The sequence below is a fragment of the Colletotrichum gloeosporioides genome, assembly GCF_011800055.1.
Source record: "Colletotrichum gloeosporioides strain Lc1 chromosome Unknown consensus_17, whole genome shotgun sequence".
In the NCBI taxonomy this organism is placed as follows: Eukaryota; Fungi; Ascomycota; class Sordariomycetes; order Glomerellales; family Glomerellaceae; genus Colletotrichum; species Colletotrichum gloeosporioides.
The window spans coordinates 1,825,437-2,302,804 of NW_025544662.1; the positions used below are offsets into that span (position 1 = coordinate 1,825,437).

At 54.4% G+C, this 477,368-nt stretch overlaps 109 protein-coding genes and 3 pseudogenes across 112 annotated transcripts; 52 read left to right on the plus strand and 60 right to left on the minus strand.

The window, feature by feature from the left end:
• Positions 1 to 433: 433 nt before the first annotated feature.
• GCG54_00011416 (L-rhamnono-gamma-lactonase) lies at positions 434 to 1,540 on the plus strand (the record flags this gene model as incomplete). The annotated part of the gene is made up of 2 exons (XM_045411321.1): positions 434 to 1,070; positions 1,131 to 1,540. The coding sequence occupies 2 exons, from the start codon at positions 434 to 436 to the stop codon at positions 1,538 to 1,540; spliced, it is 1,047 nt and encodes a 348-aa protein (XP_045268379.1).
• Positions 1,541 to 2,427: 887 nt separating this feature from the next.
• On the minus strand, positions 2,428 to 4,236 carry GCG54_00011417 (uncharacterized protein; the record flags this gene model as incomplete). The annotated part of the gene is made up of 2 exons (XM_045411322.1): positions 2,428 to 3,786; positions 3,853 to 4,236. The coding sequence occupies 2 exons, from the start codon at positions 4,234 to 4,236 to the stop codon at positions 2,428 to 2,430; spliced, it is 1,743 nt and encodes a 580-aa protein (XP_045268380.1).
• Positions 4,237 to 5,768: 1,532 nt separating this feature from the next.
• On the minus strand, positions 5,769 to 7,381 carry GCG54_00011418 (uncharacterized protein; the record flags this gene model as incomplete). The annotated part of the gene is made up of 5 exons (XM_045411323.1): positions 5,769 to 5,816; positions 5,874 to 6,047; positions 6,099 to 7,231; positions 7,293 to 7,307; positions 7,360 to 7,381. 5 exons carry the CDS (start codon positions 7,379 to 7,381, stop codon positions 5,769 to 5,771), a joined length of 1,392 nt encoding a protein of 463 aa, XP_045268381.1.
• Positions 7,382 to 8,591: 1,210 nt separating this feature from the next.
• Positions 8,592 to 10,004, minus strand: GCG54_00011419 (putative gamma-glutamyl phosphate reductase; the record flags this gene model as incomplete). The annotated part of the gene is made up of 2 exons (XM_045411324.1): positions 8,592 to 9,649; positions 9,704 to 10,004. The coding sequence occupies 2 exons, from the start codon at positions 10,002 to 10,004 to the stop codon at positions 8,592 to 8,594; spliced, it is 1,359 nt and encodes a 452-aa protein (XP_045268382.1).
• Positions 10,005 to 11,850: 1,846 nt separating this feature from the next.
• On the plus strand, positions 11,851 to 13,724 carry GCG54_00011420 (MFS transporter OpS2; the record flags this gene model as incomplete). Its single annotated transcript, XM_045411325.1, has 3 exons — positions 11,851 to 12,253; positions 12,326 to 13,376; positions 13,466 to 13,724. 3 exons carry the CDS (start codon positions 11,851 to 11,853, stop codon positions 13,722 to 13,724), a joined length of 1,713 nt encoding a protein of 570 aa, XP_045268383.1.
• A 269-nt stretch (positions 13,725 to 13,993) lies between these two features.
• GCG54_00011421 (uncharacterized protein) lies at positions 13,994 to 15,544 on the minus strand (the record flags this gene model as incomplete). Its single annotated transcript, XM_045411326.1, has 2 exons — positions 13,994 to 15,023; positions 15,099 to 15,544. 2 exons carry the CDS (start codon positions 15,542 to 15,544, stop codon positions 13,994 to 13,996), a joined length of 1,476 nt encoding a protein of 491 aa, XP_045268384.1.
• A 1,270-nt stretch (positions 15,545 to 16,814) lies between these two features.
• GCG54_00011422 (uncharacterized protein) lies at positions 16,815 to 17,816 on the minus strand (the record flags this gene model as incomplete). Its single annotated transcript, XM_045411327.1, has 1 exon — positions 16,815 to 17,816. The coding sequence occupies one exon, from the start codon at positions 17,814 to 17,816 to the stop codon at positions 16,815 to 16,817; it is 1,002 nt and encodes a 333-aa protein (XP_045268385.1).
• Positions 17,817 to 21,594: 3,778 nt separating this feature from the next.
• On the plus strand, positions 21,595 to 22,473 carry GCG54_00011423 (INO80 complex subunit 4; the record flags this gene model as incomplete). Its single annotated transcript, XM_045411328.1, has 2 exons — positions 21,595 to 22,016; positions 22,071 to 22,473. The coding sequence occupies 2 exons, from the start codon at positions 21,595 to 21,597 to the stop codon at positions 22,471 to 22,473; spliced, it is 825 nt and encodes a 274-aa protein (XP_045268386.1).
• Positions 22,474 to 24,398: 1,925 nt separating this feature from the next.
• On the plus strand, positions 24,399 to 26,982 carry GCG54_00011424 (Ran-binding protein 9; the record flags this gene model as incomplete). Its single annotated transcript, XM_045411329.1, has 7 exons — positions 24,399 to 25,231; positions 25,286 to 25,509; positions 25,573 to 25,703; positions 25,927 to 26,019; positions 26,089 to 26,224; positions 26,273 to 26,785; positions 26,837 to 26,982. 7 exons carry the CDS (start codon positions 24,399 to 24,401, stop codon positions 26,980 to 26,982), a joined length of 2,076 nt encoding a protein of 691 aa, XP_045268387.1.
• A 491-nt stretch (positions 26,983 to 27,473) lies between these two features.
• GCG54_00011425 (uncharacterized protein) lies at positions 27,474 to 28,428 on the minus strand (the record flags this gene model as incomplete). The annotated part of the gene is made up of 2 exons (XM_045411330.1): positions 27,474 to 28,142; positions 28,219 to 28,428. The coding sequence occupies 2 exons, from the start codon at positions 28,426 to 28,428 to the stop codon at positions 27,474 to 27,476; spliced, it is 879 nt and encodes a 292-aa protein (XP_045268388.1).
• A 5,781-nt stretch (positions 28,429 to 34,209) lies between these two features.
• On the plus strand, positions 34,210 to 34,434 carry GCG54_00011426 (uncharacterized protein; the record flags this gene model as incomplete). The annotated part of the gene is made up of 1 exon (XM_045411331.1): positions 34,210 to 34,434. One exon carries the CDS (start codon positions 34,210 to 34,212, stop codon positions 34,432 to 34,434), a length of 225 nt encoding a protein of 74 aa, XP_045268389.1.
• Positions 34,435 to 35,424: 990 nt separating this feature from the next.
• On the minus strand, positions 35,425 to 36,286 carry GCG54_00011427 (3-oxoacyl-[acyl-carrier-protein] reductase FabG; the record flags this gene model as incomplete). Its single annotated transcript, XM_045411332.1, has 2 exons — positions 35,425 to 36,186; positions 36,257 to 36,286. The coding sequence occupies 2 exons, from the start codon at positions 36,284 to 36,286 to the stop codon at positions 35,425 to 35,427; spliced, it is 792 nt and encodes a 263-aa protein (XP_045268390.1).
• Positions 36,287 to 36,990: 704 nt separating this feature from the next.
• On the minus strand, positions 36,991 to 37,917 carry GCG54_00011428 (uncharacterized protein; the record flags this gene model as incomplete). Its single annotated transcript, XM_045411333.1, has 2 exons — positions 36,991 to 37,600; positions 37,652 to 37,917. 2 exons carry the CDS (start codon positions 37,915 to 37,917, stop codon positions 36,991 to 36,993), a joined length of 876 nt encoding a protein of 291 aa, XP_045268391.1.
• Positions 37,918 to 40,874: 2,957 nt separating this feature from the next.
• On the plus strand, positions 40,875 to 42,285 carry GCG54_00011429 (uncharacterized protein; the record flags this gene model as incomplete). Its single annotated transcript, XM_045411334.1, has 2 exons — positions 40,875 to 41,493; positions 41,543 to 42,285. The coding sequence occupies 2 exons, from the start codon at positions 40,875 to 40,877 to the stop codon at positions 42,283 to 42,285; spliced, it is 1,362 nt and encodes a 453-aa protein (XP_045268392.1).
• Positions 42,286 to 53,034: 10,749 nt separating this feature from the next.
• On the plus strand, positions 53,035 to 53,856 carry GCG54_00011430 (uncharacterized protein; the record flags this gene model as incomplete). The annotated part of the gene is made up of 1 exon (XM_045411335.1): positions 53,035 to 53,856. The coding sequence occupies one exon, from the start codon at positions 53,035 to 53,037 to the stop codon at positions 53,854 to 53,856; it is 822 nt and encodes a 273-aa protein (XP_045268393.1).
• A 2,463-nt stretch (positions 53,857 to 56,319) lies between these two features.
• Positions 56,320 to 58,440, plus strand: GCG54_00011431 (Developmental regulatory protein wetA; the record flags this gene model as incomplete). Its single annotated transcript, XM_045411336.1, has 1 exon — positions 56,320 to 58,440. One exon carries the CDS (start codon positions 56,320 to 56,322, stop codon positions 58,438 to 58,440), a length of 2,121 nt encoding a protein of 706 aa, XP_045268394.1.
• Positions 58,441 to 64,987: 6,547 nt separating this feature from the next.
• GCG54_00011432 (Flavin carrier protein 2) lies at positions 64,988 to 67,337 on the minus strand (the record flags this gene model as incomplete). The annotated part of the gene is made up of 2 exons (XM_045411337.1): positions 64,988 to 65,021; positions 65,077 to 67,337. 2 exons carry the CDS (start codon positions 67,335 to 67,337, stop codon positions 64,988 to 64,990), a joined length of 2,295 nt encoding a protein of 764 aa, XP_045268395.1.
• A 4,273-nt stretch (positions 67,338 to 71,610) lies between these two features.
• Positions 71,611 to 72,578, plus strand: GCG54_00011433 (Succinate dehydrogenase assembly factor 2; the record flags this gene model as incomplete). Its single annotated transcript, XM_045411338.1, has 2 exons — positions 71,611 to 71,956; positions 72,025 to 72,578. Coding segments are annotated over 2 exons (900 nt in total), but the record flags the coding sequence as incomplete, so codon positions are not given.
• A 1,183-nt stretch (positions 72,579 to 73,761) lies between these two features.
• GCG54_00011434 (uncharacterized protein) lies at positions 73,762 to 76,353 on the minus strand (the record flags this gene model as incomplete). Its single annotated transcript, XM_045411339.1, has 1 exon — positions 73,762 to 76,353. The coding sequence occupies one exon, from the start codon at positions 76,351 to 76,353 to the stop codon at positions 73,762 to 73,764; it is 2,592 nt and encodes an 863-aa protein (XP_045268397.1).
• Positions 76,354 to 88,764: 12,411 nt separating this feature from the next.
• GCG54_00011435 (L-fucose permease) lies at positions 88,765 to 92,795 on the plus strand (the record flags this gene model as incomplete). The annotated part of the gene is made up of 3 exons (XM_045411340.1): positions 88,765 to 89,070; positions 89,141 to 91,780; positions 92,004 to 92,795. 3 exons carry the CDS (start codon positions 88,765 to 88,767, stop codon positions 92,793 to 92,795), a joined length of 3,738 nt encoding a protein of 1,245 aa, XP_045268398.1.
• Positions 91,947 to 92,990, minus strand: GCG54_00011436 (putative dihydroorotate dehydrogenase A (fumarate); the record flags this gene model as incomplete). The annotated part of the gene is made up of 1 exon (XM_045411341.1): positions 91,947 to 92,990. The coding sequence occupies one exon, from the start codon at positions 92,988 to 92,990 to the stop codon at positions 91,947 to 91,949; it is 1,044 nt and encodes a 347-aa protein (XP_045268399.1).
• Positions 92,991 to 98,495: 5,505 nt separating this feature from the next.
• GCG54_00011437 (putative transcriptional regulatory protein) lies at positions 98,496 to 101,510 on the minus strand (the record flags this gene model as incomplete). The annotated part of the gene is made up of 6 exons (XM_045411342.1): positions 98,496 to 100,339; positions 100,391 to 100,569; positions 100,617 to 100,784; positions 100,834 to 101,051; positions 101,185 to 101,251; positions 101,302 to 101,510. 6 exons carry the CDS (start codon positions 101,508 to 101,510, stop codon positions 98,496 to 98,498), a joined length of 2,685 nt encoding a protein of 894 aa, XP_045268400.1.
• Positions 101,511 to 114,133: 12,623 nt separating this feature from the next.
• Positions 114,134 to 117,837, minus strand: GCG54_00011438 (Pentafunctional AROM polypeptide; the record flags this gene model as incomplete). The annotated part of the gene is made up of 2 exons (XM_045411343.1): positions 114,134 to 116,552; positions 117,530 to 117,837. Coding segments are annotated over 2 exons (2,727 nt in total), but the record flags the coding sequence as incomplete, so codon positions are not given.
• A 2,788-nt stretch (positions 117,838 to 120,625) lies between these two features.
• On the minus strand, positions 120,626 to 121,130 carry GCG54_00011439 (uncharacterized protein; the record flags this gene model as incomplete). The annotated part of the gene is made up of 2 exons (XM_045411344.1): positions 120,626 to 120,728; positions 120,790 to 121,130. The coding sequence occupies 2 exons, from the start codon at positions 121,128 to 121,130 to the stop codon at positions 120,626 to 120,628; spliced, it is 444 nt and encodes a 147-aa protein (XP_045268402.1).
• Positions 121,131 to 121,811: 681 nt separating this feature from the next.
• On the minus strand, positions 121,812 to 123,786 carry GCG54_00011440 (Efflux pump FUS6; the record flags this gene model as incomplete). Its single annotated transcript, XM_045411345.1, has 4 exons — positions 121,812 to 122,765; positions 122,819 to 122,980; positions 123,037 to 123,455; positions 123,528 to 123,786. 4 exons carry the CDS (start codon positions 123,784 to 123,786, stop codon positions 121,812 to 121,814), a joined length of 1,794 nt encoding a protein of 597 aa, XP_045268403.1.
• Positions 123,787 to 125,635: 1,849 nt separating this feature from the next.
• On the minus strand, positions 125,636 to 126,112 carry GCG54_00011441 (uncharacterized protein; the record flags this gene model as incomplete). The annotated part of the gene is made up of 1 exon (XM_045411346.1): positions 125,636 to 126,112. The coding sequence occupies one exon, from the start codon at positions 126,110 to 126,112 to the stop codon at positions 125,636 to 125,638; it is 477 nt and encodes a 158-aa protein (XP_045268404.1).
• A 1,120-nt stretch (positions 126,113 to 127,232) lies between these two features.
• GCG54_00011442 (uncharacterized protein) lies at positions 127,233 to 129,182 on the minus strand (the record flags this gene model as incomplete). The annotated part of the gene is made up of 1 exon (XM_045411347.1): positions 127,233 to 129,182. One exon carries the CDS (start codon positions 129,180 to 129,182, stop codon positions 127,233 to 127,235), a length of 1,950 nt encoding a protein of 649 aa, XP_045268405.1.
• Positions 129,183 to 131,010: 1,828 nt separating this feature from the next.
• On the plus strand, positions 131,011 to 132,006 carry GCG54_00011443 (NADH-ubiquinone oxidoreductase 19.3 kDa subunit; the record flags this gene model as incomplete). Its single annotated transcript, XM_045411348.1, has 3 exons — positions 131,011 to 131,053; positions 131,251 to 131,428; positions 131,556 to 132,006. 3 exons carry the CDS (start codon positions 131,011 to 131,013, stop codon positions 132,004 to 132,006), a joined length of 672 nt encoding a protein of 223 aa, XP_045268406.1.
• Positions 132,007 to 133,117: 1,111 nt separating this feature from the next.
• Positions 133,118 to 135,961, minus strand: GCG54_00011444 (E3 ubiquitin-protein ligase RSP5; the record flags this gene model as incomplete). Its single annotated transcript, XM_045411349.1, has 7 exons — positions 133,118 to 133,217; positions 133,271 to 135,252; positions 135,316 to 135,484; positions 135,540 to 135,645; positions 135,701 to 135,739; positions 135,799 to 135,824; positions 135,927 to 135,961. The coding sequence occupies 7 exons, from the start codon at positions 135,959 to 135,961 to the stop codon at positions 133,118 to 133,120; spliced, it is 2,457 nt and encodes an 818-aa protein (XP_045268407.1).
• Positions 135,962 to 139,919: 3,958 nt separating this feature from the next.
• GCG54_00011445 (Embryonic polyadenylate-binding protein 2-B) lies at positions 139,920 to 140,694 on the minus strand (the record flags this gene model as incomplete). The annotated part of the gene is made up of 3 exons (XM_045411350.1): positions 139,920 to 140,178; positions 140,259 to 140,521; positions 140,560 to 140,694. The coding sequence occupies 3 exons, from the start codon at positions 140,692 to 140,694 to the stop codon at positions 139,920 to 139,922; spliced, it is 657 nt and encodes a 218-aa protein (XP_045268408.1).
• A 2,007-nt stretch (positions 140,695 to 142,701) lies between these two features.
• Positions 142,702 to 143,350, plus strand: GCG54_00011446 (uncharacterized protein; the record flags this gene model as incomplete). Its single annotated transcript, XM_045411351.1, has 2 exons — positions 142,702 to 143,048; positions 143,101 to 143,350. 2 exons carry the CDS (start codon positions 142,702 to 142,704, stop codon positions 143,348 to 143,350), a joined length of 597 nt encoding a protein of 198 aa, XP_045268409.1.
• Positions 143,351 to 146,850: 3,500 nt separating this feature from the next.
• On the plus strand, positions 146,851 to 147,410 carry GCG54_00011447 (uncharacterized protein; the record flags this gene model as incomplete). The annotated part of the gene is made up of 2 exons (XM_045411352.1): positions 146,851 to 146,961; positions 147,042 to 147,410. The coding sequence occupies 2 exons, from the start codon at positions 146,851 to 146,853 to the stop codon at positions 147,408 to 147,410; spliced, it is 480 nt and encodes a 159-aa protein (XP_045268410.1).
• Positions 147,411 to 149,246: 1,836 nt separating this feature from the next.
• Positions 149,247 to 151,175, minus strand: GCG54_00011448 (uncharacterized protein; the record flags this gene model as incomplete). The annotated part of the gene is made up of 1 exon (XM_045411353.1): positions 149,247 to 151,175. One exon carries the CDS (start codon positions 151,173 to 151,175, stop codon positions 149,247 to 149,249), a length of 1,929 nt encoding a protein of 642 aa, XP_045268411.1.
• Positions 151,176 to 156,060: 4,885 nt separating this feature from the next.
• GCG54_00011449 (uncharacterized protein) lies at positions 156,061 to 156,690 on the plus strand (the record flags this gene model as incomplete). The annotated part of the gene is made up of 1 exon (XM_045411354.1): positions 156,061 to 156,690. The coding sequence occupies one exon, from the start codon at positions 156,061 to 156,063 to the stop codon at positions 156,688 to 156,690; it is 630 nt and encodes a 209-aa protein (XP_045268412.1).
• A 588-nt stretch (positions 156,691 to 157,278) lies between these two features.
• On the minus strand, positions 157,279 to 157,767 carry GCG54_00011450 (Vacuolar transporter chaperone 1; the record flags this gene model as incomplete). Its single annotated transcript, XM_045411355.1, has 1 exon — positions 157,279 to 157,767. The coding sequence occupies one exon, from the start codon at positions 157,765 to 157,767 to the stop codon at positions 157,279 to 157,281; it is 489 nt and encodes a 162-aa protein (XP_045268413.1).
• A 969-nt stretch (positions 157,768 to 158,736) lies between these two features.
• On the plus strand, positions 158,737 to 159,444 carry GCG54_00011451 (uncharacterized protein; the record flags this gene model as incomplete). The annotated part of the gene is made up of 3 exons (XM_045411356.1): positions 158,737 to 158,766; positions 158,839 to 158,877; positions 158,956 to 159,444. 3 exons carry the CDS (start codon positions 158,737 to 158,739, stop codon positions 159,442 to 159,444), a joined length of 558 nt encoding a protein of 185 aa, XP_045268414.1.
• Positions 159,445 to 163,780: 4,336 nt separating this feature from the next.
• On the plus strand, positions 163,781 to 164,794 carry GCG54_00011452 (uncharacterized protein; the record flags this gene model as incomplete). Its single annotated transcript, XM_045411357.1, has 1 exon — positions 163,781 to 164,794. The coding sequence occupies one exon, from the start codon at positions 163,781 to 163,783 to the stop codon at positions 164,792 to 164,794; it is 1,014 nt and encodes a 337-aa protein (XP_045268415.1).
• Positions 164,795 to 165,991: 1,197 nt separating this feature from the next.
• On the minus strand, positions 165,992 to 166,559 carry GCG54_00011453 (uncharacterized protein; the record flags this gene model as incomplete). Its single annotated transcript, XM_045411358.1, has 2 exons — positions 165,992 to 166,507; positions 166,557 to 166,559. The coding sequence occupies 2 exons, from the start codon at positions 166,557 to 166,559 to the stop codon at positions 165,992 to 165,994; spliced, it is 519 nt and encodes a 172-aa protein (XP_045268416.1).
• A 2,879-nt stretch (positions 166,560 to 169,438) lies between these two features.
• Positions 169,439 to 170,996, plus strand: GCG54_00011454 (uncharacterized protein; the record flags this gene model as incomplete). The annotated part of the gene is made up of 3 exons (XM_045411359.1): positions 169,439 to 170,252; positions 170,308 to 170,382; positions 170,437 to 170,996. The coding sequence occupies 3 exons, from the start codon at positions 169,439 to 169,441 to the stop codon at positions 170,994 to 170,996; spliced, it is 1,449 nt and encodes a 482-aa protein (XP_045268417.1).
• A 1,058-nt stretch (positions 170,997 to 172,054) lies between these two features.
• On the minus strand, positions 172,055 to 176,615 carry GCG54_00011455 (Cytochrome P450 4g15; the record flags this gene model as incomplete). The annotated part of the gene is made up of 6 exons (XM_045411360.1): positions 172,055 to 172,802; positions 172,907 to 173,122; positions 173,341 to 173,387; positions 174,594 to 176,289; positions 176,342 to 176,438; positions 176,492 to 176,615. The coding sequence occupies 6 exons, from the start codon at positions 176,613 to 176,615 to the stop codon at positions 172,055 to 172,057; spliced, it is 2,928 nt and encodes a 975-aa protein (XP_045268418.1).
• A 1,519-nt stretch (positions 176,616 to 178,134) lies between these two features.
• GCG54_00011456 (Neutral ceramidase) lies at positions 178,135 to 183,526 on the minus strand (the record flags this gene model as incomplete). The annotated part of the gene is made up of 8 exons (XM_045411361.1): positions 178,135 to 178,720; positions 178,774 to 180,522; positions 181,633 to 181,808; positions 181,865 to 182,195; positions 182,270 to 182,331; positions 182,387 to 182,693; positions 182,763 to 183,001; positions 183,074 to 183,526. Coding segments are annotated over 8 exons (3,903 nt in total), but the record flags the coding sequence as incomplete, so codon positions are not given.
• Positions 183,527 to 185,379: 1,853 nt separating this feature from the next.
• GCG54_00011457 (putative oxalate decarboxylase) lies at positions 185,380 to 186,948 on the plus strand (the record flags this gene model as incomplete). Its single annotated transcript, XM_045411362.1, has 7 exons — positions 185,380 to 185,521; positions 185,575 to 185,810; positions 185,871 to 185,969; positions 186,056 to 186,117; positions 186,166 to 186,511; positions 186,567 to 186,688; positions 186,717 to 186,948. 7 exons carry the CDS (start codon positions 185,380 to 185,382, stop codon positions 186,946 to 186,948), a joined length of 1,239 nt encoding a protein of 412 aa, XP_045268420.1.
• A 3,082-nt stretch (positions 186,949 to 190,030) lies between these two features.
• Positions 190,031 to 190,632, plus strand: GCG54_00011458 (mRNA stability protein; the record flags this gene model as incomplete). Its single annotated transcript, XM_045411363.1, has 2 exons — positions 190,031 to 190,066; positions 190,216 to 190,632. 2 exons carry the CDS (start codon positions 190,031 to 190,033, stop codon positions 190,630 to 190,632), a joined length of 453 nt encoding a protein of 150 aa, XP_045268421.1.
• Positions 190,633 to 191,398: 766 nt separating this feature from the next.
• GCG54_00011459 (UPF0160 protein MYG1) lies at positions 191,399 to 192,430 on the minus strand (the record flags this gene model as incomplete). Its single annotated transcript, XM_045411364.1, has 1 exon — positions 191,399 to 192,430. One exon carries the CDS (start codon positions 192,428 to 192,430, stop codon positions 191,399 to 191,401), a length of 1,032 nt encoding a protein of 343 aa, XP_045268422.1.
• A 708-nt stretch (positions 192,431 to 193,138) lies between these two features.
• On the plus strand, positions 193,139 to 194,418 carry GCG54_00011460 (uncharacterized protein; the record flags this gene model as incomplete). Its single annotated transcript, XM_045411365.1, has 2 exons — positions 193,139 to 193,371; positions 193,446 to 194,418. The coding sequence occupies 2 exons, from the start codon at positions 193,139 to 193,141 to the stop codon at positions 194,416 to 194,418; spliced, it is 1,206 nt and encodes a 401-aa protein (XP_045268423.1).
• Positions 194,419 to 195,347: 929 nt separating this feature from the next.
• Positions 195,348 to 197,011, minus strand: GCG54_00011461 (Isocitrate dehydrogenase [NADP]; the record flags this gene model as incomplete). The annotated part of the gene is made up of 2 exons (XM_045411366.1): positions 195,348 to 196,309; positions 196,630 to 197,011. 2 exons carry the CDS (start codon positions 197,009 to 197,011, stop codon positions 195,348 to 195,350), a joined length of 1,344 nt encoding a protein of 447 aa, XP_045268424.1.
• Positions 197,012 to 203,944: 6,933 nt separating this feature from the next.
• On the minus strand, positions 203,945 to 204,891 carry GCG54_00011462 (uncharacterized protein; the record flags this gene model as incomplete). The annotated part of the gene is made up of 2 exons (XM_045411367.1): positions 203,945 to 204,362; positions 204,434 to 204,891. 2 exons carry the CDS (start codon positions 204,889 to 204,891, stop codon positions 203,945 to 203,947), a joined length of 876 nt encoding a protein of 291 aa, XP_045268425.1.
• A 4,453-nt stretch (positions 204,892 to 209,344) lies between these two features.
• GCG54_00011463 (General negative regulator of transcription subunit 3) lies at positions 209,345 to 211,382 on the minus strand (the record flags this gene model as incomplete). The annotated part of the gene is made up of 4 exons (XM_045411368.1): positions 209,345 to 209,405; positions 209,461 to 209,974; positions 210,024 to 211,071; positions 211,128 to 211,382. 4 exons carry the CDS (start codon positions 211,380 to 211,382, stop codon positions 209,345 to 209,347), a joined length of 1,878 nt encoding a protein of 625 aa, XP_045268426.1.
• A 1,277-nt stretch (positions 211,383 to 212,659) lies between these two features.
• GCG54_00011464 (D-aminoacyl-tRNA deacylase 1) lies at positions 212,660 to 213,235 on the plus strand (the record flags this gene model as incomplete). Its single annotated transcript, XM_045411369.1, has 3 exons — positions 212,660 to 212,690; positions 212,726 to 212,947; positions 213,000 to 213,235. 3 exons carry the CDS (start codon positions 212,660 to 212,662, stop codon positions 213,233 to 213,235), a joined length of 489 nt encoding a protein of 162 aa, XP_045268427.1.
• Positions 213,236 to 213,979: 744 nt separating this feature from the next.
• Positions 213,980 to 215,162, plus strand: GCG54_00011465 (Peptidyl-prolyl cis-trans isomerase D; the record flags this gene model as incomplete). Its single annotated transcript, XM_045411370.1, has 2 exons — positions 213,980 to 214,337; positions 214,402 to 215,162. 2 exons carry the CDS (start codon positions 213,980 to 213,982, stop codon positions 215,160 to 215,162), a joined length of 1,119 nt encoding a protein of 372 aa, XP_045268428.1.
• An 893-nt stretch (positions 215,163 to 216,055) lies between these two features.
• Positions 216,056 to 219,877, minus strand: GCG54_00011466 (putative Ras GTPase-activating-like protein ngap; the record flags this gene model as incomplete). Its single annotated transcript, XM_045411371.1, has 1 exon — positions 216,056 to 219,877. The coding sequence occupies one exon, from the start codon at positions 219,875 to 219,877 to the stop codon at positions 216,056 to 216,058; it is 3,822 nt and encodes a 1,273-aa protein (XP_045268429.1).
• A 6,565-nt stretch (positions 219,878 to 226,442) lies between these two features.
• Positions 226,443 to 228,257, minus strand: GCG54_00011467 (Endoplasmic reticulum mannosyl-oligosaccharide 1 2-alpha-mannosidase; the record flags this gene model as incomplete). Its single annotated transcript, XM_045411372.1, has 1 exon — positions 226,443 to 228,257. One exon carries the CDS (start codon positions 228,255 to 228,257, stop codon positions 226,443 to 226,445), a length of 1,815 nt encoding a protein of 604 aa, XP_045268430.1.
• A 1,574-nt stretch (positions 228,258 to 229,831) lies between these two features.
• On the minus strand, positions 229,832 to 233,161 carry GCG54_00011468 (Regulator of nonsense transcripts 1-like; the record flags this gene model as incomplete). The annotated part of the gene is made up of 2 exons (XM_045411373.1): positions 229,832 to 232,811; positions 232,872 to 233,161. 2 exons carry the CDS (start codon positions 233,159 to 233,161, stop codon positions 229,832 to 229,834), a joined length of 3,270 nt encoding a protein of 1,089 aa, XP_045268431.1.
• A 679-nt stretch (positions 233,162 to 233,840) lies between these two features.
• GCG54_00011469 (U3 small nucleolar ribonucleoprotein IMP4) lies at positions 233,841 to 235,021 on the plus strand (the record flags this gene model as incomplete). Its single annotated transcript, XM_045411374.1, has 6 exons — positions 233,841 to 233,846; positions 233,915 to 234,072; positions 234,125 to 234,527; positions 234,589 to 234,614; positions 234,665 to 234,796; positions 234,850 to 235,021. The coding sequence occupies 6 exons, from the start codon at positions 233,841 to 233,843 to the stop codon at positions 235,019 to 235,021; spliced, it is 897 nt and encodes a 298-aa protein (XP_045268432.1).
• A 1,994-nt stretch (positions 235,022 to 237,015) lies between these two features.
• GCG54_00011470 (Protein SSO1) lies at positions 237,016 to 238,148 on the plus strand (the record flags this gene model as incomplete). The annotated part of the gene is made up of 3 exons (XM_045411375.1): positions 237,016 to 237,120; positions 237,203 to 237,727; positions 237,795 to 238,148. Coding segments are annotated over 3 exons (984 nt in total), but the record flags the coding sequence as incomplete, so codon positions are not given.
• Positions 238,149 to 239,807: 1,659 nt separating this feature from the next.
• Positions 239,808 to 241,883, minus strand: GCG54_00011471 (Mitochondrial import receptor subunit tom70; the record flags this gene model as incomplete). The annotated part of the gene is made up of 3 exons (XM_045411376.1): positions 239,808 to 240,043; positions 240,094 to 241,552; positions 241,692 to 241,883. The coding sequence occupies 3 exons, from the start codon at positions 241,881 to 241,883 to the stop codon at positions 239,808 to 239,810; spliced, it is 1,887 nt and encodes a 628-aa protein (XP_045268434.1).
• Positions 241,884 to 243,813: 1,930 nt separating this feature from the next.
• On the plus strand, positions 243,814 to 244,696 carry GCG54_00011472 (uncharacterized protein; the record flags this gene model as incomplete). The annotated part of the gene is made up of 2 exons (XM_045411377.1): positions 243,814 to 244,429; positions 244,476 to 244,696. 2 exons carry the CDS (start codon positions 243,814 to 243,816, stop codon positions 244,694 to 244,696), a joined length of 837 nt encoding a protein of 278 aa, XP_045268435.1.
• Positions 244,697 to 246,092: 1,396 nt separating this feature from the next.
• On the plus strand, positions 246,093 to 247,596 carry GCG54_00011473 (Aspergillopepsin-1; the record flags this gene model as incomplete). Its single annotated transcript, XM_045411378.1, has 3 exons — positions 246,093 to 246,488; positions 246,543 to 247,412; positions 247,471 to 247,596. The coding sequence occupies 3 exons, from the start codon at positions 246,093 to 246,095 to the stop codon at positions 247,594 to 247,596; spliced, it is 1,392 nt and encodes a 463-aa protein (XP_045268436.1).
• A 3,087-nt stretch (positions 247,597 to 250,683) lies between these two features.
• GCG54_00011474 (uncharacterized protein) lies at positions 250,684 to 252,864 on the plus strand (the record flags this gene model as incomplete). Its single annotated transcript, XM_045411379.1, has 1 exon — positions 250,684 to 252,864. One exon carries the CDS (start codon positions 250,684 to 250,686, stop codon positions 252,862 to 252,864), a length of 2,181 nt encoding a protein of 726 aa, XP_045268437.1.
• A 1,631-nt stretch (positions 252,865 to 254,495) lies between these two features.
• Positions 254,496 to 255,694, plus strand: GCG54_00011475 (uncharacterized protein; the record flags this gene model as incomplete). The annotated part of the gene is made up of 3 exons (XM_045411380.1): positions 254,496 to 254,882; positions 254,933 to 255,380; positions 255,459 to 255,694. 3 exons carry the CDS (start codon positions 254,496 to 254,498, stop codon positions 255,692 to 255,694), a joined length of 1,071 nt encoding a protein of 356 aa, XP_045268438.1.
• Positions 255,695 to 256,582: 888 nt separating this feature from the next.
• Positions 256,583 to 259,098, minus strand: GCG54_00011476 (putative aconitate hydratase; the record flags this gene model as incomplete). The annotated part of the gene is made up of 2 exons (XM_045411381.1): positions 256,583 to 258,994; positions 259,054 to 259,098. The coding sequence occupies 2 exons, from the start codon at positions 259,096 to 259,098 to the stop codon at positions 256,583 to 256,585; spliced, it is 2,457 nt and encodes an 818-aa protein (XP_045268439.1).
• A 681-nt stretch (positions 259,099 to 259,779) lies between these two features.
• On the minus strand, positions 259,780 to 261,050 carry GCG54_00011477 (ER-derived vesicles protein 41; the record flags this gene model as incomplete). Its single annotated transcript, XM_045411382.1, has 3 exons — positions 259,780 to 260,243; positions 260,299 to 260,874; positions 260,963 to 261,050. The coding sequence occupies 3 exons, from the start codon at positions 261,048 to 261,050 to the stop codon at positions 259,780 to 259,782; spliced, it is 1,128 nt and encodes a 375-aa protein (XP_045268440.1).
• Positions 261,051 to 261,945: 895 nt separating this feature from the next.
• Positions 261,946 to 264,642, minus strand: GCG54_00011478 (Protein NBR1-like; the record flags this gene model as incomplete). Its single annotated transcript, XM_045411383.1, has 2 exons — positions 261,946 to 264,345; positions 264,520 to 264,642. 2 exons carry the CDS (start codon positions 264,640 to 264,642, stop codon positions 261,946 to 261,948), a joined length of 2,523 nt encoding a protein of 840 aa, XP_045268441.1.
• Positions 264,643 to 270,563: 5,921 nt separating this feature from the next.
• Positions 270,564 to 272,489, minus strand: GCG54_00011479 (uncharacterized protein; the record flags this gene model as incomplete). Its single annotated transcript, XM_045411384.1, has 1 exon — positions 270,564 to 272,489. One exon carries the CDS (start codon positions 272,487 to 272,489, stop codon positions 270,564 to 270,566), a length of 1,926 nt encoding a protein of 641 aa, XP_045268442.1.
• Positions 272,490 to 274,038: 1,549 nt separating this feature from the next.
• GCG54_00011480 (N-terminal kinase-like protein) lies at positions 274,039 to 276,592 on the plus strand (the record flags this gene model as incomplete). The annotated part of the gene is made up of 6 exons (XM_045411385.1): positions 274,039 to 274,161; positions 274,219 to 274,356; positions 274,408 to 274,518; positions 274,570 to 274,716; positions 274,773 to 275,146; positions 275,194 to 276,592. The coding sequence occupies 6 exons, from the start codon at positions 274,039 to 274,041 to the stop codon at positions 276,590 to 276,592; spliced, it is 2,292 nt and encodes a 763-aa protein (XP_045268443.1).
• A 327-nt stretch (positions 276,593 to 276,919) lies between these two features.
• GCG54_00011481 (Target of rapamycin complex subunit wat1) lies at positions 276,920 to 278,084 on the minus strand (the record flags this gene model as incomplete). Its single annotated transcript, XM_045411386.1, has 4 exons — positions 276,920 to 277,336; positions 277,395 to 277,890; positions 277,942 to 277,963; positions 278,063 to 278,084. The coding sequence occupies 4 exons, from the start codon at positions 278,082 to 278,084 to the stop codon at positions 276,920 to 276,922; spliced, it is 957 nt and encodes a 318-aa protein (XP_045268444.1).
• A 6,011-nt stretch (positions 278,085 to 284,095) lies between these two features.
• Positions 284,096 to 286,532, minus strand: GCG54_00011482 (uncharacterized protein; the record flags this gene model as incomplete). The annotated part of the gene is made up of 3 exons (XM_045411387.1): positions 284,096 to 286,165; positions 286,222 to 286,445; positions 286,499 to 286,532. 3 exons carry the CDS (start codon positions 286,530 to 286,532, stop codon positions 284,096 to 284,098), a joined length of 2,328 nt encoding a protein of 775 aa, XP_045268445.1.
• A 2,923-nt stretch (positions 286,533 to 289,455) lies between these two features.
• On the plus strand, positions 289,456 to 290,868 carry GCG54_00011483 (uncharacterized protein; the record flags this gene model as incomplete). The annotated part of the gene is made up of 1 exon (XM_045411388.1): positions 289,456 to 290,868. One exon carries the CDS (start codon positions 289,456 to 289,458, stop codon positions 290,866 to 290,868), a length of 1,413 nt encoding a protein of 470 aa, XP_045268446.1.
• Positions 290,869 to 294,779: 3,911 nt separating this feature from the next.
• On the plus strand, positions 294,780 to 300,381 carry GCG54_00011484 (uncharacterized protein; the record flags this gene model as incomplete). Its single annotated transcript, XM_045411389.1, has 3 exons — positions 294,780 to 298,613; positions 298,663 to 300,286; positions 300,338 to 300,381. 3 exons carry the CDS (start codon positions 294,780 to 294,782, stop codon positions 300,379 to 300,381), a joined length of 5,502 nt encoding a protein of 1,833 aa, XP_045268447.1.
• A 1,373-nt stretch (positions 300,382 to 301,754) lies between these two features.
• Positions 301,755 to 302,527, plus strand: GCG54_00011485 (uncharacterized protein; the record flags this gene model as incomplete). The annotated part of the gene is made up of 2 exons (XM_045411390.1): positions 301,755 to 302,296; positions 302,368 to 302,527. 2 exons carry the CDS (start codon positions 301,755 to 301,757, stop codon positions 302,525 to 302,527), a joined length of 702 nt encoding a protein of 233 aa, XP_045268448.1.
• Positions 302,528 to 309,293: 6,766 nt separating this feature from the next.
• GCG54_00011486 (uncharacterized protein) lies at positions 309,294 to 309,740 on the plus strand (the record flags this gene model as incomplete). The annotated part of the gene is made up of 1 exon (XM_045411391.1): positions 309,294 to 309,740. One exon carries the CDS (start codon positions 309,294 to 309,296, stop codon positions 309,738 to 309,740), a length of 447 nt encoding a protein of 148 aa, XP_045268449.1.
• A 2,247-nt stretch (positions 309,741 to 311,987) lies between these two features.
• Positions 311,988 to 313,348, minus strand: GCG54_00011487 (Actin-like protein; the record flags this gene model as incomplete). Its single annotated transcript, XM_045411392.1, has 4 exons — positions 311,988 to 312,050; positions 312,113 to 312,427; positions 312,505 to 312,957; positions 313,040 to 313,348. 4 exons carry the CDS (start codon positions 313,346 to 313,348, stop codon positions 311,988 to 311,990), a joined length of 1,140 nt encoding a protein of 379 aa, XP_045268450.1.
• Positions 313,349 to 314,157: 809 nt separating this feature from the next.
• GCG54_00011488 (uncharacterized protein) lies at positions 314,158 to 314,484 on the minus strand (the record flags this gene model as incomplete). The annotated part of the gene is made up of 2 exons (XM_045411393.1): positions 314,158 to 314,230; positions 314,291 to 314,484. 2 exons carry the CDS (start codon positions 314,482 to 314,484, stop codon positions 314,158 to 314,160), a joined length of 267 nt encoding a protein of 88 aa, XP_045268451.1.
• Positions 314,485 to 315,616: 1,132 nt separating this feature from the next.
• On the plus strand, positions 315,617 to 316,645 carry GCG54_00011489 (Glycosylphosphatidylinositol anchor biosynthesis protein 11; the record flags this gene model as incomplete). Its single annotated transcript, XM_045411394.1, has 3 exons — positions 315,617 to 316,078; positions 316,135 to 316,508; positions 316,549 to 316,645. Coding segments are annotated over 3 exons (933 nt in total), but the record flags the coding sequence as incomplete, so codon positions are not given.
• Positions 316,646 to 319,029: 2,384 nt separating this feature from the next.
• Positions 319,030 to 319,341, plus strand: GCG54_00011490 (Plasma membrane proteolipid 3; the record flags this gene model as incomplete). Its single annotated transcript, XM_045411395.1, has 2 exons — positions 319,030 to 319,153; positions 319,187 to 319,341. 2 exons carry the CDS (start codon positions 319,030 to 319,032, stop codon positions 319,339 to 319,341), a joined length of 279 nt encoding a protein of 92 aa, XP_045268453.1.
• Positions 319,342 to 321,134: 1,793 nt separating this feature from the next.
• Positions 321,135 to 322,632, minus strand: GCG54_00011491 (putative GTP-binding protein; the record flags this gene model as incomplete). The annotated part of the gene is made up of 4 exons (XM_045411396.1): positions 321,135 to 321,164; positions 321,234 to 322,353; positions 322,440 to 322,449; positions 322,539 to 322,632. 4 exons carry the CDS (start codon positions 322,630 to 322,632, stop codon positions 321,135 to 321,137), a joined length of 1,254 nt encoding a protein of 417 aa, XP_045268454.1.
• A 988-nt stretch (positions 322,633 to 323,620) lies between these two features.
• On the minus strand, positions 323,621 to 324,794 carry GCG54_00011492 (uncharacterized protein; the record flags this gene model as incomplete). Its single annotated transcript, XM_045411397.1, has 3 exons — positions 323,621 to 324,373; positions 324,623 to 324,676; positions 324,726 to 324,794. 3 exons carry the CDS (start codon positions 324,792 to 324,794, stop codon positions 323,621 to 323,623), a joined length of 876 nt encoding a protein of 291 aa, XP_045268455.1.
• A 2,811-nt stretch (positions 324,795 to 327,605) lies between these two features.
• GCG54_00011493 (uncharacterized protein) lies at positions 327,606 to 329,612 on the plus strand (the record flags this gene model as incomplete). The annotated part of the gene is made up of 4 exons (XM_045411398.1): positions 327,606 to 327,872; positions 327,990 to 328,110; positions 328,294 to 329,225; positions 329,499 to 329,612. 4 exons carry the CDS (start codon positions 327,606 to 327,608, stop codon positions 329,610 to 329,612), a joined length of 1,434 nt encoding a protein of 477 aa, XP_045268456.1.
• A 4,064-nt stretch (positions 329,613 to 333,676) lies between these two features.
• Positions 333,677 to 336,485, plus strand: GCG54_00011494 (Transcriptional activator protein acu-15; the record flags this gene model as incomplete). Its single annotated transcript, XM_045411399.1, has 3 exons — positions 333,677 to 334,229; positions 334,253 to 334,850; positions 334,904 to 336,485. 3 exons carry the CDS (start codon positions 333,677 to 333,679, stop codon positions 336,483 to 336,485), a joined length of 2,733 nt encoding a protein of 910 aa, XP_045268457.1.
• A 3,214-nt stretch (positions 336,486 to 339,699) lies between these two features.
• Positions 339,700 to 343,587, minus strand: GCG54_00011495 (uncharacterized protein; the record flags this gene model as incomplete). Its single annotated transcript, XM_045411400.1, has 3 exons — positions 339,700 to 339,843; positions 339,965 to 342,971; positions 343,040 to 343,587. 3 exons carry the CDS (start codon positions 343,585 to 343,587, stop codon positions 339,700 to 339,702), a joined length of 3,699 nt encoding a protein of 1,232 aa, XP_045268458.1.
• A 2,193-nt stretch (positions 343,588 to 345,780) lies between these two features.
• GCG54_00011496 lies at positions 345,781 to 346,718 on the minus strand (annotated as a pseudogene). The gene is made up of 3 exons: positions 346,166 to 346,718; positions 346,019 to 346,056; positions 345,781 to 345,998 (listed from the first exon to the last, which is right to left on the minus strand). Coding segments are annotated over exons 1-3 (809 nt in total).
• Positions 346,719 to 347,191: 473 nt separating this feature from the next.
• GCG54_00011497 (Phosphatidylglycerol phospholipase C) lies at positions 347,192 to 348,433 on the minus strand (the record flags this gene model as incomplete). Its single annotated transcript, XM_045411401.1, has 3 exons — positions 347,192 to 347,716; positions 347,772 to 347,876; positions 347,939 to 348,433. 3 exons carry the CDS (start codon positions 348,431 to 348,433, stop codon positions 347,192 to 347,194), a joined length of 1,125 nt encoding a protein of 374 aa, XP_045268459.1.
• Positions 348,434 to 349,313: 880 nt separating this feature from the next.
• Positions 349,314 to 351,438, minus strand: GCG54_00011498 (RNA polymerase-associated protein RTF1; the record flags this gene model as incomplete). Its single annotated transcript, XM_045411402.1, has 4 exons — positions 349,314 to 350,066; positions 350,115 to 350,251; positions 350,300 to 351,057; positions 351,245 to 351,438. 4 exons carry the CDS (start codon positions 351,436 to 351,438, stop codon positions 349,314 to 349,316), a joined length of 1,842 nt encoding a protein of 613 aa, XP_045268460.1.
• Positions 351,439 to 351,961: 523 nt separating this feature from the next.
• On the plus strand, positions 351,962 to 352,750 carry GCG54_00011499 (5-demethoxyubiquinone hydroxylase; the record flags this gene model as incomplete). Its single annotated transcript, XM_045411403.1, has 2 exons — positions 351,962 to 352,159; positions 352,217 to 352,750. 2 exons carry the CDS (start codon positions 351,962 to 351,964, stop codon positions 352,748 to 352,750), a joined length of 732 nt encoding a protein of 243 aa, XP_045268461.1.
• A 356-nt stretch (positions 352,751 to 353,106) lies between these two features.
• On the minus strand, positions 353,107 to 358,533 carry GCG54_00011500 (Phospholipase D1; the record flags this gene model as incomplete). Its single annotated transcript, XM_045411404.1, has 1 exon — positions 353,107 to 358,533. One exon carries the CDS (start codon positions 358,531 to 358,533, stop codon positions 353,107 to 353,109), a length of 5,427 nt encoding a protein of 1,808 aa, XP_045268462.1.
• A 1,554-nt stretch (positions 358,534 to 360,087) lies between these two features.
• Positions 360,088 to 362,871, plus strand: GCG54_00011501 (Tubulin gamma chain; the record flags this gene model as incomplete). Its single annotated transcript, XM_045411405.1, has 8 exons — positions 360,088 to 360,095; positions 360,155 to 360,195; positions 360,284 to 360,450; positions 360,501 to 360,683; positions 360,730 to 361,023; positions 361,078 to 361,542; positions 361,596 to 361,821; positions 362,564 to 362,871. 8 exons carry the CDS (start codon positions 360,088 to 360,090, stop codon positions 362,869 to 362,871), a joined length of 1,692 nt encoding a protein of 563 aa, XP_045268463.1.
• A 1,880-nt stretch (positions 362,872 to 364,751) lies between these two features.
• On the plus strand, positions 364,752 to 367,493 carry GCG54_00011502 (uncharacterized protein; the record flags this gene model as incomplete). The annotated part of the gene is made up of 4 exons (XM_045411406.1): positions 364,752 to 364,827; positions 364,880 to 364,999; positions 365,053 to 365,182; positions 365,234 to 367,493. 4 exons carry the CDS (start codon positions 364,752 to 364,754, stop codon positions 367,491 to 367,493), a joined length of 2,586 nt encoding a protein of 861 aa, XP_045268464.1.
• Positions 367,494 to 368,201: 708 nt separating this feature from the next.
• GCG54_00011503 (putative uridine kinase) lies at positions 368,202 to 369,117 on the minus strand (the record flags this gene model as incomplete). Its single annotated transcript, XM_045411407.1, has 3 exons — positions 368,202 to 368,818; positions 368,868 to 368,897; positions 369,042 to 369,117. The coding sequence occupies 3 exons, from the start codon at positions 369,115 to 369,117 to the stop codon at positions 368,202 to 368,204; spliced, it is 723 nt and encodes a 240-aa protein (XP_045268465.1).
• Positions 369,118 to 369,776: 659 nt separating this feature from the next.
• On the plus strand, positions 369,777 to 370,433 carry GCG54_00011504 (uncharacterized protein; the record flags this gene model as incomplete). Its single annotated transcript, XM_045411408.1, has 2 exons — positions 369,777 to 369,917; positions 370,209 to 370,433. 2 exons carry the CDS (start codon positions 369,777 to 369,779, stop codon positions 370,431 to 370,433), a joined length of 366 nt encoding a protein of 121 aa, XP_045268466.1.
• A 577-nt stretch (positions 370,434 to 371,010) lies between these two features.
• GCG54_00011505 (Protein UPS2) lies at positions 371,011 to 371,580 on the minus strand (the record flags this gene model as incomplete). The annotated part of the gene is made up of 1 exon (XM_045411409.1): positions 371,011 to 371,580. The coding sequence occupies one exon, from the start codon at positions 371,578 to 371,580 to the stop codon at positions 371,011 to 371,013; it is 570 nt and encodes a 189-aa protein (XP_045268467.1).
• Positions 371,581 to 373,703: 2,123 nt separating this feature from the next.
• On the minus strand, positions 373,704 to 375,194 carry GCG54_00011506 (Methionine aminopeptidase 2-2; the record flags this gene model as incomplete). Its single annotated transcript, XM_045411410.1, has 4 exons — positions 373,704 to 373,760; positions 373,813 to 373,899; positions 373,945 to 375,080; positions 375,152 to 375,194. The coding sequence occupies 4 exons, from the start codon at positions 375,192 to 375,194 to the stop codon at positions 373,704 to 373,706; spliced, it is 1,323 nt and encodes a 440-aa protein (XP_045268468.1).
• Positions 375,195 to 376,011: 817 nt separating this feature from the next.
• GCG54_00011507 (uncharacterized protein) lies at positions 376,012 to 376,383 on the minus strand (the record flags this gene model as incomplete). The annotated part of the gene is made up of 1 exon (XM_045411411.1): positions 376,012 to 376,383. The coding sequence occupies one exon, from the start codon at positions 376,381 to 376,383 to the stop codon at positions 376,012 to 376,014; it is 372 nt and encodes a 123-aa protein (XP_045268469.1).
• A 3,358-nt stretch (positions 376,384 to 379,741) lies between these two features.
• GCG54_00011508 (uncharacterized protein) lies at positions 379,742 to 380,947 on the minus strand (the record flags this gene model as incomplete). The annotated part of the gene is made up of 1 exon (XM_045411412.1): positions 379,742 to 380,947. The coding sequence occupies one exon, from the start codon at positions 380,945 to 380,947 to the stop codon at positions 379,742 to 379,744; it is 1,206 nt and encodes a 401-aa protein (XP_045268470.1).
• Positions 380,948 to 381,670: 723 nt separating this feature from the next.
• On the plus strand, positions 381,671 to 385,371 carry GCG54_00011509 (Vegetative incompatibility protein HET-E-1; the record flags this gene model as incomplete). Its single annotated transcript, XM_045411413.1, has 3 exons — positions 381,671 to 381,755; positions 381,816 to 384,515; positions 384,803 to 385,371. Coding segments are annotated over 3 exons (3,354 nt in total), but the record flags the coding sequence as incomplete, so codon positions are not given.
• A 565-nt stretch (positions 385,372 to 385,936) lies between these two features.
• Positions 385,937 to 386,257, minus strand: GCG54_00011510 (annotated as a pseudogene). The gene has a single exon. A coding segment is annotated over exon 1 (254 nt).
• Positions 386,258 to 387,895: 1,638 nt separating this feature from the next.
• Positions 387,896 to 390,032, plus strand: GCG54_00011511 (N amino acid transport system protein; the record flags this gene model as incomplete). The annotated part of the gene is made up of 3 exons (XM_045411414.1): positions 387,896 to 388,172; positions 388,339 to 389,320; positions 389,714 to 390,032. 3 exons carry the CDS (start codon positions 387,896 to 387,898, stop codon positions 390,030 to 390,032), a joined length of 1,578 nt encoding a protein of 525 aa, XP_045268472.1.
• Positions 389,730 to 390,440, minus strand: GCG54_00011512 (uncharacterized protein; the record flags this gene model as incomplete). The annotated part of the gene is made up of 1 exon (XM_045411415.1): positions 389,730 to 390,440. One exon carries the CDS (start codon positions 390,438 to 390,440, stop codon positions 389,730 to 389,732), a length of 711 nt encoding a protein of 236 aa, XP_045268473.1.
• A 1,928-nt stretch (positions 390,441 to 392,368) lies between these two features.
• Positions 392,369 to 393,699, minus strand: GCG54_00011513 (Thioredoxin-like protein AAED1; the record flags this gene model as incomplete). Its single annotated transcript, XM_045411416.1, has 2 exons — positions 392,369 to 393,073; positions 393,130 to 393,699. 2 exons carry the CDS (start codon positions 393,697 to 393,699, stop codon positions 392,369 to 392,371), a joined length of 1,275 nt encoding a protein of 424 aa, XP_045268474.1.
• Positions 393,700 to 395,680: 1,981 nt separating this feature from the next.
• On the plus strand, positions 395,681 to 396,031 carry GCG54_00011514 (uncharacterized protein; the record flags this gene model as incomplete). Its single annotated transcript, XM_045411417.1, has 1 exon — positions 395,681 to 396,031. The coding sequence occupies one exon, from the start codon at positions 395,681 to 395,683 to the stop codon at positions 396,029 to 396,031; it is 351 nt and encodes a 116-aa protein (XP_045268475.1).
• Positions 396,032 to 397,614: 1,583 nt separating this feature from the next.
• On the minus strand, positions 397,615 to 398,785 carry GCG54_00011515 (Golgi apparatus membrane protein TVP38; the record flags this gene model as incomplete). Its single annotated transcript, XM_045411418.1, has 5 exons — positions 397,615 to 398,049; positions 398,107 to 398,219; positions 398,283 to 398,469; positions 398,531 to 398,604; positions 398,671 to 398,785. The coding sequence occupies 5 exons, from the start codon at positions 398,783 to 398,785 to the stop codon at positions 397,615 to 397,617; spliced, it is 924 nt and encodes a 307-aa protein (XP_045268476.1).
• Positions 398,786 to 401,463: 2,678 nt separating this feature from the next.
• GCG54_00011516 (uncharacterized protein) lies at positions 401,464 to 404,168 on the plus strand (the record flags this gene model as incomplete). Its single annotated transcript, XM_045411419.1, has 4 exons — positions 401,464 to 401,807; positions 401,882 to 402,037; positions 402,088 to 402,574; positions 402,651 to 404,168. 4 exons carry the CDS (start codon positions 401,464 to 401,466, stop codon positions 404,166 to 404,168), a joined length of 2,505 nt encoding a protein of 834 aa, XP_045268477.1.
• Positions 404,169 to 407,451: 3,283 nt separating this feature from the next.
• GCG54_00011517 (uncharacterized protein) lies at positions 407,452 to 407,997 on the plus strand (the record flags this gene model as incomplete). Its single annotated transcript, XM_045411420.1, has 1 exon — positions 407,452 to 407,997. One exon carries the CDS (start codon positions 407,452 to 407,454, stop codon positions 407,995 to 407,997), a length of 546 nt encoding a protein of 181 aa, XP_045268478.1.
• Positions 407,998 to 409,411: 1,414 nt separating this feature from the next.
• GCG54_00011518 (uncharacterized protein) lies at positions 409,412 to 409,864 on the plus strand (the record flags this gene model as incomplete). The annotated part of the gene is made up of 3 exons (XM_045411421.1): positions 409,412 to 409,503; positions 409,593 to 409,778; positions 409,840 to 409,864. The coding sequence occupies 3 exons, from the start codon at positions 409,412 to 409,414 to the stop codon at positions 409,862 to 409,864; spliced, it is 303 nt and encodes a 100-aa protein (XP_045268479.1).
• A 1,524-nt stretch (positions 409,865 to 411,388) lies between these two features.
• GCG54_00011519 (uncharacterized protein) lies at positions 411,389 to 413,277 on the plus strand (the record flags this gene model as incomplete). Its single annotated transcript, XM_045411422.1, has 2 exons — positions 411,389 to 411,967; positions 412,072 to 413,277. The coding sequence occupies 2 exons, from the start codon at positions 411,389 to 411,391 to the stop codon at positions 413,275 to 413,277; spliced, it is 1,785 nt and encodes a 594-aa protein (XP_045268480.1).
• Positions 413,278 to 413,738: 461 nt separating this feature from the next.
• Positions 413,739 to 415,164, minus strand: GCG54_00011520 (O-methyltransferase af390-400; the record flags this gene model as incomplete). The annotated part of the gene is made up of 5 exons (XM_045411423.1): positions 413,739 to 414,052; positions 414,108 to 414,547; positions 414,596 to 414,716; positions 414,772 to 414,904; positions 414,958 to 415,164. 5 exons carry the CDS (start codon positions 415,162 to 415,164, stop codon positions 413,739 to 413,741), a joined length of 1,215 nt encoding a protein of 404 aa, XP_045268481.1.
• A 4,220-nt stretch (positions 415,165 to 419,384) lies between these two features.
• On the plus strand, positions 419,385 to 420,979 carry GCG54_00011521 (annotated as a pseudogene). The gene is made up of 6 exons: positions 419,385 to 419,528; positions 419,583 to 419,695; positions 419,773 to 419,855; positions 419,918 to 420,079; positions 420,133 to 420,224; positions 420,279 to 420,979. Coding segments are annotated over exons 1-6 (1,295 nt in total).
• A 71-nt stretch (positions 420,980 to 421,050) lies between these two features.
• GCG54_00011522 (putative transporter MCH4) lies at positions 421,051 to 422,452 on the minus strand (the record flags this gene model as incomplete). The annotated part of the gene is made up of 4 exons (XM_045411424.1): positions 421,051 to 421,241; positions 421,318 to 421,365; positions 421,417 to 422,334; positions 422,395 to 422,452. Coding segments are annotated over 4 exons (1,215 nt in total), but the record flags the coding sequence as incomplete, so codon positions are not given.
• Positions 422,453 to 425,173: 2,721 nt separating this feature from the next.
• GCG54_00011523 (uncharacterized protein) lies at positions 425,174 to 426,519 on the plus strand (the record flags this gene model as incomplete). Its single annotated transcript, XM_045411425.1, has 3 exons — positions 425,174 to 425,258; positions 425,309 to 425,649; positions 425,704 to 426,519. The coding sequence occupies 3 exons, from the start codon at positions 425,174 to 425,176 to the stop codon at positions 426,517 to 426,519; spliced, it is 1,242 nt and encodes a 413-aa protein (XP_045268483.1).
• Positions 426,520 to 427,859: 1,340 nt separating this feature from the next.
• GCG54_00011524 (uncharacterized protein) lies at positions 427,860 to 428,771 on the plus strand (the record flags this gene model as incomplete). The annotated part of the gene is made up of 5 exons (XM_045411426.1): positions 427,860 to 428,166; positions 428,226 to 428,285; positions 428,343 to 428,420; positions 428,473 to 428,550; positions 428,614 to 428,771. The coding sequence occupies 5 exons, from the start codon at positions 427,860 to 427,862 to the stop codon at positions 428,769 to 428,771; spliced, it is 681 nt and encodes a 226-aa protein (XP_045268484.1).
• Positions 428,772 to 429,019: 248 nt separating this feature from the next.
• On the minus strand, positions 429,020 to 433,046 carry GCG54_00011525 (Aspyridones cluster regulator apdR; the record flags this gene model as incomplete). Its single annotated transcript, XM_045411427.1, has 3 exons — positions 429,020 to 430,282; positions 430,841 to 432,412; positions 432,468 to 433,046. The coding sequence occupies 3 exons, from the start codon at positions 433,044 to 433,046 to the stop codon at positions 429,020 to 429,022; spliced, it is 3,414 nt and encodes a 1,137-aa protein (XP_045268485.1).
• Positions 433,047 to 433,526: 480 nt separating this feature from the next.
• On the minus strand, positions 433,527 to 436,401 carry GCG54_00011526 (Minor extracellular protease vpr; the record flags this gene model as incomplete). Its single annotated transcript, XM_045411428.1, has 2 exons — positions 433,527 to 434,782; positions 434,841 to 436,401. 2 exons carry the CDS (start codon positions 436,399 to 436,401, stop codon positions 433,527 to 433,529), a joined length of 2,817 nt encoding a protein of 938 aa, XP_045268486.1.
• Positions 436,402 to 462,056: 25,655 nt separating this feature from the next.
• On the plus strand, positions 462,057 to 463,451 carry GCG54_00011527 (GATA zinc finger domain-containing protein 10; the record flags this gene model as incomplete). The annotated part of the gene is made up of 2 exons (XM_045411429.1): positions 462,057 to 463,208; positions 463,269 to 463,451. 2 exons carry the CDS (start codon positions 462,057 to 462,059, stop codon positions 463,449 to 463,451), a joined length of 1,335 nt encoding a protein of 444 aa, XP_045268487.1.
• Between the last annotated feature and the right edge of the window lie 13,917 nt (positions 463,452 to 477,368).

The following is a 477,368-nucleotide window of genomic DNA, read 5'->3' on the forward strand; positions in this document are numbered from 1 at the left end:
GATAAAACCTCCGACCCTGAACGGGGGACCCTTCGTGAAAGTCGGCGTTCGGGGGAAAGATACCGCTGAAGAGGGCGGGGCCATCAACGTCACAAAGCGGGCTGGTGGGGGTCCTCTGCCGCCCTTCATCCACTGAAAGCTGGGGTCAGGGGGCGTGTTGCTGCAACAGCGACCCCGCGATGGAGGGACTTGGTGCGGGGACTTCACACACCTTCCTCGCACCTCATTTCCGCCCCCTAAACTTCCATCTTCAAACACGCCCTCCAAGTCTCTTGAAACGGAGGGTTCCTTTGTTCATAACTCAACCTCGTCTCTCTCAGGTTGGTCGTCTTTCCACAAAACCACCCAATTGACCACCCTACGGTCAATCATAACCACAGCCTTTACCACGAACCCCGCTCTCCCAGATCCGCAGACCGCCAAATCGCCCGCCATGGACTACCCAATCGTCGACTCCCACATCCACCTCTACCCAGAGACCGAGATTGAGACTCTCGCCTGGGCGACCCCCGAGAACCCGCTCGCCAAGCAGCACTCCGTCTCCGACTACGTCGCCGCGACAGGCAGCCCCCCGAACCTCAAGGGCTTCATCTTCCTCGAGACGGACCGCAAGCACGACCTCGAGGCCGGCGTCAAGGACGCCTCCGGCTGGGAGTTCCCCCTCATGGAGGTCTCCTGGCTCCGTCGCATCGCCGAGGGCAAGCCGCGCGACGGTGAGGGCCACGGCGAGGAGCACAAGGACCTGTGCCTGGGCATCGTCCCCTGGGCCCCGCTGCCCTCCGGCGCCGAGGCCATGCAGAAGTACCTCGACCACGTCAAGGAGGTCGCTGGCGAGCACGTCTGGCCCAAGATCCGCGGCTTCCGCTACCTGCTGCAGGACAAGCCGCACGGCACCGGCCTCACGGACGACTTCATCGACAGCCTGAAGCTGCTCGGCAGGCTGGGCTACGTCTTCGACCTCGGCGTCGACCAGCACCGCCGCGGGAAGCAGCAGCTCGACGAGGCGCTGGAGATCATCGCCCGTGCTCATGAAGGTGTTCCCGAGGAGGAGAAGGTCACATTCATCATCAGTCAGTCACCCCTTCTCTAGTAACTCTCAACTCCCGCTAACCGATACCTGCTCGTAACAGACCACCTCTGCAAACCCGACCTCGGCGTCATCAACACGACAGACCCCTCCTTCATCTACTGGCGCACATCCATCTTCGCCCTCTCCGCGTGCTCAAAGACCTACATCAAGCTCTCGGGCGGCTTCTCCGAGATGCCCGACTCCCTCAAGAAGCAGGACCCCAACGCCCTCTTTGAGGCCCTCTTCCCCTGGCTCGGCGTCGTCCTCGCCACATTCGGTCCCCGCCGCACCATGTTCGGCAGCGACTGGCCCGTCTGCACCGTCGGCGTCGACGAGGCCTGGCGCAAGTGGAAGCTGCTTGTCGAGCGCATGTGCTACATGGCCACCATGGACCCCGAGGACCAGGCCGAGTTGTTCGGAGGAACTGCCCTGAGGGCCTACGGCTTGACTGGGTTTTCACTTGTTTTCTAAAGGATTTCTGATGAAGTAGTAAGACTCACAGTGGGCACTTATGTTTTAGAAGAGGTGGAAAGGCTTTACGATTTCAACATGGGCGCTGGAATGATTTCGATGAGACAGCAGCTTTGCACACAGATACCAAAATCCATATGATACCTTGTTTAGAGACCGCCCATTTTCCTGTGTACTTATTGCTCCTATCGAAGAAAATGGTACAGGTAACAATACTACGGCGACGACGATAGTACACGATGACAGTAGATGACGGCAGCAGACGACGATGGCAGACGACGACAGTAGACGACGATAGTAGAAGACGACGATAACGACAACGACAGCAACGACAGCAGTAATAGTAATAACTACGATAATAACCGCGACGAAGGTAAGGTAGACAGCATAGCCACTGGGAAAGTAGGCGTTATCCTTGTTTATATGGAGATACTGTTACCAGCAGTTACAACAAGCATGATGGTCGTTGCACAGCGAGGAATGACCAGGCAAAAAAATGCTATTGATTGACCGAGAAAAGCCCATGCTACAGCCAGCGATTTTAATCATAAACAGTACAGGAAATCAAAGAGCTGCTGCCCGAACCTGCCACGCCGGCCGAACCTCACGCGCATATCGAAATGAATCTCCAAGCGTGAGAATTGGCTCGATAGCGGATACTCCTTCCTTCTTCCTTCCAACGTACTCATATGCTTCCCATCGCAAACTTTGAATTCCAATAGCAAACGTGCTCATAATTCGATACAAAACATACTCAATCCTTATGGTTCGATGATCTGGGTCTGATCTGCTAGAAATGCGCCGGCAGCCCTTTCAGTCTGGAGTCACACAATCTCCGTCTGCGGCCATGGCGTTCCTGCGAGAAATGTCTGGCGCTTATCATGTCCTCAAACTGGGACAGGATTGTTTCGAATAGCTCTCCTGGCTTGGCGGTTCTTGCACTCGAGAGCATAATTAGGATCGTTTGCCTTCTTCCACTCAATGTATTCCTCATACTTCTGCTGAGCCATGGCATCAGGGATGCGAGGCTTCTGCGGGCGTAGAAATCTGTTGTCGAATTGCCCAGCTTGGTTTTGGTTGAGGGGGCCGTTGTTGGCCATGTTGGAAGGTGCTGTTGCAAGGTTGTTGAACGTCTGAGGAAGAAAACCTGGAGGCCCGACGTCAGGCCCGGCAACAAATGATCGGTTGAAGCCAGCCGTAAATCCGCCTGTCTGTGGTCCAAATCCTGCCATGGGTGGAGCAAGACCGGGTCCTTGAGGGTGCGGTCCAAAAACAGGAGCCGGGTGAGGCAGATTGCGAATCGTGGGATTTATGAAGGGATGGAATGAATGACTGGGCGGCGAAGTCTGCATCGGCATAAAGGTGCTGATCGGAGGTATATTATTGTTTAGGTCGACCCCGGAGGCCATGGACGGCACCAGTGGAAGCGCTGAAGGCTGTAGAGCCGGTTTCATAGCAAGAGACTCAACTGAGAAGGGCGAGATTATCTTTTGCTGCGCTGCGCTTCCCAAACCGAACTTCTGAATCGTGTTGAGAATCGCCTCATTCGAGACTTGTTGGCCGCCGCCCTCCCCAAACGGCTTGAATTGGTCGCTCTGACCTACAATCTGTTCGAGAACCGATAGAGGAATGTTCATAGAGGTCTCTGATCCGCGCTTCTCTGCAACAACAGGGTTTTCCTTGGAGGAAAAGGCCGCGAATTCCTTCGCGAGGGGGTTGAGAGACCGCTTGATCGGGCTTCTCATGTCGACACCAGAATCGCCAGAGTCTTGTCTTGGTCGTTCTTGGGGTGAGTCCTTCACCGCAGCTACCGGATGGTACTCTGGTATAGACGAACTTTTAAGCTTCCGCAGCATCTCATTGAAGCGATTCTTTTTGATGGTATCTTCGTCGGAATTTTTGTCTCCAACGGTGGCAACGGCAGGGTCTTGTATGACTGCTGTTTTGTTGACCTTGCACTCCGCCTGTAACTTCTTGAAGTGGTCCTTCCCGCTGAAAATGTTGTCTTGGTCGTACTTGCAAGAGTTGGTCAAATCAACCATAGACAACTTGCGAGGCGTGATCTTAGCGCCTCTCAGCTGTCTCTCAAAGTCGAGAATGCCAACATCGCGAGGTTGGGACCTAAAGCGAGTCGCACTCTTAATGCGGCGGATCTCGGCGTTGTTGAAAATTACACCGTCGCAGTCGGGGCCATCGCAATCGTGGATCACCAAGTCCATGACAAGAGGGGCGGCTCCCTTCTTCTTCTAGTTTAGGGCACTGCCTGCAACTCTCTCGTCGAAGCGTCCGCGGTGAATAGCGAGGCACCTGACTTTTGCACCTGGCTCGTTCTCCCGGGCGAAGATCTCTTGAGGCACGACCGCCGCATTTCCTCCGAAGACGGGGTCTGTTGCGATCAACAGAGGGTCGACGCCGGAAACAGGCTTCCGCAAGTGAGTAGCAGGGTCAGCCATGTTGAAGTCGGTGCCGATGCCAGTAGTCTTCCGGCTCTTGGAGACTCTGATGCACTCAGTGTTGTTTTCATGTGGTTTGAGGGGCTTTCTCCAATTCGAAGAGTTCAATACGGCGGCGTGCTTCTCGGTCAAGGCTCTGTTCTCGTCATTGGTTCTTTGAGGCGAGGGATGCCGGGTGTTGGATGAACCTCTGTCAGGTCGGTTGATAAGCCCTGCGGCATTTCTGATATTCGTGTAAACCATCTTGGCCGCTCGTTTGTCAGAGATGGGGAGTTCAGCGTGTGCCGTGAGCCCACTCTGTTTTGCAGGAGCTTGCAGACTATCGAGACAGCTGATACGACTGTCAATATTTTGGCCACGCAAGCTTTGTGCGAAAGCTATAGACAGGATGAATCAGACGTACCTTGATCGGTGAATCGGTCGGCGCTTCGCGGTTCGACGGGAAGGCACACACTGCAGCGAGTCTTTGCGACGGAAGGATATGATAGGGTCGCGATCTTGAAGCCGCGAGAAAAATTGACCGACTGGAGAATCGTCAAGTGCTGCGGGACCAGGCTCAAGGCCCCAGACGAGCAAATCGGGGCGTTGCAATGGAGGAGATAATTTGGAGGTGAGTTGGTGGAGGTTGAGTTGGCTTTTTCCCTCGTTTTGTTTTCGGGAAGGCTGGGGCAAATCGAGACCCCTCAAATGGTTGCAAAAGAGAAAGAACAGCGGGTTGTTCTTGCCTCAGTGGTGGATGTCTGAGGTTCTGAGATTGTCTGTATCGGTCCTGGGGTTGTGACGATGCTGCTGACGTCCTTCACCAGAGAGGCATCAGCGCGTGAAAGAAGCCTTTGCGAAGTGATCGGGGACAACAAGGAGCCGCTGCTGGAACTGTTTCGTAATCTGTACCGTGAAGGGAAATCCTCGCTGATAAAGAAAGCATGCGCTCTAGGCTTGGGCCCGTAAGTCTATGGATCGTGTCCAAAAATCCAAAAAAGGCTGAGGTGATGTTGAGGTTGAGTGTTGATGTTGACAGGATGTCGCAGTGTCTAAGTACGGTAGGGAGTGGTCAAATCTGATAACTGGTATCGGAGATTTCCCTACGCAAACTGGGATACAGGGAAGGCAGGACGGTCTCAAATCTGCGTGGAAGGAAGGAGTCGGTCTAAGAAATAAATGAGGAAGCAATGCAATGGCATTTGCATCTGTTGGCAAACGGGAAGCATTGCCTGCTATGGGGAAGGAACGAAAACGCACCAAGAGCATCTACGGGCTTTGACTGTGAGCCCACCTTTGCGAGACCGCCTGATTCCTATGTCTGCGCAACTAAAATTGCTGTGTAATGAGTTGCTCGAATTGAAACGATAGCAGAAAAAATGATAAAAACGGAAGCTATGACGACGATGACAACACACGACGATAGCGGACGACGATAGCGGACGACGACGACGACATCAACAGTACTAGTTTTATAGAATATGAATACAAAGAAATTCAGAGCAAGATTAGTTCTTCTAGCACGGGAAAAATAGACACTCTCCAGTATGCAGACTTAAAAGTCACCGATCAGTCTGCCCTTAGAAACACATGATAAAGCATCAGATAGATTCGAGAAGAGGTACGTCAGTGCTCTTGCGATCAAAGCTCACGAACCCGTGCGAAACATTGAGAGGATATCAATTTGCCACGCTATAAGTATTGAAATATTATGATTCTTTTCATCATCACATCAAGCACCTCCTGGGTCGACATATTGCAATGTCTACGTTGCCCTAGCCACATCACTGCCAATTCTAGACAGATTGATGCTGTTGTCCTTGGAGGTACGCATAGAAATGTTTCTGTAGTCATACATGTCAGCAAATCTGATCTCAAAAGTGGCAAAAACGAATACTTACGGCGTTCCTCGTCTGCATGAAGACGGTACCTGGGCCGGTGAACTTGCAAACCAAGCCCTCGCCAGATGAGATACCAGAGATGATTCCACCGGAAGCAACCCGCTCCATGATGTACTTGACGTTCCATGCTACGAGATGGCCGTTGTCTACAACATACTTCTCACCCTCCATAAGCTAGAAACTGGTCAGTCGTCCGTTTGAATACATGTCTAGCAGCTCACTTACATCCTTGCGGATGATGGCACCAAAACTGGTCAGCCAGAGCAGGCCGGTACCGCTGATCTTGTACACATACAAGCCCTCGCCACTGAATATGGCCTTGCTGAGACCCTGGCGCTTGTAGTCCTTGATAACACCTTGCGTTGACGCGACATAGGCGTCCTGGCCAACCGACCACGTCTCCTTGCCCGTGAGGCGCAGACTGGTGATGTCGCCGAGCATGGGCGGGGCCAAGAGAAGCTCACCGGGCCCGACAAAAGTCGAGCTGGCGAGTTCCGCTCCGGCAACGAGCTTCTTCATGCTGAACTTGATCTGACCCCTTAGCGTGATCGAGTGCGACATGGCCACCATGACGCCAGGCTTCGCCGTCAGCGGGCAGCCTACGGCAAGCTGGACGGTCAGGATGGTGTTGCTGTCTCTGTGGCTGATGCGGTAGCTGCCGCCGTTGAAGGTGCCAACATCGTCGACGGTCGCAGTCGCTCCCAGGAAATGTGTGGCGGCCGGAGCTCCTCCCTGGAGATTGGCGGGGTTGCTGGTGTCGACCGGGGCCTCCTCTACGTATTGCTTCTCTGGAAGAGCCGCTGCATCTGAAGTGCCGTCGAAAGAGGGAGGAGGCGTGGAGAATTGCGAGCCCGCCTCGTGGGACCCTGAATTCCTCTCCGGAAGCTGCGTCTGATGGAACTGCTGCGAGTGCGGAGGGGACGGTTGAGGTGATGGCTGTTGCTGCACTTGCTGCGGCTGTTGTGCTTGCTGCTGCGCAAGACCAGGAGGCGGCGGGTATTGCGGTTGACCCTGGGCGGGCGACGATGTTCCCTGGGGAGGTGGCGGGTAACTTCGACCCTGGCTCGGAGATGCCTGTGGAGGATGGGGGTAGTTCGCGTTATGTGCCGCCGAAGCCTGGGGAGGAGGTGGGTAGTTCTGAGGCGTACTCGACTTGGGAGGGGGGAAGTTCTGGGAGGTTGGCGAGGTTATGGGAGGAGGAGGATAGTTCTGCGACTGCCCCGGCGAGGGCTGCGGCGGCGGAGGGTAGCTTCCACTGTGGCCGCGCTGGGGTTGTGAGGGAGGAGCAGGATACGAGAACTTGGTCTGGTGCGCGGGAGGCGATTGCGGCGGCGGCGGGTAGTTCTGCTGGGCATGGCCTTGAATCTTGTCAGCAAAATGCCTGAGAAAATTGTGCTCGCGACAGTAGAGAGTACATACCTCCTGAAGGGGGAGCTGTGAGGTTGTCAGCGCAAGCTCCATTTGGCGGGGTAAATGAGCGACTCACGAGGATAGTATTGGGCGGACATGGCCACTTTGAGATTCGCGTCTTTTTGGCGACGGTATCAAATGATCGAAATGGCTTCGAATGAGTCGAAAATGAATGTAGATGACCGCAGAGTAAGTTGAGTAGGACTTGGAGGGTGATCTGCCACCAGGTCAGTCGCCGCCAAGCTGGTCGCATCGCATCGCTGCCCCGCACTTACAGGTGATCGCAGCCTGCTTCAAACCGGACGGCAGAGTAGCACAAACAATACAATCAAAGCTCCGCAAGAACAATGGCGAATTCGAATGGATTTCGTCTCCGATCTGACGCGTCCGTATCGCAATGAATAAAGGGGAGGAGAGAGGGGAAAAGATGTCGCGAAAGGCGGGCGCCTCGGGGTTCAGGACCATTAATGAGGGAGCTTCCCACGCGCCAGAGCAATCCCAGCTCCTGCTGCAAGCTCCGCCAGACCCCTGTCCCACGGCCCGGGTTGGCCTCGACATCTGGCCGCATCGCCCCCAGCTTCCCGTTGGTCCTGCATCGATGGTGTACTGGAGCTCTCAACGATTCTAATTCGAGCTGGCTGGGACTTTGGGGGTGTTGTCCAATCGCCGCGGAGGAAGGGCAGCGCCCAGGCGAATGGAGAGCGTCCCTAACTCTTTTTGGCGCCAGGTGAAGAGGGGCGGCGCTTAGAGCTGTCCAACGGCGGCGCTCCCTTTCATTGGCTTGCCGAGTCTCTCCCTGCAATTCACCTTGTCTCCAATTTGTTTGAACACGGTTCATAATTCATCATGAGATGGGCTGGACGTTTAGTCTGGTCTGTTGCGTGCATGTCACCGGATACTCGGGGTCAATTCAGTTGCGTGGGCTGCCAGACAAGCTGGTTGAGGCCTGGACGGGTCAGGTACGTGGCAACGTGGCCCAAGAATGGCCAAGATGTTCTGCAGCTGCAGGTGAGACCGGCAAATGCTCAAAGTCCTTCATACAGGGCACCAAGGCATGCTTGGCTTGTGATTACCCCTAGATGGCGGCGTATTTCGTCGCCGGCCGGCATGTCCGTACCGAACCGGCAGGTATCGGCGTGCAGTGGGGCCGCCCCGACGGCCGATGCTGGCTGGGGGGATTGAGTCACTTCATAGAGTCAAGCATGTCAAATAACGCAACTCCCGAGGCTATTGCTTTCTTTTTTCATTCATTTTCCTAATTCCAAGAGGCCCGCCAAACGCCCAAAGTCATTCGCTTTTGTCTATCCCTTAGATAGCCATCTTCTCGTGCTTGAAAGGCTTCTTGCCCTCTCCCTCACCATACGCCAACGAAACCTGACCGTGTCCCCTGATCTTGTACTTGTAAATCATGAGGCCCTCCAAGCCAACTGGACCACGAGAGTGGATCTTGTTGGTGCTGATACCAACCTCGGTACCGAAGCCGTAACGCATGCCGTCCGCCATGCGAGTGGACGCGTTCCAGTAGGCACCAGCAGTGTCCACAGAGTTCATGAACTTCTCAGCCTCCTGCTCGTCTGAGGTAAGGATGGCCTCGGTGTGCTTTGAACCGTGTGTGTTGATGTGCTGCACGGCCTCGGCCATGGAGAAAACGACCTTCACCGCGACATCGAGGGACAAGAACTCGGTGTCGTAGTCGGCATCCTTGACATCGACCACCTTGGAAGCAGCGTCGCCAGAGAGCTTGGAGAGAAGAACATCCTTGGATTGGCGATCGCAGTGAAGCGTCACGCCCTTGGCAATCAGAGCCTCGGCAACCACGGGGAACGAGGTCTCGAGAGCAGACTCTTGCACGAGCAGGGTCTCCACGCTGTTGCAGGCGGCGGGGTAGCTCGTCTTGGAGTCAACAACGACATCCGCCGCCATCTTGGGGTCCGCCGAACCGGTCAGGAAGATGGAGCACAAGCCATCGGCGTGGCCCAGCACAGGGATCTTGGTGTTCTCCTTGATGTAGCGGACAAGCTCGTTGGAGCCACGGGGGACGACGAGGTCGATGTACTCGTCGAGTGCAAGCAGCTGCGGAATGACGTCGCGAGAGCTGACGAGCTGGACGGCCGAGTTGGGGACCTTGGGCTTCTGGAGGTTCTCGAGGGCGGAGGAGATGACCTGCGAAATGGCCACAAATGACTCGGTAGACTCCTTGCCGCCCTTGAGGATGGCAGCATTGCCAGACTTGATGGCCAGGGAGGCGATGTTGGCGATGACCTCGGGGCGAGCCTCGAAAATGATGAGGAGAACGCCGATGGGACAAGTGACTCTCTCGAGAATGAGTCCATCGTCCAGCTTTGTTCTCAGCGTGACCTTGCCAACTGCTTTTTGTTAGACTCAAATGAGCATAGGAGTGCCGTGTGAAATTTGCGTACCTGGGTCTTCCAGATCTCTCACATCCAAGATACCCTTGAGCATATCCTCAAACTTGCCCTTCTTGCCCAGGTCCAAGCGAGAGACGAGACTCTGGCTCAGGGTTCCATCGGCAGCAGCCTTGCGGGCGAGCTCCAAGTCGCGTGCATTTGCGGCGAGGATGTCGTCCTTGGCCTCGGTGAGTGCGGCGTGGATGGCCGTGAGAGCGTCGTTGCGGGCTTCGGCGGGGAGTGTGGCGAGGATGTGAGAGGCCGACTTGGCGCTCTTTGCGCAATCGACAGGCGAGGCGTTGGTGAGAGACATGATGGATTGGCGGTTGGGAGGGTGAATCTGTGTCAAGATGCTACTTTGTGCAATAATTGTTGCACTTGCACCGACGACAATTTGATATTGTGTGTGAGTCAATTGGTGAAGCTCTCAGCATGTCACTAAACCCCTCCAAAATGAAGGGACGCGCCACTGGACGCTGCAAAAATTTGGAGCCCCGCACTCGGAGCCGGAGCTCAAGCGGGAGGGAAACGGCTACAGGGTGATCAGTCTGTTGAGTTTTGGTGGTTTGAAGTAACTTTGCCAGTGCTAGTAGCCTCTTGTCAATCCAAATAAGCTTATTTGAATGCAAGGAAGATTGAATCTGAACCCAGAACCTCATATGCTTGTATCAACTCTGAAAAGCTACTTATATTCTGTTAATCGTTGTTCGCAAAGTCCAGACACTGACCTGGATGATGACAAGGATCCACAAATCGCAATGGGCCCGCTGCGTGCCTAGGTACCTAAGTACCTGCTGTCTGATGCCCAGCCACTGGGCATCGTGGGAAACGTCGTGACAAACTTTCGCCGGGGTCGTCGTCGGCCTGAATGCGACATTCCATTGTTGTGTTTCCTAGTGACAGGATGCTTGAACCTCTCTCTTTTGAATTCGCCACGGAGCTGGCTCTGTCTCTTTTCTCCGGGAATTCGCCGCTGTCGTCGCAAGATGCAACCATGACGGCGTCTTCTCCGAGTCATGGAAGGCGTTCCCAAAGTGTCCCCCTTTGTCGGAGCTCCTGCGACGCCTGAACTCTTCTTTGGCCCGTCTCATGTTGGCCCTTGTCATCCGTATTCCACCATGTCAAACAAAAAAAAAAGTTTCTACTTTTATCACCTCCCTCGTTTGGAATGGATTTCGACGACACGGCCAAGACATGCAAGGTCTACACACAAGGGCATACACACTCCGTACATACTCCGTTTACTCCGTATGCACCCCGCGGCCAGCCTGCCTACTCCGGTGTTGGAGCTGCCGCTTTGGCTCTCCCCGTCCCGATAAGACACTCCCCTTCGATAAGAGACGAGCGGCGCATCAGTGGGTATTGCTAGACTAGGCTGGCCACCTAGCAACCAACATATCACCCTGCCCCCAAAAAATTGCCGACCGCGGTGCCGTTTTACTAAGCTGGGCGGACATAGTGGGCGGAAACCGAGCATCAAAAGACCAGACGACCTGCTGCCGTGCCGCTTTGCCGTCTTTTCTGAGCTTCTATATCGTCATTCCTTACGCAAGTGCTGGATTCGAACACTCCGCCTCTTACTGACTTACAAACACATGCTCACCTGGCCGTGCTCGCGCTCGCGGTTCGCGTTGCTATTCTTCTGCATCTTGAACGTATGGAGTTTGTACGTACACCGCGCGGCGGCGGCCACCCTGCTGGCCCACTATGGAAGACCACCGAGGCATCTCTCGCGCTCGAAACATCGGCTGCCAGGAGCCGAGCTCGGTGTCGATCCACACTCCACTGCGGAACGGTACAGTTAGCCGATGGGTAGGAGAGATTTCAATGACTGTCTCCTTTGGTGAAAAAAAGGCAGGCTAGCCATCATGGACATGACCAGGCCTCTTGGGGTGGGGGGTGGGAAACCCGTTTTCCCAGTGCAGCACCCGATTAAAAAAGTCGGCCAGGCCCCGGCCATTCTCTTTCGTCATTTCGTTCGCCCTTCTCCATCTTCTAAAGGGTTTTTTCTTGGCTGTTCTGTCGTGGGTCTTGAAAGTTAGCAAGACCCCTTTTGCCCTCTGAGCACCCAACAACTACTTGCTTGGCTGCTGCAATTCCCATCTTGTTTCCCATCCTCAAAACCTCGGCGCCGACTCGGCAAACAAAAAAACCACACAATGACTGCCTCGTCACGAGACCCGGAAAAGGATCCTTTTCCGCCGGAAACAGCTTCTGAGCAGAGGGAGGAGCAGAGCCAGTCAAGCGATAGCGAAGATGAAATCACAGAAATTGGCCGGAATATTGATGACGGATCGCGCGAGTCGCCGGAGCCGGCGCTGGATGCGTACCCATCAGCCGCCGCCGCCCCGGCCACCAGGACTCGGTCCCGGGCCTCCTCCACCCGCTCCCGTGCTCTGTCAATCGTGCCCCGATCAAAACGGAGAGGCCTTTTCGGCCAGCTCGCCATCATCCCGGAGGTAGACCGTCCGTATGACTACACAAACAAGACAAAATGGACAATCACGTTGATCATTGCTCTGGCCGCTGCCGTGTCCCCCATGGGCTCGTCCATCTTTTATCGTAAGCTTGCTCATTCCAAAAGTAACCAATGCCAATGACACAATTTCACTAACACGGTATGACCAAAAAAAGCGGCCTTGGGTCAAATGTCGGAGGAGTTTGGTGTTTCGGCCACAGTCACCAACTTATCGGTGGCATTCTACATGCTCGCCATGGCCATCTTCCCCCTCTGGTGGTCCTCCTTTTCAGAAACCCTCGGCCGCCGCACAATCTACCTAATCTCCTTCGCCCTCTTCGTCGTCTTCTCCGTCCTCAGCGCGATCAGCGTCAACATCGAGATGCTCATCGTGATGCGCCTCCTCGGCGGCGGCGCGAGCGCCTCCGTCCAGGCCGTCGGCGCCGGCACCATCGCCGACATCTGGGAACCCCGCGAGCGCGGCCGCGGCATGTCCATCTTCTACCTCGGGCCCCTGTGCGGCCCGCTCCTCGCCCCCATCATCGGCGGCGCCCTGTCGCAGCGCTTCGGCTGGCAGTCCACCATGTGGGCGCTCGCCATCTACGGCGGCCTCGTGCTCATCATGATCCTGTTCTGCCTGCCCGAGACCCTGGCGAAGCCGAAGCCCGCACTCCCCCCGGCTGCCGCTGCCCAAGGCGAGAAGAACGCTCTCTCACGCACCAAGACGACCGAATCGGTCAAGGTGCACACCAAGAAGGCGGGCGCGCTGCTGAAGAAGTTCTTCCTCGACCCGCTCTCCGTGCTGCTGTACCTGCGCTTCCCGCCGGTGATCATCACGGTGGCCTTCGCGGCCATCACCTTTGGCGCGCTCTTCGTCGTCAACATCTCGGTGCAGTCGACCTTCTCCAAGGAGCCCTACGGCTTCAGCGTGCTCATCATCGGCCTGTTCTACTTCCCCGCGGGCCTGGGCTACTTCATCGCCTCGATCCTCGGCGGCCGCTGGCTCGACCACATCATGGCGAGGGAGGCCAAGAAGGCGGGCCGCTACGACGCCAGCGGCAAGCTCATCATGCTCCCCGAGGACAGGATGCGCGAGAACGCGTGGATCGCCGCGACGGTGTATCCCGCTGCTCTCATCTTCTACGGCTGGGTGGTCCAGAAGGGTCTTTTCTGGTTTGTGCCGTGTATCGGTCTTTTCTTCTTTGGGATCAGCTCGATGCTGGTGTTGTAAGTCTTTGTCCCCTTCGCCTGTCGTTTTAATACTGGCGATGCCTTCTTATCAGTTCAACTTTGGCTAATATCACTTCTTTCCCTAGCGGCGCCGCCACTACCATGCTAACGGAGTTCATGCCCAAGCGCAGCTCGGGAGGGGTGGCGGTCAACAACTTTGTGCGCAACATCTTCTCGTGCATCGGAGCCATCGCTGCGCAGCCCGTAATCAATGCCATCGGGAACGGGTGGCTGTTTACGATCCTGGGCATTTTCACGTGGATTACGGGTTATCTGTGTGTCTGGGTGCTCAGGAAGAAAGCTCCGGAATGGAGGAAAGATATGGACAGGGCGCTGAACAAGTAAATCAGCAGCCGTCCCTAAAAAGAGGGAAGTGTTCATGTCATCTTTTTTAATTGTTTTAGCGCGCCCGCATGGTATCATCACATGACAGCATAGCGCCAAATGCATCAGCAAATTCTTTGATAATAGATTTTGAATTACATGTTTGCATGTCAGACCATGTGCCACCACACCGCGACGCTTGAATGCGGGTGAAAGCCGATAGAAACCAGAAAAAACCAAACTCGTTATCAGCAACACTTCTTTTTTGTTGTACGGACCTAACACCTCCTTCAAGCAGTGTGAGGATTGACGCCCCTCTCCGCGCAGTACTTGGACACCTCCTTTCTCAGCGTCTCCTTCTGCCGCGACACGAGGTCCATGACGTCCCGCATCTCCTCGCCGAGGTCCCACTCGCCCTCGCGCCCGCCGAGCTCCGTGTAGAGGTTCTCCATCTCGGACAGCACGGCCTCGAGCTGGTTGGGCAGCCAGGTGACGATGGGGCTACCGCCGGTGGCCGTCGGGTGGCTGGTGCGCTTGAGGATGTACTCGCGCGCGAAGCACCAGTGGCGCCAGCGGAAGTCGCGCACCTGGTGGAGGATCAGCAGCCACAGGCGGCGGGTCTGCTTGAGGGCCTCGACCTCGTCGTCGTTGGCGAGCGCGGCGGCGGGCGTCTTGCCGGCGAGCGCGGCGTCCTTGAGGCCGAGCTCGAGCGAGCGGTCCTTGACGTGCAGGAGGAACTGGCGGTGGTTGCTGGGGCGGTAGGAGCGGAAGTCCTTGAGGATCTCGGTGAGAGGGGTGTCGGGCATGGGGACCTGGAGGAGGTTGTCCATGAGGGGCACGATGGAGTCGTTGGCGCCGGACTCGCCGCGGAAGGACATGGGCTCGTCGTTGTTGACGCCCTCGTAGACGACGCCGTTGGGGAACATGCTCTGGCTGGTGATGCCGAAGATGAAGGTGCGGAAGGAGGTGTAGCTCTGCGGGCGCGACTTGTCCCACATGGTCTCCATGGTGTGGTTGATCTTGCGCAGCGAGGCGAGGACCTCGGAGAGCCCCTGGTTGAGGGAGGCGCGGTCGACGGAGCCGGCGCGGGACGTGCAGCGGAGCGCGGCCACGGTGCCCTTGACGAGGGGACCCGTGTTCTTAACCATGTCGATGTGGACGAGGACGAAGCCCGCCTCGGAGGACTTGGGGTCCAGGCCGTGCTCGAAGGCGCGGATGAGGCGGATGTTGTCGTAGTCCATGCCCTTGGCAGGGTCGGCGAGACGGTAGTTGTAGAGGGCATACGAGCCGGCGTACTCCATCCAAGGCTTGAAGCCGGTGCTGGATGGTTGTTAGGACACGTGAATGCATAGGAATAGCGAAGAAGAAGAGAGAGGGTGGATGAAAGAAACTTACATCTCGGCGCAACGAGCGATGGGTAGAGAGATGTTCTTGGGGAGAACCTGACGACCAAGACCGTACCCTTCGCCTCTGACGAAACGCTCATGGCAGGGCTCGAGCAGATAAGCAGAGGCAAGGAAAGAGTAGTCGCGGTAGAGAGCGTTCATCAGGGGCAGGTTCTCCTTGTACTTGTCAATGTGCTCTGTGAGATTGGGGAACTCCTTCTCGACAACGTCACCCAGCTTGGATGAAGCCAAGTAACCCGGAGTGCCGTCAAGCTTCTTCACAGGCATGTTGGCCAAGATGTCTTCAAGGGGCTGGAACTCGGCCGGCAGCACGGCGACGGGATCCGCACGGGGCAAGAAGCCGCGGGTGGTGGAGACCATGAAGGCGGGGAGGGAGTTGTCCTCCGGCCGGGTGTCGTCCAGGACGGGGAACGGGGTGGAGTCAAGAGAACCCATTGTGTGATGAACTGCCGGGGTAAACGTGGGGTGGATGAGTATCGTGTGTAAGTGAAAGTAGGGATGTGTTGGGTGTGGGTGGGTTGTGTGGGTTATGAGATGACGATGGTGTGTAATGGGTATTGAGTGCGTGCGTATTGGGTGTATTGTATGAGAACGTCCGTGTAAGTCGACTTATACGGCTTGGGAGAGGGGGTATAAGTGATGGGTATGTAAAGAAACCCGAAAAAATTGGCAAAAAAATCTCAGGGAAATCCTGCTGAAGTAAGGAGAGCCTTCTGTGTGTAGGCGTTGTGAGGAGTGAGAGTTCCAAGTTCAGATGGTTGGGACTTTCCGCCACTCGGCGCCGTGATATAGTAAATGGCCGGAACAGAACCGGCCTCACGAGGAACAATTCCGGCCTCTACGTGAGGGGTTGCTCGCTCCGGCCAGACATGACACGAAGCCCCCGTCCGCCGCCCGTCCATTTTCTGTTTGTCATATCAACCTAATCTCTGGTCACACGGGTCACTTGGGCGTGAACGACACATTGTTCCACACTCATCCTGCCGGCCACGCCCTTGTTTACGGCCTTTTGAGACCATCTTGACCATGATAAGCCGCTCTCTGGCCCTTCTTACCCCAGATAAACCCTGTACGGACCCTTGGTTACGCATGTTCAAAGTGATGCTTTGGAGATAAGAGAATATAATCAAGAGACAATTGGGCGGTCGTTCCGTCCCGCTCTGTAGTGTTGTCGTTGCCCGTCGAGATGCTGACTTTGGTGTCTGCGATGATTGGGGGCGGCCGAGTTCCATTCTGAGTTTGGAGAAGGCCCATTTTTTTCACCGACGATTGCCGCGGAACGGATGTGTGGCACACGGACCCGAGCATTGTGGCTGAGACACTAACAGGTTTCACCCAGATCACCAATAGAAAGATGTTAACCAAAGATAAGAAGACAAGTCGTTGTATTAATGAGTGCTCTGCTTGAATAAAGAATGCTCATCTGTTGAAGATGTATTCGTCGTGATGCCCTTTCCCCCTCGGCACTCCATCCATCTACTCTATAACATGTTGTCGTGTGTCGTGTGTCTAGTCGTTGCGTGTCGTATCAAATGAATGTCATAATCATTGCGGTCGTTGCCGATTCATCCGTTCTCGTCCATCATAACCCGTCATTAACCTCCGGCTGATTTAATGTTGAATTTCCTGCGCCATCAAATTAGGTTTTGGAAGTCGCTTCCCGACGGACAGGTGCATTTTACCTTAGTCTCAGCATCGCCCTTTGCTAGTTCAAGTTCTCAAAAAGACCCCCTTCCTCACGGATGAGGAGGAGATTGGAGCGTTCGGGGCCCCTTCGCGACTCACGGCGTGTCAAGGTCCTCCACGACTCGGCCGCACTTTGGACATCTTCCACGGCGCCGTCCTCGACGACTTCGACATCCTCCTCAGGACCATCAAGGTCCGAGTCCTCCGCGTCGTCATGGTGGGAATGCACGTCACGTGCCTTGGCAGGGGCTCCTGCCGGACTGCCATCTTCATAGACGTAAGCGGTAAACGTCTGAGTGAGGGTCGTCTTGCATCGCGTACCGGTCGTAGTAGCTGTTCCATATGCGGTGGTCATGGGGTTTCCAGCACCACCTGCGCCTGCACCTGAGTTTGTTAGAAAGGGGGCGGGGACAACAGGACCTACACCAGGGTTGTTAGTAGCTCCAGGGTTCGACGGGTTAGACGCCACGGGGTTGGAAGCTGCCGGCGGGTTGGTAGCCCCGGGGTTGGGTGCAACGGGGTTGGAGGCCGAGAACAGGTTGGAAACGGGAGGATTGGCCGACTGCACCGGGGAGGGAACGGGGCCGGGGGTAGCGATGGGCGCCGGATTCCCTCCCGTGACGGCCGGGGTCTGGACGGCGCCGCCACTCGGCGAGCTGCCGCCGGACGCGATGATGGCGGAGATCTGCGTCTCGATCGACTGAATGAGCTTGAGGAGATCCTGGAGGGCTTGCTGGGAGATCTGGAGGTTCTGTCTCTTTTCGATGTCGGCGGTCGCAATGGTCAAGATGCTGGTGGTGTCCCCGTCGGGCTTGAGATGGCCGCCCTTGTAGTTGCTCAAGAACTCGCCCAACTGGTTGTCGAGGTCCTCCAGTTGGTCGGTCAGCGCGCGGGTCGAGAGCTGGGCCTCTTGGATCGAGTCGATCTCGCCGGATCGGCCGCGCATGATGGCACTGGACGCGCCCTGGAAGGCGACGTGCAGGATGACGCCCGCTTGAAGAATCTTGGTGATGAAATGCATGTTGGAATGTTGCGCGCTTTACAATGAGTAGTGAGTAGTTAATCCATTCAACACGGCTGTCGAGACTTCTCGAGCCCCTGATATAGGTTTGTGGCATTGCTGCCGTTGTAAACATGGCAACGCATTCCAGTCGGCGGCAGCTTGCCGCTGATGCGATGGCATTCCTGCTGGAGTATGGTTCCTTGGTCAATGGCCGATCAACGGTAGCTGAAAGGAGAAAAGACGGTGGATGTTGTCTCTCCGAGGCCAGGAAATAACGATCGTTGTAGATGGACTGCATCTAGAGCCTGTCGTTGGCGACGGCGTAGGACCTTTGGCATTTTCAATTCTCGCGATGGCCGCGCGGTGCTTGCGCATACAATAGACGGCTGATATTGTGGGTCGGGAGATGGTGCAAGAGCGTGGCACAGGAAGAAATCATGGCGATGAAGCCGTTCACGGAAGCAACTCTGGATTGTGGAGCGTTGCAGGCGTCGGGGTGGTTTCGGGGATGCACGGCGAAGTTTGGCTTTGGGGGATGACGACAGAGCAAGCTCCCTTCTGGTACGGACGGCGGTGATGATCGGCCGTGGGCGACGGTGATGCATGACGCAGTCAGAAAAGAGACATCCCTGAGGTGGATTTGGGGTACGGATCAAACGCAAGTCTAACGGGCACTCGTAGTGGACGGTGATAGTGTTCGCACGGATGCGATGAAACGGGACTGAATGGCCGATGGCTCGCGAGTGAGTGTTTGTCGCCTGCCTGCTCATGCTGACCGCCGAAAAGAAGGTGGTTTATTCCCCACTCACAAGACGAGTGCCAAAAAGACGAAGCCTGCGTCGTCTGCTCGTCTGTCTGCCTCCTCTCTGGGCGACAGGAGCGTGGCGTTGGTCTCGACTCAATGTAGTTATCGATTCTCACTGGTGATCTTGGACTGTGTAAGGGGCGTGTTGCAATTATGGTTGGCGAATTCTCGGGATGCGTGCGGTAATGCGGTGAGACGAACGGAGCTGTTCCCTTTTCTTCTTTTCGTGGGATTCAGCCAGCGGCTTGGGCGGGTTCCCGGATGTCGCTCTGGCCTCATCTCGCGCCACTTGGCTTTCCATTTTCTGTTGGTGTCCGGTTGGGATGTTTGACCCTCGGGAGTTCGATTGGCTCTCGTCAAGTGGGATTGGAGTTGGGGGTGAAAGCATTTTTTTGTATCCATCTGACAGGGAAGTGTGACCACGGCAAATGCGGGAGGTTTGGCAGCCCAGCCCCTTTCAACGGCGTTTAGGGCTCCCATTCCCAACAATGGGTGCCGGCTGGCCGCGAGGTCATCTTCGATGCCGGTGCTCTTGATATGTCGGTAAAGGTAGGCGAAAGTCTTTGAACATGCCGACAGACAGTACTCTGTCCCTTCGAGTTTCGCGAGAGAAGATGTTGTAAATTGCAAGGAGTGGTGATGCAAATGACGGGTGCAGGGAAGGCAGATTACGATGGTTCTTTGGCCGCCCCGACGCCCCCATCAGCGAGCCCACGATGTTCCAACCCGGGCTTGGTTGATGTCCGCTCGAAGTTGGTCATTCACTTCACTGTGTGTGTCCGACCCGGCTTCTCCCTGCTCGTAGATGATCTTGCTGAATCGGCGCCTACCCCGTTTTCAGGACTCAGGACCGGTTGGTTGGGAAGGTTGATGCAGGTTGCTATCATTCTCCCAACGGTTCCTCGGCCGTCCATGCCTTCCTTGGTCATGCAATGGGAGGAATTGCGACCTGGAGGGTGAATGATGGTAGACGCAGGCTTTAAACGCCCAAAGTTCACCTCCCCGGGTTGTGTGTTCAAGGGGATTCCAGGCTGAAATGGAAGCCTGTAGTGGGCATCACCAATTCAAGGTTCCAGGCTGCTCCAAAGAAAGTGCTGGAGTGCGCCAGCCAAGCGTCCTGAGCCGCTGGATCATGGTGATGTGTTAGCTTGAGACCAGAGTGTTATCCCCTTGATCCTCGCCGACCGAGTATCCGAACCCATTGATCCCGCCGCAACTTTCTGCGGGTGCGTCCGAAAAAATCGACCACAGCGGCAGCTTTTCCCCAGTGATTGTTTGTCATCGCCAGCCCCGTTCCTGGCTGACATTGAGTACACGTCTTGTGAGATTGGAGTGCATCTTGCTCATGGTGCATCGCGGTGAGTAAGGCGGTCGAGGCATTAGTGCGTGGCCCGTATATTTATTTTTCTGGTCGTCCTCCATGGTTGCAGGCGTGCCGGGTCTTTGTCGTCACAGCGTGTCATGACCCTGAGGGAAATAAGTCGCTGTACATAAAGTCTGAAAGGGCCATGGATCATCGTCCGGTGTCCCGCGAGGTTGTTGTGGAGAGTGTGAAATGTAGCGTGCTATCGCCATTTTTCGAGTCAAGCCATGCCTGAAGGGGTAAGAGACAGCTGGGCCTTGTCGCGAGGTGTCGAAGTGTTTCGCCCTCGCCCTGACAATGGATGTAGGGCAGACTGGATGAAATGCTGCTGCTGCTGAGGGCGGGATGCAGAGGGTATCTCGCGAATTAAGGTATTGCCTGAGGCACGGCATGGAGCATGGAGCATCGGTCAAGATGAATGAGAGACAAGCGACTGGCTCGGGGCAAGAAGGGCGGGAGACCAAGAGATGACGCTTCGGACGACTGAAGAGAAGGGGGATGGATGAAGAGGAGGAAAAGGTAAGCTTCCGTGGCTTCCTGGGCCGCTACTCGCTGAGTTCAGTGAAGCAAGCAAGCAAGCCCCAAGACCTGATGCATCCTTGGTGGATGAGATGGATGCTCTCGTTGCTACGAAAAGGTACGAATACTGAGAATGATAGTATTGAGGCCGGCGGCGGAAGCGGAGGGTGCCGCGGTACGTATCCTTTGATTAACTGGCACCTCTCACGCTCACCCTTCACCCTTCACCTCGGTGCGAAGTACCTCCTGTGCGGGAAGGTACTTGGCCGTCGATGCTGCGCGCTGCGCGAAGCCCTGCGTGATGCAGCTCCTTCTGCGCGTAAATAGCAAGATTGGCCTTGTACCCCTGTACTTCTGGAAGGGGGAGAACCCCACCCGTGCATCCCTTTCCGGACCTACCACGGCCCCCCCAGGTCCCAGGCTCTCGCTTACCCACAACTGCGGCGCTGGCTGCTGCTGCGCGCGAGAGGAAGCGAAAGCTGGAGGTCAATTCTTGACGGAGAGTGAGAGAGCGAGAGCCCAGCACCACGCACCACGCACCCAGCACCCAACCCAGCATGAGAACCGTTTATTGTCACGCCGCCTGGTCTGGCGCTCTCTCGAAAATGAGACGCCAAACTTACCAGATGGATTCCCCCATAAAATAAAAATTCTCTCCTGTCCCCCATCAGACTTCCCACCCATCCTCCCATTCCATCCATCGCATCGTCGTCGCTGCAAACCATCACCACCTCGCCGCCGCCCGACCCGGAACCCTGACCTGCGAGTCGCCGACGCCAGAATAATCTGCCTGTCTGCCTGCGAAATCCGCACCTCACCGGAAACGCAACGCAACGCACCGCACCGCACCGCACCCAACGCCCAAAAAACCTTGCCAATCCCATCCCCCTACCCACAAGCCAGATCACAACCTAACCGTGGCCATTGGATGACCGGCTCGACCGCCACCCTGTTGATCAAAGCAGCTGTATCCCCGACAAAGCCAACCCTTCTACTTCTACAGCTCCCCGTCGCCTCCCCTTCGAACTTTCCTTCGTCACCACCATTTCTACACGTCTAATCATCACGCCTGACCATCCCACTCATCACTCAACACCACATTTATCGAAATGTCATCCACAATAGGTGTTCGACGTAAGTCGACCGGAGGCAAGGGCGGCCTCATCATCACCCTTACGGTCAGCGCCGACAGATTGAAGGAAATCCTTGAGCCCACACCCGCCAAGGAGGAGTCCCCCGTCAAGATGGACGTCGACGAGACCAGCGAGCCAAAGGAGAACCAAGAATCACAGGACTCTCCTGCCACCTCCGCGACCCTGGCTGCTCCCGCTGCCACGAACGGCGAGAATGCCTCCGACTCCAACCCCGCGACCCCTGCTGCAGGTGGAACACCAGCTCCCACGTCCATGGGACCTCCTCTCGAAGGCAAGAAGAAGGGCACCAAACGCGGTGCCGGTGCTGCCAACGGTCTTGGACCAGACGGCTTGCCCAAGGTTCGTGGCAAGCCTGGACCTAAGAAGAAAGCCAGACTGTACGTGACATCTCTACCATGCATTTGCGTTGACGCATACTTACGTGTTTGCAGGGAGGACGGCACGATCGATCCGAATGCCCGGTCGGGAGCCGCAGGACACAAGCTCGGCCCCAAGGCGAACCAGGGAGCTATCAACGCTGGACTACGTGCTCTTGACCGGTCGGGCAAGCCGTGTCGCAAATGGGCAAAGGGTGGCTTCGTCCTCAAGAGCTTCACTGGCATCGTCTGGGAGGTTCCCCGTTGGACCGCGCCTCCTAAGCTTTTGCTCGAGTCCACTGCCGAAGGATCGGCTGCTGCCTCAGCAGACAGCAGCACCAAGGAAAACAAGGAGAACGAGCAAGTAAAGAGCGACGCCAACAGCGCTGTCAACAGCGGCGTCGAGGCCGAAGTACGGAGCGCGCCCGGCAGTGTTCCCGCCAGCTCCCCCGCGCCGATGGCCATATCTGCCGCGTGATCGACCGCCGATGGATGTACACTTTTATTCCATTTCATCACTTAGGCAGAGACACGTTGAGAGTATCCCGTGCATGTACACTGCATGTACACAGAGGCTTGGAGTTTCATGGGCAAGGGAAAAAAGGTACGGAGACGGACATCATCTGTTAGGCACGTTTGCCAGGAGTTTTCAGAATTGGATTAGCCCTTGTGTGCGGCATTAGTCCGCTGGCGTTCATGGGATTCGGAACATTGGTTCAGCGCGGTAGCTACCAAGGGGAAGGCGTTCTTATGGACAGACACAAAGTGTACACTATGAAGTTTGCGCATGCACGAAGAGCCTCCCGTCGGGTGGTAGAATTGACGGACTTTTCAAACTGAAGCCCCAATGGCATTGAAGTCGTATGCATGAATTGCGTTGGCATGGCCGAAAAGAGCCGGGTGTTAGTGCCGAAAGCCTCGGCGACAGAAGCGTCCCACTCCAGAGGAGATTGAATCATGAGGGTGGAGGGTGGTGCGTACACGGCAGGCGAGTTATTTGGCGATTGAAAGGTTTGTACGATAAGCCGTCCGTCTGAGTCTGGAATATGCATCCAGCTCAGCTCTGACCCGTCATACAGGATAATCTCGTCGCAAGATTATTTGCATCGAGCGCATCCAAAAGGAACGACAAACTGATGGAAAGCGGCGGGTGATGGCTCTTTGGGGTACCGTGGTGGTCGGTGTTGTGGTTCATCAGCGCCCAAAGGGCTGTGGAAACCCACTGTCAAAAAAGCATTGGTACCCTCCTGTCATTATTCCCCCATCGAGCGCGTTTGCCTCATTGCGATGGAGAGAGGCTGGAACGTTGAACGTTGGTGACGGGTCGGATCATTACCTAAGCACCAAGGGGGCTGGGCTGCCAGAGCCCCGGACCAAGGTGGGCACCATGATTACCTAAGTTACAGTGCCAGATCCAGGTGCTACACTATGTGATGACAGCACTTCCCCTTCTCTTTGATGTTTGTCCAGACGTCTCACCCTTCATGCGATCTTTGTTCTCGAGGACGAGTTTTGCCAAAACAACCCTAAGCATGGACACCGTCGCGCTGGACACGTGTATGCCGGCCCAATCTCTCCACCAGGAGGGAGTCCAAGGGGCTTTACATCCCATCTGGCCATACGTAAGTACAGTGCGATGAGCTGCCGATGCCGATAGCACGGTCTCAACCTCTTGCACTAGGAATCCCTGGACAGCACTGGCTGCAGTAGGGGGACTGCTGTGACTGGTCCCGTTTGGCGCCTCAACTGGTCGACTAGGCTCGAACAATGACCTGCTCTTGTGATTATTTAGCGGACGCTCAGGACGGGCCAAGCCCAGCAGCGAATCAGTTGTCCGGGCGCTGGGAGGATGCAACTCACCACCCGTCCCTACCAAGCACCCAAGGTACCTTGCCTTGCCTTTTACCTCACCACACCTCACCTCTTGCCTGCCAGGTGCGGAGATTCCCACTCAACCACTTCACTGTCATCGCCGCGATAAACGAGCTGCACTACGCTGCCACCTCTGCACTGACGAGTGCACCCTCTGCCGTGCACTTCCAGATCTTTTGGTAGAGCCAAATATACTTTGATTCTGTCGAGGCTGCTTCCGTGGCCACCCTCAAACACACCAACATCGTAATAGTGCGAACCGATCTGTATCCGTCTCAGCACGCCATTCCGAACCCGATTGCTGGTTCGACGCTCCGACGAGCTCCCGTTTTACCAGACCTGCCCGATTGCCTGGCTCATCTCATACCGCCCATTCGAACAGATCCATCCCCCACAGGCTCGACAGACCTGCCTAGTCATTCCGTGAAGCTCGGGTTGCGGCTTCTCGGGGCTTTGCGAAGCTCCTAGAACGTGACAGGTGCGCCGAGCTCGCCGCCGCCGCCTTCCCCCACGATCCCCGACCCCTCCACCATGACGAACCCGTTCCATGGTTCTTCGCATTATACAGACTCCAACACGCCTATCACCAGCTCTGATCTACTCCCACGACGCTTCTCCTACGCCTCGGTCGCTTCTGGAGCACCCCCCACCCTTAACCCACCTTACCTCTCCCATCCCGGACGGACCTCGGTCATCTCTCAGATTCTAAACTCCTCCGACGACATCACCTTCGAAGCCACCGCGAGCAGCTACGACTCGAACAGGGGCGGCGACATGGATGGGGACAGGAACGGCGCCAGCCTCAACGGGGCGTCCGCGCGGTATTCGCAGGGTCAGCAAGCTCCCTCCTTCTCGAGGGTCTTTGATATGTTCATGTCGGCCCCGGCAGGTGATTCATCAGGTGTCGCAAATGGGCATGGGAGTGGGTTCTTTGTCCCCTCATACCTGGCTGGTTCAACGTACGTACAGAGGCTAGAGGATGCGCACTGGGCGAAGTTGCAGGCGCAGAAAGAGTCTCAGGCAGCCCAGGTGCAGGGTGCTGGAAACCTGACCACGAGCGCCAGCAGCGTCAGTCTTCACGGCAAACCGGCTTCACATCGCGGCGTGAACTATGACGTGATTGAGAAGCCGCCCGCGTTTGAGGAGGACGAGTCGTTTACCCCGCTGCCAACGAGGTGGAACCGAGACGATAAATACGGAGCTTTGGACATTCTGTCGGACGGGTTGGAGGTCAGGTATATCGGACCGAGGGGACAAACGGAACGCGACCACGAGGCTTACAGTATACGGGCCGACTATCATATGCCACCACAATGCGGTATCTACTACTTTGAAGTTCAGATTCTATCAGGAAAGCGAGACGAGTAGGTGACACAAACGATGGCGAACATCAACAGGTAACTGACGACAGCCTCCAGTATGACGATCGGTATCGGCTTCTCGGCGAAGACGGTAGCGCTCTCGCGGCCTCCGGGTTGGGAACCGGACTCCTGGGGCTACCACAGCGACGACGGTCACTGTTACGCCGGGCAGAATGGCGGTAAAGCCTACGGCCCGCCATTCACCGCGTCGGACGTGATCGGATGCGGTATTAACTTCCGAACGGGCTGTGCCTTTTTCACAAAGAACGGACATATTCTCGGTACGAGCTCCCTTGGCAAAGTCCAGTCCCCGAAGTTGTATTCGACTGACATGGTGTTACTAGGCACGGCGTTCCGCGAAATCGGAAAGGGAAATAACCTCTACCCCACAGTTGGGCTCAAGAAGTCAGGAGAGCACGTGCGAGTCAACTTTGGCCGAAGCCCCTTTGTTTTTGACATTGAGGGAATGATGACTGTAAGTTTCTTCGATCTTGTTGTGTCACAGAACTGGACTTCCGGAGTCAAGCGTAGCGTTTTGCTGCCTGTCTTGCGTGCCTTCCAGTGTTCGGTGTGCGCTTGTCGTTGGGCCCCTTCGTTGGAGAGCATACTTTTATATATGTTTGTCGATTTGCAAAGGATGCACGGGTTGTACTTACAAGATGTTTGTCATGCCATTTGCTAACCTTTCGACTCTTCAGGCGGAAAAGGCACGAGTTCAAAAAGAAATCGCCGAGACGAGCACATTGAGTCTTGCGCCGTCAATGAACGAAACGGAGCTGATCCAAGCCCTGGTAGGTTCATGTATGGCCAGCTCAACGGAACAGCGTCTTACAAAGAGACAGGTACTTCAATTTTTACAGCATGATGGCTATGTGGAAACGGCGAGAGCATTTGCAGAGGAGATTAACGCCGAGAAAAAGGCGCTGAGTCTCGATCCGAATGCCCCCATCGAGGGAATTAATGTCAAAGATGACGAGCATGCTAACAAGCGGCAACGTAAGTTGGTTGGGATAGTCTTGCTTGTCTCAGGCTAACAAAACGCAGGCATCCGAAGAGCTGTGCTGGAGGGCGACATCGACAGGGCACTTAAGTACACCAACGCTTCGTATCCCCAGGTTCTCAAAGACAACGAGCAGGTCTACTTCAAATTACGTTGTCGCAAGTTCATCGAAATGGTCCGATCCGGCGCGGAGCTGAGGGCGGCTGCGGAGGGCAAGAAAAGCAATGGGCACTCCGGCGGCGTTGACCTTAGTGCTTCAGCGATGGACCTCGATGCCAACGGCGCCGAGAATGGCGCGTGGGACCAGATGGACACCGAAGATTCTGAGGGCGGCGCGCCTCTCGGCATTGACGAACTGGAGCTGGCCACCTTGCAGTACGGCCAGACTCTCCAGGCGGAGTTCAAGAATGACCCGCGACGAGAGGTATCGAAACACTTGCAAGACATCTACTCGTTGCTCGCATACAGCAATCCCTTATTGGAGAAGGATGTTGCCCATCTCCTTGACAGGAAAGGTCGCATAGCAGTAGCAGAGGAACTCAACTCTGCGATCCTTTGTGAGCATGTATGATTCCGCCGCCTCGTACTTCAACTAACCCGTTACGTAGTGTCATTGGGCAAGTCATCTCGGGCTGCTCTCGAAAAGGTCTACGCTCAAACGAGCGTTCTGCTGGACGACTTGCGAGAAAACGGCGGACCAGGCGCCTTCGTATCGTTACAGGACGTCATCGAAGATATCCCGAAGTCTCCCTAATAGGGAAGGCAACCCTGTGACCAGCCAACCAGCAAACAGCGGGCTTCTAGGCTTATCGGGACATCATAGATGGTATTCCATTATTCTTGCGCACTTTTTAGAATGCCGTGTCTTCTGCCACTCCACTACTTTTCTTATATTCATATTATTGGCGTCAGGCTTCGTCTTGGTGGGGGGGTGGTGACTTTTGACAGTCGGCTCTTGAGGATTCTTGCATTGGCTGATGCGACGGATGGGTAGTTTACATAGGTCTTCAGTTGGGGCGTATGTCGCCGCCGCTCAAATGGACATGCTACTACTGTTCATATGTCTCGCCCGTCCCGCCAGCGCTGGAGTGACATAGCTGATGCCCAGTGTGACTCGCATGGTGGCGCCTGCTCGTGGGTGAGATTCTATCCTGGTCTGACATGCTGGTATCGTTTCAGTCATGTAATCTACACGCCCCTTTTGTGGGCTCTAGATATAATACAAGCTTCCTAGTCTCCTTCTCTCTACGCTTCTTCAGGGAAGCACATCTTCAGCAACCTCTTCCGATGCTTCACGAGAGCAGGAAACTCCTTCACGAGCTCCACCAGCCTGCGGTCGACCCAGCCGAACTGCTCGTCGAGCAGCAGATGGGTATACGCAAAGACGGAGGCGTCGAACAGCGTCGGCTCCTCGGCGCCAAAGAACCACCCCGTGCCGCCGCTGCCGCTCTCGTCCAGTAAGGTGGCCAGCGCCTCGAACGCGTCGCGCGCGTCGGCGTATATCCGCGACGGGTCGACCACGGCGGTCCGCGTCGTCCTCAGGACGAGGGCCTCGGCGGCGGAGGTGGTCTGGTGCCGCAGCGTGAGGCGGACGATGGCGTTGGTGGAGGCCGAGTCGATGTAGAGGCGGGAGAGGAGGGGCGCGTTGGCCGGGGAGAGGTAGAGGGCGTGGAGCCAGGCGGTGCGGATGCGGGCGTCGAGGAGGGCTTCGTAGGCTTGGAGGCGGCTTGCTGGAGGCGGGGGCGGTTGTTTTGAGGAGGGGTTCTGGGAGAGAGCCCAGGTCTCGAGTCTGGAGCCGGCGCTGACGGGGCGGGAGGGTATCGAGGGTTGGAGGTAGGGCAGGGCGCCGGAGGGGGAGGCGTGGTTTGTGGAGGGGCAGGTGCGGAAGTGTACGCCTGCTATCTTGAGGAAGGTCTGGATGGAAGAAGGCTAGGGTTAGCTGGGTGGCCTCGGACGGGAGGGGAGAATGCAGGTGATGCTTCGGACTGACCTGCCACTTTAGACACGAGGGGTTGAAGCTCGGTCGGCCCCTCGGGGCATCGTCGTCCGTGGTGAAGACGTAGAGGATTGGGATGTCGCCGCGGGGAGGGGAGCGGATGGGGAGGTCGTTCGGGGGCAGGGTGATGAGCGGGAAGCGGCGAAAGAGGGCGGCGATCGGGGCGGGGACATCAAACAAGCTCCTCGGAGGATGTTCCGGCATGGCTGCGGTGTCGCGCCGGGGAGGACGGCGGAGGGGGGCGGCGAGGAGGGGTTGTGTGCAAGGCCGAGAATGGAGGGGTGAGGGCGCGCGCGCGGCGATGAGGGAGGCGGAGCTCTGGTCCGGACGACGGAGCTGCCCCAGGCTGGAGATGAGATTGTCAGGATACGCTGTAAGGTACGTAGCGTCGAAGGAGGGGTCCTCGGGTTTCGTATCGATTCTCGTGCTGGCCGCGTCTCGCGTGCTGCTCCCTTTTTTTTTTTTTTTCTCGTCCTGCCCCCGGCGTGGTGTTGTCTCCTTGTTGGTCCGTGGGAGGAGCGAGGAGCAGGAAACTCGTTGGTTGGTCGGAGCTACGTTGCCAACCTGGGTTCCTTAGTGCGTACCTTACTGCGAAGGCTACGGGTTCACTTGCATTTGCTGCTGGCAGGGCCGGGGCGTCCGTTGGTCGGTGGAGTCTCGGAACGGAAACGACCATGCAGCAGCAGCGAGAGAATTGCAGATTGTCGCGTTGCGCTTCTTTTCTTCACCGCCCATCTGCCGCCCGGAGTAATTTATCGCGTCCCCATGCGAGATAAGAGGATATCTGAGTTTCCTTCTTTCTCGGCGCATTTGAGGGGTCGGGTGGTGCGAGACGGGAGCCGCTGGATAGCCTGGACTGCTAGTGTGGCACGAGTTTGCTTGAATGGCGCTGGTGCCATGCAAAGGACAGAGATTCTTTGATGAAGCGATCCGGGCTGGCATCATGCACCCCCGGTTGGAAAGGGATTCCCGTTCGTGGAGTGGTCTGGTTAAGCTGTTGTGTGCTTGGAAGGCTTGCTTGCACCTGCAGACGACTGCATGTCTTGCTACCTTAGCAGCGGGTTTGCGGCGCTGTAAATGGACCCTGGATTAGCTTCTCTCCCTGGGCTACTGTTACAGTTCTATCACTCTGAGTCTGGCACCATCGTCCGTCTCTCATTTCTTCCATGACGCTTCTCCTGTAATGACCGGATACGGACGCAGAGATTGTGCGACAGCGCTGCTGGTCCCATCGACCGCCTCGGCAGGTGGCCAGATGGGTCGGTATCCGTCAAGGACTACACTACAGGTATCCGTGCAGGCGACGGCGGAAATATCGAGCAGAAAGACGACAACAGGATGGAGCCGGCCGAGGTGAATCAAGCGCTCGCCGTCCGCCCGAAGAACCCAACCCCGGCTCGGTGAAGTCCCCGTTGGTTTGGACCCTGGAGGCGGGCGACTGGACTCCTGGAGGAGCCCCCCGTCGGTGAGGTGGCTCCGGATTAATCGCGGCCAATTGAGAAATTCCAGGCGGACTGTGGACTGGCGGGTCGAGTTCAATTTCGATGTTCCTGGGAGCAAGGTGCCCCTCGGTGATCTCGGGCAAATTCCTCGCTCAATTGCAAAGCCGGACGGATAGTTGGCCTCCCTCGTTCGATTCCTGCCAACTCTCTTTTTTGAGTTGCTGGATCAAAACATACCCGCAGGGACACCGCCTGGCCACTTGGGCAGTGCCGCATCATACACACGTCCTCGAGTGCCGCTTGAGAAGGCCAAGCTTTTGGATTGACGGGACGGCTGACAGCGTGATGACAGACAGCCATCAACAGCTGCAGACGGGGAACGACACCAGCCTGCCGCGACTCGTGCACAAGATGCAAGTGCATGCGCCCAGGCAGGAAAGGCAAGACACCATCCACACACACTTGCCATGCTTTTCTGGCCACGGCAAGCTTGGGCATATCTTTCGACGCCCGACCTTCCCCCCGTGTGCGTAGTCGACCAGGCGAGGGCGAGCTAGTGAATCTCTGAGGCCATCAACAGAGACCGCAGTTGCGTTATTACCAATAACAACGCTTGCGGTCTACCAGGAAGTAGCGGACCAGCTCTGCATGTCTCCAAGGATTGGTCTGAGAAGAACCTTCCTAACGAGCGGTGGTGATGCATCCCATCCGAGACGCATCTGGACGGCTTCCAAACGAGGTTACGCATTTCGGTTCGGCTGGATGCTGGAGCGACAGCTTCCGGATGCTGCGCTGCACATGCGAATCGCAACACTGCTATTACGGGTGACTGAAAGCAAGCCAAGGCACCAAGGCAGAAGAAAGAAAGAACAATTTTTTTACTCTGTTCCAGTTTGTTTCGCCCATCTCACGAGATTGCGCGATTCTGGCCCCCAGATCAGAAGAGAGTGGTCCTATCTGATCATCATTCTGTGTTACCCGCCCCGGGACATTCTCATCCCGAAGGTATTCCGAGCCTGGAGCGAAAAGGCAACGGGAAGCCCTGCGCGCGCTTGGCCTAAGAGCACGACTGGGAAAAAAAACTCCAGTCTCCATGGGACTCGGGCGGGTCCAAGCCCATGGAGAGGCGGCGATAAGTGGGATGGGAAGATTGGGGACTGGGAAATCTCTATCCCGACATTTTCCGCATCTTTTCGCCCAAGCACCAGGCACGTCCACGTCCACCACCCACGGGATTATGCCGATGTCATTGAGCAGTCGGAAAACAAGCGACGAGCGCGCAAAGTCGACGACGGCCGCCACGCCCCCAGCGCCAGAATGCCTGTGTGGGGAAACAAGGCAGGTTCGAAAACGGGAATTCCGTCAATGTCGTGTGGTCGTTCTTCACATGTTCCCCACCGACCGACCGGCCACCCCTGGACTTGGGACCACCTTGGATCTCCCGCCATCTGCCACTCGCAGTTCTGAAGGCGCGTCCAGCCCATTGTCCGTCTGGTTCTGAGTGAGGGCAAGCGGTGCCTGGTGCACACCAAAGAGGCAAGGTATGGCGACAACAGTACACGATGGCCTCAGCGAGAGACAGAGAAAGACAAAATCACAAGCAAATGGGGGTTGGGAAAGCGAGTAAGAACAAGAAGTCAACCGGAGCGCATCCCCCTTGATTTTGAGTTTCTCGCAGTTCCCCCGGGTTTTGTTACTCCATCCAGCAGCTTCGATTCGATGGCTTGTGATCATGCCTCCTCTCCTCGAGCTGTTTTCCCAGAATCCAGGCCATCCACGCCACTTCCCCCGCAATCCCGTTCGAGATAGAGTTCAGCCCGCACCAACCCACGCAACAGCCGCACAGTCATCACTCTACACGTTGCTGGTCTCGCCGTATCCGACGACAGACAATCTTGGGACGGGATTACACGCCGTGCCTCCCGGAGGCTAGAGCCTGCGCGGTGACGAAAGCCAGCGGCCAGACAAGAGGGCAGACAGGTCTCACTTTCGCATCGGATCGAAATCGAAAAGCCTCGTTTCGCGTTGCAGCCATCTCATCCATCGCCTGCCTCGGTTGGTATCGCGCACCGCATCTCTTCGTCTGTTCGGGCAAAGGATACTGCGTGCTGTCCCAGACTACGGACAAGATCGGAGACGGAGACACACAAAGAGGAAGAACTGCCCGCGCAGGTACTGGTCTTGACATGGGATACCGACCAGCATCCAGCAAACATGGACGTGGGATGGCGGCGGCAGCAGCAGCAGCAGCAGCAGCAGCAGCATCTACAGGTGGGGCAGAGCATGTCATCGCCTGGCTGTTCCCTCCCTCGCCCTAGGCTGGAATCGAACGAGGCAGGCTTCGGTGCATTGGTTCTTGTTCCCAGGATCGCGTCGCCAGGGACGGTTGATGCGATCCAGTCAAGTTCAATGCGGAGAATTGGCTTAGGGACAAGAGGGAGCAGCGCTCACGTACCGGTACTTGGAGGCGACGCCACCCATGTCCACCACGACATGCCGCCTCGCCCTACCCCACACAGCGAAACGCTCGCCGGCCAGAAGGCCGACCCCCATATGCTGCCCATGAATTGCGCACTCACTTGCTCCCGAGTCGGTCGCTCGAGCCGCTGATCCGCAGAGACCCTGAAGGGCTGCCCTGAGTCGAGACGCGGTGCAAACCGCCTGCCCCCGCCTCGCATGGGGGAATAATGTACCAGTACTTGACACATGGGGGCCCTGATTACTGCTTTTGGCGACGTTTACCGCAGGGCCTGACGCTGTCTGTCGTCCTCGTCGTACCTCAGCAACCCCCCGCGCCATGGAAAGCAAGCAAGCATGGCAGCTGAGGGCCTCGACTGATGCAATATGCATATCGATAATCGTCGTCGTCCCGAGGCAACAAGAAAAAAGCACCAGAAGATCTACGGGTGGGACGACAGCGAAGACTTCGGCGTCATACGTACCAAGCTCGGGTCGGGTCCTTCTCCAAGTCCACAAACCAATCTTCGGACCTATTATCGCGGCTCCAGAGGTCCATGGCTCCAGAAGCCCGGGCAGGAGTCGGCCGGGTCGGGTCTAGGGCATTGAGCGTCATGGATTAGACGGTGGGAAATAACGTGAAGGCGTATCGGCCGCGTCCCTCTTTTTTTTCTCTCGGTTTTTTACAAAAAAGAACTGGGGAAAGATGAGATGGATTCTGCTACCGCGGCTACTCTCCGTGCAAAAGGTACACACGCGGGCAGTACAAGGTAAATAACCACCCTTTTTGCGCAGCCATCTCGGTCTTGCGTCGGTAGATGGGAACCAGACCTCAGATTCTTTATCCTCGACTCGCCCACCCTCTCCCATCCAGCCCGACTCTTCTGCCTGATATTATTGCTGCTACCTTTGCCTATCCATCCATCCATCCATCCAACCATCCCTCCCACCCATCTTCTCCCACACCGCACTCATTCACACCCACACGCGCAGCTTTTCGTTTAGAACAAAAGCAAGTCAACTGGACAGTCTGAACCAACCCCAATCCAGCTGCCCATCACATCATCGCTACCATCCACACCCTCTCCCGTCCGCACGAGCTGCCGCCGCGCTGCCTTACATCCCACCCAGCCTTCTTTCGGTCCTGGATCCTACGGTCAACAAGCAAGGCAATAAGAGAAGACGAGAAGAAAGGGCTGCCGCACTACCCACCTCCATCCCGCATCCTACGCAAGCCCGTGTCGACTACCGACTCGCCTTATCCAGCCCAGGATCCTGCTCAGGTTACGACGCTGCTCGAACGATATCCCGCACATAAGAGTCTCAACATCCCTCGCTCGCGTGTGCGTGTGGCTCAGTGATCTCCTCCCCACCTCCTGCGTGTCTCACTCTTCTCCCTCTTTCAAACGGAAAGGCGAAGGGGAAAAACCATCTGGTCATCTTGTCACCATCTTCCCATCGCTGCACTCTCGTTCTCTGCCAGCTGCTTCTCCTTGCCCTTGTCGGTCACCACCCGCACACCCCAATCTATCTTATCCACACGACTGTTGGCTGTCCGCTGCAAGGGTCGTTGGTTATCCGCAATCGCGCCGAAATCCAATATTGCGTCCAATATTGTCCAAGCAAGACAGCAGTACCCGCAATTAGCCTGTCACTGGCACCAGGGTCGTCCCACGATCACTTTAAACCTCGTCCATCCCCACGGTTCACGGCTATCCCGTTACGTCTGTTAAATCCCAGACACACCCATCGACGCCCTTTTTTTCTTAAAAAGACATTCACACGCTCCTCGCCCTTACTTGGACGCCTTGTCTCTCGACTCGCTTCCGCCCTCCGGTTCCTGATCTCCAGCCTCTCATCCCCGCCTGACATCACCCCGTTCAGGCACACTGTGCTCGGTCTCACATTTACAGTCAAGATCGGCAGCCCCAAAAACGAAGATCTGGGGATATAATACCACCAACCATCGCCTCTCTCGACCTGCCCGCCCCTCCGCCTCGGCAGTCCACCTCACATTTTGCCCTCGGAACAAGACACCACCACCCACAACCACACAACAAATTCACCTCCCACAACCACCGCAACCATGAATGCACCCAACCAGCCTTCCCGCCAGGACTCCATGTCTTCGCAGTCCTCATTGTCGACAGACCAGTCGCCCAACCAGATGGCCCCGCCGCCTCAGGCCCCCTCCGCCCAGGCCCCGTCAACCGAGGCCTTCCTCCGCGACTTCACCCTCGTCGCTGAGGCCGCGAAACGTGCCCAGATGGCCGTCATGATGCGCGACTTCGAGGCCTGTGGTCTTTCGTAGACCAAAAAAAGCCACCTACGCATCCGTCCGCAAGGCTACGAAAGAGCGTTCAAGATTATCCGAGCAAACCTTCTTTCCACCACGCTCTTAGCTCGGACCGTCTACGGACTTGCAAACTATCGGATGGGGCCCGCTGAAACAATGCGGTCTGCGGGAGGAAGCCGAGGCATGCGAGACGCAACGCTGTCACTCGCATCGAAATGTGCACACATGAAGGAAGAGTTATCTCGGAGGCCAGGAGATTCCCGTCGCCGTCTTCCCTCGCGTGTGTGTGACGCTCACCTCTCCTCTCGACCCTTCTCCCGCTCTCCCCTTCGTTCACCCGGACGTTGCTCTCCTCTCGCTACGAAACGTTTAATCGGTCTTAGAAGTCTTCTCTCATGGGACCTGGGGCATCGGCTTTACACATTCCCATTCATCTCGGATACCGGGCAAACGGATAGACGATTCGACTCATTTTAACGGCAACAAACATTACTTTCATCAACGGCATATCGGCGTTTATTTAAAGGATCAAACAGGGCATATTGCATTGCGGGATTGGGAATATCTATCTATTGGGACGTTTCTTTGCAACGGCGTCGATGGCGTAAACTTACCGGGACTGGGGCTGTCGCTTTTTGTCATACCCAAACCCGAATGACTGCTTCGCTCTCATGTATGAATACCACATCGGAGGACGCTCGTCCTACCTAGACGTTATCTTGACAGTTTTAAATACAAGCCAGTCTACTGGTCTTCTTCAATGTTCCCGTTTGGCTCGTTCAACGTGATGATCATTGTGTGAACGCTTCTCCGATGTCCACGTTGTTCTATTTTTCACACGGCACATGGACACGAAGCTTGATCCGTCAACATCATATTGCTGTTTCGCCGCTTATATCCCATGCGTCTAAATCCCTTCCTCGCCGCCAGTCCGCAGCCCTCGTTAAACATCTGATTCTCTGTTCTTCTCATCCCCCTCTCCAGTGCCACTCTATCAGAACCCAACTACAACTTAGAGGCAAGCACAATCCCGCCGTCGACAGTAATAGTCGCCCCCGTGACGAACGCGCCCGCCCTCGAGGCCAAAAACAGACACGCGCCCGCCACGTCCTGCGGCGTCCCGATCCGCCGCATCGGGATCTCCTCCTCGATCGTCGCCCTCATCGAGTCCAGCGTCGCCTTCATCATCTTGCTCTCGAACGGCCCGCACGCCAGCGTGTTGCTCGTCACGCCCCGCGGGCCCAGCTCCCGCGCCAGCGCCCGCGACAGGTGGTGCAGCCCGGCCTTGCTCGCGCTGTACGCGAAGCTGCTCATCAGCGGCACGCGCAGCCCGTCGACACTGCCGATGTTGATGATGCGGCTCGGGTCGCCCTCAACCGCGGCGGCCTCGAGCAGCGGCGCCGCGAGCTGCGTGAGCGAAAAGACGCGCTGCAGGTTTAGGGTGAGCAGCTTCGTCCACGCGGCGTCCGGGTACGTGTCGAACGAGTCGCCCCACGCGGCGCCCGAGTTGTTGACCAGCACGTGGAGCTTGCCGCCCGTCGCGGCGGCGAGGGAGGCGACGAGGGCCTTGCAGTCGTCGAGCTTCTGCAGGTCCGCGGGGATGGCGTGCGCCGTGCCGGGCCCCTTGGCCGAGAGGGCGGAGGCGGCGGCGGTGCAGGCGGCGGCGTCGCGGGAGGAGATGTACACCGTTGCGCCGTTGGCGACGAAGCCCTCCGAGATCATCAGGCCGATGCCCTTGGCGCCGCCTGTTACGAGGACGATTTTGTCCTGGGGAGTAGAGTGTCAGTTCGGTCAAGTCTGGCTGGGTGATATGATGGGCTGGCTGGTGGGCACTTACCTTGACATTGAAGAGCGATGCGGCGTCCATTGTGATACGATTTTCAAGCGGCAGATTCCTGAGGGGCAATTGTTTCTCGAGAGATGTGAGATCTCCCGTTCGAGTAGCAGAAAATGAGGAAGTTTTGGTTTGCGAGAGATGTACACGAAGCTGAGGGAGCTCTTCGGATGAGATGAGAGCTTCAGGGTCCTAGCTCAGACGAGCCGAGGCTCAGTCTGAGGGGCCTAGGCCGAGGTGCGATAAGGGGTACGCTGACCCCCACGTAACCACCATGTAAGCTTAAGTATATCCCATCCCGCCGGGCTGCAGTTTATTAAACCACGATGCGACACGGAAGAGCTTATTCAACATCAATCCTCAGACCCCCGCCAGATCGTCTTGCAGTTGGGGTACTAGTAATACGGTATTGGACTCAGGAAGCTACACTATTCTATGCCCTTTGTCACTACCTTCTAATACGCGATTCTATCGTCACAACCGTCCTATCCTATGCTAACGCAACCACCAACGCCTTTGCTTTTCCTCAATCTCAATGCTTGTCTGTGCTGCCGAGACTGGAAACGCCCATATCTCGAATTCTCCATCTCCCTGGCGCGTTCACTAGTCCTCGCCGCTGCGGGCAGCTATGCTCGGGGGTTTTTCTAATCCAATTACTCAGGGAACCATTCGAATGGAAAATTACCATCCTGCCACAAGCTGCATGATCAATCCTCAAATCTATCCGGGCAACGCGATTACGAAGTGGATGACCTTGGGCTACGCTTTCTCATAAAGGCCGGCAACCTAGACGGCTTCTCTCCGTTGCTCGTGGTAGTCTTCTCCTGCTTCTCTTGCGAGCTTGTCGTGGTGCCCGCGGCCGCAGCAGCCGCCTCTCTCTCCTTTCTGGGTGAGCAGCAGCATCCCATCGCGGCGTGGAGGATAAACGCAAGGTCGGTCAACGCCGAGGCGATCCACATGAAGACGAACATGCGCACACCGAGAACAGCCCTTATGTTAAGCTCGGACTGCTGCGTAAGCGCGTACCGAGCTCCCACGCTCATGACGGTAGCAATGATGGAGGCCACTGTGACGAAGAGACCGGCGAGACCGGCGAAGATGGCCATGGGAAGACTCCACCAGCGCGTGCGCAGAACGAGGGGCGTCGCGATGAGGAGGGCGGCGACGAGGGAGATGCCGGCGAGGAAAAGACCGAACATGACCTGCTGGCCGATACGGAGGATGTTGAGAATGGTGGTCACCTCATTAGGGAGGGCAATGGTTGCGCCAGCAAGAAGCTCGTTGGTAAGAATCTCTATGGGGTTGAACCAGAAGAGCCTCTGCGGCGTTGAGCAGAAGGTGACGCCTCTGGGTGCCATGTCAGTGAGTTGATCGGGAAGAGGGGGGCAGCGGACATACTCATCATCGTAACCTTCGCAAAAGTTCCACAAGCCGACCTGGTAGAAATCGTGGAGGCCGAGACTCCTAGCGATGGAATTCAACAGGGCAGCATTGTTCCCTGACGACAGTGGGATAATATCTGAGACGTCAAGCTTGAAGAAGTAGATGTCGGTAAGGACGGGTTTGATGGATGTGTTGCCGATAATGACAAGGATGAGGAAGATGATGGAGATGAAATAACAAACAGCGCAAACGATTGCGCTGTTCCTCCGGATCTTGGCCATCTGGTACGAGGTTGAGGGGTGAAGTGGATGAGAATGAAGTCGTCAAGCGTCCGAAGCTGGGGGCAAGGGCGTCGTCTACTCTGTGGTGCTTCCCCAGATATCTGCAGATGCCAGCGGCGGACCTCGACCTGTGACCTTAGGTTGTGGTGGGAGGTGCAGGTGACGCGGGCTCCGATGGTCTTTCTCTCCGGAGTCCGGATTGGGTGACGGGAGGAAAGAATCGGTGTCTGGGTTGAGTTGAATCGAAACTGCCAACAGCCAATGCCAAGCAGCGATGTCTCGCCTGCCAAAGAAGAAGACGACGCGTCTGCAGGATGTCACCAGGCTGAAGAGTGAAGAAGCGCCGTCGAGTCGATGATGGTGATGATGATGGGCATCAACTTCCAAGACAGACCGGTCGATCGAAACCAGGAAAAACAGAATAAACTAAACAGTGCCAGGCCAGGCCAGACCTTTGCCCACCGACAGATCCCTGGCTCTTGGTAAATACGGATGGGCTGGGCAAGGGTCAGGGCGAGCTGGGCAGGGTCGGCGGTCGGGTGTTGAGGTGAGTTGGCAGCAGCCAGGCGTATCGCTGTTGGGGAAGCTTAAAGGACGGTATCGATCAGGGAGAAATGACGTCGTAGCAATGACTATCTGCTCTTTCCCTTTTTTTTTCCCCCCGTTTCCTCTCTCTCTAGGAGGTCGACCAGTGTCTTTGGCGGCAGGCTAATGCTAGCGGGCCTTGGCTTGAAGCAGATGCAAGGTGCAGTGGGCCCCTGGTTTCTTTTCGTCCGATGGACAGACTGGAGGAGGAGCCAGAGCTTTTCAAGAAAGTCAGTCGACAATTGGAACGAACCGTCCGTTCGGCAGAGAAGAGACCAAAAAAAGGAAAAATCACAGCACGGGCTGGGACGAGTGTTTTGGCGGTGGTGCAGCCATGCAGCAGAGGTGCATTTGCAGGCAAGGCAAGGTAGGAAGGTTGGTAACTTGCACCTGGTATCCGTAGCGGGAGCCCACTTCGGTCATATGCGTAGGGTCGTTTCTGCGGCAGTTGCCTTGTCTATTACGGAGCTCGATTTGTTATGAATAAAACACCACGGACACGCTTCTCCAGCCAGACGTGTGTGAGAGAGCGGCGGTCTCGTCCTTCTCTGGGTCCCTTGGCCATACAAAGTAGGAATCGTCTAGTACTTCGTAAACGAGATCCGGTGCCCCTGGTCTAGCACCGCCCCAAAGAGCCCCGTCGTGTCACTTCTCTCGGCTGGCCGGCCTGATGATTGATGGTGACAGCCACCCCTTCACAGCTGAAAAAGGAACGCCTGCAGAAATTCCTGGCCATCCGATTTGGACGGCATCGGGCACATGCTGCTGCTAGATACCATCCGGGAAGGGAGCGGCAAAACCCAGGCATGCAGACGATGGCTGTGTCCGCTCCTTTGCTTCACTGCCTATTGATCAATGATGAATGATGCTGAAAGAGTTGCCAGGGGGCCGCGCTGTCCACGGTCCCCGTCCGGCGCAGCGCTGCCTTGGCCGTGCCGTGTGCGTCCCGTGTTTGTGTGTGTGTGGCATGTGTGCTTTTCTCTCTATTTTTCCTGGGCGAATCCCAGCAGAGACTCGGTCCTAATCTAGAGTGGTACTCATTTAATTCCCCGTGAAGAGTGATCAGCTTGAACCCCTGCCCAACACTGTTTATCTCGATTCAAACAAACGAAATGAGGATTGACAGGTTGATGGAAGCCTAAAACTTTACTCTGTCCATCACTCTTCAGCCCAGTTATGCCATTTCCAGTCGTTGGGTGACAACTGACAAGAGGCGTATTCCAGAAGCCACCACAATCGCGTACTTTCTATGTAGCAGGCTGCACACGCGTACACCCCGCCGCGCCGGCAGCTATGCCGTTGATCGCCAGGGAATCAGGGATGGTGTTACCCGTTTGTCCCTTGTTTCCTGCTGCCGTCTCGCCGCCCGCGGCCCCTTCCCGGGCCCTGGATGCCCCTCCCTCGCCGCAGACATGCCGCAGATGTGCACTAGCAGATTCGTTGTTGCCTCCATCGATGTCGTCGTCGTTCGATTGTCACTTGGAGTTGTTTGTTTTTTTGCTCGCGGTGCCTATGGATACATCTATTCTTGATACGGGACATGCAGCGCAGTGCCGGAGATGGGCGACAGGGACATGGTCAATCCCCAGCGATCCTCGCAGCAGCTTCCGGTGAGAGGTGGACCATGGAAATGGGGCTCTTTGGGCCCCTGGGCCCGCCTGATGGGGGCTGCTGCCAGTCGAAGGTTGTTTCTTTTCGCGGTACCGCCGTCCAGTCTCTTCTCTTTTCTGCTGAAGTGGACAGCAGCAACCAGGAGCAACAACGCCAGCGCATTGCAGACAACCCAGCCCAAGTGGGCTCAGCACAGGCCCCGGCCTAGCCACCCCAAATGTCTGGGCCACCCCGGTTAACCAAGCCCAGTACACAAATATTATGTCATAGGTAGACAGCGGCACGCCTCTGAGTCCTGACCTTTGACCTTTGAATCTCGTTCTCGTTGCTGCTAACTCCTGTACCGTTGCGCCGCCCAAACGTACATTGGCACCTGCATCTCCTCGCGTGAATGGCCGACTGGTCTTTTTGTTGTTTCGTTTCGCAAATCTCTCGGCCTTATTTTTCCTTACCTCAATTGCTTCCAAGACGCTCCGCTCTGGCTACTGCTTTGTACTAGCAAGTAGCTCGCTGTCCAGGATCGTCATCGACCTCCCGAGTCAGTCCCAACGTCGTCGCCCTGCTCATCCGATATCCGTTTTGGCTTCTGTCCTCCCGTCTTTTGCCCAACTCAAATCTTTTCGAGGGGTACCTGGTCACTGCGTCCTGTCGCGATCAGGGCACGAATACATACACCCACATCGAACCTGAACCTCAACATCGCCATATCCTTCAGTCGTTAAGCCAGCAAAGATTCTTCGCGAGAGGCTGCGTCGCCCACCATGACCGGCCGTCTACTCGCCTTCTCCCTGGGCCTGCTCTCGCTCGTTGCGACCCCAGCTACAGCTCAAGATGCAGTCAGCACCAGCAGTTTTACTCTCACCAACACCAAAGATGTCACCTTCCTCTCAGGAACGAAGACAGTCCCGGTAACCCAGGCTAGAACCCCGACCGGACCTTACGAAACCTACACCTCAAAAATCACACTCACCGGCGAGAGGCTCACGACCGTCACCGGCTCCGTCACCTTTACTGGAAATGTCACCGAGACGACTACAAACGCCGAGGGGCAGTCCATCGTCATCATCTCGGGCGCAACCTCTGTCATGACGGCGACAATCAGCGGCAATGCCTCAGAGACGACTTCGACAGCCCCCACCGCCACCAACACGACACCCTGCAACAACTACGTCGAGTTTTGCGACAGGAAGTACAGCAATGTCACCGAGGTCGGCTGCCACAACTCGCCTTTCGTTCGCCCGGGCAACTCTGCTTCCAACCAAGCTCTCGATGTCACCACTCAGCTGAACGATGGAGTGCGCTTCTTGCAAGCTCAGATCCAGTGGCCCACTAACGGTACAGAGCCGCACTTCTGTCATTCGTCCTGCGATATTCTCGATGGTAAGTTTTTCATGCTGTGCCTTGATCACGCCCATCTAACACACCGCAGTTGGCCCAATCACCGACTGGCTTACGACTGTCCGCGAATGGGTTGATTCCCACCCCTACGACGTCGTCACAATTCTGCTCGGCAACGGTAATTATTCGAAGCCAGAGTTGTATGTTCCGTTCATCGAGGCCTCGGGAATCACTCGATACACCTACGAGGCCCCGTTCCTGCCCATGGCATACGACGACTGGCCAACGCTTGGTGAGATGATTCTCCGCGGCAAGCGCGTCGTCATGTTCCTCGACTACGTCGCCGATCAGCAGAAGTACCCTTGGCTTATGGATGAGTTCTCCCAAATGTGGGAGACCCCGTTCGACCCCATGGACCGCTCATTCCCGTGTGTTGTCCAGCGTCCGCCAGACCTGTCGGAACAAGACGCCAAGAACCGCCTGTACCTCATGAACCACAACCTCAACGCCGAGTACAACATCTTTGGCGCCTCCATCCTCGTCCCTGCTGTGTCCCTGCTCAACGAGACCAACAATGCTACCGGAAACGGTTCTCTTGGCTTGGCTGGCGCGCAGTGCACGCAAGACTGGGGTCGCCCGCCCAAGATCTTGAACGTCGACTACTACAACTACGGCGACCCGCCCGGCTCCGTTTTCCAGGTCCAGGCGAAGTTGAACAACGTCACGTATACTCGTGAGTGCTGCGGCAAGGTCACTGGCGCATCACCCGGCAGGCCTGTGGTGTCGGGGCTGGTTCTGATCATGGCCATGGCTTGCGCGCTCCTGCTGGTGTAGATTTAAACCTAATGTATCCTGGTAATCGGCTTGAATGATTAGCATGTTGGGCGTTACGCGGTGGCTTATTTATAGAAGGAAAAGAGAATCACTTATGAACCGTATCAATTGACACTAATCACTGAGCTTCCTGGTTTCTTTGTGAAATGTGCGAAGACATGTGTTACTTTCGACAAGGCTTGCGCTGGCGACTTGGTTCCAAAATGCAAGCGCCAATCTTCGCAAGTTTTGGATAGAAGATTCGCCATCCTTGAAGGTTCGACGAGCCTTGGGTGAGGGCAATCTTCGATTGTATGCGTTTCGTTGACCTTTTCGTTGACCTGGATGGCTTGTGTGAAGACCAAGAGCATGGTTAGCATAGGACATGGGAAAACGGAAAGTCTCAAAGACATCATAGAAAATTAAACGAAGAAGTGAAGTAGCTCGCGTCTTGAAGCTGAAGCCCAACGGCTTGTGTCTCCTGGACTGTCCCACAATCTGCTGCTGGACAGCAGTTTCTGCGGCTATTTGTGCCTTATCCGCTTTGCTAGCTGTCGTTCATCAACATACTGGTCGACCATATCCACCAGAGAGTGACGGTTCCAACAGACTGTCACCAACTTGGCTGGATATGAGAACAAGAATTTGGGTTGGAGCGTTTAGCTTGTTGCCCTTGTCGACATGGCTCGCGAACCTTTGGCAAACGAAATCTCGGGCTCGTCAAACTGACTTGCGTTTCTTCATCGAACAAGGCCATCGGAAACCTCATGGGTCGTGTTTGCCAGTTGTTCCGCTCGGAAGCCTGCAGCGACTGCAGACACTTTTGAGGAAAACACCATCATCAAGCACATGCTCTCTTCTCTCCACAACTTCGAGAGGCTCACTTCAGCGGAGGAAACAGATCATTCGGCGTGAAGCAGTCCCCATCGCATGTTCTGTACTGCCTTCATTCATCATCGCCAGCCCAGGCGAGCAAAGGGGCCGTGAGCTGTGAGGCAGAGTCTCCCTCAGGGTGGCAATCTTCTTAAGCATCAAGACAGCATCAACTATGCGGCTTTAGACCGCCTTCATCCCAACAGTAACAGTTTTGACAGCGTTCTGGAGCTTCTCCAGCTAAGATTTCAAGTGCCCGGCTGTAGAGCATCATGCTGTGATGCAAAAAACACAAAATCCAGATGATGGCGTTCTTCGTTCCTCCATGGCTACGACGAGATTATTTCGAATAAGTCTACGAGAAACTCAATAACGAAGGGCCCAAACACTTCTCCTTAGCATTCTCACGTTACATTCTGGGCAGGTCGACAACTGAGGAGGTCCAATGGACCCCTCTCGGATAGTCACAGACGTTTTTGCCATGGCCAGAGTTCCTCTCACTGACCGGCATCGACTGCGCTGTGTCTCGAGGGCGGGCATCATAATTTCCCACACCTGCTGGACCATTGTCCAGCCAGACGATGATTCCACCCCGAGTCCAGGATGATGGACGTGTCTTGCTGCGGGGTTAGTGGAGAGTGGGAAGCTGTATGTTCCGCAATGACTTGAACCTTTCGACAGAAAGACGGCACGAAATCAAGGGAGAACCGGAAGGACATATTACATATGGGATCAAGATATGCTAGGGGTTCTGCTTCTGCACGAAGAGCCGGGGTTGCTTACGTTGAACTTCGCAGACCTCGATCCCGGGGTCTGAGTGGAAGTCTGGACCTTTCACGGGACGGCATAACTCATCTTCTACAAGACTCCATTAGTGGGATTGAAGACTATACACAAGCTCTAGTAACGCATGCCCACTGAACCACATACCACAACGTCTGCTAGCTGTCAATAGTACCTATATAGTGTCTCTCTGTAGGCCTGCTTGTGACCCTCTCTAGGGCACTGCATCTTTCTAGGCCTTCTAAATACTCCGTTAAAATCATCTAATCTACCTGGTTTCTTCAGTATAGGGGTGGACGTAGAGAGAGAAAGCCAGAGAGGGTTGCGGCCACGAGAGAGTAGATCTACTGACTAGCCTCAACTTGCGCTTGGTGGGTGTTGTTTGGTATCTTTGCTTTTGGTTTGTCCCTCGCTATTGGAGAGGTAGTCAAGCCTATCTTTCCTGTCTCTTGTCACCATCATCAGCAAACCTGTGTCAGACATGCTGGGTGCTGGTTTTGTGGGCAACCTCCCTTGGCACCCACAATCGAAAGTGTTACAGGCGTACGCAGGATGCCGAGTTTGTGAACAGTTCCTAACACCGTGTTTCATTCTTAAATGCCACTTTACCCCAACCGTTGATGCTTGGTTGACGAAGATACGGACTTGCGGTCCAAGAATAGGTGCCTTTCGTCTGCAACATTCGTCTGCAAGAGGTCGGCGTCGTTCAGCAAGTCAAACCTATCCTGAGAATCACGAGCAAATTTTCCAATAGACGACATGTTTGGTCATTGTCGCCTTTCAAATATTATTTGGTCAGTGAAGATCTCATGCAACTTGTGAGAGTTACACATTAACCACGCTTGTCACCCAGTTCCAAGCTCACGCGCACCTTGAGCCAAATCGAAGTCTCCTCTGCTACTTGGAACGGCCGACGAGTAGATTCATTCCGGGGACCAAATCAGCTCGCTGGTTTGACGGAAGATCGTCGCCAATTTGATACTGACGTGGACAGCGACGGCTGACCGCGTTCTTTAGACACTAAGGAGCGTCTTTCCGACCTCGACATGTGTCATCTTTAGCCGCTAGAAGCATCTTTCGCATGCGCTGGATTATGGAATGGGACATTTACTTTGGGCAGGGAAGATAGCAAACCCGCACCAGACAGAGCTATGAGATGGCATGCTTCTTCACAATGAAAAATTGTGGACCTTGCTCGCAGTCTATGTTGTGTTCCTGAATACGCATGAAACCTCGCTATCGAATGAACAGCTTTGTAGATCCGAAGCTTCGTACACGACGCATATGTTGAGATAACATTTTTGCTTGAGACATTCAATCAGTCTAAGAAAATGTCCGACACTCCGATAAAGATCAAACTTGGTGAAGGCTAATAGGTCGTTTCGTGACTAGGCTGGACTATGTAGCCGATAGCCGCCGGGTACTGACCCATGCACAGTAGGAACACGATAATATAACTCTGTGAGATCAGGGAGCAGATAGTATTGCCCATGAAATCTTCATACATACTCACGCTTCAACGCGCAGAGGGTTCGAGGCCTGTCTCCGTGTTTAACACCAGATGCCTCTACAATGGAATGTCTTGATTTGGGCCGGCCGAATTTGATCCATGCATATGGTGAGATACTGTCCTAATGATTGCACTAGATTGCTGGCCCACCTTCACGCAAGCTTCTGTAAGACCTTTATCCGCGGCGTAGCAAAACCCTGGGTGTCAAGTTCGCAAGTCTCATGTTTCTTATGATTCGCCTATACCTGCTTCGTTTGTCCTTTCGACTGTTCGTGTTAAAGTCCGTCCGGCATCGATGGTCTCCAGTTTCCAGCGTGTGAAAGCTTGAAGGAAAAATAGCCATCACACAATTTGCTCGTTGAAAGTCCATTCATCCAGCCAACTCTCGGATACTCAATGTGATGACGCCGGTGCCTTCTCCTTCTCTTTGTGAGATATTTGGCAACATTTGGACCACTCCCACGGGTGGCTTGATGGGAAGCCATCCGTTACTCCGGTTTGACATGCTCGAAGTCTTACAGCCGCGCGGTCCAAAGAATAGTGCGATGACCACCAGAGCCACGGTCTCTCTGGGAGTTTCCGAAAACCAATCAAAGCGAATCGAATTACTTTCAGCATGACTGAACAACTTGGACGTAGTTATCATCAGCCAGCAAGCCAGCCAAGCCACCCAAATCGCATAATGTGTTACAGCCTCCTGTCTACGCCCAATATCGACATGGGGCTATTCAATCTCTAGTCTCCCAGAACACACTACCTCAGAGAGAAAAGAAACACGGTCACGTGGCCGATTTTCTCGTATCGCCAAATCCGGGAGGTTTCTTGCCTGAATAGTAACCAACAGGGAGTGGCGTCTCCAGCGCCATCGGCGTGGCTAAATACCGTGACCTAGAAGAGCTGGAGCAAAGCGCCTCGTCCAAGCCTCCCTAGCATCATGATCCCGAGTGGCATCGGAACTTGACAGCGGGAATTTCAGATTCTGGCCGAGGCTGGTCGGGCACATGCTAAGACACGGCACGGGGTTCGGGGCGTGGAGCGCGGGGAACCGGGCCACACACGGTCTTCGTTTTCGGAATTCGCCTTGCGACTCGGGGGATGTTGCGAGTCCTGCTCCGAGCTTGGGCGTTGCAATCAAGCCTCACGGCGGCTTTTGGAGGCGTTAACTGGTGACTATTCACCACATGCAGAGGTGGAGGCTCACGATGTCCGTGGCTTCCCAGTGGTTGGCATGGCTGAGGGTCAACAACGAGTGGTCATCACAACTTCTTAGCTGGAAATGATGAGCTGTCAGCCAGAACGGGCGCTCGTCAACGATTGCTTGATGCGTCCAGCTGGCTGGTTGAAGCTTGACCTCTGGTCGTAGGCCTTCAACTTTGCTCGAAGCTCATGATCGTCCAGAAATCACGCACCAGACGAATGCGTCACTTGACGCGTAGTGCCCGGTTCATGAGATGTCAGACGACGTTTGGGCACTGGGCACAACGGGCGCACCAAACGACGCTTGGTAAGCTCTGGATGCTTATTTTAGGCCTGAATCTGGAGTATCCAGACAGCGAAGTCTGGAGACGGACGAGGAAGCCCGGGGTAAGTTCAACCCAACATGCCACAGCATCATGGACATGCGAAGGATGTCGGATTCGTATCATGGTACGATTACATGTATGACACAGCTGAGCTGAGCTGGTGGCTGGTGTAATATTGTCCACATCAGCTGCTTTACTAAGTGCGAAGCCGATTATGGGATTGTAGGATCAGCGTTCGGTCGACAGTGTTGAACCTTCTAGGACGGTGGAGGGTCTCCCCGCTCAAAATAAGCTTCAAGCCGTGAGAAGTCACAGACGAGTCCAGACCGCGAAACGCCCTCCACGCGAAAAGGCGACGGACGAGGATACCCGTAAAATTCGAATTGCTTTACGGACGAGAGCGTCAAAGTCCATGGGGCATGGTCTGGCACAGCCCCTCTGCCTGACAAAGGTGTCTATCCATACGATCATCTCACTAAGAAATTCGACCGTAGCTACAGAAGCAAAACCCGTCGATTTTGGGCGTAGCCCAGCAGAGTTAACTGGACGTTCAGGAATGAATCGCGCCTCGCTCTGGCACTTAGTGCAAGCCAGGTCCCGAGTATTTGGATTTTCAACGCCGCGTAGACCAGGTGATTGGTATTTAGGCTCCTTTAAGCCGGAGCCAAACCCATCACAGTATCGGCCCGGAGCCTCAAGCGCGCTGGCGTTACGGACGAGAGATGGAGGCGTCGGGCCTACGGCTCTCGCGGCTCGATCGCTCCTTGCTCTATAGCGTCAAGCGCCGTTCAATCTCTCCTACGACGACTGTGGGAGCGCGGTGCGGAGGTTATGTGCCCCGACCTTGCAGATCGGGCTCATCCGCGAAGGAGCCGATGACAATAATGGGAGTTTACTAGCCGCGGGACGGCACTTGACAGCAGAGGTCATATGCGTGAGCGGCTCGACAGCACAGTCAGGGGAAAACTTGTAATTCAGTTAGGTACCGGTAGCCCGCGCCTTGGCGGGCGGCAGACCGGTGGCCGCAATGATTCACGGCAGGCTAAGCATTGCCCTGGTGGGAGCGCTGTGTCTCTCGACCGTTCCCCTTGGATGTGCGAACTTTTGTTAGCGAGCTTCGATATCCATCAACGCCAGTCTTGTGGTTGGAGATGCGTTGATGGTTTGAAGTTGACGAGGGGCTCGGCGGATGGCGAACGGCTTCGATCCCTAGGTCGAGAGGCCACTGCCGGTCTTCGACGGTGATGGCCAAGTATACCGTACCGTGCCGGCTTCCCTGATTGAGACAGGTGACGAAGCCCTCATCCGATGGCAGGTGGCAGACCAACGTCGTCTCTTGAGTAATGTGTATAGAGACGTGATGATGTTCCAGTGGGTTGCATACGGACATCATTTGCGCAGGGTCCGGACGAGCTCGGGACACAAGGGGCCCTTCGGAATGGAACGTGGGGCACTGGGATCCCAGCTCTTCATCTTTAAATATCCACTCTTCCAAGGCCTGGGCCGCTCAGCACCGACCACTGAAACCCACTGCAGAGAGCGGATTCGGTGATCTTGTCCGGGGTGTTGGCCCACATCCAAAGGTCTGAGTAATATCCGTCAAGTCAGAAGACTGAGTGGCTGCGTACGAGTCAAACGCGGAAAGTCGATTGGATGATCAATCTGGGTTGGGCACTTCTGCTTCTCTGTGCCGATCTCCAATGACGTAGTTTGGGCCATCACATTACTCTCGCGCCCTGTTGGTGGTGCGTGCTCCTTGGTAATATTCGCGACCATCGTCACGACTCACCACCTCGGTCTTGCGGCGACAGCATAGGCCCTATGTAGGTCTGGAGCCTGTATGTCGTCTGATGCCAGGACGGCGCATTGATTGGAGTGTACCCAGAGAGCACCTAGCCCAAACGCGTCCCGGAAGCGTGGATTGCGATACTTTTTGGTGCGAGTCAAATCCCACCTCATGTCCAGGTCGAGCAGGCATTTTCCTTTTGATCGTGTTGTGGCAGCAAAGCGTCCCAGCTGGCCGGGTAATACCAGCCACCCAGTCTGACTGATTATCTTGTGGAAGACAACGTGCGCTGACGTTGTCTGGGCCAGCCAGCTAAGTCAAAGACAGCGCGGAAATCAATCAAGACAGCCTCGCAACCCGACAACGGTAGGGCTATCCTGGGTCCATCCGGTAGACAAGCTGCTGAGCCTAGACGGCTTTTCCTTGGACGAACAAAAGGCAGGTTGCAGATGTTCCAATGCATGTGATGCTTGAGGATTTGTTTGGGACTGATTCAGTGCAACAAGACTGTTTCCCCTGTGCTTCCAGTGGTAATCGTCGCAAGTTGGCGCGGTGGAACTCTCTGAGGAAACTGTTTGATTGAACCATGTGGTGTTTTGTTTGCCGATGGAGCTTTGTGCGACGAGTGAACCGCCGCCTCGTCTCAACAATGGCGTGTTTCTCCCTTCTGGAGGGGCGGGGAGGCGGACTTAGAGGCGTCGGCCACCACATGGTAATCTGCGTGTCTGCGTGCTAGACGGTCCAGCTGCGGGTGAGCATCGGTAGATGGTGTGGGCGAGAAGGAAGAACATGCAGTAGGTTGCAGGCTGCAGGTGACTATCGGGCTTCCGTGCATTGCATCGATGGGTCAAATAAGCAACGAGTCTCAGATCGCAGCTGTCGGGAGCACGTCCGGGTTCGTCTTGGTTTGGTGCAAGCTGGCAACAGACAGAAGGGTATGGACACGGACACAAATACTTGTTCGGAGCCAGAGAGAGAGGCTCAGAGACAAGCTGTTGTTCTAGCGATTCTCGAAGAGCGGCCGTGTGCGTGCAGGACGATCTTGACATGAATAGCGGTCGAGCTAAGCTGGCTCGGTCTCAGAATCCATGCATCCAAGCGTCCGGCTGTTTGCTTGGTCTCACCCTGATCAGACGATGATGGAGACCCGACTGAGCGCCGAAAACCCCCTCCATGACACCTGAGGTAGCCGTCCGACGCGGTGCAATGGCGACACAGTCGGTGGGTGACGGCGATGCTGCGAGTTCGAGACAGCACAGCTGGGATGGGAGTGGAGAGGGTCGTCTGTGCCGACGTGGCGGCCGACGTGTGTGCACGCGAGTAAGAGATGTCTGGTCGTCGCATAGGTAACGGTTCGAATAGTTGACGAGGACGAGGTTGTGAAGTCGGGGTTATGTGAAGGAGGATAAAGTTGGTCTAGCTCTAGCTGCCTGGGATTAGCACAACACACCAAGATACCTAGTGGTAAGAACTTTTGAGGGAGACCAGATGTTGTGGGCAGGAGCGAGAAGGGAGCTACACCGTTGACGGGAAAGTCCAAGGTAAGGTAGGGCGAGGACGACAAGGTATCGAGCACAGTGTGACAGAACTTGCTACCGTCTCTGAATCCGTCAACTGCGAAGAGTGCCTACCTATCGAGGGTCCTAGCGAACGGTGGAGCACCGAGGATGTGGTTGGTGGAACAGGGGGCTGCTGGACGGTGTGATGCAAGTGACGAATGGCAGCTAAGCTAATGGTACCCACTATGCGATACTGGGCCAGGTTGACGAAACGCCCGTCCATGATTGGCTGGAGTCGCCGCGGCACTTGAGGTGATGTGTTCACCGTTTTGGGCCATTCACCGCAATCCAGATTCCGGGCTTGTCCAGCTGTATGCCGAGGGCGTTTTGGCTGCGCGACAGAAACCCGGGATCGGGATTTGATGAGATCAAGTTACGATGCGTTATATCCTGCTACCAGGTACATTCTGAACTTTGCTTCAGAGTCGCCGCCGAGGACAAACGGCCCCCCAAGCATATCGATGTTGTAAGCAAGTGTTAAGCCGTACAGAGTACCATGCGGATGGATCTCAACCAGCTATTTGGCCGTGTCATGGTTCGAGTCCCCACATTCCCGACAGCAAGGACACTGGATGTCTTGGAACTGGACCACGTCTTTGCCAGTTCACTGTCGCAGGTCCTTTGTGGAGGACGGGAGAAAGAGCTGCGGCTAGTCTAGCGGGTCTCCGTGATTCGCTTGCGTTTAGCACGCAGCTGAGCCAGGGTCCTGGGTCGGATACCGCCCTGTCTGGCCTGCCTGCTTGATTGAGCTTAGCTCAGCAAGTACTTTGGGTAGGTACCGACCCTCCGTCTGCTCTCCGTTTACATCCCCCATCGCGATTGACCTGACTGCTGCTTCAATCTGTTGTTGATGATAGGTGAGCAGCAATACGATTGAGAGGTCTGAGAACACGACGGCAACCGACTGGAGGCCGTCGTCAAGGCCGCGGGCTGTTGCTAAACCCCGCCAGCCATGGCTTGCTTCTATTACTATGTACCTTATGCAGCGAGTTCTGTCTGTACATGTGGAATCAACGCAGGGGGCTCTTCGGCGCTCGTTCCTTCCCTAGCCGTCATCCAATCTCCCCAGTGTCTCTGCCACTCTGGTCGTTTTGACTCGGCCGTCAGACCCAAGGCACTGGGAACTGGCGCCCTACCGTTTCCCACGGTTTTGGGTACTTCGGCCCCAGCGCCTGCATCCCACATCCAGCCAGCCCATCCATCCGTCTGCACGCACGCTTTTCCATCCTTCCACTCCGTCCCCGATCTTCATTCAGCTGGCCTACTGTCTACGCCCGCTCAACTGAATCAATTATCTGGCTGTGCTGTTCACTATCAACGTCCAACGCCCGCACTTTCACGGCCACTTCTCTCAACTCTCGTTCGGATATCGCCCATCCAAGGTCGCAACAATAAGCTCGACCAAGTACCGAGATTTGCGTCTGCAGCGTCGAGTCCCATTCCTGCAATCCCGGTCTCTCCACCCGGTCCGGTTTTGCCGGCAGGACAGCAGGGCCAAGGTACAGACGACGCTCCAATTCCGAGCAGCAATTACGATCCTCCTTCTAACTTCTCGACCCCCTAGCCTTCTCTCGGTTCAACCTCTTCAACGAGCCTAGCTTTCGCCAACGGCCGGGACTCGACGAAACGCAAAGTCAACTCCTGTCGCCGTCTCTCAGAGTATGGAGATGGTGTTCCGATATCCCACACAAGACCTCGCTTACATTGATTCACACGCCAAACGATACCACCCCCAAAGACAGACAGTACCGTACCGTACCGTACCGCACTGCAACTCGCGGCGGCTGCTGCGCTGAGGACAGAGTAGCGCCGTTCCCCCAGTCGCACTGCCTTCCCTGGTCTGGTCTTTGTGCAACCATCCTCCTTGTCTCTTCTCGATTGCCCCTAATCCCGAAAGGCTGCCCACCGTCTCCAGAGAAACTTGGCCGCGCTAGTCCATCTGGTACTGCCGGTTGTACGGTACGGATACTGCTTGGCCTGATACTGGCTACCAATACGGACACTACCACCATAATACATACCATACCGCATGCCGCATCCTGCATTTATCTGCATTACCGGTACACTTACGCCCACCCACGCAGCACCCACGCATTTCTGCGACTCTTGTCGGCTCTGTCCAAATCCAGATCCATCATCCTGTTCGAGCCCAGTTAAAACAGCTACACTAGCTGCCATCCTACGTGACGCTACGCCAAAAGGCCTGGCCGCCTCCGTCTTCTCCTCGCCCTTTCGCCATCCCTCAATTGGAACACCCCCTACAAAACCAATTCACCTCCCATCTCACTACCTCCGGCCGCGGGTTCATCTATCCCTTGATTCTGATCAACCATAATCAGACGAGCTCTCTCGAAAACAGTGGCCCAACCAACCCCAGTATCACCGTTTCCCCGTCCATCTGAACGACGTTCAATCAGAACCACATGGCACAAGCTTTCGCCCGCGGACACCTCGTCGCCGCCCAGTTCCTCTTCTCAGCTTCAACACCAAGCAAACGTCATTCCTGCTCCTAGCACTCACCATCCCAAACTGCCCTAGTCCTTACTCTGGGCCTTTTGTGGCCGCCACGGCGCCTCTCGCCCAGGCCTTAGCGTCTTTGCGGATGCCTTCATAATACCAGCCCGCCCCCGAAGCAAGCTTCAGCTCCTGTTCTCGCTCCTCTCCCTCTCCCCGGGACATTCAAGGGACACCTGAGAACTTCCTCGTCGAACTATCCATATGTTCGACCACTTCACCATGGGGATGCAGGCTCGTCCTGTCACGGATGACCTGGATGCCAAGACACATCTATCCCCGAGACAACGACCACGGGACCTAGACTCACCAACGACACCTGCAGCTCCTCCAACCGTCTCGCCAAGCTGTAATAACATGTGCCAAACTTCACCACAACCCATCGACAACCTCGTTCATGAGCTCAGCAAACAGACTTTGTTTCCCGAATTTCTTCGACGCCCGACCCGGCGGTTGTCAGGACCATCACCATCCATCATCGCAGAGTTGTCGGCAGTTGCCCTTGAGGTGGATAATGACTGTAACATGGATATTTCCATGGACGATGCCAAGGAACATGAACCAGTTGTTGATTGGAAGAGATCAAGGCGGCAATGGCACAGTCGTTTCGTCAACAACCCAAACAACGCTCGCGCCATGGAGGCTCGTCTAAGAGATATGATATCAGACAAAACGCAATGCGACATCCGCCCATCAGCGACGGCATCATCTACCTTATCAGTGCCCACGTACCCGGATCTACCAAAGATCGAAGCAGACAACCGCCAGAATCTTGAACAGTCCCTCCGACTTGAAACGGATGAGGGTTTCGGTGAAGACGACAATGACGAGCTGATGCAAAGAGCGTTATCAGCTGAAAAGCAACGCTTGCTAGGCGGTTCTGACGGTCTTCGACACTACGGAGCATTGAGGTTCAGAGGCTCGGCCGAGACGGCTCTTCGATGCCAAAACGTCGTTAGGCATCGGCCACGCATGCGGAAGCGCAAGGGACCAGGGCCATCTCAGGAGCCGCGCCCAATGAAATCAACAAGCTCGAGAGAATAACCAACTACAACAAGAACAATAACTCTATCATCTTTTAACTTTTCAGCGATTTGCACAAGCGACGGATGGAGAATCTGGCGATATACCCATGGGACATAGGCGGCGCATGGATTTGAGTTTGGCAACGGCGTTTCTGGAAGGATATTGCTCTTCAACTTGGTTGGGACAGTCTCCACGCGCGGCAGAAGTTCCGGCTGTTTTTTCAACGACGAGACCTTGAGGGGGGATCTTGCCGGCGGCATTTTCTTGTCTGGCGCAACATCGGAGTTTGGCGTTTACAAGTGCGGCTCATCCGCGACGGAAGCCTGCTATTCTCTATTTTTTTTTCAGCCTACAAGCATGACTTTCGGCACCCGGCACCGGAGGCTATCGGAGTGCATCACGGACGAGTTGATCGAGTCATAGACCGAAGGTTGAGACAAGCCCAGTCAGCCCGCAGGATTTCGTCCTGTGGCTTGCAGACGGCGAGGCGTCGTTGGTCCATAATATGGCCGAAAAGTGTGTCAACTTACGAAAGAAGAATTGTCAGCCGCTTTCTTGAAGTGATTGGACAATGGCTCATTCTAGAGGATCCGAGACGAAATCAACAATCAAAATTCCCCACGTTGCGGAGGGTCGCATCACCTTTTTCAAACGTTCTCAAAGTGAGCAATCGTGATGACTAAGATTTCGCAGAAGAATATCCGGTTTTGATGCTTTCAGAAGAAACGTGCTCCTAAGGGGCTGGGGAGAAGCGTGCAACGTATAACGGCTTCGCGTCGTGACGCGAGCAAGGTCCCGGTCCATTGGGAAGTCATTGTGGCCAACGCAAACTCTGAAGGGAGAGTCTATTCATGCAAACAGTACAATGGACAATGCGATCACTTTTAGGCCCAGCAACTTGTACTGACATGCCCTATCAGACGTCCGAGACCTCTCCGCCGTTCCTCCCGATAAGTGCGTGACCAGGGAGATAACTTGTCAGACATTCCAGTTATCACCGGGCTAACACACAAGCCAGACCCCCACCACCTTGAAGTCTTACTCTTTCGCTGCGTCGATAGTCGACTTGGCAGTCATAACTCCCGGGCGACGAGATGCCGAATTAAACTTTTGGGCGGTAGACTTACGTCAAACGACGTCGGCCTTGATATGGCACCTGCAGTAGTGTATCATCGGTAGACACCTAATCAAAATGAAGTTTGCTGACAGCCGGGATAGTGTCAAATCATGGGCCGCAGATTGGCTGAGCAGAGTCAGTCGATCGAGGCTGAAGCCTGGACCAAGCTCCGGCGCAAAAGGCGTGATGGTGCCTTGAAGTTGGACGGCGCCCTAACCCTCAGCCCGCGTCTGCCCTTTCTTCCTCGAGATATATCCTTTTTCCTTGTTGTAATCAAGATCGCTGCCACTGCTGCTTTGCCCTGGCATATCTATTTTACCCAGTGGTTACACGCCTTCCCAGTGGGCTGGTCTGGACATGCAGGGAAGGGTGATCAAGACCTTCAAAACCACGAGGGATCACATCACCCCGCATCAACCACGTCAAAGACTCCGGATTGATTGTGGCGTTTTCTATCTATCAGGCCCACACGCAACTCCAAAGCACTGCGGGTATCAAGGTGATTATCACTCATTGACCTCGAGCAACGAGTTGGCAGGCAAGACCCGACGGAGCGGAATTGGGGTTGCATGTGCCTGCGGTGCGAGTAACGATTTTTCTTTGTTGACTCTTGGTTGAAGGAGGGGAGGGAACAATTGTATGCTGGGCTTCTACTCGGCCCCTCTTGTCAACCGACGTTGCCGTGAAAGGAACCACACTGATTTTACCCTGTTGTCTTTGATGGTGCTGTCTGCCTGCCATACCCACCCCCGGTTTTAACAGGTACAGAGGGGGGCCGAGATGTCGGACTGGAATGCGGCCAGCCTCGCTGGGTCACTAGACGACGTGGGCAACATTCCTTTGGGCATTCGGTCGCTGAGGGCATCCCTCGCCGAAAGCACGGTGATCTGTGCGATCTCAATTCCTGTGTGGTGGTCTCCTGGCTGCTTCCATATTTTGCGCAATTGTTGCTGTGGCAGGATGAGAGACATGAACCGGACGATATTTGTTGACTCCCGTCCCCTCAACCTGATGCGGACTTGCAACCATCGACGGTCTTCATTTCCGTACAAGAATCCCATTCTTCGAAGATTTACCCCAGTTTCTAACATCTTCATTCTCTCTCTCTTTTCCACTTACTTTGCTGAAAACGATCATTACATCCATCTACTCTCCTTTACAGACTTGCATTTCCTGCCACCCATTGCTTTGCAGCCAATACACGCAGCGGAGGCGATTAACACCCTCCGCGCCCGTTGTTCTGCAATCCCCGCCCTTCCTCCTGCTCATGATCTCGAGCTTGGTTCGTTTGCGGAACTGAACGCGAATAGACACACAGACAGGCCGAGACAACAGACACAACCAGAACCAGAGACACCACGAGAATGACAGTCGCCGTCTCGCATTGGACGAGGAGCCCAGACACCAGTGTCAGGCCCAGCTCGCACCCAACAGACTACGAAGACGACATGACATACTCGGAAGTCCATTTCTCAGTAGAGCCCATGGACGCAGACAAAGACAGCAACGGGGGATCGTCCCACCTGCATTGGCAAGGGGTGACAGCAGCAGAGACAGCGGCAGCGGGTGGACACTGGGGGTCGGCCGCTGGTAGTGCAGTTGACGACGGTCTTTTCTTCGAGGAATTTGTCGACCTCGAGAGGCTTTCGACGGCCGGAGGGGACGAACTCCCTCCGTCTTCTGCCTTACCCGACTCGTTCGTCTACAACATGCCACTCCCCGCTCATGGGTCCTCGTCTACAACAAGAAGCGTATCGGACGATCTGGACGAGCTGCTAAGTTGCCACACACAGCCGCTCGTGGAAGCTAGGGCTAGCGCTGCAGCAGGTCCCGCTGCCACATTAGTGTCCTCATCAGCAGCCGCTAGAGTAGCGGCGGCGACTTCAGACGCGGTGGTTCCGCCAGCTGTGGGCGCTCGGGGTGTGCAGTCTTCGTGGATCGACCGCGCAGAGGAAGCAGGACAAAGGAAAGCTTCTTCCTATCCGGACACAGCTGCTGCTGGCGGGGCCAAGTCGATCTCTGACTCTGAGCTTCTCCGCCTTGAAGGCATATCGTTGAAAGCGTCGCCTTCTCGCGCTCCTTCTGTCGTTGTTTCCCATCCTCCTACTCCTCTTCTTCAGGCCTCGTCCGCTACCAGCAGCAACACAAACCTCCACCTCGCCGGCAGCAGCAATACCAGCAATACTAACAACAACAACGTCAACCACACGAACAACGGTGGTCGTAAGCCGAGCAGCTTCTTCAAAGCCGTCGCCTCCAAACTGCAGCAGAAAGCTGCCTCAGTCCGTCATAAACAGCCCAACATGTCATCCGTTGGCGTCGAAATCAAGGGGCCCCTCTCGCCCACCGTCTCGCCTCGCAAGGCCTTCAAGCTTCGCCCCGAGCACCTGACCGGCCTCGGCGGACCGCCTACCAGACTTCCTCTCTCTCCTCCCAATAGTGCCACCATCCCTCAAGACTTGCCGACTACCTCCTCAGCTGGTAGCAACGGCATGCCCTTTTGTGGTGGATACGTTGAGGATCCCTTCTTCGATGGTAGCTCTGTTCCCATGTTCCGCCGCAGCGACCCTACCACCCCCATGGACACCCCCGTCCTCGACGACAAGAGCGGCATGTTCTATCACCACCAACAAATGAGCTCGGGCAACGTCAACAAGGCCGCCTGGCCCATGGCCACCACCACCCCTCAGACAGATTCTCATGCCGCCTGGTCCAATCCCTATGCCACCGATGGCCTCGACAACCAGTGGTGGGACAACAGCCACATGGACCTGTCAACAAACTCACAGTACCAGGCACAGAATGCACGCAACGCTACCTTCAACCTGGCCATGCACACGCAACAGAGCGAGCTGCCGTACGAATACAACAGCCTCGCCGCCGCCGCACCCGAGATGTCAGGGCTCATGATCCACATGCCTCAACCTCGTACCACCTCATCGCCCGTCGTCCACTACCAGGCACAACAGCTTCACCACCCCCAACAGATGACCGAGCGCCGGCCCCGCATGCCCCGCGCTCCCTCGGCCGGCGCCCGCCACATGTGCTTGTCGACGCCCATGCGCAAGACCCGCAACCCGAGCCGCACACGCCAGGGTAGCCGCGATTCCTCGACCTCACCCACTCCTACGAACCGTTCCCGTCACAGCAGCGGCGGCTCACTTGCGAGTGTCGGCGGCGGAGCAGCCCTCAGCGCCAGCGTGAAGAAGCGTCGGTCGTGGCAGCGCCGCGAGAGCATGCGTACACCATCACTCGGAGGTGGAATGGGCGCAGCGGCCGAGGGCCTCGGCTTCGTCAACTTCACCCCGAGCGACAAGAACATCCTCATGACCGGAGTGGCACCCAGCGGAAGCTCAAAGACCAAGGCCCGTCGCGAAAAGGAGGCGAACGAGAAGCGCAGACGGCTTAGCGAGGCCGCCATCAAGGCCGTCAAGGCGGCAGGCGGCAACGTCGACAAGTTAGTCGAGGAAGGATTCGTTTTCTAATCTTGGTCATTCTTTTTGGTTGGTGGACTTGCAGCAAAATACGCATGGGAGCGCCTGGGAGTTTACGGTGCGGAAGGCTTACGGGAAAGTGATATCGGGCGTTTGACGGGATCATCACACGAGTAATTTTCTTCTTGTCGACGGCTGGTCATCGCTATCTGCTCTTTTACTTCTTTCACAAAACGGCATAGGGGCGCAAGCTCCGACCAATATTGTTACCAACCGTTGACGACGTTGGTCGCCACTTACTTATTACCCACCATCACCCACATTTATTAGGTAGTTAATCTCGGTTTCTTATGTTTGGAGTACACCCAAAATCAAAGGCTGGAACCCGGGTCACGAGATATGGAAGGGATTGGATATCCTAGCAGAGCAGACTCAATACCAATAACAAATCACATCACAATCAAAAAATAATATTTGCAACTATTTGCTACCTACCGCACTGATTCTCTTTGAGTTCGGCCAAGCGAGCTGAGCGTACTTCATCACAACACCATCACCAGATTACCTTCAACATCGAGATTTAGCACACGACACACAGCTTACATGATGTTGCCGATCACTCATCATCAACACATCAGCAACAACAACAACAACAATAATAATAACAACACACGCATCACCGACGCCCGAGGAACATGATGACTGACGCCTCGCGCAGCCTTTGCCAGATCCCAGTCCAGAGGGTCGGGGCAGCCTCTTGCCGTGCACCATGGTGCGCTACGGCGGCCGTCGCCCAACCAGCCGTTAGCCGATCACGACCGGACGCTGCGCCCAGGTCACCGAGAGACTACGCCCCCTCTTCCTTTGATGACTGTAGCGTATGGTTGGCAGCCCGCCTTATCCGTCTCCCGCGGTTGACAGGTTGGTCTGCCTGGCGATGGGGGAGGGGAAGGGAAGGGAACGGACGACGTCGGGAGTCAACACAGACCAACATCCGATCAAGCTGGAGAGGGGAGATGGGCCAGAATCACGAATATGCCTAAACAGCTCGGAAAGTCCAGGCCCAAACCCCAACGCGCGGCTTGTGCTCACAACGAGGCTTGGCAATGACACCAGATGAGGTGGGTGCGGTGGAGCTGGGGGTGGATGACCTTTGGTGGCCTTTCCGTTTCTTTAAGTCGACATGGCCGCAAACAGATAGCTTCACTCTTTCCCATCTCCCTCATCCCACCAGACAGAGACTTGGCCTTTCCCTCCCACCACTCAAGGACCTCGCTCCGTCGGATTTCCCGCTAAGCCTTACCTCGTTCTCCTCGCACCCGCCCTCCTCATCCGCCTTGCATCACGCCTTTCCTCTTCTTCGTTTCTCCTCACTGGATGGTCCCACCGACAGGTGAGAAGCGACAGAGAGAGGCGCAAACCATCCCATCCAGTCAGCGGAGAAGCGAACGGCGTCTCCAGACTGCCTCATCCTTAGCCAAAGGGAACAGCCACAAGTCCACCTGGCCGTCTCCTGTCCTGCCTGCCAGCCGGACCTTTGGGGGCTAGTGCAAGATCCCCGTTGCAGAATCTTGCAGCTCATCGCGTCTACTGCACCTGTCCCACCTTTCACTCTAGGCTCAAAACCGAAAGGCGCCAGGAGCATGACGGAGCAGGGCGCAGGCTCGCGTATCAATGTCTCACTGCGGAACCCACTTTCTGTTCCATTTGGGCCTCTTGCTCTTCCCTCCTCCCAAATCACGATCTTGTTCGATCGTGCAAAACTCGCAGCAATTCCCTGAATGAGACAAGTCTCACTCGCCTTCAGACCCCCAGGTGTCACCTCACACCCCTCCCGGAAACGTTAATCCAGCGTCCGTCCACGGCCGTACGCCGCAGCCGCGCTGCGTCTCGACTCTGGGAAACCCCCCACTGGACCCGTCCTCAACGTCCTCTGTGCAAACCGGATGCAGGTACCGCCTACATCGAGACCAGGCGAGACCGCTCCTCTGCACACCACAACTCTCGACTGGTACCGTACCTGCATGAGCCTGGGCCTGTGTAACCGCGATGTAGAACCAACGACACGCCCTATCCAGCCGCAGCCGCCAAGCGAGATGTTGCATCGTCGCCCGGAAACAGCAGAAAGAGGAAGCCATTCTATCCACTGCGCAGAGTCCGATGCTCAACCGCCACGAGGAATCCGAGGGATCTCGACCTCTTTGCCATCGTATCACTTGTTTCAGTCGCCATGTCCGAGAAAGGATCGAGACCCTTTCCCGGGAGGCGTGAAGGCCTATCCGAGGGCTTTCCTACTTTCTCACGACACTGTCAAGATTATGGGTCTCTTGCGAGAAGATTGAATAAGGGACCGAGACATGGGCTGACGACTCTGGATGGGACGTGGAGGAAGCCCGCGCAATACCCGGTCCATCGACCCTGAAGGACAGGATGAACCACGTCCTGGTGACGGTGTCTCAGCTAGCTGGCTCACGGCAAGTAGATACGAAGTCGAAAGCTGATATTCCATCACTTCATGAGCAATATGCAGATACGATATCGTCATACGTCCTTCATGGGCCATCCACAGGGGGGCTTGCTGAGGTAGGATCCGAATATCATTTCCTGCTTTGATGTCTCGTCTTCCGGCAGGCTTCGTGATCCGGGATCACCACAGTCGTTTCATCCTTCTCATCTTAGCCCTTCATCACCAAGATCTTGGTCAAACATGATCAACACCCAACAAACACAAGCCTCGGAAATCGTTTACATCGTGCGAGAGCAGAAATTCTACACACGAAAAGAGGAAAAACGTGTCTTACCGTTCACCCCCTGTGGTAAGCGCGATCCAAACCTCGTTCTCTAACCAATGATACTCTTCTCGAGGCAGTTCTGGCGTTTTGGCTAATGGCAGATTCCGTGTCCAACTCTAAAGGTTGCGGAGGATGTGTGTGGGGGCCTGTCTGCCACAGCCAAATCCGGCGAGAGGCAGACCTTCTCTGTCGTCGATTCTCTGTCAGTATCTGCAGTGTGTCTTACTCCGGGTCGCATCTTCCGAGCCTCTGCCCTTCTATACCTTTCAAACATCATGCCGTCCAACTCTCCGGGCAGGCAAGGCCTGGCGGCCCAGCCATCAACCGTCCGCTCGGACTCGCCTGGTCGACGGCAACCTTCCTCCTCCTGGCAGTATCCCCGTGGCCATCCCTCAGCCCCCGCCGTCATGACAACTGCAGCCTCACGCCAACCCACGGCAAAGCCAGATTAGCTCATGATGGCCCTGTGCCTATGCCTCTTTTTCACTTTCAGCCCGACTTGAGGCGGCCGCCTCTTGGACACGAGCCACAGTTTATCCTCCACTCATCGACCACTGGGGAATTAGCCGGCCATGTTCTCGTCCCGTCCAGACGCAGACACAGTCAGGTTTTCCGTACAAAGGCCTCCGGGGCAACTGGACTTTCAGCAGACCGTTTTACTCCGCATCAAATGTCCGTCCTCCACCAGAGTGAGGCTCTGGTCTCGACGTCAAGTGGCTTCACGATCTGCGTCCCCACGACACGACCCCCATGGCTAGTCAGCTCTCCCGCCCGCCAGCGCCTATCTAGGGCCTCAAAATCGTAAGATGTTCAATGTTCGACCAACCAGCAGCCAAGGACCCCTCTTCGGAGGCCCTCCGGAATCTACTGTTGCCAAGCCGTGACCCCTCCTCTAACCATCGATAAACGCTCCATGATGCGGTGCTGGGTCCGGGCAAGCGGCGCCCACAGGTTGAACCACACTCTCAAATTTTCCGAGGACCATGAGGAATGCGGCCAAACATCACGGGAAGCCTAATTCGACACCCCTTTGCGTACAAAGCCCACGATCCTTTTCAGCTGCCAACTGCCAACCAACACAAGTCTTGACTGCAAATGCAAATCAAGCGCCTCCGTAGACAGGGACTAACAAACCGTCTTCACACACAGACTACAACCCGCGGCAGAAGAAGCCTGAATCTTGACTGCAACGGCGCCCCCCCAGGCTGGAACAAAACTTCACACCAATCAGCCTTATCATCATCCCTCGAACTGCCGAGAAGCCACCCACCACCAAAGAGCCGACCCCAAAGAGGGTAAACACACTCCATCCCAGGACGACGCCGGCCCCCAAAACGACCTGCATGTACCGTCCTCTCGGTCCCGAAGCACCTGCCTAAGCCTACACGTGAAGCTTTGGGACAGGGCCATCCATGAAGTTGGGGCGGCAGTGAACCACGGCGCCACAAGTTGCTCGACGACTACCCTCGCTTGTCAAGAACAAACAACCCGCCCCAACCCGCCGAGTTGTTCCCTTCCCGCCGTCAAACGACGCCTCTCTTACCTCCACTTGATATGTCATCATCTCAGGGCCCCAGTAAACAAGCTATGGGCCTTAGCTCCCAAGCGTTCTCCTCCCTACCGCTGCGCGGTACTTTCGCTCTCCATCATGCTATGCCTACCTCACGATAGCCTCCTCGACGCCCATCCCTCGCGCAGGAACCACCCCTCCCCTCCTCGCCTACGGCTTCCAAGTTTGACATAGCTCCATCTCGTTCACAACATCACACACACCCTTCCTTCCCCAAGATCCTTTGAACCCGCCGCGAGTAGCAATTGCCAGTGATTGTGGAAGCAAGTCCCGAGACAACTGTTTTCTTTCTCAACGTCCAGCCAACAAAAGGGAACCCTCCCAATATCGTGAGATGCCAAGATACGTTGGAAAAAAGTAACGTAAAGGGCGGGTTGCCATCAACCCGCCGGTCAAACCTGGACTCCGTTGCTTCAGCTTTGCCCGGTCCCATTTTACAAAGTGTTCCCAACCCATCCCTGGCCCAACGCTCCCTCTCCATCATCACCCGTTCCCCCGAACTTACCCTTCTGACTACTCCTCATACCTGAAGATCCATCGCCCGATATCCCCATCGATGACCGTTATACCAACAAAGAAACCCCATCACACAACGCCGGAATCGTCTTAGCACCCCTCCTCTCTGTGCTCTACCAAGAAAGGCTCCAGACCACTTCGCGGAGCTGCCCGGTCTTACTCCCCGATAGGAAACATCCGGCCCACTCTGTCTCTCCCTCTTTCGTCTCTTGCCCCCACCATCTCTGTATCTCCCATACGTTTCCTCGTCGGCCTTCTCTCCTCGCCGGCAGCAGCACAGCCCACACCACCATCACCAGCCCCATCACTGCCTCACTCTCACCCATCCACCCATCCACACTCAATTACTCACACCGGAAGGCCCGAGACAGAGCCACCTCCGGCCCTCCGGTACGGACGTATCAACACCCTCCACCGGAAACCTTCCCTCCCTCCCTCTTCCGTGACCCCATCCTCCAGGCTCCCTCATTGGCTTCTCGGTCAAGTCTCCGCAGTCCAGAACTTCAGAGACTATTCTCACGCATATCACACACCATCTCCATATCGGCCGAGCAAATAGACTTCCAAACGGGCGCGACGGTGCACCAAAAAGACACCATAATCCCAAAGTCAGTCTGTCCATCGGCCGAAGGTAGATCAAAGTAAAGCTGTCATCCGAACCCGCCTTCACCAGAACCTTGTTCCTGAACTTTACCTGCCGTGATCAAGGTCAAGGCTCTGCTCGGTCTAGAACACAGACACAAACCCTCGCTCGATGATCACCAGAGTCTTCACCGTCACTTCTCAACTCACCTCGACCGGCCTGGGGTTCTAGACCATGATCTGCCTCCTAAACGGTCAAACTATCGCTCGATCGTCAAAGTCTTTCCTCGCCCCCTCCCTCGGCCGCGACAAGGAGCGATGTTCTCTAGAACGGCCGTAGATAGTCTCTGGCTACGTTGCATCGACCGAGGTCAAGGTTCGACCGGCACGTCCTCATGTCTCGTTCGGTGTCCATCATATCCTTCACCGGCCAAAAGCGCACCCTGACAGACACCGACGTGTTCTGGCCGCCGACGAGTTACCCCTCTTCACTGCCTCTCTTCGATCCAACGGCCAAGACATTGTTTGAGACGTAAAACTTTGTTAACAAAGGGATCCATTAGCTATTTTGATTTTCCTATCAGGGGGGTTGTGTCCACTCCGATCAAACCGCGCATGGGTTGACCTCGGTTCAGATGGATGCCTTCTCCGTCCCGAAGTTAGCCCTTTTTGATTCCCTTCCCCCAAACCTAGCGTCCGGGCTGCTGTCAATGAGACCTTTTCTCAATCAACAACCGCAGCCTTATTTACAAAGTGAAAGCCATCAACCCGCCTGCCCGCCGTAAACAGCGTGCCCCGGCGACCTCCCAAACAAATCAACGCCGAAATCTCGGGACGCCATCCTCAATGCCAGAGAGACAAGAGTTATAAGTGGAACAGAGAGAAAGGAAAAAAGATACCATTCCGTCTATAGTGTGATGCTCGTCATAACTCAAGGTGAGGACTCATGCCTACTCCCCCACGCCTGGCACATTATTACTGAACTGGCTGTGTCGAGTTTTCAAATCCCTCATTTTCCGAGGGAATACCCAAAACTTGGGATGACCAGATTGTCATCAACCGACTTGCCGTAGTCCGGCAAGTCTCTAGACCGTGCGGTATCTACCGTCAGAAAGGTAGAAATCATGGCGGGTCATATCTAATGCTCGTATCCAGCTCCACGTTGCCAGGGGCTATACTCTGTGTTAGTATTTGCACGTGTAACACGTCATGATTTGTTATTCTCACCTAGCGTTGTTCTGTTGCCTGTACTGGGCAGGGCTGCCATTGTTCTGTTGCCTATATTGGTTGGCAGCCAGTGTTGACCCTGAGCCGTTGTACGGGCTCGGTGTGCGTGTCGGGGGCTGGCCGTAGGGGCCGGCGTTGGCAGGGAACAGAGGCACTGAAGGGTCCACTGGAGAGTGTTGTTGGTGGCCCTGGTTCTGCTGGCGCTGGAAAGACTGCTGAGACTGCGAGTTGTGAGACTGCGCAGTAGAGGGCGGCAAAGCAACAGCCGAAGGGTCGGCCCGGCGACGCATGGATTCGGAAGAGATGGAGTCGTTGTCATCATCGAGGTCGAGGCCCTTGTTGTAGTGAGCCTTGTCGCCTCTCGCGGTAGCGGCGAGCGCATCGAGCTCAGTCGTAGTGTTAAGCTGCGTCTGAGACTTCATGAAAGAGGCGCGGTCGTCGGCCATGAACTGGTAGCGAGCATCAGGGTTCTTGCGGAAGAAGATCAGAGTGCTGCTGACGATAACCAGGAGCAAGAGAATCAAGGAGAAGGCGGCATTGGCGATGAAGAGAACAACACCAACGACACCGTTGACAAGGGCGGGGGCGCCGAAGACGTTGGAGAAGATGAGCAGGAACACAGCGTTGAGGAAGTTCATGACGCAGATGGCAATGTTGAACGAATTGGTGCTCTTGTCCATCCAGGGTCGTAGAACACTGGCCGCGATCAAAGCTCCAGCCTCGATAATGACGAAGGCAATAGCCTGAACAGTGCCACTGCGCTGAGCAAAGGCGACGATAGCGCCCTTGACAACAGTGTAGCCAAGAACAGGAATAATGAAGTAATAGGCCGACGCGCGGAACTGGACGTAGAGGAAACCCCACTTGTTCAGAGCCTGAGGGTCGGAGAACAGGATGTAGGCCGGGTTTCGGTGCATGGCAACGGAGCGACGAGCGATGCGGACCACCTTAGCAGCAGCCCAGCCGAGAGTGAGAGCCATCCCAAAGAGGAAGAAAACGGCAAGAACAACTTCAGCCGCAGAGTCGACCTGGGTGAACTCCCAGAGACACAAGATGGTCATTTGAGGGAAACCAATGAGGGTCATGCGGAAGAGAATACCCTTCAAGACAGTGAACCAACCGTTACGGAATTCGAGGAACTTCTCGCTCTTCATCCACTTTTGTCTAACAGCCAGCTCGCAGAATCCCTTGAAGGCCGCAACACCGAGGACGGTGAAAATGACGAAGATGCAGAAGAAGGCCAGGCCGGTCATGAACAGGTTGGTGGACTCGATCTTCGCCCTGAATGCGACTCGCTGAATACCAAACACGATGTAGCTGCCCGAAGAAAGCTGAATGTTGGCTCGTCTAGCGATGGAGGACATGCCAACATCTATGCCACGCTTCGCCATCCTGGCGGCAGACATGGCCCAATCCAAAGATCGCTTCTCAATCTGCACGGAGGTGGTCGTCAAAGAGTTGAGCAGAGTCGCCGGGGTTCCGCCGGTAGCTCGCTGGTACCAGGTGAAGATATCCTGCATAAACTGAACGCGGATGATACCCATAGACCAAACAAAGTCCTGAGTCCACGACTGCACAATGGGAGGCAGATGGATACCGGTGAGACCCACAATAGCCTGGGACTGGAAGTAGCCGAAGAGGGAGAGGGTGTTGGCGGCGACGTGAGCGGCGGTGTTGGAGTGACCGAGACCAGAAACAACGGCGGAAGCAATCAGACCGAGGCCAGCGATGATAGCGGTAGCCCACTTGACGCCGATCAAGTCGACGGTCTTTCCGTTGGAAATGTCAGCCTCGACACAAGCCACACTGTCCTTGGTGTCGGTCATGTTAACGTAAACCTTGACGGTGGCGTCGAGATCGGGGATGTTGTAAGCAATTCCAGGGATTTGGCTGACGGCGTCTTCGCCAACCTGAAGGTTGAAGTTCATGGTGATCTTTCCTGCAGTCATGGGGCACAGACCAGCGAGGTTGATGCTGCATGGGTCGACCGTGCGTCTCATGAATTCGTAACCGTAGACGGAAATAGCAACATCGAAGACAATGCTGCCCTGGACGGAAGAAACGGCGACAATGTTGATGGCGGCACTTCCGTTGTTAGGGGTGAAGACGACATTGAACAAACTGGCCGTGAAACTTGAGTCATCCTGGCAAGTGTTGAGCGACTTTGAGACGAGCATCTGCTCAGCAGCCATGACCGGGGTGGTGACATAGGACGCGAGAGCGCCCAGCAAGAGGAGCGGCTTCGCAAATGAGAAGCGCATGGTGAAGAGAGGGTGAGTGGTCGTTGCTAAGCAAGTGAGTAAAAAAGGCAATTGAACGGTTGCCGGCGGGTGGTGGTCGTCGGTTTGGAACGGTCGAAGCGAGAGTGGTGAAGAGAGTCGAGGCCGTCTAGGTCGAGTGTATCATGGGTATTGGTGGTTCACGGATCGTTCCAGACGGGATCGCGTTGGTAAGGAGATGGGAGAGAAGCGAAGGGATTGATGCGGTCGCTCGGGTTGATGGTTGAAAAGTCGAGGTTCTCTCCAGACGGAGTGAGTCGCAGGGAGGTCTGATTCCGTGGCAGGGGATTGGTACTAGCGAGGGTTATCTGCCGGTGATTCCACCTGGTTGGCGAGGTGGTTCCTGCTGTCGATTGTCCGTCCCTTTCGATTTTCGTTCAGGTCCCAAAAACAGCCTCCTTGATCCCCAGCAGCGGATGCAAACGCAACAGCGGCGAATGGCGTCGTGGTCGAGGTTGGGGTGCCTCAGTCAGGGCGCGATAAGAAAGCGGTTATCGTGTCGTATGGTCGTTGTCGTCAATGGTCGTAGTGTCAATCGTTGGTTCGTAGAAAAAGGTCTGGACGGTCGGCGGGGAGGGGGGGAGATGGGAAGGGTGGGTTTTGGTGGTTTTGTTGTTGGCGGGAGATTGGAAAGGAAGGGAGAGAAGGGAAGGCGATCGCCAAGCGAGGGTGGATGGGGACAGCAGGAGTGATGAAAGGAGGCGCTGCTGCTGCCGCTGCTGTGACCTGCGGTGGTGGTGGTGCCGGGTGTGCTGGGCTGGGCTGGGCTGGTCAGTGGTTTCTCTGAGACGGCTGGTCTTGGTGGTTCGGATTCAGGGAAAACTGGGCAATGGGTAAAGAGCGTGAGAGCGTCGTGCCAGGGGAAGACCCATGGGAACAGGGGCGGTTCTGTGTCTTGCGGACAGGGGTAACCAAGGTTGGCCGGGGCCAAATACGGGGGTGCGGGTGGGAGGGAGGGAGGGAATCCCGCGCAGTTGAAGCGTGAGCGGTGGATTCCCTCGCGGTCTCGGGATGCGGTTGTGGATGGATTTGCGTGTATGCGACAGGGGTAATGACGGTACGGGGTGGTGCCGGCTTGGGCTGCGTAATTTCGATTTTTGGGGGGGAGGGGAGCGGATGCACGAGTTTAGCACTCGCCTCGTAGCACCCAGCAAGTTGGTCTTACTACCACATAGTGGTGCTGGCAGGGCCTAGCCTGTGTGCAGAACCTGCGGTACGTACTCTTCGTTAGCACAGAGGCTGCGTTCCATTTACACGTCCTCTGCATGCGAGAGTCGCTGTTGCTAAGCATGCTTAGGCGAGGCTGGATCAATACGATGCGGCGACAGCGGATCTACTTTCTGCAACATACTTTTTCGAGTAAGTGCCTGCGTACTTCTCCCGTTCCCGCGCCCCCGTACTCGACTCAGCTCGTATAGCTGCTAACAGAGATACACCACACTCAAAAACACGGGCGCGTAAGGAAGGGGCGACAATCCAGACGAACACGCTTGACAACCACAGGCTGCATGCACAAACAGAGTAATCTGAAGTGCTGTCAGCACTGTACGAATCCTTCACCACGCCGTCCATCAAACCCGACACCACACCTACCTGCCTGTTGCTGAATTACGAGAGGACACTCACTGAGGCGACCTGACTCTTCTTTTGGGCAGCCCGTAAAGTCGGTAGGTAGGGAAACAAAACCTCTCGCGATGCATCTCTCCCCATCTCGCTGCAAGGTCCGAAGCAGGTTTTTGGGCGGTCCAGTCCCTCTGACGACGGCTGATTTTCGCTGATGAGCGCTCCTGATGCACACCTCACCCGCCCGCCTGACGCCGTCCAATGCTGTCGAGACGCCAGCAGCAACACAGACAGGATCTCCGTCGCACATCGTGCATGGCGGACTCCCGCAATCATAGCGTCATTCAAACCTCGAGACTGCACCGCCATCCGAATTCTCAAATGCAATAAGCAGTCAGCCAAGACGGTCCGCCATGCACACCAAAAGTTGTTTACCTTTACGAGTCGCTTCCAACCCAGCCAGCCCAGCCAACCGTCCCATCTCCATCTCCTCCCTCCCGCCTCTCTCTTTTGGGCCTTGTCTCGTAGTAACTTTTCCCAAATTCGACTACTGCCGTCCCTCACACAGCAACCACGGTCACAAGTACACACACCGTTCATCGTCATTCCCTTTTCTCCAGCCTCTCTTTTCTCACCACCCATCCAATGCCGTCCGAACCACCATCTCCTCTTTTCTTACCCATCGTAAGTACGGGGTAGGTCAGGGCCAAGACCCATAGCTCTGTCGGGTCCCGAATGTTCCAAAATGCGTCCAAGACCCTTCCAAGACTTCCAAGGCGACACTGCCCAAACAGCCCAACACGGGAACACTGACGCAGAATCAACAATAACAAATGTCAATCGGTATGTTGCTCATCGCCCCCGCGCCCATACAGACGCCGGCAGCAGCCATGCCGCCCGCGACATTGAGTGTTTGGGTCGCCGCCCAGGCCCAGACACAAGCCAGCAGCCAAACTATCAAAACCGCTAGAGAAAGCCGCAAACCCACACTTCATTTCAATAAACCTCAAAGTTGTCGTCGCCCTCGTCTTGACTCTCGAGCACTGCCACATTCCCTCTCGACGGGAAGGAACACGACGGCCGGGCATGCATACGTACGCCTTACTCCAGCCAACCATGCCCTGTCGTGGGACCGCTTGCGCAGCTTACCTGAACAACCGGCTTCCGGGGAGACTCGTCAGAGACACCCGAACGAGGGAGGCTCGCCGTCCGTTTCTGCGAGAAACATGTCTGTTAATCACAAGTTAAATTCCCACCAAAGAGGCTCGACGTCACCGATGCATTCCCCGCTACGGATACCTGTCTGCGTGATCTGCCACCAGCGAGATACACACTCCTGGTTGGTTTGCTGGGGGAGCGAACCACGAGCCTGAGACGTCTTAAATTGGCCAAGGCACCAACAAGGCGGCTTCGTCGATTGGACAGCCAGTCCAACACTGACCGGGGACTCTCGTGCTCATCGGCGCCCATTGCTCTCTCTCTCTCTCTCTCTCTCTCTCTCTCTCTGTCCCAGTGCCGTCACCCGTTCAAAGGCAAAGGGTCTTCACCAGAGATCGATGCCGTTTATCCTCACCCTGGAACACTTCCGGCAGCACCATCGTTTTCCCCCTCACTGCGAGCACCCGGCCAGTGACATGCCAAGTCACAGCCCACTGCATGCGCCCTAACAGCGACGGATCAACGTCCAATGTTTTGGCCCGAGAACGAACCGCTGGCCCGATGTAAGAGGACGCTGGAAATCGCAACCGTTCCCAATCGCAAACTCTCGCGAGAAGTCTCCAGCAAAAGCAGGTCTGGGCACGCACCGGGAGGCTGTGTTTTTTTAGCCATCAAACCATGACTTCTGGAGACTTGCCTCATCGAAACCCGGAACTGCAACCTTCCAAGCCTTTCTTTATTGCTGGTCATTAACGTTTTATTACAAGGTTGATTTTTCTCACCCACCAATAACCACGCCTCGCACAGGCTCCTCTCCCGCTCACGCTCGTCACCCATGTTTTTCTTCGTCCGTCTCTGCCGTCTTGTCGCGGATCATGGGTGCATCGCCACGATTCAGCTCGAACAAGCTCCAACGTTCCGACTCTAGACGAGCGCACATCAAACATTATTCAGAAACAATCTCAACTGCAAGAGCTCCAAAAACCCCCACATTTTCAAATTTCCCTCCTCCAGTCCACCACCACAGCGCCACACACATGTGTCGAGGCCTTGACAGTGGTTCATCTCCAACCGCTAATTCAAATAAACAATCCCATGGATGTGGGTTCTTTTGGTGATTGGCACGAGCATTTTATAACGCTCATCATACCAAAGTGGTTCTCACATGCCATTAACCTTCTCCTTGCATCGAGTACTTCTCTCCATGTTTCTTCCTCGCCAGGCCGGACTCAATGGCGCTGTCTTAGTAAGAGATGGCCCGGTTGCACCCCTTGATTTTTGTAAGCCGGTGCCCCATGTAAGCGCATGGATTGCAAGTAATGAACGATTAAATGCATAATCAGCCCCACCCATGGCGAAAGAGCTCATGCGGTACGCCCTTATCTGGGATAACAGACTTTCAGGGACCACTGCACTGTCCGCCAGCCTCTCAGGCCCAATCACGAGATTCTCAATGTCTATGACGTCCTCATTTATCCAATAAACTTAATCGACAAAGCAAGCGTAAGGCGCAAAACCACACAAGCGGGCAGCATTCCCCCCACCTCTGAATAGCCGCGGCATTCAAGATTCCAACATTGAAACAAACGACAAGAGCCATTGGCAAGAGGGAGCAAGCAAACAATCTACAGAAACAATGTCGCACGTAGCACGCAGCATCCGCCCGGCGATCCGCCGCCTCGCCGCACCCCGCCCGGCGACGGCAGCCGCAGCAGCACCCCGCGTTCTTCAGCGCGGCTTCGCCGACAAGCCGCCCATCTATACCGAAAAGGCCGTCGACAACGAGCTGGGCGTCGGCGAACTCGAGGGCATCAAGTTCCGCGTCGAGCCTCTGCGCCGCGTGGGCGAGGACGAGCGGACCATGCGCGCCCGTCTGCTCTGTAAGTCTCACCTGGATCTCGCAACCTTGGTGCTTCAACAACAACCTCTGACAAGGAAACCCGAACAGACCAATCCCGCAAGCGCGGCACCCTCGAATCGGACCTTCTGCTGTCCACCTTTGCCAACGAGAAGCTGCCGACCATGAGCAAGGCCCAGATGCAGCAGTACGACCTCTTCCTCGACGAGAACGACTGGGACATCTACTACTGGGCCACCCAGGAGGAAGCCCCCTCCGCCTCCGCCAGCACCACGCCCACCACCGGCGGCAGCCACTCCGACGGTCTGTCGTCCGCGACGACCAACGCCGCCGAGTCCTACCGCGGCGTCGGCGCCGGCGCCACCTCGACCGTCGACGCGGGCCAGAAGCGCGAGGACCTCAAGCAGCAGCCGGGCCCACGCGCGGGCGAGTGGTCCAACACCGTCGGCACCTTCAAGGCCGCCTACCGGCCCGTCCCCGCGCGGTGGAAGGGCAGCGAGATCCTCGAGATGATCAGGACGCACGTGCGCAGCCGCAGGGCGGACGGCACCGTGGGCGTGCACCGCGACGTCCAGGAGAGGAAGGAGGGCGGGCTAGGGTTCATGCCGCCCCTGTTCGACGTCGACGGCGCCGGCAAGAAATAAACGCAGAATACTGGTCTATCAAGTGAGGTTAAACGTGTAAAGATAAGCTGGTGGTGGTCGGGACGAAACGCTACGCATTAGATGTACAACATTCTTTCAGGAAAACAGGCATGCATTCACAGGCGCGGGCGGGCGGGCGGCGGATGGCATAGACGAGCGTTCACGACGGCTTCATAGGAAGCCCGAAATCATAAATAGCATAATATGAGTGTTACGTGGGGAAAGCCGGCTTCGTTGGAGGCTGCTGCTGCTGCCACAACTTCTACAGGCTGAGAGTATACCAGATATGCGGTGTCTTCCGCTGAGATTGATGTACTTTTTGCGTCTTTACTCGAGACGAATCTCGAATGTCAGCTGAGTCTAGCTAGACAGACGTGTACGTTATGGATTCAAGCGACCTTACGAATCTAATCTGCTTGGGTCAAACGAGCACCTTTCTCTATTCCCCGCACGTAGTTTTGTCTGCGGCAGAACCACCGAAGAGCAAAATCATTCTCAGCAACCCATCAAGGGGGGTCAAGGTTCCATGGTAATTAGTTGCATTTTCCCTCCAGCAAAGCGACGACAAGAGCCATTCGCGCAATTACCGCCGCCCGAAACATGCATATGTACCAACCAATTTGAATTGCTGACTGTGTAGCGTTGCTGCACGATGATGGCGCCGTCCCGTCCAGTAACAGAGGGGGATCGACAGGGCAGGCAAACCTGAATTCTTCTTATCATCGTTTTTACTGCCATCCATCTTTATATGATCCTTTGGCGCGACATCAGTTGAGTTCTATGTCAGTGTGTGCGTGCGTGTGTTTTCTTGAACGGTGACGGAAGATTAAGAATTCTGATTGAGTTAAGGCAGGGTGCCGCATGTCTGCGACAAAACCATATAGTATGTCCATGAATAGATCGTCTGAATGCGACCCGGTTCCCCCCCAAATGCTTCTAAATGCCAAACCCAAAAATCCCGGCGACAATCACACCACCCACCCCCCTTCCCAAACCGTAAAACACCTTTTCCCGAGACGACTCAATCAGAAACGCCCTTCATTCTTCAGCCGTATATGCTGCAAATATACTTCATGCCCGGCCAAAAACCATTCTCTTTCGCCTCCCAGTTTGTGCAGCTCCCAAAGGAGGATATCTGCATTGCTCCAAGATTACCCTCTTTTTTTTCCGCTTGTCTTCAACCTCACTCGTACTGGTCCCACTGCTGGTTCCATGGCTTGTTCGTGCCTTGGAAATCCATCCCGTGCTTGTAGCACCCGACCAGCTCCTCCTGATCAACACCGCAGTGCGTCTGCCCGTCGCGGCCCTCGAACCAGCCCAGGCCATACGTCTTGCCCAAACCCTCGAGGTGGCGCACCATGCCCGCGTTGCTGAGCTTCGACGTGCCGACGAAATCATAAATCATTTTGCTCTGGTGGATGAAGGCCAAGTGCGACGAGATGGTGTTGGGCTGTCGCGGCAGGAACGGGTGTCGTCTCCGGAGGAACACAATCGTTGCCACCGTGCCCATGTACACCAGGATGAAAGTGGCCAGACCATACGAGATCCAGAAGGAAGACACGGTCTCCTGGCCGGCGTTGATCCCGCCGAAATCAGAACCGTGGTGTACCTCGGGCGGCTTGAAGGCGGCGTCAAGGAACTCGGTGCCCACCACTGTTGCCAGACTAGTCAGCAGCACCGTCAAGAGCTCGGTCATCATGGTCCCGAACCCGACGAGGAACATCAGGACATGGCCGTTGAGGAACGCCTGGAAAGGCATGTAACCGAACGGCATGGCGGTGTAATCCAAGGTAAGCGTCCTTGACGAAGAATGCCGTTTTGACAGGATGTAGTAGGGTTCCATCATCCGCATATCCGTTTCCAAACCTCCCCAGCCTAGCTTGATACAAACGGCCAGAGCTGTCACAACCCAGGGCGCCTTGGTGGTGATGATGCTTGCGTCGGAGAAGAGAAAGACAGGAATGAAGGCCAGGAAGAGAACGAGGCCGATCACGTACGGGAGGTAGCCATCGAGACGCAGCATGCGCGGATGCGGGTTCTCTGAGAGGTAGTGCTCGCGGAACTGATCCTTTTCTTGCGAAGAGAAGGGGTTCTCATCGTCTGGGGCCAGGGACGCGTTGCGAAGGATATATCGACGGTGCTTCAGCTTGGCATGGATGTCGCTATGACTGACGACGTCTAGGTCCGCAAAATCTACCAGAATATGGCTCACTACAGCCATTGAAGCAAGACCTGCGATGCCCTTGACATCGGCTAGAAGGCCAGATCTCCGTCTCTGGAGGATGTATAGCAGAACGATACCGAAAAATGCGCAGATGCACAGGGTAGAGGAGAGGAGCCGAGACCAAATTGCATGAAGGCGGATGACCTTCTCTTGGTCAGGGTGCGCGAGACGTGTGGCTCGGTCAGGATACAGAACGAACGCCGCTGCGCCGAACGTCGGTACCAGAGAAACGGCCAATGACGTTGATATGGACGAGACGGCAACGGCGTAGTGTCGCAATTTCAACGCTCGGAACGGCCGCAACCAGCTTAGGCTCGTGACATAGTCAACGTTGATGGACTCGGCCGCAAGTGCGCCGCCATCCTTTGAGAGTTGGTAGTAAGCCTCCAGGCGTTTTACCTCAAAGTCGGTAATCTGCCACAAGACACCGTAGGTGACGGAAAGCATTGTTGGAAGAAACTTGACAGCGAAGTACTGCTCTCCGGGGACATCAGCCGGTGAGCGGAATTTGAGAAGCGGATCATGTCGTGATCTTTGGTAGAGCAACTCCACCATGATAGCGAGCGCAATCGATAAAGCAATCAGAGCGACAAGGTAAGGCCATCTCATTGAGAATGGCTTCCAATTAGGATGTGGGTAGAATACTTGTGTCTTCTGGCCCTTGGTGGAGGGGAATGTAGCCTGGCGCATGTTGCCCCCATCATCACCGAGATCTGGCCCGGCCATGGCGCTGATATCGACCTGATCCGCATTTTTGGTTTTCGGATCCTCGATAATCACCTCGATTACCTCACCTCTCTTATTTGCTTCATCTTGGCCGAAAGCCTTGAGCGTCGCAGTGCGACTGAGCTTCCCGCGGCGTGTGAAGGACCGGGTCAGTGACCCTTTGCGGCCAGTGGGCGATAACAAGAGCTCATCTCCCTTGATCGTGGTGTCTGGCTTGAAACCGGCGCCGAGGCCTCCCGTGAGGTGACCGCTGGCCTCCTGCTCCTGCAACTTCTTGAGAAAGCCGTCATCTTGGAACCCCATGGGGCCCAGGGTGGCGGTTACATCAAAAACGGGTTCGTCTTCCGAGACCGACTCGAAATGGGACTGGCTGATGGGTGCAGCAGAATGCAGGAGCGACAGGTCATGCTCCTCCTCGGGAATGGGCTGGTGAGAACGCAGGAGAGACGGGCGGCGGAAGTTGCGGCTGGCCTTGGAGGATGTTCTCGACAAATTATCGACGGCGGCAGGAACAGTATCGTATCCGGCAGCGCCAGTGTACGCAAAGGAGCCGGACCATGATGAAGCCCTTGATATGCGGCGTGGGGGTTCGTCTGATTCGTGCGGTGACGGTGAAGTATGATTCGAGTGCAAGTGAGACTGGAACGAGGCAAGGGAATCCCTCCCGCGGAGTGGGCTCGAAGGGCCTTCGTGCTGCTGCTGGTAGGTGTCCAAGTCGCTGACCTCGGTCAGATTGGAGATGCGATGGCTCAAAGGTGGTCTCGATGCGGATGCGGGGGCTTCAGGAGGTTGATAGGAAGCGCCAAAGCCTCCATTATGCGCCATGGTCTATGGTGTTTTCATGTCTCGAGGACACGGTCCGTATGCTGCGTCGGCGCGGTTTCTGTTCGTCAGAGCAGGAACGGCGTAGAGTTCCACTGCAGTGGGACAGGTGCCGAGTCGGGGCTGTCGGTGTAAGTCGCGAGTCGAGTGCAAACGAGCGTCGTGGTTGGAGCGAGCGGAGAGGTTGCGGGAAAAAAAAGAGAAGTAGAAAATAGTGCTGTCAATCAACGACAGGCATTACCGACGACTCTGTTGCCCGGTCAGTCTAGCTCGCAGGAAATCAGGGGGATGGCGGGAGTCAAAAGACGAGGAGGCAGCAGGCGCGCGGAGATGGGGCAGCTGAAGGACGCGGGAGGTTTGTAGGGCTGCCGGGGGCGACGCTATCTTGGTGGAGGTGTAGCGAGGCCAAGACTGGAGTGAAGTGATGTGCCCGAGGTGCGCGACGCAGGGAATGGAAAGCGCTTCCAGTTCAGGGGAGTTCAGGCTGGGGCCCCGCTAAGGCAGGGCTGCCGTCGTCGGAATGAAAAGACTTTCGCATCTTACCTGAGTTCCCGTCACCGAGTTCTGATTAGGGATTCCGTCTGTATACCTATCCAGCCGGGCGTTTTCGTTGGTTCTGGCGTCGTCCAAAGAACCGGTCCCTCCAGGGGAATTTCGGACGAGATGATAAGGCTGAGAAGATGGGGTGACAGCACAGCAGCACGACCGCAACAACGGTAAGAGGTCAGAGGGGATGGGAGGAATGCGGCCAACATTAATGTCTTGTCACCAAAGCCTTCATCCATTCTTGCAGGCGGCGGCAAACGACTCGCCTTCCGGCTCCGGACCGCAGACTTATGCGTTTCAGATCCCAGGGCAGCCAGCAACCGTTGAGTCTTGACCAAGGACGGTTGACCCAAGGCAAGGTCCCCTTTATTTCGTTGACCGTTCAAGTGTCATCGCGACGATCCAGTCCAATCTCGTACCGGTCGAATCGGAGATGCGAAAGGGACTCTGCTTTCCCATCCCTGACCTCGTCGGATTTTCTGCCTCTGGAAGGTCCTGACTCCGTCCATTCCCAGATTAAGCGTAGTATCGCCGGTGGGGAAATGCCCATGGGACAATCACCACGGACCACAGCTTGCTTGCACACGCGCGTGCTCCCTCTCTGCCCTGTCTGCCCTCCCCTCTGCTGCAATCTCGAATTGGCAAGCTGCAGCACGGAAATTCGATAGTTGGTGCCTCCCCGACACCACTCCGACGCTCCGGATCCGCTGATCTTGCCCTCGACATTGACATGCTACATGCTGACTGGTTACCGTAAACGAGAGACAGACGCCCGACGCTATCCAGCGGAAACCCTCCACGCGCGGGCTGCCTCGTGGTGCAAACACACTTATTATTCTTAGTATTATGCATGCCCGGGCTATATTCAGCCCTTACAGCCGGATTCCCAGCCCACTGTCGCCGACGCTTGGCAAAATCGCCGAACGAGTCGCTGGCATCCTGACGACACGATGTTGACATCATTCCAGGTTTCGTCGGGGTCTGCGGGGAGGCTGTGTGTGATTGCAAAGGCCGCCTTCTCCAACACCACATGCGGCGGCGTCTAGTCAGAGGCAGGCATCAAGTGCGCTGCTGTGACTGGGATTGCCCAGAAACAACACGGAGGCAGGTCCGTCATTGCTGCTGGCTTCCACTGCAGACCAGGCAGGCTGTCAGAGTCGTCAAGGCGCGAGGCAACCCTCTCTTACTTGGCTGCCACATACCATCGCCTTCCTGCTTAACTGAGAGACGCGGAAATGGTCAACTGATCTTATAATGCCTCAGAAGGCTGCGGTCGCCATCTTTCAACACTCCCTTTTCCTAAACACGTCCTCGTCATGTACACCACCAGATCAAAGTGGCCGGCCTCATTGTGCACCTGTCAGTGAGAGTGGCAGACTCAACTGAGAACCACACATTCATGGGCTTCCCTATCTTGTCCCTCATATTCTCCGACAATCCGCGACCCTCGAAACGCCTTCGAGTCGGTCCTGCCGCGCCTCATTTGCACGCCATCCCGCCAAACGCATGAAATCCTCACTTTTAATCCGTCCCAACTCAGGACGCTTTTGAGACGAAAACCTTGACCGTTTGATCAACCCCAGGATTTGTTGTACTGCTTGTCGCGGACGTCCCAGCGGCTGCGGGGCGCGCGCCCACTGCACAGGCTACAAGGTTGGCGCTCCACCCATGGCCTCCAACAACCACAACTGGTCGGTTAGCTCAGTTGGTTAGAGCGTGGTACTAATATCTCATCTGAGATGTTCAGTAATGCCAAGGCCGGGAGTTCAAGCCTCCCACTGATCACATCTTTTTGCAAATCTCGTGACTGATATATCAATTTTTGGTCGCCCTCAATCGCATCATGGGTTCTGGCACATACTACTTAAGTAAGGCTTGCTTCTTCGTAAGCGCAATCATTAGTTCATGAAATGAGTGAGGTCAATGAACAACCGAATGACAGAGAATCTAGACCAAGTTCGACTAAGAATGTCTGCTCGCTTTCAAGCTTCAACAGCACGAATCGCAGGTGCAGACTTACTTGAGTAAGCTAAGCTCTCCAGGATAAGTGTCTATGGAGGAGCTCTTCTCATTTTACCGGGGTTTTTGCACAGTCGTCAGCTGATCTGCTTTCACTTGCACCTACCTTGGCGATGCGTCAAGCTTGCGGGCATCGCCCGAATCTCCGGCCAACAATTATGTTCGTGCCCTCGCACAGCTTGCTTGTCAATACGATATTGAGTCATGGTCATTTATGCCACAGCTGCCATCGATGACATTTGACATCTCCGTACAGTGATCCAGGGCAAGGGTCCGATGTGTAACACGACGCATCTGTCTGGCAGCCCAAGTGTCAGTCCCCCGTGTTGAACCGAGACCGACATCAGTGGTTTTTGCATAGCTCTGCAGCAGATCTTTCAAAATCCCATGAGGCAGATTACGATCTCGGAAGATGGCATCCGATCGTTCAAAAGCGGAGCGGTTTCTGATGAGATTACGCAAGGAGCGGCAAGCCACCCATATGAGACTTGAAGATGAGTTTGGCCGGCCTATCCTGACACGAGCTTGCCATCTGCAGAGCCTCCACATATCGACTTGAACGTCGGTTCCCTCCTGGAGTAGATCACCAGTGTTTGTACAAACGGGAAGCTCCGTATGGCATATTTTGGTCCTTCACAAAGTCGCGTGAATTAATTGACTTTGGAATGGGAGAAAAGCCGTAAGCATGGTCAATGTTATGAGATTACTTGCTTCCAGTTGTGTGAGAGCTTTCTAATTGAGACACGATAGTGAAGCGCAAGAGCGACGTAAGCGTTCTGTCGGTTGTCAACAGCCACCCATCCTCCTGTTGCTGCGCAAACGAATCGCATTAGGGACTAAGTGGTAAGCTGTCCACCCTCCTGAGTTCATCAGTTTCTCGACTGTTTCTACGTCTTTACGGCGAGGCAAGTGATATCCTTATAGAGCCCAGCTTAGAAAGGGCGGTCGGGAGCTGAGGGATCAAAATGTTCAAGCGGGGGAAACGCGATCTCGACGCCTACTGAGACTGTTAGGAGAGGCTCAGTGAAGGGTTCTCCGTACCATTATAGGTCTTGGCTTGAGGGACCAATGCTTGGGTCTATATTGAAACAGCGGGATCCTGAAGAGACGCGAGTAGTCTCTGGTATGTCTAGTCAGCGGGCTATACTTGTCTATCACTAAAACCTAGATGTTACGGGCATGGCTTGGATAATAGGTGCGATGTAGAAATGAATACCCGTGGGTATGGATACCCATGGGTAATGGGTAATGGGTAATGGGTAATGGGTAATGGGTAATGGGTAATGGGTAATGGGTAAGATCTGGAAAGCAATGCTAAAATTCTTGCGTGATTATGTGGTTGGAACTGTTCATGATTCACATAGGAGATGGACGAATTCCCAAACCGAAGCCTCACAGCCCATGACCTTGTCCATAGGGGACATTTGTAAGATAGGTTCACGTTGGTTTCCAGTCGCATCTCCGTCGAGGAGATAAGATCAAGACAGGCAAGAAATGTAGAGGCCCCGCCCGGTAAATGCACAACACCTCACGAATTCGTTGCTCAGACGACACGGGAACAATGTCCCCTGGAGGTGACCGAGGAATTGCTTCCCGTTTTATGATATCAATGACTCCGGCCTCGACGATCTCAAACTATTTTCAGAGCTTGGATCAATATTCTGATAGACTCATTTGTCTTTTAGCTTGGCTGGGCAGAAAGCTGCTGAGAATCCCGCGTTCCGTATCTGGCAGTCAAGGGACAGTCTACATAGCATGAATATTTTCATGGTGAATACCGATATAGCTGACCACCAGCGCAAGAAGACAACCAACGGGCGGGTTGTACAGTACAAATGAAAATGGATTTCGTCTCCCAGTCAGCCACGAGACTATAACCCTCTGCAAGAGCTGTCCAGAATCATCTCCATGACTCCATAGAGCCGTTGATTCTGTGGGTAAATAGCCACTACACCCCGCGCATGGTCTGATAGTATGCTTTTCGACTTTTGCCAAAGCCGTGTGTACAGCAGGAATTGGATCCAGCAGGATCTGGCCAGCGCACCGGTTGAAATCCAGCTCGCTTCGATATATAAACTCTTGGGCGACGGAACTATGGGGTCTCGGTATGAATAGCTCTCCTGTCTCTCTCTTTTCCTCTGTATGATCAGCGAATGTGAAAATCAAGGTTACATTGGACAGGGCTTTTCACGCACCACAAGACCGCAATGAACAATAGCATCAGTCCCATGATGTCCGGACACGCAAGCTCAGAATTGAGTTTGGGACGGGTTTGGACCTTCAATTCCAATCTCTGAGGGGCATGTCAACTCTGGCAACCCGTGTTCCCCGTTGTGGGCATACAACTCGTCGAAAGCCTCGTTGAATTAGGATAGTGACTCTGTGAGCGGGATGGCAGCGACTTATACAGGACAAAGACTGTACAACGTACTTAGTCTTGTACTGAGAACTATCAAGTAGGTGGCACCTCTGGGGTAGATACTCAAATTTCAAGTTGCTGTAAACTATGAAAGACGTACGCTATTGCGAATACTACGTGTGCCTAGTTGCTTGAAGAGGTTTCCCCAGATCAACGTCTCGAGAAAATGCGTTGTTCAAGAAAAGGACTTACCTTATACGCTCGACTGAGCATATTTTTGCAACTCAACAGATGCAACATGCGTGCTAGCTTCAAGCCTCTATAAGACAGGGTTCCTCTTTCTTCGCCCCCTTTGCTAGAAACCCCAGAGCGGTAGCTCGAGACGGAGTAGACATAGTTGAGGCTTCATTGACCAAACAACTAGTCACTTCAGACTGTCTACTGAGATATCAGCTTGCTTCTGACAATATAACCCCTGATTATTTGAGATGGAGATTCACGTGCTGCAGCAGAGATTCAGACCAGGACCTCAATGGAAGCTAATATATGATGTCCTATGCCCAACACGACTCAACTAAATCCGACATATCACCCGCAACGGAACCAGATCTCAGCCTTCATAGCAAAGGCCCATTTCCAATAAACGGCGAGCCTATACAAAAGATCGTCTCACGTCAACGACCATGGCGCCGTATGGGGTTGAAGAAATAAAGAGCCTAAGGTACATCTCTTAAGTGAATGAACTAGGTCTCACAAATACGGCAGCAACAGACAAAAGCCTCAGATTGACATGACATTCAACTGGCAAGACATGGAAAGACTTGGTGCCGCGCGTGTTGAGGGTATCGGGGTGTTGTTGATTGAGCTGCAATCTGTAGGAGGGAGGACTATCGGAACACCGCACGTCTCGCACGAAGGTTAATATTTTTCTTTCTTTAGTTTCTACCATGATGCGCAAATCTGCGCCGTGTTGCACTCCGCTTCCGTATGTGAAAGCAACAAGGTTGGCTTCGGGTAGAAAGGTCCAGGACGCGCTATCTACTGTCATTTCAAGCCTTGCCAAGCCTGACTTACACCCGCCTGCTTGTCAAGTTCTTCAACAACATGGCATGGCTCTCAGCATTATGTTCAATCGCATCTCTTTCGAGAAACGTATCAGGGACACGATGCAATTATTGATCATCCCGGCTCCGACTACTGACCTGCTAGTAAGTGCAACTACTCATGGCTCGCATACCGCGACAACTTCCGTGGAATTCATAACCATCTTTTTTGGGATTCGTTAACGTTTTCCGATGTATTGAGTCGCGTACAATAAGCATTTGACATGCCCAATAGCCATAGTTGTGAGCCTTTCGCAAGAGCCCCACCGGATCAACACTACGACCATCGCGGAGACTTGCCGGATGGGAAACTCTAGGCAAAGCGGTGCGAGTAAACCGTCGGCGACTGAGTTGATTAGTACAACACACACCGCGGAGCCTCAACACCATCTACGGGTTTCACCGGTGAGAGAGTATGGCTCGCGAAACGCATCCCACATCCCGCCGGCGGCTACTCAAAGGTATATTCGAGTCAGATGGATTACAATGCAGCGTTGCCGGCCGCACGACCATACTCTAATGTTTAAAGTTTGGGGCGGGAGACCGGAGCCAAGACTTGAGCATTATCTCGTCTGATGAATGGGATCTTTCCAGGCCCTCGGTGAAGAAAACAGCAGACCCGAGTGTGACCATGGTGCAATCCGTACGCTTGTTGAGGAGCGAGGAAGGACTTGTCAACGTGTTAGTGGGTTGGCTGATGGCCGCACTCATCCGGAGGCTTCTCCCTGTCAGCTGTCGAACCAGGGCATGACGTTTTCTTACATTGCGATGCCACGCATTGTATTCGTCACCATGTCAGAGTGTTAGCCCAGCAGAGTAGCATCGAGTTGAAGAGATGCAGAAAGATGGGGGGGCCTGGGGGCTCCTGGCAGGAATCTGGACCGCAAGCCCTTGCAGCTCGACCGGCGCGGGAAGCGGTTACCTGTGGTTGAAAGTTTGGCGGAAGCCGGTCGCGGATCGCAGCAGGTAGCAGTATCCCGCTGGAAACATGCGCGTAGCAGAGCAAGTGCGGGGATGCTTGCCGTCCATCGGCGCGGGCTTTGGTCCCAGGTGCAGTAGATTGAAGGTTCCGAATCGGGATCTGTGAAGCTTATTCTCCCCGTCCTCGGACCAGGCGGTCTAGTGACAATCGGACATTGACCGTCGGTTCGTGCAGGTTTTTTGTCTTCTTTTTTGATTGCCTGCCGAAGGCAAGGACAAGGAGGGGTCGGGGCCGATTGCGTTTGCTGTGTCGACAGCTGCCATTTTCTTGGCATCGGAAGTCGTTGGAAGTAAATTTGTCGTACGAGGTTGGGTGGTTTGGTCCAATTTGGAGGTGACTGACTCGTAGGCGCCGTTGAAGAAAAATCGGCTTGGCGTGGTGTTGTCGATCCAGAAAAAAGCCTGGCGCAAGGTCGCGAAAAGGCCAGCCAAGCACAACGGAGCCGCACGCGAATGCGGTCCTGATCAACAGAGGGGATATGTAAAAATGTCAGAATGGCGTCTTCCAGTGCCTGCGGTGTCCTTAATTCAGAATTTTCATCGTGGCCGTCATCAGCTTGAAACTCTGAGAGTTGCAGTCTGTGGAAACGGCACGGTGGGCTTGCAGTCGACGATCCGATATCTGGCCCTATGGGAGTCGGGTCCTTGCCTTTTCAGTAAAGAGGTTATCAATGGCTTCCAAGATTTCATGGCGTGGGGTTGGTCCGCCAGGCTATCCACTACCGGTACCGGGGAGGGAGGGGAGAGGGGAGGGGAGGGGATCTGGGATCTGGGGACTGTCGGTGCGCTTGGAGTCCTGGAGACGTCGAAACGTGAGAATGAGAGAAAAAAGAAGGTTCTTTCCTCGAGGGTTCGGATGACGTTGTTTCTCCATGGAACGGGTGTGTTGTTGGCGGAGCTTTGGTTTCGGAAAAGGGCGATCTCTCTCTTGACTCGGTCTTTGGCGACATGTCTGCTACCCACGGCGTAGGTACACTGTTGCACTTGGGCAGGCACACCGATGTTTGATGATGCCCGTGGGACAGCCAGCAGGGCCTCAAAGGCTGGAGGTGAAGTGAAGAGAAGCCTCTCGTTGACGGGTGAGCTGAGTCAGCTCCCGTCTGGGCGTACATAGTAAGACCCTCGGGCGTCGTGGACAGTGACACGATACTCAGTGAGGCGCCCGTCGATGCACCCGGGGGCGCCTCCGAGCGAGGGGAGAGTCATTGTCTGTTCTTTGACACGGACGCCACCAATAGCTTGTTGCAGAGCCAATTCCAAGCGCAACAATGGATAGGTGGATGATTGGGCTGGACCAAGGGCCGGAACAGGCAAAGTCGAATGTCGAACGTGGCCGTGGAGAATGGCGGTTGAGGTGGGAAACATCGCTGCAGATACCTGCGGTGCGGTGCGGTTTTGGCTGCGCGATAGCGACACGAGGAATGCAGGTGACTGACTACCTTGCCTCAAGGTACGGTGACTTCCGATGTCACTGGAAGAGGCGGTGGCAGTGGCAGTGGCAGTGGCTGGCGCCGGCAGCGGACCTTGAGCACAGATTCCCCAAATAGGGAGAGCACCTGATAACCGACCGATCAACCCGTCCCAACACTTGACAAGGAGACTGGTCCTGAGAGAAGGGGACAGACTGCCTTGGCCAACATCTGGAGTGACGGAGTGTCGGTAATCGGGTTGCTTTGGCAGTGACGTGGTGACCACTCGCAAGCCGGCCTTTTCATCCCAGGTAGCTTTCCGAGAGCGAAGCGGCAAACACCAATACACCATGACAGAAACGAGGTGCCGTCGTCGTCCCTGACCGCAGCTAGCTGCAGATTGACAAGTTGCGGTCCCCACAAGCGTCGAGTTCGTCTCTCGAATGCCTCCATCCCGTCCAGTCCCCAAAAGAGGCGGCAACAGCGTGGCATACCATGCCATACCTGGCAGACTGGTATCCAAAGCAAGCAAGGTGGCATCTGCTGACCTTGTCGTCCTGCCAGTTGTTCGTCTGGCGCAGCAACTCTCACCTCCTCTTGGACCCCCTCACCCCTTCATGCTTAAACCCTCATGCGATCGACAAAGGGTCCGTATTCACAATTCGTCGTGTTAGACGATATGGTAGATCAACTATCACCCACAGCCTACCGCAGTACGGATACAGGCCATGGCATGGCATGGCCCGCTCGTACTTCGGTCCATTTCTCGCGCCATGACTGGGGGGAGCACCACAACAGAGAAACCCCATCTTCTGCATAGCAGAGGCCCAATGCCAGCCAAGCAATTCGCAGCAGTCTGCAGGCTGTGGTTTCTTGGCGCTCTTTTTGGGCGTCGGCCATTGCACCGCTTCGGCCCTGATTCTCCTCTCTCACAGTCGCCGTCGCATTGAGGCACAGAGAGCATGAGAATTTTTTTCCCGTCCTTCAGCAGGCTTCTCCTCAGTGTCTCTCCACTTTTGTTCTGTTATTCTCTCAGTCGGTCTGTCTCACCACGAACCGGGGTCGCGTGGTGCATTTTCCGCACTGCTCACGTCGCACAGAGAGAGAGCGCGAGGTAGATGGTAAGACAGGGCCGAGGTAGCGGGGGGCTTTGAGCCGCGTCGGCGACGGGGACCGGATGGATGCTGATTACAGAGCAGAGCGAGATTTCCCCGTCTGAAGGAGGGGGAATCCTCGGATGAGGAGGACGTGGAGGCGCGAGCTTGTGTGGACGGTGGCGAATTCACAACCTTGAGCCGAGTTTAAGTTGGAGGTTCCCAGTGATCCGGATCTTGTTTTTGGGGTCTGTCTGTCCATAGTAGAAGTCGGGACTTGGCTGTTGGTGTATTCGGACTCGGTCCCCCAAGAGGTAATCGTGGTGTACCGCCGTACGGTGTACCTGTGAATTCTACCTCGCCCAATGCCAGCTGAGGAGGTGGCGGGAGGACGCCGAGGGGACCTTCGGGAGGAGCACCCAGGAGATGTTGGATGTGGACTGTGGCCGACGGATTTAGGCGTTCAGTGGATGACATCCATTGTATTGTGGATATCCCGTGGATGTGCTTCAAAAAGTTGAAAGTGCTCTTTCTATTTTGTGTGAGTGCCGTGCCAGCTGCCGGTCCAGCGGCCATCCTGGAAGTTTCCCTTCTTAGAGAAGTGTTCATCTGGGTTCTCGAGGTCAGGGCATCCCGGCGCGTGTGCCTGGGTCCAGCTGGCAGGCAGGAGCGAACTCGAGCTTGGCCCAAAGAGGCCCAGAATCCGGGGTAGTCCCGCAGCGACAAGATGCGTGATTGGCTTCCAGAGAGACGAGGATCGACGCACTCGATGTCATCGCCCACCGCCCATTATTACGCAGTTCGCCGTAATTCGCCAAGCTATCTGTACCAGCCGCACCAGGGAGACTCCTGCGGCGGTTGGCGGTACGAACACTGAGAGGCACAGACGAGCGGATACCGCAGGACAGCTCCACAGCCGTATCCCAAGACGCCGCACCGTTCGACCCTCCTCCATCCTGCCGCGGTGCTTCCGCAGTCCATCCATGTCTTGTTGTTTTTGGACTCACTCTAGGGAATTGCCAGGCTCTGTGTCCTTACAAGGCCTGCTGACAAGGAAGCCGGGTGTCGTCGTTATCTCGCGCATTGCCGCCTGTCTGTCAGTGCTATTCATCATGGCCCGTCACCGCTGGTGTGGATTAAGCGGTAGCGAATGCAAGTGCAAAACGTCCTTGGTACTCCGTACACTCCATGGAGCTTATGTGCTCTCGCAGACTCGCAGTAGTGTCGGGGAATCTTGGGACTCAGTCGAGCGGAGAGCTGCGAGGGGTCCACGGCAATCTCGCTCTGCCACTCCGAGGCGGCAACGGGACTGGACGCTGTCGGGTCCATGTGGACGGCGCTGGCTGAGGCCGACAGCGACCGCCCTGTCTGCGGCGGGGGAGCACTGCAAAAGACCTGCTCTGATTCGCATCGTCACCCACTCGTCCAGCGCGCTACTTTCTTCGCAGCAGGTGCTGCGGAATAAGTGCAGAATCAGTGTGTACTCCATAGCAAGGTAGCCACTTCACTCCATAATAATTATTGTGGGAGCAGAGCAGGTATCCTTCGGCAAAGCAACACTCCATCGCTCTCACAGTTCACTCCATTGTCCCTCCATCCATCCATGCCTTTCCATACTGAGCGCGCCGTGGCTCCTGTCCTGCATCGGAAAACTCTGCAACACCAGTGGCTGAATGTCCGCTTGCCGCCCGTTGGTGATTAGCCATCAACATCCATCAGCGACCACCGTTTTCTGCATGCCAGCATACCTTAGGTCATAATGATAGTATGTATACCGTAGTACTGCGTAGGTTGCGAGGCTTGCGCTTTATTGCCGGACTCTGCCAACCCTGCAAACCTGGAAATAATAACGAAAAAAATCAACCTTGATGCCAAGACCGCCGCAGCAGCAGCACAGCAAACAAGCAACCTGCTCCCAAGTGTGTGTGAGAATGAGGTGTGGACTGTACCCAAGAAAAAAAAACCCACCCGACCTCTCGCTTTGCTTTTGCCCACTTGCGGAGGCAGGTACCTTCCACAAAGTACCTACCTTCTTTGTATGTAGGGAACCAGGTTGGATACCGAACAAGGTACGCCCTACTTAGCGTTGGGTTGTTTAACGCCCAGCATTTCGCATTCGCCCGTTTCTCTCCCTCTACCTACCTTGCCTGAGTCTACCGGCCTTGTACTTTGCTGCCTCACCGTCCGTCCATCTCATCTTTTCCGCCAATTCTTTCTTCTACTTTTCTGCTTTCTTCCTCCCGAGTCTGCTGGCTTTCCCGTCCGTCCTCGCCTGCGGCTTAAGCATTCAACCGACCCGACCGACTTGACTTCGCTTGCCTGCCGCTTGTTCTTGCCAGCAGCAGCTTGTATGACGCTTGCGCCCTCTCTGCCTGTGCCAGTGCCAATTGCGCGCCGCGGATTCGTCGGACCTCCACACCACTTGGAACTGCCGACTACGAACATATTCGCGCAAGCTTGCAGCTAGAAGGATTACATGACTGCACCAGACTACATCGACGGGGAAAAAACTTCCAACTTTACTGCCCCAGCCTTTTCCCGTCAGCCAGCTTCTTTACCCGTTTCCCCGGCCGCCACGAACGACTAAGCGACCCCGACATTTTTTCCCATCTCCCCAAACAGCCATCGCCAAAGCTTCTCCAACCTGTCGACCTCGTCGCGTGTGCCCGTCCAACCCACGATAGCTACGCCCCTGCCGAACGTCCTTCGCCCAGGACCCTCGATGCCCGCCGAGCGAGTTGCGCCCCGAACGTCAACATACTTACTGCGTCCATGTGTCAGACCCTAAAGCCATGGCATGGTTGTCATCGGTGTACAGTTAGCAACCCACCGTCCTTCTCCAAACCTCCGTGGTGGTAAATCCTGGTCGACTCCCCCTGCCTCGACGCTTCTTCTCGCCGAGCATGTCAGTCGTCACTGCCACTGACGATGGCGTCCCGGATCGTGGTCCGGCTGTCTTTGCCGTGACAACGGCAACATTCGTATTAGCGAGTGTCATGGTAGCCGCCCGCCTTTTCTGCAGGCGCTTCATCGTCAGAAATGTCAGCTGGGACGACAAGACCATGTTCCTGGCCTGGCTGATTGCCTTTGGATTGTCTTTCACCATTTGCTTCGGCACCCGTAGAGGACTTGGCCGTTATGATTCCGACATTGCTAGGAGCCATTGGGATTCATTGCGAGCGTGCGAATATGTCTTTTCAATACTCTATGTGAGTGACCTCTTGGCGCTTTTGGCGTGCCGTGTCGCGCTGTGGCCGCCTCCCGCTTACAACCTCGCAGAATCCCGCCCTTATGGCAACAAAAACCGCCGTCTTGATCTTTTACCTGCGACTCTCCAAAAACACCCAAAAAGTACTTAGATTCGCTTCTTGGGTCACTCTGGGCATCGTCAATCTCGCTGGCACCGTGCTCACCCTCATGAACATTTTTCAATGTCGACCCGTTCAGGCAGCGTGGGAGGTTGGGCAGGACACCTCCCAATGCATCCCGCTGCTTACCGAATTCATTTGCTCAGCGCCGATAAATATCGTCACCGATCTGGCCATCTTGGCCCTACCGATACCAGTCTTAACCGGCATGAGACTGCCTCCGAGACAGAAGATCATCCTCGTCCTTACCTTTACCCTCGGTATCTTTGTTACTGTCGTGGACGTCGTCCGCATCTACTACTTACAGCAAGCCGTCACCTCTGTCCCTACCGGCGTATCGACCGACCCGAACTCCCGCTTTGGCGGCACCCCGAACTTCGCTTGGAACTCGTCCCTGTCTTTCATGTGGTCAGCTGTGGAGGTGAACGTTGGAATGTCGTGTGCTTGCATCCCGACTCTGAAGCCTCTCATCATCAAGATCCTCCCTGCCATGATCATTGACCCCGACGGAACGCGCTCGAGCACTCAGACGGAAAAGGACATCCTGGACAGCCCGAGAAACCGTAACGGCAGCGACGGCCTGATTTTGCCGACAACGAACCCGAACCGTGGCAGTGTCAGTGTCCAGCAGCCACCTGCGGCAGCTCGTGCCAGCCGAGATTTCGGAGCGTCTTTGAATCCTACGACTGCAGACACCGATGGCAATGGGCTGACCGCGCTCGAGTTTCTCACCACCCCCGAAATGACGCTAGAACAATTCGAGGCGTCCAGCGCAGGCAGGCTAGGTGGGATGAGGACCAGAACTTCCATGGCGACCAGCAGAGAGAATACCATCTATTTTGGCTTCGTCAATATGAGGCGGCCGAAAAGCATGGTCAAGTGTGATTCTCAAGAATCGTTCCGCTACTGCCTCGTGGTTACCATCCTATTCCTGATGTGGGGCATCTCGTACGGCCTGCTCAACACCCTCAACAACGTCATTTCGAGCGTCTCACAAATGTCTGTGGCCCAGACGCTTGGTCTCACAACCGCGTACTTTGGCGGCGGTTACTTCTTTGGCCCCTTGGTCGTGGGTGAGTGGATTTTGAGGCGCGATGAGCACCACCGCAGAAACCGGAAGAACAACCGGCACGGGGCCGAGAGCGTCGGGGGCTTCAAGGTGACATTCATTGTTGGACTTTGCTTTTATGGCGTTGGGACCATTATCTTCTGGCCATCTGCCGTCACCAAGTCTTGGGGTGGTTTCTTACTCAGCAACTTTGTCGTTGGCTTTGGTTTGTCCGTCCTGGAAACAGGTGCGAACGCCTTCCTGATTCTCTGTGGACCGCCAGAGTACGGCGAGACACGACTTCTGCTCGCCCAGGGCGTTCAAGGCATCGGCGCCGTTCTAAGCGGTCTGATGGCTCAGCGGGTCTTCTTCACCAAGATCACCAATCAGGACGGTACCAACGACAACTCCACAACGCTACTCAACGTCCAATGGACCTACCTTGCCATCACGCTTTTGTGTGTGGCCCTCGGGCTGTTCTTCTATTACATGCCCCTACCAGAACTAAACGACAACGAACTACAAGAAACAGCAGACCGGCTGCCAGTCAACCCCCATAAGCGCAGCATTGGCGGGCTACAACTCCGGACATGGAGCCTAATATTTGCCGTCATTGCCCAATGGACCTACGTCGCTTCGCAAGAATGCAACAACATATTTTTTCGCGCCCTGCTCATCGCCATCCTTCCGAACCAAGAAGACGCCGGATCAGCGGCAACGAACGCAGACACGAACCCAGGGGAGAACAGCGACAAACCGCCTGGCCTTGCACTGGGGGTGACGGACTATCACCTCGTTGCCCACAGCGCATTTGCCGTATCGCGATTCATCGTCGCATACCTCACGTACTTGTCCGTTCGAAACCCTCGCATGCCAAAGCCGAGAACGTGGCTATCAATCAGCGTGGGCCTGTCGCTTTTCGCTGCCCTTCTCACGGTGGTGCTCAGGCCGGCGGACCCCAACATGCTGCTGATCCCGGTTGTCCTGTTCTACTTTGGCGAAGGACCCGTCTGGCCGCTAATCTTTGCCATCGGCCTTCGAGGCCAGGGCCGGCGGACGAAGCGGGCGGCCGCTTTCATCACCATGGGTGGCTCCGGCGCCGCCTTCTTCCCCTACGTCATGTACGCCATCATCAACAACGGCGCCACGGTGCAGCTTGCATTTGTCCTCATCGTGGCCCTCTTCGTGCTGACGGCCTTTTACCCCATCTGGCTCGAGTCCCTCAAGGACGCAAGGGCTATGACGAATCCCGAGCACTCGGTCATCACCGCCGAGGAGCGTCAGGCTCACGAAGACGAGATCGACATGAACCGCGAAGTAAGGAGGCGCCGACGAACACTGTCCACCATTGCGGCGAAGCGCAAGCGAGGCAGTATCTTTAGCAAAATATCCCCGTTTGGCAGAACCAACGGGGAAAGCGTTACTCCCCCGGCCGTTGAGCATTCTGAAGAAAAGAATTCCAACAAGTCGTCTGAGGCGAGCAACGATACACGGTCCCAGACCGTATGAATGAGCGATGTTTTTGATTACTGTGCAGGCCATTGAGCCTGTTTATATTAATTGTTATATACCCAATGATAATGACGTTCGATGAATGAAAAGTTATGATTTAGACACTTCATATCTTGACCGCTTCAAAACTTTTCCGTGAGCTTCCATCGTGACCAACCTACATTGCCAACCCTGACGAAATCTTTTCAAAAACCTGCACGCCCTCTCTGCCCAGCGCCGTGCCGACCCCGACGGCATACGCCCCGACGCTCTTCATCCGCCTGAACCCATCCGCATCCGACACGCCGCCGACCCCGATGACTTTGATGTGCAACAACTCGGGCTCCTGCGAGACCAGCTCCGCAATCGTCTTGACATTTCCCAAAGCCAGCGGGTGCAGCGGCGCACCGGCCATGCCGCCGAGCCCGGAGCCGGGGAGCCGCGGCGCCAGCTCATCTGTCTCTTCTTCCAACAACAGACACGAGCCGAGCGTGTTCACCGCCGTGATGAAGCTGATCTTGCTCGGCACCTTGAGCATCGCGTTCGTGGTCACGACGGTCGCGTCCTCGCGCAGCGCGGCGATGAGCTCCTGGTAGTGCGCCGGGTGGGTGTACGGCGGCGTCTTCAGCCCGACGGGGACGGCGGGCGTCTGCGGGAGGGCGGCGAGGTAGGCCTTCAGCTGGGCGCGGTCCGACGCGGGCGGCGCGGCGGCGGCGATGTTGGGGCACGAGAGGTTGATCTCCATCGCGAGCGGGTGCGTCGTCGTGGCGGCGAAGGCGGCGACGCGGGCGTAGCATTCTGCGATCTCGTTCGGGGAGCCGGTGACGCTTACGATGATGAGCTTGCGGTGGTGGTGGCCCTCGATGGGGGATGTGGGCAGCTCGGCGATGAAGTCGAGGTAGGTGTCGAGGGGGAGCGGGGAGTAGCCCAGGTTGTTGAGCGAGGCGACGTCTTCTGGGCGCAGGTCCTTCGGGGTGGTGTGGTGGGAGGAGGAGTTGGGGACGGTGGGGGAGGGGCGGGAGGTTGATGGGGAGAAGAAGGTGTACTGGTGGCGCGCGTCGGAGTGGGCGAAGCCGGAGAGGAGGGAGGTGCGTGTGGTGAGGGCGCCGGTGTGCGGCGAGGCGTGGAGGGCTTTGAGGTCGGAGAGCGTTGTGCACCAGGGGTTGGCGGAGTTGAGGAGGGGCGGGGAGATTTTGAGCTCTGGCGGAGGAGGGGCGTTCATCTTTGGGGTTTTGGGGTGGTTCTCTGATGAAGTTCCCTGAATGATGCTGCAGGACTTATTCACTGAGACATTGGATAGTGAGTGTGGCGGGATGTCAGTGTAAGTGAGTGAGTTCGCAATGAATGAGGAGAGGGAAATGAGATGAGGTTGTCGCCAGGTCTCCCGAGTCCAGCGCGGCGAGGTGGGGGGAGGCGGGGTTGATAAGATAAGCCGCCCCGGCGAGGTCCGAGGGGCCGGACGGGCCTTTCGGCCGATGTTCGACGGTCAGATTTGTGGCTTCTGTGGATTGGAGGGAGAGTATGTTTTTCGCCAGTTTAGGAAGGTTCTGTGCGGCGATTAGTGTGCGTTGAGGCGTGCGAGGCTTTTGTTTTCTTCCCTATTCCGTGTGAGGCGTGAGAGGCAGGTAGGGTTGGATGATATGGTCCGAAACCGTGAATAAAGATGTCGACGTATGCTCAATGACTACTTTCACGCAAATCCTAAGTGCTCTTAAACCTTAAAGTAAAATTCTCATCACAATCTTATGAGGTATAATAGCCAAGGAGCCTGATGAACGTTTTAAGTATCTACGTAACGTCAACTTATACGGCGAGAATACTCACCGGGCAGTGGAAAAGTACGAAGGAAGCTTGCTATATCGGTCACATATTATCCTGTGGCTACAAGACGATAGTTCGCATGCATGAATCACTGCGAAATACAGCCTAGCTTAGAAGAAGTCTTGTATTACCATTCGATTTTGGCGGTCTTGGAATATCACTTTAAACGAGACAATTGGTACTTGTATCGTCTGGGCGACGCGTCCTGAAGGACAAACGGCTTCAAGTGCCTTTCTGAGCAGAACCATCTATCCGTGCCAATAATGGCAATACCTTTCTACACAGAAACACACAATCCAGGCGTTGAGAATTGCCTGTATTTCCTGAAAAAGAGTTCGTATACAGTGGCTGAAGCTCTTGACTGGATGTTGACCTTTTCTGAAGCAAATATCACACAATCGCTGGTGTAGGTACGAATACTTCCATGACAATGCCTTGAAGACAAATCGCGAGTAGAATGACGAGGGGTGACAGCTTCATTCTCACGGAGCATGCTTGTCTAGTTGCTTAGAGATGTATTACTATCATATTGAGGTACGTGCCTCCTTCGAACTTCGCGTGTAGCGGGGCATAGCTAGAAGAAAGCATCATGAACGCCCTTTCTCCCCATTTATTCTATTGCCAGATGGAATAAAGAGCCTTCACACCATTGAGTTAGTGTGGTCGAGTTGAGGGTGTTGATATTCAGCATGTCCCGGCGTGGCCACATCCGGCATGCTCAAGAGCCTCCAGACATCCCCATTCAGCTCCAGGAACTCAACATAAGTGTTGATGTACACACATGATAGTTTCATCCGGCCTAGACGACGGCGTGGAGTTTTAAAGGGATTTAATGCTATCTTGTCATTTCCTCTGCTGTGGATGCCACGGGAATGTTATTGATCAATCGATCGGGTACGCCGACTGACCCGAGTCACTTACCGCATCAAAAAAAGCAGAACGAGCGGTTGTAAGTCACGTTTTAAAAGCTTCAATCGTTGGTCAGTTTACTCCAGACGGTCCTCCAAAGCGATACACCTCTCGAGAACACGAATATTTCTCAAGTAGTAAGGGACGGAGATGACCGACAGCCCGATGAATTCGGGCTTTCAAAATCATTGTGGCTTCATGTTTGGTTTCGCATCATATTCCTGATCAAGGTACCTCAAATATCTGGTTCGGCGCCATTTTCATTGCTGCATACCGGGCGCTGTGGGTTCGTGAGGAATCTTGCCTTTACAAGAGGCTACAGGGATCTGATAAGACAGTCACCTCGGCGAATGGGAAGAAACCTCTCGTGCTGTGAAATGGGTTCCCGCAGAGAGCGATCAGTATACATGTTTGCGGTACTGCTAACTTATGCTGTGGATCGAATGACTTCAAGCTCTAACCTTGGTATGGGGATGATAACGCGTTCGGTACTATTCTTTGCAGAAGAAGAGCATTCAACACGGTGAATTGTGATGGATCAAGCTTGTTGGAACATACAAGATCATAGCGTCTCATGTGTATTGTGAACAGTGGTTTCTGCTCGCGGTCACTGTAGTGTATATAATAGGTTCAACCAGGCTTACTCTAGTAGTTCGTCAGTAATGGTTGTAGCTTCGGTGGCTGGAACCTTACAAAACAGAGAGAACAGTCGACGATGGCTGCCGATAGAACCTGGAACTTGTTAACCGAGCAAATGTGGAAATCAAATGCCACGTCTGGAACTTTAGACATATTCACAGTACTCTACATGGTCCTTTTCAAGCAAATCCAGTGTCCTAGGAATATAGGCCGTGTAGACTTCTCTTGGACTGGACTAGAGACTATTTAAGAAACTCACCGGAGCGTTGCCAATCTTCGTCTAGAGGGCGGCCATGATTTTCATGTCTGAGAGGCGTTAAAACACTACTGTGCAAGCTATATTATTATGAGTTGCAATAACATACATCCAATGGGGTACATGGATACACTTCTAAATCACCAATACTGCGAGCCGTTCATATATGGGCCAGCAGGGGAAGAACGCACCGATATCTCACCGAGTTGACGGTGCTTGTTTCACTTCCCGCGCAGCATCTGAGTACTAGAGATAGAACGAACGCGGCCAAATCGCTCTGATTGAAGCCGATTCGCCCAGAAAATGAAGTGTCTTCGCCCAGCACATATTCTCGGGAGTCTGGTCGAGCTCTTAAGCCCAAGACGTCTTACTCCAGGCGTACAGGTGGTTTTGCACTCACTCACTTGATAAGTATAGGATCACAAATCATGAATATGCTCCATGTGGAAACGCTCCCCATCATCTGCCGGTAGGTCTGGGTGCCCGTTCATGGTGTGATGTTAGCATACCCCCTCGGATTCGCTCTGACAATCCGCATCAGCATCAGTGGCCCGGTCGTATCTCGTAAACGACGGAGGGTAACAATTACACTGCCGGCCGTCACCACGGCATCTCCCCGGAGTCTGCTCTTTTAGCGAATGGCACATGCAATGCATGCACCCGCCCCTGAGGCACAAGACAAGAGGCGAACGATTCCATCTGAGACCGCTCCAGGTGTCGTCCAAACGGTGGTGAAGCCAGGCTATAGCTGGCTCCTTCTAAGAGTCGCACAGCTTCTCCGGAGTGGTCACGCGTCAAGCCCGGCCTCCGTTCGGCACGGCCGTCGTCCGTCCGCCCCCGCCCATCCCCGGCGCACCGCGCACCCCTCAAACGAATATTACACGAGCAAAACAACCTCGAACCGACCATTCCGTCCCGTCGCCAGACACGCCGAAGCCAACTAGACTTTCGTATCCCGCCCTCGTACCAATCGCGCCTTGCCAAAGCCATACAGCCAGCCCTCCACACGCGTTCAGCAGCTTGAGGTAGGTACCTTACCTCTCCCCCGCATCTCCGCAATACTTGCCCCGAAAACCTTACCAACAGCGCTGGCTGCTGATGCTGATCCCTTCCCAGTCCCGTCCGGCGTCGAGATTAACACCCAGGAACGCCGCGCGTGACCCGAATCCAGGGTCGACCAACCCACGGAAAACCACCAGAGACCCTTTTCCATGCGTCCATCCACCCAACCCCCTCCCAACTCAAAACTTCCTTCAGATCCTTCCCATTTGATATGTTGGATTCAAATCGTGGGCAGCGAGCTGGCAGTGTAGCTGAGCACCCATCACTCACTCATTCTCCCTCTCCCCGCCTTTTCCCGTTTCCCACATCCTGCAGCAGTCGTTGAGTTGACTGACAGCTCCAGCGCACAGCCAGGCACGCGCGCCACACAAACCCCGGACTGGACCCCCCAGCTCCCCCCAACCCCAGAAATGCTACCCCAACCTCACTACCACCTCACTACCAGCCCGCCCTAACCTCAGGTCGCCCGATATGTGCCCTCTGCTATATGGCCCCCCCCCCCTTCATTCTTCTAGAATAAAAGAAAAGAAACCGCGAAAGAAAGGGCCTCAGATGCGACGGCCCGAACTGCCGCGCAAAACGGAGCCCGTCTCCTCCACACCTCCTCTCATCTCTTCACTCCAACAGAGCAAGGTACCTTACCAGCAGCAGACCTCCATCCGCACACCACGGAGCCGCACACACCGCTGCCGCCACAACTTCACCTCCACGATGTAGTTGGGTACCTTGTACGCATACTGCAAGTATGAGAGAAAAGGCCCCATGCATCCTCCTGCCTGCCTGCCTGCCGATTCCTCGCACCGTTCCCTTCCCGACCCGAGCGAATACCGAGGGGGCAACTCAGCAGGGTATCGCCCGTCGTGTTCAGACCCTGGTTTCCGGTGCCTCTGCCCGCCTGCCTGCCCCAAATCCCCGCATTCGCTACCTCATTACAGCGTAGCACCGGCACCTTTGGCTCTTCTCGTCAAAAGATCCTGGTTGCTGTCCCCCCCTTCCGCTCGGCCGAGACACATGACGACCCCCAGGGTGCCTGACTGCCTCTCTCGCTCTCTTTTTTTTCTTTCTTTGCTCTTTTGGACGGGACGGGAAGGCAAGCGCATGCAATGCACAGAGAAAGAGAGAGATGGAGGCCCAAGACCATGTCACCTGCCCGGCAATCCTGCACCTGGACCTGACTACTTGCGCGCGCCCAAATGAACAGCCCACCCATCCCCCTTCCCCAGGACTCTCACCCTGCCCTCGTCTTGTTGGCGTACCGTAGATGCGAACCAACCCCGAGCTGAAGACTGGGCAAATGTCTCTGTCTTGGCTGGGGCTGGTTTCCCCAGGTCGGGACTTTGTGCCAGACGTGCAGAGTGACTGCGGTAACGAAAAGTCTTGGGGTTCGATCGGATCAGACCGAGGTGTCTACACCGGGAGACATCTACAAAACGTCACTGACTCTGTTGATTAGATAGCAGACACAGATATGACGTTGAATGTTTGGTTCCATTGTGACAGGCTCTGGTAAGCGTGTACTGTAGAACTCTCTCGTCAAAGCTGGAAAAAAACTCCCTAAAATAGGGTAGCATGAGGACAGGATATCTGCCCCGATGGGACCCCCGTCGCTCAGCGATCAAGAATGGTAAAAGTCCCTCCCTCCAACGCGAGACCCCGAGTCTCTCTCTGTCCCTTTCTCTCTGCCTCCGTGAAAGCCATTATCCGAAAAGGATCCATGGATGCTTGTTCGTTGTTCATACACAACCCCCCGCTGAGAAAGCACCCAGTGCCATAAATAAAACTCCCAGACATGCTAGATCATCCCATCGTCAACGCTCCGTCCAGAATTGCCGTTTCCATCCTGATGATGACTTTTTGTCCCTTTTCTATAAAGAATGCCAGTTGCCCCGAGCTTTGTCCATGTTTCCAAACAAAAGTGAGCGCAGAAGCAGAGGTATCGTGCTAGGCGAAAAGATGGATAAATGTGAAAAAAAAAAAGACCTGCCAGCTTTTTACATTCGAGCCATGGCTGAAGAATCGTCGAATCGTACACACAAAGTTTTACTGCGGTGCGCCAGTGCCGCCGAAGAAGAAGTCGAGCTCGCTACCCGGACGGGCGAATTGGTGCTCGTTCTCAGCAAGTTGTTCCAAAAGGCTCAGGAAGGGATCCTTTTCTTCGCCGGGCCCGGTTCCAGTGCTGCCGTTGTTGCTCTTGTTGCCCGGGCTGGGTGCGGCCACCCCTGGTGCCACCTTGTTTCCTCCGTCGTCGCCGTGCCATGCGGCAGGGCTGCCGAAAGCGTTGGTTGGTAGACCGCCAAACATGGGGTCGTAGCTACCGCCTCCCTCGTTGTTGCTGTTCGGCCCAGGGGTCGCGAAGCTGAACTGAGGAGAGAAGGGAGTCGAGGATAGAGTGGGAATGTTACCCTGCTGATGGTGTTGAGGTCCAATAGAGAACCCCGCAGCGGCCGCCGCTGCTACCGCCGCGTTGTTCGCAGCTGCTTCGTCGTACTGCCCATGAGGCACTGGTATGGGCGCATGTTCAATTGCCTCAGGGTGAGGTGGCAACGAGGTGGGTGTTGCCAAGAGACCCGGGGATGGATGGGCAGCCATTGTCGGGGTGGGGTGAGAGAACGAGTGGCGGGCGTGAGACGGCGTCGGCAACCCGTGCGGAGGGGCCATGCTGGTAGTACTGAGCGGCGACAGGACCTTCGGGTCCGGACGCTTGCGGCCAGATGGCGCGGTGTTCTTACGCTTGAGATTCGGCCGCTCGTTCTCGTGCATGCTGTTCGCGCGAGGTGCGTACAGATCGTGTCCCGTGTAAGTGTCCGTGGTGAAGTCGACAACGACGTCAGAGAGGCTCAAGTTCGCGGCATCGAAATTGAAAGTCTGGCCGCCAGGTCCACCGATGTTGGAGTATCGGTCGAAGAAATCCTCGAGGTGAAAGGCTGGAGAGTATCGCATAGGGTTGTTTCCCAAACTCTTTACGAGCTCGGAATGGGCGTTGTAAATGCCCTGGAGGGTTTCTCTCTGATGCTGCACGCTGGCCCACGCATACCGCAACTCGCTCAGTTGTTGCATCTCGCGAGACAAGAAGTCGGCCGACATGCTGAACACTGTCGAGTCTCCACTTCCGTTCTTGTTGTAGTGTGCGCCGTGAATGTGAACTGTGCCTGCAGTGCAAATGCAGTAGCCAACAAAAGCCGGCCACTCGATTGTTCCAGTTTGCTTACCGAGTTCCACGAGCTCGGAGATGGCGTTCGCATGGAGGAAACACATGTTTGTCGCTTCAATCTGCCATGACTGATGCTGTCCGGTTCCAGCAAGCTCGGCAAGGTCGATCGGAAGGAACGGTCGGTAGATGAGGCAGTGAATGAGATGGTAGATCAGTTTACTCAGGACGAGGATCGTCGAGTCGGGCTGGCCAAATAGCGTATCTAAACTCGAGAAGACGTCTTCGGTGCCGGATGCCCAGATGTCCAGGTCTTGACGGATCTTGGAGAGGTTCGAGAGTGAGTGCCAAGGGAAGTGAGAGTCGCCCTTCACACCTCCGGCTGCAAGGTATCGGTTTGTGATGCCGAGAATGCGGCTAATGTCGATAAGCATACCCGTGCTTCCCTGCGACTTTTTCCCACTACCCTGAAGAAATTGGAGGTTGGACCCAGACTGAAAGAATTCGCCGTCGATTGGTGGTGCTGAGGGATTCGGTGACCAGCATGGGAGTCGGAGGAGGATGGTCTTGTCGCCGATGAGAGACGGGCGCTTTGAACCACAGGCCAGAAACCGATCGAGCAAATAGCATGTCCAAAACAGCCTTCTTCTCATTTCTCTTTCAACAGGCGTGACTCGAGCATGGTTGTCCATTTCGCGGTGAGTTTCGAGGGCCATTGCCATCCCTACTGCGTTTGCTGTGGATCTGTATTAGCATTATCGCGTGGCTCATGGTGTGATCTGCGTACTCATCAACATGTATGCCTTCTTGCCCTTGCCTGCCGCCGTGAAGGCAATAACGAGCAACAACAAAGCTTGCAAGGCATCGACTGAAGGCTCATCCGTGTCTATCTCGGCTCTTGCCCTGGCAGCAAACTCTTCGCTGAGTTGAACAGCTGACTGATATCCGCTAGGGTGAGGAGTGTATCTGGGGACGGGTTAGTAGCCGAAAGCGCCCTCTGTGGTCACACATACCTCGCAGCGACCGCGTAGATGCCATGGACCAGGTAGTTTGGTAATTGATTCAGCTGCAGCCGTTGTCGAACCGACGACTCGTCGAGGATGTGATATGGCTTGGAATGGAACCTGGTGAAGTACGTATCCAAGAGCGCGTCAGGCTGGATACCGGGTGGCGAAGGCTCACTGCTCAAGTTAGGTGACGGACTCGTGATTCGTCTGGGCGAAGGCCTACCTTGCGGGTGCAGGCGAGTAGATGGCCGACTCATCAATGTCAACCTTCGAAGTGTCCAGAGCTAGACGTTTGGGGTTTGGGCTGTCCTCCGTGTCAACTTCAGGGCGAGAAGCGTCTTCCTCCTTGATTCCAGCAGTCGTTGGCGTCGTTGGCGTTTTCTCTCCCTCGTTCTTTTCTTTCAGCTTTGCTTCCAAGCCATCCACTCTCTTCAAGAGCGCCTCGAGTACATCAGTTTTGGGTCCACGTTTTTTCGGCACAGCATCTGCAAGAGCAAACCCAATTAAGTCAGTCAAAACACGAACCCTCCCACAACTACATTGTCAGTCAAGTCGATGACGGAGCTTTGCTTACCGTATATGCATGGACATTGAAAGACCTGACAAGCTTCGCATGAAGGGCGGAGCCTGTTGCACTTGATCTAGAAGGATGTATGTGTTAAGACATTGATTCAGAGCTTTAGGCGCGCACATCTTGTCTGCGTATAGCGCCGCGAGATTTTCATGTTGGTGTCTCACCTTGCGCTTGCGGCATGACTTGCAGTTCATGGATTCCCGGGGCTCGTTGCTCATCCGCCGTGTTGGCAGGCGCTCGATGCCGACCTGAGGACGGGACATGGCCACAGGGTGAACTCCGGGAGGTGCGATTCCGTTCATTGGTTCGAAGATGGACGTCGTCATGTCTTTGGGGGCGGGTGAAGGTAATAAGAGAGAGTTTTGGGGGTTGGCTGCTGCTCAGTTCGGTACGGTTCCGAAAGTCGGGGGCGAGAAGCTGTTGGTTCAAGCAAGCTGGGTCTGGTCTGGCTGTGTGGAAAGCAAGCCGGTCCGTCTCTCACAACATGTCGAGGCAACTCCAATGCGGCCTGTAAGTCGTCTGGTGGATGTCGACCAAGATGACGGGCGAAGAGATCTGTGGTTGAAGTGCGGAAGCACAGAAGCCAGAACAGAAGCCGAGCTAAGGGTATGTAGCGAGACAGGATCGGGGACGGGTGAGGTTATGAAGTAAGGAAGGGCAAAGAGGTTACCAGGCGTGGCCTAGCATGTAAAATGATGACTGTCCCCCAAGTGGCCGTCTGTGTGTAGACATGTGGAGGTGGCTAGGTAGTGCAGCGGACTAGGGTGTGTTCGTCCCTCGTCGCCCTGGGAGGCAGTTCGGATGCATCAAGCAACAGGGGAGCAAAAGTGAACGGTTACAGAACCAGGGGGAAAGAGATTGACAAGGAGCTCGAGTCCAATCAAGGCAGAGGAGAAAGGGAGGTTGCACGAAGGGGGCAGAAGAAAAATAAAATAGAGCACTGGGGGGGCGGTCATGGAGTCGTAGTGCACTAGGAACGGGACAGAGCAGTGCAGGCCAGCAAACCAGGGACTGGTCAGGAGCAGAGGAGGGGGAGTAGGTACTCTGTACACTACCTTGCCTTACCTGCCTAGGAGGTCCAGGTTTGCAAACGCCGGGAGGAGAGAGAGACATAGAGACGGACTGCGTTGGTGTGTGAGTGAGTGACCGGGAGTGAGTGAGTGATGGAGTCGGAGTGTGGTCAGCCAACGAGGAACAATGCAGGCGACAGAGAGGGGAGCGGAGCCCTGAGGGGAATGAGGAGGGCCCAGCAGGAAAGGACCGAGGAAGGACTTCACTTGGGACTTGGGACTCGGGACCCAGGAGGAGTCTATGGATACTGCATACGCAGTAGGTAGTGGGAGAGGGGAGGGGGGCCTGGGAGGGACGTTTGGGGGGGGCACGATGTTGGGGAAAGATGGGGCAACCTGCTGCTAACGTAGCGTGCAGGCCGGGGTATGGGGGGTTACCAGCGAGGCTTGTCTTGTTCTGTCGAAGGTCTCGATGCGAGCTAGGAGCCGACCTGGGGGCTGCCACCCTGGGATCCTGGGCCTTGACGCCCACCGACCCCTGTTCCTGCTAACAGTTACGGATACTGCTAGCTACCTAGCCCGGAGGGGAGAGACCTACCTTAGACAATGGAATGGAAAAAAGACAGCTGTGAGGCCCCAAGGTACGGATACTGACTTGGACATCCAAAGCATCCAAAAGCCCGGCGAACCTCCCCCGATGCCGACGCACACGAATGTCTCGGAGAACATCGACAACGGGTAGCACAAACAAAGCCTTGTCGTTGTCCAGTGCTGTATTCTGTTGGGCAATGAAACAAGAAAAGAGGAATGCAATCAAAAAAAACCCAGGGAGACGAGTCGGGCTCCGAGGCAAGCACAAAGGTAAACAAGGACAGGCGGTTGAGCCGCCCGCGCTGCCGCTCATCTCATCGGCGGTTTTTTTTCTTTCTTCTTCGTGTACCTAAAACAAGCGTTGACAATGCCGCTCGAGGTCGAAACCACACAGACAGGATCGAGGAAGCTGGTGCTGCCTGTCTTGTCTGTCAGGACTTGTCAGCAATGACTGACGCCGGATCAAAAGATTGTCATGGTGGGAGTTGATACCTCCCCGTTCGAGACACACGGGTTGCTGCAGACTCGCGTGGCTAACGAACGTAAGGTACCTGCTTTGTGGCGTTCGAGTCGTTTCTTCTCCTCTCACACGACCCGAAATACATACACTACCTCCGGACGGGCCAGGGTTCATGTTGGATGGGATGTGTGGAGTCCCGAGATGAAAAGTGAGCATGCTCGCTGCGCGTAAAAAAGCAGCGTGTGCAGCGCATCTGGTCACTGCAGTGTACATACATACACTGCCGCAGTGGAAGAGGCCATGCGAGATAGACAGGTCGCTTTTCCCAGATGGGGCGGACCGGCAGCACATCAGGCGGTAAGCATCAGCCAAGATAGACATTGATCTCTGTTTGTGCCGGCTGAGCAGGGTTGGGTTGGGTTGGCCTGGCCTGGTGAGGTCGATGTCAACGTGATGCTGGTGGGCGGGAGAGGGGTGGCCATGAATGCGAGCCGCTCTTCTCGATGGCGGTGGAGCCAACTGCGAGGAATAGAAGTCGCCATGCAGCCGCGGAGAACATTGGCCAGCCATATGACGGACACTGTGAGTGTGATTGTGCGATGGGACGAGGCCGAGGCCAGGTTCACTGGAACCCATCGGACTCTCTGCTCTGAGCAGGTGAAGTTGGCAGTTTGCATTTGCCAAGCCTGAGAAGAGACGGGAGGAACATGGGGCACCACGTTCTCCCCTCTGCGGTCATGTCCACTGAGCCGACAACATCAGATGGACTTGCACCACTCTTGTCTGGGCTCTGGTGGAAAGAAGGGAAAGATCCCACCATGTGGAGGGAGGACTGGAGAAAGGAACAGGCCGAAAGTCCCCACCGAGATTTACACACAAAGCCGGTACATCATCTCCCCAAGTACCACACATTCCCTGCCTTAACAGAGTCCGATAAGTCAAGGCGCCGTACGATACACGGCACGGGTACCTCACGCCTCTGCGCCGTCCTCCAATATCATGTAACTACCCGCTGTCCGGACACTCGACATGCAAGATGGGAATCGAATCACAGACACCAGGCTTTTGGGGGGCAGTCAACATAAGGTAGTGGAAAGCTTGTGAGCCCCGAGATGTCGGGTGCTTGCAGCGCCGCCTGCCCGAGCAGCATCCCGACGTTGCCGCCGCCGCCCGCCTGCCCCGATGTTGCGTAGGAACATTTGCTGGCTGCCCTGTCCTGCTCCGTCGTCGCCTTTTCTTTGCAAAATGAGATGTCAACTGCCATGTCCACAGCATCCCGGCGAGCCTCGCCAAAGCTGCCGACGGTGGGCGGCCGCGGTCTGCCCCGGCCCATGTCGCAGGGCAGAACGCCGCTCCTCAGCAGTCTAGGTCTGTGACTGAACTGAGCGGAGTCAAAGACATAGGGGGACTTCAAAACGTCTCAACTGTGGATTTTCACTGTCAGGCTTGTTGGCGGTCGTCTCTGTCTCTACGGATATCTTTCACGTCCTCGTATGCCCGTTGACCTCGTCCGGCCAGCTACAGAACACGGCTCCAGGAATGACCCGGACTTTTGCTCACCGACACGGCGCACATCGCCTCTCTAAGCCTCGGCCGCGCAATAGGGTCTTCCCAGTTACTCGGCACGATGTAGAAAGAGGCCTCAGCTGAGGGCAGCCTGCGGTCCTTCTCAACGGTCTTTTCCATTGCCACTCCACCAACAACACCCCGGCCGACAACCCTAAGGCACGCAACAGCCGTTCCGCCCGCGCCACGACCGAACATGACTCTGCTGCTCACTACGTTGCTCGTAAAGATGGGGCGTTTCTGGAAAACACATATCCACTTCTCATTCAATAACCTTTTCTCTCATACTTGCTCGCGGAAGTCAGGCAATCTGCCTTTCTTCTCTTCCCACCGGGCTGTAACTTAAACCTGCGCGAGATATATCCGCTGGCGTTTGACATGCTCATCAGCACGTGGGCGGCGGGAGAAACGCGCGAGCGCCGCATTGTTCCACTCGCTCCCATCTTCAAAGACACCAAACTCGCTTATGGTCTTGTGTCCTTGTCTCTCTAGGTCCAGAGCCTCCTCCTGCTCATCACGGGACAGCATGGAGCAGCCAGCATCAAACCACGTCGAGTCGAGTTGACACAGGCCAGCGTCCACAAACCTCTACATGCACGTTGTCGCCGCCAAGCATGTTCGAGCAACTACTTAGTACCTAACACCCTTTGAATGGAACCTCCGAGGTCAATTGTGCTACCCATGGAATGCGCGTGGCCATGCAACGACAAGCAAAAAAGCCCGGTGAATGGACTCCTCCGCGGTCAAGGCGGCACCTCTCGAGGCCGGTACTTCTTATATTACGTACATTGCATGCATGCACTTCCCCAGGACTCATCTGGCAGACAATTAATTTCCTGTGCCGTGTCCCATCAACAAGAAGCATACTTCGTGCCATCTCGAGAACAATAAGAAACGACGAGTGCATGGGCAGGACCAGTCGTTCTCCAGTGAGGTGAGACGAAATCTGTTTGGATCGCCGTACACAACGAAAAAAAGATTGTTAGGACGAACAGGAACATGGCAAAGCAACAAGGTGCCATGCAATGCGCTGGTCAAACTCCCGGCAGATCAACAGCCCTGGGTGATGAGCAGCGTCGCCTGTTATTTTTGCAGCCCAGATCCCCGCCGCCCGTCCCGCCCTCGGGGCCTGTTCTATTCGTGCTTCTTGTCTCGTCCTGCCTGTTCCAGACAATGCTCCCGGCTGAGCGCCCCGTCGCCCCTTGTGAGGTTGCTTTCGTGGTGGTGCTGGGCTCGCCAGCCCCCCAGGGTTAAGTACTCACACGGGCAAAATTCAACGTCGCGAGACGAATACGGATATCGCCCTCGCGGAAAAGGACCACGGGAAAGCAAGTGATGGGTGTACCATGCCTCGCCATAGGTATGCCCTCGCAAACCTGGTGCAAGACCACTGTGTCGGACCCCGTTGGTCAAGCCGGCACTCACCGGACCGCCAAGATCGGGCCATCTAATCATACCCATCCGTAGGGGTGCCCTTGGCGCAGGCTGGTCGGGCCTGGAACAGGTCATTTCTTCTTTGACATGGCTTCATACAAACTCGGGCATGACTCTGATGCTGACGTTTGACACTGACACTTTTGACAGATTAGTCCAAACACGCGATGAAGACGCATCCTTTTTCCCTTCTACTCGTCCCGCCCGGCCCAAGACAACGACGCCATTTCGGGGGACCGAGATCAAGGGCCGGACCGTCAAACAGGCCCTTGTCACGTTGCTGTCAGATCTCGAGGGGGATCGAGGGGGGAGCAAAGAAAAGAAAGCAAAGGACAAGATGCTAAAGAAGAAAAGAGGAATGGCCTCTCGGCACAACAGATCGGATTCGGCATTGGCAACCGCAGCCCTCCACCGTTTAAGCATGACTCTGCCTCGGATGAAACTATCGTCAAGTACCGGGAGCAAATGACGAACAACGGCCTAGGGATACACTAGGCCATGCCTGCCTGCTCGTTCGTAAAGATTCCCTTTTCTGCGCTGGTGGCATTTTGGCAACGCTGGCTGGCCCTGTTCCTCGGCCTGCATGGCAGACAACATGGCAAATGCGAATCAGTGAAGGAGGAGACGAGTGTGTGAGGGAAAAGGGGATGGGTGCTTGCTGACCGGGGCCCCCTGGAGAGGCAGAAAAGATGGGATGAAGGATCCTTGTCCAGGCCTGGGGTCGGGGCTCAAGGCAAGTTGCGGGCCAGGGCAAGACTCCAGATGGGCGGGCCAGGCGGACAGCTCCTCTCATCGACAGGGTGCGGTGCAAGTTGGGATCTGAGGCCAGACCTCGAGGCGTCGAGGCCGCAGGTGGCAGGTGACATGTTGCTGTCATGCGAAATTTTGCAGTTGATGCTGTTCAGATGGATGATGCCCAATAGGAAACGCAGTGGGCCTGTCCTCGAAGAGAGCACATGCGGGTGCCAACGACTGTCTGCAGGACCGTTGAAGCCGTCGCGGGTTGCTGCTGCTGTTCCCGTTGCTGGTGCCGCCGCCGCTCCTTCTTCAACGTCCAGGACCTTGCGGATAGGTTGTCTGCTCTTACCCAATGCTGACTGGCGACTTCCGTGACTGCTGGTGCGGGCGGTTCAACAACGCCTGATAAAGGCGCAATAGGAAGGACACATGGGGATCGACCGTGAAGCTGACTGGGTGTGCTCCTGCTGTCTGCGAGCAGCTCCTGGATCGGGACATTTAATCCGTTTCCGAGATAACGTCTGCCATGAGGTGTGCCCTGCGTGGGCGTGTCCTGGGTACCTTGGCCGTGAGCTCTTTCTGGAAGAACAAGTTCAGCCAGCCAGCCAGCCATTCAGCCAGACAGACAGATACTTGGATGTCAACAACACCAGCCACCCACCACCAACACCACGTTTTCTGCAGGCTGCCTGACAACCTCACCTTGCTTCCACCTTCACATCGAGATACCATCAATAGTACTCTTCATATTACATGGCCACCTATCCCTTCTTCGAGGTACAATTGCGAATGGACACGGTTCGAGACTCGCCTCGCTTCTCTGGCCACGCATCTCGCATGGAATAAGGAATCTCACCCGCCTCAATCCAACCCAACCCGAACCACGAGGGCATGGCTGGTGTCTGGTCATCCTTTGCTGAGAGCCAATGATGGCTTCTGCCTCCACCCATCCATCCTCGGTGCTCGGTCAGAACCCTTCGTTCGGCCCCCCTAGGCAGCAAGTTGCTTCATCCTGACGTCCCCAGCCTGCCATGGGGATCGCAGCACATGGCAACCAGATGTGGTGCTTGAACGGCGACGACCCCGGTTTGCCAGCACTTAATCGCGCCAGGGGTGGAGCGGCTCGGGAGCAGAGATCTTGGCTTGGAGGGTGTGCGGGCACAGCAAAGCACAACACCGCACAGCACCGCACGTACGTACAGGCAACAGGCACGCAGGAATAAGCAACGGAGGTCTCGAGAACATCAGCAACGACATCACTTGTCACTATTGAGAGAGCACCACACCAAAAACGTCTCCGGCTGAAGGGGAGCGGGGAGCCTGTCGATCGATGCGGAGAAGCTTTCTGCTTTGGTCTCCGTGCTGGACCATCTCGTCACGCCTATTGCCAAGACTGTCTCAACTTCTGGGGGTTCCCACTAACTGCGGTTCATTCGACCTTGCTTGGATGACAAGGAAGTACGGGCAGCAACTTCTTTCTCCTGAGTTCAAACCTCCTGTGGGATGTGCTCGTGGATGGAGCCCCCCTCGACACCGACGACAATGGCAGATGCTGCTTGCCGCTCGAATCAGAGCATTCGCGCACCAGATTAATGACGTTGGCAGCGCCCAGCCAACCCAACACAAGCCACCCGGCGCCCATATGCACCACAAGCCGCTGGACAACTTGTCGGGCCAACATTGGATGCTTGCTTCCCCAGGTTGCCTGCCATCAAGTCGTCACAGTTGCCTCCTGATATATCGAGTGCCTTTTCGCCTTCAGCGTCTCCAACCATGTGCACGACTGGAGAACCCACAATCGGACAAGGACGTTGACACACACCTGTCCAACGTAGCTCACTGCCGCGGCTCGAGATCTGGCTGCAGCGGGCGCGCCGAGCAGTCCCATCACAAAACCAAAGTCGATATTCGCAAGCTTGAACCAGAAAGACAAAGTCGCTGCCCCGCATGTGCACACCTGACTGCCAGAAACCCCTCCGCACCTAGCCCAAATGCGAGCCCAGCCGAGTAGCGGCCGAAGAATGCTTGGTTCAACAGTCGGTTCAAGGACCCGATACAGGCCGGCGCAACAGCACCCAAACGAGCCCCGGTCGGAATCTCTTGTGCCCTCTGGAAGCAGCCGGATACGTGCTACTGTACCTACTCGTGCCGCTTCGCTTAAAGCCCAGCTCTGATGGCATGCATGCAGCCACCACCACAACGACAACAGACAGCCACTGGCGTCGCCGTGTCAGTCCTGCGCTACTGCACCGAGGCTAAAAGAACAACGGCCATATTCTCCAAATTTGGGGGCCAACCTCCATGCTCCATATCCATCAAAAAGGACGCGTGAGGCGGTTGGAAAGAGAGCAGGGTTTCTCGAGAGACTCTACCTTACACGTGGTGTCTACCGCGCCCCAAGGGAATATGTTGGCTCCCGGATTACTGACCTGCCGTTCTTAGTGAGCCGACTAATGGAGGGCACTGTTCGAGAAGAGGTCGTCGACCATTATCGGACGTCAGTTAAGATCCATTGCCGAGAAGCTTTGACTCTGCATGCTGCACCCCGACCGTAGCGTGGGTTCGACCTTCGAAAAGAACGATCCTCAGAGCCAACTGTCTCCAACCTTTGGCTCTGTGGATCGCAAAGTCGAGCCTACAGACCTTAGCTCACAGAGGTGAGGAGAGATCTTTGCAAGGGCAGAACAACCATTGCTTCATGATCTTGGGCATGATCTTGGAGCAACGGTGATTCCCTGGTTCGTCCCGCACCGCCAACAGTTACTTGCCCGTCGACAATCTCTCTGCCGTCGTTACATTACTGCAGCAGTCTTGACCGCCACGCGTGGGTCTCAAACGTTGCACAGCGGTGCTGTTGACGCTTGTGGCGTGAAGGCTCTTTCGAGCCGCCGGTCTCGGCTCCGTTCAACGGTCATCCAATCTCAGCAGGACAAACCCGCATCTAATTTCTTGACCTGCGGTCCTCATCAAAATAGCCCGGCAGGTTCTGTGTCAGTCCGAGGCCCTGACACAACCAGACGACGTCTTATTGTTGGCAACAGAGCGTCATAATGCGACAGAAAAGAAAAGAAGGAGCCCTGTGCCGCCAAGATCGGCCGACCTCCGGCACCCACAACTGCCGCAACCCGGGAAGAAGACTACGGCCTTGTCTAATACAACAAAGCCCCTGCACTTATCACAAGAAGTCTTTCCGCGATACGGTATCAGCTGATGCGACCTACCTTTCTCAGCGATTCGTTAGCTACCGTGTGATGTCCTGACGATCCCTACGCCGGCTCACAAACCGAGGAGATCTATATGACTGTCTACTATCGACCCAGCATCACGCATCAGCGGCCCATTGTCTCACGGTTACCAGCGCGGCCGGACCGCCGGGAACTTCAAACAAGATAGCTTGATTATGGTGCGGCAAACCGTGGGGAGGTTGGGCCAGCGCAACAACGTGCCTCCGAACCAAGGTCAGACTACGAGATGCCACTTAATATATCCTCTACAGGCACTAGGTCCGAAATGGAGTCCTTCTCATTCTGGTTGCATGCGTATTTCAGGATCCTGGACTCGAGCAGGCTCTGTTGACCCAATCCCTCGTCGGTGGCGTCTGGGGCGATGGTCTGGCCGCTGGTTCACTCTTAACTTGCATGGCTGACGGCCTTGTCTTCATTTATCGTGCCGGGTCCTCCGTTCTCAACCAGCCATGTGGGAGACAGGCAATGCCCAGACTGTCACCTCTGAACTGCCGGACATGACTGAAGAGAGACTCGGCTTTGCCCCGACTTCACCGCCGTTCTTGCGGGTGTCCCCGACATTTTCAAGCACCACCGATATTTTGAATTGGTACATCAGACGCACGCGTCGATTTTGACGAGTTCCCCTTCATCCCCTCTGCCAGCCCTTGCATATCTCGTTTAAGCTTATGGGCGGCTGCGCGCGAACCCGTCCCACAAGCCTTCTACTCTGTCAGACTCTTGCCTACGGCTCAAGGGCCATTTTCAACCGTGCCAATCACCATGATGGCTATGGCGAAAATTGGAGAATTTGGAGAAGACGCCCACCATCATCTGAGTCAAGACCGCCTCGCAGAGCTGGGGAGGAAGGTTGCCAATAGTGTACTGTGACTCCGCTCGAAATGCCCCTCTCCGCACTCCTCCACACATCCACCACGAACACCACCTTCACTTCTGCAGGTCTTGAACCCTGACTCTGTACAGAATACCTTCCACTACGCGCATGCCCCGCGACACCTGACCACTGAGAAATGCCGGCCCGATACGCCACTCTTCATGAAAGTCTCTCGACCGTAAAGGGTTTGGCGATGTGGCCATGCTTTTACGGGCAAGCACACGGAGTTAAAAGCACCGCAGTAACGACGTCTCGCGGTCATCTAAAGCGAATAGCGAGGAGCCATTATTCGGTGACTCCAGCCACACGAATTCTGCGGCTTGCGTTCAGGATCACCATCGAAGATCACCTTATCAGCCTGGGCTGACTTTGGAAGATCGCTCGTCGTCACTCGCTGGCTTTCAAAGTCATCGACACGACCTCTATAAGTCCTGCCATCGTCATCATGGAAGGCGGGTGCTTACCTTCCTCGGAGTAAGAGACAGGAATTCAAGTGGCCATCTACTACACCTCCGACGCCGTGTTACATCAAATCGCCCTGTCTTGCATTGTCATCCCTTGTAGACAGCAGTCAAACCAGCATTTGCAGATGCGTCATGCTGCTCTAAGCAAAGATCACTCGTCAAGAGATGTCGGGTCGGGAAACCTGCAATGGGCCATCTAATTCCCTTGAAACACGTCACTTTTCATTACCGAGATGGCGGCCATCTCCTCTCTGGGAGACATGCCCATCAACAGTGACATTATCTCAGCGCAAGCCTCTTTCCTACCTCATCTCTACTCAGCAGGGTCGCGTTTTCGTCACCATCAGCTTCTCTTTCATATCACACTCAGCTCACTAGCGTGTCTGCCGACACCCCTGCCACTGTCACAGATCATTCCGACTCTCCCGAGTTGTTCCTGCCGCTACAAGTACTCTGAACCACGATGTTGCCATCGATGGCCTCGTTCCGTCCCCCCGAGGCTCGCGGTTATTACCGCGTTTCATTCGCTGTCGAGGCCTGAAGAACCCTTCCGATCGGTCCAACCGCACTCAGGGGGGCTAGCTTTGCTCTCCCGCCCTTGCATGATGAGGTTACTCTCTTTGGAGGGGCTCACCTAACACGTCACTCATCTAGACTGGATAGTGGTGGTCTTTTGAACGGCCCGAGCAGGCGTGGCGACCCCTCCTTCTGCCGCTACCCTTCAGCTTCCAGTGGCTCATGGGGTCGTGATGGGTTCACGCTCGCCCGGCGGCTGAAGCTGTCTGCATCACAGTCTAATCGTCCAGCCCACGGATAGTTCTGGTTGCCCAGATCATCTTACCTTTTGTGCTCAACTTAAGCCTGTGGTTGTACGTCGAGCGCCAGAGGAGCGAGCAAAGAAAGGAGCGAGCAAAGAAAGGATCCTTCTGCAGGCCACCGGTGCTGACTTACACGCCTCAGCTCGGCGGCACTCCTCCCGTCTCAGCCCTTCCCAAAGACGATCAGCTGCTGTGGAAACGATTCTTGTCAAAACGTCTCTGGGCGTGGTCTGCGTCATCTTTCTCTCCCGCATTGGTGATCGCTTTCGTCTAATCATGCCAGCCACATTTGCTGACCATTTGCTTCCCAAGATTAACCGTTTGGTCTGAGATGGACGTGGAGATGACAAAATTTTGCGTCTGTTGCAGGAATGCCTGGTTCGTATCCCCCAGTGACTTGTTGAGGACACCAGTTTCCATCCCTTCCATCCCTACTCCATGGCATCCTAGGCTTCTGAGGGTCAAGAACTCCCCAGTCACAGGCAAAGTGTACGAAGGAACGGTCGCAGGGCTACAGGTCTTGTAGGGTTTTGAAGTCACGGCGCAGCACTTTGACTAACAACCCCCCTCCTTACGAAAGCTCCCTGAATACCATTCAGACGGCTCATCAATGAGAAGACAGATGTGGCTATATGACACTGCCATCCATCAGGCCTAGAGATAGCTGGAAACAGGGTTGGTTATATGAAAATGTCTATGGAGCCTACGTGATTGATGGCTGAAGGTCTTGAGCTTTGTACTCGGGAGGTCGCCTTCGGTCTAAGTCGGGCGCATCCAACATCGCAAAGACTCGTCACTCCCCCGAGACCTCCGCAGTCCGAACTGAAAAGCCCAGAACCCATGTCGCTTCTGGAAAAGCCTGCTACGGCAAGGGTCTTTGAATCGATGACTTGAGTCAGCAGTCATGATTTCTAGGCAAGGATCGCGAGCTCTACCTTCCAAGATGGCAGGTGGTTTCGGTAAGATGAACACAGAACATATAGACGTGCCACAGTCAGGCCAGTGGACTTGCTCGATATGAAATTGGCTCTTTGTCAAAATCAGCGCTGCCATTGGCAGGCTATGTAGCCCCTACATAGTAAACCTTACATTTCAGAGAAAGCAGGAGGCCGGGCTAGTCTGGCCTCGTGCGTACATAGATTGGATGGAAATAGATCATGTAAATGCTCTCCGCAAGTCGTCTCCTTTCCCTTTCTCACTTAAACGCCGTACATGCACCGAACTCTCCCTCGTATCCTCCCTCTCCTGGCGAGTTCTCGCAATCAGGATGAAGGCAAAGTCATAACAGACTTGCCAGGGCCCATTTCCGCATCCGCACGATCATCTGCGGTTCTTTCAGTCCTGGCAATCGGAAATGACATGGTGGGCCTCCTGCCGCCCCCCGGTTCTCCGTGGAGAGGATGTTGTGGAAATGCAGCTGAGGGAATTGGCTCGCTTCTTGCTCCCTCCGTTCTCCGCACTTGGGGTGGCGGCCGATAGCCTGGCTTGGCTGTCGTGGAGAACCCCATGCCGCTCCGTGTGGTCTAGCTCTCTGTGGACCCGGAGCTTGTCGAAGCGTCCTCGTCGCCCTTGGTCGTATCGCACTGGTTACGGCTCGGTCTGCAGTGCAAGCCCTGCTACAAGGTCCCATTGGAATGAGGCTGTGGGCTGGATATCCGCATCGCCATGATTCTTATCCGTTTTTTGATGCAAGTCGTTTGCCCAGTGCAAGGCATTTGAGGGCCCGAGCTGTCGTCCTCTTTCCCCCCTTCAGAACAAACTCCTGCCACTTGCCAGCCTGACGAAGCTGTAGGGCACGTTTTGACCGACGAGCAACCTCAGAGTCTCGACCGTTGTAAAAGCAGCGGTATCAGCGCTCCCATATGCGGAGAATCCGGCCTGCTGAGCGATGATGCTAGGATCGCCGCCTTTCCTCGCACCCGCAGTATCTGCGAGGTCAAGGAAGACCTTCTTGAAATTGGAGCTTCCTTGGTTATTGGCACCAAAGACGCGGACAAGCATGCCAACAATGTTGCTTTTTTCTGGCCCCAGGGCTGAGACGACTAGGAAGGGAGCCGCATCGTCGCCGACAGTCTGTGCTTTCTTCAGGCTTTCGAGGCTGTTGAAAGGTTCAATCACAGGCCCGTCCCGAGCGAGCGCCGGGGGTGTTCGGAAACCGACCGTGTATATCTTGCCAACCTGCAGTGCCTTCAAAGCGTACATTATCGACGCAGCATCATCGCCTGATGAAGCAAGAACGACGGCTGTCCGTCCAAAGTATGCTGAAGGTGCCATATCTCTCGTCAAAGTGCTGATAATGCCTCGCCAGCTGGCATTGTCAAGTATCAGAGACGTGTTAGGAGACAGGCTGGATACGCTCGAACCAAGATGGCCAAAGGAATCGTGGTGGCCGTGTCGCGGGCTCGATGGTATGGATGCCGGTGCTGAGTTGGCCGACGATGACGATGCTGATTTGACAATAATCGTGTCCACAGTTCCGATGAGCCGAGCGGCTTCAGTCAACTCCGGTCCCTTTCCCCCGTTCAACGACGCAAAGAAAGGGCTGTGTTTCAGCAGACCGCTCCACGAGACAGGAGGACTAAGGTAAGCACCGCCAAAATTCTTTTGGTTGCACCACGCTTCCATGGCCTGGAAGTTGTTGGGAAGACGCTCCACAACAGCAAAATAATGGGGAAGTCCAAGCTCGTTGAAGCACTTTTCGTAGAAAGGGGCCTGGGGAGTCGAGCTTCGGAACGCTGGCGTGGTGATGCCATATATGCTCTTCTTAGGAAGTTGTCCCAAAAGGGCCAAGGCCGCATTGATTTCAGAGGCGCTCATCTGTCCCGGAGCTGCTACAATGGGCAGCAAGGGATGGGTGATGGGAGTGAATACTCTGTTCAAAGTGCGAGAGAACTGTCCTGTCTCTCCCATATTGACACCCGAGAAAGGCGGTGAGTCTGGGTAGTCTGCCCTCATCTTCGAGCGGAAGTATTCCAACTCGAAGTTTTCATTGTGGTCGTTGATGATGGCAATCATCTTGATAATGTCGGCATACTTGCTCGATTCCACGTACACCTGCTCTGCATGCGACGAAGGCCATTTGAAAGTACCAGAGAAGTCGTGGAAAGCAGACATGATATGGCTGCTACCTTTCTGTTCCCAGAGTCTCTTGCGGATGGCCTCTGGCAGCCATAGTTCCACGTCAATGTATTCGACGCCCCACTGAATGGCACGATACAGATACTCGTAGTACAGATCAGGGTTCTCCATCGGAAATCGTCCGTTTTCTCTGGTACATCTTGTCGTGAATATGATGGGAAGCTCCGTTCGTTGGCGTAGGAGCATGAGTTGCTCTCCCACGTAGCTCAAGCTAGGGACAGCAGAATAGGTACCGTCACCAAGCGGTTCCTTGAGAAGATCGACACGGATTTCCACGGCATCTGCACCAACCGTGAGAATATCGATGTTCGGCAAAGCGGCACTGACGTCGGGAAACGTCGTAGAGATGAAGTATGTCCTTGGTTTTGACATCAATGTGTCGTGGTGGCTAATTTGTCCCAAGGTGAAGGAGATGAATCTTGCTAGGTCCCGGCGGAAGAAAGGGGCTTCGCTGTACAGAAACTCGTAGTCGCACTCGGCCGAAAGAAAGATGTCTGGTGGCATGCCAAGATTGACACAGTGGGCGTTGATGACCACAACGACCTCCTTATTCCTCGAGGCGATGTCGCTCTTTGCAAGCTCCGCCGGCATGCCAATGACAAGTCCATGATCCGCAGCGCTGACCTCCTTGAAGGAAGGACGGATAGCGAACGGTTTGCCCAGAACATCGGCAAAGACTGACACGATCTTGTCCTGACCAGAACCAAACATGATAACGACGATCCTAGTGTCCCCTCGCTGAGGAGCACTCCCAAACCTGGTGTTGCTCGCGACAACAGCAGGGCTTCCATTTCGGTCAACGTCCATGTCGACATCGTGGCTTCCAGACCCGTTCATGTTCATACTGCGGGGGCGTGCTGGCGTCGGCCCAACTCCCAGTTGGTGCACCGATGCCATGTCTATCATCGAAGATCTGTTGATTTCGAGTTGAGAAAACCGAGCAGTTACGCCGGGGACGGTGAACTGAGGCGTAGAGTTTGCAACAACACCTCTGTAGGCCGATCCCTCCCCTTCTCCTCCTTCAGAATAACTCGGATAGCCGTAGGGAAGTATGTTGGCGGTGTAAGTTGGTGTTGGAAGTATCAAACCAAAATCCCATGACAGGACGAGCCGATGTTCCAGGTAGGATTATGATAGTACACAGGGCGACTGGAATGGACTTGACAGGTCACAGAGGGGATAGATGGTGTAGTATGGTTGAGAAGCGAGTGAGCAGGGCCCCAATGGTGTCAGGTGATCCGATGGTGTCAAAGATATGCGCCGGGAAGAGGAAGCCGGTGGGGGTCGTCGTGAGGTTGCTGCATAAGAGGCGTCCTCGAGATCGGGGGCGCGATATGCGCTGTGAAGCTCGGGGTTGATAAGAGTAAGAGAAGAAAGCTGCTGACTACAAGGAGGGCGATGACGGTGAGAAGAACAGCCCTATCAAAGGTTCTGGTAGAACGAGGTACTTTTCTTCCACCAATTCGGGATGGAGGTCGAGGTGTTCCGATGCAGGATAAGGAGTTTGCGATTCCAAGGGTGGGCAGGGTCGTCTAATTGAAGCGCGGGCAGACTGGGCCGCGTGCCAATGACGGGTGGCAGGAATCTCGATTGAAGCTCTGGTAATGGGTGCTCCGGGGTCAGTCGCACTTCGCGCGCGAGTCGAGCCGTGGGGGAGTTCTGCGTCAGGACGAGGACGAGCTCGACGACAGCCAACGAACAGAGCTCAGGCAGACAACGTGGTAGCTGTGGGAAGGGAGCGTGTTTGAGTGGAGGTTGTTGCAATATGAGGAGTTGAGATGAACCGGCCGATGGCACGGGAAGGACAGGGCCGCGAGGAGGTCCAGCTTAGTGGGAGAGGAGGTATTTCGCCGAGCAGGGAGTTGGCGAGGCGGCGGCGGCGGTGGCTTTCGGGACAGAAGAGTCTTGTCCGGTAGGGATGTAGGTTGTGGCCCGCGGGTGGTCCGTCTGTTCGTGTGGTGTCTGGCAGTATGGACCAGACCAGAACGTGGAGATCCCTGGACGGACAGGGCAATATGGAGGAACGATAATGCTAGGATGACAGGCGTACTGAATGAATTGGCGAGGTGTGTGATCTCAACGGCAAAGCCGGCCGGTACAATGCAAAGGACAATCTGGAGGTCGTCGTTGGTGGAGGAGACGGAAAGATTGATGGAAGTTGGGGACGGCGAATTGTTCCACCACAGATACCGCGTTCCACCAGACTTCTTGACAAGAGACGACAGGTACCACTCGGGATGCAGCAGTAGCAGCGGCGGCGGCAGCAGCAGCAGCAGTGGAGGAGGGGCAAGCCGGATAGCTGGGCATGGGACAAGGCCTGAGACGGAAGAAGCAGAAGAGCTCCTGCTGGCTGACTGGCGTTAGGGCCGCAGGAGGAAAGCTTGGGTCTTGAGGCAGTCAGTCGTGCCGATGTTCCTGAAGGCCGGTAAGAACACCGGAGGCCGGGTGCCTTGCTGGAAGCTGCAGGTCGTCCTCGTCCGTCGTCGAGAACACGGTCCAACGATGATCTCCCCAGACGGGGCTAGCCCGTAGAGTCAAAAACAACTTGCTGCCTGGTGATACCGTCGCCGTCGTTGTCCGTGAGGGGCGTTGTTGCTGATGTTGGGAGACAGACAGACCCTCCACCGCGTGTCTTGTTGATGCCAAATGAAGAACGCCTGGGTGAAGGACAGGAAAGACGTTGCATGCAAACAAACACACCCCATGAACTACTCCAGCGATAGCAACGACTGACTTGCGCGTGCCAAATGGTGGGGTAAATGGGGAAACCATGGGGAGTGGCATCCCCTGTGGCCCCCCTAAAGTGCAGCTGGCTGGGATGTTTCTCTCCAAAAAGCGACCCCCTGGGCCCCTGGGTTGAGTCCCCTCGAGTCCCTTGAGGAGAGACTTTGGGGAGACAGCTGGGATTCGGAGGGGGTGCGACGGGGGTTGTCGTCGCCGCAAAGATTTGCCGCATTTTCCCTATTTCCGGGATTCGGGTGACCGAGATTATCCGCCAATGAGAGCCCTCAGTGCCCACGCCATTCGGGGCGACTTGGCACCGTTAGCGTCCATCCCGCTGGGGAGGGAAACTCCTTTACCAGGTCAAGGATTCTGATTCTCCACCGTTGCCCATCACACACCACACCCGACACACACTCACGCTCACCTCACACTTCGAAGACCGTATTGTTCCTTTCCCCTGGGCTGGCTCACCTCGCGTGTCCAGTGCCAGTCCAGTCACCATGAGTGCTTCCATCTCCCACCATCAGCTCTGTCCAGCTGCCAGCCTCTCTTCTCTCGGCCCTTGTCCGTCTTCTCGAATCACCACCAACCAACCGATCAACCACTTTAACCCGACTTGGCTCGCCAAGCACCAATGCAACAGGCCAGGACCGCGGCTCACCACCTCATGTTCTACCTCGTTCTCGACCTGTCATCTCATATACAGCAAACGAACGAACCCTTCGCGATGAAGGTGTGGTTGCAGCCGACGCAGCAGAGATCTTCCGGCGCCCGTGTCTCTGGCTGCGTGATTGCCAATGTCACCTTGCTTCTTAGCCTGAAGTACGTGCAAGACTGACCTACAGGCACCATGCATACAACAATCCCGTCAGCTCTGTGTGCTTGGATAATGGCTTTGTGCTAAACCATACGTCGGACGCCCTGTTACCTAACTCTTCAAGATGCCGCTCCACCATATGGATCATCTCATGAAACAATTGCTTGCTCGCGAGGGAAGGTGGCCACGCACCGCTTGCTTCTCTCGCCGGACAATCCCCCCTTCACCAACTTCTGGCAATCGTCTGACGTTTAATCATGAGCCTGCTCGCCCAGAGATCGATCCTCGTCGGACCCGATGTGGAAACATCATCGGCAAATATTTGATTGGGCCCCGCCGCCGCGCCGACCACGCGAGAACCTCGGGATCGACCTACCGCGAGCACACTTCACCACCGTGCGGGTAATCGTCTTCGCTTCTGGAGGCCCGCGAGCGGCGAGCCTGCAGACGGCTACAGACGGCCGCTGATCGGCCTTGTCGCACACAGACAGCCAAAGCCAGGCGTAGACAAGGCCAGCAGCGAGCGTGGCCAGACGGCCCAGCCTCTCTGCCCCGGCCAGCTGGCCACAACCCGTCTGCTCGGACTCAACCCCGGGACCGCACCGTGAACCCTCCATCTGCTGCCAACTCGTCCCGCGAGCATTACAACCGGCATAGCCGCTGCTGCAGATGCCAATGTGCGCTCGGAGAAAAAACCCTACAGCACAAGCTTATCTGCCCATCCAACAATCACACGGTGGTCTGCCCAGCAATGGCATCGACTCCGACAGGTCCATGATGGCCAGACAGGTGGAGCTGGCCGAACTCCGTGGGCCTCGACTCCTTACCTCATTCGCAATGTTTCCCCCATATTGATACAGTTTCGACCATCACATCATGTCGGTGGACTTTCAATATACTCCATCGAAGACAATTCGTGGATATCCGTCTACAGCCGTCCGGATTCCGCTAGCGTAGGACGACAACCCCAACCATCGCCTCATCCTGACGCTCGCAACACGAAGCCAAAGTCTTGGGGCCCAATCTTCAAAGTTTCAACTTCTCAACCTCGTGGTCCTTGGCCAGCAAACAAATCTTCTCGCAATCAATCGGAAGCACAACGCGACTCCTATTCCAATACAGCCTATTGGTGCAGAATCATCTCTGATCGGAATCTCGATTTCAGTTGCCTCCGTTGGTGGATAAACCTAGATACGGCGCCAAAGGTGGAGCGGTGCACTGAGTTTCACCGCTTCACATGTACGCCAAGATTCCAGAGTACAAAACATAAAAAGAGAAGCAAACCATTCTGCCCGGCTGTTCTGGGCTCACCAACCGACATGCACCAATGCCAAGGACAAGACGGCCCGGATAGGCGGGATGCCCCCCTAGATGGTTACGGAGCTTCGCAACGAGAAGTGAGTTCGCAAGCGAGGGAGGGCGGCGTCTGCATAACGACACGACTTGGACTATCTTCCCACCGGCCAGAGGCGGCGACGCAGAAGTACCACAACGACGCGAGGATTACAACTACATTGACGACGCCAACCTCGAGACTCGACCGAATCAACCCGTGACGACACCTACTCCTGAGCCCAGATACCCACCAGATTGCCCTCGCAGTCGATGAAGCGAGAGAAGAATCCCATCCCGTTGCCAATTGCAGTCTTGGGCCTGTGATGATAGCTGTCAGTCGTCTTTGCAGATGGGCAAACGGGGTCGAGGTCGAAAAGCACCGGTCACTTACACGTGCAGCTTCCCACCCAGTTTCTCAGCCTCTGCGATCGTCTCCTCAATGCTCTTCACAGCGAACGTCGGCAGAACTGGGATGCGCTCCGGCCGCCCCTCGTCAACGTTTGAGATACGGTTGCTCTCCTCCATGAGGAGGAATGCCCCATGGAGGTTGCCCTTGTTGAAGAAATGCACCGTCTTCACCCACGGCGTCACCGATGCCATGGGAGTCTCTGGACACTCCCAACCCAATACTGCCGTGTAAAACCTGGCGGCTCGGGCCGCATCCGTGACTGGTAGTTCGAGCCAAGTCATTTGCCCGTAGGGCGGTGCGCAAGCGGTGCCGTCTGAAGACATTTTTTGCAAACTGCGGGAATGATATTGTCGATGCGTGAAATTGAAGTTACTAGAAGAAGCCGTACCCTCACAACCGCATCGATCTCAGAGAATAAGGGCACTCTGTGCTCCAATTAAGCATGTCTCTTTACTACCGGCATCTTCGTGGCTGGTTTCCTCCTCTCAGCCGCAAGCCCAGGCCGTAAGCCCACATTCAATTGTTTTGTCTCGATCGCCGTTAGGGGCCTCAGCTGCCTGGACCAAGAGCAAGCCACCAAGCCACCCCAGGCATCCACGCTCACATGACATCGTGTTTCTCCCGCGTCGGTTTTGGAGATGATTGATCGTCCCAGACATTTTCTCGCAGCACGACCGCTGTTGAGACGCGACTGCCTGGTCTACGCGAGCTGAAGCCGTGGTCTGGTCTTGGATACAAGTCGATCACAGTTCTAAGTCGGAAGCATATTAAATCTTTCAGCCGTCTTATCCATAGCTGATATGTAATCCTGATATTCGGTGATGTACAATGTACAGTTGGGGGACTTATCACACCCCACGTATCTATCTATGTAGACGTCATAGATCTATATCCATATGCAAAAGATGAATGCTGATAACGAAAACCATCCAATGTACTATGCCCCAGCAACCACATCAACTCCGTCTATATCCTTAAACCCTAGAGCCGAGCAGCCCTCATCTCTACGCCTCCCCGACGCCCTCATTCTCCATCAACGCCGCCCTCGCCTCCGTCTCATCGTCAACCTCCTTCTGCCCGACAGGACTCGTCCGCCCCGTCCCGGCCTGGATCAACACTGCAACAACAGCCAACGCAGCAGCAGCCTGCCACGTACCCCTCGAAGCGCCCGCGTACCTCTCCACCGCGATGGCGTGCTCCGCCGGCTCCAGCCCGCCATTGAACACCAGCGCCGGGCTCCCAATCAGCTTCGTAATCAGCTCCTCCCTCGCGGCGCTCAGCCTCCCCTTGCCGTCGAGCTCCGTGAAGCTCTGCACCAGCCCCGAGCGCAGCAGGCGGTAGAACACGCCGCCGCCGATGGCCGTGCCGAAGCTGCCGCCGAAGCCGCGGAAGGTGCCCAACAGGCTGGTCGAGATGAAGTGCTCCGCGGGCGCGCTGAGGTGCAGCAGGTGCGCTAGGGTGTAGTTGAGCGTGGCGCCGGTGGCGAGGCCGTTGAGCACGACGGCGGCGACGAGGGTCCAGAGGGCGCCGTCCGCGGTGGCGGCGAGCGAGAGGCCAAACATGGTCACGGCGAAGCAGGCCAGCGCGACGACGGAGGGCAGCCAGAAGGCGCCGTTGCGGCGGACGTGGAGCCAGCCGACGATGAGCCCGCCGGAGCCGAAACCGATGTTTGTCGGGATGAGAATGGAGCCCGCGATGGCTGGGGCGTAGCCGCGCACGGCGAGGACGAAGATGGGGGTGTAGTAGAGGAGGGTCCAGCGGATGGACATGAAGAAGAGCTGGGCGACGCAGGAGAAGAGGACGCCGCGGGAGGAGAGGATGGCGATGGGGATGATGGGGTCGGTTGCGACTTTGAACTCGATCAGGACGAAGAGGGCGAGTCCCGAGAGCGAGAGGAGGATGGGGAGGTACTGGATGTCGCCGGAGAGACCGTAGAGGAAGAGGGAGATTGTTAGGACCTTACGGGTTAGTATCGTGAGTGAGAAGAGAGGGGGTGGGTGAGGGTGCTCACGAGTGCGAAGGCGCCAGCATAGTCGATACGGGCCAATTTCTGGGCCACCGACCTGCCTTGTGCTTTCGTTTCCTGCTCCGAGCTGAGGGTCTTGGGGATGGTGAGGAAGGCACCGAGACCGGCGAGGATGCCGATTGGTGTCTGGGCCCCAAAAAGCGCTCTCTGTGCTGTCGTCAGTTTGGAAGACCACCAGCAGGGGCAAGAACTTGAAGACGAACCCATCCGATTACTGGCAACAGCGCTCCGTACACGACGGCCCCAAACGACAGCCCGATCGTGAAGCCGGCATTCACCAGCCCGACAAAAATGCCCCGCCTCTTCTTGTCGACCAACTCCAGCACCAGAATCACCGACAAGGTCATGATGCCGGCACCGCCCATGCCCGTCACGGTCCTCCCAAATATGAGAACCCAGAAAGAGTGCGCCGTGGCGGTGATGACGCCGCCGACCGCGAAGCAACCACCCAGGGGCATTACCAGATACCGCGGCGGGAAGATGGTCGCCAGACGGCCAAACAGAGGGGCCAGAGAGGCCATGCTGATGAGGTACGAGCTCGTGAACCACATGGCGCCCTCATAGGCCTTGAGCTCCTCCGCGATGACGGACTGGGTCATGGTCATGCCGGAGGTGTTCGAGGCTGCCGACGAATACAAGTGTCAACTTTCCTCTCACACCGGCCTCACAGGAGATTACTGCCAGAAATTCTTACCTTGAAGAAAGATGAGCATCCAGACGCTGATCATCAGAACGACGGCCCGAGCGGCGCCGATGGGCTGTTTGGGCGCATCTTGGTCCTCCTCTCCGTCCGAGTCCCGGCCTCGGCCGCTGCTGCCGGCCGGCGACCCATTTCGGAGCGTCCGAGAGCTCGTCTCGGAGTTCAGCAGCGTCGTCGTCTCCGTCGCGATGGCTTCATCGGGGAGCGACTCGACATCCCCTTGCCGTCTCCGAACATGCGCTTCATCCGCCATGGCGACGCGGTTTCTCCTCGGCCAGAATGCCCTTATCTCGGATGGTTGCACTGGCCAGGCTCGGCGTTACCCATGAAAGCGGAAGCTGAAGCTCTGGCGGGGTAGCTGGTTTCCTCTTTGCGCAACGATGCAAGGCAGTAAACTCAAAAAAATCCAAGAACGAAACAAGAGGGGGAGGGGATGTTGGTTGGAAGCCGCACTAGTTCTGCATCACATGAGTTACTTGACCAGCGAGCGCCATGCGTATGATTGATTGATGGCGGACATTAGTGCCACCACGTGTTGAGGACCGTTTATCTTGGTGCTTGGTAATCTGGCTGAGGTCCCCTTGCTTCTCTCCGATGCAGCTAGACGTCAGTTGGCGCGATAACTGAGATGGGGCCCGCCTTGGTGGAGCGTCTGCCCCGCCCCCCGTCCAAGTAAAGGCTCCCCAACGCTGTTGCCCAATCACGTCTCTGCGGTGGATGAACAGACCAACCTCACCTCGTGGACGTCAACGTCCTTTGTGATGCCGTCCGCAGCACACTTTCAGTATGTTCGGGACTTTTCAGTATTCAAGCTTGAATTATGGTAGTGGTTTGTTGCCCCCCTGATTTCTCTCGGCAACGTTATCGGAGGGTGTTATTCACCCCTGTGCGTCACTTACAACCCCAACTTCCGCGGCTAAATGGCAGTGCTATCAAAGAGCTGGCACTTTGAAGCTGATTTTTATTCTTCCTCGCTGATGTTGCATTTTTAATGCTACGTAGGAACTGGTTTCGAAAGGAGGTAGGAATTGTAAACCAGGATCTCGTGCACGTGAGAAGCTGGGCCTAGTATGCAGCGAGACAGGATCAAGCTGGCACCGCGAGATACACCCCAATAATTAATTCATCCTTCTTCACATGGATATCTAACGTTGTGTGTTCAACATAGTCGTTCTGTAAAACATATATGAGTGCTAAAATGGAGTGAAAAGAGTGTGTGTGTGCCCAGCGTGGAAGTTAGTGGCTGAGGTGCTTTCAATCACAATGAGAGAAGGAACAGGATAAGGGCGGGGACCAAAGAAATTAGGATTAAGCGGACGCGAAAACAACCTAACATGTTTATGGTGCTTGTGATGAGCGACCTGGGAAACCTCAGAAAAAGGAAGGACACTAAAGGTCGTAATAGGGACACCTAGGAGGGGCGGGATACAGAGGTAAACACCAGATATTTCTATTTCATCTAAGATACAGGTGACGTCCTTCTCGTGAGTGAGCTTCGCAACTTCGCCTTGAAGCACCTCAGTTTGACCCGCTGCAGAGGCGAAATAGGTGTGGTGGTTCCCCGGGTCGTCGAGATGTAGAAGGCGCGCAGCACCCTGATACCACGCGTTCCTGCCCTTCCCATCCCGGTGCGAACATATAACAATGCGAACGTCCTACTTCCGATTCGATTCACCTCGAGACCATCACGGGCGGGTAGGGGACGCCCTACCCGCTCGGTGGTGGAATGGTATGAGGTCTAGGATAAAGGAGGGTGGTGTGGAGGATATGGGTTCGAGCCTACGCGACGACAGGCAAAAACTACCGATCGATCGAATTTCCCGGAATGTGCACCAGAGACTAGCCCACACCGGTGGGTGAACTCTTTTGCCATTTGATCTTTATTTTTGATTGGGATTGACTGCTGAGCGCCCAAATGAAAGAAAAAAAAAAAAAAAAAAAAAAAAAGAGAGAGAGAAGATCGTGGTGGACAGAAAGCACTCATCCGTGAGAAGCAAACACAGACCGACACAATAAATTCCATGACTCCATTCTCCCCAGACATCAAGCCCTTCATGTCCCTATACCTCCCTCATATAACTGTGCCAGCACTCATGTCCAACTCAGAAAACTCGCGACGGATACCCCACAGGCATCATATCGTAAGGCGCAGGCATATACCACGCGAGTCCAAGGGCCAGGTTATACGCCCAGTGTTGACTCGAGCTGCCGTTGCCCTTGTCAATGATAGTCTCATGCGTCTTGACGGGCTCTTGCGGCGTCTTCTTCGCCTTCCTCGGCGATTTTGTCGCATTACCGCCGTTTCTCGAACCAGGACGACGACGGTGCAAGCGGAGAAGTCGACGAACCCTGCAGCGGGTGTTCCTCATTGATCGTGGCCGCGAAGTCTCGACGATCCATGGCGAAACCTTCTCATCAATCTCCAGCAAAGGCGCATCCTCAGACTGTCGCGTGCTCGCCATCGTGGAGGCGTCGTCAAACTCCTTCTCGACGCTGTAGAAGCGATGCTGCTCCTTCTCGATGCTGTAAAATTGTTGTCGCGACGCAGCCTGCGACTCTTTCTTGTGATCTCGTCTCATCTAATATACGTGTAAGTGACTGGGACTGCACGCCAACCTAAGATCCTCTCACACGAACCACTTACAAAAGAAGACGTCAGACGTGCCCTTCCATTCTTTCGAACGACTGTCCCGTTCCCCGCCGACGGAGCAGCGCCGGCAGCGACTTTTGAACTCCACGGCTTCTTCGGACTCCATCGCCGCCAAGACGCCGGCCACGTCGGTGACCGGGGCCCCGGGTGGGATATCGGCTGTTGTGGGATCGCGCAAACATGCATCTTTATCACGACTTACACCGGGACTCGGCGGTTGTCGTCTAGTCGACTCGACGTCAATTGTTGTCACCACGGCAATGGGAACGCCTTTGCTTGAAATGTGGTTAGGAACGGTCCGGTCGCGTTCCAGCTTATATGAAAAATCTTGAGGGGGCATTGTCTCTCATGTGCCAACGCACAAGTCTTACAAAAAAGTACGACCTGGCGACGGGGTGCCGATCGCACGGAAACTTACATCCAACCAGACTTCCCGGTATGCTCCCGATGCCTCCGCCCATATAATCACGGCCGACCCTTGGATGGGGCCGGCCACGTTATTTAAGCCTCGGCGCCATGCCACTCCCGGCGGGCGCATCTTCAAGACTTGGCCGACTCACGCGGCACTTTGCACGGACAAATTGCAAATCTCACCTCCGCGCCCTCAATTCGTGATCGCAAATAAACTTCCCGGCCAAAGGCAAACCAGCTCACTGGGTGTTGTGCCTCCGAACGGGACGAGCCACCTTCCTTGCCAAGGTAAGCGGCGAGAACCTTTGGGGCAGTCCGCCTCCACCTCCACACCCGCGCCGACAAGCATTTGGGGGCTAAGCGCGCGAAAATAAGCTTCATGAGGGGTGCTGCCCTTGCGAGTAAGCGATTACCACCTTGACAAACGATCATTAATTTGTTTGTTGTGTATGTAAAAGGGCGCCCATGTATGTATCTCTTTCAAGGCGGGGGGGAATATGCCTTCGCCATGCGTCCACTCTTTTGAAAATGCCCGAACGCCGGTTCTCCTTTTTGACTCCCTGCCCCAGATATGTCATATATGCGCATGCCACACGAATGGCAGTCTATGTAAACTCTCTTTTCCTTCCTTTTTGACGTCAAGGCAGATCGTCCACGTAGGCCAGCGTATCCCTCTCTTCGTCGCACAGCCTGGCAAACTCAAGCAGCAGCCGCCACACGTACAGCCTCATGTCTTCGCGTCTGAGTACCTTTCCCGCCCAGTCCCTACCCTGTTCGGCGATCCATCTCGCAGCGTCATCGCCCTTACTTTTCTTCCCCAGAACCTTGTGCACATCCCACTGCGAGGGCGCAGCATCATCTCCGTCAGTGAAGTAGTCCAGTACGCCGTAGAGATCTTGGAACGTGTTGTCCAGCGGGACGAAGTGAAGCCACGGCACGAGGCGGTCGTCGTGCCACTCGGCGTACACCGTCGCCTTGAGCGGCACGCTTGTTGACAGCAGAAACGCGCGGAAGCGGCCGCTGAAGCTGTACCCGTCCGCGTCGGGGAGGAACTTGCTGGAGAACTGCTCTGCCATGGGCGTCGCATTGACGACGGACAGGTGCGGCGTGATCCAGTCGCATTCCTTCCGCCGGTCGTTGCTGGGCCCGCACGACAAATGGGTGAAGCCCACGTCAGCAAACCCGGACAGGAAGTCGCCTAGACGCTTCTCGCGGCGACGCGTGGTGTTATAGCGCTCCAAAGGGGGCATGTCGAACGTCATGGCGCGGACGTCGTTGGCCTCCATGCCGCGGACGGTCGTTCCGTTGAGCATCTCGACGAGGCGCTGGCGATGGAAGTGCATCCAGTTGTCTGACTGTGTCAGACCGCCAGAGCCTATGCCGCGCCATGTGAGGCGGTCGAGCTTGTCTGGCCATGCTGGGCCATGTGAGCTGCCCCCGGTGTAAGCCTCGTCGTCGGACAGGTACATGGCACCCGGGATGAGGATGTCCGAGTTGACGCGGAGCTTGGAGCCACCGAAGAGGGGAATGAGGTCCTTCGTGGTGTTGACATTCAGCGGCTCGACGAAAGTCCCGTGGAGCGAACGTAGATGGGGTTGGACACAAGGATCTTGGGAACCGGTGAAATTCTGGATGTAGCCTTGTCGAGCAAACGGTGCCTCCCACGAATATGGCAACGTTGGCGGCAGTGACAGATCTGTTGCCGCGGGTACGTTCCTGGAAGGGGAGCCCTCGGGGCATGCGTCGCGCACCAGATCCCAGTACTTGCGACGATCGTCGCTCGTCCACTCCTTCGTGTACGACTTGCCCACGTCCGTGAGACCCTGGTAGCCGCTCGTAGCCTTGTTCTTCATGGGCATCTTGCGTCCCTTTTCCTCCTTCGCCAAGTACTTCTGCTTCAGCTTCCACGGGACCAACACGCGGGGCTCATGCATATAGTTAATGGGCATATCCACGTCTGGAAGATACTCCTCAAACTCAGACACAAGCGCTGTCCATAGATCCAGCCAACGCCCCCTCCCCTCGGTATCTCCTTCGTCCTTCGTATCTCCTTCGCTCTTGGTTTCTCCTGCGCTCGCTACCTTCTTATTCCGAACCCGAATGACATGTTCCGCCGCGTTCGCCTGGCTTGCAATTGTCTTGGCTTCGACGGCCCAGAAGGGCTTCAGATCGTCGTAGATGCGGTCAAAGAATTCCTCAATGACAATCGCTTGGGTCTCCTCGGCATGGCGGAACCACTCTTGGAAGCCCGGAGGCGGGTGTCGGCCGCGTCGCTCCCGGTAGCGTTGCGCGGCATTGTGCAGCGTGCGGCTCCGTTTCTGGAGGATCGCATCTTGCCTCGCTCGCGCATCGTGAATCAGCCAGTCGATCGGGTTCGTATTGACGTCGCTCGAGTTGAACGGGTACTTGAAGTAGTCGGTCACCTCGCCGTCGGTGAACTTGATCGTGGAGGCCTTCTGAGTGATTGTGTCGCGGTAGATGTAGGAACTCGTCAAGATGAGCGACAGGATGAAGACAACCAGTACACCCTTGAGCAGGAACATGGGCGACCTGCTTGGCGGCGGCTTGTTGATTGCCTGCCACACCATGGCGACTGAGTACGAGATTTCTTCCGCTCAGTGGATGGGGAAGATCAGGTTCAGTTCACCGTGGGGGCTTCGAAGTGCGGCCGGCTTCCCATGTTCGACACCGACAGAGGAAAAGCGAAGGTCCACGAAAGCAAAGACCCTCCGTCATCAACGAATGACGAAGGCCATATGCTGCGGGTAGCTTTCGTAAAAGGCTACGCGGCTCGGGAGCCCCTTTACCAAAAGATGCGCCGCGGTGGCAGACCCTGGTTCGCTTGACGTGGGGACATGATTGCGTGGTGGGGGAGATTGCGCCGAGCCACTTTAAGTGAGTAAATTTGAACCGCAGCTGCTGTCTGAGACTCGCAGACAATACTTGTGGAAGGCATGGCAGACCTCAATGATGAGACCGGGTGAGTGATTGTGTTTGTCGAATATGCATTTCTGCTTTGTGGTTACTCGGGAAATCTGGTGGTGTTGGTGCAGGAATTTAAACAACTACCTAGGTCTGACCTCTGCACGGCCCCATACCTCGCATTCCTCAGCGGTTGAAGGAGCCTCGACACAATGGAGAAAATGCAGCGGTGTTGGACCAATAAGTCGAGGAATCAACCATGATATTAATAGTATAGCAACATAGTGCTTTCTGTCCATTCTTAGTTGGGGGTGTAACGAGAACGCTTTTTATTTTCCCCCCTGTGTCTGGGTGGCTATTCCTGCGTACTGAAGCACTTATATCACGGGCAACGAGAGCGACGATAACGATAACGAGGAGGACGATAATAACAATAACGACAACGACGACACACGAAGACGATGACAAACGACGACGACGGTGGTAACGACGACGACAACAACAGTAAAGCGGACTTAGTTATACATCCACGTGAAACGTAGTCGCTCTGGCACAGGAGAAATAGGCCGTCTCAACGAAACATCATAAACTTATCGTGCCATCCATCTCTGTAGTTACAGCAACACTACCTTTCTCTGATTCTAAAGACTTGATTTATTACAAATCTACGCCCTCAAAGCCAAGACTAGAAGAAGAGAATAGTCGAGGAGCCACAAGCGGAAGTGTTGTTAACTCAGACCATGTAGAGGAACGTTAAGTCATCTCAGGTAGTGATTTCAAGGTCGCCATGCTACTAGAAGCCCTCCTACACACTGACCATAATCGCATTCGCCATTTTTTCTTAACAACATATGTATGAGTCGACTAGTAAATCAAACTTGGCTGTGTGAGAACATCCATGTGAGCCAAGGGCCGTTTTTGCTGCCTGAGAGCCGTTTGAGAGCCCGACAACGTAGATGTCATTGCGTCCACCGATGACACGTCCACTACGTCTTCAGATATCCAAATTTGAGAAACGCTACAACTTTTGCAGCCACTTGATGCCTGGCTCATGGAGTAAAACAAATCAAACTGGTGGCAATTCAGTCTTCAAGACGTTTTTTTCCCTTCAGTAATGTGGAATTATAAACCTCCAATGAACGTGCATGCAACAGACTGACCACATCATTGACTCCATCGGATCAACAACCCCCAAGTAAACCAATTTGGAGACCCCACACAGCTTACATAACCGCCACAACCAAAAACCCGGACCAACCCGGCCCCCTCCAGCCAATCAAAAGCTCCGTAATGCAATATTAGCGAACCGCCCGAAAAAGAAGAGGCGAAAACCATCGACGACGTCGACCACTCGCCGACACACGCATTCATAGCGAACTCCCCCCCGTCCTCCGCCGGCCGCACCGCCCTTCCCCTCGACGAACGACACCTCTCCACTCCATCACCGCCGCACTTTCCCCTGTCCTTCACCACAACCTCTCGTCACATTCAAAGATGCTTTCCTCCACGAGGACAGCGGCCTCAATGGCCCTGCGAGGTAAGCCTTTGCCCCGGCCCGACACCCGAGCGCCCGAAAAGAAACTCCCTCGCGGGATTCCCACGACGACGACCAAGACCGATATCCCCAACCACAACCCAATCGCCATCACACCCGCCCACAGCACCCCAGGATGAACACATGGAGCGACTGCGATAATGTGAATGGACACTGCTGACCTCAATTGGCACCCGTAGCGAGGCCGACCGCGTCCCTTATGCCCATCCGTGTCGCCGCCGCCTCCATCTCGAGCTCGTCACGAAAGGATGCCAGCTCCGTCACGCCGCACTCTGCCAGCGGTCTCATCAAGAAGGACCGCAAGGAGGTTCCCTTGCCCAGCCAGGAGCCTACCAAGGGCGTCTTGCAATATGCTCTGTACGAACACCACCCCTCATCACCACTATCCCCCACAACGCTCCCCCCTCGACCGCAAGAATCTCCCTACTCGCCACATCACCAAACACCTTCTTCCGTCCGCGCCAAACTAACTCGCACCTTCTAGCACCTCCCTCGATGTAATAACGAACTGGGCCCGCCAGTCCTCCCTCTGGCCCATGACCTTCGGTCTCGCCTGCTGCGCCGTCGAGATGATGCACCTCTCCACGCCCCGATACGACCAGGACCGTCTCGGCATCATTTTCCGCGCCTCCCCGCGTCAGTCCGACGTGATGATTGTCGCCGGCACCCTCACAAACAAGATGGCCCCCGCCCTGCGCCAGGTCTACGACCAGATGCCCGACCCCCGCTGGGTCATCTCCATGGGCTCCTGCGCCAACGGAGGCGGCTACTACCACTACAGCTACTCCGTCGTCCGCGGCTGCGACCGCATCGTCCCCGTCGACGTCTACGTCCCCGGCTGCCCCCCAACCTCCGAGGCCCTCATGTACGGCATCTTCCAGCTCCAGCGTAAGATGCGCAACACCAAGATCACCCGCATGTGGTACCGCAAGTAGATTATTTGCCGTCTGTTCCATGGGTGGTTTATGCGTGGATGGGGTGCCGGTGCGTGGGAAAAATTTAGGCGTGGCCTTTTAGCCACTTAGCCATTGGAGACGAAGCGAAGATAGGAGAGATGATCCCACAGGAGAGAGGCTGATATGCAAAATGGCATCCATTGGGGGAGCATCCGGGAGGCTGGGCTTTCTTTCTTTTGTATGCGTGTGCGTCTGTGTACATATGCGGAGGATCCATTCGGTAGACAAGCCGCGGATGGATTGTAGATTAAACAAGTTCTGCTTCCACGATTACTTTGTTTATGGCCTTTGGCCGCTGAATGATGTGACAAAACCTGCACCGACGGTGGCGCTGGTGAATGAAAACTTCCGCTGGGAATCGCGTCCTGGGGACTGAGCACTTCGAGCTGGTAAACAAGGTTGAAGCACCCCCAGGTAGCTAGCTCTACGCAATCTCAAGCCAGTCCAACATCACTAAACTTGGCAGAATTGGACACAAGACCATCTACACGGCACAAGTACTGCCCGGCGGGTCGATTTAGAGCAATCAAAATTCCACGAGTCCATGTGATGTGTATATATAACTACCTATATGTCTGATGCGGTTACACATTGGAGTTGTGATGCCCGTAATAATCAAATACGTCGACGCCCTACGGCAAGCTCGTTTCCGCCTCTTGCCCTTGGAAGCTCCGTATGGCCACAGCTTTTCCAAGGCAAGTATTATCTCCTTGCTGCGACGCACTTCGCAGTTTTCTAGGTTACCCATGCAAATTCGCCGCACCCAAGGAGCTTTTGGTACAACACAGCCTATTCTTCCACGCTCTTGCTCGCTCTCTTTCGATCTCTTGACTCGAACGGCTTCGTCGTCTCATCGTCACTTCCTCGGCCCTCCACATATAGAAAGGAGAAAGAGAAGGTTTATTCCAAGTATCCCTAACCGCACGCCGAACTTCCGAATGAAATTGATGCTGCAGAATTCACACAAACGACAGCTCCGGGCCGGTCCATTGCCATGACGCGTGACCATAAGGCATGATGCAAGTCTTGAGCCTACGTCGAACCGGATAACAATAAGGATCGCAAATCTCGGACAGGCTTCTGCTTGCAATTACTCCTGGCCAAAGCCCATGGTCTCCTCAACGGCAATGGTGAGCTTCTGCTGCAGCATTTCGAGGCTCTTGTACGGCGGCAAGTCCAGACGGTTGAAACTATGAATGGGTTAGCGGCAAATATCGGCTGCGAAAATAACAACAGAGCTTACCATGTGTGGGCCTTCGGAAGGTTGTTTATCTCACCCGCCTTCTCAATAGTGAACCTTCTCGGTCCATCGCTTCCCTGGAGATCCTTGAAACCGTTGACCGGAATACGTGATGTACCCGTAGCAAATTGGAGCAGACGCGACTTCTGCTCTCCATCCCAGGAGCGAATTGTCTGCCAGAAGAACTGAATGACCTCGTCAGACTCAGTGTATCCGCGATAGTCAGTGTGCTTCTTCCAGTCATCGACATCGATCTCCGCAATACCACCGATGAGCAGCTCAAGCTCACGCTCATCAAAGACGTTGATAAGGTCCTGAGGGATGAGCTCGTGGAAGCCATCCTTGAAGGCTTGGAACTGCTCCGCGATACGCTTCTCGATTCTCCACTTGACCATAAGATCAACGTATTCCTTCTTGTTCTCGTTCGTGACGTCAATGTTACGTCCGTTAGGAATGAGATCCTCGACGGTCATGACACCGAAGCGCTCGTCTTCTGTAGAGAACGTTTGCTCCAGGATACCGCCAGAAATATCATTGTCCAACATCCACTGCAACGAACGGTGGAAATCGGCATCAACACCCTCCATGTCGGCGAGAACGACCGACTTGCCAAGGATCATCTTGTACAGGGCACCGATGAAGAACGCGTCGAGGAAACGACGGTGGAAAATGGCCAATCCAACGACACGGCCGATGAACTTGAAGTAGTTCAGATGCTCCGGGTTGATGCCGGAGTGGGGGTTGATCTGGAGGGTATAGTTGTCGTGGGCGGAGTACTCGAAAAGGCAGTAGAAGGGGTTGAACATCTCGTGGGAAAGGAGGAAGAAGAATTCTCTGGACAAACCACCGTAATCCAGACCATCTTCTCCGTCAAACTTGATCATTAAACGCTTCTTCAAATCAGTAGCAGACTGCCGAGTGATCTCTGCGAAAGAATCCTCGAAAATGTGGGAGCGCCGCACTTTGATGTGGCACTGGCCGGACAAAATGCGCATAGCGGGCTGCGAGCGGAAGTAGATAAGCTTCCTTCTGAAGTCTCGCTTGTACTGAGGCACGTTCTGGTCCAGGGATGATGGCAAGCGGGGGTCATCCCAAGTTGTCGTCTTCGTGTTGTGGTCCACAAAGTACACTCTTGCTGTGTTGGTAAGGCGCATTTCCCAGCCGCTAGGCAAAGGTCCCAATTGGGATACGGGCTGTTGCTGAATGGTGCCATTTGTGTTGTTTTGGCCGCCATACATACGGATGTATTGCTGGCGACGAGGGTCCACCCAGGTGGTAGTCCGGGTGTTGTGGTCCACGAAGTAAGGTCGGCCCTCCGGCGTCCATCTCTGTTCCCAACCGGGAGGCAGCTCGCCAGTACCCGGGCTCGTGGCACCGGTATGCATCATCGTGGCATTGTTCGCGTTCTGCTGGGCCGCTTGTTGCTGGGCCTGGAGAGTCGGGGAGTTTGCACCGGTGCGGTCCTCGGGAAGCGTTCGGTTCTGATGTCTCTGGCGTTCCACTTGGGTTGCGTTTTCACGCTCGTTTCTCTGTTCCACAGCTCCGGTGGCAGTAGGTCTGTTCCAGCTAGTAGTTCTCGTGTTATGATCAACGTAATATGTCCGTCCCAGATTGTCCTCTCGGCGTTCCCATCCCGCCGGCAGTCGGCCCTGCGCATCTTCAAACGGGCTGAGAGTACTGGCGGTGGTTCTCGTGGGAGCTGCGGCTCCATTTGCAGCAGGCGCAGGTCCGGTTGACGTCATGCTAGCCGGGCGGTGCGGTAGATTAACTTGAGAGCCAGGAACTGGCCCCCCGTTGGGAGCGCCCATGGCGGAGCCCGGTCTGCCGTCGGGCGGCGGGGCGGAGAGCGACGAAATGTTGGATCCTTGAGCGGGCGGGACGAGAGAGGGACGACTGGACGAGGCCTGGCCAGCGCGAGCGGGTGTAGAGAGGTTCGTAGAAAGGTTAATTATTAGTTTTCCGTGGACAACGAGGTTGTCGGTCGACTTTTTCAGGTCTCGCGTGAGCATCTGGTCTTTACGGCGGGAAGCGGGTTAGTCACGTCCTACAGGATGAAACAAGCTGACGAGGGGAAGAGCGTTACCATCTGCGTCGGGTGCCAATTCGATAACATCGCCGATTCTAACGTTAATGACGCCGAGAAATCCTTGATCCTTCTTCTTGAACTTCTTCTGGTCAAATACTTGGACGGCGAGAATGGTGTCTTCATTCACGTGGCTGTGGTTTGTCAGCGATGATGCTCTGCACGAGACATGTCCGGAGCACTACGCACAGATCGAAGCTCTCGTTCCAGTATGGGTTCAACGTCCGCTTTTGAGCCGTTGTAGTCTTGGTCTGGTCTCCGTTGACGGTAATGACAGCGAAGGGATCCGGAAACCCTGTTGACGGTGTTAATCAACATGGTGAAGTACGATGGGGAAAAGGACTACGTACGGAAGACATCTCGCTTGTACAGGCCATCTGCGGCGATGACTGTGTCGAAGTTAGCAATTGTCGATGCAGCGCGGGGAGCCGACGCGGAGATGACGAACTCGTTACTCGAAGATTGGGCTTGCGGCTACGGGCAGTTACAGTTAGCTATCGTTATGCTTCCCGGCTTTGATGGTATCGGAATGACCAGCCCATGAAGATGGGTCCGGCCCAGCAGGAGCAAACTTACTTGGGTTGCCCGGCATCATTGCGGGAGGAACTCATTTCGTCGCAGGATGTCCAGCGACAACGGTATCAACTCCCAGAATATTTGTCGTGTCCAGACGAGACTCGCCCAGTGTTGGAACAGGTGAGGGGTCACGAATGATCTGCGGAACTTGTTTGAGGATACCGGATCGCGATCGTACGGGGTATGTTTGGCGTCGGTCGAGGACGGGTGCACGCAGCAAGAGTGTGCAGCGACGGCGAGATGATGCGAACGGGAATTGAGGTTGACGACGGCGGCAAAGGCAGAGCTGAGGCTGTGCTGTGCTGTGCAGTGCAGAAACCCCCCGCTTCGAATAGCCAAGTGGGCTGGGTTTTTGGGGTTCCTCGGGGCTACGGTGGATGATAAGGTGACGCGGCGGCGGGCGGGAAGCCCGAGCGAAGGGCCGTTTTGGTTTGTAGGTAAGGTATGGTATGCTAAAGATGCTTGGGCTGGTATCGGGCCAGCGATGGTCAGGCAGAGCGAGGAGAACGAGGGGTTTTCTCGCCGATCAAGTCGTGCGGTGAGAGAACGATTCGCCGACCGGATTCGAACGTTTGCAGAGGGAGGTTGGCGATGGGAAGTCGACAGGATGGAGCGAGTTTGGTGTTTTGGTAGTCGCCCCCGTCTGAGCGCTTGTCAAACGGTATGTGTGTGCGAGTGGGTTATTGTCTCCGGTCGGAAGTGCGCAGTGAGGCAAAGAAGGTTGTTAGGAGAGATGCGGGAGGTGAGGTAGGAGGTGGGTAGGCATAGCGTCCTGTCACCAGTCAGCGGCCATAGGCAGGCATAGAGAGGGACACAGAGGCAAGAGGACTTGGCCCGTCCCGCAGCTGGGTACCTTAGGCAACCTGGAAGTACCCCGGGCCTACCTCAGGTACCTCTTCGTCCACCAGCGGTAGCAGGGAGCCCAGTGAAGTAGTGGAGTGCCCTGTATCTTTCTTAGCTGCAGCCGCCGTACAAAAGACACCTACGTTCACAGGTATGGAGTCAGGTAGGGAACCTTAGGTACCTTAGGTAACATTGGCAGCAACTATTGCGGTGGTGATAGGCTCCAGGTGTTTGGTAGACTCAGGTGCAGACAGCGGGGGAGGTTGGCAGGTAAGCGCAGGTCAGTTGGAGGAGACTTGGAGCAGGCGACTGGAGGCAACTTGGGGAGCATGGCATGGCTGGCAGTGCAGATGGCGAATTCACTCCATCTGTTCAGTCTTCTGCCCGATTGTTAGGCGTCGGCGGGGCTTCAAGGTAGCCATAGAGTACCTCTGGCTTGAGAGAGTTTGAGAGATATGTACATCTATCTGAGAGACTGCTCGCTGTGATGGTCACTTGCTCTCGATTTCGCTTCAACGCATCCACTGCTTCTTGAAAAGGTATCTCGACATCAGTATCAGAGGAGGGGCTGTTCTCAGAATAGGCCCTGGGGATTGCCCCAGAAGGCAGGGCCTGCATATTGCTGGGTGGATGACAAGCACATCCAAAGGCACGGCTGGCCATAAGAGGGTACCGGGAATTGGTGAGATACTACAAAAGGTGCCTCGGAGAAAGCATGCTGTTGGTTGGTGATGGGAATCTTGAACTGCAGACAATCTTACCAGACGGGAGCACATTACCTGCAAAGTGTTCCGCAGACTGCACCTCTGTCTTCCCTGATTGTACTGGCCTGCCTCTATTCTTATCCACCGCAACCAGTCAATCAGTCCCTCGACATCGACACCGACCTCGACATCGACATCGGCCCAGGCTCGCACTCAAATCCACCTTCCGTAAGCCCCTGTCCGCTGTTGTTGTCGTCGTCGTCGTCGTCCGTCTTCCTGGCTCCCTCCCTCGTCCCGTGGTAGCGGCGCCCTGGGGAGTCCTGTACCTGACGTAGTGCTTCAGAAACAGGTCGACTGCCCCTCCTGGCAACATCCATCCCACGCGCGCTGTGGCTGGGCCACGCAACCGGTGACAACCGATGCGAGGGAAAGCAAGTACCTCACCTTAACCGCAGTCACTAAAAGCGACATCCCGTCGCGACTAGGGCAGAAATCGTCCGTAGTGCACCTAGCTCTCAGCTCATCACCGCAGGCTATGCCGAACGAAAAAGCACACCTCAGGTTCGAAGAACGAGGAAGGGCGACAGGCCGCCTGCTTAAACGCTGTTCCCAATCGTGTTTCGGATGCTCGTCTTAGATGCCAGAGAACTGCCAAATACCCCCGTCGTCCCCTTGCCTGACATGACCTTACCTTGACTTTCGCTACCCCCCGCCAAGCAAACACAGGGTACTTCATGTTTGCACACGGTACCATCCGGTTTGAACGGTGCGGTACCCTGGCGATTGCCCTTGCCATGCTCCCAGCCCAAGAGGTCTTGGTAGGCCCCTCAGTTCGGGCCGTCCACCAAGATCTAGAACCTCTGAGCGAGCGAAGCAAGCACTGCACTCTCTCTTTACATAATCTTTCGTGGCGAATTCAATCTTTAGCACCAGAATTTTCCATCAATTTGGAAAGTCACATGGATTCTTTTCTAATCAGTACTAATCGACAAACCATCAATCATCCTAGGTAAGAAAAAAAAAGGCATTTCTCGAAAGCAAGACCCTACACAGAAAGACTCGTCCAGCACCGCTGCTGGATGCTGCCCACGCCGGCCCTGCTTTCTTGGCCAAAGGGATCAAGGCATGTACCGACAGTGAACCCAAACCAGAAACAGCGCATTGTTCCTCGTCCCATCAACGCCCTCCCTCCATCCTCCCGAACCTCATGCGCCGCAGGCGTGCGCCCTTCCATCAGCAAGCAAACCCCCCATATTTTCCCCGTCCGTCCCAGCATGAGCCCTTGAACCAGAAGAAAGCAAGAGAGGTGGTGGTCCTCAGGAACAGAAAGGGACGGCCAAGGCATTCGAGCACATCCAACCCGCAAATGGCCCTTAGCATGATAGTCGCCCGGCACGTTCAGCCCGTTCCCCCTCCCCTCCGGCCCCCTCCCCAGGCTCCATCCATCCTTCATCGGGGCCATCCATCGTGCGTGCCATAAATAACATAACCTTGGTGACAAAAACGAGTGCTTCGTCCTATCGCAAAAGTCCCTCTCTTTCCTAAACCAAGCAAGACGTACGGGAAAGCGAACCATTTCCTGCCCTCAACTTCGCCCAATGAGAACCGCGGTCACGGCAGCGGCTTCACATACAACTAGCAGCACGTGCCGCAGACATACTTGACGCTGCGTCCAATCCTTGACATGAAAAGGGCACCATCTTTCTTGCCCCGGCCAGGTGTTAGGTAGCCTACCGCTAAGCATTTCCAAGACGATGTTCCGCCCTGGGAATTGAGGCCCCCTCATGCGGTAGTGTAGAGAACAGGCCGCAAATACATCCCCCGGGCCGTGTGTGTCAGCTGGCAGATGGGGACTCCCGCGACATGTCAGCGCCTCTCGTCCGGCAACCCTGCGCCCGGATCGGGCGACGTCGTGGGCCACGCGCGGAAAGGCGGCACCGCTAGGCTCGTCCGTCCTGTCTCGTGGCGTTCCGACCCTGCGGATACTACGCGATTAATCGTTTGGTGTTCCATGACGCTTCTCGACCCCTGTTCATGGTGTTTACTGTACATATTCGAACGCCATCCCCCGAGTATTTGGTTACAGTCCGTTCGATCCGCGTTTGGAGTCGAGATCATTTACAACGAGCGAGCGTAACCGACCGACTCTGGGGTTGACGGTTCACGTCTGAATCGATCTTGAGCCATCAACGCCAGACGAAAGACCACGCGGATGACGCAGCTGTAGATCATACAACATTTGTAACTGGGACTTGGATTCACTGAACTGAAAAACCTATCGACTCTGTGTGTTTGCAGAGGCCTGACCTATTCCTAAACGCCTTGTTGAGCTTCCCTTGCCCTACCGGATCCTGTATGGTACAATCGAATTGCAGTCCTGTCAGTGGCCCAGCCCTCACGGGGCCGGGGCCGCAGGTCGAGGCTTCGAGGGGTACACCCCGGCATCCTAATAAGGGGAGTATCCGCCTCTTCCTCGGCCACGGTAGCCTCCCCGGTAGCCACCACCTCGGGGAGGGAATCCACCACCACGGCCGCCGAAGCCGCCGCGACCTCCACGGAATCCACCGCGACCGCGGCCTCTGGACATACCAGGGACGTTGGTCCGCTTGGGAACGACCTTGATGTTGCGACCCTTGAAGATGCTCTCGTTCAGAACGAGGGCCTGGGCGACAAGGCTGGGCTCGGTAAACTCGACGTAGGCGTACCTGTGCGAGAGCATGTTAGCACATTGCTGCTTCCAACCGCGGCTGGCTCTGCAGGGCGTCAAGAGATGCAGAACACGTACCCCTTGGGTTGTCCGGTGAACTTGTCCAGCAGGATGGTGACACGGTTAATCGAGCCGCAGCTCTGGAAGTGCGCCTGAATCTCCTCGGGGGAGGCGGAATAGTCAACGTTGCCGACGAAGATGCTGCGGCTGTCGACGTCTTGCTTGTCGTCGGTGTTGAGGTCCTGGGCCTGCTGGTTCAGGCTCGCTTGCATCTCGCGCAGCTTGGCCGCCTCCTCTTCCATCTCGGCGACACGTCGCTTCATCGCCGAGATTTCCTCCTCCTACGTTCATCATCTTGGTCAGTCTAACCTCCTCTTACTACGCGAAGCCTAAGGGCCGTAGAAGGCTTATTGTCTTTGCGCACCTCATCGTGGTTGTTCTCATCATCGGCGACGCTGTTGTTCTCGGCGCTGTGGTCATCCACAGGCTTGTCCTCGGGCTTGACGTCCGCCATGGCTGCGGTCTCTGGTGATTTGAAAACGATGCAAAAGCGTCTGGAAGAGGACTGTCAGTGATGATGTTTGAGGAAGCTTCAGAGATGGCTGAATCGTGCGCCAAGGCAGAGACGCGCCAGTAAGGCGACCGGCAGCCTTGGGAGGGGTTTCCTAGTAGGACTAGCTCCTGCTACGATTATGCGGCAGCCAAAGGAGGGAAGGTACTCACGACTCTGGCAACTGCAGGAGCAAACTCTTGCCCTGCGTTGGATGGATGAGCAGCTGCTTGTGCAAGGCAGGGAACGGATTGAAGCCGATGGCGAGGCGGACGAGGCGAGGCGAGGTGAGGCAGACGTCCGTCGAAAGGTATCCAAGGTTCGAGTCCAAAAATGGCCAGGGAGATTGGTCCACGGTTTAGCCGGTGGCGCCCCGATAAGACCGATAAGAGCTTCCTGATCTCGATCTCGCACAAATGTGGGTTTGGAGCTGTCTGAGCTTGGGAAGCTGGAATGGAAGGGGGGACGTTGAAGATATATTGGGTTCAAGTAGAAGACATCTCCAAGTCGAATATGGTGTTTCTAGATGACGTCCAACTGGCAGCACCGTATATGTGTTCAGGTTGGTTTTGGCTGCCAGCTCCTTGCTCAAGCACCTTGTCCAGCGGGGTCGTGGAGCTCACAGGGTAAGATACAGCTACAGCCGCAGTGGTGTGCACCTGCTGTTGCTGTGTACTTTGAGCTCCATTGCCCAACTGAAGCCAACCACCTTCAGTACCTTTCACTGTTGCCTACCTACCTCAGCAAGACCTCTACCTAAATTGTTTCAGAAACATGGCAACAAACCCCAGGATATGCTCTCAGAAAGGCATTCACCCTGGCGGTATGCGAGCATTTTACTTGGTAAGACGGTCGCGCCCCTTGTCAGGCAGATGCCACAAAAGTTCTTGTCTCCCTTGTATCAGGTTCATATTTGGAGCTCTGCTCTTTGTTGTCTTCGAAGCTGAGGGAACTTTTTACCAAGATTTGTGTGTAAGGCAGCTTCATTCAAGCAAATCAGGCACCGAGGTCCCCTTTAATGTTCTGGTTTGACGACAAATCAGTGGCCTTTGGGCCTTTGTCTTTCTCATCCCCGTTGCATCGCCATCCACGTCTCGCTCTCCGCCATCCATGCTTTCTGGCTCGGTGGTAAGGACCTGGGGCTGACCTTCGCTGAATTTCTCTCCCCGTGCTATAATGTATATCAAATTGGCTCGGCATCTTCAATATCAACCTCCTAGGATTCAATGCCCAAACTTACGTCATGCTCGAACCCTGACCACGTTACATTGCAAATTCCCACAGGTGCTGTCATAGCGGGGGAGCGCGTGTATGCGATCGACCAAAGAGCGCCGAGCCAGTGCCTGGCCTCTGGGCACTCGCAATAAGATCGCATCTCGCATCGCCCCCCAAACTTTCGATCCCCCAGTCGCCCCGGGTCGCCCGTCCTCCGCTACGGGGGAGCCCCGAGAGCGCTCCACAGCCCCGGCGGTTCGGGAGGACGAAGCGAACGACAAACGGCAACTGCAACGACGAATTACAGACAAAACATGGGAGCTCGTCGGCACGACGATAACCGAAGCCAACCCCATCCACCCCCCGGAGCCTCGTCCTCGTGGCCGGATAGCCGGTCTGAAGTTCGCAAACTTACCTGCCAAGGAGGTTGGTGCTGCACTTAGTCAGCCCTTCAGGACCCCGTGGTTCGCCTATCCCGTTGTCGTCGCCCACGTGTGACGTCGCCGAAGACACACTGCGTCAGCAACCGCATCGGCGGGCCCGGCCCAGCACCTTCACATTTGGGCTTCCTTCTCAGCCTTCTTATTTTTTTGCGCCGCGCGCGTGAGCTTCCTACTCTACAGGGTCTCCGTCCAGATAAGGCTGCGACCGCGTCGCCGAAAGAAACACACGAAACATATCACTCCGGAAATCAAATCTCGCCATTTTTCTCGCCGTTCCGAATGGTCGGAGAAGGCGACGCCTGAAACTGCAGCGATGGCGACCGACGAGGAGGAGGCAATCCGGCCTCTGCTCTGGAGCTTCAGCGGGTTTCGCGAGACCAACCGGCCGGCTCCCCTCAGGCAGCATCTCCGGGAGTCCCGCACCAGCCTCAAGGACATCCTCTCGTCTCGCACGAAGCACTACGCGGTGCTCGCGCTGGTGTCGCTGGACGTGGCAGCGCTGTTGGCCAATATCTTCATCGAGCTCGTCGCCTGCGACATGAAGCGCGAGGACGAGCCCTGGGTCAAAGACACGCGCGAAGGGCTGACCATCGCCGGCCTCGTGTTCAGCTGCATGTTCATGATTGAGCTGATGCTATGCGTGCTTGCTTTTGGTCTCCGGTAAGTCTTCTCAAGGTGCTTGACGTTGCGGCATAACTAACGGCCACCCCAGATATTTCAAGGATTGGTTTCATCTGCTCGACGGGGTCGTCATCATAGCAAGTTTTGTGATTGACGTGCTGTCGCACGGCATCGTTGAGGAGATTGCTTCGCTCGTCATTGTCTTCCGGTTGTTCAGGTTCGTCAAGGTCGTCGAGGAGATGAGCATGGGCGCGGCGGAGAGGATGGAGGGCTTGGAAGCGCAGCTGGAGGTCTTGAAGAGGGAGAATGGGGAGATGAAGAGGCAGCTGAGCCGGCGATAGGTCCGAGATGTAGCTGGCTCCGGTTCCGGTGGCGGCCCGTTTACCGGCACTTAAGATGAAGATCCCCGGCTGTGGTTAATGTGTCTAATGATAATGAACGATGCAGCAGGAGAAGGGCCTCCAGGCCAATTTGAGCGTTGTGGCTTGGTTTAGTCATGAATGATACCCGACGAATCGGATGTGCCTATACTGCCTTCGGACCTAAATTCGCAACCTAAAGCAGCGAGCCGTGATACCTTCGGGGATGCCATTTGATAGGTTGTCTCCACGTCGATCCCTCTGTCGCGCATCCAGACCCGTAGAAGGACAGGGCATGGGTGTTTAATGCAGATATCCGTATTTCTAAGGAGAGCCGCAAATGGAGACGGCCTGCCATCTTGAACCGCAGCCTTCGAACGAATCGTTGGCGTCGACAGTGAATTGACAGTCTCGATCCCACTGCATCACTCAGATTGCCGGTCTCGGCGGGCCCTCGGTGGCAGTTGCAGCGGGGAGTGGCGCATCGCCGGAGGCTGCCTCCGCGATGCAACGCCAGCCGCCCCGGCAGCTAATGCACCTCGTATTTGCAGCCTCGGAAAAACAGCAGGCATGGTGGCTGGACAGAGTGAGTGGTTGGTTCTGTGAGACAACATCCCCAACGTCCCCTCTTCATAACGTAGCCCGTCCACGCAGAAAACGAAGACTTGCATGAAGCGGATACCCTGGATATGCGGAGGAGCAAGAATAGCAAAGGCTAGAGAAAGTGCGCCACCTAGGCCGTCAGCAATGGGGCAGAGGGGGACCGACACGACAGACGAACATGCAGCGTGTTGGGCTTGCTGTCGTCTCCGAAATCTAGCCTGCCTCCATGAATGACTGGTTCTAGAGTCTAGAACCTGACTGCGGTTCAGAGGGCTTCGTCGCATACTTCAAGACTCGCGTGTAGCCATTAGTGCCACAGCCCGGATCGGAATCTTGTCATTGAAGAAAATGTCTAGAATTCGTGGTGGAGAGAAATTCCACGACGCCAAACTACCCGCCTTAGCAGTCGATCGAACAACCAACACCCATGATATGGAAGAATGCGAGTGGCGAATCAGCAGGGCCAGAATAACCGGGGCGCAGCGAGCCTTGAGGACAACACGAGAAACACGACGCTGGACACGACACGAGTCACAACACCATCCAGCAAGCAGCCCGAGGCCCAAGAACGACACATTTTGCGGCCGGACCGGACCAGTCAAAAAGCAACGCGCTGTGTTATTTCATATTTGCCCGAAAAAGGCACACGAGCTGATGAAGCAATATTGGGATCAGACAGATACGCTCTCTCCCCAATAGGCCATAATCCCAATTATTGCCATCCCCGACAGCCGTGCGCGACCTTCTTCGACAGGGTCAAAGCTGCAGGTAAAACACCAGACGACAGGCGACGGCCGCGTCGTCTGAGATCAGATGTGCATGCATGCATCCATCGCATTTTGCCGTGCAGAAGGAATAACTGATGGACGTTGACGGTTGACGTTGAACGATTTGTGTTGCTCCACGAGCTCTGCCTCTCTAGAGAGATATTTGCACTCGCATTGCATCCGTCTCTGCACGACAGCATATAAGTAACACGACTCTTGTCCAACCAATACGGACATGCCGCCACGGACGGCACTTGCATCTCGGTGTAACCCCATCCTTCGAAGGTCGTCTTCGAAAGCCGCACGCCCCCCCTGGTCCAATTATTTGCTGTCCCCCTTCTCTCTTGGCCCGCGGGAAAGAAAAGAAAAAAGGGCCAACCAGGGGCTGATGGCCCTGCTCCCAACCAATCACCAGTCTGCCATATCGGGGCTGGCCCCCTAAGATTAGACTTCATCTCGACGTCCGGGCCCCATGTTCGCATGGCCCGTTTTTCGAACCTCGTTTTCCGTCGGCCGTTCTGCTGTGCGCGGTGCACCTTCTCTCCGTTTCTGTCATATCGAACCATCATCACTTCTGGTTCTGCACAGTTGCATTGAACCAGAGTAAGCCCTCACAACAAAGCTGGTCGAGGGGGGTGACGAGGCAGGGGAGACAAACGGCAGACCTTGGGGAAGGGACCAGAAGGCCTAGTCTCAGCCCCGAGCCGTCGGTTCCTTTGCCAACAATTTGTAGGCATTCCCCCGTTTTCCTATCAAAGAAACCCCAAGAACCCGATTCGATTCTCCAGAAACACCCGTCTTTGGGGCTAGAAAGCTGAGAAACACAAAGGACGCGCGCGGTGCGCGCAACGGCGTCCGTCCCTTCCCGCAGAGCTCAAGCAAGGATGGGCACATGTGGTGGTGGTATCCGTAGCAGCAGCCATCTGCTCTTTCACAATCAAAAGTGGGAAGATCTGGGCTGGGGTTGGGCATGTCATGGTATGGATAGTGGCATGGGAACTCCAGGTTGGTAGGTCACCAGCATCTTTTGATGATTTGACCCTTCCTTCTTTCTGCGCATGTCTCCAGACCGCGGCATCCTTCTCCTAGAGTAGATGCTCGGTCTGGTTTTGATTCAGTGGCCCCGTCTCGCTTCTCTTCCTCCTCAATGCTCCTGTAACCGTCTGACCGGGGCTTGACGCCATCACCATGTCCGTTCCCCCAAAATCCACTCTCCTTTTCCTGACGAGCTGCAGAGGACGGACGGGGTACCGCACCACCTGCACTGCACACTCACAGTCGCCGCTGCTGCTGCTACCCTCTGCCCCCATGGGTCGTTCGTTAGCCTCATCAATCTCCATCACTCGACCGTCAACCCAGGCCCAAGACGACCCCTGGAGAGACCCGCTCATAACCCGTAAACCCATCACTCTCCTCCACTCGCGTTGGTTCCTCAGCCGGAGAAAAAAGCCCTCTTGTGCTTCTGCCTGCGTCTCTCTCCGTGTCTCGCGGCCTCTCTCTCTCTTTCTCTGCCTGTCTCTCTGGCCCATCAGTCCTTTGGTTGTCCGTTCGCTAGCGGCGCGCGCCACCGTTTCCCCCCCTCGGCCTAGTCAGTGTAGCCCTCCACCCCCTTCCCCTCGCTGGTTTCTGCGCGATCCTCGTTCTAGCTCCTTAGTCCCCGTCTCGCCCACCCCCAGTAGATGCAGCGAGTGAGAGTGAAGAGTGAGCGACTGGGAACGCAACCGCCCACGCCCCCCAGGAAGATCAATACGGATACAACGTTTTTTTTGTGATGAAATTGCCTTGCCTGGGACTCCCCTAATTTACTTAATATTCCTCTTGCCCATCCCACCACCCGTCTCTTGACTTCTCTTTTCCTTCTCCCATCCCTCTACCGTAATAGCCTCCACGAACCCACCGCTTATTCCCCGTCCTCCCCGACCCAAACAACCTAATAAGCTACGATCCCTCTCTGAGGTTCATCAAGTCACTCGCTATCTACACGCAAGCAAGTTTTCGGACTACGCACCACATTCGTTGGATATAACAACTGTCGTTACGACCACAAAACAAGGTTTACTCTTAATAATCGGATTCCTCGGAACGCCACACTCCACCACAACAACCGTCAAGATGCAGTTCTTCCTCCCCATCACCCTCCTCATTGCCGCCGTCGCGGCCCAGGACACCAAGTGCGCCGCCGAGCCCATCGTCGAGACCTGCCTGTCCTCCGAGACCGCCAAGGTAAGCTTTCAACATCCATTGAGCGTGGAGACGCAGCTCTGCTCTGTATCACAACAAACAACTAACACTTCCCCCTCTAGGTCGAGGCTTGCTCCGCCACCGACTACGACTGCCAGTGCGCCGCCTACCAGGCCGTCGCGACCTGCTACAACAACTGCCCCAACGACGCCCGCGCCTCGTCCGCCCAGAACCAGGTCACCATCTTCTGCCAGCAGGCGTCCCTCTACGGCTCCGCCGCCCAGCGCAAGACCGCCTCCGTAGCCTCCGGTTCCGCCACTGCCGCCGTCGCCTCCAACTCCGCAACCGCCACCCCTACCACCGGCAGCTCCGCCTCCGCGACCGCCTCCGTCTCGGCCACCAGCACCCCTAACCTGGGTGTCGGCCAGCTCGCCCGCAACACCGGCGGCGTCCTCCTCGCCGTCGCCGGTGTCGTTGCCGCCGTCCTCTAAGCGATTTCTAAGCTAGAGAGGAAGCCAATATATCATTACAATTTACACGTCTTATTTTCAAGCGATAATGTTACACGCGGTGCAAGGCCATCATTTGGAATGATTCACATGGGGATCGGGACGGGACTATGTTTTCCTCCCGGCAAACAAAAGGAGGTTTTTGCAGCATTGCCACTTCTTAGGATAAGAAGAAGCAGGGAAGATAGCGACGACGGCACGGGGTGATGAAATCACCAAAAGCCTGTTGTACATGGTTAGAATCTTTGTAATTACCTAATCCAGCCGAATTTCATGAACAAGAAGAACATGGGATGACAATGAACCAAAAGACAAAGAACACACGTGAAAGAGGACAGGGACACCCGAGTTTGCCCATCAAACGGGAAAGAAACACCAATCATTCATCGCATCAAAACTCTATCTAGCAATGGCCCTTGCGTCCCCCCGTGTCGTCCTCGCAGAGACAGAGGAACGAACCCGACTCCCGGACTCCGAAAAAGCTTCGTTGATTGATTCGGCTGCCCTTGCACACATGCAATTGCCTGCATCTTCCCGAAGACTGCCACCGTCGCTGATTGGGCCACACACACACCACGTACTATGCACCGCCGTAGGGTAATAAAGACACAGTAGTATCCGTAGAGAGAAACAAATATTGGAGATGTGTTGACTCAGCAACATTCTTCTGAAACATGGCAAGAATCTAACCTGCACATTGACTTGCGTGCCGGTTTGCGCGCGCATTCCCCACCCGCAGCAGCAAGGAACCGTCCTGCATGTGCTTATTGTCCCATGTCTCATAAGAAAGGCCTCTCTCTGATATACCTATGCTCCAGCGAGGGTTCTCGGACGTGAGGGCGCCGAAAAAAAAAAANTCTGATATACCTATGCTCCAGCGAGGGTTCTCGGACGTGAGGGCGCCGAAAAAAAAAAAGGGAAGGCGACGACCCGTCTGCGTTACAAGAAACCTGTTGGCCAAGAGCAGGGAACCAGAAACATAGTGCGCGATATATGCAACAAAACAAGACAATTACTTTATCGCTTCAATGCAATCATTGAGTTTTCTCGTTTGAAAATGGTGGAGAGTATCCATCTGTTGGTGATCTTCATAAACGTCTGGGGCATCTCAGGGATGGCTGTTGGACGGCCAAGCCCGGCCCAACGTCACCGGTGGAAATGCGCCAAAGTCAATGGCACACAAATTACCAGCAACTGGAGACATGTCACGTGCGAACTAATCGGATGAATGTATGGTTGCTCAACGTGAGCTTGTTATCATCATGTTTTTCATCAAGCCTCTTTCTCCAATCGCTATGATACAACACGGGTGTCCTTGAATCCTACAGCTGTCTTGCTAGCGTTGCATCCCCTCATGGGAGACTCTCCATCATTCGTGTTCCTCCTGAACGCGTCTTCCACTCCCAGGGATCTGTCATCCAGGGAAGGAAGTTGTAACAGTATAAAGTCTACAAGCAAAGAAAAGAAGAAAAAAACCACAAGCATACGCAAAAGGCAGACGCTTCCCAACACCCGTGACGCCCGTTTCATATCTCTAACATGTGACATTGTCCATCTCTGGCCACATCACCGTAGCCTGCTTTTTTTTGCCTGACCAAAGACCCCTGGTTGCGCAGAGTCGGAAGAGAAGAGTGCAAGAAAGGAGGAAATAAAAGTTCGTCGACTAAAGGGAGTATTTGTGCGCAAAAAAGTCTTGGTCGCCAGAAGAAAGCAAGTGAAAATATTTGTGGCGGCAAAAGTAAGGCGAATAAGGCCTCGGAGGAATCTTGATGCAAAAATCAAAAGGCCTTTACGGTCGTTGAGGAAACCGAAAACACCCTAAACTTTTCGGGCTCGTTTCGCGCTGTTGTTGACAGGGGTAACGAAGGTGACGTGCTTGTTCTCGTCCTTCTTCAGACGCATGGTGGTACCGGAGCCGCTAGATCCCCGGTGGTGAAGAGGTCGGCCCTCATGATCCTCATCGAGAGTGATCTCGGCCACATCAGACACCGACTCGGCATCCATGCGGTCGCTCACGCCGGAGTCTGAGCCATCATCTGAGTCGTCGTACTCGCCATCGTCGCTGACGAGTGAAGGCGCGTTGTTGCTGACCATTGTGTTGGGGCTCAGATCGACCATGTCGACGTCCTCGTCACCCATCATCATCAGTCGTGGCCCTTCGTCCTTGTCGGGACTGCTCATAGGCGGCGATGCGAAGCCCGAGTGAGTCGCCCTGCCCTTGCTGCTCGTCGGCCTTGTCGGCGCCGGGACGACAGGAGACATTACGGCTCTTGCTGGAACACGCATGGTAGTGGAAGGAACACGAACGGCTGGCCCGACGTCACCTGTTGGAGTACTGAGACCACCCTCGACTTCTTCCGAGTCCTCTCCTGGCGAAGAAACATCATCCAACGACATCTTCTCCTTGGCATCGCCAACGATTTCACGGAGGTTGCCGTTAAAGTTCCTGCTCTGCATGAGGCGCGAAAGGAAGGGGACATCAGCCGAACCGACGAAGTTCTCCCCGTTCTGAACGGCGTGTCTCGCGGACTCAGCGTTCGGAACAGTGGGGATGCTCGTCACACCAGGCAGCTTGCCATCACGGTACAGCTTGAGCGAATCTGCGATCCTTGAGCGCAAAGAAACGTAGGCTTGCTGAGTAGACATGTCGGACTGGGCAAACGGGTGAACAAGACCGGGAGCGACAGCGGGAGCTGGCGGCGGGGGCTTTTCCTCCCCAACGACGCCACCACCTTCGTTGACCTCGATCGGTTGGCCGCAGGACACGGCAGCCTCCTCGTGGCTCTTGTAGTCTCTCCTGTGAGCGATGCGGCAATGGTTGATGAAACCCTGCGTGCTACTGAAGTTTTCTCGGTTGCAGTCCAAGCAGACGAGCTTCACGGTCTGCCCATCGGAGCGCTTCAGAACACAAGGCCCAGCCTTCTCCTTAGGTTGAGGATAACCACTGGACAGCGACTGGAGCTTCTGTCCAGCCGCACCTCGAACCGGCCGGTTCTTGTTCGCGCTTGAGAGGTCAGACATGCTGTTTCTCGTCGTTCGTCCCTCAGCCGAGCCTCTGCTACGGGCAGTGTCAAGCACGGGATACCATTCAGGCTGCATGCCGTCAAACTTGGGATCAGGGATGAGCCACTTGGCGTAGTGTCGGGCGTAAGGACCATCGACGACTCCAAAAGGCGCCGCCCACTGAGGGACGGGCTCTCCCGGGCGATTCTGCAGAGAGGGACCCTTGCCGCTGCTGATATCCAGCATCTGCGCCGGAGTGGGGCAGGTGGTAGGATAAGGAATCAAATGGCATCGGCGAAGCTGCTCAAGGGCGACCTGGCATTTGGCCAGCTCTTGGTTGATTAGCCTCAGCTCGTTGTGCTTGAGCAAAATCTCCAGACCAAATTGATACTGGATCGCGTCGCACGCGTCTTCCATGTCGTTAGTCACCGCGGGAACAGGCTTGGACTCTGGTGCAGGCTCAGATGCAGGCCCAGACACAGCCACAGGAGCAGGCGCAGGCGCCGATGGTGGCGTAGCCATATCGCAGACAGGAATGTCAGCGATGGGAGGGCTGCTGCTCTCCTGCTTTGCCCGCTTCACAGGCTGCTCACTGTTGGTGTTGATGAAGGTAACATTTGGCGCGCAAGAGGCGTCAACGCTGGAAAGCCGCCTCTTTTGAGGGCGCACCGGGCTTGAGACAGACGTCGTTGTTGCACCTGGATGCGGCAGGATGAACTGGTGCTTTTGCGCGAGCGACGGCATTGGATGGCTGATACCGACAGTCGTTTCGCTTCCCCGCTCTGAACCCCAGAACCGGAACATAGAGATTCTGTGAGTGAGAGAAGGATGAGACGAAAAAGTCGCGAGCGGGTGAGCAGGCGACCTTTAATGCAGTGTAAGGTGACGAGAGGTGAGGCGCAAGGCGACGACAGCCTGACGGGGGAGGTGAGGTGGCAGTGGCAGCGAGTGGCGGAAGAGCCAGGCAGCTGCGGCGACGTGATGCAGAGAAGCGGGTGCGCGCGAAGTGCAAGGAGGTGCAATGCGGGATGCGTTGGTGCTGAGCTGAGCAGAGCGAAGCTGGGGGTGTCGCTGACGTAAACCGTGGGTGATGAGCCGGCGTGAGCGAGATGCGGTGGGCGACAAGCAGGCGGGCGGGCGGGCGTGCGTGCGTCGAGCGAGGGGCGTGTGTTTGGTCGTTGGCCTTGCTTGGGTGGATGGGGCCAGAAAAGGGGTGGCAGGGGCGAGTGAGTGTGCGCGCGATGATGTGGTCGGGCGCTCCCCTCAGAAGCTGGAAATGGGCAGGAGGAAAGCCGGGCACCGAGATGGGCGACAAGGCGATCAAAGGGATGGGATTGCTGCGACGGGTCGCGCAGCGAGGACAGCGACGCAGAATAATCGAGAACTAATGAAAGCCTCGATATCGCGCAGGAAAACGGAGCGGAAATGAATGCGCGAAGAGAGACGGACGAGCAAAAGAAGGGCGACGCCTTTTCTGAGTGCTCTCTCTGTGTCGGGCGGACGGTGTTGTTTTCTGGGCTGAAATCGGGGGGAGAGGAGGGTTGTTTGGGAGGAGGATGGGAGATGTTGGAGATGGAAATCGACAACAAGAAGGAGCAACAACAAGAATAAGGTGAAGCCGGCGGGGGGGAGCAGGAACCCAGGAGGTCTCGTCTCTGGCGCTCTGCGTTGCTCTTCTGGAAGGGCGGGCGACCTGCGCAGGTTTGGGTGGGAAATTGGCCTCTCTGGGGGGAGTGATTGCGAGTGCGGGTGGGCCGTGGATCCTGGGGGGGCCAGAGTAAGGTAACTGCAGTGTACAGCAGGTACCAGAACCGACCGTCGAAAACAACACCGCAGCCAGAAGAGACGACGGGCACCGCGAAGAAAGAGGGCGGTGGGATGAGTGGATGGATGGACAGCAGCGAGGCCCAGGTGGACGGCGGCGGGACTGTGACGGTTGGATACCTCCTGGTGGGCACACTTCCAGTGGGTGACTGGCCGGGTTCCAACTGCTGCGGACCGCGGATTGGCACACTGGTTTGGTTGGCCTTGGCCTGTGGTGGTTTGTGTGTCGCTGATTGACTGCGCTCTGGCTCTGTTTCTGCACAAATTGTGGGTGCCAGAGCTGCTGCTGCTGTTACGTTGGTGCTGTGGTCGGTGGTGCTTTCGCGCGGCGCGGTGGTTTTGGTGCTGATGGTGCAGATGGCACAGATGATGATGTGAGGGACCGACTGACTAGGAAAAGGCAATTTGTGAATTGAATGCAAGGGGGGGCATAAATGGAGACGGGGTGTGAGGTGTGGGTGGTGTGGATAAGGATTGTGCCGCGACTGCTGCTTCTGATTGGCCAGTTGGGAGACAGCAGGAGGGAACGAGGGAATGCGCTTGTTTGGTCTGACCCAGAGACAGGACACCGCCGCCAGGGAAAAGAAGGCGAGGGAACCCAGGGAGGGGAAGCAACAACCAGGCAGGTGCAGCCCAGGAAAGCAGGGGTGGGGAACACGACAGGACGCTCCGGCCAGGACTGGCAAACAGGACAGGGCACCACGACGACAGGACACGACGCCAGGGAGCCAGACCCGATATCGACACAACCTAAAAGACACCCGGACAGTTCGAAGAGTCAGGTCCTTCTTGATTGCCGCTCTGTTGCGAGAGAAAGGCCGATAGTGGACGTGTCAGAACGAGGGCGTGGATGCGCCGTATCCAGATGCTAGACGACGCAAAGCAGACCGTCGGCAACGGCGAAGACAGCGACAGCGGCAGCGCACTGAACTCGGAAAGGGTATCTGGGATCTAGAAAAAAGGAAAAATAAAAAAGTCAGAGGGGACCCTCAAAGACCCCGAGATGGGACGCACGCTGTTCCTCCCGGCTCCCGCTCTGTCTGCGTCTGCGTCCGTGTCTGGCCTGTCTGTCTTGAGTGTCTGATGGATGGATGATGAGACGGACGGGGGAACTCGGTCTGTAGCAACTCGCAGCCGGGTCGCTGGCTACGCTGCACTGCGTGTTTTATCGCCGCCCCGAAAATAGAACGGGACAGAGGGTGGGCGCCCAAGATACGGGACACAGCTGCTGTGGAGATTTATCTGGAGGGATCCCCCTTTTTTTCTGATGATAGCGGATGGGAAAGATGGAAATGTGAGAAAGAGATTCACAGAAAATCCGGCACGGAGGGGAGGACGGATGAACGAGGAAAACACCATGAAGCATCTGGCGAAAAGACACGGCCCGCTCGTGCTCTCGCTCGTCTTTGCGCAATAAACAACAGGCCTTGCTGTCGATCTACCTTACTTCAATCATGTTTTGTTTGTAAAGGTTTCAATAAGTGTCTTAACGACAAACCTGACTAACAACCCTCACGCTGACTTTCACTTTCACTGCCCGTAAGTACTTTGCCCAAGCCGACTTACCCAACCTGCTTAGGGCGGCAGTAAGGTTCCTTAGTGAGGAGGAGCCGGGGAAAGCTCGTGGTGTGTTGCCATGTCTCTCTCCTCGACCTTGGGGTGTGGTAAACATAAAAAGTCAGAGAGCTAAGGAACCTAGAGGCGTGGGAATGAACCCGAATGCCTCCAGCTTCTGCTGTTGATTAGTCCCGTCCCGCTGGGGTCGGGGCCTCCAGCGACTTCAACGCTAAAGCGACAGTGCGCGCGTCCACGCTTCTCCGGCCTGTCTGCTCCTGCCAACGACATCAGTGTGCTGCTTGCTTGATGTGAGGTGCGCTTCCCGCCGTCAATTCCATGGATCCGTGTTGTTGACATCCGCGAGAGGCAATGGCGTCGGCTGGCGCATTCTCCCCATCAATTCAACAAGACCCAAAATGACCTGACCGTCTTTCCTTTCTCTGACGAATGCAAACAACTAAAGAAATCCTTTATTTGTTGACGACAGTCTGTTGTTGTTCGCTCCCACCGCCACGTCCTTCTTCTCCACGTCCGACTTGGCGGACTCGCATCTCATTCGTCTGGATAGCGGCGCTGCCATTCCGGCTGGGCTTGAAGATGCCGTGGCGGTCTAGTGTCTACGACAGAACAGACACCGACTTCTGAATACCCCATCAGCATCAGAGTTTCCCAGCAAGCCGACATGAAGCCGCAGCCCAGCGATTTGGGAACCACCTGGGATGACATGAAAGCTGGACCCTTCAACAGCAAGGGACGGCCATGCTTCTGCATTGCTTCTTATGCTTCTACTGCCCTTCTTCGCCGCCTTCTTTTCCTCGCCTCGCAATCGAACCCGTCCGTCCTTTGAAGGCAACCTGACATCAAACACTCTGATCCTCCATCAGCCTCTGAGGCCTCGCATCTCGCAGTTCTTCGGGACGCCCTGCAACCCTGATGACGGCCGAGGCCACGCACGCGAGGACTGAGAGGACGGGTGGGTGGGTGCGACACGCGCTAAAACCATGGGTGGCCGCTTGAAATGCGCCACGCCACCCGACGTGCCCAGCTTTTGCCTTTTGCCATTTCTGGTTTCAGACCTGAAGATTGCTAGCGAGGTACAAGTCCCGCCAAGTGCCATTCGCTGAGATGCCCCAAGTTCTGTTCAATAAACCAATCCAATTGCCCCGGCATGCTACGACCCTCCGCGGAAGCAACATCCAATAGCCCCGGCTCACCGGCCAAGGTCGCGACAGCTCAAGTACCCGCTTATTGCTGCACATCCCTGCCTTTAGCAGAGACGTCGATATCGCATCAGGCCCCATCCCGGGAGCCGAATGGCGCCTTCTGGCTTTCCTGGGCGAAACGGATCGATGTGACCGCAGCTTTGCAGCTCGGCCGGCATGCTGCATCTCGGAAGCTTGGAATCTCGGGGAGACCCTATTGGAATCTGCTAGATGACGAGACGATGTTTAGTTCATGATTCAGTCCGCAAGACAAACTTCTGTCGATGCGGGACGTTTTGCACCGCAACTACCCTCTTACCCTTCACGGCCAGCTCGGGTTCATCGAATGCCCATCCTGGGTCATCCCCATTCTCGGCATCTCGATGTCGGTTTCCTGGGGTCTGCGAGTGGCTGCAAGCGGTTACGCCCAAACTAGTGCCCAGCGAATCAAAACCATAGCGCATTGTAAGATGAGTCGTGCTTCTGCACAGGCCACATCAAACATGTGAAGTCGAAAAGCCACGACCCACAATGAATGGACGGCACCACTCGTCTGGGTGAAGTCTTCCTGCTTCCGCGGGACGCTAAGCGTCCCCGACCACGGCAGAAAGCTCGTGTTTGAAGAGCAGATCATGGATTTGTAGATCACGTGCTATATCACGAGATCTGCGCAGCCCAGATCATGACGTTCGACTTGATTTGGTTCCTAGAAGAGAACCGAGCGGTTGCGCGGCACAGAATCGAAAGAACACTCGTCAATAGAGGGAGCAGACAATCTGGTTTGTCAACTTAGACGAGTGGGATGGCTTACATAACTGTCGAATCGAAGGCTCGGTCATCGGCTCCGAATCTAGGTGCCTGGTCAAAGCTTCTTATCCGATAAGATTGTGACTTCAGATTTCATCCCGCCGCATATTTTCATCGCCATCAATCCTTCGCCGGACTGACACCGTCGACAAACCACATCGGACCCCGCGCAAACATCGACGACAACGACGACGACGAAGCATTGAAGACTGGTCTTACCATGCTGAAAGACGCCGACAATGCAGGACGGGCTTAAGGACACCGCCGCGGGTATTCGAGGCGACAAGAAGAGAAAACTGCCCATCATGGTCGAGTCGGAGGACCAGAAGAAGAAGAAGAACAAGCCGTCTCCGGCCGGGTCTGGAACACCAGTACCTCACGACGCCCTCCTTGCCGAGCTGAGAACCAAGTACGACGTGCTTCCCGCCTTCACCATTTCCTCGACAAAGATCCACAAGCGTGTGACCTGGTTACTGCTGCACCTGCGCAAGAACGATGGGGACGCGAGGAAACGGGCGGTGCTCCTGCACGCCAGGCCCAGCGAGGTGGGGAAGATGATCACCATCTCGGAGCAGGTGAAGCGCATCGTGGCGGAAGAGGACGGCGGTCGGTGGTACCAGTACAACAAGATGTACGAGCTGCCGCCCAAGGCGGAGGTCGTGGAGGAGACTATGCTCGGCGGCGGGGGAACAGGCAACGATACGGACGACGACGACGACTTCGAGGTCATGGAGAGCCGGTTCGAGAAGGCGGTGATGCCGCAGCCGAAGAAAGGAACCCCGAAGTCACTCAGCATCTTCCTCTCCCTAGAGCCCATGCCTGAGCTGAAGGCCCAGGAGGGCGTCACGCAGCAAACCAACGAGACGTAGGGAGGTCAGGCAGCAGCCACCGACGCATAAATACACCAGAAACCAGAAGGGGGGAGACCAGATGGGGGGAGACCAGATGGCAGAAGAGGTTTCGATAGCGGTCCAGAGGCTGCTACAAGCTGGGCGGCACCATGTACATGATTGCATCTTTGGGCGTTAGGACAGAGAAAAGGGACATTCACGGTTTGATACCCAAGTCAGAGGAATTGCAGACAGACGCAAGAGACGAAAAAAGAGAATATTTTGCTAGATAATTACACAGCGCTGGAACGGACTGATGCAGTCTCCCGGTACCTGTACTCCATGGTCACAATGCACTTTTTTCTTTACCTGTCCGCTCGCGCAGACTTTGACATCGTTCACTTTACGCGAGCAACACAGATGTTCCCTCAACTCCAAAGTAATCACACTCTTCGACGTGCAGAAGCGAGCGCTCCAACGTCTGCTACCCTCCCGACCTACATTGGCTCGTCGTAATCACCACTCACGCGACTCAGCAACAACTGCCCGGGCCAGTCGATACGAAACAACCCCCCTTTTATTCTCCAACATTTTGGTTTCCGTGCTTTCAGCAACGGCTGGTCGCTCTTAGTGCTTCGACTCCTTGGAGGAGTAGGTTATGCGCAGAACGAAGTTGACGACGACGGCCAGCAGCAGAATGATGGCCAGGAAGGTGGGGCCGAAGCGGTCGTCGAAGCCCGCCTGGCCGCGCACGCGGATCGACTTGGCGCGCCAGTGATATGTCGCCAGGGCGTAGATCATGGTCAGCATCGCGACGCCCGTGAAGAGGAAGGCGCTGATGAAGGCGGGGCGGTCGCCGAAGTTGAGCATGCCGATGGCGAGGGCGCCGAGGATGACGGTGAAGTTGAGCCACGAGAGGAAGGTGCGCTCGTTGGCGAAGAAGACCTTGGGCTCGACGCGCGTCGGGAGGGCGATGCGCTTGCCTGGATCGAGGGCGGCGGTGGTTAGCTGGAGATCACGACGATTGGGTCTCTCGCGGTGGTATGCCCGAGAGGGACGGATTGTGTTGTAAGTGGACATACCCGGCGCAGTCTGAAGGAGAGGTTGGCTGGACATTTTGGAGGTTGTTCTGTTGTATCTGCTTTCTCCTGACCGAGGATCTTCTGGCAGCGATGCGTATCGCGATCGTACGAGGTGAAGTTGATTTTCGCGGCTCGACGTCGGCGAGGCTGGGCTGGTCTAGCGTGCGTTCGAGCTCGGACTCGGTGTTGGATAACAACGGCTTTTGTCGCTTGTATTCGAGGCGCCCCGTATTCGTGTGACGAAGAAAACAACGTCAATTGAGCCGAGCTTTTCGAGATTTCGTCTGAACCCAAATACAAAGGTCTGTCGTTATCGGAGATTGAGAGTCGAATGAAAGGAATGCGAAGTTTAAAAAAGAGAGAGGAAAAGAGCAGAGACCTGTAACCTAACCGAACCGAGAGAGAGAACCCGCTTGAAAGCTTGTTCGATGCGACAGAGACGCAACGCAGGAACCACGGCCCCTCTTGCCTCCCTTAAAGCTCCATCGCAGAATCTGTGACGCTTGGCCTGCCACGGCTAGAGCTCTCCACCAGCCACAGCTACGAGCCATGGATCACTGCTGCAGATACCACACGTGCGAACCTTGAAGGCGGTGATTGGTTCAGCCACAAGCAGGGGCCATCTGCAAGCTGCTCTCTCTGCATGATGACTAAAGACTGTGGCTGCAAGGAGCAGCACGTGACCCGTTGCCCCGCGCACCGGCCTGCGGCAGCTGCGCCAGACCGGACGGCCCGTGTTGCGACGCGAGGCGCTTGCATCGGGCTGCGCATCACAACACGGGACGCCTTAACTTTTTGTGGAGGAGCCTCATCTTTCGCCTTATTCCGCAACTGACAACACCACCGCATCCACATCTACACCGGTAAACACCGCACCCTCAGACTGAAAAACTTGGCCGCATCTAGCAAAGCTGACATCGATACAGTGACTTCCATACATCACGATATTTCTGTCAATAATCTCATCGATTTTCCGGAATCAACAAAACATCCGATCTTCACAATGTCTGCCGCTCCGACGACCGCCGCGCCTGTACGTCGACTACCCCGCCGCATTGGCTTCCAATGTTGCATTTGGGAATTATCACTGACTCTTGCCATCTAGCCTGTCGCGTTCAACCGCCTCAAGCAGATCGCTACCGATGTAAGCACTCGAGCAGCGCAACGAGCGCCTGCCTTACCGCCAGTTGGGAATAGCAACAGTTACTGACACAATGGCCAGGCTTGCCAATCAGCAATTGGATCTGCGGAATTCTACGACCATGCGAAGACCGAGCAATGGAACAGTGCAATCATCGTAGGCTCCTTCCCCTTCTCCCAAGCCCCTTTTCGGGGACGATCCAGCCGAAATCTAACGCCGTGGCAACAGTCATCCGTCCTGAAGGCTGTCATCTCCGAGTCCACTCCCCAAGGCGGATCAGCCCCTGCCTATAAATTCGCTTGTAACTCTACGATCGTTCAGCACCTCGTTCCTACCTCTTCCCTGAACAAGTCCAAGGGCACCACCGCCAACTCCGAGGAGCCGCACATCTCCACGAGCGCCGAGACTACCGGTACCGACGGCAAGCCTCACGTTGGACGCCGCGGCATGCACAGCGCCACGGGTGCCTACTGGGATGAGAAAAAGGACGGCATGTGGTCCTACAAATACGATGGCGGCGAGGGCAAGGGAATGGACGTCGTCATCATGCTCATCTGGGTCGCTATCTAAGCGGTGAATGTTCAGAGTCGACAGGCCTAAAAGAAGCGCGGGTCACAGGCTTCAGAGCCAGAGACCGCTAAGGAGAAGCGCTCAGAGAGTGGTCCTGTGGCAAGCCGTCAACCTCTTCCCGAAAAGCAGGATCGTCCGCCCAGGGAAGACGGACTACGAGCATGCTCAAGAGCAGGTCGCCCGTCTAACGATAGGGGTTGAATGCGGCCAGGACGGATCATGCACGGTATATAAATTGGATGGCAAGCACGCCGAGAGGATGAAGTACGTCTGTTGGTAATGCATTTCGAAAAGTCGGTCATCGACGGCGAACGGAGGTCAATGTACGCCTATTCTATCGGATTTACAACAGCCGGAGTTTTGATGGTATACAAGGAACACGATAACACCATGAAGCTCTCTTCTGTGCCTCATTTCTCGTTCTATGCCATGTTCCTCGGTTGCTGTGCTGAATTGTTTATTTGTTGTGGTCTTCACCGCCCGACGAATGAGGCGCATTGAATAATCTCGGTGTGCCATCCCTGCACAAGCGGAAATGCCATATAAAATGCGCCTTTCATTCCCCTATCTAAGCTATAAGATCTGAGCCATGCCAATATCATTCTTGCTGGGAGGGCAGTAGTTCACGTGCTGTACGCGCTTCCAGCGGCTGACCGGTTTCTGTTTCAATGAAATTTGGCATCAAAGTTCTGCAGCGTTAACGACCAGACGTCCTTCTGCAACGTACTTCGGCGTGGCTCGTTGTGAATGGCTGACACTGCATGATGGGCAATTGTAGTAGTTGAGATGGGTCCCACAGATTGAAGTCCCCCATTTGTCGTATGTCATTGTGGCGACGTCAGTCCCCGTAACGCCCAAAAACCGCAGGACCCTGATGATCTTTTTACTCAACTTCACTCACTCGATTTGCACACCTCGATCTGACATCTTTGGCTTTTTTGCCAATCGGACTAGTTGGCGAAGAAGCGTCACTTCCCGGCCAGACAGCTCTGGATGAGCATACCGTAAGCTCAATACGGATGGGACGTCGTCACAGCGGATGGGCGCGAGTCGCCAAGTAGCTTAGGGCCATCCCACGGTTCGAGGCGCCTTAGACTTTGTGGTTGCAGTTACCCCCTCCAGCTGTTCAGGAAGACCCTGAGCGTTGGGACCGGCTTGTTAGTGGCGGTGGTTAGTAAGAGCAATACGATGTCCTGGTGCCGGTGCCGGCGCCGACATTGACGGCTTTCACACCCTCTTCGGAGAGAACGAAGAGCACCGACTCTCGAGATGGTTGTCGAAAAAAAACGACGCCGAAAAAGTATCGGCACAGGACGTTGATCTGATTGAACGGGATTGTGCTCTCCGGGACTTCTACGAGATCTCCCCGCCCGCATCAAGATTCAAGGCGCAAAAACGCGGCGTGTGTGTGCCAGATTTGATGCTGAGCGCCGCCGGAACTCTCACAGCTGCTGAAAGCAGCAGTGAGGGGCGAGATCAGATCATGAGGTTACGCATATTTTCTTCGGTCCTGTGCTGGCCTGATCGGTGTGCGCCGATGGAGGGAACGTGGCCTGGGAAGGATGCGCCAGATCAGATCAGCGAAACAGGCGGCGTTTCGACCATACGTTCTGTATACTCAGAGAAAGCAGCCCAGGGCAGAGGTTCGTCCACGTTTCTTCCAAGGTCAAGCTTCGTTGACTTGTGATTCCCGGCCGCCTGTTGGAAGCTCCTCCGGTGTTGGACCCTCTTTGCAGGGCCAGTGACGTGCCGTGGGGCATCGTCATATCGTGAACGGCCGTCGAGCCGATGCGCGTGGAAAAGCTGGGGTAGGAGATTTCGTTGCGATTTTCCATAGCGGAGATTGGGGTTGACTGGAGAATCCCTTGGATGAGGCAGGCAACGATAGGTCACGATTGGAATGGAAGAGAAGCGCCACCGCTTCTGTGGTCCCCCCACACGTTGGGTGGTATTCACGGATGGTGCAGATGTACGACCAGTGCACCACAGAGCATGACGCTGTCGATCGCGTGGAAAGCAGCGCCCTGTTTTCCGCCGTCTGGTGTTGCTGTGCCCCAACGCCGTCCTCTGTCTATGGCACGCCTATGGGCGAATGTATGCTTGGTGCGGTGATATGATAGCTGAGAGCTGTGCAACGATGGCAGCCTTACTGGCATGTTTTTGGGGGTCATGAGACCATGTTTCCCAGGATGAGACCTGTCTTGCTTCCCCGCGTTACAACAACGGCGGCCTGGCTGGGGTGCTGGGCTCTGATTTGCTTCGGCTCTGCATGACCGAGTTCATGATCAAGCCCTTGGTGGTTGCAAGAATCATCATTCTCGACTGATGCAGCGCCTTGAAAATTAGAGCTGCGTTGGGCGGTGACAGGAGATCAGATCAGTCGAGGGCGCCAACCAGATGGCTGACAGACGGTGTGGCATCCCATGTTGGGTTGCAATGGACGAAGGAAGGGAAGATGGGAGAATCTCTGGTCTTTGCTGCTATTAGACTCTGGTGGAAGTCTGCGGGCCGCCGTTGGCAACCGTGTGGGTGTTGATGCTTCTATCGCATCGATAACGGTGTTTCCATGCGTTGTAGCTGCATGCCATTGACGTCTGGCCAGTTCCAGAACACCAAGCACACGACACAAGACCTATCACAGCATGCCAGGCCTCAAACCACCCTGTCGTGTCGCGCATCTCACCCGCCAGGCGCTACTTGGTCGGTAGAAAAGAAAGCTGGTTTGAGGGGGAAACGAGGGGTGATGGCGGGCATGATCTGAATTCAGAGAATCGATTCGTCGGAGGGCAGGCGTGGCTTGCGTCGATATCAGTTGTGTCGAGTGTGAGGTGGTGAGAAAGTCGCATGTCTCTCGTTCTTCCGACGCGCCGAGCGTTGTTCTCGGATCTGTCGATTCGCAGAGTTGGTGCTGCGGAACTGCCCTGCAGCACAGCACGTTGCTTGCTGTCCTTCGTCGGTGACCGCCATCGGCTGGTACATCCTCACCTTCCTGTCTGCGAGACCCTATGACGAAAGTAGCCGGCCAAGTACCGGTACCTCTCGAGGTTTGCGCCGTCGCTGAGAATCCGTCCGTTCGCCGTCACCTCGTACCTCAGCGGCGTACCTTACCTCACCCATGGATGGACTTGTGGAGGACAGAGGCAAGTCAAAGACCCTCCAGAAGGCCCTGTCTGCGTGTCTGCGCAAGCTGAGTGGCTCGAGGGGCGATTTGGTCGGTTACAGAGCTGGAGTCCGGTGTCAGCTATCTCCATCTTCTCCAGTGTTTTTCTGCGAGGATTGTCGACATTATTGCTCAATGTGTTATTGGACGTTATGCTCCATGATTCGCGCGAGGATGCCAATGACCGAATTCCCCATTTTTCGAGCTGCCATGAGATGAAGGGGCCAGTCACCGAGGGAAACAGAGAAAAAGACGTTCGGAAGAGTGCTGCAGCTGCAAGAGAGCAATGCGAGGCGAGGTTCCCCAGGCCGGGAATACCTAGCGCCAGCTTCAGCGAAATGTCCAGCAATAGCAGTCGTGCCTCGCGCTACCCGCTAGGTTATCAGGGGAGGCACTGGAAGGCGCTGGGCCGAGGGGGCCACTTTACTGCCGTACTTGGCAACTATGGCGTAGTGCCTGCAGCTCGCAGCGTTGCCAGTGACACTCTGGACCCCCAATCCCCACCGCTAATCTGGCCTACCACTGCTCGCTGGTGCCCTGCTTGCGCTCTCTTGGCCTGACTAGTCCCCAGCAGCGCATGCTTTTCCCTCGCGGCCATGTCCCACCGCTACCGCGACCGCACACCCTCTTTTCCTCCCAGGGCTTCCCGTCTCTTCTTCCTTAAAAGACCACACAACTGATCAGCACCCGACTTTGCCTCTTCAGGGTCCTGTCACTCTGCCTTTGACGTACCCTTAAATATCTAACGAACCTCTCCCGGCCCCGTCTTCAACGGTTCATACGCAACTCATGAACTTGCTATTGAGGCAATCTGGCTTACCAACTACATCACTCTACGACATTGGCCCGCCCAGCCTCAACATCGATATCACCTGAACCAAAATAACTCGCCAGTATCCAGGGAGTCCGAGAACATAGGCCCCCCTCAGCCTGAGCACAACGATACAGATCCCACGAAACTTTACCCGACGACCACTTCTTTCCCCTCACCTCATAGGTGAATTGATCAGCCTTCGGGAACGACCCCTCTCACATCACGAGACCACCGACCTCCAACGCGGTTGGTCGCTGCCAATCCCTCACATCACCATCCAAGCCATCGTCGAATAGTTGCCTTCCTCGGGCCGTCGGCGACACCTCATCCTCTCTTCCGCCGTTACACAGAGCCCCTTCACAATGGTCGAAGTCCTGTCCCCAGGCCCGGGCCAAAATGGCCACGCCGCTCCCTCTCACGACGACAACGTCGCTTCCCTGGCCCGTATGATTCTTGCTAGCAGCATCGCATCTAACCAGGAGGACAAGATGATGAGCCGCGAAGAGCGCCATGCCATGATGAAGGAGATCAGCCAGCACCAGGCCATCAAGGACGAGCTTCACAAGAAGCGCGGCGGCTGGCGCACTCCCCGTCGCGGCTGGTCCATTACCGACTCACCCGTTGCCTCGTCGCAGGGCAGTCCGGCGCCCAACGCTTCGCCTTACCCTGCTCCTCCTATGGAGTCGCAGACATCTTCTACATCCAACTCAAGCTCCATCTCCTCTGTTCCCGAGCAGGGCGAGCTCCCAGCAACAGAGATGAAGAATGCGCCGCATCCTCCCCAGGTTCGCCGGCCTCCTCTTCCGCCCCCACGCCGCTCCTACTCGGTCATGGAGTACGAGCCGCCACCACGCACCCACCGGCCCTCGGCTCGTATGGATATCTTTGATCTTCCCATTGAGCTTCACTACACCATTATGGACTACCTCGATCCTATGGATAGTGCATGCTTGGGTCTGACCAACAGTCACTTCTACGATATCCACCGTCGCATGCACGGCAGTGTACCATTGTCGTCCCACCGCGACGGACCCAATGATTTGGAGTGGGCTTTCTACCTCGCCAGCCGCCGCGTCCCGCAGTCCAGCTCGGGAACTTCCACACCCACTACTGAGGGTCACAGCCAACCGCACCCTCTTGAGGGCATGCGCCTGAAGGGTCAGGTCTACTGCCGCAAGTGTGGTCACTACCGCTGCCAGCTGTACCGCCACTTGCGCGAGTGGATGGGTCCTGACAGGGAATACTGCGAGGTCACCAAGAAGTACGGCCGCCGTGCTCCCGAGGATGCGGCCGACCATTGCTCCATCAAGTCACCGAAGCACCCTCATCGTTGCGGACGTCATTCCGCAAAGCCTACCCAGCCTCCCGCCAAATAATTGGCGGGGTTTGTATCATACACCACCGGCGGCCATGAGGAGCCGCCGGGTTTGCAGCGAGGAGTTAAGACTACAAAAGAAAAAGATAAGAGACATCTGTATAGTTAAATGGGACGGCGTTCATTTACTGGTTACATGGAGATGAGGAAAGAAGCTTTAGGTTTGGGTTGCATCAAGTCACCGAGAATCTGCAATTGGCTACAGATACCTAAGATGAGATGGGAAAGCATCATACCAACACACGCACAGCAGCTGGGTCCTTAAGAGATGAGCTATCTATCATGAGCATAGACTGCCATAGAACATACAATATCGAGCATTATCGTTCTGTTCATAAGCCATGCATCGCAATTTTCTTCGTCCCTGGATCTTGGAGCGGTGAGGTCCGGGCGATGACGTAGTGCTGACACGGATAGATTGCGGACCCTTTCGGGACGTTTCGCGTTGAAGATAACCATGCCCTGAATCATTGTTTATCTCTGCCCGAAAACGAACCTCATTCGCCAGGGAAGATCAGCTATCGGTCTTTTGTCCGGTGCTGAAAATAGGTTTTGGCTTTCTGGGGCCAAGCATTTTTGACCTCAGTCTTGGGTGTGTAGGTCCAGCACTCAGTATGCTGTGTTGCTTCTTGATGTACCTATCTGGTATGTGAATCGGCCTGGGGTCCAAAATCACCATGAGAGGAGACAATGTCCTTTGCTGCTTATGTACAAGGGACCGACTGATTTTCCTATGTCTTCGCGGCCATGTTTCCTATGTACTTAGTTACCATTATCGAAGACGATAGTATCAATAGTAATAGCAATAGCGATAACGACGACGACGACGACGACAACAACAGTAATAACGACAACGATAGTAACGATGATGATAATAATAGGAACGATGACGATTATAGTCACGACGACGGTAATAGTAACGACGACGACGATAGTAAAGACGACGATAACAGCGACGACGACGACGACGACGACGACGACAACGGCAATAGCGACAATAGAAGCGCCGACGAGGACAGTAAAGTAGAGTTTAGCTATAGGAAAAGTAGTCGCTCTATCATAGGAACGATGGGCGGTCTCTTGTGTAAGTGCTCAGTGCATTTCAGAGGATGAGGGCCTGTACATGACGAACAACATGGTGACTATAAGTCTCACCTCAACGACACCACTCCTTCTCCTTCGGCTTAGACGTCTTCCGCTACGACGACCATACATAAACAGCAGTGCCGCCGCTGAGCATCCAAAGCCCCGCCTGCAAAACCCGGCGAAAGTCGAAACGTTCCGGCACAGGTGTGGCGTCCATCTTGGCCATCCAATCGTCGATTCTATCGTCCCAGTAATACACACGATGGTGCAGACGTTGAAGCTTATTTAGCACCCTGTCAATCGCGTCATGAGACTCTCGTATCTCAATGCGTTGCTGCCTGAATCCGTCGAGTATCTTTTGCTTGTCGGCGTTGAAGGCGGCCTCGTAGGCCTTGAGGGCTCTGTGCACGACGACGGGGTCGGCTTCGCCCTTTTGGAGGTTGTTCATCATCGTGTGAAGCTCGGCTACGGTGGGGGCGGCTGGAACGAGGTTAGAATCGTTGGCTGGCCTTTGGACGTTGGCGGGAGAGATCGGGGTTGCGTGGATGCCTCGTGAGGTGATGATGGGCTGGGTGTGAGGCAGGAGTGTGATAGGTCGGGTGACCCTTGAGATGAGTTGGCGGGCTAACTACAGAGTTGTCAGATACATATCTCGGTGGACAAGGAGATGGTTGTACCATATTGGGCGAGTTGTAAGAGGTCACCATGTGATATGTTCGGGAATTCGGAAGCGGCAGGTATGCCACAGAGTGAATTCTATAGGAGCCTTTGAATATGGTGCGTGTTTCAACCGGTAATGGGTCAGAGAACTAAACAACCTTTGTGGTGACCATCAAGTGACCCATGGGGCACCACGGTGAAGTCGGGTTTTCTTGATTCATTCATCCATACGCTGGGCCTTTTTCCCGTCAACTTATTTCATTGTCCTGGTAGGCCGTACAGGTTCAGCTTGAATTACGAATGAGTGCTTACACGAGTTCATGTGAGCGCGGTCGTTATTTCTCACTTGGTTTCCAATTGGAGATAATCATGTTGTTTTTCTTAGCATACAACTACGATTGAGCTTCTACTGTAGGGATTGGTCTACTAAAAGTGCTTCGAAGAGAATAACAAGGTTTCTATTATTTTCTCATATCTCATGAAGTGTCACAGTACAACGTCAACGAGCCGTGCTTGATCATGAGTATGATTTGATAAGAAACTAGCCGCTTCTAAATGAGCATCCCACTGCAGCTACATCCGAAACACTTAATCTTCCTTATGAAGATGACGCTCGTAGACTACATGTCATCGACGATACCCCCCCGCTGCGGTACGAGTATCTGTCTCGTCATGTGGCAAGCTTGTATTAGCGGCTGATCATGTCCTGCTACATCAAAATCCCTGATAGCTCTGTGTCTAGGCTGCGAGCCATACTTGCAGACCAATTCCTACGCCGATATTAGTACAGGTCTATCGATCTAACGATGCGCTTTCTCGGGGGTCAACAAACCTATCACTGCCCAAAATACCGGATGCGAAAGAAGTTGGCCTCGTCGAGCAGTTTCTGACAACAGTTCCTCACCAGCCACAATGAGTTGTTGAAACTCACTTGGTTCTCTGACCAAGGAATCCTCAAAGCCTGGCAAGCCCTCTCCGTATTGCAGATCCTTTTCTCCCAGGGAATCGTCCACTGCATCATGTTGTGGTTTCAGGTCATTCTGTAAAAGTGACATTGCATCTTCGATCTTGGTGTCTTCGTCTCTGAGTTGATCATTCAAGAGCTGCAACAGAGTTTTTTTTTAGTTTTTTTTGACCGGCTTGCCGTGGTGTGTTGACGACTGTCAAGGCGGAAGAGAGAAAGACGGTAAGCTGTCCACGGTGCCAACGTGTAAACAATTGCGGGACAACCAGGCAGCAAATCAGATGGAGCTCTTCATCGGCCGGGACCAGCATATGCAGTACAACCGAAAGGACCCCCAGTTGAGATACGCTCCGCCAATGACGCTGTTCTGACTGTCTTGGCTCTGCATGGAGAAGCAGGCTGGGATGGATGCCAGCGACCCACACCCAGGCCAACGACCGCTTATGTCCAACCCCGGAAGGCACAAACAATGACCGATATAATTGCTGTCGGAAAGTATGATCATATACATAAGGACAAGTCAACAAGGTTTTGATCGAGATGCTGGAAGACGGGCTCGTTTAGGTGTGAAACGATGAATGGGGAAATGGTCAGCGGTTGGCGGAAAGATGGTCAGCATCGTGAGATTTGTGCACATCGAGCTCTCTGGAATGACAATTTACAGCAGATTCTATTAGGTAACTACTGGGGGGAAAAGAGAATAGTGACGTTCTTGCAAGCTAAATAGCCGAGAAAAATAGTTGGAGTCTTGCCATCCGGGCGGGTAACTATTGCATTAGGACGCATAGTTCTTTAATACAGATATCTATTGACCCTATCGTTCCTGGTGTCCCTGTCATCCTTGTCGTCCCTACTGTCTCTATCGTCCCTGATGTCTCCATCTTCTCTGTCCCTTTTTTTTTGTCGCTGTCGTCATCGTTGTTGTCCCTATTGTCGTTTATGCCTCCTGCCCGTCTGGACAGCAAAACTCACTACTTATACCGAAACAGCGACAGTTAGTAGGCATGTCTGGGTGCATCTTCAGCCCTCACAACAGCCTATGCACATTGAAATAATGGGTCAAATAGGGAAAGAAGAGTAGTCAGTCATTACTCGACAAAGATAGTCGAAGGTAATAGATATAAGGGACGGAGGTGACTCACATATTTGCCCGTCAGGGTCATACGAAAGTCGAAAACGTGTGTCCGTAGGCAGTATCTTGCCATACGAAAGTATAAGAAAGAAGTCAAAAGGCATAAAGCGGCCCAACACCCACGTCAAGGCTCCGAAAGCCACGCCGCCCGGTCCTCTGACCCAGCTCTGTATCAGAGATGGATGAGTAAGAGCAAGACATAGAATGGCCCTGAATGCAGATATACCAGTGACGAAATGTTTGATTCTGTTTCCCAGAAGAGAGCTCTGCAGAATGGCTCGAAGCGTACCAGACATGCGCTATGTCCCCAGCCGCCGCTTCGCAAATCAACTTTTGATTGTAGCCTAAGATTTCTTCATAGAATGGACTCATTTCCAATAACTTGTGGGCTATTCAGTCAAGCTCTAATCTTATTCTAAAGCTGACTTGAGTTCAGGAATGTGGAGGGCGGGTACCACTGTGGTCTTTACCTTGCTGATTGAGGCGTGCTCGTAGACGATAAGGAAGCATAAAAAACTCCACAGAAGGGGAAAATGAATGAGCAGATATTTAAATATCTTCAAACCATTTAATTTTTAGCTTGGCTCCCTCAACCGTTCAACGTCACACATTCACACATTCGTTTGATAAAACAGATCAACAACTCAGATTCTACAACACATGAATTATTTTCTACGCCAGGTTCAGTTTTTTCAGGTGGTGACCTTTTTGGGGTTTCCTTTCTTCGAATAATTGTTGCCCAACGGCTCATCCTCCAGTGCCTTCATTCATCCCTCATGGTTGGGTCGAGTCAGCCCGCTCCGATGCCTGGCTCCAAGCTCCATGCCACTTCACCGACATACGTCCCGGCCTGGAGTTCTCTACCACCGGAACTGCGGCATATGATACTTGAAGTTCTCGCACGACAAACTCCTGGTTGGGGCGCCTGCGCTTCTGTTTGTCGGGAGTGGCAGGCTACACTGGAGAAGGAAAGTTTTCGCCGGCTAAAACTACAAACATCATGCTTGGATGATATGAAGGCGATGGTCGGTAGAAGGCGAGCACATCTTGTTCGACATGCATGGCTAAATATCGACCTGAGGCCGTACACATGTCGAAGTTGTACGAAACTTGAAAGTGATTCATGGCACGATAGCAACACTCGTGTGGTTCGAAGAGCAATCGTGAAGCTTTTCTCCATCTTGTCGAAGTGGCCGGTAACAGAGGGAGCCGAGCTGACGCTGGAGCTCTCCATTCAGTCTCCGAGTGATAAGGAGCATCATTTCAAGAACCTTCACTTTGGTGGCGGTGACGAGCATGAGCATCTCATACCCAAACGGTCTGGTAATCGACTTTTTTACGATTCTAAGCATGGCTGGATAAAGGGACGTCAGGTCGATACTCCAGACGAAATGGCTTTATTACGAATTTTCGGGCCTCTTTATTCTTTGAAATTCAGAGAAAGCCTCCCTCGAGTCAAGGTCGCAACACGGTTCATACTCCGCCGGCAGTGTCGAAGAAATCTTGAGCCTACAGCCCTAGGGGCTCTATTCGATGCCCTTCCTCGGCTACAGTCATTGATTCTTGAGCCATGGCAAGTTTGGGACACGTTCGAACAGAAGCGTATATGGGATCCTCGTAAGATATTATGCCTCTACCTGTTTTTTATGCCTACTAACTTCTCGCCATGCAGAATACTTAAGCCTCATTGAATCGCATTTGCCACAAACACTGAAGCAAATATCGGTGTTTGAAGAGACCAACGAAAGTTATATTAGCTTACTTCGACATGGGCGATAATTTATTCAGAGACCTGACAGAGTCCGAGTAACACCGCCCGCGGTCAGTACCGCTTTCGCCAAAAGGAGTCTTGGTCTTGAGAAGCTCTTCGTTGCATTCCTGGCCGAAGCCTGGGACTTCTTTCGGTCATGCCAGCAAGACTGGGTTTGGAGCCATATGAGATCCTTGACCCTTACATCGAGCATGCTCACCCAAACAAGAAGTCTCGAGATACAAACTCTCTTGGAGAATGCTGCTATGACAGCACTTTCAATGCCACATCTACATACAATGGTCATTTGGAATGGTCGCAAGGGGGAAGCTTCCAAGTTTTTCTACCGCGCGGAGACTAGTCATACTTGCATTGGGTGGCGTGGAACGTGGGATTTGAAGCTGAATCCAAGTGTTATACGTGATTGGCAGAGAGTTGCTGATAAACATACTCGGCATGACCTTCAAGTCATTCAAGAACCTCTGATACTCAAAAGCATCAGCTCTCACGCTGGTGCTATCGGCCTCCTAGACTTGCCCTCGGAGGCTGTACATCCAGTATCTTTACTGCAGATGCAAAGCGAAGCTGAATCGAGTTGGTATAAAGAGTAGACATAAACAGGGTTTATTCATGGTGTCATCTAGCATAGATCAGTCAAATGATTGACATGTATCCTTCATGTTCTGAGCTGGGCGCTTGGCAGGAAGTCTTTCGCAGTTGAAAGATCGAACGTCGGAAAAATAATTACTACTTTAGTCTCTAGCGGATATATTCTAAGGTAATCGATATAGAGGAGGGAGGTGAGAGTAGGACAGCCGTCGTCGACACCATGCAGCTCTTGAAGGTTTGACTAAGTCACCATGCAGAGGAAGTCTCTACACAACTAGTTCTGTAGCTCAGGCACTTCGTTAGCTTTGCGATGAAATCCCGAATGACTACCTCGCCCAGTCGATACCTTCCTGCGGCAGACATGAGTTCACGACGAGGAAGGAGAAACTTATTTGTAGAACTTCAAAAGACAATGTATTCCAGGCATCTGCCATGACTCTACTCAACACCAGTGCCGTCGATTTCCCCGACTTCCCAGAGAAACCGCCCTCGCGTAATTGTGTGAGTGGAGAAAACTCATCTGCCTGCCGTCGCCGCCAGCCACCCCGACCCTTCTTCTACTAGAACGTGATGCCATAATCAACCTGCACCAGTTCGGAAGAGAAAAACCCAGAACGCGTACCAAAAAGCACCTAGAACATCCCGGCAAGAAAACAACAAACCACCGGTCAGATATACAAATCACAGTGAAAAACAACGACGACCACTTCAGCCAGACCAGAGCCCTTTTTTTCAGGGATAGACCAACTCAAAGAGTTGCGTCAAGCGCAGTACGGAAAACGAAGAGGTATCAGCCGAAGAGCCACGCGTGACGCCGATCAAACGCCTCATAACGCCGCCCTCGAGTGATGAAAAAATGAGGAAAAAGATATGACTAAGCTTTGCGCGTCGATCTTCGCAGTATCGGAGTAGATGCGTAGATTGTGTCGCTGCTGCGACCCATGCCACGCCCGAATCCACGTGCACCCGGTGCGATCGGAGCCCTGGATCTGACGGGCAGGACAAGCTGAGGAGCGTCCATGGGAGGCAACTTTGCACGATCGTGACCTGAAGGAAGTCTCTACTTCTTCAAGACGGCGTCGTACAAGCTCACGAGGCCAGTGATGGCTGCGCCTGTAAGGATGCCCTTCCATTCGCCGTACAAAGCACCGTTGATGCGGTCGATCGAGTTCTCGTTAATCCAGCCGCCAAAGGTGACCTTCTGTCCGTAAACGACGAAGGAAATGAGAGCCTTTACGATGCTGAAGACGAGGGGATCGACATTGTACTCTACTGTTGTGAGTTCGGAGCCCTCGCGCCTCTGGGGGTGGCTAGCCGCGCTCAAGTTGTAGAAGTAGCCGAACAAGGACGGAATGAGAACGGATGTCAGGGTCCACAGGGAGACCGGGGACCAGAAAGACGAAGTCACGAACAGAAACGCGTCGGGCACGTAAACTGGGTAGAAGCTGGTGCCTAGCGCGGGGATAGCCGGGATAGTGAAGGCATAGCGCAGGGGTAGAACCTCGGCGCGCAGATTCCACGCCTCGAACGCAGCAACGGTGAAGAGGATGGAGGTGACCGTTGACAGAGAGGAGCGAACGGCCTGAGTACCCTCCTGGATGCCAGATTGGTCGTACAATTCTGTGGCGCGTTCCCGGATGGCGACTGTGTGGCGGTCGACAGCCTCCGCGACGTCGGCAGGGGTTGCGGGCAGAGGAATACGGCTGGCGAGAGAGAGGTTGCGGGCAGGCGTACGCAGAGCCAGGGCAGTCGAGGCCGCGGCGGGCTCTGGGCTGGATGATGAAGCCTCCTCTTCTTCAGGTTCAGGCCTAGAGACGCGTCTGTTAGTTCGCGATCACGAGCGGGGACGCGCGAGTGGATTCCTCTCTGCAATGCGCATCGCGCAGCAGAGAGTCCAGACATTGCGACTTACTCGGGACGGATCTCCTCGATGACTCTCGTAGTCCTGCGTCGCACAGACTTGACAACTTCCGACGAAGGAGCCTCCCTCTTGATGGGTGACCCGGCTGCCTTGGCGCGGCTCGTGTAGTAGGGAGTGAGCTTCGGCTCGGTAGAGAATTTGAACGCGTTTTCCGTGAGGTACTCATCGAGGGTAGCCTCCAAATCGACCTTCTTCTGGTTCTCATATCTAAAAGGAGCAGGCCGTTAGCCATGAGGGTTCGTGAGGGTGTCATACGCCTGGTGATCGAGGGTGGTTCGACGCGCCTCGAGAGGTAGCCTTGCGCGACGGGTCCGGCAGAACGCGATCGCGGCGCAAATCGCAGTCGAGTGCGCCTTGCGCAAAGGCACGAAGCTCACGGTAGACGCGAGCTGGCGCATGAGGGGGAAGAGCAAAGATTCACGTACCCAGTAAGTCCGGTCAGCTCTGCGAGCTCGACCAAGTCGCTCTTGCGCTGGCGAACGAGCCACGGGTTTGCGCCCGACATGGTTTAGTAGTTGAAACGGCGGAAAAGGCGACTGAGATGGGTATCACAGGAATCGCGCAAAAGAAGCGACTCTAATTCTTGGAGCGAAGAGATGTTCTTGTACAGTGATTGGAGAGATGCAAGGGGAGAAGGGACCTTTCGGTTGTGATAATCGTGGGACGTGGAGGGGCAGATGGTGATAACGGACAACGGGTAGCTGGGCTGAGCTGAGCTAGGTTGTAAGGGTGTAGTGTGTGTGGATGAGCGAGTTGGTCGAAGCGTTGTTTATGTTTTTTCCCGTCCTCGACAGCGGGCCACTCTGTTGTTGTGGTGAGAGAGAGCAGCGGGATTTGGGGGGTTTCAGAGGGACAGAAGGGTGAGGGAGGAGGAGAGGGGATGACGAGTGACTCGGGGCGAGTGCGCCTTCGTGCACTGAGACCGTGTACCTCCCTCCTGCCGTCCCGAGTCATCTTGAGGGTAATCGCAATCACACAGGGAGCTAGAGACCCTTTGGGGGGGGGAGGGGCCCCCCGGAGAAGTTCGATAGCGGGTGCATGTGCTGCAACAGCGGTGCGGGTGCTGCAGATGGACGTTGCGACTGGCTTAGCGGCCCCCGGGAGCAGCAAGCACTGGCCAGTCATGACGAAAAGGGTGGGGCATTCTTGGCTGCTCATATCCACCACTGACGCGACGGCAACACGGGACATGAATGCGCCCTCCAATGGAGCTGTCCGAATTAGGCAAGAGCCATGTAAACAAACGGCATAGTCGCTGGCCACTGCTCTCGACTACTGGTGATCTCCCGACATGAGCCGTCTGGGGACTTTGCCGGGATGATGCGTGCTTTTCAATAACACGTTGCCCGATTTCCCCCTCCGATTCACACCACACGCGCGAAGAAGGCCGGGAAAAGAACGTGATGACCACCAGCTAGCTGCCATGCCAACCGCGGGGTTCCAAGGTCAACATTGGCAGTTGCTTGACGCCAGATTCAGTCTCATCCAATCATCGCTTTCAAATGACATTGTGTTGATACACTTGATAATCATGCTCTGACAGAAGACAGTCGCTATTCCAGCCGGTTCTCATTGGTATGTTCAAACATCTTCGACCTCAATAATGTACAGAGATACAAACGCCCGCAGGTCCCCAACCCTACCATAACCCAATCTAGGCAGAGTCCACGAAATTTACAAACCTCTCCTTGCCCCTGGGCACAATCCTCAGCGGAACAGTCGTCCCATGCGGCAACTTCAACGTCAACATCGTGCTCGCAGTCTTCAGCGTCTGCCGGCACTTATCCTGCGCCTTCTTATACAACTTGGCCCTCTCCGCCGGGCTCATCGCCTCGACCTCGGCATCACTAGCCCACTCGTCCACCGCCAACTCGAGACTGTACCGCTGGAAAATGACAGACAACGCAGCGATAATCTCCACCTGCGCAATGCGCCGCCCCAGACACGACCGTGGGCCGTCGGAGAAGGGCACGTACGATCCCCGCACCGGCCGGAACATCTTCTCGCTGGTGTCGGACCCCTTGTACCCCCCGTAGTCCTCCGTGTCACCACCCTTGTCCTCCGTCTGCTCCCCGTTGATGTTCTGCCGGTACCACCGCTCCGGGACGTAGTCATTCAGGTCGTGCACCGCGTCCGTGACCTTGCTCGGCTTCGACGGCCAGTTGCGCGGGTTGCGGTGCGCCGCCACCCCGACGATGGAGATGTGGGCACCCCGCGGCAGCGCGTGCTTCTCGCCGTCGAGGGTCACGATGCCGTCGCCTTCGGGGTTGACCTTCTTAGGGATCTCCGTCACGGCCGGCGTCATGCGCAGCGTCTCGTTCATGCAGGCGCCCAGCATCGACGCGAGCATGGGGTTGACCGTACTGTCATAGTTCCACGTGCTGGGATCGCTGTCGCCAAAGATGCCGTCAATGTCTTTCTGGAGCTGTCGCTGGACGGCCGGGTTGCAGGCGATCTCGATGCAGCCAAAGTGCATGGCGTTCGCTGTCGTCTCGTGCCCCGCGACAAGCATGATGAAGGCGTTGCCGGTAATCTCTGACTTTGACAACTGGGGGATCTTCGAGTCCTTACCCTTGCTGACGATACCGTTGGCGCCTCCATTGATCTCTCCCTCGTTGCCGTATTTTGACCTCACAAGCTGGCCCATCAGATCCATGCCTGCGTCCCCGTGATCGCCCTTTTGCAGGTCCTCAATCTTATCTTGCATCAACTCGTCGATGTACTGCACATAGTTGTCGTGCGAGTCCATCGCAAGCTTCGTGTACTTGAACGGAAGCCTCTTCAAGAGCCACCTCGGAACCAGCAACAAGACCAGAATATGCTCCAACATCTCGGCAATCGCATCCACGAAGCTCATCGTATGTCCCGGCGGCGCCTCCAGAGAGCTGTACTTGGTAAGCTTCGGGTCCGTCCCCGCAGGCAGCACTTGCCCCGGCCAAAGCAGCCGCATGCCGAAGCCCACGTAGCTGATGATGTTGAGCGCGAGGCGCATGGTGTCGTGGTCCAGCGTCTCGATCGTCTTCGTGCCCTTGCCGTCCGCGCCGAGCCACTTTTGCGTCATGCTCTGCGCCTGCTTGATGGACTCGGCGAACACGAGGGCGGCGTTCTTCTCGTTGAAGGTGGCGGAGGTGACCTTGCGGTGCATGCGCCAGGCGGCGCCCTCGGTGGTCAGGACGTTCTCGCCGAACTGCTTGAGGATCGCGTACGTCTCGACGAGCTTGGGGAACTTTTCGCGCTGCTGGGTGATTTGGTGGATCGCCTCGGCGCTGTCGGTTAGGATGAGGATCTGGAACGGGGAAACGATCATGAATGTCTCGCCGTGGCGTGCGAAGGGTTCGTGGAGGAGGTCGTAGGACCAGTTAGGAATCGCGACTCTGCTCTGGAGTTAGCATAACGAGGAGAGGACAAGTTTGTCTTGGTACGGACTGTAGCCAGTCCTCCCACCATGTCTTTGGAAGGGTCTTAATGATGGGTAGCCAGAGCTTGTGTGTTAGCTGCCAAAGCATCGAGAATGGCGAAATAGCTGCACATCCACAGTCAATATCAGGCGAATCCCAACACATCGTGGACACATACGAGACACCACGTAAGGCAAGCCAGACTTCTTTGCCTCAGCTATGTTGCGCTGCAAGCCAGAGACGTAAGAGTAGACACCATAGGCGACCACCGCCCCGACGAGAGCATAAATGGATGACACCATGATGCCGAATCCCACAACGTCAATGGACTTTCGAGGAGTCGAAGTAGCCAGGTACGATAGAGTGGGTAGCCGGGTGTTCGATAGAAGTTATAGCCAGCCGGTGGGTTGAAACGGGTGCAATTGGCGGCAATTGACCTCCAGACGCCTCTTCGTCCTCCCCTGGTTCAACCTCGAAAAGATTTAATAGGATGATGAATTATGATCACAAGGAAATGAGCACGTCACCCAGACACTGGAAAGAGCAGAAGAAAAATAAAGGAAGATTTAGCAGAAGAGCAATGGAAGAAACGAAAGAAGGGACAGAAACGTCCAAGCAAACACGGGACAAGCCCCCATGTGGCAGCAAGTGGGCAGGGGTCGACAGCTCTGGTTTCGGAGTGCGCTCGACCCGAAACTAGCACAACCCCTACCCCATTGTTACGAACTTGAATGGGTAGCGTGAGCTTTAGCTCTATGGATCTCGTCGAGCGTGTTTGCTCCCTCTCTTGCTAATTATCCACACGTGATTCGTTGGTAGGGGAGAAGCTCAGAGAGATGACGATGGGCGGATCGATGATAGGTCGGGGCGTAGAACAAACTGTTCTCTCCAATCTGCACACCGCTGGGAATTATCCCCTGTCAAGTCTCAGATCAACAGACTTCGACTTTGGTCAGATGAAAGGTTCCTCGAGGCGGTAAACGGTTCCCGGCAGCAGATAGCCTGTTGTACTTCTGAAAACAAGAAACGAGCAGACCAACAGATAGCAAACATGCATCGACAATGACAACTTGATGAATCAGAGACTCTTGGGAAGAGTGCTGCCCTGCAGTAAACGCCCACCAATGTGTAACACTCCCAGGTCCGCCAGTTGGTTCCCGGCGGGGCGGATCCATCAAGTGGGGCGCGTCACAGAGGGCGCGGCGATTCCCCATTGGCGGCGGGAGTTCACGCCCATGCATCCTCAGGGAGTCAAAATCTCCACGCTTGCCGCGGTAGGCAAGGTTTGCCAGCGACCGAACTGCTTTTCTCCCCGCATGAGCAGGGCTCGACGTTCTTGTCCTCCCAAGGATCCGATAAACGAGAGACACGAGACGACCGAGAACGCAGTTCTAAAAGCTCTATCCGTAGGTGGGTTCCAGAAGCGCCACCTCGGTGACGGTGGACATAGACGTACAACTTGATTCGCCGAGGGGACAAAGAAGGCGCATGCACGTCAACTCAACCTCTCAATTTCCGAGTACATGTCTCGGCACTGCCCGACGCAGGACCGCGGCACAGCTTGTCTCGACTGAGACCGGCCTCGCGAACCAAGAAAAAACAAGTGGTCACTCGTGCCATTGCGGCGATGTGGTTACCGTATTCCGTCTCTTCTCGATTGTCGACGCAGGAAAGTAATTCTACGTCTCGTAAATCAATGCCTCGTCAGTCATACAATCTGTGATTTCTAGTCCTGCCATGCTCCCGCCCGAAAAAAGAAATGCAGGGTATCAAAGCCCCCATCCAGTACCATAATTAAACCAACGCCCAAAGCAACCGCCCTCAATGCAGTTCAAATTGCCCGCTAACCCCTTCGAAGCTGGTGATTGTGCCGCCCAACGACTTGGAGTCGCCATAATACCGGAAGCGATATGTCCCTGCTTCCACATCCTCCTCCGTCTCCCACGTAATCTCCACCTCGCTGGTAGCCAGGAGATCACTCGTTCGCTTCCAGTGGAATATCAGACTCCAGTCCTGGTCGTCTCGTACAGTGTCCCATTTCTTAATGCCGCCAACATCGATGACGAGACGCTCGACAGCAGCGTAGGTTCCTTCAAGACGCAGGTTGTTCCGGGGATTGGCTCCGACAAATGTGGCACGCACCACATCGCCAATCGAATACTTCTGTTCCACGTCCTTCTTCACGTCACCGAAACTGCGGAAGACTGGTGTGCCGTCGCGGACAACACCAGTAATGAAGCTCAAGGAACGGTCGCTATTGTCCGGAGGGTATGGGCGCCCGGCGTGCGACGGCGGAGCCTTTGCAGACGAGGCGCCCAGCGTGGGCAGGTACGTCAGAGTGCGATTGATGTACGCGTCCAACGTATAAGGTCCATACAACGTTGATGCACCTTCGTATCTTTGAATGCTGTGGAAATCGTTAGCAGTAGCGGACAACATGTCATGACATCCCACACTTACCCATATTCCTGTTGAGTTGTGATGTAGTGGGTATAGCTGTTCGCCGGTCCACCGATTACCACAATAGGTTTGACTGCTGTTTCGTCACTGAACAATGATTCGGCCTCAGCCCTGACGGCATCTTTCCAACGACGTCCCGCCATGGTTGATGCCTCGCCTGGACTGACAATGATGACCAACTGGCCGACTCGGAAAGCTTGGATATCAACAATGTTGGGTGTCCACTGGTACGGGTTAAAAACCTCGCCCACGTCCAGCAGGATTGGCTTAGGAGAATGACAAGCAAGTTGATCTTGGGTCGGGGCTTTCAGCAAGCCAGAAACGACCTTCCACAATGGGGATGTGTTTGAAGAGTTCGAATCGTGCTGGGTAAAGTCGAACGCGCCAGGCCCGTCAGAGGTTCCGGCCGCGAATGAGTATCCAAGTGCCGCAGGACAAGTCCGCACCTCGGTGCCATTGGGGAGCTCGAACTGGAACTCGGACATATTGTGGAAAGTGTGGAACGATTTGACCCACGATCCGCGTACTCGCTGAGCATTGTCACCCATTTCGTCATACAGTCTCCTGGCGGCATCGAATTGTCTTCTGCCTATTTCGTAGCAGGACTTGGCTCCGTTATCCTTCTCTCGGAAGAACGGGCCTCGGGCGTGACACTTCTGGCTCCGGCCGTCACCGCAGGTGCTGGTCTTGAAGTCGCATTGCGAACCGCTGCCATCTTCGCACCAGGCGCCGAGAACGTTTGGACTGACATCCCCCATATTGGCCTGGGAGAAGCCGGCGATGAAGTTCGACGTTACGTGATCTTGCCCACGGACACTTTTCTCAAAGAGCCAAGCTGCCACGCCTTTGTTGTCTCCCGAAATCAGAGTGTTGTTGCCGAGCATCGACGTGCCGTGCGTAGGAAACCACGTCAAAACGGCAAGGCTCTTGCCGTCAGATGCTCTTTGGAACTTCAGCAATGTCAAGTCCTTCTCAACAGATCCGTCTTCTTCGGCACTGGTATTGTACTTGGCACGTTCCTCCTCAGGATTTGCCATGTACGCATACAAGCTTCGGTTAATGTTGGCGCCCTTGACCTTCGTAGTTCCAACGGTGAGATGGCCAGGCACCAAGCTCTCGTGGGCACGCTTGATGGCGAGCAAAGTACCGTCAACAATGGCACGATAGCTCTGCTTGTCGAAGCCCTTGCTGGTGATTTGTGGCAGAAGATAGTTGAGCCAAGCACCAGGTCCAGAGTGGGAGTGTGTTCCGGTGAGAGCTAGATTGTGATGGCCGTACATGGAATACTCATAGCCAAGGTCTGCAAGGCCATGCAAAACGCCATACCGGACCGCGGTGTCCCCGGACTGTGTGTCTAGAACGACGTAGATGAATCGATCATCCGGTTGATCGACGCTTCCGACGATGAAAGCCCGGGCGTAGAGCCTCTGGCGAAGGCCGGTTCCAAGCTGTTTGGGGTCTGCATATCCCATCATGTTGATTTCCACAACCGGACCGGTAATGTCTGCGCGACCAGCGCCAAGAAGGTAAACATCATTGTCTGCATCCACGTTTGCAGTGTCGAGCTTGCCAGGAAGCCGTTTCGAACTGCCGAAAAAGAGGTAGGTCTGCAAGATGAAGTTGACAATGACCAAAAAGGAAAAAACTACCCAAAGCCGGGATAATAAGGAACTTCGTGAGCATTTCTTCCCTGGGGAAGCTGTGGAGGCAACAGCCGCCGGAACGGCCGGGCTCTTATCCAAGCTCTGTCTTGCCGGCATTTTGAGTCACTGCCGATGTGAAGGTGTAGTGTCACTCAAACATGGGGAAACGAAGTGAAGTTGGATGGAAGAAACGGATTACGGGATGCAAGGGTCTGAGCGTTCAGCTCAACGTGAACGTGCGGAGGGATCATTGTGCGACACGGAAGTGTCGGCCGGACTTGAGTCCATGTCTTGGGGGATGCGCGGGCCAATGACGCACTTTCCCACTGAGGTTGCCTGTGATGAAAATTGTTAGTGCTAGCGCGCAGCGGCATTCGGGCACTGCCAGATTGCCCTGTGGAGCACAAACGCTTAACCCGACGTCGCTGCTTCTTGCTGCATCAGCTCCCGGCACAATATTGGATGAGGAAGCTGCATCCACCCACACCTGCCAAGCCCGTGAATTGGGGTGATGAATACTACGGAAGCTCAACTGTATGGTAGGAGCAGTAAACAACCTGGACAACGTACCTCTCAGACCGGGCCCGGCTCAATCCTCTCGAGGATGTCGCCCGTCGCGATGGCCTCAGTCCGAACGCCCTAGAGCACCACGTTTTGAATCATTTGCTTATGAGGGCCCTTTCAATCGATGTGCGATGATTGGCTGCGCCGGTGAACACTACAGACGCGCGAGAGTCTATTAGTTTGGTCCCTACTTATTACAACGCCTCTGCCATTGCCATGGTATCTACGGTCGTCGTCGTCTCTGCCGTCTTTGTCGTCTCAACTTCATCGTTGTCGTCTGCTATCGTCGTCTGCTATCATCGTCTGCTATCGTCGTCTGCTATCGTCGTCTGCTATCGTCGTCTGCTATCGTCGTCTCTAGTATAGTCGTCGTTGTCAGCTCTGCTGTCATTACTACTTCTACTTTGATCGACTATATAAGCTTCGAGTATGTTCAAACATGGGATACATGTTCACAAAGACACAAAAAAGATAGGTGGTCTCAATAACACCAATTAAGCAAGGACTATCAGAGCATTAGGGATACTATCAACAGGGAAATAGAAGGTTCAGCAACGAGGCAACAACAAAGTCACATTCTCCATAGTCAGATCAGAGCTGTATGTCACCACTACACTGCCACATCAATCCGTCGTTATCCCTTCAGTAGTACTTGGGGTTCTCGGGATCGGTAAGGTCGAAAATGACGGATGAATGAGGCCGAGCACCACCACGGTCGCGGGTGAAGATGCTCTCGAAATCGATCGTTCTGTTGAAGCTGAGACCTCCGTTGGGAAGGATGTCAATCCAGTGGCCCTTGTAGTCTCCAGGGGTGTTGACAATTGAAATCTGTTTCAGACAAGGTCAGCCAAAAGTCCATCGGATATGATTGGAGAGCCACTCACATCGCCGCCCTGGACAAAGTATCCGGTAACCAGCAGGTTCTTCTTGTCGGGGCTGATCTTGACGTAGTGCGGCCCGATGATGGGCTGCGTCTCGTTCGGGTCGTCGAGCCTCTTGACGTTGTTCAGGTCCGAGATGTCGAGCGCTGCGACGTGGTTGCCGAGGGTGATGGTGAAGTACGCCAGCTTGCCGTCGTCGCTGATGTCCGAGTAGATAGCCAGGGAGTCCTTCGCCTTAGAGCCGAGGTCGTACAGTAGCTCGGCGACGCCCTGCTTGCCGGACGAGTCGCGGCGGAAGGGGTAGATGATCCAGACTTGACCTGGGCCGACGGCGCTGGCAGGAGAGGTTGTTAGTAACAGCTTTGTGCGGAGACAGCTTTGTGCGGAGACAGCTTGCGGGAGACTTACGTTGCGATGGCAGCGCTTTCGGGGTTACCTGGGATGAACTTCACATCTTGGATGCCGAGTCCCTGGAAAAAGGTGCATCAGTCTGAATTCCGAGATCCTCGACTAAAAGGGGCTCACGTTAGGGATGGTGATGGTCGAAATGATCGTCCGGTCAGACAAGTTCCACAATCTCAGGGTGCTAGCCTTCTGAATACCCAGGGTCGGCTTGAGGATCGTGATGGGAACAACAAAGTCAGAGGTCAAGATGATGCCCTTATTGAAGTCAACAGCCAGACCGTGGGGGCTGAACTGCTCGCCGAGAATGTTCAGCGTGCCAGCAACATCCTCAGGCCACTCGTGAATGATATCTCCCTCGGCGTTCGTCTCGACGAGACGACCAGGTGAGGTGCCCACTGCGCTGCCCATGTAGGTGATAAAAAATCCACTAAACTAGTCAGTCACTTGTCGCGGGAGTACCGATGAGAAGGGACGAATCATGTGGAAAGATACTTACCCCTCAGGCTTAGCTCTGATCTCGTCCACAATAGAGCTCAAAAGAGCACGGTTGGACTTCTTAAACTTGGGAGCATACGGGTTCGACACGTCAAAGTAGAAAGCCGTATCCTGGGTCTTCAACAGTGAGAGAAGTCCACCTCCGATGAGGGTCTTGCCGTCGAGTGAGCTTCCCAAGTGATGAGGCGAGTTGCCACTGGTAGGGACATCCGTGACAGTGATGATTTGCCCAAAAGTATCCTAAACGCCCAAACCAGTCAATACTTTCAAACCCTCACACATCGGACAGGGGAGAATATGGGCGTCACGCACGTCGTCCAGACTCGCAGTTACCAGGAAGTCCTTGTGAATGTTGTCACCTGCTCCGGTCCAGAAGTACCCAATCTTCTTGGGCTTGATGTTGGCACCCGTGAAAGGGGGGCTATCGATGGGAGGCGTGGGGATCTGGAGAATAGGAAGGGGCGGCGCGTTGGAAGCAAGAGGTTCCGTAACGCCTGGGATGGAGGGGATCAAAGGAGGCAGACTGAGTCCGAGTGGAGATCTCTTGCTGGCGGGGGAGTGATCGTTGGCGTTGACAGGCCCTCCCGCTACGGGAGAGAGCAAGACGCTCGCGAGCGCTGCAAATGAAAGCTTGGAGAGCATGGTGACAGACGGAGATGTCAGACGAAGACGACCGACGGAGGTGACAGACGGAGACGACAGACGGGGAATGCTTGCTTGATTGAAGAGGGCCGGCGAAGTCTGCCTGGTGATGCTGATCTGGGTCTTTCAAGAAAGAGAAAACTCATATGCTTCTTATACCTAATTGTCCATTATGTTCAAAACTCGTGATTTCTTCTGCTTGTAATCTGCCGTGCCGAGCAAAACCTCCAACCTCCCTTGGGAATCGCATCATGAAGCCAATAAAGCTCCTCATCCGCGCCGTCGAAGACGAAGAGACCTTTTTGGTCGCGATATTCAGAGTTGTAATCCATCTAGCCGCGCAGTACGGCACATGGCTGAAAGTGACTTTTCCAAAACATTCTGACGATGTTCATCGCAATATCACAGCCGCAATAGACACCGCCAGAAGGAGGTTTGGAGATGTCGCCATCGTGACCAACAGCGGTAAGTCTGACTTCCGAAGATGCCAAGATGCCCAAAAAGAAGACCTGAACACAGAATTGTCTCAATTCGGCAGTGGACTTACACACAAGGTCCCAAGCCCCTGGTATTCGCGGTGATCACCAAAGACAAGAGCAGGAAGGATCGTCGGCCAGCGTTAGCCGGTAGTCACGCGCATGATCGATTTTATGGCTAAAAAGAAGCAGAATTAGAAAGATTTTGGACTAAGATGAGGATGTCGATCAATGCCTATGAGATAAAGAGGAATATGCTTAGGTTGGTTGGTGATTCCAATAGCGTGGGATGGCATCATGCCCCACGAATCGTAGACTCTTGAAAGAGTCAGGGTCTGTAGCGGCAACTTACTATCTAGATCGAGGCTGAGAGACAAGGGAGACTGAGGCAACCTGCTTTGATCAATACCATGTCCTTGAGTACGATGATTCGATGTTGTCGAATCAAGCGCAAGAAGAGATACTTGAATTTTGGACAGCACGGTAACGTTTGGACGTAATATTTATCTTCGCGCTCAAACGCACCCTACTGACAATGATTTACTAAAACGGTCGTTTTTATTATTTTTATCAGAATCCAAGACGAAACCAAGTGACTTATACAATTTGAAAAAGAGACCGCCTGATTTTCCCACATGGATACTAGTACTCGATGGCCCCGATCAAAGACGATGGTAGAAGTAATGACAATAATAGCGGCGAGGAGGAGGACGACGACGACAACGACGACAATGGTAAGGTAGAGTATAGCCACAGTTCAAATGGGCGACCTCTCGAAGACAGTGGCAGGATGACCTTTGCAATGCATGTGTTGACCGACGCCTCTTGGGTCGTGAAAAGCACGTGGTACTCAAACACACCTCAACAACATCAAAAACGAGAGGAACAACAACAGGCACCCCCACCCCAAAATTCATGTAAGCCAAGAAACGAAACAAAATTACCGGTCAAACTAAGCTTTCCAAGCTAACACGATCCGGCCCCATAGCGATCGGCGCGCCTGACCGGTGCAGGTGCAGCCCTCAAGCAACCTCCCCCTCCCCCCACGCTTTCCTTCGATGTCGTGATCTTCGGAGAAATGTCGAATGGCCGGGGTCAACACAACCAAAATTCCTCGTTCAAAGACAAAACTCTTGACGATCTCGGAGCTAGAGCTGCAGCGCGAAAGAGATATTGGCGACTCAAAATTACCAGGTAGCATCAATAGTTCAATGTCGTCATTGCGAGAGGCACAATGCTGCAGACCTGCTGCTGCCGAGTTGCAAGACGCCATGGCTTGGCTTGAACGTGATGCGCCGTGTGGCATTCCGCCATCGCTGGCGCGGGTATGCTGTGTAATAACAGATTCATAGACGGACGGCCGTGGAAGTTGTGGTTGTATAAAGGCAATGCTGAGACGAGGGCAATCCTCCCTTTCTTTGAACGTCACTCGACTCTGGCATAAACAGTTGCCAGTCGTGTCTTTACGCCGGCTTTCAGTCACTCGTTGTACCGCTCATCATGAGACTCCTCCAAGCTTCCCTGCTGGGCCTCGCAGCGATCGCCTCGAGCACCAACGCGGCACCCCAGAACGAGAAGCGAGACGCGCAGTTTAACGTCGGCCAGCCCATCGACGCCAACGGCAAGGGAGGCCCGATCCTTGGTATGTTGCCTTCTCGAATACCTCGAATACCTCACTGACACGGGAGAGCACAGGCGGCACCAACAACCAAGTCGACAGAGATAACCCCGACAATCTCGGCCAGCAGCCAACCGACAATGGCGTGGTGCCCAACCTCAAGTGGAGATTCTCCGACTCCAAGACCCGGATCCTCAACGGAGGCTGGGTCCGCGAGCAGGTCATCCAGGATCTGCCCCAGAGCCATGACATTGCAGCTGCCCAGCAGCATCTCAGAAAGGGGGCCATTAGAGAGCTTCACTGGCACAAAGTGGTATGTCCATCCCACTATCTTCCCGTGCGGAACGATGTGTTGACATTGCATGGCGGACAGGCAGAATGGGGCATCGTCTACTCCGGCTCCGTGCTTGTGTCGGCAGTCGATGAGAATGGCAGGTACCAAGCTGAGAAGCTGAACTATGGAGATATCTGGGTATTCACACTCGATCCTCTATGCTTGGATGTTTGCTCACATGATGATAACAGTACTTTCCGAAGGGGTTGCCACACACAATTCAGGGGCTCGACGATGAGAACGAGTACCTGCTTGCGTTTGACGAGGCTGACTTTGACAAGATCGGGTGCGTACTCCCTCACTACAAGGGACGGATCTGCTGACATTGCAAAAGCACAACATTCAACATCGTCGACTGGCTTGCTCACACCCCTCGAGATATCTTGGCCAAGAACTTTGGCGTCGACCCTTCGGTCTTTGAGAAGTTGCCGTCCACCAACCCATACATCTTCAACGGCACCATCGCCACCCAGAACGTGACTGCCGGTGCCAATGGCTACCTTTCAGGCAACAGCTCGTTCGTGTATCGCACCCTGGAACATCCAGCGGAAGTGGTGCCCGGCAACGGCGGCGAGTTCAGAAAGATAGACTCGACCAACTTTCCCATCAGCAAGACCATCGCCGCAACGTTTGTCACTTTAAAGCCGGGAGGTTTGAGAGAGCTCCACTGGCACCCAAACGTAAGGGCGCACACTTGTCCGGGACTCGGAACTTGAATTTCTAACAGCCTTCCAGGCCGAAGAGTGGCTGTACTTCCACAAGGGCGAGGGCCGTGCCACCGTCTTCATCGGCAACGCAGCGGCGCGGACGTTTGACTTCTCCGCGGGAGACACGGCCGCTTTTCCCGACAACTCCGGGTGAGTCAGCCCCGCTTTTCCGTAGCAGAGTGTGCCGGATTCCGTTACTGACGAAGGAGATTCCCGGCAGACACTACATCGAGAACACCTCCGACACGGAAGATCTCGTGTGGATCGAGCTGTACAAATCAGACAGGGTCGCCGACGTTCCTCTCACCCAGTGGCTCGCCCTGACGCCGCCGGAGATTGTAGCTCAGACCCTCAAGGTTCCGATTGAGTTTGTCCAGCAGTTGAAGAAGGAGAAGCAGATACTGATCTAGACCATTCGGTGACGGGTGCAGACAGGGATAGTTTCTCGGAAAGCTCGGTGTGACGATTCTTCTTGAGACGGCGCAGGCCATGTAATGCTTGTTGGTAGCAGCTTAATACTTAATTCATGGGACGTATCTGCTGTGACAGTTCGCGAATGCGTGTAAGCGATGACCATCATCACGAGGTCAGGATGGTAATCCAACGATTCATGTCTGGCGCTTGTACATGCATGCAACGAAGGCTGATAAGCGGGGTATCAACAACGAACGGGGCCTCGGCCGGGAGTGAAAAAGGCATGCTGTCCCCCAAGAATCCGAACGCATCTCCAGCTCCAACTCTGCTTTTGAGGCCAGACGAGACGGGAATGGCGGGCTTCGGTAGGATGGCAGCATGCGCATGCAGGCTACCCTGGGGACCGGAGCGGGAAACTCTATCAGCGGCTAGCGGCGTTAGGCCAAGCGTGGGCACGCCGCCGAGCCAGCAGGGGACTGACGGCTGTCAAGTCTTGACTGTGCAACACCAACCACGCGGGATCGTATGATGGTCGTAGTCTTGCGGCGGCAGATGGAGCCATGGACGGAAAGAAGGGTAGCAGAAGCATCCCATTGAGTGCGGGAAGACATGAAAAGAGCCCCGGCTACCATCGCTACGAAGTTTCTTGTGCTTCCTCGTGCTTCATGGGGTGGCCTCGGCGAGGACGGCAGTCTGACTTTTGCGACTGAAGGTGGTGTGAGTGGGAGAGAAAGAAAAGAAAGCTGAATGGTAGGCTAGGCTGCCCCCCGTTCATCGAGGTTGTGACGAGCGGCACTTGCTCCCTGCGCATCATGAGAGGGCAACAAGTCGAGACCACCTTGGGGGCGGAATGCGGGGGAAGATAGCATTGACCGAGGGCGTTTGCAAAGTCTTGGAGGCCGGTTGATGGTGTCTAGCAGGACACACTTGTAAGTCGACGAGCTCTGAGGTGGTTTCGTCGTTTGACCATTCTCCACCGTGGCACGGCAGGGATGGCCGTTTTACGTCACTTGGGGGTTTAGGTGCCATATCAGCGTTGGGGATCATCCCCTCCTTCGACCAGCCGTCGCACCTGTGAGTGCCATCATCCAGGTAAATGCTGATAAGAAGTGACACCAGTCGAGTGGACGTTTGGCATGGTGAAGGTGAGGGCTCGGAGCTTGGGTGTGGCCATGATAGCGTTCCCGGATATGCGAGCCGCGGGGCAGCCGCAGGTACCACGGACGGCCCAAATGGGCCCAACGAGTGTCCGGCATCAAGGCCATGTAGATCGGGTGGCCATTGCAGTCACTCAAGACCCTGAGGATCTTCAGGGAAGGACAAGAGAATCAACGTGCGAAATCTTGGAATCCTTCTTGGAATCCTGTGTCTCGGTGGGGGCCAGCGAAAGCTGTTTGGCTGATCCGAGAAGGGCGTCGCATTTCGTCTGTGGCAGTGTGGGAGTTGTCCAAACAGAATGGCAGATGCGAACTGCAACTAGTCCCGAGAACGCAGCTCATCCTTTCCCGTTGGGGACGGGGGCCTGGTGGTCAAGTGACCAACTGGAAGGTTTCCGGCAGGACGGAACGTCGCGGTGCCAATGGCCGGGGACTTGCTGGCATCGGTCGAGAAGAAGAAGAGCAAACGGCCCATTGAAGCGCGACATTGGCCAAAGAATGAGTCGTGAGCGCGCGTGTTTGTGTTGTTGTTGCTGTTGCTCAGACAAAATGCCTTGCGGAAAGCATCTCAGACCAATGGGGAGGATGCAAACAGATGATGGACCGAGAAAGTAAAGACTCAGGCCAGGTCAGGTCAGGACAGCACCGTTAGAAAGACGATGGGGACTTCCAGCAAGCAGTCAGAGCCATCCGCAAGGTGAGCCATGTCTCGAGCCGGAAGGAAACCCCAGCTCGCTGCATCCGCAGCCAATGGACGGCCCCCAAGTCTCGGGCTAACAAACCAGGGTCCTGTCTTCCCTAAAGCCCCGTTGTTCGTGTGTCATCCAGCCCCAAAGCCCAGCCAGAGAATTGGAGTCGTTGGGGTCTGATGCATTGACGCAACAGAGCAACGCGTTGGGCTTCAAGGGAGCAGCAGCAGCAGCAGCAGCAGCAGCAACCACAACAACAATACCTGGATGTGCGATGCAAAAGCAAGACAGGGCAAAGAAAGGTCGGCCAGACAGCCAGCCGTGAGCTGGTAATTGGTGACTGGGAACCGAGAGCAGGGAAACGACTCCAGGTAGCAATAACACGGACGGTAAACATTCATGCAACCACTAGGTCGCAGCAGTGGCTACGGCTACGGCGACGACGACGACGGGATGGAGTGGCTGTTTGCCTTGCCTTGCCTTGCCTCCCCTCCTTTCCCGGCTCCTGGATCCAGGCCTGCCCCTCGGCCTGCTGGACCCTTTCGTCTCCTGTCCAGGACATGGCTATGCTTTCTGCGTTCCACGGGAACCACCAGATGAAACCGAATTTTCCCAGTCTATAGTTAGCAATCAAAAACCGCCGAAATCCTGACCCCAATGGTCATGCGAATTTCTGCTCACCTTGTTGTGTCTGTTTACTCCAGAAGGCAACTCTTGTCGCATAAGTGTCTTGCCCACCTGTTCACATCGCTGTCTGTAAACTTCCCTTCTAAGCATTCTCCAACTCCAGCGGCGACTTTGAATTTCACCGCCCGCATCTCCAGGCGACCTGACTGATAGAGCGATACTTCGCCAGAAAAGGTACGTACCCCTGCCTCTACCCGTTCCGCCTTCACCAGCGAAGGGCGAACCAGATTGACTTCACTGTGTCCACCCGCCAGCCAATGGCCTACCTACACTGACGGATGCCGTTCCCCTCCTCTCCAAAAAGAAAGGGGCCCCGCTAAAAACCACCAGCACAGGACGCACCCGCCGCCTTACCAACCCACTGCACCTCCAAGTCCCGTCACATTCGCACTGCATCCCACTTCCGTCTACATCAACGTCCTCCTCCTTCGATCGTCTTTCCCGCGGCTCTTCTTCTTCGTAACCTGAGAAGCTGTCAAATCCCTCGTTACCGAGCCCCAATACTTCTCATACACCAAAGCCCGAAAGCGACTTCTGCCGTCAAAATGAACCCTCTTCAGAAGAACAAGATCGACGTCTCGGTATGTTGGCACCAGCCACGCCCTCTTTCCTACCCAATGGCCCCCACCTTGACGACGAAGCCCGCGATTGCATCACAACGCACACAATCGGCCACTCGATGAACCGCAGCCTGTGAAATAATATCGCCCGCTGACCGTATTTTTCACAGTCCCTCTCTCCCGAGGAGCAACGTCTCTTCCGCCTCTACGGCAAGCTCCCCTCCCGCTCCGATCACTTCGCCAAGCACTTGAAGGAGCGCAAGTACTTCGACTCGGGCGACTATGCCATGTCCAAGGCCGGCAAGGGCGACAGCGTCGATACTGGTGCTGTAGGCAGCCAGCACCCCGTCCCCGAGAACATCCCTCACCTCTCGAGCCCTGTGAACAACTCCTCCTCCTCCCTCAACAACGGCGCCAAGCATCACTCCAACGTTCCCAGCGGAGCCCAAGCCGGCAGCCCCGTGAAGGAGTCCAGCTTCCTCAACCGAGAGACCAGCGCCGATGAGGCTGAGAACAAGAACAACGAGAACAGCACGCCAGTTATTGACGGCGCTGCAAAGACCGAGGCCATCCCCATCCGAAGATGAGGGGTCTGCCCGAGTGCCTTAGTCCGCTGTCCTTTCTCTGTCTTGTTACCCCAGGTTTTGTACGGGTGTTTATCGGAAACTCCCCGGAGGCAAATTGGGTGTTTGTCGGGGAGTTGGATTTCTACTACGATGTTATGATGAAGTGTTGATCTTTTCATGAAACTCCTCGGCGTTGGAATGGGTGCGAAACCAAGCACAATCGGTTGTTGGGTGGAGGTGGACTTATGTCGTCGGCTTGTCTGTCATGGATGGACGGCTGGGGCGCTGGCGGTATTACGCCGCGCCCCTGACCGTCTTTCCCGCTCCGCGCGGGACTACCAGGAAGTCTGACTTTCCGTACATGTGTAAAGGGCTGAAGCGGAGGAAGAGAACGATACATCAAAGCAGCCAAATCGAGAATTCGTGTCAACAGGCATATGGCCTCCGCCGTTCAACCGGTTCGTTCATGAGTTGTGGAAGGGCACTAGGTCGTCGTACAGGGTTGTTTCGCCTGCGAGCACTCCGATGGCTACCTTAAACCCACGCGGTCCCCGGTCATCCCAGTGGGACCAACGAAAGTGCGAATACTTTCTAGTCAGGTCACGCCCGTGTTAATATCATACCATGCACAGACAGCAGGTCACAAACAGTTATCGAACATCAAGAAGCAGGCATTGATGGGATCCCGATGTATTGATAAGCAGAAGACACTTTTTTCTGATGCCATGCGCCGTCCCATGTCCCAATATCCTTCCTCCCAGTGGCCAATCCGTCTTGAAGACCTTTTTTACAGATCCAACGCCTTGATGGCCATATCCTTGGCACCATCAAAAGTCTTGTTTCCACCAATGAAGCCAGCAGCGTGGACAAAGACACCCCCGGGAATACCAGTGATGCCATCGAGCTCCTCGTCTCTGAATCCGCGCCACGCCTCGGGCAGAGGCTTGCGGCTCTCGAAAGAGTCCTTGGTGACCGGAACTGCCTGCACACGCCACTTGGCATCAGGGGCGGGCTTCTCCGGGTAGAGGACGTACACGACGGACGGGTTTCCGCCCTCAAGGGAGTAGAGGTGGTCCTTCCAGGGGGCACTCTGGCCCTCGAGAACCAGCACGCGGCCCTGGGGGTCGTACTGCGTGCGCTTCTCAAAGGCGGCCTGCACGACGGCGCGGGCGGGCAGCCACGCCTTGGCGTAGTAGTCGAGGTCGGCGTCAAACTCCTCGCCGATGCGGCGGCTCGCCTTGGCGAAGCGCTCGTCCTCCAGGCGCTGGGCCTCGACAGGGTCGGAGGGGACGGGGTCGTTCCAGTTGGGGTTCAGGCGGCCGACGACGGAGCCGAGGGTGAAGGCGCCCTCGCTGAAGCGCTTCTCGAGGCCGGCGGCGGCGACGGCCTTGGGGTCGTAGACGGAGATGCCGTTGTCGTGGGCGTCGAGGGCCTCGACGAAGCTCTCGTACAGCTTGTTGTACAGGAGCTCGACCTCGGGGCTGTCCTCGGAAACGGGGGTCTCGGCGCCCTCACTGAGCTTCTGGGCGATGATGGCCTTGCCGAAGTGCATGAAGACGAGGCCGGCGGAGGAGAGCTTGGTCGCCTTGCCGGGGAAGGTGGTGGTGAAGCCGCGCTGGTGGTGGTCGTAGCGCTTCTTGCCGTCGTCGTACTCGCCGCCGACGTCGACGACGGTGTGGCAGGTCTCGAGAAGCTTGGGGTCGCGGGTACGAACCAGGTTCGAGTCCTTGTACGTGGGCAGCAGGCGCAGCATGTGCACGGCCAAGGCCTCGTCGGCGTGGAAGTGGCCGTTGTGGGTGCCGATGGTGACGGGCGACATCTTGAGTCTCTTTGCAGCGTTTTCAGCCATTCGTAAAGGGTTGCTAGTTCTGAAAAAGCTGCGGAACATGCAGCTGAGGGGTAGATTTGTGGGTGAGGAAAGCTCGTTCGCTATCAGAGTGCCAGCTCAATTTTTCTCAACTGTTTGGGTATCTCTGAAAAGAATCTTTTTCTTCGTTAACCCTGGATATCGTGGGAATCGTAGTCTTGGGTTTACAAAAGAAAGCCAAGCTGTGGATTGTTGTTGAAAAGATGGTTGTGATGGATCGTGGAAGGCAAAATGTGAAGTTTTGAGATGTGATAGCCACACTCCCCAACCCCAGCTCAAGCCACACCAATCACAAGCAAGATGGACATTTCTTATCACCACGCCACTGTCGGCGTATCAGCGACACTGACGCTTTTCCCAAGCTCCTACTGGAGAGAAGTTGCCAGGACCGATCGCAGCCTCGCCCTGCATCCGCGCGCCCGTGGAAACCCCCAACGCAACTCTGGTCACGTCGCCCGTACACCATTGCAACTATCCATCAATGTCATCAACAACAGCGAGCCCCATCAGTATCCGATGAGCACGACCATAACTTTTGAAGCGTAGCTCGCCCACTTTCCTTTTCACATTCCAATCGACGAAAACTCCATTCATCTCGGCCGTCGCGATTGATTACTTCCCTGCGGAACGAGCATTCGAAAACCCTCACACGCACTCACCATGCCTGCCGCAATGGAAGACGCGAATGGCAGCGTCGCCCGCGACGTCAAGGACGAACACAACGACTCCGACGACGGACGGGCAGGCGACGGGAAGACGACGTATAAGTCGTGGAAGAAGAAGTACCGCAAGATGCGCATCACGTTCGACCAGAAGATGCACGATTGCGAGGAGCTGCATCGTCAAGAGTCGAAAGCGCTCGCTACTGCAAAGCAAATCGCCATCGAGAACGAGTGAGCCACCAGAAATGCCATCAACGGCCTTCCCCCTGAATCTTTCGACAATGCATTGACTTTTCTCTTACCAGTCGCATCCTTGATCTGCTCATGGACATGAACTCCTCAGCACAGATTCCCTTCGACAAACGCGTCGACATCGCCCAGCCACCACCCAAAGATGTGCCGTATTCCCCGCTCGACGTCGACGAGGCTATCGCTGTCGAGGCCGCCGATACCGACGAGCTCAACAAGCCGACGAAGTCTCTCACGGTCCTTCTCAAGGACGTTCCTCACTCAACCTATGTTCAAGCAAAGGAGCACTCCCCCTCCGTCGTAGCAGACATGGAGCCCGCCCCCGGAGTATCGCACACCCCAGCCTTCCTCACTCCAGACGACATTGACGACTACCTCTATGATGTCGACAGGCGCATCGACCCGGAGCACCTCCTCCCGACCCTCGCCCCGTCGGCCCGAACGAACGTGCCCCTGCCGGAAGCCAATCCACACGCGCTGTCCCAAAGCATCGCCATGAAGAACCCTACGAGCGTTTACAACTGGCTTCGTAAGCACGCACCCAAGACGTTCCTGCAAGACGCCGAGAACGCCGCCGCCGCAGCCGTAGGGGACGAAGAGCACGCAGTCGAGACACCGCAGACCGACGGTCGCAGACGACGCGGCGGCGCCAGGGGCGAGGGCAGCCGAGGCGGACGCGGTTCTCGCGGCGGCAAGCGCGCCTCCCTCGCGGCGTCCCGCGCAGAGAAGGCCGCCGAGAGGGCGGCGGAGAAGGCTGCCATCGCCGCCGAGCGTGCTGCAGCTATGCGTGAGGCCGCTGAGGCGTGGGAAGCCATGGAAGAGGATGACGACGACGTTGCCGTTGCCACGCCGGTCACCGGCCGCGGCAAGAGGAAGCGCGCAGCCGCCAAGGACGACGATGACGGCGGCTACAGGCCTAGGGGGTCTGTAGGACGTCCGGCCAAGAAGAAGCGCAAGAGCGAGGGAGCCGACGCCGGAACTCCCACAGTATCAAAGAGAGGGCGTAAGAGCACAGCCCTGGACGACTAGAGGGGCTCTTACGTTTCGAAGGCTGGCCGAGCTCCGTCACTACTGAGGCGATCATGGCTGCGAAGACCTCGAAGTTTACATGGTGCGATGGATGTGCGATAGCTACTTTGCCGCGTTGTAGGAGCACTATTGGTTGGCGCGAAAAGTCTTTTTTTTCCTCTTCTTTTTCTTTGTCGGTTCGTCGCAATCGCCTATTTTCTAGACTTGTACATCATACACTAAATCAATCAGGGGAGAATCAGTGCTCCCGAAGGTAGAACTAGGAGACGACGGCATGTACGTGTTTTCGTGGTGGGCTGGCTGTGCGGCGGGTGGGAGCCCTGAGCCTCGCAGAGCTCGATTGTAGGGCGGGCATGCAGGTAGTAGGCAGGGCAGGCGTCACGGAAATTCATCGCGGGAGCATTTTCTCGCAAGGGGTAAATTAGGCAAGGCAGCAAATCAAATGACACCTTTTTCTTTGTGCTTCGCCATCTTCTTCGACACTCACATAGTGGACTACCAGCCAGATTGTGTTCAAAAAATTGGTTGGTTTCGTTATTGACCACTGGGCGCTTCCCTATGTACAGATGGCCCCCAAGGTTGTTCTCACTCTCTCCCCCGCCCTCCGTTCTGTCCTCGCAAGTAAATGCTAAACAGATGTGATATCAAATAAAACGAGAAATAAAACGAGAAATACAATCCGCACACACTAAGATGCCTGTATGCCCATGCCGTTTGCTCATGTTTCTGCTTCAAACCGCGCAAAACAGAAATACCCAATGTCGTTAAAGCCCATAGGTACAGAGGCCGTAGGCGGCACTTCCCTTCTCTTTTCTTCTTTCTACAGTTGTCAAGGGTCTAGTCTAAACCCTGCCCTTCATCGTATGCCTCCTCAAATTTTCGTCGGAGATCACACGTGTAACGGCCGCGCTCTAAGTCTGGAAGGCACTTTACAGCTTCTGCTTGAGGATGTTCTTCATGCGGCGCTCGACGGCGTCGAGGTACTCGTTGGTGGTGACGTAGTCCTCGCGGGCGGTCTTGCCGCAGGCGAGGGCCAGGTCCTTGGTCATGATGCCGTCGACGTCGACGGTGTCGACGCAGGCCTTCTCGAGGGACTCGGCGAAGGCGACGAGCTCGGGGGTGTCGTCGAGCTTGCCGCGCTGGATGAGGCCGCGGGTCCAGGCGAAGATGGAGGCGATGGGGTTGGTGGAGGTCTCCTTGCCCTTCTGGTGCTCGCGGAAGTGGCGGGTGACGGTGCCGTGGGCGGCCTCGGACTCGAAGGTCTTGCCGTCGGGCGTGATGAGGACGGAGGTCATGAGGCCGAGGGAGCCGAAGCCCTGGGCGACGATGTCGGACTGGACGTCGCCGTCGTAGTTCTTGAGCGCCATGATGTAGCCGCCGGAGCTCTTGACCATCTGGGCGACCATGTCGTCGATGAGGCGGTGCTCGTACCAGATGCCCTTGGCCTCGAACTCGGCCTTGTACTGAGTGTCGTAGAGCTCCTGGAAGATGTCCTTGAAGCGGCCGTCGTACTTCTTGAGGATGGTGTTCTTGGTGGACATGTACAGGGGCAGGCCCTTCTGGATGGCGAGCTTGAAGGACGCGTGGGCGAAGCCGGTGATGGACTCGTCAGTGTTGTACTGGGTCTGGGCGACGCCGCCGCCCTCCTTGAACTTGTAGACCTCGATCTCCTGGGGCTCGCCGCCCTCGGGGGTGTAGACCATCTTCAGGGTGCCGGGGCCGGGGAGGACGGCATCCTTGGCGCGGTACTGGTCGCCGAAGGCGTGGCGGCCGATGACGATGGGCTTCTTCCAGCCGGGGACCAGACGGGGAACGCGGGGGATGACGATGGGCTCGCGGAAGACGGTACCGCCGAGGTGGTTGCGGATGGTGCCGTTGGGGGAGAGCCACACTGCGGAGAGGGGTCATTGTGTTAGTCTACGAGGGAGGTACGTTTACTTTTGCCATGGGGTTACAACTCTAAGGGCATCGGGGAGAACGGGAGGGGCCGGGGCTGCATCTGCCATGCGGGAGCTCGCGCCGGAAAACTTTATGCAGCTACCGGCGCAACGCCCGGAATGCGGGGAGCAGGCGGCGGCGGCGGCACTGAGACAAGTATCTCGGGGTTGGGGGCCGGAGAACCGCAATTGCTTGCAGAGTCACGCAGCCATAACGCCGGCGCATGAAGGGGAGAGGAAAGTGACGGAGGCGGATACGTTCAGGTGTACTCACTCTGCTTCAGGTTGAACTCCTTGACACGGGCCTCATCGGGGGTGATGGTGGCGCACTTGACACCGACGGAGTACTTCTTGATGGCCTCGGCGGCGTCGAGGGTGACCTTGTCGTTGGTCTCGTCACGGTAGGGCAGGCCGAGGTCGTAGTACTTGAGGTCGATGTCGAGGTAGGGGTGGATGAACTTGTCCTTGATGGTCTGCCAGATGATGCGGGTCATCTCGTCGCCGTCGAGCTCGACGACGGGGTTCTTGACCTTGATCTTGGCGGCGGTAGCCATTGTGCGGGCAATGTTGAATGCGGAGAAGGAGGAGTTGGGGACGACGAAGGAGGGCCGGAGGGCGAAGGTTGCGGGACGGCGGAGGAAGCGGGCTGCGTTCATGATGGCGGCGGTTTTTGTGTGTATCGCGGGGTTTTTGTTATGAGGGGTTCCCTTATTTTTTTTCTCGGCTCTTGTCGGTCGGTCGCGGGGAAGGGGTGGTTCTCTGAAGAGCCGCGGTTACTGAACTGCTGGGTACCGGGTAGTAGTCTGATTCCGGGTGGCGGCGGACGGGAAGGAGGGGAAACGATGCAACAAGATGACTGGCTTCCGGAGCTGTTGGCTTGCTGCAGGATGCTGCTGCTGCTTGCTTGATGCGTGAAGAGTGTCAGGCGCGGGAGCAGAGACGGCTGGGTCTAGAAAACTAACGCTGACGATCGCGAAGCCACGACAAGACACTAAAAAAATTAAGAGTGCGGTGGTTTTGTTGGAGTTGGAGGAGGGGAAGTTTGCGACAAGCAAAAGGCAATTGACAGCAAACCACTTGGAGGAGACCGGGACGTTGATGAGGAGAAGGAGGCGAGGAGCGGAAGAGGGAAAAAGGATGGCCGGTTGCAATTGAAACCTGCCAAAGCAAGAGTCAAGCACCACGAAAAAAATACCTTGGACCAGGTATCGAGAGAGAGAGAGGGCGAAGAGCGAGCGAGAGCGGGAGGGTAGCCGAGCCGAGATCGTCACAGGAAAGTGTTCCGGGGACCGGTGAGTGGGCGGCGAGCAAAGTAGAGGTACTACAAGAGCTCCAGCAACTTGCGCGGAATTATGCGGCAGATTCTCGCATTCTGCTGGGTGCAATTGCGGCCTTTTCGAGTACCGCGACTTGGGTTGGCATCAATGGATAACATCGGCCCCTCCTCGTCGACCTTGACCTGGCGGCGAGACAACGGGGGCTTGCTTGTCTCTTCACCTCGGACCTCTCTTCGGCCACTGCTCGCGACCTAAATGACTCTGATGGAGCCTTTTGTGATCCTATATCGGCTTTTGGGCCTGAGCTAAAGCTGACTCTTCTAGCTCTTGAGAGAGTTTTTTTTCCCTTCTCTTGTGGTAATTCGCGCTCATGGCGAGCAACAGCCTGGCGTCACGCTACCCCGATGCATGAAGAAGGTCAATCTTCTGCAACAGAACAGTTTTTTCTGCAGCGGACGACAAGCAAAGCAAACTGATCACGCCAGTCTGTGCTGCAGAGCATGTGGCAGTGGCAGGGTCCTAGCTACCTAAGGTGAGGTACCATGTCAAGCAGTGTCTCAGGCGCTTCTAGGCCGTGACCTCTGCTACAACGGAACCCCTCGCCGCTCTGTTTGCGGCCAAATCAACATCGTCATTGGAGGAATGCAGGCAATGACTGTGATTGGAAGGGTTAACAAGGACGACTGGACGAGAGCAACCCTCCCATGTCATTTCTGGTGCGGTACATGATAAAATGTCCTGATGTGGTGGTCTTTCCTCCCCCACATGTTGCCAGAGCTTCGTGCGGGGAAAGCTGTCGAAGCGTCTCTCCAAGGCATTGATCAGAGCATCTTGATTTTGCGCATGTCTTCTCCTAAGAAGTTTTTATGCTCGATCACGTTATGCATTCTGCGAGGCCTCGACTGCCGACAAGAAACCACCGGAGCGCACAGCCGGGACTTAACCCAGCCTCCTCGTCCAACTACCCGTTCGTCCAGCCGTCAACCCCTCTTCTCAAGGATACCCAAGGTCCAACGGTTCACTCTATGGCACTCAATCCACCCGTTCGCAACATCTCCTGCCCCTCTGGAGCTCCCTCGATAACTCCCAAAGCACTTACACAATAATTGACAATAAAATCATGTCCAGCAAAGCCGCCCAGATACAGAAAAGGCTCGCTGAAACCAACTTTTGAATCCACAGCCAGCAAGAAGAACCCCACTATGACTGCTTTTTCCCGCCCAAGGAAGCGGGGCCGTCCAGCTTCACTCCTCCGATCTCGGTGCCGCTCACACACCCGCGCCCCCGATTCCCGCGAGCAGCGAACCTGGCGAGAAGCGCAAAGGGAAAATCCCACCGAAACCACCGAGATCACCGAGGTTACACACAGCATACCCGGCGGCCAGCTGAGCGCCAGGTCTTACTTAAGCTGCGGCTTATCTAATGTAAAGCTTGGCAAGGCAGAATACCCAGACGTTCGACCGCACGTCAGAGCGGTGAGCTCTAGGCGGACAGTGTTTGGTTGCACGAAAAAGAGCCAAGCCTCATCTTCTCCTAAAAGGAATACATACCTAGCCAACGTACACCACCGCGGGCTTTTCGCATCCCGCGGGCCATCGTACATATGTGCGCTGCTGATGAGGTACGTAGGCCAGACGCTCCGCTCCGCACGCGTCCATTGATAGTCGGGCCATCACTATCACCGTCAACACCGTCTTCGCCAATGACTCCGTCCATGTCTTGCCAGCGCAGCACGATACGACCGCACAGGTGTAAACGTCAGTGACACGGTCTCATCCTCATCCTCCAGGGGGGGTCGCTCATGTATGTAATACCAGCCTGCCAGCCCAGGCCTGCGATGCGATGCGATGCGATACAACAGATGCGGTAACTTAATACGCACCCGCACACCCTAAGCCCTGTACAACGTCCCGTAAATAGAGATACCGTGCATCTATTCCATCTGACTCTGGTTTAGTCTCGGACGAGAGGGGGCAGGAACGATTGCGGACGGATGAGAAGACAGGGTGTTACCGAGGTCAGACGGAGTGTGTCCACGGCGCCGAAAAGAAGGTCCAACAACGTGCACCACGGCCTGCGTCTTCCTCAGCCCAGCAGGGTGCAACAATGGCCGCCCAGCCCCGAGTACTCTCGGCGGAGGAGCAAGAAACACGCCGAACGACACAATCACGCCGCCGTAAGGTAGTGCTGCGCATCTCTGCCCAGTCAGATCATTTGCCATGTCTGAGACACGCAAGAAAACGAACCTCTCAACTCACACTCAAAACACTCACACTCGCACTCGCATGCTTCAGCCCTATTTTTCCTTATTCCTGGTTTTCTTAGCGACTCGGCTCGGCGGAGGGGCGGCAGGGGCTTGGTCTTTTGAGGTCACGTCGGACGGTCGCTTGCGGCCAGCTCGGCCGGGAAAGTCGGTCAACTTCGGTCATCCTGCATCCGACTCCTGCGTGTGCCGCTTGGTGATCTTCACACTACCGTTTGTACCTCTATGTCCCCCCAATCCGATCCTGCCTTGCCTGCCAGAAGGCTAACATCAAATCGGCGAGACATTCATCCTCTCTCTCTTCCATCTCATGACATGATGTTCACAGACAGCATCGTCATTCACACACGAGAAAACAAACCCCCGAATCTGACCCAAACACAGCATAGCTCGTCCATCTACTGCACAGCAATCAAGGAAGCCCATCCCACCCGCAAATCCCGCGCTAGCTCGCCAAAAGATCCCAGAATACGGCACACGAAAGAGAGGCCAAACACTAATGGGGGATGTGAGAGGTTCGTTACCCCTTCCCCGCCGCCCGTATCTCGACACGCTAGCGCGCTGGCCTGCCTAGTCAGAGAGTCTACTTTGACCTGCGTCACTGTCGTTCAGTAGCATACAAACCCTTTCCCTTCTATAGTACATGGACTGGCATCCATCACCGCCTTATGACGATTACCATGGAGCCAGCGCCTCTAATACGCATAAACGACCTCCTTGCCGCCGTTCTCTTGTTACACCTCTCTGCTTCTCTCTCGCGCAGAAGCGCCGAGGAGCGCAAGGCGCCTCGCCGTGCCGTGCGCCTACATCTCCCCCTCATCACCGACATCGTGCCAATTCACCATTCAGGGAAAAATGCGTAATCACCAGTCAAGGAGAATGAATCCTTCCCTTGAGCATGCCGATGCTCTTTTCCCTCACCTCGAGCCACAAATCTGGAAGCCTCATGGCTGATAATTCCTCCGGAGTCACATCTCAACATCGCTGGGCAAACCGTTTTTTGAACTCTTCTTTCCTAAAAGGCCAAGTACAACCAGGAGCTCAGACTAGCGGCAGTGACAAGATTCAATGATCGCCGCCCAGCTGAAAAAAAGTTGACGTGACCAGGGTGTGTTGTGTGTGTGTGTGTGTGTGTGGTGTGCGCCAAACGGGACCATGTCATGGTTACACACGGACTGCAGCATTCCCTCAGATTGGATAGACAACAACTGCGCCAAGCGCCCCTTCCAACTATTACCTACACCCAAGCACATATTCGTACATACGAGCAAATGCGATAGTCTGTCGATTTTGTTGACCTTTTCGTGATGAGCCACCGCCTCTCTCTTTCTCTTCATTTCTCCACAGGCTCAGGCAGCGTTCTCTAAAATGAAAACATAATCCCCACGTGCTTCCTTCTTCCCCATCCCACCAAGAAATGTTTCAACACGGGTTCATGGATATTAAAGCCGGAACAAACAACCCAATCAAAAAGACCTGCGACGACTGAATATGCCCTGCCCAATCCCACGAGGCTGTTTCTGCGGTCGATCGTCAGAAATGGCGTGTATCTTGCAAATCAAACCATGCTTCCCCAAGGTGTTCAGCCTAACGGTAGAGAGCGGTAGACCAAGTCATATTCATGAAACATGTTCAAACCAGACACGCCCAACGGAAATACCGCCGCCGGCGTACCGATTCCGTCCCCCTCCGACACCTTACCTCGACGACGTCTCTCTCGAGGCAAGGTGTACTGCGTACCGTACCTACTCTGTGGCTGAGCCCCTTCCTCCTCACCCCCCGTCACACGGCCCAAACAGGGAATCACATAACAATCTCTCGTCAGATGCTTAAGGCGCGGTACTGGTGAAATTAAAGCTTCTGACACGGCGAAAAAATACAGTACAGCCTTTTTGCGTGCGATTCCTTCCGCGACGGAAGCGAGGCCGTTTCTGGCGTTTTTGGCTAATGGAGGGGGAGGGGGCGTGTGTTGTACAGAACATGGGCTCACCTCGAGAGTCTCTCTGTCTTGCTTAGCCTCTCCCGCTCCCGCCACCCCATGTCCCTTCCTTCCTCGTGCTCGCCCGTCAATGAGTGTGTTCTGCCTGTAAAAAATTCAAGGGCGAGGTGGAATTATGTGCTGCGTATGCCCGATCTGGGGCATCTGTGTGATGCGGTGTAGTGTCGCTAGGGCGGGATGCGGTGCAGGCATGTCATTGAGAACGCTCATGTGTATTTTCCCAAACAGGGTATCTCTCTATTATTACCGAGTATTGCGTTCTCCTCCTCTTATTTGTATGTCTGCCGTCGAATCATAGAAATCGTTAATGTCTACGGCTATTTGCAGCACCAACCTACGGTTGTTGTAATAGCCGTTGTCGTAAAGAAAAAATCTCCTCTCCCCCAGGCCAGGGGGTGTGAAAGCCTGAAGAAGGTGAGCCGTCATCGTATCCGTGAGGATGATGATGATGATGACTGATGAACTGCACCCCTCCCTGGCCGCCCCACAGGGCTCCGCTGAATGCGAGGGACACGGAAACAAAAAAGGTCCCTTCGCAGCCCCATATTAAAAACGATAGAGAGACAACCCTTTTCGCCAGAGTCTCCTCATCGTCCCGAATATGCCTTGCGCCACACATATGCAAGAGCCTTTCAAACCACCACCATGTCGTATCAGATGGACAATCCATCATCCCCAATTCCCAAGGAATGCAAAAGAGTACAGACCCAGGAACCAAACATGGGCAGAAAAGGGTGAGCAAAATCGAAACACAGCCTCCGCCGCCATGCAGAAACACCACACAGGAAACAAAAAAAACAAAAAGTGACCGAACTCCGAGAACCTCTCCCAACCACCCTCACCCCTCATCCTGTGCTAATGCAGCTCCGCTCTGCCTGCATCTTCAGATGTGGGTGTGCGCAAAGCCACACAGCCTGCGTAGAACCCTTCTCGAAGCCTTCCCAGTCGGGTAAGGCTCGACATGCCGATGTCGACACGCAGCGAAGGCCACCAACACCTTCCCCTCGCAGCACCACTTCGTACTCCCAGAATCCCGTTCGTTTCTCACTTCTGGGTCGTACACACACGCCCGCGCACCCCTCCCCATGCCTTCCCGCTCCACATGACTGCTCGAGAAGAAACATGTTCCCATGCAAGAGGGCCACAGCGCCAATCGCATCTAGACTCAAAAGGTGAAAACTCCAACCATTCAAACAGTTTGAACGGCCTAGGCAAGGCACCTTTGGGTCCAACCAGCAGGCAGGCAGGAAGAAGCGACCGGGGGCCTTTTGATTCGGAGTCTGACGCTGCCGCCGACTCTTAGCTCGACTGACAGCTGTTGCCGCCGCCGGTCCACCAGTTCCGAGAAGAGAGGCCACCAAGACCGAGTCCGTGATTGGCTACCTTGGCCTATCCGCAGCGAACCACTGGGCCCTGGTGAGAAAACTTGCGAACGCACTGGTTGAACCCAAACGTCATGATCTCTCGTCGCCGAGCTCGCAGAATACGTAGGTCGAGAGAGGGAGTCTGAGAGCCGTGTCTGTGTGCGCATGCCATGGTGGTGTTCGCTGGCCCGCGGGACCTCAGCCGCACTATTGTAAGTTTGCTCAAAGTCCAATGAGAAACTCCCCGTCCGAATGAGTCGGCGTGGTCAGAGTCGTGTCGGGCAACGGACCCCGGAGGGCATCCTTGGGGTGGCAGAGGCATGGCCCAAGATGTGCGGAAAGAACAACACATCCACCACCACTTGATCGCGCGCGCGCACACACGCCCCCCCGGAAACCTGGTTTCGTCTTCTCATGTCCCTTCCTCCGTAACCCGTTCGCGAACGTCGGTCGACACCATGTGGGGTATGTATGCTTCTTGCAGGTTCATCTTTGCTGCGCACTCTAGGCATCAGCATGTCCACCCAATGAGAAGTCCACTCTGCAAAGAGGCGCAGCCGGCGTAGCAGCTTTCTCTTGTGTCTCTCTTCCCTTGACCGCAGCTTCGTCTCCATCGTCGCGACTCGACTCGACTCGACTCGAGGAGCTTCGAGGTCGACAGCTCCGGGCAATGCTCGCGCTCGAGCTCAATGCCAACCTCTGGCTCGCTTACGCTTGTCTTCGCACGGGTTCTTGCATTTGGGGCAGACATGGTCGGGGTACGAGTTGACATCGACCCTGATCAGGCACTTTGAGCACCGCCACCACCGGGACGACAGATTACGGCCCTGGAGCCAGCTGTCATCCACGTGCGTGCCCCGCTTGAAGATGTCCTCGTTGTGATAGTCTCGCAGGTGGTCGCGGAAGTGGTCTCGTCGTCCGAACGGTTCGTTCCTCCTCGAACACTTGGGATAATCGCACTTGTGAGCCTCCTTCTTGGACGGGTCCTGGTGCACTTGTCTGTAGTGTCTCTCGAGGTCTGCCTTTCTCTTGAAAGGGTTCGCGGTGCAGCCGGCTTCCAGGCAGGGAAACTTGTAGTCTACCACCTCTTGCTGTTCTTGTCCTCTGCAGTTTTTCACAGCATTGTTAGCTTCCATCCGTGTTGGGGAAAAGAGGCCTCCCTGTCGTCTACTCACCCCTGGTGAGGTATCACCGCTGGATACTGCCCTGCAGGAACGAATCGTGGTTTCATCTGCCAGTAACCTCCATCCTCAGTGGGGACGTAGTCATATTTTGACCAGTCGACGTCGCCATAGTAGGAATCCGTCGACTGCTGCGCCGAAGAGGACGCGGCGGTGGCGTAGTCGTCGCCGTAATAACCGCCGGCGTCCTCGCCGTAGTACGACGCATAGCTGTTGTCCGTCGGGGAGTGGCTCATGTTCGTCGTGTGGTAAGCGTAGGACATGCCTGGCGATCCAGGCGAGCCGTAGGAGGACGGGGTGAGAGGCTCTCTGCTTGAGCTGGTGTCGGACAGCTGTCTAACGAGCGCCGGTGCCTCTAGGAACGTGGGAGATTCAAGGAAGTCTCCTCCCGCCGACACTGGAGACGTTGCGTTAACATAATAGCTCGCGCCGCGGTAGTATTGGCTGCCCATTGTGTGATGGGTGAACAACTGTCGTGCTGTCTAAACCGTTTTGTATCCCGGTCTGTGGATAGCAGTTCAGTAAGGAGAGGGTCGCCCTTGACTAGGTGAATTGGGAAGTAAAGGATAGCATGTGGTCGAGGGGAGGTTGGCCCGGAAGCAAACTTGCTGGGGGTATTGAAGTAGAAATCTGTGATGACTTACACAATCAGATGCCGCTACGGGATGGTCGTGGGGGTCTGACTTCAGATGGATGCAAGCGTGGCGTGCAAGCAGCTTCCCATCTGTAAAGCTTAGAAGTTGGTTGGCTGGCGTCCGAGTTGTTTCTGGCCGCCTCGGGGGGGTGTTTACGCTTTGGTAAGGAGTGTGGGTGCTTCTTTCTTTTACCTCAAACTAGACAGATCGACCTTTTGGCTCGGGGAGCTTGATGTTTGGCGTTTGGAAGGATTGAACAGTTGGAATGTGTGAAGTGATTACAAACAATGGATACACGAGTCGGGTGGGAAACGGGTGGTTCAAGTATTACGGACACGAAGGCAAGGCAAAGCCAAGTTCACCGCCATGCTCGATGAAGGAATACGTCAACCTCGAGCGGCACGGCTAGGTAGAGAGACACGAGATGTGGTAGCAGAAGTAGCGGAATGGAGTCATGGTTGTCCACCCGGCGCACATGGCTTCATCTCCGTAAGACGGCCTTGGGTCCCCCCTTGGTCTTGGCTAATGGGGAGCCTCAAAAGGGCGCAAATCGCAAATCAAGCTGGTAACCTAGGGTCAACTTAGCCCCCTGGACCTGTGCCGTGTAGGGTCGAGATGGATTAAGTTATGTGCCTAGGCGGCGCGAAGCGAGGAGACAACTGCAGGTGCTGGGGACCTTGGGATCCTCCACACACAAGTTGAAGCTCTCAGAGGCGGTCCTCGGTGAGTGACATACTTCTAGAAAGGGGCTTAGAAGCCGCAAGCCACCCAGTCGATGGATTCAACGCGCGAAGACATGCATGTACTAGCAGCTGGCACGTCGACGTATTGGCAACATGTGTAGACAAGGTCAGCTCAGACCCGCCGCACTCCCCCCGTACCCATGGCGATTTGTGGATGTACGAGCAGCGTCCTATCACTAGACAGGGCTGGCGGGGGAATAAAGTGTCGGGACGTGCAGGGAAGGGGGCCTCAACGGCCGTTTACATGGACATCTCGTCGGAAGGGGGTCGACTTCAGGAGACTTGCGGGCTGGGCAGTCAGCTCTGAGAAACGCTGGGTTGACGCTCATTGGCAAAGATACTAACGACCCAAGACATGTCTGGTAGACCCAAAAGATAAACCGGGGCAGGGTAAGGGCTATTACGGAAATGTTTCTGGCGGTCGGTTTGGACGGCACGAAGAGTCGAGGAGTCGAGACAGGGTCAAGGCAAGGACAAGGTCAATCAACCCGGAGTTGGGGACAGCATGTACTGCATTTTAGGCTTGTTCTTGTTGGTAGGGGCGTTGGACTGGTGGTGGTGTATGCAGTCACGTATGGAGAAGTATGGTGCAAGGTACCTTGTTTTAGCTCAAGTAGGTACTCCTACTCTGTTAGTATCCATAGAGCAGGGTAAAAGAAGGTAAGTGGTAAGGTAGGCTTGGCATGTTCTTGTCGTGTTGTTGGTGGTGTGCGGTGGTGGTCCCTAGGCAAGGGGTCGTTTGTGTCTAGCTCGAGCAGGAGAGACCAGTAAGAGCAGTGTTGACTAGAAAAACAGGGGCGAGATATGTCATGGCAATGCTCAGGTTATTCGCTGATTGGAACGAGTGAGCAGACGGGGGCTCGGGGCGGACTTGGCAGGAATGCGATGCGGCTGTCGAGTTGAGATAGAGGTGAAGATCGGAATCGCGGAGGAGGCTTGACTCGAAGAGTAACACACTATGTCGTTGCCTGGCCGGGCCCCGCACTGCCACACTAGTGGCCCCGTGAACGCTTGCAGTCCTTGCAGCCCAGGGTCCAACATGCTGAAGTGGAATCAGCCGAGAGACAATGGTACCGCAAATCACGAACCGCTCACTGGCCATTCGTACTATGCAGTAATAAGGCAGGTGAGGCCATGACCCGGTGGCAGCAGCATGCGCTGCGAGCATGCGTCTGGCTGCCGAGCCCAGGCATGAGCAAGCATCAAAGGAGGCACGGTCAGGTAGCGCGACGCGAGCGCACTTCGTACCTCGGTTGACGCTTCCATGCCCCATGTCCTCGAGATGGACTCAACGCTCACCATCCAAAGGTATGACTGGTCGGCCGAATGGCCGACTGGGCTGCGCAGTTGCAGTGCAACCGCCGTCAGGATGTCTGTTCTGCCTTCGGGGGCCAATCCGCTGGATCCGCCGCAGAGCTGCATGACCGCCCACCTGAATAGCCTGAGAGACCCAGATGGGCCAGAGTCAGCAGGCGAGTGAGATGCAATGAAGACGAACTCTGGACCTCTTCCGGCCTACTTGCCCGGCCAGATTGCCCACTCTGACAGTCTCAAGCGGTCCGTCCTGGATAGCAGGTTCCACGGAGGGTAATGGCCACGGTGGCCGATGACGGTCTATGACTGGGGCTGCAGTTGTGTACCTTCTCTCATTTTGCGGTGTTTGCCCGTCTCTTCGACTCATCCTGCTCGTCTTCGTCGCCGATACGATGCATTTTGGCATTGGGTCAGCTGTCTCCGAGGAAATGGGTCGCGCCGTCGCTGTTTGCGACAAAAATGCAAAGAAGGGTCGCCCACCCCCTGGCAGGCCGAATGGGGAAAAAGATACGGCGGGCCTGCGGAGTGCCTCAGCGGTCGAGCTGACAGGCGAAGGGGATGTGATGTGCCGCGATGCAGTGCGGGCGATTGACTCGGTGAAAGCTAAGTGACGAAGCGAAGCGCTCTCCATCGCTTGCCCTCAATGCCAATGGGTGTCTGCCGGTTGGTTCACCCCAAAAGCGCGCAACACTGAGAGGCGACATTGGCACACGAGATCCATCCCCGATGGAGACATTGTTCGGACGAGCCATTTTCTGGAAGACGCAAAGAATGTTCTTCTGCAGCAAGCTCGGGGCGATTCGAGGGGAGACATCGTCTCGAGGCGGTGGGTTCCAACGAGCTTGTCATCTCCGCCAACTGCAAGAGAATGTCATGTGTGGCCAAAATGGAGTCCAGGCTCGGTCATGATCAGAGGGTAAGGTCCTCAGGTCGTCCAATGTGCCCGCCGTGTACGGCCCCGGCTCCTGGGTTGGACCCGACCGCTGTGCTGCTGTCATAGTGGGGCCCGTCTCGCCTTCTAGAAAACTTCCATCGCTTAACGCACCTTAATGGCAAGGTAAAGGTACCTAGATGATGACCTGGGTGATGGTATCGTTCCGCGGGCCCCACGACATTGCCCACTCCGACTCCATCCCCTGCCACCACAACCATCTCTACCACCACCAACACGAACTGCATTTACTCTGTTCTGTTTTGTACTGCCTGCCTGCCTGTCTGGCATTTCCCTTGTGTCTACTTAACCGCTTTAGGCACCTTGCCTCACCTTATCTACATTGCCCGACCTTACCTAACCTCCAAAATGCGATGCACCTCCTCCCCTGCTGACGACTACCTTACGTTGCTGCTCTTCCCTGCAGCTACCTCCTACTTACCAGGTACCTACCTGGCTACATACCGCCATCGTTCTTGCTTAAACTTAACTGGCTGCCTACGCTCAACCACTCATCTGCGTCCAAGCCGACTTCCTACCTGGAGCTTCTACGCCCGGCTTATGATATGACATGGTGGCGGAGCTTCTTTATTGCAGACGGCAACGGCTTCGCTGGCCCTGTCGTCGTCCCTCACTGTAACCATCTGTGGTCATTTTTGCCTCGAAAGAGACGATTATGGGGTCATTCGGTAACTTGCAACCGAGCAACTCAGAAACACACACATCATCGAGGCTGAGCAGCCGCGTATGGCCCCAGACACCATGTGTTGTGGGTGGCTGCCTTACAGGTAGACGCGACTGTGCCGTTGTGATGTGCAGCACCATCTAGAACTACTAGTGGCTGCTGCCAAGTTTCAACCTAAACCCAGCTTCAACCGCAGTCATCGATATGTGTAACCATGACGCACCCCCTCATTAACCAAGCATTCTTTGCCATTGGGCAATCGTGGACATAGATCGCCCGAGGCAAGAGCACAAGTCGGGTATCACCATGAGCATACTTGCAACCACCAAGGGTAAAAGCCCCATCTGGGGTCACGCGGCGGTGGCAGGACATTTCTTCTTCCATGTGCAAAGGTAGTATTCATCAGGCGGCCTATCGCCTAACCTTGAATGACCAGTCAGTAGTCAGTGTACTCAACAAAGATTGGGCCAGATCAGTCCTGGCCGTATGTTTCCGCAAAACGAGGCAAACGCCATTCCTCCCCGATACCAGAGGCTCGAGAAACCCATCCCAATCCGGGGCTACGCCTGGTAATACCGTGTGAACAATGCCACATATTCATACATCGTCCTCGAGGAACTTGTAGGCGAACTTGAAGTCCGCTTTTCTACGGTTCATCCTACGCGAGTCGTTAGTACTGGCTCTGGATTCTGACACCTCCAAAAAGAACTTACCATGTGCTCTCATAGTCGAAGAACCGGTATGTGCCTTGCTCAAACTCCTCCGTAATGTTCTTCGGCTCCTCATGGCGCTGGAACCAAGTCTGGTACTGCTTATGAAACCGCCAACTCTGATCCTTCAGCGCCTTGGCCGCAAGGTATTGTTGAGGCGTGCCTTGCTTGTAGTAGAAGACGTAGAATAGAGTATCAGGATCGATGCGCTGATACAGACGCGGGTCCTCGAATAGCGGAAGAGGCTCCGAAGGGAAGCCGGTTCCTGACGACGAAATGCGCACGTCGGGGCGGTAGGTTCGTGGTACATCCGTGTCCATAATGTCGGGGCACATGGCTTGCGATGCCTGGAGCATGCGCTGCGTGGTTGCTGAGGTGTAAGAAGGCGGGCGCTTGCGTGAAGTCTCGAACGACTCGACGAGGTCTTGGAGAGACGCGGGAAGGTGGTATATCGACTCTTCTTCTTCTTCCTCCACAACGGGCTTGACACCGTTGGCGGCGCCGTTCGTTTGAGCAGCTATAGATAGTCAGCATATGAAGTCGACTGCAATTCCATGGCAGCTTACCCTTGGCAGCTTCCGCCGCCTCCGCCGCGGCTTGGTTCTTGGCTGCCCGCTTTTCCGCTTTGCTCGGAGTGGGCATTGCCTTTGCGCTGGTTGCGGGGGTCTCGCTCGAGCTTGCTGACGGTACCGTCGGCTGCTTGATCTCCAGCTCTTTCGCAGCGACTGGGTGTGCGGATGTCGTTGCTGGAGAGTTTGCTACGCTCGTCTTGGCCTGCGCTGGACTGGCAATGGCGACGGGTTGGGCGCCTGGTGGAGGTGGCAACGGGGAGATCCCAATCTTATCCGACGCCGCTGCTGCCGCCGCCGCGGACGCGTACTTGAGGCCTTCTGCAGGTCTTGCGGGAACAGATGCTGGCTTCATGACGGGGCCGCTCGAGTTGCCGTTGCTGATAGTCGCTAATGGCGTATGCAGCGTCGCCAGCGCCGGTAAGGGGGACTTGGATTGCGCACTCGATCTCCGTCCTGATGCAGATACCTCGGCCACTGCCTTTGGCTTTGCGCTTGGAGGCTTGATGATCTCGGGCTCCGGTGTTGGCTCCTCTGCTTGCGACTGGGCGTCTTGCGACGATCCCTTGTCACCATCCTGAGGGATGCCGTACACGCCCTCCTCCTCGTCCAGGTTCAAGTCATCGTACATCTCGTCATCCTCGATATAGTCATCGTTCATGCCATCCGAAACGTAATAGCGGATCAATTCCTCGAGGTCGGTCACTTGATCCGTATCCACGCCACCGTTCTCGAGGGATCTCCGAATTAGCTCAAGTTTGCTCTGATGCCATTTATGGCGCTCAATGATGCGCTCGATCTCGGCGATGCGCTCGACCTTGGCAGACTGGTTCTTGCCCTTCTTCATGGTGGCCTGTATCGATTCGCTCTCGGCTTCGAGGGTCTCGATCTGTTGTTCCAGCTCGTCGACCATGCTGCTAAGGAAATCGCTTGCCTCTGCCTTGGCCTGTTCTTGTGGGTCGAGTTTCGCTGAAGAGGCCAACCCTTCCTTGGAGTATGCCTTAGTCTTCATGGCCTTCTCGACGGCCTTGAACTTCTCCATTTGCTGCGAGAGAGTTAGCAGAGCCACGGAAGGCTACCGCGGGATCATGGGCCACCGACCGTCTCGATCAAGCGACGGTGTTCCAGTAAAGGAGCCTTGTCCTTGATATCGTTGCTTGCGGCCCATGTCTTGATCTGATCTCGTAGACGCTGTAGCTTCTTGATTTCACGCTTGAGGTTGTCCTCTAGCTTCTCCTTCTGAGAAATGTTATTCGATTGCTCGATTTTCTCGTAGATGGCCTCGAACTCGGCGACGCCTTCGGCCACCTTCTTGAAGCACTTGTCGACTTCTTGTTGCAGTTTTCGTGCCGCCATGATGCCTGATTGTGTGTGTACCAGGGATGGAGATCGTTCGTCCGGCTTGGAGTTTCGGTATCGACTGATTGGGTGTGTCAGGTATGGTTGTGGTGATTGATGGTGATAATGACAGCTTCGGATCGGAGCTCAGGCTCGTCTGATGCGCTATCGATGTGCCGATGGGCAGAGTGTGGGCGGTGATGAGGTTTTGTGTCCCTCGAATGACGACTACTGCGCCGAAAAATACCGGCGATCGGTGATTGCGCGATCCAAATTTGCTTGCAACAAACAGATGCGGCTGTTTGATGATTTGAGGCTGCGGAAGAAAGAACCGCCAGCTGGAGGCGTGGGTGAAAGCCGTGCGCCAAGGTGGGACGTCTGGAGGTACCTTATCTGTGGTAGAGGGGAAGTCTGAGGTGAGAGGTAAACAAGCACCAAATACTGGTGTAGTGAAGAATATTTATTTTAGTCGGGTAGCCCTAGTATTCCAGGCACTTTTAATGACCCAAGCTGCAACTTTTAGGCGGCTCTAAAGTAATTGAGCACCCAAAGTGTTACGTCTGAGTTGTTCTAGGTCTATCTGAAGGAAGTCATGACTGTCCAGGTCTGCACTGTGTAGGGCGAATGATGACACGGCCCCTTTCAGCCCAGCCTGCCACTCCAGTCGCGTTCAGGGATGTGAAGTCCTGCCACCAACCTGCACGCACCCTATTAAACTCCCTGTCAGCCTGTCTATCCAGGTGTCTAGCACCCAATAGCTCCAATTTCCAGCCGTCCAGTGTCTCGATTTTTGATTGCGGGCTGCTTCCATCTCTGGCCACTCTTGTTTCTATTCCCAGCAGGCATTGAATTGCAGCCCGAAGCAAACAGTTCGTAGCTGTGCCCTCTGGTTCCCTTGAGGATCTAACCCCCTCCCCCTCAAATTGCCGGGCGTAAGCCAAGGCCACAAACCCCAGGACGCCTTGGTCGCTAGCCTGTCTCTCTCTCCCCTCAATTGCAAAGGTACCTGAGTTGCTTTCTACGTACTGCAATCTGCACGCTTGGTTGATCGGTGGCTTCTCAACTTTCAGACGGCATTGGCTGGCCGCATGCTACTGCCATCTTAGCCCCTGGGTTTTCCTCCTTGTCTTTGGCACCTTTTTGACCTCATCCGGTCGACGGCGGAGGCGGTTCCACGTTCCGGTCAATCAATCAGTGTCTGAAGAGACGGATCCGCGCGTTTGAATCCTCTGCCGTTCTCAGCTCTGAAACCTATTCCCTGTCTCTGCCAAATTGCATTTACGCAGTGCTGCAAGATGAAAGGCAAGGATCCTTCCGTTATCCGCTGTAAGTCCAAGTATGTTGACTCTTTTTGCTCCCAGCCATCGTCCAGCGTGTGCTGTCCGCCTCAGTGACAGTGGACAAGGAGGTCATCTCCTCCATTGGCAAAGGCGTTTTGGTGCTCGCTGCCGTTGCCCCCGGTGACACGGAAAAGGAAGCAGAAGCTCTTGCGACCAAGGTGCTGAAGCTCAAGATGTGGGATGACGACGCCGGCGGCAGATGGAAGAAGAACGTCCAGGACATCTCCGGGGAAGTTCTCTGCGGTACGTCTGTCATGATGATGAATCAGCGCGCCGGCTTGCCTAACCTTTGCAGTGTCTCAATTCACACTATTCGCCAAGATTAGTAAGAACAAACCTGACTTCCGCCTGTCGGCAGGCGCCGAGGACGCCAAGAGGCTGTATCACCACTTCTTGCAGAAGGTCCAGGCTGGTTACGCCGCAGACAAGGTCAAAGATGGGAGATTTCAGGCAATGATGGAGGTCGCTCTCATCAACGATGGCCCCATAACCCTGGAGCTCAACACAGACCCTGCGCCGCCGAAGCAGTAAATACCTGCGGCTGGCACTGCATTCGGTTTCATGGTCCCTTTGGATTGTAAGTATACCCGAGGCTTGGAGCTCTTGCTCATAGATATGGAGGAAACAAATAGATAGGCTACTACTTGAGCTGTTAGACTTCAACTAGATAAACATACCCTTGGCTCCAGGGTTGGGCACATAGAGACGGCAACAATGCCATTTCCCAGGCATGCGAAACTGACATCTCCATGATTGAAAAATGCAAGAGCTGATTGGTAGATCATCACCGACGCTGCCTTCCTCACAAACGACAAGCCGCTGACTGGCAAGCGCCAAACCGCCCTTCCTTTAGGCAAGGGGGTTGGCTCGGGCGTCGTTTCCCCCACTGCCGCGCAGGATTGCGGTGCAACACAGCTGCCCCGCGCCAGGTCTTCGTGGAGCTAGAAAGTTCCATCGCAACCCCACTCAGCTGTGAGCTCACCTGGGCAGAGGTATTCTTAACCTTGACTGCTGCCAACGCCGCATCGTCATTTTAGTTCCTGCCCCTTTGACTTAATTCTGATCACTACTCACAATTGCGTCTGACTTTCACTTGGTTGAAGCTATCCACAGCTCAGACCAAACAGCAACCTCCAGCTAGATACCCAGAGACCGTGACAAGCTCTCTACCCCGCACCACTCGCACAGAGCGCAACGTCTCAGCCTGATCTTGGGTAGATCGAGACAACACCAGTTCATCCTTCCTACCTCACCAACACCACACAAACCGCAACCATGTCTGCCGACGAGACTAAGCAGGCGCGCTCCCGCGTCTTCTTCGACGTGACCATTGGTGGCAAGTCCGCCGGTCGCATTACCATGGAGCTCTACAACGACCTTGTCCCCAAAACTGCCGAGAACTTCCGCGCTCTCTGCACAGGAGAGAAGGGCTTGGGCAAGACCGGAAAGCCCCTCCACTACAAGGGATCTGGCTTCCACCGTGTTATCAAGCAGTTCATGATCCAGGGCGGTGACTTCACCGCTGGCAACGGAACTGGCGGCGAATCCATCTACGGCGAGAAGTTCGAGGACGAGGCCTTCCCCTTGAAGCATGAGCGCCCTTTCCTTCTTTCCATGGCAAACGCTGGGCCTAGTAAGTTGCTCCGTACTTGTTCAGCCCTGCCGTCGGTTCCAAGAACTAACCACCTACAACACAGACACAAACGGCTCTCAGTTCTTCATTACCACCGTCCCGACCCCCCACCTCGACAACAAGCACGTTGTCTTTGGCGAGGTCCTCAACGGCAAGTCTGTCGTCCGCCAGATCGAGAACCTCCAGACCGAGACTGGCGACAAGCCCGTCAAGGATGCCGTCATCGCCGACTGCGGTGAGCTCACCGGAGACGCTGCGTTGGCTGCCGATGTCAAGGCGCCCGATGCCATGGGTGATACCTACGAGGACTACCCCGAGGATTGCGCCTCCCCTCCCGACGCAAAGGAGACGCTTAAGATCGCCACGGCCTGCAAGGACTTTGGAAACAAGGCCTTCAAGGCCGGCGACTTTCAGACCGGTCTTGACAAGTACCAGAAGGGTCTGCGCTACCTCAACGAGGAGCCTGACCTCGACAACGAGCCCGCCGAGGTGCAGGCCGAGCTCAAGGCCCTCCGCTTCTCCCTGAACAGCAACTCGGCTCTGCTCAACATCAAGCTCGAGAACTGGGAGGATGCCGCCAAGACTGCCGGCTACGCCCTCGACATTGCCGGCATTAAGGAAGCCGACCGTGCCAAGGCTCTCTACCGTCGCGGCTTCGCCAGCGTTCGTCTCAAGGATGACGAGAGCGCCATCAAGGACCTGGAGGAGGCTCACAAGCTTGTTCCCGAGGACAAGGTCATCCTCAATGAGCTCAACGCCGTCAAGCAGAAGGCCTCCGCCCGCGCGGCCAAGGAGAAGGCTGCGTACAAGAAGTTCTTCCAATAGAGTGGGCGTAAGCTCTGAAATGACGTGCACCTTCATCTAATTCGCTGATGTGACTATTGAGGCATCGGAGGAGCTCTACAGCGATGAGGCTGGAAAACCGACCACAGCAGCGCATGGATTGAGGGCTGGATCGACTAGAGCGGGCAACGAGGAGCCGAGCGTGGTACGACCTAGAAAAAGAGACGATGAAGACGTGACGAATTTGGGTCTTTTGGGCGATTAAAAACCGGGTTAATTCATTTGAATTTGGGGCGTACAGAGACGACGGACATGGCGAAGACGAAAAGAAAAACCATAGGATTCAGGTAGATACCTCGACACAATGTTCAATATTATTTACATTACACGCACGTGTTCTTGTAATGCGCATCAAGTGTCTTTCGCGCGCGTCTGGTTCGTGCGGACGAGACAAAGGTATCTTCTAATCATGATGTGTCTGGGTATATTCATCGTGTCCCATGATGCGAAGGCTACCTTACACCAAGGAACCTAGCAAGCAAGAAGGGTGAAGGAATCAATCAACATCGAAAAACAACAGGGCCGGGCCTCCAACCAATGCATGGGAAGCCATTTTGTTCTTCCCTCCTTCCCGAGCGAGCAAAGCTTGCCCTGTCGGGTCAAAGAAACGCCGGGGTGGTTTCACAAAAACCCATGGGAGCCCGGCTTGCCTCCCTCCCAGAGTAGTAATGCAGCAGCCATGATCGCCAAATGCGCGTATCCAGATATCCTCCTCGTCGTGAGAAAAACTAAAAACAGAAGATTTTTGTGTCGTCAAAGACCCGTGGGCTTTTGTGTTCATGTTCGTATGCGAAGAAAGTAGGCAACAAAGAAAAATAAGAGACGGCCGGTGGCCCTCGAGTGGTGTTGGTTCGTGATGCGTCCACTGATGTTGATCAGTAGCCAGTATTCCAGTTACGCTCAAAGTTCTTGCTTCGCGATACTGATGGCGACGAGTCAGGCGACTCTCCCCGAGCAAATGGCTTCATGATGCCAGACAAAATATGGCGTGTGGCTCGGCCGTTACGCTTGAGCGTCGCGAGGTGTCCTGTCGAGTGGTCCGAATGCCCAGAGTTCTGTCTCATTGAGCTTCTGTCCCGGCCACGGCGTTGCTCACGGCTTCGGGACGAAGATGTCTCCATGTACGCATCGCTGCCGGCTGATCCAGGAGGCACGAGATTGTCTTGCTCCATCCAGACCGTCGAAGCTGTAGTAGAGTTTGTTGCGGAATTGTTGTTGTGGTAGGTTGCGAACGTCATAGATTCCAGCATAGCTTGACTGTGTTCTAGCTGATCGGCGAACTCGGATGCAGATGCAGCAAGCGATGCGGTATCGTGTAGCGATCCATCCATCTTCGCGTAGCAGATGTCTGCACGCTCTTGCAAGCTCATGCACATCTCGTTGAAGATGAGAATATCGTCTTCACCGCCAGCAGGTTTGGACACCTCGCCATTGCCAATAGGGTTTGCGTCAGTCCACATCTTTACCAAGGCAGCAAAGTTTCGGGCGTGGTCGATCAGGTGAGGCAATGCTGGGAAACCCTCCCGAGCCGTCGGAGACAGTCTGCCGAGAATGGTGATGGGAGTCGAGTAGGATGGCCCCAGAGCGACCTTGTTGCGTTCAACAGGAATAGAGCAGATGGTGTCGATATAATCTTTTACCGATTGGCGGTTTGAACCCAAAAACTTGTTCATCGGCTCCATCCATTCCTCCTTCTTTCCAAACGTTGAGAGATTTCCCAGCGCTTGGAGCGCTTTCGCGACGAGTGTCAGCGTTCGCTGTGCTCGCGGCCGGGGATGGTCCCGTAGCAGGCCGAAGAGCTTCGGGCTCAAGATCGCAGGGCAGATGAAGCGGAGAAAGAGAAAGCCCGAGACGCTGGTGTAAGTGACGGTTCGCAGCCAATCACCGTAGCGATCTTCGGCGACAGCACGAATGTATTTGAGAATTGACCGCAACTCTGGAGGACACTTAGTCGGCTCCCGGCAGATGCATTGCCAGACCTCTGTCGTGATCTGAATTAGGCGATTCCAATGCTCTTGGACGTTCTCCCCTGGCTTCAATTTGCTGGGGTCAACCTCACAGTCGGGGTTCATCTCGTTGATCTCATAGATTTTGGCCATCAGCATCTGCTCAAGGTACTCCTTGCCTGATCTCCTCATGTGGAATTCGAGAGCTTGTGTCAGTAAGGTGTTGCCTCTGAAGAGCAGGTTGGCCTCCCCTGCTAACGACTTGCCCATGTCGCGCAAAACCTGTTCTCTACCGTTGTGGAATTCCAACGCCTCGCTGGACTTGAGCCGGCTGCTGTATCGGTACTTTTTCATTTGGTTTTGTGTGCCCCCGATACCATCGATTTCATCCTCTACCAGCGTCTGAAGCCACTCATTCGCATGATTGGACACTTGGAAGATGTTGAGAAAGATTTCCGAGAGGCGTCTGAGATTTCCGGGAAGGGCATCAGCAATCTGTGCAGTCAGACCGGACGGAAAGCTGTGGAGAAGAGTTGATAACGCCTGGTACTCCTTGGAGTGAAGTACCACGAGCTCTTCATGCTGAAGTTTGACGAGCATCGTGCCAACGACTTGCTGTCGCTCATCATATATGTCGAGCCACCTTTCGAGATCTTTGCCAGGCTCCACTTGGTCGAGAGGGATGTCAACCGAACCGCATAGAACCTCCGTCAGATTGCCCGTCTTCGGCAATCCGAGTGATGCTTGCAGCTGATGGCTCCAGCTTTCAAGGTTCCCATCAACTCTCTTCAGGACAATAGAGAGAAACGGCATCATCGGGGGGAGATCTGAGAACTGATAGTCTTCTCTCCAGAAAGGGTTCTTTGTGCCTGTCTTGATTGTTGACCGAGCTCGAACTTCGCCATCTAGGATGACCTCTGTGAGATAGTTACCAATCAGGGGATCAGCATCCCTAGATTGCCGGTCGACGAAGCTGCCAACATCTGGTGACATAATTCTTGGCTTCAGCTTGGCCTCTGTAACCCTCAAGCTAATCGTCTTTTCGATTCTGAAAACCTCTCCCGTAAGATCAGAATCCAAATCGGTAACCTCGACAGCGCCTTCTGCAGATGGCTCCAACAGAAAGATGTCAGGCAGTGCAAAGGCGCGCAGGAGGACGAACCAGACCTCGAAAAGCAAGCGATTCTCCAATGCGATATAGACGGGTCGGAAAATGGAGAGCTGGGTGGATATCGTGGAGTAATGGGGGAAGATGCCGATGCAGTATTCTTCGTCGAGAACAGATCTGTCCAGCTGTTGAATGGCGCATCTCGACAGCTGAGAGAGCTCTACCACAGCAATGACAGCATCACCATCGTTCGTGGTAAGCCTGATCTCGCCATTCTCCTGGAGTAGGCAGGAAACGACCCGCCACGAAGTACACGGCGATCTCAAGTCCCTGGTAGAGGGTCTTTTGACAATAGCCCTTGGAGAGCTAGCCAATCCCTTATCCCATAGCCGGACCTGGCCAACTTTGATGAGTGCATTTGTCGTTTTTGGTGTTCCGTTCTCAGAGCCGCGCCTCCTAACTGCTGGTCTTAATTGGGTAGGAGTTGGATTTCGGTTTGCATTGGACAGCTTGACCTTAGGTGGCCGCATTTGCTGCCAGCACAACAACGCAGCCAGCCACAAATCTCGCTCCTCCGCGAGGATTGGGTGTATTAGTAGATCCACAGGTGGCTGCGCATTAGACGAAATCTCCAAGCACTTCTTGCCTTCAGGCAGCTCGGTGGGGGAGATGCGACACCCTCGCAGATCTGACACCAGGGGGACGTGGAATGGCCCATCGTTCCCTGAGTCAAACATCAGGGATCCCTTCTCCTCATCAACGTAGGCGACTCCGATTTGCCAATGGCCTGATGTTTCGGTCCGGAACTCGATATCGCCTCTCATTCGACCACACAGGTTCTTCATCAACAGTAGAATGTTGTTCGCGTTTTCAGTCGGCACAGGGACAGGTAGTGAGTCCACTGAAGGTGTCGTGGCAGGAGGCGAAGTAGGACGTGAGGATTGCCGCTTGATCAACCGCTTGCTTGACGATTTCTTTTCTCTCAAGCTGTTTGTGGCGCCTGGGGGTATCTCGGAATGGCGAGCGGGTATCACTGAAGGAAAACCCAAGGATTCAATGGGCGGAGGCGGCGAACGGGCATCGTCATAGAGCGGTTGTGACCCGGAGGAAGAGAACGACCCTAAGCGTGGCCGACCTGGGCCCTCCCTGGCCGTCGCATTCAGAAACTGCTGTCTCAATGCCCCGTCCATGGTGTGTGTTCTCGGCCGAAAGGTGTTGGGCTGCCTTGGAGGGGGGCTACTTGAATTCTGGTACGAGTCTCCGCCGTACTGGTCATTGAATACCACACCCTGCCGTCTTTGGAAGTCTCCGGGTATGGATCTCGGAGAGGTTTGAGGGGAGGTCGAGGTGAAGCCGCTGCGAGCTGAGTGTAAGCTGGCAGCCGGATCGAAGACGGAGCTGGCGGATACTGCCGGAGAGACTTCGGGGTGGTGGTACTCCGGTGTCACGGCGCGAATAGTCGGGTTCGGCGGCAGGTTGGAGCGGAAGGATGTGCGCAGGTTGTTGATCGAAGCGCGTTCCATGCCGCGGGAGGACGAGTCGGCAGCCAAGGTCTGACTTTGGGTTTGGGGCCACTCGAGACGCGGCGTAACGTTGTGACCACCGTTGTGGTAGGTTCGTCCATCCATTCCCGGTGGTGCCATGCTCATTCCATGATTTGTCCTCATTTGGGGACTGCCCGCATCTGACGTTCAGTAACTGTTTTTTCGTCTCAAAATGCTGCTGTCTCTCTCAAGAACTGCACCTAGACGTCCCACGACGTCTTGTTTCCCGAAATCCCTATCCTGCACGCTTCTTATGTCCTCGAGCAATCAGCTGCTGGCCGATTCGGGTCTGCTTTCGGGGCTGATGTGTATGCCGCCACACAGCAGTAAGCATAATAGTTGCTGGCCGGTCGCCCAGAAGCTCGTGAACGGGTCTCACGGCGCGGAGTCTCGTCGCAAACGCAGCGGATCGGTGATGTTGGTTGTCGCTGAGACACAGACTCTCAGCTACGAAAGTGAGATGGTAGTGCGCAGCAGGAGACCTCCGATAATTTCGGGGGGAACTTCAAAGTGCGACGCGGTGTGGTGGCAACCGTTAAGCCAGGCCAGGGCAAGGCAAAGAGCGAGCGAGCGAACGAGCGGGAGAAGAATGGATCAGCAGCGGGATGGGAGGTTGAGAGCGGGGAATTCTTGGTGGTTGATCCACAGCTTCTAAGGTGGGATGATGCAGGGTTGCAGCGAACAGCGGCCGTCCAAGATTCGAGAAGACTGGACAGTTTGGCTTCGTACGGTGTTCGGCGATGCCGCCAAAGTCAAAGTCGCACAGGCGGTGGAAGGGGTTCGGGGTCGTGCCAAGAAGGGTTCTTCTGCGGGAGGGCGGCCGTGGCAGCGAACGGTAGTAAAGAAAGAAAAAAAAACAGAGAGCTGCAATGCGGAGAGTGGGAAATGGCCTCGATAGGGCGGCGGCGACGTGGACGACGACGACGACGACGACAAAAACGAAGGCGGCGCAGTGGTGCGGAGTCGAGAGCACAGCACGCAGCCAGCAGCGGTATGGAGTATTCGTCAGGTGAAGGACCAACCGTAGGAAGACGAGGGGAAAAGGGCGTTAGTTAATCGAATGAAGGCTTCGGGTGGATTGAAGTGGTATTAATTGCTTTTTCGGTTTCCCACTTCTTTTTCCTTCGTCGCAAATTCTGAGGACCCAGAACGGAGATGGACCCGGGGACCTAAATATTATTGCTGATTAGATGTTCGGCGCAGTGGAATCGAGCACCAAGGATGTCGCTGCTGGTCGTTTGGGTACAGCGTAGCGTAGCTACCTTAGCTACTGCTAACTGCGCAGGATGTTCGGCCAGTGTGCTGCCGCGACATGCATATTAAGGCTGTCTCAAGCACCAGGGTAGGACAGGCAATCGGGCAAGGCCTGTGGGACCACGGAGGATCAGGGCAGGGAAGATGGCGAAGACTGGGGACCAGGCTAGTTGGCAAGCGAGATATCCAATGTCAGTGGACGAAGGCCTTGGAAAGAAGCATAGGAAAAGCAAGCGACGCGCATGGATGAAGGGGGCTCGAGTGAGGTTTGTCGGCGTGGGTGTGAACAAGGGGAGGGAGAAGAGCGGGTTCGGGAGTTGAAACTAAGGTGCTCGCTCGACGAACGGGTATGTCTGCCGCAATCTTAGGATGGAGTTGGGGGTTTGGGGGCTGCGCTGCCAATTGACCAAGGGAGAGCGAGGTGGTATTCGGTACCTCGGGGAAGTTGGAGACAGGCAGACGGACGACAGGCTTCGAGATGGTTGCAAGAAGATGGAAGGGTCTGAAGGGAGGGGGAGAAATGGGGAAAAGCAGCGGCGGTGGTGATGGAAGGTGAGGAGGGGGAACTACTTTGGACTTACAGGATCCATCAAATCCCGAGAAACACGCCCCCTATGATGCTGGTTGGTGGACCGATGGCACTGCCAATAGGAGAGCAACGGCGGTGCTGCAGTGCATGCAGATGGAACGAAGCTATATCGAGCCAGCAGAGCGGAGGCTGGTGAGACAATCCCCCATACACAATAGATACGATCGATAGCTGAGGGGGCGATAAGTCGTCTGCGCCCTGGCGAGGGGCAAAACGTCGTCTACTTTTCCCCAATGTTGACGGGATAGCTGGACTCGAATACCGAAACGGGGCGCGGCGAACTGGAGGAGACAAGGAGAATATCGTCGGGACGTCTCGAGTAGACGGGCACGGGAGGGAAAGGAGACAGAATCGAGGCCGGCGGGAGATGGGAAAGATGGGAGAGTGAGGTGAGTGGTTGGATTCCCAGAGTCCCTAAGGTAAGGTACGGCAAGTTAGGTAAGGTACGGACGGTAGAGACGGTAGGAGCGGTAAGCACGGTAAGGTAGGTAAGCAAGCAGGCAAGGGTGGTGCAGTGCAGTGCATCAAGAGAGAGACATGAACGCCAAGGACAGGAAAAGAGAGGACGGCAGAAGGTGCATCCCGTCCAGTCTCCCGCCTTCCATTGCCTTGGAGGTGTTTTGGGCCATGTCTTAGCACGCACCGCACCTCGCCCTAAACAGTAAGGCTCCAGGTCCCGAGGGGGAGACGAACGGTACTCGATACTTTGGCTCTTGCAATTAAGGGTGTTTGCCTTGGAAACGGCACTTCAGCCATCACCGCCATGTCACGCTTGTTGTTAGATGGGACCTTCGTTTTTAGGTGATGAGGTGAGGTAAGCAGTCACCAGTGTTGATTTCAATGTAACTGTGAGGCAACATGACACGCTCATCCCTCCTTCCCGCCTGTATGGATCGAGGGTCTCCCTCAGCATTCCAACGCCCATAGTGTTGCGTCCCTTGCGGACTCCCCGTCCTACCGGCGCAGGCGTGGTATGTACTTAATAGCATCACGCATGTATGTGCAGACGCATATAGTAGGTAAGAAGATATTGAGGCACCTGACCGGCCCTCGTTGACCGGCCAGGCCCAAGCTCGAGCAAAGCACTGGACGCAGGTACGGTATTCCATCCCTCCAAAAGATACAAAATACCCGGCACGGACTATGACGGCGAGGAGCGTCAGGTGCGACCTCCAGTCCGGCTGCTTTTGCTTGCTTTTCCTAGGTGCCTGGCCGGAGTGCATCTCACCGGTCTGCAAGTGCAAGTGCAAGTGCAAGTGTAAGCCAAACCCAACTGCCCGGAGGGCCATGTGTCGTCGGCGACTGAATTAAACCTTAGCCGCTTCAGCGGTCAATGGGACGAACTAACCCCGGATTCCACAGTGCCTCGTGTCTCGTCGACATCCGCGGGACACGCGCCCGACACCTTCATCCCATTGTCAACCGGATGATGGACAGGAACATGAGCGGCAGTCCCTTTGTCCCAGCTGTCTGTTTCAATGCCATATCGCATTCCGCCCACCGATACACCTCCTCTCCTCTCCTCGTCTGAACCGAACCAGAATGCGAATCCGCCCTCCCGGTTCATCCCCATTCCACTGCCCCGTCACCCACACTGCCATGCCATGCCATGCCATGCCACCCCACAACACGGCGACACCCCTCATCCATGATTCACATCCAAACATCCGGCACCACCGCTGCCAACGACTATCCATTCCTCTTTTATCTGTCCTGACGACTGCACCTCGCCCCTTCCACCTCAGCTCCTCTATCAGCAATAAACACCATTCGGCCTCCGCCCCTTTCTCGCCCTGCCATCGAGGAGCAGCAGCAGCACAAGCACGACCAGCAAAAGCCGTGGGCGGGTGCATCCCCAATCAAGGCTAGCGATTCGTTCTTCCTCTCCTCGACCGGAGCGACCAACGGGCTTGCTATCCAGCACACCATCTCGCCCTACGCTGCCGTTCATCAAATCGTCCCTCTTCGGTTCGCGGCCAAGCAACATGACGATCCCTTTTCGTGCATTCGGGCCCCCCAAGAATACTCCAAAGCGCAGCCCAGACAGACGCGGATTCGACCCTAGCACCAAACAACCCAGCATGCTGGCCTGGCGCCATGCAGCGCACGGGTGCAGCGACCGCGTGCACTGATCCCTTCCGGCAAATCCCCCATCCGCCGCCCCTCCTCTCCGTCGGCCTTCTCGAGTCATCGAGACCAGCTTGGAAACATGTTCGGACGAAGACGAGTGTCGCCCGGTGAGCGCCTGGTACCTGCTTCCATCTGCGTTTCAATCGTTCGTTCGCCCTAATACCACCGGCTTCGTGGTAGCGTCAGGTACCGCTGGTCCAGAACAAAGCCCGTGGCGGCGCGCACCGGGTATCGTCTCCCTGCCTCCAACGCCCTCACTCGCCGGTCATGACTTCTATTAATGGGCAACATCCTCCGCGGAGCCATCTCTCCTGTCCTCGTCTACACGCTCAATGGGAAGCTCAGTCTCTCGTCAGCGGGCCACCCCAGCAACAGCATCTGACGGAGGGCCACTCTTCCTCAGCCCGGACTAGCCAGCAACGAGACAAGCGCAACGATGCGAAGAATCTCTCTCAGCTAGTCAAACACAAGCGAACAAGAACCCCACTGATAGCGCCCCCAAAGTGCTGCATATTGTCGTTGCTACCTTATGCGATACTTGCTCTGTCGCTCTTGGCCGGATCACTCATCTTGAACAAGGTGGCATCGCGGGTGGTTGCGCCGCGCAATCGCAACACCCCGGATCATGAAGCGGGACCAATCGAAATCACCATCGGAGGCTGCATATTTTCAAACGAGAAATCCTCCGATGGATAAAGTGAATTGCAACGCAACACGAACCGCCACTCAAACCAACGACGGGACACCTAAATCAGAGACCGAGACCAGCAGAGCCAGATTCTCACCTCATCTCACCGGCTCACCATCCTGAGCCAATCTCGCGTGTGCCGTAGCCCAGCCAGTCGGAGTGTTTTCCCGCGTCTTGTGTCCCTTCTCCCGGCTTCCTTTTCATCTGCTGCCGCGTGCCTGAAGATCGTTGCCGCAAAAAAAACCTGCTTCTGCCGGCCCCCGTGCGGCCGTTTGGTATCTCGGTATCTGCAACTCTGTTTGCACGTTGATAAAAGCCGACAAGCATTCATTGGCACAGCCAGTATCCGTTCGAGATACAACACATACACGACCCTCGGACCTCTTCTCCGCCCCGCGATGCGGTGGATCGTTATATCGGTCTATCCCTTCCTTGAGACCCAAAAAGACGGGGCATTTCGTCTTTCTTCTTCGCAAACGCAGAAGAGAAAAGGAATTACACCCGCCCTGTCCCTAGGCGTTGCACAGACAGCCGATCCACTCCATCCCATATTCTTGGGTGGTCCATATGGCCGTCCACTGTTTTCCTTTTTCTGCCCTGTCTTGCGAAAAGCATATGGGGACTGAGGAGAACAAGAAAACAAGATGGCAGCCAAAGGAGGATTTCCAAGATGGATGGAGAGCTCCGGGAGAGCGTTCATCGTCACGTCGTCGTACTTGGACCGGTGAGCCAAAAAGCAAAGCACCGCCGCTGCGGCCCCAAGTGGTAAGGGCCCCCAGCTTTGCTTCGCTCGGTGGAGTCGTCGTTGGATTATTTTTGGTAAGTGCAGACAGATGACAGGATGAGATCGGGCGGGATCCTTGCTGTCGACGCTTGCTTTTTTCCAACACTTTCCAATAAACGCTCTTCACGGATGGCGGATGCGGATATTGGCGTCTCTCTGCTGTCCTCTCGGTCTTGTCGTTGGTTCGACAGAATCCTACGACGATGGTTTAACCCCACCATCACCGCGGAAGAGCTCCCCGAGCCTCATATGTCTTTCTGTCCGGCTTCCTGCCCGCGGCCTGCGTAATCAGATCCTGTCGTACTTGCGGGATGGCAACGTTCCACAGGACTACTTTGCTTGGTAACGCAAAGCCGCCCGCCCCCATTTGCAAGTTCAGCTCTGGGCATTGTTCAAGTGTACACGCTACATGCACTTATTTTCTCCAAGAACCGACGCAGCCGCGTGTAAACCAACCCGTCTCCTGCAGCATGCGCGCGCGCGGTCCGCTGCTGCTGCTAGATGCTGCACTCACTGACCTGCAACTTGCTTCTTCGATCACGGCTGAAGAAAAGAGCCCACGAGCTATTGCTGTAAGGGAGGCGGGAGAGCGGGGAGGGGAGGGGAGATCTGTATGTCCCGCCCCTCGTCGATTTGCGCTTGCTTTGAGTTGAAGCGCGGCAAAAGGAACCCCCGACCCCTTCCGCCCGGACTGTGATTGAAAAGTATGTTGTGACTTGTCACCCGTGTGAAAATTGAAGTTTATTGAGCCCGCCCGGGTTTCCAATCAAAGTCTGACGGAGATTGAGGTTGGGTCGCCTGGGAATTTGTCGACCACGGACAAGTAGCCTGCGGCGTGTGCTCTGCGCCGCACGCAACATCCCTGCGTCGGTCTGCTGGGAGGCCAGGCCCAATGTGATGGCTCCGGCGTGGGGGCCATGGGGCTGGGACGGGTTCATGAAGCGGGCACCGGGAGTTCACGTCCTGAATTGCATTGTCGCCTTTTGGAATGAAAAAAATAATGTAGTCTATCAACTCTTCTACGTCATGACTTCTCGACTTGGAGGATACACCTCATGATGGCTTCTACACCGTATGCATGCACAGTCGAGCCCGCCCCCTAGTCTATGGATATCCCAATGCAGTTTTACCCCCGACAATGCACCGAATTCCTGAGGCCAAACAGACACACATGTCCAATGGTGTCACCTCTATAAGCGCGAAATATACCTAAGCTCCATTACGACTGCCCCCGCATCTCGGCCTCCGTCTCGACACTGTGCGTCCTCTTGGGCCGCTTGAAGGGGTGCGCCTCTGTGTTCAGCACCCAATCGTCAAGGCTGATGATGTCGGGTGGTGAGAAGATGAGGTAAAAGTACTTGAGCGTCTCGGAGAACCAGAAGCTCTCCATGGAGTCCGTCTTGGTCGTCATCTCCGCGTACGGGACGTTGACGTTGGAGATGGCCGAGTAGGCCAGCGGCGTCTCGGTGGCGCGCTGGATGGCCTGGAACATGTCCCACGCGGTGTCCCGCCATTCCTCGTCGCCCGTGATGCGATACATGTAGAAGATGCTCTCGATGGCCTCGGGCCGGAGCATGTAGCGGCCGTCGCGGACCTGCTTGACGCCGGCGGGCACGTCGCTGCGGCCGTAGGCCTTCTCGTCCCACTCGCAGGCGCCGTGGTCTGGTTCGTTGCACGGGTGCAGGGTCATGATCTCCGGCATGATGCCCGTGGGGAAGACCTTGTAGGCCCAAGCGCAGCCGCGGGAGATGCGCTCGCCAATGTTGACGTAGGAGTCGGAGCTGAGGAGCTTGCCGGCGAGTCCGTACATGGCGCCGGCGAAGCAGCCCAAGTGCTGGGCCTCGGGAGTAAGGTCCACGGAGTGGGCGGAACCGTGGGCGAAGACGTTCCCTGGGATCAGGATATCGGTCTTATTGGGAAGAATGGGGCGGAACAGAACGTGTTTGTTGATGACGTCGAAAGACGAGGTCGTAAGCTTCTCATACTCGCTGTCGAGACCGCCAAGCAGTGCGTGCATCTTTGGTAGGTATTCGTAAAGCGAGTCGGCCTGAGCGCCGATGGTGAAGGAGGATTCATCCGCCTTCTCCTCGCGATAATTCATAAACATTGGCCACATGCCGGGTAGCTTGGTATCGGGCTGCGTTTTCACCAGGAACTCCTTCACGCGCTCCGTAGCATCATAGTACTTCGGGTCCCCGGTGATCTGCGACAACCGGGTGAACTCCATTGACAGTGAGCATCCCGCAGCAGAGGATTCGCGCTCGCCAACCTTTTGGGTGCCGTACTTTGCATCAGAGAACTTGAACCAAAACGGTGGCATGCGATTAGGCGTGTCGAAACCCATGTACAACATGTCGCCAAGCTCGATTGCCTTGGCCAGCAATGCAGGCTCGCTGCTGAGGTCGTAGGCGCTTATAAGTCCTCCTAGATGTCGGATGGTGGTCTCGAACATATTGGCGGCAGACTCGGTCGTGTTAGACCAGTCAATGAGAGCAACGGTGCGGACCGCCCGACGGAACTCGTCGTGCATCCCCATGATCCAAAGGGAGTCAAGGCCATCGACCATGCTCGCCGCCCAGCCGCCAAAGGTGTTCTTTCCAGCGCCCGTAACGGGTGTCAACTCGTCCCAAGTCCACGCATGCTGCTTGTAGCTGTCCCAACTGCGTCTGAAAGCGTTCACCACGGCGGCACGGCGGGATTCGATCTGTTTCTCGTGTTCGCGGTCGCGGTCCTCGTCGTGGGAAAGCTTCTTGTTCTTTTTGTTGGACTTCTTCCCGCTGGTGCCGAAGTCGTACTGAACGGGAGGGAGGTCGACGGGTTTGCCCTTCGGGAGCGTGCGGAGGGGCTTCTCGAGAGGGTATTCGAGGTTCAGGCTGCCCCAGTCGTAGCTCGACTTACGGTAGCGGATACCATTGAAAGAGAGCTCGCGGGCGCTCCAGCCAGCTGGGAGGCCGGTTTGCCACAGGAAGAGCAGGGTGAGGGCAATGCCCAGGTAAATTGGTAGCCTCGCAGGGCGGCGGCGGATGGTGATCATGTTGGCGGCTCGGCGTAAGGGGAGATGGGCGGCAACGGCAGCATATCTCGGAGCAGCTGGTTACTCATGTCTATTCCCCGCGCAAATGGTGGGAAACTGGTGTCGTTCGTTCCTCTCGACTGGCGAGAAAGGGAGGAACAGGCCGACGTTGTCACTCGAAAGAAAACGACGTGTCGGTTCAACCAGACCTTCTGGACGTTTGGGGGAGGAAGTAAGGTCCAGGGGAAACTTGGAAGAAAAGAGGAACCCAGACACAGAGCTCCAAGGTTTGAGACCAAACAACCCGGAGGAGGTCAGGGGGACCGCTGCTTGCCGTTTCCAAGCCAAGCGGACCATCTTTCCGTCGTCGATGTGCGCTGCTGCTCAACACGAACACCACACGTGTACGTAAGGAATTGCCAAGAGTTGATTCGGCTTTCCCTTTCCGAGCCAACCAGACCAGCCAACGAGGGCGTAAATCCCGGGCGTTCGCTGAGGCTTAAGCTGGATGGGTCCGGTCTTGGGAAACACACTGCCCGCCGCACCGTTGCAACTGCAACTGCAACTCCGCTGACCAGACGTTTTGCGAGGCCAAGAATCGGACGGATCGTCATAGTGGGCCGTCCATTGGATGCCGCCCGGTCTCGCGACGAGGATGCGGTCCTGGAATGGGGGGGCGGCGAAAGGACCACTGTAACCTGCCTTTTCGCACGTCAGATTAAGTGCCAGCTCCCGCGCTTGAACGGGGGCCTTCCCAGTCGTTGTAATTAATTTAGGATTTTGTGGGGTATCGACCGCCGTCCCCTGCCTATCAGTGGATTGTGGCTGCTTCTGACCTCGCGGTACAAACACAATGAATACGCTGGCCACCTCATTCGCTCTTGTCGGAGTGCATCCGAATTCTGTCATATTGTACTATGTGCTATATTGAATGTCTCTCCGAGCAGCCTGTGGATCAATATTTGTTTTAGTGGCATCGCAAATTGCTAGCGAAATCTGGGGCATTGGGGGCTTGAGTGCAAATCAGTAAAGACCGTGATTACTACGTAGACTCTATGGGCTAAATCTAAGCTGGAGTTGTGCAATTCCGTGTTCATTGCATCATCGCATAAGCTCTTCTCAAGACCTCTGAGCAACAAGTTGCGTATTGCAGACTTAGATGACCGAGTCCATGTTATGGTTGACCAGAACAAGTTGCCGCATAAGACGCAGACGCGTGTCCTCCGCCCAGGCCGGTCATCGTCCATTGCCTCATCCATCTCCCCATTGCTAACACTAACAGCACACTGATAACAATCTGCGAATTGCGGGCCGTTGAGGGCGCGCGAGCGGTTCCCTCCGTCGGTTGCAGCTCTCGCTGGTCGGGCCATCACCCGCCTGCGGCACGTCGTCGTGGGATATCGACTCCTCGGTCTGATGGAGTATCTACCGTCGACCGGGGCCAGTCCGAGACGCCTCTGGACTGAGGCGAACTGCCTGCTCCTTCGTACAGCACCGAGCGTGGTGCGGCGAGGGCTGAAAGCCGGCGGATGATTCGGTAAGAAACCACTCGTGTGGTTGGTACAGCATGTTCCTGTCCGTATCCGTCATGCTTTTCAGTCGAAGCCGCCACCAATCTGGCTGTGGAAGGCAGTGCTAACGCTCTTCTCGTCGTCGTCGTACCGGCGGGCGTAACCGTTGCCGGTTCCCATGCGACCACCGCTCTCGACGTACTGCTTCAAGCGGTCACTGTGGCTGTAAGACGCGGGCCGCATTCCGTGGATAGCGTCCTGGAGGCCGGCGCCCAAACTGACACCGCCTTGGCCAACACCCTTGGCGCCGATAACGCTGGCGCTGGCATCTGTGTACTCGGAGTTGGCAACGCTCTCGCCGGCGATGCTTTCAGTCGCGCGTCCACCCCTCTTGTTGCCAGAGCGGCCTGCTGCGGGTACTCCAGGCAGACCAGGCCATTGCTCAGGGGTAAAGCTGGAGAAGATTGGCGGATAGGTGGTGTTCAGGCCAGCACCGCCGAGAGAGCTGTGGATGGAAGAAACGTCGTCAGGAATGTACGACATCATCGACCCCGAGTCAAAGTCACGCGTGGAACCAGCGCCGTTGAAGCGGTTACCGTTGGGGAACCCGCCACCGCCGCCGCCGCCGTTGAACTGAGGAGGCTGGCTCATCTTTTGGCGATAAGCGGTTCTCGGCTTGCCAAACTGAAGAAGAGAGGTTTGCAGGTTGGTCAAGGGGCCCTCAACCAAACACTTTCGCTCCTTGAAGTGAACGAGAAGGTGGTGCCAGAGCTCGTGCTTAGAAAGAACCTTCGGGTTGCCAATGATGACAAGACCGTACTTGGCACGGGTCAAGGCGACGTTGAGACGACGTGGGTCTGATAAGAAACCAATGCCCTGGTTATCGTTCGAACGGACACAAGACAAGACGATGAAATCCTTCTCACGACCCTGGAAAGCGTCGACAGACGCGACTTCGACCTCCTTGTAGCTCTCCTTCTTGAAAGTACCAGTGTTCTGCATGGTGCTAACGATGTAGCTTCGTTGACCCTCGTACGGAGTGATGACACCGATATCCCCGGGCTTCACTCCAGCCTTGAAGAAGCGGGTGACAACCTTCTCCACGTTGGAAGCTTCAGTGCGGTTCAGGTAGGATGTACCAGATGCAGAGATCTCCTCGTTGCCAAGGTTGGACCAGAACATCATCGGCATGTCCGCAACAGGCCAGGGGAAATCCACGTCGCGGCGAAGACGCTCTCTATGTGTAACTCCGTTTTGAAGGGATCCGTCGTAGAACATGTTGGATGGGAACTCAGACAAGCAGGGGTGCATGCGGTACTGGATGTTGAGGCGGATGGGCACCAAGCGCAGGTTGACAAGACGTTCGAACAAGGACTGGTTCAGGCCAGCCTTTGCTGCCTTCTTGTTCATAATGACAGGGCCCAATTGCTTGTGGTCACCAACCAACACGACTTGCTTGCAGCCAAGAACCAAGGGGATCATGCACTCCGGCTCAGCGGACTGGGTAGACTCGTCGATCAAAACGTTGCGGAACTTCATCTTGGAAAGACGGGGGTCGCCAGCCCCAACGCAAGTGCAGCAGACGACATCCGCATTGTGAAGGATGTCCCTCTCAGCGGCCTTGGTGAGCTGTTTGAACTTCTTCTCATCCTGACTGGACAACTCGCCCAATTCGCTCTTGAGCTGTGCAAGCTTAACAAGCTCTCCGTTGCTGTCGTTCATACGGACCTGCTCGTGGAGGGCAAGGAAGCTCACAGAGGACTCTACGTCTTCGCGCGACTTGGCTGTAAGACGGACAACCTTGAGACCGGTGCGGTGAATACGCTCGCAGAGTTGGTCGACAGCGACGTTGGACGGAGCGCAGACCAGAACTTGGCCGTTGTTCATCTTGCAAAGATGGTAGATGATGGTCGCTGAAGTCACAGTCTTGCCAGTTCCGGGAGGGCCCTGAATCAAGCTAAGCGGAGTGGACAATACGGCCTTGATAGCGGCAATCTGGCTAGTGTTGAGGTCGGGAAGGCCCGGGACGCTGAACTTCTTAGGCATAGTCGTCTTCTGAGGCGCAACCGCCACGTCGTGACCGAGAAGCTTGTGGAAGATGTATCCGGAGACACTCATGTCGTCGACAGCAAAAGTCTTCATCGCATACTGCATGCGATCATACGATGTAGCCTTCCACACGTAGTCGGCAGAGAAGTTGTGAGTGCACTCGGTCGGGACCGTCTTCTCGTTGCCTGCCTTTCGCAACTCCAGAGTGACTTCATCAGACTGATTGTTGGGAATCTTGATGACATAGCCGACTCCCTCCCACGCAGGACGAAGCTCTCCCTTGTATCGCAGACGCATCTCGTCACCGACCGCCAGCTTCACGTCCCCAGATTCTATCTTGTGGAGCTCGAAGCTGACAAGGTGCTTGTTGTTGAGACCGTAATCCCAGCGAACTGTCAGACCGTCCTCAGATTGGGCCTCCTTGAGTTTCTTGTCGTAGTCGGACTCCATCTTGACCAGTGGACCGAAAATGTTCTGGTAGTGGTACGGGTCGTCGTACTTGAGCAGGACGGGGTGAGGATCGTCATCGATGCTGTTGGCTTTCTCGAGGTCGGCAACGGTCGCGGTAGAGTTATCCTTCCACATCTCCTCTAGCTTTGCAATCATAGGCGGGGTCAGGTGTCGTGCACGGAGTTGCTCGGCATCGGAAGGAGTCGCGACAAGCCAGGTCAGGAAGGCTCGCTCCTCGATCAGGGGCTGCCATCGCGAGGTATCCCAGCTCATGTCCTTGGAGGACGTATTGGCGGCGCATGGCTGGCGGCAAAGAAGCACGACAACGGTGTCTGACTTGGCAGGGATGAAACCCAAGAGGAAGACGTTCTTGGTTCCGCAGTTGTAGCATTCGAGGACGGTATCGCCCAAAGTCGACTCAGGGTGAAGCTGGACCTCTTTGTGACGAGCTCGGACAAGATGGTTAACGATATGGCTTGAAGTTGCGTTGCCACGAGCGCTACAGAACCACTTGTTGCAGCCAAGGCACTTCACGACGGAACTCGGTGAGTGGATTCCACAATACCTGGGGAGGGGTCAAGTCAGCATGGTACTTGGCGCAAAGTGTGACGGCGGGCCAACTTACGCGCAGGCGTGAGGTGGAAGCTCCCTATCTTCTTCCTGAGGTCTGCCGAGGTTCAGATCCTTCATGGTCCCGACGGGCATGCTCGTCAAGCTATCGTTGTCATCATCGTCGTACAGCTCCGTTTGGTTGTCATCGTCATCGGCGCGGCGGCGACCACCGCGGCCGCCAAACTTCCCGTAGAGAAGGCTTTCGTCGGGGTCGATGCCGGTAAAGTCGTCGGCGCCGGCCTTGATCGCTGCAGTGCTGTCGTTTATGAGGTGGTTCCCCAAGTGCGTAAATGCGCCTTCCATTGTCGCGATAGTTCGCTCCTCCACTTCTATCTATCTTGATGCTGATCTTCTACTCCCTTGGGAGAAAATGGTCAGCGGAAAGTTCGGACAGAGGCAACAAGTAAGTGCTCGCAAAGCGGGAACGACAAGGTGGTGGCGATTATTTGGAATTGTCCGGTGCGCCATGGGAAAGCGCAACTTACTTCAGCCTTTTTGTTGTTCTCGAATATTTCGGCGTCGCAGAGCCTCGGATGGCTCAGGTCGTACGGAAGGGGATTCGAGGTGTTTAGGGAGGAGAAACGTCACATCATATCGGTGCCGAAAGTCCAAGGTTTGGTGTCGAGACCTCAAAGGTACACCAAGTAAGCGAAGATTTACCTTGAACGTATGTGTGCTCTCGTGGATTCGGCACCCGAACGATGGGAAATCAGGTCGGCCCGCCCAAAGAAAGCGGCGAAGGTGCCCAGACAGCCATTTTGGTGGGATGCGGCTATCGCCACGTGACCCTTCTGATAAGACAGGGATCATGTCCTTTCGCAGGACGTATCGATTGTGGCTGTTTCCCTTGCCCAATGAGCTCTGCCTGAAATGACTTTACTCCACTAAAAAATTCATTGTCGGTGCAGTCAACTTCCAGACTTGGAATCAAGTGAAAGCCAAACTCATCATTCTCCGGACAACATCGAAGGGAACCGCAACAATGATTGTAAGTGCCAAATACAACTAAATCTTGACGCCAATATAATGATAGAACATACACTAACACAAATACAGCGAAAACAAGCGCGCCAAAGGCGCGACTATCTGTATCGCCGAGCGTTGATGCTGAAGGACGCGGAGACCAACGAGAAGAAGGCCGCTCTGAAGTCTGCTCTTGCTTCAGGCAAGCCGTTGGACCCAGCCATTGCGAAGGACAAGAGCCTGAGAAAAGAGTGAGATTAGCTTGGAAGTCGAATGAGACGCAGTTGTGTTGACCTCGAACAGCTACCAGTATGATGAGTCGCGTCCCGATCTCACGGTCAACGAAGAGTTGGACCTCGACGATGAGTACTCTCAACTGAGCGGTATTCAAGATCCTCGAATCCTGGTTACCACCAGTAGAGATCCCTCGAGCCGTCTGGCCGCCTTCAGCAAGGAGATTAGACTTTTACTCCCCACGTCCGTCCGTCTCAACCGTGGAAACCTCATTCTCAACGACCTTGTGCAGTCCTGTAAATCAAACGCCCTGACCGACGTTGTTTTGCTTCACGAACACCGAGGCGTACCAACTGCCATCACTATTTCTCACCTCCCTCACGGCCCGACGCTCTCTTGTTCATTGCATTCTGTGGTTCTCAGACATGACATTCCGGGATCTATCCGAGGATCTGTCTCTGAAGCTTACCCGGTAAAGTCAAGCAGAAATCCTTGATTCTTCTATGTATAACTAATTCCTTAATATTAAAAAGCATTTGATATTTGAAGGTTTTAAGAGGTGCGTGGCAGCGATCCGCTTATTGTATGCTTTAGCTAATCTCACAACAGCCGCCTCGGACAGCGTATCGTCAAGATCCTCAAGCATCTTTTCCCTCCACGGGAACCGATTACGAATAAAACCAAGATAGGTAACAGAGTCGTGACCTTCGTCAACAATGAAGACACCATAGAAGTGCGACAGTAAGTTGACCTTTGACCGGTTACGGATGACCGCTGCTCACCAGGCTTGATAGCCATGTTTTTGTCCGTACTTCCTACGACTCAGTTGAGCTTGCCGAGGTTGGACCGCGCATGACCATGCGGCCATTTGAGATCCGCGCCGGCACTCTCGAAAACAAGGAGGGAGACGTGGAATGGCACCTCTCGCAGTACACTCGCACCGGAAGGAAGAAGGAGTACTTGTGAGACAGTGTCGTCGACTGAGAAGCTAGGGCAGAGCTGGATTAGAAGTAGGCTGTACATTCAACAGCACTTCACTTCTTGAGGCTTCCTGACGAAGCGCGGGATTGCGAAATCATTGGGCTAATTTTGAGATTTGGGCGTAGAAGGCATCAAAAAGGCTGCATTGGGTAGACATCACATTATCACGGCTAGAGCCACAATCAACGATACTGAGAACCAAGCAACTATATCTCTTGATCAGAGGCCAATTACAAGTTAGCTTGGTATAAAACTGATTGCTGACAAAATATATTCATCGTCAATCCAGATGTGTGAGGAAACACCTTTGATGACGCCAAAGTCAGACTGGTTGGATCGTGTTAACCCCATGAAGCGACATAAACGGGTCCAGCCAGCGACGTCCTTGCAACAGCCATCACGAGCCAATGAGGGGCAACTCAAGCCGTCATCCGGCGGTCTCGCAGCCGAGCTCTCCATCGGAAAGGTTTAAGCATGGGATAAATGAACCGGCCCCTGTTGGGCTGGGTTGATTGCGAATCAATTTCTCAGGGGCCCCCGCCACTACATACGCGCGACACGGATACGGAGCGTAAAACGGGCTTTTTGAAATCGCCGTTGCCTGTCAGTCAGGCTGCGCACACCGCAAACACGCGGTTAATGGTGGGAGGCAATGTGGGTAAAAAAGGACGAACCGCGGGAAGGGAGGGTGGCTTAGAACTCTTGGGATGGGCCAAACCGGCGGCTCGCACAGCCACTAGCTCACTGTTGGTGACGCCTCCAGGAACCTGCGGTCGAGCCGGGACGGTCAGCAGCGAAAGTACCGAAGGCTGCGGATCTCAGCAGTCTCTGCAACGGCTGCAGGTGAAGAAAGTCGGCAATTTGGTTCGTCGATTGAAGTCAGCTGCAATTGACCGGCAGCATTATTCGACCTTTCACGTCAGACCAGTCAGCTATTTTTGGGGACGACTAGATGGTGTCGCCGCCGCTCAGCCCATTTCGATTGTAGTTGCCGTTCCCACCCAATCGTCACCTCATTCATTCATGGGCTGGACATTGGACAAGCTGGGTGGCAGGTCGATCCCATGTGTGCTAGAAGAGCCAAGACTGCGGGAAGACATAGGGAGGGGCAACAACAGCAGCCCAGCCTCCTGTTCTGCCTGCCATTGACCCTTTCTGCACACCACCGCCGGACGGTCTGGGTGCGTGTGAGACACTGAAGGACGTACGACCCAGGCACAGGTTCCGTCCATAGAGTCCTTCTCAGTGCTTACCTAGGTAGGTACCTACATTCCCTGGGCTGTGGGACGGGCAGCGAAACCCGTGGACGCCTTCGCAGAAAACATGCCCGCGTCCCGTGTACAATAATAAGCTTCGCCCCGCCCGCTGGCCGCAACATGCTCTGATGTCACTGACCTTGGGCTGCTCCAGCTTGTCTTTCCGGACCCGACGAATCCTCCTTTTTGCTTAGCTTGTCAGCATCGAGAATCGCTCACGGTTCCCGTTCCAGGCGTGTCGTATAACCTCAAAAGTACCATCCGTCCCAAAACCCCAAGAGGGGCTGCGACTGTTTATTTGTTTCTAGCGCCCGTCAGGCTCCTCTGCGAAGAAGAAAAAAAGACTTGAAAAAAACAGGACCCCGGAAATCTGATCGGCCAATCCTGCCCACTTGCGCCCCATCCCACCCAACCACAGACACTGCCCGGGGTATCCGCTCTGACAGGTCCCGGCTCCTGATTGGGTCCGTCCACACTGTCATTTCAGTGCCTTTCCAGCAGTTCCCAGTTCCTGTCAGCGGCCGGAGGTCCAACCTGGACGTCATTTAACGACTGGACATCAGCCGAAATATCCTCAGCGCTTGGTACTCAGTGCTCACACCTGCTACCACCCGATCCATCTCACGAGAGCAACCGCCGGACATTCTCACCCCGCCAATTCTCTCCGGCTTCACGCGATCGATCTCCTCTTCAACGCTCTGTCTGTAATCGCGTTGACAGCAGCAATCCGTCAATATGTCGTACGGACAGTACAACAACAACCCTTACGCTCAGGGCCCCGACCAGGAAGGCGGCTACGGTTACGCCAACAACAACAATAACAACCAGGTCCGTTAACAATCCATTCGATCGCCTCCTCCACCGTCGCGGAGTATCGTCGCATCGCATCGTCGCTAACAATCGCAAGCAGTATGGCCAAGGCCAATATGAGATGCAGCCTTACGGCCAGGAGCCGAACCAGTACGCCAACCAGCCGCCGCCGCCCACCACTCTGACCCAGCAAGAGTTCCTCCAGCGCGTGCAATACCTGCGCTCCGAGATTCAGGGCCTCACATCTGACATTGAGGGCATTGCTGCCCTGCACCAGCGTTCCCTCGCTTCCACCGACTCCAACGCCAGCTACCAGCTCGAGCAGGCCGTCTCCGCGACGCAGCTCCGCAACACCGCGGTCAAGGATGGCATCAAGGCTCTCGAGAAGGACCTCGCAAAGACCCAGGATGGCTCCCGCGCCACAAAGAGCGCCCAGCTCAACTCGCTCCGCAACACGTTCAAGGGCGAGCTCGAAAAGTACCAGCAGATTGAGAGCGATTACCAGAGGCGCTACCGCGACCAGATTGCCCGCCAGTACCGCATTGTCAACCCGGAAGCGACGGAAGACGAGGTTAAGCAAGCGACGGAGCTCGATTGGGGTAATGAGGGTGTTTTCCAAACAGCTGTAAGTTTTCCAAGCTTTCTATGGCAAAGTTGACCCAAAGCACGGATATTGACGTTGTCGCCTATAGCTCAAGTCAAACCGGACAGGCCAGGCCAACTCGGTGCTGGGCAACGTCAGAGCCCGCCACAACGAATTGCAGCGCATTGAAAAGACTCTCGTCGAGCTCGCTACGTTGTACCAGGAGATGGCCACTCTTGTTGAGGCACAAGAACCCGTCGTCGACGCCGCCGAGCAGAACGCCCAACAGACCGTCGACAACATCGCCAAAGGCAATGAGGAGGTCGCTGTCGCCAACAAGCACGCCCGCAACCGCAGAAAGCTCAAGTGGTGGTGCCTTCTCATCGTTGTCATCATCATTGCTCTCGCCGTCGGCCTGGGCGTTGGTCTCTACTGCACGAACAACAAGTGTGGCAGCAAATAAACCACGACTGCAAACTACGAGCAAGCACATTGTACGACACGGAAGTAAGAGAATGCTTTGACGGGGCAGGCATGGCGATGAGCCCACATGACGAAGGCAAAGCACAGCACTTTAAAAAGAGATGGCACGACGACTGTTTTAGATTTCATGACCATGGCTCGAACGGAGGAAAGGTTTTAATCAGGGCAGGGCACTGGTATTGTATCCCGCCGCATCCGACCGACTCCCCCTCCAACGAGGCCACGAACTTTTATTTAAACCGCCGAGCATTTTACACCCACGGCGGGCTCCTGATTCCCCAAACCACCAGGTTTTATACTCATTGTACGCATACCCTTCATACGACCACAAACGGGAGATTGGGGGAGGCTCCGGAGTCTTTTTATTTCCTCTTTCTTATTTTTGTATGTATTGAAAGTCTCTTGCCTCCTCATCCTCCTCCTGCCACCCATTGGATCATGAGAACGTGGGACAGTGGTAATCGGAGCGCGGGGGCAACGGCACATTTTTCTCCTTGTACGTATCGCACAAACAATGGCGAGGGTTTAACGACTTGAATGGCCTCCCATGTTCCTCCGGTGACACCACACCAAATAACGCTGTGTTACCGAATGAATTTTTGCTCGTGAAAACGCCCTCCTCTGCCCGGCAACCGACGCAGACCGGCATGCCACGCGGGAACCTGGTCGGGCCAACCACCCGGCCCAGCAAATGTCTCGGTACCCTGGGCCTGGGATGGGTGCTGTTATTGTTAGCTAGGTGCCCTCATCTCCCCCGTCCCGCACCGCCGCCCGCTGGCCCGCATCCCACGCCCAGGCTCGATATCCCGCCGCCAGCCCTACGGCACAGCGGGGGCGGCACGATTCATTTTCACGGAAGTCGCAACCCACCCCAACAGCTCCGATGAGGAGTTCCTCTGGTTTCGTGGTGTAGTTGGTTATCACGTCAGTCTAACACACTGAAGGTCTCCGGTTCAAGTCCGGGCGAAATCATCTTTTTGCTACTATTATTAATTGTGTTGGCGATTCCTGCCCAAGAAGTTTTTTGCTACTAGTAAATTGGGCAGCTAGATAACACCAGCCAGCCAGTCAAGTAGTCTTCGTTATCCACCCTGTCCAAAGTGATGCTTCTCGCCTACAGCAACTGTAGACAAAACACATCCTGAAAGTCACTCAAAAACTCCGTCGAGGCCGCTGTTCAACCACTCGTAGCTAGACTGGTCCAAGATTGACAAATATGGATACAGATGACAATGGACTAGTTCTACAATGCTCTCACCAAATGTACGCAAAGTGAGGGAAGTCGGATTATGTACAAACGTGTTAAAGGGTTCGACCCATGCCTCCCAAGCCGAGTGCGTTAAGCCCTGGTTTCACCGCCGCCAAAACCCGAAGCTCCCCGCCGCCGGCCAACAAAAAAAGACATGAACATAACAGCAAACGGGCTTTTTTTGGTTCTTAACATCGTCCCGTCCTGATATTTTGATTCGTCCCCCATTACTCGCCCCGGAACCCATTTCCCGGGGCTGTTACCTGCTCCCCCATTTTTTCCGTCACAGGAGCTTAAACTACTACTCTTCTTCTTCTTACACGGCGCCAGTTGGTGGGTTGTGTGGGTGTGGTTACTTCATTTCAGTCGGAAAAGTGTAAATCCTCTCCTTTACCTGGGCATACCCGGGCTAATACCCTGCAACTTCGCTGCCAGCTTGGGGTACTTCTCTTGCACTTGAAGCTGCGTGCGTGTCGCTTCGGCGTACGAAAGAGCGTTGACGATCTCTCCTTCCGTGCGGGCGAGCTCGGCAGCGCGCTCGAAGTACTTGAGAGCCTCGGTGACCTTGCCCTGCTGAAGGAGCAGCTGGGCCATGGTTGCAACGGCGATGTCGCACTCGGGGTCGACTGTATCTGATTAGTCTCGCGATTTGAAAATAAAGACGGGGTGTGCATACTGATGAGAGCCTTCTGGCAAAGCTTCTCGGCTTCGCCAAAGTCCTGCTTCCACTGGAAGAGGGTCAGGGCCTTGTTGATAAGGGGAAGAACGTTCATGGCCATCGGCTTCGTCTTCGACTCCATGTCAATCGCGGCGTCGAACTTCTCGATAGCCTCCTGGAAGTTGCCCTGGTCGAGTAGCAGCTCTCCGTAGTAGTTGTAGACGTCGGGGACGTCCTTGAAGTTCTTGATGCAGCGGCGGAAGGTCGACATGGACGAGGCGATGGAGCCCATCTTGTACTGGGTGACACCGAGCTGGATGTGAGAGAAGATGAAGTCGCGGTCGAGGTCGATGGACTTCTGGTAGTCCTTGGCGGCGTCGGAGAACTCGCCCTTGATGAAGTGCAGCTGGGCACGGTGGTAGTAGATGTCGGGATCCTCGGCATTCTGCTCCATGGCCTTGTCGAAGTCGTCGGCAGCCTTCTCGGGGGCACCAAGCTCCAGGTTCATGCTAGCACGCTTGATGTAGCTCTGGGTCATGGAGGGGTCGAGCTCAATGCTCTTGGACAGGTCGCTCATGGCATCGTCATGCTTTCCGAGCAAGCAGCTGAAAGTACCGCGGAGGTTGTATGCGAGAGCCTCGAACTCCTCGAGCTCACCCAGTTCCAGGGCCTTCTCGAAGGCCGCCCTCGCCTCCTCGTAGCCGTCACCAGTCTTCTTCTCCAAAGCCGCAAGGCCGAGCTGCAGCTGACCCTTGCCAGTCTCCTCGTCCAGCGCAATAGAGTCCTCGAGACCGGCCGGGCGGGGCTTGACGCGGAAGCTCTGCAGGTAGTTACCGACGAAAGTGTGGCTGGGCAGCTTGTTGGGGCGGTTGGCCATCATCTCCTGGGCCTTCTGCTCGGCAAACTTCTTCAGCAGGCGCTCGACGGCCTGTGCGCTGTTCTCGTTCTTGAAGCTGTCGATAATGCAGGAGGCGGTGAAATCAAGGAGAGCCTCGCCGTACATCTTGAGATGCTCGTAGGCGTTGGCACGGCGGTTCAGAGCCTTGACGTATTCGGGGTCGAGGTTGATGGCGGCGGTGGTGTCCTCGACAACCTTGTCCCAGTCGCCGAGGGCATTGTAGCAAGCGGCACGGTTCGAGTAGAAGATGGGGTTGGCCTTGCAGAGGATGGCCTTGGAGTAGAGGTCGATGGCTTGGTTGTAGTCCTTACCGCCATAGGATTTGTTACCGGCGTCCTTCAACTTGGCGGCGTACTTCTCTCGCTCTTCTTGGGTGAAGCTCTGGACGGACGTTTCGTCGATCTCGGGAAGCTCTTCGGGGTTCTCGGCGGCGGCCGTCGGTTGCGCAGCAGCCTCCTTCTGTGGGGGCGCGGCCTTCTCTGCCTCGGCGGCCTTGCGTTCGGCCTCCCTTCTTTTCCTTCGCTCCTTCTTGCTCAGCTTTGGTGTATCATCCTTCTTCTTGAATCGCACTAAGGTCAGCTTTTGATTCCGTGCAGTTTGACCTGGCAGGGCTGGCGGAGATGGCCAAGATCCCAGTCGTAGCGGCCGTGTGGAAAATCGGATCGCATGACGACAGCCAGGTGCCAGGAGCAGGCAAGACACAAGAGTAAAAACGTACGGAGTCGCTGTTGAGGAAGTAGATGACGCCAGCACCGGTAGCGACGACGGCAACACCTGCAGCGGTATAAACGACGGCCTTGTTTTCTGAAGCCCAAGAGGTGATGCGGTCCCAAAGTCCGGAGGAGGAATCAACCGGGATAACGGTCGGAGTCTTTGCCAGAGGAGGCACGGAGGGGAGGGGATTGGACATATTTGTGGTGGCTCGAGGCAATTGGTAAAAAGAGGAGCAGAGGTATCAAGGGTGGTACAGGAAGAAAAGTCGTAAAGTCGACGAGGACTTGAAGTGTGTGAATGGGCTGACCAGTGCGAGGGCGGTCTGGTTCGATGATGTAGGCAGGTTGCAGGTGCAGGTGCAATTGCAGGAGCTGGCTGCTGTGATGCTGATGCTGCTTGCTGGCCGTCTGGTGGTGGTGGTGGTGGTCTCTGTCTGGTCTGTTTGCTATGCGCTGGACTGGGGCCCAGGAGCTTCCGGCACAGCGCGCAAAAAATTGTTGCGCGACGGGGCAAGCTCGTGAGGAGTTTTTCCGGCCTAGCACCATAGTCTTCTGGGTCGAGCAACTGTCATTGACCAAATCAGCTTGGCCTCAGGCGATTTAAGAGTGGGGTTGGCAAGGGAGGGCCGCCTATGAGCCTGCAAACTACGTAACCAGTGAGGGCCCTGGCGCTCCAGGTCGCAAGGATATGTTGGTCAGCCAGCAGGGTGCCTTTCGCTTTCGTGGTCTGGGCTGACGATTTTTGTTGTTTACTGTCTTCATTAATAAGCTGTCGTCTTTTTCCGAAGCTTGCGAAATGTTGATGTGTACCCGTATTGCGCCCTCAAACCGAATCAATTGAAGACTTATGGAATCGTTGAGCAATTACACAATAGGCACTTTCTCCCAGACAAATGTGTGAGCTTCAATCGCCAGGGATCTGGCTGGAGTACCATGTCGTCATATTCTCCTGTATCCTCATTTTGGGTTTCACTAGCCTGGCGTCCTTCAAAAAGGCATTCGATGCAAGTCTTCATTGCTAGAAACTCTCTGAACACTGCTTCTGTGTCCCTTAAAAACTTGTGGTTTGTACAAATCCTCTGAAGATGGATTGGCTACGCATCGTGCAAATTACACGAGTAAGAGAATCGCAGCTACATACGGCTAGTTGGATATGACTTCTTTCCTCAGCGACGATCAGCCAGCTCGGCATGACCTAGCGTCAAGAGACATTGAGAGGTCGTTTCCAGCTTGAGAGCCTTCACAATTTCTTACTTGTTTTGACGCGGAATGGCCTTCAGGGTATTTCATTGATGAGCGTAATGTCTCTAGACATCGGTTCTGAAACGATGCTTGCTTCTGCTGGGGAATGGGCGGTCGTCCAGAATGAAGAAAGCTGGAAACAAGGTACTCATTGTATGGCAGAGCCCTGACATCCAGCGCGTGTACCTTGAAGAGCATCTCCAGAAATACCTTGACATGAGCCCTCTCTCCTGTCCTTGTATCAGCGCCCTCCGAATTACTGTTCTAATCAAAGAGATTTTTTGAAGATTTTTATGTTGATCATCACATCAAACTAGAAGAATTTCCAGACCATTGGGTTCCGCACTTTGTTCATACAATGGGGACTACAGGCATTCGGTGATAAGGATGTTAATTAGTAGCTGGGCTGATGAAATTTGAAGTCTCGGGTGGCCAAGATAAGAGGTGACCTTGATCATCTATCTCAAGCTGCTAACGGAAAATATGCATTAAACTTATGTCTTGAACCAAAACGTTGTGTTCTTCCCGATGAGTATCAACAATTTAATTAGATGGGTAGGTAGTTGAAAGTGACAAGTGGAGACGGAAGGCAGTGAGAAAGTGTGCTTATGTAACCTACACTGCAACTCACAAAATTGTTAGTGCCGTCTCGTGAGCGACTTCCGTGCTGCAAGCGAGAAGACTCACCGTCGCCGTCTAAAGTCAAAGCCCGGTCTCAGCACTTGTTGCATCGGAAAACTTACCTACATCAAGAAGAGTTGCCTTTTTACTTCTGCGTCTCTCTTTCAAATCTGCCCTCTAGTCAAGATCGCAGATCTGACAATCATCGACCATCCTACATCGCAGCTCACACCTTGAGTCAACAGCTTACAGACAGCCCCAAACATGGCCAATCAATTTGAGCTCTTCACGTCGCTCCGTTTCGACCCCGGATTGCTGGGCATCCCAAAGAGGCGTTTGGCTAATGCGGGGTGGAACGCCAAGATGACCTCCCCGTACTACATGCTCGACCTCCACCGGGATCGGATGCTCAGAGCCGCGACACATTGGAACTGGACTCCTGCCGTTGAGACTATCGCCGGCGAGACCGGTCTGCAGAACCTCGCAGACGCCGTCGAGACCTTCTTGGCTCAGCATGGCAAGGAAACCCCACTGAGAGTCAAGGTCTTGCTCACCTCGGACGGGAAGCTCAGCTGTGAAGCATCACCAGTGCCCCCTGTGCCGTTGCAAAACCTCTTCCCCGAGAGACTCCCACCGCCTGGAAGCTCCAAGGAGACCAGCGATCCTTCTGAGGAACCTCTTATGGAGGTTGTCGTAGATAACACCGAGACATCGCAATCCGAGTACACCCACTTCAAGACTACCAAGAGGGCCATGTACGACACTGCTCGGGATCGTGCGAGGATTGCGCCGACAGACCGAAAGGAAGTCCTGCTGGTCAACTCCAGAGATGGCACGATCATGGAGGGTAGCTTGACCACTCCCTGGTTTTGGAGGAATGGTAGGTGGGTGACACCCCCGGTATCTGCCAAATTCAATCCCGATAGCGGGAGCGGTGGTCAAGATGGAACCACTCGCAGATGGGCTCTTGAAAGGTGAATATCCTGACGTATCACGTCATTTGGGCCTGCCTGCTGACTGCGTTCTCAGGAACCTGGCTGCTGAAGAAGAGGTCAAGGCCGGCAGTCTTGTCGACGGTGAGCCTTGCTGGATCAGCAATGGTGTTCGCGGCTTCACTTTTGGCAAGGTACGGCTCAGTGCCGCATAACAAGCTTGTGTTCTAAGCTCTTGTCGATTTATGAGTCCAGGAGGCGCATGATATCATGATATGATCAGAGCAGCGTACTGTGGGCGGTTCAGCGAACCAATCATGGGAACTTCGGCCTTGATAGCAACCACTGTCATGTTGAATCGCCATCTTCTGATTCGAGATGAACGCCCTATCTTTGGGACACATGTGTATTGCCGAGATGTTATATCCGGATGGAACATCGAGCATGGATCCAGAGAAAGAACCCTGACGACATCACAATGCCAAGTTCAGGTCCAGCGATTGCAGAACAATCAGGAGGCCTCGTCTCCTCGCATCGTGCTTGGCAGGGTATCCAGGAATCTGGAGTCGATCGGCGCCAAGACGGGACATGGCCCGCTAAGCTAATCCTTGCCCCGGAACCACCGTGCGGCGTCCGTTACATCATTCTGTAGGCGGGGAAGACCTCATCTCCCGGTCGATTTGTTCATCAGACCAGGCTGGTCGTCAAGCAGTAACAGTTTTGGCTCACGAGCCGTCTCTGATTTGCATGTGCCAATCCCCTTCTGAATCACGGCAGCTGGGTTGACCGGCGCGTATTCAGGTAGGCTGCTTGAAAGTTCAGGTGGCCGAAGCTCCCGCGGGGCATCTCCAAAGTAGAGCGACTGTGACAAGTCCAAATCGCTCATGTGTTTCCATAACGTTTCCCCCTCTTTCTCGTTCATTTTGAACCACTGGTTCATCGACGACTCAGTCCAGTCTCCACCAGTCCATTTTGTACCCTAACCAACTGCCTCATCGGGCTGGACCGAGGGCCAGACTTCCTCCCTTTCCCCCCCCTATCCCCATGAGAGCTCAGAGCACGGGCGAAAGGTCCGAATGCGCGTTGTCACGAAAGCTCCGTTTCAAGCCTGCGGTTGCACCGCCCCACCTCCCGTGCCTTGCTCTGAACTGTCACACTTCAATGCCGGCATGAGCTCTCTCTCTCATGACAGAATACACCCAACCCGTCACTTCAGCTGAGCAGTCGTCAGCGAAACGTTAGCCCTGCCATTTTATAAGTCCCGGACAGGCCGCCGCATGATTGCTGCGCCAACACCCCTTGGTGATATTTATCTTCCTTATCTACCGACAGATCACATCTAGAGCAAAGCAGGTTTTCCACCTACGCGCCCGTAACCCCCTCTCACGACTCACTTCAGCCCGACCAGGTTCTAAAGGTGCCGACATTCCGATCAGTGATCGCAGGACTTGCTTCTTACCCAAACGGGCAGGTATTTAAACGTCAGCTCAACCCAAAGAGCGAGCTTGTTTCGCAAACAACCTTCAAACTCAACTCAATTCATCCTACTGCCCACCGACTCAATAAGTGCAACCAGCTCCTTCCTTGACCACAGCTCCATACATAAACACGATGGAGGCATTCCTGCAAACTCAGGCAAAGTTCAAGCTGGACAAGGGCCTCGCCAAGATCCCCGCCGCCCTGAACAAGAACTACCAGCGTCATGGCACCAAGTCGTACGTTCACTTGCTCAACAAATACAAGTTCGAGCCCACCAAAGCCGGCCCCTACGTCCAGACCAAGAGGATGGCGCAAAGGGGTCTTGCTGCTCCGGGCTTCAATGCCCCTCTCGGCGGCCGCGTCTCCATGAAGAACGTTTTGGTGAAGAAGACCGACTCTGGGGAACAGAGCGGGGAGGTCACGGCGGAGGACCAGCAGTACGACTCCATGTACCTCTGCGAGGTGTCCATCGGCACGCCGCCGCAGAAGTTCAAGCTGGACTTTGACACCGGCTCCTCTGACCTTTGGGTATCCTCCCCGAATACACAGTGCCGCCATAGCGATCACTAACACAGCCGACAGGTCTTCTCAACTGAGCTCAGCAGCTCCCTCCAATCCAGCCATAACGTCTTCGATGCCTCCAAGTCCTCCACGTTCAAGAAGCTCGACGACTTCTCGTGGAAGATCTCGTACGGCGACGGCAGCTCCGCCTCGGGCGACTGCGGCACCGACAACCTCGTCCTCGGCGGGCTGACGGTCGAGAACCAGGTCGTCGAGCTCGCGCAGCAGCTCGCGCCGCAGTTCTCCCAGGGCACAGGCGACGGCCTGCTCGGGCTGGCCTTCAGCTCCATCAACACGGTGCAGCGCGACGGCAACATCCGCGACCCGCAGAAGACGCCCGTCGACAACATGATTGCGCAGAAGGACATCCCCTCGGGCGCGGAGCTCTTCACCTCGGCCTTCTACAGCGAGCGCGACGAGGGTAACCCCAAGTCGTTCTACACGTTCGGCTGGATCGACACGGACCTCGTCTCGGCGTCCGGGGAGGAGATCCACTGGACCGAGATCGACAGCTCGCAGGGGTTCTGGATGTTCGAGTCCGGCAGCGCGAGCGTGAACGGGAAGGCGGTCGGCAAGAGCGGGAACAAGGCCATCGCCGACACGGGCACGACGCTGGCGCTCGTCGCGGACGACGTGTGCGAGGCGCTGTACGCCGCGATCCCCGGGTCCAAGTACGACGACCAGCAACAGGGGTACGTCTTCCCGACGAGCACCAAGGCGGACGACATGCCCGAGTTCAAGGTCGCCGTTGGGGACAAGGAGTTTGTGATTCAGAAGGAGGACTTGGCATTTGCGCCTGCTGAGGACGGGTGGTGGTATGGCGGTGTGCAGTCAAGAGGGTCAAACGATTTTGACATCCTTGGTGACGCATTCTTGAAGTCCATCTATGCTGTGAGTTGCTTCTGCTTACAAACCATGTGACGAGGTGGTGGTGCTGATTTTGCTACAGATTTGGGACCAGGGAAACACCCGCTTTGGATGCGTCCCGAAGATTGAGAAGACGCAGAACCTGACTCCGCCATCGGGCTCGGCGACCGGGTCCAGCAAGATTGAGACGATCAACAGAAGATGGTAAACAACATACGGGGTTGATGTTGAGATGGAAGAGATGTATGGCGGAATATGACTTATGAATAAAGCAGCAGTAAACGATTCAAATCAACACATCAGCTTTCGACACTATCTTGCTATGTCTTGTCCGTGATCGCCGTCTGCTTACTTATCTGCCAAGACACGACCACCCAACAGCTACGTACTTGGCCAAGTCCATTTATCAACCACATACAAGAAACCAGGTACGAGGATGAAAGAAGACGATGTACATGGAAAGAGGTGCTAACAAGTGCCTGATAGATATTCCCTTAGGACATAGCTTTGCCTACAAGGTCCTCAAGGCAAGAAATGAGAAGGAAAAAAGGGGTTGGTGATATTTTACCCTCCCACCGAGGCTCGAACGTATGGCATTTCAAGCAAGGGCTTTCTGGGATCACCAGGCGTAAACCACTCGACCTTAGAGTCATCGCTATGACGAGTGGCTACGGAAAGAACAGAACTGTTTCTGCCTATAGACTTCATACGCTTGGTCAGGGTGTGCCGCAGAGGTGGAAGGCTGCCGCTTGAAGCAGATTTGGTCCATCGGGGTTGCGTTGGATAAAGTGGAATATAGTCGAGTCACGAGCCCAAGATTGGCAGGCACCTTGGGACTGCAGGACGTGATAGGCCGTGTTCTTGTCCAGGAAAGGCACCGTCGACGAGGGAAGACACAGTAAGCTTCGACGAATGAAGATATGGCAAAAAACCAGAGCTTCCTGGGCGTCAGGGGCTTCGAATACGTGACCGGTCGTTTCTTTCCACTTCTGGTCTTGGCCAAGTATCATCTGTTCTAAGATCAGCCAACTGTGTTCCTTCATAGTCCGGATTCGGAGTCTTCGGAGTTGAACATACTGAGGGTGAAATTCAAGTTTGAAGACTCTTAAACAGGGTCGACCAACTGTTGACGGCAGTACTTCAAGAGGGAGAGATCACCCACCATGAAGACGACGGCGAGGATACGGAGCCGATATGTAAAGACCGGCTCGAACAGCAAGCCCGTCGTCCAACCGGCGTCCGTGGTTGGTTCCTGTACCGCATAGAGGCTGACCGTTCATGAAGATAAGCTGAACTGAACCACTCAGCCAGACTCCCTCGCTCTTGGCGGGGGTCTAAGTTTGCCCTGTTCCGGGCCAGCAGTTGTCATCCCATCCTGGGCTTCGAGGGGGCACATGGTTGGCAGGGCCAGTAAGGTTCGACGCGAGCGCAGGCAGATCCGGGGCTGTCCCAGCGTTGAGGGACTTGAAACGGTGAGCCGGCACATCGCCCTGGGCGGGTGCGGAGTGTCAGACGAGTAGTGGTGAAGCACAGTCTGGGTCTATGATTCTATTGACCCAGAGCACTGGGATTTCTGGGCTCTTGCGGAATTCCACTATGACCTTTTTCACATGTTGCGTGTAGGCGCTGTACACATGTTAACGAGAATGGCCCACGGGTAACGTGATCAGGACGCTGCATATAAGGATGGAAACATGCCAGTCGAAGAGGTTACGTCCGGACCGGAGACGAGACTCTGGACTCTTCGAAACAAAAAAGCAAAAGCGGGTCCTGTTCAGCTCCGTGACGGTCGTGGATTGGTGGAGAGGTTATTCTTGGAGACGAAGTAGCATGGATGGTTTGACAAGGCCCCGAGCTTGGGTATTGAGGTGGGATTTCGGTGAGGTGGGCGAAGAAACCATCCAGCCAGGACCAGCAGCAAGAGAGGGACTCTGGGAGTCACAGCCCAGGCTGGGCCAGGCCCCAAGGTCGGGTCCAAAACAGCGTGGCACTTCCGGCACGCCGGTCTCAAGGGAAGCATCCTACTGGCTGAGGGGCATGACAGCGAATGGGGGTTTGGGGGAACACGAGTGACGAGTGTGCAGTTGCCGGCCAGCTAGCCAAACGGCCGGCTTACGGAAACACAGCCAACGCAACAGGAGCAGCAGCAGCAACAACAGAAAACAGCAGAAGCAGCAGCTGCAGCAGCGTGCCTCCCCTCAGTTCCATTGCTGCTGGTTGCTGAGGGACTGATACGCAAAGGTGTGTCCCAAGAACACCCGGACCAGACAGGCCAGCCGAGGATGGATGACAGCACCTAAATAAAAATAAAGACCAACGTTGGAGGTGCATGTTCCTGTTAGCTGTGTCCGTCCACCATCCACCGTCTAACATAGCGCACCGTTTAGCTGAAGTGAACTGGAGACTGGGGGACGGGAACCTGCCCGGACCACACCCGTACCCGTACCTTAGTCCGTCCACATTTTCCACGGGCACCATCGCACCGATTCCCTCAGGTGGGTAGGCAGGCAGGTAGGCACCTCTGGTAGCAGAGGTCCAGCTACGCTACCGCACCGTACCTTAAGGTACCTTACCTGCCTACCGTACCTAGCAGAGTACAGCACAGCCAGTTGAGGCCCCTCAAGTTTGCGTTGCTTTGGCCCTCCTGCTGGCCTCTGCCTGTCCAGCCCGTCTTGCCTGCTCTGCTTCTTGTCGTCGTCTCTGGCCGAAATTCCTCTCTCCCTTCTATCATCACCACCAACTCCACCCCTGCGATTCCTCCTCGCACCCAAACCCTTCTCCTCCTCTCCTCCTTTTAGACTTCCACCCTTCGTCTGCTCTTTCATTAGAAGCAGAGAGGTTCGAGGAGACCATTCGGGTAGAGCTCCGCCCCTGCTGCACTGCATTGCGGTTTTTATACACCTTGCCGCTACCCTGCTCTGCTCTGCTCTGCTCTTTGGTTGCAGAGAAATCTGTCCGACAAGAAGCTGTGTGTTGCTGTTGCTTCTGCTTCTCCCGAAGCCGACGCCGCCGCACTGCCCAACGCCCGCCCGCTGTTGTATTTTATTTTTAATACGCCCTCTTGGCCGTCTGTTTGCCCATCGCCCGAATTCTTCGCCAACCGCAGGGCGGTACTTGCTTTTCCCCCGTCTTCCATTCATCAACCGTTACCTGGCAAGCATCGCATGATTCCCTCGACATCTTTCCGCCGCTTCCTCCGCTCCTCGAGCCTGTCCTGCTCGTCAACCTGAGCATCAACCTACCGCCGAGTCAACATCCGAAAGGTCCAGATAGCTCTACAACAGCTACCGAAAACATGGCGGCCCCCCGACGCAGAAAGATTGGTCATCGACGACGCATCGAGGATGAGGAAGATGGAGAAGGTGGTCCTGATCAGCTCGACCTCGATGACGACTCCATGACCGAGGGTTCCATCATTAGTGACGACCACGATCACGGCAACGATAGCGATACCAGCAACATCGACGAGGCCTCCCCCATCACCCCGAACGCAAGGAAGTCTGCTGGAAATGGAGCCGCGAAGCATGCTGCCCGGGACCCCTCGGCGCCCGCCAACACCAAATCTGTATCCGATGCCGATGCCATGCTTCAGGGCCTCTCCGTTAGCGACCGTCCCGAGCCTGTGCAAGAGCTCCAGCTCGACGACGCCGCTGCATCGCCGCCCAAGTCTTCCGCTCCTCTTGTCGTGAGCTCCAACTCGTCCCGCCCCGCGGAGCCCGTCGGCGAGCGTCGTCGCCGGGAGCACGAGGAATACAAGAAGAAAAGGGACGAAGACCCCGCCTTCGTTCCCAACAGGGGGGCCTTCTTCATGCACGATCATCGCCATGCCGGTCCTTCTGCTAATGGCTTCCGGCCTTTTGGCAGAGGTCGTGGACGTGGCCGTGGTGGAGGCATCGGAGGCCCCTACGCTCCCATGAAGTATGCTTCCCAGAAAGAGTCATCTCGTCATCTCTCGGCTAACCCGCTCAGTCAATTGCACAGTCCGACCGATCCTCTGACCAGTGGTCAATGGGCACATGACATGCATGAGACCGTCGCCGACCCGCTGCCCTCGAGACAACCAAGGCACCTGCCCGAGGAAGAGGGACCGGCCAACGGCAACGGCTTCATCCCGACATGCCCGTCCAACCCGACCCCCATCAACAGGACTCTGTCCACCGAGCGACACATCGGCAACGTGCAGGTGAGGGTGTCCCTTCCCGTCACCGGGAAAGGTCCTGCGGCCTTTAGCATGCCAGTCAAACAATACACCAAACTTCCAGACCACCGCCCGCCCCTGCGTCGCGACAAGCCAGTCCGCATCTCCCTGCCCGACAACCCGCCCAAGTACATCTTCCCCGCCGTCGACCGATCCTTCATCTTCATTCCGCGTGCCATGCGGCCGAACCAGCAGCGGACCCGGGGCAAGCCTCGCTCCGGCCTTGGTTCGATGGGAGGGTTTTCTAGACGGACCAGCGTTTTTGGCGGAAGCTACTACGGCAGCGCCTATTCTCCGAGCATTGCTCTCAGCCGCCGCTCCTCGTTGGCACCTGATGGTCGTGAATACCTTTTCTCGCCCACAGGCTCAGTCATGTCGAGAGCTCCTGTGCCAGTCGAGAATTCCAGACCTGTTGTCAGGCTGCCGCCCGCGAGCCACCCTCATCAACCCTTCGTTCCTAATCAGCCGTTTGTTGGGCAGGATGGTATGCCCATGCAGCCAATGCATGCTATGCACCCGAATGAGACGTCCATCAACGATTTGCCGCAGCCACAAACCCACCCGTTGCCTCAGAAGCCTGCATTCCAGGAGAACCGGCCAAGCCAGATTCCTATGCATCAGCCTCGCCCGCAAAAGGCAGTATCGGTTACAAACATTGAATCGCCGACCCTCAACCAAGGCCCGCAGGCTTTCCAGCAGGCTTTCCACCAGCAGGTTCCCGTCCAGGTGTCTAACGGCCTACCTCAGGAAGCTCACTCACGACAACCGTCGTACCCCACGCAGCACTCGACTGGCACGCCTTTGTCTCAGATCCCCGAGAGGGCGATCCACGCTGCTCCTTTCCAGCCCAACTACCCGCCTCCGCAACAGAACTTCTACAACCAGCCTTACCCTATGATGCAGCATCAACAACCGTACTTTTATCCCGGACAGTACAACGGTAACAACATGGGACCGTCGGCTGCGGCGCCGTCTTTTGCACCCCCGGGACAGCCGCCCCAAGGCCCTGGCTTCTCTCAACAAGGCCAGGTCGATCCCGCGGCCGCTCAAGCAAACGGACAGGCCCCGGGAGGACCCAACTTGGTCGCCCAGGAGGTCAACGGTATGGTTTACTATTACGATGCGGCTCAGCTTCCGCCCATGAACACCTATCAGGGCTACCAGCAGCCTCCCCCGCAATTCGGACCCGGTGTTGGTGGCATGGGCGGAATCACGCCAAGCCCGGACGGTTTCTACTACCAGCAACCCGCACCCGGAATGGTGTACTACTCGCAATAGGATTATGGGCAACTATCTACCACTTTGGTTCCTTCGTTCCCCGTAACGCCTTCTCCATAATCCTTGTAATTCTCAATGTCGGCTTTTCCGGTCGCGCTATACCCTCTTCTCGTCGGACGGCTGGACGGGGGCACAGGGGCAGGAGGAATTTCAAAAAGCGACGAGCGCTGATGAACTCTATATGCTTATGGTATTGCTAGGATTCGGGCGCTATTGATCCGCGTTGAGGTGCACTTTGTTTGGGAGGGACTCTGTTATCGAGGTTTTCGCCAAAAACCCCTTTTTCTTGTTCCAACACGCTCGCAAGCATTTGATAGCAGGAGAGGAAAGGACGGTCTGGCGGATCATGAGTTAGGAGGGGGAGACAGCGCAAGGTTCCTTGGTTCTACAACCTCTACACCTTTTTCTCGAATTCAAGAAGTTCCTCCCATTGCCCACGTCGAAGCCCCTGCCACTTCCCCCTCTCTTGGGTTTCCTATCAGCCACCATTACTTCTCCAAGCGTCTGGCGTTTTCACGGGTAATTTCAGTTGTTTCCTTCGTGCTTATTTCCTTCGTGCTTAACCCCGACAGATGGGGCGTTGGTGAATCGGAGGTCCAACCTCGCAGAGGGTTTTTTTTTTCAGGGTTCTCTTTTGGTTTTGATTTTTGATTTTCGGTCTGGGGCGTCTATACATTTCATGGTTACTACTTTTTCCCTTCCAGCTTATGACCCCATTACGTTGATTTCTGGTCCTAGTTTACCTAGACGTTCCTTCCGGGGAAAGGGCCATCGACTCTGTCCCGTTTTCCTCTGTGTGTTTCTTTTTTTTTCTTTTTTCTTTTTTTTTTTTACCTCATCATGACCGCACGATATGCCTAGACTAGTTCTCGCCGTTTGACTTATCCTTTGCTTTTCTTCTTCAGTATTTTGTGAGAGGGCTTTTCCGGTCTAGGTATGCATGTTTAGGGGGATATTCTTCTGACGACCAAAAAAAAGTTTCTTTGTTTGAGTTGAAGGGAGGGAGGTGGGTGCTTGGATATTTTTCTCTGACTTGCTCATGATGGCTTGTTGTTCTTTACCCCGCGAGAGGGAAGAGAATGGTGTTGGCAGAAGGGTCGACGGATAGGAGGGTGGAGATGGGGAGAGGTAGATGTATGTGATGCTTAGTGTGTACATGGTAGTTTTGAGGTGCTGGGGGCCTTTAGGGCGTTGTGTTGCCGATGTATACAATGGTTGGCTGGATTCTCGTGGACCTCTTTGCACGGGTGCCTGATGCTGTGATTGCAACGTATTCTCACTTGACAACAAGGTCTGGAACGAAGCTACACGCTTGAGACTCTCATCCCTTTGGACGTCATGTTGTCGTTATTGTCGTCCTTTGTAGTCGTCCTTCGTCGTCCTCGTCGTATGAGGATCTCGTTTGGTGTGTATTAGACTTCGCTTAACCCGAAGCACTGGAGACAAGTCGAGTATTTGATTATCGCAACATCACTGGGGATATCTATAACATTTTCTTCGGCCTGACATGACTTCCTGCTGTTTTGAAATACCAAGTCGTACGAGAGCATAACTGCCTACAGTGACACCAACCCTCCTCTCTGCTCGTATTCCTCTACACTCCTCTCGAATACTCCGCGAACGACAACGATATGGACTGGCCGACGACGCACCCGCCGCGGGCTTACCAGCCAGAAGAGATCACCGCCCAAGAGTTCAAACCAGCCTTGGAGATCAGTCTTCGTAACTATTACGATGCTGAACACACACAGCACTACAACAGAGTGATTGTACTTACATTCTGCTGGGATATCGACTATAGCCACCGCGGCAGACTTGGACACTGGACCAGCCAACTTGGCGATACTTTCCAGCACTTATACGGTTACGAAGTCTTGCATACTTTAATACCAGCGTTCGCGCCCAACCCGCACGGCATCGTCTCCGACGTCGTGAGGAATACGCTTTACGGAACGCCGGCCCAGCCCTGGCTCGGGAAAGACGCCCTCGTGATCATCTACTACGTTGGCCACGGCAAGGTGATGCAAGCACCACCCAACGATGAACCGAGCCTCCTTCTACACCCAAGCTGGCCGCCCACGGTCTTCGATCAACCACCTCAACCCATCGGCTCCTACCATTCCCAAGATGTCCCTCGGTATACTTCACGAATATCCGCCGAGAGTTGACCGACAACGCCGAGCCAGACGTGCTAATGCTCCTCGAAAACCCTCATGCCGGCGGCGCGGGCGCGATCGGGCCCGGCAAAGAGATTATCGCAGCTTCAGTCCCCGACCACCTCGCCTGCGCCGATGGCTGGCGATCGTTCTCTGCCTGCCTCGTCCACCACCTTCGGCTCGCAGCGAGTAACAAGCATATCCTGACTATGCCGCAGCTCTACTCGAGACTGGCCACCAAATGCTTCACATTCGACGTGCACGGCGAGGCCGAACTAGCGTCCATACCCATCCACATCCAACAACACTGCAACACACCCCGCGTCCCCATCTACCTAGGACCGATCTTGCCGGCAATCTGTTAGTATTCTGGTCGACTTGGCTCGTATATGTCCCAGCCAGCTATAGTCGTCCCGAGCGTGCGCCTGCGAGACGCAGGGAGCATCGTCCTGTCTGAGTTGGCTTCAGCGTTGTTATTCTCGCGCCTCGACGGTGGCGACAGATTGATGCTCAAGCGCGCATACCCCGCCGTCTCAGGGACGGAAATACTCTTCAGGGCTACATTTGATGTCTGGTGCGGCCTGAGAGGCTGCCCAGCAGTGAATTTCATCACGATCATGGTTAATGACGAGTTTGCCCGCAATATTGGGCCTAATCCTATCTCTCATATGTGACGAAGAAGACGGCAACGTCAACGACGGGAACGACGTCAACGACGACAGCAAGGAGGGGTAGTATAACGCTAGAACGGAGAAGAGCCACAGCGGGCGTGGAATATCATCCTAGATCCACAGCACCGAGGTACTCGGCAGCCTTGTCCTTCTCGGGGTCACCAGCAGCAAGCCTGCGCGAGTTGCCGATGCTGGCTCTACAAGACTTACATGGGGAGGAGACTGGGGGCAGCGCGGACTTTTCGGATAGAATCTGGATTCCCGTTGCCTCTGGGACAGCCCGAACACTCGAGCTTGTCGCAACCATTATATCTTACGATAGGCGTCAAGCATTCGGGGCAATCTCGGGCCTGTAGTCCCTTCCTGGCCTGTTCGCGACCCTTATGTGTTTCCGACTCGCACGAGGAATCGCTGTCGTGGTGAAGATACACGTGGCGCAAACAGGCACCAGGCATGAAGGGCTTCGCGACGAGCGTGACCGCCTGGTGATGGATTACAAGGCATGTACTCAAAAACAAACCTGGAACCAAACTTGACTGCTGAGGTGGTTCCGTGACGTCGTCCTAGCTGTCATCGTCGTCGTCGTCGTCGTCGTCGTCGTCGTCCTTCGTCGGCGTCCTTGTTACCTATCACAGAACGAAGGTGCTTCACCACACGGTTTAGAACTAGTTTCAACTCGTTTTCTCCATTTCATACCTTTCTTGCCTTTTATATGTAGCCAGAAACAAATTACCTGAAACAAATACAAAAAGATCTGCTTGCACAGGGATATATACAATCATCAATTTTTGTCTTCACTTTTCGCCATTGTATCAACATGATGGAAAACCAATAACCCAATAAAACAAGAACAACCCACCCTCTTTTCCCCTCATAAAACACACCGTTCTTCTAAGCCTGGTTGCGCTTGGCGAGCATGCTCAACGCGCTGCCCGCGAGAATGAAGCCGGCCTGGTCCTTGGTGACGGCGTGCAGCGTGGGGACGAGCACCTCGGAGCCGTCCTTCTTCTTCACAAGCAGCTGGACCTTGCCCTTGCCGCCGTTCTGGAGCATCTCGTAGAGGCCGACGGTGCTGACCTCGTCGCAGGCGGCGATCTTGTCGTAGTCGGCCTCGTTCTCGAACGTCAGGGGCACGACACCCTGCTTCTTGAGGTTGGTCTCGTGGATGCGGGCGAACGACTTGGTGAGGACGACGCGGGCGCCGAGGTAGCGCGGCTGCAGGGCGGCGTGCTCGCGCGCGCTGCCCTCGCCGTAGTTGTGCTCGGCGACGACGAGCCACTCCTGGCCGCGCTCCTTCCAGCGCTGGGCGAGCTCGGGGATGGTGTGCTTGGAGCCGTCGACGTCGTAGGCGGCGTTGACCTCGCCCGTCTCCTTGTTGACGGCGGTGTTGAGGGTGTTTGTGCTGATGTTGGGCAGGTGACCCTTGTACTTGAGCCAGGGGCCGGCGGCGGAGATGGTGTCGGTGGTGCACTTTCCGGTGACCTTGACGAGGACCTTGAGGCCGGTGATGTCGCCCTCGGGGAAGGGGGGAAAGGGCTCGAGGAAGGCGAGGCGCTCAGAGGTCGGGGAGATGGCGACCTTGATCTCTGGGTTGGGCTTCTCGGGTGAGATGGCCTGGAGGGAGGCAACGCCGGACTCGAAAGGGGACTTGGGGTTCTCGAGACCGCGGGGAGGGTTGAATTGGAACTCCTTGCCGTCGGTAGTCTGAAGCTTGTCGGTCATGGGGTTGAAGGTGGTTGAACCGGCGTAGGCCATGGCGGTCACGATCTCGGGGGAGGCGAGGAAGTTCATGGTGCCAGGGTTGCCATCGTTACGACCGCGGAAGTTGCGGTTGTAGGACGTCAGGATGGCGTTGAGCTCGCCCTTGGGGATATCATCTTGACGCTTCCACTGGCCGATGCAGGGGCCGCAAGCGTTGGAAAGGACGATACCACCAGCGCCCTCCAGAGTCTGAAGGGTGCCATCACGCTCGAGGGTGGCGCGGATCTGCTCGCTGCCAGGCGTGATGTAGAAGGGGGCCTTAGGCTTCAAGCCGGCGGCTTCGGCCTGCTTGACCATGCTCTCGACCTTGGTCATGTCCTCGTAAGAGCTGTTGGTGCAGCTGCCAATGAGACCGGCAGACAGGACCTCGGGCCATTGCTCTTGCTGAATGGTGCTCTTGAACTGGGACAGAGGGGTAGCCAAATCGGGGGTGAAGGGACCGTTAATGTGGGGCTCCAGCTCCGACAGGTTGATCTCGATGACTTGGTCGTACTCGGCGCCCTCGTCGGCTCTGAAGTTGAAGCTTCCCCAGTTCTTGTAGCCCTCAAGAGCGCGGTGCTGGGCTTCTCTGCGGGTTTGGAGCAGGTAGCGTTCCGAGGCCTTGGTGTAGGGGAAGATGGACGTCGTAGCGCCGACTTCGGCGCCCATGTTGCAAATAGTCGCCATGCCGGTAGCGCTGAGCGTCTCGACACCCTCGCCGAAGTACTCAACAATGAAACCAGTTCCACCTCGTACGGTAAGCTTGCCAGCGAGGTTGAGAATGACGTCCTTGGGAGAGACCCAGTCATTCAGCTTGCCAGTCAGCTTGACACCAAGCACGCGGGGGGCCTTCAGTTCCCAAGGAGCGCCGACCAAAGCCTCAACAGCATCAGCACCGCCGACGCCAATGGTGATGGTAGACAGACCGCCAGCGTTAGGGCTGTGGGAGTCCGTACCCAGCATCATGATGCCCGGCAGAGCGTAGACCTCAAGCACCGTCTGGTGGATAATACCCGCACCAGGGGGCCAGAAGTCCATGCCGTACTTGCGTCCGGCCGACTCGAGAAAGTCGAAAACCTCCTTATTTACCTGGATGCCGTCGACCAGATCGCTGTCAGCGCCCTTGGAGCCCACAATCAAGTGGTCGCAGTGGATACTGGCAGGAATGGCGGGCTGAGCGAGATTGCAGGACATGAACTGCAGGAGGGCCATCTGCGCAGAGGCGTCCTGCATGTTGACTCGGTCCGGGTTGAGCTTCAGGTTGGCGCTGCCGCGGATGTTGCGTCCATTCTCGGTGTTGGTGAGGAGCGACTCCTCGGCGTTGTCGAGATGGCTGTAGAGGATCTTCTCGGCGAGGGTAAGGCGCTGCTGTCCTCCAAGGACGTGGCGGACCTTGAGGAGGTTGTCGTGGAGCCTTCGGTAGGTGTCAGGCTTGATCGACTTGGGCAGGAGCTTGCGCATCTCGGCGTCAAGCTGGTCAACGTCTTGTGCCGTCGCAAAGGTCCTCCGGACCGGCAGACATGAGGACGCGGAGAGGCATGGTCGCGTGCGCGCCAGGAGCCGCTGTTGCGGTGTTAGTAACCTCATTGTAGGCTGGGATTTTTTTTTGAGTATGGCTGTACCCTCGCGGCGCCTCCAGTTCGACTGGCAAGCTGGATTGGTGCCATTGTCGCTGCGCACCTCGCTCCCAAGACTATGTGTGAGTCGTAATGGCGGGGTGTGGAATTTTTTGGATTGCAAATTGGCGATGTCGGATTGGAAAGTCTGGGGGAGTTTTACACCATTTGTGGGGCAACCCCAAAGAAACCTTGCACTGCCGGCACCGGCGACGACCCTACGCCGAGGCAAATCCCTGCACTGAGTCGGTATCGTCAAGAACTGATCACTTACACCAGAGACAGTGAGACGAGGCGGCTTGTCGATTCTCCCATTGAGTTTCTTTGGTATCGCTTATATCATCTTTCCTGTGTATACACCATAGTAAAGGAAGGTTACAAAGACAAGAAGGGGAGAACCGGACGAAGATGACGACGGACGACGACGACGACAGCAACAGAGGTGACAACAACGGCAGAGATAATAAAAAAAAATAAAAAAAAATAAAAAATTAGTCGCCATGGCACAGTAAAAATGGTGATCTCTTTTCTTTTTGTCGACTTATTCGACAGTATGCTTGATGCCAAGAAACAATTTCTCCTGTCCCAATTGCACCAACATCTCCTCAGCCAGCCTTGAGTCGAAGCATGGCTCAGAAGATGGGCCTTCTTGTGCCCTCTATATACAACCCGTAAACTCCGAAATCCCACAGTAGTCCCCCTTGCGCTGTCAAATGCTCCTCTACTAATCGTCTACTGGTCATACTGATTCTTCGTGCCAATAAAACCCTCGTTCCTCTCTCTTCTCTTGCCCCTCACCTCCTTGAACCACTCAGTGAGGGTATAGCCCCAGTGGCCGGCGACGAGCACGCCGCTAACGACGTTGACAATCTTCATCAGGAACTGCAGAAAGCCGTCTCTGGACTCCTCCACGGACAGCAGAATTGGCTCGATGTCGTACTTGAAGAAGATGCCGGGCACGTTGTGGTCGTCGACCTCCTTGCTCTGCTCGGTGACGGCGTACTGGTTCGTGAATATAGTGTTGGAGGTGGACGCCGACTTGCCAACGGTGTAGACGGTGGGCACAACAGAGAGGTAGTACTGGAACTTGTGGAAGTTGATTCTGGCGGCGTTGACGGTTCGGTCCAGAGGGTTGACAAGCGAGGGGTAGAAGGGGCCGAACGACATCTCGGAAATGATGTGCGAGAAGTTGAAAGCTGCCAGATGGTTAGTACGACTCGACCCACGGCGCATGAGTTACAGCCAACTTACCAGCATGGTCAAGGTGCTCCCCAAACTCCATGTATCCGTGACCTCTCGCGGTGATGTGGAAATCACCCTGCACCCTGTTCACGTCCAAGTTGCCGTAGATGCGGCAGCTGTCGCCCTCGCCCCATAGCTTCGGTGTCTTGGCCCACTTAGCCCTCTTCTTTCCAATGGCAACGATGTCGTGGACGTGTTCCTCGCCGAAGCCCTCCTCCTCCTGCCACCCCTCGCCCGTCACGATCCTGCCCTTGGTGTCCCTGCCCAGACGGTGGATGCCCTTGTTGTCGACCCACTGCGACCAGTTCGTCTTGTCGCGCTTAAGCTTGCTGGCCGCAAGGATGCGGTCGCCGGCGGCGTCCTGCACGTTGATGTGGAGGTCGTCGCAGTGCATGCGCACCACGATGTCCAAGTTGATCTGCATCTCGTGTCCAACTCCCTTCTCAACGGCGAAGGTGTGTGTTTCGGAACCGCGCCACCAGCGACCGACCTCGGTCCAGAAGAGGAAGAGTGATATCACTGCCATGGCGACAGTCCACTTGCCGCCGCCCGACGTGCGCGTTACATATTGGGGTTTCGCCTTGGCTGTGAGAACTGTGTCAGCTCATTGCTTCACGTCGGTTTGTTGAAGAGCGTTGCGCGAAGGTGCGCAACAGTCTGTCGTGTGACTTACGGAAAGCATCGAAAGCGCTGACAATATTCCCCTTCGCCCCGAAGGCGTCGTCATCCATGCCGTGCTTCTCGTCCCAGCCGTTCATCATGGCTGCCTTATGTCAATTCGATGACCTCGATTACCAATGCCGCCCGTGATCAGCGCAATTGAGATGTGGTCGCAAGTCGCTTCGCTGTGTGTGTTGATCACGAGGCTGTCGCAATTCGTCGATGTGTCCCTTTTCGGCTTGTTGCGAATGCCTGCCGTCAAAACCTTGTCTCGTTACCGCATGCCTCGTTCTCGGTGCCTATACGCAAAAATGAAAGACTTTTGAAGCTGCCAGGAATTGAGTCGTCGAAATTCGCCTCCTGAAAAGCTGGTCAGATTACTCGGCGCAACTCTCGTGAAGTGGGAGGTGTTGCAGAAGACTGTCTTAAGGACACTTTATCCAAAAGTTATCTGCAGTTCGGGCCCCCTGTCCAGGGGGCCAGAAATGATTGGTGCCGCATGTTAGTACAGATGTGCTAAGTGGGGCATGTGCAATGGAGCTTCCAACAGGGGTGTGTGCGGGAACGTCTCCATCCCACATGCATCGTCGCCACTCTGCGCATGCTCACAGTTCGGTACCAAAGTACATCACATCACTGTCAACTTTTTGTTTTTCTAAATGAAAAAAGAATTCGGATAGCCACGTTTCATTGCTGCCTAAAACCTACAAGTACCAATCTGTAATCTGTCATGAAAGCGTCATGAAACGAGCGTCACCTCGGACAACCTGAGAGACGAGTGATCGGTCCTACACTAACATGTGCGCTGAGTGGTCACCGTCATGTGCCAATACCAACTACCGCTTCACTACCGTCGAGACAGGTCTCAAATGAAAAACGAATACCCTGATAATCCTGTGAAATGAGACATGCGAGGAGAGCCAGACACCCTGAACAGACCACCGGTCACTCCGTATCCAGTGGGAAAGAAAATCACAAGAACGGCCTGAGGATGGTCTACTTCCTCAGCCGCCTCTGCTGCTCCTCAAGGAACTCCTCGTCGGAAGCGTCCAGGATGTCATACTCCTCATCGGTCATGAAGCCGTCATCTGAAGCATCCCACTCCTCATCCTCACCGCAGTCCTCGAACTCCTCTGCCTCAGAGCTAGTGGCAGGGGCAGCCTCAGACTTGACCTCCTCGTGAACGCTTGAAATCGGGGATTCCTTCTCCAATTTGGGGAAGATCATGTTGCTGCTCTGCATCTCGACAGGGACATCCTTGGGCTCTTCAACGACGGGCTTGGGGGCCTGGACGCTAACATCGCACCAAAGTCTGTGGCCAAACTTGAGACCGTCCTTGGTGGTCAGACGCCAGTAAGAGATAATCTTGCCCTCGCGCGCAGGAGTGCGGAGGAGAACGTTGAAAGCAAATTCCTGACCCGGTGCGAGAGGTGCGTAGCAGACAGTAGACTCAGAGGCAGAAACGAGCTCTGAGATACCGGCAGGGTGGTTAGAGTCGACATGGCCCATGTAGTCTCCGCCAACAAACTTGACAGAGCATCCGGCAGGCCACGCAACCTCGCCGTCGTTGCGAAGGACCCAAGTTTGCTCGAAGACATGGTTAGGCGGCAGGATGGTGCCGTCGGCGACGGTGTCGCGGACGAAGACAGCCGCGAGATCTTGCTCGGTGATAGGCTTCTCAGCAACGGGGGCCACGGGCTTCTCCTCGATAACTTCCTTCTTGACCTCGGGCTCCTTCATCACTTCTACCACGGGCTCGGGTGTCTTCTCGACGACCTCCTCCTTGACGGTAGGCTCTGTAGGCTTCACATCAACCACAGTCTGGACGGTGTTGATGGATGCGTTGGCGGTAGTCTCGGTGGAGCGAGAACTGGTGCGGCGGATGTTGCGGTCGCCCATCTGGTGCATACGCTGGCCATCTCCGCGCTCGCCAGTGGTAGTAACAGTGACATGGCGGACAGGCGTCTTAAACTTGACCAGAGGGTGAGTCTTGTTGTGGGTGTTAGCCGGGCTAGCCTCGCAGTTAGCACAAAAGTCGGTGTCGTGGCACACGGTGCACTTGTAGCGAACACCGGTGATATAAGTGGGCGCGTTGTGAGCGCGGGCACACAGGGGACCGTCACAGCAGATGCCGAAGTGGACAGAGCGGCTGACAGCACGGCTACGGACCTCCTCGAGAGGCTCGTAGATGGGAACGAAGCGGTGGTTGGGGTGAACGAATTTGGAGTTCACGATGCAGTCAGCGCAGTAGTCCCAGTCAGGGCAGTCGAGGCACTTGTGACGGACACCGGCGATGTACTTGTCGCAGCCGTCGCAAATAGCGTTGTGGCTCTGGTTGCGGCCAGGAGACATCTTGATCTGGATGTGGCTGGGGACATGAGCGCCCTCGACGGCGGGCACGAAGGGGTGCTTCGGGTTGTGGCCGTGAGAATCCTTCTCGAAACAAGCGTGGCACAGGTCGAAGTCCTCGCAAGAGGTGCAGTGGAGGAAGCTGGCTTCGGGAAGCTCGGTCACACAGCAGTTGCAAGTGCGCATATTGTACATGGCATTGCTGAAGACTGGGAGAATTCTCTCGGGCAGCAGCTGCTGGACTGAGACCTTGATGGGTTCCTTGACTTCCTTGGTAGCGTCCTTGGCCTTGCTCTTGGTCTTGGGAGCGATGGTCTCCGTGGTACTGTTGATAATCTGGCCATTCTTCACGATACGCTTGATGAGCCAGTGGTCAGCACCGTAGCAGGTGATGCCCTGGTCAACGCAGTCTTGGCAGAGGTCAAAGTCGCCGTCGTCGCATGTTGAGCAGTGGTAGTGAGCATCAGGGACTGTCTGGTCGCAGCTGTTGCAGCAGACTGCGAAGTTTGTGTTGGGGTGCGTGAGAGCAGGGCAGCGTCCCCATGATGATCTCGCGTGCGTGGTCTCGGCGCCAGAAGCGTTCGCAAACCACTGATCGCGGGCAGTGATGCCCTCGGAAACGGGGATATCCGGGGTTGCTGGTGCCTCCTCGTCGTTAATCTTGGCGTGTCTCCTCAACAATGAGGCGAGAATGGAGGCCTCAAAGTCGAGGCCGGTGTCGCTGGTGGGCAGCTCCTTCTTGGGCTCAACATCAGACTGCTGCAAGTCGACGAGTGGCTGAACTGGGGCCTGCTCCTCAACCTTGGGTGGGACGATCGGGGTGCTGGACTCGGGAACATCCTCAACGGACACTGGCCTAGGAGCCATCTTTTCCTCAACGAGCTTGGTGACACGGAGCTTGAGCTTTTGCTTGGCCTTGGCGGCGCGGTAGAGTTGCTTGTAGACTGAGACGTTTGACTTGTCGAGGGTGATGTACGAACCAGCCGAGTCAGAGTATCTCTCGAGAACTACGTTATCGTCCTGGGTAAGAGCCAGGAGAGCGCGAACCTATGTGAGGTCGTGTTAGCAAGGTGTTTCCACCACAAAAGCCCCAAAACTCTAATAATGGCGGTGAAGAGTGCAACTCTGCAACATGGCGAGACGTCGCAAGGAGACTCAAAACGTGGCCATGAGAATACGAGCAGGTTGGCAGGTAGCGGAAGCAGCGGGTGAATGACGTACTCTCTCTTCGAGGGTGCTGGGTCCCATATCTCGCAGAGGCAGCTTGTGGCGACGGGTCATTCCCTCGAAGTTGATTTTCAGGGTGACCTGAGTGTCTGGCGATGTTGTGTTGTTGGACGCCATGTTGAAAGGATGGAAAGTGATTGCTGGGTATCGATGATGTGTGTCGCGGTCGGCCGGCGGGGAGGGGATGACGGCTCTTGCGGGTGTTTCACGAGCTGAGCGGGTAAGCACGGTGCACGAGGCTCGCTCGGTCGGGGTTGGAGGGAAGTTCTCCTTTTCCAGACGACGGGTAGCGTGGTGGTATATGTATTGTGGTGGTCGACAATGGATGTGAAAGAAAAAAGAAGATGAAGAAACGGGACAAAGAGTAGACCAAGTAGTGGAAGACGGAAAGCTGGACAAGCGGGTGATGGATGGGGTGGGAGAGATAGTGACTTAAAGGATGATGGGGGTCAGTCGTCAGGTGGAGAAAGAAGGTGAGCAGGCGAGGAAGGACAAGCCGGAGAGAGACTGGACTGGTTGGCTCACACTTGGGGTGGTCTTGCACCGACACTGACCAGGTCTGGAGTGGAGGTGGAGGTGCCGGGTGGGGACACTGTGGGAGACTAGGCGGATGATGCGTCGCTGTCTCTGGAAGGTGTCAAGGACGCAGGACTCAAGGTGCCGAACTCGACGGGGACTGGACGAGACCTGCCTACGTTGAGATGCGGAACGGTGCGGTACTGGGTGAGAGCTCCTGCAGGTGACTTGGAGCTTGTATTGGGGGAAGGGGACTGGAGGACACTTATGTACGACCAGCAAGGAGGGCGAGGCCGAAACCGTGGTGGCCAGAGGCAGAAGGCATACAGACAGAGCCGGGACACATGGACACACCATACACACTCACACGCACACTGCACACACCACGCAATCCAATGGCAATGGGCGATGGCCACTGCCAGGCAGGAGAGCGGCAGCGTCACTCGCACCCGCTGGAGCTGGGATTGGCACGTCGGTGTCGGGTATCTCGCGGTGATGGAAGTGAATGCGCTCTGGTACTATCCCGAGCCCGGTGAGGATCTGCGAGGTGGAATTTGTACATGCCTTCCTTACCTTACAGCGCAAGGTACCTACCTGCCTGGGAGTGTGAGGTCCCTTAGTACCGTACCTAGGTAGGCACGGAGGCAGGCGAGTGCGGTGCAGTACCATTGGTGGTGACTCTTGAATTTGGAGACGACCTACGGGCTGGCTTTCCCCAGGCAGGACACTAGGAAAAGAGAGGGGCGAGAGAGGCGCTAGTGCAATGTGGTTGGCTGGGGGGCTCACGTCTGAAGTGAATGGAAGTGCTGCGGTGACCACCTCACTGACCATTGACCATCGTACAGAGAGAGAGTACAGGCGGGCAGTCACTGCCCAGCCAAAATGGAACTGCGAACTGCTCCGGTGCAACCTTGCCTCGGCGGGGACGGCTGGGTTGCAGTACGCTTGCGGAGATAGCCCTCGCCGCGAGCCAGCCGAGACATCACTAACCACGACCATGTCCAAGTGTCAGGTCTACGTAGCGCTTCTCGAGTCGCACGCCGTCTCTGCTTAGCACTTCTTCGCCATCCATGCTCGTCCTTCGGGAACCACAAACTGCTCACATGTCACCAATCTAGGGGCCGTACCTGGACTGGACTGCGAGACAGACAGGCAGAGAGGCACCCGTAGCCGGCACCCGTAGCGACACCCTCAGCTCAGCTCCGCGTTTGACACGAGGATTATTCAATCACCATGGAACGACTTGGAAAGAGGCGGTCAGCCAAATATCTGGCCGAGCGCTCTATCACACGTCCTCCACCTTACCTTGGTAGCTGCCTACTGCCCATGGAAGCTGCCACAATATTCTTTCGCCTCTTGCCTAGGCACCTTGACTCACCCAGCCAAGGTGTAGCTTACTGTTTGGCTGATGCATGGCAACACTGCCTCGCAAATCGAACCCCCCCGATGTCGCCTCTCGTCGTCGCCCCGTTCAGGCAGGCAGGCAGACGACGACACAAACAGCTGCAACAAGGCCAACCCGTAACCTCGAATCCTTCTCCATCTTTGCCTCCTGTTCCCTTTCCCACCCCTCGCCCATCAGGATTCGCACCTACACGCCCCCCGGCTCGGCTGTCTTCTGCCCATTACCACCTACCCCGGCTGCTCTGAGCAAAGACGCCATACCCAGTTCCCATTGGCACATGACCGGGGGCTGCCCTGCAAACACAAGACTCGGAATGAGGCGAACTGGAGCCTCGCCGCAAATGTTCCTATGTTTACTCACTGCAGCAATGCAAAATCCAGGAAATGGCGTTCGTTCGCCGGATTCTGCGGCTTGGTTTGAAGAGCCTCCTTGGCTCCTTAATCTTCCATCGACTTTTCTCTTTCCTCCCACACAATGGCATCCAGCGTTCAGACGTGCCATGTCACCATGCTGGCTCGTCCGTGACATTCTGCCGGCCCCGTTGATACGGAGCTTTTATGCAACCCATCGCGGCCCCCGAAGAGGCAGCTTGCTGCATAATTGCATGAGCAAGTCGGTCAGTCGGTCACTCGCCTCAGCGATAACACAATACAGCTGCCCCCGACTCTCCGAATCCGCCCAGGGATGCCCAGTGCTGTGCCTCCTCAGCAGACGCGCTGTCTCGCGCAGTCTCACAATCCTCTCCAATGCAACTATGCAGACCATGTCGGGGCTGCCTACACTCGAAAGACCGAGATGAACATTGCACTTGATGCGCTGGATACCACGATGCGCTCTGTAGAACACCAACCTCATGCAGCTACCGCGGCCGCGACCACATCCGCATCCGATCTTAGCGAGCCCGGCGGGCTGGGCGGTCTCGATCGGAGCACGTCGTTGGAGGGGCGGGTCGTCGATACTCCAAGACTCGGGACAGTCTGTTCGCCTATCACCTGAGCAGCTTCATTACTCGACGCTGCATTGAGCATCCCCCCGTTGATGCGATACAGTCACGCAGCACGCAACTTGCTGCAGCAGCATCAGCAGCACGCAATCCTACCGTCTCCACGGGCTTATCGGAGCCAGTGGAGGGTAGAAGAAATGATGTGCAACTAACCAACCTGGAATGACGGAAAAGAACCGCCGGGCCCAGTGTCTTGACTCGCTCACGTGGTCCCTTCATCCGTCACAGATCGAGAAACCATCTCTGAACTCAATGGCAAGACAGCCAAACAGCTGCCAGCAAGCCAAGCTCCTTCAGCTTCTTCATCTCAGCCAGCCTGCTGCTGCTGCCGTGCTCTTCCCTGCAAACCAGCACAGCCTTCATCGCCCTCTAACCTGCCTCCTTACCCAAATTCGAGTAGCATGTAATGCGTCTCCCGGACCACCAGGCAGTAGAACGCCAGCCTCGCATTACACTTCCTCTGACAAGCGTCCGTGAGATTTACAAAACAGGGAGGCGCGTATACCGAACGGCCAGCCAACCAAGCCAGCAGGAAAAGCCGACGCGACAACTCATCAACAAGAGGCACGTTTGACGACGGCGGCGACCAGCCAACAAGAGAGCTCCGTCGGAGGCGGGGGAGCTCTCGGTGAGCAAGCAATTAGCGTTCGGCGGTTGGCTGGTTGGCTGAGATCGACAGATGGCGGGGATAAGCAGGACGACATCAAAGACTGCAGCACATCCCCCAGAGGTCCGAGAGCGCAGCCTGCCATGCTTCGACATCGGCCTGCAGAACTGATAATGACTCCCAGGCAGTAGAGGTGCCTCGACTGAGGTCTGTTGTTCAAACGCTCACGCTGCGCGCTATCCGATTAGCCTACGCACGCTGCTAGTCATGCGAACTCAACCCCCGCCTTTTTCCCTTTCCATCAGAGTTCATCCACGACGGCGTCCCGCCAAGAAAGTGTCTCCTGAAATCGCTGCATTTCGAGACACCTGTGGTCCAGCTTGAACATTAAAAGTGTAATCGACTTTGAATTCAACACGTCGAGATGCGCCGCCTCCGGAGTCTCCTCGACAGGCAAGCCGGGCAGGAGAAACCCCTCTCCGGACCCGAGGCTCACCTCATGAACCCCAATGCCGACCCCTCTCCCCCTCCCACCTCCCTCTCGCCGTCGCCGCCTACATGTAGGACCCGGATACTTTCCTCCACCCCTTTACCCCGCCGTCGCAAGCCAGCCTCATCCAATGTTCCTAGGCAGAGATACGTCAGGCAAGGCACGGACAAAGTAAACCTTCCGCTTTGAAATCATCCCATGAATCAAATAGAAAGGCAAGGCAACAGGCAAGCTTACTGCCACAGTACCTCCTTTTCTGTGGCGGGACACACAATCGAATCTTGGCCCGTTGCGGAAAGTAAGCTTCTCGCCCCTCTCTCTCACTATCTCATTCTCTCTCATACACACCCCCCTCCCATCCTCCCGTCTCAACAAAGGGAAGTGGTGGACAAATAAAAGTCGTTCCAGGCTTTCCCGAACCTACGTCATGTCATTGTCTCGTCCCTCACTCCGCCCCTCCTCGCAAGCCCCCCACGGTCAAACCAAAGGAAGACTCTGATTCTGAACGAGACTTTTGGTTAAAAAAAACCAAAAAAAAAAACCCCCCCAACCCGTCGAAAACGACGGTCTTGTTTCACAAATTTTCAAGACTCGGGCGAAGAAGAGGGGTCGAATGGGAAGGGAAAGGGTAACGGAGCCGCCGCCGCGAAGAGCCGCAAACGTAACAGCGCGAACGCGTGGTTCCTCGTGCCTGGACTGGCATGCTGACACACCCCAGCATCAAGCTTCTAGCAAAGGTTGTACGTAGGCTATTCCGAAGAATATACTGCGTAGTACACACACAACTACCGCAAGGTAAGTGTGGCGTGACTTACACCCTCCACCTGTAATAGTATTACGCACCCGTCCATCTACCTGAGAACGGGGCCATCCATGGATAATACAAGAATTCGATAAGGCGGTTTTTTACCCGACAACCCGGAAACCCGGATAGTTCCCCTTTTTTTTTTTCTTCTCTGGTGTATGCGTACGTCATGCAGTTCCGTGACGAGGTTTTTATGTGTTTTTAAATGGTCCGTGGGCGCAAAGTGAAGCTGCCGAAGGATCGAGATGTGATGGTGTTTGGGTGATTCCTCCCTTGCGACGGCGATCAAACTCCATCAGCTCTCGCCCATATCGAGAAGGCAGGCACGTCAACCACGCAGAGGAGAGTGAGTCCCGGTTTTCTACTGATATGGCCGTGTGTAGGTTTCTTGGTAGCTGAAATGTCTGCCTTGCTTTCCGCTCAGCACAATCCTCTCTCTTGGCCATGTGTGAGAATTGACCGGCGAGTGAGTGAGGAAGGAAAGGGTTGGGAGATTTATCGTACTTCCACCATTGGACGTGGCACTCAGGGTATCATATTTGGATACATGTATGAGAAGAAACTGACCCAAATGTACTGTGGCAATCCACCCCTAATTGTTGTAGATGGTATTGTGGGTAGACGCTTGAGTGGCTGGGCTACCGGTGTTGGAAAAGCCAATCCCACGAGCAGTCTCGCTCTGGCACTTCATTGCAGACCAAGAGCATTCACTGGAACCTTGAGAACACCAGACGCCTGAAGATGGGTTCACGAATCTGGAACAAAAGTTACTGGAGGTTTCGTTGCCTCGTTAAGCCTGCAGACGTTCTCACGAGCGATACTTCTCATAGCACATTTCATAATCCACATCGGGCTTTGGAATATCTCTTGTGCTAGACGGTTGCTACCTTACTTGATAGGCCAGTTGTTCCACCACTCAGAGATGGGAATGCTCCCCCGATATTAAGAATAAACAGGTCCTTCGTATTCGAGGCCCAGGTATCATGATGTAAGAAAACCCCTGAACGAAAGCCGAAAACAGCCGCCCGATAACTCCATGCTTCTGTCTTTCTCTGCGTTCTTGCCTCCCTCTTCCTTGTATGTGCGTCATGCCTTCGCGGTTTGACCTTCTCATGGCTCATAATATTGATGTACAGAATGGATCGACGTGAATTAGGCCAGTCCTGGCCCAATCCATCTCTCCTCTCGTAAGTTGATATGCTGAATGATGGCTCACTGGCCATTTCTGTTCCTCTTGAACAAATGCTCGTAAGGCTCGCCGGCAGCCTCAAGCGCTGCGGCTTTCAAAGAAAGATCGCGCGATTTCCGCATCCACTCCGTGGCCCTCAGCCAGTCTTCATTCCTCCGCACGTAGCTGGGAAGCTCCTCTACCGGTACGTCGCCGAAATCCATAGGTCTTCGGTGTGACCATGGCTGCGGCGGGTTGGGGGGTGGCTTCGGCGGGTCCTTACCCCGTCGCGCTGCCAGCGCCCTCGCGATTGCCTGCCCAGCTTCAGACCGCTCCTCCGCAAGCCTCTGCTGTTTCATTCGGTAGGCTGCCTTGCCAAAGTTGGCTTTGCGTCCGCCGCGAGCTTTGATCTCTTCCATCTTCTGTTCAAACCACTCGTCAGAGCGGTCATGAGACCAATGGATACGTGGATCGAATCTCATATAGAACGGTCTATGTGCTTCCTCTCCGGCTGAAGCGGAATTGGGGCGGGTGGGAGCGGGTGTTATGAAGACTTCCGGGGGAGGCGTACCCGCCTCAGGCTGTGTATAGATCCAGGTGTCGAATTTGTGTTGGTCAACGGTACGGCAAAGCTCAACCCGCCGCTGCTCGCAGGTCAACTTCCTGGAGTTTGGAGGTCTTGTGCGCCATCGCTCAGTGGAAACTGAGAAGGCTTGTTGATTCTGGATGGCAAGATTGGGGCGTCGCGCCATGAGCCCTGTGCTGTGATTCTGCCTGGCATTGGTTGGCAGACCGTTGATTCCGGCATCTTCGCTCTCCTCACTTGGTTCTCGGATTGTCTCCCCACGTCTGTTAATGACGAAAGGGTTATCGGAAGCAAACGTAGAAGGCCCACTGGGGTCTGGGACGAAGTTGTGAACATTCGGAACAACACCATGCGCAGCTGCGCCCGTCGAACGCCTCGTTCCATCTCGAGACCGCGGCGAAGGGCCTGTCTCTCTCTTAGTGGCAAGAGCAGCGGTCGTATCTTCGTCGATGTCTTCTGAGTCCGAGTCTGATGTCGAAGTTGAAGCCGTATCCGAGATGCTTGATCTCTTGCGCTTAGCTGCTGAGGTTGTAGGTTGCAGGAATGGGGGCGCGGTTTTGATACTCGTCGGAGGAGGCTGCAGCCCTGATCTCACGATTGGCAGGGAGCGGTAGTCTATTCTGCCCGGGGATGCAGTAGATGGCGTGAGAGACTTTGTCAACTCTTTAGACCTGCTTCTTTGACGGCTGGCTTCTGGGCGGGGCTTGTTGACGCCATGGTTGGTCGTTGATTGCGGAGAGGTTTGTGATGTTTGACGTAAGTTTTGTGAGGCTGCACGAGCGGGCGGGACAACCTTATCAGCCGCGGAGCTAGTTTTCGGAGCTTTGCGTTGATCCTGACCATTTGCCGTAGTTGACTTGGCAGACTGCCCTCCGTTCTGTACTACCTTGCCCGGCGGGAATTTGTCGGGGCTCCTCGAGGTTGGTGGCATAAATCTAGACCTGGTATGTTCTTGAAAGCGAGCCGCAGACCCTACAGTGGGTGACACGGATGATGGGTGGCTTCTCTGCACAGAAGCCCTAGAAATTGACTTCTTAGCTGTAATGGCGTGCTTGTGGAGAAGATCAGGAGGGAAGTTAGTATTCCTGACTGTTTGCTTGGGGTCCAAGACACTGCTAGTCCCACCATGGGAGCCAGAAAGCCCGTTGCGAGACTGTCCGCCGTTGAGATGTTCCGTCACGCGTGGATTCCTAGAGATCCCCTGGGTCTCGTTAACCAGGTAAGGCGTCTGGTTCGAGTTGAATGATGAGCTGGAGTTTCCGGGGCCGAGCACATTGCGTGTGATAAGAGTGTTGTGCTTTAAGCAGTGCTTGCTACCGTTGGTCAACACAGTAGAACCGCACCCCGCAGTGGCGCATCGGTCAATTGGGCGGGTCGCGTCCATCTCATCACATGAGCTCTCTTTCGGAACGGTGCTCTGAGTACTAAGAAGCCGGGCTCGCAAATTTTGAAGCGTACTCCTGGTAGTCATCAGAGTCGTCGAAATGCAATGTACGAGTCAAGAACCGCAGTTGGGCGCGTTATCGGGATAAGTAGGCGATGCCTGCCTGACTTGAGGTAGCCCGCAACTTCGGATTATGCTGCTGGCTTGCCCAGGCTCTATCGGTGACACGAGGGCTTTTGCTGAGCTTGATGCCTGCCTTTCGGTTCAATGGGACAGAAGTCAAGGGCAGCCTGGAGTTCTTGTCTCATGGTCCGACGGCTGAAGACGAAGCGGGTAGACACGTATACCGTAGGCTCTAGTGAAGGTTAGCCATCGGGAATGAGTTAACCAAGCGAAGTTCGAGAAAGAGTAGATTGACGGAAGGAACAAGAATGTTGAAAACAGAAGAATGATGTGTGTCGCGCTCAGGTCTTTTCAGTTTCTTATTTTGGTCTTCATTTTGGGGAAACAGCGGTTTTGCAGCCCTAGCTTGAACCTCTCATGTCTGCCTCGGCCTTTGGTCCAACTTCGTAGAGGCACCCAGAAGCTGAACTCCAAATGAGGCTGCAATGATGTCGCTACTCGATCCCGACGTGTGAAGCTTGGTTCATGAGGTAGCGACCAACGATGCGCGGCTCAACGCCAGGCGAAGGCTTTGCGGGGACGAGGACGTGGTTCAATCCTGAGAGTGAAGCCATAGACCAGGAACAAGATGAGACAACAACCCCAGAAGTATCCTTTTCTATCGGACCTTTTACCAATAGTCATCATTGCGCGTGAAGGGAATGGAACGGAGAAAATTTGACGGAAAGAGTGAATGAAGAGCCTTGCTTACCTGGTGAAACCTGCCCGCCCGTTCTCTCGGTTTCGCGCCCACGCACCCTCCGCTTCGCGACAGCCGCCGAGTGATACTTTCGCATGGATCCAAAGTAAACAGCGTTAGGACGTGTATAACATGGAACTGCAGACTATTCTCATAATGAGCTGAGAAGTGCGCCGAAAGCAGCGGGTTGCCTCGTGGGAGAAACGCCAGACGCGGGCTCGTGGTCGCGGAAACGTGGTTGAGGCTCTCGCCTCGCGTTGCGTTCAGTGGAGGTTGTGTCGAGTGTTGGTTGCTTCAATTGAGGTAGAGGTCAGGTAAGGTAGGTAGACCGTAGGACCTCGGGGTGATCCTTGCCTAGCTTCCACTCTTTAGCGACGGGCAAAACGGGGACCTTGGGTGGCACATTCCGCGGGGCCCATAGAAGGTCGGCCGCGGATCATCTCCCATCCGTACCAAGTACCACCCCTCTATTCAATGCGGGTTAGCGCGGGGCCCTGGACACTGCTGGCTGAGGTGCTGTCCCCTGGCGTCAGTGGTCCACTGTCTTGTCGCCAAATTGCCCGAAGCTCCCTGCCTGCGCTGGATGCGCGCGTTGCAACGTCTCACATTTACACGATTTCAAGACCAGTCTCATAGATTGAAGCTTCGCCGGACCGAAACGAAGGTATCCGAGACTGAACGATCAATATGAATTTCCTCAAATCGGCAGTCGCCTCTGCCATAGCTCAAGGGCCACCGTTCCCCTACAGCTTTGGCGACAGAGTTGACATCGACGAGTCCATCTGGACTCTGAACAATGGCACCAAGCGAGTACGTCAAGCTTCCCGAGGAAATCCCCAGAACGCTCACGATTGACGCCATCTGCAGGAAGACGGATCTAACTGCAGCATTTTCTCCTTCGATGTTGCCGCGAACAAGTCTCGACTTCCCCTTGCAAAGAATGCTTTGCGAAAGCTGAGAACGCTGCGCCACCCAGGCGTGATCAAGGTGTTGGATACGGTGGAGGTATGCGTGCCCTGCGTTAAAGTATGGTGCTTTCTGACACGAAGAACATAGACCGATTCGTATATTTACATTGCGACCGAGCGCGTGGTGCCTCTACGATGGCATGTGAAGAGAAAGAGTTTGACACCCGAGACCATAAAATGGGGGTTGAGTAGCATTGCGGTATGTTAAGCAAGGGGACTGGTGCTCTGCAGCAACCTGACCTCCTTTCAGCGCACAGTTAAGTTCATCAACGACGAAGCATCATCAATACACGGCAATGTCAGGGTCGGATCCGTTTACACGTCTGAGAGCGGAGAGTGGAAAATGAGCGGCTTCGAGGTTCTCAGCAACGTTAAGGAAGATGATGCTGTAATTTACGTGCGCAAGCTCTTTTCCCTATTTCATGCCGACGGCCGCGCTGACTGTTCACACAGACATACGGAAGCTTGGTTCCAGATTCTGCAAGATATGCTCCACCGGAGCTTGCCCGCGGCGGCTGGGATGCCATCAAGAAGAACCCTCACTCAGCCGTTGACTCTTTCGCTTTTGGTTGCTTAATTTTCGAAGTGTTCAACGGCGATTTTATGGGGTCCGATCAGGCCGGCCAGACGAAGAGCATCCCCCCAACAATGCAACAAAGCTATAAACGCTTGGTGAACCCGAACCCGAAAGCGCGTGTCAGTGTAGGCCACTTTTTGGAGCAAGGCCAGCGTAGCGGGGCTTTCTTCGATAGCCCTCTGATCAAACTGACAGAGGGCATCGAAAATCTCGGCGTCAAGTCCGAAACCGAAAGAGAAGAGTTTCTTGAGTGAGTTGAGCCGACGTATACAGAAACGACTTGACTAACCGCCACAGTGATCTCGACCAACTGTCTGATGATTTCCCGGAAGACTTCTTTAAGATGAAGGTCCTTCCAGAACTAATAAAGTCGGTGGAATTTGGCGGCGGTGGTCCCAAGGCGTTCAGTGTCGTCATGAAAATCGCCGCCAAACTGTCTAATGAGGACTTCGACGCCAAGATCACACCCGTGGTTGTTCGTCTCTTCTCCAACCCAGATAGAGCCATCCGCGTTTGCCTCCTTGACAGTTTACCTCTCATGATCGATCGTCTCTCGCAGAAGGTTGTCAATGACAAGATCTTCCCGCAGCTCGTGACCGGTTTCACCGATGTTGCGCCAATCGTCCGAGAACAGACTTTGAAATCTGTTCTTGTCATCATCAACAAACTTTCAGACCGGACAATCAACGGCGACCTGCTCAAGTACCTTGCCAAGACGGCGAACGACGAACAGCCTGGCATCCGTACAAACACAACCATTTGTCTTGGAAAGATCGCTAAGAACCTGGGCAATTCGTCCAGAGGCAAGGTTCTGATTGCCGCTTTCACGAGGTCTCTCAGGGACCCGTTCGTGCATGCCCGGAACGCCGCTCTCATGGCTCTCGGCGTTACTGGAGAATACTTTACAGATGAGGACGTCGCCCTTAGGATCATGCCCGTTCTGTGCCCGTTGTTGATCGACAAGGAGAAGCTCATTCGCGACCAAACGAGCAAAACGATGGATGTGTACATCCAGAAAATCAAGAAAGCAGCCGCAGCCATGCCGGACAGTGCACTGCCTCCCCAAGGTGCCGACGGCGCTGCTGCTCCCCGGATGGGCACACCCCAGCCAAGCGGCGACTCAGCTGCCTCTTCCTGGACCGGCTGGGCCATCTCCTCGTTCACCAACAAGTTGTCTTCTGCGGCAGGAGAGATGCAGACTTCTGCTGGGACTGCATCTCCTAAACCGTCTCCGTCGCCTGGTCCAGAAGCCAAGAGGCCAACCATGTCTTCGGCATCTGCCCTGCATAGACAGGCAGTAAAGTCACCCCCTCCCATCTCGCGAACTCCATCAACTATTGTCGCCGACTCTTTCAACCCCGACCCTGTAGACGATGGTGATGCTTGGGGAGACATGGGTGATGACACTTGGGGTGAGCCGGCGACTGAAAGTGCCAAGCCAGCAGCAAAGACGACCGCCAGCGCGACGCCATTTGACGATGGCTCCGAGCCTGACTTTGCTGGATGGCTCGCTGCTCAGTCGCAAAAGAAGGGTGGCTCAAGCAAGCCCTTGCCGAAGGGACTTTCCAAGTCATCCGCTTCTGCCGCGAAGAAACCGCTAGCTGCTAAACCAGCGGCTAAGCCCGTAGTAGCCAAGAAGATAGATCTGAAGCCCAAGGAAGAGGACGACGACGATGGTTGGGGCGACGGATGGTAGACGATTGTAGCGCGCACATTTTGAAGCATGTACGGCGTTGGGAGCCAGGTCTCAGTAGACCCATGTTTTTGGGATACCATAATTCTGCTTGTAATGTTCATAAAGCAACTACCCTAGTCTGCAAATGAGAATCGTAATGCAGATGGCCGCAGCCTATCTGTGATGCGATACAAACGAGTTTCCAGACGCCCCGCCAACCCAGGCCCCGAGTCCAATATCAGAATGAGAGAACAAAAGACGTAAGCAAGAAGTCCTTTTGGAGACCAAACGAAACCGACCAAAGTTTGGAGAAGAAAAGGCCACCCGCGGTAGAAAACCACCAAGTCGTTATCTAGCTGACTCTGAGTAATCGTTGAGGGCGACGCAGACGGCGCCTCTGTGGTGGCCGTTGTACTGGCGGATGATCTGCTGGCTGTGCAGCTCCCAGAGCCGAGCGTAGTGGTCGGAGCAGGCCGTGACAAGGTAAGCCGAGTCGGCGCTGAAGGCGCAGTCCCAGACCCACCGCTGGTGGCCCGTAAGGGTGGCCTCGAGGGGGAAGGGCTTGGGCTCCTCGTTATGGGCAGGCTCGAGATCCTTCACCTCCCAGATGCGCGCAGTGTGGTCGGCGCTGCAGGTCGCGAGCTTCTTCACGTCGGGCGACAGGAGGATACGAGTAATATACTCCTTGTGCGCGTTGAAGTGCGTCACGGGCAGGAGCTGCGTGCGGTCGTAGGTCTGGAGGAGCTGCCAGACAAAGACGTTTCCCTAGTTTACTGTCAGCTTCCTGGGACTAGTCGTCATAATTAGGGAGAGTGCTGCATACGCCATTATTGGCCGCGCAGAGCAGAGAGCCATCGCTGGCGACGGTGACGCTCGAGACGGAGACGTCCTCCTCCGGGATGAGCTGGTGGGAGCAGTTGTTCTCGGCGAGATCCCAGACGCGGACGCTGCCCATGCGGTCGCAGCTGATGATCTCGCCCTGGTTCGGGTGGATGACGACGTCGTTGGCAGGGCAGCCGTGGTTGTAGCTGCGCTGGACCTGGCCGCTGCGCGTCTCCCAGATCTTGACGGTGCCGTCCTCGGAGGAGGTGACCATCCACTTGCCCTCGCAGTGGAAGGCGACGCCGGTAATGTTGCCCGTATGGCCCTCAAAGGTCAGCAGCGGGTTCGGGTTGGTGGACTTGATGTCGTAGAGCTTGACGGTGTGGTGGCCGGCGGCCGCGAGGAAGCGCTTGTCGGGGGAGATGCAGAGGCGGTTGACCTGGGAGTCGGGGTGCTGGATCGTGCGGGAGCAGATGCCGGAGAGGGCCTCCCAGAACCTGCAGGAGGTTAGTCAGGATGTTTCGGCGATCGCAACCGTTGTGAGGTACCTAATTGTGTGGTCGTAACCAGCTGCCAGTTGTTAGTGATCTGTTTCACCGGCCTTTGAGCATCGACAGGGCTGGAAGGTGCTTTGGGGATGCGAAAGGGACCCAAGACTCGGGGGCTTACCTGTGCAGAGAATCACAGACATGGTTGCTGTAGGAAAGCCTTAGGCTTCGGTTATCTCATGATATGTCGTATTTGGAAAAGGAAGGGGGTAAAATCGCAAAGAGCGCGACCAGGAGGCTGTTGCGCGCAAGTTCACCACTAGGAAAGTGCCCCTCCACGACACTGATGCGGTCGGCTGGATTGGCATCACAATGGAGCTTCCAGTGTCGGTTCCTAAAACCACGGCCCCACCAGAGGTCCGGGGCACTGGAGTACCCACCAAGGTGTGTCTTTGCCGGATTAACTTCGGCAGCTGTTCGTCGCATATCCGTACCTGCCTAGGCAGATAAGGTACGTACCACTTACACGCGATAACCACCTTCCGACCCTGAACTTCAACACCACCTCTCGTCTACAACGTTGCTTCATCACCCTCATCTTGTCTTTCCAAAGCACCAGCCTCGTCTCATGTCGCATCTCGAACCGTATGGCTCGATCTCGGAGCCGATCTGTCAAGCACGTTGGCAGAACCATGGCCACATGATACCTTCGACAAGCAACTCAGCAGTGTAACCCGACCTTTAGGAGGTGCTTGCCATGATTCCGATCAAAGTCGGTTTGCACGTATATCGTGCGAAGAAATCCAGAAGTTTCGGAAGAAGTACAGCGTTTGAGTAGGAGATCGCAGGTGCTCATCGACGTGGCGTCCCAGTACTCCTGCCAGCGTCATCCGACCCAGGTGTCGTGCTACAGCCAGGGCTTACTCGAGCAGCTCGCGCAGGGTTCGTACGGTACGACTAACGTGGTAGCGTACGACACCACGCAGATCCAGCCGGAGCATCAGTCACTTCTCAGGAAAGAGACAATATGGAGATGGCACTGTCTACCAATCGGGTCCAATGTGAAGGTCATTGAAATTGCCGGATACACTGACGTTAGGATCCCTTACTGATGGATGTTCACTCGGCCGATACCTTCTGGAAGCGTCAATGCGCGTCAGACTATATTTGCGGAGTGTCTTCGAGCCACTATCTGGCTTTGCAGCGCACTCTGGACGACCGTAGGCGTATCAATTCCAGCGATACAACGTGGACTCGTGCCAATGCGGAAGGCTGCCGATTTCTCGACTTTTCTACCATGGGCAGTCCCGAAATTGACACAAAGGCCGAAATGACTGGCTTTCAGCAAATTGTGCATTTCAGCCCGATCGTTGCATCAGCTTTCATCCAATCGTGTCCCTGCAAACTCAAAGCCACCTGGTTTTCCGACGATTATCAATCCGAGGGAAATACAGACTTCGGTATGGAGAACGCACGATATCAACCTCTGCTCTTTAGCATATCCTTGAGTAAGATGATGAATCATGGCCGATACATGGTTGAGTCTACCAGTGAAAACTGGCGGACAAGACACATCAACCGAAGGCTACTGCCTTCAATCTCCAAGGTACTCGGTATATGGTTCAGAGCGAAGCTCTCTGTTGTGCGACTCGATTCTCGTACGCATGCACATCTTCCGAAGTCTTTAGCGGATTAAGGCTGTACACTTGCAACAATTGTCCGACTCCGGAAGCATCACACCCAGTCCCGGGAGACGCCTGACAACAAACCACGATTTGGAACCCAACCCAGAATTCGATTCGTGTGTTGCGGCCCAACAGCTCGATCCAGTAGGGGCCACCGGATACTGCCCCGGTGATTCACGACCGGCCAATACCACGTTGTCAGCGATTATTACGCACGTATGTCGCCTCATTGGCCTCATACGCATAACTCTCGAAATGCGTCAATGGCCCCGTTATGCCAGAGAAGCGAGCCAACGTTACCCCAAAGAACATTTGGTCTCTGTCCTAGTTTCTCCAAGCCGAAGTTCTGTACCTATGACGGCGCTTAGCCGGCGTTATTGTCGAAGTACTCTCGGTCTTACACCTCTTCCTCGAAATACTCAGGCAGCAACTTAAGAGTAGGGGAGGATGAGCCCGGTTGTAAGCCTCAAGAATGGCAATCCGCTCAAAAGTGTTCATTGAGTGCCTGGAGACTTCTTCTACTCTGCTCTACTTGCGACGTCTCTGGTCTAGCGACGCTTTCTCAAATGTCGGCGAATTCCTCTAAAAGAGTTGCATTCTTCATTTTGGATTCCGAAAGCCGTGAGACCTTTTCTGACGGGAACCACTAAAAGAAGAATGGCAAATGGAAGTAGGAAACAATAAAGAACACCGCATAAACACACTATTTTGGCCACTGGGACCTCCCTGCTCTCTTGAAGAGGAATCTTCTTGAAAGAGTAACGTGGCTGTCAGGGGTGATGACATGTACAGGAGCCTCTCATGGCTCAGAAAATGGAAGCTCTTCTAGCACTCTCAGCTACGTCCGGCGGCAACTCCTCTATCAGGATCGCCGTTGGCAGCGCCTCTAGGGCCCCTAGGTCCGGGTTTGTCTGGACGTGCGCCTCCGGTCCGAGGCTTGGAGCTCAAAGATCGATCTTCAGCTGCGCGCCTGTGAGGGCACGGGACTCTGACTACGCCTTGAGAGCCGCAGAAATCACAAGGGTTTCTCGAAAACCGTTAGTTAACTCTGGCAACTAAAGGCTTAAGTTGTCTTACCGAGCATGGCCAAAACAGTGGGTGCAAGTTCTGAAGTCCCACTTGCCGGAATACATATCTTCGATACATCCACAGATTTCGTCAGAGGCCATGTTGTCGATGGCTGTATGTGTGATGTATACCGAAACTTGAAAAGTTCAATTGAAAAGCTGATCTTGACTCGAGGAATGGAGCGATGAGAATATTGGCAGCAGGTCTCTCTGGATCTCTGCAGGGAGGTGAACAAACGGACTGGCTCTGGTCGTCTCTTATACTTTTACGCCACGCCATTCAAAATACGCTCACAATGGTCTCGAGAACTATCCAACCCTATGAGAGGTTTGACGAGGCGAGTAAGCCTTCGATCTCAGTCACTCTTCACCGCCTTCTCCGGGCGTTTTTCTGGGCATCATCACCGAGGTATTGACACCCATCGGACATCACAGGAGAGGACTGTTGGTCCGGTCTTGTGACTATGCTGGGTGCTTCCGTCAAGGTTGCCTCGTTTCATCCTGCGGACCAACGAATGGGGTGAAGAGTGTGGGTGATACTTCATATGCCGCCTTCTCCTGCTTGTCCTGATTGGGAAGTTTCTTGACCGGCATGGGGCTCTCGATGGGCATCCTTGGATATTCATCGAGGGGATTTGACCCTATCATTGACGTCAGCCGCAGGAAGTACAGTTATCGACCTGCACATGCCGCCCCGTCGGCATATTCGAAGTGAGTGGCATTTGTGCTTCCCATGCGGTATTCAGTTTACTGATTCCAACAGCCCCAGAGAGCCGTCTCAACGTATTATGTAGTTGACAACACCACTGTGCAGAGGGAGTTGCTTTGGGGTCAATTCCCCCCATATTATTGCAGCAAGAACCATTGTTCCCTATCAACAATGTCAGCAACTTTTGCTGCTTTAGTCCTGATCTGCCTCGGACTTCGATCCGGGCATGTCGGATGCCAGCTGTTCCAGCAATCATCCTGCGACCTCGACCGACTGCCGGCTACCTGCATCAAGACCATGCCGATCTGCCCACTCAGACGTACACCGAGCACATTAGGGCCTTGGAAATCTGCGGTTGAAGGAGCCAGGCTAAGGGTCTCTCAGCATGTCGCAAAGGGGAAAGGAAAGGGCGGTGTTGTCAGAACTGCCTAAGCCACGAAGAGCACGCGTCTATTGAAGGCAGTCGTGTTGGTATTGCAGACGAAGCTCCCCCTGGTGGTGCTACCGGCGCCCGTGGGCTTTTACGGGATCCAATAGGAAAGCTTCATTGAGACAAGGTACTTTCTCTCTCGTGGGTTTCTGAGCACAACAGCCGACTCAGCATTTCCATTCGAGTCTCACTGTCTCGTCAAGCGACAGCCACGGGTCGGCCCATGCCTAGCAAGGCAAACCCAGAATCTCCAGCTATTGGGAATGCTTCAAGCGACCTGCCGCCCTTTTTTCTCGGACTGCAAGCTTCTTTTGAACCATGAGTAACCCGAGTTTCTCGAAGGATTCACCGGTCGACAATTCCTGGCAGTGCGCCGCTATGCCAGCCTCGTGGCCTTAAGCGCCATGTTGTGGTCAAAAGACTCCAACATGCGGTCTTTGCGCGGTTCTATTGCCATCACGCACTCACCTCGATCCCATACCGGTGAGGAATATCGGAAGAATCCGGACGTAGCTTGCCATGGCCACGCTCAGGCGGACGATGCAACAGTCTGGGAGGATTGTGAACAATAGCAAGTTGCCAAACATTGGAACATCTGGGGAAGTTACAGTCGTTCGGCTTCACGATCTCGGCGGCCCTGCAACATTCATCGCTTTGCTCAGCCAATTCTCGCGTTGTGCTACCCAATTTTCTCGTCAAAGAACTGCTCGAGGCGATCACGATGGGTCATCCGACAAGTCTGTACTCTCCATGGCGTTCCCAACTCGGTTTAACGACACTGTATATCTGCATGGAATGCAGACGAGGGGTCTGTCCATTACAGTTTCCCATTGGGCGTCGGTACGGTGCCGACTGACTAACTAACCAACCAAACCCCCAGTCCCCCGCGGAGAACGACATGTTTTCTCTCTCAACTCTCTCTCGTTACATCGCGGGGCTTATCCCCAGCATGATCACCATGCATGTCATTTCGCGCCTTCATATCAACGGACCTCTCAAAAGCCTTCGAGATATGCCCTGGTATAGTACACACATAACGAATACGCCCCGTGATATCTCCCGTCTCCTACAAGCTCCCGATCTTCCTCTCCCTTCTTCTCCTTTGTCCTCCTCCGACAACCCATGCCGACAAGCGCATTTCACCAACACTCTCCCCCAGTCTCTCACCTGCGTGGCGTCGCCCACTGCAGGCAAACTTGCGACTCTCGCTGAACAGTAGCACACGACTAGCAGGCTTGGCACCGGGCAGTCCCCAGGAAAGAAGTCGTTGCCAACCGGAGCAGCGTTAACTGATACTACGTCCATGCATGTCTCATAATCAGACGGACAGAAAATAAGAAAGGCCCTTTGTCCCGAGGCCAACGTGTCCCACGACAGAGCCAATACTTCTTCCACGGCCGAAGGGGCCCCGAACTACCCACAAACCCCTCCCCCTCCTCATCAAAAATCCTTCTTTCCCAATTTCATCAGCCGCCCCAGCTGTCAAACGCACAGCGTCACTGCCATCTTGCATAATCATATGGTAGTCAGTTTGTCCAATAATCTCCTGCGTACTAATCTGCCTGATGCGTCGTGGCCGGAGGCTTCTAGTCTACCTGAGACTGTTTCCTCTTTCTTCCCTTCGAATTCGACAAGACAATTCTCCACCTTTCTGTATCTTGAACCCCCTCTATACCCGTGTCATCGTGGCATTCTCCTCTCAGTCGGATGAATAATTCAAAAAGGTCAAGAAAGCCTGGTCTTTGAGATTTTACCTTTTTATGAGAAATAGACGATCTTTAGGTGCAATATAACGCCAGTTGCTGTCTTGGATGTCTACACGTACCGGAGAGCTCTCGGACGTAATGCTTGGCATTTATCATCACGACACTGCAATCCAGCAGCACGAACAAAACAGGCCCCTGGGGAGATTCAGTGCAATGGGACCGAGGGTCCTTGGCCTTGTCAAACGAAATGGTGGCATCACACAGTTTACCACGCTTGAGTATCATCGATTATGAAGTGACGAGTTTCCATAACTAAGCTAATTGTGCGATTGACTAGAAGAAAGACTGGGTGAGGAAAGCCATACTAGAGATAGGAGGAAGTCTGGCCCTAGGTATATCGTAACCTGCGACAGAACCGTTGTCATAACCCATTAACCGTGCCTTTCCATAAACGTAAAAGCCCTCCCAATTGTCGGACCCTGCGTGAGCCATTCCATGTTCCTAGATCCCCTGACGCCGTGTAAACCATCCAGTTGTGGATCGTCCAAAGTTGGATCCCCAAGTCGTAAATAAGCAACGTAGAAAAAGAAACGAGCCAGTGAAGTAAACCTCCCAGGCTAAAGAGAAGGAGCCGTCATCGCGAGCATTCCAGCAAGCATGCTGACACCAGCGCCGACACCGACGCTGAAAGTTCCAATCTTGTTCATGCTGGGAAGGAAGCGGAAACGTTTGGCGGGACGTTGCTCAGTGCCTTCGGGTCTAGGGAGACCGGGGGGCGTAACCGCGGAAGTAGTGCTCTCCTCGCCGGTGACAACCGAGACCGTATCTTGGGCAGCTTGGTCGATGGTCGACGTCTCCGCAGCTTGTTCTTCTGGAAGAAGAGTAGAAATCTCGTCGGCCTTGCGCTTGGGAGACCGCGGCGGCGTGCTCTCCTGAACAGGCTTGTCAGTGCTGGCGATCGCAGTCTCTCGAGTCTTTGGCGGCTGAGGAAGTACTGCCAGTTTGCTCTGCTGGTATTGGAAGGCGCTGGTCATGTCGGGCTCGGGGCTCAATTCTCGTTCAGGAGAGAGACGGTCTTCCTGAGGCGAGTCGAGGAATCTCCTGCCAGGGGCAGCCCACACAGACTCGGGAACCTTTGTCGACTTTGGAGCCTCAACGTCGACTGGATTAGGCTTTGAACAGATGTCGGTGTCGGAAGCTTCGTCTAGAGTAGCAGCAGGCTGGGTTGAGACTGGAGCTTGCGAAGGCTTCAAGAATTCCTCGTTTTGACGCAAAATCGCCTTGTTTTGCTCACGGGCACGGAAGAATTCAGGCTTGCCACTCTTCTGTCCAAGGACATCGACGGAGGGCCCGTCATTTTGGGACAACCATGGGTTCTTCTCCTTCATGCTGGGATATTTCCAATCATCCCCTCTTGGTCCTTGAGCTGGATGCTGTCCATGAGCTGCGAGCCAAGGTCGATGGGAGGCGAGGACATCCAGAGGTTGCGTTGAAAGCAGCGGGGTAAGAGGTCTGCCATTGGACAGAGAAGGAACTTGAGGGATCGCCTGGTTAAGCAGAGGCGGAAGCTTGAAATCATCCCCAAATTGGTCTTCGGATGAACCTGGGAAAGGCCATGGCATAGCAGCAGGACACATAATGTGCTGAAGGGGTAACGTTTGGTTGGTTGACGCAGTAGCAGTAGCCGGGTCGCAGATGGTCATGGATGTGTCGTTGCCCAGTTTGTTGTGAGGAGGCTCATCCCAAACATACCCATCATCTTGTGAGTCTTCCTCTCCGTCGCTACTATCTGCATCCGATTCACGGACGTCGTGATCGTAGTCGGCGTAGCATTCGGCGTCATCGTCAAGCTCACTGTCTTGCTCATCGTCCTCTTGATCACCATCACAGTTGGCATCGCAGTTAGTGTCTGCCTCGGCATCTTGCTCGTCGATGACGTCGCCATTGTCAGAGCCGCTCAGGGAGTCACTGAGGCAGATATCCTCGTCGTCGGTTTCATCGGAAGATTGACCCTCGCTCGAGACACCCTTGTCTGACAAGTCCATCGAGTCTCCCTCTTCGTAAGAATCATCTAACTCAGAATCAGAGTCGTCAAAGGTAGGGATCGGGTCAACGAGCGCAGAATGTTGCGCAGAAGAGGGGTCCTCCTCCTCATCCTCGTCATGGGGGGCGTCGAAGTCCACAGTAGCAGGTGGAGCAGGGGGGGCAGGCTGGGAGGAGCGAGGAATGACAGCAGGAGCCTCGAAGACGTGGTTCGGAGCATTGTCGTCATCAAGGACGATGGCGGCGGCGGCGGATTGCCCTGCTGTGGAGGCAGGGATAGGGACATCATCCGTGAGGTCGATAGCAGTGGCTGCTGCGCCCGGGAGGCGGTGCTGCGCAATCAAGCGAATCTTCTCCATTGTCGCTCTGATATCGTCGTCGTCGTCATTGTCGCTGCTGTCAGAGTCATCAGGGACGGAGTATGTGTAGGTAGGCCGGGCGTTCGCGTGTTCAGCGTCAGAGGGGGGATCCCACTGGAAGTGCACCTGAACGGTGCAGGGCGGGAATGACTCGCTTGATCGTTGGATGTCGACGCCAAACTTGAGAGTGTCTCCTGGAAGCAACTCGTACGCCTCACCAGCGTTAATTCTCACGGAGTTTCTGTGGGTTCCGTGGAGGGAAGTCGAGTCCTTGATATAAAGTTTCTATATTCGGGTCAGAATTTGGTTCCCTACTTTTGTACGTTCGGGTTTGACCCTACCTTGTGGTACCAATCGGGATACAATTCGGCATGCTCACGGCTCATGACCGGGCTGTCGAACAAGGCGTTGGTGTTCTTGGGTTCGAGGGCGGGTAGACGCTTGCTGGATCTGCCAATCTTGACCTTCTCAGAGGCGGAGCCGACGCTCTTAGATTCCAAAACGATTCTACGCTCGGGATACTGGAAGTCGGGAGGAGGGTACTGGGCCGAGAGTGTGACAAGCACTGGAATATCGGTTAACCACAAGCTATACGTTGGGTGCTGTAGGCAGACATACCACTACTCGCCAGCTGTCGATGGCCAGATGCCATTATGAATAGGCTGGGTCCAATGTTGGTCGACAAAAAAGTGTGCAGAGCGAAAGACGCAAGGACCTTGGTGTTCTCGAGGAAGGGTCAGAATCGACGTGCGTTTGTCGTGTCTCGGGAGACGTTACCTCCGTCCGAAAGTGTCGGAGCTGACAGAGCGTACGGAAAGACGAGACGATCCCGTCTGGAGTACGGAGACGATGGACGGAAGTGAATCCTCGCGGACCAATATAAGATGTGAGGTTGAAAAGAAGAAGAAGGACGAGAAGGAGTCGGGTGGGTGTAGAAGAGAGCCTTGGTTTCGCCGATGGCGCAGGCTGAAGGTTCGGAAGGTGGAAGTCAGGCAGAGAGAGGTAGGAGCGATACAGTGTAAGTAAGGAGCAGTCGAGGCCGGCAGAGGTGAGGTGGGGCAGGAAGCAGCGGGATCTGGAAGTAGCACCGTGCTGGTACTGTATCAGGCAGTCGCAGGCAACGATAACGCCTTATCGGACCTCAGGAAGGTGCGCCTCGAGGGAAGCTTGCAGGGGTGTTGGCGTCGTGGTAGCGGGGGGATGGTGGGTTAGTGGGGTTATCAGCAGCGGTGACGTTCAGACACTTTAGATAAGTGCTGGGTCGAGTTGGCTGATAAGACGACTGTGGAAGTCGCCGACGATGCGATATGCCTCGGGAAAGATGGAAAGAGGAATGTCGGTAGGGAAGAAGAAGAATGAAATAAGCGCTCTCTTCCTCTCACGACAGATAGAGAATAATATCGTACGCTCCTCGCCTGTGAAGCTGGAGCCAAAGAGGTGAAAGTGCACTTCACACAGATACCTTGATTGGCCCGTGCTCTCCACCCGCTGCACAGTGTGTGTCTGGGCGTCAGGCAGGCTCAGTCGGGTTGGTTTGGGATGTGATGACGGGATTAGGAGAGAGGGGCACACATTGCGGATATACCGTACCTTCAACCCGTATGGCACCTGACGGTAGGTAGATTTGCTTTCGCGAGGAGGCGGGCAGGTAGGTCGAGGTGCAGTAAGTGGAAGAAAGTTTGAGGCAGAAGATGCTGTTTGCTTAGGCGGCCAGAGAGGTGAGGTTAGTGGCTAAAGAGGCAAGTGCTAGTCCTAGACACAAAGTGCGTGTTCGAGGTGTAGCGGGGCCATTGATGGGTACCTAGGCAGAGGTGAATGAGACGGAAAGATAACTTGGAGGACAATCGAGAAGGTACGACTACGACGACGCTGTCGTACTCAATGAGTTGACAGCCGAATCATAGGTCGAAATTTCTAGATGTCCCCAGCTCTGTGGGCAAGCCTAACGTAAACGCTCTCGGTTCGCCTTTTGATCACAGGCAAGGCGAACCAACATCTCAGTCGCCAGAGCGCCCTAGTCAAGCCAGCATCGCAAAGGCTGGGTGGAAAGGCAACCGACACCTCACAAATCGCACACAGCCTGCCTGACGACCTGCCCGTGTCCACGTCGTCCGGCTTCATTCGCGCAACTGCGCGAACATTTATTTAGCTCGCGGCTGGTTTGGCCTCAAATCCTAACGGCCCTTGGCTCGAGCCTCTACTTTGGTCCTCCCTTGTTGGTGGTCCGCCTTCACGTCAAGAAAGCACATATCCGCCCTTGCCTGCGGGCGAGACCCTTACTGCCTGCCTTACCATGTTTTGCCTGCGCCTGAGGTGCTGTTTCTTTCGATTCTGACAGCATGACACCGCCGATGCCGATGGTCCGTACCTAATGGGTATGTCAACTTCTAGTCATGTCTGACCGCCTTGCGAAACCAAGCCAGGCCATCAGCTGGCAATCCCACGAACTGCATCCCACCAACGACCGTGACAGAGTTGAGTAGTTGCACCTCGAGGTGAGTTGCGGGTCTGGTGAATCCGTTGGTGTGTCTGAGAAGCAACCAGACTCGTTGTATCACTGGCGCCGGCCGCAACTGTCTGAGCTAGACCCGAAGCTGCCTCGATCAGATGATGCAGATTTACCTGTTTCCCATCATCGGCGGGAAGCACGGTGTGATGGGTGGCATCATGTACCTCGGTGCCGGTCACCTCGGAAGGGAAAGGTCCCTCAGGTACCCCTCTCTCGCATGCGGTTAGCAGACTCATGAGTGACACACAGATGTGAGAGGACTCACAGAGCCCAGCGCGCAGCCATGGATGGGTGGAATGGAATGACGGCGGGGGAAGGGCGATCTACGAGCAGGGATCACTGCCCACCTCAAGGTGAGCCCTGGGTGGTGTGCGAGCGGACGGGCCCAACCCCACCCAATACATCACTCTGGAGTCCTGCCTTCGGGACCTGTGGAGCGACAAGCACCTGCTGGGCAGCATTTTGCAGCAGTTGACGTCCTGTTCCCCTCGCCCCCTACCCCTCCAAGGTCGTGGTGCTTTGTTCCTTACCTCGACCTTGCGCACCTGCGTGTCTCGCCCTACACGCCATTAAAAAAGTCTCGGTCGTCATTCGTCATAAGCCCACCCGCCGCTGGGCCTGGGCGTTGCACCCAGATCCATGATCAAAATCCTCCAAGTGAATGAGTGCCACCCAAACACCCTTTTTCTTAATATTCATCCGCCTACCACCCACCACCACCTCTCTGTACTGCACCCTCCACAACTTTTTGTTTTCTCCGTTGCCCTAATTTAAATCCCCAAACTCCTACCTCCGATATAGCAGTCTCGTGATTCTCCGCAACCTTCAGATACTGTTATAATAACGACATTCCCACAACCTCTCATGGATTGTTGATCGCAATTCTGAAAGCTCTCCCACACGGCATCGTCTCCCAGCAGTCTCGATTCACGTACAAGAACAGAAAAACCTAGTTCGCAGTCACTCGGCACGCATAAAACTCTAGGTCTTCTCTTCGAGAAGTACCGCGCACATTCAACCACCTCTACACCTCAGCTTGCAACCGAACCCCCCCGAAGTCGCAAACATGCACGATCTTAGACTCAAGGTTCTCCGCGAGAGCGGCAAGACCGTCTCCAAAAAAGCGCGATCGCGCCCCGAATCTGCCAGGGCGTCCATGAGAAATTCTCCCAACATATCTCCCTCCCACTCACAAATCAACTCTCCCGCGCATTCACGCGCCGGCAGCCGCTATGCCTCCGAGGACGAAGCGAGCGACGACGAGTACGACGACAACATGACCATGAGCACACTGTCCAACGGAACCGACTCCGGCGACGAGGGTATTGGTGGCGCATCTGACGCCTCATGGGCGACCCTCCTGCAAGATCGCATCGTCGAGTTGCAAGATCGTAAGCGAACAAACACCAAGGGTCGCGAGACCACTCTCATGTCCTACCTTCACCTTGTCAAGCACCACTACGGCGGACGCCAAATCAGTGGCTCAATAAATGAGATCGTTTCGGCTCTCATGAAGAATATCAGGTCCGGAGGCAGCACCGTGGAGCGCATTTACTCTCTGAAGTCACTTCAGGCAACGCTGTTGACATCACCCTCAGAAGTGCTATTTGACGACATTTACCCACAACTGGAGAAGACATGCGAAGACGATGAAGACAGCGATGTCAAGGCGGCCGCGATCTGGGCCATGGCTATCGCAACGCTTTACGCCGGCGGAAGCGAAGAGGCTGCGAGCGAGTTTCTCGAGTACATTGTCACCATCGTAGAGAGCGATGGCGAATCCATCAGTGCGGCCGACAGCGGCGAAGTGGTCACCGCTGCGTTGGAATCATGGGTCTTCGTCGCCAGCCAAATTGACGACATCACCGAGAACGTATACACAGCCATCGACGCGTTCGTGGAACAACTCGACAGCACAGACGTTGACGTACAGACAAGCGCCGGTTTCAACATTGCCTTCATTTTCGAGGCCGCACGGGACCTGGAAGAAGAGACGGGCGAGCCAATGAACCTACAATACGACCCTAAGCGATTGATTAGCCGCATGCGCGAAGCATCAAAGCCCTCAGTGAAGCAGACCTCCCGTAAGGACAGACGTCACCTGCGCAAACAGTTCGCCAGCATTGTTACTTCACTAGAGCATGGCAAGGGGCCCGGGTTCTCGACCGCCGGTCGCCCCTCATTCAACCCGCACACCGGAGGCACGAGGGCAGAGCCTGGCCGCAGAAACGACGACGATGATGACATGAGCGGTTTCGGGTACCGCGAGAAGCTGCGCCTGGGTTCTACGGTTGTGCTTATCGACTCATGGTCCCTCATGGCGAGAGTGGACGCGGCGCGCGTTGTCCTTGGTGGTGGATTGCCAACTCATTTCAACGAGAACCCAACGGTGGCAGAGCTTCTCGGTGGCGCCGAGAAGGAGGAATCAGCTCAGACTTATTCGCTGCATCCCCGAGACGCCAAGAAGATGAGAAGATAGACAGCAGGCAGTGCTAGGAAATGCAGTAGGAACGAGAAGAGTCACACGGCTGGACGTCATGGTTTCCTATGTCATTCCTTTTGTGCCGATAGACGAGGAAACATTAGGGGAAACGGGCAAATGGCATCTGGCATTGGCATCGTAGTAATACACAGATGCGAAGACGAGAAAAGAGGCGGAAGATACCACAGAGCGGGCGAACCCTCGGATAGCATCAGTTTTACTCTTACAATACACCTTTACAGGACAAAGTTTCCAAGTATCTCTTCCATACCGTGATGCCTCTTTTTTCGTAGTGGTTTTATTCTTTCTCGTGGCGGAGACAATCAAGGGGGTCGCGGACGTGCCTGGTAAGAAAGCCACCGATGCAGCTCTCCGCCGGAGGCGCATCCACGGGGTGACACGGCAGAGCCGATCTACCCCCTCGGTACGAAGGGTCGGACGAGGCTGGCGGCACCAATCAGAAGCAAGGTACGAGGGGGAGAAAGCCGACGGTGGTTGATTTTTGTTTTCAAGGGAGGTGAGTGGTGCAAACGGGAGCGTCTGGCCACTCCGTCGTGATGGATCTTCGCGCTGTTCATCTATGCTTTAGACATCTCTCAAAACCTTCTCGGGTCCGTTTAGAAAGACCACCTGGGGCAGGAGTTCGTCCTGCGTCATGCACAGTATTTTCCTGGGTGGAATATTTCGGGGCTTATGCTGTAGGTGCAGCATGTCGGGCATGCCGTGATGTTCGGGTGCAGAGGCGAAGGGGAGCGGGGCCAGGTGTGTGAGTGTGAAAGCATGGCAAAAGAGGATGCGGACGTGGACAGGCGCGAAGAGCTTCATTTGCTGATATTGGGGCGCCGGGTATGTGCCTCTCTTGAAGAGGGTGATTTGGACGGCGGTGACTGGACGGAGGTAGCGGGGTTGGGTTGAAGGTGCAAACGGCCGGCCGGGGCCTGGGCCGCCGGAGGATGGGCTTGTCCCGAAAGACGCGGGGGAGGAGGGTTGTGGTTGTTGCCACCGTTGGGCGGCGGTTAGCACTGCTTATCTCCCATGCGCAGCTGAACTGAGATTCTCATTGGGGTCGACGGCACTAAGCAGGTGTTTGGCGGATTTGTTGAATTCGGGGTCACAAGCCTCGGCGAGAGACGTGCTGAGGATATCCGGATGTCACTCTGCATCCCAGACAAGACTTGGGCGCCGCCCACGGGTGGCGGATAGACATGCGGTTTCAGGTGCCAGCGGATGAAATGGCATCTCACTTGGCCCGTTGCACTTGGTGCCCCGTTGATCAGGTTTGGGACTTCTACATGCCCTTGTTATGTCAGTAGCGGCGGCAGCAGCAGCAGCAGCAAGGAAGCAGGAAGCAAGTATCCGTATCAGTAGGCGTGTCAGTCAATTTACAAGCCCGTTGACTTCTTGGTAGGAACACCAAAAAAGAAGCACCGGGAGGAAGAACCTTAGCTCCCCATTTTTGTTTCCTTATTCTCTTTTTGCGCCCTGCTAGTGGCTGATCATTCTCCACGAGTCTCCTCCCGTCGTCCAGGCAAAAATGTGACGCCCGAGCTTTCGCCTCCACTCAGGTTGCCAACTGTGGGGGCCCGTCGGGTTTGATTGCTGACAGGGGATCCTTTTTGAGCGCAGGGGGAGAGGGGCGGAGGGGATTTGGGGGGGATTTGGAGGGGCTGGGGGAGTGAGAGAGTGAGAGAATCAGAGAGGAAAGTGGGATGATTGCGATCTGTTTGGCGGGGTGGCTGGGGGTGAAGCCGATGACAAACAGGTGAGTTTTGGGACACAAGAACCAACGGAGGGAGAGAGTGCCAAAGTGAAGCTGTGAAGATGAAGAATTGGGTCTCGAGGTTTGAACATTTGAGCTAAGTTGTTGCTTGACTAAGGTAGGGTCGAGGGGTGAGCAGACAGAGTGGAAGTGAGCTGCTGCTGCGGTGGAGGAGACGTAACGTGCAGGCAGGGTTGGCTGCTGCGGGAGAAGAGACGGTGAAGGGCAAGGGAAGCCACTTGCGACAGACAGCTCGAGTTTAAACGATGTGAGAAAAACTGTGTGTGGTTGCAGGTCGTCCGTTTAGTGGTTCCAGAGCCGGACGGATGCGATGCGATGCGAAGCACACTGCAGGGCGCGCGCAGAGGCAAAGGAGAGGAGGCCGTTGTCGTCTTTGCCGTCGATGAGAAGCAGTCGGATCGTTCATCTGCTGGAGCAGCACCCTCATGCAAGGCCCTTTTCACACGCCCCAAGCATGCGGCGGCAATTGGCCCGTCTCCCGGTGCCTTCCCAGCTCTTTTCGGGAAGGGAGCGAGGGACAACTCATCAAGCACCTCCACCCTCGTGGGACAAGAGCCCATCTGTTGGTCCGTCACAGTCGCACCCGTTTTTAGCTTCTTGGACTCTGGAGTGTACCTTCTGATCTCTGACCACGGGGAAGCAGAGGGCATCTCACCCGTACGTCAGGCGAAAACGCTCCCGTCTGAGGACTTGGGAGGACCTAGGGTTTTCTTCTCTGCTCGCCTCAGAGAGTTCCGAGTGTCTGTCTGTCAGTCGACCAGTGTTCCCAGCCAGCCCAAGAGCAGCGCACCGCAGCCCAAAGAACCAGAAACACCCGGCCCAGCCCAGCCCGCTCCCGCGCTCACCTTACCAACTTGAGAAGTTGAGATGACGACGGGTACCTCTAGCGCCCATAGATTGCCGCGACGTTGATCTTGTACCGCAATAACAAAGCCTCATAAGCTTGGACGAGCCGGGGGAGGCCCTGTAGGCCGCAAACCACAGAAACCCAAGAGTCAGACGCGAGACGCTGCCACAGACAGAGGCAGAAGAGCCCGACGAAGCGTCCATCTGTTCGTTGCGTTCCCCCTCCCTCGAGCCTGCTTCCCTGTCACTTTTGTCCCTTCTGCCCTTCAAGCTTGTGCTTGTGTGCTGTGCTGCCTTGCATCATCCCAGACTGTGAACCTGTCCATCGCTGTCACTGTTGTCGCCGTCTACCTCGACCCCCGGTGCCGCCCGTCGTTTGTCTGTCGCCCTCTCTCTCTTCTTTCTCGCCTTGTCGCTTGCGCCTCTATTATCGACCACCGTTTGCTATAACCCGACCTTCTCAAAAGCAGCTTCCACACTTTTGTTTCTCGACTTGGTATTCTTTTCGATTTCTGTTTCAGCGTCTAGCGACAGCCTCGACGTCGGAGGAGCAAAAAGTGCAAAACAGCAAATAAATAAAAAATAAAGCGAGTCGCAAAATCACAGGAGGCACTACCCCTGGAGCTTACCTGCCTCTCTGGTTCAGCTTCAAGATCCGCAACTGGGGCAACCACCAGCCCAGCCACCCCAGTTTGGGAACCGCCAACCTTACCTGACCTCACCTCGCACTGCACCTCGACCACTCGGCCTTTCCCTTGCGCCATCATACACTGCTGCTCTGCTGCGCGCATTTTCCCTCACTTTTTTCACCACCTAATATTCCTCTTGGTTGCTTTTTTCATTGCTGTGCGTGTGGCATCAGCGGCCACATACCGCATTTTTTCTTCTACTTTTGCCTCTTGACATTCACCCCCCTCTTTGCGCGCAAACATCGCCGGATCGCAACGGCCCCCAACAAACGGCGTGAGCTCGCCTCGCTTCGCCTGCCTGCCCAGCTTATCGCCCAGCCCGCCCAGTTTTTTTTTTTCCCGCAGTAACGAACTGCTCCTGATGTCTTGAACGGCGAACCGGCACCCACAACAAACCCTTGCCCGCCTGCTTCGGCAACCCACTCACACTCACCTCTCCCTCTTCCCTCTTCCTTCTTTCCTTGATCCAAGGGGAAGGACAAGAGAAAGCAAAGAAGAGAGGTGTGTGAGCCGCAGTACGAGAGGCACTCGTCTTCCGCGCCCGCGCAACACCACCCGCTCCGTCGCCGAGGCCTCGAGCTGTTCACCACACAATGGGTGTTGACTCGAACAAGCCTCCTCCACTCCCTGCCCCGACCGAGACCGACTCCATCACCCCCACCGAATTGGCGACCGATGTGTCCAGGCCAAACGACGAATCTTCCCACTACTCTCTCCCCTCAGACGGCACTCCCGTCACCATCAAGACCCGCGGCCACAGAGCCAATCGTTCACAGACTTCGTTGTTGATCGAGTATTTCGAGGGTGGCAAGCCTGGCGACTCCAGCTCCGTCAGCCGTAAGCCCAGCGTCCGCGTGCGCTTGACACCGTCAAAGAAGCACCGCCACGACCACATCCAGATCACCGAGACCAAGAGCAGCAGCGTCCGCAAGGCCTCGCTGACCCGTCGTGTACAACAGCCCTCCACCACAGCCTCGTCCCATCTGGACGTCGAAGCCCTCGAGGGCGAGGACGGAGAGAGTATGAGATCCTACGCCTCCGCCACCGAGGAGTCCAATGTGTCCAAAAACCCCATCGACATCGAGATCGACCGCAGCGGACGTCGTCGAAGACCAGCGAGCCCGTTGATCCCAGACGTCGATGCTGCACACGAATCTACTTACCTGCCTCCAAACCTGTCCGAGATCTCGGCCATTCCTAATGACAGCTTTCTGGACGGCTCTCCCGGCTCGACCGTCTTGACAAAATCGTCCGAGACTAGACGCAGCAAGAGTTCGACTCGAGGCGGCGAGATGGCTGCCGGTGTTGCTGGCGCAATGGCTGGTGCTGCGGCTGCCGACCAAGTGAGGAGCAAAAAGAGACACAGCGGTGAGAGGCGAGTCTCTGGCGACAAGTTGAAGGATAAAGACCGCAAGCACCGCTCAAGTAAAAGTCGAACAAGCAGTATCAGCGAAAAGCAATCCGAGGCTGGAACGCGATCGCCTAGGCGACGCTCTAGCCGCAATCACGTTGACTCGCTTGTGTCTGGGGCAGATTCCAGCGTTTTGTCATCCAGCATTTCTCCCAGCCATCGCTCGTATGATCAGAGCTCTGTCCGCTCTGGCGCTTCCAAGTCTTCCATCAACAACCCCAAATTGTTGGAAACCGTCGAGGACGCCATTCGCCGACTTATCCTGCCGGAATTGAGTGCTCTGAAGCGAGAGCAAAGCAAGCGCGAAAGTCGTCGCAGCTCTCTTACCTCCACCGGCACAGGCACATCCCTTTCTCGGGAGGACCTGGGGGTCGACCGACGCAGATCCGACAAGCGCAGCGAATCCGGCCGCGATAGTCGTCACAGAGAGCGCAGAGACCGCGAGGCCCGGCATGAATACACCGAGTCACCTCGCAGCATCGCCGAGTCTGTTGAGGGAGAGTCAGTACTGTCAGTCGATGACACTCCACGACGAAGCAATGGAGCGCTCAAGGCTGCAGCAGGAGGTGCAGCTGTCGCTGGCCTTGCTGCGGCCGCGTTGGATGCAACTTCACCACCAGCCGACGACAGAAGACAGCGTAGAAGACGGCGTGCGGATGGATCAGCCAGGAGCCGCAGCTTGGGTCGTGAGAAGTACAACGAGGAGTTTGAGGAGGAAGAGGTCCCTGCACCGCCAATGCCCTTGATGAGTGAGATCAATCCCTCAGAGATGACTCGCACCTCGATTCTGTCGGTAGATTCTCTCGCCGACCGCCCTCACTCCGCCATGGAAGAGAAGGCTGTCATTCAGGAGGTTGCCAGGGGTAATGCTGCCTCTGCCGCATCAACGCCTACACCTACCCAGACGCCAGCCGCTCAAACACCAACTTCCAATTTGCAAATTCTGGGCACGAAACACGCCAACGTGTCGCATGGTGATTTGAGAGAGCTGTCCCGCACCAGGACCGGAGAACTCACAGAGCAGCGTGAGGCGGACGATTACAGCAGCCCCAATCAGTCGCGGATCGATGATTATGACGACTACGATGACCGAAGCCGCGTGGATGGTGACGGCGACTACGACGATTCCAATGAGTTCGACTACTACAACACTCAGGATGTACCGCCTCCTCTCAAGTATGTCCCGTACCAACCTGAACGCCGCGGCCTGAGCCCCATCTACAGCGTTTCTGGATACACTGAGGCCGGAAGTGAGACCGCTGCTCAGCGCGATTCCCGAATGTCGCATGGCACTGCATCACCGACAAAGTCCCACCCCTCTCAACCGGACATGAGAGCTTTGTCTCCTTCGTCATCGATACCCAGCAACGTAATGGGCAGAGGCTTTGACGAACAATCCGAATTCAGCGTCATAGAACCCGGTCACGGCTTCCCCAACAGCGAGTTGACGCAGAACAGCGAGGCTGGCTACAGACAGAGCGAGCTGACACAGGACAGCGAACCTGGGTACAGGCAGAGCGAGCTTACGCAGGATAGCGAGGCTGGATACAGACAGAGCGAGCTCACGCAAGACAGCGAGGCTGGATTCAGGAACAGCCAGCTCACGGAGAACAGCGATGCTGGTTATCGCAACAGCCAGTACACCGAAGGCAGTGATGTCTTGGGATCCGGCCAGGCCGTACGCGGTATTATGGCCAACCCCAATATCATCCACGTAGCGAACGGCGTGGAATCGAATGTCGCTTCCTTGATCGACGGGTCCATGCTCGATCAGTCTATCATGACCACTGGATCTGGTTACGAGTACGGAAGGGATTCTCAAGTCTCTTACGGAGACTCCAACGTTTCGTACGATGACCAGCCTAGCAAGCTTAACATTCGATCGCGCGAGGTCAGCCCCGAGAAGGGCTCCGTCGCTAGCCACCGCGAATTTTTCGAGCAGCGTGAGCGTGAGAGCAGCCGGACGCCTACCTCTAGCCGCCAGAGCAGGTCAAGAGAGTTCAACGGAGAGTACGACCTCGATGAGTACGGTAGGAAGGTTGCTCCTTTGAGGTACAAGAACTCCCCATCCACCTCAACAAGACACTCGCCCACGGCTTCCGAGAAGGCGATTGCCGCAGGAGCCGTTGGCGCTGCCGCTGCCGCTCTGAAAGCTGCGAAGGATAGGAAGCAGCCAACTGTTGAAGAAGTCGATGAGGAACAAGACGAGTGGGTTGGTGCCGGCATCGGACGAAACAAGTCTTTCAAGCAGCGCACTATGGAGGGACGCGAGCCCAACCACACTCCGGCGCACAGTGTCGACCGCCTCGACTTGGAAGACCAGCCAAAGATGGGTGCTAGTGCCATGCCCGCCTTGCATGATCCCATGCCTGAGGTCGGATACGTCGACGACGACGCCTTGACCAACCCGTCTCTCGTCCGCGAACCCCTTGGCGGTAGCGATAATGACGACCACGGTCACTGGCCTGGAGACGTTACCCCTCGCCAGAGCGATGTCGGCACATTTGAGGAGTACAGTGAAAAGCATGGCCACGGCTTGGGCATGGCCGCCGCCGGTGCTGCCGCAGGGGCTGCTGTCGGTGCAGCTTTGGCTCACCACCGCCAGCCTAGTCAAGAACACGAGGATGAGTGGCGGCGCACATCAGCCGAGCGGAAGCGGGACACTGTCATCACCAACCCGTATGACGGTGCCAGCCCCATTGACAATCCCGACCTCCTCGGCGCCCGTGGCTTCGATGATGCTTACGATGCTCATTACCATGGCAGCCCTGGTCACAAGAACCTGGACGAAGGCTACATCTCCCAGGGCCCCCTTCAATCGCCCAACGGCCAGCCCAAGGGCAAGGCTCTTATGCCTTTCAACGATCCCGGTGCGGAGGATCCCTTCTACATGCCCCAGCACGCGAGGCACCTCAGTGGCATGTCTCAGGGCATGGCCTCTCCCATTTACGACGCTTCCACCGGAAACGGGATTGACAGCATCGAGTCCAAGGACATCATCGCTCTTATGCAACATGTAAGTTTGTGAACGATTCCACATTTGAATACGCACTGACATTCTCCAGCTTATGGTCCGCGACGCCCAAAGAAGCGCCCGAGACACTGAAATTCTCGTCACCCTCGTCCGCTCCGCAGCTGAGATGCGCAACTCCTTTGAGGACCTCAAGAAGCTCCTTGCCAACACTGAAGACGTCATTATCAAGGAGGTCCAGGAGAACACCGAGGAGACGGTCAAGAACGTTATCGGCGGTCCCCGTCCCTACCCCGGCAGCCTTCCCCCGCGATCCATCAAGGGCCTGAGCGGTGCAGCTTCCCAGCATAGCACCCTTGATGAGACGACCAAGAAGAGTAACTTCTTCCGCAAGGCTCTCAAAGGTCTCAGCAATAAGGGCACAAACGATCTTGGCAGAATTGAGGACATGTTGAACCAGCTTTTGAGCGAGGTCGACACCCTCAAGGCCCAAACTGTGCGACCTGGCGGTGGTCAGTCTTATGAGAACCTTGGCCAGGAGATGCAGTACGAGCAAGACCGCGGCTACGAGCCTGAGGGCCAGGCTGGCACTTCCTCCACGAGCCATGGTTCGGGCATGTCTTCCTTTGCCCAGTCGCGTGGTCCTTCAAAGATGGGATACGAACCGAACCGTATCAGCACGGTCCACGAAGACAATGAGGAGGAATACCACCAGGGTCTGCAGACTCCTAGAAGTGAATTCCAGCGTGCCGACTCTATGCCTCTTAGCACTCCTCCCCAACAACCTCACACGCGCAACGCATCAATGAGCAACGAGAACACACCAAAGACGGAGAAGGCGAAGAAGCACAAGTCCCGAGGATCCTCCAGCTGGTTCCCCAAGATTTCCCGGTGGTCTGAGTCGACAGCTACGAGCGTCGGCAAAGCCTTCCGCATGAGCGGTTCCAGTAAGAAAGACCAAGAAGAAGAGTTCCTTCAGCACCCTCCCTCCAGGTCCGGATCGGATTTCCGGTACGACGACCGGTATCAAGATGACTACCAGAGCGACCAGCTGCACTCTGGCTTCTCCCAACAGGACCTCGTCCCTCCCCAACGGCTTGAGACCGTCCCGCCTGCACCTGGCACTTACATGACCCCTGAGGATCCCAAGTACAAGGCACACCGTAACTCGGTCAACCTCCAGCATCCCCAGCCTCGTCAAGGACAGACCGAGAGATTCAAGGCAGCATTGGAGAGCCAAGCCTACGAGTACGACACGCCGATGTCCCCCAACACTGCCGACTGGGCCGGTTCGGCTACCAGCTTGAACCGCTTCCCGGCGAACGCCAACAACCGCTACAGCAACTCCGGCGCCGGCACTGGCGAGTATTGGAACTCGTCCCCTGCCGGTCCTCCTCGGCCCCCCAAGGAGCCCATCGACGACAGGGCCACAACGCCTTCTAGGGCTACAACCCCCTCCAGGGCTACCACGCCTTCCAAGGCCCGCATCTCTAAGCTGGCATCGAAGACCAGCCCCCTCCCCTACAACAGCGTTGAGAGTGGCTATGGCACCGGCCCGGGCACCCAGCCCAGCAACTACACTGACAGCCCCAAGCTGGAGAACCGCAACCTCAACGCAGCTCTCGGCATGCCAACTCGCAGGCCCAGTGGACCCCGGGCCATGACTCCCAAGAGTGCGGAGGAGGAAGCCGCCAGGGAGGAGCGACGTCGTAAGAGAGGTAAGCAGGATGCTACAGAGTTTGACCAGCGCTTGTTCTAACATTTCACAGACACTTTTGGCACTGTCGCAAGTAACGAGACCGACACCTTTTAGAAGATTTTCCATCACAACGTCTTTTTATTCGGTACAAGAGAGTGAGCACTGCCACATGAGTTGATGCTACTGGATAGCTTGAACCACATGATCAACCTATAATCATCAGACATATTGAAGCAGATCTGTGCAATCTGCTATAGAAATGGCAGGGAAGGATCTGTCAAGCGGCAACGGACCCAAAAAGGAGAAGAGCCCGGACGGAGCAAGCGGAGGAAACAGAGGGAAAAGTGCTTCGCTACTCGACCTTACGACGACATGACACGCAATTGATGGTTTTGCGTTTGAGCGATGTTTTGGAGGGGAGGGAAACAGCGATATGGCCCTTCCCCCCTCAAGTCGAGGCATGAGGATTGGGTTTGAAACGCACATGACGTGAAAGTTGGTTGATACCACATATTTTTCTGGAATCCGGGGGACTGCGTGAGGTATTTCTTTGGCAGTCCAAGTTCAGGTAGATACCATAAGGAGGGGACTGTAATTGTAGTCGTGGATAATGGAATTTTCACCCTGCCTTGACAACTTTTGGGCCTTTTGCATGGGAAGTGAATGCGTGATGATGTGGGTTGGCTGATGAGTCTTTTTCCTGGATTTATCAGCCAGTCTGAATGATGTATGCAGTCGACTGACGGGTAGGGCAGGCTGGGCTGGATTAGTCAAGTCCCGCGCGCGCCTGGCGTTCTTGGGCGGAAGTCCGCCAGACGTAGACGCGGATGTAAATGCGGACGAAGTGCTTTGGTTTTACTAATGTGAGCCGCGCGCGTCCTTCGCATACATGCTAGGCGGGGCATGGAGATGATTTACTATCTGTACCAAGTTATCATGGTTGAGTCCTTAGATGCGACGGTTGTCTCTCGGTTACAGATTTTCAAGAACTGTTCCATGTCTTGGTCGGTCGAGTTGGTGATATATGGGGGTTTGTCAGCGTGGCTGACTCTCTTTTACCATGGCCTACGCCCATACCTGATTTGTTCTTTGGGTAAGGAGAAATATAGCGCTACGGTGCCTGCTCACGGCTACTACTATCGGTGAACTCGGTGAGGTTCATTTGCTTAACGATGCCGGAATGGGGGATTCGGCACCGGGCTCATTTTGCTGCTTGTGTCATTTGTCAGGTCAGGTCGGTGATCTGCATGGTGATACAGGAGCATATGCGAGTGAGATTCATGAGGGGGGATGGCGTCGTCAGGGGGTTAGGACATGCTAGGGACTTATTAGTTGACAATGCACAAAGCGCATCGGTATGTGGACGCATGTTGATCGACTTAGGTGATAGATATATAAGCCAGTCCTGCGAAGCCTAACTCTCCCTCAAAGCAGAGACACTATTCAACCTCATCTATTTACAACTACATCAAATACACACATACACAATGTCTCCCCCGGTCCTCCTCATCCTCGGCGCAGGCTCCCGCGTCGGCGCCGCAATCGCAAAGCACTTCTCCAGCGCAGGCTACGCCGTCGCCCTCGTCAGCCGCTCCGCTCCCTCCCCACCGGCTGTCGACCCGTCGACCTCCTTCCTGCGTGTCCGCGCGGATCTGAGCGTGCCGGCGCAGGTCTCCGCCGCGTTCGCCGCCGTGCGGGCCCACTTTGGCGGCGCGGCGCCGCGGGTGGTGGTCTACAACGCGGCGACGGTCTCGCAGCCGCCCGACGCGGAGAACCTGCTGAGCCTCGACGTGGGGGCGGTCGAGGGCGATCTGAGGGTGAACGCTCTGGGGGCGTATGTGGCGGCGCAGGAGGCCGTGAAGGGGTGGACGGAAGGAGAGGAGGGCAGGGGCAGGTTTATTATGACGGGGAACCATTTGAATACGGGGCCGTTGCCTGTGCCGTTTCTTTTGACGCTGGGAATGGGGAAGAGCGCGGCGTGGTATTGGGTTGGGGCTGCGGATGGGTTTTTCAAGGCAAAGGGATGGAGGTAAGTTTCTTGGTTGCGGGCTTTGGCCTCGAGGATATGCTCTGTGAACGGGGTTCTAACGAGGGTGACAGGTTCTTCTATGCTGATGAGAGGAAGGAGGACGGAAGCGGAGCGGGCGGGGATCTTGGGGCTGATTCTCATGGCAAGTTCTATCTGGAGCTTGCTGAGGGGGATGTTGCGGCTTTGCCATCAGATGTGACGTTTGTGGATGGGGAGTATAAGAAGTTCTGAGCTCAGGAGTCAGGCGGTTTATTGACGGATGAAACGTTGGTGACGAAGATGGGTGGGTGATGGGGGTTAGAAAGATGCCTGACAACATGAGAAAATCAACTATCGGATGGCACACTGTCGAACGTCTCTTAGAGACGTATGCAATCTGGAGGTCGACGGGACTCACTTGAGTTGCTGTAGTATCATTTCAAATCGCTAGCGAGACTTCGGTCCAATATCTCAGCTTCATCAGGTCGGTATAAGCATATTAAAGCGCTAGATATCAGGTTCTAGCCAAGAATATCGCTGAAACACAATTCCTGATTTGCCAGAGATGTATCTCTATGCTTGTCTTCGACTTGACTTTACTCAAGATATTCACATGATGGCCCACAAATTAATTATCAAGGATGCGGCAGAGCATGAGAGGTTTCGTCGTCTTGGTCGATCATCTGAACAGTATTCCAACTGGATAATCGAGTCGTCGTAATAAGTTTCTCAAAGTATGTGCCTACTTCGAGTAATATCACCTCGCGATGAAAGGCCTGCGATGCAGCCATACTCTCACTGGTCGGACTCAAATGCAGAGATAAAGATCGCGCGAAAACGTTTGGCTTGCTTCAAGATAAGAATTGCCACAGATCAAAGATTTTATATATCAAGTTTTCATGGAATATTTACCACGTATCATAACGTGCTTTGAATCCACTGTTGTCTATGATGGAGCCGAGCACAATCAGATTCACGGTTCTGACGTTCCCGACAATAGAACGAGGTATAAAAGGTAGCCATGTAGTAATTACTCCGTCTCACGCGCCACAAAATGTCCCAGAACTTGAAGGAGTGGTACAAATTCTTGGATTGGCGCGGGACTTTACGACAGTGTGCTTGTGAAAGGAAGAAAGATTGCTGCACCAGGCTCACGGTAGTGTTCGTCAGTTTCTTTTACTTATTCCGGATATTCAAAAGTAACAGTTGCTCTAGTGCAGCAGCAAAGACATCACGGTCTTGACCGGCGGTAAAGCAATAGTTTGGCAGCTTCTGTGATCGAGCCGTTTCAAGATTTGTATTATCCATGACTTTTCTCTCGGCCATTTCCCGGTGGAAAGCAAAAGAGTTAAGATTATAGGAATTAACAGACGACTGATGAAGGGTTCGTCTAGTAACGCGTTTCTGCTCCCAAATTGTCGTTAATGTTTCTTACGACACCTTGACATAACTGAATGGAGGCCATCGCCATTGCATCGTCTCTAAATACCAGGTCCCTGCAGTATAAAACGCATACGCAATTGGACAAGGCCTGGTCGACTAGACAGTCTTGTCGTTGTTTCGCTGTCGTGGCTTTGGCCCCCCATTGATGTCTTGCCTGGGAAGACGCGCCTTCCAACTATGTTTACCATTTCGAACCGAAATTTTTTAGTTTCCATGCCTAGCGGGCAGACTTTTATAGTATGAACCTACGTATCTTCTTATATCTGAATAATCTGAAACCGTCTGCGTGGTGTTTGTGGTGTTGGGAACGATGTACTCCAGATATTGCAGCAAATGCGATACGGTTGTTTCCTACACCAAATTGGATTACCTTTAAGGCTTCTTTCTTGCAAAAGTGACGGATATATCTGCTCGTCGCTCGCATGGACGTGGAAGGGAATATTCGGGGAAACTGTCACGAAAGGATCTTGACACAGCGGTCCCGGCTTCATTCAGTACGATTAAACACAACACACCAATGCGCTTGGACAACAGTGTCTCAAAGCAGCAAGAGAGTTTTGATTCGACAGCGGGCTTGTTAGATAGACAAATCGTGATATGAACAATAATACTCGGCGAATACATTCTTGACAAGGATACGGGATGGTCTCGCTTCCTAGCCTCTGCGTCAAAGGTAGCAAAAGACCGCATCTTCTAAGTTGTAGCCCTGATTCCTCAACCCCAGAGTCGGTGGCTCCAGCTCCCTAAATAGAGACGTACTAAGAGTTAACGGATCTCGCTCCGGAACACCATTGCGGTCGTCCTCCGACATATTTCAGGTCAGAGTAAGCCCTGAAAGCATTTGCGAGCTATCTCATGCGTGTCACATTAGCAGTACAAACGTATCTCCAAATTATGATGGATGAATAAACATCAATACCGTTGTACCTCTCGATTTCCGAATCTTATTCTGATCTTTGATACACAGACAGAGACGAGTCGAGGCGAATCGAACAGCGGCCACATGAAGCTGAGAAATGGCGCTGACCAATTCTTCAACTTTGATTCTGTTGGTCGGATGAGGCCGACCGGATTATACTAAATTCCTCTTCGTGCTCACGAGATTCTGTTGGAAAGAAGTCTATCCAGTTTCTCAACAATTCAGTGCTTTTATACGTGTCCCATTGGGTCTTAGGTTTCTTCAAGCCACCTCTGGAGTACAACACAGCTAACCCATGGTTGTCAATCGACAGTCACCATTGAGAGCCATCTTCACGCGGTGTGTCTCTGACTTTCCCGTCTTATATTTGTCAAATATTTGACGATCAAAGCATGTACGAATGGTTCTCCGGGTCATAGTCATCTTCCCTATAAGCTCGGTCAGGCCAACTGATCTCTATTTTGTAGGTTCTCATCATTGTTTGTATGCGATACACCGGAGAAGCTTACCGTTTGGCCGCAAACCCTTCTCCCGCCATCTTCTCCCATCGGTTTGCCCTGCTGAGGGCTGTGTTCTCGGCCTGCTGAGATAAGAACCCAACATTGATGTCTTTGCGTCATTCCAAGCTACGTCGACCCTACAAGTAAGGTTTTAAGGCTTGTCGTCATCAGCATCTCGAGATGACGGAGGTGCTTGATACAAGGAAAGATCGTTTGACATCCCGCAAAGTATTTCAGAATAAAGGTTACCAGCCCTTTGAGGTTTGAAGTGATTCACCGAGGAACCAAATCAATCGATCATCTTGGGTGGTTTGCATATGGATTATCACTGGAACCATTATTGAAATCTATACAGGCGAAGACTATATCCATAGCACTGAGGGCAGGTCGGTGAGAATATCCTACCGCTTTCCGGGGAGTATTCCGATATCATAAGCCGATGACAGCGGCGCGAAACGTCGAATGACTGCAAACGCCCTCATGGCACTAACTACGGCCAGGGAATACAAACATTTCCATAAGCCCGCTGAAAAGAGGAGAGGACTGAGAAGTTTTTGCTCTCGCCTTTCGGAATGGGGTTCGGAAAGACCACTCTGCTCCCGATGATGAGACTCTTCATTCAAAGCCACCGTTTTATACAGCCTTGGCTTGCTCAGTATTAGCTAAGGTCTCTTGTGCTATTCATACTATGCATTGGATTTAAAGGCTTGTTACTAATCCATAACCCGTGATGACTACGCGAGATCTGTGGGGAATATCGTGATGATGAGCCTCGGCAAAACGGCTCTGGACACCCTAGTCCCGCATGTTACGGCTCGTCTGTCAGCCATTGCGAGACAGTCCCGAAGATGATGAGAAAAGCTTCGCCATTGCGTAGGCAGGGTGCGTGATCTGTTGACCGTAGCCCCTGGCCCAAGTACCTTAGAGAGCCTGGCTATGCTCAACCCGTTGTAGACGTAGGGCATTGAGAGCAATAAGTAGTCCGGCTGAAAAGAATTGCCACGCGACCGGCTTCTAAGGACGACTACACTGGCATACGCATGAGAATCTACAAAGCCATTGTTATGGATACTGTCATTTGGCTGGGGCAGTTCACGAGCACATCAAGTATCGTTCGGGGATGCTCCTCCCCACGACCTTCAGGGGTGGCTTCTCACTCACAGGAAGATCACAAAGAGACGCAGTCTCACAACATCAAACGTGCGTGTCCCTTGGGTAAAACATGTCCCAGCCACCATCAAACAAACCAAGACAGCCGTTCCTCGACCGCTAGTCTCAACCACGTTGTTGCGGGCGCTCAGCCCTGAAGCAAAACGCCATTACCTAATGAATGGAGCATCCCTACCCTCCCTTTCCAGGCCCTCTCGCAAGCGGGCAGTGTTGTTGATCAGATGTCACACCGCACCGTCGGCCTGTTTTAAGGTTTTTGCCTCCTCAGTCGGCAGAACGCGGGGTAGCGAAAAGGGGTGAGAAGGAGGTGAAGATCCGGGGAAGGCAGAGAGAGAGAGCTGCAATTTGTACGTAATGGTGAGGTGGGAGAGGAGGAGGCGTGCCGGCGCGTCGAGGGACGGAGACCCAGGCGGGGACGGCTTTGTTTCCTGTTGCTAGCGAGATCTGAGACCTGGGTATTTGCGCCGACGGTGGAACTCGTCGAATCTGGAGAAGCGAGAGACCCAGAGACGTTTGTCGTCGTCGACGGGAGGATGGGCAGGATGGGGAGTTGAGATGACAGCTCTCGCGGGACGGACCGTTGTGATCTGTGAGATGTTGCGGGCGTCGAGGGCGACTAGACAAGCTGCGAGAGCTCCTTGACTTGCAAAGGGGTACTTGGCGAAGTGGCCGGCTACGACAGCAACGTGCGTTTGGTGGTCAACATGTTCCAAGACTCTGGCTTCTCAACTACATCCCGTCTGCCGCTCAGACTTTATGGACAATCAGGTTGATCATCACTTCATCAGCCAAACGCCTTGGCACGTTGTCGACGACGAACCCACGGTTGAGGAGCTCTCAATCTGCATGGCAAAACCACTCGTCAGCATTCGTCAACGACATCGCGAAATGAGACCACACGTTGGCGTCACTTCACCAAACACACCCAGCCACGGCCCCAACGAACAGCAACTCCTCGAGCGAGCACGTTTCCGCCAACGAAGGCGGGGCCCATGAAAAACCCAGACGACGAACAGACGACGGACGAGGGCGACGGTTCCCCAGACTCCTCAACTTGCAACAAGTATCGTGGCATTTGCGACATGGGTTCAGAAAGGTCTGGTGACCGTCGTCGTCGCGGCAAACAGAATTTCCATTACCCCCAGGAAACTGCTGACTGGTCGCGCCAGGGGGGGCCCAAATTGGATCTTTGACGTCGTCGACCATGTCGTGGGGCCCTAGGCAGGGGGTTATGTGTAGCGGTACCTCGCCGGTCTCGACGGACACGGGAACAAACATGCTGGCAGCAGATCCAGCTCTGCGGACAACAGAACCTGCGAGAGCAGAAAAAAATTCGCACCAAAAAAAAAAACTTCCAGCCAGAGGTCCAGAGGAGACTTTCCAGTTCCTTGCATTAGCCCCATCTTTCCCCAGTTGTGGTCCAAGCCTCTGAGTGGCCCAAAGTGCTACGCTACGGCCGAAAGCGGCAATCGATGGGGTAACGCTTTGCTAACAGATTGCCTCAGAGTGCAATGGCGTCTTGTGGTTTTCGAGGTGTTTTTTTTTCTTCGTTTCCTCAGAAAGTGGCCCCGCGTGACTCCAGAACGCCATCCGGTAGCAGGTTTGCATCACGCGGGCCACTGTGGAAAGTGGGGAGACCGAACGACTCTAGAAAAAAACTGCTTAGCTGAGATCTGGCTTAGACGAGGACAGAAGAGTGCCACCTCATCTCAGAGGAGCTCGCCTTGTGCCGGTGCAATTGGCAATTTGCGCGGACATGTCCGTTTTGACGCGATGCGTGCTTGGCTGACGACGAATTGGAGATGTTTGCTGTTTGCTTCTTTGTGCTTCTTAGCAGAATAAACAAATCCAGCAAGATATCCTATCTGGGTTTTCTTATTTTGCAGATAACAACAGGCTCCTAATAGCCAATATCCGGGCGTCTTACACGCAAGTCCTAAAAGGCTGACGAGTGATAGCTCTCTAACACCAGGGGGCATGGGGTAAGGTAAGTCAAGCAAGGAGAGAGGTAGGCGGACGGCATATGCAGCATGCCTCCGATCAGAAACCCTGTCTCACCCACACAGTCACGTCCCAACATGTCTTCATCATCCCATTGATGCAAGTCAAGCCTCACAAACTGGTCCTCTGAATGTCGTAGGAATGAGGACGACGCGCAGTCATCCACCCAGCTGCATCAAGACATTTCGAGCTCTTACGACGGTACTCCTCCTTGGTCATTCTCACACTCCACTGCGCAGAAACCGCTTTCCTGGTACCCTGGTCCACGTCACGGGGAACAAGAGCAACCAACGACAGCGAACCAAGCTACCCATGAGCTGTCCAAAACCAAGCTCTGCCAGCCCTAGCTCTGGCCTCTAGCCTACAGCAACTAGCTCCGCTCCCGACGTTTCGGGGCCTCGGGACCGTCCTAATTTTGCAACCAAGATCTACCCCCTCAGTCCCTCTTCCGCTCCCACTCTGGGACCCCCGTCTGCCCCCTCTGAGAAGTACCTACCGCACCGCAATAGAGCCGCCAAAACTTTTCCCTCCAGCGCTAAAAATTCTTTTTTGCAATGGGGCGCGCGAGCTGTACGTAGCTACGTACCGCCAAGTGACTCCTTCTCCCCCCAGTGCAACGCCGTCACTCAGCCCATGGGAAACTTTTTGCACGTCAGGCGGACGCCGCAGAGCCTGGCCGCCGTTTCTCCCTGGCGTGTATGTGTACGATGGTACTTGGCCGCCCACCACCCCGCCCCCCTTCCTCACGCTCACGCCTTCAAAGACGAACAAAACCTATATAGACCATGGACCCTCCTCTGTCTCTCACGATCGACTTCGCTCCCCATCATTGACTCATCCCAAGACATCCAAGCTTCTGCTTCATCCAAGCTCAGTTCCCTCATCCGAGAGTTCAGACGACACAGCCCGTGAACCAACCCACTTACACGGATCACAACCTACACCAAACCTACACCACAACACATCACCACACACATCCTCCAAGATGCCTTCCCAAATCTTCGTCACAGAGCCTCACCCCACCGTGGTACCAAACACCTACATCTACTCGGGCCGCGGCGGCGCCGGCAACATCTTCAAGGCCCCCGTCACCACCCCGGCCACCGGCGTCACTACGCCCCTCAAGCCCGTCTCCGCCAACAACAGCGCCCGCCGCTTCTACTCTGGCATCGGCGGCGCGGGCAACGCCCACAGTGCCACCGAGAGGCCCGTCATCAGCTTCGACGAGGACTTTGACCGCCAGCAGGTCCGCGACCGCGCCGTCGTCGGCCACGTCGGCATCGGCGGCGCCGGCAACGTCTCCCGCCGCAAGGGCTCCGACGCCTCGTCCGTCCTGAGCGAGGAGTCCTCCGCCTCCTCCGGCTCGTCACTCAAGTCTATCAAGGAGCGCGGCGGCAGCTTCCTCCGCCGTCTCGCTTCTAAGAAGAACTGAGCGGTTTTCGTGGTCTACTGTCTCCACTACATCAACAAAATCATGTCATAAAAAAGCAAGGGAACTCAGCAAGGCGTTTGGAAACCAAAAAAAGTCATTTGTCGGATATATCATGTTGTCATAGGGGGAAAAGCAATGGAGATTCTCACAAAGAGAACCGGGATGTTGTTGCCTTGGAGCAAACACGAAACCGTCTGCAGGAAATCGTTGTCTGGCTGGAAGATGTCAGAGGCATGGGAGCATAGCGGGAAAAAGAATGGGCGTTTTACGATTTTTGAGCGAAGTCGAGTAGTCGACACAATACCCCCCAATTTCATTTGGATAGCATGGCCCATCTGATGATGGAGCCCTTGAATTGAAAGTTTATGAACCTTCATCAAACTCGTTCTTGAACTTGAAAGCGTGTCTATTTCCCGAAAATTTGAATTTCAGATGTCTATCTACCAAGTTGCCTCGGTGATTGCCATGTCGAACTGGCAACTCTTCGCCCTCGCACGGTTTTGCTCGACTGTTGTGCACAACTTCCAAGGCTTATTCATGAGGAAATGAACCATTTATAAAAGAGGCTGCCGTTGCCTTGCAATGATCACCGGAGGAAAAGCCAATTCTTGTTTTGTCGGGACAGTACCCGCTCAAGACGTCCATCCAACCTCTCAAGCCTTCGGCCGAGAAGTCAATGCCCGCAAACTAGGATTCAAAGCCATCATGGCAACATCAGGATTGAGTCGACAGCTCTCGGAACGACTACGTCATGGATAAACTGACGCTTTACAAGATTGACGGACAATGGCAGAGCAATTGATGTGGGCGACTCTATCAATGACACCGACGGGATGTGCCAATCTTCGCGCTCCTCGTGTCTTGAACACAATGGTTCAAGAGCAAAAGGTTTGACAATTGGGCTCCAAGCTCCCACCCACGCCCATTGACCTGTCGAGTCTATGCAGATGACCCAAATCGCCCAAATATATACTACACATTATCACAATGTGGTCAGTAACATCGACATACCGCCCGGAATACAGCAGAAAACAGCCTTAGACTTTTGAAGACGGGCAACGTCCATGGAAACAATCATGAACCACATCATTTGGGGTATATCAATACCAGGACTTCTCTCCATCAACTCAAAAGGCAATGCCATTTCGTCTCACTCTGTTCCGCCTTACTGACTTTATGTGGGCTGCTCGAGAAACAGCCGACGAAGGAGACGACTCCTTAGCTACTTACACATCAACCGGCACCAGACCTACGAGTGAATACTTCAAGGGCAGAAATAAACGACGATATCAAACCCTCATGCCAATCATAGAAACCTCATGCCTCATAGCATCGCATCGCATGTCACCTCAATCAAGACACAATCCTTTCTTAATCATTGATCAACCCGAGAGCTCTGACATTCGTTGCCCAAGAGACTCTACGTCCCCACCCCAAGCACCCTCTTAAATAGAACACGCCCGTAAGCCATACCCGATACTTCCAACGCACGACATTAAACCAATGTCTCGCCCGCACATGGCCTGCGCATGTAAGTACTCACATTGCTTATTCCAAAAGCAACAGGCTTCTAGATGAGACCTTATCCTTATCAAAGAGGTCAGAGCTCCCGCGAACCATCTTTCCTTCTCGTCTTATCTCGACATCGTTGCTTTTGAAACCTCCTAGGGCAAGTTTCTTATTTCGGCTCCGATATCTCTGTCACAGGTCAGCCCTCGTCATTGGCAGGTGACAATCATGACACTCAAGGCCAAAGCGCAACTGCGGGCGCTATGTAGTTGCACATAGGCAGCCCATCATCTACGAGAGCCTTCAATCGTTCGTAAGTCTGTCACAGGTGAGATACATACTGGCAGTTCGCAGCTTTCATCACACACCTAAACGGGACAACAAGACTCGGGTATCATTCTCAACTTTCTAGCTGACTCATTACCTCAACATGCTGCCTACCTTGCCTGAACCCCTGGCCAAGGGACATCTTTTTTAGAAGGGGGTAATCTTTGAAAAAACAAAATTTAGCCAGTCCTCCCTCCGATCCTCTTCCCGTCGTCTTCCCATGACACATACGTTGCTTGACATCTGGGAAGAAAAGGCACTCCCTTCTTTCGCCACGCGTCTACGGTGTATGTCTTGCTCATCTGATGGAGACACGCCCAGATTCTATTGGAAAAAGCGTGGGCAGAAGAATGTGCAGAGTAACGCATCTAGAAAGCCGCTTCGTATAAAACTCAAAACGCAGAAGCCGTCTCACGTAAATTTGGTGTGGATGATATCCGGGTTCTCGTGCCAGTCGTCGATGCTCACCCACATCTGTCACGGTTGTCAGCATGTCAATTCGTCGCCCCAGGCAAGAAAAAAAAAGGAAAACTCACCTTTCTGAAAGTGCTGAGACCAGCCAAGATACTTCCTCCGATCCATGTAGAGTACTTGCGCTCCGGCGGCGCAAAGATCTTTATCCTCATGTCCTTGACGGCCAACCGCTGCAGCTCTGTGAGCAGACGGTCGCCGAAGCCCTTGGTCAGCGTGCTGCCTCCCGAGAGTACAATGTTGCTGTACAGCGACTTGCGCAGGTCGAGGTCCGTCCTATTGATCGCGTCGACGACGATCTGGTGCACACCCGGGTACTCGAGGCCGATGATCTCGGGGTCGAAGAGGATTTCTGGTGCCCTGAAGCGTTCCGCGCCAATCTGGCATCACGGTTAGCATTCTTCGTCCCAGCCCCAGACGTTTTTCCCGGCGGAAAGTATTGCTCTTTGTTGCTTACCTTGAGCTTGTGACCGTCCGGCAAAACATACTCCATGCTCTTGGCCGAGTCCGTCCTGTTGGCCCACTCCTTCTCCTCTTTCCTGGGATCGTGCGCGACGTAGGTGACGGACTCCTTGATGAGCCTCACGACCTCCTTCTCGGCGCTAGTGTGGAAGACGTAGCCGCTCTTGCGCAGCAGCGTCTGCATGTACTCCGTCACGTCGCGGCCCGCGACGTCTATCCGCCGGATGCTGCTCGGCATCGCGAAGCCCTCGTACACGGGGACGGCGTGCGACACGCCGTCGCCCGAGTCAAGGACGATACCCGTCGTCCGGCCGCTGGCGTATAATGACAGCACCGCCTGGATCGATGTGTACAGCGCCGGCACGTTGAACGTCTCGAAGAGGATCTGGGCGGCCGTGTCGCGGTTGCTGCGGGGGTTGAGGGGGGGTTCGGTTAGGAGGACGGGGTGCTGGGACAAGCATTAGCATCGCGAGATGAAATTGGGGCGGGGAAAACGCCATCATCTCCCCGCGGTCTACCGGAACACACACCTCTTCGCTGAGGGTCTTGAGCCCCTCTCCGTACACGTACTCCCAGATCTTCTCCATGTCATCCCAGTCCGTGACGATGCCGTGCTCGAGCGGGTACCTGATCTTCAACAGACCCCGGAGCTCCGTCGCCGCCTTCTGCCCGATAAAGACCTCGCCCTCGAGCGCGCCGGCCAGGACACGCAGGTGCTTGGGACGGCCGACGAACGAGGGGAAGTAGCACTTTGGCAGGTCGTCGCCCGCGAAGCCGGCGCGGATGGTGCCGGAGCCATTGTCCAGGACGATGGGCGCGTTGTGTAGCGAGTCCGTCATCTTGCGCGATGCATCCGAGATTCAATATTCTGTCTTTTTCAAATCCTTCCGCTTCTCAATCGTTCCCGCCGGTCGTATGTATCGTCGGGTCGGCGAGTTTCGTTCCGATTTCGCGCACACGTTGAACCACACCCACCCCTTTGTTTGTGTTTGGCGGTGACTGCTGGCAAGTGGGGACTCGGCGATTCGTTGGCGTTGGGGGAATGAGGCTACGATTGACGCCCGCACGCTTTGAGCCCGGTGTGCAAGGGAGGATTGTAGGGGTTTGCGGTGTCGTCGCTGGGTCGTCGGCTCGTTCGTCGTTGGTCGCTGGAGATGGGATGTTGTCAAAGTGGTCAAAATTGGAGGACAGCTTCAAGCACGACGCGGTCTCAGTCCGGGGAGCTGCAGGGGCGCGAATTGCTAGGACAGATGTGGAGTAGCGCGATTGGGAGCTGGCGTGCACTGGCCTCTAGGGTCTCGGTTGGAGAAGGTGTGTAAGTGCAGAGGTGGTTTACAAGACTTTGGCACGGAAGGGTTGCATTTTGGATGCAAACTATTGTGGAGATGTATCTCTCTGTTTAGTTGACGTTGAACAAATTCTAGTCTCACGCGCGCAAAATAGTTTATGTGTTTGAACAAAGTAAATAGTGCTGGTCCGAACAGACTTCTACCGATGCTGAATCCAAGAAGCCCCCGAACGCCTTAGATGCTCGAGATAAGATATGTACAGGTATCTCCGTGATATGTTCCAAATTCCCAAAATTCTAGCTTCCAACTCCCATATCGATGTTTCCACTCAGTTCATTAAGAGGAATGAATGCATTCGCTCAGATGTGACCGTCGAGCGCCACCTTGGTGAGGTAGGGCCAGCCAAGGACGAAGGTGAAGAGAGGGAAGAACCTGCAGAGTATACTGTTAGTCGAGATTCGAACCAAAAGGCACGATCAATGAAATGCTTACATTGTGGCCGTGACGGCACGTCTCTTGAGCATGGCACCGTAGTAGGGCTTGGCCTGGACGCCAGTTTGGGGCATCCTCTGGAAGGGATGAGGCTCAAATTGGCGGGCAACGTTGCGCATGTTGGTGAGGAGGGAGAATTGTCTGCGCTGGACAGCCATGCGGGCGGCAGTGCGGGCGGCGAATGCGGGAGACATTTTGAGTGATGAGTTGGTTGGTTTGGTAGTCGAGTAGAGACTTTTGAGTGATTAAGAGGAGTGAAGTTGGTGGTGATACACTCGTACAAAAGATGTAGTGGAGAGTTGTGTTTGTTTGATTCGAGACTCTGTTTGATGTTGTTGATGTGTGATGATGATGATGAGGGAGAGGGATACACAACAGACGGGAAGCTGCTTCGGATCTTATACCAGGAAAAAGATTGTGACTCCTGCCCGCAAAGCTACGAGATCTGTAAATCTTGGACAAGGCTATTCCGGGATTTCCTGCGGCAAACACCTATTGTGGGCAGATGGGCGGGCAGCTTTGCCCGTAAGATTGCCGTGCCTGGGCGGAGCGAGTGAGGCTTCTCGATCGAGGCCCAGGCAAAATCATGCCATCCCATCTCCAACGGCCCCCAAACGGTATCCATGGCCATGGGATTCTGCAGTGAAAGTTGACAAGACACAGTGTCTCACCCAATAGGCGCAGCCGCGCGGGTGGGGAGGCAAACCATTTGGGTCATTTGGGCGGTTTGCAAAAAGCCTGCGCTGGAAAATCGCGTATTAAAACTGTCGATTGGCGATGGTGTGGTTCTCTGCAGTTTCCTGACGACTGCCAACGATTATGGGGTGATGTGGTCTGACGGCGGCCACCGAGGAGGCGCGCTGATTGGCTGGCAGAGGGGCCTGGATTCCTGGCGAATGAGATGATCGCCGCTGCTGACCATTGAAGCGAACAATCGAACCACAGACCCAGCCGGCTGGGAGCGACGACGAGGGAGAATCCGGGGAAGACAATGACAGCTGCCTTGGTCCGAACTTGCAAAGGTGTAGAAGTTCAGATCCCGAACGAGATTAGGGGATGAGATGACATCGTCACTCTTTTTCCCAAGAAAGAATGAGGTGGAAGATGCGGTGTCACTTTGCTGCAGAAACGGTACGTACCGCGAGCTGTCACTTGGGAAGCTTGCAGGCCCGTCGCGACCCTGCGCACGCTGAGTGGCCCAAGAATCTGGGGTTGGCAGCCAGCACGCAGCGGTTCCTTCAGATAACGTTCTTATCGCCATGTGACTCGGGCGGACCCGCCAAACGCGGTCGGACGTTGACGCCGTTCCGCGGTTTTTCCTGAGCCGTGGCCTTCCGGGTTCCCGTTCCATCGAAGCTCATCTATCGACCGACCGACAACCTACAACGCCCCGAGTCTCCCGACTTCGCGATCGTCCGACCGACCGACCACTCGAGCATGCCATTGGTAGACCACGTGACAATGTCGTCGCCAATGAAGGCCGCCTCCGACGCGGGCAAGTCGAAAGACGGACTGCACCCGGTCCACGCCCTCTCGAGCCCTGCCGCGCAGCTTGTCCGACACGTCCAGCCGGTGCTCCTATCTGGCCTCTTCGTTGCGCAATTTGGCTCGCTGGTCGCCGACCCCGTGCGGACTCTCACAAATTCCCTGCCGATCGTTGCCGTGATACAAATCGTCTACGCGTTCGTCTGCCTGCCCGCCGCCGGTTCGCAAGCGTCAAAGGGTGTACGCAAGCCCCGGCCCGGCGAGAAGAAGAAGGTTGAGAGCACGGGGCCGAACCCCTTCATCGTGAGTGGTCATTGATACCCAGCTGCTCGGGGAGTCATCGCTAACGGCTGTGCTAGGCTATCTTCCTCTCCGTCCTCCTCGCCGCCCTGATCACGCCCGCCCTGCATATCGTGCTCGTTCTTTTCGGCGCTCCCTTCCTAACACACGTCCCGCACACCCTCCTCTGCTCCGCCAACGTCTCCCTCCTCTCGCTCTTCCCACTATTCTATGTCCACGGTGTCGAGGCCAGCACATGGGCGTCCATCGCCAGCGCGGCCGCGCCGCTGGACGAGGCATACGGCGGTCTGATCGGAGGTCTGCTGGGCGCGTGGCTCGGCGCGGTGCCAATCCCCCTGGACTGGGACCGTGACTGGCAAAAGTGGCCCGTTACGATTCTGTGTGGCCTCTACGCTGGCTACGTCCTGGGCAAGACCATTGGCGGCACATTGGCGTTTGGCAAGAGGATGGCAGGTTCTGCGAGCGACGACGAGTGAGCGTGCCGAGGCGGTCAACAATCTGAACTGGCAAATCGGCAGCGCGCTGCAAGTCAGCGACAACAGTTCCGCCGACTGCCTGACTCGTCGATAATACCACGACAGTGACAAGACGTTAGTATTCGTCACGTCTCACACAAGAATGCCTCCGGGTGAGGTGTGTTATGGCTAGGCCTAGACCTAGACCTGAGCCAGAAGACGCAGTAGCTCAAGCGTGCGTGGCAACAGCGGCTTCACCAACGCTAGCTCTTGTTTAGCAGCAACTTGGCCTTCTGCAGAGTAATCGATGTATAATACCTAGCGTCAATTGGCAGCAGCCAAGAGTGGCCTCACAAAACAAACGAAAAAAAGTTCCAACACAACCATTGCGATAGACCGCTGGGAAAGAAACGTGATGGTGCAAGTGTTTGTCGCCGTCAGCCTCGGCGATGTCGCAATCAATGCCGTGCAGTGAAACACCAACATCATATCTGTCGTGGCACACTTCACCCCAGCCACATATAGCATTGCAAGCTTGCCTCATGGAAGAGTCCAGCCCTACAGAGTCGACGAAATAGGCGTTGGAGTCCGACTTCTAGCGACGTTTTTTTCGCCGTCTGCGCCCCCCGTCACAAAAGCGGGTACAGGCCGCGTCTCCGTCCCAGCCCTGCCAGCTGCCGAGCCGACTTGGCTTCTCCCCCTTTGCCGCCGGGCATGACCGGGCCCCTTGCGTCATAAGTCACGGGGCACCTTGGGGTTTCATTGGTGAGACAGCTCTGGCAAGTTTTTGATGGGACAAGGAGACAAGAACAAGGTGAACGGCGCGCCGCGCAAGAGGAAAAGAAACCAGCAAGGCGGTGGGGATTTGGGAGAACGGAACCAAAGTAACTTGGTGACTCTTCACTGCCAAATCATTTGCATGTCTTCTCCGCAGCATGCGCGGACGGACCGATGTCCGCTGGAGAAACAATTGGCATGAACCTTGCGCCAACTCGAGCGAACTGACAGGCAGATCCTCGATGCTCATCTGTGGCTATGTGGCTGTGCCGTCACTCTTGCGACACTGATCAGCTTTCCTGGTGTGGCGCTGTGGCTCATCGCCTGCATGTTGCCAGGGCCCCTTCCCTGCCGTCGTGACTGTCCCTAGCGCCTCCTACTGGTCGAGAGCATGTGGACCGATGAGCGAAAGAAGCAAAATTAAGAAGGCGGACCCCACTGGCGGCGCTAGCAGGCTCGGCTGATGACGTAGCATCCACCTACCCGCCCCGAAAAAGAGTTCGCGCAGCTTCTCGTCCATTAGATTCCGATGTACACTGGCTATGCGAGAGAACAAGCAAGCCAGTTGCAGCCCAGCGCGCACCTGTGCACCCATTACCTGAAGACCAGCCCCGGAATGGCCGTGCCTGGGTACAGTGCTGCTTCCCAATGACGGCGATATCGCGGGAACTGGCTGGGGCGGGGGACGCGCAATTGAAGGCTCGATCTGGTAAGGATAGATCGGAAACGACGACGATGCCATGGCAAATATTCAAGTGTCGGATTTCTGTAAGGGGGCATCATGTGGGAAAAGTCTGCGCCGCGAACCGGTATCAGCTTTAAGCATCTTGATGTAATTGCAGAAACCTGGCAGCAGGCAGTCAGTAGTTCGTCGTCTTGCAGGAACAGCCGTGCCATATCTGACTTTGCTGATACGTCGTAAAGATGCAGCTATGCTGCCTTCAGGCTTCGGTTCTGCTCCGCACGGATTGTAGTTTCCGGAGAACGTCAAGGGCCAGGCAAGGCGTGAAGAGCAGGGTCATTGCCCAAAAAGTGGGTGAAGGTGTGGCTTGTCCGCATCGCACGGCAAAGCCATCCCATGCCCAAGAAAACTAGCGAGAAGCTATCCGAGGGGGGAGGTGCGGACTGTCTGTCAGTGAGGTAGGGGCCCGGTGTGCCTTACGCAGGCGCACCTTATTCCTGCCGCAGCAAACCGGGAATCAGTCGATGACGCATGTCCCTTCTCATTTCACCCCAAGCCTATTCCGCGGCACGAACAGCACAGCTGCTGCGGCTTAGTGGGAGCTTGCGCTTGGGTGATGCTTGGTGCTTGGGTGCTTCCGGACCTCAATGGCCTGGCACCTGCGACTGGCTTGTCCCTTGTCAGACGTAAGGTCCGCAGTGAGGTAAGGAAGAGATGTACTGATGGCGGGAAGGGGGCGGCCCCTGCAAGTCCACATCACATCACTGTGAGCTCGACTGGTGACCGTGACCTTGTCCATTGCGCCTACCTACCTTACTTTGCTGGGGCCATTCTTTTTTTTTTCCTCGTTGAATCTTGGAGGATTGCCCAGTACCACTCCTCTATTTAAGCATCTCGTCCCCATCCCACCCTTCCTTTCCCCTCTTGACATTCTCAACCAACGAACCTACACTCGACCTTACATTAGAACTTCGAGATCCCGTCGCGAACTATCAGACTCACCCAAACAAACACTTCATCACCACCACATATCAATCACCATGCCTTTCACCGCTTCCGATATCTGCAAGATCATTCTTGCCATCATCCTCCCGCCCGTCGGTGTCTTCCTCGAGCGCGGCTGCGGTGCTGACTTCTTCATCAACATCCTGTTGACCATCCTTGGTAAGTTCCGACATTCATCGCAATCACTCACAGCATTCACTAATATGCACAGGTTACCTGCCCGGTATCATCCACGCTCTGTACATCATCCTGAAGTATTAAGCGTCCCGTCGCTGAGGTCGTCCCGATCTCGAACCACCTACATCAATGAGCGCTATGACGACTTCAAGCAAGCGACAGCGGCATGACCTCAGCCCTTCGACATGCGAGACCCAATCATTTGACAGGAGGGTGACGGTGTAGGCGGTGGCCGGGCATTCCAGCGACCTCAGCTTCCGTCTCATCCGGCAACCTTTGGGGATCCTCCTGCACCGGACGGCAGGGATTCTGCTTGCCAGTGCAGGGTGGCATAAGACCCCTACCACTTTTTGTTATTTTACGACCACGACACAGCAACGGCCTCTTTTCCTCTGTTGGAGGCGGTTATTTTCATCACGGACTGGTTCTCATCGGCTCTTGTTTTCTTGCAGCGCGTCTGTAAGAATCTGGATCAGGGAGGCTTTGGACTGTGTACACTTGATGCTTAATTCGATACCCGACATCAATCTCTTCAATCAAAGATCTCTTCTTTCGCAAAGACTCATTTTCTCATTATGCATGTGTGATGTGTTGTCAGACGCAGCCGCATTTTGTTGCTTCATAATCCGAGTGTGCCGCATGACAGCGGTTATGATTTTCCCCCGCCAGCAGTAGCAGCGATAGTGCCGGAGCTTCCTCCAGTGATGTCATGCCCAATCTGCATTGAAACGCTGAACTCTCACCCGGAAACGTTCTAGATCCCGCCAACCCGCCTAAGCATACAGACTTTGGAAACACCGTCCAAGAGCTTATTTCACTTGCAACGAAAACGCTCAAGCAGTTATTGCATAACCAGCCATGCCATGGCAGCCATGTTCGCAAGAGAATTAACCTTGTTTCCCGCGTATCCTGAACGACGAGCCCAGCCACAATAATGGAGACGCCAGAATCTCCAAATGACCCCGGAACGGTTTGCTCTTCACCGCGACGGATCAACCAACGGAAGCCGAGGGACGCGTCACGCAAAATACTCGGCGCAGCGTCGGTCCCACACTGCATTTTGCAGTCGTGCGCAGTCGTGCACACACTCGGCGCGAAGCCGAAAGCGTTGCACTGTTGAGGCTGGCCTTGCCGGGCCTCGAGGCGCTAAGGCAGATTGAATGTGCCCTGAAGCCTGTCGTCCGTCGTCGCCTACCGCTGGACTGACTGACTGCCGTCGGCCGCCAGAATCAGATAGAATGCGATCCCTGTCCGCGAGGGCTGTGTTTAATTGCACGCAGACCGTTGAGCTGGGCTGCGGCCTGTTCGAGGGCGCTGGGAAAACGGACCGAGTGCGGTGAGCGCCAACCAGATAGATCATAGATCAGCTTCCAGGTTCTTTGCGCGAATGCGAGCACAGGAACAAGGAGACACCAGAGATGATCCACTAACCGCAATGACTCGGCGAGTATGGAGCTGAGCTTTGATATCCCACCCGCCCTTATTTCATTTTTCATTTTTGGTCGAGATACTGCATAGTATTTCTGCCCTTTATTTTTAAACAATCGTTTCGAGTGGCACGCTGCTGGCCCCCAAAGCGCTCACAGACCCTTTCGATTTCGGCCTTCCCATATACCCCTGTCCGCGCCAAGGGGGGGCCTGGTGATTCCCTGCATCCCGCCTCGCTGGGCTAAGGGTTCCGGCGTACCCGCCTGCCAACTCCATGTCACATTTTCTTCATTTGAATCGTTGCGATGAACGCCCTCCCGTTGGCTCCGGGGATGGTTCTTCTCCTCACGGAATGTATATGATGTCTGCCATGTATGCGTGAGTGTCACGGGGTGTGCTCCATGGTTCCACATCTTCGGATATCAGGGAGCTGGAGGGGCAGCGGGGAGCGGTGCGAGATTCTGATCACTATCGGCTGGCTGGCAGGTAAACTGAGGCAGACATCCGCGCGTGGAATTGCCTAGGCGCATTGCACTCAACCCCTTCCGACCTTGAACGACAGAATCTGTGAGGCGTTAGCAACAAACTCATGACCATCGAAACCTGAAGCCCATGATGATGGGGAAACACTTACATCGTTCTTCCCAACCGCAACAGGGTCGTCCTCAGCGACCCTCAAGCCCCCAGCGCCCTCGATATACGCAATCGGCGCATCCCCCATAACCTTCCTCGCCGCCTCCCCCACCGTCGTGCCCTTCTTGACCAGCACGCAGTCCCTGAACACGACTCTGCTCTCGTTCGCGCCCGACTGGAACGTCGTCGTGTTGCGCACGGGAAACACCGGCACCAGCCCCAGGATCTCCGCCGCCTTGCTGAGCACCTGCACCACTCCCGTCGACCCGAACCGGTACAGCACCATGTCCTTGAGGTTCTCTATCCGGTTGCGGTTCTTCTCGTCCAGCTCCTTGAGCCCGCCGCCGTTCGGGTCGCCCTGCTCAATCAGGTCCTCGCGCGTGTCCACGAACTCGCTGCCCTCCGTGTACTTGACGTACCCCTGTTTCGCCATCTTGCGCAGGAAGATCTCCGAGATGGCCGAGCACAGCACGATCGTGTTGGGGTCCTGCATCTTTGCAATCTTCGCAATGTTCTTGTCCGCGTCCGGGTGGTCGATCTTGTTGAGCGCGATGACGGTCGGGAACTTCTCGTCCGTGAAGGCGTTGACAACCCGGTCGATCGTCGCCTCGTCCCAGTCCTCCAGCGGCTCCTTGATCCCCAGCCGGTCCAGCGCCCGCGCAACCACGTTGGCCGTGCTGCCGTATCCGGAGAACTGGCCCTGCAGCGTCTCGATTGCCGTCGCCTTGATCGCCATGTGACGCCGTCTGATGCTCCCCCACTTCTCCATCAGGTTGCCCTTGATCCAGGCCACGATCTCGCCGCGCAGCCAGGCAATGTCCACCGACGGGTCGTACCCGCGCGTCTCCTTGCCCTCGGCGTCCACGGTGCCCGAGGCGTCGACGACGTGTATCAGCGCATCGGCGTGGCGCAGGTCGTCGAGGAACTTGTTGCCGAGGCCTTTGCCCTGGTGGGCGCCGGGGACGAGGCCAGCGACGTCGAGGAGTTCAATCGGCACGGAGCGACGGCCGTCGACACAGGCGCCGTAGTTGGGCTTGCAGCGGTCCGAGACATTGTGGCGGGCGCAGGCGCAGTCTATTTGGAGGTATCCGATGGCTCGTTGGGGATCGATCGTCGTGAATCTGGAGGTTCAGGTGAGTGATGAACAACCGGCATGAAAACGGCAGAGGTTTCGTTGAAAGAGACAGAGGAGAAGCAGGGCTCGTACGGGAAGTTTCCTGTTCACAAAATTCCATCAGCGGCCAGGTCGCATGGTGGGGTGGTCGGTTTTTCTCGGTCGAGCGGGCTTTTGGTAAGGGCTACGGACCAACTTTTGATGAGGCGTCTGTGAGACTGTTGAGCGTTGTGCTCTTGCCTGCCGACGGCTTGCCAACCAGGCCGATCAGCGGATCTCGAGGCATTGTGTCGGTTTGGGCTTGTGGTGCTGTCGTGGTGAACTTCGAGAATCGTTCGAGGGGTAGCGATTTTGCGAAGGGCGCGGCCCACCCTGGTCGGCTTCGTCCCGCTAATGCAATGAGGGGCTGCCCCGATAATTGCTGACTGTCGTTCCGACATGGTCCGCGTCCATACTGAGTCCCGTCTCGCCTCCTTGTCGGTCTGCACGTTGAGTATGTATCCAGCATCTCGTGCTGTGCCAATTGCCAGTGCTGCAATGCCTCATTCCGTTGAGTTGCCGGATTCACCGGTATAACCTCTTTGCCGATCTTCACAAGTTAAAGCTCGCAATATGAGGAACGATCAGGTTATTGACCCGAATCCATTCTAATCTCAGTGCTATCACATCATGTTTCTCTCCCGCCAACCTACTGACTGCATCAAAAGAAACTCCAGGCACCAAAAAAAAAAACACTATTAATAATGCCGCTGTCTGAGTTCGTGGGGATTACCCTCAGAGATCCCGTAGCGACGACCTTGGGAGGACCATTGTTCCCGTCGAGTCTGTTCGTTTTTGTTAGTTATTGTGCTCTTTTCGGGAGCATCAGGTCACATACCTTCAAAATATCGTCCGCCTTGTCGGAGTGCGCATCTGATTCCAAGTTGGAGGATTCGACGTCTCCATCCTAGTCTGCTTCATCCGGTTCCATTGTACGGCCAAGCTTTTCCATGGGAGGTTGACCTCGCAGAACTCGCAATCGAAAGGGGTCCCTCGTCATTTGAGCATCCGCGCTCGATAGAGCTCTTGCTCCGCGTCTGTCTGCGTGGCCTTGTCAGTGTCTGTGTCTTTCTCTACATTGTGAGCTGCGTCTTACCTGTCTTCAAATCATCCTGTTCCTCGTCGTCCATCTCTGGCTTCTCGTACTTGAAGTCCATGTTCTGATCCAACTCAGACAGGCTGGTTTGTCGCGGGCGTGACTGTATGACCCCTCTCAGTAAGTATACTCACCGTTTTCAGTCTACGGAAAGGTATTTTGCCTTGTCCATGTCCATTTCTTCGCCAGCCTCCTTGTCAGGCCTAGGCTCGTCCGCGATGCCGAGGAATCCAGTTTCTGCAATGCTGTCCTGCTCCCAAGGTTTCTTGCGTGGAGAAGCGACGATCTTGTCGTCATTCGTGTTGAAAACCTCGTCAGCCTTGCGCTTCTGAGGAGTATTTTGACCGTCATTTTCTTTTTCATTGCCAGAGCCGTTCTGGTCATAATGGATGTTCTCAAGCCAACGCGGCTTGCCCTTGTAGTCAGCAGTACGGCGCGACTTGCCCTTTTTGTCCTCGGTGCAGTCAGAATAAGCCCCGGAAGAGTTAGAATGAGTCGAAGATAATACGTCTGCATCGTCTGAGGTGTCTGATGCGGCATCTTGTGCGCGTGCCTCGGAAGTGGAAGGGCCAGCACGGGAGGTAGAAGCGTCGGCATGCGCTATCCCCGTCTCGAAAGTGGAAAGGCCAGCACGGTAGTAGTGAGCGTCGGCATACACCATACCCACCAGTACGATGATGCTGTTCCCGAGATATTTCCGGTTGGTATCGTTATACGTATTGAGATCAACGTCTTCAGAAAGCCAGTTGATGAGCGATTCGATCACAGCTTGCCACAATCTCGCAATGGGTTCTTCAGACGTCAGACACCTGTCCCAATCACTGGCTATTTCATCGAAGAACTGGTCTATGTGGGCTTCCGCCCCGCCTTGAGACCCTGTTTTGCAACAATACTGCACTCGGGAGTTAGTATACCCAGAGCTGGATCGGGCGAGACGACAGAGACGAGAGTGATGACAGCGAGGGGAAGAGGGTGGTGAGCATGGACTTGCAGGTGCAGAGAAACATGTGGAAGCCCTCTAATGATGAGAAACTTCGGCCAGTCCTGTCTTTCGCGAAGGGCAATGACCAGGTAGACGAACGACGGTGACGACAGTATAACCAAAGGGGTCGGAGAAAGAACTTAGAAGTCGATTGCTTACCAATAGTTCATTTACGTGGGCGACCGTAGCATCGACGAGTTCATGAAGCTCGTCCTACTATGTGTCAGTCATGTCATCAGTTATGCTCGTCGATGCTCCATACCTCGTCTAATTCAAAGGGCACGAGTTTATTGAGGAGGACATACTCCAGGTCGCTGGCGGGTGTCTGCATGTTGGTCATCAAGTAATCTATTTTTCGAATAGTGTTGGAAGTGTTTGCCGGTATGATGTGGAGAAGTCAATCTCTGCTGGGCCCAAGAAACAAAAGAAGAGGTAGTTCTTGTTGATGGACGTGTAATGTGATGGAAGTCGGATGGACTGAAGATGTGTGGCCTTGGCCGAGGAAGTCTGTCAAGCTGCTAAACTGGCTGAAGAGTCAACAGCAAGAGCGTTGGCTTTCAGTGTGGCAGGCACATGTCGTAGTCAGTTTCCTCTTGTGGTGATCAGGCCTCCTTGGACCTGCCTCTCTCACGCCCGTCACAAATACCTGGGCCCAGGTCTTACTGCCTCCAACTATCTACCGGTCATGCTGGCTGCCGTTTGGCTGATCGTCCTTGCCCGACTCCTTAATCTTTGCAAACCGCGAAGTATTGTCAAGCTGGGAAAAGGGGTCACAGCCCGAAGTCTTGCTTGTAGGTTCCAGGAATTCCATGGCTCCCAGCATCGCCTCTGCCGCAACGGGCCCCATATTGGGAAAATCCCTATTTTCGTTGTGTTGGAGCGACTGCTTTTCCTGTGTGATTGCTATCGTTGTCGTCGTCGCCGTTGTCTCGGCTCACGGTGTTTGCTATCGTCCTCAATCGAAGTAAACTTCAAGTCTATTGAGTAAACAGTAAATGTAGCCGCGTAGACCAAGAAAATTTACGCGGCCTCCGTGTTGGTTGCACCTCGGCATCCGGTGTAGTATTTTGAGCGTTGTGAACTGGCATATATATTGAGCAATTGGGATGGGTAACACTGAGGTTCTCAATTTTCTGGTGTCCCATGTGCCAACAAAAGTCACCTACTAGCACTTTGAACATGCATACTTCCATCGTAAATGAATTGTCGCAGTTGTTATCAAGGAAAGCAACAATCACTCTCGTCCATTGACGATTCTTTCCTGATTCGAGTCAGAGCGATGGCGGCTGCCGCAACGAATCGAGTAGGTGCCAACCAGATTTTGATGTTTTCATTAGCCCTTGAGTCTACAAGAGCGATGCGAAATCCCTTCTTACCTCCGCAAGCTTGCGACACCTCCTCAGCATCAGCCACGACCATAGCCTCCAAACTACACTGTAACCGACGCGGCCGAGTGGAGAGATTTCACTGCAGACCAAACCCGCCCTGACGACATCCGTGCTGCCAATTTGGGCCTTTCATAGCTAATAAAGGAAGCGACACTGTCAGCTGACGTCTCCCAATGAAAGACGCAGTCTCGGGCACACTTGATTGCATTCCAGTTTCATGCAAAGGCCCTCTTGTGGAAAGCTGCGGGACCGAGTAGGCTATACCATGATCTACACAAACAATTCATATGGCGAGGTGGTCTGCGATCTAAGTTCAAGATTCCATGCAAAAGTATGTCAGTCATGGTTTGTTGCATCCCATTGCACACCAACAAGTTCGAGGCGTCCGCAATAGCGGGGATTCCCACAATCAGCCAACTGGTGACAAAACTATTAATTACGCACCCAACTCACCAAAAGAAAAAGAAATTCTGTTCCTTCCTAAGCAGTCCAATTCAAGCTGACACAAACACAGCAACGGAAAACACCCAAAAATGGCAAAAGAAATGGACGGGCAGGTGATCGAAACCTGGACCTTCCGCAGACGAAGTTGCAATGAAGATGCAAAGCGGACGCTCTACCACTGAGCTACACGCCCCACGATGAAAACTTCGGCTGACAAGCTGACTCATGTAGATCAGCGGGGCTGGCTGGCCAGGGCGGAAGTTGTGGTGGGGTCGCACTCACCACGGAGGACGAGCTGCGGCCGGTGTTGAGTAACATGCGGTCGTGGGCAGTTGAAGGGCAATTGCAAGTAAGATGAACAGGCAGCCGAACGGGAAAAGAACGCAAGAAAGTTAAGACGAAGGGAGGAAAGCTGATGGTTTTGGTTTTGGTAGCCATTGACGACGGGAGAGCGTGGTAACTCGCAACGGGGTTCATATGAGACGGAATTTCGACGTTGAAGACGCAGTCAAGCGACATCCGGCAAAATGAATGAGTAAAAATAGAGCAGAAGTAGGTGCAGGCAAGGCTTGATATAACTCTTGAACCTGGCCATGTCATGAGACAAACGAAGAGTTAGATGGTTTCTCGCTTGTTTGCAGTTCTCGTAGCAGCAGTCTCCCGTGTGGCAAACGCCAGTCAATACCTGCTAAAATCAACGATGCAAGCACTCCTTTGCCTCGCCCAACTTCGACATCAATACCCAGTCAAAAATTCTTGGATATTTTCCTGTTTCTCCAACGCATAGCACGCTAGCAGCAGCATGAACATCGACACTGCGCACAACCCAGGTTTACTGGTCGAGAAAATTGGACGGTGCGGCGGCCTAGAAGCAGCTTGGAAACGTCAGGATTCCTTCCAGGCCCGTTCCACAGAAGAACGAACGCCAACGAAGAATTGCCTCATTCACTCTACCAGAAAAACACAGCGCGCAGGTCTCGACTGAGCCACTGCATCTCAAGTATATCAAACCAACAAATTCTCTCAAGGAGGCCAAAGTGCATCTGTCAGAGGTCCCGCGCTCATTCCCGGACTACCAGCCCAAGGTCTCTGATCCACCGCCCGTAGACGCACACTGAAAACCTCCCCCGCCGCTGCCGGACTCCGAATCTTCGGCCCGCAAGCCCACCATCCCTCTCAGGTCCTCATCAAAAAACACGGCCGCCGCCCGGTAAACGGCACCCGCCTCAATACCAATTCAAACCTCGGACATTGAAAGCCGAGACGTCCAACTCCTATTTCACTGACCAACCCATTCAACAAAAGGGGCAATGGCAACCTCAAAACTCCCCGTCGAGACCCTGCCCACATGGGCCATGTTCAACGACGTCGACCTCGTCGACGTCGAAGCGCGTGAGATCCCCGGCTGCGGGCTGGGGCTGCTCGTGAACAAGGAGCTCAGCCGCGAGGAGGAGACGTTCGACATCCCGACGCTTCTCAGGATACCGTACGAGCTGGTGCTCTCCGCCAAGGCCGTCGAGAGCTACGCCAAGGTGGACAAGAACTTCCGCCAGCTGCTTGATGTGTGCGGCCACAAGGTTAGGGCGCGCAGACCTCACATCTCATCATGAATAATATGAGAATCACTGTTGCTGACATATTTGAGAGGGGGAAAGTCTACGCGGCATGATATTTGCTTGTTTCTCTTGACGCAGATGGTGCTGTCGGATAGGCCCAAGACGACAATGAAGGGTGGCGTGTCGACGCCGTGGACGGAGTATGTGAAGTTTCTACCGCCGCAGGTGCCTGTTACGACGCTCTGGACTGAGCAAGAGCGTGAGATGTTGATTGGGACATCACTTGAGGTAAGCTCATGAGGCTTTCCAGTCTTGGGCACCCGCTCTTCATGAGCATCACACCATGTCCAGCGCCGTAACTGGCCACGCATGCAAACACAAACACATGCTTCCTCAACATGCTGGTCAGCAAGCCAAGAAGCTTGCGGCTGAAGGAGAACAGGCATACTTGAGGAATACAAGGATCACGTTCTGACAAACAGCCAGTCGGCCACCGCCGCCAAGATTGTCACTCTGACCGACGAATTCGACGAGCTCCGCGAAACCTCAGAAGCCCTCCCATTCTGGAACGAACTCTTCTGGGAATCCGACAAGGTATCCCTAATCGACTGGGCCCGTGTCGACGCCTGGTTCCGCTCCCGCTGTCTGGAGCTCCCCAAGTCAGGTGAGGCCATGGTCCCGGTGCTGGACCTGGCGAACCACTCAGCCCAGGCCAACGCGTACTACGAGGAAAACAGCAAGGACGAGGTGGTGCTGCTCCTGCGACCAGGATGCAGGGTCTTGTCTGGGGATGAGATGACAATCTCGTACGGTGACGCGAAATCCGGGGCAGAGATGCTCTTCAGCTATGGGTTCATCGACCCCGCGTCTGCCGCCGACCGCATCACGCTGCCCCTGGCGCCTCTCGAGGACGACCCGCTGGGCAAGGCGAAGCTGCACATCTTTGGCGGCGCCCCGAGTGTGGAGTTTGACCGGACGAATGGGACACTCAGCTGGAAGAGCCCCTTCGCCTACTTCCTGTGTCTGAACGAGGAAGACGGCCTTGACTTTCGCGTGCTGCAGGACACCGGGGGATCACGGGAGCTAAAAGTCTTTTGGCAGGAGGAGGACGTGACCGACACGACGACGTCTTTCGAACAGCACATTGACGGCCATCCCCTCGTTCAGATCTTTCGTCTGAGAGTGGTTACCGTCTTGCAGGATCTCGTCGCCGGCCAGCTGGAACGGCTGGCCACGGGCATGTCCCTGGACGACCTCGACGCATCGCTCAGTGAAGGAGGTCTCATTTGCGGGGCGTGCATCACCGCCGCTGCCACGTTAAGGGAACAAGAGACCAGCCTGCTGGAAGCCGCTATGAAGTCTTTGGAAGACCAGGTGAGTGGTTCGCGCAGTTTCTTCAGTCGTTGGCGTCGCTGTCAGTGTCAGGGCTGCAGTGTAAACATACGATGCTCTGCCCATTCCCCGCCTAAGGCGTTATTCCTCTTTTGAGCCTCCTGCATTCCTTCTGGGGATTCGCCGCCGCTGCCCCAGCATTTGATCTCCCCCGAGTCCCGTCTCAACTGCTTTTGCGTGCTTGTTGTCCTTCCCCCGCGCGCTTGAATGGTGCCAAGACTAACAGGGATGGGCCTCGTTGCTCCAACCTTGCAGAAAACACAACTTCTCGCAGACGAAAACGTGGTGGCTTATCTCGGATCGATGGAAGTTGCCCAAAACGAACTAGTGGAGGCCGAGGCGTCCAATGACGAGGAGGACTTCAGTTGAAGGGGGAGGGATAGGCGAAGCCATGCGGCCGGGTCGATCCCATTCGGCACTCAATCGTACTTGGGCGAACATTCTCTGTCAGCCAGGCCCTATCGTCGAGGGGTAGTTTCTTACTCATTGTAAGCCGTTACGAAGCAAGGCGATTGGAGGGCGGGAATGTGCGAGGACGGCACGGAGTAATGCGAACGGCCTTATCCTGATCCTCCTGTAGACTCGTTCGAAACGATGCTGCTGTGCTGTCACTCCGACATCTTTTCGTCCATGGCGCATGGCACATGGGATAGTTCCAACACCGATCTCATTCCCGAGAGGTGATTGAAAAATACACATGGCGAGGACAATTCTCCGATTTACCCCGCGTCAAGCTGTTACCTCGACTTCTCTTTGACAGCCCGCGCGATGTCAGGGCCCAACTGATGACAGCAAGCCACAGTGCCGTTACCCGACGTCGTCGGCAGCCACACCCAAATGCGATGTCTCAGTGCAATAATGTTTTCCGATGTTCTCAATGAGGCACAAACGGAGACTTGGCAGCCAACTGACCCTCGTGGCCGTACCTACATTCGAAAGGAAGATCGACATTGCTTGGCCGCGTTCGGAACGGACCTTTCTTAGGATATATTCGAGCCGCGATGCCGTGCAGCGAGAGCAATGTCCACCGGAGGAAGGTGGCATTTTGCCTGAAATCAAGCCTTCCCCAGAACGCTGTACAAAGTAAGAAACACTCGTGTACTAGGCAAGGAGCCGCGGGGCAGCGACCATGCTGAGCTGTGGGAGGGCGAGATCCGCGGTGCACCCCTGGACCCTGTGCAGCTTGAAGGAGTGGATAGGTCTCGCCCTGTCCTTGCATGAAGGAGCTGCCACGATGAAGCGCGGCAGTCTACCTTGCATCGCAACAGGACGTCTCAACACAAATGGGATTTTGTGTTCCTAGTGTGCCCGACTTTGCAGCTCAACGGATGACGGGTTTCGAAAGATGCATCTCCCCCGCGTCAGCGGAAGGCGGGCTTGATGATACTGCCGCGCGCCAGTGGGGATCGCTCCAACGGGGAGCTGGAGTCGAAGGATTGCGGGAGGAGAGCGTCATCCTCTGCTCGGTCGCCTGCGCTAGCTGACCTTGATCTACGGGGTAATGGGGTAGTCTACGGGGTGCCGTTACTTGGCTGACTAGCTGGTGCTGCAGCGCAATTCCAGATGTCCTCTTGTCATTGTCTGAGGCGAACTTATTTGACATGACAGGATGTCTTAAATCATCCGATACCGATAATGGCCTCGTTTTGACTTTTCCACAAATACCATTGCTCTGGGATGGGATTGTTTTGGGAGATTTGACGAGACATGTCCGCCTTCTTTCCGAATGTGGACCGAGAGTCTGTGTGAAGATGCCAGGGAGCAGCCTAGTTGGAAAAGGGAAGATGTCGGAGGCGGGCACGCGAGCATTTGGGGTAGAGTAGTTCGCCGTTCAGCCGAAGCCGGTTGGCCCGAGTGCGGAGCGGGATAGGATGTCGAGAATTGTGGCTTGGGGCTCCGGTAGGTGGTTATCACGGAGGACTACTTTGAGAGCAGAATGCGAGATGGATGGCCTTTCGGACGGTCGACGGTAGCGTCGCATTCGTGGAATGTAAGTCGGTTTCAACGGTTTTCGTGTTACAGCACACTATCGCCGAGATGAGTGGTCATGAACTGAAGTCGGGCGACGTGAATCGTCGGACATGGATTAAGATGGAAGAAACGACCGGACGCTGTTGGCGATAAAAAGTTGGAAGATCATCGAAAGCTTCATCGTTCAGTAGCCCAAGCTTGACAGCTCTTGGCCCTAAGGAATCCGTGACGAAAGAACGTGTTCAATCTCTCGATGACGAGCCATCATCAGATCCTGGAATGGCGACTTGTGTGTCGATCGCCAGAGTGCCGGCACTGGAGTCGCATTGAAGAAGTGCGCGTCTCGGAGAGTGTCATTGGATGCTCAGCCCTCGAACCGTGCGACGACTATCACCGCCAACTATTGAGAGCAATGTGGAAAGCGTTGATATCTGGCCAAAGAGCGGTAGAGGTTGCGTGGGCCAAGGCAGGCTCAGTCTGGTCAGGCGGCGGACAATTGGTGGCACCAGTGACAGAGCAGCGATCGTCCTCCGATCCGACGTATCGCGAAATGGGGCCCCGGAACGAGTGTAACGATGTGCTGATGCGGTTGGTCCTCACCCTTTTTTTGCCCCAGATTTCTCCAGTCCCCCAGTCACGCCAACCCCAGTTTCTTGTCCAACCCTCCCCGAGGACACGAGTAGTACAGGGACGTAGGTGTGGCCCCTCCCCCGGTTTCCAGTGTTCCTATTCTTGCCGAAGATTTGAGGGTTCGCTGCAGGCTTCGTTTGCTTTTGTGCCTATTTCTTTGTTGCCGAAACTTTGCCTTGAACGGCGAAAACCTGGGGAAAACGGGGGTTTGGAGGTGTGGGTGGGTAAGTTGAATCGACGCAGGGCCGCATGACTGGCTCTGGGCCGGTTGTTGGAAACAATAGCATCAAAGTGATTCTGGGGGTGGAGCCATTTTCGAGGGCCTAGAGCCTCTGAGAAGTCGTCCCGAGTATCGAGAAGGGTCTGGAGAGCTGGAGAGAGCCGGAAGGTCTGGAGAAGGAGGGTGAAATTGGCAGATAATCCCCCGCTTCCGGGGTCGAGTGGTGTCATGTCTGCGTTTGCTGGATGGGTTTTTTGCGTTTAGCGTCGTGGGTTGGGCCAGGGTAGCAGGCTGGTTGGCTGGGAGGTTTGGGGTTGTTGTCTGGAAGCCATGTGTGAAGGAGCCCGCGTATCTCTTGCGTGTTGTCTAGTGTCTAAGGTTGTCCGTTAGACGAGGGGAAGAGGAGCAGAAGTAGGTGCAAGGTACGATGTGACTCGCGAGGTGGTGCAGCAACGTGCAGTTGGGAGGTGGAGTGAAGGGCATTTGGATCGTGGCGGAAGTGGTGTGGTGGTGATACTCTCTGCTGCTGCTGATGTGCTGCTGTCCTGCTGCTTCTGTACGTCTGTCTGTACGTCCAGTCCAGTGTGAATGCGACGTCCCCGGTGGTGTCCTCCGGTGCATGCTCGCTAAGGTCGAACTAGCGCAACGCAGCCTGGAGGTCGACAGCAGACCGGGCGATGTACTGTGGGTTCTAGGCGCCTTCTCGAGTACAATTACCTCGACGTGATTGGCTCCCCTCCCCATGCTTAGCGTGTCGTTCCTTCCCACCCCGAGTTTCCCAACAGCAGCGACCAGCAGGACCCCAGGGCTGGTTCCCCCAGATTCACCTTCAGCGGGTCGCTCCTGCCCTTTCTTCTCCCAGTCCAGCGCCAGTCAAGGACAAGGCAATTGCTAGGCCGGTCCGATGGTGGCCCCCAAGTGCCCTCCCACCCCCAGTCCGTTCCGTTCCCAATCCCGGTACAGGCATTCACCATTTTCATTCCAATGAGGAATGAGTCGCTGTTTCTAAGTTTCCAGCCCTCACCCCGGTCACTCCATCCAGCGGTCTCTCTCCCGTCCACCTCCCGGCCACGGGGTCTCTTTTAGGGACTCCACAGTCTCACGTCCCTCCCACTGTCGACTTCCACTTCTTCTCCCTCTTTTTCCCTCACACACCCCAACATCCTTCCTTTCCTCAACATCTCCTGTTCCTCCACTTGCCTCTGTCCGTTGCTTCCGAGTACCAGACTTGTGACCCTCTCCACTCTTGTCCTTTTTTGTTTCTTGCTTGGAAGATCTGGGTTGTTCTCGCGGACCTGCTTTTCACCTGTGGCCCTTTCCGTGACTAAAAAGATACCACCGTCTTATCTGCTATCGCAAACGCAAAATCGACCACGAAATTGACGACCGACGTTTGTTCTACACCCAGCTGGGAATCTGATTGTATGGGAATGGTTGAACCGCCGCACGCCTCGCGCCGAATTTAAACGTGTCCACGACCGATCGAGAACGGAAAATCGCCGAAGCCTCCGGGCTACACGTAAACTGCTGTCGACACCAAACGTAACGCATCGCATCCCTTGGACCCCAACCAAAGTGAACTTGAAAGAAAAAGAAGAGGACCACCGCCAACATGCCCGGAATCTTGCCTATGAAGGTGATCAAGGTGGGCACCAGCTCCCAGAGCCGCATAGCCCAGGCCTGCGACCGGTGCCGGAGCAAGAAAATTCGCTGCGATGGCATCCGGCCGACTTGCTCTCAATGCGCCAACGTCGGCTTCGAGTGCCGCACGAGCGACAAACTGAGCCGTCGCGCGTTTCCCAGAGGGTACACCGAGTCGCTCGAGGAGCGCGTGCGCCAGCTCGAGCTTGAAGTTAGGGAATTAAAAGATCTGTTGGACGAAAAGGACGAGAAGATTGACATGCTTTCACGAATGCACGGAAACCACAGCAGCCACCGCAGTCCGTCCGCGGCCGCCGCGTCGGCACATTCGCCGGCCGGGTCGGCCACGGACGTGAGGGAAAAGTCGGCGTCACCGCCGAAGGAGGACACTTTCCGTGTCCAGGCGTCGCCGTTGCTTTTAGGCGTTGAGAACTCCGACTCGTACTTCATGGGCCCGTCCAGCGGCCGTGCCTTCATCGGTCCGTACACCCCGCATCGATCCGGAACGTCCAAGCGAAAGTGCCGTAATGCTAACATGAGAAAACAGAGGCCTTCAAGCGCAAGATGCAAGAGAACGGAAAATCCTGCACAGATTTTAATCCCGAAGCGTTCCTTCATATTCAAGGATGCCATCCTCTGACGCCAAAGTCGCCAGACCAAGCTCTGAGAGTCCCGCCGCGCCTGTTCTCGGACCGCTGCGTCAACGTCTACTTCCAGGAATGGGCGCCGTTATTCCCCGTGTTGCACAAGCCAACTTTCCTGCACATATACGAGGAGTTTGTGTCAGACCCGGAAAAGGTCAAGAACAACCACAAGATTGCGCAGCTGTACCTTGTCTTCGGCATTGCAGCTCTCGGAAGCGACCAGCCTGACTACGACCAGATCGCTGTCTGCGAGCAGCAATGGCAGCGTGCTGTTGAGGCCGTTCTGATGGAGAACACCATGGTGACCCTTCAATGTCTCGAGTTGGCCCTCTTATACTGTATCGTCAGAGCGGATTACAAGCGCCTGCAACACTACAAGGGCATCGCCGTGGGTCTGTCGCACCGCCTTGGTCTACATCAGAGCCAGAAGCGCTTCTCATTTGGCGCCCTCACTATTGAGACGCGCAAGAAGGTCTTCTGGACTCTCTACACTCTGGATTGGTGAGTATCCTTGTGCATGATCTTCTCTGTGTTACCTCCACTGACAACCGCAGCTTTTCTGGCGCTATTCTTGGCCTGCCAAAATTGCTCAAGGAAGACGATATCCACGCCGAATACCCATCAGACACGGACGATGAGTACGTCACTGAGAAGGGTTTCCAACCAACTTTGCCCGGAGAGTACACTCGCCTGTCCAGCGCGCTCGCTCTGTTCCGCTGCTGCCGCATCCTTGCGAAGGTTATGGAGAAGAATTACCCTGCAGCGACATCTCACGAGCTGTCACTGCAGCAAATGTCCGCCATGGAGGCCGAGCTCGATGAATGGTGCGAGTCGCTGCCCGCACATCTCAAGCTCAACTTCGTCCAGGACAAGCCTTCAACCGATGTCACCGGAAGCCGATCGCCTCTTCTTGCCCTCGCTTACTACTATACGCGCACTCTTATCTACCGCCCGGCCGTCGGTTCCTCGCTCGGTCACAAGGCTGCGCCTGCGCTCCTGTCCATCGGCGAGTCAAGCAAGCACATTGTCCAGATCGTGCAGCTTCTGGAGGAGCGCAACATGACCTTCTCGTTCTGCCTCAACAAGACGGACACACTTATGTTGTGCGGCATGAGCCTGCTCTACCAGAGCTTCGAGTTGAAGCAGGATAGCAAGATGATGAAGGATGTCGAGCGCCTCGTTAACGGCGTCATGAAGATCCTCACGAAAGCCAAGGCACCAGGTTCTTTCGACCTGAAGCGCGTCGCCGGCATGCTCGTGAGGCTGGATGACCCCGTCTCCGCCTCACCTCAACAAGTTTCAGAGACTTCAATGCCTGCGCCGCAAAGATCCTCACCTCCTGCGGCAGGGAACAGGAAGAAGTCTCCACAGCAAACCCTTGGCCGCCTCCCCAGCGCGGCCGCTAGTGAGAGCGATCTCATCCAGCAACAAGAGAAGATGCGTCGCATGACAATGCCCAGCATCCACAACCGCCCGGAACTCTACCGCTCCCGCTCGCGACCATCCTTCGACAACCTGCCCCAGCAACAACAGCAAGACGTCTCCGCCGCCCGCCGAGAGCAGCATCGGCTTTCGATGTCGCAGATTGCCAACCGCGTCAGAATGAGTGGAAAGCAGAATCTTGACTATCTCTCCCTCAGCAGTACGCCCAACGGTTCTTCCCCGCCATCGCCAACATCAGCGCGACTTCAGCAACATCTGTTGGCAGCGGCTCATCAGACTCTATACAACTCGCAACAACCCCCGCAAAAGATCGCTGGTGTATCAACGACTGAGTGGGAAGCGTTGCTGGGTTCCATGGATGGTGGGCTGAACAATGTGTACGACGCCATCTACGGCGGTGGTGCTGGTATGCCGCCGATGAGCGAGACAACACCCGCGTCTACAAACCTTGACAGCTGGTCGCCAGACTCTTGGGATCTGGCGAGCTTCAACATTGGCGATTTCGGAACCAACCCTGCCCCGCCGCAAAGTGTGCTGAGCGTCAGTGAAGAGAGCTTGAGTTCGGGCGAGGATCTGGCCAGCGATCTGAACATGAGCGTCAGCAGCTTAGAGTACCGCAATGCGCTATTAGCGTCATGTTCAGGGAACAACGACGGACTATTTGAAGGATTGGATGTGAACTATGGGCTATGATCTGAGAAGGTTTGGTGAAACACAAGAGCGACGACGACTTTTTGAATGTGAACATTTATTCAACGGCGTGAGGTTGGTTTTCTGATGGGCTGGCTTTGGACAAACAGGTGGGATATGGGTCTACTTAGGATAGCGGATGAGAATCTATGTTTTCATGATTGTGAGATTGAGCATCCTCCTCTAGCGTTACCTGGATTTGTACGTGCCATGATTACCTCTTTTGTTGGTGTTATCCTTCCATGGGTTCAGCACGTCACTAGCCTCGAGTGAGGCGGCTTATGCTCTGCAAAAAGCCTGTTTGGCACCAACCTGCTCGACTCGTGATCGGAAGTGTATGTGTGATCACGCTGGCCAGGCGGGTAGTCTAGTTTGCATGGCGGATTCAAAATAGGGTCGGCGGACTCTTGTGACATCCTCTGTTGTGCAACTCACAAGCTTGCTTTTATATGACCCGGTCAAACAAGTCATCACGGGCGGGTGAGACAATTGGTCAGATTCAATCTGCTAGGGATGACCTCGGGCTGAGTTAAAAATGCAGTGAATTGTCGGTTGAGCCACTAACAACGCTGACTTCCATCAAAAACACCTCCTCGATTACATTTGATCTGATGATTGGCAGGATACTGGGCGCGGCATTGGCCTAGATTAGGTCATAGAGGAACTTCAAACGAATAAACTCTTTGGGTGAGTGCAAAACGTAGTGAAGGCCACTGAATGACACCCACTCTAAGTGACTGGATGTTTTCGCGCGTCCGATCGTGCTCATCTTTCGTGGACACTGAGGATACTTGGTGGCTTCAGAAGGCTTGCTGTAGATGAGCTCCCGTAGATATCCTGATGCTGGTTTGACCACACATCCACTCTCGCTCAGCTAATGTTGAGATAATCCAAGGGTCTTTGGAGCCCAACTCGAGGCATAGTCTTGAAACGGGCAAAGGCGTTCACACTGCTTTCTTCTGTAAGACTGCTAAAAACCACCTGGAGTCCCTGTCCCGGCTTTCCAACCGACGCAAGGCTTTTCATGATATTGCCCTCGGTGCTGCACATCCTTCTCTTTCTCGACTTCGTCCCAGGGATGCGGTCCAGTACCCCTCTTTTCCTCCTTGTCCACGGAGCCAATCCCCTATTTCTTCCATCATCGCGACGGGCATCCCAGGGCTCAACCGTTAGCCCTCGAAAAGTATCTCCTTAAGCGTCTGAGTAAGGAGTGATTAGTGTTGATGCAGGGCCAGGGAATGATTGGACTAGAACCACTGACTCGAAAGAGAGAAACAAAAGGCAGAACCGTGTCCATCAAAGAATCAGACTTTGGCTCATCTTCTGAGTTCACATTATATGGCTTTGCTAATATCTGACTATTGTAAACTAGGCCTATGAATGAGAACAAGGGTTGACAGCGAAGAGAACCCGTCATACGCCACCCAGTTTGACTGCCATGGAAAAGCATCCTTCTGGCCCTTTCGGCGATATACATGTTAGTTGCGATTATTCCTCTAGTAATACGGGAGACCCGATGAGGGAGATGGACCTTTCATTGTGCCTTCTTTCACAGCCTATGAGCCTGATAGTGAACGCAGCGAGACTTTCATCTCCCAGTTCGGCACTGAAGTTGTTCCAAATTCCAACCTCGTGGCATCGTCAATGGATATGCTGCCCAGTCTCGTCGAGTTCAACGCAACGCCAGCATGAGTAATGAGTGTAATGGCGATGGGTGTCACAAATGAGCTTATGGCACCAGGTTCTCGGTGACGGCTTGCTGATGGAACTATTTCACATGCGGCGTACGACATGCTGCCCGAGAGCCTCAAACCAACTCAGCTTCAGGTGATACTTAGTCATCACCCATGGATTGATATCTTGCCATTTCCCAACGCACGAGATAACATACTGAGTCACGATGAGGGACTATATGACAAGACAGACCCATGCCGCGACATGAGAGGATTGCAGTCTGTCGCTCAGGGACGAGGCGGATCGATCGCGTGGGGAGACCCGTAGGATCAACCAGCATGGGAGGTCACTGAAGCTTTTGCTGCTTAGTGGCCTTGGGTAATCAAAGGGTATCGTGACCTGTTAAGATATACGAGATACTGGAAGGAATTGCGGTTAAAGGTGTAACGAAGTACCTAGTTGTTGTGTCTTAAGGCTCAAAGATGCCCTCGATAGAGAATTGTGAATATATTAATGAAGCAATGATTGCAGATAAGGTTGATTACTCTGTAACTCAGCACCTTTTACATAGCCTCGGTCACAAAAGTCGTCACGCGCTGGTGAGACAGTCGAAAAGATTTCACAGGCCTGAGTATGACCTCCGTGTGGGTTGGAAAATGCAGAGAAACTAAAAAATGAGCCACAAACCATGGCTCTAGGCTCATAGTACGCAGGCTGCAGCAATTGGACACGGAAACCTCCAATCACCGGAAGCCGGCTCCGTCGCTTGTATCTCGCCTTGTATAGAACTCAGCTAGAGCCAATGTTTACATGCCCCATTGCTTACAATGACACTGTTGTACTCGTCAGTTGAGACGCACCTCACAGACGAGATGGAATGAAATGAAACACAGGCTGGGGCTGTCATCCTCCTCTACCCTCCTGGCTTCATTTAACCCTCAAGCTACTTAATGACAACCGGTGTGAGCCTAATATCCCTCAGAAGTTGAAAGGCAACCACCAAACACACAGAGATGTATATATATATGTTCACACTTGCTTGCTCCTTCCCACATGACGTTCACACAACTTTGGGTTAGATGTGTAAGGATTTCTCCCTGGTGGGGGGCAAAATGGGAATAATGCCCCCAGGAACTCAGTCGGAATGGCGCTTGGTTTCTGCTGAGTGAAAGAAAGTCACGAGGGAACTCAGTTGAAGAGGATCGCATGCCGTATGTCAATGTTAAATTCATCTACAGCGTCTCCGGGATGTAGACTCAAATATGTCGGTTGCCTTGGTTTAAAGTCGCTACTAAACACTATCCTAGCCTGTACTTCGTCAAAAATGTAAGGAAACTACTCTCCTATCCCGACGTTTGTCTACTTAAACTATCCGAGCTGGTCCGCCGCGATGTTAAGCTGGCTCCTTCAAAATTGCTAATAGTGACCGCATCGCTAGAGGCACGTCTCTCAACATCCTCCCGGAACCTCTCATCTAGACTTCCAGTACCCCTTATCCTGAAACTCCTTAGTATCGCATCCCATCTCCATTTATCCTGTCCATTCACAGCACCACCTCTTTGAACTTCCGAAGTTCGATCACTTGCTCCCTCTTCACTTCGATCCATCTGTACCTGTGAATCTTCATCCTCGGATCTTTCTGAAAATTCCCTGTCCTGGTCTCCACGGCCTCCATCTGCCCCTTTTTCTGGGATATCATCCGCTCTCTTGTTAGCCTCTTTCGAGAATAGGCTGTTCAACCGGTTAAACAACATAACCACTATTATTCTCAATATCATCAACTTTAGCCCTCTTGCTCTGAATGACACCCATCTTCTCATCAACTCTTCCCTAGATCGAGGCGAGTCTGCGAATTTGTACACCACCAATGCCAGCACAGTGATTGTCAAGGTTGTGATGGCGGTCAAAATCATGTTGATCAATGTTGGTCCAGCAGGTGCTCCGCTCGTGCTGAAGATACCAGTTGCGAAACCCAGTGGCAGAAACACGACGGTGACGTATGTGAAGCGCTTGACGTCTTCTCCGCGTCGTAGTTCTAGGTCGTTACGTAAGATATCCAGCCAACTGTGCATGATCTCGAGATCTTTCGTAGTTGCCTCAATCAATGCCGAAATCTTTTGGTGATAACTCCTAAATTCCCGGATTGAACGATCGTTTATGGCGACAAATTTCTGAATTTCGGCTCTGTAACGACTTTCATCATTAAAAGACCATCGCGGTCTTTCGGACTGGCGGCTTTTCTCCCGACTCAGCCAAAGATCGATTGCTGCCAGATTCTCGGAGAAATGTGCCTCGACCTTTTGCAATTCAATTTGAAACTCCTGAAAACGCCTGCTTGCGACCAAGAAGCCTTTGAAATCCAATTTCTGAACGTCGGCTTCTTCGAGTCGATATTCTTGGGTGGCAGCAAACGACTTGCGCATGCTGCCTTTCCCCTTCTCTAAATGTTCTTTCATCACATTCAAAGCCGCCTGCGCAGCATTATTCATGGTACTGATCATCCTCCAGGAATGAATCAGCTCCAGGATTCTGCGCTGCTTTTCCGCTGACGGTCTGCGTGATATCCCAGCGAGTGTTTCGTACTCGTTGTCCTCGTCGTCGTCCTCCCCAGATGCATCGGTTTCATCAGAACGCTCATAAGAAATGGAAGACAAGCTCACTGCATCCTCGTCATCATCGTCGTTGACTTCGCCCCTATGGCCATTATCAATGCTATGGCTGGTAACTTCGTCTTTGCTGGTGATGTGCTGATCGTCAACATCATCGTAAAAATTGGTTTTCCAATCTGGGTCAGAAATCATAAAACGATATGTCCAATACCGGTCGAAAAAGTCGCCTTCGAACCGAAAACCGACGACAGCTTTGGCGATCTGAATTTGATTTCCATCTCCTGAAAGAGAAGGAAACACGATTTCCTCTCGTTTATGCACGTCATTTCTCTGCCCCCGATCCTGAAGATCATTGGAGCACAGCGTGTAATAGGAAAGCTGAAACTCTGTCTCCCATGTGTTGAGTTCCGCCACCGTATCCTCCCAGAAATAATTGTTGAAAGACTCATGGTTTTTCAAGAAGGCGTCTATCGCCCTTTTCTCTTTCCTCTCTGTTTTTGACACAGTTGAGGTACAAATTCTGTTACCAAGAGGATTTGACGACATAAATACCCAGATTCGCTTTTTGACATCTTGGGTCCTCCCTCTCGCAATAATTCTTGCGACATCCGCATGCGTTCTGATATCTTCCACGAAATTGTCTCCAAAACCTCTTTTTTTTGCAGAATTGGATAAGAAGTCGACCTTGAACCCGACGACCACCTGGCTGGCTGAAGGTTTCTCAGTGCCAGTCGACAGCGATGCGGCATATGCTGAGTTGTTTTCCGAGGCGGTGATGCTGGTGTCTGTGTCCTCTCGCTTCTCATATCCTTTTTTGGCCGGTACAAAAAAGGCTGGCAAGTTATAAAGCCACTCGTCTTGGAGCTCCACAATGTTCTTTGCGTCTGTCATATTATTGAACGGGAAAGCCTTTTTCATCGACAAGCGGGGAGGGGATTCCAGCTTTTGGAATCCTGAATCTTCGGCGGAAAGACCCTGTAGAAGTCTAGTGATTCGATTTGTGGTGTGCGACTGAGAGAGGTCATCGTCATTTGTCAACGGTGTGCTAGGTGATACGCTGGTTTCTGGCTGTTCAGCAGATTCAGATCCGTCGTTCAAGTCAAGGCAATACTTCCAAAGAACGTAAGGTATCTCGAATGTGTTTTCCCAGTAAATATCTCGCGTAAGTTCAGAATCGTAAAGAGTAGGCTCATGGTTGCTGTCTAGCTTCCCTGGGAAAAGTCCATTGGCTGAAGAGCTGCTCAACAGTGTCGAAAAAGCTTGCTCAAGCATTTCTTGAGGCGATCGTAGATTGATGGCTTTTCTCAGATATTGGCCAAAGATTATCGACAAAGCGAATCTCTGCGGGTCGTTCCAAGTTGTATCGTCATTGCCCTGGTGATGTCTTTGGCAGTCGATGGTGTTCTTCCATGCGTCGATCTTGTCGTGACACACGTCGTCTTCATTTTGCCCACTCCCAATACTGTCAATTCTGTCAACAATGTCTTCGGCCCCTAGCTTATCAAATAATCCCAGTTGCATCGCACTGAAAATTGCAGAATCCTTCGATTGAAGCAGGAATTCTGTGGAGAGGGGACTCCGTACTACCGCGATGGTCTCCCTCTTGGAAACAGGGTTTTGGGTAGTGAATCGCTTGAGTATGTTTTGCCGGACGCACTTCGAGGAATAATCTCCCATCGTCCGAGGCCGAACTCCTACCAGCTCAACAGATTTGATTGCTTGCCAAATCAATGCGTGGTCGTTAAGATGAAAACTACGCGTTGCCTTCTTGTCATAATGGGGAAAGGCGCAAACCTTCCTTTTGTCGAGCCTTTCCAGTTCCATGATCCAGTTGCTTGCAATTCTGCGGACAGCTGTGAATTGAGCGCCACTCAGGATACAGTGACTGGACAAACCTCCAATCTTTATCAAATGGAAAGGAGTATCGACGAGGGACTTCCCTACCAGGAAGTCCATCTGTTTCCATCCTTCGATCTTGCTACCATCAACCCAGTAGTGAGGGCAGAAACGCTTTCCGGATTTGTTTGCTCTTTCGAGAAGCCACTTCAGGTGACCCAAGCAGACTCGGAGAATGCGCTGTTTCATCACGCAGATGTACGATTTTGTTGACTGTTTGCCGCACTCGCAAACCCAATCTCCGGGCTGGGGCTTGAGATGCTGCGACTTGAAATGTGCAAGGGCTAACAATAAAATCTGAAATGCGTGACTGTGAAAACCAGGTTTTCTGTTAATCATTGTCATAATGCCAGATATTATGAGCGTTGTCAAACTTACAAACTTGCCCCCGTAGCTACTCGGTGACTGTCCACATCGCCACATGTGAGCGCAACAGCAGGCCTCCACTCGCCTCTAGTATGCCGCACGGGGATGCTACAAACAGACAAGATGTGCTCGAGGTTTCTTTTCAGGAAGAAGTCAATCGTTTGATCTTTGGATATGTCGTGTGGTTTCCAAGGCATAAGAAGCTGATCCCTCGTTTCCAGAACACTGCGCCATGATATAGATGGGAGGACCGGTATCTCGTGCTTTGGGATACATTCAATTGTATATGATAGAATGATTGTGTGCTTTGGGTGCTCTTGCCGTGCTTTAGGTTTGGGTGCTGACTTTCTATGGATTCGATAAGAAGACGGGGAAGCACCTAGCTTGCGAGCGACTGAGTCCTTAGGGGCAAGATTCTCAATGATAGGCTCTGCTTCGGTGAGGCTAGAATTTTCAGGGCGTCGGCAGTCGGGCTTGGTGTTGACAACTTTTTCGAGGGGTGATTTCGATGTTGGAAACCCTTGGCGGGACGAGTCATACTCGACAAACTCGAGAGACATTTCCTCGTTGAGTGCCCTAATGTAAAGAATGACTTTCTTATGAGAGTCCTCATGCACCCGAATGATGCAATTCCCCTGGCATTCATGTGAGTAAGCAATTTTATCATCTGCCTCTGCTTTGTTGAACTGATTGTCTTCATTTACGAAGTCAAGATCTCGGATCAGCAGGCCTGGCGTGACTTCCAGAGGTGGCAGCCATTCGTCTCCTCCTTCATCGCTTATTTCGAAAATCTGATAGATAGTGCCCTTGCATGCTAGATATTGAAGCGTAAGGTTATCACCATTCAGCAATTTTCGGTGGAAGGTCGGCCATCGATCGTTGGTCATGCCAACATCAGTATCTCGGCAATATACAGATTCTCGTCGACAATGTGAACTGATGTTGGGGCCAATGACATGTCGGGGCCGCATCTGTCTGCTGCTCTTTAGAAACCTCTCCAGGCGGTGTTCAACGTAGGAAGGGCCCGGAAGACCTGGAACATCTATACAAAAGCCTGTTCTCTCTCCAGGAAAATGTTGAGTGATTCGGAGCAAGCTTCCACTTGCGCCAACGGTCGCAGTGAGACCATCGTCTCCGAAGGAGAAGTAGCAATTGCGTCTCTTGCCTTTCTCAGCTGCCTGCTCTATAACCTCTGAAAGCTTTGTTATTCTTTGTTTCGACATGTTGTAAGTGCATTCGACATTCGAAGAGCTTCGGTTGCGGAAAAAGAGATCAGACAACGTCCGCAGTTCGAGCGAAAAGAGACTGGCATTGGCTGGTACTGTGTGGTAGTGTAGGACAGAGGTTGCTGCTGAGTCGCACGAGGAGTCTGAAGACGACTGCCTGCGGAGACCTCCGGGTGGGTTGGAAGCGTAGTGAGTTACAGCGGATGATCACCTCCATTTTAGTCATTGGAACGCAGGTAGCCATTCAATGCATCACCCTCGACGAGACTGCCATTGCAGCTTCATTGTGATTGGCTGTATGCAGAGCGTGGTTGAACGCGAGCGGTTCGTAGACCGTGAGCGGGCCAGGCCGTGATGTGGGAAAAGGACCTCGCATAAGAACTGGCCAATGATACACATCATCAAAGATGGCCGCATCGTGCATGACCCGTCAGCAAAATTTAGGACCCATGTCATGCCGGAGATGAGTCCTTCCTGAGTGAGAGCTGTGTTGGACTGTGGGCAAGGCGAGCGATTGCAATTCAACAGAAACTTCACGCGTATATAAGACTCATGGCGTTTCCATAGATTCACTAACTAGTACCAATGTGTTAACATTTTGCTGTGATTTCGGAGCTGTAAAACGTGTGCGAGCAAGCTCCTCAGAATTTGGCCAGAGGCCTCCAGTCTGACGGAGGTTCTATCTGCCGAGGAATTCGAAGCCAAGCTGATCATGGCTATTTCATTCCATAAGGGCTAGCATAATGAGACCACTGCCTCGAGAGAGGTTCAGAATGCAGTGAAGAAGCCAAAGGCGTATAAGTATCGGATCCCCCATAACCCTCATTGACCGAACCTGTTACTCACCCAGGAGCTTGCGTTCCGAATATTTGGGGACATAGAGCCCGATACCGGAGAGGAACTGAGCTAAAACAGAAGACACGAATAGAGTATAAATGGAGTTCAGAATCTACGTCCATAAATCTTGACGTGTTGTTGTTTTCCGTGAACGAAGAGGTCGCTAGTGGATCATGTTAACGGGTCACCTGCCTCAAAAAATGTCCAGACCGTGTAGAACAATACTCGGCGTTCTCGAGATGAGCCAATGTTGTAATACAGAGGTCACGAAACAGCGAAATCTCGATGAAATTTGGCCTTGACATGACGGTCTTGGTATTGCGCGAAGGAAGCCTTGGAAGGGGTTATGAATGCAGTGAAAAGGGTCGTATAGGGCTGAATTATCGGTGTCCTTGGCGATTGGCTGGTGACTAGCACGAAAGGCAGGTCTTGACAAGGCAACATCTTGACACAAGGTTGTCGTAGCCAATTGGGATTGTAGTCTAGTGGAACCGAAGATATTATCATAACCAGGCGGTCGATCAACCTAGCCTCTCTGTAAGCTATCTCTTTTGTAAACATGACAGTCATGACCAACCATCCAGCATCGATACCGCCCAGAACACTAGCTTTAATAGACAATTGAACCGTTGATTTTACTAGAAGATCACAATACTGCACAGAATGAGCTCAGATATAAGACTCGTGATCCTAGTCTTCCATCGGGTTGGAGCAGCAGATCCACCACTCTGACCGATGAATCTGTGCCTTGAGCCACATGTCCCTCAGACTGACGCCCTCGTAACGCGCAGCATAGAACCAAGCATCCAGGCAGTAGACTGGCACTTTGATGCGACCTCGATACTCCTCTACATCAGATATAGTAGATCCTACTAAGGCAGGCTTCCAGCCGGCGTCATATACCCAAACTTAGAAAGTCTCAGCGGACGGGCCGCCGGGGTATCTTCAAAGGTCCTCAGATATGCACTCGTCGTTGATCATGATGAAGGTGTTTCGCAGGATGCCAGGGAATAGAAGCGACTCTCTGAAGTCTTGAAAATGTCTGCAAAATCATTAGTAGAACTGCCAGTCCGACAGAAGACGTGATGTCTCTTGGATTGCGTCCCATGTTTCATCCCAAATGTGACCGTATTTCCACTCGACCTCCCTGCTTCTGTGAAAGACGAAGCCCCAAGGTTGCTGAGAATCGGCGATCTGACGAACGCAAGCAGGAGGCGAGTGGGACATCCGCTCCCAGATTGCGTTGATAGCATTACTCTGGTCTCTCTCCATTCGAGCAAGTTCTCTGGTGTTATACACTCGAGCTGTTGGATGATCACTCTGGCCTTTCCTCGGGTTGCCCTTTGGTCTTCGCTACGGACAATCCCCCTCGCGAGCTCGTCTGGCGTTTGGAGCTCTTCCTCCCGTAACCGTGCGTCGTATATGTCTTGCAACGTTGCGCCGTCCTCTGGGCAGCAAGCGTCGCAGACGATTGACTTGAAATCATCTAACAGAGGGGGCAGGCAGCCATCGTTGGGCTTTATGGCGGTTGCGACCAGGTGGGTATAGGAACTAAACGCGCCGTTGTTGATGAGTTTGACAAAAGCTTCCTCATCAAAGGGGTGAGGCCGATGGGTATGTATGGTATACTATGGTGTTATGGGCAAATTTAACCCCCTGGCCGTGTACTTCTCCACAGACAGGGCATGCCAGATAAGTGGCCTGGTAGGTGACACGTTGTCAGCCTTGTATCTCGAGGCAGAAGCAGTCCAGGTCGTGGTGATTCTCAAATATCAGGTGAGGAGTACCACATATCCGAAGATATGGCACGAAGCAGAGCTCCGGCGACGAGACAAAATGAACAGCACGATAAATATGTTGGGCTGTATGGAATTTGCTTACTTGCGGAACAATCTATATTTATTGGAGATGCCGAATTCGGGCAGTGGGCATGAACCTATCATCAAGCATCCATCTCAGCAACCGAGTCTACTCGTCCTCCAGTCTATTGACCATTCAACACCCGTCATAAGTCAGAGACATTATGACTATCGCACGAGCACAATCTGTCTATAGCACACCTCTATTTTCTCTTCATCTGTCGTGGAAAGCAAGCGGAATATCACAACCGCAAAGCCTTCGCCGCCTTCGGTCCCGGTCCGACAACCCCAAACCTCGCCACAATCATTAACACGGGCGTGAAGATCGCGACCAGAACCTGAATGAAGATAATCTCAGCATACAGCTTAACCGTCCTCTTCAGACCCTGATCTTTCCTCTCCCTCCTCATCTGCCCCAACCGCGACCCTCCCTCCTTCGTCGCCGCCGCTGACCCCTCGTCACCCTCCCACCTTCTGCATACCTCAAGGAACGCTTCGGGCTCGTCCGTGATGACACCGTCCACGCCCTGCGCGATGCTCCACTCCATCCACTCCTCCTCGTTGACAGTCCACACAAACAGCCGCCGGTCGTGCGCCTTGAGCACGCGCATGAAGGCCTTGCCCATGGGCCCGACGAGGGACTTCTGGAACATGTTGAAGGAGAGGAACTCCTGCGGCAGAAACTTGCGAGCGAAGATTGGGGACCAGGAGATGAGGGCGACGGGGTACGTGGGGACGTAGGCTGTGCAGTGGTTGATGTACGGTTGCTGGCGTGCTGTGTCAGTCTCAAAAGTTCAGCGGGTGGGGAGAGGAAGTACGTACGTTCCAGCATCCGAATATGACCCTCTTGTTCCATGGCACAGGACCCGGCGTCGATGCCAGGACCTGCGCAACGCGACTCAACAGCTCCGGCGCGGGGTCATCAGTCTGCAGCACGCATCAGCCTCCATCATTCCCCCTCTCACTTATACAGCGCCAAAAGAACCCACCTTAATATCAAGCAACACCCAAACGCTCTCCCTCTCCTTCCCCCCTTCGGCCAGAAACTCCAACAAGTCGCTCAACCGCGGCATCCTCTGCCTCGGCTCGCGTATCGTCTCCAGCGAGCTGATATACTCCCACTCGCACTCATTGATCTTCTTGTCGACGTCGAAGCACCGCTTCAGCGTGCCGTCGTGCGAGAGCACCACGACGCCGTCCTTGGTCAGGTGCAGGTCCGTCTCGAGGGCGTGCGCGCCGGCGTCGAGCGCCGCGCGGAAGGCGAGAAGCGTGTTCTCGGGGTAGAGGGCTTTGTAGCCGCGGTGCGCGATCGCCTGCGGGAGCGTCGTCGCGGGGGAGGAGGAGGGGCGTTGCAGGGCGCGGGTGAATTGGGCTGCGCACGAGGTTGGATTGTTAGCCTTGTAGAGCGAGAAGAGAGGTAGGAAGGTGGTGGAGGTACCAGACGGGATGCCCTCTGAGAGGAGCGGTTTCGTTTCTGAAACCATGGCGATGTATGTCTTGCTAGTATCTGTAGAGTCTAGATGGTGTATATATGGTATGCTAATCGTAGCTCAGTAGCTTCTATCGTCGAGTCGGGAGCACCGTAGCCGTCGGGGAAATCGACAATCGCAACGGCCAGCGCTGAGGGGGATGAGGAGACAGATAAGTGTATGATGTAGTGTATTAAATCTATAATAAGAAACACAAGGAGACACCTTTAAATCATGATCGGGAGAGTCATCATCAGCAAGAGTGAAGTAGCCTAGGCCCGTTTGTCGTCGGTGGAATTGAAGAGCCCGTACCGCTCGCGGTAGTCGCCTGCGTCGGGTGATGGCGATTGACAGAGCTTAAGACCGCGCGGTGTGGGGATTGGATAGTTGGAAGCCTCGGGATGAATGCGGTGCCAATTGAAGACGGGGAAGCCCACGTGCTGCTGGTAGTGGGGTGGAGCCAACCAAGCTTGGGAGGAGCTGGAGCTGCAGGAAGCTGGAGCGGACTTTGCAGCAGCAGCTTGCGACCCCGCGGGATCCAATCGGCCGCAACGGCATGGGACATGCTGGTCGGGCTTCCCAGTTGCTTAAATCCGTCTCCGCTGCGGCGTGCAGTAGCGCCGTCCACGGGAGGTCACATATGGAATCCCATTGCGTACATCATCGTATCGATTTTGAGTAACGGTGTCTGTTGGTGTGAAAGCATGTTTATTCATTGATTCCCGCTTTTAACCGTATGGTCTCTAATCTACAATTCCTTGCGCTGGAGGGAGGGAGCCTAATGATGTGCTATAAGTTTACTCATGGATGTATCCCCTTTTAGTAGCTAATCGGCTGAGCCCCCGACGTGAAATAACCCAATGTGTTGATGTGCCAATCAATGCCAGTATTTGATCTAGTCGATCTCGACATCGATATCGAGGTCCAAAGCTCCGATGATGTCGTCGTCCATGAGAGGTTTGTGGATGGTGGGAATGCCCTTCTTCTCCTGGTTCGCGGCCTGCAGCTTGGCCAGATGGGGCAGTAGGGACCCTGACTTCTGCGCTCCAAGTTGAGGCGTGCCGTTGGCCGGGGTACTTGCGTTGCTGCCGTTCGTGCTGGAAGGCTTCTTGACGCCGTCTTTGACATCGTGGATGAATTTGGCCTTGGTACGTAGGCGCCGCGACAGGTCGTTCTTGATGTCTTCGCCTCTCTCCAGCGCGGCCTCGAGCTTGCGCGCCTCGGCCTTCTCTTTGAGCTGCGCCTTGCGGACATTTTCCGCGTTCTGCAGTCGGCGTTGACGGTTGATGTTGGCGAGGCGGTCCTGCTGGGAGGTCGCGCTGGGCTTGGATTGGCTGTCGCTGAGGCTGGTCTTGAATGCGAGAACATTGGTCTTCAAATCGTCGAGTTGTTCTTGAAGATCTTCCGCTTTCCTGGTGTTGCCCTGAGCCCGAGCAATGTCGATGTCCTGCGCGAGACGCTCGCGGATCTTGGGGTCGAACTTCTTGCGGAGAGCGGACTTGCGCTGGATGCGCTCGTCGATTTCTGTGGTTGTGAGGTGGTAGTTGACGAGGTGGTTGATGTCGTCAATCTTGTCGAGGAGTGTCTGCTTCTTCGGCAAGCTGAGGCCATCTGCTTGGATGACCTTTTCGTAGCGGTTGTACTCGCGCTAAGACTGTTAGATTGTGCAATCACTGCCGGGCCACGGCAAACTTACCTCTGTGAACGGCCTGTCAGACAGGAAGATAAAGGGAAATGGTCTCTCCGCCTTGCCGTGCGCAGCCAAGACGTACTGGTCAGTCACAAACGAGCCACCTGGGCCGGTCATGGCGTACGGCTTGCCCACAGTGATGGCTGTAAATGTCAGAAAAAGGGCTCATCCATCAGAAGCGACCAGCATACCTTGGATGCGCGCCATGCGATACTCGTCCGCACCAGTCTTTGGGTCGGGCCCAAGACTAATGCGAACGTAGCAACCGATCATTGCGGACTCAAAGCCAGGATTGAAGCAATACTCCGCAAACCGACTCTTGCCCACACGAATCCGCTCAAAGTCGCGCAAGTCAGGCGGCGGCAACTCGCGCGCCACAATCTCGTCCTCAGGCGACCTCGTCTTGCGACGACGGCGGTTGCGCTCGTCGTAGTCATCCTCGCCGTCGCTCTCGTTGCGGCCACCGTAATCGTCGTCGCGCGGAGACTGGTTGCCCCTCTGGCGATCCTCTTCCCTCCTACGAGCACGATCGCTCTTCTCCGCGCGGGCGCGACGCAGCGTATCTATCGCCGACGTCTTACCATCCGTGCGAGGACGCGATGTCTTACGCGCGCCATCCTCCAGATCAGCGGCGTCCGCGCTGCGCTTTTTCAGCTTCTGCTTCTTCTCCTCGTTCTCCCTCTCGCCGACGAGCTGGCGCAGCATGCGGTTCTGTCGATGGCGCTCGATCTCGGCCTGGCGTTCTGCGAGCAATGACTCCCTCTCAACCTCGCGCATCGCCATCACCTGCTCCTTCTCGGCAGCGCTCCTAAACATTCCGTCGACGGGGTACTTATCCTCTTCGTCGTCATCGTGGGCGCCGGCGCGGCCGCTGTGCTGCTCGGCTTCGGAGTCGGACTCGTCCATTGCGGCCGACCCTATGGAGTTCGGGCTGCCAATCGCGGATGATCTGAGGCGCATTGTTAGTGATGTGATGAAGAGATGATCCGAGATAATGATGATATAACAAAAGAGATTGCGCATGAATGGCGCGCAGATGCCAGGTTTGACAGGCAGTGGAGGGCTGCTTGGAGGTGAGGTGGTTGATAGCAGGTGAAAGTGTGACCAGACCAGATCCTCAAGGGGAAGAAACTTACGCCTCGCCTTCTTCTTCCGAATCCTCCCCTCCTGTGCGCTTCTTCACCTTCTTTGCCACTGATTTCTTTGCTGCTGCCTTAGGGGGAGGTGATGCGGATGGCGCCCTGCTCTCGGCCTCTGACATCACCTCCTCCTCATCTGAGGACTCTCCACCTCCGGCAAGAGCCAAAAGCTCATCGTCAATGTCGGCCATTGTGCGTTATGGAAGGAACTCGATTAGGGGGAACAAAGGCGACTTCGACGGCTTCGAAAGGTTTCTCGAGAGATCGCGACGGAACCCGGTCGTCGACGCGACTAGGTGTCGATACTGTTGTGCTTAGAGATATTGCGATGTAATCGGTGGGAGAGGCGCGAATTCGATTGAAAAGAAAAGCAAGAGACTGTCGGAAACGGGCGATTGGCGATGTTGGTGAGGTGGGAAGAAGAGCTTGAAAGTCTGGCTCCTATTCACTGCCTTCCAGGTCGGGACACTGTCGTCTGCAGCTCGCGTCTGATTGGCCAATATTATGTCATACAGCTGCACAGAACAATGGGCCGTCGGAGCATCGGCCCCTTCCCATCCGATCTGGCGTGACGTCAACCAATCATTGCCCGTAGTGCGCTCAGCATCCGCCGGGCTAAATCATTCGATATCATTGACAGCTTCATTTGCGACTGGACTTCGGCCGAGTGCATGCTCCGAGCTGGGGCTGACATTGTCACTTCACAACCACACAATGGCGTCTGTACGAACGTTCTTGAGGCCCTGTAGCGGCATTGCAAGGCGAACGGCGCATCATGCGCATGCGCCGGCTCTGTGCATTTCGCAGCGACAACTTTCGACAACACCCAGGTCGCAGGCTGAAGCAACCAGCCAAGATCGCCCGCGTCGCAAGCCCTTGACCCAGGAGCAGAAGGACTTTCTGTCCTCAGCTGTGCGTCATTGAGTCTCTCATTCGTCTCCAGAACCATTACTGACACATGCGAAACAGCTCCGGGTAAACCAGGCTGGAGAACTCGCAGCGACGCTCATTTACACCGCCCAAACCCCACCACTCGTAAATCGACACCCTCACCTCCGACCCTTGATGGCGCACATGTACGACCAAGAAGAGGGGCATCTTAAGACCTTCAACTCTCTTATCCACAAGCATCGTATACGTCCGACTGCCCTGTATCCCGTGTGGCAGGTCATGGCCACAGGTCTGGGCTGGGGTACGGCTGTGATGGGTCGCGAGGCAGCCATGGCCTGCACGGAGGCTGTTGAGACTGAAATTGGCGACCACTACAATAACCAGATCCGAACTCTGTTAGAGATGGTCACTGAGTGGGAGGCGGAGGGGTATGAAGTTGGCCCCGAATTTTCGGAGCTCATCAAGACGCTGCGGAGGATCAGAGACGAAGAACTTGAGCACCTCGACCATGCTGTCGAACATGACGCCAAGAAGGCCGAGCCGCATTGGCTGCTGACTGGCGTCATTCGCGCGGGCTGCAGAGGGGCCATTTGGGTCAGCGAAAGAGTATAAAGTCTGTAGTGTAAGAATGTGTATAATACATGTAGAAGAACAAAAGGCCAAAGCCGGCAAAAGCGGTAAAAGAAAGAGAGAAAAAAGTAACCGATTCCAGAACGCCAATTGTCCACCCTCCGACTCCGTTTTTTGCACACGTTTCCCTGGTGTCTCCATCTTGAATGGCGTTTCCGTCGTCTCCTTTTCTATCGTCTGTAACGGACCCTGAGTTTTGCTTCTGTCGTCGGTAAGGCACATTTAGCCAATAGTCCGCAACGTCTAGCCAAAAAGGGGCACCAAAAAAGGCTTCATCCACTAGTTACTACAAAGTGCGTTAGCATCACAGTTCTGGGGTAAGAGTCCACGAAAACTTACTAAATTTGTAGAGGTGCAACGCCGTCAACTTGGAAGCCCCAGTTTCCATTTTGCTCTTCCGTGAGCAGCCAGTCGTAAGGGAACTGTACGACGTGGCCTTGGATGAGATTCAACAACTCTTCTGCTTCCGCTCTCGGAAGCACCTCCTCGGGCGGCTGACCGCGCCGACTGCCTTTAGTAGTGGCTCGTCGGCGGCGTTTGACCGATCCTTGAGCTTGCTGCGCCGGGGTGCTGACATCTCTGGACGGGGGCTTTTCAAGAGGAGAGAACGTTGTCTTCCGTTCTCTGCTCTTCTCACGGGCAGGATCGAGCAGTCCGTCAGGAGCAGGGGAGCCAACTTCGAAAGCCGGGAATGGTACATCACCCGCGGGAAGAACAGGTGACGGGGCTTCTGGTGATCGAAGGGCAGCTTTCTCGTCATTCTTCTCTCTTTCGTCCGACTCCGCGGTACCGCCTCTGTGGTTGTCGCTTCCAGGAATAATGATGGTGGGATGAGGCAGCTTCTCTTCTGTCTTCTCAGCCGCCGCCTTGACGACAGCAGCAGGACCTGGTGCGCCTACTCCAGCACCGCCGCCAGTGACGGGGGACTGGTGCCGAGCCAGATTTGGGTCTTCCTCCGTCTTCGTATTCCCCTCAAGGCTCTCTCTGAAACGTTCTGCGTACTGTGTAGCCTGTTGATAGTCAGGCCAGGTGAGTACTTCCGAATCAGGCATGCACCGGAACACTCGGCGATACAGCTTGGTGTTGTTTTCTGCGACACGGTTCCAACAATCGTCGAAGAATGACGAGTTGATCGGATCACGCATGCAGTCCTTGTCGATATGTGCCTGCCTGATGTCTGCAGCGAGAGGATGAAGAGGTCCATTTGTCGGTTGGCCGTTCTGATCGAGGTGAACTGGAGGACCACCGATATCAGTGTCATCCACAGCGGGTAAGGTAGGAAGTCCAGCGATGCGAGGCAGGCCAAGCTGGTCGGTTGTGCGTCGATTGAGAGCAGGAATCGGCGGCAGCGCATCGTTGCTGACACAATTATCCTCCTCGATATGATGCTCGACCGAGGTCTTGCGCTCGTGCGGCTGCATGGGAGTCTCCAGGGTACCCTTGCCTTCGGAAAAGACGCCATTGACGAGCACTTCACGACCATTGACGATGACAGAGTCGCGGCCTTGGTCAAGACCGAGCTTCTCAGCAGTCTTCCAGTGATCCTTTCCGTAGCCAGCGATATCAAGAGCATGATCCTTATTGTTCATGACTCGAGGGTCAAGTTCCTTGTCCTTAGAGGACGACGCCGATGATACTTCGTCTGCAGCCTCGTCAGGCACGGCAGTGGCATCGTGGTTAAAGCTGGGAGTTTGTCCAGGAAGATTTGGCTTTGCTGGTTTCTCATTCGAATGCCCGCTTGGTCCGGCGACAGGTGGCGTCTCGTCGTCATCCGCATAGATCTCGTCCATTTCGGCCTCGTACTCGGCCTGCCGGTCCATTTCAGCCTGTCTCTCTTCCTCAAGTATCTCATCCACATCCAATCCAAGATGCTCCCGCATGAGACGGAGACGCAGAGTATGGGCAAAACGACCGACGCGGTAAGGCCTGCCAGCCATCGTCGACCAGATCATATCGGTATCACGGACGACTGCAGCGAGCTCGGAGTCACGACTTCCCAGCATAGAGCGCTCGTTGATGTTTGCAGAACCGATGAGAGCCACGCGATCGTCCACGATGATACACTTGGCGTGGATGTACAGCTGTTCTGTCACCAAAGCGTTCCTGGCGCCGATCTTGCCCCACTGTCGCAAGCTGTAGAATTGGATGTAGTCCTCTGGTTCAATGCCCGCAGCGCGAAGGCGTGAGAAGATGGAGCCGTCGCCACGGCAAATACTGCGATACTGGCACTGGAGAATCAGTCGCACACTGGTGCCTTCCTGCTCGTCGACAGTGTTCTGGAAACCAGGCATCAGAGGAATGATGATGCACGCCTTCCAGTCTTCTCCTTTCTCATGAGCTCGGATGATGCGCTCGACCAGTGCATCGCCAATGCGGTTGACGATCTTGGTATTGAATGCCTCGGTACTGGTGATAAAAAACTGGTTCTCAATGTAGACAAAGTGATCAGAGTCCTCAATCATCTTGATGTAAGCATTTTGGATGCTGCATTCCGTGTGCTCGATACCAAGGGACCAGTTGGTTGAGGATCTCAAAATCTGGACCTCACAGGTACCGGTCAATCCAAGAGCATCAAGCTCTGCCATCTTGGAGTCGGGTGGTGGAAGCAGGAAAGGCAGAGGTCTGGTCGTCTTTCGTCCTCTCTTGACGTAGTTCCATCGCTGGACGAAGTGACGGGTCAAGTCTCTGGCAGGCTGCCCAACGACCTGCATGGCAATATCATGCCAGGGCATTCTGGGTACCTTGCTTCTGTCGTACATCTCCTCATACGGTTCATCAAGCTTGAAGAAATCCTGGACTCTAGGGTTCGAGTAATCCTTGCCGGGGAAGAGCTGCACATGCTCCGCATCCTTGGGCTGCTCGCTCTGCTCGAAACCTGTTGGCTTATCGTCAGTGATCGGATGTTGCGGGCAATCCCATCGACCGAAGCACAGATCAATGCCGCCCACAAAGGCTACATCATGGTCGACGATGACAAGCTTCTCGTGATGAGCGAAGAAGAACTGATTCTTCTTGAACTGGTTGGGCGATCGCTGGACGAATATATTGGGGTGGAGGTTCAGAAGGGAGTACTTGGTGTACTCCGAGTCGATTGGAATGGCGGCTTCAACGTTACGGTAGACGATGACGAAGACCTTGACACCTTCGCGTGCCTTTCGCTGAAGCAGACGATCCAAACGCCACTTCTGGCTGATAGCCGCAGGTCGACGCATGTACAACTCAGGACTCAACCACCAGTCATGAATGTAAATAACGTCGCGTGCCATGCTAATAGCCCGCGAAACGTTCCACATGTAGTCTCTTCCGTCCACGAGCCACTGTGCGAAGACGCCGTTGCGGATGGGGGCGAAGCTGTCGAAGCGGTTGATGTCATGCCACTTAGTTTGCTTGAGCATCTCTGCTATAGAGTCTTCGAACTGCTTCATGATATGCTGGTTCCTCGAAAATAGCTTGACTTTCCGCTCGGCGGTGTGTAACGTCAGAGTGTGGTGCTTTTCCGTGTCAGGCTCCTCAATCAGGTCGATCTCCTTCTCTTCGGCCTTGGCCTTCCCCTTGCCCAGCTGCTTCAGACCGTTCTTCTTAGAAACAATGCGAAACTTGGAATCCACGAGGTATACGTCGTAGACGTTCATCTTCTCAGGTGATTCAACGCAGACAATGTAACTGGACCGCACGAGGAACCACTTTCTGCTGTGACGGGCAATAACCTTCTTTGGCGTCAGTACTCGGCGGAAGTCCATTCCTTTGGATGATTGAATGTGGAGGTAGCATTCTTTGCCGTGGTAGCTGCCTTCAGCCGCCAGGCGCACACCCAGCGCAGACAGCTCCAAGAACTTGCAAAGACGGTTGCTGTCGGCGCGGAACATGAGCCATCGGATCATGTCCTGCAGGTACTTCTCGAGGACTCGTCTTTGTCTCTCAAAGTAGCGCTTCCGCGCCTGGGCCAATTCGATTTGGTTCTCTGCTCCTGAATCGCCCGGGTCAGTCAAGCCGGTAGACTTCCTGCGCATACCCAGCATGCCGAGACGGGACTTTTTCCTATTGCCTGGCCCTGCGCGGCCCTCCCACTCGCTGGCAGTCCCCTCTCCTGCAGTTGCTTCCGCAGCAGTGCCTTCAGCTCCAGTCTCATCGCCTCTGAGGCTGGCAGCTCTAATGCTAGCCCCATCGTCGTCGTCGCTGTCGTCCTTGTTGCGGGCCGCACGAAGGTACGGGAAGGCGCCCCATGGAAACTTGGGCATCTTAGGTCGGGCACCCACGTCGGCGCGCCCATGCAAGTACTTATCGTTGCTCATCGCCAGTTTGTAACGGACATGCAGGTTATAGACGTCTTTGAGCGTTCTGATGATGGTCCATTTCATGCGCGACGGGCCGCTGCCGTATTCCAAGTCCATGGTGAACACCCAGTGGCGCTCGCTATCGTCGTCCTCTGATTCTGGCTGGCTGTCTGTAATACGTAGGCGCACTTGCTCTAGGAGAACCGGTATTCTCTTATTGCCGTGTTCGTCTCTCTGAATCATACTGGCAAGCATGAGAACGGCGGGGGCTCCGGCTCGCAGCTCGGCCATGAGTTCTGCTGATTTGGCGAAATCGAAACGGTCCTCCTTCTTCTGCCTAAGAAGTTTCAAAGTGTTCTTGACGTACTTCCATGTCGACGCTCTCTCGCCACCAAAGAAGGGTCTCTTGGGCGTCGTTATCGCGTCTCCGTCCGACACACCTCCGCCGCCGAGAACTGTGATCCGGCGCATGTGACCTCTTCTGCCAGGGCCGAGGGGGCTTTCGGTGCCATCCGCTCTACGGGACCGCATCCACGATGGGCCAGCAAGCTGGTCGCGTCCTTCACCCTCTGACATGCCGTGCTGCTGCTGCTGCTGTTGTTCGGTGTTGTCAGGCATGGAAAGCCGTCGGCGAAGCGCACCCATGCGTCCATACCCAACAGGGGAGTCTGGACCAGGCAGGTGCGACTGCCTCAAGTTAGGAGTGCTGGGCACCGACATATGGGGCTTGTCTTTCTTCGATCTGCGCATTCTCCTCTTCTTCTTGGGTTTGATAGTGTCGGTGGCATTGCCCTCGTCGGCTGTCTCAACATCAGCGTCGGCATCGCTTCCGCCGACAACATCATCCTCGTCCAAGGTCCCTGGTATTCTCGGGCGACCAGATGTGGGCGAGTTGCTCCGGGAAGGCGTGCCCGAGTCGTTCAAATTGCCTGAGCTACTCGTCTTGAGAGTCTGCAGGCTTCCAGAACCAGTCAACTGCTTCAGCTTGGTCATGAATGCAGACCCAATGGACTTGCCGCCATCTTCCCACGAAGGGTTCCGCGAGTGACTGGCCGGGGGCTCCAAAACCTGATCCGTCCTAGCAAACTGCACGCTTCGTCGGTCGGTCGGGGACGCAGGCTCGGGAGAGTAAGTGCTGTGTTCTGGCATCATGGGCAGTCCTCCCGGGGTTTGTCTGGCACCGATGCTGTCGGCGGAATTCAGGTTCGGCAGTGTCGGGCGCTTGGCGGGCTGTTGAACAGGAGATTGGCTATCGTGAGGCACGCCTCCATTGATGTAGTCTCTTGCCTCGGTCGTCGGATCAATCGCGTAGATGGTCGATCTGGGGGAGGGAAGGTCCTTCGGCGGAGGAGCAGGCGGGCCGTCTTTCGGTGGAGGAGGGGGAGGAGCGAGGGAGTCGGGCGCGCCTGCAGTTCCCGTCGCGGCAGGAGAGGCCGCACGAGGGCTGCGTGTCATTGGTGAGATGGACTCATCTCTGGCCGTCGTGGCCATTGTGTCTCGAGTGGAAATTCTGGAATTCCACAGGGCGAAGAGGGGGTTCGAGGGTGGTACAGACAATGGGAAGGACTGGAGCTAAGACCGAGACACCATCTGTAACGGTAACGGCAACGGCGCTCGTCGTCGATCACCAACGTCTGGAAAAATAAGAACTGATCGCTGCAAGAATGACGGGTTTGGGGGGAAAAGAGCGGCCTGTCAAACTGAGCTGCGAAAATCGTGGAGGTAGGTGAGGTGAGGTTGCTCCTCCTGCAGGTCGAGGTGCAGGGTTGCGGACGATCGGTATTGCAGTTGCGGTGTCTTGAGCCAGGCAAGGACCTTGGGGGCACGTTTGGGAGCACCAAAGACGCGGACAGGGAGAGCAACGGGGTGCAGAGTGGGCAGGTTCAAGGGAGGATGCCACGGTGCCAGTCCCAGCAGCCCGACCCTTGTGACGGACTGCAAATCCCCAGCCAAGTAGCACCGTTAGTGGAGGGAGAGGCTTAATTGCTATTTGGCTCCGAGCCAATGGGCGCTGCCGGGCTACGAAATAGGGGCGCAGGGGGGACCCAGCGGCTCCCTCCGGGGCGCACCAGTCCGATGTCACGCCCAATCTTCAGTGGCTCCCGCGCTGTTTGGGCCCAGTTGGGCCACACGCAGCTGATCGAATTGGCATTTGACACCAGCCCTTCGTCTTCGGCAAGTGAGCAGCGAATGACCTCTGATTTTGAAGGATGGGGGAAGATTTGGGAGGGCAGAATTCTAGTTTTTGGTGTGCATATACAAGCTGCAGTTCCGGCTCTAGCTCCTCCAGATCAACAAGGGCCTTATTCTGCCCAACTCCCGGCGGAACAGACTTCTGAGGGCTGTGCGGGCTTGAAATGACGGCAAGAACAGATGGTGCACATCCCGCAATCTATTATGGATCAATATCTCTATTATCTATCTCGTTCCGCGAAATGGGGGCCAGGGGACTCACTGACACCCGCGTACCTTACGGAAAGACTGGAGTCCATACGATGGATGCAATAGGGGTTCGATTAGATCTGAGACGTAGGACCGCGTCAACATGCCTACGTTTTAGCTTGCTCAATTAGCTTCGTTGTGGCAGCAAGCCGGCATGGAATGCAGATTAGTGACAGCTGCGACAGAGGCCTCATCAAAGACCCAATCAATCCATTGTGTGTTTGAAGCGGGCTTCAAATAAAGAGAGGCCTCAGAGGGGGATCGAGTCGTTGTGCCAATCTCGACAAGGCGCGGCCAATTAACAAAGACCCAAGATCGTCCCTGACTAGTCTGCGTGGGCTGTTTCACCGTGAATGAAAGAAATGGGGATTCAATCATTCGAGTCTCCGTGGCTTGTAAACCGAGGCGTCTTGGGATTTTGCGGCGTTAGAGGGGGGTACCCTGGCCATAGTTGCTGAGAGCAGAGGCACATGCGCCCAATGGGACCGCGCCTCGCGTCTCGCTTATCGATAAGGATCCGGGTCGCGTCAAACATCACGAACTCCCGGTGACCGACTGTTTTTGAAGCCCAACGCCGCCGAAGCCCCGCCACCATATCGCAAGATGCCGAGGTTTGTCGCACACTTCCCCCGTTCATTTGATGCATCGCCGTCTAACGTATTGTCTACAGGGAAATTATTACCGTCCAGGCCGGACAATGCGGCAACAGCAGTACGTTACCCCGCCATCTATTGCTCTCCCGCATCGACCCAGCTGCGAACGGGCAGCCAGCGCCGACATTGAGACTGACACGATACAGTTGGAAGCCAGTTTTGGCAGCAGCTTTGCCAGGAGCACGGAATAAACCAAGATGGAAACCTGGAGGACTTTGCGACCGAAGGAGGCGACCGAAAAGACGTGTTCTACTATCAGAGTGACGACACAAGATACATCCCGCGAGCCATTCTAGTCGATCTCGAACCAAGAGTAGGTGCCTTCACGGCGACGAAGGAAGGGCTGTTACTAAAACCTTGCAGGTAATCAATGGCATTCAAACTGGCCCATACAAGAACATCTACAACCCTGAGAACTTCTTTGTTGGGAAGAATGGCGTCGGCGCCGCGAATAACTGGGGTGACGGATACCAGACGGGTGAGGTTGTCTGCGAAGACATTATGGAGATGATCGACCGCGAGGCCGACGGCAGTGACTCTCTGGAGGTATTCATCATTTAGGAACGTCCTGGGCTTTGCTGACGTTCAACAGGGCTTCATGCTGTTGCACTCAATAGCTGGCGGTACCGGATCCGGTCTAGGATCCTTTCTCCTCGAGCGACTCAACGATCGATTCCCCAAGAAGATTATCCAAACATACTCCGTCTTCCCAGACACGACAAACGCAGGAGATGTTGTTGTTCACCCTTACAACAGCGTACTCGCCATGAGGAGGCTGGTACAAAATGCCGACTCCGTCGTCGTGTTGGATAACGGAGCCCTGTCACGCATTGCAGCCGACCGACTTCACGTTCAAGAACCCTCTTTTGCCCAAACCAACCAGCTTGTGAGTTCTACATTTGACAATGTTACTATCGCTTTGGCTAACGTGTGTCTTTAGGTATCGACTGTCATGTCCGCAAGTACAACCACATTGAGATACCCCGGATATATGCACAACGACCTAGTCAGCATTCTGGCTTCGTTGATTCCTACCCCACGATGCCATTTCTTGATGACAGCATACACGCCATTCACCGGCGACCAGGTCGAACAGGCCAAGACGGTGCGAAAGACAACGGTGCTGGACGTCATGCGCAGACTGCTGCAGCCCAAGAATCGTATGGTCTCGACGCAGCCCGGGAAGAAGAGCTGTTACATCTCCATTTTAAACGTCATCCAGGGCGAGGTGGACCCCACAGACGTTCACAAGAGTCTGCTTAGAATCCGGGAACGACGACTGGCAACTTTCATTCCCTGGGGCCCAGCCAGCATTCAGGTGGCCCTGACGAAGCGGAGCCCCTACATCCCGATGGCCCACCGCGTCAGCGGTCTGATGCTGGCCAACCACACCAGCATTGCAACTGTGAGTATCTTGCTGATTTTGAACCTCAATTCCGCTTGCTGACAGATGCGCAGCTCTTCAAGAGAATCGTCAGACAGTACGACGGCATGCGGAAGCGCAATGCATTTATGGAAGGGTACAAGAAGACGGCGCCATTTGCAGAGAACTTGGACGAGTTTGACGAGGCCCGCGAGGTGGTGCAGGACCTTATTCAAGAGTACGAGGCCGCAGAAGATGCCGACTACCTGAACCCCGATACTGGAGACAAGGCGACTTCAGCTGAAACCGACAAGAGGATGGGTTAAGTCAGGCACGATTGCGAGAGGGGAGGTGGGGTTTAGAGCTGATGAGGGGGAAAGGAAGCAAGGCTGGGATAGCATCATACGTGGGTGCATCACAACGTCGATTTGTTGGTTCAGGCGGCCTTCTGGCACTATCGGGAAGGGATCGGACATGACCTGGCTGGCTTTTTTTGCCGGGAATTAAGGCGTTCAGGGCTGAACAAGATTACGAAACCAACCCCCCAATAAACTTGCATCTGGATGAGGCAACAGCTGTCAAGGCACATGCGCGTAGACCCCTTTGGAAGCCCAAGGAGCTTTTCCTCCTGGAGGCTCTGGAGCAATTTTGTCATTGATCGACCATCTGTTGTTTGAGTTCCCCACCTACCCGCCAAATCGTCGATGATACTGGAGCGTGTGGTTCGCAGCTCCACTGATGGTGTGCAAAGAGCCGCAATTGCCTCTGCTTGACGTCATTGACGTCAGCGTCAATTGAGCATAGTCCCTGAGGACCAGACCCGGAGGACTCTGGGTATCTTAACATAAAAGACGTTCAATCGAAGCCAGATGAATGTATTCTTTTCCCCCTCATCACATCCAAAAGCAAACCAAAGCCATTGAAGAAAACCACGCTACGGAATATTTCTCCAAATCTTTTAAAGTTCTTCCACGCAGTAAGTCGCATCGTTCCCCTCCTGGGGCTAGCTGTCTGGAGCTTCGACCAATAACGAACGAGCGCTAACTCACCACCCCTTCCCTAGCTCCAAACCACTACCACTTCACATCACCCGCCAAAATGACCCAGTCCAAGGCCGACAAGATCAACGAGGTCCAGCAGAACCTCCCTCTCCCCGAGCAGCCCCCCGTTGCCTCCGACTGGCAGTCCGCAGACGCCCGCAACGTCAACGTCGGCAGCGGCGGCGATGCCGAGCGCAAGATCGGTACCGAGACGGCTGCCACCTCCGGTCTGAGAGAGCCCGCGTCCAAGGCGGCTGAGGACCTGAGCAGTGTTGGACGCCAGGGTGTTGAGGGATTGAGCGGCGCTCCCAAGGACGCCGCCGCGAGGTAAATTATGGGATGGGAAACTGGGAACTGTATTATAAGAAGAATGGGATATGAGTAATGATACGCCCCAAGGGGCCTTTCAAACTTTGCATCATGTTGTTTGAAGTCGGGGGCGAAGCAAGTCTGTAAAGCTGATGATATTGCTGTGGTGACCATGACGAATTTCTGCCTGGACTGAGGGGGAGGGCCATCAGGCGTGGATGCAAGATATGGGATGAAATCCTCGAAGTGATGGAAGCGGAGATTCAGTTTTGCGTGTTTTGATGATCCATTTCAATTCTTTTCCGCGACGAGTTACTTCTCTGGCGCCACAGGAACCAAAGTAGTCTGCTTCTACCGTGGGATCTCTTATGCTTTACCAATTCCATCAGCATCGTCTCAAGGCAGTACTTCCACTTCTGTACTTTTGTCCTCTACCTAAGCACAACCTCGGATCAGTTTGAGCCCAAGAGAAATGCAACCGCTAGGCCATATCCTTTCGTTCGCTCTGCAGATTCAACCCAGCTAGGCGTACTCGTAGACAATTTGTTTTTGTCAATTCACAATCCTATTCTTCTACAATACGATCCTTTCCTGCCGCCGTGAGCGGGCTCTGCAGTGATATTGCTCCACAAACGAAATAACACGTCCGATTCGTTGTCGTCAATTGAAGTGTCTCACTTCGAGGAAGGTGAGTTGCAAACGAAGTCGCAACCCGGTGAATTTGACGAGTTCCTTACTTGGCACCAGTCATCGATCGAATTCAGACCTCATTCTAGCTAGCTCTCAAAGTAGAATTATCGGTGCCTTATTGAGGCCCTTGCCATCGAACATGATTGCAGTAGAGGACGACCTCACAGAGGCAACATGACACTATGAGACAGCGTGGGATATCATATATTGCCCATCTAAGTGCCTTCATTGAGAGGACAAAGCCGAATCTCTGCAGCTTCCCTGCTGCATGAAGTACATCTTTCAATCCAGAAGTCGTTCTTGGATAAGTTCTGCTTCTTCCCATCTGCATGCAACAATCTTTGATATCCAACTTGGCCTGTTTGTTACAGTCCCCACCGACAGGTCGACAAATTTCATTCACAGGCAGGGGCAAGACACCTTCCTCAGTCTCTCAGAGTGAGGGCTGCTCCTTCTCTTGCACTGGTTACTGCGTCGACAGGGTTTTCATTTCTAGGTGAGCAGGAACGACTCTGCTCTCTCGAGCAACTTATCGTGGGTGGACCTGCCTGCCTGACTTCCATCCTGGACGATTCCCCCGTCTTGACCTTTCTCCTTCCTGCCCTATCTCTGGCCAGACCCTATCTCTTTTTGGATCTGGTCTGGGCACACTGCTGCCCTTTGCATCTTCCATTTCCTCCCCCAAAGTCCGTCCCTCACCTTCTCTTTTTCCCACACTCATCCTCCACCACAACACAACATCACAACACCACATTTCTTTCCAAATCGACATTTCCTTCCCAAAGCACCTTCTCGTCTACACCTTACTCTCTACCTTCAAGATCTTCTTGAACGGATAGCTGAGAACGGCCTGCGCTATCTCGTCTCTACACCATCCAAACACCGCGCAACGCGCTACCTACGTCTACAAAATCAAATCGAGGGACCTCGGATCACAACCGGGCCTTCCAGTACCAGGTAAGAGCGCCTCTCATCGCGTCGTTTGCTTTTTGGTTTCCGTCTCGTCGAGATGTCTCCTTCCTGTTGCATATTTTTCTACCCCATCCCGTCCACCACTCGCTGAATTTCGTCCTGACATGCGACCAGAACCGCGCTGCAACATAGCAAGCAAACTCACGAACGCAAGTTCCCAGCTCTACAAGCCTCTTATCAAATATGGGCAGCTGGGGAAACAAAGAAGAGCGGCGTACTGATCGCATGCCGAAGCTGCATATGCAACCTACCGCGACTCAGTCTCCCATGACTCCTCCCGTCGCGCCCGACCCGATCAGAGATGCCATGATGGCAAGTTCCTTCCTTCCTCCTCCTGAACCCCGCTTACATTCAACAGAACGACCTAGGCATTGGCCGTGTCGAAGAACTCCCTCTTGACAATACTAAGCGCGAGTACCATGATCGGCTGCGCCCTCGTCGTCCTGTCGTCCCCACGCAAACTTCTGAGTCCCTCCAGGGATACTTGAGTAGGTTATTGTCCATGTTCGTTGATGTAACATGTGTCTGACTTCAAAACCAGAGTTGGCCAAGACCGGCCTTGATGATGACGAGGCCAAGGGTGTTCAAAACCTCAGCGACTTGGGCGGTCCAAGTGCCTACCGGGCCTCTGGAGGTCCTTCGCAGGACTATGTTCCCAAGCCCCGCCCCGCGTAAGTCGCTGCCCGGCTTCTCTCGGCGGCAACCTAGCTGACACAGAATAGCAATGATGCCTATGCTGGCATGAAGACCAGCCCGAATGGCATCCTTCTTCCACCCGGCGCTGAGGTCAGGATCTTTACTAAGGCTAGTGGTAACAGTGCTGGTACCAATGTTCTGGTCCAGGCTGTTGGAGGCACCGAGCAGACCTATGTTACTCAAGCGACCAGTTCTCAGACAACTGGCGCCACCCAGGTGACGTCTGCGATGTCTTCTCAGGGCGCTTCTGTCACCTTCAAGGGTAGTCAGCATAAACCCGGCCAAGGAAGCATGTCTGCTTTGCCTCCTCACCTGAGGAAGAAGCCCGCTGAGGGTGATTTTTCTTCTCCCTTGTCTGCCCAGACCACTCAGTCTACTCAGGCCGACAAGCAACCTGCCCAGCCTACTCAATCTACTCAGACCGTCAGTCCTGCACTGTCTACCCAGCCTGCTCAGGTTGCCAAGACACAGACTCCAGTTGCTGCCGTTGCTCCTCCTATTACCAAGGCCTCTTTGCCCAGCGAGGGACGTATGGAACATGATTGTGCACCAGCTAACGACTCCACCTTGCCTTCTGACAGACAACTGTTCTCGTCTACTTGCAAGGGAAAGATTGGAGGTCCTGGTGGATCATGGGAAGATGTCATCGTCAAACTCAAGGTCGTCTTCACCGAGAATCGCCCCGAGGGCCACGCCATGTTCGTCATGGAGTACAAGGACATTCTCACCAAGAGCCACGGTCTGGAAACTTACCGCTGCGTTTATGCAAAGGGTATCTTGGTGATCTGCAGCTTTATCGACTCCTCAAACGACAAACCCCGGGAAGAGCGATACAGCTTCAGGTTCCCAGACGAGAGCACTGGAGTGGAGTTTAACCTTCAATGCGACAACATCAAGCGTGTGATGGAGTACATCCTGAAGCACGCCATCCCTGCAAAGAGCGAGGCGGTCGAACCCTCGGCAAAGCAAGAGGCAGAGGCAGAGTCGCTTCCCGAGACGCCTTCGGAGAAGACGGCAGTCGGCACTCCCACCCCCGAGCCTGTTTTGAAGATGGTTGCTGCGCCCAAGACCGACGTCGATAAAAATGCCTCGAAGACCACAGACCTTGAGGATGCCTTCGACAAGCTCGCACTTGATAAGGTCAAGGGCTCCTCAATGTACACGGCGGAGCGTACGGCGGAACGTAGGCAGTACAGTGCCGAACAGCTTCTCGAGAGACGTTCGTCGGCTGAGATGCCTCCCGGCATCAAGGATGTCAAGATTCCTCTACAGAAAGACCGAGGTGGTCGATTGCCCCCTCATCTCCATTCCAACCGTCGCCAGGAGTCAAACGCCGATCAGCAGGCCAAGGCCAAGCTTCACCAGGAGTGGCTGTCCGGCAACAAGACTACGGCTGATCTTCATCAAGAGAGCGTCGCGAGCCCGGAGTTGCCCGCCACTGCTTCTACCATGGCTCCTGTTGGAAAAAGCGATGCTTTGGTCGAGGTTGAGATCAACGATCAGGTGGTCCAGCCGCCTATCAAGGACGCTCCCATCTTCCAGGAGTCCGAGTCTATGAAAGAGTCTTCTATCCAGAAGCCCGAGTCTACTGATGCACGCGTCGCTGACGAGTCGCTGATCTCATTCAAGACCAGCAAGTCCGAGGTCGACTCTGCTGTCTCCATGCAGCCTACCTCCACTGCCCCCACCGTCGAAGATGAAACGCTCAACACCAGTCTTTCTCAAGAGGTCGGCACTCCAGTGCCCGTGGCTGAGTCGACTGCCAAGCAGACTGACGCAGCTAACGCTACTGATAACTCAGAGCAGCCAATTCCTGTCATGCCGCCTGCGCAGGCCAACCCCCACCCGGGCTACATTCACGGCGTCCAAGGCATGCCTCCCCAGATGCCGACTCCCATCATGGGATCTCCTCACATGGCCGGTCCCGCTATCTACCATCCGTATGGAGCTCAGCAGATCATTGAGTCTGCGATGCAGCAGCACTTGCCCGCTAATGGAGTCTTGCACGCCATCTCCGTGACCTACCACGTCAGCCAGGGACCTTCCTCCGCTCAACAGAACGGCGGCCATCAGTCTGCGCCCACCATGTATAACATGACTCATCAGCTGAACACTGGCACAGGCTTTTCGCCTAGAGCGCAGGTCTTCCAGCCTGTTGTCCAGGGCCAGACTGTCAACAGTAATGGACCCAAGATGCGTCGTGGCCTCGAGAGCTCGAGATTTGCCACTGGATTCTCTGGTGCCAAGTACGCGGGCTCGTTCACCGGAATCGCGGCTGATGAGTAGTCCCGGATTGAGCGGGATGCGTGGATATGGGGGCTTGCATAACTCTGTCTTGGGCCGTGCTAATGTGATTTGGAGTACGGGATCAGGTCACAACATGAATGGAACGTCTAAAGGTTTTCGAGATACAGTGGGTGGAAAGCAGGACAGAATTGGGCCATCATGCCTGGCTTCTAGAGATCAACGCCAGCAGTAGATAGACAATAGCTTTCTTCAAGCCTTGCTTCCCTGATGTGATTGTATGGCATGTTCCGGGTCTTATTGGAGGAGACCTGTGTTCCTTCTTTGTAATTGACTTTACAATTCATTTTTCTCCTTGCCGGTAGAGACTGAGCCAGCTTTCGTTTAATCATGCTATTCTGAGTGGCGGAGGTGGCACTGTCGACTCATTCATTCTCGGGCTTCTTTCTGCTTGGCTAGGGCCATCCTTTTGAGATGCGGCCATGCCTCTGCTGGTGTTTCGATAAGTGACGTTACTCTAGAAGTTCCATGATTGCTGCGATACGTCGGAATCGGTTAGATCTCGAGTCAACGCAGAGTTCTTCACTTATTGTACTTCATCTTATGGTCGTCCCCATCATGCTATCTATCAAGCTCAATGCGAGTGTTCACCGCTATCATAATCATTCATTACCGCCCAGACGCTCTTTCAACACGGTGATATCGCCGTCGTTCTATAACCCGCCCGATCTCACAGGAAGCATACCTGACCTACTCGTGAACCCATTCGTCATCCTCGCGACTGACGACGACCTCATCAACTTCCATCCTGAAATCCACAATCTCGCGCCCGTTTACCAGGTCGTTCTCCCGCGCCCTCTTATCCGCCTCCTCCTCGTCCTTCGCGATGCCCGCCTTGACGTGCCTCTTGACCAGCCTCCTGCGCGCGACCTCGAAGTCGACGTCGACGAACCACAGCTCGTCCATGAGGCGCGCGGCGGCGTTCCAGGGGTCCTTGTCGAGGGCGAGGTAGTTCCCCTCGAAGACGACGATGCGGTGGGACGGGAGGATGGCAATGTCGTCGGGCTTGGGGTCCTTGACGGCGTGGTCGAAGCTCGGGGCGAGGATGGGCGCGGATGATTCGGGCGCGAGGGGCACGCGCAGGGAGGTGACGAGGGCGTGGAAGGCGGGGCCGTCGAAGGTGAAGGCGGCGCCGCGGCGGGCGTGGGCGGTGGACGGGTCCGGGAGGGCGGAGAGCTGGGCGCGGGTGAGGTGGTAGCCGTCCATGGGCACGAAGGCGGCGGGCGGGGAGTGGGTGTAGGATGTGTCGAGGGCGGAGGCGCGGGTGTTGAGGCGGGTTGTTATTATCTGAGAGAGGGTTGTTTTGCCTGCGGGGGATGTTAGATGAGGATGGGAAATGGATGGAAGGGAATGTACCTGAGCCTGGGATGCCGGCGATACCTATCACTGTTGGAGGGTCAGCGGTGCATCTTGCGATGGGTTGGGTGGGGAAAGGTTTGGTCTTTGGACCCAGGAGCTTGGGTGACGAGGCGCATCAGAGCTTCACGATGCTCGCGTGATAGCTCCAGCAGAGACAGGGAGTAGACGTACGTAGGCGTTTATCAGCCGGTGTCTTTTCAAACTTGTCCCAGGCCTTGTCCACGAGTCTCTCGACCTGCGCCTCCATTTTTGCAGCAATTTCACCCTATGCACTATGAGAATCGGTCTGGTATCAGACTAAGAGATGTCGTCGAGACAAGCGTTTGCGGGATGTCGTTGAGCCGTTTAGCTTGCGGGCAGCTTCAATGAACGCCCCGCCGGGCAAGGTAAACGCCCCCCCGCTGACCCCGCCATGCGGCTTGATGTCATTTCCTTGGGGGTGGGTGGCTTTCTAAAAGTTCGCTTCGGCAGGACTTGCTGTGGGCGGGTTTATTAGTAAGAATACACGAAAAATTCTGTTGTGGTGGTTAGATGCATATTTCTGACAGCGGACGGCGTTCTGCGGCGGGCGACTCGGACGGACTGGTGGAGGTCCCACTTTGGAGGGACTCTCTCGGCATGCTGTGGGTAACCCAGTCGGCGACGAAGAGTCACCTAGAAAAACGGGAGAAAGCTTTGCGAGGTCTGGACTCTTTTGGGAAGGCGAGATTCAAATCAGTCATCAGCAAGCTTGCGTTGGGCAGCATCAGAGACATCGCAATATCCCCAGCCATTCTCGGGGGTGCACCAGTCGAGACAGGCAATTTGAACATTTGGGGGGGACTGATACGCCATCTCTAAACCATTCGGCGACTGCTCGAAGAGGCTCCAGTCCACTCAAACACCCAAAAACGACATAACAGCACAATGTCCGACGACGACGGGGGTCTGTTCTGCATCGCCATCGACTCCGATGAGGAGGGCACGGCGAAGCCCCGGGACCACCAGTCCGAGGAGGCCTTCCAGGAGCTCCGGGCGACGTACAGAGTCAAGGAGCAGAACGGCGAGGTGAGTCACGACAGCAGAGATACGCTGCATTTTTCATTATTGCGATGCTTCATTTTCACAATTACATTATTCTTACCTTATGGAACGCCTCGGGGAGGATGCCCTTTTTTCCCTTCCCCTCCCCGGCCCTGTCCAGAACGCCGAACCGGAGCAACCGAGCCCCCCAAACCACCCCCTCACCGATGCTCACTTTTTTTCTCCACCGCATCCGAGAGACCGCCTTCCCCCTCTTCCTCCCTGCATCCGACTTGCTTACGCACGCTGAGCGGGAGCAAAACTGATTCAAAATAGGTTTGGAAGACGATTGAGCTGCCATTGACTCCTGGTCCGGCCAGCAAGCCCGTGTTGCAAGAACTTTTGCACGCTGTGGAGGAGTTGTACTTCTTTCGGAGGTACGAGGAGGGCGCGGCGTTTGTGAGGCGGGTCCTGGACGGAAGTGAGGCGGCGTTGGATCGGGATACGAAGGACATGCTTAGCCGGTACGAGGCCAAGTGTCGGGGTCGGATGGGAAACTGAATAAAGATACCCGTGTTACGGAAGTGCACTATTGAGAATGCGATACCCTATCATTCAGTAGTGGCAATTGGGCATGCACGAAATAAGTTTTTCAGGGTGCAAAAGTTTGCTGATGATTTGAGTGTGAGGCAGGATGCGGTGTGTGAAGTAGGTGTGGGAGATGTCTATTTTCTCTAAGGAACACTTTCTAATCTCTAGCCCGAAGACCGAAAAGACAATGCTTTGGCAAAAGAGAAGTCCCCCCGTGGATGCTCTATCGTGTAGGGGTATTTTGTTGCCCGGACTCCGTGAATATAAAAATGATTTGTACAAGGCGAGACACTCTCAAATGAGAGGGCTCTAAGCAACGATCTCGCTCTCCATCCCATCCTCTTCTCGTCTTCAAAAGTCATTAAACCCAACGCCGTCTAAAGCCCATTTTCCGTACCGATTCTTGAAAAAGTGTGAAAAAGATGTGATGCTGCCCGCTTTTGTGGTCGAGAGAAATTGCAAAAGGCCGCTACGCTCGCTGCAAACGCAAGAACCGCGCGAAAAGGTGATGACGGGAAGGAACTGAAGCAACTCAGTCCTGTCTGTCTCATGCCGCCATACCCTCACGCATGCTACCCTGCTGGCGCTCGCACTCGAACGCCCTCCTGCTCATAGCGAGGACGGTCTCGAAGCCCTCCTTGCCCTTGATGGCATTGTCGGAGAACCGGGTGACGAGGGTGTCCTCGATCTTGTTCTTGATCTTCTGCCAGCCGCCGCAGAGGGCGGTGATCTGGGCTTCCTGGGCGAAAAGGGTCTTGTGGGCGCTGATGGGCTTGTAGACGACCGTCTCCTGGACGCTGACGAGGTTGGTCAGAGTCAGGTTCTGGGAAACCATGGTGACGGTCTTGTTGGCCGGGTCGACGTAGGACGTCTCGAAGACCTGGGAATTGCTGCCGTCGCCGAAAATGGGCTTGAGCCAGTCGGGCGGGGACTGCTTGCAGGTGATGAGGCGCTCTGTGCGGAGGATGCCAGTGGCGGGGTCGACGCTGCGGGCGAGGGTATCGACGGCGACGACGTGGGAGGACTTGTCGTTCCAAGGACAGTACTTTCGCCAGTTGGCGGTTGAGACCTCCTCCCAGGAGTACTCGAAGGTTACTGCGTTGGAGAAGACCTTCATCGTGAAGTGTTTGTTGGTGGTGATGCGACGAAGATGGGGAAGCTCGTGTGGATGTTTTTTTGCGGGAAACTTTTTTCTTCGCGGGTCCTCCACTCGGTTCTGGGTATCGTGTGCGGTCGTGAAGTTCGTTAGGGAGAGTGTTACAGCGACGGAAAAGGCTTCGAAAGAGAGTCGAAGCTGAGGCTGTACAGTTGTTTTTTGTTTTTTGTTATTGTTGTCGAGCGAGGCGACAGTGGTGAGTCAAATGCTCGTAGAGGGATTAATGCGCGGTTGATAGGCACCTACGGATGGGTGGAAGGGATTCGTTGATAATAAAGGGACGCAAAAAATAAATGGGCAAGGGCGATTGGGAAACCTTGCAAGGAGCTTTCGGTAGGTCGGAGGGTGGAGCGGGTGTCGTGTGCGGGTTTTTTAGGAAGGGGATCTGACCAACCAGGTGCGTGGCAAAAGAAAAGGTGGAGACGCAGAGGGAAGCGCGACCGGCGAACTGGGCAGGGTTTCACACTTCAGTGTGCGCTGCGCGTTGGTGCAGCGCTGAGAGAAAATTCTCGCTGCCTCTGTCCCCGCCTGCTGCTGCTGGACGTTGGGTGCTGGTTGGTCCATCCTTAACCCCGGCCGGTGCCCCGGGGAAGGAATGGGAATTCGGGGTGGCGCGTGCGAAGTGCGACGTGCTTGAGCTCCATCTGAAAAGTGGGAGGGAGAGCGCTGTTTGGGCCGGCTGAGGTCCATCGACCTCGCCTATCTCTCCTGATTGGGTATGGCGTGCATGAGCGCGATAGAAAAAAATCGGAACGGGCTGGCCGCGGTGTTGCTGCTTACATGTGATTGGCTTTTCGGCGGGGCGTTGCAGAGAGAGGGCTTCTGAAAAGCGAGGAAAGCTTCGATTCTGTGTACAGAGGCCCGAGCGTCTACTGGTACGGTCGCCGACTCCAAGCCCAGCCGCACCCGCGCCCGCTCGACCCCCTCAGAGACAGCATTGCGGTCAAAATAATTGGCGATATTCTTGGCGAATGTTGTTTCCATTTCCGCGGGCTTTACAGACCCCGCACGCCCGAAATCCCATTGCTGGTCGGGGTGTCTTCGTATGCTATGCATTACCTGCTGCAACTGCGACAGCCGACGCAGGCGCTGCCATAACCGAGCCGACTAGTTACGGGAGGGCAGCCGACGTGAGTGTGTCTCGCATTGCGGTGTGGTTCTCTTAGGTTCTCGACGCCGCTGATCGGACCCTTGTGTGTACTTGATGTCTTGGGATTTGCGGTGAGTGGGGGCTAGCTCAGGCCCTTGGGAACGGTCAACGGATACGTATCCGTCTCTAGCCAACCGTGGACGGTGAAGCCAGACCTGGCTGGGCCTGGCGGTGACCGCTGACGGTGCAGGTCACGGGAAAGCCTGGATCGGCCCTTGACATTCCCGTTGGAAGTCGTCGGCTCTGACGTTTTGGTGACACAGCCTCCCAGGTGCCACACTTGCATTCGCCACCTTCAGCCTCAACTGGGTAAAGCCTGGGGAGGAACGGAGATCGTTGCTTCTTGTGTGGCTGAAGCCCGGAAATGGGTGACTCAGGATGCGGCGTCCGTTCATCTTCATCTCCTCCGGACCAGATCGGTTTCCGACCCGGTGGGTCTGACATCATTGCCGTCATTCGGAGGCAAACGGGGATGATACCTGACCGATATGGAGGATTGGGGCACCTCGGCCCTAATCTTGTCGGCGATCCGCACCGTGCCGGCACCGGGTCCCTTCCCGGGATGGGGCCGTGATGGCCCAGCACACAGCCGAGGGTGAATCGCTGCCAAGACGCGCATACCTCGGCCGTCGTCGGTAGACAGTTCTCATGATGGTTGCTACGCCGCCATGGCCGCCTTGATCTTAGGTTCCGAGTGCAGAGCAACGGAGTATCGTCAACCGGCATGTCAGCTGCTTTATTGACCAACCGCTGCTAGGTCTGCTTTTGGGATGAGAGGTATAAACATTCTCTGCTCGGATTGCCAGCAATGAAATCACCATGTCACTTCACTTCATGGCTGGATTGCTTGGATTTTTGATGTATCTGAACGATAGTCTCGATTGAGTGGAAGGAAACCCATGTCAATATCCATCCCTGGCTGGTTTCATCCAGCCTAGTAGTCCTCTCCTCGGCTGATTACTTCCTTCACGTTTGGCCTGAGCAGGATGGTCTGCAAATATGTTAGACTGAGCAATGAGGAAGCCGGAAAGGGGGATACGTACGTGCTCGAATTGAGCAGTGTAGGAGCCCTTCTTGTCACACAAGGGCGGGTAGGCCTCGACGATGCCGCTGGCCACGAGGTTGTTCAACTACACAAGTCAGCTTGGTCCAATATCAACATCCGGAAAACTTACCCCCAGAAGGTACTTGTCTTGTCCGAGACGATCCAGATAACGCCGGCAGAAGGGCAGGGTGCCAAAGTTCTTGTTGATGACGTTGAGCAATCTCTTGGCAGAGTCCAGGCGCAGGGCAGCATGGCCCTCGCCGCGCTTGGCATAGTGAGAGACCTCCATGTCGTCTCTGACGTATCCGTTACCGGTACTGCCGAAGGTCTCGACGGCGAAGACGTCGCCCTCCTCCATCTTGGTCGTGTCGTTGCTCTTGACGATGGGCACGCTCTTGGTGCCGTGGATGCTCCAACGCTCAATCGTGTGGCCGTTGAGGTTGCGGATCGACTTGACGGGGTACGATACACCATCAATTTCACACTCGTAGCTCTCCATGACCTCCTGAATGACACCGCCAACATCACCGACGCGCACGTCGATACCAGCCTCCTTGATACCCGCGTTCGTGGCAGCCTTCACGGCCTCCAGAAGGGGGTCGTACTGCGGCTCGAACGCCATGGTGAAGGCACTGTCGACGATGCGTCCGTTGACGTGCACACCGAAATCAACCTTCATCACGTCGCCCTGCTGCAGCACCACCTTGTTGCCGGCGTTGGGGGTGTAATGCGCAGCGCAGTGGTTCAGACTCAGGCCGCAGGGGAAACCCATACCGCCCTTGATGGCGTCGCCCTCCTCGAGACCCGGGTGGCCCGTCAGCGCGCGTACGCCATCCTCGATGCCTTCGGCGATCTCGGTCAGCGTTTGGCCGGGCTTGATGTTCTTCTGGGCCCACTGACGGACCTGGCGATGGATCTCGGCGGCCTCGCGATAGTCGGTCAAGAAGTCGTTGTTGAGGTTGTCGAGGTGGCGCTTCTCCTCGTTCGTCGTGCGGTAGAGGTTCTCGTCGCGGTACTCCTCCTCCTCGCCCTTGGGGTAGTTCTTTTGCGGGAACAGCGAGGACATAAGCACGCGGGGCGGGTCGGACTGGGCGGTCGGGTTCTTCTTCTTCTTCTTGGGCTTTCTCTTCTTCTTCTTCTTAGCGGCCGCTCCGGCGGCGGGCGCCGCTACCTCGTCACCCTCCTCATCAGAGTCGTCGCTCTCATGGTCGACCCCGTTTCCCTCGGCGGGGTTTGCTGGCTTGCCGTTCGTCGCGGGCTCTCCCACTAGATGTTGAATCTTCCATTAGCAAACAGACGACCAAAGAGAGACGTCGAATTTCCGGCTTCGAGCGTACCGTTCAGCTTCTTCAAAGCTTCGGTGGGAACTTGGGCAGCCATCTTGGCATCACTAGATTTGCGCGTGTGTGATGAAGTTGGTGGTGGGAGCGACAGATTTTTGACCCCACCTAGTAAACGCAAGGGCGGGGTAAGCCCCCGTAAATCGTTAACCGGGGAGTAGCCCCTTATGCAATGTCCAATGACCGTTTCACCTTGCAAAACGCCCTCTATACCTAATAAAAGAGCGCAGGAGTTGTCAGAGACTCGCCTGGGTAGGGTCGCTTGTTTCTGGCCAGCCCACAAAACCGTCGTTGTTTTCTCGTCCGTATGGGTTTGAGAAAAAAAATCAGTAGAAGCCAAGAAAGCCAAGCCTGCGACCGAGCGGCCCCCTTAAGCGCTTAGCCTGGTCAACTCGAAGACTAACGGCAAGGTTCCAGACAATATTACTCGTGCTGCGACTGGAATGCGGAGTTGCACGCGGCACGAGTTGGTTCAAGTCGGCTAAGTTTGCTTCTCTTACATGTCACAACGTCATTTGATCCCCTATTTTTAGGCTCGACTCGCCTCGTCTTGCCTTGCAAGTGTATCGACCAGGAACATGCAACTTTACGTACTTCACTCCTGCATGGAACCATAATTGTTGTCTCCAATGATTTTCTCTGGATTTTATCTCGTTTCCCGCACATCATGATCTCCACGATCAACAACCCTGCGTGTAAGAGCGAGCGACGAATGGTAGACTCTAGATACGGCCCCCATGAGACGACAACTTCAAACATGACAACCTGCCAAAAAAGCCCTCATACGTCGTATTGTTTCTGATGATCTTGCGAATCCCTCCCAGGGGGTTGTGCATGTATGGTGCTTCGGTTTCGGCTTAGTTCTTGATGCATCTGGCACCAGCCTTGCCACAGTCTGAGCCAACTCCGTAATCGCAGCAATTTCCAGATGGCGAACACTCGTAAATGTGGTTGTTGACGCGTTTGGCGGTCACGACCCAAGTACCAGTGTTTGCCCAGTAGCAGTTGCCGCAGACAGTGAGCTGCTTGCCACGGCTGTTGCACTTGCATCCGTTGTACTTGCAAGCTTTTTTCTCGAGAGAGATGCCCTCTCTCTTCTCCACCGCGGCTTCGAGGGTGTCCACATCGTCGGACCGTTCCGCGAGAGCGACAGGCCCTTCAGACTGAGCTACGCCAGCCTGGACGGTCATGGCGAGGAAGAGGGCGGTCAGGGGGGCGGAGAAGCGCATGTTGGTTGATGTGAGCTTTAGGCTAGTTGAAGTCAGTGGGAAACAGCGGGGTTGAAGGCTTTGATGACTAACTTGAACTTTGAAGAGACGGAATGGTGTCCTGTTGAAGGCTTTCTTGCTTGATGGCTGAGATGATCTCGCTGTTTCCTTCGAGGTGATGGTGCCTTTTTATGCCATTTCTGACAGACATCACGGCTCAGCAGAATAGTCTATCCATGACGACTAGTCTGTGAAATTCGGAGGAAAGAATTCCTCCGTCTGACGTTATTGATGACATTCAACTCAAGTAGCCGTGTGGTTGATCTATCATGAATAAGACATTTGAAGTCTGCGGGCTACGATTGGCTGTAGCATGTCGATAGAACGCTGTGCTACTTGTTTAGTTACGGCTGATTGGGAGGTATTTCATGCCGCTACAAACCTTACGACGGTCCTGTTGTTACGTTTTACGAACAAATGTCTTTGAACGCCCCTCGCGATGATCGTGTAATTCGGATATCTTAAGCCTGAACCACACAAGCGAGTAAATTTATGTTATACAAGAGCCGAGGCCAGTCTTGGCTGAGTACTTAGTGGCCCATTCCTGCCTCAAGTTTTATGTGCTAGTCCAATCAGTTCATGATCACCGCAGCCCGTTGACACGATCATCATATCAGTTCTTGGCTCATTATGCGTCTGAACTCAAGCCCCAGGTCTTCAGGGCTAGTAATCTAGTCTCGTGATGTTGAGAAGTATAAAAATCAAGCTTAGTCCTGTCTCAAAACAGAACCTGAACTAAAGTTTGAAACAAGGGACGGGTCGTTTGCGGGGAAAGGCAGATAGTCATGCAGCTAGTCTTTCAGCTCTGATGCCGATCTCGAAAATCAGCCCACGATAGCGGTAGCCGTCGGTGAGGCTTAGGTCAAATGATTTGTGTAGGCTTATTAGCCCTGTAGCTTTACGTCGAGGCTTTCTGCAACCTGGGGCGCACTGCAGAGAGGGGTTGGTGAGACCTCAGATGGAAACGGCTAGAGGCCGTTGGCAATGGGCTGTCTCAGACCCTTGCTTTGGAACCTGCTAGACAAGCTGGGGACACAAAAGCAGCGGAGGAAAAGCCCAAGTTCATCCGTCTTACTTTTGTTCAACGTCACGTTGCACAACATGCAACACGGCAACTCAAACATTGTGATCCTTGCAACGAACAGTCGGTCGTCAGAAAATTGATTTGACGAGCCAAGCTTTTGGTACTCTCAAGTGGTGAATACAAACTAGGCGTTGAGTAAAAAAAGCTTTTGGTGCTTGATGGGGAAAATGGGCGGTTCATCGAGTTATGGCTGCAAACTTTTAAGTATTAGCCGCCATATCTCGCAGTGGATAAACCTAAGTCACTACATGTAGCAACTGCCGCCCAAAAGGTTGTATCATAACGTGTATAGAATCTGCGCAGAGGGTCCATTGTGGAGAGCTACTTTTATATGTGCTAAAATTTCTAAGAGGTACTGTGAAACTGGGGTGAGGACCCTGATGTGAAGATTGTGAAATAAACCTTTGATGAGATGCTATCCCCACGTTGACGGAGATATCATCGTGAAACTTTAAAAGACACCACTTACTACCATTCAGGTTGCATAAAGAATGTCCGTAAACTGTTGAATTTCTAAGCCCGTATCGGAGATATATTTTCAAAATTATAATAATCTGGAAGACGTTTAGAAAGAGGCATAGTTAGACGTAGTTTGCAAAATCAACGTATCGTTCCTGTAAACATTCCAACTTCGCCTTCACAAATACGTTTGCTGAAATTGATACCACGAGGAATAGATTCATGAAACTACACAAAATGCCTTCCTGGTACAAAGCACCTTGGAGACGACCCAGGAGGGGTCTGAGATTTGGCGTTCGAAGAGCGCCAGGCCTCGTTTACGATCCAGAGAAGGGTGACTGGGTTTTAGCACGGAATGCTGCAGGGCAAGTCATTGAGGCGGATCCTGCTGCACAGCTGCCTGAAGCAACGGAGGAGACGATGACCGGGCCAGGAACCACAGACGAGGTAAGAGCAGCTGACGAAGCGAGGCAAGACGTGGTAGGAGCGACGGGCGAAGCAAGAACGACAAATGATGAAGGAATGATTAATAAGGTAAGACTGACACGCCCAGTCAGAAGGGAAGGCGAAACAGAAGCAACTGACGATGAGGTACCACAGACAAAGAAAAGACCAGCAAACCGAGGAGCATCGAATACCAAAGAAAAGCGATTAATTAAAATGCTTCAAATCGATATGCATGACCAACAGCTAATTCTCAGCACCTGCTTCATATGTAAAGCAGAACTCCGACCGTCCCGTGTCCTGGAACACCCATGTGGTACGAAGTTCTGTCGCGACTGCGTCGCCAAATACCTCCGCTCCTCCATGTCTATCCGGCCATTTCTCAAGCCAAATTGTATCGAGCCCTACTGTGCTTACAGCGGCCAATCAGGGTTTGTTGATGCGTGGGCCGAGGAACTCCTCCTTCCACACGAGCGCGCACGCTACGAAAGACTCGTCTCCGAAGCAACCGACGTCCAAGAACGGAAGGCAATCTACTGCCACGACACCCTGTGCCGACGATACATACCTTATCACGAACGTAACGAGATCGCCAAAACTGCCCGTTGCAGCTGCAAGAAGCGGACTTGCATGATCTGCAAACGAAAGGTACACCCAGGCGAGACCTGCGAGCAAAGTCGGGCAATGGTGGATCCGGCGGTCGAGGAGGCGGAGCGGCAGACGCTTGCCGCGCTAACAGACATGGGAGTCAGATTCTGCTATTACTGCCACTGTCCAGCTGAGGAGCCTGAGGACCAACCCAACACGTCAAGGTGAGTCTCGAGCCGTTCTTGTCGGGCAATCTGTCAGGTGCCTAGAGTGATCCACGTGGACTAACATTCATTGGACAGGTGTATCAACTGCGGAGCTACTCTCATGTGGAATTAGCCCTTTCATTAGATGGATCGCTGTTCACTAAAGGACAGTCGCATTCCCCCGAGTGGGTTTGAGTGTAGAAGTATTGCTGCTTCGAATGATCGGGATAGGTTGTATGAGCTTCGTTTCTAGAAGTATTTAGACGGCATGGGCCGCATGGCCTGTACATTGAGCTTTTTGGCACAGTTTCAAGTTCAGTAGTAATAACATCATTGATAAAATCTCGAAAGAAACACCTCAAAGGTCGCGAAAGCGTTTTAAAGTGGACATTTGCCACTTCCAATACCTAGCTGTGCTATTGTCTGCCTTTTCTCCTGTTGTAGTGCTAGATATTTTCCTTCCCAACACCATACATATATCGTCTTCTAAGTTGTCTCTTCGTCGAACTATGGTTCGTTGCCTCAATCTTAGAACACTCTACCTGGTAAAGTTGCCAAATGTCATGTTGGTCCCGTTGAATTGGTTCCCCCCTCCAGTGTTGTTGTACTGGGGACCGCTGCCGGTGTTATTGTATTGAGACCCGGTCCCATTACTGTTGAAATTGTTTGTGACGGGGGGCGGCCGATCGTCTCTGGCGTCAGAGCGTTGCGTCGGATTGTCAGTTCGAGGGTAGAGCCCAAGAAGAGCCTTGGTTGTAGCCGCGGCCACGGCTGCCGCGTAGGGCTGCCACAATTTGTTCTTGTGACTATCTGCGTAGTCGCATACTCCTTTGACGACTAGGCATGGAACTTGGTCCCAGACGCCGGCGCCCTCCATCTCGAAAGCAATCACGTTGTGCTCTCGTGCGATGCTATCGCGACGCTCTCCGGACTTCATGACCGTGTCTCCTGAAGCGACTTGTCCAACGAAGATGCGAGGGTCCTGCGATTGTGAAGAACCCGAATGTGCCCTTCGCAGGACGCCGTTCTCGGCACATTGAAGGTCCGAGCAAGTCGAATTCATGGCCTTGTTACAGGCCATATCCTCGTCACACCCACAGTTGGACTGTTCTTGGTGGCGATGGAGGTAGGCAGGCTCGAAGAGAATGTCTTCAGCTGGAGGTGGACGATTGTAACTGATCTCATGGCCAGTCACATTCTGCTGGATATGGCCCAAAGTCCGAAGCATTTGCTGTTGAAGACGATTGAGACCGAAAGTTCCCTGAATACTGGCTAGGAGGGATCGGATGTCTTGGTAAGGCCGGCCCAGATTGTCACTAGTCGTATCCTTCCGAATGAACTTATCAGGATACTGTCGTCCAAGATCATACTGAACCACAGCCTGGCTGATAACAACGTCTCCCAGGAAGATCTCTTTACCTCCTCCAGGACAAGGAACTCCACCGCATATTCCGGCCAAGACTGCGAGCTTGAGCCTTGTGTAACTTGACCGGAGCCCAGCAGCCGCTGCCGCGGTAGAGACCTTTCCCATGTTGGGAAGATGTACCAAAACAACGTTATGGTCGCCTATGCGGCCGTTCGTGTAGTTGTTCTGATCCCCGGCTGCCCGGCCGAGTCCACGGCCACCTTCACCGCCCCAGAATTCGTCGAAGATCAGGGAAACTGCGTCAATTTCCAGGGAGAGCGCGCAGACAACCGCGATTTCGAATTCATCGCGGTGTCCAGGACGAGCATGGGTTGGCATGGTGACTGACACAGGGAGTAAGTGTGTGACAATCAGATGACAGTGAACACAATTCCAAAAAAATTTCCCCCCTTGTTACTGCAATCGTGTTGAATTTTCGATGCACTTCTAACGTGCAGCAAAGGTTAATGGGGGCTGAGTGGTTCACAGCTCAAACTTGCCGTGCCGTCAGGACTGTAGCAGACTTTTTGAGCCGCCGACCTTTTTTTTTGAGTTTTCGTGCTGCTGAGTCTTTGTCTCAACTTGCGACTCAGTGATCCGGTTTATTTGTCTGTGGGCTGAAAACGTTTGAGGTATTGATAGAGACCGCAACCTGAGGTAATGTAGCAATAGGGGCACATCATGGAAACAACCGGAGACAACGGCAAGACGAGGATGGAGATGAGGCTTCGGATTTCAAAAGCCCCGCATAGCCAAGACGCATGCATACCAGCCAATTGACACCTGTCACACCTGGAACGACTTGATTGGCGTGCTTCGAGGCAGTGCTCCAATCAAATCTGATCAACCGACAACATACAACACGCGGTATTTATTCGTTCCCACTCTCTGCCCCGTCCGATCAGGCTGCGAGTCGGTCCTGAAAATGCTCACCGGTGGATGAACCTTCCTTCTCCAAAACTTCTCGTCCCGCAGAATCCAGAGCACCATAGCCGAAACGCAAGACTATCAATCTATCAGCACGACGCAGCTCACGATGCACGTCGTGGGAACACTGCAAGAATGAATATAAATAACAGCAGCTCGGGCAAGCAATACAACAACGTGGGGAGCGGAAGTCAGTACAACGCGGAGAACATTACGATAAGTAGGTCTGCCGATCCTACTGCGAAACACACTTCGCTGATCACATGAGAAGACCATCCAGCACACGACGCTGAAGGAGACAGACAATTTCTCATCGATCTAAAACTCAGTGATCCGCGTCTAGATAAAGAACGAATTGAACGCACAAAAGGAGGCCTATGGAAAGATTCATATATCTGGATCTTCGATAATGAGGACTTCCAACGCTGGCGAACTGACTTCCAAAGTCGACTACTCTGGATAAGAGGTGATCCTGGAAAGGGAAAAACAATGCTCCTCTGCGGTATCGTAGACGAGTTGCATGGAGACAAATCGGCCCACCAAGTCATCTACTTCTTCTGCCAAGCAACCGACTCCAACCTCAACACGGCCTCTGCCGTTCTACGTGGTATCTTGTACCTCGCGTTGAAGAAAGCACCCGAGCTTGTCAAAGGCTTGCGCGAGGCGCATGATTCCTGCGATCGACAACTATTTGAGGGTAGCAACGGATGGCAGGCCTTATGCAACATGACAACCAGCGTGCTATGCAACGAGATATTCCAGAATGTTGTCGTCATCATAGATGCACTGGATGAATGCACCACAGGTGTTGATGAACTTCTCCAATTCGTCACCCAGTTGTCTTCAAAATCCATCAAGATTATTGTCTCAAGCCGCAATTGGCCTAGAATCGAGCATGGAATAGCAGCTGCCACGTATAAGGCTGCTCACATATCTCTGGAGCTAAATGAAGGCTCAATATCAGCAGCCGTGGTGGCTTTTATCGAACACAAAGTCAGCCAGTTAGCGCGGAAACACGACTACTCCACCATAACACAAAGCCTGGTCTACAATACCCTGTTGCAGAAGTCGAACAGCACGTTTCTTTGGGCGGCCTTAGTGTGTCAACAGCTTGCGGATAACAGCACCAATTCTTGGGAAGTAGAGTCGAAGTTGAATGATACTCCGGCAGGCTTGCATGAACTGTACGATCGAATGCTGGATCAGGCCCTTAGATCAACCAACCGCGATCTATCTCAAAGGATCCTGGCCGTAGCATCATTGGTGTATCGTCCAGTGACTGTGGCAGAGTTGAAGTCTCTTCTTGGGCTGCGGGATGCTGGTCTCGTCAATGACACGCAACCGCTGGAAAAAGGCGTTCAACAATGTGGCTCTTTTTTGACAGTCCGAGACGGTGTTATGTATTTTTTACACCAGTCCGCAAAAGACTTTCTTCTCGAGAATGAAAATCTCGAAATGATTATGCCTCATGGAATTGGTCACGAGCACGGTCTTCTTTGGAGGAACTCCATGGAGGTCATGTTGAGTACACTTCGATACAACATATGCGGCCTCAAAACGCCCGGCACCTCTGTCGATGATCCGCAAACTCACATCTCTGACTCTCTGGAGCCTATGCGCTATTCTTGCATACATTGGATTGACCACTTTTGCATGATGGGAGGAATCAAACACTCCCAAGCTGCCCTGGCGGAGAAGTTTTTCACGCGTTCTTTTCTCCACTGGGCTGAGGCATCGTGTCTTTTGCGCAGTGTCTATGAGAGTGTCGGGAGTTTGCAAAGATTATATCGTTTCTTACAAGAAAATTCCCTTGTAAATCTTACGCCAAAACTCACGCGCATAAATCGCCATGACACCGCAGGGTTCTCAAGATTGACAGACTTGGTCCAGGATGCCTCATACTTCCTGCAACAAGGCCAGCAAGTGATTGAGGACACCCCACTTCAAATTTACTGGTCGCTACTCTTATTCAGTCCAAGGCAAAGCATCATCAGAAAACTACACCTTCACGAAGGGCACAATTTCGTTCTTAACAAACCGCTTGTGAAAGAAAAAGAGTGGAACACACGCCTCAAAGCAACAGTATATCACGAACATTGCGACAAACTAAGATTTTCACCGGATGGATCTATCTTGGTTTCAGAATCAAATCGTGAAATCAAAATATGGGATAGACAGACAGGTCGATGCCTAAGAACTATCAGGCCTACCTCTCATGTATCAAATTATCTTGCACCTCTCGCATTATCCTACGATGGGTCAATAGCAGCCTGTGGAAGATTCCAATGTGGAACATGGGACACGAAAACGGGCGACTGCTTGCAAACATTGCGATATTTCTCACCATCCGTGAGCGTTGAATGCCTCGCTCTTTCACAAGATGGCCGTTATCTGGCAACAGTCACGAAAGACAATAGTACCACTGTTGATATTTGGAACGCACAAAATGGCCTATGTTTGCAGAGACTCGATAGGAACCTTGAGGAGGTGGTCGCAGTAGTGTTTTCACCAGATGGCCTCACACTTGCTTCTGCAAGTGGCTGCATCACAATATGGGAAGTGGAAGCAGGTGAACGCCTTCGAGACCTGCGAAATCATGTTGAATATCAACCGAATGCATTATGCTACACATCCACAGGGCATCGGATTGTCTCGGTCTCGAAAGAATTGCCTTCCCCAATCCCAGGTTGTCATCCGATACGTAAAGTTTATATTTGGGAAACATCTACGGGGCAACTTCTCCAATCGGTGGCAGACGTCTTCAATGCCTGCAACTTCACTCCTCTATCTCCCGGCGGAATAGTTGTGTGTCATCGACGAAAGGGGCATACCTTTGAATCGGTTAACCTTGAAACAGGTGAACGGCTCGATACGTTGGTCAAATACGACCAAATCTTCCAAAACACCGTCTCAAGCGATGGTCATTACTTTGCAACAGTTTCATTTGGAGGGACTATCAGCCTTTGGGATCTAACAGCACGTCACCATCAACGACATGAGCGTACGGCCGCACCGGATTCTACGCAGTTGCGTCCCAGTCTGCCACAAAAGGCTTGGAGATCTGTGAATGCATACACAACAAGAGGTGAGATCTTGCACGCCAAACCTTGAACACGTCGCCGCTAACTTAGTCGTGTACTGCAGACATGAGGTCCGCCGAGCCTCATCCTCGACGGTATCGTCAGGATTTGTGGGCTAATTCACACAGTATGTGTCATAACATTCAATCGGTGAAATTTTCCATCGATGGCACGAAGGTTGTTTCAGTTCGCCAAGGCTACCGCCATTCGATCGATGTTTGGGATGCGCAAAGCGGTCGAAATTTGCAAACGCTTCATGTTCGCGACACAGCAAAGAAACAGACTCGCTGTTGTGACAAGGCGACAGCAGCCTTCGGAAGAGAAGATACAATCCTTCTTGCAACAGAAGATTGTGAAAATGTAAAGATATGGGATGCGACTACGAGCTCCCATCTTAGAAGCCTGCCAGTTGGTCAACGTGTTGGCTCGATGGTCTTCTCAGATGATGCAACAAAGATCGCAATCGCACTACATGATCGGGGCATGATAAGTATGATTCAAATCTGGGACCCTAACACAGGGCGACGCATGTGGGAGTTAAAACTTCCTCAACAAGAAAGCACTTCCCAGGACTTCTTACAAAGCTTTTCAAAGACCGAACCAGAACTTCGCACTTGTAACGGAATCATCGACTTGAGCTTCTTGACATCTGAAACAACAACTTCATTGGTTGAGTTAAGTCACATCTCTTTTCGATCGAAGCCTGAAGGTTACCACGTGGAGGGAAATTGGTTAATGAAGGACTTGACTAGATTGGTATGGCTGCCTGAAGAATGCCGACCATGGAAACACAACTATGCCGTGAAGGGCTCAACGGTGGCAATCGGATGTGAGTCAGGCCATGTAGTTACAATCAGGTTTCCGTAGATCTTGTAATGATGTGTTTCGAATGGTACCCGTGTCGTACGCAGATGTGGACTGACCAATTAGCTATGTTCACATTGACGAAGGATATCATTTCCTTCATTTGATTCACTAAAGGAGCACAGAATGCGTGTTCACAAGAGAACAAGGTATGAATAAACCTAGCCGAACTAGAACTCCGACTATTGGACTTTCAGAATTCCACAACGAGCGGACGCCGGAACCCTCAAGGGTATCGTATCCGTGTCAGAGAGCTGTTCAAACCCCTTAAATGAAGGCAAAGAACCTGAATCATCGCCTTGCAACCCATGCATCAGCATACAGATCGTGCCAAGTGCCTCCATATTATCTACGATGCCGAAATCGCGTCTTCCGCACAGTTGGCGAGAACACTCTTGGCTCCGCTCAGCTTCCGAATCCCGCACTGGGAAGCGTTGTCGAAGCAACGATAATTCTATGCTCCCTGCATCCACCGCGTGGCGGCCGTTCCCTTGCAATCGGCATCGCTCCAGAAATTGAGCCCACAAGTCTGTCCACTAGGGTCATACACCTGCGCTGTGATGGTGCTAGCCGTGGGTATATTGTGGCACTGATCAGGCGTGATCATCAGCGTGTCGAGCTCGACCGGTTGCGGCAGCTGGACTCACGGAAGTTAGACATGACGAATTCCACATTGGTGCGCTTCGAGATCTTGCCGGGCTCGATTTGCATCCCGGAAAGGCCGGGGAGAGCGGAAGTGGAAGTGAACAGAGCAACGAAAAGCTTGGCGAGGTTCGTTCTGGCAAGCTAGTTGATCCTATCAGTTTTTGAACCCCGGCTGTAGATAAATTATGGCTCACGTGGACTTGCCATTTTGACGCTGTACACCTATGCAGCTGGGAATCGTGATTTAGAAGGCTGGGTCACTCTGGATGGGATCGGATGTTGCGATCGCTGCTTGTGAAGGCTGTGTTTGTACTCGATGCGATGCAGTGAGATGAAACTGGAGGTAAAGGAATGGGACCACCCCCCTTTTTGTTGTCTTCGTAATTGTGTACTCTCTCCTGTCTTCCACAGAAGAGATTGGCCTTATTCGCTTTAGACTTGGATTCAGCCGCAGAAACACATGTCTTTAATACCCTATTGGAGATGTTTGTGTCTCATGTTCTGGATACAGGATTGGCGGAAAGTACACGATGTCGGGAAGATTATGTAAGGGACCCTCTGCTGCTAGCTTTGCGAAGGAATGGACCCACACAGCGGTGTTGAGGTCAACATCATTACGGCTTGGCATCCTAATTAGACTGAGCACATCAATCATGATTGTGGTACAAACACGAACTTACATCGTTCACTTTTACTATGGTACCTTATGCAAGACATAGTTCACACACACTCGCTCTGCCTGAAACTACCTAGCAAGTGACGCGAATTTGATGGAGCGTTTTGAAAAATTGGTAGACTGAACATACGTCCAAAGTCCGATCCAGTCGGCATTCCTTTCTGAATACAGAGCGGAAGAGCTCCCGCACATTACAAGATCAAAGGGGATAACTGCATGGGTAGTAGCGGAGAGGAGACATTCAACAGATACGACCAAGATCAACGTTTAGGCATAGAATCAATAGAACTTCTTCGGGTTTTTGGGGCTGTTGGTGAGGAAATGTGACCAGCATATAGTTGGAGTACCGGTGAAGTACAAAAGTAACATAATCCAGCAAGATCAGTTTCGTCTCTCGTTTCTTCGTCTAATCATCCTAAGGTATAGTGAGATATTTGACGTAATCGCTCATGACATGTGCAGAATTGGAGTTGGGCGACAATGGAATGTTCCGACTACGCTGTGTAAAAATCCTTATTATTATGAATTGTTTGCGTGATAGAGCGTTCAAGTCGCGATTCGGACCTTCAACTGTCGCGTCTGCAGTGTGATTCACTACTTGGCTCAAGAATCAAGACAAGCATCTTCGTTGCCGTTACCCGAGCAAGAGTGTATTACCCGCTATCAGCGGCTACACCCCCCGGCATCGATCTAGCTTATCATATCGTGGACTCCTCACAAATCCAAACACCTAACTCGACAATCTTCCAAATCGGCAGTTCTTATCGGCCAAGCTAGGGAGCTAGAGCTCCAAAAGAGATAAGCTACCATGCCGAGCTTCGAAATCCCCTATCGTTACATTCGGCTCTTAGCCTTTGGTCAGAGGCAAGTTTTGGACCCTTGAACTGGAAGCTTATCTCCGACCCCGGGACAACAAAAGTCTTGACCAGAATGCAACTCTCGACATATTGGCCGGCATTCTTTTGTATATAAAAACAAACCCCCGACCCACTGCCCTTTTTGGGGGGGACTTCCCCAGAGAAAGCTTATTGCGACACACTGCGGTGAAGACCAGCCCCCCTTTTCCGCGTGTCTTGCCCTCGAAAGCAGAACACCATGGCTTCTCCCGTAACCGACGACAAAGTCAGCCCTCACGTATCTGACGGCCAGGCCGACATCGCTTCGACTAAGGGCGAGATTGAGGAGACTCACGATGTCTTCAGACAGACCGAGGATGGCGTTCAGTTCCGGACGGTCAGCTGGCAGAGGGCCACCATCATCTTCTGCAAGATCCAATTCGCGATGAGCATTCTGAGTGTTCCTGGAGCTTTTGCGACGCTGGGAGCTGTTCCAGGTGCTGTGTCCCTCGTGGGATGGCACGCTCTCAACACATGTATGATTGTCCTGCTGCGAGATGACCATCTTTCGGGAATCAGACTAACACGAATAATCCAGACACGGCCGTCATCTTGGGAGAATTCCGCAATCGCCATCCCGAATGCCACAGTAACCCCCCTATCCGACCATCCCCTCTTCCTCGCTAACATCTTTCATTCCAGCCCTCGCCGACATGTGCGGCCGCCTCTGGTCCCGCCCCGGCCGCGAGCTCGTCGGCCTCCAGATCCTCATCGCGCAGGTCCTCATCTCCGCCGCGGGCATCGTCTCCATCTCCACCGCCTTCAACGCCGTCTCGTTCCACGGCACCTGCACCGTCGTCTTCACCCTCCTCGGCGCCATCCTCATCACCGCCTTCTCCTCCGTCCGCACCTTCAGCAAGCTCGGCTGGCTGACCTGGCTCGGCTTCACCACCTTTTTTGTGGCGGTCTTCGTCTTCGTCGTCGCCGTCACGAAGCAGGACCGCCCCGCCGTCGCCCCGCAAACCGGCCCCTTCGAGCTGGGCTGGACCGCCGTCGCGCACCCCACCTTCGTCGCGGGCATCACCGCCAGCGCGAACATCTTCATCAGCAACAGCGGCTCGTCCATGTACCTGCCTGTCATCTCCGAGATGCGCCGGCCGCAGGACTACCGCCGCGCGGCGCTCGTGACCGGTGGGTTGGTGCTGGCCATGTATTTGTCTTTCTCGCTTGTGATCTACCGCTGGTGCGGCGTGTGGCTGGCCACGCCGGCCTTCGGCAGCGCAGGCCCGCTGTTCAAGAAGATCTCGTACGGCATCGCGCTGCCGGGGCTCATCATTGGCGTCGGTATCTACCAGCACGTCGCGGCCAAGTACATCTTCGTGCGAGTGCTTAGAGACTCGCACCACCTGCAGGAGAACACTGTCGTCCACTGGTCGACGTGGATCGGGAGCAACCTGGTGCTTGGAATTCTTGCTTTCATCGTTGCCGAGGCAGTGCCGATTCTCAACTACCTCCTGGGTCTGGCGGGCGCTATCTGCTTTGCGCCGTTCAGTCTCGTCTTCCCCGCCCTGCTGTGGATGCAGGACTTCTCGAGCTACAAGAGCGGCAGCATCAAGCAGAAGGGTGCTTATGGTTTCCACATCCTCATTGTCCTAGTCGGATTATTCATGGTCATCGCCGGAACGTAAGTTTGTCCGTTTACCTTTGGAGAGGGCAAGAGACTGACATGACTGTAGTTATAGCGTGGCCGTGTCCATTAAAGACGCCTATGCATCAGGTTTGATCACGAAGGTGTTTGACTGCGCTGATAATTCGGCCACTATATCTTGATGCGGAGTGCTTCTCCAATAATGTTGAGAATATGACGCGCGAACATTTGTCACTAATAAAGTTGGAAACGAGAGTATGAGCAAGGAATGAAATATGTCAATTAGTAGAAGTACCAGTAAGAAAGATAATGCAACTATGTTAAGAGTCCCAGATACCCGTCCCGCCAACTATGCAACCCGAAATCAAACGCCGTTATATGCAATATCCCAAGCCGAACCTATCACACCTTTCTACCACTTCCAAAAAGCCACGTACCCGAAGGCTTAGATGGGGCACTGGTCGCCCTTCTTGATGAAGAAGCCGCCCTGCTCAGACGCGGTGAAAGTAACATTGATATCAACGTCCGCCTCCCCGTCGTTCGCAATCGCAAACTCAAACGCCACGTTGTCCGCGCAGGTGAAGCTGTTGATCGTGACGAACGTGTCCTCGACGACGACGTTGTTCTCGACCTTGAGCGGGGGGAACGAGCCGACGAGCGCGCCGGTGGCGACGTTGCGGACGTCGAGGCGCGAGAACTCGGCGCCGCCGAGGTCGATGGGGAAGCCGGCGTTGAACTGGCCGATTAGGGAGCAGGGGCCCGAGGCGGAGGGCCCGACGGCGAAGGAGAGCACCTTCTTGACGACGACGCCCGAGGAGAGGTCGGCGACGCCGAAGTTGGCGTCGTTGGCGCCGATGCGCTCGCAGGGGGCGCCGGTTTGGCGGGCGGCGAGGCGGGCGGCGCGGGAGGAGACGGAGGCGGCAGTGGCAGAGCCAGCGACCAGGGCGGCGATGAGGATGTTGGTGATCTGCATTTTGGTGGTTGGGTGGTTTGTGGGGTTGAAGTGTTGTTGGAGAGTGTGGGTAGAGGAACTTGAAAGTGTTGAATATTGGATTGAAGTGTTGTGGAAGTTGTTGTTGCTGATGACGAGAGAAGCAGATAGACTGTCAACGCGGACGTCTTTCTCCTTTATAGATTCCCAGCCCTCATATTCCATGACAGCCTTCTTCTGCTTCCATCACCATGTAGCTAGACAGCTAGCCGGAAGGATGACGTCCAGCTGGGCGTTCGGGCTGTGTCCCCCTCCTCCTCACCCATCAACACCACCGCGCGCACAGTTGGCATCCCGGGAGACCATCGTGGCAGAGTTCCCACTCCCGACCTCTCAAGAAGGCCCGGAGACACGGGCAACGTGACAATCCCACCGACCCAAGCCTCTCCCGTCTTCAAAGGAAAAGTAGCTCAGCACACGGCAGTCACTCGACGTTAGCATGCATGTCCGTAGCACGGCCAGCGCCACCCCGATGGGTTCGGGAGGTAGGTAGGCTAAGAAAGTTTGGTCCCCACCTCCCAGCCTTACTGAGATCTGACGCTTCGTTGTCGACGGAGGGAAGAAGAGTTGTGCTTAGATAATCCGCAGCTAGCTGCCGTTGATCCCTCCGGCTCCGAGCTGAGGCGGGAAAGCCAACGCCTCGTCCCAGCTTGCCAAGAGCTGCTCCGCCTCTGGGTATGCCAGCTAGCTAGCTGCGTTCCTACAGACCAGCTAGAAAGCTCTCCGTCGTCCAAAATATTACCGCAGTCGGAAGCACCGCGAACCCGGGTATCTCAATTGCCGCGCTGACGCGCTTGCCAGACGCTAGCGCGGTGCGGTACACAAGACGAAAGGCGTTATCCCGCAGCTTCGCTGCCTTCCTTCCTTCCCCAGACTTTTCTAAATTAAGCATGGCTGATGATTGGCGACCTTACTCGAAAATCCCTCAGGAATGGAATGTGACAACCCTTTTCGTCCCTCTGTCGGAGACATAACAAGGTTGGAAAGGGTGTGTCAAATTTGGATGTTCCCCCATCTGCGCCAAGCCTAACCCAAGATCAGAGCAACCTCGATGAAGAAAGAGGCCACGGCCCCCCGGATTGGACGAACGAGGGCGCACACACAACACGTGCGGGGCGCAGCACTAGCAGGAGTGCCAGCAAGTTTTCCCTGCCTTCTCTGTTTTCTCCAATCTGGGAACGAAGAGAGCGATCGCCTATTGGCGGAGTATCCGGGCTGGATATGGTCATCGGGCCGGGAAACCTGGTTTTTGGAAGGCTTCGCTCCGTTGGCTCGCGAGATATCCTTGCTCATGATGCTTGCAAGAAAGGATTTCAGAGCTGGAAATCATGTTGGGCTGAGTGTAGCTAAGCAAAATGCGCCAGCCGAGGCTTCATTGTCGAATAGATACCAGGCTCTTGGTTTTTGGCAACTTTTGCCAAGTGATGTCGCTTGCAGCCCGGTGCTTTCAAAGTGCGGATCCATATGTGGTCTTGGAGGGCACTTGCGCAGAGGCAAAACAGACGATGCCTTCCTACGCCGCTTGGCATCTCTATCATAGGACGGTATGTCGTATCCTTCGCTGCTGACACGGCTCTCGAACGGCTGGAAGTTAGGCGAAAGGGTCGTCTCATGGATGAGATGAACTTGGACACAAGGTTTGTCGTCGTCCTTCGTTGCCCAAATCGGGCGATGGGCTTGTTCAGCCTCCAACGAAATGGTTCCGGGTTTCCGGCAGCGAGACATGCCGCGAATATTTCTGCCCTTAGGGATCCGTCGCGGGGAAAGGTCGTCACACAAAGGGTGTAGATCTTGGAGCCTCGTCGTAATACTGCCTCACCAGACCGATTGCTCATGTCGACAGATTGCGAGTAGCCTCGAGCGCAGAACATTACTGAATGCTCCAGGTATCATTTTGAACAGATGGCTATGCTAAACTTAGCAGTTGAAAAATAAACACAGAAAAGGCAGCTGTGGGTAGCCACTCGCTGGACGAGCCGAGGATGGCGTCGTGCTGACGAGGATCCGCCAATGTCTCACTCCTAGGTGTCTGAGCCGACCCGAACAATAGGCCGCACCGACCCATTGATAACGAGGAAAAAGCCTCGCCGCTCCTATGCTCGTTGTTGCTCGCCGCTCAGCTTGCTCATCTGACTTGCCATGCTCAGGCCGGTGCCTTTCCGTGTCTCGAGCGCCTTCGACCACCTCTTATTATCCTGGATGGGCTTCCCTGACCCCGTCAGGCCCAGGACTTCCATCAACTCGGGTATTTCTGCGTGGTCTCGGGTGGACCGCATGCGGTGGCACCAGGTAACCTTCTTCTCTTCCTCAACGTAAACGCCGTCGTCGCCTCCCTCTCCGTCGATGCCCTCTTGGCTGATGTCCTCTTTTTGCGAGTTTTGCATTGCTTTTTCAAGTTGTCGTTCGACGAATGGCGTTCCGACGGGGCTCATTAGCTCCACGGGCTCGAAGAGGAACTCTCCGCCGACCTGCCTGTGGTCGCCTGATTTGGTGGCCAGGCCGGCCTTTACTTGCTTTAGACCCTGGAAGACACTCTCTGCGGCGGACTTGAACATTGACTTGCGCATGTAGGCTGGTCGCTCCCCTAGGGCGAGAGTGCGTGTCATGCCCAGGTTGTCGAACAGGCGCCGCGTAGGGTCTGTGTAGACGGGGAATGGGCAGCCCGTCTCTTGGAGGTACATGTCTATGAGACCTGGGTTGCCGCAACCGACGACAGCGATAAAGGTGCTCATGGGCAGACCAAGGAGGGCATCGGGGGTTATAGACTCGGACAGGGTGCGCAGAAATTCTTGGCAGTTCTAGGCAGGAAATTAGCATGAAATCAAGGCAGAAGGACGGACGGCGGTTCACTTACCCCACAGAAGAAATGGCGGACGAAGATGATGAGGACACGCCTTGCGACATTGCGTCCGGTGTAGAGGCTCTTGAAGGGGTGGCTTTTGCCATGTCTGTCCAGGACTACATAGTTCTCAATCTTCTTCAAGGTCTCAGGGGAAGGCAGGTGGTTGTTGGTGGGGATCTCGCCCTCAAAGTCGACGGGTTTCGAGTTGTCGACCTCGATAGAGGTGCCGCGGGTGTCGCAGGCACAAGCACTCGTCGACGTCCTTGGTGATCTGGTACTCGTTGTCGTGGCGGTGTTAGGCGGCAGGTCTGCTTGTTGCCCAACCGGCTTCCTGTTCACCTTGAAGGCAGCGGTCGTCGGCGCTGGAGCAGGCGCGTCCGATGGCTTCTGATCGTCCGTCGCAGCATGGCCGTTTGGTGGAGATGCCCCATTCGCGTTCTCAGCTTTTGCGTCCGGACCTGATTCCGTGGTCGTGGGTGCTGTGGTCTCCGCAGGTTCGGTTGTAGGCTTGGCGTCGCTGCTCGTAGGGACAGGATTGGCGGTCGCGGCCGCGGTTGGAGGATCTTGCGGCACAGCAGCCATGACGTCGTAGTCGGGTGGATTAAGCGGGATGGGATTTTGTGGTTTCGGGGTAGCGAATTACTGTGTCTCTCAGAGCGAAGAGTAGGTAAGCGTAGACTTTTATTTATGATGGCCAGTCGGCTGTAGAGATTCGATGGGGGTAGAAAAAAAAGTTTGGAAGCTGATCGGGAGAAGAGACGAAAGGTGGTCTGAAGGAGGCGCAGCAGCCGTCACTGCCAGGATTGCTTTCGTAATGGATTGTCAAGACGATGGGAAGGGAAAAACGGAAGGGGTCGCCGCTGCGGCCAGAATCCAAGGCCTGGAAGGGAAGAAAAAAAAAGGGTTCGGGTTGAATCAGGTTCTCAGCTGGCCGGGCTCCCTCTGCCGAGAAAGATGGCCAGGTTCTTGCAGTGCTGCACAAGTTCCCTGCGCCAGGCCCCTCGATAGCGATAAATTAGTGGTAGGTCAAAGCCGGTAGTGACACGCCTGTCGCGCGCGGCTTGCAGTTGGTTGGTGAGTGCAGGGGTTGGAATGGGGAGATGGGGAGATCAAGCCAGGAGTCCGAGGCATCGGTGTCGTAAGTGCCTCGACGATCAAGGGGGACGCGAGGGGATGGGGGCAAGATGTGTGTTGTTTGCCAACGCCACCCTCGATGGGCTGAGTTGGAGTCTTGGAGATGAACTGGCGGTTCACCGTCGGGGGTAGTTAATCAGTCAGGCCCGGAAATTGGGGCTTTCCTCTGTCTTGCCAAGTGGCCTAGACGCAATGGAACCTCTGCGGTAGACCTGGACACTTGCTCTTCAGGTACACCTGCATGGCAATTGCATTCCGACTTCTTTTTGTGTGTTTCCTTCGCGATTGGGCGCTGGAGGCCGCGGGCCTTAGCTCCTCCTCAGGGAACAGCACTGTTTCATTCGCGTATGAGGTCATGGTGGAGGCCCGGGCATATTTTGTGTCGTACCTTGTCAGGCAATGCCAGGGTACAGTCTTCAACTGTAATTGAGCCTCATTGCAAGCAACACACACCACTTTGCTGCATCATTCGAAGAAGACATGCAAATCACGATATCTCCCAAGAAGTGAACGTGCATCCAGAGAATACAATCTGTCCCCCGTTCTATCCGTAAGCCATCGAACGTCGGGCCCGTTCGTGTCTCGCACTACGACCAGCGTTGAAATTGTCTCGGGCAAAGCCACTGACGTCCCCCCTGGTCAGGTAAGGTACGAATACGTACTGCGGAGTCCCACGACTCACCGCGGGTGCGTTGTCACTATTTTTACCACCGCCAGCCCCCAAACCACAACGGGCACTGTTCACCCAGCCTGGGTCCGGGGCTCTGGAACCTCCGATGAGCGCCCCTCTCTGGAGCTGCGGACAGATTGTGAACGGGGCCGGCGGGCTTGAGAGCCTGAAAGTGGGCCACGAATGCGCTGTAACTTGTAAGCTTGAATCTGCAATGTTCTGGATTGGCTGCTTTGCTGGCCAAGCTTCTTCTGCGTTTGGTTGTTTCCTGCAATGGTGCACAAACCACACCTTGTCGTCGCGAAGAGCTCACAGACATTATTCCAACTCATATATGTCGCTGCTGATATTGCTGATTCAGAGATTCTGAGAACCGTGGTGGTCTTGTCTGAGTAACAATCAAAATTTTCGTAGAATTTGATCTTATCATAAAGGTATTGATTCTGCACATTGGTTGATGAAGGCCCACTCTGACTGTGTTGTAGAGAACCAGGTTAGTTTCTTAGTAGAATCATAGATAGCCCGACCTCAAGTTTCTCAACTCAAATCCATAGACATGTATGGTTCACCAACATCATATTTCTCCGAATTCAGAGTCATAGTAATAAATATATCGCTTGTAGGCAATCAGTCGTGGCACCCCAGTCAATTTCTTCATCCTCATCTTCATCCTCAAAGCCATCTTGACAATTGCCTTCCTCACTCGCTCAACAACAAATCTCAACCACTCGCTCTTGCAACATGCTTTCGTTTTCCAAGATGCACATCCAAACTCCACAGCATGGCGCGTCCGCCGGCCAACCAGTGCAAGAGTCCATCTACAATGCATTCGACTCTAATATGAAAAAGATCGACCGCCAAGCCATCAGCCAGGAGTCGAAGATTAACAAGCGGTACGACGCCAAGAGAGCCCGTGCAGAGTCAAAATACAAAAATCCGGGTGTTTTTGACATCTGCATTCTCACACGCAACCTCACTTCCAAGCTGGAAAAGATTGAGCAAGCTCGAGAACGGGCACTCCAGAAGCACCGGTACAAGATCCAAATGAAGCGCTTAGCACAGGAGGAGACACTCTCCAATCTTGCTCAGTCATGGTTGTACCGACTTTAAAAGTAGGCACTAAAAGCGGAGCAAGTCGAACTCACGATGTACAATGTTCCACGGAGACAGGGCTTCTCTCCATGACTTGCTCGACATGTTTGCCAAATGCATCGATAACAACACGGCTTTAATAATCATCGAGGCTTCAATTACAACGACAACTACAAGTCTACAACTACAAGTCTACAGCTATAACTATGGCTTCAATTACAACTACGACTCAAATACAACTACAACATAGCTTGAACTCCAACTATAGCTTCAAGAACGACCAAAAGCTTCAGCAAGCATCTACCAGCAAAGAGCGCGCATCGCATTACATTACGTATCCATGATGGAGCTGCCCCCTAGAGCTATGAGATCTCAACAAACAACAAGGCTCTGACACATTCCAGTGAGCATCATTACCGCTCCTGGTTGAACTTTTCGTCGTCAACTACTACACCGACGGAGCAACGGAAGAAAAGTTTAGCGAATTACGAAGTACGAATTACGAACTATGAATCACGAATTACGAATTATGAACCACGAAAGCCGCCTAGATGAATACATCCTTGAGGGTCAGAAAGATGAGGAAGACCTCGTCGTTTTGCAGAGGAAAGAGACTTGCACACTAATTGTTAGGAAGTTGTCAAGACTTGTCCCGCCCGGCACAACTCCAGACAGGTTACAACGACCTGTCAAACATTAAACACCCTTCAGCAAAACGGCTTGGTGACTTCGCAACCCTCCAAGGTTTCCAGCGACAAAAGTATCAGCACACAAGGGTGACGCAAGGACACCCTGCTGGTCGGAACACTCAACAACCTACCCCTCACCCGTACGCCTTAGGTTATCAAGTCCCCCGCCTCGCTGGCAGAAATCTCTTCCGGCATTCACCTCGCAGAAGACCTTGGCAAGGGTCTCCCGCCCTGATCGGTGATCAACGTTTATTTTGGTTTTAACATCGGCGAGTTGGACGTGGGGAAAGATGGGGTGTGTGCGGGCTCACCGGACTGAGCTTCTGCAGTGGTCCGCCCCATCGGAAACGCCGAGATGGCAATTTGCGAAGTGGACTCTCGACACTTTGGACAATATGATAGCCTTTACGATTAAATAATGAAAAATCTCCGTTACCTTCGCGATGCCCGATCTGTACGTGTGTTGTGAAGAAACACGCCGAATTTGGTTTTGTAGCGAGGACTCTGCTAGTCAGGCGGTTGGAAACCGCTCTGATACTCCAGACTCAGCCACCCCTCTGTCGCAACAGGTCATTTGTCACTTGGCACCGCTCTACCCACCTTTGGCGAAACCGTAAGAGCCTCATATCCGGTCCGAAAGCGCTATTGTTCAAAAAGATAGTTGAACGGTTCATCGGTTGTCGCGATGATCAATAGTCAGGAGGCAAACCTTGCTCGGGGAAAAGAAATTCATATTCGGGGAACACCCGATCCCATGAAGCGCATGTTTATCGTGATAACCAGAATGCGCATGCCCGCGCCAACGCCTTACAAGAATCCCAAAAGAGTCGTATGTTCCAAATCCGTCATGCCAGCCATGGGCTTTTCATCCAACCAACTCCGCTCATCCGTGACCCAATATCTCTGGCCCTCTCATATCCATTGTGGGTAGCCTGGCCTGTCGCTCCTCGTCGCAGCCATCCCTGGCATGCCAGGCTGCAGCGGAATCACCTCCGTCTCAACAGCGTCGACCTCAGCCTTTTGCGGCAGCATCTCGACCTGCTGCTGCATCTTCCTCTGCTCCTGCTCCGCCAAGAGCATCTTCTTAACCCGGCGCATCTTGACCCAGATGTAGACGGCGAGGGCGATAGTCAGGACGAATGTCGCGCCGAAGACGATGTTCTTGATGGTGTTGTTGCCGTTTTGCTTCTTCTCGACGAGGAGGACGCCGAGGTAGACGAGGATGATCTGCTTCGGGAGCGTCAGGAAGGTCGAGACGGCGAAGTGCCAGAACTTGACGTCGCAGGTCGAGAAAACTGCCGTCGAGAAGTGGGACGGGATCACGGAGAATCGGATGATGAAGACGATCTGAGGGTTTTTGTTAGACTTGAGCGTGTGGTACTCCCGAAAAGGGGGGAGACGTACCCAGAAACCACCATCTCGGGTCAACCGCGCGAGGGCGCCATAGTTCAAATTCGTCCTCTCCAGCTTCTGAGCCTTGCGTCGCAGTGTGTACTTGAATGCGAACCAGGTTCCGACTGTTACATTTATTAGCACGCTTCGTCACCGCCAGATGCCCAACCAAGGGGGGGCCAACTCACTTTCACCAATGAAGGTTCCCGCAGCCACAATCGCAAAACCAACCCATAATCCATAGACGACACCGCACAAAAGAGCGACGATCTCGTGTCCGAACAGCGGGGGGAACGAGATGAGAATCAAAATCGCAATCGGGATGAGGAATCCACCGGGAATCTCTCGAACCTTCTCGGAAAACGGTCTCAGTTTCTGCGGTTGACTTATTAGCAAAGAAATCCCATGTTCACTTTTTCTCGACTGCGCCACGTACCTCGACGACCTCGTCATGGTGCAGACTGATGAAAATCGTGGCGACGAGAATGCCGATACCGAGAAGATGAAATGCTGCATTCAATCCATCAGCGACAACGTCACCCAAATAAAAACCCCCACGATCAAGATCTCACATACGGATGTATTTCGGTGTCAGAAAGATCTTTTTCCAGTTCAACGGTCGGTATTCAGTGAACTCCGGGACCTCATCTTTCCTCTCGCCGTTTCTTCTAGCCATCTCGACGTCGGGCATGATACGATCTCAAGCCGACTTGTTGTGTGTTGATGAATGGGGGGAGAGGCGGTGATCTGAACGCACTCTCTTTGTTTGACGCAACATGTACGAACTCGCTGGACATGCAAAAGGCCAAAGAGGTGCGACGGACCAACATGCATATTCATACAAATGAGGGACAAGGATGCCCACGGGCGCATATGGAATGGTAGGGAGACGGCGGGATCTGAAATCAATGCGAAACCGGAAAGCGGAACGCACAGCCACCAAGAGATCGGCCAAAAGAGGCAATAGTCAGTGCATATTATTCGCAGACGTCGTAGGCACTGGGCAGCGACAAAACCAAAATCGTTCCGGGGTTGCTCCCTGGAACAGAAAACCGTCAGCCGTTGGGGCGATGTGTCCAGCGGCCAACGGGAGAATCCCCCGCATCCCTCTCTTCTTATTTGCTTTTGAGGTAGGCCGGGGGCGGGCATGTCAACCAACAGGCCGTACCCTGACGGACATCAGGAGAGAACGTCGGAGGGATAGACAGGGGGCGACTCAAGAGTGAGGCGCGGGCGGTATCCAGTTGTTCTGACGATGTGTGGTAGTATCGAATCCTGAGAACGTCACGTTTTGTATGAAGCGCCCCGTTTCGCGCACGGCGCTGTATCACAAACATGACGAGTTCAATACCTACCAAAGCCGCCAGGAGTACGAAGAAAAGAGAGAGGAAAAAAAAAGACCGACCAACCCCCACGTGGCAAGCCCGTTCCTGGCGTTTCAAACCTGGCCGATCTGATCCACCAAAACAAGCACTCTTCGGAGATCATAAATTCCCCGGCAGGAATGGCCTCCCTACAATGAACCAGGTTGCTTGTCTTAACCTGCCTTATTCCGATAAGCTTGAAAGAATTTCTCCTGACAGTTGAGGGAAGCAAAGGTGACTTCGCCGACTGGCTGACGGGCACCATTTTGTTTGTCTATTGTTGATGCCGAGCTTTGAGCTTGCGACGTGTGGCCCAATGGGTTCGAGTCGTCGGAAACCACGACGGCACCGAGATGCCCGCTTATCGGTGGTTGATAGACAGGGCCCATGGGTAGAGTTGCGGGCAGCGGAAACTTTCTTCATCGTGTTCCAATGCCATTAGCTGAGGTTGCAGACGGCAACGCGAGCCTTGTTCAGGAGACTCGGACGCGCCGGCGGGAAACGCGCCACGTCAAGTTGGATCACAGTAAGCGCTTTCAGCTACTGGCTCACACGGTTGCTTCTGCAATGTGCCAGTGAGATGAAGACATCAAAGGTGCACCAGCGGGCTGTGAGGCCTGACTGAGGACCAGCGCACGAACGCGACCAAAGGGACCAACACATAAACTTTCTGGGCCGCGTGTGCCAGAGCCTCATCGCGGCTGGGGCTGCGGCCGTTCCCTCCCTGCTTAACGTTTGACCCAGCAGATTCCAGTATAACAAACGGGTGGCAAGAGAGGGCAATGATGCTTCCTTGGCTTGACGGCCTGTCTGCCCGCGCGCCGCGCGGGACACGTTGCCCCCCACCCCCATGAACTCTCTACATGCCTTTACTCTAGTCTCTACCTGCGAAGCTATGCGATATGCTTTCTGAACGTCAGCAAGCTGTGTGGTTAAAGCTACGTCAAGGATCCTTATCGCCATAGCTTCTCTGTGTATTCTGCCTGTGGACGTCATGTCCCGACCCTGCATACTTAAGTTACGGACGCTATCTTCCGAGCCGATTTGCACAGAAATTATGGACTTTAAATGGTGGCGCTAATGTTTCTTGTGAACTGTTGATCGCCGTGGCCAGGACCCAGCCCTCTGGGTTGACACTCGTATTGCTCGCAACTCTGAGCTTACGTTTACTCGGTTTCGCTCTATCTACGTGGTGCGTGTCTCGCCGATTTGGTCATGTTATGTCATTCGGAAAAATCAATATTGCGTGACTTCACGCGCCTTCCATCAAAGCATTGTGACGCCGGTCAGATGCAGGTCCGATGGCATGCATCACGTCATGTGCAGTCGACAAGATGCCAAGACATCCGAGCCACCCGATCTTGGTCTTTCGAGGCGCATCGGGCCGTTATGCTTAGCGCTGCAATGCATCCCGACTATTATCTCATGGACGAACAACATGCTTGGCAAGGCAGACTTGCTGATCATTGCATATGGCCTTCCCCTGAGGTACCTTGCGGTGCAGAAAAAGTTGCATGGGTTGCTTCTGATTTCTGTCGTAATGTCTTGTCTCAGCAAATTCGGGTTGTGTTCTTTGTAGGCCAATAACAGAAATAGTTCCGGTAGTATTGGGTAGACAAGTCTCGTGGTGGTTATGGGTGCGCTACGTTTTCGTGTAGATTGGCACCGCCTTGACCGCAAAAAGAAGTGCAACAGTTCAAGGGGAAGTGTTTGAGGCTTGAGCCAATGAGGCAGGTTGATTAGCCGACGATGTTGGTCGGTCCATGGGCCGGCCTCTGTTGGAGGTCGCGTGTAAGCGCCGGCCAACCGACGACTTCTAACAATAGGAGAAGGTAACCAACGAGACAGATGAAGAGGCCTCCAGTTACTCAACTTAAAGGATGCTTCGCTGGCTCAAAAGCACACTGGTTTCTTACGGTGGGATAGTGGTCAAGACTAGTCCCAGAGGAAGTCCAAGTTCACTTTGCACATCTGATTATTTGGACAGAAAAATACCTACACGAGCATGCCTCAACAGGAGCATCCCAAAGCCATACAAAGGCGACTCATGGCAACGTACAACATAAGATTCGTTCAACCAATTGAAACCCTAGAGAAAGAGCTGTATCCACAAAATCACTCGTCCAATATATCTGACATTCGTCAGCTGGGTAAAACCGAATTTCAGAAGTACCATGAGAGTATCGACACAGATTCACGTGAGCGTCCCTGGAGACGAGAAGTACGAAGCCGCGTCCAAAGGGTTGTCGAGAGTGCGCAAAGATGCCGTGATGCACGGAAAAGTGAAATGGGTTGGCGCTTGACTTTGGAAACCGATGTCTTGGCGAGATTCAGCGTCGAGGTTGGATGGTGAGCTCTCGCCTTTCTAAGAGAATTATACACAGAGGTGGTTTGAATTTTCACTGAAATTTGATGATTCAAAGCCAGAGATGCCGCGGATGGTTGTGGCGCTCTGAACAGGAAGTCGGCTCAAACTTTTCCCAAAGGAACAATCCAAACTCACGAGCGCAGAACTTGAAGAAACGTCAAGAAAGGCGAACACCTTGTGTCTGCCGCTCACAGAGCCACAGAGAAGACCCGTAAGCGTGTGATATCTCATTCCAATAACTCTTTACTAAGGGGAATATAGGGTCGAGCAGGGCATCAACCCGATTTTCGACGACCGTGCAGACGAAGCGATCGTGCACCCTGAGGAAGGCCTCCGGCGGCTGTTCCCAAAACGCGAGGAACGTCCAGATAGAGTCTACGGTCTTCGGAGAACCAGACGGATTGAACGTATCCTTGACTTGGAAGATCGTGGGCCGGATGCTGACGGCTGTTTCATCGGAAGCAGTGTAAACAGTACTCCCTTCCATTCAGATGGCGAGCCACTTCTTTTCCCGTTCCTGGTCTCAGAGGCCGAGTCCGAAAAGAGTGGAAGCTTGTGGTCTGACATAGAAGTCCAAACTTCGTTCGCAATTCGACGTCTTTTGCTCATTCAGGATGGACTTTGGCAAGCCGCAAATCGAGAGGACAATTGGGAGGGTGGTCCCCTGGTGTGGTTCTTGTCCAACAAAGGGGAATGCTGGAGGGTCTCGATTGCTTACGTCGACACCAAGAATACGGTACAGAGATTTGTGAGTTGAGGAAAATCGAAATCGATTTGTGGTGTCTGTTCAAATCAGTCCACTCTCCGCTGACCTTTCTCCACAGCTGATTACAAGACTTTGGCAAGGATCGTTGGGTTCAGTCGACGACGCACTTCAACTCTTGCTCATCGTTGATTACATATGCGACTGGGCGAGAGACATATACCGCGAATCAATCATTCAGTGTCTCAGATCGCTGTCAGTATCGGATTCGAAGAGTCTGACCTATGACACCGACATATTCTCCACGACCGGCCGTATCGATCAGTGGAACAATAGCAGCGAGAGCAATTCAGCCAGAGAGCTCAACATTTCTTCACTAGAGACATCTGAGATGAGAGCGAGCGCATATCACGCTGAACTTACGGGGCATCACTTCCTTAGAGACGCCCGCCATATTTGGCTTCGGTTCATTTCTCTCTACATTACAATGGACAACCTTCAATACTTTATCGACTCAGCGACGTCAAACAGAGAATTCAGCCAAATGAGAAGCTCCTTGATGAATATTCTGGAGAGAGCCTGGCTTGTCAGGAGAGATAGCCTTGATGCGCTTGAACTCGGTTGGACAGGCAAGGACCGAGAAGACCTGGCTATGCAAGCCCCAGACAAGATGTTCTTCGTGGTTGCCCACATGTCGGCGTATATGAATCCCCAGTGGCAAATGACACTCGAGCTGGGATACATCGCCGTTTCAGTTGATGCAGCGGAAGTCTTACAAGAAACTGTCCCCGAGAGACCACTAAAGGATCGGCTTGAAGAATTTCCTACGTCGACTGGCAACCCGTTTTCAAAATTGACAGTACTTCGTGAGAGAAGACCCATCGAAGTCCTCTTTGCTTGCGTCGAAAGATGTTCTGTCTCGACAGACGTGATCAGGTCATGTGATAGGCCTCTGGGCTCGGCTTTCGTCAACATCGAAAAGGCAGGCAAGATGACACACAACGGGGCAACTATTTGGAAGCATGCCAGTATCGCCTTGGATTCGGAAGGTGCAGCGCATGACTTCATATCCATGATGTACACAAAGCATAAGATAGGTTTCATTAAGCCTTCGTCGCCAATCTTCCGCATATCCAGCCGCATGACGACATGTGGCAATATAGACGCTCCTCCAATGAAGCTTGAAGCCACCAGTTGCTTTCCGAGAATTCCAAGTGAGTGGGAGACAGTGAGCGTGGTTTACGCAGTGTCAAAGTCCGCCGTTCCAGGGAACCGGAAATGGAGTTCGTACGGGAACTTCATGGCCTTTGTGTTGAATCCAAACCTGGCGACATGGAATCCCGCATTGAAAGAATACATGAAGACTACACTGCCACACTGGCAATTCAATGTCCGAAGATTTGACCACGGTCTTGGCTGGTCTCGCCTGCGGAATAGAATAGACATCATTGGCGCTGCTGGGTTTTACAAGGATATGGAGAGAACATACGGAATCTCTATACCAACCGGAACCACGGAATCTCGAACAGCTAGCCCTCAGATATCAGAGAAGCACTCGCTTGAGGATTCGAATGCCGAGCGAGAGTCCACTGAGATGGGACGTCGTAAATGCACCCGGAGAGCTGCTGCTGGACTCTGAGAATCATAACGCGCCTGGACAGACTAGGTGGTGTGAAGGGTTTATCAATTTCTCGAGATTTCAGAGAATCCGATCCAAAATAGACATTTGTTCTTTGAAATTCATGATTGATGGGACCATACGAATGCGTACCATACAACATCGTTGGCGGAGAGATGGACGAGGCAGAAGAGGAGCAATGTATATCCACCAGACCTTTGAACTTTCCGTTCCATCATAACCTTCAACTGATTCAAGAAATTCTATGTATTGGTAAACAATTTCATTGATCAGTGTTTTTACAACGTTGTGCTTTAATTGTTCATCTTCCTTGTTGGACTTGGCAATTCCTTCAGCGCGATATCACCGACCACCCAATTCTTGATGTCCCCAGTCGTTACCCTCGACTCACGGTCCACTTGTATGTGAAACTCTCGCTGGACCTGTATGCCCTCTATGCTGCCCAGATCTCGGCTGTCAGAGTACAGCACGTCTGTGGATGCCGGCGAGCTCCGCGGTCCATCTTCCAGTCTCTCAAAAGAACCCTCGATGTCGGCATCGCTACCAAGCTCCCTGGGGCGCTTGTGCTTCACACAGGCTGCTAGGACACCAACTGTATTCCGGGTCTTCGAAGTATTGCCTATGGTGATGCGAGTGCTGTTTGAGTAGGTAGAAAGCTTCACGCTGTGTGCCTTCCTAGAGTGTCCGGATCTTTGGCTGGTACAATCGATGCTCTTGGAACGCGAAAAGTCTTCAGAACTGCTGCAAATATGTCGTTTCAAGAGTTGCGCGCAAACAGGGAGACTCGTGGCGATGATGGCCAGGCATGTCTCAATGGATGACCCGATGTATGGATAGACGATGACTCGGCTGATATTGGTGGCATTGCCGCCATTGCTGGCACCAGATCCCAGGCGGTAGACGTGGAAAAGGATCGGGCGAACGATGGAAGCGGCCACAATGCTAGAGTAAAGAAATTGTCGGTCATCTGAGTTCATCTTCACCAGTCAACCCAAAAGCAAATCTGGCTCGCTTACCCAGTGCCAAACAACAAGACTGTCGCCATGGCCAAATTTCTTTCTCTCCCAAACTCCAACTGGCAGACAGCTCCCACAAGAAGTAGCACAGTGGCCAACGCGTTAATGAAGATGTTTGGGATAGCGGTGCTAACTTCGGTGCGTATGTAGCAAATGCTTGGAATAGTCTTGTCCCAGAACCCCTGGACAGGCGTGCATTTGAATACTGTTTCAGAGTTAGCTGGTTGCAATCATACCAAACGGCGATTATACTGACATGTGCCAAGAATCACGGCAATTCCCCATGCCAATACCATGAATGATAGAATCCACACGCAAATCCGAAGTGCTTTGCAATTTGAGCACAGTCGAAAGTACGTAGCAAAGACCGCAAGCTTGGAGAGAGGGCATGCTATGCCGTATACGATGCCCATGGCGGTGATACCCTGAATACTGTTAGATTCCGTGATCCACAAGAATTTGAATTAGAGACGCCAAATGACCTACTTTCAACACAGGGGGCATGCCGCCAGGATAGCTAGCCCCAATTGTGGCCACGTCTTTTCCAAGACCAAAGTGAACGGCTGGTTTGAATCGTTAGTTTGAATATGATCCGAACTTTGCTTTTGCCGGACGAAGTTGAACACTTACAAGCCCCTTCGGTGATGAGGAACGCATGATTAGAGAACTTCCAACACCAATCTTTGTTAGTCATAGTACAAGAATTTGAGGGCGTATCATACTCACCAACGCTGCAAGGCAAACACCATCTACAGCGCTAAAGCGGGCTACGCTGGCGCGGCCAAAATGCAGTTTAGCTCCTGCCGAGACGGTGGCAACAACGCTGAGTATTGTGTGTGGAACTATCAGAGCCCACGCAATGCTTTCGCTTGAAGATTTGGAATGAATGTCCATCATGAGAGGGGGCGTCGAATTGACAATGAAGACATCACATCAGCAAGATGGTGGCTCGAGGAAGACCATGTCTTTTAGACGCTCATCGCATTCCAGAATTCGCCTTTCGCCTCCGTTTAAGGAAAGGGGGCCGATCGGTTCTGAAGTCTGGATTGGGGTCGGTTTGCCATTACCCTGTCTTGACTGCCACATGCCTACAGGGTTGGTGTGGCCCAACGAGAAACCATTTTGTTTGTCAGGCTCCTATTGGACGTCGGTACGCGATGACAGGGCGAGATGGTGCAGCTTCTTGTTGGAACGGGCACCAGGAGCACAAGATCAGTAGGACGAGGCGCATTGGCTGTCTCGCAAAAAGACTGCACAGAAACCGAATCAAAACCCTTGTCACAACGCGACATTTCAAGTATATTTGTAAACGGCAATCTTCAGCCCGACAGGTACAAGAAGACAAAACGAAGCCAAGACAGGCCTCATCTTCAATGTCAATGGCGAAACCAGTCACCACAAATGTAGCGCTGCAGACTCGAACATCCTCGCGCAATCTGGGGAAAGTTGCTGACAGGTTGTCTATTAGAAAGAATCTCGGAGGTTGGGCTATACATCAAAATTCAAATCATCCGAGTCTGACTTGGCACAAGAGGGGCAGCAAAAACACGCAAACTAAAATTGCTCGCACTTTGACCGCATGTAAAATAGCAAAAGAACGGCGCAGATCAGATTTCACCATCTTTCACTAGTTTTCAACAATCTCCTGCTGATCATAATGACTCAGACGCAGCCCGAAAATAGGGCTCAAAGGCAACCCTGGTCCGCAGTCATCTTTGGAACCAACAATCCCCTGCATGATAGACACGGGACGCGCCATATTCGGAATAAAGACAAACATATTCACAGCAAATGGTTCTGACAGAAACGTTCATCAGCTTAAACGCTATCTAAACCAATACCTAATAAGACCATCTCCTCCCTACTTGTTCAAAAGGACTGAGCATCACACAGCCACTAAAGCTTTTCTGCCATCTCAGTGACTCGCCCAACAACCTGATACCTTTCATCGGCGATTCCGCCACAAAGACGGCAGTGAGCCCGATGGCACGTCTATTATTGCCATGTCTGTCACCGCAGCCCCGAGAAATCTGGGTATCCTGCTTGCCCACGGCGGAATCCACACACCGACATGCTTCGATCCGGCCAAGACCCGTCTATAAGCTGCTGGTTTCTCTCCGGTAATTGCTGTCCGTCACCCAAGTCTCGGCACCGACCCGACCATCACAATGGACGATGAAGCTCGCAACATCCAGTAAGAGCTATCCCCTTACTTGGATAAGGGATGAGAATTTTTCTGTGTCGCACATTCATATGGTGGAACACTCATGGTGGTGGCGATAGACCGAAAGTCGCAAGGAAAGAGAGGCGGCATCGCTGCTGTCGTATTCATCACGGCAGTCGTACCCGTGGCGAGAAGTGGTGAAGCTTTTGATGTTATACCCTCTGAGCTGGATATCACGAGTGTTATCAATGACACCGTGGTAGGCAAACCGACTGCCAAAGACGTTCTCTACATGCCTGATATGTCAGAAGAGATGGTTGATAAGTACATGGCTACGTGGGAGCCACAGTCATTGGCGGCTCTCGCTGGACCTGTCACATTTTGCATGGAAGATTTGAACATTTCGACTTGCTACATCTTGTGCGAGAAAGATCTTTGCCTTTCACCAGCTCTTCAGCAGAAGTTCTCATCCACAATTCCGAAGTTAAAGAGGTTGTTGCGTAATCCTGGTGGTGATTCTGCGATTGCAACCGAGGTGGAGAAGTTTGTGGAACATTTGATTGGAATTTCGGTGGAAGTTGAAGGAAACAGGGTTTTCAACAGTATTTCTGGTGACAATTCATTCTTGGATCGATTGCCGCTAACGTAATATATCTTAGCTCAGCCCTTATTCTTGTTGCATTGCCGATGCTTGGAATGCAACAAGAAGACCATGATGAATATCTATGCCAGTTCTCTCTGTCCAAGCTTATGTACACTGCAAATGAGAATGACCTTCACTGCCGACCTTGCGTGTCGCTTTCGGGACCGGATTGCGGCCCCACTTTCTCAATTCGACCACCTTCGGAGCCCGAGTTACGGAAGAGTCTTCGATCTCCCGAGTTATAGACATGCAATCCAGTGAGTTGTGGGTTTCAGTAAGTGAGAAGAAGAGAGCTGATTCGCTCTTGTGTCTTCACTTGTTTGCATATGTTCTTATGCCAATGGTTCGCACTTTCCGCATCAGAGATATCGCTCAACTCTCGTATTGTCCGTCCGTGACTCCGTGTTTCCATATCGGCGTTGTCGGCGTGGAAGTTGCCGGCCTCTCCGGCTCAGAGTTTGCGTATTCAAACACGAAAAGTTAACTTGAGGCTTGAAATCTTCGATGAGTACCGATGGCCTGTTTTCTCATGATCTTTCAAGCAGAATACCACGCAATCCCAGACTTGTAAACCCATCTGTACAAGAGACCGGCGGCGATTAAAGACCTTCCGTTGCGCAGCGGAGATGTTGATAACGTATTGCAATTTTCGCATATTGTTGCTCATGAAGATCTCGGAGTCGCCCGCATGTGCTTGAGCAAAACTCAATTTGGGAGAAGCCGGAAGCTTTCTCACTGAGTCATGTTCAAACCCCCGACTTCCCGTTCCTAGGGGTTCGAAACCTTAGAATCACCCCAAACATGACACGAACACGAGTGAACTGGTTTCAATTCATGTGTCGGAGGCTAATTTTTAGATATGAATAAATCGATGCAGCGATTGATGATATGGCTTTGTTGATTCTATAATTCCTTCATTGCGCCCAGATGTATCAATTGCAAGCGTCGCCGCCCGTTGCAACTTGCGCTTGACCTTTCAAGGATGCCACGCCCAGATCAAGATTAACCATTCAATTATACTTCTCTAAACTTCCCCACTGCAGGTGGCAGTGAGGACATAATCAAACACTAATCGCCTTCGGGACAGGATGAACCGCTGCCAAGCTATTTTTGCACTCGGATTCCCCGGGAATCAAATCCAGCTGTATGGTCGAAGTTGCCCAGCGTCGATCTCGGCATGACAACAGCAAGCTTCGCTAAAGTCGTGTTGCATCCACTGTGGGCTCGTAAGGGGGGAACTCAAATGCTAAGATATCCTCGAAATACGAGCAGCATAAGCGCCGATTCTATGTATAAGAAGCCTGGTGTTCATCGCTTTGTTGACTAGATGTACTTGCAATCACAACCGTCGTTACAACAACTCGAGTTCTATATACAACTGTCACTCTTTTGTAACCTTTCTTAACTACAACTCTTCACAATGCGTGCCTTCACCACCATCGCTGCCGCCCTTCTTGTGGCTGGCGCCCAGGCTGCCCCCGCCCTTGAGAGCCGCCAGGTCATCTACGGCTGGTGAGTTGGTCCAGTAGCAACATGCTGACTTCCTGTGAAGGCCATGTTGCTGGCACTTTTTCTACCTTGGTTGACTAACAACCAGCCAGCTACTTCTCTGGTGACGGCATCGTCGACCAGTACATCAGCGTCGGTCACGACGAGGACATTCCCGGCAAGACCAAGACCTGGCACCTTGACTGCGGCACCACCTCTAGCCAGCTCGTCCCCGGTGTCTTCGCCAAGTGCACCGTCGATGGAAAGGCTCCTTTCGGCATCACTGGCCGCGACGCGACGTAAGTGACATGACAAATATTCCCTAATGACCTGAGCAGGCTCTGACCTTTTTTTTCGCAGCAACATCAACTGCCCTATTGCTTAATTTGGAGAGCTCCCTACATACCCAGTGCGAACAAAAGCTAGGCGGATAGAATAGCAAAACTAATAGACATTAATTGCTTTACCAAAACGTTCTGAAGTTGGATACAATTGAGACTTTCGCTTTGCATGCAAGATGTTGATGTGACCTGTCAAAGCCTAACTGAATACCCAGAGGTTAAAACCCACGGATCAAGATGTCGTGATTCAATAGAGGATGCGATGGCAGAAGAACGCTGAGGCTTATCGTAAGTCCGGCACCCGATCACCGGTTAGGGGAATATGTTTGGCATGTAATACATCTGGCTGAATTGTACCAGAATCGTTGTACTGTAGTCCACAGTTGTCTTAAACCAAAAGGAACCGAGGCACAGATTTTGCGATCTCTTTGTCGAGATCTGGTTTCATTGAATCTGAAAGAAGATGGGACGAGTTGAGCCTCTGGATCCACTGGCGTACTGGACGCGAGGGCTAAATCGTCGAAGACCACATGTTGAGACCCAGCCGCGGTGTCATCAATGGGCTAACGCAATCAACATGTGGATTTTCTCCCCTTTGACGGCGGGGAAATTTGTCCCATAATGCGAACTCGCTGAACGAACACGGCCTTTCATCCCGCAGGCTGCGATCCATGCGCTCACCGAGCCACCTTGTTGCTCAGACCTCGCAGACGCAGGGATGACCCACGGCCGGACTTGGATGTTACATGAACGATGACACCGACACAGACAAAGTTGGGACGTTCCCATCCAATCCAGAGCCTTTTGTTTCCAAGACAGCCTCCAGACTTGGCCATACAATCGCAGCCGACAGCCATCCATGCCGGCAAGGTCCGACATGCTCGGTTTGGGCCGAACTTGTTCGTTGTTAGGGCCAACTCTTCGATTGCCTGTTTTGTCTTTTGAACTATAAATTGTTTTACGTTTCTATCGGCCGGGACAAAGACCCCCTAGGAAGGCTCATGTAATATTCGGTGACAACGGCAGGTTGACAGCAGACACGACGCTAGTCGTCGAGGCGGCGAGGTCCCGAAAGCTGTCATCAGCTCATCCGTTGTGCGGCAGTGGCTTTGAAACTACCGTGGCCGGCATCATCATGCAAAATGCCAAAGACTGACAGCCGATCAGACTCCACCCCGATGGCAAGTTAAGGACCCCTCATCCACCGTTTATTCAACACGGATACGGAAGCGTCGTTTTCTTTCAAGTTTCCTCCCTGGCCGCGTCTGATTCTTTGCCTCCGTTACACGTCACTGGCATTTCGGCCGGATTTGCGACAAGTAAGCAACTTGCAAAGAGGGTTGGATGTGACGCGTTTTCGACGGCCTTTTGAGTCGGCGATTCCCCTCTAAAAGATCCGGTCAGGCTCTGGCGGCGACCCTCAAATGCGAGAAACATCACAGTGTACGGCTCGTTCAGCCTGACACTACGGCGCTACGTAAACCGACGATACGATCGAAAGTCGATAGAAAATACAAACCGCACACGAGGCGCCCTGAACCGCTTTCGAAAATATCTTCCGTTCCAAAATGATCGTCCAGAAAACATGGCCACAATACATAGCCATACGCATCCTCATCGTTCTGATGAAGGACTTGGGGCTTCTATGTCTGACATACTTCTACGCGATCTTCGCACTAGGCGGCGTGCCAGCCATAGTCCATCCATTCTCCATCGTCATTGAGGTGATAGGAGCGATCGAGATTCTATTCTACCTATTTTTCTTTCTGCCTTACAAATGGTATCTCCAAAGCTTCAAGCCTTACAGACCACCACCGATGAGCCGATCGCAACGGGCACAGCTCTTCTACAAGGCCCTGAGTTTGGTGCCAGACGGCGAAGACTTTGTGCGAAAATGGATGCTGAACGCTCACATCGAAGACATACGACGCGAAAACCTCAAAGACTGGCTCTTGTGGGGTCTTTTCGAGAGGGATGGCACTACCGAGCGGCCGACCCAAGAGATTGACGAAGAGTGTGAGCGATACATCGATGATGCTGAAGAGAAATTTGGAATAAAGTTGAAGCCCGGGAGAGGTAACGCGGAGGCATTAAGGCTTACATTCGATCCGGTGATCATCAGACATCGCAGTTTGTTCTACTATGTGGTATGTGGGCGTCGAAATTCCTGTTTGCAGTGATTGCCACGGTTTGCAAAGGGGGAAACCCAGACACTGTTCTGCCAATTTGATGCTAATGCCAATGGTCTTAGGTCATCGGTTTTCTCGACAACTTAATGGCCTTCTATCTCCTAACACAGGGATACCGGCACTACAAACAACCATTCACAACATTCTTCAAAGTCTTCCCCCTCCGCTTCATCAATCTTATCCCTTTCAAGCGTTCCGCTGCCGACGGCATGTCTTACTGGTATCGCCCGCACAAGTCTAAGACACAACGTCCCATTGTTTTCATCCATGGCTTGGGAATTGGTCTGATACCCTACATGTTCTGGCTCCGCACAATTCCCAAGGACGTTGGGATACTGGCCGTTGAGATGCTGCCTATAGCCACCCGCGTCACGACATACCCGCTGCAGCCCACCCCTGAGCTGGCGGAAATGATCGCCAAGTGCGTCGCGCAGCAACGTGCCGCACAACCCGCTCCTGGAAAGGGCGAGCGAGGTGTTTGGGATGACTTTGTCTTGATTGGCAATAGTTACGGAACTCTTCTGATGCCACAACTTCTCCAAAGAGCCGACTTTGCGCCACGGGTCGCCGCCTGTATCTTGATCGATCCCGTCTCGATGCTGCTGCATCTGCCAGATGTGGCCTACAACTTCACGCGAAGGGAGCCAACTCCATCCATACGTGGAAGAACAGGACACGGCAACGAGTGGGAGATCTGGTGGGCGAGCGCCACGGATGCTGGAACAGCCTACACCCTCGCTCGGAGACTTTGCTGGAGAGAGTCCCTGATGTGGAGAGAGATGCTTACACCCAGTCTCCGCAGCGCGGAGACCGGATATTACGCCTCCGGATCCTCGAATGAGATCGCGATTTTTGGCAATGGCATTCAGCCCGGAATGCGCAGCACAGTCATATTAGGAGGGGAAGACTGCGTAACGACACCGAAATCAGTGGCCAGCTATGTCTACTCTGGCGACGTGAGGTGGACCCTCGATGACATTGAGAATTGGAAGAGGTACGAATGGAGCGGCAACGAGGAGTTGGAGTTGATGTATTTGGATGGAAAGGATCATGGTCAGGGTATCACGGTGCCTTTCCCGCATAAGCCTATTGCAAGTGTTATTGAGGCATACTGCCGACGAGATGATGGCTTCGTAGCTTTTGGAGACAGATATATCGGCGGCCCTGAGGCTGATGGCGGGTTGTTTGGGAGCACAAATTCGTTGAGTATATATGATTCAAGGCAGGGAGACCCGGGACAGGTCGCCGTGGAGATGAAGCATTTCTAGTTTCTTCGGTCCAAGCCCCCACATTTGTGGGTTGTAAGTACAGTTATATCAGTACATTGTCGGCTGCGAGGATGCGTGGCGGTTCCGGATCGTCCAAATACAAGATCTGCTCAAGCAGTGCTAAACGCTGGCAAGTTCTTAGTCAAGGACACGGTGGAAATGTTGCACTTATAACAGATTCACAGTTCAAGAAATCATTTATTACTATGGAATCTTACGAACTCATGTTTGGTGCGAATCAAAAACAGTTACAGGGTTCCGGACCATCATTGGACGCCAATGGATACATGCATTAACTTCATTGTCACTATTGAGACCACGTGATGATACAGCTTGACAGCTCGATGTTGCGTCATTCAAAGAAATCTAACGTCAATGATACAATCATTAATAAATACCTTAGTTTAAATAATCTGCTACAAAAGCTCTCAAACATACAAACAAGTTACAGAGAAGTCCTCCTAGGGCAATTCAAGCTCAATAACGCTGAAGTGGTCAGGGGGTTTCTTCCAAAATTTGACCACCCTCAGTCCAACTGAATCGATCAAAGCCAACCACTGTTTCTCGGTGCGCTCTTGGCCCGCTAGGTAGACCATCATCGCAATGTCAAAGGCAGCTGTAGACATTTGGCTTTTCTCGTCATCGAGAATCTGGTCATGGATAAGAAGCCTACTGTAGCCAGGCTTCATAGCGCTCTTCTGCATTTCTAGAATCTTTCGGGCAGGCTCATCCGACCAGTCGTGAATGATGTGATGTAGGTAGTAGGCCTTGGCATCTATCCGGCCAGATCAGCAACTCGATAGACATGTAATTGGGATTGCTCAACTTACGCTTCACAGGTTGAGGAGTAAAGAAGTTGTAGTCCACCTTGTTGATAGCTTCAGGGACAATGTTCGACGCAACGACCTCGGGAAGATCTGCGAGGTAGAGTCTCGAAGCTGTCTCGGGATACGCGCTGTACATCCTCATCAAATCGTGGCCAATACCCCCACCAACGTCCACAAATAAAGGTAGGTTGGGATCCGACTCGTCTACCAGCTTCTGGTGGGGGTACATGTCCATCCACGGTTGCTCTTTGCCTGTCGAGACCTTCTGTACCATGTTGAAGGATTCGCCAAGTTCAGGGTGTTCCTTGAAGTAGGACCACAAACTTCCTTTGTAATTCTTAGCTCTCTGGAACAAGGTATCCGTACCATCAACCGGGTTTCTGTAACCCATCTCAGCCAAGATTCTTGGCATTTCACCGTACATTGGAAAGGTAGCGAAACGGCTGTAGAAGTCAGAATGACGAAGGCTTTGCTGGGATGCCATGACTCACAAGTAATCGAGAAGCGCCCCGAAAGGTTTGTTGAGTTCCATGCAGAATTCCTTCGGTTGAAATCTGTCGACCGGAATTTGTTCCACGAGGTAATTCGCAGCTAGAAGGCGCAGAAATCGATCTTGCGGAGTTTTCTCAGTTGCAATCGCGTAATTGTAGGCAATGTGTAGACTCACGAAGTAAGGCAGGCTCAATTTTCCCGACCATGTCTGCAAGTTGCAAGCTGGTCATGGGTACGTTTCCATTCTCTTCCCACTTCTCAAAAAGTCTCAAGTCTTTCAGAGTCATGAGAATACCAACAGCTGCGGGCTTACAATGCAAGCTGATTAGTATAGGACGGCGTTAGCTGATATTGCGGGTACTACCTGATTCAGTAGCATGCGAACGTAGGTGTCCCATGAAGTCTCCACTTTGCCTATCACTTCATGTGCTGCAGAAAGCGTGTCCATTCTTTCTTCCTCATTCTTGAAGGTGCATTTTGTGACATTATTGGCAGCGCGAATAAAATCCTGGACTGGTCCGGGGCTTCCGTTGTGTACGCCGTTTGCGTGGGTTGTGCTCTGAGCCATGATTATAAAGATGACTCCTCCTGATGGCGCGTGGAAGATGGAATATTAAGAGGTATGGTATTGTTTTGTCTGTAAGATAAGATCCTATTGGTAATGTTGATTTCTGCAAAACTTAATCACAATGATCTGATCAGGGCGTACTCAGCAGTGGGATTTACATGGCTTTATGTGCCACGATAGAATAGAAAAACAAACATTGAAACCTTCGAAGCTCACTCTTTCGGCGAACGGGAATTAACGATGACCGTATTTCCAGAATTGGATACAGCTATGATATCACTTCATCTTTTCCCCTCAATGTGTTGGTCGGAGGAAGTAACGGCCGATCTGACAGAAAGCTTGGAGCAATTCGAGAAATACGATTGATCAATCACTATCAAATCAAACCATATTGACTGCAGACGGTGCAGTAAATGGATGAGGAAACGGACGAAAGGACTGGTCGTGTTTCATTCCTAAAGTCTAACAGATATTTGTTAAGACGCAAACACGGTGGCAGCACGCTGCAGACTTTCGGCCTGCACAGCCCAAGCCAGTAGGATATTGCCGAGAGTCTTGGTGGACGGTAGTTCATTATCTTTGCACATGCAAACGCGTCTTAGGCCTTGTCATCCTTTGGTAACCGAAAGCTTTCTAGGGATTGGTGCTGGGTCGTTGCAAGTTTTCGTCCAATGCTCTTCCAGTCTGCAGGCCGCGCTCACTGTCTGTACTCTAGCTTCTGGCGAGGCACAGTCAGCGACATGACACTCAAACTCTATTTGCTGCCTCATGTAAGCGTTGTGTCTTTCACTAGCTCAACGCACCACGGCTTTGCTTAGGCTCTTTGTTGAGTGCTTCAGTCGGCGCTAACAATGTGAGCTCTGCCGAGCATCACCTACCATACATCAAGAGCACTCAAGAGGCGGAATTACAGGATATGATAGGTTCATATGCAATGAATACTGCTGCCGTCTCTGGTCATCCTTTTCATTATCTATGAATGCATAGAGCAGCCCAAATTACGTTTGTGAGAGCCTGTGCTGCCGTTGTCCATTTTTCTGCGACATGCGTGGCCTGGGCAACTGAATTGTTATGTTCGGATACATATCCAACAGAAGACGCGGAAGTAATGAACAAGCCTGCCATGGCAGTTACTGCCGTGAGCAAAAACATCAAAAACGACACGGAGCGCCCTTATGGTCGGAGTTGGCAACCTTCGATCCAAACAATTTCCCGCCCTGAATGACAGTTCCTGATATGAGTATTCATGGAATGTAGGCAAGAGTTGGCCTTGGCCGCTTCAGCATCTTATTTTCTAATAACTTGGGTTTCTAATAACTTGGGGTTTTATTATTATTCCAGACTCCAGAGAAGTTTGCACAAGTGACAAGGCGATACCAATGCTGTCACATTGTACGCATCCAAGTTTGCCCATTCCAACACCCAATGATCATTTGACTGCTAAGCGCCAGCAAATGCACTGACGGTATGCTAGCTGAAATCCTTATGTGAAGCCTTATTCCTGTCGCAAAGAAATTGGTAATGCCTCGGCAATGTGTCTTTGCCGATTTCAAAATCGGAAGGGTCCTGCTTTCGCTCGATTATTTATTTGGCTGTTAATAGCTTCGGGTGATAGATTACGGGATGATAAAGTTCAGTCTTCTGCAGACTTGCAAACCGCGAAGATGCCCTTGGTCACTGGTCTCTTCAGAATGGAAATCTGGAAACCTTGGTCTTGAATATGAGCAAAATACTGAAAAGGCATGGATGTTACGGTTCATTTAGGCTCGGATCCTTGTAGCTAACGCTCAGCTTCCTGTCAAGGACCAAGTGTGCTGACTATATTGTCGTCCCTGGGCTCTTTTTGGACCATATAGGCGTCTTCAGGGAAGACAGATACAGTCTCATTGGCGTGGACGTCAGTGTTGACACTATATCCAACGGTTCGACTCGGTCGATCTTTTCGGTGACTCCGACGCTTCTAAAGGGCCAGTGGCTAAAAGATACTGATATTTTTTCAACGGTTCACTGATCAGTTCTAGAACAAGCAACGAAGTCCAAATTTCCTGGGATTATCGTTGGTCTAATCTCTCAAACAACTTCCCGAGGGCCACCTTGAAGAATGGATGTGACCTATCACGAGACGAAGAAAGACCATGTCATGTCAATGTTTCAGCCGTGATTGAGACATCTGGTCAAGAGTCCGAAAGTACTAACGCAGATAAGATGCACTTACCAGCCTTAAGCATATCGAATGTGGTAGCATGGAAAGCCGCACGAAGTGGCAGGGCTAGGCCGGCAAACGGCCCAACATACCTATCTCGGGAAGATCTCGGAGTCTGTTCCATAGTACGCAAGCTTTCATCTAGGAGGTTATCTTGCAAGCCTTAGCGGCTATCGGATTGCCGTGTGGTCCCATGAATTAGAGAGACAATAATGGGCTCATTAGTAGACACCAGATGGTACTTCCCCTACACGAAATGAGTGCATCGTCAAATGATCAATCTGTTGAAAATTCATAGGCACCCATTATTACTTGTATTTAGACTAGACACGTTACTAGTAGAATGTGGCCTTCTAATTTCAGTTTGATTGCATTGGACTTACAGTAGCCGCAGTTTGATCCCTTTCCTCTTCGTTGAATCAATACCGGGCAACAATTCAGATTCTTCTGCGCAAAACATTTGTCAACATGTATATTTGACCTTCCAAGTTGGTGGTTTGATCGCAATCCCTGATGTGCAGAAATGTATCCAAGTTCTAGAAGGGTCATACGCAAGTTCAACGTTTCCTTCACATCAATGGTTTGGGCGCTTTGGTCGTAAAAACGCTCGGAGTTGAGGTTCGGCGGAATGAGGGGCTTCCCCGTAGTCCGTCCGCCTGATCACCCCATCCCCAGGACTCGGGTCAGGGTCCAACCTGGTCTAACGAAATCAGAGTTCAGGCTTTAAGGCTTGGTCTTTTCGGTGTGGACGGACGCGAGCCATCCGCCGGACTGGCCCGACGATTATTGGCTGCTTCACTGAGATATGGACGGTTCACAAGGGACCCTAACGAAACTTCCCCCGTCTGGGGACAGAATTTAACCGATCAAAGTTCAGCAGAGTCTGATACTCCCTGGAGGCGGAGTTTACTTCTGGGTAGGACCATCAAAGACATGTGCGAACGTCGTATAAGTCGCTGTTGGTGCGAATCGCTTTGGACGAACATCAATATGTGCGCACGTAGTGTCACAGTCTCTGCACACCAATGACTCGAGTATGCTAGCTTGCGGTATCTTCACAGTCTTGGGAGAGTTAAAGTTCGCATCTTCCAGAGGATACTTCCTCAAATGCGTGAATGGAGTAGCTCTCAGCTGTTCGGATTCGCTTCGTTCACTTTCCTAGCTCTACGACAGATGGGACAAGTTTGAGTATGCATAAGGTTAGAAAAGTGGCTGAACTCGCCGACCCAGCGACTGGGGTTAAAGCAGGCAGTATTTGAACCATGTACCAACGAATGGGGAGCTTTCAACCTTCTCACGTGGTGGTGGTGACAGGTGTGATGCCGGAGTTGCTGGTGAGCTCGGCCGCTACCCTGCCGAGCTATCACTTGTTCTAATCGTCGCGTGAGCCATGGGATGAAGGATATTATGAACCAAGCTTCTGGAACTCGATGATCTTGGGGTGATTTCGCCGATCACCGTGCAAGTCGCGGGTACACTTACAATACACGCGATCGGGCAGTTAATCACCCGTTTCATCGCTTTATCACGGAGCTATGCGTTTCCTGAAATACAGTCCTTGTCAATACGGCCGCCTCGGAGTTTGGAACACACTATAACGTGCCGCGATAAGAAAGCCCAGGTTGTAATCGGCACGATTAGGCCAACTTGCCATGCGATGTGAAAGGAACCACGGCAGTCACCGCTAGCCAAGTCATTGTTATCGTAGTTGCGGATCAAACACGACTCGCAGAATTTCTGCTTAAGTGAAGCAGCCGGATACATGGACCTCGGGCGGTGTCACAGCCCGCGAAGTTTACTGTTGCACCCTCGCCTCAAAATCCGACAAGCATTCGGCCGGCAGGGCAGTAAATAACGTTTCAAACCATGATGACTCCGCATATTCAAAGAGCATGCTCCCAACCTTTCTTTCTTGCGGTCTTTCAGGTTGCCTAGCTAAGCAACATCACGAACGTGAATTCGATGACAACTCTTCGATGACTAACACAGAGCAGCTTGCTCGCAACGTCGATCCGTCATGGAGATAAATCCAAGCGTCGCCGAAATCTGGTCGCTCTACGCGATTGCGACGACGATGATTGCGCTGAGGGTTTTCTGTCGCACGAAAATGGTTGGAGTCTCAGGGTTCCGTCCGGACGACTATCTCGTCTTCTTTGCCTGGGTAAGCGCATTTCGTGATGGCAATAGGACTGGGAACTGACTTATCGAATTCTAGGCTGTGTACACGACGGTATCGACTATGGCGACCATGTTCGTGTTGGTCGCCCAAGGAAAACATACTTCACTCTTGACACCTGAGCAGCGAGAGATGATGCCGGAATCCGAATTGTACGTGCACCAGTGCTTTGTGCTGTTTTCTTTGCATTTGAAGAGAACCGCAGACTCTGATGCTTTGCAATCTCTAGTTACCTATGGGAATATGGGTCGAAGAATTTCGTGGTGGGGATGTGTTGCTATGCGACGATCGTTTGGACCCTGAAATTCAACAGTACGAGACACGGCACTCACTCCCTATACCGCTACGGGTATAAACTGACATTTGTACTACAGTGCTGTTCTTCTACCGACGGCTAGTCGAAGGGCAGTGGGTAGAAAAGTTCATCTTCCCCGTCATGGGCCTGGTTGGAGCGACTGCGATCGCGATGGTACTCATCATCTTCTTGACCTGCCGACCAATAACTCTTATGTGGCAAATACGACCAGATCCTGGAGGTACGTCGGGTTGAATTTAGACAACAAACAAGTATGGCTGACCAAGCGCCCAGAAAATTGCGTCCCGCAGAATAAGGTATACTTCTACAGCATCCTAGCTTTCAACCTAACAACCGACATGTGTATTATCCTCATTCCTATACCAGTAAGGGCAAGGAAGCTAGCGTTAGGCTTATGTCAGTGCTGATGTGTTTTGTAGGTAATCAGTCTCGTTCGTGCTTCGATATGGCGTAGACTCGGCGTCTATTTCTTGTTCAGTCTCGGAGTTTTCGTCATGACTGCTGCCATCATCCGCGTAATTCTTATCTTTCACGTAAGACCCACCCAAGTTCCTTTGCCATTCATCACGATTTAACCATGCTCTCTCAACAGCCTACCGGGCAGTTCGGGCCGGGCGCTATGTGGTCAATCCGAGAGGACTTCGTGGCCATCTTTGTCGGTCAAGCACCAATGGTCGTCCCAATCTTCAAGAAAAGATTTTGGCAACAGACAAGGATTCGGTGGACGCCAAAGTCTAGTCAAGGGTCCGAAGGGAATGAGCTGAGCAGCGGGATGTCGAATCAAAAGAAGCCTGACCCGTACAGTTTAACGCAGATGGGGTTCACACATATTACGAACATTACGAACATAACGAACGTAACTCGAGGTACTCGTACCGAGGTTACGGTCGTCGGGAAGGACAGTCAAGAGAGACTGGCGGTAGCATCGGAGCGTGTAGCGGGGGAAGGAAGCACACCGCACGGTGAACGATCGGACGTGGAAGCAGGCAACAGTCGCTCATCGAATATGGATATGGCAAGCCGTAGTCTCGAGATCGCGCGTGGCCCGGACCCAGCAACTTGGCGGAGGGATACCATTACGAGTATTATTGAGATTTCAAATGTCTATAAAGATTTGTAGCAGGTATACCCAGGTTGAGCAGCGAAAACTTTACGACTCGATGAAACGTAAACAGACAGCCAGCATTCCATTCAAATGTTTGACCTGAACACAACCCACTTCTTGATCAACAGTGAGCGCGCGACGTAGAAGCAAGCCCCGCCCAGCACCACGGTACCAAGGTAAAGTGCGGCCGCCACCAATGGTCCTACCTGTTCCAATAAAGCGCCCCCAGCGGGCAACGAGCCTAGAGCACCGAAAGCAACGACAAAGGTACAAGTTCCTTAAAAGACCGATGTAAGCATGACTCGACGACGTGTAGAAAAGCAAATATGTCGAGAACATTGTGGAACACATACCATAATATCTTCCATAATCCTTGGGATCGCATGTTTTCCCAACGCAAACTAGAACACGGTCAACTCAGAAATATGATGACTTGTTTGATAGACTCTGACCTGGTGTAATAGAGAGAAAAGACCCCGATCCGAATCCCCATAGCCCAGCAAAAGCATACAGAACACCCACAGACTTGGTGCCGAATGGAACAAACAGAACCGCAGTGAAGACGGAAGTGAGCGTTACCATGAAGAGAATCACATCGAAATGACCTACATGGTCTCCCGCAAAGCCGGGTAAAAGACGACCCAGGCAGGAGCAGCCATTCAGAGTGGCAACGAGGGTGAATCCCGAGCTGGACGGAAAGCCGGCCTCAACCGCGAACGTAGGGAGGAGAACGCCAATTCCGATGATTGAGATCTCGAACAAGAAAAGTCCAACTGTTATAAACAAAAATGGGGCGGATCGGAACGCTTCAAAGGTGATGGCTGCGGATTTCTTCTCGGTCGGGTTTGCCAACGGGATAGCCAGGCGGGTGAACGGCAGAAGGCACAGTGACCCGACGCACATGAAACCAAGGATAATGAACCCAAGCATTCGGGAGCTCCAAGCCCAGCCTATTCCTGGTAGAGTTCGACGAAGAATAAGAGGGAATATGACTCCGCCAAATGATGAGCCAGCCAAGGCTGCCCCCATCGCCAAACCACGCCGTCGAGAAAATAGCTTGCTAATCGAAGATATTGCAAGGGATGAGGATACGGCGGAACCAACCCCACTGAGAAAACCTAGACAGAGCAGGAATTGCCAGTACTCTTTGCATTCAGCCAAGAAGAAGAACTTGGACACTGTGAGTGCTATCGCGACTGGGGCCAAGAGTTTGGGCCTGTAGAGGTCCATCAGAGGTCCGACTTGAAGACCAAACAGCAAAGCGAGAGCAGTGTCGAGCCCAGTGATCCAGCCTATATCTCTTGCAGAATAGTTTTGTAACTGATTGAGCTGCAGGTAAGACTGAAGAGTTCCGATGGACTGCGAGAAGCCTAGTAAATTCAGTTGTGAGTTCTTGAGCATCGTGATAAGTTGGCGAAAGGTTTACTTACCGAAGGATGAAGCGAGAAAAAGCGATGAACCAATAACGCATACCCAGCGGGAAAGCTCTAACTCTTCTTTCGATGATTTGTGAATGGCTTCATTGTGATGTTGATTTCGCAATCGGGCTCTGCTGTCGTAATCATGGTTCCAGGGGTGCGATGGCGGGAATCCGGTGTCTCCATGACGTAAAGATTCAATAGAAGGCTCTTCAGATCAAGTATCACAAAGGATTGACAGATGTCAGATATGCTACAATTCAGCGGAATTGACGTCTCAATAGCTACCAGTTTTCATCCTTCGGGCTTCGTCCTCATCTAGAGCTTTCGCCATGTTCGCTTCGAATTTGTTGATGGCGCTGCCGGATTAGGAAGGACCCTCACCCTGTCAGGCGCGCCCGACAACTGACGAGATGTGTTCTTGCAGAAAACCGGGGGTTACATGACACATTAGACACGTAAAATGTGTCGTTAATATCCACTTGTTGAGCTGACGAATTTCTGAAAATCCATCAGTGGCTTTTCTATGGCTAAGGTGTCCTGGTTGAGGCATGAATTCTGAGCACAATGAGCCCGTGTTACAACCATTTAGTTGTTTCAACTGACGAGGAGTTCACAATTGAGAGTCAAAATTCTCTTCGGTAATGAATCGAGTTCAACACTCTGAAGCATTCATGTTCATTTATGGTGATAAATCGAAATGATTGCCGGGTATTGATCGAGCCATCATTGATATCGGGCCTCAATGTAGTGACATGCAACGTTCTTGGTTACGGCCGGCTTCGGACTTGAAGTTCTACTGACTAACAAGCTTGGTCGATGGAGCCAATCGACGCGGTTCTAGTGTAAGGCGCACTTGACACATTGAGGCATCATCCAATCATAAAGAGCGCTTTGGTGGGGCCGTTGTGTCTTTAGGTCACCGCGTCGAGTCAATGCATGAAGCGGCCGATAGACTTTTGGCACCGCCCTCCCTCTTTCACTTGTGCAAAACATCTTTCGGCAACGTCGTGCCACTATTCCGGGGCAGCACGCCTTACGCCCTATCTTACATTGAAATCTGCCCGCTATCAGTGTCGATATCCGACGTTCAAGGCTATCGGCAGGGGTGGTGTCTTATCTTCGCAGCGACCTTCCGCCGCAGCTAGTGGAGTGGTGGCAGATTCAGAGCGAAGGCGGAGAAATGGACCAATTCAACGACAAGACGTCTTCGGCAGCTGGGGGGCAGAGTATTGTTCCTCCGTTGACCTCAACCGGTCAGGACTCTCGACCCAACCTTTCTCTCGGTGACATCTCTTCCTGCGATGATGCGCTCCAATTCACATCTTTTGAGCCCTTCAGCGGCGCGAACTCTCCATTCGACTTTGAGGGAGCCCTGGACTACATTGGCGACGGTCTGGGAAGTGGGTGGATCACTCCTTTGGCATCCTGCTCCAACTGTATCACCTGGGGCTATCAGTGTCAAACAGCACAAGAACGTGAGTCCCAAGGTCGCTGTGTACCATGCGCGTCGCTTGGGTGCGAGTGCAGCTTCACAGAAGCCGTAGCAGCTGCTTCTGTAGAAGGAATCAGTAACCTCATTGATGGCAGCAGTCCCGCGTTGGCCGGCATGCAAGCACCTCCTACGCCAGAGGCTTCGAAGAGATCGAGTGGCGCTTTTGACAATGTCACGATCCCGAACATTTCTACCCCGCCCCCACCGAAGATTGGCACAAGATTCTCTCGAGACTCAACCAGGATCTTAAGACAGTGGCTCTCTTCTCACACACACCATCCGTACCCAAATGACGAAGAGAAGAAGATTCTTCAACACCAAACGGGCCTTAGCAAGACTCAAATCACCAATTGGCTCATCAATGCCCGACGACGTGGCAAGGTGCAGAGCCGGCAACGGTCAATTTCGCCATACTCTGGAACATCGACAAGACCAATAGATGTTCCCAGAAGGCCGGGGACGCCAGCACCAAGAATGAGTCCCCGTTACCAGAGTCTGAACCCTCTAGAGCGTTGGGTTGACTCTCCTCCGGAACATGAGCCAGCCACGGTGACTGCGATCGCGCGGGCTGTTGCTTCCACCCACGCAGAGTCTTCGGGTAAGATCACATACTTGAAAATCGCCATCAATTTCTCCTGTTGTATCAAGTCATAGTGGCTAATGCAGACCTAAGATGTAGACGAGAGTTACAACGCCAGCTACACTGACGACGAGCCACCCAGGTCGCATCGATCTTCGGCAAGCAGCGTAGGAACGTCTAGTGGAGGGTCGTTTGCATCTGCATACTCCAACCAGTCCAAGAACTCTGTACCCGTTCCTCGTCCGGCGCCCCGAGGCCGTGTGCGACAACGAAGGCGCGCGAAGCGAACTTCACTTGCATTTCCCCGGAACCAGTATCAATGTACCTTTTGTACCGAGACCTTCAGAACGAAACACGACTGGCAGCGGCACGAAAAGTCTCTTCACATGCCCCTCGAAAAATGGGTATGCTCGCCGGGTGGACCAAAGACTGTCAACCCAGACACGGGCCAAGTCTGTTGTGTCTTTTGTGGCGAGATTGATCCGAGCCAAGAACACATCAACAATCACAACCCTTCCGCCTGCCAGGAACGCACGTTCAACCGAAAGGATCACTTGAAGCAACACCTACGTCTAGTTCATAATGCTGGTCTGCTTGAATGGTCTGCCAAGCTTTGGAGGGTCGCTGTTCCAGACATTAGATCGCGCTGTGGCTTTTGCGGCGCACTTCTGGATACTTGGTCTTTCAGAGCAGACCACTTGGCCGACCACTTCAAGATGGGACAGGATATGGCAAACTGGAAGGGTGACTGGGGTTTCGAGGAGGCTGTGATGGACATGGTTGAAAACTCGGTGCCTCCATGTAAGCTTCCTTAGACGGACCTTATGAAAGAACTGTTGCTGACTTGACAGATCTGATCGAGTACGAGCGCTTTTCGCCATTTCCCTATCAGGCCAGCGGAACCCCTCCAGAGTCTCCTAGAAACGCGTTCGGGCTGCTCACCCTTGAGCTCAACCACTTCTTGCGAATGTTTTTCGACAAGACAGGAAACATGCCTGACAACAAGGAAATACAATTGGAAGCCTGCCGTATCGTCTTTGCCTCGGAGATAACGTCGTCCCTGGATTACGATGTTAGCGCTTTGCATGCGTCGTGGGTGCGGGACTTGATCACATCGTCAGACGAAATTACTCGGAAGGCTCGATTCGGACCCATCAGATCTGTCGCCGAAAGCATGATGGCTGTTCTCCAAGTATGTGCCCACCTATTTTGCAACTCAGGTTCTATACTCGCTAACAGCGCCCAGATTAAAGGCAAACGTAGCCTTTTTGAGGATTGTCCTTGCGAGACGCAGCTGCAAAGCTTTGTTGATGCCCGGAGCGCATTGGGCCTAGTTACCATTACTGATCTGGAGTTGCAGAACGAAGCCTCCAAGATCGTGCTGGGAATGGGCAAGGAATGTGGTGTATCGCCATCTGACTTCGTTGCCAACTGGCTCATCAACTTGATCGGCTCGTCGACGGACTGGCTCACGGGGTTTAGGGCCAGAAAACGACTTCCTGCCCCCGAAAGCTCAACTAAGTCTACAATTCAACAATTACAATCAACAACTCTTGGGGATCAAGGGGGTTCTTTCAATGAACCACTTCTGCAAACAACCACCCACCACACCGGGCTCAGTACTCACGATGAGCGCTTCAACAACCTTTTGAATGAAGAAAGCAGCTCTTTCCTATCTCAACTGGGAGATTTCGATCCCGTATTTACTAGTGATCTTGAATCGGCAGCTCTGACAATGGGCATTGATACCCACGCATCTGCGTCTCTGGTGCCGTCACCAGATGCTGTGCCGTCTCCTCCTGTTGTCAATGCCAATGCACCATGGGAGGGACGAGTCAGCCCGGGTATGAAGGAAGACAAGATGGACTTGGAACTTCCGCCAGCATTGTCTAGGGTAAAGGCCAACTATGCCTTCTTCAACGACGCCAACTTCAACCGGTGGCTAGCCCTTGAGCTCCGACGTTGGGTTGCATCAACCATGTCACCGAACAACCCCAATTGCCACATTCCCACAGATCAGGAGCTACAGCATCAAGCTCGCTTCATTGTTTTTGAAGAGTAAGTTGGACAAGACTCCTAGGGAAATGGCTCTTTTAGGGCTCTTGCTAAACTCTTTTAGCGGCGATCCTTGGAATCAAACATCGGCAGACAACCTAGAATGGTTGCGACGGTTCAAGCGCGATGTTGGCATCCCAGCCAAGACGGATCATGGATTCCCGAAAGGACCACTGGACTCTCAGCCTGGAAACTCGAGCGTCGGAAGACCAAAATCTTCCTGAGCTTATTGACAGTCAAGGTAGGTCGCACCACCGGGTCGGAACCTATTAACCGTAGTAATCTCGGTATCGCCCAATTGTATTTGAAGAATCATTTTCGTTTAATCAATCGAGTCATGAGATCTTTCAGAGCCCCCCTCACTGTGTGCGCGTTGAAGACCGATTGACTACGTTGTGTGAAGTCAAGATTGCCTCGCCTCCGCTTTGTTGGCAACTCTCGCCCTGCCGCCCCCTGAATGACAGGAGTGCCTTCTGATTTTGTAGGGCGATGAAAACCCAGCCAAAGCGGCTCTTGGATGCCGAACAAGCTCTAAGCGACATGCTTGAATTGTCTTGGTGGGGATATCAATCTAGATGCGGCTCCGGGGTTCCATTCTTTTATCATAGCTTCGGACAGGGAGGGCCCGCCGATGTCAATTCGGGCCAAGGCGGGCAACCGTGAAACGGTTCAACATGCACTAAACTCCACTTTCAATGTCGCGATACCAACCCTTTAGCACTCTCTCGAATTCTCGTATCCGCGTCGGTTTGGACGCTTTCCTGAACAGGACTTCGGTACGGAGCCATCATGCCACTGTCACCGTTCTTGGCCCCAAAGAGCTGCGGCTTATGTGTCCTCCAACCGGCTTGAGGCCGCATATGTACGATGCCTCGCTGATGGCAAGCGACTAGCAAGACCCCTGTGGACGGGATTTCAGTTAGCGGGAAAGGGCAGCTCCTCTGTTCCTAATTCTTCCTTCAACCAGGTTGTGTGGGACCTGGCGCGACGTTGTTTGCCCATTGTAGCGGAAATTATTTGTCCGCCACTGGATCGTTTCATGCTCATAATCATAAGGTGGGATTCAAATTGGTGAGGAGAAGGTGGGATCGCTGTGGCCCTGCACGGGGACCGTTGCCGATCATCCAGAATCGAAATGATCTAGAACCCCCCGAATCAACAATTTGGTATTTATCGTATAAAGACCGAGATCGTTGCCAAGCTCAATCGAAGCCCTTTTCGTCTGGATTGTTCCATTACCAAGCCGCTAGATACCCCCCTTGCCATCCTTCTTTTCCCCAGATTCCGCTCTTTTGGTTCTTCTTTTTTATCCTTATCCCTGTCACATTCGTTCCAGCAATCATCAATATGCGCACCTCCACTGCCGCCGCTCTTCTTGCCGCTGCCGGCGCCAATGTCGTGAGCGCTCAGGACAAGGTCGGCTTCGGCCCGGCCTTCTCTCTCGGCCCGACCCAGAGCTGGATTCGGGAGGCCAACACCACTCTCGTTCTCCCTCCTGTTCCCAGCCCCCAGAAGGACCGTCTTGCACTGTGGCCCGGTATGGGTACCAGCGGTGGTGATCTGATCCAGGCTCTGGCTGTCTCCTTCAGCGATCCCGCTGCCAACTGCGGTGCTAAGGCCGGTCAATGGTGCACCTGGGCCAGCACCCTTCAAGGTAAGCCATCAGACTTCGATGGACAGAGAATGGAGTTGGAATACTAATATTTGCAATAGGAGAGCAGCTTGGAGGCAAGCAGGTTCCTGCCTCTGCTGGCGACAAGATCACCATGCACTGTAAGTCGTTTCTCATATCCGAAAATCTCTCGCGGTCTTCCAACAAGTTGTGAATAGACAAGTACAACGACAGCACCGGAAAGTACGACCAGACGGTCTCTCTCAACGGCAAGGTTGTCTCCACGCTCTCAACCAGTAAGTTCCGTCTATCTGACCTTACACCGAGTAAATGCTGACAGACTCAAAGGCTCCGGCCAGGCTCAGGGATGGGGTACTGCCGTCGAATGTCAAGACGATGCTTGTGTCGGCACTGTTGTTGCTCACAGTAAGTTTTCCAGCAAAAGAATATTCAAAACTTAGGGGAGAACTCCTCTAACAACCTTGTCAGAGTACACCGACACGACAATCATTCTGAACGCCGCCGATACCACCTTCAAGGGCACCCTTGGCCTCAACGAGGCTGACTCTACCGGCCTCACAACCTCCGACAGCAAGACCTTCAAGGTCACTACTATCAACATCCATTCGCACACCTTCAACAACTAGATGTTTGTGAACGGGTCCAAGCGACAGAATCATATTCTATGTACATACTTCAGCGTGGCTAGGTACCACATTCATACATATAAAACCAAGTTCATCGCTTGCGATACACGAGTCCCCTCGATGATTGACAACACTTCCTGAGACAACATCTGTATTCTTCCTAAAGTCTACATAATCCAAAACTTGAATGATGTGAAAGCCTCTTTCTCCAGTGCTGTAGGTTGGTCGAACTTGCCAGGCCAGGCTGTCTAAAGGCGCATCGAACCCACTTCTTCATACTCTGGCAGTTCCCACTTCACATTCTCCTTCAACAGCCACTCCCCAAGCACATTAAGTCTCAGCAATGAGACCAAACCCAGAAGGAAGTTCAGAATGCCGATTCCGAATGGTGTCGTGGGCCAGATCTTCCAGATGAAAGCATCGCCTGAGATGCCATGCTGTACCTGATCCATGAAAGGCCGAAACTTCTGTTCGTAGGCTCTGAGAGCCTTCCCAAGACCGTCCTTGGAGTCCTTGTTACCGCAATGTTTGCTGATCTCCCCAGCCAGGACGTACGCGCCAACAACAGCCGATGTTGTGCCCATCCCAGTCATCACTGAAGGGCAGTATGCTGCGTCTCCAACAAGAGTAACGTTGCCCTTCGACCAACCATTCATCTTGACGAGGCCGATATGTTCGCAATAAAAGTCGGTCGACTTCGTCATTCTCTCAAGAATGTCTTTTGTCTCCCATCCGGCACCATCAAAGACCTTTGCTATCGCTTCCTTTTGCTTCTCAACTCCCTCCCGGCGAGCATTCTTGATCTCCTCCGAGTTAGTTCTGCACATGAGATAGATCTGTGTCTGGTCGGGACTGTGTCTCCGGGTCATGATGGTGCGATTGTTGGTGCCGATGTAAGCGGTGGCATTGTATCCCTCCCCCTCCTGAATCGGCTTGGGAATCGTGAAGTACCCAGCGTAGGAACCCCCAAGGGGTTCGAAGCCATCTGTTTGCTTCGCCCCCAGCATCATCTTGCGGGTACGAGAGCCTTGCCCATCGGCACCTACCAAAAGGTCGAAGGTATCCGTCTCCCCGTTGCTGAAGAGCACTTCTACTCCGTTGCCCATCTGCTCGAATTTCTCAACGGACGTACCAAAGACGTACTTGGCTCGGTTCTTGGTAGCGTCGTAGATGATGCGACAGAGATCGCCTCTCATGATTTCGTATTCGGTTGTGAAGCTTTGAAGTCCTTTGCCGGACGTGTTGGCTGGGAAGTAAGCGCGGCGTTGTCCGGAGCTGTCGACTATCAGCAGGCCCTGCTCAGGAGCTGACTTGGCGCGGAAGGCCTGATCAAGACCCATCCGTTTCATGACTTCGATGCCGTGGCCGCGGAGGTCCAATTGAAGACCGGTTGCCCGCAAAGTTGGGAACCACTCGACCACTGTGATATCATGGCCAAGCTTGGAAAGCCAGAATGCCAAAGAGGTCCCGGCGATACCACCGCCGCTGATAAGGATTCTCATGGGTGCCATCTTTGGTGCGGAAATGGTAAGATGGTGAAAATGCGTCGTAATGCGAAGTGCTTCTGATTAGAAATGCAATATGGGAGAGGGATAATCCATGCTAGATTGACCACCTTCTATACTTGTTTAAATAAACATCTGGGACGGTGAGTGCCGTCATAAGAGTGTTGTTCAGTAATGTCCGCCTGGACGTAAATATCTCCGCTCAAGGCCGTCTGACGCCGTCTAGGGCCGTCCGGATCAGGCAGCCATAGATAGCACCAAGCTCAAGCCAATACATAAGTGGAATTCTCAACAATTGTCCCTGTGGAATCAATTAATATGACAGGCTAAAGCCGGCGACTAAATCTTTCAGCTTGTGCCACCCTCCCCATCGTCACAAGCAAAATGTAGCTGTTGAAGTCACTGGTCGCACTAGGATGTTCTCAAAGTCATTTGCCAAATATTTGTCCAAGAATACAAATTTTTAAATTTTCATGTGGTCTAAGAAGCAGCAAAGTCTGTGTCTGGTAGAAAGAAGTCAAAGTCCCAGTCTATCGCGAACGCTTCTTGTCCCTCGCAATCCACTGTCATCGTGGATGTGTCAGTGCTCCATGGGGATGGAGCATTTTCTAGTCTTCTCTGAAGTACAGAATGGCAGAATTCGAGGCTGTTCTTTGCACTCTGCGCAATCATCTGCTCCCCAGAGTGACCCTCCTCCATTGCTTTGACTTGAGCTACAATCATGCTGAGAAACATGTGACCCTTGATATTAGTATCTCCTTGTCGGATTCTCTCGGCTGACATCTCAATCATGTCTTCGACCGAGCTCTTCAGGAGCGTTCTGTAACGATCGTCCCGATGAATGGTCCCACTCAGCTGCTGCGACTTCGCCACGGCAAGGAATTCCAGACTAATAGTCGCTATGGCATATCTGAATCCTTCTCTGAAAAGACCACCAGACACAGCCATCAGTCGGGAAAACTTCTCGTCAGGTTCCGGAGAAATGATAGCCATGGAAGCGTCCAGGCTGGCTCTGATCGAGTAATGGAATAGGGGGTTCGACCGCGCTTTGCTGGCGAAAGGACAATGCAGAGGTAGCATGAAGCGCCGTACCAAGTAATCTACGAGATTTCGATGGAACTTGGTTATCTCTCGACCCTCAAATCTTTTGCCAAACGCCATATTTTCTCTGCAAGCCGTAGTAATCTCATCGCTGAGTGCAAGGGCATCTGTGTATGAGAGTTCCGAGCGCAGATCATTCAGTAATCGAAGAATCTTCAAGCGGGTCGGAAGGCTACTTAAAAGCAACAGCTGAATTGAGGTGTCTGTGAATCCATCTTTCGGATGCGGTTCGGCCATCTCAGTTGACTGATCCATCTCATCGTCATTGATATTCGATGGGGTCTCTGTATCGAACTCATCAAACGATAGTCTTGGAGGCATGGCTGAGTCCAAAGAGGACTGTACAGCCAGCTCAAGAATGGTTGCCCACAGCCTTCTTCGCAGCTCCGCCTGAAGAAACGACATTCTTGGCAAATGCTTGGGGTCGCGGTGCAGTCCAATTTGCATAGCTCGATGAATGAGCGACCCCATTGATACCCATATCAGGTCTCCGCCGACCGAGAATATTTGGCGTGCGAGCATCGTGAGACAATGGACTTGAAGACCCGACAAGCCAAGCCTGTCTTTCTCCAGAGGCCCAGATAGCCAGCTTTGAGCGGCGTAGACCCAATGGGTCGCAGTTTGCCGGAGCGTGGCATCTCCAAGTTCCGACAAGCTTGAACCCATGCCGATGACGAGCAATATCTTCAGGCGAACATCCATAGTTGTGGTTTCCGGATGATCCCAGTACTCGCAGTACTCGGCCCAAAAAGTTGGTACGTGTAAAATCCGATGCACCAACTCAAATGAGTTGAGGTAGGCACTAACCATTGCGTCGGCAACTTCTCGAGAGGGAGGCATCAAGCTTGGTGATGGGCTTGAAATGTTTCTGGTAGGGCGGCAAATCTTGAGTCTTCTTGCCAAAACTTTGCAACTTTCGTACAGATTGCCGATTTCAATAGCGAGGGCTTGGGTTCCGGCCTCTTGGAAAGATACCTCTTTAGCAGGGTCCTTGGCCTCGATGTATGCTGTAAACCAGGCCAATACAGTTTCAAACTGGTAATTTAGTGAGATTAAAATAGCACTGGTATCATGATGAACACTGACCTACCTCTTCAGATTCTCCCATCCAGTCGCTCCATTTCCAGAGTCTCGTCTTTTTCAAGACAACTTGGGAATCTTGCGGCCCATGGGTACTGGAGAGTACATGACGTGCCAGTTCAGGCGAGCCGAGATTATTTAGGCCCGTCGAGTCTTGCTCAAGTTTTCGTAATCGTCGCAAAAGATCTCGTAGATCTGGCTCTGCTTCGGAACTACGATTCTGAGGGGATATGTTGTGAGTTCCCACGACATTTGAGGTTCCGGTACGTCTCTCATCCGCCCGGATTGTCTGAGCGGAAGCGATGTCCGCAATATCTTGGAACGATCGACCGAGATTGGGTGGCGGTCCCTGTCCTGCTACTGCAGGCGATGCTGGGCGCGAAGCCGAATTTGATAGCGCGCGGCCAGCGTCGCTCCGAGGGGTCAACCCCCGAGTCTCCGGATCGTTTCTGTAAGTTTTGTAGGTGCATTGAATTTTGGCAGAGACGCAGTGCGTGCAGGGGTCGTCGCGGTCGCACTTGATCTTTCGCCGACGGCATTCCAGGCAGGAGAGAGCGGGCCTCCGACGTCGACGGGGTTGTCGCTCCATGAGTAGTGATGGTACTCTATCTCGGCCGTAAAGAATTTGGCGCAAATCGAAAATTCCTGCAAATGTTCAAGATCTTATCTTGTCGTTTGAAATATCCACAGCAGGTAAGGAAAAGTCGTCTCCTGAGGCGTTGAAGAAAACATGTCATTCGCCGTTTTCGGGCGTAAGCGGATATGCCGAGGCGCTCTCATCATCATAAGACCGCTTACGTCCGCCTGCCGCAGTCTGTGGCGGATTATTTCAGCCACACCTCGACTATCTTTCGCGTGCAGCTCCTCCGAATGATCATTCCGGGAACTTGGTGCATCTCGTAAGGTGGTCGGGATGTTACGTGCCTTGGTTTCGTCTAAATATGGGCAATTTTAGGACCATCATGACCCTTGCTGGAAGGAATTGTTCACCGTCAACTCAATGGGGCAATTTCAATAATTCAGTGGCAACGTTACGAACATCAGTTACTTGTGCTCCTCGATCCTTGATCTAAGGCGGCGTCGGCTCGAAGGTGTCCTCCAGGACATCAACGACACCACTCATCCAACTCTCCCAAGACGCGGGATCCTCCTCATCCTTGAAGAACTTCAGCCATCTCAGAAGAATACGATAAGATCCTTTCTTCAATCCCAGCCCCTTCGAAGCCGTAATGTCAAGGATGCTGTAAGACCAACTGGACTGATAGTTCGTCCTCGGAAGCCATCCCTCCTGGATTTGAATTGAGCCGAGGATAGGGACTCCTGCCACCGTCCCGTTCTCCACCATCGTAGTCTCTGTGAGGTTGTCAAGTTTGTAGTCGGGATCGAAACCATACCAGGTCGGGGTAAAATTGGTACTGGCACGGACGATGTCGAACCGGAACTTGCGCAGAGGTTGGAGCGAAGTGAAGTACGCTACAGGATAGTCCGGGTACTGAAAGTTGAAGGCGCGATAGTTTCCAAGGTCCTTCTTGTCACTGTTTGCAAAGACCTGGGGGGCAGAGAAGGGGTCGCGGGTGGTGGTCAAGGCATTGGCTTGCTGTTCGTCAGTCAGGGGCTTCAGGCCGACGACCGGCGCGCTGCTGTAGTTGTAGGCCGGTCCCATGTAGGGGATCGTGAAGCTCTCGTTGATAGATGAAATGATACCGATAAAGCCAGAAAATATTGGGATCAGACTGGCGTCCATGTTAGCTGGCAAAGTAACCTGGAAGGTCACGTTCTGAGTTCCTCCTGCGGCGATGGTAACTTGATCCCCTCCGACGAACTTGGCCTCAGCCGAAAACGGCTCAGAGATGAATCCAACCTCGGCGGTCCGTCCGGCACCAGCTGAGAATGATGCGGCTCCGCTGGCAGGGTTGTTCGTGAAGCTATATGTGACATCACCTTCCGAGGGGTTGTCGATACTGAATGTACCCTCCCGAACATCGATTAACTTGAGCTCCCCAGGTTGGATGACAGATTTGGAGGAAATAGCGTCGTAGGCCTGGATCAAGCCAGCTCCTTGTTGAACAGTGGATGCGACAGCATCGGCGTTCGCCCTCTTGACTTGCTTCGCCGTGGTTTTCATCAATTCAAAGATCTCGTCTATCGATAATGAAGGATATTGAGACTTGATCAATGCGTAGACGCCGCTCGTGTACGGAGTTGCCATAGATGTGCCGCTGATGATACCGAAACCGCCGCTATTCTCCATGAGAGGGAAAGTTGCGAGGATCATGCCGCCCGGAGCAGCAATTTCGGGCTTGAAGGCAAAATCCGCGTTGGGTCCTAGCATCCAAGAAATCAGTTCGGTTCTATGTGGCGCTTCATAGCAAGAGAAACGTACCGACGCTGCTAAAGTTGTTGGGGGATCCTCCGCCAGGCTGATCTACTAACAAGGGTGTCTGGGACGACACGAGCAGCTTGTAAGCTCCGGGACTCTTGGAAGCATTTGACAGAGTGTCATCGATAGTGCTACCCATAGGATAGATGTATCCATCAGCGGTCAGAGATGGTGTTGGAACGGCGTGGCCTTCGATGAAGATATCATCAACAGTCGGGTCTGGGTAAGTAAGTACCCGTGTGTAGTTGGCAGCAGAGGCATGTTGCTGAATTTGGGTTGGCGAGCAAGAGTAACTTCTCTTCACTACCAGAACGTAGTCGGAGATCGGCTCAGATAAGCTACTAGCAGGAGGATAGTCGGATGCCGAGCAGCCAAAGTTGTAGCCTGTGGTGTTTCTTCCTGCCCAAGCTACGGGATACTCTCCTTTCGGGAAAGGGTGAAGAGCTCCGTACCGAAACTCGGCGCCGTTGGAGTCCTTGATCGGGTATGTAGGGAACTTGGAGTTCTCCACCGACGCAACGCCGAGAGCATCGTCTGATCCTCCGGGGATGTTGATGGAGAACATTCCGATAGTGCCAGAGTTTCCGCCGGCAGCAATGACTGCAACCCCCTTAGCCTTCAGGGCTGCAGCCGCGGCCGAAAGAGGTGATCCAGGATAGCCGGACCAGGTACCGAATCCACCAATTGAAATGCTCACGACGTCTGCGCCATCTTCAACGGACTTCTGCATCGCAGCGACGATGGCGTCGTCTGACGTATAACCGGAACAACCGAAAACGCGGTACATGCCCAACGTAGCCTTGGGAGCAACTCCCACCAGGCCAGCAAACGTCGAAGAGTTCGAGGCTACGTCCATGCCGATGATGCCAGCGACGTGAGTACCGTGGAAGCCATCGAAGCAGCCCGGTCTTGGATCAGGTCCGGGAATCATGGTGTACCCAGAATCTCCTCCATATCCGTCGCCCACCAGATCAGAGCCGAACTCAACTTTGCATCCCTTTCCAAAGCAGCCGCCCAGAGCAGGATGCTTCCAGTCGATTCCGGTGTCAATAACAGAGATGCGAATGCCCTCTCCAAGGATGCCCTTCGCATGAACACGGTCGACCCCCGTCATTACATGCGGGCTGTTCCAGTCAATATCAGACGCTCGAGGCAAAACAGATCTCGGTCGAAAGCTACTCCCGCCATTGGTGGATGCCGTAGATCCGGTGTTGGCGCTGCCGATTGAGGGACCGTTTTCCGGAAGTCGGTACGGGTGCGCCACTTGCTGTACCGGAACCACATTTTCGACACCCGGAAGAGCCCGCAGTCTCTCGGCGTCGGCATCGTCGTCGAGAGAAACCGATGCGCCGTAGAAGACGCTCTTATCTTGGAATTCGAAGCGCACCTTCAACGGTACTGAAAGCTCGGCAGCTCTTTCAACGAGGGTTTCGGGACTCACACCCAAGCCATCGGTTGGTCCATTCTTCGAGATCTCGACGAAGTATGTTTTCGGCACTGCTTGAGAGGTGACCAGACTCAGGCAGTATGCTGCTGCGGCGGTAAAACGAGTGACGAGACGCATCTTCGAGGATGCCTCCAGGTAAGATCCCTGCCGCCTCAACGTTGCCAAAATGGAACGTGAAGATGCAGAGGCCAATTCATCTTTCCATTCCCATGCTTTTAGATATTCTGCACTGTCAACTCGGGGGACGATCCTCACGCCAATCTCCCTCCCGAACAATGCGAGCGCGGGATAGCCATTTGTGGGCCTCTCTAAATAGGCGGGGATTTCTCGTATTGGGAGATCACCAGCCCCTAGCGTCGTATTCTGTTCCCTGTCAAATGACCTCAATATCGACCGGTCAGCGGCTAAGACCGCTAAAGCCGTGGGTTCCGCGGGCTATCGTGGGGAACCTGGAGGTTGCAAAGACTTGCGAAGTTGAAATCGTTCGTACCTTCGAAGTTGATCAACTGAACGAGGACTTTTGCCCGGCGACAATGGCGATTTGCAATATTGCGAAACACTAACAGAGTCTCATACGTTTGTCAATGATACAATATTCCTTTCACCAAACAAATAACCTAGTTGAGATGCATTGATCGTAACCTAATCAACACATGTTCCCTTGAGATGGTGCACTGAGGTCCACGGTCAAGTTGTCAACTCCCGATGATCATATTCGCTAACCTTCGGCCCACGGATTCTTATAGACTTCTTCCGAGAAGCCAACTTCCGTATTTCCCAGATATTGGAGCGACGCAACCGAGGGCGAATCAGACATGTCGCTGGAAACACTGGACTTGGAAGGCCATGTCTTGACCGCCTCATCCTCACTCAAGTCCTGTTGCTGATCTGGCGTCATCTGATCGATGTCCCTTCCGTCGATTGAGGAGGTTGTTGACGCCCATGAGTCAGAGATATATGGCCGTCTACTTGAGGACGGTGTCACTGATATGAAAGACGCGCAATTCGAAGTTTCGTCGCCGTAATAGGGACACAGGTGCTCCATTCCCTTCCAAATCTCCTCGAAATCGGCACGCGAGTACCAACCTGGGCGGTACACAGCATGTCGTGGGGTTTCCCGGGCAAAAGCCTCCACTTCGGAGTGATATCCGCAGTAAGTAAGAACGAAATCCCACATATCTCTCGCGTAACTGCCCTGCTTGTTGTTCTTCTTTGCTGCGTCCCAAATTGACAGACCGGCATCATCGCGAGCGTGAATATCCGCACCATTCTGGATGAGGCATATCAACGATTTTCGATCATCCTCAGATGTCCAGCCCGCTCTTCGTATTTCAGAGACAAGGCAGTGGAGACTCGTACGCCCTTCTTCATCTCTTGCGTCAACATGTGCACCTTAGTCAAGCAGAGCTTGCATTTCAGCAAACTCAGAATTGCAATAGCATTCATGCAACATAGATCCGCCTTCTTCCAATTCCATGTTAACATCAATAAAGATAGCACAATGTTTGATAAAAGTGCAAAAGCGGCCCTAAAGTGAATAAGCAATTGTCATGGCCATGATCTTCACATTCTCTAATCTCAGGGGCTTACCTCTCTTCGTCGGTTGAATAAAACAGATTGCCACAGACAGTGATATTCGATTCGTTTGCCATAATCGGGTGGGCGTTCCCACACTTGTTCCGACTCTATTGTGAGGTCCGCACCTGCCAGTATTAGCATCTCAAATATGCGGTCAGTCGATGCCCGAGATGCGAGAAATGTAGGCGTTCTTCAATGGTCAGTTCATAAGACTTTCCTCTCATGGATACGTTCAAGTATATGGGAAACTGACCCTAGCATTTCGTTTGGCTCCCATGCATTCACTTCTAAAAGATGACCGACGTTTGCCACGTCGTCAACGTCGGCGCCATGCTCAATAAGATACTGGCACATTGCAGGTTGCTCGGAAGCGTACTGCCGAAGTAGTTTGATTTTAGTCAAATGGCTTTGAGAATCACTTTGTAGGCCCATATTAAGTCACTTACGTGCAGCAAAGTTGCCCCTTTGTCATCTCGGTCTTGTAGAGACGCTTCCCCTGATGCAAGAAGCCGGACGAGCTCTTGCTTTTCTCCTGATTTGACGCACGAGAAGACTTTCGAATCCCTTGGTCTGATACGGCTGACAGACACTGCCGGCGCAAACGAGTAAAATCCATGTACTCTTTGATATTGCTTGACCGTCACCTTGATGACAACTTTCCAATCCCAACTTCTCGGCCTGAAAACGAAGCTCGCAGCACTTTCCTGCAGTTTTTGGACTCGGCCATCTGCTTTGGTGCTGCGCCATTTCCGTTGAGTCGAAATTAGCCACACTCCATGCTGGCTTTCCTGCCGAGTCAGTCTCTGACAACTTTGGATGATTTCCCCCCTGTGCGTTGTCGAGGGACTTTGCTCTGAAACAATGTTATCATGTGCCCATCGATTGGTTTAAGAGCTGCTCATCTTGCCTCCATCTGCATGGTTCAGACTTATTCCAGTGCTGCAGCTCAAAATTCCATGAAACTTGCGCAATTCTCGGGCGAACTCTTTCCCCCCGGCCCGAAAGTATGCGGTGTGAGCCTGGGTCATACGATGGTCTTTGCTCGTTTTCGAAGATTCGATATCTTCTAATAGTGTTTCCAGGTCTTCCAATATGTCCTGCGCTTCATCGGATTCCACGTGACGCTCTTGCCAATCAACCAGACTACATAGGCTCTGAATGCTCGCTAGAATGGCCGAGTTCTCCGTCTCTTCTTGGGGAACCGGCCAAATGTTGTCGTGCATCCCAAAATCATTTACAGGTGCTTTGTTCCGCAAGCTCATCCTGGCAACTTCTGTCTCGAGCTTTTCGAGCCGCTCAGCAATACCGACTGACTGTCGCACGGATAACGATTGCAAGCTTGCGATCTTAACAGCAACAGCATCTACGCCATCTCGAGAGAAAGGCTTCAGGGGGCTGTTGATTTATCTCTTTTGACTTCCATGTTCTTGCTAGCCTGACCCATGCTGTGAGTTGTAGGGGATAAGCATGATTGCGTCATGGACACCATCCCAGGGTCAACAAATCGAGTTGAACTTTCGCAAAAGAAATATACTGTCACGTCTTTTACCGCAACTCCAATTCTGCTGGGATACATTAGAAAGCTCTAATAGTGTCATCTGTAACTGGCTTCCGCACATGCTTGACAACTTAGACATCTTGCCCGGCAGCATAGGGCCCGTCATCGCCCGAATGCTCATACTCCCCTGCAGCGACGAAGTTCGCGTATCGAGCAGTAGGTATGCTCTTGAGTCTCTGATTGTGTATCTGAAATCTGTACCCCCAGGAGAGACACGTGCAGTGAAAATGCGGTCCAATGGCTGAGCTTTATGAAAACCTTCTGGCTGAACGACAGAGCCGCATCACCAATACGAATATGTCGGTTAAGGAGCAACGCATACTTGCGCTCAAGTCAACTTCTCATGCCGAGATTGCAACCCTCCCTAATTTGAAGCCGGGTACTTGCATGCCAGCAATAAAACGTATCCTAGTAGTTCCCCAATGTATTGAGTCTACGCGGTTTACTTCAGTCTTCCATTCATCCCTAGACACACTACCCTCCGACGGCAACTCGTTCTCGAACTCAAACGTCGAGCCGCATTGCGGACCGGGCCATCTGTAGTCACACACTTTAAACCGTCGCCCCCACCAGCCAACTTAGATTCGACTTCACAACATGGCTCAAGGGGCTCAACTCACTCCATCCCTACAACTTCTTCACCAAGTCCAACTACACAGCCCATTCCCTCTCACGATCCTCCGTACCCTCTCGTACCATATTCACATGCTACCTCCGGGCCATGCAAGCCACATCCATTCATCAACTCGACGCCACACCCCATCCTGAATCCTCCACCCAGCAACATGCCCATCTCCTCATCCCTTCAAACCCCCGCACCGCAACTCCCGTCAACCGCACCTACCCGTCCCTACCTCCCCTCCTCATGCCAGTCCAAAACCACAAGCCTCGAAACGCGGCTCACGCCCCCCTTCTAGAACCTCCAAGACGCTACACCAACATACCATCAACCGCCTCCCCCAGAGCCTAAGCCCCCAAGAAACAGCCCCGTGCTGGGCATGTCTTCCACGTATCCAAACATCCTGTCTCAGGCCCCCAAGCATCCATCACAACTCACAAAAGCAGGAGCTGAACTTCCCACGTCCCACGAGACTAAACTTCATTCCGCCCTCCTCCCCACCCATAACCGAGACTAGCGATCCCCCCAAAAAGAAACGAAAACAGAGCAACAATAACAACCCTCCAGAATAGACAATCCTCAGCCCTAAGAATGAGAGGGATCTTCCCCTACCTACGTAATTTGCCATATGCGTTTGCAGCTCAATCCTTACCCTGCCAGAGATAGTATTCTAATAGTTTTCGACTACGACGGGGTAAATCCTCCATCCTTACCGCGATTACACGCAACAAATCCACAAGGAGGCCACCTGCCTCGACGCAAGACTCAAGCCATGTAACTCTACCCAGACATCAAAGTCTCGGAAACCACCCATCATCCCCATCAGATAAACCAAAGAAGGGTCCGCCACCCTGCCGGCACCCACGTCCACTCCCGGCATCTCTTCGCAACTGCCGCTTTTCCTCCAAGAAGACCCTAAACCAACAGCGGTCCATCCCTTACTTCACCAAAATACCAATCTTCCATGCTCCCTCTCGGGCCAGGAACCCTTCAAACAGCAACTATCTACACTCTCCATCGCCCCAGTGCCATCCTCAATCCCCCAAAACCTCGCCACCCCGGACGCCCAACGCAGCCCAAAGAAGCCCCGCGCTAAACCACCAAAACGCCAAGCCGGACCGCCGCCCTCCCGGCGCGCCGTCAACGGGCCTCGAAGAGCTCCTGTTCCCTTACGGAGCCATCCGCCACAACTCCACCCCTTCCCTTCCGATACACCCACGGCCTTCAAGGGAGGGGAGGAAAGCCCCGCGCCGCGCCGATGCGGGTCCCGGACCTCTGTGCCCCCATCACCAAACAGCCTGCAGGTCTCACTTTCACTCCTACACCCCGCCGGACCATCTCGCCTCCGTCTAACACCTGCCACCTTCCGTCCACAATCCTCTCCTCAAAATGGGTTGCAACCCCCCCTGTGCTGTGCCCTGTCCCCTGTCAAAGACAAGTAAACGCATATCTCGGGATCTTCGTCGTACGTAGGTCATAGATCGCAGACACTCAATAAGAAAAGAACACCACCACCCACGAAAAGAAGTACACATGTGTACATGCACACATCCACACTTAGATAGACTCAAACCAACATCGCCATCTCCATCTCCATCTCCAAAAAGAAGCGTCAATCGCGACGAACTGGATTCTAGACAAAGAGGGCGTGCGCGAACCATTATCTGGACCTAGCCTGCCTGCCACCTCTGCCATGCATGCCCTGCAGACCCCTCCCCCTCCTCGCTCAAATCCCCGTTCCCGCAGCGGCGTCTATACCCAATCCATCAGAAAAAGCAAAAAAGACAACAGCATCCACATCCAAGCTCCCACTAAAGCAAACCAAAACCCCCATCCAAGCCTCGAAAAGAAGCAAAAACACCCTCGCAACAACCAAAGAAAAAAACTTCCCGCAGCGTCATCCCAACACATGCATACTCACTCAATACACACTCACACTCTCCCATACACACCCCGTTCCTCCCCCCTCCATCCACTTCACAACCCATCCCTTCGAGCAAGGATCGCCGATCGACGCAACCGTCCTGGAGCCCGCATCATCTAGGCTCACATTAGCGGGGTGTGGCAGCGCAGCAGCGCAGTCGCAACACAAGTCAAGTCAAGGTCTGAACGAACCCCTCCCCTCCCCTCCCCCCGGCCGCGCCTCCGCCGTCAGGAGGAAGAAAGCAAAGCTCAGAAAAAGCCCCGGTAGCCCCGCCTTACCTGCCTATCCCACCACTACCAACACCCGGCGCCCCGGCCGTGTGCCGTCCGAACGAAGTTCTTTTCTGCTTCTGCTGCCCCTTCACCATTTGCCTTCCCGCCGTCATAAGTTTTTAGCCTTGCGTTAGGACAACCAAAGAAAAACCTTGTCAGATGTGACTAAACAGAGCCCTTAGGCACGAGAGGACCGCAGGAAAAAGCAAAGCTGGCTCCTACAGAGTATGGCATTTCATGCACACACATGAAAAATGAAAATAAAATAAAATAAGATAAAATCTCACAGAAAAAAAGGTAATGCAGCATGACCGCATTTGTGCCAATGTGCGTTCCCTCGAAACAGACGCACAAAAACAACAAGAAGAACAAAAACAACCCCCGGCTCCAACAAACTGGAGACAGCCCCAGTGTGCGGTCCAGCCCCGATGAGATTGAGGGGACCCTTTTCAAGAATGCGCGATGATGAAGCCAACCGCAAGGGATGCGACGATCGAACTGACAGAAACTTCAGGGTTCAACAACCCGAATCGGGAAAGGCATTCGTCCCGCTCCCACAGCGAGCCCCGTCTCGTGAAGCCTTGCTCGTGCTCCATTTTGAGGCTACTCCAGATATGTCCATCTGCATATCCTGAAAAAAGAAGACACCAATGCTGGGGGAAATCTCGCGCTGCGGCGGCCCCCAAGACACGATGTGGTGAACTCGGCGACCACAAACACCCCCCTCCCCCCTCCCCCATGTCGATGAAGCAGAGAATCCTTGCAAACGAAAGAACCTTGCATCCAACAAACAAACATTCCCGACCGTCATCGCCAATATCTCTCTCTCATGCTTGTGCTTGTGCTTGCTGCAGCTTCGCAAGGGCACGTCACTCTTTCAACACCCGCCGACCCAGCCCCCAACGCGGGTCCCGCATCTATTGAAATGCTGCACCGATGCGCAAGATCCGACGCGGGTCGGTCCCTCCAACCAGGGCAAAGAGTGATATGCCCCGGCCCACCCCCTCGCCTTCATCGACTGCAGCATCTCTTGCTCTCTGTCCTTTTTTCCGCACTCCCGCTTTTCCTGTAAAGGCCAAGATCCGCGGTGAATGACCTCCAACAGCTGCGGGCCACCACCGAGCATCGCCCTCACATCCGCAACTCTTGCGATTGGGTCGCACAGCCAAAGGGGAGAGAGAGCCTCTGGAAGCCAGAGCCAAGGATCAGGGGGAGGAGAAATAAACAGCCTGCTGGTTATGGATCTTCTCCTCCGGGAACAGACGCACGAAAGGCATGTGGGCATGCGCCGTCGTCGACCGGTCAAGAAGTGGATATCGGTCACATCACCGGCATATGCAACGCGGACCCCTTCTCAGAAGCAGGAGAGATCTGATATTCTTTCCGGTCCCAACGTCACACCCCTTAAATATGTGTGCAAGTCAGAAGAGGGCGAAAAAAGAGGATAATCCATACCCAGCCGCCCCGAGGTATGTGACGAGAACCGGTTCTCCGGGCCACGGCCGTCGGCCTCGCTTCGGATGAGCCGCTGTGACAGACAAACAACTGCTGCCGCCAGCCAGACGCCCCTCCATTCGGGCTTTTTTTTTTCTTCTCTTCTGCGGTCTCGGCAGGCTTTGACGTGCGGATACCACCTCAACAAACACTGGCCCCTCAGTCTAGAGACGAGGTCAGAAAGGAACCCCTTCGACCGGTTGCTTCTGATACTGTTTGGAGTCCTTGCTTGCGATCCATCCCGGTGAGCAGTCCGTATCATCGCTGCTGCCGAAGACTGGCATGGGAGTCGTAGGCGTTCCGCCGACCGAGCGGCATTGGACCTTCGTCACCATACCCACTACCATTACGGCCTCGCCACTGAGGCCACCAGGTCCGCTGACATACTCAAGCCAGGGAATATACCTCGGGGCTTCAGGCCACGCCGTGACTTCTTCAGCAGTTTTGCCCGACACGATGTCACTGCCAAGTCTCCACAGGGCATCAGACACCTCATCGCCGCTGTGAGTGGTTAGACATTAGGCGGACGAGGGAGGTGGCAGCAAGCCTCGCCCAGATCCGTCCAATGTAACAGCATCAGACAGCCGCCCGCCGCGGTATGCTTGCCAATGAGTTGCTCCGGAGCCATCCGCCTCGCGCTGGCAGAGGTCCAGGAGCCGCCATGCCGCGAAGAAGCAACTGCCGAGTCTCTCCCAAAGAAGACTTCTTTGTGATTCAATGCTGGTGGGACTTGGTGATCCTCATCCAGGGACCAACTCTCTTGTCATGAGGGCTACTGCACAGGTCAAAGCCTCGTGGGGGAAACAAGGTGAGGTGGGGACGGCAAGAGGACGGGTTACCATGCGGGTGAGAACTGACTTTTCCGCTGGCTTGTAACTTGGGCGACATCGTGAGGCGTCTTATTGGAGACACGCAGGCTACGTCTTGAATTGCCCACCTGACCCCAGCTCATGATCGCCGTCCAGAAGCGCGCCAACGCAAGGCCGCCCATATCATTGCGTTCGAGACCGCTACCCTAGCTTGTTGGCAACTCGAGCTTGCCCCCATATGGAACAGTGAGCGGGAGACGCTAGCCGCGATGGCAAACGGAAGCTGAAGAGGTAAGGACTTCATTGAAGCCAATGCAATACGGGTAAAAGAAATATCGAAACGGTCTGAAGTGAGGCGGCAAAAAGGGGGCGCAAGGCAAAAGGACGAGTCCCGCTCAGCGTGGGGGACTGAAGTCCAGATAGAAAGGAGAAAGAAAAAAAGTCCAATAGTGTCTTGAAAACTTCTCAAAACCGTATGGCGCTCCCACCTTGTCGAGGAACGACTTTGCTTAATTCGTTTCTTGCATGCATTCCAGACCGGTAAAATGCAGTAGAATAGGAAGGTTCGCATCCAGAGTGGTTGACCCGCGACGGAAATGATTCAGGTTGAAGGAAAAAGAAAGAAAAAGGGGGCCATGCATGAGACACAGCATGACAGGTCATTGCCAACACCTGGGCATTCGCTGAATGTCTCAATTCAATCACAACTTGCGGCGTCGTCGGTGACGAGCGTCGGTTTTGTGTCGTGACTAGATAGGAAGTCAACCCTGTACGATTCTTGCGCAGCCCTTGCTTCATGTCCTGGCGTCGACATAAAACAATAGTGTTCGGCAGGCAGCGAACTCTCCCCGGTGGCGACGGGGAAGGCACGAATTGGAAGGGCGTGATCTTGAAGGCATTAGTTTGGTCGGCTCGAGCTCAGATATCGGTGTCGATAACAGCCTCCACCAGATCCCTTTTGACAAGCAAACATTCGATTTGGGGCCCGGTGAGATGGTTCAAGACTCAGCAGCAATGGAGCAAACAGCAAACAGCGGCGTAAAACCTCCAATGAGTGGCCAGCTTCCCGTGATCATACGATGGCGCGTCTCTGCCGATCTTGACGGCCAAGCAGCAGAAAAAGCAAGCAAACGGGCGGCCAAGCAAGCTCGTTTAGTGTTGCCGACGGGCCCAACGTCGTAAGGCTGAACAGCGGGAGCTAACCCTATCTTCAAAACATTATCCTCCGTGGGCTTCTTTTCAAGAGCCTGACAAAGATTGGTGGTGATCGGTAGACAAAGCCGTTGACGTTGTTGTTGTGGCTGCCGTCGCGGGCGCCGGGGCCGGCGCCGTACAGAGACCGAAGCTGCAGCCCACAGGATTCGAGAGATGCGGACGTCGGAGCAACACACAGAAGTCTGCGGTGAACGTGCGCAGTCTGCAGCACGTTGCTGATACTCGGAGAACCTGCACTTGACAGGAGGCGGCCTCTTACATCGTCTGAACTCCATGTGTGAAGAAGTGCGAGCTCGGAGCAAACAAACAACCGTGTGCAGCGGGCGTGAGAAAAGCCTTGACCCATCCTTGCGATTGGCGCAACAGAGGCGTCCAACGCCCCTCGTCGTATTGGAGTTCGGTTCGTAATAAGAAAACGAGCAAGGGACAGAGCAGGGAAGGCATCAGTCATGATCTGATACGGTGGCTGGTAAGAAGCAAATGCGACGGGAATAGCTGCTCGCTTTGCAATCGTGCAACGTGTGACAGACTACCCCAGAAACGATACCAGAACTCCATGCGACAGAGACGGGGCGGCAGCCGTGCCTCATTATTTCTGGTTGCCTCGATTGACTCGAGCAAATGAAGGAAATTGTCTTTCCGTCCGCTGAACCACTCAGGTTTGGTGAGAGAAATAGGGCTGCCTATTCGTGAAATTGAAAAATGACCCGTCGTTCTGACGTCCAACTGGAGGTCTCTGAGGACAAGCAAAAGTGCCCAATTTTCGATCGATCCTTTGAGTGAACGCCCAACTCTGTGGGTGGCTTTGGCGTTGTTCCCGCCGCCGCAAGCCATCTCCGCCACGGCTGGCAAGGCCACCCAACATGAGCAGCCAGTATCAGAACCGAAATACACTCCGTGACTTGATTCTACAAGCCAGTTCACAATGTCGCCAGTGCTATCGATGTCATTGGTAGCTAGACGTGAGCATCAGTGAGTGCTGTTCCAAGCATACGAGATACATCGGACAACGTCTTGTGCACTGACCGGCTGTCGAAACAAGCCAAAGCAACGTCGCATTCCACGAATGGGAGGTTTTCGTCCTGATCGATCGAAGGCAGAAGGTACATGGAATTCGTAGTTCTCCGCCGTCATCCTTCCTCGGCCGAGCATTGCACGTCAGCATGTTCCCCGTGGCCCACTCCGTGTCTCCGCCTGCAGTGACTGCACTATGAGAAAACAGCCGGCTTTCACGTAAAGCGACTCACGAGTTGTTTCTTGTTGGCACCTCGCCTACCAGACGGTCGACCGTGCGTACGTACGCTGGCCTCGATCTCATGCCATTGCATCGGCGGCCGGGCATAGCGCCGCTTCTGTCCCAGATTCCCGTGTGCCTGTGGCGTGGGGTTGTTTCAACGGGCAAGCAATCCACCATCGACTTCTTCTGGCCTGATGTCTTCGTCGAGTTCTGGGAACGAGCATGGGACTCCTGGCCGGCCGCCGACTCTAATGTCCTTGCCGGGTGTGCCCCAAGCGTGCTAACCATATGGTCGGGAAGCGGGGTTGCTGGCCTTTTCGGGCGCTAGACAATTTCTTTTGCTACTTCTGACACTACCGTCGAGACGTTGGTCGCTGGAGATGCGCTTGGAGCCAGCTGATAATTGGACTGAATATGCCGACATCCAAGATACGGGTGTCAACTGTCGCGCCATATCCCCTCGATGAGAGCCACTGCTGCCTGCGTCTGGCAACCGTCGCCCGGGGCTGGAGGGGGCGCTCAAAGATTAGTGCCGATGCAGTCCCTCTCACCGGTGAAGCCCCCTGGCAATTAGTTTCTCTCGATTTGCCATGGATGAAGGGCGAGTGGCACCGCCCAGGACACGTTATTTGACAGCCACATATGCGAGATGATAACGTGTGTGTGGGCGGCGTGGCAGACCGATCTCCAGATCAGACGATCGCGACACGAGCCAAGCATCATTGGCACACTGGAGCCAGATCCCAGGAAAATGCTGACGAGGACCCAGCAGCGCTTTTACCCGAATGTGCTGCTCAGAAGATACCCGCTTAGAGTATCACCGATGTATCGAAGATATTGTCCAGTAGATGGGAAAAGCCGCCGTAAGCTCTGCGCTGACTGTGATGTGCACCGCCATCGCATGTTGCATTCGACTGCGACATCGAGCACCCTTGCGATTGATTGGACCACGTCCCGCCATCCCGCGCAGGATCATAGACTTGTCGATGTGAGAGCAGTCAAGTTTCTGGTGCTTCCGATGCCCCGTTTTCTGCGATGAGATCGCAAGCGGTGTCAGAGCATGGTTCGAATAAAACCTAGCCGGTCAATTTTGGAGACATGCGCCCAGTTAAACCCTTTGCCAGCCATGATCCATAGTATCATAACGTTTAGGCACTGTCGATTGCAATACATGACGAAGTGAACTGTGTGAGATCTCCTAACCAAGGATCTTCGGGTCTCAAGGTAACCATACGCTTACGGCTGCATGAGCATTCGCCGATTGCAGACGCGGCAGATCGTCAAGTGACCATTGTGGAAACACCACACTGGCGTGAGAAAACGATCGAGAATTATTAGGATGCCACCCTATGGTTGAGATCCAACCGAAACACGAGGTGTGCGATTTATCATGCGAATCATCCAAGTAGCTGTGTAGACGTTGGTAGTCTGACGAGCCTCTCGCATGCATCGGTGGCAGGGTAATGTTGTCTTTGCCTCACCGGCTGCTCGTCCCTCGCCCGTAAAGCGCATCGTTGACCCATAACGTGCCGCCACATGGCGGCTCGGGTTCGGACAGTCTAGGGCTGGATCTTTGTCGCGGATGACGGCTTTCTCAAGATCGTTGATGCAGACGGGCGCCGTCCTCCGAAATGATACAGTGCTGAGAGCGAGACGCAGCGACACACCATACGTCCAGATGTGACATACCAGATGCCTCGATGCTCGTTCTCGTATGTGGGTCCATGAACAGGTCAGAAGTGATCAAAAATATTGGGGGCACGGAGTCGACCATGACTCTCAACGGCTGCTGCTTCGAGTACGTCGTGGGTGGCCGCATGTGTCAACTGCAATGCGACTCCGGGCCAGCGGCGAGCATGTTGAGCCAAGTACAGTCGGCATGTCTGGCTCCAGAGTGCTGCACTGATGGCGAGGCATACAAAACCGCATTGGCGAAGGATGATGAAGACGGATACGATCTGACAACAGCAGTGTTGTTGACAGCGATGTTGGACCGAGCCGATTTGCACCGGGTCCAGTTTTGCAATGGTATACTGCGTTGGCTCTCGGTCCGAAATCACGTTGGCACACGGACACCGCAGTCGTGGCTCGAATAGCAACGAAAGCGATACTCCTGTTAACATCCACTATCACAGTTGCCTGAAAACTTGGGTCAGCCAGCTTCGAATTTGGGATCAAGCCCGCGGCGTAGCAAGTTGAAGGGTACCGGAGATCGACTTGAGAGGTACTTGAGCGGTACGGTATGCCCCCGTTCTAGCCCCATATCGACACAGCGGAAAAGACCCAGTGGACGGGTTGAGATATGATGCCCTGATGGCGATGGTCGGATCTGGCACATGGCCCAATAAAGCGGAGGCAGTTGGATTTGACGGAGCCGGTGATTCGCTTGTTCAAAGGAGATAGTCACCATAAATGGAAGTATCCCCGGTGGAAGCGGTGATGGATTGGTGTGCCCCCATCAAACGGAAAGTCAATCGAGTAGTGTATACTGCGGTATCAGGCCAAAGTTTTAGCCCTTGTACAGGTAGCTGTGGCTCAAGCAGACCAGGGGCGGTACATCGATCGCAGGCGAAAGACCGGCCACTCAGCAGTTATTCCAGAGCTTCCCGTGGGACCGTCAGTCCCCACGATACGTGGCTTGGGCTAATACTTACCCATAACACCATAGTAAATGTAAGGCGACCGGGGGCACGACGTGGACCAGGGGCGGTGATTTGATAGGGCACGCTCGCTGGGCACGCATGAGATCGAGGGAAACGCGCCAGATCCCTCGGACGTTGGGTAGACAAGTTGGTGGCTTTACTTTGGCCGAGCAAAAGATACCGACGTGATAATGGCTGGGTGGCATCATCCCCAGATACCAGCCAGTCTGTTCCGCCTTTACCGGAGGAACGAGGTCCAAACTGGATCGGAAAAAGCAAGAAAGACCAAGTATTGGCGCGGCTGAAGACCCAAAGAGAGGTGTCGCTCGAGCAAGGCTGCCTAAAGCAGATAGGCCTGCTAGATTCGGGGGGTACTGACTGCATCGCACGCACGATAGGTTGCCAGGAGGATTGTCTGGCTGTGCGTTGTCGATCTCATCTTGGTTGGATGTGGGCTTACAGGAGGAGCGGCGCAGCGGTAACTTGGCAGCAAGCAAGCAGCATGAATCCTGCAGATGAAGTGAAGATGCGGTAAGAAGATCAAGAGGCGGCGACTAGGGGGCTGCGTCGACAAGCCCAAGCCCACTGGGCCTGCTTCTCTCTTGCCTCCCCCTCGTCTTGCGCCTTTCCCTGGCACCCACAGATGCAGTTTGGACGTGGAAGCGCGCTTTGATTTGCCAGCTACCTGCGAGCTGCGTAGATTCTGCTGATGCTGCCGTTATGCCGTCTCGATTGCGGCAAGAAGGTGGCCCGCTTAGCTGATGCAACACGCCTCTTTTGATGGTTGGCCTGCCCCCTCATCTTCCCTTCTGGCATTGAAGCCGAAATCTGCCGTCGTGCGATCCAACGGTCGCAACATCGGGCGCAGTTGACTTCAGAAGTGGAGAAGGGGAGCAGTGAGGAGGCTGCCTGCCATGATGCCGACCATCAATGTACGGATAGCGTTCTTTCTTGAACATTTCAGCTCCTAGTACTCCGTACAGACAGAGTGAGTATGTGGTCAACCGCACGAAGAGACCCATGAGTGTCATCCGTGGCTCTCAAAGAATGGACGAAACGTGCATCCAGGGTGAAATAGCACACGGTCGTGGGACCCATAGAAGGCGTATCACGATGTCCTGCTGGTGGAGGACCGACGCGTGGAATGTGTGGAGGGATGCGGCCCCCTTTCGTCCGCTATGTTCCCCGCCGGTGTCGTCGGCGCAGACGGTGATCGGTTTGATGTCCCGCGACCCTTGTCAATAGCAGAGCAGCAGTGGAATGAAAATCGAAACTTCCATCGAGAGAGAGGCCACCAGCGCTCGTTTCAACATTCAACTTTTCGAGAAAGAAAAGTGGGGGAATGCAAGCGAGATCCAAGGGACGTCGGGAAAACGCCATTTTGGCATCCGCCGCAGCTGTCAAATGACGGGAAGCATCCACTTTGCAGGGAAAGGGCTGTAAGACTGAACAGGAACCAAGAGAGGTACGAGCGAAGCTCCTGCGGGAAGCTGCGGACGGCTGTATGGATACTTTGTGAGAGCATCTCCCTCGCCGCGTCTCAGCTACGATGAAGTACTGCTACTCTTGTCATGCACGTGCACCTGTACTCGCATGCTTGCTGAGGTGCCGCTCAAAAAAGCACACGGAGAGCCTGAGCGCTCGCCCGTTACCGGCACAAACCCTGCCTACCTATCTATACGAGACGGACGGCAGGTCAGTAGAGTTAACGCAACAGCAGTGAGTGGACCTGGAGCGTGGAGCGGTCAGTTGAACCCGAACCTGGTGAGATAGGGCGGGTGGAGGCGTGTGAAATCGGTTGCTTTTATCCCCTTTGCCATTGGAATCGGCGGATTTGAGTTTTTGACAGGCAGATTTGTATCGTGATCAACCGACCTTGGCCAGTTGCGTGTGTCCGTCCCACTGGCCACATCCGCGCCGCACCGGAGGGCGCTCCGTCTTTGGCCTGCTCAGGTAGCCCCATAGAAGTCGCAGAAGCCCCGAGACGTCACCGGATTCTGACAAAGATCGAGCTCAGCTCTGCCGAGGTCGATCACTTCACCAAACTGGCGGTCATCCCGTGACACGATGATTCGAAAGAGGAGGCAAAAGTCCCCAGCTGATAAACCGCGGTCAGGGGACAACGTGAGTGAGGCAAGTGGGGGACCATGTTTTTTCTGCTTCTGACCCTCGTCCGCTCTCGTCAATGAGGCAACAGTCCGGGCTGCTGTCATGACAGTGTTTGGACCTCGCCAGAGTTTGCAGAAGCTCTTGGTACTGGTACTTGTCTCGCTCCCGCAAAGCAGGCTTGTCTGGCAGGGAGGGCTGGATAGTGCGGCGCGGACACGCTGTCCGGGCCCGTAGCGGAGCCATAATCATGAACTTTCTTAGATTGAGCCCCCCAAATCGAGGGGGGCCGGGTGCAGTCCGTTGGAATCCCAATGCTGAGATGCCCTCCACCTCGCTGTGGGTGGGATCGCAGCCCTGCAACGCAATGGAACTCCCAGATGCGAGCCACCACCACGACGGCTGCACCGTGACCGTGAACCCTGTCCACCGTCTGCCTCCCACTGCGGGACACCGGCCCACACCGGAGAGCAGGCCTGGTCTGCTGTCCTTGGGCGGACTGTCCCAATCTTTGGGAGCGGTGATCTCTGCGGTAGCCGTCTTCTAGAAAACATCGAGATTGGAATTTGGAAAACCTCTTAAGTTGAGTCATTGCGTACTGCTTGGCTAATACGACACGCATTGTATGCCCCTGGCGAGGATCTTGTCCTTCGGCGTGCCATTGCCGATAGAAATGGAATGAACACCAGCTCCTTTGGTCCCTTGTGGGATTTGTATTCTTGTTCGAGATCCGCTGCTTGAGGTCGAGACACTTTTGACACATGCCTATCCAGTCGAATAAACCCCAGAATTGATTTGCCGTCATGTCATTAGTCAAGGCATCGAACTGAGAACTGACTTCCCTGACAATATTTTGGCGCTCCATCTTTCGGCAGAAGCGACCCTGCCAGCTGCACATGGTGATGCGCTTGGACGCTTGTCATATTACAAGTACTCAGCATGCCGCGTTTTTTTTTTTTTTTTATGAGGGCCGCCATGTTTGTGTGACTCGTCATGAAGACCCCGGCTGCTCAGACGACAACCCCGCCAGGCCATGTCATCTAGGTTCATGAGTGGTATTCGTATGAATACCTAGGCCTCCGCTCTCAATCAGCTCATAATTTGCATGTGAGGCGACCGTCCGACAGACCCCCACTGTGTCGCAGCCGACATTTGCATTCACGCTTAATGGTACGCCAGGTGAAGGCGTCGCATATTCGTAGGATACGCCCACGCGATAGGCCTGCCAGTGATTGTGTCGCGACTTCACCCTGGCCCGAGGAAGTGCTCGTAATCAATCACCGATGACGGCCCAAGCTCCAGACCCGTATCGCCGCTGTGGATGATGATTCGGAGCATAAATAGTCTTTTGCACATTCTGTGAGACCTGCTCGCACATAGTGTAGCGTAGGAGCAAGCTCTGATGAGGCAAGTGGCCGTTGAAAGTACTCTCGCCAATGTGCCGTCGAGTGTGACTGTGTAACGAGCGGCAGCGTCAAGTACAACGCAGAATGTGGTAGCAGTCTGCCGAGTCGCACAAAAAACAACGTGCATCGGCTTCGATCCGTTTTCAGATGGTTCCTGATATCAAAGGTTTGTGTTGGACAGCCTGGTGGAAAGCTGTGTTCAGTAATCTTCATGAAAGAGCTGCCGCATGGAAAGACGGAGCCTCGCGAACCAAGGCACGTCGTCAAGAATCCCTGGGAGGCTACCTAATGGCCCATGACGAGTCTGCCAGCCCAACATCTGTTTTGCTGCGTGCAGTGGTCAACCAGGAGAACCCTGTTGAAATCCATCCGTTCCGGCTTAAGGGCCGTGCCACTGGGTGATCAAGACTGATGCACTATTTCTGTCTTGCTTTCAATTTTCGATTGACTGATGCCAGATAGGCGTAGTACTGATGGGATGGCCTGCCGACTTTCATTCCTACGGAGGAAGAAATGCTCACGGCTGTTGGAATGGTTCGCAGCAGCACCGGTCTTTGAGTCCCTTTCGATATTAGGTTTTGCGCAGTTTTCGAGACAGCTGCGGACCGGGGCATATCCATGTCTGTTTTCGCGTGGCCATCTTCCTCTGCCCACCCTTCGGAATGACACCTTACGCACCCGGAGCCAGCAGGGTCCACAAGAAGCGTGGCCTAGAAGTTTTGATAGGCAAGAGCTATCTCGGAGTTACAAATATTGCACAACCGGCGAGTCGAGGCTGCCGCTGTCTAAGGAGAAGAAGGTCGTCCTCCCGTGTCACAGAGAGGCTTGCGGACGGATACTTGTCCGTGCATATGCCACTCCGTACCCACCAGTAAAGGGACGATACTTGCACTAGCATTCCTCTCAGCCTCAGGCGTAGGAGCGCCACTAGAAACGGCAATCGCTCTGCTGCGCACAGGCGAGCTACATGAGTTATTCCTGACGCGAAAATGGAAGAACCAGCATCGCGACAACGACATCCTGGTTTCCCAGGATCAGTGCAACCTGACGTTGACGCTTCACGTCAAAAATAAGGTACGGCGCTGTGCCTCCGATGTTTGCTCCTTGTCCGGACACAGGGAAGAGAGTAGTCTGACAGGCATGCAGCGAGATCGTTCTGCGAGATGACGACCTGCGGTGAATTTGCCGCATTAAACACTGCTTATAAGGCGTTTCGCTCACGAGAATTTCTGCCTCACTGCGCAACAGTGACACCTTAGTGTTCGTGTCCCGACGTTTCTTGCGCCAGGGAAGGAAGTGTCGCGAAGAAACGTCAGCCTGGGCGTGGCGGCGGCAGATGCGACTGGTGGTTCATCTGGCCCGAGGCTGTGACGTCGCTGATCATAGGGGAGGGAGGGATCACCACCTCGTAAATGTTGCCAAACCTCGGATGGAGACAAATGAGACCTGAAGGCATGGAGGGTAAGGTATGTTGTAGCGCCATTTCCGACGCCAGTCGCTAAATGTTTCACTGTCTGGAAGAGCAACCAAGACAATCCGGGTTTTGCGGGATGCCTGTCAAGATACGGCAGTGGCCAGAAGGTCGATCTTCGAGAGCTCGGGATCTGATGAACCAGAAAAAGTGACGAAAAGCTGCAATGCTTCGTCATTCGGGTCGTGATGCCGTGGTTCGTTGGGCACCAGCGCTCAGACCTTGGACCCAATGCTGGTGGTGAAGTTCAGTCGCCAGACGCCCAGATTAGCCCCCAACGACACGCCAAGCTCCAGGTCAGCCAGCCCGCTACTCAGCAATAGAGACAGAGGCTTGAGAGGCTTGAGATGAGACCTGTAGATCTTGCAACTCTTTGCTAGGTGCATTTGAGTTTGTGGAGCCGAAACATCATGAAGTAGAGACTAGAATGGCAGCGATCGGCACTGATACGCGACAGGCTTACAGGCAATGTCGTCCGAAAACTGTGCGAGGAAATTACAAACACAGGGGTCGAAGACTGTTGACGGATCTCTTGGGAGGTTGGGAATGAATGGAGCGAGAAAATCTTCGCTGATGAGGTGGATACTGCCCGTTAAAGCAACGCGACGAAACATGTGCTTTGGTGGCGATTCTGTGTGATCCATGCTCTTCCGTGTCGATGGTGTTGTGATAACTTGCGGTGCCAGCTGATGACGTGCCGCCTACTGGCATGAACCATTGACATGTTAGCCGCACGTATCGAGATAACCAGACTTCCTCCGACGCGCCTAATCTATATGTACGCGAGCCGGTAAGAGATCTGTTCGTAATTAGCAGGCCCAGCCTTTGATCCGTCAAAGATGCAGGCCGCTGGTTCATTTCTCCTGCCGAAACACCGAATAATGGCTCGTAAGATACCAGTAAGGGTTTGCCGGACAGGAGTGGACGAAGGCTTCGCGGGACAACGGCAGCGGTGCTGACCAGGACATAGAACTCCGTCTTCGAGGTCCGTCTCATTGGAGGGGGGCAGACATGATACGATTCAGCATCCCAATCGACTGGAAGAGGGGCCGCGGGTGGGGGAGCAACGTTGATGTTGACTGGACGTAAATCCATACCCGTTGATCGCGGATGCACCGAGACGGGGCCTGTTGAAGCGCTAAATGCTCATGAGGAAGGACCCCTGATCTGTATCGACAGCGTTGGTTTCTAGGGCCCATTTGAAATGGCGGGGGCATCGGAAGACCTGTGAGATAGCTAGCTGGCCGACGGCGGCGACCGACCCATGATGATCCAGCGGCGGGCGGATGGGGCAGGCTGGATCCGAGGTTGTCTTTTGTCTGGGTCGATACGAGACATGCTGGTACAGAAGACGGCGAAGAGCCTGAAGGCGAAGCATGGCCGGATGCCATGTGCGGCATGCCATTGGTTCGTGGTGCGAAGACTGTCGGCAACATGAAGGAGACTCGGGTAGGTCGACAGGTGGCCGACCACGGGTGGTTCAGTTTGCGTCGCGGTTGGTTTCTTGGTTCCGCGAGGAGCTCCGGCGAGGCAAGAATACACGGCCTGCTGAGGAGTGTGCGATACCATTCAAGGTATGACAGGCGCGGATCTGGCTGCCCCCGGGGAAAGACAAGTTGAGCAGGCCAGCAACAGCCAATTTGCTGGCGGGTTGCACAGAAAAGATGATGACCTGGCCGAGTTGCTGATGGGTGGCCGTGATTGGAGACGGTGTGGCGGCGCATAGTAGTCTCGCATCCTCAGGAGGGTCGATCTGTTGTTCAGATTGCCGGGGCAGGATTTTGGTGCGGCCCCAGGATCGAGGGCGATGAGGCGAGGTTGGATAGGGTACCTGGTTCTCGCTCACGGTCTGGGCTAGTGCATCGTGGAGAAGGGGGAGCACACCCGTAGAATCGGCTGGCCAGTCGTGTAGGAATACAACAGTTGTGATTGTAGCTGTACCCAATTGTGTGCGTGTGCTTCGGATGGAGTCAGGCCGGATGAAGGTGATGGCTGTGACATATGCAGGCGGACAGGCGGTTAAGCCCGATGTAGATGGGGGGTATAGGGTGGATAGCGAAGTCCGCAAGTGAGCAACAGCGACGTGCAGTGCGACTCGCAGGCGGACTAGGTCGGCGGCGCAAGATGGCGTTTTTGGTTGCTTGGCCAGGCGGAACGGCAGCGGGTTGGATGTGAACTATCACACGGCGACTGTCTGTCTCCCAGATTGTCGGAGTGAAAATCTGACAGACGAGGCTCGGCTGCACGAGATGACGGGGTGGACCTGGGCCTCTTTGCAGGACGTCTGAGCACAAGTAGAAGCTCGGTCAAAGGCCGCCAGCCACATTGGGCTAGGAAAGGGAAGAGTTGAAGACATGGGCGAGATATGACGTACGGGGGGTGGTGGTTGGGATGTGGGCTGGCAATATGTTTCTGCAGTTATTCGGATGGATTTTCTGCCCAGTTCTTCCGGCACCCCTGAAGGCGAGCGGTAGGGAGAGGGAGATGTGCGTGTGTCAGTGAGGGGGGTGAGGAATGGCACCTGATGTGATGTGACAGAACGAAGCTGGCCGAGCCGAAGGAGACATGGGCGGTGGAAGATGATTGACGATGGACGGTGGACGGCGGCGACGGCGGGTGAAGGTCGGCGAATGGGCGGTCCATGTCGTAGGTTTGCTCACAAAAACAGGGAAGAGGAACGGGTGGGACGAGGGACAAGGAAGGCCGGGTGTAAGGTATCTAGAATCCAGCAATGGATCTGGATTACCTAAAGTCCCCTAAGGGGTTCATCTTGCCCGATTTTAATCTTTCATTTCGAAAAACCCCAGGCCACAAGGCAGAAGATATGGACAGACGAGAGGAAGAGGAAGGGAAGGGGAAGGAAGGAAGGAAGGAACGAGGACAGCAAGGACAGGGACAGGCACCAGGCAGGAGAGCCCACAACTGCAAAGTCAGTTTAACCAGTCCGTCGGTGACAGAAGTACCGCGCCCTATATTTTACTGCCGGGAGATACTTGGCACCCGCCTGTTGCGACCGAGTAGAGAGAGATGACGGGAGGAGGGAGCTGGGCGGTGGATGACAACTGCCCGGATGGATGTTCTAGGGCGCCGCTGTCTCCTTCCCTACAAGGCTCGGGACGCTGAGACGGACTGCAGCACGTGGCCACTGTATCTGCCCAACGATGCGGATACCTAGGAATCCGAATCCGCACCTGCCTTGACAACTGAGTGAGGTGTGGATTGGTACCTGCCTGGCTTTCATTGCTTACCTTACCTTAAGGTAGGTTGGAGGTGAGGAAGGCGCGTCCACTGTTGTGCTGCTGCGTTGCTCCTGCGGTTCTGGGTCTGGGAGAAACAAGCCAACAGCAACACATGAAATGGCAAGAACCCAACCTACCGTCCGCCTTCTCGGGACGGCAACGCACCGGCGCGGTCCAAACTTGAACCGAAAAGGCTTGTAGAGCGCAGATGGCCAAAACTTATCCCAACGTCAGCTCGACGAGTCGGCTTCGGGCCTGGCTCCGGTCTGCCTCTGCCTTTGACTCCTCATCCTCGTTGCCGTCACAGCTCGTCACTGCATGCGATGCATCATCTGTCCACGTCAAACTGTTTCATCGCCTACTGTACCTACCTCACCAAGAGATGACCATTGTTATCTTTGCCTTGCTGTGTGCCGGTATGTCGTCGCCCTTGACCTCAACTTTGCCTTCCGGCTCACCTGCAACCATCAACTCCAACTGCATGTCTAACTGCACCGGAGCCAAGATACATCGAGCCCTAGCTTCCCTCCGCCTCCCGAGCTCCTGGCCCTCATTTGGAATGCAAGCGCTCAACCTGATGGACGACCCATCTCGAGCTTTGGCCCATCCCCTCGTCTACAGCCCCTCTTCAAATCTCGCTCCGAGGTTGAAAGAGACGACACCCCGTTGAGAGGCAACGCCGCAAGGGCATGGACATGGAACTTGGACATGGGAGACGTACTTGGGAACACCATTCCTGCCATCGACCGACCCCTGTCCACGGACATCTGACGTCCAAAAAAGCCCGGGGCAGTGTGCGGCGCTATGCGCCGCCGCATTCCACACACATCGCACCACGCACGGCACGAATACAGAGACCACCGAGTACTCTCCTTCTGGTCTCTCCATCTTGAGTGCGCAGTTTAGTATCCTTACGGTACCTCGCTCCGAAGACACGCGCCTAGCGACATCATACTGCGGGAAACACCAAATCCAACTGGAACCGATGTGCTCACCACAGAAAGACTCTGCATCTCATCCCTGACAGCGCCTCCGGTGCCAACGCCCTCTTCCCTCCTCCAGCGCCCTCCCCGCTCCCTGACTATGCGCATCCGCCCCCCCATTCACGTAGGAGCTCAACCTCAGAACGCTCCATCTGCTTTCCTCCATTCAACTCAACAGAGGAGGAGGCAAAGCCCAAACGAAGCCTGGAACCGTTCCAGCGCACTCCATCACTATCGCCAAACGCCATGGACAAAAAGCCATCTCGCGCTTCGAAATGTCGCTGCCGAAAGTATGGGATCTTGCATGCAAAGGAAGACCGTCGCAATGGGCAAAGCATCGTTTCCTTCTCCCGCAATTATCCAGCATTTGCCAAGCAATGGTACAGCGCTTTTGCGCCAACTTGCTATCCAAGAGCCTAGATAATGGGTGGCATAACATCGACGCTTCTAACTCATTGTTGACCCGTATCTGAGTCCATCTCTAAAAGTCTGCCGCGGTCCAATTCCGACAATCACAATCTCGCCAAGGAGTTACCAGGGCGGGTGCAAATCGACACCACCGACCCTGACACCATGAACCTCCTGAGAGTACATCGCCAGCCCGCCTCCGTCCATCGTGTCTGCTACACCACTACCAATGAGCCAACGCCTGAGTGATGAGCGATGGAAATACCAACTTTGGGGCAGCGACTGCTGTTACTGATGGCTGACTGGGATGTTACTGCTGACCCCCGTCACCACTGACCTTGATCCTGGTGAGCCCCCCTGCCCAGCCGCTGCCCCCCTCGACAACCAATCTGCGATCCAGCCGTGACAGCAGGCCAATTATCGTGGGGCATATCCCCTGCCCAAGATGCAATGACCGCAAAAAGTCGTACCATTTCCTTAGCCATCAGAGATTGCTAGACTCCGACCCAGGGGGGGATTTGCTGGCGCACGAGGTCGGCACCAAGATACGCAGTATCCGTACAGAGCACTGCTGCTGGGCTTCTCCAGCTCTGTCTCCTCTAGAGTCGTTGAGGCACCGCGGTGCTATCTTGACAGCCGAAGCACTGGACAAATACCTGCAAATTACACATTGCCGCCGAGGTATCACCCAATGGTTGCTGATAATTTACGCGGTATGTAGCTACTGATCATGCGGACTGCAATGCCTTGTCTACCATAGTCGTCCATTGGCAACGTCAGACTACTGACGCTTGGTAAAGAGCGTTGTCTTCCGAGAACTCTCTCCTTCCACGCCACGATCCGACAAGAGACCTGGGTGAATGAGCTCCAACAACCGAAGCCTCGACTGCAGACCATCTGCACATCAGCAGTCAATCAATCGACATGTTGCCGCCAATCTGGATGCTAAAATCTGGCCCCCCTTCCTACCACCCCGGCCTGTTGACTAAATGGATACCTGGGCAATACGATGCGTTACCTGATCCCTCACGACCCCGGTCTGCTCTGACCGGTACATGCAAAGGTGCAGTCTGCACACGCATCTCAGTCCCTCCGGCTCGCGACGATTCCTAGTCCAACACACCGCACATCTGGTCCCCGAGCAGCGATTCCTTGCCCTCCCCCCACATACCCCAAGAACAGTTAGGGGACGGATGATGGATCTGGTTCATCAGGAGCAAGCATAAGGCAACATGGACCTGCCACCGTTGAGGCACTGTACTGAAGACCACCATACCACCCTCCCCCCCCCTCTCAGCGCCCCTGTAGCCCGCGAAAGGGTACCTCCGTACATATCAGACCTTACCTGCGTGTGAATATACCAAGCACGTCCACTCAGAAATCACACCTCGCTCGTCATTTCCTCTCATAACCCACACGTCTGCGTTCTCTCTCTTCGTTTCCTTTTCCTCCCTTCTCTTCCTCTCTCTTCTTCCATCAACCCATTTCCAATCCATCATACTTATCCGACGAACCCAGCAATATTCCTGCGACCGTTCACGACTGGAACCATCACCAGATCGGCCTCCGCAACTCTTTGGATCGGGTGTCAGATCTAGAGGTACCATCTCAACTCAGACAGATAGTCATCGAAGAGTAGCACCGCACTTGGAAGACACGCGAAGCCTAACATTGCGCACTTCGTCAGCCAACTCGCCGGACATACCAAACCGGCCAGGCACGAACGCTTCAAGGACTCATCGCCCATACCAAAAACACACCCTCCCTTTCTCTTCAGCACTCATTGAAGGGCGCCCGCCCTCCAAGGCGCTAGACCGGCACCAAAAAGCAACGGCATCGAAAAGAAATTCAGAAATTCCACCGGCCCAGGCCCACGGATTTTTCGCACACCCACACCCACCCACCCCATCGACGAGTCTGAGTCTCACTCCCAGACCCCGTCGAAATAGGCCCACCCCGACTAGCCTGGACGAGAGATTTTGACAGTGTGTGTCTTGGACAAAATACAAAAAGCCGCCACAAAGAGCAGCGTGGTAACTTGACCGACGCTAGGCGGCTTTTTCTTTCTCAGCTCGGAACCTCTCAACTAGCCCAATTGGAGCCAGCATCACCCCCGATTCCTCCCCTACCCTCCCCCCTTCATTCTCACACACCACACACACCCCCCAAGAGAAAGGATACATGCAGTGACTTTCCTATCCCGCCACCACGCATCACACACGCGCGATAGCTTGATCAGATCTTGCCTACCGGGTACCCAGCTGGAAGAGGTTCGACTAACTTAACCTAACCTCACCTCCTCTCCTCAGGGCCAAGCCACACCACACCACACTGTCTTTGCTCACACTCTCCCTCTGCCCTGCCCGGCTTTTATTCTTACATGACTCTGAGCTTCCCACCTTCAACCACTTTCTCTATCATCTCCACCCAAATACACCAAACCTCACCGGACACCCGTCTTGACACCGACCTCACGGACTAGACCCGCTCTCGTCCCTTCACGCCTGGTCGAGTCAGATGCCTAGAGGCTTATAGATCTCATCTGGGGTTCTACTCACTTCATCTGTTCTCCCGGCAAACCCGCTATGGAAGCGGGCGGATCTGGTTCTAGGCAAAGGTCCGTTCGATTCTCACAGACGCCCCCCGTTACCTCATCATTTCAATTGTCCTGCCCCTAGACCAGACATTAACAAGTGCTTCCCATTTAACAGCCGACCACCTTCTGCCAGTAACCCCGATCGCTTTGAGTCCCATCATCACCCTCCCCCAAGAGAGCCCCTCGACAACAGACACTACCGCGACGGCCCCGCCATGGCGACCGCAGCCCTTATTAGCCCGAGCACAACCCCGTATGGCCATCCGACATCTTTTTCATCCAGCTATCCGCACCCAGCTCCCGGGCCCAGCATTGCAGGCATGATTTCTCCAGTTGAGCCTCGACGACCCTCGGATGAGTCTGAGACTCCTCATCGACAATCACTCCCTTCGCTCTCTGAGGTCATATCTGGTGCGAAACCCAGCCAGTACCCGCCTTCACAAGCATCCAGCATGTCAGGTTCCCAAAGCTTCCCTTCTCCCTTTGCACCAGGGCCTCCAAGATCGTATGCCGAGTCTTCCACCGATAAGAACTCTCCTCGGCCTCACCATCTCGCGTCGACATATCCACCAAGGCCCGACGCACTCCCCGCCATTTCGGACCCCTCGAGGCCGCCGCCGCCATTCGCAGCTCGTCCTCCGCCGCCTATGAGCAGCTTTTCCGGCCCTCAGCCGAGCCCGCCTCACAAGCCCGAGCATATGCGCGATCCTGACCCAAGGGCACCTGAGCCGGCTGGTCCCTACACACAACATGCCGCGCCGCCGCCGCCCCCGATATATCCTCACCCGCACGCGAATCAACTCCCGGCAGGACAGGTCCCTTTGCCAGCGGCGTACCCCGTGTCACCTCGCCATGGTGGGCCTCCTCTGCCATCGCCATACGATGCTCAGCGTCCCGGAGTCCATGAGGCTCAAGACTCTGAGTACGGTCCCGCCCGCCCTCAATACGACCGAACCTTGAACCGACATTTGGATGCGTGGGGCTACTCGGATGCCCTAGGTAGAGTGAGTGTTCCCATTAGTGTCACATCCTCCGTCAAGCTTACCAATAAGTTTAACCAGATCGCTTCCGCTACGAGGACGATTTACAACTTCGCCGAAGCTTACGGTCGCATCGCCGCAGAGCAGCATGGCAACCAGCAGCCACTGCCCGACAGGCTTCCTACTGAGCGGGAAGTAAATGACATGCTCGACAACGTGGAGTACATTAGAAATTCTTTGGACTCGGTGAGGCAACTTGTCAAGGACAGCAACGAGCGTGCGAGGGTAGTTGGCAAACAGAAGGGCTACGAAGACGAGGACACGCCGATGTACGACGGTATGAATAAGAACAGCTACGGTATCACTGAGGTCAAGAAGCGACGCGGGGTAAGTTTTCCAACAGCAGCATCACACGCCCGGACGACACTGAAGCTAACTGGGACACAGAGAGCTGCTCCTCCCGGCAGATGCCATAGCTGTAACCGAATCGATACTCCCGAATGGCGAAGGGGGCCTGATGGTGCCCGAACTCTCTGCAACGCCTGTGGACTGCACTACGCCAAGCTGGAGCGAAAGCGTCAGCTTGAAGCGCGACAAATCCGTCCTAAGCCTTGTGACGAGAGGAGCTAATACAATGACTGGCCCGCGCGTGGTCCGTCCACCTTAAACCATAACAGTATATACCGACAGAAGCTCAGGGCTTCGATCACCACGCATACCCCGATACTTCCACATCGCATTCGGTCCCAGTTTGTTGCACCTTCAAATAAAACCCCAGATACCCCGGTCAACGCAACCCGGCACCTTATCACCATCAGACACGCAGCAGCCGCCGGCGTTATCCTTCATACACTAGCAACAAAACTGGCTATATTATTATTTCTCAATACCCGGCATCGACTTTTTCCAGTACTTTTCAACCTTTCATATTGTATATATCCTGCTCCTCAACATACTCATCGGATGGGCATCGAAGGACAAGGCATTCATCTGGCGGCGTTCACTAAATGTTTGGGATCGAATATTTGTTACTTTCCAAATGGCCGCATTCAACGGGCCTTGCCGGGACATTTCCCGACTTTCACAGTGTGCGCTTCGTCAGAGAGATGCGTAGCATGAGCTTTTTGGAGCCAATGTCACAAACATTCTCCGACAGTCGATCGTTACTGAAAAGAACATGCAAGAAACTTCGCCTACTCATTTTTCACTATTCTATCCACATTTCCTTGATCATCGCGGCGTGGTTTCTACGGAACTGGGGGAAAATTCGGGCGAAGAGCATTTTCATTGGTCCCTTTGAGGACAGGAAAGTAGAACGAACGACATTGGGAGTCGTCATACCCGAGATCGACCCTTTGGACCGGCGCAAGTCTATGGGAGACCTTGGCATTCATGTTTTCAATTTCTCTTATTCTCTTTACTTTCTACGTATCTACGGGAAATCTCTCCTGAGGATGAGATGTATCTGGCTATTTTTGGTCTCTGGAAAGGATACAGGGGCATACAACTACACGCAGTATTAGCTGATTTTTTAATTGTAAGAGTAGCCGGATTGGAACAAATACCACGGTGGGCGGATGAACGGGGGGCGAGCAGGCGGGCGGTGGCTGGTTTGCATCGAAAATAGGAAAGAGAGATATCACACACACACACACACACACACAAACAAACAAACACCTCCACAATTCATGTCAAGGATGACTTGTCCAGAGACCGAGATTTCCTGCCGAGCGCGCCAAAAACCCACGGTTTGAATGTGACTGACTGGCACTGGGCACACCCAGGGAATCTCCAAAGGCAGAAGTTCCTGTGCCTTTCCCCCCTGACAGATCTGGGAGATCTAACTTGACCGGTTACGAATCTGTACAAGCCCACCCCTCCCCAACCCCACCGACGCGTGGCGGATATGTCCGTTCCAAGAGATTGGGTTTTGACAGGCAATGCGAAAGATGAGGAAACCTCGGTTACGGGGGTTTATTTGACGGCGGCTGGCTGGCTGGGTTGGTGTGCCCAGGTGTGGTGCGGTTTGGTGGTGGTGGTCCCCGCCGTGGGCGCAAGGACATGCCTGAAATGGGAGTCAAGTGACGAAGGAGGACGATGGAGCCTACCACACCCACGGTGGAGGGGGGAACCATTAATTATGTCCTCGGTGATGTTTTGTATGATGTAGATTGTGTGTATAAGATACTGGCTGCTATACAGTTAGTTGTTCATCTCTCGCTCTCTGCCCCCGGACGCTCTGTTTCGACGGGGTTTAAAATAGGGACGTTGCAGCCAGAAATAAGATGTACTTGAACAAGATACATGGCATCCATCACAGGAAGAGAAATTGTCAGCATCACTTGTGTGGGCAGGTTGAACCCTTTGGGCTTTGCCTCCCCCATGCTCGTCCCCCCTCCAGTGCTTCCACCCTTTCCCCTCGTGACAATTATTCTGGGTAAGAAAAATAACACACAGTAACACGAATGACAAATTTCCCGATGGGAGAGGGGGGGAATCGGCATCGCATCGTAACGGCGCGGAACGGACGGGTAGAATCTCAATCTCACAACATCGCGAGATTTGTCCTTTCTTTGCCCTTTCCTGCTCCTTCGATTTCACGAGATGGACGGACAGGGGGAAGGGGGGCGTGTGTCAGTGGGATGCAGCTTTTGCGGGGCCTACGGTGTTTTGTTCGTTCATAAAAAAAAATCCGATAAGCGGAGCGGGAATCTCGGACGGGTAGGTAAGGACCTTTTTTTTTTTTCTTCCTGGTCTAATCGCGCGTCGGCGGGCGGCCTTGTGCTGGGCAGGTTGTGAGAAGTGATTAGAAATGAACTACACCCGTCAGCCAGCCTGGTCTGGTCTCTGCTCGTGCCCCGGTGCGGGCACACCCATCCATCCCCTGGGAGGACGAGGGTCAGAGCAGGTTTTTGGACACAGAGGGGAGGGGGGCCGGTGCCGGTGGCCTGGTATTACCATGTGCTCCTTGGGGTTTATTATTCAAGGTATGTTACATGGGGTGGTTGTGTGAATGTGGTGACGGAGACGGGCTTCGTCGCCGACGGCGTTGGGGTGAAAATGGCGGTGGGGCCCAGAGATCATCGTGTGGAAGTATGGAAGGCGAGGAAGAATGTTCTTGGAAGATTGGATGACTCTTACTTTTGTTTTGGGGTGTCATGGTCACGGCTGGAATCTGGTATGTGGAGAGAGACGCAACGAAGGAAGCGATGCCTTGTCTTTCCCGTCATTTGAATATCGCAGATCGCGATTAGTGACGCGCATGTATTTTCCGGCCAGTGCTATTGACACAAAGATGGTGTCGCCCGTATATTGGGACACACGCAACGCGCGCCACGCACGGCACGCGCGACGCACATACTTTATAACAGAGATCTTAAGTCACGTCATGTTCGCGACACGAACAAGCAGCCAGCATGAAAGGGACAAAACCTGCGTTCGCCGCGTGGTCTGTGGCCAAGATTGATAGTCCCGGATGTTGTCTTTTGCTTTTCGGGATGGAGGTGCCGGGTCGACCGGGAAGGACGATGTTAGGGCGTGTGTGGGTGTCGCTTCTTCTTCTTCTTTTTGAGTTTTCTAAAAATCGACGCACTTAAACTCATAGACGCGCGCGCGCGCAGCGTTAGTATGTATCAACGGTAATAACAGAAAAGCAGATACGGTTATAATAGTGTCATGGGTGGATTATACAAAACCAAACCACGATGGACCATGGGTGTGGGTGGCTCTTTGGCAATCTATCTGCCCGAGCAACCTTTTTTGGTTTCTTTTGGAAAAGGATGGATCGGGAGGACTCCACGAGCAGTTCATGTACCGCGCTTGTTTGAATCTCGAGTCTGGTGTTGCAACCTGGGAAAAACCTTGCCTTGCGTCGTGTCGGCAAGGCTGTCCCTGCCTGACATTGTTTTATCCCGCCGCGCCGTCCGATTTGCAATGGCGCGCTGCCGCCGCCGCCCGATGGGAATCAGGAGGAACCGGCCACGACCCTGTATCTGTGTGGTTTTTTTCTTGGGATGTTTCCCTGGGAAGAGGCCTTCCGCGGAAGAAAGTGCGAAGAGGGGCCTAGGCTTCGTCTCCGGGTTTTGGCTTTGGGTTGGTTTTAAGGTAGTGCGTTTTCCGGGGACACCTTTTTTACACTGTTGATGAACTCTCTGGCGTTCGGGTGTGTGCCAATATGGTTTTGTTCAGTCTTTTTTGGCACATGGCACGTTGTGTTCTAGAGGCTCGGCGGGCAAAGTCAAAAAAACGACAGTCAGGCCGCCGGGTAATGCTCTTCCGCCTTCATCGCAGCATACGGAAAACAACGTGACTAAGACTGTGTCCTTGAAAATTCACATGTGCAAATCACTTGATCCTTTTTTTTTCTCTCGCAATTGTTAAGGTTGGCATCATGAGATAGGCAGGTAGAGGGAGGGGCACCGGGAGACAGAAGCAAAAACGAAAAGAAAAGGACAAAATTCAAATCCCGTTGTTACACAACCAGGAGCGGGCATCGGTGTCTGCGCTGCATTTGCACCCTGTTGCTCCTTCGTAAATACATACATACATACGTACTTATGTTCTTTGTGTCGCCAGCGCGCGGTTGAAATTTCCGCGCGGCGGGTGTCACGAAGTGTATGCGTGCGTATCTACCTAGATTTCCCCCCTCCTCGTCCTGGCCCCCCTGTGCCCATTGTGTATACGACGACACACGACGACGACGTGTACACGGCGTTGCGTTACCGGTCCGATGCGTGTAGCGGCAGCTCAAGGCAAGGCAGGGCAAGAAGAGGGCGGCGGCGTGCGGCGGGGGCATAGATCGTAGACGGGTAGTCTGCTTGTTCATATCGGTGTTGGTGGGACGTTGTACGGTGACACGACGACGTTCTAGCATGTTGGCCGTACACAAGCCTTCTTTTTCCTGTGGAGTGTGAGAGCAACGGGAGTGATTGAGAGGCGTCGGCGGCGGTGCGTGTCATTGGTTGGGATAGGTTGCAACGGGTTTGCATTGGTAGAGGTGGAAGAGGCCGATACATACGTACCCCGTGTGAGTGCAGTAGCTGGCCATTACGGAGTTGGTTGAATGAGATGGAGAAATGCAGTTGGACCTCTTGGTTTTTTTCGGTACCATTTTCTCTCTTGTGTAATCTTGACACGACGAAAGCCAAGTCGCGAGCCGACATGGCCCTGCAGTGGGACATGTCGTACAAGAGCTTGGGGAAAGGCGGCGCGCGGAGGCAGAGGGGGAGGAGTGTGGTTAATGCTGCTGTCTACGGCCGCAGGGCGGGGGAGAAGACAAAAGGAGGAGACACACGGTTGGAGATGCACAAGGTGATGATGTTTTGGTTTTTTATCTTTTCCAAGATGCGGCGGGGGCATGATCGCGAGGCGGACAGGAGTTGGCAATGGAATTGGGTGGTTTACGAGCAGCAGCAGCAGCAGCAACAAATGAAGTAATACCCCAGCAGCAAGGCAGCCTGCAACTTTCTCATGTGCTGTCTGTATGTTTATTCACTTTCCTTTCTTTCCTGTTACGATCCGTGGGGCCTGCTTGGTTGGTTGGCTGCCTGATTGGGCTCTCGGTCGGGGTGTTCGGGTTTTGGTTGTGGTTTCGGCGGCTACGTTGTTTCGTTGTCGTCGGTGGTTTGGTGATAATGGGTTGCCTTGTGGTATGTGAGTTGTCGCATTCTGTTATTCCGGCCCTCGGTTTCGTATGTACCTTGCACTTAGATTTCGGGGCGGGAGGAGGGGCAGATGGATGATGTGTTGTCGTGTCTTGTCTTGTCTCTGAATTTTTATTTTTGTTTTCCCCCGTTGTTTTTGCTTACAGTCAGCAGCAGCAGCAGCATCGCCTCCGCAATCAATCGAATCAGATCTCGGCGGCTCGTTGCGTTGCGATAACCAATCTTCGGTCTTTGGTATTCACTTGTTGCTTTTCGTGACCGGCGGCTTCTTGCGTCTAAACACGATTTCCTTTCCCATCCTGGTTGTTCTTCCCCCAGTTGCAAATCCCGCCCGCTGATTCCGGTCTCTGCTCTCTGCAGAGGGCGGCTTACACACACACATTTGCATGTACCGAACCGCTTACTGCTAATCCTTTTCGGCCCCCAAAGGGCAACGAACGGCATTCGAGAATTCTTGTTCCAGAATGCTCTTCTATTCGATTCTTGCAGATTAGTTTGGACGTGTCTCGCTCGTCTTGTCTTTTGGCATTGGCATTCTTGGCCTGCCTTCTTTCCCTCTCTCTATCGCCCTTCGGAGGGACCGCAGGCTTGGCAGGTGGAATGACTCTCAGGGAACCATTCTCTAATGCTGAGATCTTGAAGAGGATTTCAGATCGTGGTTGCTCCTTGCAAAACACAGACACACACGCGTTTTCAGCGGTGACAGTGCTGGGCAGAACTTAAGGTGTTGCTACTCCTTTCCCATTGACAAGCGCGAAGGTGGGAGGGACATGGGCAGCCTGTTCCTCTGTCTCTGTCTCCCACACATCAGCCATGCGAGTGTCCATGCGCGCGCCGTGGGTTGTGCTGTGCAGCATTGGATTGCTGGATGCAAAGGCAAGGCAAGGGAATGCACGGGAGGCAAAGGCAATGGCAGAGGCAAGGCAAGGCAAGGCAAGGCAAGGCAGCCCCCGGCCGCGGCCGTTGTCTGTTGCGGGTGTTTCTGCTGCATGGTCTTTTTGCGTGTGTGTGTGCGACAACGTGCTAAGACGCCAAGCTAATCCGATAGGCCCTGCCTTTCTGTGGTTCTCCCTTTCTTATTTCTCGGTGCTTTGGTATGTCTACACACTGCGAGAGATAGTCAACGGGCAGAAGTGTTCGAGATGATGTCCATGTGGCATTCCTCCCACGGTGCACGGGGGAGGAGGAAGAGAGATCGATACGGGCTAAGGGCGTGCGAGCGAGCGTTCTCTTTTCCGTAAGGAGGACTGTACGAATTCCGAAGATACAATTCAATGTGTGCGTGACTCTTGCGTGCCATTCGACCTTTTTTCTTTCTTCCTCTTGCGCTTTGGGCTTTTTGATTCATTACATTGCAACTCTCTTTCTCTTCCTGTTGGAGCACACATCCTATGTGGTTGCCGGGGTTGTCGTGCACCGGAATTCGGTGTGTTAGTTATTATCGGCGGACTTCACAACTTGCGTTTAGACGGGGAGGAGGGTTTTGGTTGGAGCTGCCATCAAAAGAGAAAATCTCCTTGCGTTACATTTTTTCCATTCCCATGCGACGACGCTTGCGAGTCACATTCCCGGTTCAAGCGGGATGGAGTGATTTTGACTTTTGATGTTTGGGGCTTGCCAGTATTCGGAAACGGGGAGATTTGGGTTTTCCTGGGAAATCTTGGGGAGGGGCGGCGGTGGCAGCAGCACTGGAACCACTGTGAAGGGGGAGGGTGAGAAAATTTTGGACTTTTGGGGGCCGAAAATGGTACCTTCCAACGGGCGAGTTCATGATTCTCTGCGATACGAGCTCTCGCTTTCATGACAAGAACGTTGCAATGTCGCAGACCGGTATGCGCACCTGCGGTTGATCCAAAAACGGGCGTGTGTCGTTTTCCGAGAACGAGAGAGACACCGAGGTGAGAGAGAGAACCAGGCCTTTACGGGAAACTCGGTGTGCACGGCATGTACAACGCTCGTCGGACACCGGCTCCGGGCCGGCATGACATGGCCTGGCATGCAGGGCCATTTAAAATGGCAGCGCCCAGGGAGGGCTGCCGTCTTCTTGTCCATGCGCCGCCGCCGCCGTGCAGAATTGAAGAAACCTGCCCCCGTCCCCGCGGCGGCCGCCGCAAGTACTTAGTCTGTATTTTGATAAGGTGGGCGCATTCGGGAGGCGAAAAGGGAACCAGGGGGCTTTGTGAGGCGTGAGCTGTCCCGTCGTTCTTCAATAGTGCCTCTCACCTTTGCAGAGCCAATGCCAGTGCAATTCTCGTTCGTGTAGGCAGGCAAGCGGTCATCCGCGCCTTGGCTTGACCCGGCTTGCCTTTCCCTTCGTTGAAGAGTGCCATGGCGGCGTGTGGGTGGTGTGTAGCGTGATCGATGATACGTATCGTGTGGCACTAATCGTGCATGGCTGTTGTCACTGTGCATGGTTTGACAGAGAATAGGGCTGTACAACGGCATCAGAATCATAAGCTGCAAGCTGGCGGATCTGCATCTATTCGAGATCTCTGTTTCGCGCTGTGCGAGCGTTGACGGGCAAGATGGAAGGGAGGGGCGAGCGACGGGGTGTGGTGGTGGCATGGCATGGCGTAGGGTCCAGGCCAGTCCCAGTGCGGCCGGGCGGGGAGGGAGGAATGTGAGATGGAACGATTGGGGTCATTGTCCGACAGAAAGGGGCTGGCGAGCTCCAGGATCTGGACTGGATGACGGGGTGATCTGACGGCGGAGAGAAAATGTCTGGATAGTAGCATGTGTGATGTCGAGAAGGCAGCAAGGTCCGCCAGGATCGAGACGGGGCTAAGGTGAAAATGACGAGGGCCCAGCTTCGCCCGCCGAGACCTCGTGGCAGCCTCAAAGTCAACGCCGCCGTGGGAAAAGAGTGCCTGTTGCGACGGCATTCCAGATGAGACAGAGACAGACGGCCCGTTTAAGCAAGCTGTGCGGTAATGAGGTTGGTGCCCAAAAGGGAAGTGTATACGGAGTACGGGACTTGGATATCCGTACTTATCCGAGAATGTTTACTGTTTTGCTTGGACAACGAGCGAGACGTTGCTTAAGGTTAGTGTCAAAAAGGCTTGAAGATGTGAGGTTGGTTGAATCTCGCTTGGAGATGGAGGGGGGCGCTTGGCCGGAAACGAGACATGATCGATCCAGATGAGATGCCGAAGGGCTAAGACGATCAAAGTGAAATTGGGCCAAAGTCTGTATGGATAGGCCCGAAGTGAGAGGAAGTCTGATAGCCGCCTGGCGCCGAGAGGAGGTCCGCGTGCGAGTCATATCAGGGTGCAAAGGGGCCGTGTGCTGTGGGGATGTTGTATTGGTAAGGTTGCGGACGTGCCCATCTTTCTCGGCCGATCTCCAGAGGACGTGTGCATTTTGGATTCGCAGACTGGGAGTTGGGCAACACATCTCTCCAACTTGCATGAAGAGTGGACGTGACTGCCGTCCCAGGGGCTGGTGCTCGTGGCGGCGACGACCGTGACTATTGCACGCGGCAGTGTTTTCGGCGGTCTAGAAAGTTGCAGACGGGCGCCCAACGTGGCCTGTGCTATTGCTGCTTGGAAAGTTGCGGTTAGTTCGAGGCTTCAAGAGTTGAAGGGTCCAAGGTTAGGTTGGGTTGTGCAGCGGAGGCACGGGTAAGGTAGCTGAGAGACAGGGGAGATTTGGATGGCGTGGCAGCGAGACGAGACAAGACCAGACGGGCCATGTCTCTGTGTGTTGTTCGCTGTTGGTCTGGTGAAGCCCGAACATGCCTGCGTAGGATGAGGGCGTGGGGATTTTGATGATTGATCATTGATGACGAAGAAGAGCCAGAGAAACACGAGGCGTTGGATGGCAGCACCGGCAGCATTTCTTTTGGCGGGCGCTTGTGATGGTGCCGCGATACGGGCGGATCGGACAATGAAAGGATCGTTGCGGCGGTCGGCTATAGTTACGGTTGCGGAAGGGATAGATCTGGAAATCCGTCTGCCGGGTTAACTGATGATCAGATTAACAGCCGTGGCTGACAGCCATGGGGGGCCAGCGTCCATCACGAGGACTGCCGTGCCGGGTACGAATCGAATAGAGCGAGGACAGCAGATTGCGCGTCGACGATCAGATTGCGCATGTCGCGCGCGAACTGGCACTTGGTTGGCGGCGGCTTTTGCACGGGGTCGAGCGGCGGGTTGCCGCCGACATTGCTTTTTCCTGCATTCCTCCCTTTGCCGTAGCCGCGGTGATGCTTCGGGACTGGTTCCCTCTGGCGGACATATCTCCTTCCATGCAGCAGAGAGGCAATCAGTAATGCATGCTTTGTACGTCGGTCAGAGGCAGGCCAAGGCTGAAAGCAAGCAGGCAGGCAATATTTGCATTGTGGTGCCTGACTCGGCTCGACCTTCTTCCTTTCTGGCTTGTCTGGCTGCGCTGCAAGGTGCCATGCTATTTTCATCGTTCGTCAGAGGATCGAATCTGAGATGCCGAGATCAACAGCTGATTGTGTTATTTGAGTTGGCGTGAGATCCATCCCATTCTTCTCCTCATGCGTGGTGGTTGTTGGTGCATGGTATAGCATGGCTAGCATGGCATGGAGGCGGCATGGATATGCACAACAATGAAGAAATCGAGAATAACGGCTGGGATATCTGTGGGCATAGTTAGCAGAATAATTAATGTGCACCTTGCTCAGGCTAAGATGGGCTGGGCGGTCAAACCAGCGGGATCCCTGGATTGAAATGTCGAGGCCTCGTGGGAAGGCGCCGGCGCGGGCCCGAAACGGCGGTAGTCCCTGCTGACGTCCAGGGAAACGACGATAGCGCGCGCCTTCAAATGGAGAGGGCAGGCATCTCCGTCCTCACAAAAAAAGGTGACTTCCCTCGGGCACTTGGACCAGACGAAAAGGAACAAGGGGCTCCAAAATCAGATCATCGCCAGGGATGAGAGCTCGATCGGGGAACAGAAGGAAAATGTCCCGGCGCTATTTTGGGTGGGCGGGTGGAGCGCAGCCATTTGACTGGACGGCCAAGCGGGAATGTATCGCAAGTATCTTTGGCTCTGGTAATGGGTAGGTGGACGGTGGGTGTGTGGAAGGGGAGGGGTGGCAGGTACGGCGCGATACAAGACACATCGCTGCTGCTGCGAGGGTACGTACTCCGTACTCCGTACCTGCCTCGCCCACCGCGAATTGCGTGGGACTGAGGTAAGGTATCCATCCACCCATGGGTTGGTCTCCACCTGGGCTGGGTACCCTGGCGCAGCTTACCTAATTGGGCAGCGGCGGCCCACATCGGACCCCGGCGGCTCCCCGGATGCGATCGCAGATTTGCGTCGATTTGATTGCGATTCACTTTGAGCAGGAAAAACGGGGGTGGATCCTTCCAAGTCAGGCATCCCTCCACTCACACCAACTCACCGTGCAGCAGTGCTCCTGCCTGTGGAATACCACACAATACCACTCAAGAAGGCGCGGCACACAGGACGGACACATCCACTCACACTCTCGTGATTGAAATGTTCGTCCCATTTTCCCATCTCACGACTCGCGCGTGGCGTGATTTTTCAACTCCCGTCCATCGCCAACGTCCTAGCGGGCTTCATCATCTCATGCCTTTCCGCAATCCTGTGCAAACTATCCAGAACTGCCTTTGTGCCTAGCCAGTTAGCATCGCCTTATTCCCTTTCCCTCTTCAGCAACCCTGCCTTTCCCCGTTACGTCGAAACCAATCTGCCCATCGCCGCCATCGACAACCGTTTTGCCGCCCCAATCTGCATGGCAAAGCATTTGCATGTTTAGGGTCGCAACGGATCCTCAAGCTGACCCTACCCGTGGCTGGCCACTTACCACAGCACTGCGTATACTACGTACAATTCCCTAAATGACAGGGTCTGAAACTGAGGTTTGTTCTGGAACCGAAGGGGAGGGCGTCGAATGCACACACACACCAGAGGAATCTGCCTTTCCACGGCTGGGTCGGATCTAATAGCGCGATTAACAAACAGTTCTGCGCTCCCCCATTGTCGACATGGCCCTCGACGATTTACCCGTGTTGACCGCCGTCATTGGTGGTTCCATCGCCGTACCAATCACTTGACACTCGACACCCTCACGTCATGCAAGATCAGGCACGTTTCTCCACATCGGTGAGAGTGCTCCGCACCCAATCACCACCATCCGCCCGGGCGTTTTGTCCGTTCAACCAACACGAGCAAGGGAAACTGGAGAAACCAGGCCCCACTGTCTGTCCAAAGTACCTCGCCGAAAGCCCAAGAGAGCCACCTTTCGAAACCATGTTCATCGCTCCTGTCCGCTGTCCGTCGTCTGCAAGATGCCCCTCTATCGTGTGGGCCTTCAAGGGCAGGAGACCCCGATCCCTGGGTTTACATGGTGCAGATGCATCGACATGAGAATCGACTAACAGCTGACCGACTCTTTGCTCGCTTGCCCACTCGCTCTCGGATCACCAAAAGCCCTTGTACTTGAAGCTTCAGAGATGGAGACACTATTCATCAATATCATGGCACTTCCCCATGCTATTACTCCGCCGACAGTCGCAGCAGCAGCAGCAGCAGTAGCAAGTCCCGGCTGCGTACCTCGGACACGTCAGAGCGCCCCCTCAAAGACATCAAGAGACACGCGACATGGCCGGACGAATTGACACAGCCGATCTCAATGACGGCAGACACGGAAAGAGGCCAATACCAAGCCTCAAGGTCTCGGTCCCTCTCTTGCCCACGGCCCAGCAGCCTGCCTCATCTGCCACTTCCACTTGCCCATCTGCCGCCAGTGCATTCTGGGAAATCACTTCGTTGTCTGGGCTGGCCTAGCCGAAGCCCAGCACCAAGACAAAGTCCGTTGCCCGTTGATCTCTGCTCTAGCACAAAGCTCCGTGCCTCTACCAGCCACGTGGGTTCCCAAGCCCCGAAAGCAGATAAGCTATGCTGCTCAGATCCCTGGATCTGGGTCTGGACCCGTTCATGTTCTCCCTGATCCATACAGGAGGGGAGCACATGCCCTCCGCCAAACTCCAACCTTCATCACACGCTGTGTGGCGCCAGACGGGGTACACAGTACAGACACAGGGAGGGTGCGAATCTCGCCTGCTTCTCCAACAATGGAAACTGCCACACATAGCTGCCAGCTCCAGCTGCTTGCTGCTGGCTACAGGTTCCTTGTCTGCCTCATGTACGCCGTTCCTCTCTCTTGGGTACGACCACCTTCAACGAATAACAACGACAATGCCAGTGTTGCCCCCTCCACTTCCGCCCCTTCAAACACGCTGACTCGGCCCATGGAACAGAGAGAATGCCACGCTGCTGCCCAGGTCCCTGGCCCGCCACCTGGTTGACCTTGTATGGACACCTATCGACTTTGACAGACGTAGTAGCGAATTCCACTCTGGCAACGCACTCCTAACCTTGGCGCGTAAACTCTCACGCTTCCCCATAGACAACATCGTACGATCTGATCTAAGCTTCGCCCTTCGCCTCGCCATGCCTTGTTGCCCGAGATCTTTTGCCTGAACACCCGATTTGCTCCGGATTTCCCACGCAGCATTCCACGAGGTCACCGGACCTAGATCTGGTTGGATCTCATCAAACGATCTGACACCCGTGTGTCTGCGCAAGGGTAGGGCCCATTCAACCCCATTCCGCATCTCTGCCCGCCGCTACCACCCAACCGGTCTCGCCAATCTATCTCTCCGTAACTTGTCACATCTGACGGTCCTGGGTGTGTATCGAACTCGTACAGTGCGCCAATGACGATGGCGGAAATAATCGCAGCCGTCTCACGGTGACCCCTCAGAGATCCTTCCTACGGCCGTTCGGTTCGTCCTCGGTCGTCCACGGTTTAAGGGGTCCTACTAACTGCCAAACACGCGCACACGTCGATCCAGCAAAACGGCCCAACACGAACTGCAAACTACTTACAACTGCAGCACAGCCTCGCGTTGCTGAACCAAGCCCAAATTGCACTCCAGTCCCAGACGCGAGAGGCTAGCATCTAAATCCTTCAATAGCGCGCTCTGTACGAACCATCATCGCACGTCCAGCCCAGCCTGCTACGTCATGATGGTCCAGCAATCGAACCATGGCGCCTCGCGTCGATCACTGCCGCTTGCGGTTGCCAAAAGTTGAAGCCGCTTCAGCCTGCCCACACGGTTCCCACGCGACATGCCATGTCCAAAGCCTTTCCGCGCGCAGCTGAACATGCGCCCAAACCAGCGTCAAAGGAACGGTTGTGCCGCGACAGCATGTTTTCTCCTTGCCTCGTTGCTCTTCGTGGCGGCGCCACTATCAACAAGGGAACGCAGGGAGATTGTGATACCAGCAGCCTTCCACGCTCTAGGCTGGCCTTCTATGCATCGCCGTTCAGCCTTTGCCCCTTACGCTTCCCATCCGTTCGGTTGAAAAGGGAACACCTAGGTCAATAGGGGCTCGGGAATACCAGTGGAATCCTTCCAGATTGTCTGCAGTGTCTTAGGAGCATCGCAATAGGGGGAATTCCGCCTCCTTCACCTTGACCTCGCGGCCCCTAGTGCCAGACGATGCGGTCCGCTAGTCCTGCCACATCACTCGGCAGAGCTCAAACCGCCAAGCTGAGATGCAGAGTCGCACAAGTCCACTCCTCGTGAAGGGTCCCCGTTGACAGCTCGTGGCTTGGCTTTGGTTTAGAAGATGTTGCTCGAACCCTCTCAGACAAGCTCAGCTCTCTCCCACGCCGCGTGCTGCAGACGAATGCGCCGCGCCAGCAAGACAACCCAGGCATCGCTGGGCATTATACGGTGTCTCACTACGCTGCTTTGGCATGATTCGATCTTGACGACTCAGTGGCCAAGAGCCCATCAAACCAGCCACAGACAGCCGCATGATCATGCTCGCAACGTGGCTCTCGGGCAGAGAAGAGTGGAATGCATTTGCGAAA